Raw genomic sequence first — 576716 nt, 5'->3', positions numbered from 1 at the left:
TATAGAAATTTCTAGGCCAAGCCTAGGTAAATATGACCCTTGTATTTCCACTACAGACATCTAGACACTTCCAGCTGTTGAAATTATTGCTAAATATATTTACAGTCTTTGTACAATAAAAAGCTTTATTACTTTTACTACAGGCAGAAGAAAAAAGCTTTAAATCTTTAGTTCTGAAGCAATATCTCCTGTCTTAAAAGCAATGAAGCCTTTCAAGGGAAAAAAACAGCACACTCTAAAAAAGGTGGTTTATGATGTTGTATCTTTGTTGCAATTTTGGTTCATATATTTTTATTAAGTGTAACCTTTATATGTAAATGAAATTATTATCTAACACAAAGTACTGTTTTCATAAAGTAAGAATAGGTTTTACGTCCTAAAAGATAAAGCAGCATAAACCAGTCAGGCAGCTCAGCATGTATTTGATGGCTGTGAAATGAACTATTTGATTTCCTATTACAGCCTTAACACTCTGCACTGTAGCATAGCCACCAAACCCATGCGATTAGGCAACTAACCTTTCATCGGGGAGTCAAGTAATATAAAGCAAGTTCTGCATTTCTAATAGGTAAAATAGCTCATTTAAAAATCTAAGCTTGGAAATAACCCTTACATCGTGAAATTTAGAGAGAAATGGAGATCATATTCTGAAAACCCAGAGAGAGATGAATGTACTTAGCACAAACGAAAGGCTTCTAGATCAAATGTGCTTAGTTTATATGTAAAATAACTTTTTATTCTCTCCCTCCCCTTCAAGTGCAGCAGGCCACATCTAGGAATAGAAAGGAAACTTTACACCTTCTGCTTCCCACATCACTGGACTGTGAGGTGGAACACAGAACTCTGCTCCTTGGCCGACAGACGGATCTAAGGATGCATCACGCTCTTTCATGAATCACGACATGAGATTTCTGCAATGGCAATCTGTCTGACAATGCTAGCGTTGATTCAAAGAAGGGCTTTACAGAATCAAGGGAAATAAAGGGAGCCAAATTTTACATTTTAATTTTGTGTACGGCTCTTACGCTATGAAGAAGACAACTAAAGCATCAGTTCAATCAACAGGTAGCATGAAAGTATTTTGAAGGAGAGGAGAGGGTGATATTTAAGATTCATTTTTCTAATAGTTATCATAACAAAACAAAGTGTGGCAAGCATGGCATAAGCCTTCCTCACTTAAATTTGAATGCAGGATAGAGGCCACCAAATAATGCTGTATGTCTGTCCTCCTCCGGACAAAAACCTGATCAATACTTGATTTACTGAGAGATGTATAGAAAATTATAAAATTAACTGACAAATCTAAAAAGCTTGCATATCTTTATTTTTCTCTAAAACTCCTCTTTGGTTCAGGCAACTACAGAAGGATAAAGTCTAATTCACTATGAGATCACCTGGAAAGCCGGTGGAAGTGTCTCGTTTTAACAGGAGTGAAAGTGGCTAAGAGCCAAAGAATTCAGTCTACTCCAATCCCAGCTGGCAAATTAAAACCGACACTGAACAGCTTTTCGGGTAAGCAGCTGTCTAACAATTTTTATTAATTGATAAATAAAATTGTTTTGCTCCTAAGCAAGGTTTTTTTATTCCTGAATCAACAACTCTCAAAAATTAAGTGATTTTTTTTCCACAGAAAGTCTAGCTATTTGTTATATAAATCTGAATCCTCACAGTCCATCTGTTACCTCTTTATTGTCTTGTTAAGCAGGTGTACAGTACTGAGCACAATGACTCCTCATTAGGTCCTGTAAATGCTACAACAACAAAAAAATAAAACTGCCACACAGTTTAAAAACAATCTACTGCTTCAGTCCTTTTTTTTTTTTTTTTCTTCTGTTTTTACATTTTGTGGTCTTGGGCATTCCTTTAATTTATCATCATGAGAGAATCTGTCAATAGAAGGAGTTATGAAAACAAGATAGGATTGGAGAAAAAAAAATTATATAGATTTTTACCTTGGGTGATTAAATTCCCACTGACATTAACATATGACAACCTGTTAGAATGATTTGTAAGTCTTTACAGTTTCATAAATAGCTTTATCTCTTCATTCCACATGAGGAAAAAGCGAAGTATTATTTATTGTACCTTTCTACCACCACAGCATGGAATATTTCAAAGACTTATTTTAAGTTTTGTGGAAGTCTCTCGATATTAAAGGACTGCAGATACAAGATGATGAAACCTTCTTTATATCTTCTGGCCCCCTGCTGTACATGTTGTTACACACTATTTTGTAAAAGAACTAGCTCTAACCCACACAAAGAAATGCTTTCCTTTTATTGTCATGCAGTTGTAAAGCTAAAGCAAGCCATCATAATTTCATTAAATCATGCTGAATTACTTCGAAATGTTGAGAATGACTTGTAATATGTAATGTTTGCTCTACAAATGGACCGAATATTTATAATATTTAGTTTATACCATGTTACTTATTCTTTAAAAATTAAATATTTGGTTTTGTTTTCTTAGTAGAGCATAAGGCAAATTATATTAATTAGGCTATTTACATGATTTCCTAACTTGGAGCAGTGAAAGTTGCCTTTAGCTAGCAAATAATTGGAATTACAATTGCTGGAGATATCACAAGTTTTTTAATTATATCAAGCTCCATCAAGCTCTGATAGGACATTAATAGTTACTTCCCTTCACTGCCAGTGTTTTTTCTCCCCACTAAGCCATTCCAGTGTACTCAAAGCCATAAAAAAAAAAAAAAATATGACAAGAAACAGTAATCTTCCAATTTTATTCCCTAGACTTCAGGTTTACTGGTATATCCCTTTGGGAACATAATGACAGAGCTTGTCTTTCATAAAGACATTGGAAATAGACTGTAGTCTAAAAGTTACCATAAAATTTTGGATAAGCAACCAGTTTCGTTCGAAATAAAAGTGAAGTATGAAAAATACAGAAAAGCTAACGTAGCACAACTGTATTTTAGTACTGCACAAAATTCTTGCCAACATGAATATTGTTTTTTTCTTTGCTTTTGGAAATCAGAGGGGAGGAAGAAGCTCATTAATTCAACATTTCATTTCTAAAACACAGGGAAAACTCAATCAAACACAACAGTTTCTATGACAAGAGAATTGCAAACCATCTCTGATAAGGTAGGTGCAATCTAGGCTTATATCAGGCTTGATTTTAATTCAGTAATAGGCATTACATGCTTTTAATAAAGCTGTGAATAACCTTTATTTTTCCAGTCTAACAGTGTTACTCCAAAAACTTCAGATAAAAGACTTGAGAGCACTATAAAGTGCTTCAGAGGCAGAAAACGAACCTAGTTCCAAATGACCACCGTAATGAAAGAAAGGGATACACAGACATTACTCTTTCAAGCAAAATGCTCCGTGATCTGAAAAGATTCTCCTCTGTCAACCTACTTTAAGCTTGTAGCTATTTCTACAGCAGATAGCAAGTGCATACAAAATTTAAGTGAAATTAGGTATCTAACCCCACTGGACAGAAGACGCAGAGCAGGAAGTCAGTGTCACCATCCTTTCACTTATTGGAAAGTGCCATAGGCTACACACCTGTAGACTGATGAAATATTTAGCCATGTGGGCAGTTTTTAGGATTTTTTGCCTGTTTCTCATTTTTTTGGATTTTTTTTCAGGTAATTCCAGCTCCTGAAATGACACAAATATGTAAGAGTTTCAGTTTGGTGGGAGGTGTGTTTTGCTGAATTTTTTAGATTAAGTTTCTAGCCAGCTTTAATAGCTGGGACAAAAATTGTAAAATGTAAGAGTTAAACACTAATCGGTAAGAGTTAAACACTAATGATCAAATACTAACGTTTGAAGTTATTTCTTGTTTTAAAACATCATAATCCTGATTCCTTTAAAGGGTTGCAAATAGAAATGCCCCTTCCTAAAGCATTATCTGCTAATTATCTGCTAATACATCTTCATCTTCAAAAAATCCACAGTTAATGACCTTCAGTGTTCACCATCTCCAATTTTATACTCCCACCATCTATATATCCTGTCAGAACCTTATTTTCTCACTTAAAACACCACACAATGCCCTACCTAGCCCCTATGGTTTGCACTGATCATAAATGATGAGAGAGCACAGAAGAAATAGTTGTGGGTTTGTTTTTTTTAAAAAGAGGGGCAGGGGCAGAGTTGTGGGTTAATTTTTGGTCAAAATGTTGTCTCTAGCAACATCAGAAAACAACATCCACTGGTGGACCTGAATGTCTATGAACAATCTTTTAAAACCACTAGATTATGATGAATACAAAGAAATACACTTATGCAGTTAGTACTGAATGTTCAAAAGTTTTCTATTTCTCAGATGCCAAGAAGCTGTTTAAAGCTTGGCATTGGGCTGGACTAACTATTTCAGAAAATCCATGAAACATGAGAAAAATTGAGCGAAACTCCAGTAAACATTTTAAAGACTTCCATTTGGTGAACTGAAAATTCAGTTAACCTCTTAGGAGTTACTGTGCCAAATTTGGACATTAAATTCAATTGTAGGGTGAAATGGGCGTTTTTATTTCTGTTTCAAGTGCAAGTTGCAACACATTGTTGAAGATGAAGTTATTTCCAAAGCCTCTATTACAGTTTTAAGGAGAAAAATAACTGAAGTTTTCAGTATTTGTTGCCTATTAATTATGTGAGCAGCTCAGAAGGAGTTAACAAAACAGGGACCTATCTACGAGGAAGGTCACCAATTAAGATGAGATACAAACCCAAGCATGTGAATGCACAGGAGCAAAACTCATTTTAGCCCTCCTAGCCCACAGTAAATCCATATCTGTCCATTTAGATACAATAAATCCCTTCTGAAGAGCAGAACTTCATTTTGAAGAATATACTACAAAAATCTGAATGTTCCAAACAGACACTGTGCATGACTTTTCTTCCTTCTGCTACAGCAACACTGATGTTCTTTTTTTATCTTCATCCTTTGACTTGCCTATTCTGTATCTCTGTCACTAACATCGTGTTAAGCAAAAGCTCTGCAAAGCAGTACAGAAACTAAAAGGGAGTCGTGGAAAACAAATGACAACATAAACTAGAAAAACCACTGCTAGGGATGAGTGTAAATGGGCAATTCAGATTCTACTGCCCAAACAGTACAATGTGACAGAACTTTGAGATAGGTGACTTAGAGACACTGGTGTTCAAATGAGATACAGTTAAACATATATGCATGGGTATCTTTATGGCTGTAGCTCCAGGTAGCAGGATGAAGCACAGACACATTGCCCATGACAGACTCCAGACCCCAGCCCCTACTACTATAAGACCACCCCTGGTGTGCTCTGAGTCCCTTCTCAATTTCTTAACTTATTACCCAAAGTGCTAGGGAGGCAAAGCTGATGAAAATTCTTGCAGTCATCAAGCCTCTCAAGTTTAACACCTTTCACAGCGCTTTGGGAGATGAAATAATTTGCCACAGGAGATCTGTCAAACCTCAGCCTTTGACCAAAAATTTAAAAAAAAAAAAAAAAAAAAAAAAAATTACTCTTTGAGGAAGGTGTTAAAAAACAAAACACCACAAAAAAACACTCAACCCAGCACTATAATCAGAATCATTAAAATGTATTTCAGCCAGTGGTGGACCGAAGTGAAGGCTAGGAGTGGGGTAACCTGACATCCTCTTTCTGCCAATATTCAGTCCGAACAGATAGTTCATGTATGGCACATACAGTTGCTCCTCTCATTAACACCCCCCCAACGCTCACTGGTGCTCAGACAAGGCCTGCACTTCAAAGATTATTTAAGGCACACTGGCAACATATGCATGAGAGGAAGTTATTTCCTCTGGCTTGCAAATGGGGAAGCTTACATACAAAATGGCTGTAGCTCAAAATTTTAAAACACCTGCAAATTGTCCGTGCCCAATCAGGGTGCACTTTACACAGACCCCGCACAAGCATGCCCTGATGACCAAGTGCCATGTCACCGGGCACCACGCTGCCTGCGCCTCGCTCAGCGCTGCCTGCACCCAGGCAGCACCCACCACAGGCATGAAAGGGGCTTTGAGTCTCACAGGGTGTGTTTTGTCGGGACAGACATTCAAGCAGGGTGGTCCAATGAATAAAGCAAAGACGTACCAGATGAAATAAATGTAAAAGAGCTGAGCAGACACTGACCTCCGCCCCTCTGCCTGCACCAAGGCCTCCAGCCTTCCTCTCACCCAGCAGCCTTCAGTGGTTGCTCTGCCACAAAAACTGCTGGGCAGCCTCCCGCCACTGTCTGGGGAACTCTCCTCCTTCCCACTACCCCTGAGGCTGGGCCCCGGCTGCCAGCAAGGCCCTCTTCTACAGGGCAGTGGCCCCTGCCCTGCCCCTGCCTGCAGGCACTACCTTCCAGAAGCTTCCAGCAGCCTGTGGCAGGGAGTGGGGCCACCATTGCCTCAGCCCTCTGGGCTGCAACAATCAAGGGAGCTGGCCCGCAGAAAGAAACCATCCCTCACGGTCGTGGCGGCTTCTTTGCTGAGGGCAGGTGTGCTTCTCGCGGCTCTTGATGTAGGGATTTGTGTTTAACCATGGAGCACAAGTCGGGGATGAGTTGCACAGAAGTGGGGTCAGTGAGGTCTCAATTATCCTGATTTTACCCTCAAAGTGATGGATATCAAAGGAAAGTCTTCTCTTTCCTGTGGCAGTTTGAAGATTTGTGCCCTTAGTCTGAGCTTGAAGGGGGAAAAATGGGAATAAACACTTGACCATTTGACTCCAGAAGGTCAATCAGTGGAGAGAAGAGACTTTTAACTCCAGGCAATTTGCTGTAGACACCAGCCATTTCTTATCATATTGAGTTAATCAGCAATTTCTTTGTTTTTAAGGATTACAGACACTGATTAAAACAAAGCTCTGCTCTTTTTCTGACCGTCTCGCTGCACAGCCATGAAAGCATTACCACAGAAGTATTTCTGTGAAACATCATCTTCCTACAAGTGCAACCTCATTTAAATATCAAGGCAAGAGCCCAAAATGTGTGCCCAGCTTTTCACAACATGCATGGAAGCATCTAACGTAGGATATTTTGAAAAGGCTGAGCAGAGAAAAAATGAGGCCTGCTTTCCTTGTTTCCAGCTCAAAACAGGATTATATAATACTGCTTGTGTCTTAATCAGAGATTTTTTTAAGAAAGATATTTTAAATTATGGTATTGTTTTATATTCTTTCCACTGGGAAATCAAAACTGACGATACACTTGTTCACCCATCTACACGTTTCATCCTCATTAAGTGAACTATGCTGTATTATATGCATTAGTCTTGCTGAAATTAGACTTTTGGGGAGCTATGACCTTTGTTTCTCTTATCATTGGGAAGAAAAACCAATCTATTTTCTGCCTTCATGCATGCATGCATACACGCAAAGAAGTTAAGCACTGGGTATTCTGATGTAATCATTTCACTATGAGATGAAAGACTTAAATTTAAGATACTCCTAATTTTGATAAATAAAATTAAGTAAATAAATAAAGAAAAAAAATTCAATAAACAATACACCTGTTGTAGGATCCCAGTGACCTAAACTCATAAAAGTTTCCAAAAAAATCAGCATTTTTATAAGTGTGACATTTCAGTTTGAAAGTTTTATCCTGAACAAGCTGACTTATAGTATGAAAAATTTTGAGAAACATAGCAGTAAACTTTTTGGACCCTTTTCAATAAACACACCACAAACAAAGTAGAGGCAGAACTGAGCCCTAGGTAAGGAGATCACCAGGAACTGTATTTGAATGATGCCAGCAAGAATAAGAAAGTGTTTTAGTAGGGGTATCTGTAAAAGAGCAACTTAATAGCCAGTATATTGGCTAGGCTTTAGGAGGAAAAAATTCAGTGTACCTGAAACCTTCCCACTTTTACTAAAGAGTCTATATGCAACATGAAATAAGTCACCAAGTTTCTCTGTGCCCCAGACCACATCTGGAAAAGAAACACAGTACTTCACTACCACAACAAGAGGTTGTTAGGAAGGGCAGGGGTATTAAATGAATGGGGCCAGATTTAGGGAGACAGAAGAATAAGGAATGGACATGCCAAAAGAGAAAAAGCCAAACTCTGACTAGGAGTCTTAAGTACAAGAATTTATAACATGAGTAAGCAATAAAACAGAGGGAGAGGGAATATATTAAATAGGGAGAGAAAGTTTATTTTGACTGGCATGTTCCTCCTGCTGTGAGAAGAAATAAATCTGATTTGGCTAGAATTAGGCCTGCTATACTGTATGTTTTGCCCCTACTGCCAGTCTGATGTTCCTTCACTGATATAATTAAAGAGGTGTCGTAGGTCCTACTTGCTTTCATACTGGGAGTAAGGAATAACTTCTGATACAAGCTAACAGCTGGAAATATGTAAAATAAACATAAGCTATGCTACTGAAATCACAGATCCCTTTAAAGAAAAAGACCCATCTGTCAATCAAAACATAAACCCACATGCCATATAACCCTAAACTAAAAGTTAGGAGGAATAATCAGGGCTGTATGTTATTTTGGGAAGGTAATGGATTAGACAGATACATTGTTTTAAATCAGTCATCAGCTAAAGGAGTGGCAATTCTTTAGTAATGCCAGGATTGGTTTTGTAAGTGAATAGACCAGCAAAAAGCTGGCTGGGTGCACTAGTAATCTTCAAAGCTTGATTGCTTTTTCTGATAGCTTTAGAAAATTAGTGGATGAAAGCATGTGTAATATATCTGGTCTGAGTAAAACACTTGATGTAGCGTCTTACAAAATCTTTACTTGCAAAATTAATTCAAATTGGCTTGGACACGGAGTACTGTCACTTGGATTTAAAAATGGCTGGCTGAGTGCAAATAAAGGGTAATGAAAAATGGCAATGTATCAAGTTGGTGGGAGGTGTCTGGTGGAGCTCTGCAGGGATCACTGTTTGGTCCTGTTTATTTAACATCTTCATTAACAATCTGGAAGAGGGAGTGAAACAGCATGTTAATTAAACTGACACATAATAATAAATCAGGAATTGCTTCTAATGCCAGCAGTAATACTTTACAAAAACGCAGCGTACTACCAAGGTTTCAAGAAAGGTTAAAAGTGTCAATAACAAAGACTTAGCTGAGATGTTATAATTGCGTTCTACCTTTTAAATAAAATAGTCCAAAATATACGCTAAGCGGAAGTCAGAAGCCTACTAGCAATCTACTAATTTAGAGCATGATTGCACAGTGTATATAAACTAAAGTAACTGGAAACTTCCACTGAAAGAAGCACTTTATTTTTCCCCTAACATTTGCAGTCCATTAGATTCAGTGGCAAAGATTGAGTCAGTTCAGTTCTCTAATCCGATGGAAAACTAGTATTTTGGGAGAGGGTTGTTAAATCAGTTTTCAGTTGTTTCTACATGTGATTGACTGCTAAATATAATGTAAAGGAGGAAACAGAGGGACAAGAGGAAGCAATGATAGGACTGCATCTTTTAACATCACTCACAGTTAAATTGGACTAGATATAACATAAACCACCCCCTTAAGTATAGTTTTATAGTTTCGTATGACAGCCAAAATTCAGCATTTTGGAGCACTGTTTCCACAATAGCAAGACAGTAGTCTACTGTTACAACATGCTGGATTTACTTTAATTATAAGTACTTCTAAAAAAAACTCAGATAAGTAAACATGAAGTTGTTCACTGAACAGTGATGAAAATTGATCAAAGACTACAGTGAGTCACAGAAATTAATTCTCAAAAATAGGCTGGAATGCTAGTATTCAGTCAGAGACACCTATTTCTGTTTTGCAAACATACATAATATATAGACAGATCTTAAATAATGGTGTTGTTATCTCCCTACTTTGAATGATTTACAGCAGCTTTTCTAGGCTGGCCCTTGGGCTGCAGTACTCTACTGAATCATAAATGTAGATTCATTTTTAAAGGACAGTTTGATACTACTTCCTAAAAGGTAGGAAAAAGGAAGAGAACTTTTAAGGTCTCCTTTACCATACCCAGTTTAGGTTGTGCTGGGAACTTGTGAAGTCCCCAGAAAATGAGAGAGTAGTTTAAAGCTATGAGAGTCTCACGGTCATAAAGAGACTTTCTACATTAGCAGGAAAGGATTGTAAAACAATTAAGGAAAGTAAAGCTTTGCAGTCCTCACAGTAAATGCTTTGTCTTGTGTCCTGGTTTCAGCTGGGACAGAGTTAACTTTCTTTTTAGTAGCTGGTACAGTGCTGGGTTTTGGATTTAGTGTGAGAATGATGTTGATAACACGCTGATGTTTTAGTTGTTGCTAAGTAGCGCTTATCTTAAGCCAAGGACTTTTCAGGTTCCCATGCTCTGCCAGCAAGCAGGTGTGCAAGGAGCTGGGAGGGAGCAGAGCCGGGGCAGCTGATCCGAACTAGCCAAAGGGATATTCCATACCATGGAACCTCATGCCCAGTATATAAACAGGGGGGAGTTGTCCGGGAGGTACGGATCGTGGCTCGGGAACTAACGGCATCGGTCAGCGGGTGGTGAGCAATTGCATTGTGCATCACTGGTTTTTTTCTCCCCCCCCCCTTCCTTTTTTTGTTATATTCCTTTTCATTACTATTATTATTATATTTCATTATTATTATTGTTAGTATTATATTTTACTTTAGTTATTAAACCGTTCTTATCTCAACCCACGAGTTTTACTTTTTTTTTTTTTTTTCCTTTCCTCCTCCTCACCCCACTGGGATTGGGGAGGGGGAAGCGGCTGCCTGGTGCTGAGTTGCTGACTGGGGTTAAACCACGACATCTTGTTAACTTGTTGCAGCTTTTGGAAGGCAAAGCCCTATAGAAAGGAATAGATAGACAAACAACTCCATCTGTCCAATGGAACTTCACTCCAGAATGGAGCTTTGGCAGATTCCTTGTCTTCAATGAATTGAATCTGTTGTGCTTTCTGTTTAAAATGAACATAACCCTATCAGGGGAACCAGACAATAGGACACACTGTTGTGATGTCACTTTCATTAGGTAGGTAACTTTCTACTCACGAACTAGACGCTGACCCATCATTCAGAGGTGTAAAACATGAATCGTCTGAAGCCAGTAGTTACACTGATGTAAATGAGAACAGAGAAACCCAAATTCATTTGCCAATATATAATAAAATATGATGTATGTATAAAAGCGTTCAGCATGCTTTAGCTGCAGTGGAGAGAAATTCTCTTGGCAGCTGTTATGTAATACCCCTAAACCTCTCTTGCAAGGATATAGTGAAAAACGACAAAAACATTAAAGGTTGTTTAGGTGTCAGCTATTGTATTACACTTTTCTCGACTAATTTATTCTCCGTGGTCTTGACCTGAATGCTACTATCCATTAATGGCATTAGTTTTGTTTAGTTTTATTTTTAATCCTCTCTTTTTAAGGATGTCTTTTCTCTTGCTGTTTGCTTGTTTTTTTTTAACTCCAGTAATTTGTGAAGCAGCTGCATTGGTCATGAACTACTTGCATTTTATTATACCTACAATGATTTTTAAACAGAAAGAATCTGCTCATGGGAACGCTAATCCTTCCATTATAGAAATAATTAAGCTCTTTTATTTGCAAGATGAAAATCTTTAGGGAACATATGAAAACTAGCAAAGAGCAATTTTTTTTTTTAAAGAGGAAAAATGATGATATAAACAGACCTGCTAGTGTCTATTAAACTGTGGCATATGGAAAGCCATACAAACACTTACATAAATCTTTCTCAGTAGTTCTTCCATTTGGCTCAGGAAAAAAGGATATGCTATGGAACTTTCTTTACAAAAATATGAGGGCAAGTTCTCACAAGATCTTTTCTAAGTCTCTTCAATATTAATAGGCTTCTGTTCTTTTATGGTAAATGTTACCCTATTTGTTGTTATTCTATCTTTCTATTCTATAATTACCTATAGACTGTACTTGTTTGCAAAATACACTCTTCCCCAGTTAAACAAAGCTACTTGTATTAGATTTTTATTTACTTTCTTTAGTTTATGTTGTAATGGTGCATTTCATATGCAGCAACTTCTGTTCCTAACCTTCCTATATTATTTGGTTCTATATACTGCACTATATTTACACATATAGGATCTAGTGCATTACTACGCCAATATTTTTGAAAACATACTGACGTAAAAGTGCTGTCCAATCAGCAGATTTTGGCTCATAAGAGACAGAGGAATACAGGAATATTCCTTGACTGGTCATGCCTGGTGAGGATGCCATAGGGGGAAGGGAACAGCTGAGGTTACTGAGTCGTGAGGGAGGAGTGTTTAGAGGACAACAACCAGAAAACCATGAGAGTAGACTTCATTTTTTTCTTCTGCTCACCAGACAAGTTGCTTTATATGTGTCTGATTTGAGCAGGTGGTAGTGTGCTGGTTTTATGTTACACCCGATGGAGCCCTGCTTTCCTGGAGATGGCTGAACACGTGCCTGCCGATGGGAAGTAGTGAATGAATTCCTTGTTTTGCTTTGCTTGCACGTGTGGCTTTTGCTTTACCTATTCAACTGTCTTTATCTCAGCCCATGAGTTTTCTCACTTTTACTCTTCCAATTCTCTCCCCCATCCCACTCTGGGGGAGTGAGCGAGCGGCTGTGTGGTGCTTAGCTGCCTACTGGGGTTAAACCACGACAGGCAGGAAGGGAAGTGAAGGAAGGGCTGGTCACTTACAATAGGATTATCTAAATGGAGAGAAAAAACAAAGCAAGTCCAGGTAAGAGGAACAGGGAAGAGGAGAAGATGTCATTGATTAATAATACCATGACAAAAAGCTTTGACAACATCCCTCACTAAAGGCTTCTAAAGAAGTTAAGTTGCTTGGGGACTAGGTCAGTTTTTACAGTGGAGGAGGGTTGTTCAGAGGGATCTGTACTGGATCCTATATTCAGAAATGAACTGGAAATAAAACTTTAATAAGTTACAAGTTTTTCTGTTGTTTCTAATCTATTGATGTTAATAAAAAGGAGGTTTTATTGCAAGTTTGAGAAAGTGGCAATAAAATGGCAGATAAAATATGATGCTGATAGACATAAAAACAATTTACAATGAGAAAAAATTCTCAATTTGCATCTACAGTGTTGGGCTCTGATCAAGCTGTTATCACTTAGAAATATGTTGCTGGAATTATGACAGACAATTCTACGAAAACATCAGCTCAGTGGCAGACACAAAGCAATTGAATGTTAACCATTGTTGGGAAATGAATAGAGAGCAAAACTGAAAACATCATTGCTTCAGCACAGAAATCCATTGTATGCCTGTGAATCCTTCGTGCGTTACAGGTCATTCATATAATAAAAGTAAAAGAGTAAAACAGTAAAAGTAGTAGTAGTATAGAAAAGTAAAAACATGTGGAATGATTTCCATACAGCTAATCTGACAAGGTTTTTTTGGTGAGCAAAAAGACCACCAGGTTTTTACCAAGGCCTATAAAAGTCATGAGTGGCATGGAGTCAGTGAATAGGGAGTTATATTTCACCATCTTTTGGAATACAAGAACTAGAGGTAATCAAAAAAACCTAGCAACTGACAGCTTCAAAACAAGAAAAAGAGGAAATTCTTAATATAGCACATCACTCTCAAGAGAACACATAGTTTAACAATGAAACTTGTTGCTTCTAGATTCAGTGAATGCTAAGACAATGGGAGTTATACTACTGATTAGAACAGCATGTCAAACAAAAATCTACCAGTACTGTGAAATAGACACGTTCCTTTGATAAAGATCGCTAGAAGATGGCAGAGTACCACAGTATACTATGTTACTAGAAAATATATTTCTCCATATACTTGCTATTGGCCACTGCTTGGGGGCTAAACAGACCTTTGTTCTCAGTTAGATACTGGATTAGATAGCACTTGTTCTTTTATTTCTGTTGTTTCAGTTCTTACAGAAGATGGAGAGAGAATTTGCATCCTTTGGGTTTGGATATTTTTTTTTTTAATAGAATGTGATGTAATAAAATTCTCGTAATGAAATGTTAATATTATATAGGGGTTTTTTTTATATTTCCTTGTTATGTGCGTGCTTCACCATTGAAGTATTTTAAACTGTTAAACACTTAAAATGCAAAAAGGAAAAAAAATCTATTCAGTAAACAAGTACAACAGCACTGGAAACTTTATGACAGTATTTTCTGGCAGCACAGCTGATATTCTTTTCTTGTCCTGGTTAAAAAACAGAGAGGAGCAAAGATTAATTAAAATAATATAAGCTTTTAAAAAAACTCTGCTTAATTTTGGGTTTACCTTTTTTCTGAATTAGAGCAATGGCAGAGTTCCAGATGTGAAATTGTTGATCACGGCCATTAACACGCAATTCTGCTGTTATTCTCTTAAGAGTTTGTTTGTCTTCTAACCTACAGAGCATCCAACATCTCATTTAACGCATGCTTATTAAATATAATTATTTTCTCTCTGTATAAGTCAGACTTGTATTCAAATGTTGATTTGGTTGTTGGAAATCAAGTTAGACTTCAGCTTCCAGCTGAGTTATGAACTGGGAAAAAACAGGATATGATTCTGCAAATACTGACCTAACAGCTTTTAATCCTTCCACAGGAAGGATTCACCAGTTCTGCTAAGTGTGTATAAGCTGCTGCAGTCTGCTTTTGCAGTTCCATTTGTAATCTATTTACAGGCTGAAGAGATAAAAAGGAAAGAGAAAGAGTATTTCTGAAACCACGTTTTGAATATCAGTCTAAATGCTAGTCTCAAACAGCTGTAGGTGTTCATAATAGACTGGTTTGAGAAAGTTACCATCTTGTCAGGTAGACTAAGTGACTGCTTCTATACTCCTCTTTACTTTTTATGTGTCAGAGTTCCATGGAAATAACCAGATGAAGACAAATTATCCAGCTAGAAAAATTAAAAGGTTATTACCTCATGGGTCAAATTAGTCCTTTGGTGACCCATTGCGGAGAATCAAGGCCTCCAGTCAGCCTTAGGGATATGGGAATCTTGATCCCTCACCCAGTGCATGCAGAACAAGGATAAATTGCTTTTAATAAAGACTAAGAGCCTAGCAGAAACCTGGAGGAGCATCACGTGCAAGAGAGTAGGGTCAGAAGTACTGATTCTGAATTCACAGGTCCACTATCCTGTCTAAGGCAGATGTGCCTTCATCTGCGTAACAATAGAGCTGGTGTGGCTTTTGAGGATTCCCTCTCCTTAGAGGTGTTTTAGTGTTTATTTGTTTTTGGTTTTTTTACAAGCACCATCCTTTGGATGATGAGCATCCTGATGAGCATATGGATTATCTACAGCAAACCTGAAGTTATATCTAAAATGAGTCTGTGGCATGAAACTTTAGAGCTGATTTGTCTTATAGCATACAACTATTTGTGATACTTGTCAGTTTGGGGAGAAGAGTTTTCTACAGTAAATGACAAGCAATCAGACAAGATCAGTGCTTTTGTTGAGGAGCGACTTGCAGCAAGCTTTTCTGTGCTTTAACTGACTTCCAAGACACAAAGATGATTGTATCAGACTTGAAATGCAGATGAGACTTTCAAAGGGATAACCGTAGAAATGATAGCAGCTACTCTGTTGATATCCATCATGAGCTAAACACTGTCTTGACTGTTACACAGAGTACTTCCTCAACCCTGACATAACTCAAGAAGAAGAAATAAAAAATCCTAGAATTCTTTCTATTCGTTTAATATTCAATGATAGCCCCGTAGACATCCTATGCAGTTCTTGAGAAGGATACACTAAGGAAATGACTGAATTCTAATACAGTCAGCATATGAGACAGGCTTTTACAAAACATCATTATCTTACCAGCCAGAATATTTAAACAATTCATGGCAAACTAATGCAATTTGTGCTGCTATATTCAGTGTTATGGCATGTCGATCTGTGAAAGCAGCTACCAGTGATACCTGCAATGCCCTGGAGCAAATGTGCCCGAATGTGGAGTTTCCAAGGTACTATAAGAAGAAACTGCTATGTTTAATCTAATTAAAATATGATCTAATAAACAGTGAATTGGAAGAAACTGACATAAAAGGATAGCCTAGCATAAAACCAAACCCCATTAGCTTTAGGCAAAATTCAATATCAAGCAGTACCCAACAGGCAAGGGGTCGGCAATCTTAAATTAGCTGGAATAGCCTTTTTCTTAGAGTACCTCACTTCCCTTAGATACTCAGCCAATTATATATCTGACAGGGAGAAGACACCTCTTCCAAATCCTTATGGACAGTACATACTTCAAAATCCTATAGTTTTGCATTCTCCTGAAAAGACAATCTTCATTTCTCTGTAGCTTTTTTTTTTTTGTGGGGTGCAGATTCCCAAAGAAAAGCTGAATGCACCCTTCCTTCTGCACATCTAAAGAAGGATGGATTCGACTGAGAGGTTCCACTGTTCAATTTATAGTGTCTATACATGCTAGTCATCAGATGTACTAATGTCTGGCTTGTTAAAATAATTGCTAAAAACAAAGTTTTATATAACCAAAACCTATTTTAAAAAGCTTATTGAAAAAAACTATTTTAAAAAGTGTAAAATTGAATAGAATGTCTCTCTGAATATTACCTTTCCTTCCTTTCAGTCTCTGAAGCTGCACTTGAAATGCAGCAAACAATCACCTTGTATTCCTGCTGCTGAGCTTAGGCAGATTTTCCACAAAATTCAACATGATGCAAAACCAATTAGTAAGGATGGCATATTATTTGTGTAATCACTAATACAGACTACAACTGACTGTCAGATATGAAAGAAGATAGTAATTTGTAGAGATAGATATATACAGTGGCTAAACAGGAGATAATGTAGTTGTATAAGAATTTAATTTGGTATCTAGACTTTCTGGAATCACAGGCTCTAAAGCAGATATAATCCACTCACCCTTTTATCTGCCTGAATTTAATAGGCTAAGTTCAGTATCATGTAGTTTACTGTGATGCAAAATCATACCAGGGAGCTTTAAAAAACCCCACAGGTATGCCACATGTATGTCACAAGATCCTATTTGTTGTCATACCCATTTGGTAGCGAATATTTTACCATAATTTTGTCTGCATTTCAAGGAATACTGCATGTTGTACCTGTTGCCAGCATTTTGATGCTCTTTTTTTTCCTTAATTTCCAGTGTGTGTGGCATGAACAATTTGCTGCCATCCTTGCCATCCCATGTCACTCTTCTCACAGAGCCAACAAGAAGTTCCGTATGTCTTTCCTTTACATATTCTTAAAAAGACATTTCTCTCAGTAAGCATCCTTTCAATCTTCCATCTTAATCTCCAATAGCATGCTACTGGGTCTATTCTTAATATCTGTCCCAAATTATTTTTGGTAATTTGATCAAGGATGCTACTTGATTTGAGAACAATTTTATCCAAAGAGTATAGCGGAAAAATATGACTGTTGAAGTAGTTGAGTCTAAATGCTGTGATAAAATCAGGTGCACATGCACACAATAATGAAAATATTAGAAAAGTCTGCACTATTGTGACTTTCTATGTGAGGATCATTGTGTCACATGAATGAATCCTTAAGTTTTTCTCCTGATTCTTAAAGAAAACTTGAGTTCTAAAGGTTTTCTAGGTACCTGCAGTTTTTAAAAACATGCTAATGTTTTCTGTCTGTTAGACAGCATTACATAAAGAAAAAGGAACTAATATTTAACCAGAAAAAGAGGTGAAATTTTTAAGTTGGACATAATATTGTGACAAGCATGTATTTCACCCTATTATGCACCTTCTTAGTGAGCATTCATGAAATGTTAGTCAACGGAAATTAAATACATTTTCATCATATGATGAAGTGAAGTAAGATCTTTGTCAGGTAAACAGGTCATCACTGCATTTATTCTGCCTGAAGCGTTTTGTAGGAAAAAGTCTAAATACAAGATTTGGAAACGTCATAATTACAGGAGGAAGAGGTAAATAGAACGAAGCTCAAGGAGACCTTGCATGTCTGTTAAATGACTGCTGTTTATTTCTTTGTCTGTGTTACTGGTTAGGTAGCATCTGCTAAATGTGAAACTGAGAATTTGGGGCATAGTAATTAAAATTCTGGATGAAATGTGCACACACAAAGCAGTACGTTATATTGTGCTGCCTGCAGGCACGTAGACATGAGCATGAAGGGAAAAGGTGAGTTGATTTGGAATTCCCTATCGCTATGAAAAAACCTACTTTGTTCCTGCATAGTTGTTGCCCAACTGGGATTTTACTAACTTCATCGCTTTGTAGGAAGCCAAGAAGTTCCAGTCATGAACTAACATCCAGATGAGCCATTATACTTCTGCACTGAGAATCAGCACTCCCACCTAACTAGCCTTACCACACCCATGTAAACAACAGACGTAACAAATCTTTGATTTGAGGGAAAGAATAGGCATAAGGCATTCTGTTTGAAGTGAATCAACTTGGGGGGGGGGGGGGGTTGTTGCTGCTGTTAAAAAAGAAAGCATAACTGTTATATAGTTGCTGAAATAGTGCTGGTAATGTGGGAATTTGCCTTACTAAATTAACTTTGAGAAGTACACCTGCCATTAGATTTATTTATTTTGGGGCTTTGTTTTTGTTTTTTATATGGCAGCAGTGTAATATTTGTTGTCAGTTAAGCAGCTTCTCTCAGGAGAAGTCCACAGTCAGCAAAGCAATGAAGCATTTGTGTGCAGCTCTAAGTCAGACGGCTAAGACCCAGACAGTAACACACACATTCCCCTACTGTTTGGTATTAGACAGTTCTATGCATTGCCAATGCCAATTCTTCCACCCACTGTGGATCAGCTGTTAGAAGTCCCTATGTTTCCATAGTGACCGAGGTAACTTTGGCACTTCAGTAGGTCTCTGAATCACTGGGTTGACATCAAGGGCCCAGATTTTAAGCAGTGTGCTCCCCCAAGTTGGAGACGCCACAACAGTCTCTCCAGTACTGGGCTTTGTCATCATTTACGACATAAGATTTCTTAAGCATTGTGAAAATCTGTAATGTCCTTAGAATTCACAAGAGAAAATGAATGTAGAGTCCAACTCTTCCCATGTGCAGGGTCTAAACAGAAAGGAGAAGACAGAACTTTGATATGAAGAGCACACCGAGCATTGCTGTGGTCACTGTGGACTTCGTCATTCTCTGTACTTAATGTGGTTTCAATGAAGAAAAAGTCCCTGCCTAGATAGGATAAATACGCTGACTCCCATACCGAATCCATCTAGCACAGTGAAGTCAACAATATATACTCCATGAATGTTAATACTGAAAACACTCATATGCAACAAGAATAGCGGAGTAGGGTGCTTCTCTATGTAATCAGACTTCAGTATAGACCTTTATGCAACAAAGACATCACAGAACTGAGTATTTACCCTAGGACTGTTGTTTTTGTTGTTATCATTTTACATGTTGGGTTTATTTTTTTCACTTCTATGTCTCTTGTGCCTTTATGTAATGGATAATTACTTAAAAGCACTTTATATTCTTAATTCTGAATTAATAAGCAGTATAAAAGTATACCATTGCCTCAAGTTTTCAGTTCTCTTATAATTCATTTGAATTGCCCCTGTGCTTTCCCGTTTTTCAGAATTTATGGACTTGGCCTCACTGACTAGCTTTAAAGAATTTAGTACTTTATAAGTTAATGTCCCTACATAAAAGAGGTATGAAACAAAATTATCTGCCAAAAAATCAATATGCATTCCATATATTAAATATCTAGAACGATATTGAAAGTGCTATCAAATGGGGAAGTTACTTAAAAATGAAAAAGCTTCTATAATAGCCAAGTACTAAATGAGCAAGGAAAAACTTAAACCTACATTAAAGCTCACAGAAAAAAAGACAATGGGAGAGAAGCTTGGACTGTACTTGGTCAAATTATACATGTTGGATAAAAAAACCTTTTATGACTACCTTTGAGAACAGAAAATATCATTAATACTAAAATACAATAAAATATTGCTAACTGTCCCCAAATTTTTTCTGAAGAAGTCATCCCTGAAACTCAGATCCTGCTGTAATATCTGAGCATTTAATTAGAAATTGTACTCTTAACATGAAATGAGGTACTATACTGTCAGTTGGAACTTTTAATAGGTAAAATGAGAGCATAAAACCATTTAGACTTATGAATCAGGTGTATGAACAATGACAGAAATTAAAGTAAATAGAATTTTCGTTAGAAGAGAGTTGAGTAATGAGTAGTCGTATGAATAGTCTCAACTAGCCTAAAGCCACCCAGTGTACAACAGTGTCTTTCCTGCTCCAGAAAGTTTTTATTACATTCCTTGCTTATAAATGTCAGATTAGCATGCATATCCTAACATTTAGATGAGCAACACAATTTATCTTTTAACTTCTGTGCCCTGGAAAGTCCCAGGATAATCTTTTTAAATTAATTGCAAGTATGAGAAGTTATTTCAGGAAACACAGAGAAGACAGTATTTCCACACCACTTCGTGAGAGAAAGCACTTTCACAGTTCTAATCCATTGGTAAAATATTTAACAAGAATTAAGCTGCAGATTCCTACTACAATGGTCTTTCAAAGAAAACCAGAAACTGAGTGGAATTCCTCTGTAAGACAGCTGCTGTGAGAATTTGTGGAATCTGTCTGTTCAACCTTAAAAATTTTTATCTTACCATAAAAGGGTCTAAAGTAATATCAGTGTTACAATTTTAAGGATTATGCGTTGCTATCGTGGGCTTGTCTGAAAACTCTGGAATTGTTTCTTTTAGCTAAATATCTGTGTTGGAGTTACAATAGAAGTTCAGCCCAGCTACTGAGTTTTTAAATGATTGAGAGGTACTCTTACAAAAATGCATCTCCAACTGCCTTGCCTGCTCAATAATCTGTGAACTTCAGTTATTATTTCATACTAAGAAAAATTGTAGGCTTCTTGGAAAAATTAATAATTTGATAAATAAAGAAGAGACAAGTACACTCTCTAACCCTGATAAACATGATTAGTAAGAAAAATATTAGCAAATGAGAGCACAGATTTTTTTTTCCCCCTCTTGAAATTAGAAATTCAAATCTTTTTCTGGAAAAATTGTGCATTTTGATTGATGATAATGCTTTTTCAGCATAATTATGACAAATCCTCTTAAAGAGCAGTGAAACCATAAAAATCAGATTTAAAAGTAGATTCAAAATATGATTTATATTGTTTTTAAGGGGAATTGCCAAGCTATTCAATTTCTGAGTCTGAATAAATTGTTGGTTTGTAATTCCAATATCTCATTTGTTTTTTGCTTATCTGAATGATAGACTGAAATATCTTTTAAATGTATTGAGCTGCCTTTTTATCAAAGTATGTGGAAAGTCACTATATTTATTCTCTGATATAATTCAGAATAGGAGGCTAAATTTTCAAAAATAGTAGGTTTGATTCTTATTTTCTTTTTCCCCCTCAAGCTTATTTTAATCAGTTTTAATCTACTTGCTTGATAGTATAACTGAGAAGATATAAATAATATTGTTTTAAGAAGGAATTCAGCCTCTCATTTTTTTTAATAAGAAAATTTATCCTCTGTAGAAATAGCAAATATTTTAATTCTTATCAAGGAAGTGACTTGGAGTGAAAAAAAAGCCAGGTAACTAAAAGCCTGAGGTTCAACAAAATTACTATGTTTGAAACACCCCCAAAATCAGAAAACATTAATGCTATGATTATGGATTTAATTAAAATAACATAATTAAACTTATAGCTGAGTATAATGTAGGAATGACACAGAGTTTCTGACTTAGCATGCCAGAGAACCAGAGAGATGCAAAGACTAGAAATAATACACTTATTTATTGTAAAAGTCTTTGGCAGTGAGAAAGGACCACTTTTCTCCTTTCACCTATGGACTAGAAGATTGGTTCATTTTGTATGAGGGGACAAAGTTAAGGAGCTGAGGATGTGCAAATGTAACATTCAGAAAATTTTAATTTGATAAACTCCTTAGTTTATCTTTCTATAGCAGAAGGATAAGAAAAATGAACATAGTCCAGCAGAGTGCAGGTCAATGAAGTTGTTCTTGCAATGGAAAAATGAAACAGAGTTTGTTCATAAAGTATATGCCTTTCCCAAGGTAAGTGGTAAGAATAATAATAATAATAAGTTCTCTGGTCTGAGAATTTCATTAGAAAAAGAAGGTTGCATTTATCTGAAGAGTAGATAGGGAAAGAAAAAGCAAGAAAACTTTTATATTGATAGCAAATGAACAGGAGGGCATCATGGCCAGAAGAATAATATGCAAGAATAACTTGGATTTAAGATTAAGAACTTCCAGAAAGAAAGTTAATATTTGTATTAATATTGGAACAGTAAGTGCAGGGATTCTGAAGTAGCAATGAATTCAATGTTAAATTTAATATTGATAAAAGCAATATGCAAGAAAAAGGAAAAATATAACTACAAATGGAAATATTAAAAACATCTTAGCCACACAGTTCAAATTAGCAGACGTTAGGTCACAAAGAAAAAGGAAGAGTCTATCCAATGAAACATGTCTGCAGAAGTATGGGAATTCAGGTTATTGTGACTTTCCAAACAAAAAAACTGGATAGATATTCCCAGCAGGAATACTTTCATGTCCTATAAGAAGCTGTATTTGTAAATGCTAATTCTGAATGACTGGTTTGAACTGTTCTTATTAAAATCTCCAAGTTTTTAAAATAAAAAATTATACTGCACACAAATTTTTTTGATCATTCAAAAATCTATTTATTAATATACATTTAAAATATTCTTGCTGATACGGTCAACAGTATGGATGTTCCATGGCACAATCTTTATCAGTGCACTATATATGATACTTGTTGCTTAGAATGCTTAGTACCACCCTATCAAACATGACAGTTGCCCCTTCTAAGGGTGCATGTGAACTAACTTAGCTGCCCTATGTAGCTCACATAGTATCACCTCAAAGCATTAGTGGACTGCCTTATCCACAGTGCGAGTTCTGAGGATATGATAAGGGGAAGATGAAAATCAAGCTTTCTAAAGTTTGCCTAATGTATGCGGCTGATCAATAATTTGTCTTGAAACTTTTTTGTGTACTAGGCAAGTTTGAGCTTAGTTACAGGCTCATATACAAAGCTCCCGTGATACCTGTTTTATACTGTGTTTAAGTGTAGCTTGGCTATACAAGCAATGGAGGGTTTTTTTGTCCTAGTTTCATTTGTATAGTTCGCAACGTGCAGCAGTAAAGTGTTCAATAGAAGTTACTCTGGCCCTAAACATAGCAATGGAAGCTTATTACGTCTTATTGTTTATGAAAAAAGAAGGCACCAGAGTTAGATAAAAATGAGCAATTAGTGTTATTTAGTGTACATGATGTTTACTGTGTTGCAACATTACCAGAATGACAACATTTTTGTGTTTAACAACTGAAAAGAGCTGGTGACTGACACCTTAAAAGCTTGGAGACAGTTCATTCACTTGTAGAAAATGGATTCATTTATATGATCGATAAGTTAAAAAAATTATTGCTCTAACAATGATCTTATAATATCATCCTATAACACCCATCACTGCTAAGTCAGTATCATGCATATATATTTTTTTAAAAGGCTTACAGTAATTCAATGAGTTCAACCATAATATTAATGTAATTTATCAAATGATTAAATTATATCCTAACAATTGGTTGTAAATCAGTTTTTTTTTTCCTTGCACTAAAATACATTTTACAGACTCTTGTTTAGAACATCCGTACTCAGTCAAAAAGTACAAATATAATCAAAGGGATTCTATTCAGCTACCACAATCTCATGGAAAAAATAAATAAAGGAATGAAAGGAAACTGTCTGGGAAAATCAGGAAACTAGTCTTTGAAAGTACAATTGCAGAAACTGTAGACATCAGTTATTTCTCCATAGTGAAACTTGAAAAATATTGACAAACGCTATTTGAATTTGCATCCAGATACTCAGTTCTAAGAAGTATTAGGATCGTTTGGTCAAGGTATATAAATAATATTATACTATTTACATGACCAGAGAACAAGAGGCAATAATCTCAATTCTGTAGTTGAATCTCAATTCTATAGTTGAATGTATCTGTTTTGTATTCTGCTTTTATCATAATGGATCTGATTATTTACAAAGGATTATATCATTCCAATTTAATTTTCTAATTTTTTCCCTCACATTAAAATTCTTTAACATTACCTCAACAAATAAGCAGGAAGAATAAGGATGAGTAAATTCTGGTTTTGTTACCAGAAGCTTTCCGGAAGAGCCTGATTTCAACAAACCAGTCTTTAGTGTTTCGGACTGCATGTTCCCTCAGCAGTGCACCAGTAACGGAGGACATTTGCATTCCACCTGAAGGAATATATTAGCACTTGAACTGTCTTCAAAATATTATCTCTGAAATGCCTGATATCCAAAAGGCAAACTGTTTTCTAGTGTACGTTGTGATATCTCTGGATCTAAAGTAATAGGAAAAAAAGAGCCAAAACAGATATATATGTTCTCATGTCCCTTGCTACCTCCATTTGTCCATAGGCAGAAATTCTGATTATTCTCTTATTCTGTACAGTCTTACTGACCCACAAAAGCTTCATAGCTTATTAGTAGGTTCAGAGTTACTCAAGCAGTTAAACTTTTACATATGTCAAATGCTGTGGAAAGACAGTTGTGAAGACGTTTTTCTCTCACTACGGCAAACTTTGACATAACTTTTAAAGTAAATTGAAGCTGCCACCATCTTTTTACTACTTAGTCTACATGACTATACAAAGTAAACTAAGCTTGTCTCTAAACCACTTATTAGAAGAAAGGCGGTCTGAGGTATTAGGAAACAGAAGGGATCCTTTTAGCTGTAAAAATGCTATAAAAGAAAAAACAAAGGGGAAGGTCTGATTTGGCTTTACAGCTAGGATGTTTTAAAAGGATCTAGTTTTCATGTATGTGAAGCACTTTCTTATGCTTTATTTGTGTTCATGCTACTATAAACTGACGGTGTCTAGGTCTTCATTTTCCAATTGGCCTCTCTTTTGACTGTGTTTGTCTTAGGGGCAGGAGGAAGCAAGGAGGTTATACTAAACTTCTTTAAACTTCCTTCTTATACTAGTGATTACTGTATCGCGCTCAATGATTCAGTTTTAAATGCAGCTTTCTAGTGAGGAGATTAATAGTACACAGTTTGGTACAGCAAACAATCTAACTGAAGTCGAATGAACAAAACACAAAGAAGGGTCAGAATCATTCCATTTCCAGTACATCAATCCTTTCTTGCTGTTCAAGAAATAAAACAATTCCAAGCCACAGCTTTCACAATAAAAACAATCCAAATCCTCAAAACCAAAGACAATTAATGACAGAAAACATTAGAAGAGGACTATAGTGTAATCCTTGTCCATATGAATACTTGGCTGCTTCTTTGTAAATATATGAAATTATGATGTGAAATCCCACAAAATGGTATAGCTTGCAAAAAATAAATCCATTCTGTGAGATGTTTTTGTACATTTCAGTCAATTGGGTTTTGTCAGTACCAAAAAAATCAACATAAAAATAGAATTTTTGAAGCTGGAGAAATTTCAGAGCAGTATGTGTTGACTTACCAACTGCTTCTGTTATACAGCCAAACTTGATTTGGATCCACATTTTCTAAAGGAAGCTCTGAAAAAATAGCGTAAGTTTAATTGCTTTCCTATTTTTTTCCCTCCTCTCACACACAAAGGAGGAAGACCAAATAGTATATTTTAATGAGGACTGGAGTATCTCTTGATATACATTTATAACTTACAGGAATTGAAATAGTTCTGAGTAAAGGTATACAGTGTTGCCTGAATGAAAATAGTGACCAAATTCTGCTGGCTGGTGGAATTCCACTGGTCAATTGACCTTTGTACTTCAGAAGATCTTCTCTAGGTTCTTCTTGTCTAGAAGATACACCTAAACTAGCAGAATTGGAAGGACTTCTCATATCTAATGTTTTGACCTGACCTTGTGAAGCGGTTCAAAAAGCTAGCATGTATTTCTTCCTGAACTTTTGTACCATTAAAAAAACAAAACAAAAACAAAACCACCTGAAGTCAGTATTTGGTACTTGCAACTGTGTTATGTTGGGGAATTTCTGAAGATGGTACAGACTTAAGATTAAAAAAATGCAATTAATGACATGAAGGTGCGCTGACATTTTCATTCGTGATCTGTATTTTGCCCACTAGTCAGGTGATGGATCAGTCAAACTATCTTAGCCTGAAGCATGAAAAAGTGGAAAAGGTGTGTGTCCTCTGGCTTAGAGCTTTCCCTGGGGTGACTTTGAAAGTGTTTTCTACACTCTTAGCAAAAAATAAAAGGGGGGGGGGGGGGAAGAGAAACTTTTTAATTTTTGTAAGTTTTTTGTAAACTTAGTGAAAGAATAATTTTTAAAATAAAGGCACTAGAACTCAGAATTGAGGTAAACAGCAGTTTTACCTCTAAACATGAACACTAGTCTGTTATCGAAAGATTGTTTAAATGCCATGTTTCTGATCTTGTTTGACTGTTTTTCAGGCTGTAAGGTATTGATTTGAAAATGGAGGAAAAACTAGCTTGTATTTCGTAGGGAAATATAGTGATTGAAGTCTGGCACCAACAAACCTCAGCATGACCTGTTCAAATTACCAAAAAGAAAAAGGACTTGGGGAAAAAAAAAAAAAAGGATGTAGAGAGAAAGATGGAAAAAGTCATATTTGCACAAAACTTTCTTCTATTCCCTCTGGGAATAAAGTTTTCTAAACTTACATACTGCAAAACAGAAATCATGTCAAGTAAGGTCATTTACTTAGGTTAGAGGAGACAAATAGTTTTCATCCTAACAAGCATACACATGCACTCCTATTTGCTGAATATCAAAGCACCCAGCAGAGGATGTCAGGAAGGGACAAAGACGATTGTCTCCCATAAGAGTGCCTATAGTGAAAAGCTGTGCAAATTTCAGGTAAAAAGAAAAACTCTTTTGACATGGTGAGGCTTCTAACAACACACGTCCAAGCCAAAACTCAGACTTATTAAATCAAGAGGGTGGAAAATATTCATGTCTATTGCTGGAAGGAATACTGTGAAGAGCTGTTCTGCACATCCAATGACTATCAAAATCCCATGGAGAAGAATTGACTGAACCAGAAACTTTTCCCCATTTAGATCAAAGCTAAAAACAGCTGTAAAAAAAAAAAAACAACCACCAAACAAAAAAAAACCCTAATGCAATGGACAACATACCAACAGAACTGCTAAAAGCATCAAATAAAAATCAATCCGTGTTTTCCACATGTTCTCTAAGAGTCTGGATCCATAAAGCAAAGCATTAATATCATGCAGTTTTTGGTGCAAAGATATGTTATGCTCTTTTGCTATAAAAGGCTTCTATGACATCTACCACAGTAAAAAAATGCATAGGGAAGAATTCTGCAGTTCTGTCAAAAACATGCAATGAAGTTAGAGTTTGTGTCTTACAAGCAAAGAGGGAAAAGGTCTTCATTACCAGATGAGTTCATTTAGATTCATATTTTATGTGATGTAACTTTAATTAGGAAGAGTTTTCTTTAATGAATTTAAAGATTGACTATGCAGGAGCAAGATTGTTTTGGACTTCTATCAAATGCAGATTTAGCTGCTTCCTCATATCTTTGGGGATTCTGAAATTTTAAACTACTCTGAAATTTCTTTAGAAGTCTTTAAGTATATTTTGGTAACATTATTAATAGAGTGTCTCTAATTACTGGGTGCTTTCAGTGTAATTATGGAAATGTTCCTGGTACACAGTGTTAATTTCTTCCAGTACTTATAAGTTTGTGCACTGATGTATAACACATTCTAATGTTATCCACAAATGCAACCAGAAGTGGGCTGAAGACATGTATGTTTTACAGAGAGAAAGAAGATCAGTGAAGAGGTTTAACTGCGTGCTTTCTCCAGCTTAAAAAAAAATACCCAGTCTATGCAATCGCTGTGTTTATTTGTACAGTAGTTTCCATTAAACTTTCCTAACCTTCCCAGTATCTGCTGTTGGAAGATGTGGCGAAGGTTCATCTATGTTTAATGGTAAGTAGAATCTAGCAATAGTACAATACTGTACTAGTTCCTGTAGAAATTTGGGAAATATGTTTTTATCAATTACGAATTTGATACAAATACAAACACCTGGGTTTAGGGTAGCCTTTCCCTCTAGCTCTTATCTAAAGCTTTATTATTTCTTATTCCCAGAGGCAAAATAACATACCTGTGACACTTGGCACGTTTCTGAAAAAGCCACCATCAAACCACCTAAAGAAGTTGTTTACTTACAACCTGAGTTTCACCACTGAAAGAATCGTCAAGCTTGTGATTGTTTATTCTGTTTTAGGAAGAGAGGATTGAGTGGAAATGCACACCAGCCTTAATGAATAACTCAAATAAGACTTCTGTTGTAATCATCAAGGGAATTTTTACCCTTTCCATGCACAAAAAGAAAAAAAATGTTTTTTTCATTTCAGATTAGAAAGAAAATAGAGAGTAAACACATTTCTATCAAAGGAAGCCATGTATTAGCCTCTATTACAAGCATCAGAAATTGACTCTTGACCCTAATTTCTAGAGAATTTAGAAAAAAAGAAAGCAAAAAAAGGCAAAAAAATTCACTTTATATTTCTCTGTATTAATACAGATAGGTATGTCACCAATGAAGATTTTTAAATTCACAGTAGGCAGCTGGGTAGAAAACAATGATCACTGAAATATCAACCATTCGCCTGGATTGTGTAGATCCTAATATTCCAAACCAGTTGAGCAATTTTGCAGATGCACTCATACTTGTTTATATTTGAGCAAACATGCAAGAGAGTTACTCCCAAGTCATGTACTAAATGCGAGACAATGACAGAACGATTTAATGGAGTGTTTTAAGGAAGAACCTGACTTCTCAGTAAGTTGTGCAACTACTTTATTGTTCTCAAGATTATTATTAGATCCAAGCAAATATGGCAAAAGAAGTTCTGCAATCAGTTCTCTCCAGCAGTACGTACACAATTTTAAGGCTCAGTTTCCTTAAACGTTTGGCTGAGCAACTTTTATGGAACAGTCACACACTTAGAAATGACTGCATTACCGTGACTTTACAAGTCATCGCCTATCAAACAAGCTGCATTAATAAAGTATATAGATACTGAATAACAATTTCAAATCAAAATCCCTTTATTTGAATCTTCTTCATGGTGACTTAAACTAAGCATTTTACTTTGCAACCATAGGCAATGTGGTCTATTACAGTTACCATGGATAATCATTCATTAAAGTACAGGAACATGGTAGCTTTACATTGCATGCTGATATGCCTGCTAGAATGAAATCATGTTGGAATATTAACATAGGGAGGTTTTTTTTATATAAAAACTGCAAGTATACCACAAGATATAGCTAGAGAAATCATATAAAAAGTAATGACCGGAAGCTGAGTCTGATGGACTCATATTTCACCCTGTATACTAATGGTTAAATAAAGTACTCAGCTGGCACCTGAGAACCTCTGCCCCATCAAGAAGTTCTAAGAAGGTTTAGACTAAGGTAGGAGCCTTAGTCCTTCAGTGCTCCCTGTCTGTATGAAAGCTGTCGGTCAGGAAGAAACAGATGTCCACCATTCTGGCAAGCGAGCAGGAGGGAGCGGGGAAGTGCTCCAGCAGGTCCCCTGATGGGAATGACCAAAGGGCTGGGCGTCGTGCATATTCACTGCAAGTGGACACAGGTAAACACCCTGGAACCAGAACAGAGTGGCAATGCAGGCTGCCATAGCAGAGACTGAGAATTTTGAAAATAATAATAATGATAATTATTATTTTTCATAAAACTCCAGAAAAGTAATTGATTTAGTAAAAAAAAAAATATATATTTTGAACGTTTGTCAGCTCTGCTTAAGAGTTTTATTGGTTTGAACTCTGATTTGCAGAGCTGACTTTTTTTTTTTCCCCATATGTAGAGGCACAGCAGTACAGATTCCCCTCTGTTCTGAAGATAATCTGGTATTTTACAGAACCACTTTTAGCCCAACCCCCGAATCAATTATTATGATCTATAAAAACAAGAATACCTCCTTATCTTTGGAAGAGTTTAATTAGTAGGAAATGTTACATTTTAAAAAGATAATATATAATTAATAACTCCAGTAAAGGTGGACAAAGAAGAAACAGTAGTCTTTGTACATCTTTAAAAGCATTTAACACGCTATTTAACTAAAATTAATGATCAAATTGTGTAGCAATAAGTGGGAGAAAATCTCAAATGATATCGCTGGCTGTATTTTTATATTCTCATTCTCTCAATGAAAGATTGTTTCACTGGCTGTCTATGGCTTCTCGCTGTGTCTGAATTATATTTTTTAATTAAGAACTACACTGTCATACCTAAGAAATATGTTTGTCAAGGATTCTTTTCTTGCCATTCCTAAGTATGTTGACAAAGAACAAATTATTAATACCTAAAAGACTTCTAAATTTGAGATATCTTGTCCAGGGAAAGTATTTAAAGGCAAAAAGCATGGAAGATAGATTGTTTTCCCTTTAATAAGCATTCCAAAAGTTCAAAGATTCCAGTTTTAGAAAAGATTCTGTACAACTGCAAGATACCTTTTGGGCTACCAACAAATGACAGAGACATATTCACAGTGAAGACAAGAAAACAAACATTATGTTGACTTCTCAGCCTTACTGTGTCATATCCCTTGTATATAATTGTGGGAATACTTCAGCAAAAATTCTCTAATTTTTGAAGTAATTTGCTAGTGGAATAAATATGCAAGCAGAGTTTCTTCGGACTGTTTTGAACAAAGACCCTGAAGGTGTTTGTTGTTGGTATGGATTGACAGAATATAACCCAGAAAACAGAGATCAAACAGAAAAATTATGGTTAAGTCTGGCATTTAAAGTGGTGTACTGGTTGTGCAGGCTTGAAAAGAGCAAGTCTTATCTCACTTGTGATCTAAGGTTGATATAAGCTATGGGTAGGTACAAGATACATATCATCTGGAAAAGAAGCCAAGTTGTACCTATATTTATTGCTTACAGCTGAGTGAGGAATTTATGGAATTCCCCAAGCGGCCAATGGTTTTGGTTTTTTTCATTATAAGACACCTGTGGACAGTCCTGTATTAGGTATAGTGAAGATGTCAGCTTAGGAGTAGTATTCAGACTCTTAAAGACTGTCAATAGATAGTAGCTGATGACTTTATTCCAAAGATACATTTGTCAGTAAGAGGCAAATGGGACATTTTGATAGAGATTTCAGAGTTTTCAGTGATAGGTTGAAAAACTATAGCAATTTTATTTGTGTTTTTGTTTCTTTGTTTTAAATAGAAGGTTTCATTGTCTCAGCCTGTTGACATGGCAGGAAAAATCATTTTAAAAAACCTAGGGGGAATGTTTAGAAAATTTGCAACACAGCCAATCTGAAATCGTGCAATTAATTTGCTTCTGGTTCTTTATGCATGCAAAGTTGAGGGCAAACTTATCAAAACTTTGTGTAATCAAAAAATTATTTGGATAATTTATTGCCAATTCTGATTAAGTCTGACTGGTGCACTTTCCAGATGAAGACTAAAGATTTAAGAGAGGCACAAACACACAACTCTCAACTCCATTAAAAGAAAAACAAACAACAAAAACAAAAAACCAAACCAAACCAACAAAAAAATTCCAACCATCATCTTTCACTCCATTCATGAAATCTACTATTATCCATAATGTGAGCCTTTACGCTCCATTAGTACACTGCTTAGACAGATTTATTTATTGTATGTAATGTTTAGTATTTTGATCTAGACTTAGCAATTTAAGTTTCTCTCTAGTATTTACAGACTGTGTCATAGCAAATGGACAAGTATGAAGACCCTGGCACTCTCTCCAAGCATCTCTCTGAAATGGTGAGGACAAAATCAGCGCCAAAGACTGGGATCAAATGAAGCAGTAGTTTCTCAGTTAAGACTTCGTCTCTACTGGATGGTGAGTGATGGTGACACTGGCTGCAGTTCCCTATCATATAACTAGAAGGAGGCAATGACAATCTGCTTTAGGCATCACAATATTTTTCCACACCTTTTACAGATATTTGGGTCACTGGCAATTCAGTGTTCTTGAAGAATTCCTATTTTCTACTTCAGGAAATAAATAAAGCCACCACTTGAATTTAAGTCACAAATAATATGTATTCAGCATTGTACCCTGAATTTTTTACTGAAATGGCATTTTCAGATGTGGAAGTTGTTCATACGCTATTTCAGCAATAGTGTGTTAAAGAAGGGTTTGCTTTACATACAGTGAACTTCCATGTTTCAAGATAAAAGAACGTTAACTCCCAGATTTTATCATTGAGAAAAGTTTAAAGTAAAATCTACTTTGAACTAATTAATATAATCATTTAATGGCTGAATCCTAATGGTTTAGCCTGAATAATTATTAGTAATTTCATTTATGTACAGTTGTATGAAGGCACTTCATAATAAGAGAATCAGAGAGAGAGAAGCTGGAGAAGATGGAGAGAGTTCATTCTCTTTTTGAAATTTAACTATTTGTGCATATCTGTCTCCACTTTTCTATTTCTTTCATTTTATTTGCACCCTACCTTCCACATTCCTTTTTTCTTAAGTTTCCTGGGTTTTGCCCCAGCCCTTCCTTCCCCGGTATCATAAGAGTTCAACTGCAGGACATAGCTATACTGCTCCTTAGTGCCTCCATTAGCAGCAACATGCCCAGAGGGAAAAGAAGATAGCAAAAAGTAGTTTTTTCAGGCTAAGCCAATCATTGTCAGAAACATTTTGGCCTAAAGATCTATCATCATTTATCTGCATTCTAATTCTAACCTATTATTATTAAATTATATTAATTTTTACAGCAAAGTCGTTTTCACAGAAGCATTTCCCAGCTCGCATGAAACATGGCACTATGATTCTCAGTCAGTACCACTATCTCTACATATATGAATTGTTGAATAAATCTCTTGAACTTTGGAAAGCTGCTTCCTCCCCTCAAGCACAAACCAAGAAAATATTTTCAATACAGACAAAACAAGACAATGAAGTAAAAAAACCCACATCCTCCAAGGATCTGATCAAGAACAAAGTGAAGTTAAGAGGATTTAAACTATTAACATTTTCTTTCTGAAAGATTAATTTTAGAACTTGCTTTCTTAAAAAAGCCAGAATCACTGGCATTCCAGAGGCCTCAAATACAAGTCTTTGATGAGGCAAAGTGGAAAAACTGTGATATACATAATTTAAAAAAAAAAAAAAAAGTTTATTATTTATATATAACTATGGGGGAAAAGCAGGGAACTTGAGGGGAAAAAGGAAGGGGGAGAGAGAGAGCGCACGCGCATGTGCGCAGGTAAGTAATGGATTGTCCAAAATCAGATTTAGCAAACAACAAAATTTTCCTTTTTTTCCTTCCTTCAGCATTTTATTTAGTCCTTTATTTTAATTTCATTTGCTAGTCTACAACTTCAGCAACATACCACCACATATAAGACAGAGGTCTGCTACTTTGGCCAATACTGGATACCACAAGAACATTTAAACTGCCAGTTCCAAAATCACATAAGCTTCATTCGAGGCATGATTTACTGTACCTGACATTCTTATGTTGACATACTGTTGATGCGATCCATAAATGCAATCCTGAATTTCATTTTTTTGGGTCTACCTGTTCAGCTCAGTTTGTGAACAGCTCCAGTGTTCAACTTACTGTATTTAGGTAAGTTTTGGGGCAGAGGAGAGAGACACTTTCCTTTTTGGGGAAATACTATCAAAGTTTGCTGTGCTATAAATAAAAGATGGAAGATAAGAACATTAACTAGAGTTGCAAATTCCTTCTCGATACTTCCCTCAGGACAGTTTATTTTACTTTGTCATCAAGTTAAATGAGTTCAAAACCTTAATCTAGTAGTTAAAAAAGCAGAATTATAAAAATGGATTTAAAATTCCAATTCAGTAACAAAATGTATGCAGGCTCAAACCTAAAAAAGTTTAGCTAAAAGTCTTCTTTTTGTCTGCTTAGTCTTCTTTTCCCAGTTTTTCTTATTTCTAACCTTACTACAGCATCAGTATCCACTCAGCAGTTAACACTGATTTGAAAATTTCCTCAAAGGTGCAATAAACTTTAATTGATTATTTAAAAGCAGATTCAGGTACTCAGAAGAAGGGTGTTATAGAAGACAAAAGCACAGGAGAAATCCAACTTCCTTATGGTTTCATCAAACCCTTCAGGAAATGCACAAGTCTGATACTTTCTTTAATTAACTTCAGTGAACTCAGTGGAGTTACAGAAGTGGAGATTTTCATCCCCTTTTACTTATTTGATACTAATGGATTACACTCACTTTTTAAGCCTAGTAACCTAAATAAAATCCTTCACCAAACCTAAAAATTCCTAAAAAATGGAAATAAGTTCCTGTTGTTAGTGGGACCTGCATTTTTTCCCCTTCATGTATGTCCTCTGAACTGAAAGTTTTACTAGAAATACGTGTTACTGAAATGAAACAGCCTTAGAATATCAGCTTATACAGTTTATCTTTCCCATTACCACCTTACTCTTATAAGACCATCTGCAAATTCTGACAGTGGGTTTTTTCCCCTCAAATATTTTATCCCCTTTTGAAAGGTAATTGGGCCAAATGCAGATCTGTTCAAGGTCTCAGTTGAACCTCTCCTCCAAGACTCTTATTTTAAAATTACTTTTTTTCACATTGAAATCCATATGATTGAGTCACAGAAATGTTACAGAATGCTTCTATACACACACACAAAAGTATTTATGAGATTAGACCGTTTATTACTCTCCTTTTTTCATGGATTTATGAGAACTGCATTCAGCAGGAATCCCATTAAGGGCATGGTTGTACAAAAACACCTTGACAGTTCTCTAATTGTAAAACAATTTTCAAAATACGTTGGTAAAAATAGTCCCATTGGGAATACTGTTCTGATGGAGGATTGGCTAAACAATACACCACTACCATTTATTATGGTATTATTCTGTGTCAGTTTTCCACCTTGAGTTTCAGGGGAAATTTCTAGTCAAAGCAGCTAACCTGTTACAGAATGAGTTTATGTCAAGATTTTTCCTGAATTTAAAAAAAAAAAAAAAACAAAAAAACCAAAACAAAACGCAAAGAGACAAACAAAACAACAACAAAAAATCCTAAAAAACCCACAAAGTTTCTGCAGGACTCTTTTTAAGAATCTGTAGTTTGCTTATGCTTTGACATGAGGTTTGGCTAGTACTGTCTTCACATCAATCCTGTCCTTTACATCATGTAGTGGAAATAACGGAAATCAACCAAAAAGTGGACCAAGTTACAAATCTTGTGAAAATGATCAGTTGTATTCATTAGGGAGAGTTTTGACAGACCTTTGCAATTAACAAGGAACTCAGACCACACATGTAATTTCATTGAAGATGCAATTTTTGCTGAGTATCGTAGAGCCCAGAACTGCATGGTAACCTCCCCTGTATGCTAAAGGCTTGTCCAGGTTGATGGTGCAACTAATGACAGTAAACTTTCTCACTTCTGTTCTCAACATTGCCCCGCTGTTTGTCAGGAGTCATAAATGAGGAAGCTGCCTAATTTAAATGCAAAGTGAACGGAAAACAGACTAAGTAGATGGGAACAAGGTTCCTAGGGAGCTGATAGGATCTCCGATGAACACTTGGAAGAAAGAAGCTAGGAGATGCAGGTTGAGAGAATGCATTATTTCTCAACTGCAATATTTGTCCATTCTCAGAAATGTGTGCAATTCTCCACTGGAAAAGCATATTCTTTTAGGATCAATCTAAATTGGGAATCACAACCTGCGATTGTTGATCATTTGCTCTAAGTGACTGATGTGGTTTATCCAGTTTCATACTTGCTCAGAACTTACATAATGCCAATCTGAAAAAAAAAAACCCAAACACAAATAGATGGTATTAAAAACATTAAGTTTGCAAAACACATCCTTGGAACTGGAAAGTATAATATTACACCATCACATGCTTTCCCCCCTCCCTCTCCATATAAGTACTGTCCCCTTTGGTCATTTATTGCATAAGGTAGACCTGCTCTAGGCTTGAATTACTTGTTCGTTTTGTCTCTAGGATTTCCATTTCATTTATAGAACAAGTTGGAAGGCATACAGTAAATGATGTAGGGTATGGGGGGGGGGGGGAATAACATGGTTATAGCACTTGAGAATGGCTCTGGGAAACTGGATTCTGTGAGACTTTTTACAGTAAACTTCTTCATAGGAAATCAGTAGCTCTGTGGTGTTGGGGTTTTTCCCCAGGCTCTTCACTTTGTATTTTTGGTTTCTGTGAAAACTCAGAGCATTGATTTGAATATATAAAATCCAAGTTTTCTGATATTAGCAAGTTTTTGACCTCAATGTCTTTGTTTTTTACTTTCTTATCTGTGAAATGGAAATAGTACACTTCCATCTCACAGGAGCATTATGAAAGCACATAAATCAAATTAATGTCTGAAAAACACCTCTACTTTGTATTGATGAGAACCACATAACAGACAATGAAGTGATTAACAGTTCCTTCCTCAGATCAAAGCCCTAGTGGTACCCAGTAAGCCAGTCAGACGAACAACAATTAACTGTAAGGATTAAATGAAATATTGAACCTCTGTTCATTGGGTGAATTAAATTATCTTGGTGTACAAGACAAAGCATGGAGTTTATGTTAAAAATAGCATAGGTTTGTGTAAGTGCACTGTATCAGAATCCACGCACACAAGGAAGCCCAAACAAGGTTGTACTGGCAACATAAAAGTTATTACATAGCAAAATTAAAGTACTTGCCTTTGCCACCTTTAACTGTATATTGCAATTTTTTTCTGGGCATATTTAATCCGAAATTGCAATTACCTTCAGTAATCACCCACTGTTTTTTCTGGAATTTAAGCAGTACCCAGTTGCTATTCAACAACTGTGATCTTCTCAAATTGGTTTCATTTGTATTCTCTCTCAGAACAAAATCAGCAGTATGCAATTCTAGCTTAATTACCTAAAAGGTGTTTGCACTGCAAATAGTTTCCTCTCTCCTCACATTTTTCTTCTGGTGGCACTGGACATGTGCACAGAGCAGTAGAAACAATTGATTAGCGTGGTGATAGTTTCTAACAAGGTATAATCAGGAAGAGATACTGTAACAATGAGATACTGCCATCCACCCAACGGACGCAATTTCGTGCTGCCTAAGAACAGGCAGCATGAAATAAAGCTGGGAATTTCTTTGGAAAATATGTAGGCCAGTATATTGCTGATAGAACAAGAGAGTGTTCCGTATCTGAACAGTAATGTTCTCATGAACATGCACGTAACATTCTCACACAAAAGAACAGTACATGTTGCTAAATAGGCAAATCAAGTTCACGATGCATAACACCACTTAAATCCTCACTATGCCCTAGTTGTCCAGAATTTATTTAGGAAATTCAGATCATCTGTCACCTCACACTTACAGACTGCAATTTATTTTCCACAAAACTAAAGAAGCAAGGGAAAGAAAATGTGTCATTATGTTCCCAGTCCTTTAGTACCAGAGCTACTTCAGTTGTTCTGAACTATTGAATAGCTTTTATCAGCAGTACATGATGATGGCTTCCTAGAGATCTGGTTTTCTATATACCACTCTGTAAAAATGCAGCATACATCAATCATATTGCCTTTAACCCTCAGCCTGCCTGCATCCTCTGCTAAGGAAGGGGAGATTTACAGGAATAATGTAGAGGAGACACTGAGCCAGCTGAGCATTTTGGGATTTTGCAGTGTTGGAGAGTTCGGAGTAGTTTTGCGTGCCTATTTGTTTTCATCAACAATTTCAGTTAAAATGTTTATTCTTAGATAGAATAAAATATGGATATAATTTTATTTTCTCTGAAAAGCATAACAGTTTTAATCATAACATTATGAAAGCATAGGAGTTATGTTTTTTAATTAATGCCCTAAAGTGCAGTTTATTCTTCTTTAGCACATCACAGGGAAAGTTTGCCATGTAACATGTAACTTGTTGAGGAATAAAACCTTCCTTGGTGTTACCACATCTATTCCATGCATTGTTCTGAAAACATTTTTCCTCTAGTCCATACAAATTATAAACTATCCACATTAAGTGAAATTGTATTTCAAAATACCATAAATAGAGTGGTGGATGGCTTGATTATGAGGCTTTCAAATAGCTGTAGTTGTGATACCCAAGAAGATGGTTAGATGCACAGATCATGGGTACCAACAATATCAAATGTAGTAGGAGGTATGTGCTAAAGGCAAAACTTAAGCTGTTAGGTAGGAGACATTCCTGTTACCATGAGCATGTCCAAACATAGAAGGAGAGAGGTAGATTGTATGTGACCAAAAAAAGTGTAGATAAGGTAAGACAGCACTGTGGACACTTTTGGAATTTAAGGGATCTGTATAGGAGAAACTGGCTTCATACAAACTCAGTTAGAGCAAAGCTTCTGGCACTTTAAGCTGCAGACCAAGATGGAGGTAGTAATTGCACAGAGACTAGAAGACGCATGAAAATGGGCTGTTGCATACACCAGGCCAGTAGAAAATTTTCATCTAGAAGTTCATGAGGAACTGTTGGTGTAAATTTGGAACAATTTCAGTATAGTAGCAAAGTTGGATTTTGATCCTGCTTAGTCAGTAAGACAATTTAAATATCCACCAATAAAGCAACAGGAGTATAAATAAAATAGGTTATAAAACTGGAAGGGAATTTCACATTAAAGAAAAATCCAAATCGTATCCTTGGGAGGGGTGCTATTTAAGTTACAGGGAACAGATGTATCCATAAAGGGGGTTTGTTTCGGTTTGTTTTTTTAATTATAAAGCATATAATGGCATGTTTCAGAAACTCCAAAAATAATTATTGCCATTTCACGTCTTTGATACTTGCTGTTTTTTCAGTAGCTGAAATTTACTTATGTGTGAATTTTGATTCACAGTAATCCTTATATCAACTCACCAATTTACTAATCTACTGTTGACCAAGAATGAGATGTTCCCACTTTGAATTATTCTGGACCCAACTCTCCATGCTCCACCAAAGAATTTAGTGTTTTACGCTCTGATGTATTCTGTTCTTCAGTTAACATTAGGGCTTGGGGTATAGCTATAGCCAAAGAGTATAATAGTGAGAAAGATTAGAGCTTAGCTACAAAACCGAGAAATGCTAAAGACAGTTCTCTAATCCCACAGAAAGCTTTATAACACATGGCTTTACTCATATGCTATGACAAGAGACACTGAGTCAACAGATATTGGCCCCTCCCTCTGGAACAGCAATTATTTACCATGAGTAAGTCTGGTGTAAAAATCTCTTCTCACCAGCAATTACATGCCATGCTTTTATTGACATCTCCTCCTCATCCTGGAAGTGGGATGGAGTGAGTCAGACTTCTTACGGCTTTTGAATAGGTAATAGGGTCCAAATTAGATATACACAGTACTATAGGTAACGGTTTAATCCATCCATGGATAATTTGTGGACTTTCTATGAAAGGGAAGAGCCAGGGCTTGACAGCAGAAGGTGAGCTCTCATACAGATATGAAAGAGACTAAAGGTGGAGCTAACAGCAACTACAATAGTGATTCGTAGTCATAATATGGACAGAGAAAAGAAGATTAAGTTCTGCAGAACAAAATTGATGTATCTTAGATCTATAAAATGAAGACATCCATATATAAAATTTGAAGAAAGTTTGTCACATATTTTAAGTAGTGCGGCTTGATGGTGTAAATTAGTTAAGTTAAAATCCGTGTCCTGAAAATGTCAGATTATACACACTATATACTCAGCAAATCTTGTCACTGTCTACTTTTCCTCCATCTGATGTAAAGCCTTAAAAATACATATATGCTGAAACACACAGACATATTTTAAAACCTACACAAAATTTGCCACCAAACAAGGGTCATAGAGTCTGGAAGGAAAACCTTGGCAGGTTTTCTTAATCTGTTTTGATGTTTCTGTATCTGCAAAATTCATTCACAAAGAAAGGACTAACACAGTATATCTGAGTAACCTTTACTCTAAACATCTCCCCCAGAAAGAGATGCCTCAGAACTCCTTTTGAAGTAGCAGTTTTAAGACACTTTATTTGGTTCTTTTTACAAATGATATAAGAACACAAGACAATAAACAATAAATAGTAAATATTATTCTGAAGACATATATTAAATATAATGAGCTGCTTATGAATTATTTTTTTATCTCCCATATGAGTTGAAATGTAGTGATTCTTTTTTGCTTTTACTTTCTTGTGAACGGCAGCAAAGAAAAGGAAAGACAAGCAACTAATACTCTGAGCAGGAAAAGTAACAAAACTTGGCCTGTTGTGGGTTTATGTATCACGCTTGATTTATTCAGCTCCCTCACATCTCTATAATCCATCCCTTTACAATTCCTTAACCTCCAGCCACCTCATTCTCTCTCTCTTCTTTTTCCTAAACTCTCACCCCATTGCATGTATACTAACAATTTCTTTTTAGCCTGCACAGTGGCATATGCTATGTTTCAGTTTGCAGCTTGACGTACATTGAGTGGTTAGCTGGCTGCTGCTTCTTGATTCTTGGAGAAGCATTACCTCTAAATTAACGGCAAGCAGAACAAATAGCTTTGGAGTCTGCACATGTCTGAACCAATGTCATGCAGACCATCATAGGACCCCATGCCTCAGACCTATGCCTTCTTGTCAAACATGGCCAAAATTGGCCAACACACATAGAAGTTAATGGTGGGCAGGAGGATAGAAAGGGATAAGGAACAAATAACAGTGATCAGGAAGCTAAGGAAAAGATTGCATAAAGATATAGAAAATCAAGCCAAAAAATAACAGTTCTTTTTCAGAAAACACACATATAGTGTCTGATTCTCCAGTAATGTAAATCTACTCAGGCACATATTAAAATAGAATGAAAAGGAAAGAATTTCTCGGTATTTGTTTTCCTGTATTCATTTTTTTCATGATTCTCCACACTTCAAAATTGCTACATGGAAAGTAACCTCCCTCCTCCCCTTCCATCGAAAGACTTCTTTCAGGCAAGTATTTGAATTTAACCTCAAATCCCTTCCACTGTGGTACTCATTTGAGTCACACAAGTATGACTCAAGTTTATGCTGAAAGGTATGTTTCTAAGTAAAATGTGTCATTCTCTTAGTCAGGATGACATTCTCAGTGCTTCCCTGAGTAGATACTTTGGTCAGATAGTAGAAATCGTGAAGCCTAGCAAAAGAAAAAAATCAGTCCTGAAATAAAAAAGGTGAGAGGTATTTGAAGTTTGCTGAAAATTTGCTGTTGATTTCTATGTAGTTCAATGTTTACAAATTCACATTGAGATGTTTTTTCAGAGACAATTATAGAGATAATACACTTTTCTTCATGCTTAAATTCTTGATAAGGGTTTTCAACTGAAGCTACAATCAAATCCAATAGACTAGCTAGCTTATAAAAGGCACTTATTTTATACATTTTCAGAACTATGAATTCTGACTGAATACCAGATACTAAATCAGTAAAAATGCCTCTTTAATGATTGCCGATTGAACAAGAGATCTGTTCAAAGTGGTTTGAATCTCTCATCTGCAGACTGGCTGCTCATTCTATCTGATACTAGCACTGTATTACTAAAATCTACAGCAGTTTTCTATTTACTAAAATTCTAGCAGCATTATATTGCTAGCTCCTGAACTCTATCAGAATTAACACCCACTTGTCCTATTAAACTTTAAGGATAGAAACATTATCTTGCCTTAAAGTCAGTGAAATTTAAATAATACACAAACAACATGTCATTTGAATATTGAAATAACATTTTAATATTTTCTTGCTGATGTGCAGAGCTAGAAGGACTATGTTTTGGTTAAAAGCATTTTGGTGTATTCAGGGAACACTGAAGAACACAAGAACTAGTTATCTTACTAGTGCTGTGGCACTGACTGAGAGCAACTGAAAAGTCTGGCAGGACAGAAAGGTGAAAATTTAATTTTTCCCAAATCTGAGACACATAAAATTTCCCATTCTGCACAAGGGTGGTAAGCAGCCCAACAATCGGACATAAGGCAGTCTCACCAGATTTGTGAGATAAATCCATTACTCAGTCTTACCACTAGGTTCAGACCATATGACCATTAGTGCATAACCTGAACTAAGAAGCCAGCAACACGCAGGAAATCTCACTGGCAGGCAGTATCAGAAGATGTCTCTTTCTTCCTTTTTTGTTTCCCATGCCTACCTCATCTGCCCAGAGATATTACAACAGAAGTAATTGCATATGTGTACTTCAAAAATAATTTTTGAAAGATGCTTACTGCAGATAAACCAAAGAAGTAACAAGGCCTCCTGTGCCTTACATCTGTTATCTATAATTGTAAGAAAGTCTCATCTAAAGATTAATAAATGTTTTAAAACCAATAAGGTTCCAAAATGCTTATATGAAGACAGTTTTATCACACATTTTATAAATGGGAAAACTGTAAGACATCATCTAACAACAGACTGTATAAAATACATGCAATCATTGTTTAACATTTACCCTAAAGTGACTTTTCTAAGGCCATACAGTAAGTGAGAACTAAGAATAAAGAGAAGCAGGAAATCCATCAGTCCAAACTAACCACATCAAAGAAAAATTTTAGTATTGCCCCCCAAAAATTGTAAGTTCTGACAAAAATACTTGGGAAACATCAAACCAAAATAATTAATTTTGGTTCAAAAAGAAGTTTACTGGAAGGAAAAGAGAAAAAATAAATGTTTTAGAAATAGTGAAGCATCCAAATTATCTTTTTTTTTCCTATTAGAAAATCTAAGTAGTACTCTTCATTTCCTCTAATTGGTAGTGTCCACCAAAAGAGCTAGTGACTGATGTTCTAAAACTGTATAAAATAAATTCCAAAATTTGTGGTGGGAAGGCATATACAGGATATTACTGTGGAATTTAACTGAGAACTTGTACTCTGTGAACAAACATTCAGCAAGTAATTTCTAAATTATTTCCATCTACACTGGAAGACTATTTCATAAGCTATCATTACCTATTTTACTACACTTACTTAAGTGATAATGCCACAATTCTCCATTTCTAAAACTCAGTTTCAAACTACTCACTTCAAAGTGACGGAAGAGTCACAATGCATTTCGTTACTTGAATTGGCCAGAGGCACAGTGGGAAGTAGGCTTCTTCGCCTCACAAGACTAGGTGCAGCTTTTTCACTTGCAGCTTACACAAAGAACTATGACATTCTGAGACAGTAAGCATGTGAAATTTTTTGTCCATGTACTACAAAACATTACCTGTATATCAATAGTTCAACATTAACAATGGAAACAATTGCTTAATCTTACCTTGAAAACAGTCCATTTGTTCAAAGTTAATAATGAGAAGATGAGGATATTTGCTTTTGGAGTTTCTGTAACTTGTGAAAGTCTTTATGGTCAGCCTTTTCAGTAAAATTTTAAAAAATAAAGACACAGTAACAGAAAAAAAACCCTGAAAATATCTTTCAGTGCTTTGGTAATAACTGGTCTACAGTGAATTAACTGAATTTTTTCTATATATTTAACAGCTTCTAATTCAGTCTATTTCAGTTTTCTGTGTTCTCTAAATGCAGATTGCTGGGTGGTGTAAAAGGGAGTTAATTAGCTATAAATACCAAAGAGTACCCGAATATAAAGGATCATTATTAACATACAGTGAACAGCTGTGCCATTTGATAAATTGGTTTTGTTTCTAACAATGCTTCTATCCAAACATTTTCTAGATTGGAGAAGGCTTTTCTCTTTACATGACTGTCTTCCATGAAAACAAAATCTGTTCTACGCATAAAGGGCCATGAAAGGCCAAACAGGAAACTAGCTATATTTTTCTAAAGCAAGAATAAAGTTTGTATTAGATTGCATTAATAATAATTTATTCACTGACAACAACAAAAGTAGTACTATAATTGAAAGAATTAGTGTAAGAAGTGATCATTAGATTGATAGGGACTAAAAATGTTGCTGGATGCCTTTTTACTTATTATTGTCACAATTTTAAAAATATGACTTTATTTACCTCACCCACTAAATTTAGAGTTATTGAAAAATATTAGATCAATGACTGCAGAGTGTAAGAAAGACTATCATACTTCCTCTATTGAAATGTTGTAATCTTGAATTAGAAGAGACTGTATGAAAAAGCAAATCTTGAAAATTAAGTTTTTCAGGAATATCACATACCAGTCTATCCTCTATTTTCCAAAGTGATTGATCATGTAGAAATCTGATGCTAACCTGAAATTAATAAAATAGAAACTGTCCCATCAATAAAAAGTGGAAGCTTAAATCAACATAAAAGAAGCTATCAGAGCTTTAATTTCCTATGCGCACTGATATCGTTGACTCCTAAAAGTTTCATCATGGATGTCTTACTAATGAGATCTAGCTTACACTACTGAAATTGCACCTCAAATCCAGACATTATATAAGAAATCACATAAACAGATTTCAAAATACACTGGAGTCACAGATCCAATTAACTGCCAGATGTTCTGAGTCATAATCACTCTGCCCATTTCAAATCCACCACCAGTATCAAAACTTATTACAGATTAGTTTCAATCCTATTCGATAAACTGCTTGAAGACTGGCTTTTTGTGGTTTAGGCATAAAACTATCTGGAATTGAATGGAATATTGCAGATTGTCTCACCAAACTGGGACCAGGATTTCAAGTCTTTCAGCTACAGCTACTGGCCTGAACTATGAAACTGAGATGTAGAAACCTCTGTTGTATAGCCAAATTTCTATGACATCCAGTCATAATGTTTTCTGGTGTTGGTGCCAAAGTGACTTTGTGCATCAGCAGAGTGAATTCTGAATAAAGGATTGTTAATTTAACGCTACAATTTCAGCACAGAATATAGCGATTTACCTGTATTATTCTGTTAATACGAGCAATTTGTTCATACTCACAGTGCAATCAACACATACCCCTAATCATTGATTGCTAGGCAATGCTTTTCTAATTTACAGAAAAAAAAGATCCTGCAAGACTGTGATAGAAATTTAAAACAAAATAAAAAGTCATCATATTCACTTGGACTTCAGCTGTCATAACAGATCCTAAATTTGGGACTTATTCATATGGAAGTTTTCTATTTCTTTCGTACCAGACTGAGCATTTTCAAGTTATGGGAATTATTTTCAGACAAGGAAAGCCCTTGTTGTTGGATTTTTCTTAGCAAAATTTGGTATTAGACTTTTTAAAGTATCCTTAAGTTATATAATTACAAATGTACAAAATAGAACCTCTTATACATTATCTCCCTCTGGTATTTATAGTAAGCACATATGTGAATATGAAGACAGAATTTCAATGTAATAGAGATGTCACTTATTAGTAAAATGCATAAAGTATAAAGGAATTGTCGTATGCCTGTTTTAATGGACACTTTTGACAATTTTTTCATTGACAGAGAAGAGATTTCATCATTCCATTAGTATTCATGGGATTTACCCATACAGCGCTCTCATGTGAGACTGAAGAAATTTACCCTTGAGAAAAGATATGGTAAAGGTTAATATCATCCATATGTGGGATTTTACTGTAATGACCTTACAAAAACAAACTGTGGAGGTCAAACCAACCAGCCAGGAACTGCAAAAACAATACCTCGATTTTCCCCTTCTAGCTATTTTGTTTCCTGCAAAAAATTGTCATTCAGGTACTAGGAAAAAAAACAAACCCACAGTTTTAAGGAAGCATGTCAAACTTCAAAACCCCTAAACTGTAATACTGTAAAGGAAGACAAACACAGTGCAGCAATCCAGAGGATACAATATTTTTAAGATGCTCTTTTGCCAATGGTACCCTCAAGAGTCTTATAATGAAGATGCATTTTTTTCTTTTTTTTTTGTCCCATATTTTTCAAGTTATTACATTATATCTGCATGAAAGGTTACAGTTTTTTGAGACTGATTCATGGCATTCATTTCCCTTTATCCACATTAACACTTTTCTAGAGGCCTCAACATGTACAAAATGCCCATGGAACCGAATGAGCTGTGATTACACTTATTACTGAAATGATTTCAGATACAACTGAAAATGTTAGTTATGGCTTTAGAAGTAAGTGTGCTATGAAGTTACCCCTTTCTTAGGTTGGTATGTGATTTTTGAAACCTAGCAGAGGAAAAAAGAGATCTCTAATAAATGACCTTTCTCTTTTAAATGACGTGCAAAGTCTGAACCTGAAAATATTCAGGACACAGTACGAGGTTCACCTTTTAATTCAGATGTTTAATTACTCATTATATTATTACTCAACTTTCAGAACCGTAGACTTGGAATAGAATCCTAAAAATTTTTAATCAAGCTGTAGCTCTTTGACTGATTTATGTCTTATTGCACCACTAATGAAAGGTCCAGGAGTTAGCACTTTGCTGACAATTTGATATGGGAAGGAGAATAGAATTTCAGCCCTTGAACCAAGCTGCATTGTATGTGCAGTGTTGACAGGGAAACATATGTTGATAGGACATAAGGAATCACAAGGAATAACTGCCAAGCAGGTGGATATGTTTTACTTTCTTGACCCCTAACTGCACTTTATTCTTTGGTATTTTGATAGCACAGTATGTTCGGCAGAAACTAAGCAAGAGAAAGTTTTGCCCAGGGCAAAACCAATTTGAAAGCTCAGAATACAAAAGGAAAACCAAAATTTTTCTGCCTTCCTAATCATAATTATTAGAGGACAGAGATGGACAACAAAGGGAAAAATAAAATGTGTCTACTGATGAGGCACAGCATAAAAAAGCATGTTTTCTACATGACACTGATAGCAGCATTTACAAGTTTTCAACCCAACTCACCCTCCTGCAAATAGTGTTTTATCAAAAGTAATTCTTCATCTACTGGCATTGCAGTAGAAACATAAACCAATATATTTTTAAGTGTAAAACTTAACTAGTACCAGCCATTTAGAATGGCTATCTTTCGTTAATTCTGAAAGAAAAATAGCATGCCCCCCGCAACATTACATGTATCCCCTTTTTAAAATAGGACTAAGACTTTGTTGCTCGAAACAGTGGCTGGTTTGGGGATGAAGTGGGCTTCTAAGTGTCATGAAGACGTGGCTTCATGAGAGAATGAGCTTGCAAATTAGTCTTAGAAGTTAATTCCTCTTCCTTCATCTTCTAGATCCAAGACTATTAAACTCTGCAGCATGCTACATTTGCTACTTGTTATTTCAGTTACTTGAGCATGGCATGAAATAAAAGGTTGTAAAGGAGCAGCATTACTACATCACAGAGTATTTTTTTTAAAATATGTATTTCTTAAGGCACTTAGTGTATTTCAGATTGTATTTTGAAATTAAATTAAGAAAGATATTTAGTGCCTGGCAAAATGCTGGGGTGTGTATTTACAAATAAAAACACAGTAAAAGTAATAACGTGTGTTATTAGAAATAAGAACAAAAAATTTACCATTGTGCTACCTGAAACATCTTAATTCTGAACAGATAGGGAGACTAGTGAAAAACTTATGCAGAAAGAACAAAGTCCTCAAAGAGAAACAAACATAGAGAATATTAACATCTGAAAATTCATGCTCATTCTTCCACAGCCGTTTCAGTACAAAAAGTAAGACAGAGTTTTATGGCATTGCTTACTATCCTTTCTTCTTCCCAGTCTCTTTGTCTTTTTTCCTGGCTAGTTCAGTGATTAATTTGAATCCATTAGCTCATTATGTGTTTTATGTTGCACCAACCACTTGCAAACTCCGCACAGTCATGTTATGTTCTGTATCGTTATAAAAATGTCTATACAATTATTATCGGTAAATTAACAGCAAATGGTATATAAAGTATATAATAAATAAAGATGCATTTAGAAAATAAAGCAAGTGCAAAAAGTAGATTATATTTATTTGCTTACAAATTCCACCTCAAAATGGAACCTCCATCTTTCTATGAAAGTAAGGTTATATATTACCTGTAAATGTGTGAATGTTCAGACATTACAGTAGTAAATGCATCAAGAAAAAAATGAGGAAAATATATTTGATGTTGCCGCTATTTGTTCTCCAGTTTGTACAGACGGAGAATTTGGAGAATTATTTTTAAAAGTCTACTCCATTTGCATTATTGTTCATTATTAGCAACTAAGAATGTTACATACAGTCTTTTAATTGACACAGATCAATGTTTTATTTAGTTTTTCTTTGTCATAATCATGTACTACTTGCCTGATTTTCCAAACCTAAATTTAGTAATATGTCTAAATTTATTTCAACTAATACCTATTTTCAAGTCCCCAGGCAGCATTGCAATTACAAAATTAATGCAATTAAATTAAATTACACTATTATTAAAATAATCATTTCCACAAGACACAAAAGATCTTGTCATTTGAATTCATAGACTCTGCAGTACATGCTTAGGATATACCGATTCCAAATATAAACCTGAATGTGTCATTAAACTCATGCAGCTTCTTTTGAAGTGACTGGACCACCACACAGGCCAGGTACACAGATTCCATTACTGGGCTGGGACTGTGCTAAATATGCGTATATCAGATGAAATGCAAATATGTAGCTATTTTCAACACAGTATCTGCAAAGTCACAGACAGCAAGTTGTTGACACTTGCAGAGTACACACTGTTACGAAGCTCTGAAGCAGTGAAACAAGAGTGTTCCTGACCTGACAGAAGGAAAAACTATTTCAGCATGAGGATAGTCAAGCACTGGATCAGGTTGCAATGCAGTGCCCTTCCTGGCAGGTTTTCAGGACGTGGCTCAGTAAAGCCCTAAGCAACCCAGTCTGATCTCCTAGCTGATGCTGCTTGGAGCAGGAGGCAGGTCTCTTTGACCAGAGACCCCCTGAGATTCCTTCCTACCCAAATTATCCTATGATTTTATGTTAAATGTGATAAAGATAGGTATCCTGGAAAATGATGCATATATTAAATTCTTGCATTCAGCAAATAAAAGTGATGTCTAAAGATGACGGGAGAAATGGGAAAACCAGAAGGATTGAAATATAGACAATTTTTAATCAGGAAAAACCCAAGACTGAAGTATGTAAGAACTATTAGATGACACAAAATTAAATCTTTCACATCTCTGTATAAAACTCTGTATACATTTTATAAATCTGACATTTACAAAGTGATAAAAACTGGAGGCAGTCTAAACTAAATTTATTCCTGGTCGGGGATTACATAAAGAAATGACAGATTTAAAAAAAAAAAAAAAAAAGAAAAAAAACCAAACCACAAGCCTAGACCTACTCTATATGTATTTTTGCTACAGAAGGACTGAGGAAGGTTTACATTGGCAATACAGGATTAGGTTGCAAAAATGAATGAATGAGTAGGTTGCTTTCTACTATTGGAATGATATAATGCTAGCCATTTTTAATATCACTCAGCAGCTCTATGAAACAAAATGGATATAAAATTTACAATAACATGATAGAAATTTCCCTATTGATAGCAGCTTGTGTTCCTTTCTTTTGGGACTGTGACAAGAATGAGAGAAATTCAGATGTGTCTCAAAAGCCATTTAAGAGAAAATTTTCAAGTCCTTTGGAAATGTAAACTACATTTGAAATGCAATGTAATCTATTAGAAATGCATCTCTTATGATAAAACAAATAGGTGGAAAATACAGGTTATCAAATGAAGAGGTGCTTTTATAGCCCTCTGAGCATGAGTTGTTTCTACCGCAAATAGTTCCATTACCTCAATACATATGGATTACTAACAGACAAATAGTGCTGTGCAAAATTAGATCTTACATAGTTTAAGAACTGCATTTGGATAATGATATATCAAGTGGGATGAACTGATCCCATTATAAAATAGCTGCCTATTTAATTAGCTGCGTTCTGAACATTTGGTGTACTTGTGGTTTAGTTAAGATAATATACTGTGTAGAATCAAAATTACCTTTGTTTTAAATAACATACATGGACTAGAAGATTCCTTGCTCATCTGTGGATCAGAGAGATATTTACTACATGAGTTCCTGTGAAGTAAATGTGAGGATTGGCACTATTTCTTTCTTCCTTACTAAACTAACGCAAGAAAATACCCGACATAATTCAGCACACTGGGAAGAGTCAGTGTCAGAGGACTCAGGACAAATAAGGTTGTCTACACAGAAATGACATCCTTACAGCCCTCTAGGATTATTGTTTAAGACAAGGCTGGTGTCCTGTATCTCTGTGAAATAGAATTTTCCTCTACTACTAACACCATTTCTAAAATATTTCCAATCCAGTTTACACTGTACAAACTCCATGCACAATATGTGACAATTGTATGTATAGCTAACTTTTAAAAGAACCAAAGTATCTTTTGGAGAATTACAAGACTTGTTCAAACTTTTATTCTTTCAAGGGTTTCTTTCTGTTTGTTTTTTTTGTTTGGGGTTTTTTTTTTTAATATTAGGGTTATTTTTACTAAAATAATTCTTCTTTGGCATTTTAATAAAAACCTTAAAGTTGGTGCTTGAGTAGTTTTGTGTTCCACGTAGAATATCTTGCAATTCTTTAAAAGAATTTTGCAGTTTAAGAGAGTGATGGTATGTATGTCAATGGTTCATAAAATAATGTTTTTAAGAAAAATTGGAAACCCACAGAACAAAAATAAGAGCATCCTCAAGTGAAATGAAAGAACAATAAATTAAAACCTTTTTACAAGTCATTCTTTTCATATTTTATTTCTTACTCAGTAAATCAGCAATCCATGGATTTTCACCTGTAAAATACTGCTGCAGGAAATTGCTTAATATGAATCATAAAGAGAACAGTTTAGTTAATTAAAAGTTTGACTAAGTAACAAGTTACTTAGACAACTAAATCCCAATTTCAAAATAATTTATCCACTTAGCCTGTCTCATGAAAAATTAATGCGAAAAGACTCATGTAGACTTTAAATCATTTTTGCAGATATGGTTTGGTTGGTTTTAAATGTGTTTTACCAAAACTCTTTTGATTTGTTAACTAAATAATACTGTATCCAAAGGCTTTGTAAGATTATGTCACCATATTCTGAATATGCTTAGTAGTTTTCTAATATATGGACAGTCAACTTTTAGAAGAAAAAAATGGTGGGAAATCAGAATTTTTATAGTTATAAACAGCACCTTAAACTGTCCAGTAGACCAGTCAAAGACCAAACAACAATGGTCAAAGCTCACCTCAGAACCAAACTGTTTGTCTGAGAAATTGTAATGCTGGGGTTTTGATCCGTCAATGAATCTGTATCTGCTCTACTGCTCCACAATAAGAAAGAAATTCTAAAAGTAGTCTAGAAATACAGATAATAATTTGCATTTTAGATATTTATCTAAAAATTGATAACCAAACCTTGGTAAACAGAAAAGTAACTACCTTTGCAATTTTTAAGGAAAGTGAAATATAACTTCTCATAGAAACATCTGTCTAATCCATAATTAATATTTTAGTTATAAATATCTATCCTATAAAAAAGAAAACTAACCCACAAAAAAGACATCCCCTCCCAAAATCTTATCTCTTTTTTATTTCTATGAGATGATCAAATAAGACATATTACCTCTCCTTACAAATCTTGCCTCATTTATTTTTTAAAGCTCTAGCCCGCCTTCTATTTAGAGCTTCCATATGCTTCAGAAGATGTCATCAAATACTCATTTTAGTTCTCTACCGTATCAGTCAATTTACTGCTTTGGTTAAAGCAACATTTGACACATTTCTGCTAATGATAAACCCTTTTTTCCCCGGACACTACTTACTGTTGCCAGCCATGAGAAGGGAAGGAGGATCATAGTTGGTAGCTCTAGGGAAGAGCTTGGGAAGGCAGAGGTCTAGTGAAGCTGGCTACCTGGCAGAGTAGGTGGCAAGCCAGGATGACTAGGGTGGCTGAGAGCATGACACAAAGCCATTACAATACCGTAAGAATGTGAGCATGTCCATATGTAATGAGTTTGCTATCACACGTGTTTAGAGCCATGATGCTACTATGGAATTAAAATAGTGCCATCCCTTCTTTAAGTGGACTTTTTGTTGCTGTTGTTATGGTCTACGTTAGCTTCACTCTGGACGGAATTTTTTTGCTTGGTAAATTCTATTAACTCTAGGACTTCCACTTGTATCTTGTAAGGAGTCAGTCCCGGTGTGACATAAATGTCACAGGATTCTATGAGCCCTCCATTAGCCCTCTCCCCTGCAGCTGTCCCAGTCTTAGGGTCATCAGCTTTTAATAAGTTTTTCACTAGACTCCCTATCTGTTTGTATCCTAAGTGAGAATATGTTATCCTCCAGTTCATTTTTATGCAGTATGCAACACTCTCAAAGTTTTGTAAAAAGAAACATAATTGGCTTAATTCCCTTGATTTAACTGAAAACTGCAAAACAGTGCTTGGAGCCAGCATTTTCCTTCTGGAAGACATCCACTGTCATGTAGAATGAAATGCTGTGCAAGCCTTCTCCAGTTGTTCTTCACACTTCCTGAAAGATTCACTGTTCTATTTCTCACTCAAAGCATTTCTTAGTTTGTTATTCTTCTGGCAATGTGTGATGTTTCAGTTGGATTGCAGAATTATTCTGAAATAAAAAAGGTCCCAAACAGGAAGGCTCACTATTTCAGACTTACTATGTAGCAGGAACAGGGGCAAAGAGAGCAAATATTATTTGAAAACTGTAAGTGCTTATATTTGTATATGTATATTTGTAAAATAGATATGAAGCCAAGGAAATTGTCATCTATACAGAACTGACTGAAACAAATTGGTTTTCTAAAATTAACTTTTAAAGAATTTTCATTATGACCTTACTGACTAAGTGTAGGGATTTTCTGAAACATTAATAGGAAGGGTACTTGAAATTTGAATTACATTATTATGAAGACACAAGGCAAAAAGAGAAGCCAGAAAAATAGGATAGAAAGATGAAAAAGACATAAAATTAAGTCAGAAAAAATAGCAAAACACTATGCACAAGCTATAAAAATATGCAATAGATGTGTTTAATTCCTCCAGTAGGAGGAAGAAGTTTTTTTGTGACATTCAGTGAAATCTAGTATTTTGTTATGCAAAAAAAAAAAAAAAAAAAAAAGCTTAAACTGTTGAGTCTTTCCATATCTGGGCAGTGGTCCCATAAAAAAGAAATTATCTTTATGGTGTCTCTGTTTAACTCATTTGTAGCAACCCGGGTTCTACCAAGATTCATAAGGGAGAGCTGTAAAATGAGGAAAAACGCAGCACAAATTACTCTGCAAAAACAGAATTTACAGTCGTACACATGACCTAGCGGCTGTGGTGTGAATGTATGGCTTACAAAACAGAGCCAACCTCAGAGAGGTTTGCATGCACCCAAAGTTGAAATCCACAGGAGCAAATATCCATAAAATTTCCATGGAAGTTTTAGGGTTTGTTTCTATTTTTTATTTCTTTAAAATGTAAAACGAGTATAAAGAAAACACTTCAGCATAGGAAATCTTTCAAAGCAGGAAACACTTGTCATTTTGCAACCTTAAAAACACGAAGAGTTCAATCCTACTCAAACAGAACAGGAAAAACAATCACAGTAGATCCGCATTAACATCAAACAATACATCAAATAAAACCCCCCTCATAATCTCTCTCAAAACAGTAACTCGCTCCACCCTTTATGATGTCCTCTATGCCAAGGCCACAAATACAGTAAGACTCATATTCCATCCCTTGATTGTCTCCTGATTATTTAAAAGCTTGTTAATCTCATTGTGAGAAAACAAACATCTACAATAGCGGGGTCTTTGCTTAAAACCTGTTTGATTTTCTTTGACCTAAGCTTAAGTTAATGAAGGTCTGCAAGGAATCATCAAAACAAGTTTCTGTAAATACTGGCATAAATTGAAATGAACTCTCTTTGTTTCAGGAATGTCCTAGATACAATAAAAGCATTTGTGCTACAATTGCATTACACAAGAACATACATAATATCTCAGCCATATCTAACCAGTTAATCTTTATTTTTAACAGATGAAAGGCATTGGCATAAAAGCTGAATTTCTGCCACAGTTTTGTCTTTTAAAACATTCTGAAACTAGAGGAGAGCGCAGCAGAAAGTCCCTGTCATCTTTCAGTGCCTATAGATTACCATTGAGAACAGCATTCTACACTCTATGTTAGTTTTTCACTATACTCACTGATACTAATAGAACAAAAACATGCTGATTAAAACACATGATTACAAACAACGCATATTCTTCTTTGCCAAACTAGGCTCCAAACATAAAAGTTAAAAAATATAGAGTCAGAAATAACTGAATATCCAAATGTACTACTAAAGTGATATGATTAATTAATATTACTTGTACAAAGTTATTTATTTAAATGTATTTATTTAAAATATTTAACCAGGAAATTACCATCAAGATTAAAAGAATTACATTTAGCCTACAGCAACAACATGCTAACATTTCCAGTATCTAAAGGCTAATAATTTACATTAGGGATAAAACTAAGCACAGTGGATATTAGCGAGCAAGGAGCAGCATGGATGTCACTGAAAAGGAAACGTTTATTATGGAGAACTTCCTCACATGTGAAGAAAATACGGCAAAGAGTATAATTCATATGAGGAAGCAAAGGCACTATCAGGAAATGTCTCCAAAGCAATAGTTAAATACATGAAGATACAATGCAAAGCCTCCTGGCAAGTGCCAAATGGCACTGATGAGGAAAGTGACATAGAATGCAGTATTTTAACTAGGCACCTTGAACTTAATTAAAACTTCTACCTTGAAAAAGATAATTTCATCAATGAAGCCTTTTTCCTCATGGCATGTTTGTGCCCCCTTTGTGACACCCTACTGGCTAACCTCAGCATGAAAAGAAACATACCAAGTCTTTGGAAAGCCAATGGAAAGGTTGGCAAGAGCTGGCAAGCCCTCCTAAAAGGTAAGTTGTGTTCACCCTGGCCTTTGCCTCGACGCTCACAGGATTAAAGGCATGAGCATCTGGCTCCTTTTCTGCAGTCTGGGGAAAGACCTCATATTCATGCTGGTTAAAATGTAAGTAAATCATGGTTGTTATGTTCTTGAATAACATAGCTTTTTGTTGTAATGGTTTGCTTACTTATCAATTTTGAGTAGATGAGAAAAAATTTAGTACAGGTATTCTTATAGCAAGAGAAAAAATAAAAATATCCTTTTGCTAAGGGCCCAAATTATTTGTTTTCAGACAAATCTTGCTTGCAATTGTCTGTACCTGGCCCTACAGATATATCCTGTATTACCCAGGAATTCCCTTCTAAGCTTTTTCATATGTTGTTCAAGAACACTGTCACTGCTTACTCTGTAAATGACATTCTTCCCTTTCAAGTCACTACTAGGCCATTAAGAATGGGTATGTAGAGTACATACTGTGCTGCTAGACAAAACATATTTTAAATAAAAACAAGGATAGGTTCTCGTCAATATCCCAGTATTCACCTTGGTTTTTTAGCTGATATCCTGTTGAACAATAACATTCTGCAAGTTCCACTATATAGAATAGATTATGTCCTCTGGAGGTATAAATGAGTGTACCGTCATTGAATGCTGTTTTACATCACCTGGAATATCATTCAGTGACAATTCCTTCACATTGATATGAAAACAGTTTCTATGGGCTACCCATGCAGGGAACTAAAAAATATATAAATGTAAACATATTTTTTTTTCAGAAATTGACAAAATATCAGCTTTGGCTCAGGAAGTGCCTGACTAACTGATTACTGGATGCTTGGTGAGTATTTACAGGACCTCCCACTGGCTGTGGTCCTGTACATTGTTCCCCATGCATTCACTGCTGGCCACTGTATTCTGCAGTCAGAGGGGGAGAGCTTATGTAGATGGACTTTTGGTCTGACACGGTATGGCTGCTTTTCTGTTCAAATGTTAACAAACCCACTAACGAGCAGCAGGATGAAAGTGATAAGGACAGTGAAGTAATGTTGAAATTCTGTTTGAAAGTGATGATATCTGGAATTACTATGCAGGAAATAAGACGATCATACTTTATACAATAATATAAAGCTGTAAAACCATAATAAATTTTTAAGTCTTTGATAAGAAATAGCTCAGATTCAATTGTATCTTCATACAATTCATATTTTGAAATGATATTTTTTCAGACTGGAAATTTTAGACAATGAGGAGAGGGTGAAACTCATACACAGAGGAAGAGAAAAAGGAATAATATGTGTTACCAAGTGCAAGAATGTGATTTGTAGATAACTGGTAATGAAGGACTCTGAAGTCCTCTGAGCACGATATTACCGTAAAAGGTCCATCAATAAATTTGGACACATATAAATAAAGCTTGAAACTGTTTCTGTTCATTTGGCTACAGTCTCTTAGAACTGCAAGTATATTGAAAGCGTGGCAAATTCGGAGCTCTCACTGAAGTCAGTAGGAGTTTTACAGTGGCTTAGAAACAAAGGATCAGCCTCCCTCTTCTCCAAATGTTTTTGCAAAACATACAAAATACAATTCCACTAGAATATTCCCTATAAATACTTTCATTTTCACACAAGCCAATAAATGTTTTTGATCCAAATGTTATGAAGCCAGTCTCGAAGGTTTGCACTTTACTTTTCAACTAGCATACAAGTTTACAGTTTTCTGAATACAGTTTACAATCGCAGTTTATGAAAGAGTTAACCTCTTGACATTAATTTAATTGTAAATTCAAGTACACTATGTTCAGTAACTTTTCCACTGCATGACACCTACTTCGCATATAGTAAAAGGAAGATTCACAATGTACTTTTCTACTTTTTTCATTGTTAGCATATACAGAATAATCCATTTTCTCACAGATTGCCCATGTAGAATTCACAGAATAAGAAAGATGGAAACCTGGACTCTTGCTCTATTGCTTTTCTTTAACAAATTATTCCAAATAAGATAATAAATTTTACTTATCTCTCTGTTGAGAAGATCTCTTCTTCACGAAAGTTGAACTATGTAACTGCTATTTGGCACAGTTTTTCGTAACCTAAATAATGACCCAACTCATTTCAGCACTACCACCCTAGGGCATGATGAACACACAACACTGTTTTTTTAACACAGCAGACAAATCCCAATTTAAACATAGATATAAATTATTAAGTAGCACTTGTATAGCATATCATTTTCTGAGAGTGCTTCCAAATGATATAAATCACTTATTTTAACAGTATTTTTTTTCCTGCCAATTCTGTTTCCCCTGCCTGTGTTCATGTAGTTGTAACACAATAGTCCATTCCGATAGCTTTAAAATTCTGTATTTCAGCTCCTATGACAGGTAACACTAATTATGAAAAGAATGGCTTTGGCATCTGTATTTAACACATCTCTAGGCATAAAACTTAATTATCCTATATGGGGATACTTGGCATTTATTAATAAAAGCAATATAATTTATATACATCATTCTGGACATGTTTCAGTCTAGCTTTAAGAAAATTTTACCTATTTCAATCATGTAAATTCTGCTTTATCTCACAATGTCACCCAAAAGAATTGAGAGAGTAGTAAGAAATGGAGTAGGGAGCTCATAAGAACAAATTGGATTTCTAATTTAAAACTGGAATCAAAACCATTATTCAGTGCTGAATTATTTTATTCTTTTGGAGAAGGGCAAAACCTTTCAGCTTTTAAGTTATATATAGTTTTCTACTTCCCCTCCCTACTGACAAATAGATTAGTTGAGGCAATTTCTCTCCATTAAAGGTTTTGCACTTGACACTGTAATGTAGCCACTGTTCAAACTACCCTTTAGGGGAGCACTTTTTAATTCAAGGTAACAGAAAGATTTGCATTTGCCACTTCAGTTGAAAATAGTTCTTCTTCCTCCCTTCCTGTGTCCCATGTAACTCTCTCTATCTGATTCCAGCTCAGTCAAGAAAATACAATATTGTTATGGATTTTTTCTGTTAGTAAACTAAACTACAAATGTGTGCAAAATTTTTACAAGAGCTTTGTAGGTGGAAATAAAAACTAAACACAAGAAATTTATTTTGAGGTCTGATTAAGGAAGCAGAAAATTATATCAGCTGTAATGGCAGACTAGAGGGCATGAAACGTGTACAAAGCATGAAAGAGACATGGACAAGAGACTAACCAATACAATGATAAGAAAGTTGTTTTTTCTTAAGAGCTGCCCAACTGCAGGTTGGCATCTGTAAAAGCCAGACCCATAATATATTATATAATACACAGTAAGCTTGAAAAGAATTACCCTTAAAATGATATCTTAAAAAATAAAAGGTTTTAAAATAAAAAACATAAAGAAGACAGAATTAATATCATTAATATAGAGAGATATTCTAAAAATACATATATTCTTCATATAAGTATTAACCCTAGAACTGATATTCTCCCTCATGGCATATTGGATGACCTAACTGTGCCAACCCTAGGCAACTGACCCAGTTGTTTGCCTCTAAAAAAAAGATTCTTATTAAGATTTGACTATGAAAGCATGACTTAGCCTCTAAAGATTAGCTGCCAAAACGTTATTTCTTTGAATTTGTTTTCTCTCAATTCTGACTCAGAGTAGTCATTTCCTTTCTGTTTGCTAACAGCCACAGAAAGCCAAATTTTAGCTAGTAGCAGCTGGAGAGAGGTAGTTGACTTGGTACTTCTTGCTGGGAGCAAATAGTGGATTGACCATACTGAAAAATGTTGTGGTTTTTCTTTAAGATACACTTTTCAAGGTTTCTTTAAAAACAAACAAACAAACAAAAATAAAACATGATACTTTCACTAAAACTATATGCCACAAAGTAGAAACAAAATAATGATTTTATCGGTAATGAATTCCATTATTAGTGGTTAGATACATGGAAATGAGCATTTTCCTGCAGAAATCTTGTCTTAAATAGGGACTTCAAAAAGGAGTATCATCCTAGGCCAATGAAATACATATAATGATTGCACAGTAAATTTACATATAGAAAATTGTACCTGCTATACGATAGCTAGTTTAGCAATCAGGCTGCTCATCTAGAATTTGAGATACTTTGGATACTCCACAGATTTCCTTGCCTTGCTCAGCAACTAACTTAGGTTCATATATGCTGAACATATATGGGTGACCAATTCTCAATGATTTCAATACATATTTGGCATTAACGATCTAGATCTTCGTCTTTTTATGACTCACATTCTCTGTGAAGTAGGGATATCTTTTTCTTGCTTCCTATGTATGACATAATTATACATAATAATATGTATGAATTAATGCATTTATGACTATAAATAACCCCATCCTCGGAAACAGAGGTCACAGAAGAACCTAGGATCAGTGTTTTCTCACTATAGACCACAGTACAGCTATGTGGAATGATTACTTGATTGCAATTCAGAAGACGTACCTTGTCCCAAAAGAACTGACTAAACATTTTCCAGTTTCTCCATAAAAAGAGATATCCAAAGATGAGATCAGAGATTCTCTCCAGTTTCTTTCAAAAGGCAGTCCAAGTTAAGAAAATGAATAATGCTTTTGTGTATCAATCTGAAATACTAATCCCAAATACACATTGTCCACCAAGCTGGTTCCTATTTCCTTCTCTACCAGAAGAATCTTATTCCACTTGACATAGGGCTATATATTCAATAACAATGTCAAGGTTGAATTCTACCTTTGCATTGAATTAGTTTTTTGAGATTTTTGTTAAAATAAATAACAGGATAAATTCACCACATAATACAATAAGCAGGATTATGTCTTTTGTCTCTCACAGAAAACTGATTACAGTGTTGATTCCTAAGAAATAATAAAGAAAACAAGTTTTGCACACCCTAAAATTACTTGTGTGGGAGTGCAATTATTATACGAGATATCACACACATCCCACACTGCACTGTTGTTTACCAGTGCTATTGTGAGACTACTAAAAGCAGGTACAAAGGGAATTGCAGAATTCAAAAAAATGCAAATATATTACAGTAATTTCATCTATATGCCAGAAAGAAAACGCAATGTTTAAAACACTTGAAGCTTTTCTGATATGTACAAGAAACTGCAATGTGAACAAGAAAATATCTTAGAAAAAAGTTGCATACTCAATTATTACAAGTACTTTTTGTAATTGCATTTAAATGTCAAATGTAAGATATGAAATGTACACCGGCTTATTGGATGAGTGCTTTCTATACCATATCTCTTTTTTCCTTTCCTAGCCCTCTTAGTTATTTCATAACTGTATCAATAGTTGGGAAAATGTATTTCTGCAAAAAAAAAAAAAAAAACTGATATCAGATTTTTAAGCAAAATTAGTTTTTCTTTTATAAAATGTCAAAATACAATTAAATTCTGGTATCATAGCTGAAAGAGTGGCACTCATTTCTCATAAAACATAGCAATGACATCTACAATGAGCATTTAACTACTAATTTATTAAAAAATCAGAAACCAACAGCAAATTATTGAATCTTAAGTGGAATTAGATTCCTAAGTTTCAATTAATTTTAAAATCGTACAAAACTTTATTATGTGAGTAAAGCATAAGCAGCTTGTGAGGAAGGTTCTGGAACAAACGCATTGTAGTATCTCTTTCCAAAATAAAGTAAACTAAACTTGGCCTAGAAGGAAGAATAATGAAAATTTCAGCTGAAAAATATTAGATAATTTAAAGATTTACTTGCTAGTTAATTAGATTTTGGAACAAACAGTTTCATTACACTATTAACTCTCATGGATTTTGATGATGCAGAAGTTCAAAGAATGTTAGAACCCAAGAGACATTAGAGAAGAGATACTGAGAGAGTCTACTAGAAATTCGTAGGATATCAGAATGTAATTGGTGTTTACTCTGTGCCAGTCAATTGCTTAGGATAAAATTTCATAACATTCCATCTTAAAAGTCCTGTTAGGTGCTTGCCTTCATTTTAAAAGTGTTTTGGAACCCTAGCTTTTGATAACTATATACCTTCATGCTTATCTCAGCCTTCATTTTACTAGAGCTGGTAAATCAAGTTTTTCTAAATTTTTCTTATATATTACATCCCATCTTCTAATCATACTAGTAGCTCTTCTTTGCACCTATTCTAGCTTGAAGTAATTTCTTTTAGAAGCTCATGATCAGAATGGTGAATAGAAGTTCAGTTGAGTTAATCCCAACGTATATATAAATAAAGAATTTATAGTGTCAGTATTATCCTAATATCCAGACAGATCATAATATTTAATGCTGAGTTGGAAAATATTATCTCTGTTTTACAACAAAGGCACAGTAAGGTCAAATGGCAAATCAGATAACGGGCACAAGCACTGAAATTATTCAGTACATTACATCACATCACATCACAAATTTTCAGTGCAATGCCTACTCTTTGGAGTAGAGTCCTGAACACTGGCTAAAATGCGTACATTCCCTTTACAGGGCACAAACAACACCTCAGAGCAGGATTAAAAAAGCCCCACAGCATGGTATTGTCTAGACCTATCCATTGGATCAGCCCTGAGGACAGGATGAGTCTCAGATCCCGCCCCTGGACATCTGTTATGACTGCAGAATTCTACTCAAGCTTTTTTAAAGGCAGAGTATGGCTTTGGAGAAATGAGCTAATAGGACACAGATTCAAGAAAAGACAAGGGAAAATGGTGGTAGCAACAGTGTAATTATGGGGGTTAGAGACAGTTTTAAAGACTCAAAGGCCTAATTTTGAGCTCTGCCTTACTGAAAAAGGTCCAAACCTTTACTTCCCACCTCCTAAGAGAGGCCACCCTCTTCCTCTCTCTGACATAGGGCAAATGTAAGATATGTTTAGATAAAAAAATAACAGCAGGGGAATTCAAACTTTGTACCCTATGAACCCTATATTTAATTCTTTGCTACCAAGACTTGGATCTCCGAAATTCCAAGGTACACTCTAAACCCTGTGTTCTCATTCTCTTCTGTTGGGAATGCAAACTATGTAGAACTCAGGTGGGAGTCTTGAGCCAGGAAGACTGGATTGGATTCTTACCTATAAATTGAATGGCATCAGAAATAAGTAAGAAATTTAGGGGATTTTCAACTGCTTTGAGTCAATGTAGTTCAGTTTAGTCAATGAAACTTTAGATGTTTAACACCAATAGAGGAAGTAGCCTTTTTTTCTTAATAATATAAATGTAAACTGAAAGTTACAGGTGCCTTGGTCTTCTGAAATAAGACTTTCCTCCTCAAGAAGAAGGGCAAGACAGAAGAGTTCCAGTAAGCTATTAGTGATTACATCTTTCATAAAAAGGTGCTTCTAGTAGGAAACAATTCATTGTCCTTTACACAAAAATAGTGGCATGTGTAGCCACTGAAAATAGTCCAGTTAAAGGTCAGTTAGATCCTCAATGTTAGAAGACACCCATGTTCTTATGGGATAACTGTGATCTTTCAGTATGGAACATTAATTCAGCCTTGGTCTTGAATCTCTTTCAGTTTAATTTATCCCATTGTGAAAATAAAATTGTTACATCAATAGCAATAAGCCACAAGTCTTGTTAATGATGACAGCCAAAAAGACATTAAGCCATAAATACTCAAAACAGCAAAACATTTTAGGAACAATAGAGAAAACAAAAAAACCCAGAAGCCTAGGTTTTTCCCAGAATTGACTGAGAATCTCAAGGCAATAGACAGTAGTGCAATGCACTAGACAGTTGATGTTATTGCTTTTGAGCTGACAGTTTTAAGATAACACTTTATTTTTTCCAGCAGACTGCAGTGGGTATTTTCTCCCCATTTGTCTCATTAACTTTTTGAGGTCTTCTTTGATTTTTATGCAGAATGAAGTCCTTGCGTGCAGTTCAGGTAGGAGCTGATAGAGCAGTATCAATGAGAAAAATAGTGTCCTTTAAAGGTACTGTCCCTTATACAATGGTATGCATGGAGAATTGCACAAGATATGAAAGAGCTGTTTTCAGCAAGCTGTCCTACAGACTGCAGCCATTTGCAGATGTCACAGACTGTGTTTGCAATACATGGATCTGACCACACAACACAAAAGGCTAAAATCTGTGCCACCTTATTTTAAGCAAATTCAATAAAGTGAAATATTACCATTAAACACTAACAGACAACTCTATGAGTCAATTACAAAAGAAAGACTTCAATGAAATTTAATTTATAAAGATTTCGGGAAACAAATAAGATCATTTCCAAGTGGTAAACTTCACGATTGTTATATTCTTTTGCTAATTGCTTTTGCTTTGTTTTAAATTGTTTTGATTTTTCAATTTCAATTAGTATCCTCAGCAAGGTGTGAACTCAGACAGCCTTGTTATTCTGTTTCTCTGCTCCAACAAGAACATTTCTACATTTTTATTTTGAGAATGCTGCTCAGATAAATTACTAGATTGTTTAACTGAAAGACTGCTGACGAAAGTGATATTCTTTCCCCCAAGCAGAAACTATACACATTGACACTATGAAGTGGTGTAAGTCCATTGAAATTGAAGGGAGTTAGGCCTGTTTATACCAACTGAGAATCTGTATTCCTGTAAAGGAAAGCAAAATTCTCCCGCTGGGCTTTATCTTTATTGATAACTCAAAGTTATATATAAAATCTGTAATTTAAGAGAAACATTCCCAAGGACTTTTTCCTTGAAAAGACCTCTGTGTTCCCAATAGTCATTCCTTCTGCTCAAAGACTCTTCTCCTTATGCACATTCAGGTTAAAGCCAACAAACCACACTTAGCACGATCAATCTCAGAAAATAAATTTAGCATATCTGTGCATTAATGGTATGGATCAATAGAAGAAGCATATTATAAATCCAAGAAGAAAATAGAAATAAAGCTTAAATACCATTAAAATCCATAATGCCTTTGATTTACAAGCCATTTATCAGAAACAGTGGATGTTATAACCCACGTGTGAAATTCTATATAGGAAATTTTACAAATTGTATACACAACTTTAGGAAAGTAAAGAAAAAAATAATAAATTAAATTTAAGCTTCAACTAGAATTTAAACAGGCTTCATAATCATTTTCTAAATTATTATCCAGCACAGGCAGTAATATCCCTCCCTTTAACAAAAGAAAAATAGAGTTTTATAATGGTCTGGAAACACCAGCTAAAGAAAATAACACTGTCAACATCATTCTTAATCACAGTTTGGAATCAGACTATGGCAAAAGAACCCCATTTCTGAAATTACTAACACATATTTGCCTCTTCTCCAAATATAGATGCAGCTCAGTCTTTCTTGAAGCGAGAACTGAAAGAGCTGCAGCACTAGAAGGTACAGCCAATGGCCAAAATAGAGAAGTAGGTCATAAGCTGGGGCGGAATCCTTTTCCAATAGATATTCCTCATAGCACCCCTTAGAAGTCAAGTAATCAGCATACATCTTGTGGCATAGAGATGCACATGCAGTAGATGACCTTTGTTTTAAAGTCTGTATTTGTTAGCTAGGCATGCAAAATATTTTAGGTGTCAAGAAAGAGAGGAGAAATACCAATAAATATTTTGGTTTGTAGCCATTCTTTAGGCTCTTAGTTATGAAATTAATTATCACTGTTTAATCTGAGAAGCTTTACTGCTCCATATTTGTAAGCAAGTTAAATGAATTTGGAGATGCAGAAAGATTATTAGCACCGATTGAATTCTCCTATTTAAAAGCATGGCATCTGCAAGAGAAAATTTTCAACCTTTATATGCAATGAACAGTCTTTAGTGGTAACAGGTAATTCCGACTTTGATCAAAAAACTCAAAAACCTGTGCTGACAAGAACAATTTTTAGATGTAATAGTGATGACGGGCGCTCATGGTTTTAAGACATGTTAAACCGCAATCTAACACACGCCTTGCAGCAATCCAGCAGAAACCATGTTCTACTAGCCTTCCAGTTTTACCACATCAAATCCATTCAGCCTGCAAATGAACAAGTATTCCTTCAACCTTACTTTATGAATACAGTAAAGTACATTACTGTACTTTAATGATCTCTCCTAAAAAAACATTGTTTGATACACTAATTTGTATTCTAATACCTACTCTCAGATGGTGTTGATCTCAGATATTGAGTAGTGACTTCCGAAACACGCATTCAAGAGTAACACCTCAAAGAAGTAAACAATCCGTTCTTTCATATCCGGACATTTTATCATGTAAACAAGAGAAAGATACTTTCACCAAAATAATCTGCAATTCACGTACAGAACACATGAGAACAAATGCGTACTGATACGAGATTTTGCTGAGGCCAAGGCAAGAGAGAATGAGTTCCTCCAGCCAAACTGCGCTTCTTGATTTATCTAGAAACCTTTGGCCTGGAAGTTGAGAAGAAGATGAAACAATTTTGCTTCTGATAACATTCTTCCTGTGACCTATGTCTTCTGCTAAGTAATTACAGCGGCCTTGACAAATATGAGTTAAGCAGTGTTGCCATGCCAACATATGTCCTTCTCTTTTCAAATATTCTACTGATACCAGAGACATTGAGCTTGGAATATACTTCCCACCAGTCAAACTACTGTAGGGTTTATTTTGACCTCAAAATTATGTTAAATGCTATGTATTTCACTTCATATGATCAAGTATAAGCATTAATAATAAATGTATTTCCACTTCTCATGCAACTTTTTCTGAGGCAGAATAGCATGAAGTAGCAAATTATGCGATCAACATTGCTGATATTCAGTAATAAAACAACCATTCATGTTTACTGATATTCCAGTGGGAAAAAAGGTCATTCATTTTTCTGGTCAAAACAAATCAATACTAAATAAGTGGTATACCAGGAGTTTGTATTCAGATGATCTTTATCCAGACGAAAAATGAGCGAAAACTGAGCAAAAAAATGAAAAACACTTGTGAAGCTTACAATAGTTGCTTTCAATTTCTGGATTAAATCTTGCTAGTGTAGCCTTGTAGCCCTGTGAATATGGTATTGCCTTTCCTTGCGACATGCCACTAGCTCTGTGTTAAGCTAACAGTTCAGGCCTTGGGACTTGTCAGGCTTTTTCTGGACTTGTCTGGGCCTACATGGAGACTTGTTTTAGTATGTTTATCTGTGGAAAAACAACTGTGAAAAATGTGACTTTTACCTATTTTGTTTTAGCTTTCGCTTAGCATTATATTATTGCAAGGTTTAATGCTTATTGTCACATATACATATTTCTGAAACAAATATCTAGTAATAATGAAGTTACTCTGTGCAGACTAAACTATCTACAACCCTAGAACAAAATGCCACAAACAGGAGAACAGATATGGGATTACAGCAGTAGCCTTGAAAGTACAATCACAGGATGATTCCAGAGACTTCGGGGCTATAAGCAACTCAAATGACTCAATGGTCAATTAATGATCATCAGAAAATGCAACTGGACAAAACCAGCCTTAGTAATAAGAAAGAGGTAAAAAGCAAGTGTCCAATATATGCAAAATAAACCATATGTGGTAAATTTGGATGTGATGTGGAATTCCATACCAATGCAGAAATAACAAGATACAGAGCATATTAGTAAGTATGGTAAAATGACCCTGTGCAGAACCTACAGTAACAAGGAAGAAAGCATCAACATCATAGCTCTCCCAGCAAAGGTCACAGGATGCTAATGATTTTCTGTACCCTGTGCCCGTAAGCGAAGCCATTGACCTTAGGACCTAGAGGTAAAGTGGTAGGTATTGGAATGTTTGTGTGTATTAATTTTAACTGTATATAATTTGAACAATTAGTATCATCATAACTCAACTAATGATATTTTTAAAGTGTTAAGATTTCAATTAGGCTAATAATAAAACTCTGGCTTTGCACATAAAGTGTGTTTCCTTTTTCCCATTACAAGATACTGCATGTGAAATTGATGGAGAATTCATGCAACATATTCCATAACTTGGATCCAACAAAAAGGTAACACCAGCAAAGGCTATTGATTATTTAAAAAACCTCTTGGATAAGCAGAAACTTCAAACATATGTTTTATACAGTATGTAGTATAATGAAGGCCTAATCCTCATTTCTAGTCCTTTCCTGTTTCTTTATAAAATATTAACACTGTAGAATTAATTACTGTAGAATTACAGTAGAATAACCTGCATGAACTGTTGTTTTGGAAAAACATTACTTCCTGCAGCTGCATTAGCAATCCCCTAACCAGCATTACCAATAATAAAAACATACAGGAGAAATTTGAAAAGAGTGTTTCTACAGACTAAAAATAGATCTTTCTGGATTAGGTACTCACCTATACATGTAAATAAATCAATCTGATTTTCAGGCAGGTTTTAGGAGAAATGAGATTAACATAATGCAAAAATAATTAATTTATTCACAATTATCATACAATAAGCATTCAAGAATTCAAATAAATCAGCATCTTCATATTTCTATTTAAACAAAGAAATCCATCTGCCAATGATAGAAGATTCAAATACAATTGATTTATTATAGAAAAAAGATATCATTCTGACGATTTGAAAATCGGGTACGAGGAAAGCAACAGAACTAATGATGACTCTAATGCATGCTTTGATTGCTTTAGATAGAAATTGCATTACATAAGCCAAACAAAACAAAATGACAGTTGTTCTACACACTGTGGACCCACAGGAAGCCTGCTTTTATATAGACTCCTGTCTTGTGATAAGATTTTTTGATCTCTAATAAGTTCTAAATAAAGCTTTTCTGCATTGTAGCATAGCAGTGCAGGAGTTGGAGCACTTTCGGTTCATAACAGCCCTCTCCCATGTAGATTCTCTGGTGCTATACAAACCTAGCTGATACTACAGTCTTTCTGTAACCTACATGACTAATAGGATCTCTCTTCTCTACCTAACTGCCAATTTTCACTAAACCTGTAGGAATCTAATGTATCTAATGTAATGACTGTAGACACTCTTGTGATATTCATCCGTGGACTAAAATGTGAGGGGTGGTTGCAGAAACACACACATGTGCAAATAAAATGATCAATCAAACCTAATTTCCTTAGAATAAAGAGGCTAAAATATGTAAACAGTTACAGGCGTTGGCTGCTTTGGTTACATTTGGTAAAAGTGAATATGAGTGAAAAATATTTGGTAAAATTTTCATTCATTTCAAACAACTAACTGGACAAAGACTATAGAGACTGTAATGAAATCTCTCTGAATGAGACTAGACAAATGAGCTAGAATATAACTAAGGCAATCTGCAAACAGGACTCAGCATTATGTTCAGGAAAAACCTGTTTGGTTCTTAAAGAACTTTGATAGTAGATGAGTTTCCCAACATGGAGCTGAAGGAGCTGGATCATATGCATCCTATAACTTGGGAAAAAAATTGTGATTTTCATAAAAACAAATAATTGTATTAATCACTTTTCTTAGCTGTTGGGAAATATAAGTGTGTACTTAGTTGAAATTGAGTCAATTTTACAACCAACAGGCTGGGTACAGCCCATCAAAGCAATTTACGTGGGTCATCATCTTTTTTCCCTGACAGTCCTTCAGACAAGGCCGTGTACGTGTTGTCATGCAATTGGGACATACCGAGATTGTTCACATTTAGGCACTGTCTTATCAGACGATGGAGAAACCATTCCCCCTGCCCTGCCCATAAGGCTTCAGGTGACTCCATAATGGGTAACACTGTGCTGTGACCAGAAACTTTCGACTTATATTATGGGTAGCATTTTGTGTTCAGAACAAACTGGCAACTTACGCACACACAAAAATCTCTACTGTTTTTAACTGTTTTGCAAGAAAGTATAAATCTACTTCTCCCCTACAGCAGGGATGCAGTTTTGTTGGTGTTTTATACTGAAATAACTGTAGGGTGTACTCACATAAACATCTACAACAATGCAATTAACTTCAGTAGAAGGAAGCACTGAGAAGCATTGGCTTTGTTATCGTTCTGTAACAATATTACAAAAAATAATATACGAAAGAGAAGGAACTGGGGAGGAAGAGGGAGTCTGAAGAATTAATACAACAGTGTCATTGTGAAATGGCATGTAAATTGATACAGTAATCCTGAAACCAGTCTAAAAAAGTAATCACAGCTGAATCTCCAATGGTCTGGTTTAAAGCGGTAATAATATTCTCTGAGAATGAATACACTAGACAAATATTTCCAGAGTGAATGTCAGAATGTTTAACCATATATTCTCACCAATAAGCTTGTGTTTGTTAATGTAGAAAACATTCAAATACGTATTATAGCTGATATGACTACAGTGAGACATATATATTCCTAGGTATCTGCCAGTATTATCCCATTTCAATAAAAGGCTACATCTAGATATGTTCCATAAAACTGGAGTTCTCAGAGGAATAAGCATGTTAAACTAAGAAAGTTCAGTTTAGGACAAAGATATTCTACATATTTTCTTAAAAGCCCTGCGAGGGTTTGAAAAGCCTAGTTCATGCCTGATGTATTTTCATGATGACTTTGATTCAAAGTGTTCATGTTTCCATAATGTAAAATACCAGCTAATTTGAATGAGAGAGTCTATTTTCATTTCTGCTTTGCTAGATAATACCAAAGAAGTGGTCTACAGGATAAAATCCTTCACAACTTCATCATATGACTGGGGTAAGTAAAAGAAAAGGTAAGCTTCAGGGTTCAATAAAAAATTGAATGGCTTTTCTGAAGCAAACAAAAAATAATTTAACGACAGATGAAAAATTATGAATACAGTTTCTAAACAAAACCAAAAACCTGCTTTTTGTGGAGATAACAAAAAATGTTAATAAAAGGCAAAAATACAAAATAAAGCAATTACTTCAGTATCACCATGCACTGTCCTGAGAAGTACCTATCAACTAAAACCAATCACTGCCTAAGGAAATAATGCATCTAAATGTTGACCATGGCCAACAGTCAAGACAGGCATTTTTGCACATATTTTCTTACTCAGTAGTTGTTAAGTTTTATGTTTAATGCATAAATAACCAATAGATTCTTATGGTTACCATATTTCATGACAGTTCTGAAGATGTTTGATTTTAGATTAATATCAAGTAAAATAAAATGAATAGTTTTATAAACCTGGAAACTCTACAAATACAAGTTCACGTAACTGAATTCTTCAGAACACTTAGAGCACTTTGGAATAAGATGTAAGGGAAGAACCCAGCCAGACTATTAGTTCCTTTCCCCTGTGAAGCCTGAAACTGATAGCTTCTTCAACTTCCACACTGCTGTTGGAGTTATCAATGGGAGAAAGCTCTCATCTTGAGTATATGAGTGCTAAAGCTTTCCAGTCAAAATCAAAGCCTGAAGTTCAGACAGGAAACTACTTGGCAGAAAATATTCATTACAATCCAAGGGGATAATTACATTCAGACAAAAACTATTGCTTACAAAGGTAGTTGCCGCCTTTACTCCTTTCCATCTCTGAATTCTTATAGTTTATTTTTAGTTGTGCAAGCTAGTTTGAGACCTATTCAATAGAATGACATGATACAGGGAAGCACAGGTGAGGATTTAAGATTTTTATAGGAAGCTATGTACATTTAATATGCAGAATGAATACATTATTGTGTACAGTATCCTAGTTTCCTCACCTACCATCATCTCCTGATGCAACTCAAGTGCTCTTGCCCTCACAAAAGCAACCAGTTACATTGCACAGTGTGCTGATAGATAGTGGTTACTCTTTTGTAATGTAACACAATTGATTTTTGAAAGAATTCTAGAGCCTGAGGTCAATTGTATTGCAGTTTCTGCTTTTTTTCTGGTTTTGTTTTTTTCTAACACTGAAATTTAATAGAGAACGTGTGCTCTGAGCATAGATGCTTCAGAATAATCTGCAATACAGAAATCCGCATGGATTTCCCTGATATATTTCCTCAACACATACTAGATTTCAGTGCACATTTTCATTTACAAAGCTTTATGGAATAAGAAGTTGACACTATCGATTTCAATCTGCCATTTCAAACAGTAATTAATTTCAACTTTAAGCAACTAAAATTTTCCCAAAAAATAAGTCTAGAAAGTATTAATTGAAGTTGTTAATTTCCTCATAGGCTCTGCCATTTCCAGTGTACTAGACTCTCAGAAAAAAAAAAAACCAAACCCATTTGGAAACGTTTAGCCAGTTTCAGTAACATGCTACGAACACAGGAAGAGATGCAGAGTTGCATACTGGCACCTGCATCTGAAGACTCATTCTAACAAGTAAGCTGTCTAGACACTTTCCAGCTGACCCCATCACAGAGCACTGAGCAGATGGAAGAAGATGATGGTGAACATCTACCTCTATCCTAGGTTGTTTTACCTAATCCTGATAGAGGCCTTTGGAGTTAATATTTACAATTTCAAAACTGAAAATTCAGTTTAAAAAAAATATCGATTTGTTCTACAAGCCTATCTGTGTTTCTCAGTGGCACTAGGCTCAAACAATGAGAAGAGTTAGGTACATATTTCTATGCCATGGCTGACATATGTATTAATGGCCTACTCTGACAACAGATAAGTGGAAACTGTCATGATACTGCTACTTCATAGCTAAGTTTCAGCTTGTTCTTTCTTAATTAATTGAACTTACCTGGTATGCAAATACAGTCTCAAGTCTTCAGTATGTCTTTATGATCCAAAGTGCAAAATTCTGCCATTGTCTCACAACAATGCTTGTCAATCCAATTTAACGATTATCAATATCTTTCAGTTGATCTGGAAGTCCACAGGACCATTCAGAGATATTCAGAGAGCTTCAGGTCATTTTGGTTCTAACAAATAACTTAAAAACCTGTAGACATTGGATATTTATGATTTATTGAAATCCAGATAAAGACATCAGAAGAGTGACAGTTGGGGCCTTGAGGTTTTACAGTCATCCGAGTATGTATTTTTACCTATATTAAGTTTTTCCTCTAAGAAACTGCTCTTTAGTAAGCGTAAGTAGGATTTCCTCTTTATATTTCTAAGATACAGATACTACCCTACCTTACTTTACATGGCTGACTTTCTTCCCTGTTTTCATTGTTAATGATGTCTTCACCAAATGGCAAGAAGTATCTCCTTATTCTTCTCCCATTTGTGAGTTTTTAAAAATATATATAGCTATTTGATTTTTTTTTTTCCTATTTCCCAGTTGGTATACTTCCCATTTCATGTACCTAGACTTTTCACCACTCTACAAATAAAGAGTTTACAGTACGGTTGTATAAATTACATGATCATGTATACGTGATGTACATTATTACATTATGAAGTATGGCCAGTACAATCTCTACATCATTGAACTAACTGGATTAACACCTTCAAAAATTATATACCATATTTGTTAGATGCACTTCTCATCATCTATGAAAATTGCATGTCTACCAGTCAAAACAATTACGAAGTGAAACAATGTGTGTTGTACTATCACAAAACTACCAGTCAGAGTGTTTTAGAACAACAGAAGATCAACTTAATCCAATTTAAAAAAAAAAAAAAAAAAAAAGTTAAGTTAGATGTGTCCTCCATGGGCTTTTCTCTGACTTTTTGAGCTAGACTTTTTCTTAGCTTCCAGTAGTACCGATCACCAGCATCAAGTTAAAAACTTGTGCATGTATTTGCGAGATAGGGGCCCAAGGAAGCACTTCTAGTAGTCAAACAGGACAAATTATTCCCTTTTTATTTTTTAAAATTGAAATACTAATCTTTATTTTTAGTAAGTATTTTAAATTCTGTATCACTGCATAGCAATAGGAGCCTAAAATATTTGTTGTTACAACAATAAAACAGAAATTATATTAATGACTGTAGTTTGTCAGTGTTCTCTATAAAATAATTAGCATTTTTTGTCTTTAAGAGTCTGATATTTCCAATAGTACCTTTCATGACATCTATGTATTTCTTTGGGACTGACGTGTTTTGAATATTATTAAAATACTTATTAATCAGTCTGAAATGCTGAACTAATTCCAGTTAGTGCAAGATAGATTAAAAAAGCGTTTTGCAGGCAACTGGGAGACAACTCTGGGCACGCATTTTTTTCAGCCAGCTGAGTCTGACACCTGGGTATTTCATTTGATTCTCCTGAGAGAAAAAGACCCAGCTGTGTTCCTCATATAGCACTTTCTGCCAGATGATCCAAAAGAGTGGCAATTCCAGAGAGACTGAATGCTTGCCTTTTCCTTGACTATGAAATGTTAAAGTTATACCATGTCTATTCCAGCACAAGGTGTATCTTGTTATTGCCACTTATTCATTATGAGAATAAGAAGCATCCGCAGGTCCTGAGGGAACTGGCAGATGAAGTGGCTAAGCCATTATCCATCATATCTGAGAAGTTGTGGCAGTCTGGGGAAGTTCCCACTGACTGGAAAAGGGGAAACATAACCCCCATTTTAAAAAGGGAAAAAAGGAAGACCCGGGGAACTACAGGCCAGTCAGTCTCACCTCTGTGCCTGGCAAGGTCACGGAGCGGATCCTCCTGGAAACTATGCTAAGGCACATGGAAAATAAGGAGGTGATCAGTGACAGCCAACATAGCTTCACTAAGGGCAAATCGTGCCTGACAAATTTGGTGGCCTTTTATGATGTGGTTCCAGCGTTGGTGGATAAGGGAAGAGCAATGGACATCATCTCCCTGGACTTGTGCAAAGCATTTGACACTGCCCCACACGACATCCTTGTCTCTAAATTGGAGAGACATGGATTTGGTGGATGGACCACTCCTCAGTGGATAAGGAATTGGCTGGAAGTTCCCACCCAAAGAGTTGCGGTCAACAGCTCGATGTCCGAGTGGAGAGCAGTGACGAGTGGCGTTCCTCAGGGGTCAGTACTGGGACCAGTGCTGTTTAACATCTTTGTCAGTGACATGGACAGTGGGATTGAGTGCACCCTCAGCAAGTTTGCCAACGACACCAAGCTGTGTGGTGCGGTCGACACACTGGAAGGAAGGGATGCCATCCAGAGGGACCTTGACAGACTTGAGGGGTGGGCCTGTGCGAACCTCATGAAGTTCAACAAGGCCAAGTGCAAGGTCCTGCACATGGGTCAGGGCAATCCCAAGCACAAATACAGGCTGGGCCATGAGTGGATTGAGAGCAGCCCTGTGGAGAAGGACTTGGGGGTATTAGTGGATGAAAAACTGAATATGAGCCAGCAATGTGCACTCACAGCCCAGAAAGCCAATTGCATCCTGGGCTGCATCAAAAGAAGTGTGGCTAGTAGGTCAAGGAAGGTGATTCTGCCCCTCTGCTCCACTCTCGTGAGACCCCACCTGGAGTACTGCATTCAGCTCTGGGGCCCCTGACATAAGAAGGACATGGACCTGCCCAAGCAGGTCCAGAGGAGGGCCATGAAGATGATCAGGGAGCTGGAGCACCTCTCCTATGAGGACAGGCTGAGAGAGTTGAGGTTGTTTAACCTGGAGAAGAGAAGGCTCCGGGGAGACCTCATAGCGGCCTTCCAGTACTTAAAGGAGGCCTACAGGAAAGATGGGGAGGGACTCTCTATCAGGGAGTGTAATGATAGGACGAGGGGTAATGGCTTTAAACTGAAAGAGGGTAGATTCAGATTAGATGTTAGGAAGAAGTTCTTTACTGTGAGGGTGGTGAGGCACTGGAACAGGCTGCCCAGAGAGGCTGTGGATGCCTCATCCCTGGAAGTGTTCAAGTCCAGGTTGGATGGGGCTTTGAGCAACCTGGTCTAGTGGAAGGTGCCCCTGCCTATGGCAGGGGTGGTTGGATACTAGGTGATCTTTAAGGTCCCTTCCAACCCAAACCATTCTATGATTTATTATTAAGAAACAATTGTACCATAGTTTGAAAAGCAGTTACCAGAGAGTCAGAAAATTCCCATAATTTTGTTTGGTTTCCTCTCCTTTTCTCTAGTCTAAATGATAATTAGAAATGTGCATGAGAAAGAGGTAGATAGTTCAACTGGCTTCACCAGTTGAACTTTTGCTGAAAAAAAGAAATATACTCCATTCTTCCTTCATCTCCCTATTAAAAATTTTTTTAAAACCACCGGACACAAAGAACATAGGTTCCTTATTAATAATGAAAATAGCCATCTGAATTTGCAGTCTTCTTTTGGTGTCCTAAAAATAGGTGAGCTTGAGGCCATTCTTTTCAAAAGTTGAACATATTTGAAACTAATATTGCACAGCTAAACAGAGGGGCAAAAAATGTTTGGATAAAACCAATTAAGGAAAAAATCCTCATTAAATGAGGATTTTACCTGAAAAGAAATTAAGTCAATTCAAACTTTCTAGCTGAACCTAAATGAAAAAACGCCTTTTGAGCATCTGTTAGAAAATAAAACAAGGGACTAGATTCATAAAACCAGTATCGATGGCATGTCTTTTCTATCAGCTTGCTCCGTAGAGCTATTACCCAGACAGTAAGAGACTCAGCCTCAGTGCAGACCTCTGCCTGCACAGATCTGAGTTCACATTTACTATTTCTGGAGAAAGTGCCCTAGGTGGACTATTGAGGCATGTTTTTCTTATTATCTTATACAGAGTTATTCCACCCTGCATAAATCTTTAAGACTTGGAGAAAAGACTGATAGCTACTTGCCCCATTTTCCCAGGTGAGTTACCAAGTTAGTGACTTATTCCCTTTCTGGCTTGGAGATTATATAAATATTTTATACAAATATATTTGCTGGCTCCAGCTATAAAAATTCAGAAAAATCCATTTGAAATTACTTACAACTTCTTTAACTGAGTAGTGGAATATACATATAAAAATCCACTCTCCACCTGATTCAGAGAGGGAATTTGGACAAGGATTCTGATAGACGATGACTCTCTAGCCTCCTGAGAACTGAACTTGGGTCTCTCACCTCTTGGTGAGAGCTATTACTGCTGATCTTCCAGGGAAAGAGAAAGGATACCTCTTTTTCTAATAACGCTGTGTCTCTAAACCAAAAAGTAACATTCAGAAAGCTACTTTTCTGAACAATTTCAGAAATTGTTCAGTGATTTTGGCCTATATAGTTTTGAGACAATGGAAAGATATACTCAAATTTGTAAGGTTTCTCCTTAGTTCTAGGAAAAACAAATGATCTTTGAGTTAGTTTGTCACTCTAAAGCATCACAGTTTATCATAAGATACAGTACTGGGCAACTTTTCCTGATTTCCCTGTAATCGATTTGTTTCTGATTCTTCCTTTTCTTGGTTTTGATCTGCCTAGAATTTCTTCTGGGGGCCAAAATTAGAAGCTCAGATGTGTGCAATCAGGGGTAAGAGTAACAACTGCAGCACTCTATAAATCAACTGGAAGTGACAGGAATTAGTAATTCAAACAATCTGCTACTTTATAAGCATTACTGGCCCATAAATATAGGCATCCAGTGTCATACTAGATACCCTGTGGTATCTCAGTCACAGGAACAGGTCTGGAAGATATGAAATAGGACATATAAGAAAACCATGCCTTTTTGGGGCAGGGGAGGGAGGGCACTAGAGAGCTGTATTCAGGCACCTGATTTTTTTCCCTTCCTGTCCTTATACCTCAGCCTTGACACCAAAGAATGTGTGTAAGAAAATAACCACTGGAAAACTAATCCAGCAATATCTATTAAAAAGCAAGACAATTAAAACCAGATGGTTAAGCACCAAATTTTCAGCAGAGTCCAAATTTCTAAACCATGTTCCAGAGGAATAAGAAAAATAAATATCTGCATGTAGAACTTGGAAACGCGTGTTCACGTTAATATTACAGTAGCACAGTTGGTGTGTGTACATGTATTTATATAAATATATGATAGTGGGTGTATTTCTCATATCCTAGGTTTATATGTTGATTATATGAGCAGACTTGCACGTTATTTTGACATTATGAAGTAAAATAGTCTCTTACCTGCACTGGCTTTAGGAACCATATGTTTTCATTTACAGTCCAATGCAAATCTATAAGTTCCATATGCACTATGTTTGTAAATATGAATTTATGTTTGGAAAGCAAGTACACACTTGCAAAGTTTAAAGTAACATATTGGAAGCCTAGAATCTCATTATTTAGAACAGAACTGTAGTAGTTATAATCACGAAGAAAGGTCCTGGTCTTAGTATTGACTCTTGTCACAGGTAGCTGTGTGAAAGCTACGGAAACCTTTACTGCGTATGTGGCTAGCAGTATGGTGTGTGTCACATAAAATAGACATCTGAGTAGCTGCATCTCTAGGCCCTCCTATTAGAATTGAGAAAGAGTTTTGATTGTACCAAAAAGATCTTTTGCTAAGAGCATTATTTTTTTTCTATCAATTCCCTTCAGCTCAATATGAAACTAAGGTATAACATATGCTGTATGCATCGTATGTTTGCCTGTATACCCGTGCATATTGTCACTTTGTGTTATTCCAGGAGTCTCTTGAGCACATGGGAGCAGAGTTTCAGTGGGTTGGAAATTTATGCTTCAGTAAATGCATTGTCAATTTGGTGACCATCTGTAACTTACAGAATTTTGTTTTATGCTGTGGCAATGAATAAAGTAGATTTTAGACTTCAGAACAGACCCAATAATGTTCTGGAAGCCCTATATTTCATGGGTTTTATAAAACCCAGGTATTAAGCCTTCCACAAGTTCTCTTACTTTAGGTGAGCACATCCCAACACAGTTCCTACACCAGAAATATTAACATTTGCAGAACAATATTGCAGACCAATACAACCAGTAAGAGAAAGCAAACCTTTTAGCAGCACGAGGATGAAGCAGTTAATTGTCTTCACATTACACTCTGGAGAAAATCAAGTTTTCAGTAGTGGTCAGTTAGTAGACAGAGACACATCTTATCATCTGAATTCTCTCCTCTGAATACAGACAAAATGTGCATATATACATGAACAATATATATGACAAACAATTAAGTCATAGGGAATTTCAGCTTTAAAAGTAATACTTTCAAAGAGCGATTAGGGATGAGTGAAAACAGTATTTTTCAGTTGAAAAAGCATTTCCAGCATTATTTATAGATTTTCTATCCAGCATTCAGAACATAAATATCACTGAGTAGCCACCATTCTTGATGGTTTACTGAAAACACTGAAAACTTAGGCAAGCATGACCACCTTACTCAGGGACAATTTAAGATCTGAATTGTTTGCCATTGTTTTCTTTATTAACAACAATAGCTGCCCTCACTGTCTTACTAAAATAGGATTTACAAGCAAACAAAAAGATGCAGTTCACCTAATCCATTCCTAAAACAACTCCACAACAGTTTTCTTCCTTCCTGTTCACTATAATTTGTGATGAGGAGATTGTACAATATTAGTGAATTGCATTCATTATTCACCTGTCTAGGAGATACATTCATCCTCACAAGAAATGATTTTTCAAGAGGGAAACCCATATCATTTTCTGTATCTTTCTTCTAATACAAGAAAACATGGAAAACCCAGAAGAACACAGTATTTCCTTAGTTCCATTTGCATAACCTGGGAAAATGTCTTCTATTAAATCATTTCTGTTATCTTTCTTATTTGCTCTCTTATAGGCAGAATTTGAACACTAGCATTTGAGAGAGATGCTAACGAATGCCCAGAGGATTAAAATAAAACTACAGTAAACAGAGTTACAGTTCAGTCACCTAACTCTTATGCTTACGTCTGTATGTAGAAAGATGACCTGCATTAATATAATTTTCCTCCTACTCCACACTCCACACTCAACAATCCTATGTTGATTTTAAAGGGTTTGTACTGCTTTTACTATAATGGCATTGTTAAAATGACACAATACAAAGCTGAAGAGATACTGGAAGCCCTAAGGAAAGAGCTCATGTTGGAATATAACAACAGTTTGTCTTTTAGCATTTACACTGAGCGGAAACATTTTAGATGATTGTTTAATTTCTCACTTCATCAGCTTGCAGGTCATATACATACATTCATCTATATCTATCTATATACACAAAATATATACTATGACTGCTTATTTGTGCATCAATGCAATTCAAAAAAGGGCAACTGGCAAGGGTTGAAATACAAGTTAAACAATAATAATCAAAAGAGCAGGGGGTCAGGGGAGGGAGGGGAGTCCCTTTCATAAGGCTTCTTCGCTATTGGGATACTTTAGTTGTTGTTCTATGCTTCTATTTGTTGATCTGGAAAAAAGGATATTACTTACCTCATGAGGGTATTCTGACAGCTAAATATGTTTTGAAAAAACTAGTCTAAATTGTTTAAAATTGTTTAATAGAATAAAACATTCTACTGTAAAAATGAAACTTTTAAAGTACATATTACTCTTCAAAATCTGTTTCTATTCCTTGAGAGGATTTTTGGTTTTTAGATTTCATAGCATTGCTTGTGTTAGAAAAAGAGACTACTATTGTAGTCAGAGCGCTTCTATTAATCTTCATGTCATAACCATAGGCACAGAAAATAAACCATTCAAAGAACTGAAGAGGAAATGGAACGCTCTCAGGAGATGGCATTTATGTTATAACCTGTTTAGCTGATTGAAATAGAACACTGTATCTGGATTGGTGGCATGTTCCTCAAATTTATAGCATTTATGTATTTCTAAATGATATAATTGCTTTTAGCCATTTTGAAGAATACTACTTCGAAACATGGAAATTTTAACTGTTACTTGCTGCATCAGGACAATCTTACAAACCTTATCACTCTACAGATAGGAACTTGCAAAAATTTGCCATATCTTCTGCTGTATGCACAGCATTTTAAAACTTTTTATTCAAACAGACTTATTTTAATGAAGCAGGCTTAAGACTTTCTTAATTAGGTAGTGCTCATTAGTTTTTTCGAACTTTAAAGTGTTTAGGCTCAGTACCATTTACTTCAGTCAGGAAGTTGGGCTGCCTAACCATCATTACCAGAAAATACTTTCTCCACAAATGAGTCTTTTGTAAGCTCCTAAACTGGACTTATAGTTTCCTTTTATATCCTGGAGAACTGCACTGTAATATTGGGTACTGCATGAAAGATCTGGAATTTCATTTTAAAGTATTGCCACGCTCTCTGGATTGAGAAACTTCAGTGTTACTCAGCTAACTCAATCAAACTGGCATTAGGCTCAAGTATAGCTAAATAGCCTAGTAAATATGATTTTTGCTGATATTAATAGATGGCAGAAGGCTTTGCAATGACCTGGCAGTGCAGGATCTCAGGACTTCTCTAAGCTTTCCTTGGCCTGAGCTGTTTTTAGCTTGTTTTAACAACTGTCAGTCTAGTGGTCAAGTGGCTATTGCATAACCTGCTCTAGCTTAAGCACTGTAATGTCACATAAGATAAAGGCCTGACAAATATCGAATGCCACGCATGTAAAGTGTAAAATTTGGATTTTAATGCAAGCTTAAGTTATGTAAATGTTCACCTTTCCCACAGAACTCTCTTATTCACTTAAAAGACAGTTAGTCACTGTTTCTGCTAGCTATCAGATCCAATGTGTGGCCTTGACACACTTTAATTCACACTATGTAAAATCTGTATGCTCTATAACAGATCTAAAATGATTAACATTTCCTCAGGGTCATGCTTTATAAGCATCCATATATTTTTTAATACTTTTTTTAATAGAACGTTGGTATGGAAAAAAGGGTGGTTAGTCACATTTAGCCACATTTTCTATCAGAGTGTAACAACCAGATCATCCAAAGTTTGGTTCTCTTTATTCAAGTGAAAACCTCCATTGAAACAAAAAGGCTGCCACCTGTAGAAGGTATGGATCTGGCTCAGCAGTTGTTGAAATTAAGCAAACACTTGACTTTAAAGCTATCCTCATTTTTGTCAGTGTAATTACACATCACATAACTCGGCCAGGTGTGCAATATTAACAAGTATGTGAACATTTGCATAAGAAAATTTGACTGTGGCATAAAATCTAGACAGATTTTTAAGTGCTAACGAGAAGTCTGTATTCCCTGGATTTTATTGCAAGGCTAGCTCAGTGTTATTGAACTCCACTTCCGAATGGAAAATTTCATAAGCAGTGGGAAATGGTGTTTTCTCTAGTTTATCCCTTATAGTTGCTGCTGACTTTAGTACAGTCTTTCATTTCTTAATGACTTTCAAATTTGTCTCAAAAGAAATTACCACAAATATGCCAAAAAAGACAAAACTGATCACCAGGTTAATAGAACCAACATTCATGTAATATCTCAGCTTCTGTACATTCCAGAAAAAACAGTGAACTATTTTAAGTGACAGCAGAAATCTTAACTGAGTACTACACTAGTAATGACCATTAAAATTGCTACTTAACTAGTCAAATAATTAACAGTGGCATGTAAACTACATCTATATAACATTTATATTGTTGAACACACATTACAGTTGTTGTAAACTGTTCAGAAAAATGTAAGGATGATGAGAAAAGCAAAGCAACCCAATTTTAGTGTGCTTCATCTGCAAGATCACAGTCTACAATAATTAACAAAAAAATTAATGTATAGCACTACTTTTAATAACTAATGTCAATGCAACTATTTGTATTAACAATTAAAGTGAGAAATTCCCATACAACTCAAAAAAATTATTATCAAATTAAACAATTTCTCCTTTACAACTATTGTTTATATAATGCAAGAAAAACTATTGAAAGGGAAGAAGATAAAGTGTATGCATCTTTCTACATGTACAATACATTTGAGAGTTAAGCTTATAGTATTGTACAACACAAAGAACTTCCAACAGTACATTTTAAATATGATATATGCTGCCATTCTATCACATACATTTTTGACACTTAGAAGAATATGTTCTGAATTTCATTCACTGAAAAGGTAAGATTGTTGTAAGAGCAGAGAGTAAAATCAAAGGTACTGAATGGCACATTCTTATATTAGGAATTAGCGTATCTTACAAGCATTGGCAGCACTGCTGAGACTTCTAAATTATTCAACATCTACAATCAATATGCCAAGTTCCAGTGGAAACGTCTGTGCTTTTGTAAATAAATTCCTACCTTACCCAATCATATTTGTTAAGTTTCATGTGTAGTTGACTAATATTTTTCGAAAAGGTATCTCTCCAGCTTGCTTGGTAACACTGTCCCTGTGTTTTCTTAAGAAAAAATTAGTAACTTGCATTTGAAATTCATGTCATAAATTCTTCAGTCTTCAGATTTACTGTCTATCTTATAACCATATTCTATCTTTAGAGTCTTTGGCTTTGATGAAACTAGGAGAAACTACAAGCAACTACAAGCAGATCTGTAAGGACAATCCATTTATTAATTTTAATAAAAGTTATCCTGATCCACAAGGCTCAGACATTTAATTAAAGTCAGTGGAAAAAATGCAGTAAGAAATCATAGTAAAATTTAATATTAAATCAGCCTAAAGAAACTCAAGAGAAACCAGAGGGGACTGATAAAATGCCTGATTGATGGTGAAGGATAAGATATTTCAAGGAGAGAGGATGTCATGCAATATTGTCCAAGCTCAAATGAAGGCAGAGTATATAGGTGCTAGATAACTCATTTACATGCAGAAGTGCTGACAATATAACTGGAACGGCCAAAATACTTGAGAAGACAAATCCTGACATAAATGATTTAACGTCTAGATATGCAGTTCACACTATTCCCTGCTCTGATTTTTGGTTTTGCATACGTACCCACACTAGCTTTGAACTATGTAAAGTGCCTAGCTCAGGAATGAATGCCAGTGTAGGCGTAGCAACATGAAGTTATTGCAGACTCCAATACTCACCCATGAGTTTGAATACACAGCTGGGTGACTACGTTGCACTGAACTTTTTAACCTTTCACAACATTGACAACAGTGGCTAAGTAACTAGCCCATGCAGTCTCCTTCTTTATCCTCCAAGCCTTTCTGTCTATGTTTTATATTGAGCACTTGCAAAAGACATTCTCATGATCTTGGTTGGCTTGACAAGTCTTCAAGTTCCTATTTCTCAGTTTTGATGACTAGCTCTTTGCTATCATATTAAGAACAGTGCAGGAAGTGACTGAAAGACTGATAATCTTTCATTTTTTGAAGCACTCAAAAAATAAGTTTTTCCTGTCTACAAGTTAATCCTGTTTTATTCTTAGCCACTCTCTCTAGCATAGTTTCTCAGATGAGAATTAAACTCTTTTGTCAAAGACTAAATACTTTAGCAACTTTTCTGGCAACTTTGTTCAAACTCCTTTCTTCTTGCGTTGAACTAGCAGATTGTCATTTATCTGGTAGCATTAAAGTTCTAACAGCTTTTGTTAAAAAAGTTGCCATTGAGTAAAAAAAAAATTAAAAATCTGTCATTTAAGTTACATAGAATCCCTCACTTTTTCCTGAGGCAATTCATAGTCTAAATATAAGCAGTAGCTAGTATGTAAAATTCTTCAGTCAACATCAGGTGTGATTAAGAAGATATGTCTTAAAACAGTGAAATAGAAAATTACAATCTACATTGGAGTTTGATTGATGATAAAGAAGAAATATTTTACATTCCTTGCAAAAAAAAGGCTGAAACACAAATATTAATACTATCTAAGATTTCAGTGTGACTAAATAATTCATGAAAGTTAATTGAATTTTGTTGGTTGGAAAAGGGATAAGATTGATTCAGCAATGAGACAGATGAGTTAATCCCCTACAGCCTCTGATATGAGGATTGCCCTTTTTTACTACCTCCTCCAATTTGTTCCCTAATAACATATAGATCAGTCAGCAAACAGTTTCTAGGGACTCCCTAACAGTTGCTGACCCCAGAATCTCCGTGTGTATATCACAGGGGGAGTGTACAAGTCACTACCAATTGAAATGGTTAATTTAGTACATATTTAGTCCATATGTACTTATTCAGACGTAAATATTTTCCTGACCTCTCCAACCACCAAGAGCTATTTAAACATTTCCCTTATACTTTTGTATATTAAAGTTCTTGTGCATTGTCCACTTGCATATTAATCTATAATGCAATTTACCCTACAATACAGCTGTCTTGCCCCAATACATTCCAGAAAATACAAAGTCAAATGCATATAAGTTGAAGGAAATCTGAAGAACATCCAAATCAAATAAAGCTAAGCAAGCTGAGGGAAATCAAAACTCTTCCCCATCTAAAAAATATAAGTAAGAAGATATAATGTTTGTTTCATTAATGTGAAGAATTTACCCCAATGTCAATATCAGCCTACTGATTTTTGATATACAAGACTGGTAGGAAGAGGAAGATCGAGAAATAGGATACATACACATATGCCCTAAATAAGTCTGAACAGTGTGTGTTTAGATTTGTGTATGTTTATGTGCAATTTGCCAGCTACATCTATGAATTGTTCTGTTAAGTCATCTATACCTATATGTTTTAGTAAGATAAACAGCTGACAGCTTCCAAAAGCAAGTGGAAGTATCAAAAGTAGATCTGGAAGCACTGAAAAAAGTATCTCCCGCTACTCAGACTATGACATACATATAGGTGTGTCAGCAACACAACAAAATTTTATATACAGTCTTAATACCCCTAATTAGATAAAAACTCTGATTTCCAGAAAGAAACTATAGAAGCAAGAATTGTTGAGGGAAAACAGAAAATTACAGTCGGGAAATCATGATTATTTAAACTATCTCTCTCATCTACAGATTAAGGAAATTTATTCTGGTCTTCTACTTAAATCCCCAATTCAAATCTAAAATTGTAGTCACTCATTCACTTTGTGAAATACTGTAACATAGTGAACACTCTAAACCCAGAATATTAAAAAGGTCAAAATAATATTAAATTCAGGGCTTTGCAAAATTGAAGAACAGTCTTTCAAAGCACTGACTGGCCTCAGCTCACAGAGAAAACCAGAGGAATTAAAGATACGTGGTGCTTTGCACTTGGAAGGATTGCGCTCAAGGGGAATTCTGATACTACACGCTTGTAACAAAATTCAGTAAAAAGAGAAGTGGCTAAATATTAATTCATATCAGTTAAGATTACAAAAGCAACACGAAAGAGAGACTACTGTGAGAAACAACAATCCTCCTTCTGTGAAAACTATCGGAAGGAAAAATAGAACAGCATTAAATTAGATGTGCTGTGATTCCCACAATTCATTCAGAATCATTTAGTCTGTTTAATAGGGTTCCTACATGATCACTCAGAGAAAATACTAAGCATGTCTATCTACACAGAAGTATGTTATTTCAATTTATTTAATAAACACTTCTCTAACACACACAGACACACAAACACAAGCATGCATGCATGCATCCCTTACCTTGGCACAAGTTACTTGAGCAGTTTTCGAGACTCCACTTCTTGCAGTTCTTCGAGCCAAGAGCACCATACTAGGTTAGCTTTATGAGTTCTAGTTAAACATATTTTCAGAAAAGCAGTATAGAGTTCTTTATGCAAAATTTCTGAAAAATGAAAACATTGAACCTAGCATGTTTATTTTATTATAATGTATTTATTATTGATAGGCTCTGCTCCAAAGATGATAGCTCCCCACAACTATTTAGCTATTCAAGTTTTTCTCTGGTTCCCACACACACACTTTTTTTGGTTATTTCCTGGCTTGTCAGTCATATAAGAAAAGGCAGAATACTATAAGAATTAAATAGAGGCCCTTAACTTGCGTCAAAATGGAACACTTAGCAAAAAGTCGTAAGTGAAAGCTGTTGGTTAACACCATTTAGCATATATCAGTTAATCACTAGTGTTCTAGTGGAATTTGAGATTGATTTGTGAATGACTCACAAGTGGAAACAAAATAATCTAACACCATCTAACAATTAGGTTGCATAATTCAAGTAATTTTCTGAGACATCTGCTTTATGCTCATTATACTGCTAGACGAAACGCTCAGGCTTGGTGTTACGGCTTAACATTCAAACTCCATAGGCTTCTTCAATCGAAGGTGCCATTTGCAGGATAACCACCAAGGCAGAAACCTTTGAATCCTTTGGAAGAGTTTGATTTTCAGAGAATGGACTCTAAGGAATTTCTGAAAGTCTCTCTATGTTCCTTTCAAAGGACCTAGACTAGAGCCCAGAATGAAGCCGTTTTTAACAATTCAGTTCCTGTTTTGGACTTGTCTATGTTAAAGACAACAGGAAGAAATGAAACTCATAGAATATTTATTGACTGAGCATTTGTTTCAAGCACTCAGTTCTACAAAATATTGGAGGCAGAAAAAGACAATTGTTCTGCACAAAGAAATGATACAATGTGAACTGAATTAATCTGCAGGATTTTGTACAAAATACAGGATCAATTCACTGACAAAATCATAATGGCTACAAGGGGCTAATTCTTGGAAGTATTAAGTATCCACAATTGCAACTGATATCAGTAAAAAGTTCCTCACTAAACCAAGGTTCATCAGTCTCCTGGCTGGCTTTAATGTTGTGCTATATTGTTATATTCCATTATTTTTCCTCACAAAACCAAAAATCCACATCTGCTTTGTTTTAGTTTCTGCTGTGAGCAGAAAGAAGTTTTTTTGTTTTTTGCATTTCTTTCTGAGAAAAAGTATCAAGCTATCATCATTAACATGGAGCAGTCACAGTTTACTTCGAAGGCTTCAGTATTTTCCTCTCTCTCTCTCATATTGCTACATGCTCTAAATGACAATTTATTTACACCTGTGCATCCACATCTGGAGATCTCATTTTTCAAAAACTAATAACAAGCCCAAACTTTTACCATGCACATCATGTAAGGTTTCTTTTCCTTGACTGTCATGGTAAGCACACATACAGTAAACACACCTTTTTCAGATGGATGCATAAATACAAAATCTAAAAATGCAGCCAAAAGTATCATAATTTTACTAAGGCAGTAAGTGTTTTTATCACTCCATTATGTTCTTGTAATGCCCTGTTAATTTCTCAGATTTTTTTGATCGAGTCTCTGTCTTCCACCACAAATTCACTTCTACAATTGAAAGAACAAATCAATTTCTTATGAAATGTTCAGGAAACAAAGGCCCGACATGAATGTGTGAGGCTTATTCTATGAAAGAGCTAGAAAATAAAAAAAACATAAGCTTGTAGAACCGGTTGTTCATTATTTCTCATTTCCACATTACTTCCCTATAAAAATTCAGTACTATATTCATTACTTTAGAACAGTTTAGGTACCTGTTTTTCTTTTACCCTTTCTGCAAGTTACAATCCTTTTTTAAATAAAATCCTACAAATTTAGAAGGCCTTTAATGAATTCTTTACACATGTATAAATACATAGTCCTCTTATTTCCAAGTATTTCTTCTTCCAATGGCTATCTGGGGGTTTTTTTTCCTACTTCATATGTCTTGCACATGAATTTTCACTGTCCAACATGCAGACAACCAGCTAAGGCAAGTTTGCTATCTTTGAAAAGACACGGCTGCTATTTTCTTTGTAATTTATTTTTAACATTCTATTGCATAAATTCTCAAGCATGTACCACTTTCCTCTCTTCAGTAAGTTTCAAAAGATTCAAAGTTATTCATTTTTCTTAATACCTTTTATTTAAAGCATTCTTTTATTTAAAGGGGAATATGATATAGAAAAGGATGAGCAATACAGTACATCCTATAACACTAAAAGTACAGTGATATTTGGAAACAATTTACTTTCAGAACATGGAACAATGGTATTTCGTAGGTTTTAAATTTATTATTCAATTTCCCTTATCAGAGATGCTTGTGAATCACAATATAATTTAATTGCCATTCTAAAAATAAAAAAAAAATAAAAAAGGAAAGAAATTTAAAATTTATTTTTTCCATATGCCAGTTGTCACCAGCAGTAAAATATGACATGGGCTGAAACCCTTGTGCAATGCCACTGTATACCTTCGACTTGTACAATCAGAAGCAACAGAAAGTTGGGGAACAGTTTTTTAGATGAATAAATAGAAGCACTTTTATTTCATCTCTGTTGATTCTCCAATACTAAAGAAGGTGAAAAAGAACCAAGCAGAAATTTAATGGGAAAGCAAGAAATAATTCAGTTAAAGCCTACTTAGTGGCCATTCCACAGTTCCTATAACGTCTAAAGAACCTATTGATGACAGAATATGAGCCACAACATGTATAGTGTCTTGAGATCTATGCAGTTTATACACTCTTAGCTACTGCAACCACCCAGCTGTATTAAGATCTTTGAAGTAGATAAAAAGTACCTAAATGTTGCTCTAGAAATATGTATTAGCATGTTAGGCAGAAGGATCTGGATGGCTTTTTCTCCCAACTGAACAGACATTCTAGTTACAGGGAGCTGCCATTACCACTTATGCTAGATAGAAAATAGATAGCAGCTGGGGGAAAAAGAAAAAAAAAAAATTTAAAAAGGTTTCACTGTTTCTATCAGATAGCTGCAGGAGAATTTGGTAGGTCAGTAAAAACCTCTGTTTAGAAGGCTCTTGAAAAGGCAGAACAACAAATTTTCTGGTGTGAAGATGGAACTCGATATGGTGGTAAGAACTCTGTTCATTCACATGGAAAGCTTTCCTATTTCAAAAATTATGGCCAGAATCAAGCAATTAATATGTCCAATTACATGTTCTTACCATGGAAGAGTTAAATCTTATTAGATATGTTTCACTCATCTACTGCTTTTAAATCACAGCAGAGCTAGTAGACAAAACAAAGACTTCAGGCTGTTTCCAAGGTGATAAATCAAGACGCAGTATTACATGTGGCAATAAGTTCACACTGCAGTTATTTAAGCCTTAAAATCTTCTTTGCTAGAGGATCTGCAAACCCCTTCCCCCTCATGCCTCCCCCTCCCTTTTTTTTTTAAATGAAGGATTATCCAGGATAAGGAAATGCAGGTAGATATTTGTACTGGCAAGACTAGCAAAGACACCTAAATGCAAAGAAAAACTTTCAGGAAAAACTACCTCTGTCATGCAACACTAAAACCTTCCAAAATTACAGCAGGCTCCTGCCTTGGGGAGGAAAATGGGTGCTTTTGCGGTCTTCCCATCAGGCAGGTTCTCAGAAGGTTATATCAAATTTCAGTGCTAGCCTGGTTTTCCTCAAGAGACAGCACCTAGCACTTTCAGTCCATTTTTATTGACATTTTTGCAAAGGTTATGATTAGAATAACCAGCAGACGTACAAATTTTTTTATTGTTAGATACACATTTCTATATTGTCAGCTATAATATGTATGCCTATATCACACACCCTAACACAAGTTATGTCTGTACTCTAGTTCTCGTTTGAAGTTATGTGTAGCTCACACCTGTAATATTTCAATGTTGCATTCTTTTGGAATGCAGAGGTTACATTCATAATGTATTTTATCAGGCGCATTTAATGGAGGACACTACAACACACCAGGCCTTAAAGCCACGGATGACTCAGTTTCGTATGATGATTCATGTATCTCATACAGACTCTGTGACGGTTATGCCCTATACAAAAAAGGCTCAGGTCCCCAGAAGTCAGACTTCAGCCCACACTGTTGCAAGGGGTTCTTGCTTTGCAAGTACATCTGTCCTCACTGAATCTCGTAAGGTTCCTGTGACCCATTCCTCTACCTTGCCTAGGTCCCTTTGAGTGGCAGCCCTGCTGTCAAGCAGGCAGAAGGTGGTAAGACTCCTGACAAGAAGGGGTAGACCCCCAGACACAGGTATGATGCCAGCATGCTCAACGTTGTCCACCATCCAATGAAACCTGCCCTCCCTTCCAAAACTAGTGCACGCTTTAAGGAACTTACCCGTTAGCAATAAACACGGCGTGATAGGGCCTCAGGCCATCTTTGTGCAGAACTACACAGCTATGGGCAACAGCTGGCCTGAATCCAAGGACCGAAAAAAAGTCCAGGATCCTGAATCCTGAAATACTTGCTCTCTTCCCTGAGTTACTTGCATCCCTGAGATGTGGTAAGGATTGTTATCACTAGTGTATGCAGGGTGTGACCTCAACATGCACTACCTCAAGGCTGCATCTGTTTATCTATTGTCAGGGATCTATTTAGCTCTTTCCAGAATGGATTGCTCCTCTGCTGTCAATTGATCCAGTTCCAAAATCAGAAAAGTTCTCCCACTGAACAGGAAACAAGAGTCCATAGTTTTTCTCGCTATATTCCATCACAGCTTAATAACATAAAGCTTTTATATTTCATAAAATAATGCCATGGTCATCTAATGTATGTAAAAGAAAGAAACCAGCATCTGAAAAATCAAAATGTCCTTGATTCTCATTTCAGGATCAAAAACTGTGTTTTTAAAATACAGTATTCAACCTTAAGCTTTGGTTTTTTGATGTTTTTACTTCCTAAAACAATAAACGACTAGTTTTGGGAGCTTGGTCATGACAGACCAATACAATAAGCAGATAGAATGAAAAACTGATACCATAAAGCACTTTTTTTCTTTTTTTTAACTGAAAAGCCTCATATACTTTTTAGACTGTTTTATTTTTTCTTTTCTGGTTGCTTATGTCCTGAACAAATGTTTTTATGAGCACGAAATGCCATTTTTAGTGGAAGTCTGGAGGGGTCTGCACAAGAACATTAAGCAGGGTTGTGACCCAAGAGACTAAGACTTTGATCCAGTAATGAGATCATCAGATATACTCCCAGCAGTGTTGCAGATGCGCTGTACAATAAAACAGAACTAACTTCAGCATCAAGAAATGCAGATCTAGAACAACCACATACAAAAAGTGATCAGGGAACATAAGGCTAAAGAAACAAAGGCCGAAAAATGACTTTCACTCCAAGGACTGAATGATTATTACATTTTCAACTTCAAAAATACAAACTACATTAGTAATTTGCATTACAAATATTATCTTAATATCTATGCAGTAAAAAATACAGATTAAAGGCCAAAACATAGTTTTCAAAATCCTGGAAGATTAGATTGGATCTAAACACCTATGAAATACCTTATTGAACTATATCATGAAGGAAATATATGTATATTTTTTAATAGACAACACATATTAGTTTCACTCTAATTAAGAAAGTTAGCAGGCAGTAGGTAAATGCTGCTACACTTAATATTTCCACAGTAGGGAGATTTTCAGAGCTCTAAATTGTGTTAAGGCTAGAGAAAGGGCTGTCATTACAGTGACTTTTTACACTGTGAAAATAGGAATTGTACTTATATAGAGAATAATATATTAGTGACAGGTCTTTTACACAGTAATCAGTTGGTGATCAGTTATTAGAACTGTGATTATCCCAAGCTGCATCCTGTTTAAGGGAGACTCCTTACCTGTGTCAACTCATCAATTATCACTTCATAAGAAGAGTTACTCCTGTTTAAATGTTCAACACGGACAGATATAAATTCAGGCATTAACATAATGAAGTCTAATATCTCAATAAAGGGCCCAAGTCAATAACTGCTATGAGCCACATCCTATCTTTAGCCAGTCCTTTAAAGTTTACAGGGGAGACATAATGAAAATAGTCAAAAGGGGGGGAGGGTGTTTAAAAGACATTTCGTTTAGAACACGCAAGTGAAGCAGAATCATTTAGGTTGCTTTAGATTTTGAAGCTGGGATCTGAATATTCCTATTTGCCATTTGCTAGCCAGCAGTTCTGCTTTTGATTTTATCTGAAAACTATAAAGAAGGAAGATTTCAATGCTCAATTACTCAAAACTGCTTCCACTGCACTGTATGCTTTACTGTGCAACAGACAGCCCTTGTCAGTTAGTCTCGCGTTTTACTTGTGTGCATTTCTATCATCTGTTTTATCTTTAGCCCAGATTTTTAAAGCTACTTTAATTAGCGTAGTTTAAGGAAGATTCATCTGTTCTTAAATTTTACCTGAACTGCCTGCATCACAGGTCATCAAATACCAGCTATTCAGGATTTTTTAAAGAGCTGTGATTTATGTTTTATACTGTCTGAACTCAAAAGACTAGATGTGTAATGGTTATGTTAGAAACACTAATATTTATTCACACACATACATGGATACTAGTTTGATGCAAAGTACGACCGCATGAAATACAAGCGGTTAATGAAGATTGCTTCTTTTTATGGATGAAAAAAAATAAGAAAGCCACATATGGCCATACCTTTAGTAACACTCTAGAAAAGTTAAAACTGACCTGTCTATGTTGCTCTGCACAATAAGATATTACTCGCCAAGCATAGGGAAAATGGAAAGAATGAGAAATCTAGCCTAGACCCAAACCCAGCCATACTACTAGCTTGAACATACTCAAGTGTCCAGTACCTAGACTGAAACTAAGCATCAGTCAAAAATCCCAGCTGACATTATCACCAGCCCTTGAAATCCAGGCCACTTAACATATAGAAATATATTCAATTAGCAAATGCTTCTTTTCCTGACTTTTCACACATGCTACAACTGTAGTCTTGAGCACACAGACATGAGCTTTTGCAACAGAAATTATGAAGGGACCAATAGCTTATGCTCATGCCAGTCATCAGCTCTCTGGGGTTTGGAATGTCCAGCAGTGAACCAGCTACTGCTTGGTTAATTCAGCAATAAACAAAGCTTTTCAAGTCATCTTTTCCCAAAACCTAACATCAGTAACACCCAGGTGACCACTTTTTAAACCAAAATTAAACAGCTCATAATCCTCCTAGCACTGGCATTCATTCTAGATCTCTGAATACAGCAATAAACTAACATGAAAACCTTTATTACAAATTACTATAGCCAACACTTCAAGGGAAGACAATCAGAAAATAATGGTGTATGATCATAATTTCTTTTTTACTCAGTAGCTATGTGATCAGACCACTTTTGCCTGGCATATGTGGGACCTAGATTCAATTCTTCCTCTAAAAGGATTTGAACTTGGACCTTCTGCCTACCAGGAAAACTCTCAAATCACCACCTTTTAGGCTATACTTTGCTGGATGCTCCCAGTCTTTCAAGTGGATGCTTTGTATAAAATGCTTTCACTAGAGCAGGAGCTAGAAGATCCTTTCTCCACCATGATTATCTTAGCTATCAGGCCATCACATCATTCATTCATTTTGTCTTTTTAAGCATTTTGTACAAAAACTGAACAGCTCAGCTGAAGGCACTGAGACATATGCTTCATTATACATATGTACAGGAAACATCCTTTTCCAAAATTTACTCCTAATTCAGCAGAATTAGCTGAAAACTATGAACACAAATGTAGATATAAATACCCACAAAAGTGCTCATGTTTTCCAGCACCTATAATTGGACTTTGATTTCAGCTTTGGTGCTCAAATCACGTATGTGTCTAGCCTTCAGCAGTCAAAGTCCAAACCTTGCATCAAGATATCCAACTTGTGAGTTTTGCACTATGACATTTGAGAAAAACATTATTGTGGTGGGTTGACCCTGGCTGGACGCCAGGTGCCCACCAAAGCCGCTCTATCACTCCCCTCCTCAGCTGGACAGGGGAGAGAAAATATAGCAAAAGGCTCATGGGTTGAGATAAGAACAGGGAGAGATCACTCAGCAATTACCTTCACGGGCAAAATAGACTCGACTTGGGGAAATTAGCTTAATTTATTACCAATCAAATCAGAGTAGGATAATGAGAAATAAAATCTAAATCTTAAAAAACACCTTCCCCCCACCCCTCCCTTCTTCCCTGGCTTAATTTTACTCCCTTAATTCTCTACCTCCTCCCCCACCAGCGGCACAGGGGGACGGGGAATGGGGGTTGCGGTCAGTTCATCACACGTTGTTTCTGCCGCTCCTTCCTCCTCAGGGGGAGGACTCCTCACACTCTTCCCCTGCTCCAGTGTGGGGTCCCTCCCACGGGGTGCAGTCCTTCAGGAACAGACTGCTCCAGCGTGGGTCCCCCGCGGGGTCACAAGCCCTGCCAGCAAACCTGCTCCAGCCTGGGCTCCTCTCTCCACGGGGCCACAGCTCCTGCCAGGAGCCTGCTCCAGCGCGGGCTTCCCACGGGGTCACAGCCTCCTTCGGGCACATCCCCCTGCTCCGGCGTGGGGTCCTCCACGGGCTGCGGGTGGAGATCTGCTCCCCCGTGGACCTCCATGGGCTGCAGGGGGACAGCCTGCCTCACCATGGTCTTCCCCACGGGCTGCAGGAGAATCTCTGCTGGGGTGCCTGGAGCACCTCCTCCCCCTCCTTCTCCACTGACCTTGGTGCCTGCGGAGTTCTTTCTCTCACATATTCTCACTCCTCTCTCTGGCTGCAGGTTTTTTTTCCCCCCTTCTTAAATCTGTTATCCCAGAGGCACTACCACCGTCGCTGATGGGCTTGGCCTTGGCCAGCGGCGGGTCCGTCTTGGAGCCGGCTGGCATCGGCTCTATCGGACATGGGGGAAGGTTCTAGCAGCTTCTCACAGAAGCCACCCCTGTAGTCCCCCTGCTACCAAAACCTTGCCACACAAACCCAATACACATTATGTCTCATACTTCCTGGAAAGTAAATGATTTACATTAACTCAGGTGTACAATAGTTATAAAAGCACAGTTTAATATTGTTAAAGAAACACTTTGACTTCCTTGCAAATAAGATCATTCTACCCTTGCAGAATGTCAACAGCTAATCATATTCTTTCTCTGCGCTGATATTATACTGAGAAATTGACTTTGCCATCTGGCTTTCTAGAATTTTTATCAGGTCTTTTTAATTAGGTTCAAAACATTGATTTCCATTGTTCCCCAGCTTCTATCTTTTTCAGTACCGTTAAGACTGAATCCATTTCCAGTGCACTGCAGTGTTCTCAAGTGGAACCCAAAATGAATAGGCTTTTCCCACAGGTTTTCACACCTTACATCTGCTAGCAAAAGTCCTGTCATGCTTGCCTAGTAGTGCATATAATTCAATTTTTATTTTATTAAGATATGAGGATGACCATTCTCTTAAAAAAATAAAATCAAACAACCTTAAAAACTCCAAATGAAAAATGGGCCCAAGGCTTAAAAATTAGAGACATCTGCAAGAAGGCTGGAAGGTTAGGTTGCTATAATTATGTTGAACATATTTAAATCAAAGTGGTTGTAAAGACTTTCCTAGGCCAGGCCATATTTCCATGTTAGTTTGCTTTTTCTATTCTGTTGTAATGCTAAAGGCATTCATGTAGCATTTCAAATTTAGAAAAAGTTTATAATATCCAAATGTTGCTGTGTATTTCAGATACAGATACTGTAAATTTCAGCTCTCAAAGCAGAACCTCCTGCAAGACTGTTTCTTTCAAACCTTGCATAAAACAATAATTAAACTATACAGTAATTTTGGTAATGTTAATCTATAATGAAGACATTGTCCTTCGTAAAAAAAGTCTTTAAGAATTTGCTTTCATAAGAAAAATTGAAGACAAGTCCCTAAATAAATTAAGACTATCTTTAATTTGATTTCCAAAGTATGCAAAAGCCAGATGTGAACTTCCCCCCAAATTTAATAGGGGGGGCTTGGATAGGGACCATAACCTTAGTTTTGGTTTAAAAAAAAAAAAAAAACAACAAACAAGCAAACACACACCCACAACAATTTGATTTTACAATTTAGATGGTGAACATCAAGGTTTACATTTTCTGGTCATTTAAATCATTAGTTATACACAAATCTCTATGCATTTTAAAAGTAAAATACAGTAAATCCTTTGGAAAGGAGACTAAAACCACCACAAGGTTGTCAAAAATTTCAGTTAGAATGACAAGATACACTAGTACTACTCCAAATGTCACTCACAAGGCACTGCACTCACATTTAAGGTCCAAATATATCCAAGACTTCCTAGGCTTTCTCACTGATGACCAAATAAACTTTTGGTATGAAAGTTGACAAGCTATGTTTTGCTAGGGACTAAAGCAATATCTTTCCTGCAGGGCAGGTTCCTGCAAGGCAGTGTTTTAGTTTCTAGTTGAGAGATGAAGGACCTATCACTGGAACAATATTCTTTCCCTTTTCCCCCCCAGAAGGAACAGCAAAATACAATAGTGTTATATGTGTAATGATTTACTAGTATATGTCTTTCTCTTGAGGCAGTAGATGCAAACAGAACTTTCAGGATGGTCACATAAGTTAGTTCAGGTACTGGAGACTACTTGGAAATTCAGCTAGCAAAATATTTATCCACAGTATTTCTAGAATCAAACAGAAGCTACCTCTCACTGAAGCAATTACAGCCCTTTTAAAAATTTTCCTCTAAGTACGTACTAACCACATATCCACTTAATAATGTATCAATATCAGAGTTTACTTCAAAACAAAACAGAGGACCTACAGTGCAGTAAACTTAAGGCACAAGGATCAATATGGTGATACTTTGCAATTAAAGTCAGTCAACCAACACATATGTCTATCCATTGGTATGAAAGGGGAAGGAGAAGGTGCAGGGCAACTTTCATAAGTTTTAATTGTAAGAAGCCCTTCCACCTACTTGAGTTGTACACTCCAGACACTTTGATTGGGACATATTTGCTTGGAGATTAGAGCAAGCAAATTGTACAGAAAAACCAGCAAATCAGATGAGATTACACTAGGTATGGCGTGTCTCTTAAGTAAGCCTGTTGGTACAGTGCCAGGTCTGCTTGATAATCCCAATGTATTTACTTCCATGAAATAGCACAAAATCATTGACTCGTATTCAATTTGTAATCCAAAATATTCCCCAAATCATTTCCAGAAGAACTCCTGCTGGACAACTCTTCTTAATTTTGTATTTCATGCCTATGCATAGGGCCTTTCTATGCTTTTTATTCTTTCAGACATTTACCTCTAATTTATCAAGAATTAAATATTGCCTTCTATCCTGATTGCAACCCTTCTCAGATTACTTTTGTCTGAAATCTGACAAGCACATTGTCTTTTCCATCATCCTGATCATTAATGAACAAATTTAGTAGAAACAGATCACAGGTCGGATTCCTAAGGAAACTTGCTTGATACAACCTACCAAACAAAAGTAAAACACAGATAAGTGCTTTTTGAGCGCTCTTTTCTAACCATTTACCCATTAACCTTGGGTTAATTTCCCTAGCCTACTCAGGAGAATGCTATAGAATTCTCAAAAGATTTTTTTAAGATCTAGATACGCATCTACTGCTTCTCTTCTAGCTAAAGGCTTGTTATCCTGCCATAGAAGAAAATTAGATTGGCTTTATAAGATTTGTTCTGGGCAAACCCATGTTTACGGTTTCTCGTTATCTTGTAGATGCTCACAAGTAGTATGTGTGGTTTACTGTTTTTCCTGAAATTGAAATTAAGCTGCCTCACCTGTAATTCTCCTGCTCTTATGTTTTCAAAAAATCATGGATGCAACGTTCAGTCTTCCACAGCCTCACCTATCCTCTAACATCTCTAAGATCATTGTTAATGGCTCTGAGATTGATTCAGCCTGTTGGAATAATGTGGTCCAACTAACCTGAAAACATGCAACACAACTATTTTATGTTCTTCTCCTATTATCATAGAATGGTTTGGGATGGAAGGGACCTTAAAGATTGTCTAGTTCCAACCCCCCCTGCCATGGGCAGGGACACCTTCCACTAGACCAGGTTGCTCAAAGCCCCATCCAACCTGGCCTTGAACACTTCCAGGGAGGGGGCATCCACAACCTCTCTGGGCAGCCTGTTCCAGTGCCTCACCACCCTCACAGTAAAGAATTTCTTCCTTACATCTAATCTAAATTTACCCTCTCTCAGTTTAAAGCCATTACCCCTTGCCCTATCACTACATGCCCTTGTAAAAAGTCCCTCTCAGGCTTTCTTGAAGGCCTCCTTTAAGTACTGGAAGGCTGCTATAAGGTGTCGCCACAGCCTTCTCTTTTTCAGGCTAAACAACCCCAACTCTCTCAGCCTGTCTTCATAGAAGAGGTGCTCCATCTCCCTGATCATCTTCGTGGCCCTCCTCTGGACTCGTTCCAACAGGTCCAAGTCCTTCTTACGTTGGGGGCCCCAGAGCTGAATGCAGTACTCCAGGTGGGGTCTCATAAGAGTGGAGTAGAGGAGGAGAATCACCTCCCTCAACCTGCTGGTCATGCTTCTTCTGATGCAGCGCAGGATGCGATTGGCTTTCTGGGCTGCAAATACACATTGCCAGGTCATGCCAAACTTCTCGTCAACCAACACCCCCAAGTCCTTCTCCTCAGGGGTCCTCTCAATCCATTCTCCACCCAGCTTGTATTTGTGCTTGGGATTGCCCCAACCCATGTGCAGGACCTTGCACTTGGCCTTGTTGAACTTCATGAGGTTCGCACGGGCCCACGTCTCAAGCCTGTCAAGGATGGCCTATTATAGCCTATTTTGCCTTTTTTGGCATTAAAATTAATTGCCTCATTCAAGTAATCACAGTTGGCCTTTTTAGTGAAGGAAGAACATATCAAACGCTTGGACTGTCTTAGACTTCTCACTCAGTAACTTTTCATTTTCACTGAGTAGAGATGAAAAAAAGTGTTTTTTCCTTAGTGGTAGCAGACAGAAATAATGTCGGAATGCTTTTACTTAGCTGCATCTCATTTTGCATACTCACCTTTCTATTTTTGTGCCTATGTATTCACCCTCAGTAACCTTAGTTCTTGTACTTCATTTTTAAGACAATTTAACAACTCATGATTTATCCAAATAGGGCTTCTGCTACACTTCTGTCTGTCTCTCTTCCCATCCCCCCACCAAAAGAATTAAATATAGTGAAAACTGTTGTTTCTTTGTAGTCTCTTTAACCCTATTTCACCTAGTCTAGGTTCACATGAAGCACAACCCATCACTTTTACCTAAGTTAATTGAAATCTATTGTTTTATTTAATTATCTTCCTTTCTTTCCTAAAGATCATGAACTCTATGATTTCATGATCCATCTTCCAAAGTTGCATTCCACCAGCATATTCTCAACAAATTTCTCCCTGCTAATTTCTCTCCTCTCTTGGGTAGCCTTCCCTTTCTTTACTTCCTCAGTTTCAGTATGTAATTTTAATTATGCTTTTACCTAGTGTTTTGGGTTTTTTGTAAAAAAAGCCCCAAACCAGTGAAAATCAATGTAGACTGTATTTTAACTATATATGTTGTGGTAATTAAACTGAACTAACAAACAAACCTGTAGTTTAATGAATGTTCACAAAGAGTCTCCAAAACCTGGGCTTCCCTGTTTGGGGGCCTCTATTAGATGTGCACCATCAGAGTGATTTTATTCTTTTTGCCATACATTTACAGACACTTAAACTCTGTCTGTGTCCTAGACATGAGTAAGTTATTGTAAGGGAATATCACCTTACTTGTTTTCTTTGGCAAACTATACTCCTGTCAAATTCAAATATTATTCAAGATTTATATCATGTGAATTATTCCTTTCAAGTCTCCATATGCCAATTCATCATAAGCTTGACCCTGTGCTAAGACCTTCAGTTCTTCTTCCTTATTGTATATATTTCTCACATTTCTTTCTTATGTCTTCCATAAGAATGCAGATACACTAGATGTTTGATTAATATTATTCTTCTGCTTGTTCCTGTTATGACACTGTTATGAATAAACTTCTTTAATTTATAATGCCTTTTCACTTAGTTCTTTTTACAGATACAAGTGTTATTTCTTGCTCTAGAGGTTGCTCAACCACTCAGAAATACTTTAGTGATTTTTTTAAATTGATAAGAGACATTTTTGATGATTTATTGTTAAATTACTTTTACTCTACTTCATTCTGTGTTAATACTTTTGAAACATATGCAATTTTCTGTCCTGTGAAAAGTTACTTCGCTTTTTTTTTTGTCCTAAGCGACAGCTATACTGAGAATATAACACTAGTGCAGCCAGAAGCCAGTTGCTTACATAACTAAAATGCAGGCTAAGTCCATGTCAGACTTCATAAGTGATCTAGATTCATTAACTCAGGTATACAAGTACTGTGACAGGTTCATGCTTTTACTGCAGAGGGTGAAGAGTTCTACAGGAGGACTGCAGAACATTCTTGACACATTTTAGCTAGCTTTTATGTACTGATAAAAGCATAGCCACTGCAACACAGTTCATCTCTTCAGCTTCTTAAACGGGTTTTCCACCTTCCAGTGAATTTGCCTATATTAGAGTCAAATAGGTAATCTCAGCCAAACAAAAGCCCTCAAGTATTTTACCCAGTTGAGAGCAATAAGCCAAAGCACTCCTACAACCACTTTTCTTCAAGATGGTAGAATGAAGAGCCAGGCTCTCATCTGCAAAGAAGCTTTCTTTGCTGTGGGGAAATCAATAACATGTGGAGATGGTTTCTCAATCGTCCCTTTTAATCCATTTTCAGTTTTCTTGCATTTACCATAGTTTACCTTCTTCCCTATTCAGTTTCCTTCATGGCTATCCTACTACCCAGATACTCACAAGAATGAGAAACCTTTCCCCATGATATTTTAACTAATCCAAACAATTTCCTTTTACCCTGCAGATTCACAGCACCATTAGAGAAATATATATATTTTATATATATATATAAAAGGACAAAACTGCTATTACCTCTCCCACATCTCCATGGCAATGAAAGTCAGAGAATCATTGTGTCCCTACCATGAATCCAGTTTTCTGGAATTAGATGAGTATACTTTCACTTTCTCTCCCCTGTGATGAAAACTATGCTGATGATAAAGAGGGAAAGAAACAAACCAAGAAGATAACTTGCATAGTTATTTCTTCTTGCACCATCCACAGTGAGGAGGCATGTTCAAGGTCAAGCTGTCCACAGGTCAGAACCCAGATCATCAGGGTCCGTAGCTAAGCACAGGCATAGCTCTAGCCCTGACATTAACACCTCACAGGAACAGCTAATCATGGGTTGATTGGGAACCGCAATCCATTGTGCCAGGCTCCATACAAATACAACAGCTCTGTCCCAGAGACGACACTATTCATTTTATCACAATATATTGAAAATTGATTACACATAGCAGAATTTAAAAAATCCATTTTCTGTAGAAGATAAATAATACATTGTTCATTAATTAGCTTCGGAGTTTTTCTGAAGAGACTCAGTGTTTTCTCGTAATTTGTTAAAAGCTTTCTTTTTTTAATCCACAGTTCTCACCAAAAGAAAGCCTAAGACCTCAATAATACCTATTACCTGTCTCTTAGCTTGACATATACCTGCTTGCTGATTAAGTCTGCTTAACCCACATTGCCAAAAAAAAAAAAAAAAAATTACACTAGTTAATGATGTGCCTACCTGGAAAAACTATATCCTGTGTGGCCACTTCTGGCAGCATGAAATGAACTTCAGCACAATGTGCTTTGCCAGAAATCCTGCACTATAGCACCATTCCTTCATCCTGGCAAGTCTATATTATAGTATGTGGCAAGTAGAGGCACCCATATGCTGTTAACCTTTTCAGACCACTAAAGAACAGATGGTCTCAGATTAGCTGTTGACGAGCTGTTAATGTAACTATCCATCAATGCATTTAATTACACTTTTCTTGTTTTCAAAATAGCCCATATTGGATTTTTTTTTTAAAGCAGAACATAAAATAAACTGCTCTGTAAACACAAAATAGACCTATAAACACAAATAGACCTAGACAGTGTTCTTGTTTCTCCCCCTGTGAAAACTCCATGTGAACATTCATCTGTATAAAATTATCAAAAAGATATTGTAAATACAAGTGATCTTAATGCATGTCAAAGACTCCATTGGACCACCTCTACTGAGGACATCATTTTAATCACCTGTTCCCAGAAACCATAAATTATGAACTACATAAAAATTTCTATTACAAAAAATCTTCCTTCTTAGAAAATGTAATTTAAAATATGTATCATTTTCTGCTTTAGGAAAGAATAGACATATTTCCATAAATACCTTATGGATAAAAAATTACCTCTGCCTTCACATAGTTAGGCTATTGCTTTGGTAAACTCTCTTAGGATACTACAGTGAAAGCTATTTCATTTTTATTTTAATTACAGTGAATTACTCGTTAAATGAAAAAAGTCTTGCACAGATAACAGTTTCACATACCGAACCTTCCTTCAGGAACCAGTTGATAGCCAATCCAATTTAATATAGTCCAAGTCATTTTATTAGCATGTTATCTGTGCAGGTAATTCCATCAGTCAGATGTGCACTTTCCAGAGATGAAGTGACATTGTTTCTCCTGTGTTGGATGCTACACCGCTCCCAATTTTTGTGCAGGTAAAAGCAGGTGGAAAGACTAATCATGAAGCTCTGTTTTAATTTTTTGCTGTATTAATGCCACAAATCCAGATTTTTAAGATTTTACATGGGATTTTCTATCAAAGACAGTCTGGAATAAGCTATACATTAAAGAATAAAACAGAGTTACTGAAAATGCACACATCTTTGGAAAGATTTAGATACATGAATAAACTAACTGAACCTATAACTGTGAAGTATTTTATTACTATCTATAAGGAAAGGTTATGTTTACTGTAATAATTTTCTTTAATGTGTGATAGTTGAATTCTTATGAATAAGAGTTTCTATTTTTAGAGAAGAAAAGTCTACAACAACTTTTTGCCACAAGTTCACCTATAAACTCTTGAAACTTATCTGTATTATAGGAGAAAGGCTTACCTTTGCAAGGTGAACAACAACAAAAAGAAGTCATTTTGGGATCCCTACCATTTTGCTCCACTGTATTACCTGGAATGACAGCAATTTACAGCATACATTAGGGTTTTACTTCCATGAAGGTAAATACTGGTATATGAAATGATGAAAACTCTGCCATTTTGCACCAAGCCCATGGTCAAACTCAGAGACAACTCTGCTGCATTTATCTGCTTAAGACCACATGACACTAACCTCAAATCCAAAAGCTAAAAATAATAGTGAATTAAAAACTACTTTTCATGTCTTTCTGTCCACCAAGGTCTTCCCTTAAAGTCTTCATTCCAAAAAGGAACTAAAATTTTTATTATATATGAATAATTCAAATAAGATTTTATTTTTGCAAGAAGGAATGTTTGGAAGAAGAAATACAAATCTCAACAGACTTTGGAAGTTTCAATACAGTATTATAGATAACTTACACTTAGATAATTAGAGATATTAAATATTCCTTAGCTTTGGATACCTGTAAACTCCCATCCATCACTACTGGAAAAACTCCTCTTAACTAGAGGCGAACAAACATATTTTTTCCTTCACACTTCTCCATTAAATTCTAGTAGTAGTGCAATGAGTATATGGATTTGACGCATGTTCCTCACGAGAACTAATTAAGTTTTTCCCAAGCCCTTTTTGGCAGAAATTATTCTGCTACCAATTTAAAACACTTTAAAAAAAAAATTAAATTTGAAACTCTGATTCACTCACAGAACACCATCAGTGTTTTACCTTCTTGCAAATGGCAGCCATTTTCAGATAGGTTAGAAGTACTAATACTCAGGCTGTCATAAACACCTATGACTGTTTTGAATAACATTGATTTGGCTGTCAGAATAGGTAAAAGGGTCAGCATCTCAAACTATTCAGTTGTACTCTAGAAAACATTCCACTTCTTACAGGAAAAAATTAATGTCTGTCTCATAACATATCCAGCATAACTCACCTGTTGTGCGCTGATGTAAGCACATGACAAGAGACATGCTGTTTAATCCAATGTAACACGATTCAGACGTACAACAGTACCTCCAGAAAGACAACAACAATACCATTAACACATTGAATCAAAGTCTCTATAGTGTCTTGAAATGTAAGTAAGTGTTGTAACACATTGCTGTGGTACAGTCCTTTAGGGGACTGGTGTCACAGCAAGTTTTAGTGTGCCATAGTAACTAACTACAGCTGAAGTCTGGAATATAAGGTGAATTCTGAGCATGCAGCAACAGGAGTCTAAGCAATCTACGATTTAAGGCTGTTTAGCATCGATCTAACTGCCTATTCCCTCGACAGATGAAGGGACAGTAGGATTAGAGTCAAAAGGGTAAAAAAAATTTTTATCATTAATAAAGGCAACAAAACTGCAAGGAAGGAGGAAGGGAAGCAAGGAAACAGAATGGTGGAAACTACTTTATGGTATTCCTCCTGAATTATTTGGAATGTCAAAACGGCAGGCAAACCTGTAGATATTTTGCCTCAGGGTCTACTCTTAGCAGGGTTCAGTGGAAGTAGGAGGGGAAAAAAGTCATGCAAATAATGGTATAACAGTAGAAAAGATAAAAAACAGATTCTCTCTCTCTCTATATGCATATATATGTTTGTATACATATATATGCATATATGTGTGTTCACACACACTCATAGTAACCATGTGCCAAAAAAATATTGAACAAAACATACCACTTGCTTAAAATATGCCAATCAGTGCTAAGTGTGGCATAGAACTATAAAAAACAGTAAATGTTTAACAGATATTTTGAACCCATTGCAAATACATACTGCCAAGACATGACCTAACAGACTGTATTAATAACGTATCAACCCATCCCAAGGTCTCTTTCTGTCATGGCCCCTGAACTTTTTCTTCAATGACTGCTCAAAATCTGTTGTAATTTATTCTGATGACTGTAACTCGCTCCACAATTTTGAAGCACTAAAGCTGTTCTTTGATTAGTGACTATAGTGTATCTTCATCAGTTTTAAAATAGTATTTTAAATGAGTGTTTACTATGATGGCTCTGACAGGCAATAGTGCCTTTCATGTAAAGGTCATTGGCTCACTTCTGGCCCTAGATAGTAAAGGCTGAAAGTAATGGCTGCCCAACGGCTATTCTGTACCCCGTATGAAGTGAACTGATGGGTTTGGTCCAGAGCTTTAGCGGATAAGTATCCACATCACAAACTGTCACCAGAATTGGCGTTACTAATGTCATTCTCAGCAGAAGGTCAAGGAGTGAGTTGGCATAGAGACTAAAATGTGTTCGCAAGCCTAGAAGGCAAGATAAAAATAGACTAACTAGGTGGTCTAGAAAAAGAACCACCCCTTCCCTACAGCTGTTTCAGAGCTGTTGGTCCAAGATTCTTAACACACTAAATTCACCTTCAAAAAGAATATACCACTGGGAGGATTTCTAAGACAACTAACTGTTGATAAACTGTGAGATTTATTGGCAGCTATGAAATTTAAAGATCCAAGACGCATATAATATTTACACTGTTGCAATCTCCTCAATCAGTCTGTACTTTATAAAAATAAATTAATTGGAATTAGTAAAGGAAACAGCTGATCTGGTCTTTCCATTATCCAATCTTCTGCCAGCACAAGTTTATCCTTTGTTATGTAATGTCCAAATAATTGTACACATTCCAGTGACACCATTTCCACTAAACTTTTCTTTAGGTATTTTTCCTTAGACTTTATTTAGATGGTTTTGTTTAGAATTAGCAAAATTTGAGCTTACAAGATTTGTTGGGAACCATATGTATCCACTTTTTGAACAGCTGAGAGTTTTCTTCTGCCCCGCTTTCTGCCTTTTGAATGCCATGGGGAAAAATTTGTCTATATCTCAGACCCTTTCAAAAGTTTTGTTGGTTTCCAAAGGAGATATACAGTATTTGCACCATATTATTTCAGAAAAGGTCGCCCTTTTTCTGTACTCATAGTAGCATTTGTGTAAAATAAATACTGCAGGTTTAAGAAAGCATTTTATTCTAGTATTTACTCATTGTGCACAGCTCATCCACGAGGTATGCAATTTCTTCCATGTACATCATTTTGCATGCATTTTTTCTGGACAAAAGTTCAAAGAATTACAATTATATATAGTGTTCCTATCCATTTATAGAAATGAAAGAATGTGTTTCTTAGTTTTTTTAGAACCAAACACAAGTGCAATCTAAGTCAGTGGATAACTGCTGGTAGTGAGACTACATGCCCCTGAGAATGACTATCTGCCGATTTTTTACATTCTGCCAGCTCAAGTCCCTGCTTTTAGAAGTTAATTCTGGACAAATGAGAGCTCCTCAATGAAAAGCCTGTTTGACATAAGTGGAAACAAAAGACCAACAAAGTTTAACAATGGCTGAATACAGTTTAATGCAAACTCTGCCTCTGGTGATATTTCTGTGTATGGGACAATGAGCTATGCCTTCCGCACACCAGTCAGGATGGAACTGGTGCTTCAGAAAGTTATGGTTGTCTGTATTTCCTCCAGAACTGGGATAATCTAGCAGCACCCCACACTAGGAAACACCTCTTTCCTTTGTGGTACTACACTTGCTCTCCTAAATACAGTTACGGATTTGATAAAGGATCCACATAAAACACCTACTCCAAACTGTACAGAGATCTGTTTAAAAAAACAGGTAGGCAGGAAAAGATACAAATTCCTCTTCATGCCACTTGGCAAAAAAGTGAACTAAACCACAAACATAATATTTTTCAGGAGAAGGCGCCGATCTCAAAGAGAGGAGTGAATTCCAATATAAGAATGACTGAGCTCCAAAAGAGGGGTGAACTTACCAGCACGACCTGGGCTCTGTAACTGTCCCCCTGCCACGGTGATGCCCTCCCCTCCCCTGCCGGGCCCCGTTGGGCCTCCCAACTGCCATGAAATCATCGCTGGATTCAAAATTTCAAAGTGCCGTGGGCGCCTCTGAGCATTTCTGCTGCAGTGCTGACTTCAGCCCCGGCGCTGAGCCACAGGTCGCCTTCAGGACGGTTTCTTTAATATATTAGATGATACCCCAGCCCTAAACCTGCACCATTCCCTATGCTTCTAGTGCAACAAATCGACTCCAGAATTGTTTCCGGTGATCATAAATATCTTGCCAACCATATGCACTAATATTGAGTAGAATTAATTAAAAAATTGCCAAGCTCTTCCACTAAGTCATTACAGTCTATAAAAGAGAGCTACTCAGGTTGTTTACTGACTCTGACAGAAATACAAAGACAAATAGACATATTAAAATGTATAAACAAGCTGTCTTTTGTAGGCACTAAGTTTATTTTAACAGTGTCAATAAATGTCTGCTTATATGGGTTCAGCAGTAACTAATGTTCACCAGGAGGTATATTTTAGAAACAAGAACCAGGAAAAACCTCTATAAACACAAATTGGAAGATTAAATGTGGAGTAAAAATTAAATCTGTTAGGAATTTCTCTTGAATTTCTATCATTGAGTAATTTGGAAAAACCACTAGTTTCAGTTTTGTCATAGGACAGAAATCCAGCCTGTGAAAAGATTAGAAAGGTCACCAATTTACTTATTAAAAGTATAAGAAACATGAATGACAGCATTACTGTGTTATTAAAATTTAATTTAAAAATACAATTTATAGAATGAAAACTCTTTCTTAATCATGCTCACTGCCATTGAACAGCTTTAGTAAAGTATTATTATATATAAAATTCATAAAAAATTACAAATAAATCAATAAATGAAATTATTATGTAATTTTACTTTCCTGTTAAGAAATTAATTCTGAGTATTACAAATTGCTTGAGATTATACATATATCTCATTTTTATGTATGCCTATTTATATATATATATATAAAAATCATATTTTTGTATAAAACTTTTTTTCCCTTTCAGAGACTGGCCAGAGACTTTATATGGGGGGTCAATAGAAGAGAGCGATTTTCACAGCCTATTTGCATCTCTCTGCATTATTCTAGTGTCTGCCTTCTTTGACACTATTTTCCTGTTGGAAGATAACTGCCAAAAAAAGAAGAGTTGGAACTGAAAGTTTTCCAGGCTGCTACCTATCCAATGCCTCCTCAGCTGTCAGAAAGCATCCAGTGTCCCTCCATTTTCCACAAAGCCAGTTCCCTTCTCATCACCAAGGAGGACTTAGGGCAGCATGGGTAAGACATGCCTACTTAGTTGCAGGCAAAAGAGAAAATGAAAAAGGAAATATGCAAATTAAGCCATCTTTTCATAGGTATCCTAAAATCACGTCGTTTCTTGATACTGATCTTTGATAGGAAGAGGCTGGGTTAAATCTAAATCCATAGTCATTTAGCTCAATTAAGGTGAAGATGAATGAACCAGACCTCTTCATGGCGGTCATTTCTTCTTAACAGGGATATTGTTCCTTCAGTCTCAATGAAAATCTAGTTTTAACACTGGTGCTTAATTTATTGTCAAATTAAGCAGGCAGGATTTTCAAATAAGGAAAGGACAAAAAGCATGTAATTTCAATCCAGCAGTTCTGTCCTCTTATTAAGATTAGTCTCTCTGCACTTTAAAATAAAAGTCAGGGCATAGTCAGACCTGACAACTAACATTATCTGACCTCTATATTTATTTATGAATATATGACAGATTTATTTTAAAGAGATAGGCCAAGATGATTCAGATAAGTCACCCTGAATCAACTCCACACCATGATTAAATATTAGTGATAAGTGCCAACTATTACAGTAACCCCACTAAGAAAAGGCAAAAATAAATTTGTCCTTCTGAAGTGCAATAGTTTGGGTTTTTAAAAGTCTCATGCACAAGTACAGAGGACAAGTATTTGAGAAATATGGATGTCACAGGACTCTTACAATATAATTCTACTGTCTGCTTAATTGTCATGGAAAATGCAGTGAGATTAACATTGATATGAGCATTACATCACTAATATTCTCAGGAACGGTGTTAATTTTACATGCTAATGAGTAGATAAAGAGAATTAAGATCCCTGAGGGAGAAAAAGAGGTTGACTGAGGTATGAAGTGCCCCTAAGACTGCAGTCAAATATGATTGTGGATGTGCTCTGTTTCTGTAAGCTGCCAGACACACTAACTGGCTTTCTGCTTGGGGTAGAGCTATTTTTTTTTCTTGTTAATGTTAGGGGGTTTATGTGTAGAATGAAGACCAGTGTGAAGAGTTGTTCTTATGAATGTAATGCTTTATTAATATAAATAGCACTTTCATTAGAGAATTATGGTAAGGTGGTATAATTATAGGTGGGATAATTAACATGGAACATGCAAATCTTTGCTTTCAGGGAATGCTTGATATAGGACACCAAGGAATATTGCATGAGTATAGTAATACCTTAGCGCTCTCTTTTAACCCTCATCACTGAAAAAGGAATTTATTCCTTCAGGTATTTCAAATTAAACAACAAATACCGCAGTGAAAAAAAAAACCAACAAACAAATAGGGAAAAAATACAACAACAAAAAAAGCCAACTGGCAATCTATCTTGTTCCTTAAGCAGAAAAGAAAAACAAAGATCACTACTACTTTTCTCTTTAATAAACGAAGCCTACTGATAAACTTATTGATAGACAGATATTCTGGCAACAGATTGTCAAAACGTGTCACCAGACCACACAAGTAACCCACACTCAATTACAAGCTGTCTACAAAGTTAATCTAAGAACCTGTAAAATATCCCAGGTTTGGAGTATAAATATCTTAGTGATGAAGTAAATTCAGAATGTTTTAAAAGTTACTATTTGCATTTTTAAACACACAGGACTGTTAAATATGCAAAGACCTAAATTAAACTTCAATATTAAGACCTATCTCTATTACAAGGAAATATGTATTCACAGTTTCCGAACCGGAAAATACACAGTTACGTATATAATAGCAAGTGCAATTTTGCATGCTGCTTTTGGAGCAGTAATGGACATCCACTGCCCCCCATGCCAAATGTTGCAATGCTTGGTATTAGTTTAATGGTTGAACTTCAGCTGGGATTTTTCAGGGGAAGATTTTGCACTGGTTATTTATTGCCAGACTAAAGATTTACCTAAATCTTTTCTCAGGGCTTGTTCCATCACCAGGTTCCTCTGTAGGCTTCCTTTTTCTGTTTGAATTTGTCCTGGAACTCCTTGTTCATCCATGCAGGCCTCCTCACATTTTTGCCTGACTTCCTCTTTGTTGGGATGCATCGCTCCTGAGCTTGAAGGAGGTGACCCTTGAGTATTAACCAGCTCTCTTGGGCCCCTCTTCCCGCCAGGGCTTTACCCCATGGTACTCTACCAAGCAGATCCCTGAAGAGGCCAAAGTCTGCTCTCCTGAAGTCCAGGGCAGCCAGCTTGCTGTGTGCCCTCCTCGCTGCCCTAAGGATCTTGAACTCCACCATTTCACGGTCACTGCAGCCAAGGCTGCCCTTGAGCTTCACATTCCCCACCAGCCCCTCCTTGTTGGTGAGAACAAGGTCCAGCATAGCACCTCTCCTCGTTGGCTCCTCCATCACTTGGAGAAGGAAGTTGTCATCAACGCATTCCAGGAACCTCCTGGATTGCTTATGCCCTGCTGCGTTGTCCCTCCAACAGATATCGGGGTGGTTGAAGTCCCCCATGAGGACCAGGGCTTGTGAACATGAGGCTGCTCCTATCCATCTATAGAGGGCCTCATCTGCTTGGTCTTCCTGGTCGGGTGGCCTGTAGCAGACCACTATAATGTCACCTGTCCCTGCCCTCCCTTTAGTCCTGACCCATAGGCTCTTGGTCGGCTCCTCATCCATCCCCAGGCAGAGCTCCATGCACTCCAGCTGGTCATTGACATAGAGGGCGACACCCCCTCCTTGTCTGCCCTGCCTGTCCTTCCTAAAGAGCCTGTATCCTTCCATTCCAACACTCCAGTCACAGGAGCCATCCCACCACGTCTCCGCCATGCCAATAAGATCACAGCCCTGCAAGCATGCGCACGCCTCTAACTCCTCTTGTTTATTCCCCATGCTACGTGTGTTTGCATAGAGGCATTTAACTTGGGACCCCAATGAAGTTGACTTCCTGGCTGGAGTGGCTGGAATTCCTTTGTGCTGCTCTTCAGGTGCTCTCCTGCTGACCTGTGATCCTTCGCCAGGCTCTGGGCACCTGTTGCTGGCACTGGCATCAAACTGGTAGGAGTGGGATGGATTGAGGTTCCCCTCCCCCAGCAACTTCAGTTTAAAGCCCTCTTCACCAGCTTGGCAAGCCTACGACCACAGATGCTCTTCCCCTTCTCTGCCAGATGGACCCCGTCAGCCCCCAGTAGACCAGGTTTCTCAAAGCGAGTCCCATGGTCTAAGTAGCCAAACCCCTGGCTGTGGCACCAGTCCCTTAACCATTGTTGATTCGCCAGATTCGCCTGGCCCTTTCAAACCCCTTCCCTTTGACAGGGAGGACTGAGGAAAAAACTACCTGCACTCCAGAGTCCCTTACCACCGCTCCCACGGCTCTGTAATCCTTCTTGATACTCCTCAGACTGCTCCCGGCTATATCGCCGGTGCCCACGTGAGACAACAGCAGCGGATAATAGTCAGTGGACTGTACGAGGCTTGGAAGTCTCTCGGTGACATCCCTGACACAAGCCCCCGGTAAGCAGCACTCCTCTCTCTCGAGTGCGTCAGGTCGGCAGACGGGTGCCTCCGCACCTCTCAGAAGAGAGTCGCCTGCTGCTATCGCCCATCGCCTTTTCTTAGTTGCGCTGGTTGTTACACGGGGAGCAGATGGGGCTGCCTTACTCAGCTCCAGCGCCTCTCCTGAAGTGATGGGTCTTTCCTCTTCAGTCTGCAGAGCGGTGAAGCGGTTCTGCAAGGGCACCTCAGGCTTCGGGGGAAGTCCCTTCCTCCTGCAGGTCCCTGCCATTGCAAGCTTCCATTCTTCTGCATTATTGGCCCCCCTCCCCTCCGTGTGTGCCGGTGGGGGAGTTTTTGGCCGTGGGCTGTGGGTCCACTGCAGGCTGCGCTTGGACCCAGCTATCGAACTCCTTCTCAGCCTCCCTGATGTTAGGCCAAAGACTCTTTCAAATAGAATTTTTAGTAGCTAAAGCAACATTTGCCTGAAGCACCTGTCAAGCATCCATTGAGAACTGAATCATATGATCTCTAGGTATATATCATCTTGGGCTACTGTCAAGATCTGGTGGTGATCTCATGTTGAATATTGCAGCAAAAGTATATTTTAATTTTGTTTAGGAAAAGCAGGAAAAAGATACTTTGCTCAGAAGACCTTGGCCATGAAGAAAGGAAAAGTAAAGCCAAACGCTAACTCAGAAGGAGCAGACAGACCTTCCACACAGCATCTATGACCCAGGAATTCTAACTTTTCATAGCCTCACCTGGACTGAACAATGTTGTTCCTCCTCCGCTCTATGTCTTCTTATCAGTATCAGCCAATTTCTCAGAGTAAGGCCACAATCTCTGTCTCAGGTGGTTTAATTTTTCTTCTCCAGCCATTATCAGGCAGTGTTTTCCTGTTAGATACAGTATAAGTGGTCCAAGCTGCCAGCTACAGTATAGCTAGCCTCTTTTGGCAATGAAAAACTGTCTCGTTTTCCATGCCTTCCTTCCCTCCACCATTCAGGGGCACGTTTGGCACAGAAAAGCCAACAGGTGTACTTCATTGTTAAAAAGACACGAGGCATCAGCGCTTTGAAGACGTTAGTGTGATGGGTCTCCCAGTTGCAAATGATGCCACTCACCTTATTATGCAAAGTGCCTGTACAAAGCTATTATTGCTTGGCACCTATGCCCCGGTGAGGTGGTCCAACCAATTAACAAGCACAATATCAGATGAAAATGGACATGCCTGCAGGCAGCCAAGACTCCCTGCATTCTCATAAAGCTTTGGTTTTTTTCAAATGGAAGTCAGATTTCCAAGTCAAAAGCGTGAAACTGTCTATGTCTGTCTTAAGTTTAAGCACCTAGTGGTAAGGCACAATAATAATCCCCTATCTATTTTCATTATTTTCTGTGATATAGAAAACACAGAAATTTAACAGATTTATAATGTCAGAAAAGAGGTATCATAAATACATATCTGTCTACAGAACTGAATGTTAAAACCAGGCGAAAGAATGTAGCTGTGTTTCAGATTAACAGACTGATAAGAAGAAGAACTAAAAATGTTGTGAGGTCTCACATATGAGATATGAGTAAGGAGTCCATGGGCTGCACTGCTGCCATGTACTTTACTTTTGCATCTGTAAAGGACATCCTTGCTATCTGTGATTATGAATGGCAAGAAGTTCAGTGACCTTCTCCAACACCACAGTTGTGCATATCCCAAAACTACTTCTTTCCAGTCCAATGGAGTTCCAGAATTAAAGAAGTCAAGTACCGAGGAACATGCCCACAATGATTAGCTAAGCTGAGAAACGAATCCTTTCTGCATTTTGCCTGATATCACTTCTCTTTAGTTTTCAGATGCCAAATCAAAAAATTATTTTTAAAACATGCAAATGGAACGTTCATTAGAATGGAATCTACACAAAGACACCTTCTAGAATAATTTGAAAAAATCAAGAAAAAAATTAAATAAACAGGCACTGCACAGAAGTGAAACAATTAAATTAGTGTCCTGGTTTCAGCTGGGATAGAGTTTTCTTCTTAGTAGCTGGTACAGTGCTGTGTTTTGGATTTAGTGTGAGAATAATGTTGATAACACTCTGATGTTTTAGTTGTTGCTAAGTAGCGCTTATCTGAAGTAAGGGTTTTTCAGTTTCCCATGCTGTGCCAGCAAGCAGGTGTGCAAGGAGCTGGGAGGGAGCACAGCCGGGGCAGCTGACCCCAACTAGCCAAAGGGATATTCCATACCATGGAACGTCATGCCCAGTATATAAACAGGGGGGAGTTGGCTGAGGGGCATAGATTGCTGCCCGGGCATTGGTCAGTGGGTGGTGGGCAACTGCATTGTGCATCACTTGTCTTTTCTTGGGTGTTATTTCTCTCTTTTTTTTGTTATATTCCTTTTCATTACAATTATTATTATTATTATTATTATTATATTGTATTATTCTTATTTAGTATTATATTTTATTTTACTTTATTTATTAAACTGCTCTTATCTCAACCCACAAGTTTTACTTGTTTTTTTTTTTCCCCCGATCCTCCCCCCCAACCCCACTAGGAGGAGGAGGGGGAAGCGGCCGCATCGTGCTTAGTTGCTGGCTGGGGTTAAACCACAACAATTAGCAAGACTGATGAAAAGTGCAGTTTTATATCCCAGTCTAAGCAAGACATGCAGTATGCTATTTCTGCTCTGATACATCAATGTAAGCATAATTTCACTGAAGTCAGTTTAAAAGCCTGGATTTCCACAGAAAATGTTTATGCATTTTCATAAATGTTTGCTTTGCTCAGGAAGACTTCTTATTATAAACAAACAAAAAAAATTAGATAGTAGAAACTACTTTGAGTAAAATTAGCCTTGAGAACCAAGACTAGGCTTAACAGAAATCAATTTTTTCATTTAAGGATACTTTTATTCCTTCTGGTACGCAAAAAAGAGTAACTAGAAAGGTGGATATTACAACAGAATCTAAAAATAGCTAATAATTGTTTGAAAAAATGTTCTCTTCTGATTTGCCAGAAGAACTTGTTTTTGAAGAGCAATTCTAAAGCATTTTCTCTTAACTGTGCTTGCTTCAGTGATGTTATATGGAAAATGAAAAAATTTAAGACAAACTTGACACTTCTGTCAAAATGAACACATTCTGTGTTCCTCTGTTATGTCTTTTGTGTTTTGCACAGGTGGGAGTTGGGATCTACTGTATGAAGAGGAGAAATGTTCAGCTGTAGATTTATAAGGTGTATTTCAAAAAAACTCCAGTGAATCCAACACTTCCAACAAAACTTAGTTCTTCACTCTTCAGCAAAGTGGTTTTATTTCTGGATGTCAAGGCCAAACTCACCAGGCCTTTTAAAATAACCTGGAATATATATAAAATGTCATCTACATACATATGTATGGCAGCTACACAACATAAACTGTTCTTTAAAAATTCCTTTTGAGGTGTTTTCTCCCCAGATACTGAACTTTCTGACTTTTTTTTTTCTGACAAATGTACAGATGTTATTTCAGTGAAGAAGCAGATAACAAAGATCCAGCTAAGGAATACTGATTTAAGTTTATATAAAGATTAGGACTGAGGTCTCTTTTCATCCTGTAAGAAAGGAACAGTTTTCATACAGATAATTCTTATTTTGTGAATGGCTGTTTGAGACAAGCTATGTGGGATACTGAATACATACAACACAAAACAGCTAGAAAAAGGAAGTAATTTTATCCATACTCCAAATATTCTGGTATGTATAAAGTCTTATCAAATATAACAAGATGAAAAAACCCCCTGTACTTCCATTAATTGGTTGACCATTGCAACCAAGAAGTGAGACATAGAATCTGAACTATACCCTCCCAATTAATGATGGTTGCTCTAGGGCCAGGCTGGGTACTTAGTGCACACATTATTGTCAGAACACAGTTGTGCTGCATTTGTATTTAGAAGATATTTGTATTCTAACAGCAACTTGGGATCACAGGAACAGCACCTTGGTTATCCTAAATGCTTAAAGACATGTTTAAGAAAAAAATGCACAATTTAAACTTATGACAGTATTCACCTTATAAAGAGATATAAAGAAGACAGTAAGACAACAACAAGCATCTGTATGCTAACCTGTGTTGATGTGGAGATACCCTGCTTCCCTTTCAGCTGTTGGCTGAGTTGGGATGCTATGTCAAAGATTTTCCCTTTCCAGGGCAAGATGACACAAACAGAAACTTGTGCTCAGTCCTCCAGCCCTCACTGAAAAGCTCTGTAAGGCCATAATACTTGGGCAGGGGGAAGGGAAGGTTATTGTGCCAAATTGCTGCTAGTAAATATACACTGATTGGAAGCCAAACTTGAACACCTTGACTAAGTAAAATGAACAAGAAATAACTAAAGTCTGAACAAAACAGTGTAAGCTAGGAAAATGAGATAATCTCCCACTCCAAAATACAAAAATTTTAGTTCTTAGGGCATTGTGCTTGGATATCTTATAGTTAAGGATTCAATTCTCAACCCACAGGCTAGGAAGGATCTCAGTTCAGGATCTGCCATAACGTGGACATTGGCAAAAGACAGACGTACTTCTGCTTGTATCTTTGTTGTGGTGGGTTGACCCTAGCTGGCAGGTAAGCCCCCATCCAGTCATGCTCACTCACCCTGGTGGGATGGGGGAAAGAACCAGAAGGGTAAAAATGAGAAAAACTTTTTTTAAAGTCTCTGGGTTTTACACCATTGCTTGTTTAGTCTCACTGTAATTTAGTATTTTACTCAAAGAAATTTAGGATATGCCTAAGTTTGCACAAAAACAGTGCAGACATGATATGGTGTCTTTTGGTAACATTCAGGATAAATCTTGTGGTTAAATTAAGTTGACTATCATGTGGATTAATTCTGCTGTGTGATTTATATGAGTATTAAATAGATTGTCAGCCCTTTAAAACAGGTTCAGTTAGGCATACTTGTTTTCCCTTTCTTCCTTGCCTTGTTTGTCCCCAGGCAATGAGAAGATTATGGGCATCATTAGGAGTGGAGAAGACGTCAACAGTGAAATCATATTCCACTGTTACTTCTAGCACTGATCTATTATGGTGTATTGAAGAAGATGTTTTATCTCTCGGGACTGTTGGTTTCTTCTCTCATAATTTATCTGTGCTGAGTGTCAGGGAGACCAAATATCACATTGTTCCATTCCTTTCTGAACGCAATACAAATTCTGACAGGAAGGCACAGATGTATCTGAGAACAGCACAGGCTGTTCTACCATCCTTTATTGACAAAAATTAAAGCAGCTGCTTACCTTGGTTTTCTGACCAGGCCATTTGTAGTTGAAGAAAGAGGCATTCAGCTCCTGTCTGACAACTGGTCCCCACTTTCTCCAAATAAACTGCAACTGGCCACTTGGATTTCCTTGTACAGTTGCAGCAGGTTCACACTGTAGTATGTAATTGAAGGTGAGATCACTGCTGCACAGTGGTTTTCAACCTAAGAAACACCAACCATAACAACCCATTACCCACAGTATGAATTCTACCTACTTATCACTTCCTGACACAAAAACTAATTCTAAGTGTCTGCATCTCTCTGTTGTTGTACGTGTGCTTTTGCAAAACTAACATTATTTCAATGCCATTGAACTCACTACATGTCACATGGGCTCTCAGAAAAAGAAGGTGGAAAAGAGAGACTGTCAGAACAATCTGTATGATCTGTCAACTATAATGGATCCAGCCCACTAAAGGAGTTCAAAAAACCTAGTGGATCCCAAATTAAGGGAAACTCATGTGTTGGCTATTGAAGCCAGTGGAAGATGATGGAAGAACTGAGCTGGCCAATGGAGGAAGCATATTCAATAAAACCAATGAGAGAGAGCAGAACTGCATCTTCCAGCCACTATTCTGTTTCACAGGAGATACGTATTCTCTTCCTAACGGAAATACTTACATGTCATTGGTATATTGAAAATATTTTTTCCACTAATATTGCGGTGAATATTTTCACCAACTGGAATTTACTTTATTATTAAATTAATTATTTTATTATAGCAAACTCCAAATTAATTTTATCATATGTACATATGATTTGTGTTTTACAGACGTTAATAAATGTGGATTTCTCTTTTTGGACTAACTCTCTCACCCTTGTTCCTACTTGTGCTGTTGAATTTGTGGGCATGCCCATAACAAAATGTTACTAGAAATACAATACCAGCAAGCACTTCCTCCGTAACACGCCTTTAAATACTCGCAACGCTTGATTGGCAGAAGAAGTAAGTAGCAACAAAATTCTCTGGTTGTGTAGACATTCTTGAATGAGCATGCAGAAGGTGTTCTGTGATGAGGCTGTGTCTGCACGTAAGCATAAGCATCCAGTGGCAGCAGACAGCACATCTTCTACTGGCTGTGCATAATGAAAAGGTTTCACCATGCGCCTAGGGCAGACAAAATCCTAAAGCCAGCTTTTGGTGGCAGATGTACTACTTCTCCATGCAGGAAAACCTTACCAACCTCATGCAAATCAGGAGGTCAAAACATTCATCCACTATTTCTAGCATGGTGTGAAAAGACATTGCTTGCTGTTCTTCATTGCCAGTGCCTCACTTTTCAATCCCCAGCTCGAGAGACCTGTCTGACAAGCACTGCCACTTCAGATGCTCCCTATCTGTTCAGCTGGATGGCTTTTCTGTACCCTTGAACTAGAGTGCTCTGCCCCCTCCTCTTCTGCCATTGACAGGAAAACACGAAACTTTTGCCAAAAATATCTCCTCTGTTCTGTATTTTTTCTATCTTTTTTTTCCAAGACTGCTTAAGATGATAGATAACTTACTTCCATCTTGACACACAGCTCCCTTTGGGCACCAGCTTCTCTGTGATAGACACTTCTCTCCTACCTCCTTCTCTCATTTCCTCTAATCACTTTTATTTGAATCTCCCTTCCCTCTCATAATAGGCCTTGTCATGACGCCTTTGCTGCTATGCTTTGAAACTGAACACTGGATGCCCACTGACCATATGCAACATATGGGTGCTGATGCCTATTCTCAGGCAGCCTTCAGAGTCTATAATCAAGATCTCTAAGGCTAGTTCTAACCTCTCCACAGCATAAAGCTTCCCCTCCTGACTACTACAGTTTACAGTTTCATCTTCTGAGACTGTACAGTACTTAGAAAGTAAGTGGAGACTATAAATTCATATTATTATACATGTCATGTTAATGGAGAAAACACCTAGACTTACAACTCCCCAAATAAAAAGCAAAAAAAGCAAACAAAAATCCTGGAAATAAAAACCTTCTCTCTTGGACCATTGACGCCCTGTAAGACCTTGAAGTTTTGGATAATTTTTCCATGGTATTAAAGCACACTGTCCTCCCGATCAGCCTGCAAGCTCTCTCAGCAAGCTTTCCCTCATTTGTTCAGGACCAGCTTTCTCTCACTCGTTCATATAGCTCCCCAGCTCAGAGAACATGCATTCTTTTCTCATCTGTTTTCTCACTAGGCAATTTCCATTGTTCTAATTTAGAAGCAGACAACCTGAGACGATCAGTTTCCTTTAGTTTAACCAGTCTATTTAGCATATTCAATGTTTTACTGAGAAAAAATCATATCATGTTATCTCTTCTTAGATTATTCCTGTATCTGTTCTCACATAGAGTGCGTGATCTATGACATAGTCCCAGCCAGCAAGTGGCAGATTAAATACAGACTGAGGAATAGAGTGGTACATGAAATTCATAAAATAAGTCTGGATTTATAAATTATACATACATTCCCCAAATTGTCATATCTCCCAGTCTTCTCTCTGCTGTTTGCCAGATTTTCTTCCACCAGTCACTGTCACATCATAGCTTCTCCTTTCTTTTTTATGTCCTGATTAACAGGACATCTATATTCTCCCTTGAGCTCTCTTCCTCCCAGCAAGATTGTTTTCCATATCCCTACAGAGAGGGGCCAAAAAAGCATTTATGAGCCTGAGATGCTTCTTTTTCAAGATACATTATATGATCTAATAATACTTTTTCTTATAAACGTACCTCCGTGAGCACAATTCAAATGCTTCAATATAGGTTCAGAAAAAATCTATATGAAAATAATTTATTCTTAGATTACTTTAAAAAAATCAAATGTAGACCTTTTTTCTATATGTAAGGGGATTCTATTAATCTTTTGGGGGGAACAGTTTGACTCTCTGAATATTGATAAAGACCACCGATTTTGCAATTGGAAAAAGCGACCAAATATGGAGCGGTCAGATTCTCCTGGTAGTACTGATTCTTTAGTGATGTTCAGGACACTTCTGAAAACCACTGTGGCCATATAAACCACTTGCACCCCATGCTCTATTCCAAAACTTAGCCAGCAGAGTAATTAATTTAGAATAAAGAGATACAGAACTAAACAGTAGTTCAGAGGGGGATGGGGGGATTTGTTTTGGGGGGGGAATTTTGGGGTTTTTTTCCAAAAAAATTTACCAAGCTTTATGTCTCTAGCTCCATTACCTAGCACTGAATACTCAAAAATTGCTTAGAGGATGTGATAGGTTCTGCAGCATGGCTCAGTAAAGAGTACACAGCTGTACAGCACTGGCATGCAGATGTTTTTATATGCCAAAATATAAGTACCAAAGTACCATCAAATTTTTGCCAAGAAAGAAGTACCAAAGAACTATAAAATTTTGGTAAGAGAACGTTGTGTGATACTAGAAAATGGTTCGTTAACACTGAATTTCCTTCAATGCTTGAGTAGAACCAATACTCTCATTTCTATCCCACAGTCAAGTCTGCCGTCTGATTTTTCTATCACTCTCTGCAACAATTTACCTGGAATTAAATGAGTGCATATGGAATCATAATACTCAGTGCGTAAGTGTACCTGTTGCAAGTTCTCTTCTTACCCTGTTCCCGGTTTCACAATTTTATTCAAAATCAAGGGAAGGTGCACACAGGCCCTTTGTTTTTTTCTCTCCAGTGACTTCTATACATTTCCATCTTGAATAAGTGCCACTTTGTTTTCCAAAATGTGTATTTTTATGATGTGTATATTACACACACTAGAGACTTGCAGCAGCTATATAAGCATCACTTTATATGATGGGTTGATAGAGCAAGCAATCTCTTGAAAACAGACCTGTCTTGCAGTTTTACACTCTTTAATTGCACACTGTGTGTTGCTTTCGATTTTTCTTTTTTATAATGAGCCTTTGCTATACAAGTTACACTTTTAGCCCTAAACTGATGAGAAACATCCAAATACACAATACATAAGACAAATATAAAGTATAGGAAATACAAAAATAATGTGATTGTTAGGAATGTCTCACTGATACAGTTTGGAGAGTTTAGTGGTTCAAGGAAACTAGTTTATTCTGCCTGTCTTATAGTAAAAAGAAATTTGCAGGTAACAGGGAGCATCTGTGCACAGATTACACAAGTACATATCCAGCCTTACCCTGGAGTTCAACTGATTTTTTCTAGCACAAAACTAATAAACAATTCAAAAAGAAAGCAAAGTCCTTGACTATTACAAGGTACAGTTCTCAGATGTCTTCCCTCTTACCGCTTCATAGTTGGCAGAAGAATTTTTCTTATTCTTAAATACCGAGTTTGTGTGACAGACACATTTAGTTCCTTCCTATCTTTTCCTTGTCAGAAGGGCAGTAAACGTGTTAAATCTTCTGCTTAAGGTGCAGCTGTAATGCTTCCATTGTATAACTTATTGTGCACAAGATATACAACAATCCAACCTCTGAATGTCACATTTTATTCAAAAATGTTACTTTCTACTAGATGGTCTAAAAGCATAATAGTTCTGCAGCTGGGACTGGTAAAAGTTCTTAATTACAGAAGGACATCAAACAGTGTTTTTCCATGTTTCACTTGTAATAGGAACATTTTTTTATAGTAATAGCTATGTGTTGATTACAATTTCAAGTGTCCATGTTGAAACTAAATCTATATTTCATGGTTTGACCTTGAAAATATTTGAGTTTAGTATCTAGAAGACAAAAGCACTCGGTGCCAAACAAATCATAATTTTTAAAAAAGGAAAATTATGAGAATAGCAAGAGTAGCTATAGCTTAAGATGTGCTATGCTGTTGTAAGAAAAGGCATAGAAAATGCAATAAAAAATGTCAAAGAGCAAAGGAATTCACAAAGGTAATGATTGACAGAGAAATTACTTTTACTTTGTTTTACATTTTATTACTTACTCAACTAACTGCTGTTAAAGGACACAAACCACCCTCTATCAGTGCTTAACTAACACATGGTTGATCAAGTGGGGCTCATATTCACCTCCACCTCAATCACCACTGCTCTCAGTGGAGAGGAGGTCAGAACTCTGCGGGTACTATCATCTTAAACTGTTTCAGTGAGTTTTGCTAGAGAACATCTGTCTAGGACAAATATTGAAGTGCCATAGTTACAAAACCGAAAGGTAGGTGGATGCAGCACAGATAATATCACTTTATTGATAAGATCAGCAAAGAACCCGTCAGTATCATAAGCTCTCCTTTTGGGGATTTATTAGATAATACAGAGTAAAATTTAATTAATGTGTACATTGAATTTAAGAGAAGAAAATAGTTTACAATGAACAATTTAGCTCTTGAAAACAATTTACTTTATACTGGCTAAAGTGCACACAATGAAAGATTAAAATAAAATCCATTCTGAGAGAAACATGCTGGGAAAGTTGCAGTACTGGCACCTTCTGGATATATATAGCACGGATGAACTGTAGATTAAGAGCAGTATAAGTGTGCACAGTTTTCCTTAAGATATCCTACACAATTCTATTACATGTGTATACATTTTCGTAATTCCAAAAGGATCAACACACAATTCAAACTGCTTTGTAATCTAGACACGAATACAGAGGGGAAAAAAATTGCCATTTAGGTTAATAAAAGCTTGAATACATAAAGAAGAATAGCTGTTATACATATGAAAGAAAGATATGAGCATATATAGTATATAACACTGACAACTGGCCAATGAGAACACAGACAAATTTTTAGTTTGCAGAAGTTTGTGAAATACTGGTGTCGAGTTCTGAGGGACGTCGTACACATGTGATGTTAGTAAATAGCACATTTATCACCTGACTACCTAAGAAAACTAGTATTACTTGAAATCTTTAGACTATACACTTTAAAGAGAAGGGATGTAATTCTGTAAGAGTTTGGAGAATGTTTTTAACCATTAAAGATCATTTTCAGTACCTGTGAAAGTTAAGTTTCGAACTTGTTTTGGACTTCAGACATTTAACAATTTTCAGTCATTAGGTGTTGCTCTTCTAAAAGCTGGTCACCTCAGAATGGCTTTTAGATTTATGAATCTTAGGAAAGTAGACCTTACCATTTCCATGGTTCATCTGTTTCCCTGCATTACTCTCAGGCTAAATCAATCTTCAGATTCATAAAACAAATCTGTAAATATTAATGCCTACCAGAAGCAGTCTCACCTCGGATAACTACCATAGCAGAAGAATACTGGGGAAGCAACATCTTTTTGAAAGTCCTTTCCAGCAAAATTAAAGTTTCTACTCCAGAGCAAGAAAAGAGAAGAAAACACTTATGAGAAAAGATGTAAAATAATATGGAAAAAGAATGGAGGCCGTAAGCTGATTGGAGAAAAACAAGAAAAGAGGAAGGTCAAAAGTAAGGAAAAAGTGCAATGTGCCAAAAAGATAAGAAAGGAAAGAACAGAATCAAGGAAGGAAGACAGAAAAGAGAAGAAAGTGTACAGCAGTTACAGAAAAGAGAATGAGTAACAGAAAGCTGTGGGAAAGGAGAATGAATACAAATGAGATTATATTTCCTTTTTTACAGTTTCTGGAAAAGCATCAGTGACAAAGTACGTAGTTAAATGAATGAACGAGTATATAAAATGGATAAGATATATCAGCAGAGGTCAGGGACACACATAATCAGATTCACCAAGAGCAACAGCACACCTAGGGCTGGTTCTTAATATCATCACACTGAGACAGAATATATTGCCCTGGATTCCTCCTTGCAAAAAAAAAAAAAAAAAAGAAGCCTGGCTTCTATTTACTGCCAATCCCTTAATTTTAATCTTTCACATGTACCATCCCATGAAGTGATGATACTGGCATCAAGTTTCTCTGGTTTCTTACGCACTGGTTTATTTTGATTCCTTGGTTTTTTCATTTTAAGTTTTCCATTTACTTTAATTAATCTTTCCTCAGGTGGTCACGTCTCACAAGCGGGTTTTGTGTTTGGCTTTTTTTTCCTTTTCTTTTTTTTTTTTTCCTAAGCAAATTTACTCACCTGGTAGATTTTCTTTTGCTTTCATGGCTTTCTTGCTTTTTCTCAAAGAAGAGAAGGAAAGATTAGAGCGAGATTGAGTACAGGCAGGAGAACTGGGCACTTGCCTTTGCAGTGATTTTTTTTTTTTTTAAATTGGCAATCCAGGGGAATTAAAACAAGAGTGGAAAACTACAACTTCTGCCAAGACAGAGCGAGCAAGAGCATGTATTCTTTCTTCCAGTTGCTGACATGATATGTTCAAATACCTTTCGGACACAGTATGTCAGCTTGTGTTTCACCATATGATATGACATAATGCAACATGACACACCAATTGTTTTGTGACAGAAATGTAAAGAAAAAGAGCGTCTCTGCTCTGCTGGTAAAGAAATAATTTTAAGTAGAGAAATCGCCAGATTTCTCCTAAACATTAATGCATCAAAGTGTAATGGCCTTGAGAGCTTCCCCCTTCCTGGAGCTCCTGCTGCCAGGGCTCAGGGACAACTCAGCCATAGCGCAGCTGCGGGCTGTCCCCTTCCCCAGCCAGCTCTGCTGGGAGGCCTGAGCCAGGGCTGCCCCCCCCTTCCTGCGGGAACTGCTTTTAAGTTGACCCTTTCCTGCTTGGCTCTAGCCTGAACTACAGCACCAGCTGTGTCGCAGCCGGGGCTGTGCCTGGCCATGGGCCCAATTGATCCAGACCTGGACCGAGACATGGATTGACTTCCCAACCTCATCTCGGACCTGCCTCATCACGGCAGACTTGGCTGGCAGCCACTGAGATATGTCTGACCTTGGTCAACGTCACCAGACCTGATCCTGTCCCTGATTCACTGACTCGTGTGCCCAGCTTGACCCCACGGACAAGCCATGGGCAAGACTCAATGGTCTGTTGGTCAGACCTGACTGCCATCCCCAGGCATGCCCGTTCCCCTTGCTTGGGGAGTGCAGGATGAGGCCCTGACAGTGTTACCACGCTCGGCTCCTCTCCCTTAGGGAGCAGCCGGCTGTGCTGTGCCCCAACACAAAATGAAAAGTATTCATTCAACCAGAAACAGTACTGCTCCGTTCAACCCTATAGGCCCTGCTGGTACTTTCCAATCCTGGTATATTTTAATTGTAAACCTTTTAATGTCAAAGCACGTTTGTAGGGCCCTGGGTGAGTGGATGACCTTTAATTTTAGACATGTATTATGTGTTCAGAGTGATTAAAGGAGGAATCAAGTTCAGCTTTTAACAGCTGGAAATTTCATGCAATCAGTTTGAGTATTATAATTTTGAAGCTTTTCAGCAACATTTCCAGAGATCTGGAGGTTTTTGGTTTGTTTTTCACTTTTATCAACTATTTTCTTTTCACCAGGTCTACCTGATCCCAGAAGGCTGCATCTGCCTTCTCAGAGGCACAAACTCTGGCTGAAGAAATGAGCATTGTAGTAATGCAATAACTGGAAGATGTCATCACCTTCAATTGGATCTATGACTAATTTCCAGATAAAAAAGATACCACCAACAGAAGGGATGAGTACACCAAACCAGCATTACTTCCGTGTACTGAACTGGCGGGCCAGGAATCTTTGCATGTATGAACCTAGAACAGACAAAGTCTCCCACAGGACACAGCAAAACAATTCGTGTGGCATACCACAACTTAGCGCACTAATTTGAACTAAGACTTATGCTCTAGAAACCCCACCAGTTAACTCCAGGCTATGGCAGTGCCAGTATTTATGTATTTACAGAAGTATGAGTCCATTGGCACTTTCAGGTGAGGAAGAAAGAAAAAGAAAAAAAAAAGACTGGGTTTTACTAACTGACGTTGCTTTATCTAGATTTTTCAAGTGTCGTTCAGTAAACCTCCCTTCGAAGTAAAGCCCATGGTACCCTAATGCATACCTTCAGGGCAGATTTCCCAAAGAAAAAGAATTAAAATTAAAAAGAGTTGAGGAGGTATAATAAAGGAACCCAGAGCCTCCTACTGTTGGGTACACCAACAAACGCAAAGGAAACAAAAACCTTTTTGAATATTTCAATTAATATTTTTGGGAATATGACTCCAAAATTCCAAAAGCTTGGAGCCTCTTTTTTGCAACAGAGTTTAGTTTGGCTAAATTTGTGGGAGGTATAGGAAAGGAACTCCAAGCAGCGTTTTTTTTTTTTGTACTGCCTCTTCCCTGATAAGGAGTGAGGGAACGGGAGCGGAGTGTCAATAATCCTCTGTGTAGTTACTGAGCCCATTCTGTCCTCTGTGCTCAGGTACAGAACTGCTAAGGAATTTCTATAATGAAAAATAGGTTTTGTCTCAACTGACTCTTGAAATTCTTTCAACTGGGGAATTGCAACAGTGCTATTAAAAACCAGTTTTATTGACATGACACATTTCCTAGGATAGGCCATTAATCATTTCATGTTATTGTATCAATAGTATATTTAACATTCAAAGTTCAAGCAAAATCCTAATGATACAACTATCAGGAGGAAAAATGTAACACTGACTCTACCTAAGTGGTGCTTCTGCTGTGACTGAGTAGCGTATTCAGACTAACACCTATCATCAGCTGGATTTCTGCTGGTTAGTGTGGATTTTTATTCCTTAAAGTGCTGTTTATAAAAAAGGAAGGAGGTTAGCAATGTCATTTTCATAACCTACCAACCTACTCAGAAGAACTGCCTGAATGTAGAATCTTGTCGTGTCCTGTTCTCTGGAGCTTTCTTTCAAAAGATATGCATAAACATATCCTTAATCATAATACTGGGCATCTGTTTCAGCCCCAAGCAACGCTGATTACTATGGTTCTATACCAAAATAACTTAATGAGACAGAGGCTACAGGTTTTACTACTGTTTTCCGAATAATAACCTGTCCTCATCTACATGCCACTGGGAAGAGGATTCATTTTAACTTTACAATGTACAGAGATTTTAAACCTCTACAAAAGCAATTTATTGATGTGTGATCAGCTTAATTAGTATCTATTACTTTTGTTGGTCCTGGCTGTTCCCCCAAAAGCCTTTTTTCGTAAAATAAACAAATAAATATCATTAACATTTTAAAGAGCAGAAGGGGAGGAAAGTACAATACTGTACATATAAAATGGAGGTTCAGAGGTAAGGAAGTTGTCACTGATAACAGAATAGAGATTAGCCCAGCTGCAGACCCCAACCAGCAGTCAGCAGAGTGAAGCCTGAAGAGAATGAAGAAATGCCTGACAAACATACCTCCCGTCCCCCCGCAAAACCTGACCCAGCTGAAGTACTGTCACTCTTGTGATATCCTAGGTAATTGTGTTAAGGCTTGCCATAGGCACCAAGAAGCTGTGGTTCTGTCCTGCTTATTATGTTCTTCCAGATCCATATTGTCTATATGAGCTTGAGCTTCACTTAATACACTGAATTTAGAATAGCCCTGCAGAGTTTTGGTCCTCTTGTGTCCCTCGTTTCAGGGTAAATCCCATATCTATTCAGTTCTATCCCACTGCTCTGCTTGCCTCTCAATCCTGCCAACGGCAAGCTACCGCTGTCAGACATGGGATCCACGGTCATGCACGCTAGACTTTCCCTTCAGATTTCAAAGATTTTGCCATGAAACCAATTTTGTGGCAAGTGTAATATTAGGGGGTCTATAGAGAGCAGGTGGTTAACACAGGCACCTAAGCTAATTGTAAATCCCATACCACTACCACTGTTGCTTTCACACTACCTTAATTCAATCTAGAATTGAACAAAGAATATAACTTACACTATAACGGAGCAATAGAAACCAGCAAGTGACAAAAGAAAGGTGACAGGAATGAGAACTGAGGTATGTTAGAAAAAAAAAGATCAGAAAACGCAAGCTGCACTAAAGCTCTTTTTCCTACCAAATTAAGCATGACTATCAATCTGTTGTGTTTTTGCAGGCTTAGTTTACAAATGCATTAGTTCACCATACTTCTTTCAGGTTTAATAAAAAAAAACCCAACTCAAATGAGTAATAGTCAGTTTTGTTGTCTGATAATAGACTGATGGCCTTAAGCCTTCTCAAAGGAAATTCAATTTGAATAAGGATTAAACTCAAATTGTCAATCCATCCCCAAATAATTATTTCTCACATTCATTCTAAATTCTGGTTGTACTTTGTCTTCCAAAACATCATGTTTTGAAGCTAGCCCCAGCTAAATCACAGAATATCCATATTAATAAAGACGTTTAATGTAAGAGCATTGTTTTTCTCACAATATTTCATGTCCTAAAAAGGTCTTTTGTAGTACCACAGGAAAAGAAGATATATCTGTGAGAAGTGTCAGAAGTATTGAAGCAAAAATAAACACTATTTTTTTCTTTTGATATTTCAGCTGAGGTTTCTAAGTTCAAGTAATTAACTTATGGTCTTCTTGTATCCTTCTGCTGCTTCTTATGTCTATGTGTCAAAATAATTTCATTAAAACACTCACAGATGATCGTTTTAATGAATTTCTGACAAGTTAATATACTCCTTGTAAAGGTGTAACTACAGGTTAGGTTTGGTTTTGATTCAGTGCCCGATTTTACTGTTTACAGAACAGGAAAAATATCGGGTGTGATGAATGGTGCTAAGCTGGAATAAAATAAATTGAACTCACATTTTTGGAGTTCTAACCTTCCATGATCTACTGCCTCTTCAGTCAATATTTAAAATAAATACCTATCATTCAAATGAACATAAATACCTTTACCACAGGATTTAACAAGAGAAATGGCAATCATTACAACTATGGAGTGCACAGTAGGTCATTAACAGCAGAAGTTATAGATCCTTCTGAATAGCCACTACAAGTCAAAAGAAGCTGATGAGACTTAAAAAAAAGAGCACTACTAAAATCACAGTAGAACATCACTGAGCAAACCAAGTCAAGGAAGCAGATTTTCTAATTAATTTATGAGTTCTCAGTTCCTTATATTTGTTAGCTGCCTAGAGCAGCTTCTTCAAAGATGTCCTAAAATGAAATAATACAGGGGATAATCAGAGGAGAAAAAAAAAATCTGCTTTTCATGTAAGGCAGTAAGAATAGGAAGTCAGAAAAAAACCTGCATTTTTACTTTTCCTATGTATGGAAAGGAATGGAGGTGGGGTTGCTTTAGAGATACTAATTCAAGAATATTTTCCATCAGTTAACTGATTTTGAAATTAGCTTTGTATAGTAAGTATAATATTGTGGAAACAGCAAAAAAGAAAATGGTGTGTGATGCGTCTGTTGAGTTTAGGAACGGCAAATCAAGAGGAAAACGATATTTTTCTCCAAAAAAAGATTCTGCTGGTTAGTGGAAACAGTTAAGTCCTAAGCAAGGTAATGAGCAGTAATGCTACTCTAAGCATTACTCTCAACATATGAAATAAATAAAAAGCAATGAAAAATAGACTATGGATGAGGCATTCTTCCTCCAGCACACTCCATGCAAGATGATGGCTAATAAGGAAAATCTCCAAAATTAATACTGAATTTTGCTTTCTTTAAGTGTAATGGTGGAGACGACATGAATATAACTCAGTCTTATCAACTGATTCAGCTCCTCAAAATTAACTTTTAAGCATATGGTCATACGGTCAGAAAAGCCAATATATATGAAGAACAATTCTTGAACAGCATGATAACAGTCTGGAATTACATGCTAGGGCTCACACAAGTGAGTTTCCACAGCCATAATTTCAACAAATAAATTTTACTGTTTGACAGTTAATCACAAAGAAACACAATGACAATTTCCAGGAAATGTTTAAATTGTTCCACTCAGGTTTTGAACAGTGTGATTCATTTCTAATGGAGGAAGTAGGAATTTTTCTCTTTAAATACAGTGCTTTCTTCATTAAGTAAAATAAAATGGAAACAAAAGAGTTCAAATTCTAACAGGAAACACTGCTTACTACAGGAAAACACAACATAAAACTGGCCCACTGACTCTGGCCTGTAACATATGGACAATACTAGCAAAGCTTTAACCCATCATTCTTGCACTGTTTTTTTAAAAACATATCCCATCGATCCACCTCACGATAGTGATTTCCAAAAATGGATTTGGTCTTCCATTGCCCTAAATTCCTTTTATTTTTCTGGTGTCCTAATCTATCAACCAGGCTCCTGATATACCTCTTTTTAATAAAAAAGAAACAACAGCACCCTCCTCCAAGATAAAATCATTCCTTTTTCAGAGTCCTTTGCTGTGAAAAGAAATACATCGAGTATATGTTGTCTACAGAAGCCTAGCTCCCAGTAAAAGCTAATTTGAACAAAGACTGGACATCCTGACACTATTTTTGAACCCTGAGATCAATATGAAGCTGCTAAGTGCAGAGGGATGAAACGAAGCACAGCAGTCTCTGGCTTGCTTATTGTTTTGCATGTAACACTGCACTTGTAACTCACACACCGTGCTAAGACGTCTATTAGGCGTGTGATCTCCCTAGACCTCCTATAAAGACATCTGCAGAAGATCAGTTACAGTTTTGGCAGGCTGAATCACATTCTGGAACTCTCTGCCTTTCTTTTCTGCATAGAGAGGGAAAAGAGTGCAACCAGGATCCCAACTTCAGCGCTGGAATTAAGTGTCCGTCTTAACATTTACTGCTTGTGGGTTAGTGCCGCATCCATGCAGTCTTCTACCAAGTTCATTGAGACTCAGTGCAAACATTGGAACCTGCCACCATGAATAAGGCCAGATGAGAATGAGGGACTATAATAGTAGGCTGACAGTTTAATTAGACGGTTTCTGATGCACTGCAAATACAATAACTTATGATACAAATGATCTGTAACTGGAGTATCATAGCACTAGGAATATAACAAAAATCAATAATTTGTGCTCAGAGGTATTCTCCAAAAAGAAAAGGAGGATAAAGTGAAGGTGTTGTCACTGAGAAATTTTCCCTGTAGGAACAAAAGAAAACATAATCTAAAATGTGCTAGAAATCCTAAAATACAAAAGGATAACATTATTGTTTAGAAAATCTTTGCCAGCTTTACAGAAATAATATCAAAGTTTAAACACTGGTAGGCTTTTTTACTCATAAATCATTACAATAAATTAGAAATGTCCAGTAGCATTAAGTAAAATATGTAAATGTCAAAATCATTTGTCACAAAATCGTTGTCACCATCACCAGCTGTGGTTTCTAAAGCAAACAAAAAGAAAAAATCTGACTTTTCTTAATGAAGCACTTCAAAATTCTTTGTTTGTTTTTCATATTTCAGTGAAGATCAGGTTTATGATCAACTTGAGTTATTTACATACTTGGAATTTCTTGAATCAGCCTTGTTTTATAACTGCTTTATCCAGCTAGTTCTACAAAACTGATATTTGGAAGTGAATTCTCACCCGTCTTTTTCTTTCAAAACAGAGCACATATAAAGCTGGTATGACTAGGCAAGTTTTTACTATCTCTGCACAAATCTATATGTGTTATACGAAGAATGCAGAGTGCATTTCAAAATAATTCCTGCATGTTCAACAGTATTTCCTGGAAAACTGTACTGCAAAAAAAATGGAATAAGACCTTGCATAAGTCTTTCCACAATCTCCCTTTTTGTTCTTCTTTTGGCTTTGCTCTTGAGCCTGCAGTTGGCTGCATATTTAGTGCTTCCATTGGGAAATGGAGTGTTCCAATCTGTATTTATATAGGATCTATATCCTTTTTATCATTTAAGCTGTTTTCATACATCCTTCTCCAGCTAGAGCAACACTGGTGAAATAATTACCACCTTCAATCTGTTGCAGTAGTTAGAGGTTACTGCCTCCTCTAATCTTGCAGCGGAGCTGCTTGTATAAGCAATTCCCAACCTGTTTCAGTTCCAATCAGTTTGATTAGCAAAATTCCACTATGTATGCTCTATTTGTTAACTTGGATCATTTAGTTAAGAAGCATACAGATAAGAAAATCCATCAGATTAGAAAAAAGACTACCTTCTACAGGGAATATTGACATGAAGAGGAAGAAGGGCTGGGGGACCAGTAACTACTTTAAGCTGCTATGACTCCAGACAGAAGAATACATCTGCATCAAGTTAGCCTGAATGCACAATAAAATATATGTACTGGTTTATACTTTATACCAGAACAAATCTGACTTATATCAGCTGCAGGAGAATAGACAACACCTGATCTAGCATTAAGTTAGATTTTCACAAACAGATGATGCCTGATCTAGCATAACCTCTTCTGAGACAAAGTTACTCTTTCAAAAATGTTTATAAATATGATCTGGCAGAGAACATTTATATGAGTTCAGCAGAACATCTTATCTGGACTCAGCATTTCTGGTCTGTGCTCACTGAAAGCACAGTTAATATCCCATGGAAGTGCAATCCAAGTCCTTCAAAGCAGGAAAGAGTACATCCATTTCTAAATTACAAAAAGAAAACTAAAAAATTAATTTTTCTGAGTAGAAATATAGCAGGAAAAAGAAAGTAAATGATCCATTTCTCAGGCTTTGTAGAGGTATACAAATGGTCCTTATCTCGACCCATGAGCCTTTCTTTATATTTTCTCTCCCCTGTCCAGCTGAGGAGGGGGAGCAACAGAGCAGCTTTGGTGGGCACTTGGCGTTCAGTCAGGGTCAATCCACCACAAATATAAATGAAGAAAAAGGTAGAAAGTAACACTACTCTTTTGACATTATCTCCAAGTTAGGAGACAATCAAGCTCTACCTGGACAGAAGTATTTTAAATACTTCTATTCATTATTATGCACAAACTGTTTCTTTCCTCAACATCGGGTATATGCTAGTTTTAATCTATATGTTAAATATTATCTGATTTCTCTGTGGTACCTACAACATTTATTGGCATACAGTAACTTATAGTTAGTAACATAAATTATGTTTTTGATGCTAAGATTGTGAATAATGTAGAAGTGTTTACTGTAGCTAGTGTGACTTTTGCTTCTTCACAGTATTCTGATTTACTCTGTATTTTTTTTCAGAAGATCTTTTAGCATAAGAGTAAGCAATTTTGCACCATACCTATGTCATGTTTTGTTGAATTCCCATCAAGATGCTAGTGCCCTGCAGCACCTGGAAATGTGCACTGATCTTCTGCAACACTAGTTTCATCTCTTCAAGACTAAAATTGATTTTTCTCAAACTGGCATGTAAAGGTACAAAGTGTACCCAGTGATCCATAGCTCAAGTGAGTGTAGCAATACCAGCCTCAGTGGTTGAAGAAGCAGTAACTTTTTAAGTCTTTGCAAGCAACAGTGCAAGAAAAAACAGACAGTAGTGAAGAATTTATCTTGTAAAATGCCAGGCAGTCAAGTTGTTTTACTGCTGCTGGAGGCTATTGTCAAAGTTGCTAAGTAAATGGTAGAAATAGTTTTCTTTAATTGGAAAGATCTGGGATACCATGGTGATATGCTTTTTATAGCATACCTAACATAAACAGATAAAAAAGGATTTCTAAACTCAGACTTTATCACTGCATGATTTGCCCAATTCTATAGTTCACTCTGAAAGGCTCAAATCCTCCCTTCTGAACACTGAAATAGGAGGGAAGGCATTGGAGTCTCTCCTTGCTCTCCCCCGCCACATAATCCTGTCTGTTAGGTCTAAGTTTATTGAAGGGAAAGCAAGCAGAAGTTAGAATATGCCTTCAAACACAAAGCCCAATCAGGTCTTGCACTTGCTCAGCCCTCATTAGCAATTCCCTGGCAACTCAGGCACTTCCCTAACGTAGCAGAGCAGTACTTATGTCTTGGAAAGAACATGCACAAGAAGCAGTGTCACCGGTGCCCACAGACTCCTTGCTACTCTGTTACGCCATGATGCTTCCTTAGTACATGATTCAAATAGAGAATGTGTGGCCTCAGATGTGATTTCACCTGTAGAGTATCTGACCTGTTAGTTAAGAAAAAAGTTAAGAAGCTTAAAGATAGAACGTCATTTAACACATCTGTGACTTGTTCTAGCCTTTCACAGTTTCTCTGAAGTGTGTATGAACAACAAAATTTTTACTACTACTGAGTCCTGAAATAAAAACCTGAATATTACAAACAGTTCACATTTCTACCTGTACTGGGTCCTGCAGAGTCCAGGGCTTCAAAAATCCTCTCTATTTAATTCTCATTACATGTGCACAAATGAAGGACAATTTTCACATGCCCGAGGAGAGGTGGCACATAGGTGAATAAAAGACTTTAGACATTACAACAGCTGAAAGTAGAGATCTTTGCAGTTACAAGTGAAAAGTGACCTTTGTGGGTTTAGTTCGTATTTTTTCTCATTGAACGTGATCTTTCTGTCTTTTTTCTCCTACTGGCAAATAAGGATTGTAAAAATTTAGGGCCTGACTTTCTAGAATAGCTTTTAGAATGCCATTCAAAGTGAAAAGGTGTTGTTGATGCTTGGCATTTTTTAAATTCAAATGCAAACAAGTAAGTATATCTGAGATGTATCAGGTCCTGAATAAATTTCCAACATGCAGGAAAGGACTTGGGGGTCCTAGCTGTCAAGGAGTTGAACATGAGTCAGTAGTGTGCTCTTGAATCAAAGAAGGCTAAATGCGTCCTGGGCTGTATTAACAAAAGCATAGCCAAAAACTTCAGAGAAATTATTTCTTCCCTCTATTTGGTACTTGCAAGATTGCACCAGGAGTACTGTGTCCAGTGTTTTCCCAGTACAAGAAAGACATGGATAAACTAGAGATAGTCCAGTAGAAGGCCATCAAGATCATTAGGAAGCAGGAGTACGACGTATATGGAGAGAGCTGGGTTGTTCAGCCTGAAGAACACAAGGACAAGGGGAGGATTTTAATGTTATCTTCAGCTGCCTAACAGGAGGGTACAGAGAAGATGGAGTCAGACTCTTTTTGGAAATCTATAGTGGTTGGACAAAAGGCAACAGACACCAGCTGTAACAAGGGAAACTCCATTCACATACTGGGAAAAATAAATTTCACAATGACAGTGGTCAAATATTGGAACAGTGGCCCAGAGAGTCTGTGAAATCTCTGTCCTTGGAGCTATTAAAAACTTGACAAGTCATGGTCCTGCTCTAAGTGGCTGCTTTGGGTGGGGCTGGGACCAGATGGCTTTCAGTGGTGCCTTCAAACCTATATTGGTCTATGATCCTATGATAACATCTTGACCTGATATCTCTGGACCTCCTAAACGTAGAAGAAATTCATTGGAGTGCTAGGGCATCTGGGAGTAGCCAGAAATTCTACTGTGGTCATGGAATATCTTGATGCTAGCAGGTTAGCTTGATATCATTAAACTGAGGTAGGTAAAATTGAAATTAATAAAAGTATTTCATTACTAAATCACAAGTTAGAGAAATAGCCATCTCCTCTTCCCCTTTCACTACACTACACAGACCAATATCAAAATGCGTCTTCTTCCTTTGGCATTCATCTGATTAAGTGATAGATGATAACCTATGTTCTGTGTTTAGTAACAGAGAGAATTCTTTCTCATCAATCTCGTGTGCTCAAAATTGTGGTTATAAAATTCTGAGAGTGCAAATGGAAAATTTGTATGAAATCTGAGGAAATCAATGTCATTCTTACAGACATATGAAAACTATATGAACTGAACACAACTTTGAAGGCTTGGGCTATTCCAACACCAAGTTTGTGCTGTTCTGACAAAATGGTATGGAAAAGAAATGAGCTTTAGTAAAACACAAAGATGATTTCATCTTTGAAAGAAAGATTTTCTTTCTTTAAAACTTTAATGGCATATGTATCTTTTAAAGAACAGATTATGCTAATTATCTCTCTTGCTTGCATTAACTTACCTTTTTAAATAATGCAGCTTCTGATAATCACAATTTCAACGTAACTATTGAAGGAAATAGCTCCAGTTGTGGATATCATTCCCAGAGCGCTTCAGGCTATAATGCCTAACAGTTTTCTAATTCTATTCACAGAAAGTAAAAATCAGGATTAGATTTCAGACATTTGCCCATACTGCGACATTGATTAGCACAGTGTGCAATATGGACCACAATCTTCAGAGAAAGTTCATACAAGTAACTGCACAGACATGGGAATGAATTCTGTCACCCTTCCCTGGTATAGAGCAAAGACTGAATTGCCACTGCGATGGGGAGCATTGCTTTGAAAAAGGATCTATCATGGCAATAACATATCCAGATGTTCCTTTATCTCAAATGCAGAGATATTAATAGACTATTTAGTTTTTACTAAAAAGAGAGCTAGTAACACCGTCTTACTTTTAATTTATGGTTCGTTAGGTCTATTTCTTAATGTGATTAATGACATATCACTACTTAAAGCATGGGACATTCATCAGCAGAACTGCATGCCCTTAACACAGGTGTTGAGGGAATTTAAGAACGTTACAATGCAAAGTTTTACTATTTCTATAATAGTCTAAAATGACTAATTGCCAAAGAACAAAACCCATTACAATCTTGAAATAGGAATTAATTTTTGTGTATTTATTTTGACATATTTTTCTCTAAAGTTGCAGGGCTTTCATAAATCTGTATGTGGAGAGCATATGACTATAGATGTAAATATGAACATAGGAAAGCTAGAGAATAAGAAAGAATTCAAATTTCAAAATTTTCCAGTGCAGAATGTGAGACAGCAGGAAAATGGAAACTTTCTTAAAGCTAGAAACTAGCTTTGGTCAAGATTTGTCCTTAATGGAGGAAACATGTTTTGAATCTTGATTATTGGGAGAAGAAAATAAGAGACACTGGAAAAAGAAAGAAAACCTAGAATATAACTATATAGAATTAACAATTATGTAGAATACTGACCTAGAGCACACTCTACATGTAATACAAAAATAATACAACTGACTTCTAAGCATCTCTGTAATTAGAGCATGAAAGATCAGTTCTCAAAATTACTTACTGCACAAAATAACTAATGGAATAACTGTCCACAGAGGACACTAATGATAAAACTGAGAAGTAGACTAGATAAGCCAAAGATCCTGAGGACAAAGGCCCTCAAAATTCTCAGAGAAATAGAAAACAGCCTAAAAAGTAGATAGAGACAGTGAGTCTCGTTCCCTAAAATGTTAAGAAAGCTATGAAATTAATGAATTAATTAGAAATAATTGAAGTAGATATTATTAATTATGACTTTTTTTCTAACATCTATGCACCTAAGAACATTTTTGATCATATATCATATTTTAATATTTATGTTTCTTCTTTTACCAGGAGTCATCAGTGACTTTTGTTTTTCTGCTCAGTTCTGTTCGTTTTTTATTTTATCTTCCTTCCCTTCCTGAGCCCTGATTGTCTGTCTTGCCCTGTTATTTCATCTTCTCTTTCATGTATATTGTAAATTCTCTGGAGTAAAAACTTGTTTCTTTGTTATAGGTCTGTAGAGAGCCCTGCATAACCCAGCCATGATCTACAAATGGGGGGTTTAAGTGATAGCATACAAATAAATGAATAAAAGCATGCTTATTGCACTTACATCCTAACAGAAATAGATGATTAATGGATATTAAACACTGACTTTATTAATTTAGAAAAACAACAAAGGAAAATCCTATTGGTAAACAAATCTTAAAAAAAATATTTCAACACAATCTGTTGAAGTTATCACCAGAAAAACCTCCCGGTTCTGCCTTCAAAGGCAGAGCATATTCTGAAAGAATGTAAAAGAAAAAAAAAGTAATAAGCTATACTGTCTCTCAAAAGGAGGCCTGTGAATTATGCAGTGCTTTAGTGTCCTGACCGCTGTGGAAGACTGAAGACTGCCTCTTTGGAATTGAAATTAAAGAGACGTTGCAAAGTTTGACCCCAAATCAACATTTTTCATGGGTCCAATTTATTCAGAACTGGCCATTATAAAAACGTACATTCATACCAGACTACAACTTTTTTTTTAATCATTGAGGGACTGGTGAAGAAGTGCTAATGTCAAATATTAATAATTCCAGTCTGCAAATTCTCACCTGAATGATGACTTCCAGCCATTGTTTCAATTCAGGTTGTGCTAGGAGCCTGTCTGGACACTAGGCAGATCCAGGACGAGGAACACAGAAGTAGCTCAGATCTGCCCTCCTTTCAGCTTCATTAAGCTGGACTCTTGCTCAGCTAAGGGTCTTGATCTCCAGACACAGTCATTCTTATTTGTAAAACAAAGAACATAATTGTTAATACATCTGCAATGTCATTCAATATAGCACAAACTGCTTTCAGAACATTGGTGAAAAACAAAACTTTAGCCAACATACCATAATTGTCCATGTGTTTTTGTCTACCATTTAGGAACACTTTGGCTTCCTGGATTCCTAACACAGTTCTGCACCAGGAAAAAAAAATCTAGAGTTTGTAAATAGCGAAATAATAATAAGGGACATCAAAATGAAGACTTTGAAGTGCAAGCGTAGCTACATCACTATTGTCTTTGTGGACTATGTCAGGGAGAGACCCTTGATCTCTGAGCCACTTGGTATGGTGAAAATCATACTAGGGCTAGCTTCTTCCAAATCACATTAGTGTCACAGACCTACACAGTGGGTGGTTTTCTTTGTAGCACGATGTATGCTGGATGACTTTGATTGCTGTGCAAGAATGCTTGAGAATGACTGATACTATGTCAAGATAGTATTGGAAAAGCTCTCAAATAGGACATTTTACTTTTCATATCCATGTTCTTACTTCTGCTTGTTTCTAAACCTGACTTCTAAATTCATCCTCTTACGTATTTCTGAAATAATGGTATTCCAAAATAATAATTGCTAAAACTTTTCATGGTTTGTTTTACCTCCTTAACAACTGTACTTACCAAAATGAAATTTCACCCTTATTCTCACCTCTACTTTTGAGTATTCTTCTCCTCTTTAAAAATCAAAATCTGCTAATAATAGATGATTCACACAAGATGTGTTAAGTGGTCTTTACAAATGATGTTTTATAGCAATGGATTACTGATAACGTGCCAGCCATCTAAATCAGAATATGCTTTAACATAGAAGTGGAAGATTACCTTTTTTGAGTAATTATAAATATAAACTTTGTATTTAACTTTTTGTGAATTTAAGTTTATATTTCCATTTTCAGTTATTAGACTCCTTCAGTATCTGTAAAATCGGAATAAATCTGTAACTGTTTTAGAGTGAAAAAAAAAAAATGGAATCAACCAGGAGAAGTAGCATCAGATACTGTCTTTCACTGCTTGACTATTCCTCTTAATGCACACCTCTACCCAGGCAAGGCCAGAGCTGAAGTTATAGCTGTCTCTCAGGGAAGTTGTCCTATTTGCCCAGTTTTCCAGTTTTGAGTGGCTGGACCACAAAATCTGTTGCTTTTCCAAGCCATACAACTGGAGGTTGAACATCATTGTAAGCTTTTCAAAAAGATAAGCCCTGAAGTTTGTCCAATTGCATTTGAAAAAAACCACAACTTAACAGACTAATGTTTGTCTACTGTTGCTCACCATCAGCATGTCTTTCTGGACAATGTCAATCACAGTACAGCACTGTGTCATTTTGCTTGGAAAAACAGAATTCAGAGCAGATTAACAAAGAAGAAATGATCATTTTTGTTGACTTGAAGTCTATTGCCCAGCTTTCATCTATTCAAGCAGTCATACTCGTGCACAGAAAAGTAAAAGAATAATGAGCACAATTTATTTAGGTTTTTGCATATGATAAAAGTCACTTTTATTCATCATTGGGAAAAAACTTCTAGCAACAGAATTTGGGTTTATTTTTTTCCTCTCCTAGTTAACTGTTTTTAACTGTTTTCAGCAGTCCTCACATTATTTGTCCTGGTCAACTTCTGACCAACACACTATTTTAGAAGTATTCAGGGACCTTGTTTTTAATTTTTGTTTTCAAGCAATCAAATGTATTTGTCCTTTTTATGTGATTGCTCCTTTAATTACAGACTGTCCAGTCAAGTTTTTCTCTGACACTACATGAGAAGTACTGTAAAGACAGCATTGTTTCTGCTTGCTAAACATCTGTGCCATGAAAAGATATTGCCTGGGAAATGAATTAGGCATGAATCAGTTTTTATATCCCCATATAAAACAAATACAAAATAAATCAAATTATTGTTTAATATACTTAATTATCTTTTAATGTGTCTCAAGTCGCATAGCATATGTCCTGTAAAAAGCACTTGGTTTGGTCCTCTGAACATGTCATGTATATGCTAATGATGAGAGATGGCACAAGTTCTTGCCAGAGTCAGAATCCACTAGAAAAAAATGAGTTCCAAAATAGAGTCCTACTCTAAAAACTGTGTTAGTACAGGCATATTTCATTTTGAAAAGGGATCATTAATTAGAAATTCCTTCCTCTGAATACAGTGAATAATCCATTTTACTGATTAATATTTATCATAGAATTGTTGAGCTTGGAAGGAACCTCCTGAGCTCAGCTACTCCAACCCGCCTGCCCAAGGCAGGGTCAACTAGAGCAGGTTGCCAAGGGCCTTGCTCCAGTCTCGTTTTGATTATCTGCAAGAATGCGTATTTCACAGCCCGTCTGGGCAAATACCTGACCACCTCAACTACAAAGAAGTTTTTTTCTTATGTTTAACTTGGATTTCCTATATCATGATTTGTGCCCATTACCGCTCATCCTGTCACTGGGCAACCCTGACATCTGATTGTAGTTTTCAAAGGGACTTAATTCTAATAATAGCGTATACAGGAAAAAACTGTAAATAAGTAAAAAAAAAAAAAGTATTTGCAGTTCTGGAAAAATGCAAAAGGTACCATTTAATCCAAAGTGTGTCTTCTCCACAACTGAATTCCTGGTTTTGGTGAACACCGGACTCTCAGAATGTGATAAAGCACCTTTCAGTAATAAATTTAACAGTTAAAAGGACTTTGAAAGCTAAAAGAAATAGCAGTTTATTTGTAAATAATTTAATAGTATTTGCTTGGCTCTAAACAAAAATGTGGCATAATCCAAATTATTTTGTGGCCTAATAACACTGAGATCAGTAAATTTCTGTTACAGGAGTACACGCTTAGTCATTAAAATCTAGATTATTGGTATCATTAATTCTATATACTTTTACTTTACCTATAATACTTACACTCACAAATTTATATATCTACACATGTAATGTCATGTATTCAGTTAGGCAACATTTGCATTCACTAAATTCTCCATTTTTAAGCAGCCTGATATAAGGAACCTGTTAAATGTCTACAATATGTTCACCTTTCACAGTGCATAATAAAGTCAAACACACTCTTACAGCTACTTCATTGCAAACATACTGGCAAAGAAATGAAATCTTTAAAGGAGTGAACTCATCTGAAGGTGGTGATTGAAAGCATTTTCACATCTCAGGAAAGGAGCATTTTAACGTTGCTTGTCACAGACATCCTGGTAGGCCTTCATGCGTTCCAGATAACACCTTTGGTATAGCGTCTTCAAGCATCAGGGTGAACTTTTGCCATTGATTCTACTGTAAAATTAGATTAATGCATTATACTCATGGGTTGTTGTATTCAAATGATAATTTTGCTTGCTTCTTGCTATTCACCAGGAAATAACCAGCTCCATATGACTCATCGTGTTGTGGGAGTTCAATGCCAAGCCTGCTTGCACACAAAAGAAAATTACATAATTATACTAAATTTTGCAAATCAAAAACTTCTTTGTAATTGCCTTAAGATTATTTTATATTCCATTTTCAGAAGATGCCTCCCTGTGTAGCTATTTAGCAGGAACATTTATTATAAAAGTTAATTATAGTTCCTTAAAGAATTAAAGAGGTTTTTTGGTTCTTTGGGGTTTTTTTAACCAAAGAATATCTCTGTTATACACATTTCTGAATTTTGGGGTTATGTTTTGGTTTTGCCCACATTCTTGACAATCTGATTAAGGAAATGTCATTTATTTTTACTGTACATGTATCTGATCTGTACTTCATATTTTATTGAAAAGATATACTATTGGGAAAAAAAAAAAACAAAAATGAGCACTGCTGTTCTTAACAGTCTCTGCACTAATTTTAACTTAAGGAGAATGGAAAAATTACTGAACATTTTAAATAACATGTTATTTCAACATACAGATGAAAACAGACAAGACTTTCAAAACACCACTTTGCTGGAGGAGAGAAGGGCCAGGGAGAAAATCGATTAAAAAATAAAGTTTTTCCACTTTCTGACATTTATTTTTGTGGGTCTTCTTGGAGTCCAACACTGCCAATCCAGCAATCAGCAGCTATTTCTGACGGGTTGCTTCCTAACTTAACTACAGACTGTCACTTTAATCTCTAGAGAATGTTATTGCCTAGGAAGACTGAACTGGTAAGGGAGAGAAAGAAACCAAGAAAATCACTTCTAATTACTGTTATGTCAATTTGGAGACTGACTGGAAGCATCAAAAATCTATCCTTATTTCTTACAATAGAGTAGAACCAAAAAAAGTCTCAACTTGAACCACAGCTCGCTCTGGTTCCTGAAAATGCCAGTTTCGCTAAACAGGATTTCTAGAATGCAGGCAAGTGGGGAGAAGTAAAAAAGGACTTCTCATAATTTAATGACAACCGGTCACAGAGTTCCGTTTAGCCAATTCTAACGCTTCAGAAAATTGGATTTTGATGAGATTTCTGCACCTTAATTTCCTCTCCCTAGGTATTTCCTACACAGGACTATTACATAAAATACTGACTGAAAGCTAGCCCACACTCTGCATACTTCAAGATGTTTTATTGCCTTTGTGAACATTAGACACCCTGCTTATATTTACCACCTACTAACAGAATGGGACAGAAAATAAAATACATGCTGTGAAACTCACTGATATTTTCTCCCATCTTTGGCACTTTCCTCTGCCTTTCTTTGAATGTTCTGCAAAGCAGCTCTTTATTTCTCACTTTTCCCCTTTACCTCCATACGTTGAAAGCAGAGAAAGGGAACAGAATTCTTACCCTAATACGGTGTAGGTGAAAAAAACATTTCTTTTCCCTCTACTTTGGGGACAACTTTGAGACACGTTTCATAGCTGCTTGACAGATCCACAGCTCCTCCTGCCCAAATTCTGGCTGAATTCCAGTCTCATAATTACATTCCACCTACCTAAAATTCTCCCTTTAGTTCAAGCGGGATAGTGAGCCATTTTCCAAGCTCTGTTACTTTGCTTATAAACTCCCACTGAAACTAAAGAGAAAGGCAGGCAGGATTTGGTTCACTGGTCTAAAACGTTATATACAATGAACCAATTGTTCAGTAAAGCCAGTGAAACTATTTCCATAGACCTAGGCTGGAATACTGAATCAAAAGCTGTTGCTGACCAATTAACATACTGGTCTGTGACAGCATTTAAGCTCCTGTTCTGCTTGTTTCAAAGTGGTGTGGAATGAAAATCTTTTGATATGGAATCTGGAACTCTTAAGCCAATGCTCAATATAAACTTTGTAATAGCGTTCCCCTCTCTGAAAACAATTAAGTGGCTCCATTTTTATTTCAGTGGGGAATTAAAAGTTTCCAAAACTTTGTTTTCCAGGAAAGAGAAATGTCAGTCACTAGTGGAATTTGCTTTTCAGGTCCTAATGTAAATCTCACTCTTGGATTAGAGGAGTGACTTAAATATTCTAGAAGTTCTAGGCTTTCCTTTCTTTATTAACACCTCCCAGTCATCTGAATTTTCATTTGTACTTGAAAAATATTAATAAACATTTGCAATGCTCTAACTCCTGATTACTAAATACTCAGGAAACCTAAATGAAGATCAACCAGTTTAGACAGTAGAAGGACTGACATTTGCAAGATAAAAGCAGTTTAACATGAGTTAAGTATGAACTATTAAGTGGTAAGATTTTAAAAACTTCCAAGATGTTTTGGTGTTTAAACATTAAAGCCAGAACAGAGAAGAATAATTAGTAAGAGGAATAAAGGTGGCCTCTTGATGCATATGAGAAGAGTAGCTATAACTATGGATACAAAAAACTGATCTTGGAGAAAGAAAAATCATCAGAACATTAATAAAATGAGAAAAATTACATGAGGTAGAGTTAAGACAGACAGAAAAAAGAAAGTTAAAAATGAGGACAGTAGAAGAGAAGGTAAATTGACATCAACTCTTGCTTAGGGTTTCGATTAATTCTTTTCATTTAGCTTATGGCAGAATCATGTATTCAGCATTTTCTTTTCTCTATTATATTCATCATAGTAAAGTTTGTGGTGTTTAGATTTGCTACTAAGTTGACAGAGGGATTTTGTCAGTAATTTGCTTTGGTTGCTCAGCAATTGCCAGTCTGTTGTGATATATATTCACACAGAACATATTTGTTTGCCTACTGAGTAGGAGGAATGGAAAGGGGAGAAAAAATTGGTGTGGACATGATGACCTCCACTGTGAATTTTACTAAGTAAGTGACTTAATGGTTGCTGTGAATTTGTGTGACTCTCATGCTCTTTTAGAAACAGTGTGATAGACCTGATGGCTATACACAGCGTGCACCCAAATGACACATTTTCCCCTTTGTATCAGCGGTATCCTCCCAAGAAAACACTTTGAAACGTGCTGAGTGCTGAGTGGCTTGATCTGATGGCTAATTACATGAAATTGGGAGCCAGAAAAGCCTGTCTTAATTCTTTTTTTCCTCCACCAACTCTTACACCTTAGGGAAAGTCACTTAACTTCACCAAGAACCTCCTGTACCTCCAAGGGGAGGAAAAAGAAAAGGCTTTCCAAAACAGATTCAGAGTCTCAGCAACTTCAAGATGAAGACAAGATTTTGTCTACTACTTTGAAAATGTAAAAGCTGACTAAAGCTGGATAGCTGGGGGTTTATGTATTTAACAAATTAACAGTACGCATATTACAGTCATTTGTGTGTGTGTGTGTGGAAATAGTAATCTTTCTACTGCAAAAGCATAGAGTGCCAAGTTCTGTTCTTAGGGACATGTTATCAGTATGAGGCCAATGACACAAGGACAATTACAATATTTATCAATGTTCACTAAGTGTATACCATTCAAAATTGCATCTACACTCAGTAGTTAGTAAATACATTACATTAGAAGTTAGAGAAACCAAACGTTTTCTGTCAAGCTGACATTGAGAATTGCCATTAGACTTTCTCCTGTAGACTTTTTTGCAGTTCCTCTAACAGTTGTTCTGTGTGGCAGGACAGGCAACAACTCCTATTTTTCCTGGATGTTACTGAACCTCCTAAAGCAGTCTAACTCACTTGCTTCTCAGTTATTAATAACATTTGCATCTTCTGTACCTGATCTTCTCTGATCAGTTTGTCTAGTGCTAATGTTTTACCTTTTCCTTTTGAATTATTGCAGATGGTTGCTGATTATATGCAAACTGCAGCTACCTTTTAAACAAGCTACAGATTTATCAGAAAATGCGCTGGACATCAGAAGAAAATTTCACTAGCAGCAGGTTTTCCAGATGATGAAGAGACAGAATGCTAAGAAAATCTAATTTACTTTTTGTGTGAGGTAGAAGGGTTATATTCCTCTGGGCCTTTATTCCTGTGCATGCCACTCTGCAAATGAAAAGCACCACATGAGTACTGTATGAAGAAAAGCATCATGAATACTAAGTTAGTCTTGAGTTGCACAGGAATATAAAATGCATTGGTTCTAGTTAAAATCGATTTTGCCTCAGAAATAAGTATTGGATTCACTTTCTCTCTCTCCCCAAAACACTTAGACACATAGAAAAAACCACTGTAGCTGTTGTATATTAAAGTGGTAAATATACAACAAAGCAATCCAGAAATCTTGTTGGTAGTTTCAGTAAAACTAATTTTCATTGTTTCACTGCAAAGGGGTACAGCCTCTAGAATGAATTCACAGAGTTAATCTATGTTGATTCAAAAAAAATGAACAATTCCTTTTTTCTCGCCCCAGTACTAACAAGATATAATTGGAGTAGAGTAGTTTCTGGAAGTTCAGAGTCACTAGTTACTATGGAATTATCAAAAGCAAGGAGAAGAAGAAATGGAATAGGAGCCACTCATGGAATCCATTCCATTTATATTCTGAGCAGAATTTTTAAAAAAGTTTTTCATTTTTCCTTTTCAAAAAAAGTTCAGGAAGGAAAGGGGCTAACATGAAATTATAGAAACAAAATTTTGTATACCACTGTAATAAATGTAGCACCTGCTGGATTCTTCATGCTTCCCTTTATATTAAGTTAAAATAAATCACTGATCTAAATTTTTTTAGTAATTACTGATTTTAAGTAGATACTGCTGAGTATTGATGAGACTAGGTACACTAATAGAACCCAACTTTCACTATCTTTTGAAGGCCCAAATGACTTTGAATATCTTAACCCTGTAAAATTAATTCAAATATTTTTCACATGTGAAAGTCAAGGAACTATAGTACTTGACAAAGATTTTCAAGCTTTCCATATGGACTTCTTCACAGTCTGTATGTAACTGAAATGTACAATCAATTTCTGCTATATTGTAAAATATTCAATAGTATTTAAAGAAGGATTATTGATGGTACTGATTCTTGTCACCTAAAAAGGCCAGAGCTGGCCAATCTGGGGCTGTAAAACTGACTTTTATATGCATTTCCTCAGTATTTCTTAGGCAGCATCAATTGTACCCCTTATCAACGTATTTTCAGGAAATAAAAGTACAAGAGAGATCATTAGATTGATTAAGATTGATATTATTGATCTATTATGATTTGATCAATTGAGAAGGATAAGCAAATCATAACTTCCTTTGCTCCACTTCCATTATATTCTAATGACATACACATACTTAAGGTATAGACTGAACATATTGGCTAGGCATTTTGCTTCAACATCAGCTTTCCATTTGACTTGACAATAAAGTTAATCTGGCTTTGCAGTGCCAGGTTGCAGATCAAAAATACTGTGGTAGACTGATACTGTCTCACTCAGCTGATTCAAAATTGCTCTAAACGTTTGACTCATTACTTTGCACTGGCCATTTTTTTTTTGTTTGCTTGTGCCTGTAGAGGTTAGTCTGACAGATATACAAGCACGTAAACTTGCACTGCTGGATATTCCAATAATTAATAGATCTGGTATCATTACTGTGGAAACAGAGCCTGAATCAGAGGGGAAAAAAGTGCTTCTGCTAGGCACAACTTTCTAACATTTTCGTTTCTTTAACTTTCAGACTCTGGGGCAGGCAAAATAGCCTTGGAATTTAACACAAATAAAAACCAATAAAAATAAATTACCTCATTCAGTTAATGAATAAGGGAGAATAAAGGTCATACACAAACCAATATGAACTGAAAGACCATATTTGCACAAGTCTTTGTGCAGCCACAGGGTGACTCATTAGATATTCAGAGATGGGAAAACCTACAGAGATAGCCCCAAACTGAGAAGACTTTTGCCTAGGCTACTTTAGGTGGATAAATAGCCACCAGAGTTCATCAGTAGAGCTCATCAGAGGTCTAAGATATATCTGTGAGATCACAGAGGTCTTGGACAGGCATAAAGGAGAAGAGGTATGCTCTAGCATTTTAGGCTTGGACTATATACTGTTAACGAAAAGATTTGGTGAAAACGTTCTGTAAAGCTACTTAGGTGTGAGTTGTGAAATATGAGTAAAGAACTAAAAGAAAATTGTAAGGCATTGGAAATGAGGAAAAAATGAACTCACAAGATGCAAATTGAAACAGAGTTGTGTATGAAACTAGGACACAAAGCTTGGAAAGAACATTCCCCAGCCCAAGGAACCTCCTGCCTACTGCCAAATACTGCAGATAGGAAACACCCACTGTGCCGGTGAAGAGAGTGTACTACAGCACTACTACATTGATGACACTGGTGTGCATTAACACAGCAGGTGCTGTGCAGTGAAGGAATTAAATATTGTAAGAGTCTTCACTCAGCAGAATCTGTTGCTTCTCCACCTCCCAGCTGTTTTTCTCTTTCACTGTGGATGTTGGAGGACTGCACAATCTGGTTTAAAGTATGGCAAAAGTCATTATCTTTCTATTGTAATTCCTATTTTCTTTTGTATTCTCTGTGAGGCTTCTACAAACCCATCCGCTATTTCTCTGCTGCATTGTATAAATCGCAGATATTTGCCTTTAAAGATTAACTAATATTTTCTTGAATTTGCATGCAAACTGTTATGAACTGAGAGTACACTTCTGTTCAATTTCATACTTCTGCACTAGTACAGGCATTTTGGTATTATGTCACGCCACATTTTTACTCTAATCCCCATTTACCCTATTACCTAATCAAACTGCAGCTAATAACTATAACAAAACATTTATTCATTTCTCTATCCTTTTGGTGTACTTTTGATTCGTTATGTGAAATGCCACATTTTGCATATCTGTACCAAACTCTCCCATAGTTGAATTCTGAGCTTCAGAGCTTTGTACTGTATGAAATGTCATTCTTCAGGGTTGAATACATTCTGATAAAATACAGAGATTTCCTTTTCCAACTCCCCAAAATACATCCTTTTCCCTGAAAAATCTCCAAAGCTTTCTGTAAATTAGTCACTTTGTGATTATACATACTCTTTCAACATATGGAAAAGCACTTGTTCAAACTAAGAATTAGCTGTCTGCTATCATTCTTTTCTCTCCCTGGATCTCAGACATATGCACACAGACCCACACAGTCCTCTACACTTTTTAAAATGAAACCAATTTGTCTGCTATTCTGATGCAAGATGTATCAGGAGAATAATGCTTCCAAGAAATCTGGGTGAAACTGCTTGAGAGATGTACAAAATTTGCTTGTTCAAGATTGGATTTTCTGTTTGGTAGATTTATATTTTTCCAAAATGACCTGGTACAGAAATTATCACTTGCTTTGCCTAGTTGAGCATGGTGAATAGTGTCTTTTGTATAATTCTCCAGGGGAAAGATACTGAGATAATGAGACATATTCATGTACATAAAGTATATCCAGTTATTATGTATTCACGATTACAAGAAATTAAATTCTAAATGCTCCTGTATTAAAAACACATCTCTGAAAGCCTCACAAAGGGCAGAGAGAGACCGCGTACAGGATAAGACAGTCATCTAATAATGGGCAGAAAGAAGAGATACTATGGGTTGGGAATTGGGATGATCATAAACTAATAGTTGCAAGTTCTGCCTTAGTGCTTACATGCACCTAGCTTATTGTGTCTATTATTACAGCACCTGAGTACCTTCAAACATCCTCTGGGACATTTTTAAAGCCTACTAAATTCCCATGTAAAATAAATGATTAAACTATAGTTAAGTTGAAAGGTTAAAATATAGTCTTTAAAGAAACTGAAAATTGATAAAAATCATTGCTATTCAGTGCTTTCTCAGCCTATGAATTTACTTAGTTACCAGTTTTTCACTTATTTCTTACACACTGTTGCAAATACTTTAAAAATAATCTTCCTTTGCAGAATAAAATCTAAAATTTGCCCTCCATAGTTCACTTTTGAGTTTAAGAATTCCTAAGCCTACGACAACAGATGTCTTACATTTGGGAAAGCATTAATGTGCTTGTCCCACTTGCCTTTAGAATGTCATGAATCTAAACCAGAGAACACTGATTTTAATCCTTTGTGTTTTTCTGATGCGAAGTCTAATCATCAATCATTACACTAACTTTTGCTTTTGTTCTGCAAGTCGAAAAATTTAAGGATATTGGACCTTAATGGCACTTTGCGTAACTGATGACATGTACTGTACCTTTTGGGAAGTGTGTAGAATCTCTTTTCTTAGCAACCTTATTGTATGCAGGAGAAGGCAGAGTATGTCGTCCTCTGTGGATTTTGCCTGCCCAAAACTTATCCAGCAGAACTCATAATAGTTTCTGTTGAAAATATCAGTGCAGTTTGGCTCAATAATGCTATTGTACAGAAGTAATGTAAAATAGAGATTATAATGTAAGATGTTCATTTTAAACCTCACTGACTATATGAAGAGAACATATTATCAGGGAGAAGTAGAGTTGCATTTTGTGCATTGAGTTGCAATCTGGATGTAATGAATCTTTACCTGTTTAATTAGTAACAGTCTTATACCATAACGATATCAGGAACAGCCTATATTAGGGACCCCAAATATATTATCCTCCTTTCAGCTATTAAGCAAAGGCTGGCTTGGATCTGAATCCATTTTGCAAAAGTTTCACTCTACAAACACGATTCAGAGCTAGCTTATTGCAGGAACTTAAGTTGCACCAATAACTACATACCTTATGAGAAGGCAGAGTTAATTGTTACCCCTTCTTGGCATCAACTGTTTGAAGAGCTGTGGTACATAGGGAGAGACAGAAATGTGTCTTAAAAACATTACACTTGAAAGAACAGCACATGGGATTAAGTATCAGATTGATCATTGTGCTTTAAGAAACAGCCCAGAGAAGCCAGATAACGGGAAAGCTTTATTTTTCACTCTTCTTCTTCCAACCTGTTTTTACTCTTTGTCACTTGTTAATGTTTCTTATAGTTACGGGAAGTCTGAGATGATTGCACCATTTTCATAACATAAAAGGAAAACTTTAAAATGAATGTTTCTCCTTGAAAGTTCATTGTGTTACCACTGGGTCTTCTGCTTAACTACTAAAGGATGTACTTTAAGATATTTTTTCAGATAGGTTTTAACAAAAGAGATAGGTTTTAATAAAAGCCAAACAGTACAAATGTTCACTTAATCTAGAACATTTGAAAAAATATTTAGAGAACTTTTTAACTGAGGTTTCCAGTACTACCTTCTCCTGGCTGAGCTAAAAACGTAAAAGTGATTATCATAATCATAATGTGACACTTTTACCCTTTATTAATTATGAAAGAATAAAGGTGGAGAAAAAAACCCCACACCTTTTTCATGTGTCCATGTATGTTTATTTCTTAATATGTAATAACTAACTTCCTTACAAGATTGTGTATTGAGTACATCTGTTTGAACTTGACTTCAATCAAACTATAATTGGGGCAAAACATCCTTTTCAAAGTCACTTACTTTGTCCTAAAAGTGATAAATTATAGAAGGATAGAAGAGCAGAACAAAGACAGGAAGTCTTCAGAAGAAATTGCCAGACACCAGTGCCTATACATTTGCATAAGAGCAGCTCATGTAGTACTAATATGGAATTCATAGCTAAATCTCAGATTTAAAAGAGGTCACACACCACATGACAGATTTCTTGTAGAACAATCTTGATAATTTATTCATCAAGATGGTATCAACTAGGATATGACAGCGGGGAAGGGAAGTAGAAACAGAAGGAGCAGGATGGGGAAAGATGTGGTAGAATTGTAATATACTGTACAGTCTTTAGAACAGGAGAACATTATTAGTAGGAGCCAAAATTAAAAATGAGAACTAAAAGCAGGTAAAATAATATAATAAAGGAAGCTAATAAGATAGCATCATGTCTGTGTAATAATTACAGTGACAAAAAACAGGAGTGGAAGCAAAAAGCACTACAGTTGGAAAATACAATACAAAAGATAAAGAATAAAGTGAACTATAAAACTGTGATTGAAGGGCACACACCAATAAGCACAAAAATGTGGAGAGAGCATAACGTACATTTAGGACAAAACATCAGCATAGAAGCACTTGAGGAAATCTTCAGTAGTTCATATGCAGGAAAAGGAAAGATGTTATGTCGCTGAGATAAAATTGTTGAATGAAATATAAAAGGAGAGGAATATGCAGTTAAAAAACCCTAGATATTTGCAGGAGCTAAACAAAGATGAAGAATAAAGATAACATACTCTGTATAAACAAGTGCTAAATTAATAGAGAGTTATATTACAAAACAGGAAACTGAACAATGACTTGCAGAAATAAACAGAAATAAACTACAGCATATAAATAGCATGGACAGAAATTCTTAGGGTCACAAGCAATTAAAGAGTTACCAAAAATTAAATATGGTAACATTGTCTGTGGAAACAACAAATTAATGATTGACTGAGAAAAATGATGACAATGTAGTTTTGTTGTACTTCATCTCACCGATTAGTAAAATTATTATTTGTAATAGAAATTCTTAGCAGTTCTAGTTTTGAAAAAGGCAACACAGAAGCATACAGAATTTGCGACTTATATTGCTCAGAGGATTTATCTAAAATCCTTTAAAAAATGGGGAAAATACGCATTGAAAATATTACTTTAGTTCACTGAAGCCCGAAGAAATATCTTCTGACTTCAGCAGAAACCAGGTTAGAGGATCAGTAGAGACGCACTGTTCCCTGTGGGAGTACTGCCAGAGAGAGGGAACACAGCTGTATTTTGCCCTCCCCGATAACCAAAGTCCAAGTCTAGTGGCTCTCAAGAAACAACGCACTCGCTTGCTTATCCTTCAGTTATTCATGACAATAACTTCAGCTAGCAGTTACCTTGCAAGATGAGTATGGGGAGCCAGAATTACACAGCTTACTTCCTAGAGAAATTGCAATAAATCTGTTGTTAAGTGTGACTGTTGCATGCTTAAGTTCTGAATACAATTTTTAAATACCAATTGAAAACACCTGAATGGTGTTTGCTTTTCGGATGAAATTAAAAAAAAAAAAAAAGACCAAAGTTTGAGACAAATCTTGCAGGTTTTTATCTTTTTTTTCAGAAATGGGCCACTTTCAACAAAGACCCAATCATTTCTAAGTCCCAGAACGGAAATTGATTCTGTTTCTGTCAAAGTAGATTTCAACAGCCATTGAGAGAAGACAGAAACTAATTCAGTACTGGTTCTTCATGCCTCTATTATAGGTCTATTCTCTTTGTGCTATGTGTTTGAGCACATAACACAACCTGACTGGATGATCTGGAAAGCAACAAATGAGGAACTTAAGTTCTGGCATAAACATGTTGGAAGCAGTTGTTCTATTATATACCCACATTGAGCAATGCCAATCAATCATAATTCAGACACTGAACCAAGGATACACTTTGGCACCAAAGGATTCTTGAAAACAGAAATATATTAACAGTTATCATCTCAGAACTAATCCTTTTTTTCACCTCCATAACATATCTTGTCAGATTTTTCTGTCGCAGCCCAGAAAGCCAACAGTATCCTGGGCTGCATAAAAAGCAGCATGGCCAGCAGGTCGAGGGAGGTGATTCTGCCCCTCTGCTCTGCTCTGGTGAGACCCCACCTGGAGTACTGCATCCCATTCTGGAGTCCGCGGTACAAGAAAGACATGGACCTTTTGGAGTGGGTCCAGAGGAGGGCCACAGAAATGATCAGGGGGCTGGAGCACCTCTCCTATGAGGACAGGCTGAGAGAGTTGGGGTTGTTTAACCCGGAGAAGAGAAGGCCTTATAAGGGAGACCTCATTGTGGCCTTTCAATACTTAAAGGGGGCTTATACGAAAGATGGAAACAGACTTTTTAATAGGGCCTGTTGCGATAGGACAAGGGGTAATGGTTTTAAACTAAAAGAGGGTAGATTTAGACTAGATATAAGGAAGAAATTTTTTACGATGAGGGTGGTGAAACACTGGCACAGGTTGCCCAGAGAGGTGCCCTCTGGGCAAATGCCCCATCCCTGGAAACATTCAAGGTCAGGTTGGACGGGGCTCTGAGCAACCTGATCTAGTTGAAGATGTCCCTGCTCGTTGCAGGGTGGTTGGACTAGATGACCTGTAAAGGTCCCTTCCAACCGAAACTATTCTATGATTCTATGATTCTATCAATCAGTAGCAGCAACAGCCTAGAAAAGTGCAGGTAAATTTAACATAAATTACAAAGGGGAAAAAAATGCTGACTGCTCATAAAACATCAAGGCTTCAGTCAGCCATTCAAATATTGTCTGGCGTAGAGCACAAAGAGAGAAGTATCACAGCAGGAAGCCAAAATCTGCAAAGCTATGACATTAGCTTATCAGACAAATGATTGTGATGATAACTCACCAGCACAGAGTGTGTCTCCTGTGAGAACAGAAACAACAAGATGAAGAACCTGCTCTCAGTCATGGCCCTTACGCATTCCAGGAAGTTTGTGTCCACCACCACCTAGATAAGGTCAGAGGAAAAAAAATAACTACACTGGAATCACAGAAATTCTGAATTCTTCAAATTGTATTTTTCATGTGCTGCTGCAAAATATCTTTTTTAGTGAACATTACAAAAAAAGTAGTCAGAGAAGACTGCCGGCTAAACACATTTTTAGATCCATGTAGAATTTAGCGTATGGAGAGACATCCACACAGTCCCTTAGCTGCAATGGGACATCACAGATGAAAAATTGATAGGTGCTAAACTATTAGGGTGAGTTTCCAACTTCTTGCCTTTTCCAATGGGAGATTAATGCAGTAAATTAAACAGCCTTCCTACATAGTCCTCAGTTACTCTGAGCAGAAACTGTAAGCAAAATATGAGAGTAAAGTCTGCCCAATTCCAAACAATAGTATTGGCCTGGGCAGAAAGCTATTGTAACAGCCAAACTGGCATTTTCACAGTTTAAAATACGGCTTTGGTTAAAAAAAGGTGAGTTAAAAACATTTGAAAACCCACATGGAACACAAATATTTTCAGACTGGACTGTAAGAACTCTCTCCCTTCCATTGTGGGCACTCTAATTAGACAGGTGCTTTGTTGAGTTAGCAGACAAAACCAAAGGCTAAAGGAAGGAGGAAAGGTCAGCAGCTTCTGTCAGTCTCAGTAGTGTCCCACATTGCCAGCTGAAGTGGCAGCATAGACCTTTCCTACTGTAAGTGAAGATAAAATCCTTCAGTTTTACTTACAAAAAATGTTGGTGTTAAAATTGGATAAGAAGTAAATAAAGGATAGCAAGATATTGAACTAACATAAAATTATCTTAGAGAAAGACAAGAGACTGAAATGAAAACTTTTTGAGAAGAGACTAATTGGCAAACTTTTCCTTAGTACATACAAGGAAACTATTTATTAGTGAAAATGTGGTATCATGTAGTTCTTTTTTCCTAAAAATAGCATCCTCCTTAACACCACATCAAAAGGTAAAACTTTGTGATGTGTCTCTAGAGATGTAAAAGAAAGAATTCTGCACAGAAAGGAAACAAGTTCATGACTCCATATGTGGGAAACATGTCTGCATCAGCAGAGTGTACCAGCATGGAAACTCCTTTTTATACAGAGGTGTAATAAATGTTAAGCAGCATTTTAAGAACCTCTATAGGAAGGAATTCCTTCCTATGTTTGTCCTTCCATAGCTGTCCATGCCTGCCAACATGACAAGTCCTTTCCACAATCCCAAATGCCCTGGGTAAGGAGGATTATATTGCAAATTATGAAGGGTAAAGGTAGAGCACGAGGTAGCACAATTATCAGAACTTCTCATTTGATTCACTTGTGGAGGACAAATTACCTTCAGCAGGAGGTATAATCTAAAGCAGTATGTCCTCATATTGCTTGCTTATATTTTGCATTAGTATTAGAAGAAAATATGAAAGAAAAAAATAAACATTTTACTTTGCAGGGATTAGGTCAGTGTAATTGCTCAGTATACGCTCCTCTGAGTCTGGTGGTATCAGTGATATAAATGGTGCGTTCATCAACTCCTATCTAAATTACTCTTAGCACATTTGATATTCCTGGGGAATTTCAGTCCAGGTGCTTCCACACTTTTTATTATTTGAAGTTTTGTACGGATAGCAGGAAGACACTGTAAAGTTGGAGATGAGAGATCAAATCAAAAAACGTAGCTGAGTATTCTCAAATACAATTAAACACATAAGAAGACACAATCAAATCCTCTGGACAATAATGTTGGGGACAAGACGGGCAGTTCTTTTTAGATAAAAGAGTTTGAAATACATGAATTTGATTAATAGTGCACAAATTGTCAATACATATTTTCTGATCGACAGCCATGGCCAGTTTGTGCTGCTGTCTGTTAACATGCAAACTGCTCCTATGTTGCAGAGGCAGAGGGATCAGGAGCAACCTTCAGGCAGCTAGTACCAAGGACCGTGTGGAGAGGCAAAATGAGTGCTTCCCAGGAGAAATGTATGAGCTTGGACTACTGTTAAAAGTTTCCAATCCACGTTCTACTTCTCATACTGAATCGAGGCCAGCTTTTATGCAAAAGCAATCAGATGCAAAAGTGCTGGCCAAGCAGATACCATGAATATAAACAAGGGATAGAACAGGGCTGCTGGATGGCTAAGTTTCCATTCAATTAAAATTTCTGGATTGTTATACTGGAATTTCCAGTGAAGTAGAATAACGTATTTGAATTTGGTTGGTCAACTAACTGGACAATCCTCCAGTCCACCTGGCAGCTGAGAAATAGCAAGCTAGCCAGCATCCTGCCTTCCCAACCCCCCCAGTTTTCTGCCTTCCTGGAAAAAAAAAAATGAAAGCATATCAGGGCAATCAACTAGTTGATTTCTACTGAAATTATCAACAATCATGCATTCTCAAAAACCAAACCAACCCATTGATTCTGTGAAATCTGCATTTTCCCTTAGGAAATTCCTTCCCTGGAAACAACTCCAGAAACCCAAAACTGATTCTGTGAAATCTGCATTTTCTGTTAGAAAATTGCTTCCCTAGAAACAACTTCAGTATAAGTCTCCCTCCCTATTCCAATTCTGTTTCACATGTTGTGGCACTGTAGGAAGTTATGACTGAGGACCACTGCACACACGTATTAATCTAGATATTTTGTTCCCATAAAGGAACTAAAATATATCTCGATTTTTTTCTGAAATTGAAAAACATTTCATTTGCCCTGAAACCAACCATCCTAAATAGCAGTGCAAAATCAGCTCATTTACTAATATAGTAAGCAACAATTTTGCACCTTGTTGGGTAGGACTCCAGTTTTATTTTCTCCTCTGACAGGTTGAAATTATTTTCTTGGTTGATAGACAAGAACTCACAACAAGCCCTGTAATTTAATTGATCTTTTTGGTTCTCCATTAAATATCCAAAAATATGTGTGTTGGTATAACCTTGCAATAACTCACTACTCCAGCTGTAATGGGTCTCCTATATTCTCCCAAAATTATAATAAAGTCAAAACCCATGATCAGTAGCAAGCAAATAAGCTCATCTCTTGGCTTCAAAATCCAAAAGGCTTTAAGATTCTTCAGAAGAATCCCAGATTCTCCAGACCTCTCAGCACAAAGCCCACCTGAAATCTTTTCCTAGGTTTTCAAAATAATCAAACCGTGCAAGTAAAGGCAGTGACTTTCTCTGTACCTTTTAGCCGTTTTCATCTATAGTTTTATAACACCTTTTCTGCTTCTTTGGTGTAACTATTAATAGATCTGTGCAAAAGATCACTTGTAATTTGCTCATACAGAAAGACATTTTATTGAATTAATGAGATTATGGTTCTTTGGTTTGGAATACTTGTAGTAATTAGACTTAATATAAGAATTCTCACAGCTGATCAGAGGTGTGAAAGGCATCTTATAATTAAGACCTATGTAACACCACATTGTCTGCACTTTTCAGCTGCTCAGTCATACATCAACAGATTATATAGGCTACTTAACAGTTTGTGTTGTGAATACCTTATTGCAAGAAAAAAAGACAGAAATACCTCACATTCCTTATCAAGAAAATTATATTTCCAAGCATTTTTTCTTATGATGCTCTATCATCAAATTTAGCGAACAAGGAAAATTGATCCAGAGATAATACCTTTGCTATTACCACCAAACAGAATCTTTATCAGTAAATCCGAAGGACAGCTGACATGTAATCACTGACAAATCCTTGCTGTTTTTTAAATGTAATCTGTATGAAGCTTTTAAAATTACACGTATTGATAAGCTGATCTTTGACTTAGCAAAACGTCCAGCAGCTTTGTATTCTGAAGGATTCAAAATGCAGTGCACCATGAAATGTGCAGCAATAAGTTGTCATTTCGTAGTGATATCAATTGTCTAAAAAGCAGTTATTTATTGTAGCCATTTAATGCTTAGTCACTGTAAGAACTGCAGGACTAGTATCCCTCCCTTTACAGATTAATATTTTAGCTTTGGGAAGAAACTTGGGGTACATTCCATCGATGTCCAATTATGTGAAAAGAGGTAGATATGATTATGGATGCCTAAAATGCATTGATTAATTTATGTGCCATCAGTCACTTCTACACTAATTTCTGATACTGCATGGACTAGCTTGAGCAGTGTGAAAACAAATATTTAAACTCTTCCACTAATATTTATAGACAAAATGTCATTTTTCATAAATATTGATTCCGTTTCACCTGTTTTTATATGTAGCATAAGTACCCAAAATGCATAAAATTCCCAGAGCTATGTTCTACTGTGTAGGTATCAAAATAGAAATGCTTTTCTTAGATCTTCAGTTGCTACTGACTGTGAATACTTTAAACTACAGGGAAGGATACAGACGTAAGTTCCAAAATAAGCTTTGAGTTTCTTCCTTCCAAAAATCTGTGACTTTTAAAACACAGGTGAGAGTTCTACTCCTCAGTAGACAGTAATTCTGGCTTGCGATATACAAAGATGCAAGCTGCATTATGAAGCATCTAATTAACAACGAACACATCTCTAGATACCGTCAATTTCATAAAAGGTTACTCAGAAATGGTAAATCACACTGATTTATGCTGGAATGGATGGATAAAAATCCCCAACATTTTCAGTTTCTTTTAATAAAGAAACAAATATTTTGGAGCCAAAAAAAGAAAAAAAAGAAACCCCAAACTAAAACCCAAACGACTGTATCCTTGGTTTTCTTTAGAACATAATAATAGCTATTTCTTCACAAAGGTATAGTGTTTACTAAGAAATCTGCTCCTAGGGTAAGCTATTATTACTTCAACAGTCTCCAGGCTCCAAAAGGAATGAAAATAGTCTCAAAAATGCAGAATGTTCATGAAATGGAGAAATGGATGATGAATTTGTGCTACTTACTGCACCTTGTCAATTGTCTGCTTTTCATCATAAACTGCAAAGACTGCACAGACCAGCCACTTGGAAGCCGGGCCAGTCTGAGGACTAGGTAAAAGAGGCGGCTGCCTAACCTAGCAGGAAAGAAATAAGAGCAAAAGAAGCAAATCTGATAGCATGGAACATCTATTATTCATCTGCAGTAATTTGTTGCCTGGCAAGAGCTGATGAATCCAATTTTGAGAGTATTTTACAATGAGTTAAGAAGTTTACAAAGGAAAATCAGTAAAAATATTCTTTCCTGTTCTAGAAACAAGCTAAAGTCATCATTGGAAATGTGTCATCTTTGATAACCTGACCGGAGTTAAACAAATCAATGGTCAGCATCCCACTAACAGCTGGAGATGGGAATGTTGAAATTTCTTCTGGCAAAGGTCTGCTTCACTCTCAGATTGTACAGGAGAAGCGGCAGAAGAAATGAAAGGGAGAGGCTCTGGTTCACTGCAGGTGATCTGGAGTTTGGTGAAAGGTCTTCCTCACTCACAAAAAGGGTGGGGAACAGCACAGCTAAGGTGGGAAACTATCACCAGATAATCCCTCCAGCATACCAAAAGCACATATCTTATGGCAGTGACTGGGAATAGTAACACACAAACTGGTTTTATCATCAGCGTTTTGCAATGGCCTAAATTTGTTTTAACTGAAATTAACCTCATGGGATCATGAGTAGGTGATCAGCATATATAGCATAAAAACGTGGCACCTGTTCCATTAGCAACACAAATAGAGGAAAAATGCTCATACATTCACTGGGTCTATATCTGGGTTTGTGCCAGCTTTCTAAAAATTTGGCTACAAAAGGAAGATTTTCCTAACAAATGGAATTCATGTGCTGGTTAATACACTGGGGAACAGACAGAATTTCTACTTCACCCAGTGAAGCAGAAAGAAGAAAATCAATGTCAATTTTCTTTTTTTTCTTTCTTTTCTGTGCCATAGGACTAAAATTAACACAAATGTTGTTCATAATAAAAACCTAAGTTTATTGATTTTGTGAGTGACGTGATGGTAACTAAATTGAAAAGTTTTGTTCGTAAACGCTGACTTGTCAAGTAAAGAAACAAATCTTTTTAAATAAGAAATTAATCACTCTTAGAATTGTAATGTCTAATAAAATAAAAACTCGTTTCACTATTACTCTGACTTCTTATTATGAGCTACAATTTATCCTATATTACAAATCCTCCTACAGGTAATAAATCTGACATAGAAAAAAATTAATACAAAATCTAATTACATTTAATTTGATTAAATTAGAATGGACTTTTTCTGTAATCTCATTTAATTCAAGACATTTGTAAAACAGCAAAATTACTAACTGCCCAACCTCCCCCCCCCCCCATATAAAGTTATAGACTTTATCAACTGTCTACTTTCCTCTCCACTATAGGAGAGATGAGAATGGAAATCTCAGGTTCTGGGCCAAATTCTGCCATAGGCAGCCGCTTTCTATGCTCCGCTGACCTGAATCTGTGTTACTTAGATCTATAGTTTTAAAGGCAGAGAAGAAATAGGGCACAGGGAGGGCAGAGTATTTCTACAACTCGCTATTTCTCTGAAAATGTATGGGAATCTCCCTGCTATTTCTCTGAAAATGAAAAAGAATCTCACTGCTTGTCTCATCACATTTACCCTAAAAGAATTCCCAATTCACACTAGTAAAACCTTTTGTTTTTCAGGAAAGGAGCTTTGTTCTGGCATAAGCCTGGGTCAGATGTTCTCTTCATTGCTGTGGGATGGGACGGTCATGCTCTATATTGCCCAGCTAAAGAGTTAACTCTTCAATCTGATGGAGGACCGCAACAGAAAATCTACAGAACTCCTCCTGCGTGTTTTTCATAAGGTGCAATTTAACCTAGCTGAAACCCCCGGGTACTCAAACTCGATGCTTTCAACAGGAAGAACTTTTTAGAACGCTGTTTTTCTCTTTTTGCCCACAAAGCTGACTCTGTGAGTTCTCTGACGATTATTCTCAAAACAGATTCCTCTGAAGAGATTTGATACTTCCTTCTTGAAGTGTTTTGCTAATCATGCCTTTTAACTTTGTTCACTGAAGACACTTAGCCAGTCAAAGAAACTTACCCTGCGCCAAAAACGTTTTGCATAGGTACCATTAGTAGGATGAAATGGTAATTAGTTTTTATTGTTGACCACCAAGCAGTCTTTTCATCAATTCCTCATCCATCTGGAGGCCTGGGGTTTTTTGTTTGTTTTGTATGAGAAGCTGAGTTAGGCATCTTACTTATCTACAGAACAAGCTGAGTAAAGCTCTCCTCCCTTTACTTGCCTGTCTTCCGATCTTTGTGTGCTGCAGAACTGGCTTTTAAAATACCATCACAAACCAGTCATTAAAAGAAACCCAAATCTAGTTTTGAGAAAGAACAGCCACCATTTTTATATGGTACATATAAAAATGCGTTCAACACAGAAAAGGTTTAGGCAGACTTTTTAAATTAACAGCAGTGCTAAGGCTTTCTTAAAGATTTATTCACTTCAATGACTCAGTATCTCATGTTTTTTTCTCATTTTTTTCTGTGCCACAATAAATCAGGCTGTGAAATAAGCTTGGTTTAAGTAGCAAAAACATTATGATTTCACATTTAGCAGCATAAAAATTGCCTTATGTTCAAATTCATGCTTCTCAGTAAGGTTCCCAGATACCTTCCAGAGAGTGGCAGTTTATTATCAGAACAGAAAAATGCTTCCTATGGGCAAACTAAGGCTTGCCACCACAAGTTGCGATGAGTATGTATTGACAAGACGTCAGAACCTGAAGAAATTTTGGGTTTGTATTTGATATTTACTAAATTAAGTTTGTGGCAATCAGCTGAGATGACATATAAACTTACACAGTTTTGTTCGGTGATTATTAGACCTTTCCAACTTGAATTTATATGCAAGCAACCTCCAGCAAACCAAAGTCTTAATGTACTTGCATACAAAAAAAGTCAATACCATTGCTCAAGACAGCGAGTTTATTGTGTACACAAAATTAAATTCTGAATGTGTTAACGAGGTTGTATCAGATATTAGTCAAGTTCAATGGCAAAATGGAAAAATTCCAGTTAATATTTACTTTGGGTTAGAATGGAATTCAATGTCAGTTTTGTATTTTTAAAAAATGGATGGAAATCTAAGAAAAATCTGAAAACCTTAATAATATTGAGCTATTGAAAGGTTCCCATATTAATATTCATATTCAAATAGATAACAGAACAGAAAAAAACAAGATCAAAAAACTGAAGCAAACAGAAAGCTAGACGAACCAAAAAACACCTTCTGAAAATTAAACATTTCAATGCTATCAACATGAAATATGTCAATAATTTCAAATAAAAATATAAATATCTACAACATTTATTTTAGCTTGCTTTAGTTAGTTATCAAAATGAACATTCCTATTTTCAAGGAAATGCTTTTTTGTAAAGGACTTTTCTTTTTTTAGAAAAAGATTTTAACAGTTCTATGCATAAGATTTATAGTTGTGTCTATATATTTGTGATTACAACCGTGATATATGTATATAAAATTGTGAATTGTGTAATATTTGAATCTATGAGTGAATTTTATTTAATGAACTGAAGTAATTAAAAATCTAATTCCATGTCAAGGTGCCCTTCTTTGGATAGCATTCCTGTAGTTACTATTTAATATGATTTCAGTCTTGATATGTCATAACTGGTTTATAAGAATGGCCTCAAAACATTCTGCTTCACTGTTATAGCTTCATAAATTAAAAGAAACCTAAACCACATCAATTAATGAATGCTGAAAAGAAAGCTTGTTCTTTGTAATCTTCAAGACAAAAGGAAAACCTCAAATGGCATATTCCAGTAACACATAGCCATTCCAGACTTAGGAAATCTTACCAGAAAACATGGATCATATCTTCATGCCCATTAAAAATAACAGCCTATTTCCACAGGTTTTAGAAGCAGCAGAATAATTTATTCACAAGGGAAGCTAAATATAAAGCTTGTGTTAAAATACATTAATTAAAAATTGCATTCTGGAAGTAAAGCCTTCAAAACCTGCAACCGTGCTTGGGAACCATAGCAATGAATGAGGAATACAAACCTTTTAGAAATATTACTGCTCTGGAAGTCTGAAGATATCAGAGTGAGCATTCATGAGACATTTGTTCCTTTACTTCAAGACACGATGATGAGCATTTCTTTTAACACCTTCCTACGTGGATATTTGAGCATCCAGGCATTTAAAAACAGATGGGAAGGGGGAGAGGCAAAAGTCTTAATGTGACCAAAATAGTAATTTTTCTTAAGAGTTTCAAGAGTTCTGAACAATCACTCTTCAGGTCTGACCTAATGGGCTTGAAATGATACCCAGCACTAAGCTGGAAAGTAAACACATTTTGGGCTACATATTGTAACACACGGAGAGTAGCTGGGATGCTCTAAGGAGAAAAATTACTGCCAGAATGAGTTTGCATGTTAGGGTTTATTTATTTTGAATGTAACCTTTATATATTACAAACCTTTCTGTAGGCGGCAAGTAGCATACTTAAGATGTTTCTTTTACTTGAAGAAAAAAATGTTAAACTACATACCACTGAAGTGAATTCTTTGATTTATTGGTAATAATGTTCTAGCAGTAAAGAATGGGTGTGAAGAATGCACCACTTTTCACATCTCATCATCTTTCACAATACTTAAACACTGTTTAAACACAAGCAAATAAAAGGTACATTTAATATGAAAACAATTACTGAACTGATACACATGATTCAGTAACTGAAGAATATTTTATCTGTTTTTTTTATTTGTCCATTATACCAAGTACATCAAGTAGATGGCATATGACCATCTTCAGTAGGGTGAGAGTGGGAAAATGCAGCATAAGTACACAGGGGTGATAATAACTAGCATGCACATGCTCTCTCTGCCTCCTGTATTGCAGTTACTATACATACTATATACCTTTATGCTGCATGTTTGCATTTATTTGCAAATGCAAAAGTGACCATTGCTAAAGTTCATCATCTGGAACATCCAAGCTCACTGATGCTGACTACAGAAGAAAGGCATCAAAAAGAATTAGGCAAGGACAGTATCCAGCTCAGGGACAGTATCCAGCCTCATATCACAGTTCTATCAGAAAGAGATATTAAGATAAAATCAGAAAGCTGTTTCTTAGATTAAAGCCGCAGTGTACCAGGCAGTCACTTCTGCCTACAAAAAGTAGTATCAGCCTAGATGGTTGACCATACGGCCAACGTACGAACAACAAAATAACTGTCCACTATTCTCGAATACAGTCAGAAGCAGAAGCTGCAACAGGCTCACTGTTGCCAAGCCTCATTATAGTGAAGGCAAGTCTTTACAAGTCAGGGAGACACAGCCGCTATCTGATGGCTTTGCAAACTTTTCTTCTATACCTTATGGAACTGCACACATCTGAACTGTCTCTCTCTAGCTCTTCTGAAAACTGTGCCATAGAGTGATACCCTTCTTCACTGTCTTCACTGATCCTTACAACGAGGGAGAAATGAGCATGGGCTGTACAATAAGACCATCAGATGGATTTAGCCCACCAAACTATACACTCTTACTGGCACTTTTTTTTCACTTGGAATACGACAGAAGCATTACACTAACCAGATCTTTTTATTTAGCTCTGACTTTACCGATTGCCAAAGTGGTAAGCTTGACGTATCCCCCAAAACTGCTTAAGCAGTCTATTCGGCAATGTCTGAACATCGTTTCAATGTCACACAGCTTTTGCAAAAAGAGAAAAGAACCATGACAATGGAGTCCGTCTCACTGTTTCCTCTCAACTGTAACGACATTCTATGAAGAAAATGACACCAATGTCCATCTTTAAAGTATCAGTCCCTGGCTTGATCTTTAATTTGATTATTTTTAAATCTCAAAGGTTTAAACTGAATCCTGTACTTTTGCAATAACAAAGTGATGCTAGATTGCTGCATTAAACACAGATGTTGCTGATCTGCACAGTGATCCTGAAATCATGTTTTTCATTTCTTGTTCAAAAACTAGTGTGATCTTTAAACAGCTGCTTTGTTGAGTCCCACAGGTAGCTGCACTTTATTTTGAGAGAAATAATTCCTATATATAGTGTCCATATGTTCCTTTTCTTTCAAAGGCTTAGTGGAAATTAGGTAAACAAACAAAAAATCCCACTTCAAACTGCAATGTATAGGCTATCCTCTGCCATCCTATACAGATGCTAAAAAGCCTTCTGTGAAGACCATGAAGTAGAGTCCCATAGCAGTATAAAGGTGGTAACTGGGGTCAAAAATCTCTCAATTTATTGCTGACCTTTAGTGTTAAAGCCAATAGTGCTTATCTGTGTTTAAAGCCTGGCACATAAGTAAGTACCCTGCAATATTGGGGCCTTCATGTGGGAGTTCAGATTTTCAACGTGTTTTCAGATGAGCAGTGAAAAAATAGTAATGGATCGAAATAAGATTTTTACCTCATTCACACCTGCATTAAAAAAATAACAATAGCTCCAAGACTGTGAACAACAAGCATTTGAAGAAATGGGGTCAGGAATCTTATCATTCTAAGTTAAAGATTACCTTCTCTATTTTTCTCCAGTACATTGCCACACAAATTGCAAGATAGTATTTATTTCATTCTTAGACAAGTACAAAAGAGGCTCCTATCAATTCCCTCCAGTTCAGGTTTCAGCTCCTACAGTATTTGATTTCATTTCTTGCATTACTTTTTTACAATTTTTGCTTCATTTGATTCTTATATTTGTGCCTTGTCAGAATACCATAAAAAATCTGTTCAATTTATGATGTGGGCAAAAAAACTTTGATGCGTCTGACGTTCAATCCTACCTTAACTTGTAAGTGATAAATTAGGAGGTTTAATCTCAGTGCCTATATGTCACAACTCAAAACCAGATCACATTTTGGCGTGAATGGCAGGCTCTGCTTAGCAAAGCTCTAGATTGACATATTGGAATGGGTTTGGGAGATGCTCCTGGGGAAAACTTACTCATCTTTTATCACTGGTGGAAATATTCACACTTCAGATATCTCATAGGGAAAAACAGCATTTTCAAATCAAAGGATACTTATGGACAACTTTTTCTTAGTCAGTGATCTATGTGTAAGGATCATTTTTACCTGAGCCAGTGTTCTAAATAATAGGGACAGCTTCCATCTAGCAGTTTCTGCTCCCATAGGTGTGAAAACAGAATACAGACAGGCACGAACGGTGCAGGGTGCAGACTTCCATGTAATTATTAGTTTAATAAAATCTTTTTTTTTCTATTAAATATGTTCCTCTCTATACTTGAGACTTTTGTAAGGCAGTAAAACACTATGTACAGCACACAGCAACTCAAATGCCACGTTTGAGTATGTTTACTCACTGTTCCAAAACTGGTTGTAAAAATTATCTCAAAAATTTAGAGGAAGAGAAAACTAACCCCTAAACCACATAATTCAGTTCCTAACAATGTAAGAGTAACAGAAAGACCAGTGTTTTTTCATTTAGGGGATGCATATTACTATTGAATAAAATTAACCTGTGCCTGTATAGTCTATTTTAATTTTTGTTTATCACGGTGTTTGGTCTTACTAGTAGCTATTGCAGAGAATAATATCCAAGAGGTACAGATCCTTTCATTCAGCCATTCACTTGTTTAATCATGCTGAAACCTCCCGACAGGACTCAATGCTATTCTGTTTCCTCATCACATACAGTTTTAGACCAAATCCCATGTTTTCCTTTCACAAACAAATGGAATGTATTGCAGTGCATCCCAAATCCCAAAGCTTCCACCATGATCTTCTGCAGCTTCGAAAGCTAAGTATGGCCAGCTAGCCATCACATCTTCAGCTCATCCTCAGACAACTGCTACTAAAACAGCCGTTTGCTAAGGCTGGGGTCACAACAGACAGTTTGCTGTTCTCTAAACACTGTCTTATGCCAGAATGGAAATATCTTGTGCTCAGAAATGCCATCTTAAATAAAGTTTTGTGAGGACTCTGAACTCACTACTTACAATCACGTTGTAAAGAAATGCTTTCCAATCGCCAGAAGTGGATAGAGAGAACCTTTCTTCAGGGTCGTTTCCCCCACTCAGGTGTGTCGTAACAAACTTTACGAGGAATGGAAAAGCCGCTATGAGTAAAATACTATAAAATATTATGGCCACAGTGTTAGTAATCCAATACATAACTGCATGATTAGGAAGGCTATATCATTAGCTCGTTTCACTGCAGAAAAATTTGCCAGTGGTCTTTGTTTCCTTCATTATGTGGTTAAAAGAACCGACGTTCTTTAATTCTAGCTTTTCTGACAGGAGGGTTTAAAGGCAGGATAGCTGGAAAGGGAGACATTACAAGATCTGACACGATGGATCAAGATACACTAGAATGGGACAATATGAACTACCTTTAAAGTTTATGAGAAATTTATGTTAACAGAAACTTTTTCTCTGTCTTTTGAAGCAATGTGGTAGAAAAGTTATGAAAATTAAAAAAGAATCCACATGTCGTAGCCCATATGATTACTGGGTCAGATTCTGTTATGCTGTTGCCTGACGGTTAGGTGGTTTCCTGAGTCACGCAGCACTCCTGCAAGCTGTGTAACCCTGCTAGGCAGAACTAATCACAAAAAAGAAGAGGTCTTCATACTCTATTGTGTATGACAGCCACCATTTAAATTACAGCAGCTTTGATTTACTCTGATATGCACTGGGATTGAAATTGAGGCTAAGATTTGTACAATATTGTAGATTCCAATTTTAACCTTTGCTCTAGTCCTGTGACACAGTTCAGCATTTCACACAGCCTTGCAGAGACCGAACTTTATTCGTTTGTTTGTTTTTATTTTACCCTTTCCTTCTACAAACTTCCTGTTGAAATCTGATGTTGCCTTCTTGTTTCCTTAAACCTCACAAGAAACTGTGTCCAACCAATGCAGCGCTTTTAGGAATTCTGTTCTGCCAGCTGCTCAGCTCCATTACAAAAGCACTTGCAGATGTAGTTTTTCACTGCTTCTCACTTGAGCTCAGCTGTAGGGAAGGAGATGGGTAAGAGTTATTCCCATGGAACAAGAAGCAGTGACTGGCCGGAAGAAGCTGACTATGTGGATAATGATCATCTCTGATATTTCTTCATCATTCCTGGAGAGCACAGCTATCAATCCGTGCCTAATCTAGACAATATATTTCTAACATAAAGTCCCCATATAGCAGGAAATGACAACTGCGAAAGCTGATTTATCCAAGCTGCTCTGCTAGTTCCTATTCCATGACAGGATAGCTAATATGCTGACAGACAAACAGCTTAAGGCTGAGCTGTTACTTGATCTCATTATGTGCCAACTGATGCAAGTTAGCAACCAAAGTAGTAAATTGTCATGTAGACAATCAAACTTTTGCAACAGCAAGTAGAAAGAGTTTCAAGCTAAAGCCATTAAACTTTCTTTCTTTTGTATTCTTGAAAAGTAGCTTAGAAATTGACCGGTGACACTATAGCTGCTCTTGGAATAATTTTGAAAAACAGCACTTTACTAACTTTCATGTATGTTTAAATCCAGAACTATTACTGATTGATTAGACCCAGTTATATCTAGGTCAAAATGTTAAATACAGATGTAGCCATTTGCCTGAGAAGTGCTTGGAGTAACATTTATTTGTGATTCTTGTGCAAAAAAAGAACATGGTCTGACTCCATTCCCTTCTAGACAAAGCAAAGCAGAACTAGATTTTTGAAGCGTCAGCAGTAATACTATAGACTGTCAAGGTCTGTGGGATGATTTCACAGCAGCAGTGCTGTCTTACTTCATCCATAAGATAGTCAGTTCTATCTGAAACTTGTAATCTCACAGAAGCAGGAAAAGTAGAAGAGCTCTCTATTTGAATAATATGGGGGTTTGCCAGTGTTTTTAAGCCTTCTCAACATGATACATTTTTCCACAAAAATGTTTGGTTTTAGACAGAGCCTATTCTGCAGTACCGAATTAACAACACCAAGTAAAAAATAAGAGACCAAATTAGTGTTAATCCTGGAAAACAAATAAAATATTTACCATTTTATTTTTCCCCGTACATTTCATTGACTTTGAACGTCAATCCTTTTTCTTGGCCTCATTTTGACACTTCATTAGCCAGTGGGTCACCACCTTCACTTTACTGAGTAGTGGTTATTTTTCATGCCCACACAGATAGTGGATTCAGACCTGATTTGTATTGCAGGTAATAAATGGTAATTATCTGCACCTTTTTTCTGATGTGAATCACTGTCTCTGAATTGGAGGAACTAAATCTTTGTAACTTTGATGACAGCGGATTAGAGTATAACCAGTCTTTCTCTGGTATACTTACTGGGGCAAAGACTTAGAGGTCATGCATTCAATTTTGTGTAATTACTGTCAGTTTACTGATGAAGATGAAAGAAGATAGTGTATACTTAATCAAGCAGATAAGCATATGAAGCTTTTGCATTAAAGATTTAATGGAACAATAGACACAGAACTCGAAAATGGACAGTGGGCAAAACATGTCCCTTCTGTGACTGCTCATGCTTTACTCAGAATGGTCAGGACAAACAGTAAATGCTTTCTTCTTTTTCCTCCATCCTTTTTCTAAAGATGCTATAATGAAAATCAGGGAAACAGGAGGCCAAGAACAACTTCAGGAAATGTAGTTAAATTTCACATTTTTTCCTATAGAAGACAATTGTGAAAGGTGCCAGCGTAGATGCACTAGAGTCTGAAATTATCTGTGGAACAGAGACAACATTGACACAATGGCATAAGCTTTGTTTTCCCTGACTGTAACGTTACCACAAGTAGAAATGAAATCTGCTGTAGTTCATATATTTAAAATTCACAACTTTTATTTTATTTATCTTCATAACAGTGGTGATCACTGTGGTGTCTACAGTGCGTAAAATTCTACATTTCCTCATACTTGAAAGGACCACCACTTAGGGCTGCCTCTTACTGGACTGAGAGGCTCAGCACAGGTACCACTTCTAAACCCATTCAGGCTGTCTGTCCCTTCTATGTAATGCGTCCCAGTGGGCTTTTCCTGGCCGTGCTTTACATGCATTATCATGCCGTGCGGGAAACACAGCAAGCATAGCAGCTTGCCAGAGTAAAAGCAGTTGGTTAGGGCTTCTTGTAATACAGCAGTTCAACAGTTGAAAGGATCATCTGTACATTTTACAGAGAGAAAAAAAAAGGTGTTGAATAAACATATTCCATGGAGTAGGAAACAGGAGCATGAGCCTAGAGTACTACAGAGGAATGCTAACACAAAACTAGTATAATGCCACCACCTGCTTCTGGGAAGATTATTTCCACCACCCAAGAAAATGATAGGGCCACAAAGTTATTATAAGAAAGGAGACTGCAGGAAGCAGAAATACATCTTTCTTTAGATGTGTATTAAGAGAAAATAGTGATGATTATTGAGACATATGCCACAGTTATTCAACTCCAGCTAAGATTCTGATCTAAGATATACAACCCCAAATCAGGATTAGACTCCTAAGCCGACAAGGAATTTAAGTTTTAATATACATCCTCCTCTTCATCATTTCCTGTTGATTAGTGTGGATGATGTCCCTTCTTTGTGCTAACTATTGTAAATTCCACTTGCTAATTCCCTTCACTGCACAGGAGCGTAGGTATTTACCTCAGAGCTGTTGATCTCGCACCATCAGGTTACAACATGCCAAGATAGCCTGTGTATCCAGCTCTAAGGTCACAGACAAGATTGCAGCACAGCAGCAAACTGAGTCCAGGTCTCTTGAATCTCAGGCTGTGTCCCACTTGCTGGCCTATTTATCCATCAGAAAGCAGCACTGGTAAGGAGCAATGAGTCCGAATCTAACTGGACCCTGAAGCTGATTGTATTTTCTAGTTTGTACAGATTAGTCTACTAAAATGGTGATGGCAATTCTTAACTATATTTGAATACATGAACTGGAAATGTAAAGTTCTGTCACTCATTTTACAAGCTCATGAAATTTCAAGGGGATACAGTTCTAATTACCTCTCATATCCAATTTGCCAAGATAAGTAATAATTTCTACTCTTCTATTAAAAGCAGATGTAAGGAGCATGTCAAACAGCTCAAGAGTACAGTGCTCCCCAGATGCTACACCTGTTTCTCATACATCATTCTCCGCCGTTTCATTGTCTGTGTTTACCAGAAGGTTATGAATAGCTAAGCTCTGCCACCAGGGAAGGTCATCTCTGAATGATCCTTATTACTTATTACTGCTATTTACTTACATTTTATTAATGGTCCACAGGCTCTACTCGGGATCTAACTTGGCTAAACGTTATAGAAACATATGGTGAACATCCCCTGCTGAATATTCTAAGCAGAGAAACGGATAACTGGTTGGAAAACGCTATACTGGAATGATTATGAAAACTGGTTGACATATTAGTTCCATTCTCTCTACCTATCCTTACTTCTAAATATTTGTCCACAAAACCAAAGTTTAGGTTTTACTTCTGTTGTCATTTAAGCTACAATGATGTTAAAAAAAAAAAAAGAAAAATATAGGTACTAGGATGATAAAAGAGAAGTTCAGTGAACAAATGACAATGTCAAGAGGAGATGAATTGCTTTGGACTTCTTGCATCCCTTGGGAAGGAGCTCCTACCACTGTTTTTGATGAAGTTATACAAAAGTGTGTTGACACATATATTTATACAGAAACAATGAGTCTCTTGTCCTATTATTAGAAACAGTTTCAGCCATAAATTCTCCCTGGATTTGAGACTCATCAACGTCCCCACAGATTTAGTGGGCTTCAGGTCTGATGTCAAGATTCGGAGTCATCTTCTACATAAGAGACTTAGTTGGATAAAGTCTGTATTAGACCAAAAGCCCAGGGGCTTTGTAGTCACCATCATTTTGTTCAGACTGATGAACAGGACCTGATACACAGTTCCGTGAAAGAAGAGTGCTACTGTAGAATACAGTATTTAGAGCAGTATTAGTTATTTGCTGCACCTGGTTAGATCCTCTAAAAGCAGTGGGACTGAAATCCCAGAGATAACTGAAGGCAAACAATGGAGAGGTACACTGTGGTTTTTCTAAACATCAAATAATTGTGAGATAAGTCTTAGTAAAATATCTTACTGTGTCATTTCTATTTCTGAATGCAATTCTTCACCTTCTGCCACGATGGCTCTGTTTACCAGTGCAACACTAGTGGTTATGTATCTCTTGTCTGCAACATCTGTTAAGAACTGGAGGGGTTTCAGACTGTGAACTGTAAAACTCTGATAACAAGACAGTAAGCCTGGCCCAGTGACCCAAAACAAAGGAAGCAATGGACTTAAAAGGGTAATGCTAGGAGAAAGAAGGAAAGTTCTGAATTAACCTGGGATGATTATGCGTTCTGACAGAACGAAGTAACTCCTACTGGCTATACTAAAGCTACATGGCAGCAGAATGGAACAAAAACAGATGCAGACTTTGCATGCAGTAGATAATAGAGTATCTTCTCTCATACATGAGTAAGTAGAGCTGCTGGAATAAATTCTGTCAACAGCCACTAAAAATACAAGTAATTAGACATATATTTAATATACTAGATTTAATACATATCCTTATGGAAAAGTCCATAAAGGTATAGCATAAAATCACAAAGGAGCATGCATACTTACCGTAAGATGTTTTGTTATGTTTATCTACAGAATATATTATTATTATTATCCCCATTACAGCAGCTCCTGGTGCAGCTTTGCACCATCCACATATCATTTCTATTAAAAGCTGTGGAATAGCTGTATAAAGAAGGAGTTGGTTTGTTTTAATCTCCCAGTGCCCCTGCTGGCTCTTCCAATTCATACCCCTTACAGTTAGAGGGACTGACAGAAGCTGTAACCCACACATTACTGGGTTCCACTGGACAGGGATCTCTTCCTTCCCCCAGAAGGATGATTGCTTGTCTACCTTAGATCTCTCACTTTCACTGGAGTCTCCTGGCACTGTTGAACAAATTTATGTTACCTTTGTAGTAGTAACTGTAATACTATACTGTGCAGATAGCACCCAGCTGTGCTCCCCAGCTCATGCATTTCCCTGGCCTCTGACCAACTTCACCACGGTGAAATGGAGTGCAAACAAAAACTGTGCAAGCAACTTAAACACGTCTCTAGCAATTGACCATAGAACCCTTACTGCTCTTACAGCATGTATTCACGTTGCCACTGCTACGCAGATAATTGCCTTGCCTGGACGCAAGACTTAGACATGACGTAGTTTAGTATCTGCACAGTGATAGGCTTCTCTATACACTTAAAAGTGGATTACAATCATCTTAGATGGCCTGTGTATTCCTTGGCCAAACACTCTCAGCAAAGGTCAGGTCAGTAGGATCCAAAGAAACAGGCATTGTTTTCACTGGTCACTTAGGGAGTTCAAGAGTTTTGAGGCAGATCTGGTCAAGACACATTGGCAACAGTTTCAATGCAGCTAAGTGCTATAAGAACAGTACAGTCAATAGTGCCGTGTCCTCAAGCAAACTTTGACTATTCACACCATTTTCCTGATGACACCAATATGGCTGATAGTACACTGTGCTTGATGATATCTGCCACTCAGAGTAATTCTAAGGTCGGGACACTACTGCCCATTTTTCAGCCTCAGAGTTAGCAACAAAGTACTAACAGGCATTAAGATAGGTAAGGCTCATGCAAGCAAACTTGAAAGGCATGGCAGTGAAATCCCAGACTCCTTTGTATATGTCTCTCTCTTTGTAATGCCAAATACAGCCACTATGTTTGTATGCAACCTACGGGAATACACACACCTTCATGTTCTTAGACTTGGCTTCCTGGCTAATGGCTCTCTCCTGGCTTTGAGGATTAAACTTCACTGAAAGGCTATGGAAACCCCAAGCACTTACAGTTCTTGCTGTTATCCAGTGTTTGAGGACAGACAAAAAGAGCAGCAATACATTTGAAAGGTAATCTTCATATGGGGAAGAATGAAAGCCCGATGCAGTTACTGTTTTTAAACAAAAGTGTGGGAGCCTGTGGAAAAGAACATAAACAGCCAAAGGAAACTAGTATTTTAGGGTGTTTACGACCCTCCCAGACTGTCAGTTTTCCATTTGCCTTGTCAATTTTCTTGTGTTAGTTTTAAATGTTAGGGATTGTTAGCCCCAGATAAATACGGTTGCAATAGTTGTACCTTTTCATGGGGAGGAAAAAAAAGCACTGCACCTTGTAAGATTCTTTGTCTTCTACTCAGGAATTTATTAAAACTAATTTTGAACTATGAGAACTTTTTCTGGGTTCTAATTTGAGCTGAGACTCTTAAAGGACCAGTCTGTTGTGTTCGTTAGAGCTCCATAGTTTGGTTTGCACATTTGAGAGAAGGGAAGTGATACTTGACTTGATATAACTGTCGTTTGTCAGTATTTCAAGATGATGATGGTTAAAATTCTGGTCATCACTGGATCTCAGAGAAATATGTCTGAGAATGTCATGTTATTGGTTGAAAACGTGGATAGTAGCATCAAGTTCCAAAAGACACACTAAGTGAAAACAAAAATAATAATTCCCCAAATGCCAGTGTAATAAATAATATTACAGGAAACATTGGAAGAGATTTAAGTCTATCCTCTGAAAATTTCCTTTTGTGACATCCACTTCAAGAGGTAGGAAGGGGCTTTTTCTGGAATTACTTTTACAAATACTTCTAAATAAATATTCTCAATATATAATACCTTTCTTTTCTCACATCCCTTGGAGTCAAACTGTTTGCTATCATTCTGCTCCAGCCCATTTTCTGTTACCAAGGAATTCCTGAAGCTTGCTGGCTCCCTATGATGGAAATGGTACCCAGGTTTGTGCCTGAAAGGGATCCCAAGAAAGCTGTCATGCAGATGAAAATTTGACAGTTGTCCCATTATCAGTGTAATTACACTGATGTGTCAATGTGGGAAGGAAAACTGTTTATTTGTTTGAGGAGTTTCTTTGGTTCAGTAACTGTCCTCTCCTGATATTATTGCATACCACTAATATCAAATGGAATTTCTGAACCTTATTTTTTAATAGGAGTGCACTGTAGCAAGGTAAAATGTTAAGTTAGGCATGCATAAATGTTTCTTATGTGAATCTAAGGGAGGATGGCTGACTGACAAGCAGAGAGAGAAAAGTCTATTTATATAAAAACAGGCAGTGTTGATGGAGGCTTCCTCCTCTTCTGTTCTGCCGTTTCTTCCCCAGTGCCTTGCCAATAGCTTATGCTTAATTTGCATGGCCTACAACGGCAGGCAAAAGAGCAGTTCAGCCTCAAGTCCGTTCAGCCTTTAACCTCTCTTTCAAAACTGCAAACAAGCTTGCAGATGTCTCTGCAAACCATTGGGATTCTCACATTCTTCACTGAATATTGTCCCATAAGGCACCAAAGGTATATTTGACTGTTGATGATTTGACCCACTATCAGAGAGCCAGATAAAGACTCTGCATGCCAGTTGGGAGAAGATAAAGATCACACCAAACATCATCTGTCCAACATTCAGGATCCTCTTCCTGCACCTTTACCCATGAACAAAGAAAGTCACTTGCAAATGCCTCTCAGCCTAAGGATTGAGTCTATTGTACAAATGTTTCACTCCCAGCGACTGTTCTCCAGTCGATACGATGAATTCAGCATATAAGCTAACGAATCCATACAGTGAAGGAGAGCTACTCCACTGTGGTGACAGATCTTGGGATCCCAAAGCTTTACAAGACCAATTAAGAAGCCAGTTAAGAACAGAGGGACTAATGTTAAGAATCTTACTTTAAATTTTATCTTCCCAATTTTCTAGGCAAAAAAGGTACAATGACAAATGAGTTATGTGTTAAAAATGGATGTCCGTATGTGGAAAAGTTGTAAGAATAATATTACTGTCCAGTAAACCAGGAAAATATGAATGTAGATGGCATTGTTTAAATCTCTGTATTCTCCTAAAATATCTTTTAATATTGTTATAACAAATATAGCTGAAACACTGCAAAAATTAGAAAGCTGGCTTCTTCCATTTTACACATTCTTAGAAGTCCTTTCTGCCATTAGCCTTAATGTCTGTTGTGATTATGTGGTGTTTCTGTACCTTGTACAAAATGTCTGGCTTGAAGCAAAAATATTGTGGTATGTCAAATAAAACAAATTTAATACCAATCAGCTGCACTAATTGGAGTGACAGTGACATTCTGCACTACACTTAAGAGCGGAAATACCTTACAGACAAGAAGCCTGACATTTGACTGAGATTCCCTATTTAGACTTACTATATTGTTTAGAAATGCAACCCCTAAAATGGCAAGCATAGGATTCAAAATGTATTAGCACAGTTATAGTATTTGTAAAATGTCTTAAACCTTTTACACAAGAAATTTTGCTTATAGAAGGACCTTGACAAAGCAGTTCTCCCCTTACTCTGTGAAAGAAGGCTCTCCTTTTAACAATGTTAATGCAAAAAACCCCTAAATCACTACTGACTTAAAAATAAACATGTTTCCTTTGATTCTACCTTGAAATTCACTTTTATTTTATAATCTCAGTTTAAAAAATTGGGATTTTTTTTCTTCTTCTTATTTTTTTTTCTTTTTCTTTTTTTTTTGGAGATCAAGCAAGAAATTCTTTCTGTCAGCCAGTAGAGAAAAATGGTAGTCATCTGCCTGCAGGAGAAGTCCTTGCCAGTTTACACACATCTATAACCTCCTCATCTCAGGGAGATGAGATTGAGATAGGTATAAAACCATTGTTTAGTTTGCATAGCGTAGTTAGTCTTCTGGTAAGACTAAATGTCAGGTCTGGTGGAATTTTTGTAGTGTAGACACTTGTTCGCTAAAAATCAATCCACACTAGCAAGGAGAATTGCGTAAGAAAGAAATTATAAATCCAAAAGAAATAACAGTTGATAATAACAATTAACTGGATTAAAAGCTGCTTTGGGATGGAGGTCATTCCCTTTTCCAGGTATCCATCTCAGAAGACTCACAGTTACTCACAAATGCTAAAAACCAGAACCCATTCTGGATAAAAGAATATTTTCAAAAGTCAGAATTCTGGGAATAAAACTCTGGAATTCTTAGTCAACTCTGGACAGCAATCATAGACCGCATTTCTGAAGAAATCTCTAGAACAGATACCTCAACTGTGACACAAACAACTGACTTAGATGAATAGCTGCAACACTTTCGGCTTTCAAGAGGAATCTTGTGTGCTGAATTTCCCCCAACATAATTCCCTAAGCATCTAAAACCGAGAACAAAAATCAACATGCCTAAAATGATGATGTTTAAAATTCAGATCTCAATCTTTCTGCGCTTTTCCTTTTCCTAGCAATTAAATAGGATAAATGTTTAATTAAGAAATGTTAAAAAAAAGCATACTCCACAGAGCTAAGGACATTAAAAACTTACAATGATAAAGAAGTTCAGAGTATTTCTGCCATGTTAGTTCACCAATGATTAAATTGGTTTAAATATTAGCTATAGTTAGAGCTGTGCAAAATAGACTTTGTTTTTCAGAAATTACACAGAACTTTTCAATTTCATAGAATTCTGCACTGCCTCAGTTATGGGCTTCATTTGCAGTGCTGATTAAGTAGATTTTTGCATCAAAAATGCAAATGTACACACATTTTTGATGCAAAACACTCTTTGCTTGAATACTGTTACGTCTGCTGTGATACTGGCCTGTTTATGCTCAACAAATTTTTCTGTTACTGAAACTTCACAGTACATTATGGGCTCAAAACAGACCCACTTGGGGATAAAGAAAACATCCTTAAAGTTATGCAAAATATTCGTACCAAAATGCAAATACTGTTTACAGTTTTCAGCATTTCAGTATAGCAATTCATATTCTAAATAGCAACCAGCTAGAAGCTATATGGAAAACTTTTTAATCAGTCTCTGTGCTGGATACTTGTATCATCTTGTACAACAAATGTTGCAAAAAGGCTGGGCCCAGCATTAGGTATAAAAATACTAGTTTCAGAGCAAGATAGTGGGTTTAGCTACATTTAACATCAGACACATTCAGAATGAGATTAATTTTTACCAAGAAGATTTTCGGAGAAGGGCATTCAGCTAGACAGGGGACTGTTTCCTCTGGGGGAGAGAAAATCTATAGTCAAAGGGTTGGATTTTAATTCCACCAATGTTAAATTGCACCAAAAATGAATTGGGGCCAAAATAATTATTCACATCACACACCGCTGGGCAGTTATAGATGGATGTATTTACATTTTGCCAGAATAAGCAATGCCTTCTGAGAAATATAAACCTCTGCTTCTTTTACCCTTGCATCATTGATGAATACAATTCTTGTCATTGCTCACTGACATAGCGAACGTACATCCTCTCATCCCTCCATGCATATTTACCTTGCTGTCTCCCTTGCACTAAGTAAAAAGTCTTCCACATTTAGGACACAATGTTCTGTTTCCTAGCATGCTGCATCAATAAACTAATGACACTTCTGTCAGTCTCTCCTGTGGTCAATTCTGCCTCCTCAAGAGATGTCCATAAAACTGACTATTTCTCTCCACTGTACCTAACTCACACTCACTGGTTCACAAAACGATTCTGGAGAGTGAGAAAGAGAAAACAGTTACATTGCAAAAGACTGTCAGCTTGCAGAAGAAGAAACACAGGAAACTATATGGATGAGAACTCCACCATACTAAGAACCTTGCTCAGTTCTGCACCTCAGGTAATAGCCATTTTTCAAAGAGTAGAGGTAAGTGAAGTATGTTTTAGAAGTATATACTAACATGCAGGGCTTCATTGGGGTGAAGTCTACCTGTATGAGTGAAGATGGCCACTTCCATCAAAATTATGACGATCCAGTCTTACTGTTTGCTGAATTTTGTTTCTTTTGAAAATTCTCCCACACATTCTGTTGTACAGTCCTTGCTTTTCCAGTCTGAAAGTGTGTAGTGCAGATGTTCACTGATAACTTCAATTTTCTGCTCTGCAAAGGGCAGCCACCACAGCGGCAAGAGAAATTGTGTGGAGAGAGACAAACTAACTGAAAGAATATTGGATGAAACACACAGTGAAAACGAAAGATTTCAGAATTTGGTCCACAGGTGAAAAAGATTTGAAGTTCAACAGAAAACGTTTGGTTTAAATTAGGCATCAGATCCTACCTGATCTTTCACATCTGCTCCTTTTTAGACTCAGGGACCTGCAACTGATCCGCCATGAAAGAAATCTGATTAAAATCAAAATGAAAGAAAATTATGACTGTGTTGGTACTGGATTGTACCAAAATTGCAGGCTATGTCTTCATTAGGAGCAAATGCTTTATTAATGTAGGAAAACTAGTATCCTTTGTAAAGAAAATAACTTCATGATGATAGATCTATGTTTTATATAATTTGATTCCTTGATTATACAATGTACTACAGTAAAAATATAGTTTTGCTGACATAGCAGGATTTACATTAAAGGCTTCCCCTGCTTACTACATCAGTAGGACCAATGTCTCTTACTTACCTTGATCAATGACATACATTAGCTGAAACTGGCAGGGTACACCTCTCCTCAAATGCAATAGTGCTCATCAATCTGGCTCCAACTGACAACCAATAATGGTGAACTTAGTAAGCAACAACAAAAACCTGGTTAGGTGAATAATCGTAGCAGTAAGCAATGTCTAAGACTAATCCTGGTATAACTCTTCTACCAGGTATTTTAATAATATGCATAAATAGATTTTATTCCAAGGCCAAAATTTTCTAACAGTCCACCCAAACCAAAGACGTCAGAGACAGCGTTCAACAGATGTATTTTTATTACATTCCAAGTTGTTTACTTTACATTTAGCTTTTTAAATTTTGCTTCACAAGAAGTTGTGCTTGACTCTCAGATTTGAGTCTGTGTGGCTCATAGATAAGTAGCTGCAAGTCTGAATCACTTGTTGGACAACACAAGGGAACAGATCAAGAGATCTTTTACCTACTATGCCAGTTCTTTGCCAAATGCAGGAATCAAGAACACTCAAGATTTTACAGGGCAAAACACATTGTGAGCTCAAGGCAAACACAGTAACTAAATGAATGGGAAAAGACAACACTTCCCTGATACAGTTCACTGAAACCCATAAAAATGAAGTTTATCCTTTTTAAATTGTTCCTTTGTGTAAAAGGGATTATAACGCCTAAGATTTAGTGCTTCTTTAAATGGTTGCTGCTGTAAAAGTAAGATTACAAAAATGAAATGATTTAGGAAGAAAATACAAGGACAGATGCAAAAAGCCCCCCAAAGCACCTGAAATAGTTTTTGCTGAATTATTTAGCATAGCTGTGTTCTCGTCCCCTTTTGTAACTTCTGTCTACTCCAGTTTACGATTATCATATTCTGGAAAAATTCCAGTTTAAAAAAGCGCTAAGTCACCTCACTTCAGCACATACAGAAGTCTTACAACACAGAAGTATTTCAGTGGCAAAGCAGTTTCTCCTGTTTCCACATTTTAAAAAGTTAGATATCTAATTCCACCTTATATTTAAGAAACATCCTTTAAATTAACTTTAGCTTTACATATTGTAAAGTGGCATTAGAGAAACTTGTTTTCTAACTATGTCTGCTTGTTTGTAGCAGTTCTTAAGTGATTTCTTAAGAGACTACTCATAGCTGGTATATGGTCCGCCTTACAGAGATGTGAGCTGAATTTTGTTAGTGAAGTGCTGTGGCAGTAATGCCCAAAGATGACCACCAAATCTCAGCAGGCAAGAAAATAACGGTTATTATTTTAAAAATGCAATTTAGACAGTTGGAACCCAGTTCTGGCTGACTGAGCGAATTAACCCCTACCTTTTGCCCTTCCCCCACACTGGCACCTTTCACAGGCTGTGCAACAGTATTAACCGTATGGACAAACATGCTGGCGCTTTATATTGCAAACTGAAGGATGAGAGCTGAGCAACACCTTGTGTTAGATGATAAAACTAACCATATGCTGTGAGTTTGCTCCTTTTCTTCCTTAACATAGCAGACTTTTTCTCTCTGTGCTACCAATTTCCATTTTTCTCTTTGAGGCATTTACGTATTTTCATTACCTTCTGAAACACCAGCTTTCATAAATCACTTCATAACACTATTTTATACGTATTTTCTTCTTCCTCATTATTACATTCCTATCTTTTCTGGCATTATTCATTATACCAAATGTTGCTTTCCAGTGTAAATCATGAAGTTCCTTGAGGTATTTTTACCAGTATGATTGAGAGCTGAGACTGACAGCTGATTATCACCGTTCCACTTCGTTTTTTTGTCGATCCTTCACTATTAAAAAGTTAGATGCTTGTCTCTCACTCACTTCAACTGGAGATAGCTCTTTTCTACCAACGTATACTTTGAATATCCAGTTGGGTAGGAATGCTATAATAAAGTAATTATTAAGTTATGTTGTTGTGAATGACTGCAGATTATTCATTTTTGTTAAGTGACTATACTGTGCAAACATAATGTAGATGATTCAAAAGGCATTTCCGTTATGTTTTGTTAAATCCACAGTAACTAGATACTTGGAAATATTTTCTCCTAAACAGAATCCATGCCCAGTTTTGTGATAAAGAATTTATAAAATAATTTTTAACCACCTGATACCACTATTAAGCTTACCTTTAAGCTTCAGAATATGACTATTTAAATGCAGGGAACCAGCTGCTTTTAGGAACTAATGAGATGAAAAAAATCATGTCATAAAACAACACATATTCTATCAGCATATAAAGGGTATTAAAAAAAGCAACAAATTTCAATAAACTCATACAATTGATATTATCCATTTTTTTTAACAATTTAATCATGCTTCAAGAATAAAAAATTATATAAAGTTAAATATTTATGTGGGCACTTGCAGATGGTTTGGGGAAATTTTTTGTATGAAGAAACTTTGCTTTTGATGGAGAACTTATCTTCTGTTAAAATTACAGATATGGATAACTATAATTTGACATACAGATGGGGAATGATTCTGAAGTCCACAGAAAAGCTGCCATTTATTTCATTCAGAGTATCAGCCTGAAATCAGCAGAGCTAGGCTTAATATGCATAACCTACACAGCAGCATCCAGATGTGACTATAGTACACATAAACATTACAATAATACGTTAGGTAACTGCTCTAATACTACTAAACTGAAGAGCATTTTGGATGTCTGGCTTGGCATATTAACCAGACCTAAAGATCTAAATATGAACTAATTAAAGCTCTCTATAAATTATACAAGCTACATTTTGTATCTTATCACTGCCTAAGAAAAATTGATGTGCGTTTGCATCTACTAGCTCCTGAAGAAGGGTTTTGTTTCCCCTAACACCTGCCTTTTACCTTCTGGTACCAGTAGGTCATAAGAGGCTATAAATTACCCTCATTACCTTAATAATCATAGGACTGCTGAATAAGCTCCATTCCATCATAACATAATCACATTCCAGCATCTGCATCAGGCTTTAAGACTTCCTACTGCTTATGAGGAATAGTGGTCTGAGTCAATCAATACAGAAAGCATTAACATTGTGCAACATATTGAATATGTGATAGAGACACTTGCATATCATTACAGCAGCAATTCCTCAATGATAAACTTAGGTATCTAAAGTGAATCAATACAAATTTTTGCTTCAAATAACACATGCAGGTCGTAACAAAATGTGTTTGTTGTATTTCATCTGAGTACATTACCACTTTCAGTATGTTTTTCTTTCCACTGCAATTCACTGTTCAGAATTCTGCAGGTGTTAGTACTGAGGGAATGCAAATGGATTTGCAAACTAACTACAGAAACCTGCCAATGTCTTACCTAGGAGAGGGAAGACAAAATGAATTTGGACCAATTTATCTAGTCAATGCAAGGAACAATTTCTTTGCCAACCTTTCAAAAATCAAGCCGATAAAGCAGAATCTTGTGCAAGTTTTGCTAATCTACTTTACAGGTGATGAAATTAAAGTCAGAGTCTAAGTTACTTGCTCTAGCTTAGTAGTTGGGCTAAGAACAGATTCAAAGGACCATCACCACCAGCTTTATGCTGTATCTATACACAGGGCTCTTGTATTGGACAGAATTCCTCCACATTGTTCAAATGTAACTAAAAATCACCTCTTTAATTTCTTTTAAATTGTTCTTAACCTTTACAGTGCAGAGAAAATTATGTAAACAAACTGCTGCAATAATGCCTGCCTGAGCCTGCAGTGTAAAACTGTGACTTTGAGGAAGCAACTGCTCCTTGCTTCTCTGGCAGCATCCAAGATACCAGAGAGCATTCCTTTCCCCCTGCTTTGTCTTCCTGCCCTGCTGGGAACTGGCCTACAGCAGCATCTTGCTTTCTAAATTTCCTTTCCAAGACCTGCCAATCAAAGTGCAACGCATGCCTCCTGCACTACTCCAAAGGCAGATAACAGGACTTCCCAGAAGCACAGCCTGACGAGCAGATAGATCTGTCTGCTCAAACTGCTCCCACAGAGGCCCAGTGCTCAAGCCATTCTGCTACACGTGAGTGTCTGTGGTTTGAGTCTTTGCTTGGGTAAGATTGGGTTAAAAAGTGAAAACTACAACAGAAGAATAGAAGAGTCACTGTTGTACTGATGTGGATCTTCTTTCCACATCCTGCTAATTCACTAGTTGTATATTTTTCCCCTGAGTGTTTCTCAGCTATAATAATTCAATGCCAGCTTTTTCTGCTTTTCATTTGATGGGGAGATGTTTTACATCAACAATTTTTCTCAAAAAAATGAAAACTAAAAGGGCACAGCTAACAGTATTTCAAATCATCTCTGACTACTTTCTGGGAAAAAAAAAGGAAAAGAAAAAAAAAGACAAGACAGCATTATCACAACTGTAGAAACTGTCTAACCCCACCAGTGTACACTTTTCGATTTTACACTTTTCATAAACAGGGAGTAAAATATTTATTTGGACACAATGATGCCATGACTACTGACTTATATTGCAACACTACTACTACTAAGCTTTATTCCTAACTGGCAACAATATCCTGTGACGAGCTAAAATTCTCTGAGTTAAAAAAAATAAAATAAAAAAATCACAATCCCAATCATTATCAGTTTATTCTCATGCTTCAAAAATCTTCGCAAAAAAGGCTATTCATTGGGCAGACTGCTTGGAACAGTGTAAGTTCCTCTCTTCCCCCATAAATAACAGATTGGCAGACTTCAGCAGTTAGGCAGCCTGCAAGCCTAATCTTAAATTTCTTAGCACTCAAGAATTTGAGCCCAAGTCTGGACAGTGAAATGCAATGGAGAACAAAATACTCACACAGAAATACATTCAGTTGAAATGTAAGAACCCTCTTAGTTTTAAGTTGTTTATGCTATCTGAAATAAAAATTATTTTATTAATGTTTGCAAGTGCATCTCCTCCTAAGAAAAAGATGCTATGACTCTTTCAAGACTCGTCACCTAGACACAAAATAAGCTACATAAAATACTGTGTCACTCTATTTTAGGTACTGTTTGAAACTCATTAAATCTTACTCAAATTATTGTTTACTCAAATTAAAACTATAGCTTATTGGAAGAGATTTTCATTAGTTTCAGGTAAAATACATATTACATTTACGAAGACATTGCCTATGATTAAGTTACATCTTTCTTGGCTTAACAGAATTTTGAAATATTTCTGGAAGCACAATTTTCATTTCACCATTCTATGTTGCCACAGCTTTCAAAATCCCAGAATCTTCATTAAAGTATAACAGATCGATTTCAAAATCTATTATGCACCGTGCCAAATGCATGCAGGCAAATTTGCCGCTCCTGTTTTTCTGTTTGGTTTTAGTACTACTCATTACATGTAGTGCAAAGGCCTTTTTACAGGTTTGTCATTACTTTTTGCCTTTGTAATCTCATTCTCTTCATGGCAGTGAATTCAGTCATTGAATTCTCATTATTTTTTTTATTTAGTCTGTATTTTTTTTTAATCTGCAAATACTGCTGTTCTTTAAGTTGACTGATCCTGTACCACTTAAGTAAAAGAACTTTACTTCGATAGGTATGGAATCAAGCTGTGATGCATTTAAAATGTTATTTCTTTAAATTTACAACTTCATTCATAGTCTATAATATATATACCTTTGGTTAGCACTTGTTTTTATCTCCTCAAAGTAATCCTTTTCCCTTTTTACTGCTCCAGTAGATAAAGAATGTTTGAGAAAGTGTGATCATTAACAATTTCGTCCACAAATGGAATAGTCTTCTGAGGCACTTCAGGGTATCTGCATCACCAATGCAGAAACAATGCTAAAATAACAGCCTGACATGAATCTCTAAGGCCGCTGAATCGCCAGTCTGATAATTACTCAAGTCATCCTTGTACTCTCAAAGACTGTTTAAAAACATACATTTCCAAATGTTGCAGGATTAACTTCTACAGGTCAGAGGCCTGGGTATGTGGGGTTGGTGTAATGTCAGTGGAGAATCAGAATTAGTTTATGCTAGATCTGACCAATGCCTTATCAGGACCAGGTCTTATTTCTTTTTTTTTCTTAAGGACTCAGGCACTTTAAAAAGCAGATAAGCACTCACAGGGCTTTTCAGTCATCTGCACCTCACAGATAATTTGCCCCGTAAGACTCAGAGATCAATTATTTCAATGGAAGAAAGTTGGGCACATTGCCCTTATAAAAACCTGGCCTGAAGACCTGGCTCTACTGCTGCCTCACTGTGAGTACATCTATAGCAGCATACTGCAGGCTGACGCAAGCCTGCTCTGCATGTGCCCTGAGCAGGCAGGGTGAGAGCCAGTTGAAATCAAAAAGCTGTGTGATTTTGTTAGCATGGTGCCTGAGATAATATCCTTTGCCTCTCAGATGGGTTTCTTAGGTTGGCCTCGTTACTGCACTAATGCAAATAAACAGTTGTCGTCAGCACCTTGTGAATTTAAGTGGACTAACTTAGTGTTTGCTCACAGCCTACAGGCAAAACAAACCCCAAACCCAAATCCTTATTTGGATTTTTCCTCTCAATCTTAGCTTCACATCTATTGAAAGGGATTAATTATGGCCATTAAGTACTTATCAAATAATTCTGAGCAAATCAATTGAATGTTTTTATAATTTTACTACAGCCCGGTAATATTGACTTCCTTAAAAAACATGTAGAAAGGCTAATTTTGAAATCATGACTGGAAGAAACAATAGAGGGGAGGAGTATAGCTCAACTTTACAGGAAGTATCCAAATGTAAGAAAGAAGTCTATCTATGTGGCAGAGCGCCATAACTTGCTATCAATCTGAAGTTCACATACAGGATTTCTTAAGCATGTGAGGAAGCAACAGAAATAATTACCATTAAGAAAGGTATTAAGGTACCTCCTACTTGTTTCAGGACAAATTCTGCCTGCCAGTCTCCCAAAGGTAAAAACATCTGAGAAGATGATGGGAATCCCAGGCTCCCACACTAGAAAGTCAAGAACATTTACCTAAAAGTAAGGATCAAGAATATGGTGTATGTAGGACACCATTACTACATTTTTCTTAATCATGACAATCATAACATTTACATTTATAGCTGGCACTTAGAAGTTTTCATTTTTTTTTCATGGTAATCCCATAAGAAAATAAACCTCTACTGCTTCACCATATATCAAACAGTGCATTCCTACTATAGTTCAGTACATTAAAAATAAAATGGTGCCTTCGACTATCCCTTGGTATATCTTTTCCACATATAAACAGTTAGTTAAGGAGTGTTGTATCAACGTGGCTGATCATATTCATTATAATTCCATTCAATTAGAATCTTAAGTACTTACTGCAGAAATTAAATGCTATCTCTTGATACTGTTGTGCAGTTCAGTCTGTTATGGTGACATCATTAAGTTATTTAGGGTGCAATATATAGTTTTGAAGGTAAAAGTCTGTCAAGTTTCTATTCCGTTAAGACAATTTTGTGACTGAGTGAAGTAAATAATTTGGAAAAAACCAACAATAGCTGTGAGACTGACTATGTGTCTGTCTTAAAAAGTCTATATTGAAATCCAGCCACTGAAAATGAATATGGACCCATGCAATTTGTTTAGTGATTCCCTTTTATTGCTATTTTTGTAAAAATAAAACGGTATCACCATGATTTAATGTTGGGGTTTTTTTTAATTATATACTTTTTTGGACTATTTTGTTTCTAAAGTCCTCCTCCATTGGAAAAGGCAACTTTTTCCCCAAATTCAAGTCAAATATACTTGACACCTCAGAGAAAAAAACCCAGAGATCCATAAAATGTCAGTAAGCTAAAATGGAAAGTAATTCCAGGATGATAATTTTATATAACAAAAACAGATTTTGAGGTGATGGTACTCAACAGGTAACAATCATTATAAACAAGTAAAACATTGGCGCACCTAACAAAATCATGTTATGTATATCTTTATTACAGTTTTCAGAATACATGGATTAACAATGGCCAGGCTGTGATTTCATCAAATTCCTATTTTAAACATTACATACAAACACAGAGCTGTTTAAAAAATAGAAATGCATGAGTTTTGTCACTTTTTTTTTTTTTTGGCATCAGGAGTCATATGACTTCCAAAAGAGAAACCAAATGGTGCATGATAGCAGACTGACTAAACTGTAATAGATTATTGTTCACATTCTGTGGCATATGTACCACCTCAAACAGTGCTAAAAGAAGCACTACAAGAACAAATCTTTCTCCTTTAACATTCTTCTAATGACATCAGTGGGTGCTGAGTGACAGCTTGCAGGACTGCAGAATTCACAGGCTTACACAACTCCCTTTCTTGTGCACAAAAGCAATATGTGATCTGAAATAGAGACACCTGAAGCTGAGGGATTTGGCTTTATCTGCTTTGATTTTTTTTTTATTTATTTACATGTTGTGTGCATGCGTGGGCTTGTGTGTAGACACTGCAGAAGAAGAGATGTAGAGGTTTCTTACAATACTTATTTTAAAATGAATAACTTGCAAATACAGTATGGCACGTAAGAGGTGGGCTTTACATTGCTTTATCGCTTAGCATTTGTTATGCCTGACCTCGCAGCAATTTGAAGGCAAAACATTAAAGTATAATTCAGCCAAGCCTTTGTTTAATGGACAAGAAGCAATTTACATATATAGGTAAGTTTGCTCCCACATAACTATTACCAGCTTTAAATATTTACTAGCTATATCATTCTCAATCTAGAAAGTACTAAATTCACCCATCAAAGCAGGATTTGCCTGAGGGATGCAAAAGCCGAACATTGCAAAGTTTTCTTAATGAAAGCTATAGGAGGATTTCCAGAGCCAAACCTAAAACCCAGCCAGATTCTCAGAGTTTTGCAAACCATTTGTATATTGTGGGATGAATTTAAAGTAGGTCACTGATGAATTGTGGTTTGGATAGAAACCATGAAAACATTATGGTTTTTACAGCATTTGTCTGAGGTAGTACATATACCACACACAAAAATGCAAAAATATACAGATATTCATAATATTTGCATATCACAGAAGGGAACTATGGGAATGCTTGCATTTGTATCTGAATTTTCAAGAAAGAACAGATAATTTTAGATAACATTCTTCATATTGACCATGGTTGTCTAAAACCAGAAAAAATTATGTAATAGTATTTCTGGGAATACTTCCTGAAGCTGTTTGTCAATGCCCTCTCAGGCACTAATTTTGTTTTGGCTTTAGCATCAGTTCATAATATGATTAACACTTAAACCAAACATCACTTATGTGCTGGGAAAGGATATTCGTTGAATCACAAACAAACATACATGACAAACTGTGTTGCACTTCTTTCTCAGTAAACTGCATAAAACTTGAGCAAAAAATGTCTAGTGTCTTTACATTTCTGATCTGTACAGCCAGTAGTTAAGCAACAGAGATGTATATTTGTATATGATTTAAACATTTCATTCCCAAGTCAATTGCAAATTTAGTTCAATTCATTGCAAAGGTAAGATTATCTTCCTCTTAAATAAACTAAGAAATGTAAACAGTGTAACATCATAAAAAAGAAAAAATCTCTTCAGTACTTGTAACTGGTAAAATGTGAATGCAAACAGATGTGCTGGTATATTGTTAACGTAATGTCTCAGAGGACATATAGTGAAACATAATTAGCAAGAAATTTATGTATGAACCCTCCAGCGATTTTCTTTCTGGGATTACTTTGAATACAAATATAATTTAACTGATATATTTCATTTTTTAAAATTAGAAAATAAGGCAAGTGCATTTCTGAAAAAGGTGCTACTCTTCTACACTTCTAGATAAACGTGTGACACCTCTGAAAATTAGATCAATAATAAAAACATTAAAAATATCTGCAATTATTATAGACTGAAAAACTATCAAAAGACAAAGTGACCAGCATCAATTTCAGAAAATATTTTAGACTTCATAAATACGAGCACCCTATATTTACATAAATTATCTTCTAAACTAGTTTTCCTTTGAAAGACACTTTTGTTCTAACAGATATGTCCATTAAATTATATAAATGCTTCAAATACGAAAAAAATAGTAGTAAAATAGAAGCATCAGATGATGTTGTTATTTTGGATTTGCTTTTTTTTCCCCTAAGATTTGGTTCTTGAAAATCTGTAGTCAGCTTTCACAGAGCTTTAAAAAAAAATATAACCCATGGAAATGAAAAACACGTGCACTAATAATTACTGCTACAGTATAAAGATTCTGTTGTGAGCTTTTGAGTTTTCGCATATAAAGATTATACCAATACTTGTAAATCCCAGGAAAATGCTTATTTTAAAATTTGAATTCTAATACACTGTTGATTGTAGTACAAATTTATATAGACATTATGAACCTAATCCTTTTAAACTGGCTTTGTACATTAAGCACATTTTTATAACTGTAAATTTAATAGTTCCATCTTGAAAAGTTATGCTTCAATACAAGGTTGATGTTGACCTTACACAAACTGGATATAATTCTTTGTATCTCTTATTGATAAACAGGGAGACACAATCCTGTTGCATGCATTTTTTTTTCCTGAAGTACCATACAACTCTCTAGTTTGTTACTAAAAACACAAAAAACCCCAAACAGTTTAGGAAGAGTATTAGTTGACAGCACAGATTTCACCAGGTTTCAGTCGTATTCCTATGTTTAGAGATATAGCAATGGGCAAACCCCCTGTTTCCTTTGAAGACAATTTAAAAAAAAATATATTTCAATGCTAGATTGAAAAGGAGCTGTATCTTTTCTTACAATAATTGGATATTGATCACTGTAGTTTGAAATTTTGAGAATTTATCCCAAAATAGTCAGATAGTCTTAAGAGTATCTTACCAGAGAAGCAAAAAGAATCTACTGTACAAAGATGCTTGGCTCAAGCAGTAGTGCAAAGTTACACTGCCCCAGTATCGAATGCTCCTCTAGAGCTAGCAGTTTGTGCACAGACAACAATGTGACACCTTACCTTCCAAATATTCTTTATATAACATCAGAAAAAAGTTCCCCATAACACCAGGCAATAAAAGTATTCATAAAAATTCATCAATCAGTGAAAAGCAATAATAATTTGAGAACAAGTGCCATCTACTACATAGTATCTCGGTTTTTTTAAATATCATAGCTGAGCAACATATGAGTAGTTCCACTGGAACTCCCACTTAAAATCCTCCATCCCATCCAGATAAGCAATGAACCTTTAGTAAAAAGGATGGTGAAGACTGACCTGAACAGCAAACAGACTGTACATTCAACTAGAATCTGGGGAGAAAAGGGAACTATAGTTTCCCATTGAGTGGCAGAACATACACAGTGTCAGCTACTAAACTGACTGCTCACCTGAGGTACTGCAGTGCAAGGGGCCTGTATACAAAGGAGAATGGGAGGAGCTTCCCGAAAAATCAGACTGCTGCAATCATTGATCACTGCTATATAGTGCTCCAGGTAGAAAATTTGTTCTTAGCTGCTGAACCCTCAGCACTAAAATCCACGAGTAGAGATCTCGCTACATATTTTACCTGAGAAACAGAGGAAAAACTCAGAGGCAGTTCTGAATAACTTCATAATGCAGTTTGTCTCTAAAAACCTACACAAAGGTATTTTTAGCGTAATTAAAATAGGACAATCATTTTTCCCCCAAATATCTTTATAAAGAATATATAAGTGCATAATTAGAAAAATCCCTCCTCAAACACAGTTAAAAACATATCCTGCCCTTGATATCATTTAATTTTGCTAAAATCCTATGCTCTGTTTTATTTAATTTTTTTTTAAGCAGTGATAAGTAACTATACATCATCATACCACCAAAAGTGTAGATATGTGGTATATGCTACTTGCAGCCAAAACAGCTGAATCCACCAGGCTTTATATTGAAATAAGATTTTCAGCAACCTGACTGGGGCTATGTGTTGCTTTTTTATGGTTACAAAAAAGATTCTCATAATGTAGACCAGCTCATCTCTGAATTTATTAACATACGATTTTATTATTTTTTCCTTTCATGTCCAAATCAGAACTGCAAATGGAATCCACAGCTGTATTCTTTCAACAAATTTGTATTTTCTTACCCATATAAAACATAACCTAGAAATCCCCAACTCCTTTCATGTAAGTTGCCAGCTTTAAAAAAAAAAAGGGGGGGGCGGGGAGAAAGAACATAAGAAAATAAGATATATATCCTACTGTTTAACACTGTTTACAGATCTTGGTAGTTGGGGCAATAAGATACAGTATGTGGATTATTTAGCAATAGCTTTTAAAATACATAATATTTATACACCTCATTTAATCAATACCGGTATTCCTTTATGATCATTGCCAATTTGTATGATAAACGCTTTTCAAAGTATACCAATTTAATTGTAAATAAAACAATTCACTAATTCTTTGGCATCAGAAGAATCATACAGCTGCAATTGTTCCATTGTGGCGAGAACGAGACCTTTCCAAAGTTACTCGTCTGTTATCTGTAATACAAAGAGAGGAAAAAACAAATCACCATAAGATTTGAAACGTGGATAATGCAATGTCAAGAGGTTTTCAAACAGCCCTGAAAATAATTTCAAATGATATGTAAATAAGTAACTAGGAGACTGGATCAGAGAAGTTTCACACTGCAGCTGCCAGACTGAGTTCAAGAGTTCTGCAATCAGCGATAAATTACTTTCTTGATCAGAGAAGCTGGGTGATAGGAGCATTAGGAGAATCCTGAAACACAGTCCCCTTGGAAACAGCACACAATAACTAAAATTCTGGGTAAAAATCTTATTTTGTAAACAATTTATGCACAGAAGCTCTGGAAAAAACACATTTCAAGTTTCATGAGAATGTACTGACCAGTGTGGTGGTGAAAAGCCTACTAGATGCTACAAGTATAAAAGCGCTAACACTGTTCACTATAATTTGGTACAGAGTTAAAAATAGAACAGTTAAATCAGCCACTTCCTAAGCATTTCCTGATTGTGCAATGTGAACAACTTTTAGTATAAAATATTACACAGTAATTATTGCAATGAATAATAAATATGTCTCTATCACAGGAAAACAATCATGAAGTACCAGCCACATTCCTAAATGCCTTTAAAATAAAAATTTAAAGCGATGAATATACACATCCACACACAAAAAGGGGCAGAAAGTTAACCCCCACTTAGTTTTCTGGAGGTTTTGCTCTTTCTTTTTTAAAATGTGGTCCTGCCACGCAATGTTTTTGGGGTTTTTTTTGTTTGTTTGTTTTGTTTTTGGTGACTGCTTACTTTTGACCTAGCCTTTTCTACTCTCTCATGTCATATTCAGGTTGCTGCTCTTTGTTTGCATCAGTACAGTATCTACATTGCTACAGCATCAGGGTGTCCCAATATATGGCTGGAACTCCTAGGTAGTACTGGAATACTATAAAACAAGTCACTTCAGAAACAAAAAGTCTGACAGACAAACTGCAGGCAAGCAGGTTTTCTCAGCTTTTCTCCAAATAAGCCGATTTAGCTCTATCTGTTTCCACAGTGCAGCAGACTATAGAAGAATGTGTTCCTGGTACTGCTGTGGGAGAGTGCTAAACTTGGGCCAAGGCAGAAGGTTCAGGCATAAAGCACGAGACCCCAACACGTCTGATGGGTGGAAATACATTCTTTGAAAAAGCTATTGACTGAATCACTATGTTCCAGAGACCACGGGAAAGGTTGGAGCAAAGACCAATCTGGGATCTCACCAATGTACATAAATACCTGAAGGGAGGGTGCAAAGAGGCCGGAGCCAGGCTCTTTTCAGTGGTGCCCAGTTAGAGGACCAGAGGCAATGGGCACAAACTGAAACACAGGAGGTTACTTCTGAACATCAGGAAACACTTTTTTACTGTGAGGGTGACTGAGCACAGGAACAGGTTGCCCAGGGAGGTTGTGGAGTCTCCATCCTTAGAGATATTCAAAAACTATCTAGACACAGTCCTGGACAACTGGCTGTAGGTGACCCTGCTTGAGCAAGGCGGGTAGACAAGACGACCTCCAGAGGTCCCTTCCAACCTCAACCATTTTGTGATTCTGTTCTAAGCTAACAAAGCCAGAAATGGTCCAAACACATTAAATAAGGTTCTGGAGAAGACAAAGAAAGTCATGTCTGTGATCTGTTTCTGGGTAAAGAACAGAGGATGCCTGTGGAGACTGCATGGGCTCTGCAAAAATCAACCTTCCTTTTCCCTGTTCAATGAAAGTGTCTCCAGTGCTATAGGGAATTAACAGCTCCTTTAGCAAGATTATTAGTTCTTTTTATAGTTCTGCCTTGCCTCCTTTTCCTAATGAATCTATCCATGCATAAAGTATTCAAATTACCCTAAGTCAATCTGTTTTGCATGGGAATAAATCTCTACGCTGCTTGCAGTGTCACTAGGCACTGGAAAAATGCTGTCTAAAACCTGAGAAGGAAAGTTATCAACTCAATGTGCTGCTGTTCCTCTATAACAGTGACTAGTAAAGAGTCTAGTGATACTTGCTCTCAGTGGGGAGAAATGCCTTCACCAGTAGACTATTTCTTGATATAATTTCGTGATTGTAGGCTGTACAGGTTAAAAACAGATTAAGAGAGTCTAAGAACTGTTGATTTCTTCATACTTGGTTTTTTTTAGATTCTTCTCTTTTCTGTTTTTTTTCATCACGGTAGATGATGAAATCAACGTTTTCTGCAAATGACAGTTCAGATTATCCTGTAATTGCACAACTGAGCTGGGACTTTAAGAAAACACAAAAGAAAATTGTAAAAACTAGAAGCATTATCATTTCCTTCTTCAGCTGATGACAGAGTATTTTCCCAATTATTAGAATTTATCTATTCTTTTAAATTATTTCCAGTTTCTAAATGGAAGTAATTATATTTCCTAGAGATAGGAATACAAAATCTGAAAGATTCAAGAGAAACTGGAAAGAACCACAAGGTTCTTCTAGTCAAGGAAACTGAGGTACAAAGATTCAGTTATTACCAGTAAGAAACAATATCAGCATTTGCAAGAGATTTTTCTGCAAAGCTTAGAGTGCTTTATAGTGAGTCTTACTAAAACAAAGGCAAGTAGGCTATAAACTACACTTTGACAAAATTTTCAGGTCATTTTCACCTCATCCCTCCAAAGGGATGGGAGGATTAGATTTAGTTACTATCAATGAGAATGCTTTAACGTATCTGAAAATTTTGGAGGTTAATATAAAGTATTTCTTGTTCTTTACAAAGAGACCTATTTTATTCAACAGTGAATCTGCAAGCAACCTTGTGTGTGTGTGCATATTTACATCTGGTTAAAAAAAGAAGCATTAGTATGTGTACATACATATATACATACACATAAAGAAATGACTCATTTCTTCACTAGATGTAAAATGTGCTTGTATATGTATAAACATATTCGTTAGGTTAAAACAAAGGGTTTCATATTAGAATCTGAAACTGGATTGGGCTGGTATTTCAGTACTGAAGCAAAAATTTAAAAAAATAATGACATTTATAACACTTTCAACATACACATTCAGTTATCTCCAACAGCTGTATTTACTTTTTTTTACATTACAGACCATATTGAATACAACCCAAAGCAAGACTGGCTTATAAACATGACTATGACTATTCTAGCATAAAACTACGTATAACATGAATAAATGGTAAAACTATTCACTTGCATTGTGGGGGGTGGGGAGGGAAAATAAAAGGCAGTAGCAGTAACCTAAGACTATTTAAAATTAAGCCAAAAATCATTGCCAAAAGGCTCAGGTGTACACTTTAGAAGCATGTAAAAATGACTAGAAAACACGATAAGAGTTTCTGTGTGTATCAGTCAGGCCTCCTGGGTGACCCATCTACCTATGTAGACGAAGACTTTGTTTCTTGCTTCAATGTCAGAAGTCCATCTCTCTTAAAAGTAGGGCATTTAAGAAACATCCACAATGCTTGTATTACAGACATTATAATCTATCTCAGAAATGAACACATGAACTTAAAAGTGGTCTCTCAATCAGCTGAATGGACCTTTTCTTGTAGCAGTAAAAGGCAGAGCAATGAAGGATTAAAATGGAAAACAAAGCATATTTTTATATCATAAAATAATCTTCATCTTTTAGCTAGCTGGATCGAATTCAAATGAAGTAAATATACAATTAAATGCTGAGAAATCAAATCAGTAGTTCCTTTTTAATACATATAATACTGGAATGTAAACTTGACCATGCAAACTTTACACCTCCACTGGAAGAAATATATGGACTTTGTTATAATAACAATTACTTGTTCAAGTCTTCTTGTACTGAATATAGTACCAAGATGGGAATAAATAATATCTACAACATACAAGGTATTTGTAGAGGTCATTTTGATACATACACATCATTCATCACATAATACGAATCTACTGATGTAAAAAAAAAAAAAAGCAAAACCACAATAAGCTTAGTTTATAAGTACAATAAATACATGCCATGAAGTAAACAAAAAAAATCTAACCAGTTATTTTTAGACAATGTATTTTAATTTTATGGAATTTGACAACTTCACCGTTAAGATGTTCTCCCTGATACTCTGTATGTATAAAGCATTAGAAATTACAATCAATTAAAAACACACTGGTAGGGGAGAGGAAAATATTTTTGCAAAAACTATACTCCACAAAATGTATTTTTCCTTTCCTTAATGCTCCTTCATTAGTTCTGTTATTAAAAGAGAAGTCTCAATAGCTGCAACAGCTCAGTAGCTTGTTATCAACATAAAACTCAGTTATATTAAGAGAAAAATAAATTATATTTTGCAGAACTGCAATACTAATATTAAGTGACTCTTCCATTTCGCTTTCTTCTTATCCACTCTTCCAGGTAGTAACTCTGTGCTCTCCTAATTATAAACCTTACTTTTTATGAGCAATCAATGCTAGTAATAATACAGGTGGTGTGCAATGGAATGGACTAGTCAAGACACTGAGATATCTGATAATAGAAAAAGACCGAGTGTACAAAACCATACCTCAAAGGTACTCGATTGGAATTTGTATTATCCTGTAACAACCACAAAAAAGGTTCTCTCTTTGACATGCCTTATATTAAAATTATAAATGTATTATAAACTGCTACCTTGGGCTTGGTACCTTAGTTGACTAATTCTCCAGTACTAAATAATTTTTTTCCCCAGTCAGTTAAAGCATTAAAAATGGTTCTTTGTGCCTTAATTACAGCAGTCAATTCAAACACTAGACTGATTTTGAAATCTATTTCCCTGCAGACTTTCCTAGAGTGCCCATCAGGAGAGTATCTAAGTTCCTCCCAAATGTAAATAACTGCAGCACCCCTTGATTAGCATTAAAAAACCAGCAACAACAAACCCCCCAAATCACACAAAACCCCCACAAAACCAACAACCAAACATGACTGGCGCAGATGATTACTTTTTGCCCTTTTTATAAAACAAAAGGTTGAAACATTAATCTATATGCAGAAGGCGAGGCACCTAAATGCTGTAGGAAAATGGGCTAAAAAGAATACTGGGGTTTTCAGGAATAAGTACTACCAGAACTATTTTGCCTTCTTCAAAGACAGTGGTCACAGGACCTTCATACCTGAACAACACATATTTTAAAGAATGTCTTAGTTAATAAATGCTATGTTAATGACATTAATAAGAGCTTAAAATAGTGCCAAAATGTTGAATCTGAAAGAGGGGTGTGTACAGCATTGGGTGCTCAGCTAGCGACTGTTGTGCTGGAGCACATGCTGGAGGGCATGAGCCCCAGTAAAGAGAACTCTGAAATCCTAATTTATTTAAAAAGCTCACACCATTAACTTGCACAATCACTACATCTTTTTTCCTTTTTTTTTCCCTCCTGACTAACCACCCCACGGTGACAGAATTAACCTTCCCATAGCTGACAAAAATAAAAGGTGTTTAATGCTCAGAGAAAGAAGGTACCAGCTTGAGTTGACTTGAAAATGACCATATGAAGAAGGCAGAACACTCAGCAATGAACAAAATATTTAAAATTTCATCTTTTTGAAATAATTTTGACTATGCAAAAGATGCAGAAACGCATGCTGTAAGGGAATTTGTATGGCCTATGCCTTTGGGAATCAATGAAAGCATTTACATCAAACATTTATTTATTCATTCATGTAAAATTTTGTTCACTAGGAAATCCTACTGAAACACATTTTGTTTTCATGAGGAACCCAAGGGAAAATACTCATACACTCCCAGGTACTTCAGTAAGCACCACAAACATATATAGCATGGAAAACAATCAGAAGAGCAAGATAATGTCCTATAAGTACAGAATGATTACATGAAAAATAAGTAAGCTGGTCATTTAAGAATGTTTTAAATGGATAAACTGTCACAACAGATGATAATTCCAAGGAGCAAACACTGCATCTGTGATACTGATGACATCGGCATTTCTTCTTTAGAAAAAGGTGGAAATGTGAATTGCACTTCACGAGTGTCACTTTTTTCCTGACAGAGATAACTAAATATTTTCTATATAGTGTCACTGATTAAAATTGGGACAAGTTAGAATAAATTTAAATCACTTTAGCAGCAACAAGCACTGCAGCGATCTGTGCGTCCCAGCCAACTCCCCCCTGTTTATACACTGGGCATGACATTCCATGGTATGGAATATCCCTTTGGCTAGTTCGGGTCAGCTGCCCCGGCTGTGCTCCCTCCCAGCTCCTTGCACACCTGCTTACTGGCAGAGCATGGGAAACTGAAAAGTCCTTGGCTTAAGATAAGTGCTACTTAGCAACAACTAAAACATCAACATGTTATCAACATTGATCTCACACTAAATCCAAAACACAGCACTGTACCAGCTACTAAGAAGAAAATTAACTCCGTCCCAGCCGAAACCAGGACACCCGGGTAGCCTCTAGTTTTCTCCTTGAGCCATCTATGCATAGGGAAAACTGAAGCCAAGTTACAATGTCATTTGATGTAACAGCATATTATCAATTGCTTTAAAGAGCAACCCCATGATAAGAATTAACTTTATTATTTTTCTTTATTGACTGCATGCACCTTCATCAGCTTAGCTTACCAACAATGAAAGGTAAATCTTTTTGGAAATTGGAATTGATAGAACGTAAGACAGAAGCAGAATTGATATAGCGTGAAACAGCAGGGAAGCCCATCAATCTCCAGCACCTGTTTAACAGCTACAGCTGAACACTGTTCTCTATATTGCCTGGCCTGTACCTACGACATTATTAGAGAATACCAACTGAGAAATAAGCTAGTCAAGGAAATTAAAAAGCTCAAAACTGTTCTCGGTGTCTAGAACAAAATCCTTTTGAGAAACAGCACCTTGAGAGAAAATGGCTCTCCTAACCTCAAATCTGTTAAGATTCAGTCCACCTCTGAGAGATTTGATTTCAAATTGATCTCTCAAAATGTGTGGCCTATATAAAAAAAAAAGCAATGAGGTAAAAATCAGTTATGGGAGAAATGCAGCCAAAATAACACCTCAGAAAGAACTCTGAAATAGACAGCACTTTCCAGAAGATCTTTATTGCGAACAGACGAAACAAGTTTCTAACTGCGTTAAGGGAAACTGTATGGTTAATGTTTTCTTTTAATCTTTTAGTATTTTTAACACTCTTATTTCAACCTCAACAGGCACCCTACACATGCCTGGCAAAATCTGAACTAGACCCTTTATAACCATCACACTGGGTCATTTTACATTCATTCGGATTTGATATTTTTGTAACCGAAAATGAGAAAAGATCAAGTGATACGACATCCCTGTTCTCAGCTCTTTTTTCCTAAACAGAATCTCGAATTCTTGACAATCAACCTTAAATGACAGCTAAAATGGTTATTTTAGCATCAATTTCAAAGAAAACATCGAGATTTCAAGCAAACCCTGTAGCTGTGAGGTCAAATCCTATAAAGCCTGTTTTATTTTGGTTTAGGTCCAACCCCAGACTTCCATGTGAAAGCTGAGTGATAACCTGAGCATATACACAGTATATGTTGTTATGATGGAGAAAAAGAAACTTACCCTTAGGCCAAAGAAATAGCACGGGGGGGTTGTTTTTGGTTTTTTTAAAGCCCTCAAAACCAGATAGCACATATAAACAGCTGAAACACGTTAATTATAAAGAAATGTGTTGATCTTATAATAATTTAAAAATCATGTTCTTGACCTGTTTAGTGGGATGTTTACCAATATATTGATATGTAAGAAAAGGTGTTGAAGAGTAAGAAAAGGTTTTAGAAGAAATAAGGAGGATGAAAAAAAATGAGTCTGTGCAGCTATTAAGACGATTTCTAGGATAGGAAGAAAAAGCATTAAGGAGAACTGTAACAGACTTAAAAGGACATCTCTCAAGACTGAACGGTTCCTCCTCAGAAAAAAGCAGACACACACATCTCCTGAGTTATCTGCAGAAGTCAGGAGTGCCAAAATTATCATCATAACATAGTAAGCCTTAAGGTAAGATAGATTTGTATGTAGATATGTATTCTGTTTCAAAATACTTGCTTCAAAAGTGTTAGCCATTTAGATAACACACAGTGCCTTCATTTTAAGAAGGTTTCCAGACCAGCCTATGTGCACAATTTCTCACTGAGAACATATGTGGATGTTTGGATTCTTTTTAACTTGCTAAATAAAAGTTGTTAATATCCAGAAGCACTGTAGTACAGAGCCAGGTCTAAAATACAGAGAGCTAAAGGATTTAAATCCTGACACAAAGGGGTTTCACTCAGATTAAAAGGGAACAAAGACACGTCTAATCTTACTGCTGCCACTCAGACCTAGCTTGCTGGGCACCGTTAATTGTAGCCTTTGAGTTGTATGAAAATGCAGAACATCAGTAGAAAAACCATTTATTTATGTCCTATGTGTTATAGATAAAAAATGCTTTAAAAATGAATAATGTGAGAGGTTTTAATGTTAAATGGCATGTGTGATGACATTTACCAGCTCAGCGCAATCCAGCTGTGACCACAGTCAATACAGTATGGGAACACAATAAAGTAACACTTTTGCAACCAAAATCTAGGATGTTGACCATCTGTATCACAATTCCATTACGCAAATAAATACTTATCCTATTTAGAGCTTCAGAGAATCTAATAAACTTAAGTATTTATAGAATAAAAATGGATTTGTAAGCCCTATTTTAAGTAATCTGTTTAAAATAAATTTTACTATTGCTTACTCCAGGCCTTAAAGATCTAAAAAAAAAAAAAAAAAAAAAAAAAGAATTGGCCCAATAAGCTAAGATTCCTTAAATCTTTAAATGATCTATTTAATATTTTAATTTGACTTTGCTTTCTTTGTTAATAGTACCTAGTACCACTTGGGATATGCATTGAAAGCTCTTCCACAAGAGTTGCAATGGAAAAGCCTTAGTTTGAGACAACACATGCCTGCCTCAGGGGTTACAAGACAAATCAATCTATTTTTCTCCTTTCCTCCAAGGGTAATTGGCCTTTAAAATTACAGAGGAAAATAGGCTTTCATGTCAGTACAATGCAGGCACATATACAGCCATTTTCCATTTCTTTTTCAGTTTGAATTCTCAGCTGAGAACTAAACTTATAAAGGTGGGAAAATAAAAAGATGATGAAAAGGAACGATTGCATCAGTTCAAATCCTCTGCAGTAACAAGCAGCGCTGTGACCAGCATTTGAGTCTGGAATTTACTGAAACCTGCTATGAATAGCTGTCATTTTCCTAGTCAGTATTTTTTTATTCTTGTTTGTGATAAAATTTACTTGAATATTTGTGACAGCCTGTACCACCAGCATTCATGGAGATTTGTCACAGAATTTAGTTAAACTGAGAAGTTATAATTATTGCTTCAGTTCCCATACAATCTCACAAAGTAATACTGATTTTTACCTCATCCTGATGAAATTGCCTTTTTCAAGCAGCAATCATGGCTATGAGTATCCTTACAATCCTTACACTGTGCTACACACACAATCATGTATAAACTCAGAGTTTCAGACTTTGAATACTGTTAAATTGTATACAGTAAATTTTAACTTGGCTAATAAATTGTTTCAAAGCAGTGAAACTCAGATGACAGCCTTCATATTTTTCCGATTGCTATTAAATGTGGTTTATAATACTTTACTCTCATCATACCTCTAGTAAGAAATTGTCATGCGAAAGTATTTTCCAGTGCGTAAAGCTGAATAATCAGCTAAACTACAACTGATACACAAAAAAAACAACAAGAAAAAAGTTCAAAAAAGTTAAAACAACTTAGTCTTTTAAAAACAGTACTAAAATTCCCTTGAAACAGAGTATTGAAAGTGTACCTCTAAACCTTTAATGTGAACTTGCTCATTGGGAGTGTGTATACAGGTGTAAAGCAATTATTAGATTTGATATCTGAATGAACTCAGGTTCCCATTAGAGCCTGAATGCTTCAATGACCCTATTATTTTCCTTCCAATGCTCCCAGACCTGATCAACTTAATTATTCTGACTAGTGAAACATTTAGGACACGTACGTATGATTTGTTTTAAACCAAACGAGACAACTGAAAGTACTTGATAACACAAAAAAAAGAACAAGATATGTGATGTGTCAGATCCTTGAAGAAGGTCAGGTCTAAGTAACAGTAACAAAGAAACAGAAAAAGAGACCCACTGCAATAAAATTACATTTATACAGATATTTTCCCTTGAACTTCTAATTTGTAACCTTTATTGCATCTCATCTACAGTGAAAAAGGTGTATCTTATGAATCAGAAGGGTGAAACAAATTTCAGAAAGTAAATAAACTAGGTCTGCTTCAGTAAGGAAAAAACCCAAACCTCAAAACACAGAGAATGTGTCTCTCCTTTCATGACTGGACTTCTAGCAGTTGTCCAAAAGTAAAGTTAGATCCTCTAATAGAAACCATTTCATGTCAGAGAGGACAGATTTGCTGATGTAAAAGATGTGTTTCCCTATTTTAATTGTACCTACTATTTTACTGTTAAGGAAAAGTATGCAAAAATAGGTATTCACATTTTGAACAGATTTGGTCTGATGCTAATAAACCATATTCTTCATAAAGAATGTAATTTAAAATGGCTTCCAAAATGTCCTATTCCCAGCTCTCCTATTAACACTACTGCTCTTACGATTTGTATTTGCTTTGAAAGTAAGTTGACTGTAAGGTTACGAACAGGACAAAGACATAAAGACAGTAATAGGTTCTGAACTTCAAGTATACAAGCAGCCATAAAGTTAGCATCTTCTCATCTGAATGCATTTGTCCTTAAAAAGAATCAAACTGACATCAAAGTAGTCCCCTTGCCCCTTGCCTCCATTCACTAATGATATGTAATGGCTGCTGAGCCTGCAATAAACCTGTTTATGTCCAGCTAGATTGCCATCATTATACAATCTAATCTGATACTTTTAAGAAAGAAGAAAGTCGCGAGAGACCAGCACCAGCTTGTGCTGAAGGCATTTCTTGACATCAGCCTTCACTTCGCACTTCAAATGGAAGTATTTGATTTGACAAAACATACAGAAAGTCAAGAGAGAAGGCTCTTTGCCTCTTCTCCGAAACTGCCTGATAGAAGTCAATACCAATTCCTTTACAAAGTTACAATCAAAATCTGACAGATGAAAGTCAAAGGGGAAGCTTTCTAGCTATTCCTTACAATATTTTATTAAAGAGTGGCATAAGAACGTGTTTGCCTCAGTAGGATCACCCCCACCTCCACTCCTCCTTTTTATCAGTTACCAGTTTAACTAGCAGAAGTTACATCTCCCATGCATAGATGCTTTATTCTTTGCATAGAACATGAAAGTAATGAACTCAAAGACAGGGAAAAAAGAGAAAGCTCTCTTTTCTCTAAAGGAATTTCTTTCAGGAGTTGGATAATGCTCCTTAAAAGCAAGTATTTCCTGCTGTTTCATGTAAACTGGCTACCATAGTTTTTCTCCATACCCAGACAATGACAGCCCTAGTCAAAAGCAAACACTTTTCCTTGTAGCCTGCAAAAGTCTGCCTCCTGTATTTTTTATGCATTGGAAACAAATTCTCTTTATATATATATATATATATATAAAAAAAAACTCTGCAATAACTTGTAGTCTACATGTAAAATGAAATATTTTAAATAATACAATAAAGGCAGACTATCCATAATTATTTTTTGATTAAATAAAATATCAGCATTTTTTATTCATGGCTAGGTTAACATTTACAATTCAGCATTTTGCAATATTTAAATGGAATTGAATATGCTATGAGAAAACTTAAAACTACATCACTCCTGTATGACCGGCTGGCACAGGCTATAGTCTTCTGTGCCCATCTGCACCTTCATCGTGTAACATTAAAGAAAAGCTCCTGTCTGAGCCTGGCAAGATGAACTCATCACTACCTGTTACTTCTCTACACACCCCAACTGAAAATAACTAGATACTGCATGTGACTTTTACTACAAATTATTTGCAACAAAGGCATATGCAGGTTATGTGAATGTGCAACTGTTGCTTATTAAAAAAAAATCATACAAGAAAGTAATTTAGACTATACATGGCAGACTCTGAGTTAAAATAAAATAACTTTTAGGAACTTAGGAGTCTAATTTCTTTCTTGGCTGAGCACAGACAACTCCATTATGATTCAATGTGAGACCTCGGTGCTCACATAAGGCAGAATTTGACCCTTTATGTTCATATAAAGAATAAAAGTATAGAAACAGTTCATGCTGTGAGAGAGCAAGAAATTTTCATTAAAGAGCTCAAAATAGTTTCTATTTATTAATACTTGTATCTGAGGAGTGTCATTTTCTAAGGCTTCCTATGCTATTTCAGTAACAACTCTCTCAGATTAGTGGAACCCAAAAATTAACACCTGATCACTCCATAATCTTGATCTATTTTGCTTGCAAAATCTGCCAATGTATCCCTTCCCCATCAATACAGCTCCCTCTGACATAATAGCAAGGACCTCAAAGGAAGAAGGGCAGGGGTAGCATGTGATTACAGCACATGCATCTGTTATTCAGATGGTTCCTAAGCACCTGCGAGTATTTTAGGACTGCCTTAACAGCCCTTTTGCAAAGACTAAGGGGACAATGATGTTTAGGTGTACCATTAATGTCTGCTTTTTAAAAACAGATTTAAAAACTCCAGGGCTTTTTAAGACCATACACCAAAATATTACTTCCAAATGAGTCTGACTACCTAAATGAATCCCTATTTAGAAAAAAAAATGCAATTATATAAATAGGGACACAACTGTTCCAGAAGCAAAATACCTATATACACATGATAACTTCTTTCTGACGTCAAGCTTTTCTACCTTTCCCCGACACATAACTACAAACCCTTCCTTCACTAAACAATGAGCTGTGACAGTGGTGATAGTCTGTATTATGCATCATCGTCCTGGTTTCGGCTAGGACAGAGTTAATTTTCTTCCTAGTAGCTGGTATAGTGCTGTGTTTTGGATTTAGTAGGAAAAGAATGTTGATAATACACTGATGTTTTCAGTTGTTGCTAAGTAGTGTTTATACTAAGTCAAGGATTTCTCAGCTTCTCCTGCCCAGCCAGCAAGAAGGCTGGAGGGGCACAAGAAGCTGGGAGGGGACACAGCCAGGACAGCTGACCCAAACTGGCCAAAGAGCTATTCCATACCGTATGACATCATGCCCAGTATATAAACTGGGGGAGTTAACTGGGAGGGCGGATCGTGGCTCGGGAATTAACTGGGCATCGGTCAGCGGGTGGTGAGCAATTGCATTGTGCATTGTGCATCACTGGTGGTTTTTTTTTTTTTGTTGTTGTTTGTTTTTCTTCCCTTCCTCCCCCTCCTTTTTGTTATATTCCTTTTCATTACTATTATTATTATTGTATTTCATTATTACTATTGTTAGTATTAAATTTTACTTCAGTTATTAAACTGTTCTTATCTCAACCCACGAGTTTTACTTTTTTTTTCCCCTCTTTCCTCCTCCTCCCCCCACTGGGAGGGGGAAGGGGGAAGCGGCTGCGTGGTGCTGAGTTGCTGGCTGGGGTTAAACCACGACAATCATGAATAGGGCCCTAAAAATTGTTATCATCTGTATTAAATGCAAGACCAGGTCTAGCTTGATAGACACTAAAGAACACATCCTATTACTAACAAGAATATGTAGCAAGTTCTCAGTGCAAGTTCCAGAAGTTTTAAATAACAATTTCACTTTATTTTAAAAGAAAAATAAACAATATAGAGCTAAAAAGAAGTTAAGCTCTTCTAACTGACTGAGATTTCTTCATTCCACTATTTCTACCAAAAATGCTCTCGAGGTCACCAATTAACAGATGATACCTTATTACAACCCACAAGTGTTATGGAAAACTAACCGGCATCTTTCAACCTCTCAATACCAGAGCTATTAACTTTTATGAAATTACCTACCACTTAGGAAAGGAGCTCCAGAGCAAGCAATGCCAAGGTTAACATTGATTGTCATTGGTTTTGTCAGGTAGTGATACAACCCTAATATTGCTTACACATTTTTAAAAATATTTTGTTAAATGTTTGTATGTTGTCTTTTAAGCACTTTTAGTTGAAATTAACTTACACTACAATTCAAAGCTAGGTAACAGATGAACGAGTTAAACGAGAAGTATTTTTCCATGAGTTTTTAACTATTATTTTGATTCAAAAATAACTATATCCAAATGCTAATGCCAACATTCATAATATGAATAAAAACATTTTTACATACATGAATGCTAAAAAAGCAAAATGATAGTAATGTGCTGACTACACCAGAAAATTAGTCCTTCCTTCATTACTTCAGGTATGACCTTCTTCTTTTAAATAACATGCCCATCCACAAAGTTTCTGGCTACAGTGTACAGTCTTTTCTCCTGGAGATCTTATACAAATATAAACAGATTTCTCTCTGCTCTTTTTGGTGTTAAACAAGTTTATCTAGTTACCTAATCTTAATTAAGATAATATAGGACTGCTGTCTATGGACACCTACCTGTTCGCTGACTTCTGCCATGCAGTCTGGCTTCTCTGCAGCTTTACTGCCCCCCGTCTCACTTGCTGAAGAACTCTAGCTATACTGTGTCGGAAAAATACACTTCTCCAGCTCCACTGAGCAGTGAGAACTGCTGTTCTATGCTTTTAAGTCTCACTTGGTTACTGCATTGTTTCTGAAAGTTAAACTACTTCATATCAATTGCTCACAATCCTCCTGTGTTCTCTGACCTCTTTGCTAGTTATTAATTTCCTTAATACATTATCTGTCAGTTATTCTTCCCTGACATTCTAAACTTACACTACGTTAAAATTCTCTCTAAGATAACACTGATACCATATTCCAACTTCTGCACTGATAACTGAAAATGAGCTGCATATATAACTATGAACAGAGAACTGAGCACTACTGAGCAGATCTATTCTGAGCAGGAATAGAAAATCTTCTGTACTTTCTCAACTCTTGCACAAGCCAGATACCACAAATTCTAGGTAACAAAGACAACCATAAGGAATCCTGTATTTCACCTTTTTGTTTAGCTAATGAACAGTCACTAGATGCTTTTGTCATTTATTTATGCTTCTATCAGAAGCACAACGTACAACAAAGGACTGGTTAAGTACGTTCCCCCACCTGACTACATTACAGGAGAACATGATTTCCCATGACTATACTTTCTTGGTTCCGGCAGTGAAGACGACAGGGGGGGAAAAAAAAAGAGAAGGTATTTCAAATGCCTTCCCTTACTTCATTAGCAGGAATGACAAGGTAAGCCTCATTTCTCTTACTGTTTGTTGCAACCTCCTCTCCCATTCTTAGCCTTTTTCATCACAGAACATAAAACATAAGTATTACACAGACTCTTCAAATCTTTTTGGAGTGCTCCATCAACTTTGTCTCCACACTGAACCCACTCTACTCATACATCTGGTTTTGCTTTAATTTGTAGGTGAATCAGCTTTATTTTTACCTGCTTTTCCCCCTCAGCATTTTCAGAACATGGCTATATAGCCTTTCTTCCAAAAATTTTGATTGGTATCCACAACATTAGGTAAGCATCCCACCATTCCCCATGCCGCTCCGTATCTTGAAAAAAAGGAGACAGTCACTCAGTCTTTTTATCTATCCTGATGCAGTGGGACTAAAACAGCCCACTTATTCAGCTCATGCAATGTGTGTGAATGTAAAGCTTGAAGAAGTATATTCATATTCACTTGGGCTGGATGGGAAGCAGTAATGACACCTTATACAAAGATGCTCAGGAAGATTTTGGAATTTAAATTCTGCTCTTCACCCTTCTCCAGACTGAAGCGACAGAAGGGAAGGATAGGGCAAGGGTAGCTTGGCTGTGTATAAGGTAGCAGAAAAGGCTCAGAACAGGTCACTGCTGAGAGTGCAGAAAAATGAGCAAGTCATTCAGGGACAAATCTTGGCCTTAAGCATCTTCTGAACACAGAGGACTTGATTTGCTAATAAGGTTGTCGGGTAATCTTTTTCACTGTCACATGGAAGAGACTTTAGAATCCCACGTCTCCTCTTAGATGCCTTCTAGCCTTGAAAATAATGTTTTGTGCCATAAAATAAACATTATTTTTCTTTCCAACTTTTTTCCCTTTTAAAAACCTAGTTTACAGTACCACTCCAAAACTAGTTTTAACATACAAACAAGGAAATTATGAATTTAGGTGGAAGAAAAGAAAGTCAGGAGCCTCTGTCTGGGGTGGGAGAGAGTAGGAACCTACAAATTTCACTGCCAGATAAAGTGACTAGGAAAATACATCCTTAATGCCACTAAAATAACATTAATTCATCAGATATTTTTTTCCCAAACCTGGCAATGTCCTTTAGAATTACGTTTTGCTGTACGTAAACAGTTTTAACGACAAGCTCCTTCAATTTTATCTGAGGGAATATTTTTTAACGCTTGAACTAGTTTCATCTTTACAAATAACAAAGTCAGTGTGTTAACGGTTTACACCTATTTCTGATTCACTAGGCACTGTGGCCTTTTAACTATCACCCACCTCTTCCTTGTATTTTCTTATCACTCCTAAAGCCAAGGAATTCCACTTGCTTTTAAAGCCAAAGCAATGAAAAATCATGAACAGCTTGTCCATTGTCCACCAGGAGCAAGCGAATCAGATTTCAGACCACACAATGCAAAGCCTGTTTTGTTGAATTAAACTTTTGATCAAAGGACATGTTATCTTTTTTTGTTTGTATTCTCTTTAACTAGATGTTCTAGACAGCATTTTCTACAAAACAGGACTGAGACTTTGCTGAACATTGATGATAATTCTTGTTGATGTCCAAGTACTTCTCTTGCACTAGATACTCAAGGAAACAATGCAATAACTTAAAGAACAAATTACTTTTTTGAGGCTCTTAAACTACTTCATCAGCTGCTTATGATGAATGAAAAAATCAATTAGGAAACTTCTCCAATTTTCCAACCTAATATTTCAATAGAAAATAGCAAGAAAGACAGTAGTAAATAAAAGACAGCCTGCCTTTCAGCTTAACAACTTGACTTGGAAGTTAGCTAGGCTTTGGACAGAGAAAGCCATCTCTACAGATTGGGTTTTTTTAAGGATGGGAACTTTTTAAAATCTTTTCTTAATTCTATGAAATTTACATCTGTGATTTTGGAATATCCTACTCAGCAGTAACGGAAAAGCAAACTGTAAATGAAAAATTTTCAAAAGCTTTAATACAAAATTTGTTACAGAGATTTTTTTCATAAAGTATGCAAATCTTGCCACTTATATTCCAAGTGTTCTACTGACTGCAGTTCAAGGAAAATAATTATTTCATAAAACAGCATGCTTGCAATGGGCTGAAAATGATACCTATAATATAGAAGGGAAAAAAACCAAGGAAGAGAAATACTCTGAAGTATGCAAAATATGCCTTTTTAAAATTTTTGACAAGAATGCATTTAAATACTCTTTGAACAACACAGATGCATGAACAGTAAAAAAGAGTCAAAGTGCTAACTGCAATTTGATTTATTGTGTTTGTTTTGAGTTATAGTTCAAAAACAAGCCTTATGTACTTCAAGTCCAGCACAGCGTGAGACAGCCATAATGTCTGGAAAGTCCAGTGGGAAAGATTAGTAAATGTCACAATACCTTCAGGGCACAGTAGATCCTTAAAATAGGTAATGATTCAAGAGTTTAAACAGGAAAAGTACAGCAGGGTGTCTTGAAAAAAAATCTGCATCAGACTGAAAGGTTACTAACTTAAGCTTAATGATGAGCAAACTAAAAGGTCACTCTGCATTGCGATCAGTGTATGTTCAGTTACAGCTGTTTGATGTGACTGATGCAATCATTTAGCAGTCCAGCAAAAGAAGTATTAAAACAGTTCAAGTCACACAGTGCCTCTTAAAAAAGATGATCCTCTTTTCTTTTACCTTATCACACACATATGATGACAAGACTGTTCACAGAAGGGACCTTCTGAACGTTAAATAAAAATGCCTTCTATGCTTTAAAATAAGTTTATATGTTTATGTATGTGTACATAAACACATTTTATCATTTAGAGAAACAACAGATTATGTCTTTTAACATGCAAAGTCTCACTGGAAGAAATGATACAGTAGTTAATCTAAATAGCTGATATGCAAGACTTCTGATTTTTATTTACAACATAGGTAATGACTACCTGTACGATGTCTGGAAATTCATAAGCTTTATAATAACCCAGTAAAAATGGTTATCATCTATATTACTGTTCACATGTGGTCCTTTGAACACTGATTAGCATATGAAAACAATTATGATCTTGCAGTTTAAAGAGACTACGAGCAAATCATTTTCAAACTAGTTGTACATTTTAATTCTTCTTTAAAAATGCTCTTGTAGGGCATTTCAAAAATCTTTGCCATCTGAAATCTGAATTAGAAAAATACATGTCTAAAAATGTTCTCAAAAAATCCTAAAAATAACATTAAAATGAAGTTCTGATTAACTGACTAAATGAAGAACCAAAATCTTTCCCTTTAAAAAACACTGAAATGGAACAGTGAACAATTTTCAACACTTTTCCCAAAACGTTTTTGAAACACAGAAGTCAACTTTAGGTTGACTTTAAACCTAAAGTCAACTTTAGATTTAGGCCAACTATAGGTTTCTGTAAACAACATGGTTCCAGCAAATTCTAAGTTTTCTGAAAATACTTCATTACACAAAATATTAATTTTTCCTCCTTAGGAAAATTTTTAAGCACTGACATAATTTTCATTTTTTTCTTGGATGCTCCCCATCCAGGGTCATCCCTGTCAGCTTTGCAGACAAGACAGCTGATATAATGGGAGTATTTTGTGCAACAGCTGTTGAGAATATTAGTTTTATTCTCATTTGCCTTCACAAGATCTCTCAACTTTAATGAAGGGGTTAACAGCATACTGCAATATTTTATTATGAAATATCTACGTACATTTTCAGATTATTTTAACTTTGTACACTTCTGAGTTTCTTCTCAGTTTCTTCTGAGTTTGCTTGTAATCAAATTATTTTTTCAAATTATTTTCTTTCTATTGTTTTATTTCTGCTTCATAAGATGAAGTACAAAAGGTTAAATCTGCTGCTAAATGTCCATCTCTTTAAAGAGCAACAAGGAGATGTGATAGAAAGTTTCAGAATCTTTGCAAAAACCAAAACAAAGCAACAGTAACCATGAGGGGTTCATAATTTTTTTGCGTGAACAACTATACTTAACAGGATTTTAGCCTGCAGTTTGCCAAGGGCTAACTGATAAGATTCACGATAGAGGTAAGCCTCGGGAAGACTTGTTTTGCATATTAAATTGTGTCACCAACCCCCTCTGCCCCGTTTCTAAAAAAAATAAAATAATAAAAAAAAGCGAGCATCTTCATACCAATTTATCACTGATAAAAATAATTCACTTCCCACCAAGCCCATTTCCTTACAATATTACATTTTGAAGTCTCTAACAAATGCATAGCAGTCATACTTTTGTAAATAAAACATTAGTTAACTTAGTAGTTAACTTGTAGAGCAGTAAAATCTACATCTACAATCTAATTTCACCTAAGCTGTTTAACAACACAATCTAGCCGCTCCAGAAAAGAAAGGTGAATATACGGGAGAGATGAATGGAAGAAACATATTGAGTTCTGTACTTACTACCAGGCCAGTAAGAGTATAAAATAATAGCAGTGGGAAAATATTTGGGTCTATACTGCTAGCAGTCTGAGCAAATAGAGATGCTGGCTGTAAGATGAGGAGAGGAGAGAATGGGCACAGAACATAGCAGCAATAGAGCAGCCTTTACCTACCCCATACAGATTGGGCAAATGTCACATTGGACTGGTATGTAGAGACCAATCTTTTCAACACTATCAGTGATCATCCCATGGAGCAGCCCAAAAGAGGAAAGGCAACCCTTAGGTTGGTGCACAATAGCGTTTAGAGGATCTAGTTTAAGGTCCATCCTGTAACAGTAACCATGTAGTACTGTGACTTAACATCCTTGCATAAGCAAAAACTTGAAAAAGGATGCCTATATAAAAACAAACAAAAAAACCCAAACAAACCAAAGTTAAGGGACAGATTATTCACCTCTTACAGGTGGCATGAAGAATGCTTAAACATACCCTCTTCAGAAATACACAGCAAAGACATACCAAGTAACAGCGATAGGCTTAAGACGCACTAAAAAACCAGGTGTGACTATGCGGGGGGATACAGGAGGTTGTTATAAACAAGCAGGCATCCTTCCAAATCCTCAAATCTTGTCTAAACTAATGAAACAAAGCAGCATGACCTTTGCACCACAACTCCAGTACTAGGTATTATGCATGCCCACAGGACAACACCAAAAAATATACAAAGACAAAACAAACCCTGATAAGAAATAGTAACATTATTTCCATTACTATTTCCACTGTAGCTCATGAGTAAGGGCAAGAGCATAAAGGTTTTTCAAAAAAACCCCAAAACTGATAGATGTCTAATAGAATTATTTCCTGTACATCTAAGTGGTGCTGAAAATCTCACTAAGTATCTCTAAAAAATCCAAAGTCAAAGACAGAGTCAGTATTTAAGCAAACCACTTAGCCCCAGATATTCTGGGTCTAATCCTAGTAGTTTAGCCAGCAGTTAAGCTGTCTTTCCTTCTTTTATTCTGATAATGGCTTAATCATCCAGTCTGGCTTTATGCAATTAAAAATCTCCCTGCCTGTAATTGACAACTGATGTAACCAAACATTAATTCTTATCCTACAGAATTTATATTTGATCTATAATACTAATATTGACCACATTCAGATAATACACTAAAATAATTGATTCTCAATGTCTCCAATCCCTGCCTTTGCAAAATTTATTTCTTGTACAAACCCCCAAATGAATTCATATCATACAGACTCTATATTTCTTCCTTACGAAAGGACGAAAATTCAGTTTCTTCATATCTTTTGTCTTGCTTTTTCTTTCAGATGACCTATGAGATGACTGACTGTTCACATGAACTACAAAGAGGTTGAAGGAGTTGGGCTTGTTTGCTCTTGTGAAGAGAAGAGGTAAGGAGGAATCTAACAGCAACCTTCAGCTGCCTGAAGGGGAATCACAAAACCCGAGTCAAATGCTTCTTGGTCATGGCAGAAGGTAAAACAACAGACACCAGTCCAAACCTGCAGCTTAAATGTTAGGGAAAAAACATTCTACACTAGGAATTCAGGGCAGCATTAGAATGGGTTACCCAGGAGGTTATGCAGGTTTTCAGGACTTGGTTTGACAAGTCAGCGCTGACTCCATCTAGTGTGGTGATAATCCTGCTTCAAGCAGAAGGCTGTACTAGATGATTTCCAAAAGCCCTTCCAAACATTTCTCACACCCTATCAACTCCCCAATTCTTGGCAAGCACATATCAGGGATTCAGAAATAATAAGTATTAACACTAGCTATTTTTGGCTTGTCATTAGTATTTACATCCATACTCTTAGCAGTTCTAAATGCCAAGGCTTTGGTTTCAGTGATATTTTTCAAATAGGAAAGGGGTTTTTTTGCCAATTTATCATTTCTAATCTGTTCAAAGCTTAAGACAGCACTCTTCAGTGAGACTTCTTCATAATTAACTGCACATAATGAAAATAAATTAACATCTATTATTTAGCTTCATTCTTAAAATAGTTAACACATGGCCACAGGCTAAAGCATAAATTGAAAAAATAAACAAAAGTTATAGATAGGGGATCTTCACCCCTCTGAGGACTCAGTGATAAGATATGGTAGAACTAGGACTCAGGCTAGCTGCCTGATAAATTCCTGATTGCACAAAACTACCAGTAACGGTTCAGAATTTAATAGATGTAAAATATTATTACTAATATATTCATAACTACAACAGCCATAGTCAGGTATGATTGAGCCCCTAACACAGGCATTTAGGAAGCGCTGCTATGGATATGGTGCAGGAGTTATATGGTTTTGGCTATGTTTATTCCACAGTATTTTATAATCCTGCACCCACGGTGCATGTGCTGGCCACATCCTAGTTGCGGAGCAGGTGCATTCCTCAGCGAGGTACCCTACTCTTTTTATTTGAGGTACCCAGCAGAGAATAAGCCAGGTCACTTCTGGCTTGTGTGTCTGGGTTTCCTTCCAAATTGCCCGGAGGAACACTATGCATCAGGATGCAGATGCAGTGAACATGTGGACCAAGACTCTTGAATATGCCATCAAACATCTGTCCATGCTACAGACACAGCCAAAGGGATTTCAGTCAGCACTGCGATTGGGGGAACAGCTTCCCTGGATTCTGTAAAAGTAAATAAATAAAAACCTCGTCTCCCATCATCTTCAGCTAAAAGCCCAGAGACGAAGTTGTGCAAGGATAATGAAGGAGGCGGGGAGAAAAGTGGAAGACTGAGAAAACTTAGTTATCCTTCCTTAATTTGATTATGCCTAGATTTCTGATGGATTACACCAAAGAAACACAATTCTGACAAAATCTGCTCTATAACAGCAAAGAATAAGAATATACCAAGAAGAGAAGCAAGCTTTGACAAATTCTTGAGATGTCGCTGAGATTTCTGAATGTGATGTACCACAGGAAAAAAGGTGTATAACTAAGAAAAGAGTCAGCACGGAAATCAGAAGGAAACTAAGACATTAAAAGAAACCAAAGGGCAAAAAAAAATACAGCACTGACTGCTCTGTGAAATACCAAGAGAAAACAGATTTCTGATATCTGTATGGGGTTTCGGTGTGGTGCGGTTTTTTGGTGGCTTTTTTTTTGTTTTGTTCATTTTTGTGGCCTTATTATAGCAAAGACTGTATCTGTAAGGACAGGAGTAGATTGACAGACATCTCTCCAGTGTGCATGGTCTGATAACACGAAGCAGAAGCAATTTCAGCTTTGCTTTATTCTAAATACATGACATATGCTAAACTTATTTAAAAAAAATTATAGGGCAACTTCAAGGAAATAGTAAATTATTTGGTCTAAAACTGTCGTGATAATCTTTTCGATTCTGCTTTGAGTTGTGATATAACTTTCAGTCACCAGTGAAAACTGCATCTGCCAAGAAAGCCCTTGTTCAGGGTAGAATTACGGTCCAAAGAGGACTGAAGAGGGGAATTACCAAAAGGTACAAGAGAGTAACATGCTGTCATCTTATATGTCCGCAAAGTTTGAATACACATGGGTGCTGAAGTCAAAACCCTAATGACTCCCGTCTGGAATGCAAACAAATCCATTTCAGGCGAAAGTGCATCAAATTCTCCTGCTCCCACATAAACAATATCTGTCTAGTGAGATTTTGTGCTCTTTGAAAGACATAATGGGAAAAAAGTCTCCAAACTAACAAAAGATTATTAAAAATAGCTTTTATTCTAGAAAGTATAAATATTATTTTATATAGAAAGACTATGCATTATCAACAGGAAAGCAAAATAAGATACATAAACTAACTTTTATGACAGTAAGAGTGGTTTTGACCTTCTGACTAAGTATTTTCCTGTAGCTTCTAGTAAACCTGCTTGTTATCCCCAAAAGAATTAATTTCCATTGTCATTAGATCTACAATTTAAAATAATTATTCAGATTTAATTGCAAACAGCCTTTTGCTTGCAGTTCATGGCTTTTTGAAGCTGGACTTCAGAAACTAAAACATGATTTAGACTTGCAAAACTTGGAATCACTGAGGGCTGAATATTGTATCCTCAAGCTCAGCCTAAACACAGAAGGAACAACAAAATACAGGCAAGTAATTTTATTTGTTTTAAAAGGACAGACGGGATGACATACGGGTTCAAAATACTGTAGAGTCTCCAAGCCTAAAGCTATAAACACATACATAATATGTACTAGATATGTACATTTACGATGTATGCATTGTATGTATATTATGCATATATGTATACAAATATATATGGGATAAATATATGAGATTTGGGAAAGCTGATCAGAAATCGGTCACACTAGGAAAAACAAGAAAGAGAAATTAATTCATGGGAAATAATATAGCGCAGGAAAACATTTTCATACAGCTTCAGATAAGACATTAAATGGTGTGCAGCAGCACACACAAGTTAAAGAAAGAAACAGAATAAAGCAAGCAGAGAATAAAACAACCTCCCATATCTTGGAAACATAAAGCCATGCTACACGGTGGATGAACATACTGTGTCAACAAGAGCAGTCTGGCATGTCACTACAAGAGAATATAAGGTGTGGGGACAATATGGCTCTCTATTTACTGATACCTCAGATGTAAAAATACATAAAACATGAAACAGACTACAAAAATCTCTTAAATGTTTGCAGCTTAATTGATTTTTCTCTCAGAGGTCCTTGTGATTGTGATTGAGGAGTGAAAATATATCTAGTTAATAAAAACATAGCCATTTAAAGTAAATACAATATTAGATAATAACCAGAAACACAAGCTCTAAAGTTAAGTGGCAGTTTCTTCTAAGGTAGTATTAGAATGTGAAAGTCTTTACTTTAACTTTAGCTTTCCTTTAAAATAAAGTTGACCAATTCTCCCAGAAACCAATTCTTATTTTATGCTACTGAATTTATTTTTAACTTTTAAGATAGCATTATATGTAATCTATGCATATGGTTACATAAGTTCTTTATTAGAACTTGTATGAAAAGATGTTCTAAACACAGGACACCCAAGCAGCAATCCGCACCCAAGATCATGTACATTTTTAACCCAGCTGAGGGAAAAAAAATAAATTAAAATGCAAAGAAGGATTTATGAATTGAATTTATTTTTTATCTACCAGTCAGCCTAAGTTGAAACATGAATAACTGATTTAACACTGAAATGGTATTCAAATATTTGACTCCAATCCCCTATTGCTTCTAAATTCACTCAGAAGTCAAGATTATTAATTCTTCCTGACAGAAAATCAAGATTTAATGATCATCTGATAACCCTTAGGAATTACAAAGTAAACTTAGATGATAATTCAGACAAAATAAAATGATTTTACATATATAAGAAAAACATCATGCAGAATGTCCGTTTAGGCATTTCCTTTGGGGCAGTAACTAATTTTTAAGAAAATACAGAGTAAAAGTATGTTTCGATATGTACAGTAAAAAGTTTACAAGCAAAAAGGGGACCTTTATTAATATCTGTGGACCTTTTACCATGCTATCCTTTACTTAGATAAAATAGACAAACAGAACCCCTCAAGCACACCTTCAAAAGAGCCTGTAATAGGAAATGTAGGAAAGAATTTCAACCCAATGACCTTGTTGCAATAATAATGCTTACTTTAAGACAGCATTGCTTTCAAGATCAAGCTGTCTATTCACCATGACACATCAGGCCAAAATTGTTAAAATAATGTGCTTTGTACAATTCTATAGAGAAACTGATTTCAACTTAGTAAAAATGATATGCTATAAATGATTTTTAGGTAAATTTTTAGCTTTCAGGTCATGTCTGCAGGGAAGTAACATTAGAACTAACAGTGGTGTGAAAAATGGAGACGCAGAAACTGTACAGCCTGTGCATTGATTTTTTTTTTTGCCCCAGAGTTCTTTTTGCCAGCAGAAACACTTTAAAACAAAGTACAAGCCAATGACAACCTATTTATGTATGTTCATTTTTCATTTTGTATATTGTTTAATGATATTTATACTTCAAAGCAATTAAAATTGTTTCTCTCCAATATACGTACATTGCCTTTCCTTGATGCAAAGTTACTATAAACACAAAAAATTCAACCAGGGCAGCATTCTGCGTAGCGCTGAGTAAAAGATTACACCAGAAAATTTAAGAGCCAAAGTAAGCTCTAAAGGCAGTTCCAGTACATTCTGGCTGTAATAAAAAAATCCTGACAGATGCTTCTCTGAAATCCTGTAGTTGTATAAACTTGAAACAGGATTTAGAGGTTCCCACTAATCTGACTTGTGAAAAAAATTCTTGCTGATGCCAAATCTATTTGTTTTACCCTGACCATTTCAGCAATACACATCAAATGGAAGAAAGAGTGGTGGGAGCATGTCCTACTCTGCAACACCGAGTTATGTTTCAGGGAGGAAGACCAAAACAGCTGAGAAACCTTCCCTGATCTCAGGTGCTAATCTATAAGTGGTTAAGAAATGTTAATTGCTTGAATAAAAGCCACAGCAAAATATCAAATTTTTGCCTTCCATAAAATCTTAAGACCTATCAATGTGAAATACAAGCAAACTTTTATAAAGCACAGTTTGATTTTTTTTTTCTCCCCTTAACATTTCTGTACAGCAATTGACAAAAGATTTTGGAGACCTTCTTTATATCTGCAGAAATGATGAGTGAAGATGAAAGACAAGAACAGCATTTCCTTTTTCCTTATTGCAATTCTAACTCCTTTGGCATTTTTGCCCTGTCATCATGTATTTCACCTAAATGTAGTTTTATTTTTAACAGTATGCTTCTGACATTGGCAAAGGACTTCCATATATTTCTATGACATTCTCCACACATTTAAATCGTGCATTTAATTTTTTGGTCTGTACACAGTTCTTGATTTGTATACATCACTAGTATTAAGTGGATTGCAGAATACAGACTGAGTTAAAGGTGAAAGCTTCTTTGAGTTGTCCTTCATTCAAACTTTATATGACTTCTGGGTTCCCTAATGATGCCATTCTTATCTATAAAATCAATTTCTTTGCTATTTTAAACATAATACTTAAAAGGCACACTGAAAAGTGCTGAATATCTTAAGTGGTATATGAGGAACTTGGGAGTTGCAGGAAGTAATTAACTCTCTTTCGCCTTTAAACCCCTCCCTTACTCTGTCTTCCTATTCTGCTTTGTCAATTTGAAAAAGTATTTTGAGATACCATCGGGCTATTAAAGAGAGTGGAAGAAGGAAGCTTTAAAAGCAGCCATAGTAATGATAAAAAACACAGTCACCCAATACTTGCACCAAAAAAGAAGGGCCAAAATAATTTATTGTTCAATGCTCAATGCCGTTTTTCTTCACTTAGGGCTTAAAATAAAAACAAGAAAAGCAAAATGAAAGCGGTTTTAAAAATCCATTTGCTATTTTTTTTATTTAGGTTTTAGGTAGGTTTTTCTATAAGCATGAATTTTCAGAATTACATGCACTTGATCTAATGCTAAGAGTTTCCCCTGAAACTTCCTCGTCCCGCCCCCGGCCCCAAACATTCTGAACTGATTTATGTGATTTCAATGGGCATTGAGCACTGGATTGAAACACAAACAGAATCTGGGGAAGAAATTCCTACAAAAGCTCATATAACAAAAAGTCAATCAACAAACTCCCAACAGAAAATGTCTTAGACTGATAATCTGAACATATTTGCATACTAATCAAGTACCTCTTTAAGAATTACTACAAAAAGCATAGATATACATATATTTATAATAAAGATCAGTATTACTGTATCTACTATGTTAGTTATGATTAAGGAGACAAATCCCGTTAGACGTGTTTTAGAGAAGAAGGGCTGATGGAGGTGAACTTTTGAAAGGAACATGATTTTGTTCCCAAATAATACAAAAATAAGTTTCAATGTCTGTGTCATATGACAGTTTTCAGCAAAAATAACCACTTTCCATATCTGTATTTAGCCATCAATCTGCTTGGTCATTTTGGCGTGAAGTTCTTGCTGCTTTCCTCTATGAATTCCTCAATCTCCAAAGCATTTTATTTGTTAATGAATCTACAAAATGTAAGGTAATTATTTTATCTGAAGAGCTTTCCTCTAGGATACCTGAACGATTGGAATGCATATTTTATTAACAGCTGTCTAGTACAGATCGGTTCAACATACAGTTTTGATATAAGATGTGTGCATCTCCCTAAAATTTCTATACAGGGAAACCCAGCATTACATATAGAAATGTAAGTAAATGTTGGTTTAACTTAAACTTTCCCCTTCTAAGTATACGTAGAGGTAATGGTGGGGGTGAGGCATTAAAAGTGAATGATATGAGGACACAACTGAGATGCAGGTTGCACTGAATATGTGAATCAGAAGTAACAAGGAAGTATCTGGGAAGTTTAGTGAGGAATATAAAAATACTTGGAAGCTCAAACATGCAGTGAACTCGGCCTATAAAAGCAACCAAATTTATGACCCTCTACAGTCATGGAACTTGATTTCAGTAATGCTACTGGATGGTAACCTGAGTTCCTAGGAAAACAACACCAGTTGAAAGATTTAAGATCATTTTGACGTTTTTAATACAGCTTCTTATACCATCAGTGCGAGTGAGGAAAGACAGGTAAAAAATATAAAGATGGGAAGCGGCAACGCATGCAAAAAAAAATCCGAAAATATATAGGTCAGAGTGAACACGGAGAAAAAAAATGAACTAAATGCAAGCATTTCTTTAAGAGAATGTAGTAATCTTTGCTACTCAATAGCAATACACAGGCATCATTCTGTCATCAAGGAATAACTTGCTCAAAATAACTTGCTTTGGTAATATTTTCCCTTCATAAAGGGTAAATATCAAACATTACAGTTAGAGAAGGAACTGGATAAACTTAAACAACCAAATATAGGAACTTTAAAACAATTTAATATTTCCTGAAAAGGAAAAGCAGACATTTTCTTGAAGTATTTCCAAAAACTGCTATTTTCCCCCTAAATTCTTTCTATATACAAACATTAACCTAGACCAATTACGAAAAATATTTTTGGCTGTCAGCATATGTCCATCTTCTGTATCTTAAATTTGAACTTTGAATAAGGCTCAAGTTTATGCCAACCTTAAGTGTTGGATGATGATGTTTTGCCTGCAAGCTACTTTCAAGTACATAATGTCACAGTTTTTTAAAATGTAAAAATATACAGAGTTCGTATGTTAAAAGATTCATGCAGTAAATCTAAGCTTTTATGCAGAATGTGTTCTGCATAGATTCATGAACCCTGGTAAGAGTTTGGACAGAAACTTCATAGGAAAGATGCTTTAAAATTCTTTGATACCACCTTTCCTGTTTCAGCATACAAATCTTTATGTGCTTTAACTTAAAATTGCTAGCAGTCCATGTCAAGACTATTAGAAAATGAACAGGAAATAAGTTTTGATATTTATTGTACATTTTGGCAGCTGCTCAGGATAGCAGTGCTTAATCCACCTCTGTTCATCTCATGGGGATATAGGCAGGAGAAGAACCCTTTTTTCTGCATAAAGCATTAAGAGGATATGTACTGCTGTCTTTGTTGGGAAACAGCTTGCCTTACAGCTCTCTTAAACCATGAGAACCACAGTCCTGCTCCTGAAGAGCTTTAAACTTTGCAGGCCAAACACTTACTCCCCTCCTAGTTTCCCTCCCTTCCCCCCAAAGAGTGGCTGTCTGCAATTTTAAATGCCAAAGTTGTAACATAAAAAGTTACAGATGCTGGCATTTGTGGAATTGATGTAATTGCTGTCTTCCATGCAGCGAATAGAAGTGATAATGATAAATGATGCTAACAATTATGTTGTTATGGTTTTAAATTAACTACATACACAAAATTTCCCTTTAGATTAACATTCCCTAAAACTTTTATATTAAACTGGTCCAAAAAATCCTAACACCTTGAATATTTTAATTAAAATGCCTACCTCATACTACTTTCCTATTTTAACTTCCTAGGGAAAAAAACATAGTTCAAGTGCAAAGGCTGAGATCCATGTTTACTAAATATATTTCTGTACATGATGAGAAAAAGAAAAATTGAACTCCTTTTTCACTAGAAGTTTCTTTTCAATCTCAATATAGAAGATAGAATTTTTCGTTTTGAAGATTGTCAATGCAAACTTTGAATAACTGTAACTCATACTATTACCTACAACATAGTCCTCCAACACATTCCCTACTATTTCTTCATTAAATTTAAATTTCTATCCCCACCTGCTCCTCTGTTGTTGTTTACTATCCCCTCAGGGTGTGCTGAGGTAGCTGTTTTGTATGATCACAGTTTATGCAGAACCACATGTGACTGTTTACTAAACACAGTCAATCACACATCCACTCACACACATAACATCATCCTGAGATGTCAACGACCAACAGAGCAGGCATTTCACATTTCAACAGTCATTAATATTTTATGAAAAGTATTAAATTATGGAATCCTTTATTTCTAGAACTGTGACCAAACTGCATGTATGTATGTATATGTATGTAGATACATACATATAAAAGTAGGGTTCTGCATACATATATACACACATACACACCTAACACAAACACACTTTTTTTTGTTCTGCCAGACATTATCTAATTGGTAAAAAGCTGATTTTACATATATATCACTATTAAATAATGCTGAAGTGGCTTTTTTCTCCTTCAGACTATAGGCATACATTTTATGTTTCTAATAGTAAATTATATTTGACATTTAATTTAAAAACCAAGTTACTCTAATCTAGAGCTCTACTACAACAACACTGATAAAGCAATGAAGCTTTCCATAGGACAAGACCAATTTTTTTTTAATCTAAGATAATTTTAGTCACAAGTAATTGAAAATGTAATTTAGAATTCATTACTTTGCGTGGTTAATTACAGCAGAACAGTTTCAAAAGATGATGATCCAATAAAGTAATAATTTTCTCTCTGAAACATGGTATCAGAGTAAATAAAATAATAAAATGCAAATTAATATGAGTATTTGAATTATATTGAAAACATTAAATGTATACCAATGTGTAATCCAGTCCTGATGCTTAAGCATCACACCTACAAGCATGTTCTAGCAATTTGTAAAAACTGAACAATCTAGACAAATCTACAAAATTTAAAACAGGCAGTTCTTATATCATTAATTCATCATAAGGACAAAATGGTTTTATTAAATTATGACTACGCAATTAGTCCACAACTCTTCTTAAGCTGAGAAGAATGTATTTCCTAACCTCATCAGCTGCAGAACACAACTAAGCCAAGGCTGTATCTCCATTCTATATGAATTTTGCACCTCTTTCTTCAGAAGAAAAATAGAGGGCATGTGTTTAACTAAAATATCTGATTTAGAAAGATAATGAAAATTCTTTTGCAGCTGTTGTGTCCAATTCACCTGCAGCTATTTAGCAGCAGAAGAATCCGTGACCTTATTCCTCTTTCATAAAGGGCACAGAAGCTAAATGAACTCCTTGCCCACGTTCCTGAAAAACAAAAGTCTGAATTAACCTAAAAATTTTTGCATTGGTCCCCAAAATCTGTATCTTTTCTCTGTCTAGCTTCAGCAGATTGGAAGATTATCAGTAGGTACACCGTTGATGCAATTAAAGCCTTCGGAACATTTCTGTCTGAAGATCTCTAAGATCTCTAGATTCAAGTGGTTTTACTAGAGCTGACTGGAAAAGAACTCTAATGCATGGGCCACATAAGAAATTTGCTGTGCTGAGCTACATGGCTAATTTTAAATTACTAGCATTGCATCTGAAGTTAAATTTTCTATTTTGGTAATGCAAGATGTCTTACTCCGGCCTAAAATATGGATTTTCCTAATAATTTTAATTCTCTAGGGCACAGATAATTTTAAACTCAGAATATCATCTTCCCAAGGATGTGCATCCCTGCAGAAAGACTGTAGTCTCTGTGTATACTCTAAAGGATTGTTTCATGATAGATTATACCTGACAGGACTTAGCAAGAATCTCACGTATCACAAATATTGGCCAATAACGTGCAGTGCAAAGGCTGCAAATGTCTGTATAATATTAGAGGTATCACAACACTAGACCACAGTATCAGAAACATTTGCAGAGACACTGTCATGATACCACGCCTAGTGCACAGCAGTGCTTTCAAGATAAGTTTAATAGGACGTCTTTAAATACTTAGTTTTATAAAACTTAAATACCATGTTCCTGTCTATTTTCATTTGTACATAATCCAGTGAGGGGATGTGAAAGTCAAGATGCCCGTGGGTTTTGTTATGGTAAGTCACCTTGACTATACCACCACATTTCTGCTCAAAGCAGGAAGCAGGCACTGTACAACATAACAGCCAAAACACCAGGGTTGTCTCTCATCACATTCATATTGTTCTTTTTCACCTCTCTCCTCCAAAAGCCTTAAATACTTTCTTTATTTCAGAACTGTAATATGCATTTCATTATGGTCACAATCATATTTTACTTTAAAACAACTCTTTAAAGAATCAGACTATTCGAAGTTGCATGAAAAAAGTCAACTAATGTATTTCAATTTACTAATTTTGAGGTTATACTTTTAAAATCAACACTGTCTTAAAGACAACTTGTTGCCTAACTATTACATAATACGAATTCTGTTAGAATTAAATGACGCATATCAGAAGACCACTATAGCTTTATCTGTATGGAAATCACTTCCAAACTGAACTTCCTCAGAGAGTGTCTAAAATCTTCACTAATTCGCTCTTTATTTGGATTATGAATTATGCAGCCAGATACGAACCTGGACACCACTTTATCAACATACTCTGCAGACCCCCAAAAAAGGTGGTTTCAGATACTTTTCTTTGAAAACAATAGAAACTCTAAGATGCAAGTATTTTTCTTTTTCTTTGCTTGCTATAATAAACTCTAGTTTACTATTGAAAAGCATTATGAATTAATTTGGAGAGACTTACTTCATCTGGAGATGGTGACAAGTATTCTGCTGGTCACTGGTTAATGCAGATCTTGTAAAGTATTACTTCTTTACATTCAGATTTACGGTCCAATGGAATTACAGTGTTTTAGAACACAGTATCCAATACCATTGCATAGATATTATTTCAGAGGAAAATACATGAAAGGATGAAGCAGTATAATGTTATTTTGGCTATTTCTAAACTTTGGAGAAAGATGAAGAGTGACAAATAAAGACTACCAGAAGAGTGAAGTCACTTAAAATTATCCTTTGTTATTTATAAAATCACTGTCTTAGTTATGTTTGTGAGAGATAATGATAATATATGATCAGAGATATGAACAACTATTATTAATTATTGTCAACAAAGAAGCATCAGACTTATAGGGATAAAAACATGCTTTTTGGATACAAATATGTGATTGTAAACACCAGATAATTAGCAGTAATTAAAAGTATCTGTGAAGACTAACAACTCAAAATGGCTAACAGTCCACTCCTGCCAACCTTGATACTAGTTGTACAGGAATTCAGGTAGCAGAATTTAAAGTAGCAGAGCTATACTTGGTAGACATGAAAAGAAAACACGTCTAGTATGGCAAAAATGCGAGGTTGCATGGTTTATTTGCACCTGACAAATATTTACTCAAACATATATACACTTTTCTTGGAATAAACTGGGTTACGACAAGAAAAGTTTCTTTGAGCTCTATTAGCACTAGAAACAAACATACAATACAAAAGTAATTTTCTAATCACCTGCACTAAAAATCATCATTAGCTTCGAGTTGCCTAATTTGATTCTTTTTCATTATTTTATGGTTTATCAGTATTTAATATGCATATTATTCAGCAAAAATTTGACAACAAAATATCAGAGGATATCAAACAAAAATGTGAAAACATTTTAGACTGCATCTTCTGACCCTGAAAATATTTAGGGAAAAGGAAGGCTTACTGCTGTGGAAACTCCATTCCACAGACAAATACTGATTGCATTTTGTGAACTCTTATCTCTCTTACCTTGTCAATAAAAGAACTGAAGATAAATTGAAATTTAGAATGCTCTGCCATCCTTAAAAAATATGACTAACAAATTATTCAAAAAAGGTCACTAACTAAATGAAAGCTGTGTGAAACAGAAGAAGACAATTTTCATGATGATAAAAGTATTTTCTTACTTTAAGAGTGTTTTTCCTCCTGCTGTAAAAATAAATACCTCATTACTTTTATATTCACGTTCTGAGGGGTTTAGTTGTATGATAGTGATGATTCTTACTGCTTTTAAAGGCAGAAAAAGGTGAAGAAAAACAACTCATATTAACTCTAAACAAAAAGCCATTTCCTTGATAGCACTCCTCTCAGCACAATCTCACCCACTTGAAAGGAACTGTGTGATCCTCACTTGTAACCTGGAAGCCCATCATAGGAAAAATAAACCTAATCAGTGAAAGGGTTGCTATCATCTGCCAAAACCCCTTCTTTAAAAACTGGCTTTAGAGCTTGGAGCATGGGGTTTGATTCAGTAGGTACAATAAAGATCTGAATGGTTATCTAGACCAAGTCAGTTTGGAAATAAAATATGTTTTAAAGATCAAGAAATGAAAAGCACATATTTAAAATTAACACTAATTCACAACTATAAGACCAAACAATCATCTTTCCATTGCTGATAAATATTCCCTCATAATGAGCACTGACAATTTAACAGTGACATGTCTGACACAAAAAGATGATTACCATCTTTGCACTATAAGTAAGACTTGCAAGCTCAGCACACATATTTAATACACCTGATAGCACTTTACGTTGTATTTGTCCCAGGATATAAAAGCCTGCTTTCAAAAAATAGATTAAAACATAGTTAAAAGAAGATAAATACTAAAGCTAGAAGATACTACTACAACTATCTTGCTCACTATGTAGCCAAATTAAACTCAACAAAATGAAGAAATTTGCAAAGACGTTTTCTTGGGGTTTAGGTTTTTTTTGTAGGACACAGTCAATGACACTTCTGTACGCACGTAAGTCTGGATAAAATCTACAAATAACCTGGAGATCAAGATGGAATCAGATTACTAAGTATGGGAAATCACTTGAGTTGAAAATGTCAATGGATCATTTGGTCTTCCACTAATAACTGAGAACATGCTCAATAAAGAAAACTTAAAATCAGAAATACAGCAATATAAAGTATACTGAACTAGCTACTGCTTTGTGAAGGAGTATGGACGACTGATTACAGAGAGCTGATATAATTTGAATATTCTTTCCTTGACCACTAACTGAAAGTATTGCAAGTATCTTTATGCCTGCCTAAGTGAACAAACTTGTAGAATGCAGAGAGCTTTCCTTTTCTCTTCCAGGTCTTATTCCAAACACAACATTCTAGATCAGGTATAATGATGAAGTGACTGTAACTTCAGTCTTAAAGCACTTACGGATACTTATATCCACTATTCTGTGAAACTAATATACATATTTTTACCCGCGCTTGCCACACTTGCACCTCCTACACTTAGCTGAAATAATTTGATCTAAGTAATGTAACTAGTATGCCGAAAAAATATTTGGAAGGCAAGCTGGCTAAACTAGTCACCTTATATTTACAAACTCCTTAAAAAAAAATTTAAAAAAATCTTAGTGCAATGTGAGAAGACAGCTTGTTAGTAATCACAGACTACTATGGCAATAGGTTCTATAGATTATATAGAAACAAGTTATATTTTTACTTCAGTATATGCTACTTCTTTGGAAATACATTGATACCATAAGGAAAGAAAATGGTATAGTTAATGTATAGAACCTTAACAAGGAGAAAGTATACATATTGAACATTTTGCTCAATAAACTTTACAGCAAAAAAGACAAGTAGCAGCAAGACCCTTTTTGTACAGAAAATGAGGAATAAAGACAAACTGAACTAATATTTAAAGAAATAACTACAATTATTTTGTAATTTAAACATTTTCTTCAAAGCATGACAACCAGAGATAAATGGGGAAGTGACACTAAAACTACCAGGCAGCATGGATTATCATAAAAGGAAAACTTACAAGTCAGATAAACTGGAAGTTTATAAACTGATAAACTGAAACTACCTATTAGCTTTCTCACACAAATTATTTGACATTTTGGTTTATTTCTGCAGGCAGAGTCAGTTTTGAACTAATGTCTGCTCAGAGTCAATATAAAATTTTATAGCTTCATGAAATATTTGTGCCAGCACAGGATTTTTATATATGTATGTGTGTGTCTTTATAGATACAAACATATATTTACATATAATACATATACAGACATGTATTTTTCAGTTTCATTTTCTGCACAGCAAAAATTACTTTTAAGACCTGCATATTCCCATTATACACCATGAAGATGAAGTGAATGATAAAAAGACATGATATTTTTTTGAATGATAAAATGTTTTGACATTTGCTTTAAAAATGTTTTACCTCTCACATCTGTAATTTGCACCACAGACAGGTTGTCTAAAATATGTTCTTAAATATATCAGTCTTGCTCATGGAGCATTTTACTCAGAGATTTGTCTGCTACATTCAAATATTGTCTGAGGTACTCCTATGTATAACATGACATGAAGGATTTCTTCATAATTCCTTCTGAAAAATGCTAGAATCAGGGCAAGGGCACACTGACAAACATGACAAGGATCACCGTCACCCTCTATGGTTTTAAGGTAGATGTAACAAAAGAAAAGGCATCCAAAAATCCTAAATAATGGAACTAAAGCATAATAGAGAAGAGACACGACATTTGCTCCACTACAAGGTTTTTTTTCTTTTGGATTACCATAAAATTCACAACGCTGAATAAATGAATAAATTATTTATTTTATGTTTGCCACTATTTCTTTACTCTAACATACTTCAATGACAAACCATGAAGGCCTTCATTACATGCTGAACACAATTTTAATTGATAAATATATCTGCACAGCTATAGAGTCAAACTGGGCTGGAACTGCGGCTCTCATGGTTAACAAATTCTCATCCTTGGACCGTGAGGGTTGAGCATAGCTTAGATCACAATTGTAATTTGCTTTTTCAACAGCAACCTTTCATACACATCTGTGAAAACTAGTCCAGTATAAGGCAAATGTTTAATACTACCATTAAAATACAGTTTTATAATGAACTGCAGAGTTGGGTTCTCTTGTTATTTGTTTCTGTCCTCTAACCAGGAACCCTAATAGGCTCATATTCTAAGAAGCAGAGCATTTTACTTTTCGACAGTTCTGTTTATAAATTTCTACAGTTTCTAGAACAATGTATTTTTAAAGAGTAAGACGGTAAGTACTGATTTATGAGGGAATCAGCGCTATATTTCTAAATAATTCACCAATGATCAGAGGTAAAACTTGATATACCAGCTTATACCTTCATCCTCCCTTGCAGTGCTGCCATGTGGGCTGGATTTTCTGACTCTTCATCAAGAGGTTTAGAAGCCTATTGACTTTTTTTGAAACTTTAAGTTTGGGAACCTAAATGCTTAATTGACAAATATGTTCCATTAAAATTTACTTAAATAATGACTTGTAACGAATGCCTTGTGAATGACTGAGTCTAATAACATGTTATAACTTTTAAACATCTTCAATACATGTACCCAGAGTGAAATCTTCAATATTCATTTGTGGCATTTAGGCAATATCTAAATCTGTAAGAAACAACCACTGTCCAGCTGAACCCAGAAAAGTCAGGAATTCCCAATAACCAAGTTTGCACAAAGAAACTCATAACCCTTTCTCACCCACATACCTATAACTAATAAAAAGTCCAGTTTTTGAGAGTACAGTGGGAACAACAGATCCTCAGAATAATTTCAAACTACGGGTAATCTGTTTTTTTTTTTCAATAAACAGTCCATAACATTTTAGATGCAGCATGCATAGCTATATATACATGCATAATTACATGTATAGTTCACTACTTGGAAAACACTTTCACTACTACTTCATACCTCCACTTTGACTACTCTTCTCTAATACTAATTGTAGAGGATGTTTGCAGAAAAAGTAACTAAATGATACACTCATACTTCTTCAACGCAATGCTGCAGTTCCTCTGTAGTTCACAATACACTATTCTTTAAACAAAATGTCTAGAGATCCCACAAGAACTTTACTACCATTCAAAGTCTTATTTTGAGTATGTCTTGCTTTGATATATTTATGGTTGATAGATAATTGTTAGGTTGATTTGCTTTCCAAATTCACAGGTAATACACTATATAAATTATGAATTTATTTAATTTTATATCAAGATACACTGCTGTTATAATAGCTGTTTAAAACAGCTCACAAGTGAGAAATTCTGTAAGCGCTAAGTACATCAAAACTAATAAAAAATTACTAAAGTACACCTCCTAAATTTTGCCCATATACATAAGTACAAAAACACAGACCTCTTATTTCTGTGAAAGCGAGAGCATTCACAAAACCAAGCATAAAAGCCCATAAAATATGGAGAGAACAAGCCCATACTCCCCATATGTTTTAAGAGATATGGCCAAATTTTCAGTGTAGTTAAGTCTTATTTCTTGGCAAATGCTTACAAAAACCCACCAGACCCGTGTGAAAACAAGCAAGGCCGTATTTTCAGTTACATTCCCTTGTAAAAATGCAGAACTCTTAGAAGAAAACATGGAGGACATCAAGATTGTATTACTGTTACTGCATTTTTTATAATTTCTTACAAGTGACCACCTTGTACCTTGAAATATGCAGGTTGCTGTTTTCAATATTGGTAATATATTACAGAATCCAGCCTGTGAAGAAATTCAGTTTATGACTTAAGAGCTACTGACTTTAATATTTGCAGTTGTGAATGTGTAAAAATACCCCGCAAAATATTATTTCCAGTCCAATTACCACTGTACTGTTAGTAAGTTAATAAATCCTTATCAAGATCAGACATTGAGGAGGATGTACGATTATATTTCTGATGGAAGGAAATGGCATGGTGAGGGAGGATGATTCTGTCTGCATCTTGAGGATGTGTAAAAAAAAGTTTCTGCCTTAATTTATGCTGTTTGAAAGCCCTGAACTAGTTTTCAAAACTTTATCCTTCAAAGGCATTCTTAATATTCAAAAAGACCTTGCTAATTAACTCCTAAAACTACCTCAAGACCAACCTGCTTTTCCTGCTCCTTAGAAAAGTTTTAATTACACAGATTAAGCACTGGAATTCCAGCTGTCACCTTCCAATAGCTTTCTTCCTTTTTAAATAAGGTGCTTTTGTGCTGATCTTTCCTTTGCTTTCAGAAGAGCTTTGGACGGGTTGTTTTTATGATTTAGCAATTCCATATGACTATTAAAAACGATGTGACAGTATGGAAAACACATTTAACCAGTTACAGAACACATAGCTCTTTTCTGAAATGTTATGACATCTGGCGATCAGATTAGGTTTTACCTAACACAGATAAAGAATTACCTGAATACCTAAGTGGTAGTTACAGAGAACATCATGGCACTATCATCACAAGGGTGTGTGGTGACAGGCCAAGGGGCAAAAGGCAAGAGTTCCTTCTGGGTGAATTCCTTCTTTATGTAAGGAAAAACAGCTCAACTCCATTGTGACAGCAATTAAACATAACAGGCTTCCCAGACAAGTTTTGGAAACTTTTTTGCTAGAAATACTCAAGACAGCTTGACAGGGAAGCGGACCCTAATCTATGGCCCTTCTTCCAGCAAAAGGTTGGATCAGATGACCTCCCGAGGTCCCTTCCAGACGAGGCTTTTCTATGATCCTGTGAACAGATGGATCAGGCTACATAAACTACAACCACTGCAGTTCTCTCCCCTTTCTGTATTACCATTTGGAGGAAGGTGGCCAGAAGAAGAGTATTTCAAAGGATGAAGGGGATTTTATCTATGCAATTCCAGCTACCCTTACTGTATGAATAAAGTAGGCAATACAGTGGGAGCAGCTCCATGGAAATGCACTTAGTTGTGAAAAGGTCTCTTGATTACTTTTGCCAGTGTGCAGGGCTCCTCATGTCAGGCTACATGACAGGGCCTGCATAAGCATATACGTGCATATAAGCTAAGTAATGCAGCAGTTGCTACAATCTTCCATTTACAGACAGTGCTCTGCAGCTAGAATGCTGAGCATGGGCCTTCTCCTGGATTTTCTCTGGCCTTCAGCCTTGTGCAGGTCATGGGCTGACTAGATATGCCTGAGAGGTAGGCACATGCAATTAGTGAAGGATGGTGATGCAGACCATTTTACAAATAGAATAAAAATCATTAGAAATGCCTATAAACCCCTGGCCCAGAAATCATTATTAGTACAATAGCTCACACAGAATTTGCAGTAAAAATCTAAATTACTCAAATTATATTTTAATCAAGGTCTGCTAATATTTACTACAGTGTGCTCAGCAGGAAGGACTTTCCTTGTTCCCGCTCCAATAAATCAGCTAAGTTCTGTATGCTTCGGAAATACAGTAACTTGTCACAAATGTCTCCAAAAACACTGAAAGTAAGTACACGCTTTCCCACAAATACGAAGAAGAATTCACACATTTTGGAGTAACATAAAATTTATCTGGGGTTCAGATCCAGACTAACTCAGCGCTGATGTACAAATGATCCCGAGTTAGGTTAATCCAGGCAACTCTCCTCATCAGCTGAGCATTCTTCCTGCCATCATCTTCTAGCTGTTTGTATGAATTTCTCATAACTAAACCAGAACTCTTCAGTTCTCACTAGTCCCACCTTCCTTGCTACATCATTTCTAGCTCACTGTGAACAATACAAGCATCCCACTTGCCACTGAACTTCAGCATTACCTTCAAACCAAGACTTCTTAGAGAAGTTTTCTTCTGAGAAGATACACAAACAGCATTTCCTTCAAACATAAGTAGGCAGATATGTTATAATTTCCAGTTACTGTCTACCTATGCTGGTATTTATCTAAACTGGGTATCTTCATGAGAAGAACACAGAAATTAGAAGTAGTTATATGCTGCAGTTCAATTATCTACAGCCCTTAAAAGTGAAACTGAATACAGTGAAAAAAATGTACACAGCATTTTTTCTATATAGAATATGCTCTTGCTTACTTTTAACAGACAATACAAGAAATACTCTAAAATAGCTTCATATAATGAAGATACATTTTTCTTTACTTCTTGGACAGCTCGAAAACAGGGTGTTACTTGTGGTATTAAATTTTTTTAAATTATAACATCCACTGAAATGCAACAACACTCACTTAAGCAAATAGTTTCATAAAACCTTTTGAAAGCACAGAAACAACATTTTCAGCATAGACCAAGAGACACTCAGATTTTAAGAAAAAAAAAATCTATAGGCATTAAACATACACTGCTGCAAAGAAAGTATCAACATGTTAAGTTCCATGCACATGTAAAAACAAAATAAATTTTATTCCTAGGTAATCAGATAGTTATGGATGCAGTAACTAGTCATCTCTACACTAAGAATTTACTTCAATATTAAGACTCAAATAAATTTCTAACAGCTGCGAACAACTAGACCTCCCGTGAAAAATATCTTCTTCCTTCCCCCAAAATATGAGAAATATTCCCTACAAATTTCTTTAGCATGAAAGCCAAAAAGGGAGATTTGGACGAATACCACAATTTTAAAGTATTTTGCAAGTCTTTAGAAAGGATAGTTTTATCTTTTGGGAGAAAATGCCATAGCATTCTAGTCACTAACTAGTTGACAGTATATCCTGTTTCCCTCGAGTTTTTGAAATAGCAGATTGCAAGGGTTTTATTGTTGAAATGTGAGTATACTTTAGGCCAATAATTTCTGTCTAGGCTATCTATGGAAAATGTGACCATCTTCAAACCATGAAAACACCTCTATTCTACAACATACTGCACAATTTGTGTACTTATATAGGTAGAAATATATTTGCACAGAAGTGCTTCAACACACGTTTATACCTTGTAATAAGTGTTTCTGCTAATTATTTGTCAAAAGATAAAATACTGGGAATTATGTATGCTCCACTAATGTCAAATCATACTTAAGAATGACCATATGTTTCTAACAATGTAATACAAATGATGACACTATATACTTATCATAAAAAATTCAAGTATATAACTTGAATCAACTCCAAAGAAATCAGAGTGTAATAACTGAGTTCAATGGCAGCAGAATCAGACACTAAGACTGCTTTAATGCAAAGATACAACTGCCACTGGAGTCCTTCTATCATTTGGTTTTCAAAATTTCCAAACATTCTTAGAGACAGAACAGATACCATGCTTAAAATCCTACAGCTTTCTACAGAGCAGTGAAAGCCTTTGCCAGCCATCAGCTGGATAACATAGCAAGGAAAAAAAATCCCAGTGATAAGCAGAGTAGTAGAGCAAGTTTTAAAAGATAGACAGGCTGCAGAAACATGCAGCCCTTAAACTGGGGGGGTACTATTATAAAAAAAAAAAAAAAAAAAAATATCAATATGCACACTGTGTTTCTACCAAAATTAAGTTCCCTTGCAGGTAAAAATACACACTTATTAAAATATTTCATATAAAAATGACACAGCCTGGTGTCCTGGTTTCAGCTGGGATAGTTTCGGATTTAGTATGAAAATAATGTTGATAATACGCTGATGTTTTTAGTTGTTGCTAAGCAGTGTTTATACTAAGTCAAGGATTTTTCAGCTTCTCATGCCCAGCCAGCAAGAAGGCTGGAGGGGCACAAGAAGCTGGGAGGGGACACCGCCAGGACAGCTGACCCAAACTGGCCAAAGGAATATTCCATATAATATGTGTATCGGGTTTGCATGGCAAGGTTTTGGTAGTGGGGGGGCTACAGGGGGGCTTCTGTGAGAAGCTGCTAGAACCTTCCCCCATGTCCGATAGAGCCAATGCCAGCCGGCTCCAAGACAGACCCGCCGCTGGCCAAGGCTGAGCCCATCAGCGACGGTGGTAGTGCCTCTGGGATAACAGATTTCAGAAGGGGGAAAAAGTTACTGCGCAACAGCAATTGCAGCCGGAGAGAGGAGTGAGAATATGTGAGAGAAAGAACTCCGCAGGCACCAAGGTCAGTGGAGAAGGAGGGGGAGGAGGTGCTCCAGGCACCCCAGCAGAGATTCCCCTGCAGCCCGTGGGGAAGACCATGGTGAGGCAGGCTGTCCCCCTGCAGCCCATGGAGGTCCACGGGGGAGCAGATATCCACCTGCAGCCCGTGGAGGACCCCACGCCAGAGCAGGGGGATGTGCCCGAAGGAGGCTGTGATCCCGTGGGAAGCCCACGCTGGAGCAGGCTCCTGGCAGGAGCTGTGGCCCCGTGGAGAGAGGAGCCCAGGCTGGAGCAGGTTTGCTGGCAGGGCTTGTGACCCCGCGGGGGACCCACGCTGGAGCAGTCTGTTCCGGAAGGACTGCACCCCGTGGGAGGGACCCACGCTGGAGCAGTTCGTGAAGAACTGTAGCCCGTGGGAAGGAATCATGTTGGAGAAGTTCATGGAGGACTGTCTCCCATGGGAGGGACCCCACGCTGGAGCAGGGGAAGAGTGTGAGGAGTCCTCCCCCTGAGGAGGAAGGAGCGGCAGAAACAACGTGTGATGAACTGACCACAACCCCCATTCCCTGTCCCCCTGCATCGCTGCAGGGGAGGAGATAGAGAATTTGGGAGTAACGTTAATCCCGTGAAGAAGGGAGGGGTGGGGGGGAAGATTTGGGTTTATTTCTCATTATTCTGATTTGATTGGTAATAAATTAATTTTTTTTCCCCAACTCAAGTCTGTTTTGCCCGTGACAGTAATTGCTGAGTGATCTCTTCCTGTCCTTATCTCGACCCACAAGCCTTTTGTTACATTTTCTCTCCCCTGTCCAGCGGAGAAGGGGGAGTGATAGAGTGGCTTTGGTGGGCACTTGGCATCCAGCTAGGGTCAGTTGTCCAGGAGGGGCCGATTGCTGCTCAGGGACTGGCTGAGCATCGGTCAGCGGGTGATGAGCAATTGCATTGTGCATCACTTGTCTTTCTTGGGCTATATTTCACTCTCTCTTTCTTATCTTCCTTTTCATTACAATTATTATTATTAATTATTATTATTTTTTATTTGAATTATTAAACTGTTCTTATATCAACCCAGAAGTTTTACTTGTTTTTGAATCTCCTCCCCATCCCACCATGGGGGAGGGAGGAGCGAGTGAGCAGCTGTGTGGTGCTTAGTTGCTGGCTGGGGTTAAACCACGACACCAGGATTTCAGACTGATCACAGGTAATGGTTCATTTGCACAGTGATACCAGCATGACTGCAGCCTGCTCAAATACACTGCCTTGCAAAACTTAATTCTTTCATCATCATCCCTCTTCAGTCAAGCAAAAACAACTACAGATGTTCACAAAACAGGTATGAGAGAGATAAAGGAATAAAGCTGATAAAGCTCAGCTCTCCTGAGCTAGACCCTCTTTTCTTTTCTTCTCAGCCAGAAAACACACAACAACTGGGAAAGAAAAGGGAAAACTGTATAAAGGGGAGTACAAGTGCAGGAAAAATAGAAAAAGTGACTGGGAATAACTTAAATATTGATGAGAGGTGATGAATTTGGCAGTGAATTAGGTATTGCAAGCGGATACTCCACTACAGCCAGAAAGGATCAGGGGTCCTGGACATAAATTTTACATTTCTGCAGTGATTATTTCTTGTAAGGGTCAGATACCATCTTCATTTCTGTCGTGGTTTAACCCCAGCCGGCAGCTAAGCACCACGCAGCGCTCGCTCACTGCCCCCCCACCCTGGATGGGGAGAGAATCAGGAAAAAAAACTCGTGAGTTGAGATAAAGACAGTTTAATAGGACAGAAAGAATGAAAAACAATGATAATGATAATAATAATAATATGACAATAGCAATACTAAAAGAATTAAACTATACAAAGCAAGTGGTGCACAATGCAATTGCTCACCACTCGTTGACCGATGCCCAGTTAGTTCCCGAGCCGCGATCCGCCCCTCCCGGCCAACTCCCCCCTGTTTATATACTGGGCATGACGTTCCATGGTATGGAATACCCTTTGGCTAGTTCAAGTCAGCTGCCCGGCTTTGCTGCCTCCCAGCTTCTTGCACACCTGCTTACTGGCAGAGCACGGGAAACTGGAAAGTCCTTGGCTGAAGATAAGTGCTACTTAGCAACAACTAAAACATCGGAGTGTTATCAACATCATTCTCACTCTAAATCCAAAACACAGCACTGTAGCAGCTACTAAGAAGAAAATTAACTCTGTCCCAGCGAAACCAGGACAATTTCCTTGCACCAGGGGAGGGAGGTGGAAATTGGATATACATCATATTAAAGGGACGAATTTTGAAATCTGTTTATCTGACATGTAGGCCATTTAATACTGCACTAAACTCTATTTCTGCACGTGCATAGGAAGAAAGTCACATAGAGAATAAGACCAGTCAATTCTTTATTAAATCTTCATAGTCAGTTTTTCTGATACATCTGTTTCATTTTCCTACCTCTCCTCAGACAGCAAGAAAGGATCTAAAAGCAGCAGTGTAGATCATTCAACACGTTTCATGCCACATGTGATGTCTAAGTTTCCTATCCATAAATTTAATGGAGTGTTTTGATACTTAAAGAAATTTTATAGATAAGCAGATAGAAAGCCAGAAAGAATTCAAAGGAATACTGACATACAGGTTATCCCACTTTCTGATGCTTATGGATTATCACTCTGAGCTTCTGCTTCCAATATATAAAAAAAGGAATTTAAGAAGTCATAATAAACAAGAAAAACTGAAATATTCTAATAAATTTGCATGTCTTTTTACAGACTTTCTTTTATATATCTAGAATATTTTGCATGCTTACACCAACTATTATCTCATTAAGGCAGGCAAGGTACTTGCAAAAACTGAAAATTAGAGACAGTAATATTCATATATGACTTGGAACAGCATACTTACAACCTCCTGCTACTTCATCAAGCTCCTCTTTTTTAATCTTTACTAGTAAATTTCAGTTACTTCTGCTTTGCTGTGTACAAAAGATTTAAGACTATAAATACAAAGAGGTCAGCAAAGTTGAAGGACCACACTGTTTTTGCAAGTAAATAAGCATCACTCCAAAGACAAACCAGTTCTGATTACAGTTTTGTGTTTCGACAGCTCACATCTTTTATCTGGTTTTGTTCTGTTCTTTAAATTGATGACAGGGTGCACAGTTGAGCTGGCAGTCATGATTAAGAGGTCAACCATTGAATTCAAAAGTTTTTTAATCTACTTTTTTCTTCAACTAGCACTTCAGTGTCCTAAGTTATTCATATCAGCAGGATGCTATGGGTGAACACTACCCCCTAGTCAAAAATACAGAGACAAGCTTCATTATCACCTATTGCTTGAAGTAAATAAACTCAACAGGAGTTCAGATAATCCAAGCACATATATTGCCTTTCGAATTCAATAATTGCTTTCTTTTCCTTCTTCCGAACTATCAATTCCTCTTTGAAAAGCTTAAAAAAATTAAGTGGTGTTTTTCTGGGTTTTTTGTTTGGTTTTGGTTTTTGGGTTGGGTTTTTTTTTTTGGTTTTTTTTTTCAGGAAAGGGAACCTCTTTTGTCCTTACACAAAAAAAGCAGCAAAAAAAGGTACTCCCTTGGACAGAGTCCGTTAAAAATCAGATTATTTCCACAGCATTCTCCTATTATTCACCTGCCAGTAAAATATGTACACTCATTGTCTCTGTTTGAATGCCTATTTTTATCTGACTGAGGCTATATGGTCATTTTTGTATTTATTACTGAGTTACTAAGTTTTTTTTCTTCCTTCTTCTAAAGCATGTTTTTCTGTTCTCAAAAAACTGGGCCACATGCCTCTGAGGAGAAAGTAGTGCATTATTTCATTCCCACCTTTTCTTCTTTTTTGGCATCTCTGAGGCCTGCTATGCCCAGAAGTGCTTCCACTCAAGCTGGACCATCAAATCAATTATCACAGCAGTCTGCTTTCTAAATATGAATGGCAATGAATGACAACAGGCAAGGCGAACTTTCAGCTTTGATTTGTCATTGGTAATGTAAATTTTTTGTTTTGTTTTATAGATGTTTGTTATAGTGGCAATTTGACCAAACTCTTCCCCCTGCTGTCTGCAGCTGCATTGTGTAGATCCTGAGATGAAAAGCTTCACCTTTGCTAAGTCAAAGACACAAGAGAAAATATGAGATAGGGAACATTATCAATATAGAAGTTCTCTTTTCTGCTAACCTTTTACTACAATCATTACTGTCAGGGAAAAAAAATGCACGATAACAAACTTTACCTGTTTCCATTACTAGGTGTTCCACAATTTCAAGGTGCAATTGTTTTTTACTGCTGTTGCATCATTTCACAACAGATCTCCATTTACAGTAATGTTTCAGGTTTTTGCAGTTAGAATTAGCATGGCCTTGTGACAATACTAAAAGATTAATTACTGTATAAAAGCATCCATGTATAAGACATCAAATGTAAAACAAAGCAAGCAAACACAGTAAATTAGAAAAAAAGAGGTCTTATCCCTTATTCACAACCATAGTATGAAATTGATGGTTTCTCCAATGAAGAATTATTTATTATTTTGTTAAGAAGAGAATTAAGCTATATAAATATAAAAAGTGATTTTGAAAATGTATTTCTAGTGCTTTCCTTCATTGACACTACTGGTTCAAAAACCTGCAGTTTATATTAAAAGCCTGAATTATTTTTTGGAGAACTGATTACATACTATGAAAGTGGATTTTAGACAGCAACTGGGACACATTCTCAAAAAACTCCAGAGTGAGTACACCTGAAAGTTTGCATTATTGCCAGTATATATACTGGTGGTAGTATAGGAAAGACTGTATTGCCTATCTTGGTGAAAACAATTTCAACCAAGCAGGTAGTAATTTATTTCTGCAGTCAGAGACACACCCGCGCCCCCCCCCCCCCCCCCAAATCTTTACTTAGGTACTTTTAAAGCACTCTTTGATTGTGAGTCAGTTTTAATATTCTCAAAAAGGGAGGTTTAATGGTACCACCTAGTGGTATCCATGGTCATATGGACCAAGAGGGCATCATATGGACAAGAGCTATGAAAGCTTCCTAGACCCTTCTGCCAAAGCCCAGAACTGTTAATGACATCACTTGAACCTTGACTTCAGATGCCTTTGCTGTTTTAGCACTTCGAAAGATTCTACTCGAGGAAGGCAATCATGCTTTTTTTTCTCTGCATAGTATTAAAATCTTATTATGTAAAACAGACTATAACTGATTTCCAAACAGGCAATTCTGTTTAAAATGATTTTTTTCATACATGCCATTACCTTGACATTTAAAAGGCTATACGTTTAAAAGGCATGAGGCTACAGCAAAATGAAATCTTACAGTATTTCATTCATCTGGAAATAAGACTTCATAAAAGACCAAGATTCTTCTAGTAGGACAAACAGACTCCCAGCAGGTGAAGCAAAAGCAGTATCAAGTGATTTGCATTTAAAAAAACCCACTTTTTCCCCCCACAGACACATTATTACCAAGTAGTTTGAACTTTTCTCCATATAAAGACTGCATACCTCCATGCAAACGTAGAACTGTACAATGCCCCATCATATTCAAACTAAACCGATCCAGAAGATTAGTTCTGAAAATGGGATTAGATCTTACAGCCATTATTCTTATATCAAAACTCAGCACATACAAAACAACACCTAATACTGTAATTAATAGAACGGATAACTAAGAAGTAACTTCATCTGTACATGGATACTTGCAGTACCAGTCTCTCAAATTCAGTAAAAGTAGAAATACACATAGTAGTTAAAAATATAGTTTAACATTTTCATGACAAAAAATAGGGTTATACAAGAATGATGAGGTCCACACTACCACTTATTTGTATAGTCTACAGTTGTAAGAAAACTACTGGTTTGGAGATTTTTCAAAAGTGTGGTTAGATTTTATTATTTATTTTTTTTTTAAAAAACTTTTCCTTTTATGTTTCTGGTACAAAACAGTGTTTCATTGTGACTGAGGTTTGCATAGAAAGGCTTCCATTGCTTCTGCTTAGCCCATAAAAATGTAAAACCAAGGAGAATGCAATTGCAAGCTTCTCTGTATGGGGTAAAAAGATTGGCCATGACTGGAACAGATAACAGGCAAATGAAGGGCACATGCACTGGAAAAGACGGACTTCTCCAAGTGCATAGTAAACACAAATATGGATTAAAACATTTGTAGACAACAAAGAGGTATGTTCAGTTTTGAAGCTCTCTATCATAGTTTCCATATGTCTATAGATCCATCAAATATTTAAAGGATAAGCTTTGAATTTTTGTACAAGTTATTTGCATCAGTTATTCACTTGCTTAAAACTAATTTTAATTGTAAACGAGAATCCAGACAAGGTTATTTTCTCCTTAAACCATAACGGTTCACCCCTTGTGTCCCTTTGTACTGGGTTTGCATGGCAAGGTTTTGGTAGTGGGGGGCTATAGGGGGGCTTCTGTGAGAAGCTGCTAGAACCTTCCCCCATGTCCGATAGAGCCGATGCCAGCCGGCTCCAAGACGGACCCGCCGCTGGCCAAGGCTGAGCCCATCAGCGATGGTGGTAGTGCCTCTGGGATAACAGATTTCAGAAGGGGAAAAAGTTACTGCGCAACAGCAATTGCAGCCAGAGAGAGGAGTGAGAGTATGTGAGAGAAAGAACTCCACAGGCACCAAGGTCAGTGGAGAAGGAGGGGGAGGAGGTGCTCCAGGCACCCCAGCAGAGATTCCCCTGCAGCCCGTGGGGAAGACCATGGTGAGGCAGGCTGTCCCCCTGCAGCCCATGGAGGTCCACGGGGGAGCAGATATCCACCTGCAGCCCGTGGAGGACCCCACGCCAGAGCAGGGGGATGTGCCCGAAGGAGGCTGTGATCCCGTGGGAAGCCCACGCTGGAGCAGGCTCCTGGCAGGAGCTGTGGCCCGTGGAGAGAGGAGCCCAGGCTGGAGCAGGTTTGCTGGCAGGGCTTGTGACCCCGCGGGGGACCCACGCTGGAGCAGTCTGTTCCGGAAGGACTGCACCCCGTGGAAGGGACCCACGCTGGAGCAGTTCGTGAAGAACTGTAGCCCATGGGAAGGAATCATGTTGGAGAAGTTCATGAAGGACTGTCTCCGTGGGAGGGACCCACGCTGGAGCAGTTCGTGAAGAACTGTAGCCCGTGGGAAGGACTCGCGCTGGAGAAGTTCATGGAGGACTGTCTCCCGTGGGAGGGACCCACGCTGGAGCAGGGGAAGAGTGTGAGGAGTCCTCCCCCTGAGGAGGAAGGAGCGGCAGAAACAACGTGTGATGAACTGACCACAACCCCCATTCCCTGTCCCCCTGCATCGCTGGTGGGGGAGGAGGTAGAGAATTTGGGAGTAAAGTTAAGCCCGGGAAGAAGGGAGGGGTGGGGGGGAAGGTGTTTTTAAGATTTGGGTTTATTTCTCATTACTCTATTCTGATTTGATTGGTAATAAATTAATTTTTTTTCCCCAACTCAAGTCTGTTTTGCCCGTGACAGTAATTGCTGAGTGATCTCTTCCTGTCCTTATCTCGACCCACAAGCCTTTTGTTACATTTTCTCTCCCCTGTCCAGCGGAGAAGGGGGAGTGATAGAGTGGCTTTGGTGGGCACTTGGCATCCAGCTAGGGTCAACTCACCACACCCTTCCTATTTATTTCTTTGCTAAAATGTTAAAACTTCTACAACGAATTGTTAGAAAATTCTGTGTAGTTAAAGATGACATTTGTGGGTCCTTTTGGTTTTTTTAAAAACCTAGTTGTCTTCTCTGGCCAGGGAGCAAGTTCTTTCTGGATCAAACTACTTAGGCAGCTTAGTGAAAAAAGGGTTTGCTGCTGGGTACTTCAATGCTCTCTCAAGAAAGCTGCTTTCACCAAGTGAGCATGTTGCATCCATCAGCACATGAATTTGAAGACCATGTACCCTGGTTTCAATGACTTGTATCTACCAACTGACAGAGTCACAGTCTTTGGTAAATGATTGATTTAAACTCATTCTTCTGTATGCCTGCAGCAACAACAGATATTTAGAAACAACTCAGCATTTTCTTTTCAAATAAAATAAAATCTACAGATACCTTAGATTACCAGCTGAATCAAAAAAACTTATTTAGCTAAAGAGTGTGAATACCTCTCTTGTGAGGACATTTTTAAGATTATCTTTTGGAATTATGCAGTATCCTGAAAATGCAAAATGTTAAAAAACACTTGTAACAAAAATCTCTTGCAGAATGTTATTTATAACAGAGCATGGTTAAATATACATATTTCAGAATATAGAGACCTAAGAGATAGTTTACAGTAACCAAAACATACTATGTTTGGGTGTGTTTTGCCATGGAAACAAAATCCTGAAACACAGGAATGTGAGTTGCAGCCACATCTACAAACCATTTCATACTGCATGAAAGAAGGAAAGGAAGGCTTGGAACACTTCCTTCGGTCCTCCCCACCTTCCATATGCCAGTTGCGAATTATGCTTCATAAGATAAATAACTAGTCAAGAGTGAAGAGATGAGCTGCTTCGGAGCACATCCTCAGGCCTGATGGGCTGACTACCTGTCAGATAATGTTGAAAGTAGGATTATGTCTGAAAAGGTTGACAGACCACAGATTTATCTCTCTAAATCAAACACTGTATGTTTAGCTAAACTCAGTGAACTTTAACTAATTAGCCCATCATTACAGTAAATTCGTATTGAATAATTTTCAAAAGGCTAAATCCAAAGCCTATACTACTCACACTTAACTTGAAATACTGATAGTAAAAGCAAGGTATTATATGAGAGATTTCTTCTTAACAAATTCAACTGAAAAAACGGCAAATGCAACCTTTTAATCCTAATTGTTCAAGATGAGGCCCCCTCCAAAAAAGACAACATTAAAAAAACGCCTAAAAATATACATATATCTATATGTACACAAAAAAGCTTACTCCACTAGAGTTGAAAGTAGAAATCAAAAGGTTATGCAGTCCTATACACATCTTATTCTCCAGTACTTTTTGTATCTTATATCAAGTTCTAAATTAATGAAAAAAAATATTGGGGAACAGGAATTTCACTTGAAGAAAAGTACATTATAAAGATATTCAAATCTATAAGGTAAATCTGGTGAAAAAATTCATCTAAAATCAGAATTGCAGAAAATTTTGGAAAACAAAAAATTATTTTGAAGAAACAAAAACACGTTTATCTTTCAGTTTACAGTGGCATGAAAGTGTTTTTGTTGGAATAGGGTATACGCAACAAATGCAAAAAATGTTAAAGAAGAAACAGAAATCTTCTGTGCTTGGTAACCATAGGAGACTTGTTGTTGTAACTCTGCCTTGGACTTCTCTGAATGTCCTCCTTTCTTTGTAACTACTTGTGAAATAGGCACTCATAAAAGAACAGGAAATACAATACAGTAGAGGTGGAGCTGCTTTCTGGCTAAGCAGAGAAAGCTTCAAGATTGCACTTAAAAAATGTGATGGGAGAATATTTGTCCAATTTAAGAGTTCTGTATCTGCTCCTTATAGATTAATATTTGTTTCTTTTGAAAGAGTACAAAAAGGAGGAGGAAGAATATACAGCCTCCAGTTCTCTCTGCATTTCAGAGAAAAACAAAATCTTTTTAAGCTAAGGAAAAGATTTCTCGCACTACCCGCAACAATTCTAAAAGTCAATTGTGGTTATGAGCATGAGGGTCATTCCAGTACAAAGTATCATAATTTGCATGTCCATACTTATCTTCAACAGACAATGATGCATTTGCTTGACAACACTTACTTGTCTTTCAAGTACCTAGTTCTACTGTTTGTTTACTATCACTCAAGATTATATCACTTCACCACCTACATCAATACAATCACCAAATTTCTGAGCTCATTTTTAGCAAGATAAACCAGAGCACTCTCTGTATTTCAATTTCTGATACAATCTTTACAGAACACCAGCTGTTAATTTGATTTGTAGATAAAAGATCAGCTTTTTTTTTTTAAATAGAACTTCTGTTCAGATTCAGTCACTATTTGTCACTGTTTTTGTAATCAAATAATTGAGTTCAGGATTTCAAGTACTTCTAAACATTCCTACAAACTTAAAACAATTATATATGTGATCTACAGTGGTACTTGTTTCTGTATTAAATGCAACCTGTTAATAGCTGGAGGTGCAATTTTTTTCTTTCTTTCTTGTTTTCAGACTGCTTCTATTGAGATTAAATTACTTTTTTCCACTTACAAGCAAAAACGATGTTTTAGGAAGGAATACGTCTTCATATTTTATAAACAGAATAATGGAACATAAAACACATCACTGAAGCAGAAGCAGCCCTTTTACCCAACATGCATCTGGATTCTTGGCACTCCTTATAACACCAATAAAGTTATATACAAGAACTTGGTAATGTATCATGGCCTAAATTTAAAAGACCTGTCTAAAAATGTTGTATAGTCATAGTCTGAGGAATTCTGAGCATTGTTTCTAATTCTGCTTTTTTTCATTTATTCTACCATATTCCTGCTTAATCCTTGGAAGAAAAAATTAATCACATTTTAAGGAAAGTTCCTACTTTCAGTTAAAATAAGCTGTGTCATATTCAAATTCTGGTAGTCCAAAGCCCTGCAGAAGTATTTTATGCTAGAAAACACAAACTGTTCCAACAATATTTTCCAAATGTACTCTACCTACTATCCTTAATAAGTCCATTTATAGGTAACTTTAAAAAAAGTCCTTAGCAGTCTAAAGTTATGGCCATCCTATTTAAAGATGACAATGTGCAATTAAAATCCACGGATACTTTTACAGATTTTATACACTTCTATATATGTAATTCTCAGAGTAACATTGCCTTATTATCAATATTTTGCAGAAACTTTTCTCTCAGATTGATGTTTTAGTGATACTTTACGAATCCTCTTGCATCATTTTCCTTTCTGAAATGTTTTGATCTTTTGGCAGCGTTAGGATAATTTCTCCAGTATACATCACTAAAAGAGGACACAACTGAAAGACAGCTAATGGGTAAAGAATTTGGAGCAAACCTTTGCATTTTACTCTGAGACATTTTAAAGTTTTTCCACACCGCATGAGCATCTTTGAAACAAAAGACATGAGTATCCAAGCTCACATTGATCTTTCTGTTCTTCAATATAAATGAACTGTAAAGAAACTGCAGGGCATGGGAGACATGTTTTGGGAACATGGCAAATTCCAAGACACTTCAAAATTTGAACAGATTCCAGACTATTTTTGTCATGTTGCAACTATCTTCTTGGGTTTGCTAATAACTATATTCATGACTACATGGGCCAGATGACACCTCCAGGAGCTGAAGGCACTAAACAAAGATTTTTTGGGGTTTTGTTGGTTTGGGTCGGTTTTTTGTTTTTTGTTTTTGTTTTAATAAAAAATATCAAATTTATTACAGAGACTTCTGATAATTTAAAGCTTTGCTTTCCTGAAAATGTCAACAGATTTTTCCAAGTCAGGGATTCTAGCCATACAAGAGAACTGAAAATTGTGTTGAAGATATTACTACTGATATCTGGAGTGTAGAATGCACTCCAAAATCAGGCATTGGACTACAAGCAAGAGAAGAATTGCCTATAAGTCAGCATAATAAATGTGGTGCTCTAAGAGATTTCAAATAGAACAACAGCAACTGCTTAGTAAGCAACACAAGGTGCTTTATGTTTTGTTAGTCATCTCCCCTGCCCTATAATAATTTGTTTAATGTTAAATTTTGCTTTTATTTATGAGAGCTTATTGTATTCATCATGAAAGAAAATAATACTGCAGGTATGTAGACAAAGCAAGTATGAAACTATCACAGGAAATTACAAAGCATTATTTGCCGAAGTTCTGCAGGAGAACAAAACCTACAAAGGATGGCATCTAATGACCTGTATCTAGAAAACTATCAGTGATAATTCAAAAACAATCTTGATATTATGTGAAGCTTCAGTGCAAAAAAGAGTCATACAGACAATTTCAGAAATCTCTCTGAACATTAATTGTTCCTGCGATATGCCAGCAAAGCAAAAACCCACGTCATTTATGCTATTCTGGAAGACAAACAAAATAACTACAAACTGTAGTGTATTGAAGCTGTTCAGGATAATTTTACCAGCAAATCTGTACCTATGTGCATGTGCACTCCCTCTCACACACACCGTCTTACCCCCATATGGCAAGAGATAAATGTTTCAGTGAATATTTAAATACACAGGTGCTGTCTGCAAATGTGTGGCCTTAATATCAAATGACAAGGTCAGCTATGCATTCACATCAGTCCCTATCTACAGGCTCACCCATACATGTACTTGTGTGGTGCATCATGTCTTCCTAATGTGTCTTCAATACCTGACAATTGATACTCAGTCAAGTACAAGATGTTTGTATGTTTTTCTCTCTCATGATGTAATTTTATCCTCCATTATACTTTACGTGGCCAGAATTACAGAAATTTTTGCAGACCGTGGACTGTATCTCCATACAATGAAGAATAATTTCTCTACAGGTTTTATGTTCCATTGGATTGCTTTGTCTTTGAATGTTTCACCCTTTCAACTACTTTTCTAACAATAAGGGCTCTAACAGAAATGCAGTTCCAGCAAACTGCTAAAACAGCTTTTTAAAAGCTTATACATACCCCTAAATTCTCTCCCCTCACTGCTACAAAACTTTCCAACTCTTTAACAATACATTTTAAAAGATTTTCCTAAGAAGTTTAAGCTCAACACAGAAATAGATTCAAACTCTGTTCACTTAGATGATATGTTGCTACTGCTTTAAAAGAAAATCATGATTGCCTTCAGTGGAGCGATATCATCTTTTTCTGAAACGTATATTCCTTAGTAATAGACTCTATATTATTTCAACAGAAAATAAATATCCAAAAGACTCCATTAACATAATTCTAGCTTCCTTCAGAGTGGTTATCCATTAGGAGAAGAAATGAAACTTTTAGTAAATCTCCCTTTAAGGTTTTCACTCTAGTAAAGAAGATTTAAAAATTATGCTTTTGTCAAATCCACCTTGTAATTAGCAGTGTTTACACATAAAGAAATTATGAAGCATCTTTGGAATGTCTGACAAAAGTGATAAAATATTTTTTCAGTGAATCATCAGATATCAGGGTTTTTTTGGTAAGGAAATCATTAATTAATTTCCAAATAGTTGATTCAACACCTTGCTAGATTTTAATCGGCCCCCAGTAATGGTTTAATTTGGTTTTGTTCTCAAATCAACTTAATCCAAACTCAAACTATGCTCTATGAAGTCATAAGGACCTTTTGTGTCCTCCATTCATTTCTATTTTATCCATAATTCTTGTGGAGCTTCAAGCTACATAATTTGACAGTGTAACTTGATTACAGAAGGAAAATGCTGTACCCCCTTAAAGTTGGATTATTTCTCCCTCTCTCTCTTACTGAGGAAAAAAACCCAAATACATTCTCTTGTCTGCTTAGTCTGACTGACAGCTTCTATAGACTGACCTAACCAACCTTTCAGCCCAAGAGCCTTCACACATCCCCCGATAAGTGGTGAACTGAAGTTTTACCTTGGGCATTGTCTGGTAAGCCACCAATGATATCACTGTAGTTCCAAGGTCTCCAAAAAAACCTCAGTGTAAACACTTCAGGAAGATAAGCTCCTGCGGGAATGCTGTCAATAAGATTTTTTTTTTTTTTTTGTATTATGTTATTTTAGAAATCTGTTCATTTTAAAATGAAAAAAAAAATCCTCACAATAACTGAACATTTTCCTTATTTCAGTGTGATATGTCTATTTTTCTTTGTAACTTAAATTTGTAGGAAAAAATGCAGAAAGGCTGACACTCCACTCCAATAATATGGAGTTACAGGCACATAGGCATTGTTGTACAATTTTATATACCTGACTTATAATTATTTAAATAGAATCCTCTTCAACAACAGAAGAAATACCTAATGCATTAAAAGAAAATGGAAGGAAAAAAATGCAGAAATCACAGAGAAAATGAGAAGTAAACATAATATAGATCTAATGAAGAACTCCAGTATCTAGTTTATTTTTAGACATCCATCTGGAAGACACTGTACAGTATGCATATGGTTTTTAAATAATAATATTATGATGTTATATACTTTCATGAGAAAATAAAAGAGGATGAGCTAACGCACACACTGATAGATATACTAATTATGATATTCTCAGAAAATCTTATAGCCTATATCACTTTTTCCTCCAAAAAAAAAAAAAAATCAGGAGTGTAATAGACAGAGATCTTCTACCGAGACAAACACAACAAATCATATCAAAGGTTATCTTCTGCAGTATGTTTTGAAGAGGACTAAACAAAACTCTTTCAATGTTGGTGTCTTGTTTTTACAGAATATAGATCATTCTAGGATTTGGAATTAGAGTTACTCAAAATATATCACTATTAGAATTATTATTAACCTACATCATCAATGTCTCACATCTGGTTTTATTCATCATTAAAAAGAACTTCACCCTAATTGTAGCACCCTTTAAAATGTAACAGTATTCAAACTGAAACAATCTAGCAATACAAATGTATTACAATTAACTAGCACTGATAGTTTTTAGGATGAGAGCGCAATTTTGGAACTACATATATTACAAATGTAACAGCTCAACTACATTATGTTGAGGCAATAATGCGCAATAATTAGAGGAACCACCTGTGCTGCAGTTTCAGAAATGTAATGGAGATACAGACATGAAGTTGTGTTAAAAATGTTGATTGACCAGGTCTCAATATGCTCCCTGAAATTTAAACTTGCCTGCAGCACAACAGTAGGAAATGTAATCTGACAAAGTGCATTGCCATGCAAAGTCAGACCTGTAGTCTTTTAAGCCCAATATATTATGAATGAGTGGTCAAAGATGCTTTGTACAAAGATGCAAAAAATCATAGTACAAAACTAGCCAGCAACTTGCCAATACACAAAATATCTTCCTAAAATTATCTTCTCCAAAATTCCTAGAAGTATAAAAGTAATGGAATTCAGGCCGAGCTGATATTACAAATTCTATAGCCCAAAATTGGTAAAGTTTTCCACTTGTAATAAGCTATGAAGATCAAAGTATATTTTTTGGTAGCATGACTCTAATTAACATTATAATAACAGTAAAAGTTTAAGCATAGAAAAAAATAACACAGATCATATAAAGTCTTATCTATAACTCTAATTAAGACTAGTTTGCTTCCTCAGCTAACTATTCTACTTTTTCACAGGCAAATTCTTGTTTCATGATATTTTCTGTTTTCTATCATTGACTTCCATTCTTTGATCTTGTATTTGCAATAGTAGTCTCCAGTTCAGTAGCTTAATAATTCATTACAGTACACTAAAAATACATTAAAAATTGCTCTTCTGCATGAAAATCTTAATAGGAACATTGAAACTTGACCAGTATCATATAACTTACAGCATATTTCCATCAGAAATTATTGTTTGTCTAGAAACAGTCTTCCGTAAAAATTAAGCTAAATGAGAATTATACAAGTCAGCGAACCGAATAAAATATTGACAGACAAGTGTTTATAAGGGATCGATTAATACACTTAAATTGCTCAGCTCTCCCAAATACTAACCTACTGAATGCTATGTAGAACAAAAAACTGGAACAAATAAATAAATAAATGTGAGTTTATTCCCTGCTGGCAAAACTTTTGAGGAAAAAAAATGGTAATAACCTCAAATTAGTCTCAGCTGACTTATCTATAAAAGGCATTCAACCAACTGCTGAAGGTGGCCATTACAAAGACATCACCAAACCCACCATGCAATAAATCTCAACAAGGTACGCAAGGAACAAGCGGAACATAAATAAAACAAGATTTCTCTTTCTCTGCAAGAAATAAGCAAGATACTTAAGCTATAAGGAGACAGAAACATGGTCTGCTCCAGAGGGGAAAAGGATGCAATATGCAGCAATTGCCCAGGGTCTGTAACAAGCACAGTATCCAGCAAGTCTCATAATTGCTGCAGTCATACACAACAGTGCCTGTTCTAGGTATTTCTGTCACTCGCCCTGACATTGGCCCCTCCGTAAGGACTTTTGCTCTGTTTAGATTAAGCAAACTCATTATCTAGAGCAATTCCATCAACTGAACAATAAGTAACTCCACTTGATTTTATAAATACACACAGAGAGTAACATTTTAGATTTCCCCTTTAAACACTGTACTAACAGAATTTGATGCCATGCTTAAGAATGTTATATGTTGCATATGACCCTTTCCTAAATTGAAAGTGATATTGTATTTTCATAGAATCATAGAATAGTTTGGGTTGGAAGGGACCCTTAAAGATCATCTAGTCAAACCCCCTTGCCGTGGGCAGGGACACCTTCCACTAGATCAGGTTGCTCAGAGCCCCGTCCAACTTGACCTTGAATGTTTCCAGGGATGGGGCATCTACCACCTCTCTGGGCAACCTGTGCCAGTGTTTCACCACCCTCATCGTAAAAAATTGCTTCCTTATATCTAGTCTCAACCTACCCTCTTTTAGTTTAATACCATTACCCCTTGTCCTATCGTAACAGGCCCTACTAAAAAGCCTGTCCCCAACTAAAAAGTCTGACCCCCAATGCATGTCAGTACTTTGAATGTTTCCCTAGATAGCTGAGAACTACACAGTTTTATCTGGTTTGAATATTTCAACTTTTTTCGTGCCAGGTATTTCTGTATACAAAAATGCATTATACTAGGAATACTGCAGAGACATTTTTCTAGTTCCACTGTAATTATAATGCATCATTCCATGCTAAGCCCCAAGAAAACTTACATGCAAATATAATTTCAGGATTCCTAAAAGATCAATAAAAAAAGGACACTACTTAATGCTTTTAAACTTATTTTCTTGATACACATACAAGATTTTTTTACTCCTTCAACTATTATAAAGAAAATGAAAGAAATACCTATCGGGTCTTTTGCAGACAGATGAACTTGTGTTTGCTACACTGCAGGTCACTCAGAGCCAACACAGTTGTGTTAGTGCAGTGTTTCAGAGCCTCCAAAGATCTTCACTGGGCTGGGATCAGCACTGCCTTAGCCAAATCTAAAGAGCATTTAGAAAACTAACTGGTAGTTGGCTGGTTTCAGACTGGCTGGTATTCAGCCTACTTCTGCCTGCAATAGACTCTGGACTTATGTACAGCTTGTTGCATGAAGAACAGACCCTCAGAGAGTCAAATAAAGGTTTGGGCTAGCCACAAAGTGAAACTGAATCATTGAATTTATCACAAGCTTAAAACAAATAAGCTGCCAGAGCAAGACTGCTCTTTCAGCACCAGTGCTAGGGTATGCTAGATTTGAAAGACAGCAGAACTATGGCATTTGTTTACTCATCTGTTAAATGATGGAAGGGGGACTAGTCCCCGCTTCTGTAAAGAGCTTTCAGATTTTCAGGTAAAGGCAACACAATGAATACAGAGTAATACCACTAACACCCTCTTTTAAACCCATCACTTGTTTGACTTCAGAATAAAACACAGGGGGATGGGGCAGGAATCCATTAGACTGCTATTAACAAAAATCCCCCCCCAAGAAGTTTAAAACAGAGAACCTACCATAATTGAAATACAAAAGACTATGGTTTCAGGGCAAAAGCACTTCAGATAAAGTACTGTAAAAATGTATGAACAAGTTGCTGGAGAAAGTGGTTAAGACAAAGATGATACAAATACATTCACATCACCTTGACTTTTTTTTTTTGAGAATCAGGGACTTACAATGTAAAAGTAAATAGAGAGTATTAAAAAAAAAAAGCGAAGTTGGTGGGTTACACTGTCAAGTCCGTATGTAATGTCCTCCTACCCCTTTCTCTTGGCAGAGCTTTTCTATCATTTTTAGAAATCTTTTTAGCCTCTCTCCAACAGGGACTGCTGGCCTCTACCTGTCCCTCTGTCATTGGACACCCTGGCTTAGATTCTCAATTTAACCTGTCACAGATTATTAAACTAAAAACATCAGTAAAGTAAAAAGAGTTATGGCAATATACAGTAACTGAGATTCTGACTTCTCACACAATGACATAACTGCCTAAGTACTAATACATGTCTACTGCTAAGATGGTATCGGTGCTTTGTAACTACTAAACACTATTATTTTGAGTACGCTGAGCAGAGAATCTCATTCACTCCTGATAATGCAACAAGAAAATTAGAATTTCCATGATTTGTGCTGTTACGTCATAACCCATAGGGTGAATATTGTCTTTGCAGAAAGTAAATAATTAAGTTGTTACAGTCAAGATGGCAACCACTAGTAAAAAACCTGGGACAGTCTCTCCGTGCTGAGGTTAGAGGACTGTCAATTCTATGCTATGTGCCTAGAACAGGATGGAACAGAAAGCATCCCTATCTGCAAAATAACCACTTCGATGTAATGTCAGTTAAATTAATCTGCTATCAAGTCATACATTGCAACGGTGATTTTCATCTCTTTCCTTTCCTTTACATTCATTATGTATATATATTAAAATATTAAAGCCTATGTGCATTACTGCAGTAGAAAATTTTTCAAATAGAAGTGTTTCACAATAAATGTGTGATAACAGCGTCAGTGCTGACAAAGAAAATTCACATGTCCAAATGCAAATTAAGTTAGCCTTGCATATCACTCATTACTACTCATGTAGTTGGTAAATGAATGCATGAATATCCTTTCTCTGTGTGTAACAGTAGTTTCTCTAACTTCAGCTACCGCATACAGATGTAGCCAAAACTCAGCTATCCATCTCTAGAAATGTAGGCTTTAACATCTAGCAAGACATACCTCATTAAAATAGAACAGTTTTCAGATTCAGTGTGAATTAAAAAAAAAAATAATAATTCAGAACTGTGAGTGACTTCCAACTCATACAAAATTCTACCACGTGAACTTGGCAGCCTCCTTCTGGATTACTCTTTTTGAGAGGCTGGTTACTATGAACAATTCTCTAGTTCTCAGAAAAGCTTTGTTTTAGTTCTAAAAATCTATTTCACAACGTAGGACATTCAAAAAGGCTTTTGGAATTCTAAAGGCTTTTAAGAGCTTCAGAAGCAACTGTGCCAAGTCAACTCTCAGAAAAAGAAACTCCATAATACACACTCCGTATGAACTCTATAGCTGTTCTGGGTACCTGCAGAGTCCTATGATGAAACAGACAAGAACAACTTTAAAGAAATAAATGTAACAGTTTCATTGTCTGAAGCAACTGCCACAGTCCTGCAACTGGCTGGCATAAGCTCAGATGTTATATGATGCAACTTACAAATGGCACAAGGCTGCAGAATAATCCTCAGTACTTCCATGTAATTCTCATCATCATTAGTGGGCAATGTGCTTTTACTTTAAAAGGAAACAGGCACTCTGCTATGTCTTAAGTCACAAAAAATTAGAACTTTATATTTTGGGATCTTACGACAATTTGATGAGTAAAGTAACACCAGTGTTGATTTTTTTAAAATGCTAAAACTTGACAAATGTTCTGATACTTTCAGTGTAAAATTTTACATAACACTTTTACAGAAGCACTTACAGGGAATACTTTTCATACTATGCTGAAACGCATTTTGAAGCACTTACACTAATAAAAGCGAGGGGCACATAACTCTCCTTAGCCTATATAAGTTATTAAATGCTTTAGATGAATGACAAACTCAGATATAATTAGTAACAATTATATAGCACCATCTTTCTGAAGGACATTTTTCAGAATGTGTCTATGCCATTGCCATTTCATGGCATATTTTCATTTATTCAGGTAAAATTCTTGCCTCAGAAAAAAAAAACCTAAAATGGCAAGTAACAACTTAGACACAGCAGCAGCAATATATACAAAGTCTAGAGTTCACAATACCACTTCTTGTCTGTCTAGTTTACCAAACATTCGTAAGCACTTTACACATTCTATGTCAATGTGTGAACAATCTCATGCATACCAAGATCAGAGAATCAACTTGAAAGACAACCAATCAATCTTCAGCACTTGCTCCAGAGAAGGGTAATTAAGACAATAACACAGGTGAAAACAATTATTCAAGGTATACAATTCTTGAATTCTTGTCTTTTTGTCTACAGGCTTATTGGTCATGAGGTGTTTTTAGAGCCTCTTCAGTCCCTGCATGCTGAAGTTGTCCATCTAAAAACCTGGAGAATCTAGTCTAAGCAGGCTGGAGGTTAAAGTCTGCTTTAGTTCCTTTTTCCCTCCCTTCTTCACCACTTCTCCTTCACCCTGCTTGTAAGTAGAATTCCTCTGAAATGCTAAGTAAAACCTCCGCATACTACAGCTGTTGCTTTCAGGCTAAGCCACCAGAATAATATATTATCTAATATTACTCCTTTAATTACAAAAACCATAAGCCAAAATGCACACACAGTAAAAACAGATTACACCACAAATACCTATTTTTAAATAGCTTTGGGACTGTTTATGGAGCTCTCTGGACTAAGGTAATTTGCTAAGACTCAATTTGAATGGTACTATAAATAGATTTTCCTTATACAACCCATATTTATATTTAGAAATAAAAGCAAACTTAAATCTCACAATAACGCCTTGATGGCAAAACCAGTAAATTTATTATTGGTGATCCTTGTTTAGCTCTTGCTATAATAGTTGTGATAATTCTGAAGCACTTAGATCATACGTGTAAGTCTCATTAGTCCACAATTCCTGACTGTAAGCAAAAAAACCTCCATTATATAACGGAGGTAGCAAACATGCTTTTAAATACTCAGCTTCTTAAAGTAAAATAACAAAAAATTAAGAGATGCTAGCTGAACATAACAATAACAATACTAGTTCTTCACCACAGGATGTTTAAAAAGATGATCACATACGTTTAAAGTACATACTGGTTTTTTAAACTTGAAACTAGCATTTTTATAGTCCATTATGGATATTTCTAACGATAAAGACGATGACACACTGTTCAACTGAAAGACAGCAAACAAGGCTACTCAAACATCATTTTAGTTGAGCACAAATCGTGATCTGTTAAAAGTGCACCTACCACATTTTTGGATGTGGATCTCATCAATTCACAGACAGATGTAAGCATGTCAAAAATCAGTTTATTTACAAAACTGCCACATACAAAATGATTCATGATGCTTTCAGTAAAGCAGATATGCTTTGACTGAAGATTTTTATTTGAATGTGTTTTGGGTAAATAAGGATTGTGCACCCAGAAACCTAACTAACGCTCAAGAATTTAATATAATCAATGCAAAGGTAAACACAGAAGTTCAGCCTTTAATTTTAAGCATAGCTATGTCTTCAAGCAGAAGACACAAAATTCCTAAAACTATAACCTTTTAACTAGAATTCTGATGAACTTCGATGTAAAATATGTACCTACTTTTATTTTTTAAAAATAGAGTATTTTAAATTAAAGGAAGTGTCTGAACGCCATCTGAAAATTATCAAAAGTCATTAAAAAGTCATAATATTCTATTGCCTCAACTCCTTTTTATCTTACAGAAGTTAAACAAGTGGTGGCAGCACTTCAGATGGCTGGCATAAAAGATTCAAATTAGATGTTGAAACTGAACAAGGGAGGTTCATTCTTTCTCTTTCACTCTCAAGGTGTACCGCTAACATGGAAATAGTAATGACAGTGTAGCAACTCCGAATAACATCAAATTCAGAAGTTCCTAAATTGTGCCTACTATGCATCTCACTGTACTGATTTGATTTTGATGCATGGATTAAAAAATAATTCAAAACGTGTACTAGCAGACCACATTACATACTTGATAAATATACTTTACACTGAAAGCTAAAGCAGAAAGAACGTGCATGTATGTTCCTTATAGCTCTGCTTTCCCAGTAGTGAAAGACTACTGAAATAGTGGCACATGCTATCAGTGCAGTTGCAATAGTTTGGATGTATAGGAGAGGGCACTAGTTATTAACATTTCTGAAAAAATTAAACTTAAATTCCATGGCAAAAAATTTAGCAGCTTAACAGAAAGAACCCTAACAGAATAGTTAGCTCTGTGCAGAAATTTGCTTAAACTAATATTAGAGAGAAAATATTCCTGAATCAGTCTTCTTTAATAATATCATATCCCAAGGCCAGAAAAAAAGGTCAGGGATAATTGGTGCAACAGTAGTGCTGGACACAGATATTAAACTGGTACCCTGTGATGAATGCCACCTAATACCGTTCTTTATTATACTCTCATTCCAATATTGGCAAACTTGCAAAAAGTAAGTATATTTTTGGAAGAGAAAGCAACATTTCTAGAAACTGATTTCTAATTATTATTTTATAGCCTCTATAAGCAAAACAATCTACTGAAAGGACAATCTCTATACTTAAAATCCAGTAGCTAGAAACAATAAAGACACAATAATAAGCTTAGGAGAGAGAAACCACACAAACTTTTTTCACACTGAAAAGTATACATAACAAAGAATACCTAAGAGTACAATGAAATGAAAAACTAGGGGAGGAGGATAGGAATTTTTTATTATTACTTCCATGACCTGATAACAAAAAGATTTTTACTAGAGAAGTCTATAGTTATAATGCAATCTATTAAAGTGTAGCTTTTCATTTACAGGCTTAGCAAACAAACAAAAACAATGCCGTTAAACATATTTTAAATGAGTTTTACTTTTCCAAACTGTCCACACTGTACATTTCACAAAAATTTTTTTGCCCAGTGGGAAAACTGTGATATTGAGCAGTCCTCTCTGCGTAGGGCTGCCATTCTAGACGAACAGAGCACCATTCCCTTCCTATCTCCACCTCTTATCCAGTCAGCCTGTCTCTTACTCTCTAAATATTTTAAAGACATGACCATGTAAGCACAAACATATGCTACAAGGTACACCAGTGACCTCAGTAAAAAAGGCTAATTGAACAGATATCTTTGGTAGAATGACACTCTTCTGGGGTAGTTGTAGGCCTATAGTAATTGGAGCTCTGTTATCCAAATGAAGTGATCCCTCCTAGGTCCAACCTACTCACCCTAAAGCTAGCAGTGAACACATACCATTGGCGAGGTTTTTCTTTTGGAAAGTTGTGGGTTTTTTTTCTTTTGAACCAAAGTGATCAAGAATGCTACTGGTAGTGATGCTACAATTTGCTCTTTTGAGTTAAATTTACTCTATGAAACCACTGGAAGAAAATATAACAAAAGCCAAATTTTCATGGTCTACTGGTTGTAACCATTGAGAGGGTTGTAACCTTCTACAGTTTTCATTTTCACCCTGAGTAGATGCAAACAGAATAAGCAAGTTTGTAACAAGACAGATCTAGAGCACATACATGATAATGTATACAAGTGAACTTACTGTATTGCTGAGTGGTTTTTTGGGGCATTTTCTTGTTTGTGGTTTTTTAGTTTGTTTTGGTTTGAGGCTTTCCGTAGGGGCTACCTGTTACCAAGTAATTAATAAAACTGCAAAAATTAAGCAAGCAAAAGTCATTTTTTCCACCTTATTAGATTTAAACTACCCACCACAACTGACACACAAAAATGAAATCTGTGTCCAAACAGGTCAAAACCAAGAATTTTTCTTCTCAGGTCATGACGGACACCAAGACAAGTTCAAGCTTAAAAGTTTGCTGTAGAAGTCTAACTTTTGAAATAGCAGCACCTATTTTTTTTTTCTGTGTGTTAAGAATACATGCTGATTACAGAGACAGTGCAGCAAGCTATCAATAGTGTACAGAAAACTCCTACATTGTGCACTGTGTATAGACAGTACTATACCATTTGCTATATGCTTGCCAATCACAACCACATGACCCAGCAAGCCCAGAAATCCCCCAACCTCTTCTTTCCATAGCTTTTATTTACTTTTTCTTCCTTCCACTGAACCATAGGAGGCACGGAGTTAACTGTTTACTAAAATCTCATTGGATGAAACTCTCCAGAACACTCAGAGTCTATTGATGGTACCAATGAGAAAACTGTCACTGTCCCTTCCATTTTTTAAGGAGAGATACAGAAGTTTGTAAACATGGTCCCTGCTTTTTTAATGCTATAGTTCACTGTTTAGAGATGTCATATTTTTATGTGTGTTCTGGTCTGTAGACAAGTTACGGACTAGGTGTCATGTATGTTCCTAAATAACATGAGAAAATTCACATAATAGTTTAAATCAGATACTTGACTGGGACTAACATTTATTGCCTCTTGTCTAAATTTTTAGCTACCCCCTGGAAAATTTACATAATGGTCTTGTCCACTTATGAGGAGACTTACAGTTGGCCAGAGCTTGGAAATGGATTACCTAGACCTTTTCTCTCAGCAAGTTTCCCAAAGTCAATCAACTGCTTAAATTTAAAAGTCAGACCCCACTAGAATATCAACTGACACAATGAAATTTCAAACACACAGACGTCAAAGTGACTATATGAAACCGAAGAGAAATAAAAGGGATTTTTAATTAGCTCTGCCACCTATTGATGCAGAGGAGTCACTGGTTTTGGACCTGGGTTTAGTCATCTCGTTGGCTTTCTCAGCTGCAGCGGATTTTGCGCAATCTCCTCTGGTCCCTGGGAAGCTTTTCTTTGTCACCACTGGGTGACAAATCTCTCCTCAAGCCACAACACTGAGAGGCCATCTCTCACATTGACATTTCTCAAGATATGGAAAAAAACACATTTTGATCGAGGAGTTCTTTCAGTTCTGATCTGAGAGTAGAACAAGCTCGGAATTAAGAATGATACTGGAACTGTAGCAGAATTCATTTCTTCATATGAACAAATTATGTAACTTATTTTTATTTTTTTCCATAAGATCACGCATATGGCAAATTAAAAATAATTGTATACCATCTTTGCTAGCTAGATGAAAGAGGGTAGTAGAATTTGCCTTTACTCTTCTGTTCTTCTAAAAAAAGTAATCAGCCAACATGAATCTAACCCTAGCTCATTGAGGATTAGGTAGATAAACATGGCTTATTTATAAAATAAGATGACTCCATTTTGCCAAACTTTTAGCAGCACATATCCAACATAAGCTTTTGATTTTATGCCAAATAACTATAATTTTTCAACTGTAAATTTTTAAGACTACTTTTTACTGTAAGTCATGTTTTAAATGAAAATCACAAAATACAGTATATTACCATGAGCTTTGATGAAAAGTAAATGCAGTTCACAAACTGTATGCAACTGCCATATCATAAGCAGAGGAGAATTGAATAGAGGAAACACTGCAGTTGCTTAGCCTTCTCTCAAATTTTCTCAAAACCAACTTTGCAGTAAGCAATAATTACTCAGACTAAACCAGTAAACCAGACTAAATTCAGTACAATACTATTGTCTCCCTTAAGAAAGTGAAGCTACTTTATTGAAATCTGACTTTTATGACTACACACACTATGACTTCCAACCAAACCAGAACATATCTAAGACCAGTGCTTGAAAAAGACTATCAGCTATATGCCCAATCTCTTATTGGTGTAAGAAGCTAATATTTTTCACAGCGCCACCTACAACAAATTAATTATACTTATGGTTTTAAAGATTAAGACAAAAATACTTTGTGCAGCAATGTTTTAAATGCCATTTCAAACACAACAGGACCCCTTGTCATATCTTAGAGCACACAGTTATCTGAAGATAGAGGTATCAAGTTAAAAATCCGTGATCACAAAGAGCATGCTGAGTTTTCACAGTAGGCAATGACCAACAGTAGCTCAACGGTTGCCAGTGAAAACTGTTGGTAAATCTTTGCAAAACAACTTTTGCCCGCTCAGTTTATAACTAGAAGTTTTTAGAAAGCATCTTACCTTGTCCTCTTGGTGTTCGTTTCCTGCGATCTCTGAATGCTGCTCCTGACTGCAAGGCCTCAAGCAGACTATCCATCACTCCCGTCTCATCACCCTCTGAGAATAGGAGAAAAATAATATTAATCTCAGTGCATTTGAAATCAGACTTTAGAAAGAAAAAAAGTGTTGTCAAGTTTACATAATGCTTCCAAATAAGAGACATATACGTTTTAAAGTAATGGATCCTGTCAGTGCTTCAGGTATCACTGTCTAGTTTGCATATGATGCTCTATTAAGCAAAATTAATGCCAATCCTACTGTTCTTTCAACTTAGAGTTGTTATCTTGTGCATTATTGATGACATCTTCAGCATGCAGATAGACAGCTGCTGGTGAATGACTGCTGTTTCACTGTTAAATTCTTTTAAGACTTTCCTGAAGTAGAAACAGGTCATCTCTTCTTGATTTAATCAATGCACATGGAAAATCTGATGAAACTGAATGGCACAAAGTTAAATATTGTAATACTGCAAGTATTTTATATGTTGCCTCCCACCTTCATGATGCATTAAATCCTTGGGGAAAAAAAAACATTTATCTATATGACATGCGAGGATACATACGCCATATACTACGCATGTAACAATATACCATGGATCATCTTAAGGTAAGGAAAGAACGAAGAGGGAAGAATCATGCAGTGAAACTGGGTGGCATAACATTTCTTAAAAGCTGAATTCTACTTCTGCTAAATCTTTCTCTTCTTTTCCATATCCAAGCTAATCTGTAGCCTTTAAATTGCTGGACTTTATGGTGCATTTTGGAAATCTGGGTAGAAAGACTACCTCCTTTTTACGTATTTAAATCTTTAACTTCCTTTACATTTCAGTCTATTAATAACAGTTGATAGCAGCATTCAACAGCATGAGAAATAGAGGTCAAAGGACTGCAATGTTACAAAACTATTGATGAATGCCTCTCTTTCTGTTCTCATGTCTGTGTTATAACCCAAAACTAAAATATAGACTAGATTCAGCAGGTAGGTGGACATTTTATTCACATCTCTCAGACTTCAAGTTAATATAAAATTCCCCATCACAGAGTGGGAAGATAATTACTTTATGCAAAAGATTTACATTACAGTAAAACGCTTCTGACTCACACAAAGTTTAGGAGGTTAAATGCACATTCAAGCTCTCAAATGTTCAAATTTAAAAGCAGCTTATTAATGCAAAAGATATTCTGCCCTGGTTCTCTATTACATTTAGATTTATTAGACTAAATCCAGACCTGATATAAGACCACGCCAATCCTAAAACAAGACCTGGTTCAAATTTCTAGATGGTGATCTTCAGTGTAACTACCTGATAAACTTAAATTATACATCAACATAATTTAAACCATTATGTATAATATACAACACATACATAAAGTTCCCTCCAGTGGAAGATGAAAGGGAGCAGAGCAAGAGTAGCAACCAGCAGAAGACTCTGAAAGACCAGTTTTAATTACATTCCATCTAAAACCCTTAAAAAAAACCTAAGCTCCTGCAAGATAAATAAGGAAATTAGCTTCTCTGGATTCACACTCAAATATACAAGGCCAGAATCTTCTCTAAAGCATACAACATAATTATTTTTCTTTGTGTTCCTTACCCTACACATGCTTATTCATTGATTTATTGTTGGCTCTGTATTAAATTTATTTTCTAAATCAAAGGTCTGTGAATACACTTTGTCCAAACTAATACACATCAAGTTGGTCTGAAACATTTAATGAATGTGCTGTAATACACAGAATTAGTTAATATGTTAGAATATTTTATGCATAGAAAAATTACAATATCATTCAATCTTCATTAAAAATAAGAGTTGGCAGAGTTTATTGAAAAAGACAAAAATCCTTCAATACTTCATAAATGTTTATGCAGCCTTCCACTTCTTTTTTGCTGAGTGTGCTACTCTACCTGCTAATTACTGCAACTGCTAAAAAACACCCTATTTTTGGAATATCAAAAGATACACTATAAAGACACATGAATTAAGGAAGCTATAGAACAGAGTGATGAGATTTTTAACTCCTCAAAGTAAAATTTATGCTAGGTCTGATCTCAGCACTGCATCTTAATCAAAGTCATCAGGTGATTAAGTGGAAGCTGGACAAAGAACTGCGTTTTCAGTTAGCCTTCATTAAAATTCATAAACAAAATTCAACAGAAATGTCAGCCTTTCTCACAGTTCTTGCTGAGGTACTTCACATATTACCAGCTATCTCCTTGATTTCCCCCCCCCCCCTTTTTTTTTTTAATACTACCTACAGCAACTTGTAGACACAAATCAGAAACAAAGACAAAAACTACCACAAGTTTCTAAACTGAGAAACTTATTTCCAACAGAAATTGTCAGTGGAAATAAAATACGTAAACCTTATTTCTCTTTTAGATATCTTCCATTGTACACAAGGATAGGGATTTCATCTGGAACAAGTAATTTTCTTCCTCATTCTTTCTTTTCCAAGTTGGTCCCAAGCATTAAAGAGACAGCAAATGTATGCATGCATGCAAAAAAATTTGCAAGCTGTTTCCATCTTATGACTGGCTCTGTAAGACTTTGATTAGCCTTAGCAAAGAGCCAGATTCACTATAGGTATTAAACAGAACTGAAAAGGCAAAAAAATTCTTAATCATTAATTGATGTGTGAACTACAAGCGCGATTTGTTTTAATTTGGATTTCACACTAATATTCTATTGCAGGTTTGGTGCGTTTTTAGGTTACAGTAAGACTCGTCCTCTTGGAGGTCCCACAATTTAGACCAGTGTTAGTCAACAGATTTTGGCCACTTTTAACGATAATAATGAAGACAAAAATAACTTTCTTCTTCCATAGAACAATATTATTGCTTCTTACACTGCTGAAGAGCCCCAAACAAGCTGAGAGGCACAGAGAGAGAAAAAAGAAATATGAAACAATGAACAAATAAAGTCACATTTCAGATGAGCAGGCAATCTTAATATCAAGATACCTAAACTTTTCATCATTTTTGACCAGTTATAGGAAACAGAACAGAACAGAAAAAGGAATTAGAGTAGGCCTTAACGTTAAAGTGTATATGAAAAAGACTGGCATAAGCTCAATTCACTTATGAATGCTGAGGAATAGTCGTATCATGCATCTATAAACAAATTTGCTGTGTATAAAGGCAATACGCTGGATTTTACACTTTGCTTTTATAAATAACAACAGATTTTAGATGAACTGGTCTTAATAAGCATTTAGTATTTGTGGTCAGATTTTCTATGTTAAATGACATTCTAAACATTAGTACTCTGGAACTAGACTGCCAATTTCAAAAAAGGAGACCTTTGATAAACCATAAGAAATTAAATCAGAAACTGAAGATCTGGATGTACAAAAGGGTGGGGGGTGAGGGGTGAAAGACAATATTACAAACAGAACAGTGACTATTGCTAGAGATGTATAATAATGTCAACACAGTCAAACCGGGTGAACTTTTAACTTCAATGTTAATGCACATAAATAGTACTACCCCTTGGAACAAAGACAAGATAGATAAATGACCACGGATGAGTAATGCCAAATCAGCTAATATAAAGTTCTCTCAGCTGACGTGGAAGCAAATTGCAAATCTCTTTGAAATTAACGTGCCATTTGAAATGACCAAATACCTAGTAATATTATTATTATTTGAGAACAGCAAATGTAGAATTTGTTTATAATAAAACCAAAACATTAGCTGGGGAAAAAGAAGTATGGTAGTCTTCACCTGGTAGTATGAAAGGCCTTTCGAACAAGTTTTGAACACAACAGAACACAAGATTATGACAGTATAGTTCTGCCAGAGATATTAGACTAAATCTATGGTTTATCGTTTCTGTCATTTGGCTAGAAAAGTTCTCTCTCATTTATCTGGTCTTCAACATTTGAAATAATGGCTGCTTAATTCATTAGTGGAAGGTGCAAAAGATGGTCATTAGTAAAATATCTGGCTAAGTAACAACAAAAGGTTGTTTATAGATAGGAAGCTTTAACATTTGAGAGCTTATCAGCTGAATTTTTCTGAAAACCTAATTAGTGGATTTGCCATAACAACAGATGACATGCAAATATCTGATCAGTATGTTAAAAAGTCAGCATACTCTATTTCCAATAGTAGTGGTATACAAGCTTGATTACAGCATTCACAGAAGACAAATCACAACTGGAAAAGCCTTTACAATAATCAAGGGAGTGGATTCTATCAAGAAATGCCTAAGGCAGCATGATTTCTTTAGACTACATAAAGCAGCCACTGAAAAGAGGTATGACAACCTCATTCTGTGTTTAGAATCTGCAAAGTCCCAAGAGAGAAAACTCATCCCAACAGATAACTTCCCCAAGAGAGGGCTGTTTTGGTACAGCAGCAAACAGGAAAACATTTAGGCCGAGTTAGTGGAAGTATCTTTGCAATCAAAAATGATGTTCCAGAACGCATTTCCAAACAAGACTGTGGGAATAAGAAGTCTAGAGATTTTAAGGATGAAGCAAAAAATTCTGAGAGGAATTATATAATATAGCACAGGCAATAGCAGCAGCATAAGTCACATGATCTTTTCAATCCACTCTACCTAAAGCATCAATCTGCAACTCCTTATTGATGGGATATATTTTAAAAGGGTACAGGATAAAATGGGGAATGAGTGTGCAAGAAACCAATTACTGGCACTCGGGCTGTAACTCCATGCATAAGTTACAGCATGGAGAACAAAATTCCTGGGTATCTGCAGTCATGAACTAAGCTTTACTTTTGAGCAAGTGTTTTTTATTTTCAAACGTCTTCTCGTGCAGATATGACCTTTATATTTATGAGGAAAACTGTCCTTCCAAATAATAATTGTTTGTTTAGAATATTTATCAAGACAAAAGTATATTAGGAAGTCTACGATCAGGTATGAGTAATCTATCTTGATTTTTCTTCATATAACACACTGAATTCAAAACTTTACAATCAATTAGCAGTTTAATTCTAATGTATAGTACTTCCCAAAGAAGTAAATATCAGGTAGAAACAAAGCATATAATCTATTTCCAGAATATTATTTTTAAACTTCAGCTTTCCAAAGATAGATAACCTGTCCCAAAGTCAAGCCATTCTTTATATTTTATCCATCAGCAAATGGCATATGGAGATGGATTGATAAGATTAACTTTACAATTTTAAATATTTAGAAACAAGGCAGGAAAAGAAACATTTTTCTAAAAAGGTAAAATTAATGTAAATGTGCCTTTGCATGTGCAATACTATTGCAGGAAAGACTACAATAGTATTACACAGTCCTTAAGCCTCCCTCTGTAAAATATAAAATCAAGTTTTAAAAAAAAAAAAAAAAATCAGTACATGAAGGACTAAAGATTTCAAGCATGCTTTTAGACACGTCCTGTTATCACCGAGTCTCCCTTCTGCTTTGCATGTACATTTTTTTAATTGTCACCATCCTTACATGGGAATCTCTCTTTGACAAGTACTTAAGATAGGAAATGTTAAAAAAAAAAACCCAAAACAAATCAAGATGCTTTGCTGTTCCGTAGGCCTTACGTTGCTTGTATCCACTGTATGAGAATTTGCGTAAAAACAGTTCAAGCAGTTAACACAGTCCAGAGACAAAGCTCATGAAGCACATCAGGTCTTTTACCCAACACAAATAAGAATACGCAGCTGACATTTAACCTACCTCTGGAACACAGCAGAGGGATTCAAGTATCTTCATTTTTCAAAATAATTATTTGAAACAGCCTGCTCTTGCACTGTATTATGACTATATCTGACATAGATGTAGAACTAAGATTCCGCAGTATAGGTAGGTAATTTATTTTAGCATAATTTGTACACTGCTAAATTAACCATGAGGACTGTGTTATAAAGGTAGAAAAAAAATCACTTTAGAATGATGAAGAATGTTTACTTTATCTTATTTTTCACAGAGCAAACGCAATCCTTCACCTGCTTCTGTAGCCGTTTTCTCTGTTTCAACAGAGTTCCTCTGAAACAGAGGAACCATTTCAACATGGAGATGAAGATAAAATATTTCCCTTTGCTATCACTGCTAGCACCTTATGAAATACAACCCTTAAGGTAGATATAGAATCCTTTATGTCAATATTACCTTCCTTTATCACTTCCTGACAAATCTCATGTAAACCTCTAAAAGAGACCCCAACGTCCATACCTCCCAATATTAAATGCAAAATAATGTTCTCTTCTATTTATAACTCATATGATTAAAATAAAAATTGAAGTTGACAAAAAAATATACAGGTAAAGTATCATTCTTTTGCTAGCCTGAGGAGCAATAAAAGCTACAGCTGAGCCAGGACAACAGGTTTTACTGTCTCATTTTTTTTAAAATAACTGCTACTAAAATTTCATATTGGAAACTGAAATGTGTTTAGTCTGTTGTAGCCTATGAGGCTTTTGAAGTCATTCTTGCAATTAAAAGAGCACTGCTGAAAGGTCCCACCAAAAAACATGTGGTAGTGCTCTGTTTAGGGACTAACCTGAACCATGAATGATAAATGTACATAAAATCAGAGCTCTTTCATAGACTTTCCATAAAGATGGGAATATTTAACTTCTTGGGTTGCCTCTGGTTCAGTAGGCATTCCTGAACTTGCTTCGGTGGTAGTGGCCAGCTCTGATGATTTCAACTTCATGGGAGTCTTTAGTTTCTCTCCTCTAAACAATCATACGAAATTGTCCTAAAAATAGGTCCTTACCTTCCTCAAGAAGACAAGTAACAATTTCCCTGAAGCCAAGCTTACTTCTTATGAGCTATTTTGAAATGATTTTTTAAAAATATTTAACGTCCTTTTTACTTTTGAGTAAAAGTATTGAAATATTTTCACTTCCTTTCCCCTCCCCTCATTACAGAACACAAAGAAAGAATAGATTTAAGTGAGGTCTTAAAGTAAATTTAGAAGAGGTTTTATCTAAACATTGCCTCCAAATATCAGCTATATTTCCACGCACTAAAGCCACTTTCTTCCCAGCTCAAAATGTTCAAGGGATTCAGAAACATAACTTTCTGATTTAGATTGGAAGAACTAGAAACTTGGCGAGACCAATTTCAGTTTCTTTTTGTGGCCTCTATCGCACAAAGTTTTACCTCAGCCTTTACCATATTATCATCTATCAAAAAGGCAGGAATAAGCATCTTCTAGCAGATTTTTTCAGGACCTTCATGATGAGTGCTTTTTCAGTTTGCAATAGAAAGGAGGCTATTTTGATTAGAACATAAAAAATCCCAATAATTACTATTGTTCTGAAATGAAATATAAGAACTAGGGTAGCACTATTGATGGTAACATGAAACAACCAAATAGCTTAGGCTTTTTAAGTTACTTGAACAACTTAAGACTACAGGAACTGCACTTCACTTGAAGCTACAACAGAGCTCAGCCCATGCATCCAAAACATGATCCACCTCCTATCTATTTGGTTTCTTCAGTTCAGATTCACAGCTAAGGCTCCGAGAGGCCCTGGGAACATGCTCTTGTTTCTGGAGTGTTTTGCTGCCTTCCCTTTTACTGGGCTGCACTGATTACTACAGGAATACTCATATATTTTACTGGTGCACTTTCATTTTCCAGTAAAGGCAATACCCACATGTACTTTGCAAAACACCTTGTACTCATCATTACAAATATAGTAATTGTAAACTAATCTAAGTTAATAAAAAATGTAAGTATTGCACAGTCATTTGGGCAATAGTTTACAGGAACTTCCCAGGAAATTTTTCATAAATTTGGGTCCTTACTGAAAGAGTCCAGTCAAATACCACGTTAGGTAATACATGCTGTCTACCTGCCTGCTTCTCCAAATGGTTTCAAAATTACACTTCTATTCACATCTTGCACTACACCGTTTTGCTTTGAACTTCTAAGTACTTTGCAGAAGTCTAATGTGTGTCCTGTATAAACTTTTAAACAAGACTTATTTATAATCAGTACGACAACTTTTAATTGCAATATATTCACTTAAAAAGGTCAGTTTTCAGTGTCTTTTGGAAAGTGTGTTTTTGTGTCCTCCTCATATATTTGCATTTTATTCATTTGCTAAATTCATTTTGCATGCATAATAAATATCTCGAGGAAGCAGTCTTCCTCGGCATTTTGCACTAGAACAGTCTCATGACTGTTATTTACTTTTTAATTAAACGGGAACAAGTTAGGACAGTATGACTGATAAGTGAACCTATACCTCATGTCAGTTTACAAAACAAGGCAAATCCTTGCTCACATACTAATTAAGCTCATTGTTTATGATAACCTGATGTCAGGCTTACATAAAGTTAATAGAATGAGAAAAAATGTGTTTTGTTGTACTGGCAAGTTATTGAAAACAATTTTTGAAATGCACACACTTTTTCATTTTCAGAAAATGTCACAATGGTCAAGGTCTGCTTCAGCAAGAACATATTTAATTTGAATGCATCAGCATTACCCCTGGGGCCTCATTCTGAATGGACTTATGCCCCTTGCAAGGATGACTTTCACTAAACTTAAAAAAACAGACTTTAATGTGGATTACTTAGTAACAAATGGGAAGACATTGCCTCTATGTGGGAAGGGAAAGATTGTGCAGCTCAAAAAAAATGAAAGAAAAATGACCATATGACACCTAAACAATTAAATGCATGTGTAATCAAGTTCTACTACTGTTTGAAGGCTACACTTCAGTTACACTACTAAGCAACTTTTATGTGATTAGCAGATAAATAAGACAGCACAAAATCATCAATGCTTTTGGCATTAGAAAATAATTTTCTTTTAAAAACTGCTTATAGTTGAACAACTGCTCCAATATTTTAGTATTCTTGCTGATTTTTTATTTTTTTTTATTATTTGTGCTGGTTTTGGCTGGGATAGAGTTAATTTTCTTCACAGTAGCTGCTGTGGGGCTATGTTTTGGATTTCTGCTGGAAACAGTGTTCATAATTCAGGGATGTTTTTGTTATTGCTGAGCAGTGCTTACACAGAGTCAAGGCCTTCTCTGCTTCTCATCCCACCCCACCAGCGAGCAGGCTGGGGGTGCACAAGAAGCTGGGAGGGGACACAGCCGGGACAGCTGACCCCAACTGACCAAGGGGATATTTCAGACCATAGGACGTCATGCTCAGCATCTAAAGCTGGGGGAAGAAGAAGGAAGGAGGGGACATTCGGAGTAATGGCGTTTGCCTTCCCAAGTAATGGTTACGCATGACAGCCCTGCTTTCCTGGAGACAGCTGAAGACCTGCCTGCCGATGGGAAGTAGTGAATTAATTTCTTGTTTTGCTTTGCTTGTGTGAACGGCTTTTGCTTTACCTATTAAACTCTCTTTACTTCAACCCATGAGTTTTCTCACTTTTACTCTTCTGATTCTCTCTTCCCCATCCCACTCTGGGGGGAGTGAGCAAGTGGCTGTGTGGTGCATAGTTGCTGGCTGGGGTTAAACCATGACACTATTATTCTTTAATCTTGTAGTGACCTCATTCAATTTATATTTAAATTATTCCAAGTCCTAAACCAATTTTAGCCAATTGTACTAATTGATGTCACAAAAAAATATCATATTTCAGTGCCAGAACCACAAGTGACCAATGTTGATCTTAAACTCATTTTGGGATGACAATTACAAAGTCAAATAGGTAACAAAGAAACCTGTCTGTGACACACAACAAAATATTAATCAGACAGGAATTGTTTTATATGAGCCCTTCTACCTTTTAGAAGAAAACTTCCATAGCTGACCTTTTCTTATTACAGAGTTCGCAAGAAAGAAAACTTTTTAAAAATACATTTTATTTTAGAGCAAAAACAACTGCATGCCCATATGATAGAGAAGCAGTTATCTTTCATCAAACAGGTTAAATAGTTCTTGGCCAGCTCCTGACAGCCCTATCAGTATACGTTCATTTTTATCACACATTGAATCTCAAAAAAAGGGAAGTAATTAGTTCAGACTAAACTGCCAAACTTCATTTCTTAGCATGATACCTCAACAATATACCCAGTTGGGTGGGGGGCGGAAGGAATTTCCTTCAAAGGATCTTTACTAAGCTTCATTTTTGTGAATTAGCTTTTTCAATAGCATGCTTGACTTTCCAACCCCTATCTCAGGACTTTTCCTACCAAGAATGTGTACAAAGAAAAATGCCACGACAAATGTCAAGCTGTAACTTGTCCATGTTTTTGAATCCTTGCTACACAGATTCCAAAGTGGCCCTGAAAGTGACACTGTTTTCCATAACTAACCAATTTCAGGTGGACTGGACAAGTATGGAATCCGAATACAACACAGACATCAAAACTTACCAGAATTTAGAATGTGTAGCCCAAGATGTTTCCAACAGGAAATTTACTGTTGACCCTGATATGTCACAGGATTTACCTGGAATCTACTGATTAGCCCTACTGCAACCACGGAAAGCTTCACTCAAAACAATAATTATTACAGAGTATATTGTTACAAAAATACAGAAGATAGCAGAAACCACACATAGTTTCAGAACTCATTTATAAGCTAGAGCCCAACCTTGAACATAAATTTCCTCATTAATACAATTACCTGTTTTTTTAATACTAGTACAGACCAACTATCGGTTCTTTTACTTTTCTGCAAAGATTCTAGTTGGTAGTTTTCTCATTACTACAATTTCATTGTCTAAAGAGATATTTTGTTTTTAGCTTTTGATGGCTGTCTGAAAATCATTTTTTACGTGGTAAAGTTGAACATTCTGTACTCTCAAGACAAATGTTGCTAAATTATGGCTCTCACCTTATGGAATGTGACACCGAATGATGCCTCTGTACGTTTAAAATCTAAATTTCCAGACCTGCAAAGTCACACTTTTACCTTTATTGCCCATCTGGCAATATCTAAAAAAACCCAGCCATATTTCTACTTTCTGCTTTCAACAAATACCGGATTTCAACAAATTCTGGATTTCATACAAATCCAGAAGCAGAGTCTTTGTTTCTGCTGCACATTTAAAAGATGAAATGCAATATGTTTAGAATTTTTTAGATCTTCTACCAGTGATTTGCAGAACTCACCAATGACCAGCAATTTCAAGTTGAAAGTCTGATTATACAACTAACAAAGAACACTGAAATCAATGCCGTAACATTCAAGTTAATTTAATTAGATCTCTATATTTGACAAGAAATAGGCTTTTATCATTAAAATAAACGTCCTTTGGTGCCTTACAGAACTTCTCCTTTTAAGTATACATTGCCTTATCGTCAGCCTTTTAAATTACCTTTAAGTACAATGATTGTATTGGCATACAAAACTGCGCTAACATTTGTGGAAGTGTTATGACTTTTCATTATTCAATACTTCGTATGGAAAATTATTTGTGAAGATCTGTTATAATGTATTTTGGCAAATGATCGTTATTTAATTTATGAAGTTAACTTTATGTATACTACGCTTAAACAATTGAGGGGGTGTTTAACAGTAAGCATACAGTAGAAAGGGGCTCATCAACATGATCATTGTTCCTACATAACTCGGGAAACCAGTCTTGTGAAGGCAGCATCTTAACAGTTCTATTAGAAATGAGATACTACAACCACAGAAAAACATTATCATTCCACTAAGACAGAATTTAGTCACCAAACTTGTCCTGCCATTACAGTCAAATGAACTTCCATTTCACAATAGTTCTACATGTAATTCTCCTCCTTGCTATCTGATTCCCAAAAAAAACCTTATACTAAAGAAGTTAGTTGATCAACTAATTTAATTATTTCAGAAATGTTTTTTAACACTGGAAGTTCTACAAAATATATGAATATAACATTACATACCAATTACATTGAGATAAACAATATCACAGGTATTTTCAAAATTAACAATACCTGCTTTTTGAAGTAAGAGTAATTTCTCTAAGGAAAAGGAAAGTTGAATTTGCATAGACAACTATCCAAAGTTACCACTTGTTACTGTTCAGTAAACAGTCCCCAAGAAACCTACTTTTAAGTGAAAAGAATCCAATTGTTCTGCCTTTCTTCAGCTGTAATTATCCCAACCTCAGGTTTCACAGAGCCTAATAACTTTTTTCCCCTGACAAATTACCTTATTAAATCAGTTTACTTGGAAGGTACCATATGCCATATTCATAAACAAACATAAATTCTTCCATTGCAAAATTTTAAAAGGTGAGATTAAATTTTAAGTTGTAATTTCTTTTTAACTTCCTGTCCATGCTCACATCTATTTGCATTTCTCTTGAGCTGCTTTTGACCCATATTAATAACATTTACAGTAATTTTGACATCCCCCTCATTCTCAAGATGGCTTCAAACTCCTGAAGATCTTCAAACAGATCTTAAAAAATTTTGAGCAACTCATGCATAATTACTTTGAAGAAGAAAAATCAAAACTCATCCTGGTTCTATAGATGCTCGCATTTAAGCATAATGTAAATCTCCATCTAATTTTTTTCTGTGAATATTGTATTTCAGGAGGAGTGCAGATTCAAACAGACCATCGACATTGATATGAAAGATAATGACTTCCCAAAGGAATTGTAACACTTGCCTCATTGGCATCCAGCACCATAAACTAATAATCTGTAGAATGTAAATAAGTCCCAAGTTTTATCACTCCAGGTACCTCATGCAATCACTAGCCAATATATACATTCATAGGATTAAGGCTAAGACATTTACAAAATAATATGTATCTTGTAATAAACTTTGTATGGATTTCTGTTTATGCTAAAGGACATAGAAGGAAGACATAACAATCAGGAAAGCACAGAATCATTAGAAAACTGTAGCAAAAGTAACCTTGAATTGTATCCTGCAACAGTCAATGCAAGTGTAGCAACAGTTCAAGGAAACACAACAGAATCATTGCTGAGACTAGTACATACCAGTTTGAATAAATACCATATGAATTCTTATATAAGAGTACTTGAAAAGGGAAAGTAGAAATATCCATCAACCACTAGCACAGAACTTCATTTCCATTATCTTCATCTGCATTAGGGGAGAATGTTAATACATCTTCAAAACAATTAATTCAATACTAATTGGGACTGAGGAAGCTCATTCTATCTTTTATCCTAATACTGGTAGTTAAAAGGTGATTTTAATTGCCATAGTAATCAGATACAATGAAGAGCAAAACTGTTCCTGATTAAATAACATTTGCATCAGAATTGCTGTTATACGCTTTTCAGCTCCTAGAAAGCTGTCTTCAGTTCTTCTTTTCTCTCTCTTGTTCAGATATAGACATAGAAGCAATTCTGCAAGAATTTTGCAGATGTTAAGTCAGATGGAAGTCATGAAAGACTATGTATAAATGTATCATAGCCCAGTCTGCTACAGCCCTCAAAAAATAGGAAACACTGCTGAAAAACAGCTCTAAAGAATGTTCTCTTTCCATAGAGCTAGTGAACGCTAAAAAAGAGAAGGAACTGTTAAGCCCTTTTCCTACAGAATTCCTCTCCCGTAGTGAGAAAGAATGGTTCATGATTTAGACTGTGGAATTTAAGATCTCTAGGTGTGTGGGTAAGTCACGTAAGTCTTTCTATGTCTCCATACTTCACTGGGAAAACAGGCATACAGAAGTACCTTACTAGTCCAGGAACTATAACAAACAGATGTGTAAACCTTAGCAGAGTGAAAAGAACACCAAAAAGGACCAAATATTCCCAAGCCCTACAGCTACAACTGAGGAGGTGGAGGTGACCGTCCACAGTAGTATTGTTTTGGAAGTAACAGAGTACAACAGTTGCCACAATGTCTTGCTATGGTTTTGACTGCGTCACAGATCGACTGCACCACAGATCACAGTGAGAGAAGTTCAGGCACTACATCATGGAAAATACATATTAATAGTAAGAATTTTTAAAATGGAGTTTTAATACTAAACAAGAGGTCTCACTATAAGTTGTTTTAAGGTGTAGTTTTAAATCAACTATATATGAAATACACTTTTTCACTAAGAACAATTTAAAATTTGTTCTGAAAAACATTAATGCAAGTAAGAGTAGAATTCCATGACAATATAAAAATTTACTTCTCTCTGCCAAATTCAACTAATTCTAACAATTTTGATAAGTTTTTTTAATTATAATTTTTAATCAGTCTTTAAACAACCAATTTTATATGGATATTAATATCTTCCTCAAAACTGCTTGAGCATGTCACAGATAGGGAAAAATAGCGTTAAATTCTGAAAATATTGCTCAGAAATTTTGAGATGTTCCATAAGTTGAGTACTACATAATGCCTTGTCCATCATACTGCTTTTATAGAAAGTCACAGAAGTTGCCTTTGACTCAAGCCATTACACAGCCTTTTCTGTCCAAACCATCTCATCTGTATCAACAATTTCATCCCAAATAATGTCAAATCCATTGACTACAACTGAAGAAACAACTTCCAATAGAACTGACTTCAAGATAAACCACAGGCTCAAAAGATCTTAGTCTCATTTAATATTTATTTTTGTTTAACTGAGAACCACTTAACCTTTCTGTATGTACTACTGTGCTTATTTACAAAAATTAATACACATTGATATAATGAAGTTTTCTTGAGGCAAACAGAATTGTACATGTTGGATAAGTTCCTACCGTGATTTTTTATTTTAGAAGGTATATGTTGATTTTGTCACCTATCAGCCCAATTCCAGTTTTGCACGAAAAAACTTGTATTTTGAAATGTGGACGTGTTTTAAGATTTAGAATTACTTAAGTTTGTACAATGCTGTCCAGTGTAAATCACTTCAAAGTTTATACGGATTTCAGAGCTTTTCTGTATTTTTACATTCATCTTTATGCATTTTGGAATGTTTAGCAGGATTTATATCAGTTTACACATAGTGTTTATGTGGCATCTCAGTTACACAAAGCACAAAACACCAAACTGAGTAACCTGGTCTTTAAAATATTGGCAACTCTGAGGTTACTTCATAACTAGGTATTATACAGGACAGTTCTCAACTCTGGCCACACTGCAGTTTTCTGCTCTCTCAGTTACACTAAGAAACAGATATTAATTCTAATATGTAATTAATTCTAATCTGGATTCTCCAATGGCCACCAAAAAAGTTGTAGCTGCATAACCAGGTAACAGCAAAAAATACTTATTATAGAACTACACACTAAAAGGCTGGAAAATACAGAAACTCTATTGCTCTGATCTGAAAGGCTGTAGCAATGCGTTAAAATTTTATTCTTGAAGATATAGCTAGAGAAATAATTGAAAGAGAGTTAGGTTAAAACACCCTTTGGGTGAAAATCACCTTGTCAAAATGACAGCTTGAGAAGACATCTGCCTCCTTCCTCTAAGTCTTCTGTGTCACATTCACTTAGACAAATTTACAAACTATTTATATAAGCAGCAATGAGCGTACAGAAGTAGATGTATCAAGAAAAAAATAGTTACTTGGCAAAAACAGCTAACTGAATATCAGTGTCGTGGAATCCAGTGGGGATGGAGCTATCCCCCCACCTCCTACCACAGCAACAGAGTTGTAATATGTGAAATGGATATTTCAATATATTTAAAAATTGGAAAAAATATTTTAGAAGTATTAAACTAACTTTGTGGCACTGGTTTAGAAACATTAGTTATTTAAATGGCAGTTTTGGTGCATCTGGCCATGTACAAGTATTCACATATTTGCAGTTTCAGTAACAAAGAAATATAATGCAAAATTAAACTTCAGTTGTATCTGTTGATAGGAAAAGTCTTTCATGATGAAAAGCAAAATGCTATAAGTATACTGAGGCATCTATGTTACTGCTAAGCATGGTCTACTCCTCACCTGCTTAAAAAATTAATGGATGTAGACAGGTATGCTCTCACCGACTGAGCTGAAGCAATTTAAGAAGGTGTAACTTTGAACTGCTAGCTACAGCCCTTAAACACAGACCAATTCACTGACAATAGTATCTAAATGGGCTTCTCATACTCTTCAACAGCTAATAAAACATCTTAGCTTACATTGTCTTAAGCGGTAGTTTAAACTAACCTCTCTCAGTATGGCTTCAAGCACACTGGTACAGGGGAGGGTGGTGATGGGATATTTAGGTTCTTCTTACCCCACTCACAGAAAAGCGCCTGTCCATATTACAAAGGACTTTTTTTTATCAGGTGACAGATATTAAAGAAAGATTAGTTAAACGCTGAAAGAATGGATTAGAAAAGTCTCATTAGACGTCTCCACGAGTTTAACTTCATAAAATATAGAAAATGTATTTATGCATCACCTGTATTTAAATTTTATATTTTGTTTATAGTTAAACTGAAATTATTAGAAGAATCTTATATGGTATGAAATTTAACTTTGTCAACTATACAAAGCAAGAGTTGTTCACTAAAACTTATGCTACAGTATATTCCATGCAGTGTCACTGCCACTTCAAGCAAGGCCAAAGCTAATAGGATTCGTGGCACCACTGCAGAAACCCTCCCAACCAGTCCTAGAGAAGTCACTTTAAAAACAACAGAAACCAATCAAATAAACAGCAAAACCCTGAGGCTTTGTGGCAAAGTGATGTACACAAACACTTGAGAATTTTTAAAAGATTCCCACATAAATAATTTGTTTTCTATCATGGTATTCAAATTACAGTACATCAATATAAATTAATTTTTAAAACTCAGAATGCAAAGAATGAAGTATTGGGAAAAAAAAATTATCACAATCAGCAAATACAATAGCAAATCTAATTTATGATTTCTTAAAATATAATTAATAGTACATATAAAGTGATGACAGAAGAAAGACTTTTCACTTGTAAGCAAAACTTGTTCTCACTTTGTCCGCTTCTTTGTTTTTCCAGATTTATATATAGGTTGCCCATTTTTACCAAATTTAAACTGTGAAATTACTGAGCAGAAAAAAAAGCACAAAGTTGTGACACTTGTACACATATACCAATAAAGATAAAATAACACTACCTGCTGAAATCAGTGTAAATATGATTCAGTCTGACAAAGTAATGCTTAAATAGATGATATATTTGTAGAATATATTGATACAAGTGTAACTGCAGGTTCTAGAGAAACGTGGTTGTGAGGCTGGCTAACATTCCTTGAGGGCTGGCTTTCCACACACAAGTCATAGATTTTCACTAGTGACGGGGAATTTACTGATATGCCAGAAATACTGGCATTCTAAATATACACGACACCAAACGGTATCGTCAGGATTACGTGACAATATTTCTGCACTACCACATTATCAGTGATGGAAATTCTGACCAGTACCTTGTCTTTTCATGGCTCTGTGTTCACCTCTACAGTCATCCTCTTAAATGTTGGAGTGGGTCTGTTTGCCTGGTCTAGTATTTCTCCAGAATTTTTCATCCTTGTAGAAACTGACTTTACAGATGCTATGTATATGCCCTTGAAAGGCAGTGTTATTTCTAAATTTACCCCCATTCGATCAATCTCCAGCATAGCACTATGTTAGTTTGTCATAATTGTGCGGTTTACTGCAACATCATCCTTAGACAAAGTTAATACATCATCACATCTTCCATAAAGTTCATCATAACCAAAAAAACCCCAGCATTTTTCCATGACTATGTACCTGTTAACACTGTTCAGTGGATAAAAAGGACAAGTGTTTTACAGCTGGGTCAGATTAGCAGATTAACACAAACTCATGGAAACTGAACAAAAAATTGCAGCCTCAAGTAATCTCTTGTGTAATCCAGTGTACAGTTTTACCACCTCTACTTGCCTTCTGGAGTCAAAGAGGTAAAGAATAAAGCCTGTATTTTACAACCTTCTGGAAGTCTGCACACCATCGATATCAGGACCACCTGATTCCTCCTGCTTTCTTACTGTCCTCTCTCTTAGGGTGCCTCATGCAAAATAAAATACTCTCACAGCTAAAAAGCAGTGTGTTGAGCTTGTCATCATGCTGAAACGTCACACTGTACTGAGGCTCCAAGCTCAACCAGATTTTCCAGCTCCTAATAGGACTGTTCAGAGAATGTCCATTATAACATGGAGCCTCCAAGCCCCAAAAGACAGACATTAATTGTCACACTACCTTGATTATAGAGATGTTTACAGAATTAAATTAACAACAAAGCAAGTAAGATACTTTTTCTTGGAAGTAAATCCATATGAAAAAATCAATTAACTTCTACAAATGAAAACAAGCCAATAATTCACAACAAAACGCCTTGAAAGGAACATTACACACAACAAGTGGCAGATACGGAATTACACAATCAGGCAGGCTAAAACAAAACAGAGTTTTCACTGACAAAGTTAACCTTCTTTTTCAGCTTTCAAAACAGACAGCAAGTATTTTTCATATTGATCAGGAACAGCCTTCAGTTTGTTACTCCTTACTTTCTTTTTCTTTTAACAAATCTCTCCACTAAAAATGATGCCTTACCTTTGTTCATATCAATCAACTGCTGCTTCTTCTTCTGTCGCTCCAGTTTCTCTCGTTCAGCCTTCTCTTTTGCCAGTTTGGCTCTCTTCGTTTTCTCCTCCATTTCTCTTCTTTTGTTGTTTTCTTTTAACGCCTCCTGCATTAGATAAAATGAACATGGGTGTCTATATACCGAGGAAAACTAGAAAGAATAACAAAAATAACCTTGTTTGCACAGATACCGTATTTATGTCCAATGAGGGGGAAAAAAACACAGGGACTGGCATCCAATACTTCAAGCATCTTCAGAAATCTTAGAGGGAACATAACTTACCATACTTTTGTACACATTAGCATTATTAGATAATCAGAAGAATGAAAATTGAAATAGCTTTGCATTTATGGTGAATGAAAAAGTTCCAAATTTTTCAGCAGCAACATGTTTGTAATTTTTTTTTCTATTAAGGCTAAGTCTGGCTTAAACGTGTATCTTGCTGTTAGGAGGGATTAGTCGGGATGAAGCCAAGTTCCCACTATAATGGACTTCAATTACAAGTAATTGAAACTCAGTTACTAAAATTTAAGCTACAATTCCTTCAAATATTTTTGTTGAAACAGCCAAAGCAGTCTGGATCACTTAAATACACAAAACACATCAAAAATAACGGAAAACAGTTGTATTTATAGATTAAAATTCTAAAACTAAAGTCTCTGAGTCAACACGTTACACAAACTACCAAACTAAAAACTACAAATGTAAGAGAACATCCCTGGATTAAAAAAAACCAAAACAAAACAAACAACCACTTCCCATGATCTTGCCTCCATCCGTTCTAGAAGATATTCTCCTTTTCCAAAGGAAGTTAATCTCAATTTCTTGCTGTGGTGGGTTGACCTTGGCTGGCTGCCAGACACCCACCTAGCCACTTTCTCACTCACCCTCCTCAACAGGATAGGGAGAGAACAAGATGACAAGCTCATGGGTTGAGATGAAGACAGGGAGATCGCTCACCAATTACTGTCATGGGCAAAACACTCGGGGAAGATTAATTTAATTTCTTGCCAATTAAAATAGAGTTGGATGGTGAGAAACAAAGACAAAAAAGAAAACACCTCTCCTCCCTCCTCCTCCTCCTCCTCAAGGCTCAACTTCACTCCTTCATTCCCAACTCCTCTATGCCCCCCTGACACCCCCTGAGTAACGCAGCATGGATGGGGGGGAATGGGGGGTTGCAGTCAGTCCATAACAGTTCCTCTCTGCTACTCCTTCCTCCTCGCACTTTTCACCTGCTCCACTGTGGGTCCTCGCTGCAGGCTACAGTCCTTCAGAATAAACCCGCTCCAGTGTGGGTCTCCTCCATGGGCCGCAGGGGGATCCCTGCTCCGGCACCTGGAGCACCTCCTCCCCTCCTTCTTCTCTGGCCCTGCTGCTCGCAGGGCTGTTTCTCACACTTCCCCCCCGCCTCTCACTCCTCACTGCTGTGCAACATGTTGCCCTTTCTTAAACAGGTTTTTACACAGGCACAACCAGCTTCACTGCTGGGCTCAGCTGTGCCCTGTGGTGGGATTGTTGAGGAGCCGTCAAGAACCGGCTGGAACCGGCTGTGCCTGGCACAGGGCAGCCCCGGCCTCTCCTCACAGAGGAGGCCGCTGTGGCCCCCCTCTGCCAGCACCCGGACACGTAAACCCATTACACTTACTCATCACTTCTTTTCACAGATACCTTCATAACGCCTTTTACATGGCCTGCTCTCTCAAAAAAGAGAAATATTCAAATTCCCTTAAGCTGTTCCCCAAGATCCTAAATTTCTCCTTAGTTTCGCTTTGCCTAAGATTCATTTATCATGAAGAAATTCACTGAAATCCATCATGATGGAATTCACCCAAAGTCACAGACAGACATGATAAATGTTAGGGATAATTTTCTTATTTATATTCACAACAGCTACAAATTTATTGCTCCCTTTCCTCTCCAACTCACAGTATACTAACAACCTCTACCTACAAGTACTGTAGGTCTGGGATTCAGGTGATTTTGGGAGTCCCAAAACAGTTAAGAAGATACTGGATCAAAAAATGTCCAGAATTAACACAGCACGTGCTCATTAATGATGTTTCAGCTTAAAAAGCTGAACAGTCAATACTTACTAAGCACAGGGCATAAGATAAATGGTTTCCATATTTACTTTATTTCCTACGCAATTTAATCATGCCTTAAAAACTAGAAAAATCATGTATGTTCAAATACAAACAAAGAAGAAGATTTCTTTGTGGATGTCTTTGTAAACATCCACACCAATATATCAGTTATTATTCCACAAATAAAATTTTCTTACGAAATTTGGGGCAGACTCGTATTACACAGTTCTATATATTCCTCAGAAATGACATTTCAAATGTTTATAAATGAAGATGACTATTCACCTTACTGTGTACATGCTAGGAAGAAACTACAGATGACGACTGTCACTTCCAAAAGAAAATCCTAGCTGAAGCACCTTTAAGTGTTAAGATTTATATAAATTATATCAGTATTTGGTAGTCCAAGACTCCCAAATGCCTCCAAATACAGAATATTCCCTCAAGCAAGGGACAGCGTATTTTGGTGTGCATATGCCATTTCAAGAGTTTAATAAGGTAAAATACCACACATAGCCCCTTCTTTAATAGCTGATACTGTTTTGCACAGATGCTGGATACCACAGTTACCAGTGATGTTACTTGTGGATGCACTTAAAAATTGGACCAAGAACTGCATTTGCTGTACCATCACATAACTGATCACACTGAGAAACACCTTTTCTTTCAGAAAAGAGAATTAAAGGAGAAAATCAATGTTTTATCCTTTTTGTTTTTGGACAGTTCTGTCACTGCACATTCAATCACACTTGACAGAGATTTCATTTTACTGCAACTTCACAGGCTGCAATGAAAGTAAATGCCCACAATCTTATGAGAGAAAGCAAATAAGAAATGTCATGACTGAACTAGTAGCCCACTAGCCATTGACATACTATGATTAGATCACAGATTCTGTCACATTTTCTAACAGGAAGACTACAGCAGACTGAACTAAACAAGTTCTAAAGTTATTGTATCTGGCAATTTACTTTGAGCCAGACTCTACATGTCCTAGCTGAAGGGAAATTACATGAAAATACAGATTGCAGTTCATAAAATATGCTGGCTACCAATGATGATTCAAACAAAAGCCATTCAAAATAAAGGTTTAATCTTCCTGAAGAACAGTAAGATAACAAAACACTGGTAACTGTGTGTGAGAGAGCCTATCTTAATCTACCTACACCCATCCCTTCATATACAGGCATATCTACATACAAACAAAAATAAACAAACCCCACCATTCCAACACATGCAGCACAGAAAGCACAAAGGTCAGATGGCCTGTCCATTATTTCTTCAAAATGCACACTTCCTAGTATTTCATTTTCTTCCGGGATATAAATGCTTTAGAGTATCTTCACATATAGTCTCTTTCCAGAGACTACAAAGGAAGAGTCGCGGACAGCAAGTAGAAATCCACTAAGTGCTAACCTAAAATACAAGAGCTTTTTCCAAACAACCTGTTGCTACAACAGGTACAGGTTGCAGCAAAGGGGCATTAACACCCAGCACTTTCTGCAGTGGTCAAACTGGGCACTCTGCAAGGCAGGAGAGAGGAACCCCAGCAGGGCATCACACCAACACACCTCTGGGGCTCTTGCTCCCTAGACTGGCCGTTTCACAACTAACAGTGCAATGCAGCACTGCACACATACAGCTTCAGAAGCTTTTTCATAACAACATAAAAGGGTTACTCTAGAGGAAAAAAAAAAGTGTCTTATCCGCTCTTAGCTTTGCTGTACTACTCCGGTAACTGCCTGCTAACAGCTCTAGTATTTCTGACTATTATTTAGTGGATTCTTTCCTGCCATCCCTGATTCTCTTGAACCTCCTACCCACCCAAATAGTTTTATGCCGCATTCCTTGAAATTTAACGTATCTTCTTTTCATCTCCATACCAATTCAAAATGAATATTGTGAAAAAAAGAACAAGGATGATCTATTGGAATCATCACTATTGTTTAGTGCATGCAATCCCTTTCCTTCATAAAGTGTCTCAGAACCACACCACCTGGAATGTACTACTTTGTTATTACTCTGCATCAGGCAGTCTGACTCTTAACCATTTCATATTTGTTATGTCATTTACTACTGTACATTTAGTCAGAGTTGGATGAAAGCCTGAAATAAATCACTTGCGAGAACATACTCCCAGCTGTTTTCAAGTTGTGCTGAAAGCAAAACAAATATATATTCATCTGTATTTATAAACATACTTTATATTTGAATTAATATTGCTAACAAATTTGATTATAGTTTTTCAAAACTGATTGAAGATGACTGTAAATAAAGGTAGAGAGAATTTTGACTCAGATGTCTAGTGGTTTCTACAGCATTTGCTCTGCCTGAATTATACCACCAATCTTTTAAGTTTCATTTTCTACAATTTTACTGCAAAGGGTTATTTTTCTCTCTCATGTGGCTTCGATCACTTCATTATTTACTATTTCCTCGCTTTCTAGACCTCCAGACTGTGGGCAAGCCGAACATTTTCTAATACAAAGGTGATGTGATTCTGCACCTGCCTTACCACAGTGCTATTTGGGCCCCACCAATCTAAAGTTAAGCCTTAAGTTAAGTTAAAAGAAATCTGTACATCATCTCATGCTTTCACCTCTTTTCTTTGGCATACTTTTATACTCCTCTATACCTATTCTCTTCTTAACTCCTGAGTTTCTGTGGACTTCTTTTAATACAGAACAGTGCTATTTCGGGTTATCAGGTTATTTTTAAGTATCTAATGCCAGTGATATCCTTTCTGTGTAGGTTTGCAGGCTAAATTACCTAAAAACATAGAGATCAGTTTGAACACTTAAAAAAAAAAAGCTGTGTAATTGGCATTGCTTTTAAAGGAGGGGAAAAAAAAATAATCAGTTTTGTTACTGCAATGTAGCTCAACAGTGACAAAGTACATACTAGTGTTCACAGGTATACACTACACAACTATATTTACTCCCTAATTAAAGGATAAAACCAAACTAATATGACAGTTACAAACCAGACAAATGTCACAAAGCAAGAGGCAATCCACAGTTAAGAATAAAAGCCTTCCCAACAGCTTTGGAAAACATTTTGAAAAGTATTCATCTAGATACTGTCTTTTCAAAACATGTAAGTGCATGCAAAAACTGAAATCATTTTCAAGTGAATCTCAGCAGACAGAAATATTTTAATGTATACAACCCCTTTTTTTGATGTGCTACTCATGGCCCTCTGTATTTTTGGTTGGTACATAACAGCATGCAGTTTTGCTAATTCAACGGCAAATTAAAAGTCAGAGAAAGTTTCTGTGTTTTTTTTTTTTTAAATAAAAACAAACCCAAATTATTGTCTCTCCTAGCAAAGAAATAGATTCAGCAAGGAATATTATCTCTTGTTAAGGGAGCTAGTTGAAGGGGCACATAGCTTGATGTTCCCCCTTGTGTTTATTAGGATTCACTGAAGTAAGATTCTTATACTCAGGACTGCCAGTTTATAGCTTGGCTTCCTTAAGAAGCAAATAAAAAATTAATGTATCTCTAGTATTCTGTACATATCTTAGGTTTTGACAGACAGACAGATATTCACACACCAACATGGTTGTAAATAGACTCTCAAAGGTAAATTATTAAAAACAAGAAGAAAGAAAACAAACTGTAATGCACAAATCTCCTTGGATATTAAAGATGCAGTTGGCTACAAAGCAGTCATGCACCAATAACGAAGGCTGCCTGTGATCTCTCAGGCCTTCCCTAAATTTGCCTTGCAACTGCAAAATATGTGAACTGAAGTCCCAGCAAGAGGAAAAAAAAATAAATAAAAAAAAAAATCTTTTTCAGTCATAACTCATTAGGAACAACAGAGTCAGATTAACTGGAAGTTAATCTACAGAAATAAAGAGTTAAAATACAGCAGATTGAGCAATCAGTTTATATGTAAAAGAAAGACATTTCATGAATATTCCTTGGAGGATAACATATTCAAATACATTGTTATCCTTATGAAAATAATGGACAAGAGATGCAATGAGCTGATATTAAACAAGAGCAGACAAATTGAATTTCCTGATGGGTGGTCCTGAAACAGTAAGTAGAAAAGATTGTGTTTGGATACTGCCCCATGGTTGATGCATCAGGGCCATTACATCTGACATGAAATGTCTTTGGCGTGCCGTTACAGATTAAGATTTTTGGCAAGTGTAGCTGCTGTTGTATATTCAGGTAGGGAAAAGGTTTTTGCTGCCGGCTTATCAGCTGTGTTGCAAAACCACTTAAAACTGTCTAGCAGTGTAACGTAGAAGAAGTTTTCAGTGTTTACTGAACCAAGTTTAAGGCTACCAATGAAAAACTATATTGTATGTCTTAATTACTTAACAGTATACATTTGAATAATTACTAAATAGCCCTCAAGTGGACAGATTTGGGACTAATAGCTCCTTTAAATCAATATTTGGATAACATAATAAACGTGCATGCCTAATTCAGGTTATTCCTGAAAGAGACAGAGCTGAAATACACACACACTAACAAAACTGTATTATTGTCATTACCAAAAAAAAAAAAAAAAAAAAATTAAAAAAACACAGCAAAACAAATGTTAGCTGTTTTCAGTACAATCCGAGAAGAGAAACCACAGCCCACAGCAGATGAATTATTGTTTTGTTCAAAAAGTGATCTTTCTGGATCAAGGAAGAGACAAATCAATAGGTTGGCACGTAAAGCCTTGCATCATCATGCAAGCGCAACCCTTGAGATTCTTTCACAAAAATTCATTCTTACTAAGCTAAATCTGTAAAATCCGTTCCTACAAAAGCCTAAATCCAGTAGAAAAAGTGAATTTTTTTTTTTTTTAAACAGCAGGAGCTTGAATATGATATTTTGAAAGGTTTCAAAGTTTCTGGCTAGAAATTTTAATAGAGGCTGTGAGAATTACACACAATGCAGTGTACATTGATATAAAGTATTTAAATAACAAAATAAAACGGCCTGGGTTTGAAAGATTTTGCATGCTCCCTTCAAGACAGGGCTGATGGACTATCAGAAGAAAGTGTTCTAGAAGTTGTGTGGCATCACACTCCAAAGAACTGATAAATGCGAAAAAACTCAACATTGAAGGGATATGCTTATTCATCTGCAATTTTTTTCTTGAGGTTTCTTACACCTTCCACTTCATGCTTCATATTATATTTCGACAGGATAATCCAATTCTATTAGCTTGCTTTGGATTTTCCTAAACGTGATAAGCAAGCATGAATTTAAGGAAGCGAATGAGCTATAATTTACTACAACATCAGCAAGCTAATTGAAGATGCAATAATGCAGTGATCAATCTGAAATCACAATTAAGACAAACATGGATTCAAATTATCAAATTATCTTAATATGATATATGAACAAACAGAATGATGAGGCTAAGACTATATGAAACACCCTTGTGGAGATTTTAGAGAGAAGTCAGATTCCTTCTAACCCATGACAGCTTTTTAGAAATATGTTAGGTGCAGATGTAAGCATCTCTAGCCTGTAAGCACCTTCTATGGAAAGGTCTCTTTTAGACTTAGAATCTTGCCAAAGGGAGTCACTTAGAGCAGGTAATAAAGTCTACTGGTTTACAAGAGGTTTTCAACCTCTAGGTTAGATTCACAGCTTAACTATGGCAATAGTCAAAATCCCAAACTACGCCTGGTTTCCAGAGTGGAATGAGGATTCAAAATCCTCATTTAAATATTATAAACTTCCAAGATACTGCCTGGGAATAATGACATTACTCAGTTGGACTCGCTGCCATCAGTACTGAATGGAGAGTCTGTTCAAAACTATCAAATGGAAAATTCTAAAGAAAAGTTTTTAATCCTGTTCCTTTTCAAGATCAGGAAACTTAACTTCATAGTTTCCTCTAGACCATGTTTTCCCGTATTACTTCTGAAAACATTACTTCATCAAAGGCATCACTACCATGAAATATGACATCTCGTGCTTTTACCCCATCCACAAGGGCAACCACGTTGCCACAGAAACAAGTTAGACTTGTCGGAAACAAATCCCAACCCCATCTATGCTGCCTGTTATTTCTACACTTGCCTATCTTTAAGTGCTTGCAAATGCAGTGTACTGTAATTCAGTTTCATTTCTTCTATTATTATTATTTATTTTTACATCTTTTGGATATCTTCCAAGAGAAATGTCATCCTTACCTTTTAAATCATGAATAGAGTAGCTACTTATCTAGCAGTACCAACAGCTTGTTAGTGAAGTTGATGAGTTACCGCTCCTATGTGAATTCTTTCGCTTCTGATTCCATGTCGTGGAAACCAGGACATTCCATTACTTAAACATTCCTAGCCTACACCTAATTCGTTCAATATCATGAATAAAAAAAAAAAAAAATTCTCCTCAGCACTAGCTGGATGTATACACTCAGATGAGAATTTAGAGAGCTTACAAAGGGTCTTTGTGTGGGGTTCTGGGGCGGGGGGGAGGAAGGGCTTGCTATATACTGCCTGTTAATAAGGACAATGTTTCACTTTCAATACTACCTCTTGGGAAATTTCGCTGGAGAAAATACTTCTTGCTCATTATTCTTTATTTTTTCATAGCTTCCTGCTAGCTAGAAACTGTTATCTTTCAGACTACATTAAAGAACTGTTACTTTTTAGGCAGAAGGGAGAAATTGTATTCCCAGACAAATAACCAGGGAGAACAATGAATAAATACAGCCTTTCTTTTAAACCACTCCTGAATTACAAACTCAATTTATGAGTTTGAAAGCTGGGAATTTAGCTTGACTATGTATTGCATTTCATAGTAAATCATATGTTTATTATGTATTAATTTATGTATTGTATATTCATTGACTTATATTGTTGTAGCCAATAACCTGCTGTATTAAAGGGACATTTCAAAAAAGCCACAGAAAAAACATTCCTGAGTCATGGAACTTGAAATTTACTTTGAAGTAAGTTACAAGCAAACAAGTATTAGAAAGAAGAAAAGGTCTTACAAGTCCATTTATACTCAAGATGCTGAATCCACTGTGGTGAAAGTTTTTTCTTACGAAGACAACATAACAAATGTTTTGTTTCCCGTCTGGTACAGGGCATCAATCTTATAAAATCTTGAAAGACCAGGGTAGTGGTCGCCCAACAAAAAGTGTTTAGTTTACTGATCATTTAATATGTCTTATCATTTTGGGGAGATTTTCACTTTCTGGATCTTGTATTACTGGGTTACTGTAAAAGATCCCAGCCACACAGTAATCATCAATCAATAGTCAGTGTTGATACAAAAGGGCAGTCTATTTCATAGGTCTTTTACAAGAACTCATCTCTCATACTGCCAGTTGATGAGTTACTCGCATCTGCTTAAATATTTACTTATACTCGAATACAACCCTTTTTCCCTAAGTACATTTATAATGTAATTTAAAGATTTAATTCCTTATTCAAAGAGCCGCATTTACACAAATGTGAGGGAAGCAGTCACCGCTGATAAAACTGTCTACCAGATATAAAAAAATATCACTTCACTGAAGGACAAAGCTTCTCTCCATTTCATAACAACTATGCCTATAAATGTCTGTTACTGCTTCAAATTTTACCCAACTATTCTTACAGGCATTATTACAACTTTGGTTTTTTAGACTCAAAATTCACCTTTAAGACTATCTGCATTAAAGGGGGAGCCCACAGACCAAACGAAATCTGAAATATTTCAGAACTGTGTAAGAAAAAAGAACATTTCCTATCTAATGCTAAAACATGTATTTCGTACAACTTCCATGAAGCACACAACCTGATTAAAAGGAAGTTTATGTCCATTTGCAAATGTAGGCATGACAGATTTGGTGGACATTTTAAACACTCTAGCACCAACAGAAACAAACATTCAGAAAGTAACAGATTAAAAATATTTCAGATCATTTGATATAAACTCTGTGAGACAGCAGGTTAAAGGGAAGAACCAAAACAGAAAAGAACAAACTGGCATCTTGCTTCAGGCAACTGATTAATCATTATTTGATAAGAGCCTGAAACTACATCAAACCAAAATGTATCAGGTTGCAGTTGTCCTCAAGGACAATAGAAATCTGTGTTTACTTTCAATGGAAGAAAGGACTAAATTAATAAAATCTAAACCACATTTCTTCTTCAAAATAGTCCTAAATATAAAAGGCATATTATTATTCAGTGGATCTACTATTTTAATGGCAAAGAGAAAAAAAAAAAAACCCACCAACAAAAAAAACCCCTTATTGCTACTTTTGATTCAATTTCCTCTGTAAACATTAGCTCCAAGAGAACAATAAATACACCTTCCCCCCCCCCCAGCTTGATTTTGAATCATGTTCCATTTGCAAAGGAAAGTCATGCTCAAGTGCTTTACTTATTTCTTGTGATATGCCTTGAATACAATGCGGTTATCAAGACATACTTAAGCACAAAATCAAAGAAGCAAACATAGACAGAGGTGACATAAGTACCAGGAAAAATCTAGTTAAAAGCTCACTTCAAAGGTTTAAATATTCTACCTAAGCTTAGGATCAAAAAAAAAAAAAAAAAAAAAAAAAAAAAAAAAAGACTGAGCAAGAAGCAGTACAGCCATGAGGGGACCATGAGGGACAAGATTTCTAACTGCAAGAGGTAGAGGGGTAAAGTGATGCAAACTTTATTTCGTTGTCTCACTACACCCTTGGCTCTAATTATATATCCTGCAAAAATGGTTAGAGAAGCCTGGGGGTAAAATGGGAGCAGATAAAGAAGAATAAATAAATAAACAAATTCTGTTTCTTCTATCTGCATCTCTAGGTTGATTCACTATATTGCAGCTCAATGAACTTAAATGGCTCAGAAGGAATATTTGGGTAGATGATTGGTCAGAGGAGCTGTAAGTTTATTTGGCTATTTGCAACCATATGATGGGCAGTTTTAGTGGTGTAATTTAGACTGTGAATTCCTAATTACGCAGTGCTTTTTTTCTCCTCCTAACATCACAGAACAGCCCCAAAAATACTTATTCTCTCTCATGCAAAGGTAGACAGATGTTGATAAAAACTAAGTACAAAAGATTAATTTGGTACTTGACTGGAAACTTTGTACCTGGACAGCTTTAAAGACATAAAACAACAAACAACAAAATGTCCACAAACGAGTCCATTTCTGGGGTAATTGTCTGTTGCTGGGAAAAGTATAGAAAGTATTCCAACAGCAATCAATACATCTCACAAAGAAACTGAGAAAGGTCAGTTACTGTATCAGCCCACACTGCCTACTTATAATTTCCTTTCTTCCTGTTGTTTAGGGATAACAGAATAACAACTTATTTACACGGAAAAATGTTGTTGGAAAATAACTTGAAGAGAAACTATTGGACCCAAAGGAATATCACTGTATTGCTGATACATTTTGATCAGAAGAATGAAGGATGAAAAAACAACATTGACTGTTCCAGAAAATGTTTTTCTCATATACTCTACGTCTTGTCATTCAGCCTAAAAACTTCTGAATACTTAGACCATGTGGAGGTGCATTTATTAAATACTGTTTCTGTCCAACTTGCAAAAGGCAAGCAATCAGAAGAGATGATGCATGCATATATTTTTTTATTTGAAGTAATAAAATGGGCATTATTTTCCATTCGATATATGGCACTTCCTCCAATGATTGTCAAAAGTCTTTAACATGAGTTTTGAAAAGACCAGCTGTTTTCTTAACATTAAAACAGCCTGATATGGGCATAAGACAAACATATATCAAGCTCCAAATGTACTTTTATATATATGTATACATACACATACAAACACACACAGAGAATTTTCTGTGACCTGGGGATGTGCCATTCAGAATATATTTCTGATTTAATTCTTTTAGATTCATCTTTAAACACATTCATATATATTCCATCTTTTTCAAATACACTAGCTGAATTGCATGATTCTGTAACATAAGATATCTTTAGCTGCAAAGGAAAGAAAGAAAAATTGTCATTACAATCAACCTATTTAGTCACTATGCTCACTTTTACGTAGTGGAAACATACACAGAATCACCAGTTAAGCAAAGGGAAATACAAGTAATAGCTGTTGTACAAAGGTAACAGAAGACAAGATTTTCTGAAGGGCTACGTTGACTTCTAGGTGCTCACAAAGGCCAATTATCTCGAACTATATACACTGAAGTATCAATTAAAACACGCTGTGTATGTAAAGCACTCGTTGGTGACTGACCTTCAAGGGAAACCTTCTCAAAGCACAAGAATCACACATCCTGCCGTGCAGGAGGCTGAGGAGGTGGGGCAGGGGCCAGCCTGGCTGAACAGGGAACTCCTGAGCTCTAACACAAAACAGAAACATAGAGAAGTGGAAGGACAGCTATACTATCCAGGAGGAATACTGCCCAGGGAGGGAAGTACTTAAGAAAGTCAAAGCTCAGATGGAGATAAAACTGGCAAGGGATGTGAAAAGCAATGAGAAGGGCTTTTATAGCTACAAGGACAGGTGAAGGAAGATTAAGGAAAATGTAGGTCTGCTGCTGAATGGAGCATGGAACCTAACATCAAAGAAGAGGCGGAGGCACTCTGTGCCGCCTTCATCTCAACCTTTGCCACCACTGTCTCACAGGCCGTTCAGGCAACTGACTGATGTCATCGCAAGGCCTCTATTTCATCAAAAGTTGTGGGACTCAAGGGACATCTCCAATGCCTGGGAAAGGCAAATATTATGCTCATCTTCAAAAGAGTGAGGAAAGCTTGGTGAACTACACGCTAGTTAGCCATCGCTTCTGTTTTCAGGAAGATCACAGAGCAATTCCTTCTGGAAGCCATTTCCAGGTACATAAAGGACAAGAAGGTGACTGGGAACAGCCACGCTGGACTTCTCAAGGGTAAATCGTGCCTGACCAACCTGACTGCCTTCTCTAATGAGATGACTAGCTCTGTGGATGAGGGGAAGGCAATGGGTGTCACTTATTTGGCTTTAGCAAAGCCTTCAATACAGTGTCCCACAGTCGTGGTACCTTCATTCATGGAGATACTCAAAACTCAGTTGGACAAGGTCCCATGCAGCTTCAACTGACTTCTACACTAGCCCTGCTTTGAGCAGGATGTCAAACTCAGTGACCCTCTTAGCGTCTCCCTCCGACCTAAATTACCTTATGATTCTATGGTTTGTCTTGTGGTCATAAATGTTCATATCAGAAATGTTAGCAACAAAAACATAAGAAGCAATCTGAAGAACTTCTGAACTTCTAAGTTAAAATTGCTAGTAGCAGAAGAAACAAGCTTTATCAATAGACAGCCATTAGCCATAACATAGGAGAACAACAGGAAGAAACAAGTCATCAATATTAAAAAAAAAATCTGGAATTATACTTCAGTCATTTACCAAAATACTAAAAAAAGTTAATGGGACCACTTAAAGAAAGCATGCAGGCATTACAATAATCTGAACTGGACAAATTTAATAAATATGCATGCTCTAGGGAATATCCGGAGATGCTGTATATCCTCAGTCTTTTCTGATTGCTCCTGAATTCTTATCATAGTTATGACTTTTTTTACAGTAAATTCCACAGATTAAATGAGTTTCAGTGTCTTTTTCCTTTCAGGAAACTTCTCACAAGCATCAAAATGTTGCAGAAAATCTTAATTCTTTTTAGTAATTTTTTCCTTACAGAAAAAAAAATTACTGTACTGTGAACTCTTAATGCTTGCCCTAGGCCTTCCTCAAGTGTCTGGAAAAAATTAAATCCCTAAACAAGAATCTTTATGCCACTAAAGTCTACAAGGTTCTGCTTTAGTGAATAAAATAAGTCAAGAAATTCTCAAAAGACCTAATTACAATTACTACTACTACTACTACTGTATATATCTGAACAAGTGAATTGACTGAAGCACAAATGATGCTAAGGAAAAGAAAGTGTGTCCTTAAGCTACGTAAGCCTCAGATTTCACTTTTTTATATTGAAGCATTACTATTTAAATTAGTATGCATCATACATATGGTCCAAGTTCATTTCTTTATTTAATAACTTTTTGAAAAAAGAGGCTTAGAAGATAAAAGGACAGATAAAAATTTAAAGACCATAGCATCAGATGGATATAATTAACTATTTAGACCAACATGTAGCAGTAGAACAGTATCCTAGCAAATAATTTTGTCCACTTTCTAAAATCATAATGCAATGCAAGAAATTAGCCCTACTTTTCTGGAAACTCAGAAAGACTATTTGTGGTATGTCTATTTGCCATGCAGGTTTAATATTCCAAACCAGAATACAGAACTTGACAGTTCTGTCTTGATAAACCAGATTAATTTACAGAGACTTAGTCTTTGGCATAATTTTCTACCCTAGAAAAGCATTTTATTGCAGTTTGTAATTATTAGGTAAAACGTAAATATCATATGAATATCCTAAGAAGAACTGACCATACATAGGACTGTAGAAACTCCAAAAGCAGAAAGGCTCCCAGTCCCTGAAACACCTGGTGGATTGTGACTTTTGCTAGGAGAAGTAACAGAAGTTTGTATCTATAATGATTTCCCCTTAACACAGAAGGCACTTTACGTCAATTAGGTAATGAGACATTAACGGCTTGCAATGCATTAATTTGTTGAGTGTATTTACACCACAAGATGAAGGGTTTTGATGAGATGTTATCAGAACGTGACAATCCCATACCAAGGAATATAAGAAAGTATGCGTGAGGTTATTGTGATCCTCAGTAACAAGTGACCACCAGTTCATGACTACATAGTACCTTCCAGAAGGAGGCCTTACTCTTCATTTGTCCATAGCTAGTCCTTGTATCAAAATTTAAAAAGAAGGAAATTCCATTAAAACTGATTTAGAATATAAATGAAATACAAAAGACGGATTACATTTTTAAAAAGCAGAGTAGTTACAATCTGCTGAAAATATACAAAACCTACTTGCTCAAAATCAAATCTAGCAGAAGAAAAGGATTTAACTACAGAGGGTGTTTTAACTGTCAAACACTTTCACAACAGCTTCTTCCCCTCCTATTAAATAATAACAATAATAATAAAATGAAGGCAAGTCTGCTGTCTGCTTTGAGTACTGTCTAGTACTCAGAAGAACGCAGGTATCTGTGCACTCACATATAAAGAGCAAAGTAAAGGAGATTCTGGCAAATAAAACCCAGATAATATTTCTCAGTATAAATGATTAGGGTAGTTTATACAATTTACACCACTGTTCCTATATGCATTGACAAGTATTTGCAGAAGATGCATACACGTGTATATAGCATTAACCAGAGTGTAACCAATGTGTAAATAATTAACAGTAGTTTAAACAAGCAGTCTCAATACCATCATTACTCTGATTGCTATAGCTATTACAGTGCTTAAAAATAAAGTTAGAACTGTCCTAATCTTTGACAGCTTCCTAAAACAGTGAGAATTGGGTATCTGGAGCTTTGTTATATGTACAAACAATGTGAGTTCATACTGAAGAAAAATTTATTCTCAATTCAAATTAAAATTCTTCTGTGACTACATACACCACCTGAACAATCTAGATTGGGAAGCATGTGAATAAAGTATTTCACTAAATGTTCCTAAAACAGAACCTCATTTAAATGAGGTAAATTAGCAAATATTTGGAAAAAAATATAAAAAATTTGGACAATTCAGGCCAAATAAGAATCACCCCTTAAATACAGGCATCAGAGATGCACTGAAACCTAAAACTAGACAGGCTATTATCACAAATACTTTTTATGAAATACAGCCAAGTTTAAAAAAAAAAGCAACCCTCCTCCTGCCCAACCTCTAGGGTTTTTGTATACTATACGCTTACATTGCAAAGCTTCTACTTAGCCCTAAATGCCACTAACATAAAATGTAACTGCAATCCTAGAAAGCTATTTTGCAGAAAAACGAAGGTCCGCATGGGAACTGGCTGAATCTGAGGCAGCGTTGTGGCCTTGCAGCAGAGAAGGCTGAATGCCCACTGGGCTATGGAAAACTGTAATAAGCAGGTTAAAGGAAGTGATTCTTCCACTCTGCTGGTACTTCCAAAACCACATCTGGAGTTCTGTGTCCAGGTTGGGCTCTCCAGTATAAGACAGGTAGAGATACACTGGAGGGAGTCCAGCAGATGATACCAAGACAATGAGGAGGCTGGAGCACATGACACAAGCAGAAGATGAGAGAAATGAGTTTGTTCAGCTGTGAGAAGGCTCTGCAAAGACCTAATTGCTGTCTATGATGTAGTGGGAGCGTGTAGAGAAGACAGAACTAGATTCTTCTCAGAGATGCACAGTGAAAGACCAAGAGGTGACCGACAAAAGTTGGAACATAGGAAATTTTATTCAGTTATTTATTTTCCCACCACAAGTGTGATCAAACACTGGAAAATGGACCCAGAGAGGTTGAAAAAGGCCCTGTGCAACCTGCTCTAACTTGATCTTGCTTTTGAGCAGAAAGTTAAACTACATAATCTCTGGAAGTCCAACCAACATAATTCCATGAATTTAGACATGGATAGGCAGCAACATAGTGTTGATATTGTATAGAAAGTATAAAAATAAAAACTTCATAAATTAACCTGGATTCTGTCTTTGCAGGTAGTGGAACTTAGATCATCAGAGGATGCACTGCATGTCCATACATTTGAAATTTTGGCACCACAAGTCTTGTGGTGATTCCTTCATAACCAGTGCTTTTGATCCAAGATTTTTCTTCAGTTGCCCCTTTGTTCTTTAAGTTACCAAAATAATGGACATAGGTAAAGCATTAACTATTGTAATCATACGTCATATAGCCATTATATTAAAGGCTAAAGGATGGAATAACCACTTATTTCTACAGAATACGTTAATGTAGAAAATATAAACTATTATACCTTGAAACTCAAGAGATTTGCCCTCTCTACAAAGATATACAGATAAATCTCACAGAATTCCTCTCTCCTTAACTAGCAATCAATAAACATAGATAAAATGTAGTCAGCTAGATTGTATTTCATCTCCTTATCAAAATAATTAGCGACACCCGATCAGTTATAACCCACACAAAAACACTGAAAAAAACAAGTGTTACTGAAATCATAATATGAAAACATCTATCGTTAATACTACATCACACAGTCCAAAGTTCATGACACTGAGAAGTCAATAATTATTAGTCAATAATTAAAGAAGTCCATACTAATTAGAAATTCTCACTATCTTTTTTTAAAGTCTTAAGTACAGCTTTTTGCTGTGAAATGAAGATCTTTTACATATAATTCAGTAACACTCTCACCCCTGAATTCCACACTTCACTCTTACAGAATTACTTACAGAAACTCATTCTAAACCTGAAACAATGACAATTTCATCTGTTCCTGGAACTGTGATGTAGACATAGTAATTTCTTTTCTGCTTTTGGTTCATTTGGAAAGGCAACAAAAATATTCCAGCTTTATTATTAGAAGAGTTATTGCACTTCATATTTAATTTCTCACATTTACCCACTGAAATCCTGAAATCCCACTTCTCCGCCCCTCCCCTGGTATTACTCAGTCACTCCAAAGCAATACATGAATCTCTCAAATATTCTCCCTGGAAATTCAATTATAACCATTGAAGAGCAACAGGCCATCAGTCAGATCTTTAGGAAGTCAAAAGGAAGGAAAATAAAAGTAAGCAATTGGAAGTATTTTCATTCTAATACGCCTTCTAGAAAACATTTGCCCTCTAGCTCCTATCACCTTCATAGCAGTTTAAATACATACTTGAGGACAGATTTTCATCACAATATTTGGACATTGCTAGTCTGAAGTCTGTTTCAAGTAGTTGCAATAGAGGAGATTTCCAAATTCAAATATCCACATTTGAAAATGTAAGCCTTGGTTTTATGAAAAAGTAAATGCACTGAAATATCTCATGACAACTATTCCTGTTCTTGACAAGTCTTCACGCAGATGTGTTGGCGTACTTACTAATTATAAAAGAATTGGTGATTTGCTTATGGAAAAAAAAAGGATAATTTCAGCGAATTTAAAATGAATAGTTCATTATATTGTAGTAAAAGTTTTCTAATAAAGTAAACTTGGTATGAAAATTATGTTTTAAAGTAGTTATTCCTCCATCACACTGAAATGGAAAGTCCTTATGATTACAGTGTAAATTAAGTCAGCTACTGACAACAGACAGATCAGAGAGCCACAGCTGTATGGTAAACAGTGGTATTTCCAAGTGATGTTAATATTCTCTAGAGACACAACGTGACATTCTAGGCATCTGTTTTCCCTGTACACTTCCTATGGTGCAGCTAATTATGGCTCCCAGACAGCCACTAGGAAAGATGACATTAAACCCATTAAAAAACTTAGCTGTTTAAAATGAAATTCTTACATTCCTTCATAAAAAAGCCATACCCTGACATCAACCACAGTGGATGACTGGAAACAGTAACATAAGCATCTAAGTGAACTTCATGAGTTCTGTCAGCAATACAGAGCTCATTTTGAAAGTCTCAGCCTTAGCATCACAGCATCATTAAGGCATCAGCCAGATTTTAACAAAACATGAATGTAGACATGACCATTCAGGTCTTGACTTTAACATGTTTTTCAGTATCATGGCTGTTTGTTATGCATCAACCAACAGGCAAGTTTTTTAAAAGAGGAAAAATATTTTCTAATTATCCATATGTGTCAATCACATTGACAGTTGAGTTGGCAAGTTACAAACGAGGATAATAGCTATCAGTGACCAAAATGTAAATAATTCTGAAAACATTAATCCAATTTCCTGCCACAGAACAAAACATAAAGTTAACTGTAACACAAGAAAGAGAGAAGAGAAAAGAATTAAAATTGGGAGAAAGAAGAAACAAGAACATGTATAATGTTTTGCAGACATTACTTACCAAAAACAGAGTTCTGAAGTTGCTCAGATCGCCAAAGAATTCTTCTATGCTTATTGCTTTGGGATCAAAGGTGAAGTATTCTCCCAAATTTTCATACAATTTAGTCATGTTGTTGTGCATGTTGGACAATTTTTCATATTGCTCTCGGGCACTCACAGCAAAGCTGTAAGGTTTTGTTAAGGAAAATGATTCAAATATAATCCAATCTAACAGTAAAAAACAAACAAGCAAAGAAAACTCAGTACAAAGGTTAGAACTGGAAAATTTGCTAGTGCTGTCCTGCTCTCAAACATGACATTTTTATATATTAATGTTACATGTCTGCAAGTTCATACCAACATAAGGTGGTGGCACACTTTTCCATTAAATGATCTCTTTCCAATGGTGAAGATTTGCCATTAATAGACTATACAAGTGACTTTATAAAATTTCCAAATAACTTGGCCATTTTTCTTCTAATAAATGATTAATTTTGTAAAATACATTCTATGAAAAGACACACTGAAAATTAGTTTGCTCTGAGAATGTGACTATGATGCCCCACTCTGTTCAAGTGATGTCATGTCCTCTGTATTACGTACATATATTTTATATGTAAAATTTGCATTATGCATAACTACCAATGACAAAATTATACAGTATGATGTCTGATTTTCTTTGCCTTTTATTATAGACGTGTCGTCTTTGTGGATTCTTTAATGCCTAGCCACATAGCTGAGCTCATGCCTCAGGCTTCCTGTACTAGGTACACTCATTTGGAGTGCTCTCTCCTAACTATGTAACTTCACAGAACTTATAAAAATGGAATATCCACCTACCTGCCCCAGTTAACCAACAAATAGCTTTGAAAAATTATTAGCAAGAAACACACCATGGAACAACAGAAGTCTTTTCTTCCATTAGGAAGTATGGAAGTCTAGAAACGAAACTGAGATTGACTTCCATCACAGCAGTGATCATTAAAAGTTTGGCATAATCCTTTTAAATAGAAAAATGTGGCATTTTTTTCCCCTATATGAAACAAAATATTTTTAGAGCGATTCTTCTGCAAATACAGGAAGGGTGCAAGCTACTAAGGGAAATATTAGTTTGCCTCGAAGCAAGTTTCAGTCTGCTGTTTTCTTCTGTTGTGGTTGTTTATATCCACAAAGATACAAAGTCACAAATCACTATAAAAAAAACCAGCTAGTACACCATTAAACTAGTTCTGCTGATACTGAATTGTAGCTGATGAAAGTGTTGTGCTGTACATATCAAAACCAAGAACAAAAGACACAAGTTATTTCCTGAACTACAAAAATCATGCAGCCTGGCTCCCTGTGGCTTTTACTCGTAATGACTCTCTTCCATTCGGATTCTGATTCTTAATACAGCAGAGCTCATGCTTCAACCTTTCCCCATACCTGAGACTAACTTTGAGACTCTACTTAGTATCACATTTCTAATTACTCAATATTTTTGAGATCCCTATCTCTCTGCAAAATAGCAAACAACCTAGAAACTAATTAGGGGAAAGAGACATACAGAGAAGTCGTATAAACCATTTATTTTCGAGATTAGACTAAATCCAAAAATAATTCTTCAGAAAACAGCCAACAAATTGCAGAATAAAGAAAGGAAATTCAGGTGGATGTTCTATTCCTAACACTTCCGCAGTGTTTGGATACTGTTGAGTACTTAAAAGGCTGTCATTTCACAAGCTACATGCAAGCGTAACAAAGCTGAAAATATCTTCCATTGGAAAGAGGCCTCATATTTCACCTGATTTTCCTGCTCTAACTAATGGGAGGGTATGTAAGTAGTCATTTAAAAATTGGTTCTTAAAAGTATGATCGAAAACTTTGTATAGTATAAACTTTCCTCCTAAGAATCCTCTCTTCTTCATTAAAGCCTCAGTAGCATTAAAAGAAAGCTGTATTCTTTTGTTAGCTTATAATGTTCATTTACAATGGCAAAAAGTAGAAACCAACAATGTGATGGATCTTAATACATAAATATCAAGATTTTGAAACAGTAATATCTACCTATATAGTTTCCTACCAGTGCAAACACAGTAGTAATACCCATATTTTCAGTTTATTGAAATGAAGTTTAACCCGCTTGGTCAGAATTTCAAGCTTGGACTGCTGAATCGCTCATCTTAATACAAGACAAATTTGGTATAGTGCAATCTTCACTGACATTTAACTGTACAAAAGGAAATGAAAGTTTAATGGCAAGAATACATTAAATAGGTAATAATGGCACATTACTGAATTATTGAGCACAGTCTAAAAATTTTAGAAAAACATGAATTGCCTTAAAGTCAGCAGACTACTGTCTTGAACAACTCACCAAAAATACTAGGAAAAAGAAATATGAAGGTATATAATTATACAATTTGTACCTGTGGTTCCTTTAAAAACAACCTCATATGATATAATATAAAACCAAATTAATACACTAAAAATGACTGAGAAGTCTGAAAGAAAATAAAAAATTCTCGAACATTCCAGATTTGAAATTAATTCTTTGAGACAAAGCTCCCAGAGTCAAATTCTCCATTCAGGTTGCACATTCAACATGAGAAATAACAACAGTAAGCACTAAAAAAACCCCACAAGAATACCTACTAAAACTAGAAGATATTTTAAAGTAACACTGTAGAAACATATACTGTAATTTCAACATTATTATTTTTTATCTGATAAGTACCAAACTGCAAACAAGAAATACCATTAACAGATGGCTTGTAAGGCAAAAGAATGTCAGTAAGACGGATGAATATGACGAGCAAAGAGAGAATAGAGTATTTTATCTATACTTAGTTTTGAAGAAAACAAGTCAGTGCTGTAGAGACAATAGTTTCCAGTCATATACCATGTCATATTAACAAAGTTACTTTGTCACACTCTCTATGCTTCATACAATCTTCATACTTATAAAATATTAGTAACTTGAAATATCACCTTGAAATGTACTACTGCAAGTCATTGCAAAGACTTAGTCAATACAATTCCAGAGAAGCAAAGCCATACCTGCCTACACTATTTAATGAAAAAACATTATTGAAAAATCTAAGCTAGCAAAACTTTGCTTAATAGAAATATTTAATTCCAACAGTTTTCATTAATATAGATTGAAGCTTTAATGAGTGCTCATTTAAAAACTGTAAACAAGGTTTCATTCTTACTATTCTGAACCAAAACAAAAATCACAGAACTATCAAGTGTAAAGATGCTTGTTCAATTAAGAGAAATTACTTTATTCACAAGGTTGTTTTTCCACATACACACTTTTTTTTTAGTTTCTTCCATAACCGTAAGAAAATTCTAAGCCAAGACTTTACTATAAATACCATTATGCGAAAAATTTAAAAAAAAGAAAAAAAACTCAAACCAGTCACTTCGAAACATTTTTTCATCTTCAGTACCATACCTGTCTTACCAAGTTCCACATAAACCACGAAACATGGGTTTGTAAATCTGAATATATGGACAATTACTGCTTTACTAAGATGAGGAAATACACCACTGCAACGATAACAGAACCAGATCTAATCACCATCGAGGCAACTTTGTACACACAATCCTTACTGAAGTTTTTAAATACTTATTTTAGTGGTTACTAGGTAAAGGAAAGTTTGTGTCCTTTAATCCATTTCCTTTTTTCATTTTAATACTACTGCAGAAGGCAACTACACAAAACTACTCTGAGATTTTCTAAGTGTCAAGTTTGAATTTTTGAAGAAGTGTTATTTCAGTTTAAAATCTACAGCGTCTTCTGAAAGTGCTATCCTATTTCACTGGTTCTAACACATCACCCTGAGATTAATAAATAAATAAATAATGTTCAGTAACCGGTGCCAAAGAGTTAATAATATATGCTTTACCATGCAATCCAGTAAAATCCTCTGCACACCATGTCTCTAAAGAACTCTAAAGAAAATTAAAATGTAAACAAATAACACAGGAAAACTTCATGTCTTCTAAATTACAAAGATACAGGTAAATGCAGACCATTAACTTCCATTATCCTTATTGCTTTATTAACTTCTGTTGCCCAGTTTCACTTATCTACTAATTCTACTTTTTCTTGTCTCTTCTTACTTTTAAAAGAGAGGCTGGGAAACCTCCACACCTTTTTTCCTTTCTTTTTTTTTTTCTTTTTTTTTTTTTTTAAAAAAAGGATTTTGTTTATGTGTTTGCATTACAGCTGCCAGCTTAAGCTTCCATCCAGTTCTGTGGTTTGCTTGACAATGACCACCATCAAGAAGGGAAAAAAAATGTTTAGATACCCAGATGGATAAGGATTTCTGCAGTGAGAATATTAAGTGTACTGTCAACATCAGAATACAGGTAAATATTAGCACGGCTGTATAAAGCCAGCTGTAACAACTGAAAATAGCTTTTCTGTAAGTAAATCAATGATTTTTACACTTTGAATTACGACCAGACAACTACAGTTTGCTGACATTTCAGTGCAATGCCTAAATTAATTCACCTAATTAGGCAAGCAATGGATACAAATGTTACCATGACACTATGCTACCACATTATATCAGAGATAAAGAATCACTAATTACCATCAATAGTAGAATTAAATTCTTTATGTCCACATTAGGACCACTACCATGGTACGTCCATGCTTTCTACTGGTTTCTTCCATGTAAACAGATGAAAAAAAAAAATAATGAGAGAAATCAAGGTTAAAGACCTCAAATCAGCTGGAGGGAAAGTCATCACTTCTACCATAACATCGGCTATGAATTTCACATCAATATATCAATAACTTGAATAATAAGTAAAGTACCTGAACACACAAAAAAACTCACTTGCCCAAAGGCAGCACCTATTACTGTCAGCATTTACAAAGAAAAAGAAAGCCAACACTGACAGCTTGGCATTCATCAACAATAAACATGCCACAGTAGAAAGAACATTGGTAATTTAACTGTAATTATGAAAAATGCACTGGTGTTCCAGCAGTTAAGGAGGCCCCTGTCTGCAGCATATAGTCACTATAAAAATGGAATTTAAGGGATGTTCACCACAGGTTTGAAACAGTAAACCAAACAGACTACAGAGTTGATGTCTTTGATACTTCCAGAAAAAGAAAGAACGCACTGCAAACAAAAAGGAGACACCTGCCAGAAACTTCTTAACACTTTCCAAAAGCATTTCAAAGCCTGAATAGAAGTACTTTTTGACATGTCCTTCCAGCTACTGGTTACAGGAAGCTGAAAAGAGGTGAAAGCAGCATTCCATTGGGAGAGTTTTTCAGGTAATGCTTGATTCTCAAAAGTTTGTGCTGACACAAAAAAATTCATTTAAGAAAGAGGCAACTGGCATTATGCTACAGATGGATTAACTCCTAACAGAGAGCAAAAACACAAGGACAAAAGAAAATAAAGGCCCACTGGGACTAGAGATGGAAGATGTTCTCATTTATAAATATACTCAACCTGAAATTAAAGAATCAATATATTTAGCATATTATATAAATTAGCACTATAATGAGGAGGTAAAAAATAATCAGCCTGGGATTTTCTAGGAGTCTGGAAAGCAAAGCCACCTAAACTTTATTTATTTAAATATCTGATCTACTTATTTTTCAGTTAACTTCAGTTTTACTGAATGTATCACGGTTTCTTATTCTACTACACACACTGATCCTAATATTCATTACAGACAGAAACTGTTCTCAAAAGACAGCACAGCATCATTAAAAAAACAGAAACATGGCTTCATTATCAATCTCCGTATGATTTCCTTTAAATCTGTCCACACCAGTCTTTTTAGGTGCATTTCTAACTTTGATTCTGCAGTTAGATTTTATATGAGACACTGGTTTTAGACAAAAACTATAGTCAATCATAATTTATAATTTACAATAGGAAAACTGCTAATCCATTTACTATTTCCAATGTAAATAACTTTTTTTCTTAAAATAATGCATTTTTGAAAAATACGCAGTGCTTTGTTTGTTAGCTTTAACTTGCGGATTGATAAATCTGCGTTCAGGAGTGCAAAATGTCCATGAACTGTATCATTATGCAATGATAAAGCTCTGAGCCTTCATAATCCTCAACACTGCAAGACTGAAAATATGTATGTCAATGTGTATTCTTTCATGCTTTACTAAATTTACAACTTGAAATAATTTATTATTCTGTTAACTATTCCAAACTCTTGAGCACTCATTTACTGTTCTGAAAATTGACAATTTCCATCAGAATGTTCTGTGTCTCAGATAATACGGTTTAATTAAAACTGGCTTATTAAAATTTCCATGACAAATTATATGTTTGAATGTTTTTCTCCTGTCCTGAGCAGAAATATGGAATTAATGTCAGCAGTACTTGAAGCAGGAGGGAATGCAGCCGCATATCATAATGCCACGTTATTATTCTGGAGATACATATACACACTACAACTCTTTAAAGGGACAGACACCTCTGGAATATCCGGAACAACTAACATGCCAATAGTTGATGTTTTGATAAAATTACAACCTTGTTATTAGTCCAATGCAGAGTATATAAATTTTAACGGTATAAACCCAGTCTATTATCTTTACTGTGTATTCTTCTGTTTTGAAGAAATAGAAGTTAGTTTTACTTCCGTTAACTAATTGTCAGTCAGCTCAATTCGTAACATGTTACTGCAGACACTGTGGGAAAAATTAATAAATGTGTTGAAAAACTGCCTGTTCAAAAAGCTTGAAAGTAAAATTGTTGGAGCCTGAAATGACATAGTTGGGGGAGAATTAATTAGGCAGAAAGAGTTATGTAAATAATCACACAACAGCTGATTTTTATTTGTATGCCATCATGATGTATTAGATAAAGCATACAAGAGTGGGATTAAAAAAACATTTGTGACACCACTCATCATAAATGTTGCATTTTTACTAATATCAATGCGTGGATCACCAGATCTGCTTGCAAATTAACCTCATTCATAGGTGGCACTTGACATCCTCAGCAGTAAGAAATTAGCTACAAAAGGAAATTAAGTGTACAGCAGAGCAGGCAAGAAATCAGAAAACAATTAGGAGAGGCTGCTTCCACAGAGGAGTCTGCATTTATACCTAAAGGTACTTTAAGGGAAATTCAGAACCTAATGCATATTCGGCCTTCTGTATTTCTGAGTCTGAATCAAGTGTTGAGTAACAGCCAAGCTGAGCTTAAATGGGTGACTGAGCACTGGAACAGGTTGTCCAGAGACGTTATGGAATTTTGGAGATACTCAAAAGCCATCTGGACATGGTTCTGTAAGCCTGCTCTAGACGGCCCTACTTGAGCAGAGGGGCTGGACAAGTTGACCTCCAGATGTCCCTTCCAACCTCAACCATTCCGTGATTCTGGGAAATCCAAATAAACAAGACTTTGGTTACTCTGTTTATACATAATTTCCACTTCAAAATATAACATCTCAAATAATTTCTTTCCCTCTAAGCTGGATATATAATGCAACTTCCCTCCATTAAAAAAAAACCCACATTTACAAGTAAGTTTTATACACTGTACTTTACCCCAATATAGCTTTTCCCACTCCAGGCATGCCAAAATTAAATCAGATTATGAGAACTGCTGAAGAGAAACATGAAACACTAAGAACAAACCAGTTGTCAGAATCCTCACTACGAACTACAAGCATCCAGTTTTAAAATTACCTTGCTGAATAGTTCATTATTTCAACAAATGGTCTTTATTATTTAAACTTGGTTTTCAGTAAAATGGATTATTCTCATCATCATCAGAATTTCACAAGATACTAACAATTCAGCTAAAGCAAGTATAAGGACCAAATAATTGAGTTTATTCATCTGCACAGGGTTTGATTTAGCTTACTATCTGCACTTAAGCCAACTCACTGTCTGAATTTACAAAAAAGAACCAAACCCGTGCTTCAAACTCATTTGTGAAAATAATGTAATCCCTTGGCATGACCACCTGAAATTAAAACCATAAGTAGACTGCTTGCTAATCTATTGCCATACACTGTTCATAGAGCAAAACACTTCTTTTCTTCCCCACAGGTACACTTATCTACTACTAATATTAAAGAAATACACTTCAATGAGAACACAAATATTTTTTTAATGATTTCCAAACAATTACCACTAAGTGTGAAAACTTACTAAAAATATTTCAACCATACAAACTGCATTCTGTCATTTCAAAACTCTTGGATATCATTTCAGAGCAGGATTCGGGATCAAGGAACCGCCAAACTAGGCTAAAAATATGTATTATAGAGCTAGAAGAGAAAGTTTGATTCAATAGTGTCATCATCTTTAATGAAGGATGTACCAGCGGTCTTAGTTTCTAATCTCCAAGCTCATTCATAATAGAGTATTCTTTGAATTGAACTGGAGAAACACAAACAGAATTTATTAGCTGAAGACAGAAATTCAGCTTTAATAACAGTAAGTCATTTACACTGATAGCTTTATTTTCACCTGCTATCAGTATGTAAACAGATGCTAACAATTTTATCATTCACACTACATACATAATGTATCTCTGTGACTACACAGAAGACAAGACTTCTGGAGCATACACAGATAATTATGAATCACAATTATATACCTAATCTTTTCTTCCTGTTGAAAGCCTTTGCCAAAAAAAAAAAAAAAAAAAAAAGCAGAAATCTTTATTACAACACACTTCATCTACCCAAATTAGAACCCAAAGAAACCAAGACCCATAGAAGGAGCCCCATTTTATCTGTTTACACAAAATCATGTACTTCTGAAGAGCTTAAAGATTCACTAATAAAATACCCATAAAAAGCTCAGTGTGAGAATTTCTTTCTCATTACAAAGCAAATTACCTCATCATTCAGCATTTGACAGAATAGTCCAGAAAAAAAAAAAAACCAAGCCACAAAAGAACAGTTGCTTCTCACTTATCATACAGCAAAGAGGTCTATTCCTCTCCCTGGCCTTCACTACTTTAGTACCTGAAGAAGTCTTTAACTACCAGAATTATTTCATACAATTGCGTTCACTGTGTACAGACACTACTTCAGCCTTTGTGTCCATCAAAATGAAGCACAGAAAGATCATAACCATCTGATAACAATGCTAGCCGTGACCTGCTCCTTCTCCCTAAATTGCAGAATCATGCTTAACTTCATGTTAATTAAGACAAGGCTTTCTGACTTGTCCCCAAATGGCCATAAAACTGTCATCTTGATAAACACTAGAAAAATCTGTCAATGTTTACTTACTCCTCTCTCGAAGCAATGATATCAATTCCTAATTTTCATGCATTCAAACTTCTCAATAACGAAAAGACTATTTCCATTGATTCTATATACACCACTTTACTATGCACAAGAGAAAGCTTATGTCAACATAATTTCAGTACTGCCTTTTTTATTTATACTTCTGTTAATCAGGACGCAAAGATCAGTGCTCATTTCTCTAAAAGTCCCATAGGAACTCTCTCGACAAAAACTGATAAACAAGGGCTTACTTTATAAAATATTCAGTCCAATGAACAAAGCTCCACAGGCTGTTTCTTAAATTGGTTTATATTGGAAAAGTCTGCTCAAAGACTTACAATGCTGATTTAGGAATTTCCTGTGGTAGCATGAAGAAAAAAACTTTAAAAGTAAATAAGAGCACTTGGCTCCTCAAACAAAACACATAAAAGGCAGTATTTATAAAGCCACAGGCTAGAGAGAAGGGAAGATCTTGTCTATCTTAAATAAAAATACTTCAAAAAAAATCGAAAAACTCCAAAATTAGAGCTAGGTATTAACCTAAAAACACTTTTTTTTTTTTTTTTTTTTATTCAGAGAAAAAGACAGTTGATGACCTCAGAAGTTAAGGGTTTTTTCCATAACTGTAACAGGGAAATAATCCCCAAAGTCCATACTTCCATTTTTAACAGAAGACAGAAAGATCAAAACAATTTCTAAAAGCTCTCAATTCCTGAAAGCAAAACAAACCTTTCATCCTGACAAAAACAAAGCTTTATTTCCACTGATGAAGTCACCAGAATTTTGAAACTGCTTTTGCAAAAACATGCTGAGAGAAATTGAATTTACTGACACTGCCTGACAGGTGAAAAACATCCTTTTAAGAGAATGGCAAAATGCCATTCATGAATGAAAGAGGTGGACTATTTAGCTTCATTTGTTCTGAAATGGAAATTGTGAGAGCTGTTAAAAATAAGGGAAAAGAAGACTATACCAGAGGAATAATGAGGTAGATATATCTATACCTGCATCTAACTTCACACCCAGCGTATATTGGTTACATATTTCATGATCTCCCCTCACAGTTCGTCAGCCTTTTTAGACCTACAGCACATACTTCGACGTGACAACGGCATGAAGAGGGGGGAACTGATGGGAGTGCTAGAACAATGGGTACTAGATGACAGAAGAAAGGCAAAAAAAGTCTTATAAAATTACAGAACAACGTAAAGACTTCTCCAGTTTATTATTCCAGCTTGGTAATACTTTACAGGTTATTTTCCTATACTTGTACAAAATTCATAGATTTTTGCTCAGACCCTTCAAAGTCACGGATCACATTTTTGCCTGGAATCCCACACTAAGAAGTCTGAAAAGGAGTCACTCCCTATATACTTTACGCAGGGCTTTTCCAGCACCTTTCACAACAGAAATCATCTAGTTCTTAACTCAATTCCTGTTTGTGATATTTTGGTTCAAAAATAATTTGAAACAATACGAAAAGTGGTATTTGTAGCTTTTTCAAACTCAAACCTCTCTCATTTTTTGTGGTGGCAAACAATTAATTATAATCACTATTCATGCATTAATTAGAAAGCAACACAGAAGACACGATAGTCAAGAATATATCAAACAGAAAATGTTGCAAGAGTAATGGATTTCTAGCATACCTTCCCTGGAGAACAATTAGATAGAAATCTGTTTAGATGAATAAAAACAAGAAAGAAAACAACTAAAATGCAGCTAGTACAGACAAAATGATTCTGCAAAATTTGTTTTGCTTATTATATTCAAATTAATTAAATGTGACTTTCAACTAACACAAAGCGTTGATAAACAATGTTCTAACAACAATAAAAAAATCAGTTGTTGATACCTATTTCAGCAAAGCCACAGTAAGGTAGCCACTCCTAGATATATTATATTAGCTTTGGAACACACAATGAGATGCCTTAAGCAATAATTACAGCTTTGTGTGCCCTAAATCTTTCAGAGAAACTGCAACCACATTCACTTTCTCTTTGATCATGCAGTTTTTCCTCACTTCATCTGGATTTAATTAAGAGAGGTATGTTTGAGCTGTCAGTTGTGCCCTGTTTTAACAAGCTTCAATCACTAGATCTGACTGATGGTTACTTCATCTAGATATAAATTTTGGTAAAGTGTGGGGAAGGAAAAGAGAAGTGACTCCTTACATTTCTAGGTTTCCTTTAATGCAGCAATGTCAGAAGTCCTCATTTTCCTGTTTTTAGAAATCTGAAAAAGTTCAGATCATATAATGTTTCAAGAGCCTAGATGTTCAAAATCAAGGAGGAAAACGAATGATTTTACATCATCTGATAAAAAAGCATAGAATAAACTTACTCAAATTGAGATTTTAGTGCAAACAACTAATTAGTGTTGTAATTAAGTGTTCACAAATTCAAGCGCAGGAGAAAAAGAGAGTGAAAGACTACACTCTAAAAATGAGAGTCTATTTTGCACTTAAATACTATTTTGAATACCAGTTGCATACTTAAAACCATACATCATATATGATTTGAGTAAAATGGTGTATGTCCTTTCCCTCCTCTTTTCTCTCCAGATATGAATACCAAAAATATGTAACCATAACTTATTGGGCAATTATTTGCTAGGAACTCACCACCATATGCACACAAATAGCCTTGCCCCAAATGACTGGAATTAAAACAAACAAAAGTCAGGAACGTGAAGTAATCCTTCAAATTTCTATCTCAGCCAACAAACGCTTAAGGATATTTCTTAAACTAATGTTCTGGTCAGACAGAAAAGCAAAAGGCATAATCACAGGGCAATCAGGATCTGAAATGGAAGTTTCCTATACTCAGACATGTTGCTTTAAAAAAAATGAGTACATTTTCTCAGTGACATCCTTCCCCTCCAAAAAGTTTTTTATTTCTTTTTCTTTTTGGGGAGTGAAGAAGCGTAGAGGGCAAAAAACAGTTCCATCAACACCAACATTTTTGATAAAGCAGTGTCTCATGACAGTTTGGTTTTGTTATCTAATGCTGCAGCTCCAGGGATTTAGAGAGTCCACTCTCCTCCCTTTAATTTCAGATTTAAAAATAAGCATAACAGCAATTAGAGAATGGATCTCTAATGAACTATCATTCTAGCAGTGCACAATTCTTTACAAAAATGTATTTCAGTGATCTGGACAACTTGGTTTAATATAAATTTAAGGATGAAAGCACAGTTTCCCTCAGGCAATTATTCACAATCAAGAAGCCTTTAGATTTCCATGTATTTAAGTAGATTTTTGTTCATAGAATTTTCTTCTTTAGAATCTCCTAAACAAGCAGGCTTTTCCTCCTATATAATTTTTCATGTGTCTGTGTAGATTACTGTAAAAAAATTCTTCTCTCACTAGTTAGCCAACATATACTCTAAAAATGCATTTCAGCAACTTTTTAGTACTTTTCTTCTCTCTTGTATAAAATCCTCTCTCAATCTTATACCGTACTAGCTTTGAAGCACAATTCCAGATGCAGTCTTCAAGGTGCAGAATAGAATGGGGCTCCCTCATGTGGTAAATCTACATAATCTCAGGGATTAAACAAACAAAAGAATCCAGCACAGATCTATAGTCAAATGTCTGGACTTTGACAACCTACTAAAGTTTGTACTATATAATTTACAGAATATGTGTCTTTCAATAAATAAAAATCAGAAAAATAAGTTATTTGAAGTTCTTAATTGCCACACAGCTACCTATTGCATATCATTACGCCTCCCCACGCGTAACATTTGTCCAATTTCTTCTTTTATTCATACTATAATGGAACCTACAGATTGTTTGTACACTCTTGTTGACAGGATTTATAGTATAGCCCAATATGAAAGAAATCTATATAATCTTATGTCCACTCACATCAGGGCTCTCCTTCTTAAAAAGAAATGAAGATCTGAAGGTAGAAATATACTGTCAGAAAGTAAATTCATAATCTGCTTCGTATAACACTATTTTCATTTATAGTGTTCCACAGTTCTTGGATTTTTAAATATTAACTTTATGAAAACTGAACCTTAGTCCAGACTAGCTAAAATTCAAAGGATCATTTTCCAAAGGGATTTGTCACTTCTTTTACCGATACTAAATAGTTGTAAGAAAACTTAATATTATGCATTAAAACATGACACATTATTAGGTGTTGAATCTGGCAGAAAGACATTTTGCAGATGACTCAATTCTTTCTGCATACATCTGAATGAAGGGGAAAACAAGAAGGAAAGAGAAGAGTTCTTTAAAGAGCAACATTAAGGTAACAAAAAGTGAGTGTCAACTGACTCTGAAAATCCAGATGAACTGGGTAAATTTACCATCTGGGAAGAAAAGTTCTTCAAAAAAGCTCCTAATGGACATAACTGAGGGCAAATTAGCACAAAGTTTTAATTTAATTCACAGATTGAATACTTTTATGAAAAATCATATGATTTTTCACGAAGAAAGAGAAGTTACAAACACTTTTCTTTCATAATTTTTGGCTCTATATCCTTCTCCTTTTCCTCTCCTCCCCTCCAGGCCCAGTCACATATCTTGCTGTGATCTCCCCCCCAACCTGACAGCCTACTTTCAACTCCATGTAAAACAATTTGCAAACTTACCTAACTTCTTCAGTATATAATATCTACATAAACATAACAAAAAACCTCAAGTCAACACACTTAAAATGTTACCTCTACACAACAAAATAAAGAACACACCCTTAGCAAAATCGAAATTAATTATTTTTCCTCTATGAGGTACTGTGAACATATGATCTATACTGCATTTCCAACTGTGTTTGCTTCTTGTTTTTCTACCTTATAAAAAAGAGAAGGCAGTATACAATTTCTCTTACCAACAAACTATATCCTCAAGAATGCATGTGTTCACTACTCTTTTTCTCAAATATAGTATCACACACTTTTCCAGAGTTATTCTCACGCTATTAGGTCCTGATTCCTGATTACTCTCCCAGGGCCCTTTGGTATTTCTCTCCCTTGCGTTTGCGTTATTTACTGATTCGTTAGCTGAGAATTTAACTGATATGGTGTTTGCCTTTTGTTACACTCTTCCTGAAGCTATTATATAGAAGTGGACTTCACACCAGTCCCTGAGGAACCTGACCGATACCTTCCTTACTCTACTAAATATATCACTACTTATCATCATCCTTTGTTTATGCTCTTAAGGCAGTCTGTAGTCTGCGAGGCTGATCTTGTCTCAAAGCAAATCAGCAATTTTCACATAACTGGTCAAGCACTGAAACAATGATTTACTAATATCTCTCTGTTGGCTTGTATCATATTTTGTTCATAAAAGAATGGAATATCTCATGATCAATTATGCAGGCCTGTGTAGAGCTCCTTTTTCAACAAGGAACATAAAGATATTAAAATACAGGAATATAAAGAAGGGAATAAAGCCAGGTACCAAGCAAAAGCACAGCAAAGTATCATAAAAAACTCGTATTAGGACAAAAATAAACATCTGGAATCTTGCCAGATTAGACTTGACCAATTTAAAGTTTTCCAAATTCTATTTCCCTGAGCAACACACAGACCGTATCAAATTAAACAATTAACATGAAATATCTGAACAGTATCTCTGTTATTTGATGGTATGTAATAAAAACAAACTAACAATTCTTTTGATGCATACTGCACCACAGAGGAAAAAACAGCATTTCAGCACACCTTAAAGAAAATTTCATACTTTGTGTGATTAATCCCTGCCCCCGCCACCCCAAAACCACCCACACGTATTCCAAAAAGCTTCAGTATGCCTCATTAAAGCTGAGAAAGAGAGGTAGTAAAACAAAGACGGCTTTAGAGTTGCAACCAATAGTGTGTTCGCTCTGGTTCAAGATGAACCTGCTACGCCATATACCCTACAAGAAGCCCTTGTAATTCCACACTGGCTGTTTAAATTTATAGATTTAACGTAGAAGACGGAACGACAGTTTCTTAGACTACTATTTCTCATACACCTCTTAGTAACACATTTACTCAGAAGAAATACAGCAGAGGGCATAAAAATGAAGGCTAACTCTACGCTGAAGCCTCTTTCATTCCTCAACCCTCTTCTGTCAAAGAAACAGTTTAAAGAAAATAGACTTTATGTTATACTGTCTCTCAAGTAGAAAGACTGGACTTGACCAAGCAGGAAGATACCAAAGGTTTTTTTCCTACAAGGTTAAACTCAACTTTAATTGGAAAGTCTCTCTAATTCTACAAGGGTTGCAGCTTAGTAACCATGGATGCTCAAAGCACATTAGTAAATGAATGAAAATATAGTTTCATTTAAAATGACTAGTATAAAAACCTGTATAGCAATTCTGAAATTGTAAAATATAATATTTTCTAGAACTCCCGTAAGGATTGTAACAGTATCATGACAAATTGATTGATTTTTCCACTAATTTAGGAAGAAGTTTATTTGGGAAAACAACTAGCAACACTGCCATTTACTGTATTAAATAACAAACCAAACCCAACTGGTTTTCAGTCAGGACCAGAAAAGGAGTATCATTCTATTAGGACAGTAAAATAACTTGCCTTGTTTCAGCAATATATCTTTGTAAGTTAACATTGTACAAAGATTCACAGCTTTCATCTGCTTCCTATTGCAGCAAACACAACAGGGAAACGTGTTGCAGCTCTAGACTATTTACACACAGCAGAAACAGTGTATTTAACCTTATATTAATTCAATAACGTCTGCTGATCTTCATGACACATATCTAGTCATACAAAATGTGACACCAGTCATGCAAATATTTCAAAGCAATTTTAGGGGGGGATTAATTTTTTTTTTTTTCCAGGGTGAAAAACTAGGTAAGTGAAAGGAATACTAAATGCCACAAGGCCATACTGACATTTCTCAGTGGAAATGAAATTGAATAGCAACAGTTATATCATGACTGTCACTGAACAAGATGGTCTCCTAAAAAAAACCAAAAAACCAAGAACTACAGCTTCTGGGATTGTCTCTGAGAGTGCTGCTCAGGACTGAGATCTTCAGAACATGCTTCTGTTATTGTGCCTTCTAATTGCAATAGGTCCTGGCCATACTTCTGACCTGCTGATTATCTAATTTTTATACTGGCACCTATAAAAAGGCTAGTCTGCACAAGCAGATCATTTTATATGCTGGGGAGACACACTCTCTAAAGACTAAGTAAACAACTTAAGTACAGTTGAGCTCTACAACATCAAATAGCAGTCTTTTTTTTCAATCTAGCTTAATAATGTCAATTGAATAGACATAACTAAACATAGCATAAATTGCCTGTAATCTGATTTGGCACTTGGCAGGGCCACTTCGTCAATAAGATTCAAACTGCTGAGATGCTATGAGCTTGAACAATTAGCAATGCAAAAATGGAAAAAGAAAACACTGTTTATTCATTGATGCCCTGAATCTTCTAAAAAAGCCGCTAGTTTGGAAAAGGAAAGCAGATTATATGTATGAACTAACTCTTCCTATCTTCTATCACAGTGCTTTCAGAAGTGGGATTTTCTGCCTATGCTGATGAAATACATCAGAGCTTCAGATATACTTCTAAGAATTACAAGCACGATCAGTTAATCAAGTGTGTCTTGGTTGCTTTAGCATATCCATTTAAATATGATGCGAGTGTTCAGAGATAAAAGGTTTTTAAATGTAACCTCTCATAAAATGATATAATGTTGATTTCCTTTTCGAAAGTGCATTTTAGTGATTTTTTTCTTGCATTTGGGGCAACACAAAATAATGCAAATTTAGAGCATACACATTTGGTGGCTGTCAGTCAAGCAGCCAAGCACCTCACTGAAATCTCAAATCTGATACTCAAGTCATAAATTTAGCTTTCTTAGAGGTAACTGAACTTAGAACAGAGCATCCTGGATGCAAAATTTAATGCACACCAAACACGATTTTTTTTTCTTTGCTCATCATGTCAACCAACTACGCAAATTTGAGTAAAAAGCCTATAGAATATGTAGTAAAAGGTGGAAGTTCTTAAAAGCACTTTAATATCTCATTAACAATGAATTCAAATTGACCCAAGTCTGTAGCGGGGGGAGAAATGGTATTCCTAGTACTTAAATGTACATTCTACTGCAAAAAGTTCCTTGCAACATGAACAATTTAGATACTTGGGAATGCACTAGGATAACAGAAATCCAGAGAACTTGAACATCAAACAGGAGGAAAAGTTGCTTACAGTCAAAAGCAGGCCTACACATTAATCTGTACAATTGCAATTCTAAAGAGACACAAGCAAAAAAAAAAATCTCACCTTAAGTATAAAATGAGTTGTAAAGCAAAAGACGTACAGCATAATAGGACTTCTATTTAGTGCTTAAAGCATTTTCCATTTAAAAAGTACTGAGCATATACTAAAAATGGCTTACGAAGAAGCAAAACACATTTGTAACTTTCAAGGTGTAGGAAAGAAGTTTGCATCTTTCTGTCATGTTGAACTTTTCCTGCCACTAATAAGAGTATTTCTAAACCTTGTCATTCTGACACTGTGCCCCTTATCTCAAAATCTGGATTCTCAATCTTCATCCTTCCATCCACTGGCCACTTTCCATTCTCCTCTTACTCTATTGTCTCCCAGTCTTTCTTTAGTTGATTACATTCTCACTTCCCTTTCTGTGATTTTACACATCTGACTAGAACAGAACAATGACATGGAAGTGATTAGACAGGAAGCCCAACAGGATCATAGCTTCAAAATGAATTCCATCCATATTCCCACTTCAGCAGTTGTCCTCAGCCCGTATAGGCTTGTAAAAATCAGAAATCAAACAGGAACTCGGCAGAGAAAGAGCCAACATACAGGATGATTTTACTTTTCATCTAACATGAATGTTAGATGTTTTGGCAGTACTCGGACAGAAAGTGAAAGGGAACCAGAGAACTTTCAACTGAAGAAAATTATTTATTGATCACTGTATTCCTAATATACTGCACATGCTTGCATATTGAGAAGGCAACTGTAATGTCTCTCTTTACCAGGAAGGTAAGCCCTTAGAAGGTCTTTTCTGCTCTCTTTCCTTGGGCTTGAAACTTGTAAACCACAAGTAAGTAAAAAGATATTGAAACAACATAAGATACAGTTTAAACAGAAAACTCCATAAACCAAAGATTCAACAGCAAATAAATGGTTACTTCTCTGTGCTGTACCTTCAGTAGGCAGTGCAAAGTCTTTCTCTTCTTCTTCCACTTACTATTTTAACTTAGGAAAAAAAAAATAGGGTTTTTCTTGTATGTTGCTAGTAGAAAGTTAAATTAATCACAAGTCTATATTTGAAGAAATAATTTAGCTCATATTTAAAATGCAAACAACTACAAAAATTATATATTTTTAAATAGTAATCAATACCAAATAGGAGATGTCTCATTAAATGCTGTAGCACCAGCACTACTGCTAGATGCTCATTATAATTTGTTGACATTAAGCAAGATCCTAAAGTTTCAACAAGTTCATAATTGTTTCATGGTTGATAACAAAACAGACCATATGATGGCCTGAGCTGATCCTCTTAAGAATCAAGTAAATCAAAGTTCAGAAGAGCTGAGTGAAGCTTAAAGTACCCCATTTTTTCCCCACTGGAAAAAAACCCATTGATTTTAAAGTTCCATGTTTCTAGCCTTTACTCATTTACAAACAATATCAATAATATGAATTTGGTGTAATTTGTTCTGTTTTCTCTATATTGGCAAGAACGACTAACAATTGATGGTTGAAAACATTTTAAAATTGCTTGACTAAGCATTTAATCAAGTATTTTTTTCTGAGGTAAGACCTAGAGAGAACAGCTGACATTTTGATCTCTTAAACTAGAATAAATCACTCTTCTTTCATTTTCTTCCACTGTATTCACTCATAAGTTGTCTTAAACAAGACTATATTCCCTGGTGCTTTCCACTGACTGCTCCTTGGAGTTTGCTTTTAACTGTAAGCAGAAGGCTTAACTTTAAACAAACGCTCAACACTAAGAGTAACAAAACACCCTGATTACATTCATATAATGTAGCCATAACTAAAAAAAAAAAAAGCCATGATACATCTAGAAGCCAGGTCTTTCTGTTGCTTTGTCATTTATCACATAACTTAATACTTCATAACTTTCAAACAACAGTAAGTACTTTTTCACTGCCTTTTTTGGACAACATAGGGTTTCTCACCTGCAGGACAGGGGAAGAGAGAAAGAGATGGAAGTAGGGAGGAGATAAGAACCAGGTTCTTTGAGAAGTCTGGGGGAAAAAAAAAAATCTTATTGATGTGCAAACTTCAGTAAGGTAGACCTTCTTTCCCTAGACACTATTTAGGAAAAGTGTTTTATCTGGATAAATAACCATTATTTTCCCAAAATACCTCTTTTAGTCAAGAACTGCACTTTCCAACGAAAGTGTTTTCAAATGTCATTTTTGTAGATAGCAAGAACAAAAACATTATATAAATACTGCAAGAAAAGACACACGTATAAAATTGTCTTAAGGATCATATACGGCCTAGAATTTGAAAAATCATTGAATGGTTCTCTTTTCCAGTTCCCAAAGTACTGAAAAATGCCTCTACATTTAAAAACATGTTCAAACACATTCAGGCAAAGGATAGTTACTTCAAATGTAGGGGCATATACAAAAGTTCCTAGAAATTTTCCCCCTTTGGGGTTATTTTTGAGAAGCCCCCAAGTTATGAGCAAATTCAGATATGAATGTACATTCTCATGCAGAAATGAAGGCACCAGTGCATTTCAAATTGTCTGAAAAACAAAAACAGGCTTTCCTAAAAATGACATCTCAAAACACTTTAAGTGGCTTATTTTTCCACAACAAGCTAGGAGGAAATCCCAAGTGTTAACAGATGACAAGAGTGTTAATGCCATCAACATTCTTTCAGCACTCCATGTCAGTGTGTAAATGACGTCCTGCTGCTCAGTCACTCAGAGACGAAAAAAGCCATTTCCAGATGCTGAGATTCTGATTCAGAGTATATTTGTTTCTTCCCTAGTGGCCTGCTCTAAGAGATTCTCCAGTATAGTGGTTTGTACAAGAGAATTATCAGCTGATGTTTAGTGCACATTAAATATCTAACATTCTCAGTGCATAAAAGTCCCACACACACTTAAAGTAGACTTCTCCCCAGATCATTTCACTACAACCGAAGTACATCAAATAAGGAACTAATAAAACTCATATTTAGTTGTGAAGCAACAGTCATTATTAGATAGAACTATGAGTATAAATACATATCAAGTGAGAATATATGCCTTTTAGGAAGGCAGCTTTTTTGTTTCATAAAAAGGACTCTGTTTTAATGAATGGTGTTCCTTTCTGAAAATTAAAATTAGTTCACAAATCGCTGTTGTTGTATTTAATGATAAGACGAATGTACACTGCTTTGAAAATTTTTTATCTGCAGTAAATTTTGTACTTTCATTCATAGGTCCCTTAATTTTGCAATTCTTTAAAAATAAGCTTTTAATTTGTCACATGTATCCAATCAGAAAAACCAAGTGGCACCATTTATTGCTCCAGTAGGCAAAATATTTTAACAAGATTAGGCATGTTAATATCTCTTACTAGGGTAAATGATACCGCTGAAAAACAGAAAAGCTATACAAAATCTTCATTTAAGGATATACTAGTACATCTAGGATACGTTATATAAATAAATTAATATAAGATTGTTTACAAACTATACAATGGTCCAAAAGCAACGCAGCAAAAAGTCATTTTCTCTAACTAGCAGGATAACAAAAAGAATGAACCTAATGGCCAGTGATCAAACAGCGTGCCCTCCTGCCACCCTAGCTCTACCACTTCTCCCTTCCCCTCAGAACAGAGCTCAAAGCTCCTGCCTATTTTCTAGAGGAATACACCTTTGTCATTGGAGGGGGGGTGTGCGTGCGCATGCTGGGAGGGGGGAAGAAGCGGTATTATTTATGTATCCATAGTTCTAAGTCAAGATTAATTAATTAACTCTGTACAACTTTCCATTTATTCCCTCTGAAATAGCTTTTCATTCTGTTGTCTTTAATCTTTCTTAATAACATTTAAAGTTAAACCCCATTAATCTGAATAACTTCCTCAATCCCCGACTAGACACTCATGTTTTAACATCACTAAAAAGAAACCAGCATATACACCTATGGCAAGTAAGTATAAAATTCAGAGTTTTCCACTTCAAAAAATCTTCAATTCGAGGCACAAACACTGAAATAAAACAAGGAGTGAAAGCCAGATTTGTCACAGTCTGTAATTATTTTTCTAAACTGTTGAATCAGACTCCCCAGTGCTGCATGAAGCTGGGCTAATTATAAAAGAAACCTCTCACATTTAAATTTAAATTATTTACAATTTGATCTTCAGGTAAAGTACAATTCTAGCCATGGATCAGATCATGAAAAAGTTGTCTCAAGAATCACACGTAAGTTATTTAATATAGCACGAAATTCACAGAAAGACTATTTTAATATCTTTTTTTTTTTTTTTCCCTTTTTGCTTAACCGTACTATATTCTACTTTCTATTATAGCACAGCTGTAATCCTCACTTTGAAACCAGCTATTTCTGGCGGCCAACCATACAGGTCAGCTTCATGATCCCAATGACTTCAGAGTGCTGTAAGCATTCCTTAAAACTCAGGCAATTAAATACTTACAAAAATCCCAATATCAGGCAGACAAACTAAAATCCTAGCACGATAGCAAGATAGCAACTATAAAAATCACTTCAGAATCCCACAGAAGTATTTCCATACAGCTATCTCAAAAAGTCCACAGTGTTCACTACAAACAACACAGACACACACAAGTACAATGGAAATAAGTTTGAACTGTGTTTACTAATTGAACACAAAGTTCCACTACAATGACGGTGGTAACAGAGCCAATTTTTTGATGTATAAAAAGAGATAACTAATATTACATTTTTTACTCTTCATGCCTCTGAAGCTACAAAATTACTGAAATACTGTATTTAGTTGAAATCAGTATTTCAAATGCGTATTAAAAAAATACCAGTAAAGACTGGGAAAAAAAAGTCCTAAACTAAAGAAGTGAATCTACTTTGTTATTGCAGATAAATTCAAGTAACCTGATCACAGTATAAAAATTCTCACATGGAGGAAAGATATCTACTAACAAACAGGTCCCAAAAAACTTCAACGGTTTTTAAAATGTCACGATGGCTACAAACTGAAACCACAAGCAGTCAAACCAGCATCATTACGTATATTTGAGAGAAAAATCATTGGTACAATCTATCACAGATGTAGCAGAACTTATACTAGCTGAATTTTTCAAGTCAAGATTGTATACTGTCATAAAATATATGCTTTTAGTTAAAAAAAAAAGTATGAAGTTGATAGTGGCATTATTTGCTGAGACCATTCTATTATGCTTGAAATCAAATCAGATGATCATACCATATCTTAGTTATTAATTGCTTACTAAAGATGGCAATCAACCTACAGCTATGCATCTGAATTCCTTTTATTATATTCATTGAACCTTATGATCATAAATGGTAAAATAAGACATCCTTAAGCAGGTATTCACACTGACACAATTACAGAACCAATTCACGTGAATATCTGCACGTCTCTAAAGAAAGGGATGTAAAACTGAATGTGCTTCTCTGTTATCAAATTATTTCATTTAGTTGCCTATAGTCTTACTTTAAATATAAACTATTCAGATAACATTAACCCATTTTCCATTAGTTTGCAACTAATAAAAATGTATTAAAATAACCTTTTATTATGTATCAATTTAGCAGACTGTAGTCAAAACTACATGAATTTAATTCTAACAGCTTTAATTCAAAGTTTTTTAATCAATGGGGTATATTTACCTGAACATATTGCTTCTGCAATATATTGCAATTTTTTTAAAAGTTTGTGGAATAGTAACATACTACTCTTCCTGTCTTTATATTTAACTCCTAAAGTAGTTTTAAGTTATTTTTAAGCATTCCAGAGTTACATCAAGTAGTATGCACCAAGACAAATAACTGTATGTACTAAATAAAAAAACTGATTAAGTGAAATCACAAATTATCCTGCTTAGAAATAAGTCAAGAAAAAAATCCTAGATGAAAATGTAAGTAGAATTTCTATTCATCTTTTTGTCACTCACAGTACCAAAAACTTATTTCCTAAAAAAAAAAAAGGTTAAAAACCCTAAAATTAAGTAATTTCTTTCATAGCATTTGCTTCTTTACTATGAATATTCATTTTATTATTATGAATTAATATTATGAATGGTATTTTTATTGTAATTGATCTCCTACCTTAGTGTGATACCAAGCAATATTCCTTTCATATTCTCTGAAGAAAGTCTCATCCACAATTACCAGTAAACAGCTTTGTTTATTAGCAGGAACGGGGATGAGAAACTATGCCTTTAATTATGGTATAATTCCTGCATCCCAAAACTTTCTACTGAGAGATGATTTATGTTCAGATAGGTCTCAAATTTTCTGCAACACTCCAGCAGTTAGCGAGATGTTCAGCCTGAAATTCTTTAACTTTCTAACCTCAGTCTGTGCTATCAACAATTCTTCAACAAGCTGACAGAAATAAAAGAAATACATACTGAAGACTAAGATGTCATTTCATTTCTCCCCCCCTTAACATTTATTCTTCAATCTAAACAAAAAATACAGGAGTGTAGAAAACCTAAAAATATTCAATGATAAGCAGAAACAAATCACTTTATATAACTGGAGATGACTTTCTAAAAAAGAAAGATACCATTTATCAGGTCATCTATTAATTATGAAAACATAAATCCTTAGGCAGAATCAGTTAATTTCTTACAGTCTTATCTATTTTGTCAAGCCACCAAATTCACTGGTATGATAAAAGCTGTCAGACATCTACAGTTCAGAGTGCCTATTTTAATTACCAGGAATTGGTAATCTAGCTGTGACATCAATGTACGTGCACTGAAGCAAGGCTGCCCAGGAGACTTTCAACAATTAATTTTCAAAAATTTCATAGGATCCTCGTATTTTTGCCAATACAAAAAAGCATTAGTACCTTTTTTTTTTTCTTCTTCTTCTTTTAAACTCTTTTGCATTGTCAGATGATCCTTCTTCTTTAAGAAATTCAGGTGATAAACCGCAGAGTGGAAAAAGGTAAACATTACCTACTTGGCTCTTTTTTCTCACCAAATCACTTGAGTGATGCCAATCGTTTTTATAAGTACAGTAAATACATAGGTAGCAAAACAACAAATGGCAAAACGTTTACTCAACGCAACTGAAAAGTAATGAATATAACCTGTAAAACAGAGCTGTCAAGCTTAACAAGAAAACAAGGTTGCAAAAGGTGCATTTCAATATGTTGGTTTCATTTATGAACAAAAGTGGGGCTTACTTGACAGTATTCAGCCTACGCACATGACGACAAGGCAAAGGACAATTACAAGGCAATATTATAAGATCTTCTGATGTGAATGTATCTCATGGAAATAATAAGCTTTTTTTTAAATAGCAGAACTGATAAATGTGATTACTAGCAAGTCTCTTAACCTTGCAAATAAGACAAGGTGGAAGAGAACATGTAAGTAACAAGAAACAATTTTCCACTTAGCCATGAGTTGTCTCCCTTAAGCTACTTTTCTGCAGTCTTGTCAGAAACTTAAAATAAATCCATGTAGAGAAGATATTAAATATTTCTTGTGAATTTCTGTCACTGAATCCATTCAGATGGTTAATCCTGCTAAAATTTACTTTCCAAATGCACAGTAGTTAGGAGAACCTCTTCATTACATCCACCTACTCAATGTGATGAGCAGCTACAAATGGCTCTAGACATCAATCCCCTCTTTTTTTTCCTTTGAAAAACCCACAAAACCATGACTTCTCTCTGGTTGCAGTAAGAAAGAATAGATGTCACATGAACTATCTGAGCTTCTACAAATGCACAAAATGCCTTGGACTTGGCCATGTACCATACTGCAAACACTTCCATATATACAGAAATGTGCTTTGTGCAAAATAAAAACCTGCAAATGTCTTTTAAGAAAAAAAAAAAAGGACTTTTGCTTAGTCTTTCTCACAGTTTTGTGAGCTTCTTGCATCTACAGTATACTTTACTTGTTACTTTATACTTTTGAGCAAAGGTAAAGCTGGATATATGAAAATTTTGGAGGGAAAACGGGCTAGACAGACATCATATGGTATTCTCCCACAGATTTTACTTACTAGTGCTTAAAGAACCTACAGTCTCTATTCCCTACAGAAATAAAAGGACAAATCACTCAAGTACAAAAAATGTAAATGTTTTTTCTCTAAAATGATCTGTTAAAAAAATTTAAATAAAAACCATTAACAAAATTAATAGTGTCCCCTTCAAAAAACAACACATCTGAAGCTAAAATAATAAATACGCTCAACTCTACTGCTGATAGTTTTCTAGATTGAAATGATTCAACAATTATCATTAAACACAGTTCTTTAAGGCAAAAAACCCCATACTACTGTCTTTATGACCCATCACTATAACTACTTCCTTCAAGAAAGCTATCTGGTTTCCCCCTTGAAGTCTGATTTTAAATGCTTTAAATGATACTCAGTTATATGTTTTCTTACATTCAGCATGTTCTGTTATGCTTTTCTCTGCACTAGAATAAAAGCATGGAAGAAGAGACTTAAAACTTATTTGCAAGTGCTGTAAATACTTAACCAGATGATCAGAATGTTCAGATCACCAACGAAGACGCGCAAAAAGGATATGCTCATCTTTTCTACAAACTTATCATGTTCATCTTGTGTTTTAGGGAAATTCTCAATGTCATTTTCTAGGCGCTGGATCTGCTGGTTCATCGAATCAAGGTTGCTCTTCAGAGTCTGGGCTGAAACTGAGAAAAAAAAATGACAATGAGTAAAAAGCTTCCAGATTCCAGAAAGGGTATCAGAAGGGGAAAAAACAATGTCAGTATAAATAGCCTTAAGGAGAATGATTCCATTAAGTAGACTCACATTTTTCTGAATTACTGCTCATAAAAATCCTACTCTTCATAAAAATTAAGTGAAAATATCTAATGTAATATACCAAATCATCATATTTAATGTTGAAATGTCACCACTTAATTCTACCATTAGTCCAAATTATTCAATTTCTATTTAAATTTATTGGTAAAAATTCTAATATTTCATTCTTTTAAATCTAACTCAAAGTTTAAAAAGTAACTGAGGTTCAAAGAGATTTTACCTTATTAATGCACGTACTTGGTTAAATGAATGATCTTATTAACGCATGTACTCTGTTACAGAAATGATTTAAGGAACAGACATGGAGAAAAGATCAAATATTTGTCTTTTATTGAAATTAAACTGATTTCTAGAAACCAACATCTGTGAAACCCTCTGTTAACATCAAAGGTAGCTCTGAATAATAAAAGCTACTGATAATTAAAAAGAAGTAAAGGACTCACAATATAGCACCAAAAAATAAAAGAGAAGCTACTCTAAAGACACACTGCTTACTCTTGTCATATGCTATTCTAATGCAAACCACTATTTCTGTAATTTGTATTAAAGAACCACTAATCGTTAAATCATGAGAGAAATCTCCATTGGAAATCACGACATCACAATTTTGAAGATGAAGCAACACCATACCACAAAGGAATTCCAGAACTAGATGAAAAGTGACAGAGTCTCTGCAGAGAAGCCTCTGGTCAAATTGTAATATTAAAACAAACTGAACCCATGATACTGAGTTTTATGACATAATCCATAAAGCCCACTTATCATTCTCAATTTAATCATAAAGAGCGGTTTGACAAGCACTTCCTCTCAATTTAAAGATGCATTTTAGAACCAAATTCTGTCTTCTGTTCTTTGTCTCCTCTTGCATAGTTTACAAATACGTGCTTTCAAGAACAAGCAGACAATCTCAACACCACCTTTCCCAAAGAGCACTGTAACATTTGCACCATTTCACGTCCTTTCTCTAAATTGAGTACAGAATATTTCAAGTATGCTTTGTTTAGGAGCCGATTTATACTCTACAAACTACTTAATCTTTAGTGAGAGTGCATATAATCCTGGTCAATTCTTAAAAAGACAGTGCCACAAACAACTTTTGATATGTGGAACCAGAGGTGAGAACATCCAGCACATTATCTACTCTTTAGTAACTGCCCAAGTCAATGCTCTTTATTGACTGCAGGCATCTGCTCTACAAAGCTAACACTGTAGATTTGCATCCCAGCTAACCCAGGGATTCTTTGTGTAGTCAAGATAAGCACATGATTTTTTTTTTTTTAAAGGGGTTTCCACTTTTTATTATTTTTTGACAGTAAGCCATTTGTCCAAAAGTTGCATAGAGTATTTTCAAAAGAACAGTTTATTTTCCTATTTCCTTGTAATTTAGAAAATTGTGCTGTGACTATATGAGATTAAACAGTAGCAGGAATTTGATTCAAGATGCCTTGAAAAACAATATATAGGAAATAAAAATCCTGTAAATAAGGAAGCTGTTCCCAGAACAAAATCATTCTATATTCTTTGTAAGTAATGATTCATATCAGCCGTCACACCACTGATATAACTTTTCACAAGCACGTTCAAATACATAAGGACCAATACAGCTGTTTTTATCACAGACATAATCTTCATTTTATTTTCAATTTTATCTATTTTATACTGGGTACCAAAGGAACTACTAATCGTGTAATCTTAAAATGATAGTGAAAAAGCTTTTTAAGCTTAACTCAACCGGGGGGGGTGGAAAAAATAAATCTATACTGACCACAGCATCCTTGTAGCTATTAACTTAACATTCGAGAATTAACCTTGAAATCAACCACTAAAGCAGTTTGAATAATAAACATTATCAAAGCCTTTAGGTTATGGCTGCATTAGTTTAATCATTTGGTATTATTGTCAGAAAAGGAGCACACATTTTTTTCTTGAATTGAAGAACTTTAATTACTATAATATTTTTATAGGCTGTTATGTAGTTGGATAGGGAGACAAACAGCACTGAAGTAAAATGCTAGAACTGAAAAATATATTAGGACGATGCAAATGGTAATTTTGTTGGTAAAAAGGATAGCAGCCAGTAAGTAAACAGGCAACGTAACAGATAAAGTTTAACTGTTTTCACCAATTTGAAAATATTTAAATGCATGCCCGCTTCACAAGAGTAGCAGTTTATTTTCGTCTGAAATTTAAAAGTGCAAAGAAATTCAGCAAGCCATGACAAATAAGAAGTCTTAGCCTCTGTGATTAAAATGGAAGAAAAGCATTTTCAGTAACTCTGTTTTATAAAACTAGAGTTCAGAAAACAGTTTAGATTAGGTGCATACTGACTTTGAAAGTACAAAGGAACTCTATCCAAGCAAGAAGGCTGCATTCGAAAGCTATGCTTCCCATAACTAACTTCTATATTCACACTGAATTATCAAAAAACACTGTAGAATATGCATTTTTGTTCACTTTTTTTTTGCCTAGCCCAAGCAAATGTACAAGTTTCTGTTCAAACAGTTTATGAAGCTGTTGTTCTGCAAGACAAGCTTAAAAAGACTACGTAACAGGAAACATATATATACAGACTATAATAAAATATCTGCATTTCCTCCCATAACCCGTTTTATTAGAGATTTACTACTTCATTAATGTGAAGAGGAGGCAACATGAATACCCTTTTACTCTTTCAGGGAAAATCATGCAAATTTCTTAAGTCTTGCAAGGTTTTAATTTATGAAAGCATAAACTCTACTTGCAGCAAAATGCCATTTCTTTGAAACCATTCCATAAATGCACATACTAAACAGACTGTCTCTATCACTATACTCCTCAAAGCTGTTGATCACAAGACACAGGCTTGTTCATCTTCAATTTGCCCATCATTCCACATGAAAATCAGGCATCCTAGCAGAACTAGTCTAAAAAAATCAACATGAAAGGTAGCATTTGGTCTTCAGTGGCACAGAAGCACTGTTCAAGAACTATTACCAGGAAAGCCTCTCTGTAGCAGCAGTTACAATACTATTCCATTTAATGTTGCAGCGGGAGAGAGCAACCAACTAAATTCAGTATATAAATATCTGATTTCAAGATAGGAACAATGAGGCCAATACTAAAAAACAGGAAAAAGAAGGAAAAAAAAAGCCACATCAGCAAAAACAACCAGAAAAAACCCTCCATAACCCCCACGCACTCTAGAATGAGCAGTCCCAAAAAAGTGAAGCAGCCTACAAGAAGCCTAGACATTTTCCTATACTAGCAGCAAAGATAAGATGTTTGCCACATTTCAAAAGTAAAATAAATCAACAGCAATAAACAATCGACTTCACCACCCTCACAGCTATATACGAGAATTAAGACCGCCATCCGTAGGGGAAAGGTCAGCATTTAAGAAACAGAAAAACTTGAGAAGTCAAAAGAAAGTCAAATTTGCTGACACAGGGAATAGTGGAGGCAGATGCCATAAACAAGTTTAGAAAAGGATTATTTAGATTCATATACAACAGGTCCATAAACAGATATCAAAAGGAATAGGCAGGGATGTAACACTTAATATGTCTCTGAGAACATGGGAGGATGGTGGGGGAAACAGATTGGAGGAACTGCATTGTTCTCCCTAAATAGCGGATCTTGCTGCCAGCACCGGACGGAGCATCAGGTTGTGTGGGCCACCGGGCACTTAGTACGTTCTTATGCCTTAAGTCAAAAACCACATAAACCCCAAAACCTACATATGGACCTATCTTCAAGGCCAAAGTGAGGAAAAAAGGTAGCAAGATTTCTCAATCTGTACCAAACAGTATCAGACTGGCCCCGTATTTAGCAATAAGAAAAGGTTGGCTTGTGGAGAGCTGCTGCAACTCTAAGATGGAAAGAAACACAGTATCTTTAACATGTGTACCTCAAACCACTACAATAAAAGGTTATGAGACAGAGGAAAAATCCAATAACAGAAATTAAACATGTATGTTTCAACTAGCTAAAGCATTATTACACAGAATTACTATTAAGATATAGGACTAATATAAACAAAGTGAATATGAAGTTATGCGTACTAATATATTGTCAGATTATTTTTCATGTCAGCGGAAGACTAATATAAGCATCTAGACTTATGACTATTCTCTCTGCACAATTACTGAATGAAGCTCAGTTAATTGTGCATCATTAAATCTATGAGTGATTAAAAGCTTATTTTGTATATTATTATTTATTTATAATAGAAATCCACAGTCATTGAAGAGAATGCAGAATGTCATTTTGACATGAAAGGTGATATTTTTTTTCTTCACTTTACTATTTTCCCTATATTAATTCCTCCTCTGTAAAAAAAAAATCCCACCCACTTATTTTGGAGAAAGCAGTTGCACAAACTGCACGCTAAGGAAGGCTTAGTGAATGTCTGGTAGACTACTTTAGTCCTAGAAAAATGCTACAAGCAGATAATCTCCTGTTAATGTCAAACGCTAGCTAGTCCCCACAGTCAAGCTAAGCATTTTATATTTACAGTAATAGTACCAAAGGACAGACTAATCCTTTCTAAAATAAGATTGCATCAGACTAAGAGTCCTCCCCTATAACAAGAGGTGAAATGATACATTTTGATTACGTGCAGTGTCTCTTGCATAATAAATTCAAAGGGTCTCTGATCACCATGCAAAACAGGGATGGCCATGTCCACGTTTAGTAAAAACTCTAAAGTGAGAGCCAATGATATAAATTACTTCAGTAAGCAAAAGCAAGTCTATATGAAGCAAATGAACTAGTGGATTTGTAAGTCTAGACAGTCTTTGTACCATAACTACATTCTGAGTATACTAATGATTATTTATTTCTTACTGCCTGAGGGCCAATAGAAGTAGTCTTTCACAAAAGTCTGAAAAACAGTTTGAGGGGAAATGGGTGAGCAAGTATGTCATCTGCAGGAATTACAATCATTGATTACTCAATTCATACCACTAAGTAAGTTTATATTTAGTAAAAGAATAAATGTTCTGTTGGAGTTAAGTGAACTGTGTTGCTGCAGTCAACTTGAGTATTCCGAGCAGCACAGTGTGCGCGTGTCTGTACCTCAGAGTATGCCTGTATACATACGTGCATGTATATATGTACATACACTGTGATAAGTATATCTCACAGGTATACATAGATATGAATACGTTTATATATGTATTTTTTGTGTGATACAGGTGTACCATGATATGTATAACTCACAGGTATGTATGTATATATACATACATTGATATGTGTGTATACAAACACACACATATATTTATCTGTGATGTATACCACAGTATGCCTGTATCACACAAAACAACCCATACTTGAAGCTTCATGGTTGAACAGCTTCCAGACTTGAAAGCAGTACAGCTCCCTTAACGTGTTATTTCGCAAGTAATTAACGTGTCACTATTCATACTAGAAATCTTTCCTAAGACAGCTATACTGTCTGCAGGACACAAGCTATGATCAATCATGTTGTTGCACTTTGATATACAGATAAACCATTGTGCTAAAAAGGTAAATCCAGCATTAGACGAATGCTTTTGAAGAGCATGGTATAGATATGGCTTTAGTAATAATTCCTCCTGAATATGAGAGGAGAAAAAAAACTGGAGATACCACATGCATTATTTCCTTTATCAGAAACTAGGTCTTCATTACATGCTAGTGTGATAGACCTAGAACAAACTTCAACAGTAAAAATAACTCTATATTGAAATATTTTTGCCAGGAAGGACACTGAACTTAATCATTAGAAGTTCTGAAGAAGAAACTAGACGAACAGTCAAGACACGTGGGATCAGACAAACTCTTAAGATTACATCCAACCAAGCATACTACTGATAACAAGCAAACAAGCAAACACTCCTCTTTCCAGATAAACATCATGTGTTTTCAACAGAACTTAGGCAGAAGTAAAGAAGTATTGAAAAGTACATTCTCAGGCCAACACTGTCTAAATTTCAAAGCAGAACCCTAACTATGGTAAAAGAAATTATTATTCAGTTCATAAGCTCAAAAGAAATGTTAGAAATGCTTAGGAGTGGAGGTTTAAACACCTTGGGATCAAAGGGAAAAAAACTAGAGAGCATCTTAACTAGCTAGGGCACATCACCATCCTCTTCTCCCAAAAAACGGGTAAGCTTTCTGACACAGACTACTTATGCTTAACAATCAATACATCATGCATAATACACTTTTTTTCCTGTAAATCTTCCACAGATTTTTCCCTGCATCTTCTAAAGTTTAGGGAAAACAGCAAGTCTGCCCAAATGGTAATGTTTTGTTTATATATTATGACAATGTACCGTAAATGAAAACATGTAATTTGAAAAGCTTTAAAATAGAATTTTTAACAGATACATTTCACACATAGATGTGCATTTGTACTTCTAATTTGCATGCTAAGATTTCATTCACCAGCAGAGTCTCTGCATTTTAGTTGCCTTATCACAACATTGATATAGAATGGTGAAGGAAGGCAATGACACAGCTGTGCTTTATCATTTCAGACTTCTACAGTAACATCATTATCTTAGTTAACCAAAGATAAAGCAATTGTGTATTGATTCTATTGTCCTGTCCGTTTGCAGAGGTGAACCACAATTTTAAGATAAGAGCATGTTGTAACAAGTCCAGTCCCAAGTAGCTCTTGGCTTTAGAGTTTAATGAGAGATTCAGTCTAAGATGCTAATTATCTTTCAGTCCGAGATGAAGTTTAATGAGGCATGTATGTGCAGAAGCTCTAGACTGCAATATTGTTCTCCATCTACAGAGATACAGGAAGGAGACTTGTTAATCCTTATCCAAAAAAATCTCAACTGGGATCAAGACCTAAAAGCATCACAATGTAAACATTTACAAAAGCTATATGACATTTTCATATGTCTTATCACAGAAAGAAAAGAGATATATCTGATAAAATTTACGAAAAGGATGACACAGAGATTTTAAACACACATCCGGAAAAGAATTATACCACACAAGCTAAAATGTTAAAAAACAAATTTCGGGTACAAACTATGAACAGATTTTCAGGTTCTCAGAATAACAATAACAGCCATCTAAAGTGAGGAAATTTAATTTAAATATTACACACACTAAAGCGCAAATGCCATTAACAAGCTTGCCTTGACAAGTGAGATGGGGGGGGGGGGGGGGGGGGAACCCGCAACATTGCCTGTTAGGCCTAAAATCAGAAACGTCACAAGCAGCATGTCTTCTTCTCTCCTCTGGAGCTGAGGAAATGACAAACAGTGCTCATAATCCTGAAACACTCAATATATCCACAGAACAAAAAGAGACATTTCTGTGGGTAGCTTCTGTTTGTCCTGGTTTTGGCTAGGACAGAGTCAATTTTCTTCCTAGTAGCTGTATAGTGCTGTGTTTTGGATTTAGTAGGAAAAGAATGTTGATAACACAGTGATGTTTTTAGTTGTCGCTAAGCAGTGTTTATACTAAGTCAAGGATTTTTCAGCTTCTCATGCCAGCCAGCAAGAAGGCTGGAGGGGCACAGGAACCTGGAGGGACACAGCCAGGACAGCTGACCCAAACTGGCCAAAGAGCTATTCCATACCATATGACATCATGCCAGTATATAAACTGGGGAGTTAACTGGGAGGGGGATCACGGCTCGGGAACTAACTGGCATCGGTCAATGAGTGGTGAGCAATTGCATTGTGCACCACTTGCTTTGTATAGTTTAATTCTTTTAGTATTGCTATTGTCATATTATTATTATCATTATCATTGTTTTTCATTCCTTTCTGTCTATTAAACTGTCTTTATCTCAACTCACGAGGTTTTTTTTTTCCTGATTCTCTCCCCATCCCAGGGTGGGGGGCAGTGAGCGAGCGGCTGCGTGGTGCTTAGCTGCCGCCTGGGGTTAAACCACGACACTGTTTAATATCAATGTATGTACAGAACTGTGTTCTGGTTTAGGGAATGAATCTGCTTGTCTCAGTTCCAGCAATTATGTGCCTATGTACATGTTTTAAGAATAAAAGAGTAATTCTGATGCACGTAACAACTTATTAAGACGTTAAGAATCAATTATAAATGACAGTGCATTAGGAGCCCAAAATGCATTACCGCTATCACTATTGACATGACCAGTTGTTAAAACTCCTTTCCAAAGCACAGCACAGTACAAAGTCATTCACCTCTTAAATGATATATCAGAACATGAAACCCCTGCCTTGCTTTGGACAGGTCATATTATCCAACTCGTTATTGACTCAAAATTGTTTACTTCTTAAAGTCAAATTAATTGGCAGCAAAAGACCAGTTTTCTGAAAAAGAAAAAACTCTCTGAGCTCATAAGATTCTTTCTGGTTGAATCCTGACAAGTGTTATGCTTATTTTTGTGACCTGCATAAATTCTGTGTGTGCCAACCTCCTACTTTCTCTGAACTCTTATCAATACCAGCCTTTTCACCTAACTTTTCAGGTTTACCTCACTGAGTAAACTGTAAACAATAGTACATTGTAGAATATAAGTTTTACTAGTTGAATGTGAACTGACTTTTTATATTACAAATAAAAATATTTTAGAAAACAGATGTCCCAATTTCAGAAACATCACCAGAAGTAGTAGAGCTGATCAGTGAGAACAGCATTGTGTTCAGTAGTATTCTCCCGGCAATATGGCTATCTCCTCCAGAGCACTCCAGAAACTCACCTTACTTTGATGTTAATTTAATTACAAACGTCTTTCAAGATCTCAAAACTTGAGTTAACTTTGAAAACAGAGCTTATAATTACAAAACCAGCATCTATTAAATGAGCATACTGAAACAAAACTTCTTGGCAAAGGTATGAGGTAAATTGCAAATGAGGCAAAGGAAAGAAGCGACTGGACTTTTAAGTTATATTAATTGCATCCAGATTTGGAAGTGTTAACTGAACAGGCTAAATTCTGCAGTGTTTATTTCAAAAGTCCATATTTTGCACTGTCACTATTTTTCCATAGCCCAACTTTGCTTGGTTTGTGTATCGAACTGATATACACATGCTGTAATTCATTGTGAAGCAGCTATGGCACGCTATATTCAATGGTGCACGTGTGCAAAAATTGCAGAAAGCAAGGAATACAGAGAAAGAGAAGGAGCAAAGCTTTTGTAACATAACCTAGCTGTTATTACTAAAAAATCACTAGAGAAGGTGTTGAGCAACTTCATCCAACAGACCTCCCTTCAGGCTCTCAACTTGTAACAGGAGTTTGGTCTTTCCAATTAACTGAAGTGCAAGCCATGTTTCCAGAGGTGTAACAATCTTTCTTACATCAATGAAAGTGCAAATTCAAGAACAGATACGGACAAAAAGAAAGAAGTGCTGTTTTCTAGCTTTCACCTTTCTCTAGCAGCTTGTATTAAGGAATTCTAAATGGGTTACATAATTCGAGAAGTCATTTAAAGCAGTCTTCAAATCTGAATTGGTTTAACTACAGCCAGAAATTCTTAAACGCTTTAATTTCTTTAATAAGCACCAGCCCATGAGAGTCATTTGGACTACTCTTTAATTTTGCCCTTGATATTTACACTTCAGGGAGAGAAGAGGATCCTTAAAATGCATGCCATACAAAATAACTTTGTTTAATGTAGAATCCAAATTGTAGCTTCAAAACATAGCTTCAGAATTCAGAACTACCACGATTTTGCATACCATTTATTACACATTAGAAGACAGCAACTAAATAAATCCTGAAAATCTTCACAGACTGGGAAAATTTAGTAAGCAATTTTGCAGAGTGTAAGCCAATCCAGAATCCTACTGAGTCTCCAACAAGATCTCTTTCTGAAATTGCACCTTGGAACTATAACACAAAAACTATCTGTGAAGTTTTTGCTTCCCTGTCTTCCTCACTGACACTTGTCAATGAAGGAGAACACGTCTGTTGAAAAACTTTTAATGAGATGATGCATAAGCCACCATCAATATGGCAACGCTATATGCAAATACAGGAGTGTTACTAGAGAAAAAAGTCTTCTAGTATTTGATGTACCTAACCGTGTACGTACCACATTCAGAAAAACACATTGAGAGAGTTTCTGACATTTCAATATTGCCATTTACACGAATGAAAAGAACGATAGAAGTCACTATACAGTGCAAGATTGACTTTTGATTATGATGCAAAATGCCAACTTCAGATTCTATTATGGAGAGAAAAGTCACAGATGCAGGCATTAAATTTCTCACGCCAGAAGGCATTGTCTATTTTATATCCACTAATGTGCCAGATTGGGCAAAATCTGTTTCAGCAATTTAAATCGCGCAAGGTGGAAAATACTGCAGATCTCTTTGTAAAAACACAGTTTCTTCTACTGCAACGAACTATAAAACTTTTGTTTGACAGAAAAATGACTACTGCTTATAAGTATGTTTTAAATTGCTATACTTTAAAGAAACAATGGCACAGAAATGTTTTAAAATATTTTCCCCACTAAAATTATGGCATTAAATCACAGTGAAGTACTTGTACAGAATTTAAATATTAATATTTTCTTACAGTATTTGTAATAATATATTAAGTATATACGTATTTGCATTCCACTCTGCTTCTGATTGCTAATATCCTTTCTAGAGAGACGCCTCAACCGTCAGAACCATATGCTTGCAAATTAAAGAAATAAATTTTTTGTGTCAACATGAGTGAGAAATCTGTGCTCTGTTATTAGTACTTTCTAGTCTACTACACAGACATAATTCACCTCCCCCAAGGCATCTTTCACTTGATTTTACTCAGAAGGCTCTGTGTTTCTTTAAACAATACTTTAAAAGAATTATTAAGTGGTATACCTTTATATCAGGCACAAAATTCTGTACATTAAGCACTGGAAAAAATTCATTTCTGAAAGAGACTTTATTATCTATACTGCATTCACAGTTAAGCTCAGCCCTTCGCTTGGAGTTTAACTGTTCTGGGGAGTCCTACATAACTGCTCAGCTACCCCCCAAATCCATACTCCATCTATACATACAAGGTATCACTTTAACTTGTCCAACATGTCAGGAGAACATATAGAATGGCCAATGGTCAACTACAGATAACAGCATTCTACATCCAACTGTTTCTGAAGCAAACACCAGTGGGAAAATACCAGCTCACAAAACATCGTATGACTCTACACAGCCTCGTAACTGCCACTCTTGGCAGACAAAGCAAGCAGGTAACATCAGTATGTCAAGAACTGTTTAATTTAGGAGGAGCTGGACACAATGTTCAACTGATAAAGATATGGCTATGTTTTATTTAAATACAGGCACAATGTTTAAACCATGGACTGTGATTTATAACTGGTGCTCTTTTAAAATCTGAAATTAAGTTCTTATTTTAAAATACATGGCTAATATTCCTCCTCTTAATTTTGTGTGTTACATAATTTTTTTGTGATTTCTGGGAGGCTTGGCACTCAGAGGAGGTTCAAGTTCAAAAATACGTATCTTTTCTAAGGAGTTCCAAATTATACTTTTTACAACATGACTTTATCTAGAAATCCCAAACTTGTTATCTCACTTTAGCTAAGGTACCTCTTGTTTTTGTTTTGAAGTTTTGTGTGACTGAACCTGCAGAAAGGGATGGGAATTTGTCAGGTATTTAGTAAAATCACAGATTATAAGATGGTAAGAGCAAATACCATGAAAAGCAGCAACTGGAATAACAAGTAAAGTAAACAAGGTAGAAATACGAAAAAAAGGTTTTGCATAGTTTCAACAGTAGGGGAACAAGAGGAAAACACTGCAGACTGGGAGAAGGTAAGTGAATATCACTTCCATCAAAGAATCCAGTTTGTCACAATCTTGTGATTTTTTTTTTATTGGTTTTCCTTTCATACAGTCTGCTTCAAGTAAGAAGGAATGCTTTTCCAGTAATATCTTGATAGTTAATCAGTTTGACCTTTGCTTATACTTTCCAGAATAAAACTGTTTCCTAATTTATTTTTACTTTTCATAAACCTCTACGTTGATCTTCCATCTTTAAAAAGATCAAATATTTTATTATACCTAATATCAGATTATTGAAGATTTTAGTACATGCATGGGCAGTTCATCTAATCCTATTGACCTTTTCATATTAAAATCCAGTTTTATGCTTTATCTGCTATTTGTTAAAAAAAAAATCATCCGTTGTTCAGATGCTGGTTCTTTATTCTTATATGAAAATTAAAGCAAAACAAGACTTCTTTATTTACATGGAACTGAGAAAACGCACCCAGGATTTAAAAGAAGTTGATCATGATAAGTCTTGTATTTGGAATTTTATGTATAGTTCAAACTATGAGGCTGCCTTCCGCCTCAAAAGTAAGAAGCATACATCTCAAGTCATCTGACTGTCACTTGTTTAGCTCCTATTTCCTTATTTAAAATTCATACAGAGATAATATTTGCTGGTAGATTTCCTTCTATTTTATGTATAACTTACGGATGCCAATGTCCTCGTATCTATAGCCAATTTATACCAAAATAAGCCTCCTATAGGAAAAATAAACCTAACCATCCGTCCCTGAAATGACTGGTTTATAAAACACCAAACAATACACAGGAAGTGAAAATCTTCTCTTCTACAAAAAGCATGTTAACTTCCTACACAGAAAAAATGAGCACACATGACGGAGCAGATGAACATTACAATTAAACAAAAACCCAAAAAGTACCATGGGGAACAGTTGAAGCAAGTTGCACAAATCACGTTTATTCTGCCAAAAATCTGCTTTGTTACAGAGAGCAAAGAAGAGCTGAAAGGGAACTTTTGGTCATTAAAAATGAACAGTAATTTATGCTTCTGATAAGAAGTCAGCGCTGTTTATAGGAAACGTAATGAGCTTTTATCTTACAGAATGAAACAAATTTAACTGCAATAACCCCTTTTTCATATATATTCTAAGCATCACGATTATTAGTGACTTTGTTCCCATTAATATGCTTTACTAACTCTTTTGGTTTAATTCCTCAAGTCAACTTACAGAACATCAGAGGCTTTGAATCAAACTATAAAAATCTCAAAGCTGCAAGGTAGAGTGTTAGTCACAGGAGAAAATTAATAGATCTCAAATGTGCCTAGTAAACCATAAGGCTTCGTAAAGAATTTAACAAGAGATGCAGGAAGAAAAATACTAAACTTAAAAAAAAAATCACCTCCAGAAAAGAATTATCAAGTGGTAGAAAACATTTCTGGAATTTAGATAAGATAACAAACTGCTATTTGCATAAATAAAATTAATCACTCTGTTACTCTACCACAGGTCCTTGTGAACACACTGGCCAGACCAGTGACACTTACTGGGTACGGTTGGGGGAAAAAAGAGGGGGGAGGGGGGAGAGATCAGTTTGAGGAAGTTATCTGACTCCATATCAGAGATCAGGAACAAACAACATTGGCAGCAAACAGCAAAATTAATAGTAATTGTAAAAATTCTTGGTGTAATATCCATAGTAGTGCTCAGATATAAGTAGCCAGCTGTACACTGTGTAAGCATGCACCTTTATTTACAGGGATAGATAGATATATCTATATGGTACATTCAAGATGGTAATGTACAAGCTATCTCTTCAGTCTCTATACTGCCTTAAAACACAATACCATCCTCAATCCTATATAGACAGATCAGTTCCATTTTGTCAATAGGCATTCATGCCAATGAAGTATTCATCAGCAAAGAGGAAAGTGAAGCATGTAGACATTTAATCAATACAAATAAAATTTAGTTTATATGCAGGAAAAACACCCATGGAAAGGTCCTCGTGAAGCTTGAGAAATAGCAAAAAAATTGTATGACAATCACATGAATCTGTGAATAAGCTGGAGATGAAACAATAGCAAAGTTAGGTTGATTGATGAACTATTTCCTAAGTCCTTGGGGAAACAAGAGTTCTGCTCTCAGTAGACCGAAGTTTAAGATAGAAGACAAACTGAAAGAAAATGATGGCCTAATTAAAAAAAGTATCTAACAGCTAACCACTGCACTGAAGAGAGACACTGACTGATAACACTGAAAAAAAGGAGACAAAAATTTGCAAGAGAAAACCTGGACAGAGCTAGCAGAAATGTGTATCCAACTTCTTTTCCCCTCTGTTCCCCTTCAAATTCTTGTGCTCCCCCAAGTATTTATCTTCTGACGAATCAGTAATGCCAGGTCAAAATAAAACAGTTTGCATTATCTTCATCAACCACTATCACATAGCCTTCGCTTTTGACAGCTAAGCAACAAGTGTGCCAAGCAGCGCAGCGTATTTCACATAAAAAAATATTCAACAAATGAATTAAGTTTTCTACCACATTCACTGGGCTATACTGCTGACTGACCAAGAATAAAATCAGTATTAATTGTTGACTGTACAGTATAATTAAACTATATATTTCATATACAGTCTGGGATCTTTAGAGAGCATATTTGTTATTCTCTATTCAGGTGTTAAATCAAGTGTTAAAATGAGAAACACACTGTGTGTGTACGCGCATGCAAGCACACACACACGAGTGTTCACTCTCAAGCAACAAGACTTCAAAGGCTTAATGGTAAACTAAACATTCTCATTACACTGCTTACAAAATCTCATATCGGAAGTTGTGTAAGTAGTTCACTGAAATATGCTGTATTATTTCCACAACCTACTTCAGAAGAAAAGTTACTTTATTACTGTTTTTCCCCTCCTCACTTTTTCTCAGGTCAATAAATATCAGAAAAGCAAAATCCACGTGGATTATCAATGCTTACAGGTTACATAACCCTACAATCTAAAATGAAATGTTGGAAGTATTCAAAGCAAACAGCTATTACCTTTAGGTGTTTTATCTATTTGCTTACCTTTACTTGCACTCTCAACATGCTGCAATTCATCTGGAAATTTTAAGATGTCCCGGTAATTCTCCTCACAGATTTCTGCCAGAAAATGCAATAGGGTTGTTTTCTGATCTGATGATTTAGTATCTCGAATCTAAGAAGTGAACACAGGAGAAAACAAAAGAGAAAAAATATCACTTTTTTTTAGTAAAATGTTTAAATAAAGTGAATATTGCAGATGTAAACTCATTAGCAAAAAGTTAACTACACTGGTTGCCTGCAAATGAAACAAATTATCTAAAAAATGAAATTTCTCCAATGCTTTATAATTTAAGACTACAAAGGGAATCTATCCCTATGCTGTATTTTTTTAAAGAATAATTAATTATGCTGAGAACAAAATCTGAAGATAGTCCATAAAGTTCTGAGGTTTTAGTAATGCCAGTTCAGAATGCTCGCTGTGATAAAAAAAAAAATAGCTGTGAACAGAGATTAAACAGAACACAATTTAGTTCTTTCCTTCAATGCCCCCCATTGCCAGATTTCTTAAGGAATCCCTCTGAAATGCTGCATCGCTGGACAGCATGCTAAAAGTCAGAATTTACTCTTTTACCAGTCAAGTTAAAGAAACTCCTCGTAAATCCACAATTTTTTATTGAAGCAAAATCTAAAGCATACTGCTTTATTCTAAAGACTTTCAGAAAAATTCTATACAGACACATAAAGTAAATGCACCCCCACCTTACTAGAATACAAAATGACAACAGAAAAGCAAAGGCAATCCTAACTGCCAGCACAGGACATTTAGTACGTCCAGTTTTATGAAAAACTGCATGAAAATTGTGCACAGTGTGAAGAAATAAGTAATTGCACATTTTCACTATCCTCTCAACTGCAGAGGCAATTTTTAGTGGTCTGAAATAAACTAGTCTTCTTGAAGATGATAAGACCCTCTGTTCTCCATTAACCTAAGTGCATTAACTGCTAGAATCAGTTTATTATTTTTCGAAAATAATTCTGAAATAATTGTTAAAATACAGGGCTAGTGGCAAATTTCCACGAAAACATAGATACTTGTGGCCAAATCCCATGGCAGAGCGCGTGTATATATACAAAGGAACAGCATGAACTTAAGAGAATGAGAAAATGAATTTAAGTCCAAATTCAGTTTCTCTATTTTTATGCAGACACAAGGAATGAATGTCTGAGCTGACTGAAGATTTAGTGGAAGCAGAGATTACCTCTTATTTACAAAGGCAATAGAGAGAGTAGGTGTATGCAAGAGTTTGAGAATTAGAATACAAGTATATCTGTAAAGATTTTTTAACTGCATTTTACTAACTCATCTAGTACAGTTCTTACACAGAAGTAAGCTACAACATACACAACAAATGAAATCAAGGATTTATTTAAGAAGAATACATAAATGTGTGTGTAAAATCTCCTATTTGTTTTCTCATTCTCTAAATCACTAGAAGTTCTAATTCTATAATCCTCATGACAGGCTTGCCATCGATGTTCAGTTTAATACAGGCCTTTCAGCTTTAAGGATTACCCTGTTAAGAATAAATGAGTGCAGTTGAAAAACAGGCTTTTAAAAATATAAGGTATTTAGGCAATTAAGAATGCAATTTAATTCATACCAATTCCGTGATTAAAGAGTAAACAATGCTCAGTAATGGTATGCAGTTAAAAGGTTTTAATGTGTTATGTACATAGAAGTTCTTCCAACTTGCAAAAAATTGTAGATTTAGTGGCTAAACATCTGCATGGTAAAAAGAAATTGTATTTCAATTTGTCTGTGAACAAGAACTGTGGGATTTGCAGTCTTTGATCTCTCTGACATCATCAAGTGGATAAAGCATTTCTTTTCTAAATGGACAAAATTATTTTGCCTTCAGATTACAACAGAAACATGTTTTGACACCAACAGTAACATCATATTAACAAGAGTTAATACTAGCACCTGCTGAGTTGTTTAAAACCTTTAGCAAACAGTCATTCAGATCTTAAACAACTGTGTCAGATTCACTTCCTCGGCCCAATCAAGAAACGCGTCTCAGCTACGTTCATCCATATTTTCAATAGCTAAGAGACACAATGGGTAACATGTAGCCCTGTTTGATCTTTAGAATCAATGCATATACTTTAAAAATCAAGTTCTAAGCCTACTAATATAATGAGAAGATAGGGAAAATAGGTGGGTTTTGAGTGTAGTTTAGCAGATATTATTTAAATATAAAAACAGAAATGAAAGATAGGAACTGGAATGCTAACAGCAGCATGGCTGTGTCTCTATACTCTCTGTATTCACACAGTATACTTGTATTCAGGGTAAATTTTTTGTCTCCTCTTTTTATTCTTGGGTAGAATTTAACTTTTTTTTTTTTACTTTCTGGAAAAGACAATTCTGGGTATTCTGAATTAAAAAGTCATCTTTCAAGAATGTGAAATCTGTTTTTCTCATATCCAGTTCAAGTGTCCCTAGTTCCAATTTACAACCTCTCTCATTCTTTTGCTGTACACTTTGCTAAAAAGCTTGGTTCCACCTTTACAGTAACTTGGTATTGGAAGGTTGCTACAGGTTACCCCCACCCCAAACCTTTGTTTCTCTGGGCTGGACAAGCCCAGTTCCATCAGCCTTTCCTCAGTGCTCCAGCCCCTGACCAGCTTGGTGGTCCTCCACTCAAGTTTATCAATAAAAAAGATTTTTTGTACAGGATATTGAACACCATGTTCATGCAACCCAGCAAATTCTGAGTTAAGAGCAAAAAAAAGTCACTACCTGTGATCTCTTGACTATGCCCCTATCAATAAAGCCCAGGATGCTGTTAGCGTTCATTGCTGCTGGGGCACACTACTGACTCATGCTTTTCCACTAGGACAGACTCCAGGTTTTCTGTAGAGTTGCTTCCCGGTCTCAAGACAACACCTTTGCCGCAGTTTAAGCCTGTCCCAAGTGCAGGACTTTGCATGCAGCACATCACAATATCACCGTGTTAAATACAACATCAACTTTACAATACCATTATTTTCCTTCAGCATAAAGCTAAACCATCCTTTTATAAGCAAGAGCTCTGGAAAAGGGCAAGTTTAAGATGCTAGACTTACAAACAAAGTACACTTAGGGCCTCTGTTACATTAAATGGTTAATAAACAGAAAATCAAGACTAAGTATCTAGTTTCTCATCAAAAGACTACTATGTGGAAAAAAACTCAGGCAGCTGATGTTTAGTCAGTGTCTTCTCAACTAAAGAAATGTCTTATTTGGGTTAGCAGACTAATAGCAAAACATGGGAAAAAAAAAATCACTATTCCCCCCTTCTTTTAATTCCTTGCACTTTTACTCGTTACTTTCACAGATGATAACTGAAGCTAAGATTTAGAGTAAATAGTGATTAGAACTTTTTTTTTTAAAGTATGGTGGCTCTTAAATGCATCTTAACAGACAATTCAATCAGAAACACATACTTCAATGAAATATTCTATGGGTTCTAAATTTCAAGTGATGCTATGGGTTCTTATGGGAGCAAAAAAGGAAAAATGACATCCATTTCACAGTCTTATTAAGTGTTCCAGACTCACAACTCTGGGTATGTATGGACATAGACCAGTGCAAAAGAAAAGGTGGACTGTACAAAGGGTTACATCTTTAGAAGTAGGCGGAATTTCCTTGTAGTGATCTAGGTATGTTAAACAAAAAACAAAACCAAATAAAATGGGTTATAAAAGGATTTTGCTTCCCACCTAATAAATATATGTACTGGAACACAAGTTTGTGAATCCTAAAAATCCCTGTCTTTCAAATGTTTTTGCATTACGTCCTTCGTATTTTCATCCTTTTGATTTTCAAAGCATTACCATATTAGAGAAGTCATACTAGTTCCCTGAGACTTGGTAAACCAACAACACGCACCAACAGTAACGGAATTCACCATTTGGAACACAAATAATTGTTTTACTTCTACGTCTTTAGTAGCATTAACACACTGGAACATAAAAGCTTTTACAGAGCAGCGTCTGTACATATGGCATTTGCAAAACATTAACAATGCATGTCACTGACTTCAGGTTTTCCAATTTTATTTATTTTTAAAGACGACACTAACACTGTAGTGTTAAAATTTTCAAATACAGGTTTTGATTCTATGGCCTTTCTTTATCTGAGAGACAGAATTTAGGAATAACACATTTAGTAAAAAAAAAATAAGAAACAGTAGATCAGTGTAGGCTACACAAAGCAGCGTCCAGTTGAATGCTGAAGCATCAATTTGAGTGGTCAATACTATCAGATTCATTGTTTGGGAAAGGATTAAAGACTACTATACACAGAGCATAATACTCACAGCACACCCATTCAAATCAAGTAATATACAGAGTACCATGTTTAGGTCTATAGCTCAGAAATAACATCAATATAACAAAAATCTCCCTTTACATGTAGTATCTTGGTAAAGCATTTAAAACATGCAAATCATACCATAACCCACTTCCAGAATTTTTTTTTTTTTTTTTTACAGGTACTTTCGTATTAAGTTTTCGAGTGTGAGGGTTAAAAGTGACAGCCAACGTAAGGAAAAATTTATGTATGTTTCAACTACTACTAGAGTGAAATTTGATTATTATAGCTATAATAAAGCTTTCTATTGATTTGTATGAGATTATGTAACTTTTCATATCCTAGAAATCTTTCCCACCTTAACAGAAAAGGGGCTGGTAGACAATAATGGTACCCTAGTCAGTAATATTCAAACTAGATAAACAGCTTGTCTTGTACTATTTGCACTATGAACAAGAAAGAACATAGTATTACTTATCACATAAAATGCACATTGATCCAGCTAGAATACTACAAAAGCTTTACTAAAACAGAGGGATGCTTGCTGTTAGCCTTTACCTTAATTTACCACAAAAAGAACAGAAGTTGTACCCTACATATACCTAAAGCAAACCTCTTTCCATTAAATTTCTGTCTAGCATAACTTTATAAAACTATGAGGCTTCTCCTGTCCTTGATAAGAGACAGTAACTGCTGCAATAGGGGTTCAGAATAGCAGTTGGATCATTCACACATATTAATCAAACACAGCAACAGGTAAAACATTTACCTTTAGTGAATTACTACAGCAGCCTCCCTGAACTTTACCACTTTTTCTGCCATATTTATATTTTCACAGAGCACTTGACATTTAGGCAATCCTGAATGCTCTAGCGCATACACCAGAATAGCCGCTACTGCTTGCCAGTCTTGATACAGCACATGAATTCTAATGTTGATCTCTCTCATTTGAGCAAAATTAAGTTCTCTGCCTTCTGCCAAAGGTTGTTTACAAATAATTTCTTTCTTCAATAACATCATACACTGCAATATAACATCAGAAAGATAATCTGTTTTTAAGGATTTGCAATTACTATACAGGCATTAGCTTTTTAGCTATGACCAGACAGGTTTGAATTCATGCTTTCTTTGCTTTATTTTCTTTATCATGTTTTAATAATAGTTGTTACACAATAACAGGTTTCTGTGTATGAAATGACCAGCTCTGTTTTAAGAACATTTATTTTACAAAAAACAACATTTATCCCAGATCAATACCTGCCTTTTTTCTTTTCTTTTTTCAGATCATATAACGTAAGTACTACGTCTACTAAACAGACAATTAATTTTAAGATTGTTCAAGGATGACAAAAAAAATCAATACAAAAATCAGGTTTTATTGAAAAGTGAATTCATCACGTTAGGATACCTCATCATTAAAACAACTCTGTATTCTGCACATAGAAATGTGTACACACAGACATGTGTTCTACCCTGCTGACAGCTGGCTCAAAAAAAAAAAAAATTAAAAGTTCTCTTATCATGGGCAGAAAGTCCACTGACACTAAAGACAGTATAAATCAGTGGTCTAAAAAAGAAGAAAAAAAAAACCAAACCACAAACATCAAGCCTTTAAAAACCATTGATCGAATTATCCACTGGTTTGATTCTCCTTATCCTAATATGTTTTCTGGTTATTTTTTCTGAGACTTAAATCCTTGTCTTTGGGCAAAACATCAACCTACAGTTAAGAGCAGCTACAAACTAACATATGAGTCACAGTTAGCTAGATTTATTATAAATTCTGTTCACATAACAGCTGAAGTCCTTCCAGAACAACAATATTCAGAGGATAATACTAGTTTTTAACTTATATCTTACTTTGTCTCATCAAGTATCTTACAGGGAGAGTCACCAAAAAAAGTAAAAAAATTAGACAAAGAAATGACCAACATTTTAAAACATTAAGCCAGATGGTCTTGCTTGATTTTAAAACTCCTATTGAAGCAGTTCTTTCTTTAGACAAGTATGTTTAAAACTGGTAAGAAATTCTTCTCCTCATTCTAAAGTTGCTTAGAAAAAAAAAAAAAAGCAGCAGGTTCCATGGCAAGCAAAACAAAAATTAGGACAAAGTTTCTTTGGCACATCATATCTGACTTCTACTCTAACAATGCACCTGAGGTTATGGAACGGTGACTTCTAAATTGCAACATCCTATTGCTCATTATGGTTCCATACATAAAAACAGGGCACAAAATATTTCACAAAATATTAAAACAAGTTTAGTAATTTTTATGCTTTACAGGTATTCTATCAAAATGCAAAATAAAGGCTCCCAAATTCCTCTAAACAAGCCTGAAGACTGAAATACATTCCCTGGGAGAAGAAACGAAGACACTTGAAAATTATTCAAGGAAGACCTCTAATATGGTAACAGTGCCTTCTGAAATTGCCACCACACAAAAGAAATAAAAAAAAAAAATTAAAAAAAAAAACGCCTTTCAGTGTTCACACAGTCTTCCAAATTTAGTAGCATGAAGATGCCCCACACAGCAAAAACATGTAAGCTCCATGACACTGGCAAACAGACTGCTACCTTGTTCTTGCTGTTAGATGTCACTTATTTCTCTTATTGCCTTCTTCAGCCAAGAAATACAAATCACAAATTTTAATTCACAGCAAGATTTCAGTAAACAGGACAATACGCTCACCCTACCATGCTTACACATACACAAGTTTTCATTTTCACAATGAAGGCCAATTATTGACCAACAATCGTAAATTTTGAGACTGTTTGAATAACATAATAAAGCTGGGAAGTGGCTGTAGACAGATATTAAACCCGGTGCTTATAAAAGATACCGCCACCTGATATAGTTTAATATTTTGTACTATTCTCAACAGTTAACAAAGGCCTGTCACACTGTAGTCTTAGTTAATAACACAAAGCCAATAAAGCCATCTTACTATTTTGGGTGGAAAATGGGAGGGTAGAATTTGAAAGCTATTAAACAAAGGAACCAAATGCAATTATCAGTTGAAAATAATCAATGCATAAAAAGAGTCATTACCCAAATATAAATTTGGATTCTTAACAGTAATTAAAAAAAAAAATCCATTGCGAATACTAACTGTGTAAACACCTCTTATTTATAAAATTAAACATCAATGGAGTAGAAGGTTACTTCTCTAAATATGATACTAAAGCATAAGTACAGGTACAAAAACATTTGAGAAAAAATAACTGTCACAAAAGCACTCTATTTACTAATCTAATGCAAATTAAAATGGCAAATACATAAAGTATTTTTTAACGTGAGTAATAAACAATAAATTTAAATTGCAGACAATGTACACGTCACTGTCTAGAGAAACTTACCTACATTTCCATTAACTTAAGTGATTTGTTCTAAGTTTGGAACTTATGAGTGATAATTCAGAAAGTGTAATCAGTATGTAGAGCTATTAGTGATACAATTTCATGTCTAGATTTTGGTAAACCCTTCTTTTGTGCTCCAACAACCATCACCACCTTTGTGATGATTTTATTTTTAGACATCACCTTATAACAAAATATACCTAGTACCTAAACGCAACAGCACAGTGAACATTTCATTATAGAGAATGTTCAAGTATTTTCTCTAAATTTCACGGGGGGGGACGACACACACTTCCCTCAGAAATATCTATCTTGAAAACAAAAAAAGGTTAACGAATAGATTTTGTTTGAGGGCAAAGCTGAATTAAATAGTCATAGATTTTTGTCTCAGTTATTTTAAATGGAATTTAGCTGTAAGCACAGATAGCTATGCTTCAGCAATTATTCAGTTCAGTAGAGAACAATTTGCAGGATTAGTCAATCTACATTAGCTGTGTCAACATCTGTGGGATTTGCATTGACAGCAATTCATAAATCTATCACCTGGAGTGCAAGAATACCTTCTCATATCTATGCTACGCTAGAGTACCATTCCAGCACAGTCATCATTTCCCCTCCCCCTCATTAACAAGTAGTTGTCTACTTAAAACATTAATTTCCCTTTAGATTCCACTACTACTGAAAAGAAAATGCAGCACTAGATCTATGAAAAAAAGCCTTCAACTTGGCCTCTCTTTCAAAAAAAACTATTAAAGAATGAAAGTTTTTCTCAGGTGATGGTTTTTATTTTATCAGAAGTTAGCAACATCTTTGCATTAAACTACAGCAAGCAGAGTCTTTCTCTACTGAAATATGTTAGATCACACTTGCTGTGTATTTGAAATATTATTTTCCTCCAAGGTTAAATCTCCTTGAGGTACATGTCAGATTTCCTCATGGTGCCCAAAAAAAGGGACTTGAAACCTAGATCCTCTGATTAGACCAAACAAAAAATAACTGAAAAATTCCTCTGCAAGATTTATGCTTTTTTTTTTCATCTGTTTACAAATGTTGCGTCCCTTTATTTTGAAGATACTTTCAAAGGCACTTTACGAACTGAAACGGTCAAGTTCTGATCAATGCCTTAACACACATTTTACCATATAAACAAACAAGAACCGCACATTAAATTCTGACTGTTATAGATTCTGAAGTTCTCATTGCATCCCATATTTTGTCACCACAACTGAAGTTAAACTTAGGTTAACAATGTTCATCTTTAATCCCAAATACTTATTTCTGTGACGCTGCTTGAGGGATAGCTAGGTAGAAGATGGGAAGAAAGAAGAGTAGCTAGAGCTATTTAACATATTCAGAGCTCTATGTATATTCTATTGACAAGATGATAGTTGAACAAATTCAGATCGAAAAAGCTGTTCTACTTGTATGCTCCAAAAGTATTTGTCTATCCGCTCTTAAAAACGGAGGTGCAGCCAGTAAACTACATGATTGAATGTTTTTCCCTGTTTAGGGTACTTTCTCATGTGTCATGAGTTTCATGAATCTGCACTTAAAAGTTTTATAGCTTCATCTTACCTTGCAAAGAAAACTGATGTTAAAACCAAGAGACTGTGCGTTTCTGGAGCCAGAGTTCATGTAGTTTCCAAGGAACAGCACTAACTCTAAAAGCTTACTAAAGCTTTCACTCTTCTTCAGCTCTTCACAAGCCAGTGTAACCGCCATAATGTCAGGTTTGATATTGTTTACATGCTCTTCAAACATAAGCCTGAAAAGGATCCCACTGAGACGTGGCCGCAACATTTTCACTGAACTCATCTACAAAATAAGAAACATTAAATCAGAACGTAAAAAACCAAAAGCTTATTTATGCTAAATAGCTTATATTAAAAAACAATATTGTGCAGCCAGCAAGACTACAGTTTCCGTATGTTTTCATTGACTATCTTATATTTCCAGGAATCTGCATCTACCCACAGGTATTTTTCCCCAAACCATACACTTTGCCTGAAAAAATTCAGTGAAGCAACATACTGAAAGTAAGAGTGGGCTTTGTGTTACCAAACCATTTAACTTGTAAATTCCAAACTCAGTGGCAATAAATGCACACTGCCAAAACCCTTCCTCCCAGCAAAGGCAATGTAAGCCAGTTCTACCAGTTAACAAGAACCGAAGATCAGCCTGAAGGTACGCATGGCAAACATTTCATCACATCTCCAGTGAAGCGACCCTTAAACTCTGATATTTACCAATTTCCTAAAACTAAGCTTCTCAGTTTTTCTTCCTTCAGAAATGGCACAACAATCTCTCAAGTGTGTGTGCTGAGACCAGCACAAATGCAAACAGCTACACTCCAGTCTGATTAAGCTAAAGAATTACACTTTCCATTTTCAGACTCTCTTACTGAGCTGACGCATAGCTCTCAACTTGCTCTTGGTCACTGGGAGAGCAAGAGGGGAGAGACACAATGAATTCTTAGGGACCCTTGTGGAAGGACATGGGAGTATCTACGTGAGTTTGAGACACAGGAGGTCAAGCTTCATTAGTCAGATATTTGTATAAAGCCAGGTCACATTAGTACTATTGTTCATGAAATATTGTCTGCCATTGTACTGATGTGAGCTGTTAATTGTGATATTTACAGATCACATCAGTGCTACATCTAACAAGGCCTTTACTTTTGCAGTTTTTAATTAAAATGAAACCCAAACTGGTTTCTGTTCAGTTATTATCTACACTTACAGCAAGTTATAAAATAAATAATATGAATCCTACCAGTATTGATAGTTACCAAATAAGGTCAAAGGCATTTTAAAGATACACTATGGGATATATTTGATCCTAAGACTTTCCAAGTTCACACCATCAAAAAGCCCCAATCTGTGTATCCCAAAGAATAATCAGATTCAGAAAGTGGATAAAGAGATTTTGGCTAAAATTCACGACAATAAGTTTTATATAAAAAGCAATATACCTAGAGATACTAAAGTAAGGATATACTTCTGGTATACTCTTTCACTTCTGATCCCATGACATCATACTTTGTAGGCAACATACTGCCTGCTTTTGAACCTCTTGTCTTTTTGTCCTTTTAAACAAATTTTGTAAAACTACTGCCCAAGACACTATAACCTTCATGTTTCAGACACTTTGCAAAAGGTAGCATAGGACTAATTCCCTCCTGATCTGGTAAAAAGACAGGAGGTTATAAATCACAGTGTTGTAACATGGTAAATGACAGAGATACTGAAAAGTATCTACAATAGTGATTCATTAGTTTAAATCCCCAAGACCAATTTCATTAGACTAGCTACCAAAATATGTCCATGTCTTTCATATTTTGCACGTGATCAGTAATATTTCCTCCTACTTAGCAGCAGACTGTAATTCACAAGAGATACTTAAGCGAAAAATACGTACTGAGAATTTTTAATCCACTTAAAAATTTTCATTTAAATGCAAGAATGATTACCTTCCAAATCTAGCTCGTAATTTTAATTAGCAGAATACAGAAACATTTCTCCCTCAATATATTCACTATCAGTGGTGTTCCTGAAGCACCTTGTGCCACCCCCCCGAAAGAAAAGCTTTGTTATGTGACAAATCACAGATCTTGACTATCAAAACAGAAAAATTTTTATGTGCTTATGTCTCTGTTGCCCAAAGCTTTACCACAGCTCTTTGAGGAACCATGATTTCTCTACTGGCGTTATCTACCAGGCAGCTACCAGAAGCAGCAGCAATAACTTTCACAGAAAAGACTTGGGTGGCCTGAATAATGATGAATTCATACTAAAATGAACATAAATATGAAGGCACTCCAGATGGTCTCAAACAATTCATATGATCAGACTGGAACAAGGAAAAGGAAAGGATCAGAAAAGAAGCATTTCAGCATAACTTCCGATCTTTTTTTATACATCTCCATTGCCACAAATTTCTCTGTGAGCCTCTATAAGCCAACATCATGCAAAGTCTTGAAACGTTATTCTTCTAATCATTCTGTATTTCAGAAATATCATACTGAAAACATCTGCCCTGAAAGGATCTACCTTCACTGAGCTGCAGTAGATAGAAATTAAAATTAATCACACAATTTGCTTTAACTTTTGTAGAGCAATCTCCAATTACTGTTTTTACTTAAAATGGCACAGAAAAAAGTTGTCAAATGCTTTAGATCCTGAAAACAGAGTGCAACAAAACACGTATAAGCCAACAGAAGAGTGTGACTTAAACATCTGTGAAGAATAATCCTTTACAACACTTCAGCCAATTTGTACTTTCTTTCTTTCTTTCATGCTGTGAAGTGTCATGGAACATTGATCATTTATTTGTTTTGCAAAGTAGTTTGACTACCAAACGAGCAGTAAGTTTTAATCTCATTTGCTGATCTGCATAATATTTTAAAAGTATCTTGAAACAGCTCTTATGAAATTGTCAAGTGGGTTGTTTCCTTAGAATTCAAAACATTTTTATATACATTATGCTTTTATGTATCAACAGAAGATGACCACAAATGGTATTTTATTTCCTCCTTCCCCACCCTGCCTTGGTTTCTCTTTCATATGCATGTTTCTAAAAACACATGGTCAATGCCTGATAAACATATTGAACTTAGAGGCATCTTCTGAAAATAGGTCAGGTGCAAAGATTATATTCACTTAGAAAAAGGTCAAATTGTTTATAGTTCTACAAAATTAGTGTCAAAGGCATATAAGAAATAACACATTCAAATAGGTGCATATAACAGCAAGCATTAGCTTCCACCATGAACAGTTAAAGAAGCAAGAAAATGGGTACTTCTTTTCCAGCTAACTGTGAGCACTGGACTGCATGCCGTCATTTCCCCTCTGGGCTTTCATAAAGGTCCTTGTCTGAACTCTCTACCTAATCAAGCTCTTTATTCAGTTCTTCATTCTTTATTATCATCATTCAATTATCAAGCCCTGTATTAAAACTAGGATCAAAGGTTATTAGAGAAAGGCAAAAAGCACAATTAAATTTGCCTCACTTAAGGAAAAAAGCTGACATTCCTATAATACAAATTTGTCAACTCACTAAGACAACTTACTCAGCCCTCTTACCTATAATATATTAAAGTTGCCTTTTTCTTCCTAGCAGTGTTCTAGAAAGATTAATTCTTCAGCAGCTCTAGAAATTACAATGAGGCAAAACAAGTAGCAAATAAATTTAATTAAAATGACTGAATGACTCTAAACCACTGCAGGTGCAATAAACTTGTACAATTCTTCCCGCTTTGTCTAACTCCCAGCAAGGACTGTTCAGGATAGCTAATCCTGGTCATACCGCAGAAAAGGGTCACAGAATCTGCAAGCCTCTACAGCTACTCACTGAAACTTATCCTCTTGCATTAACAATGAAATTACTGATAACCCAGTTCTTCACAGCTGAAGGAAGCTTTGCATTCACTAGAAACCAGCAAAAAAACCCTCCCACATTTCCAGAATGCACACCAGAAAGGGAATTCTTTGGTTAGCTCCAGTCACTTGTGTTGTTGGTTCACTAAAGAGTTATTAACTAAAATTTGCACCACATAATTGTGGGGTGATCTTTTTAAAAGTGGTAATATTCTTCTTAACTTCACAACTCACAGCTGGTGGTAAAGTGGGTAAAAAGTTTTAAACTTCTTAAGTTTAAAAAAAAACACAAGTTTTTTTAAGAAAGCTTTTTTTTACCCACTTTTTTAAAGTTGGTAAAAGGTGGGAAAAATTTTCTGAGTTTAAATACCACTAACATTGCAAAAGATTTTTTTTTTTTTTTTTCCCCAGCCTGTCCTCTAAGTTGACAGGAGATGGTTGGTACTCACATTTTATAGCATAGATGAGACGTATGTTTTTATAATACTTAAAATGTTCAACTGGCACTGAAATCTTTCAATTTTAGTATCCTTATTGAAGTTGCAGCTGTTTCCATGTCATTAAAAAATTAACTCTTAAACACAAGTTTTATATTTAAAAAATCAGAGAACATTCTGCCTAGCTTATTTAATGTTCTACAACTGATTCAGTTAATCTATTTTTCTTGCTCTACTTCACCATCAACGCAAACTTTTCTTTATATGAAGTTGTGTTGCCTTTTTTGATCCCAGGATATAACTTCAAAAACAGTTCCAATAACTAATTTGAATATACAATTGATTTTAAACATTTCATCTAGATGAAAATGTAATTCTAATTTTCATTTACATATCAGCTGAATATTAAGTTAATTGGTCTCTTCTAATAAGTTAATAAGTATGGTTTTTCTACACAAATTTTAAACAACTTATTCCAACCTTTATTAAATTTGATGGGCACAGTGATTATCCAATTAATATCTCTTAATAATTAACATACCTAAATTTACATACAAATAAGGGTACACATTTTAAATATTACTTAGGATAGTCTTTCTGTCTTCTTCTATTCCTAAATATATTCTTCTTAACATCTAGTTTAAGAATATTATTAATGCAAAACTCTGAAATTAATTCGACACATAGCGAAAAAGAACTACAGTCAAGTAAAGAGCTTAAGCTCAGCGGCATTTCTTCCACTTTAATGGACTGTTCAATTAAATCACAATTGGAAATAAACCAGCATTTTAGTAGTATTAATGTAGTTAGAGGCCTCTAAAAATACGACAGAATCACTATCCATAAGGAAATGTAATATTTTATATTAAACCAGATGGTAAAGTTGAATAAGCAAACAAGCTTCAGGAAACTTAGTCCCTTCATAAGGCAAACATCACCATTTAGAGACGTTTGATTCTAATTAATGTTCCATTAAATACTTCTAAATTCTCTCTCAACTTTTAGTAGTTGGTCATTCCTCAAAAGAACTGTATTGGGTTTGCGTGGCAAGGTTTTGGTAGCAGGGGGGCTACAGGGGGGGCTTTTGTGAGAAGCTGCTAGAACCTTCCCCCATGTCCGATAGAGCCGATGCCAGCCGGCTCCAAGATGGACCCGCCGCTGGCCAAGGCCGAGCCCATCAGCGACGGTGGTAGTGCCTCTGGGATAACAGATTTAAGAAGGGGGGAAAAAAACCCTGCAGCCAGAGAGAGGAGTGAGAATATGTGAGAGAAAGAACTCCGCAGGCACCAAGGTCAGTGGAGAAGGAGGGGGAGGAGGTGCTCCAGGCACCCCAGCAGAGATTCCCCTGCAGCCCGTGGGGAAGACCATGGTGAGGCAGGCTGTCCCCCTGCAGCCCATGGACGTCCACGGGGGAGCAGATCTCCACCCGCAACCCATGGAGGACACCACGCCAGAGCAGGGGGATGTGCCCGAAGGAGGCTGTGACCCCGTGGGAAGCCCACGCTGGAGCAGGCTCCTGGCAGGAGCTGTGGCCCCGGGGAGAGAGGAGCCCAGGCTGGAGCAGGTTTGCTGGCAGGGCTTGTGACCCCGCGGGGGACCCACGCTGGAGCAGTCTGTTCCTGAAGGACTGCACCCCGTGGGAGGGACCCACGCTGGAGCAGTTCGTGAAGAACTGCAGCCCGTGGGAAGGACTCACGCTGGAGAAGTTCATGGAGGACTGTCTCCCGTGGGAGGGACCCCACGCTGGAGCAGGGGCAGAGTGTGAGGAGTCCTCCCCCTGAGGAGGAAGGAGCGGCAGAAACGACGTGTGATGAACTGACCGCAACCCCCATTCCCTGTCCCCCTGCATCGCTGGTGGGGGAGGAGGTAGAGAATTTGGGAGTAAAGTTAAGCCTGGGAAGAAGGGAGGGGTGGGGGGGAGGTGTTTTTAAGATTTGGGTTTATTTCTCATTACCCTACTCTGATTTGACTGGTAATACATTAAACTAGTTTCCCCAAGGCGAGTCTGTTCTGCCCATGACAGTAATTGCTGAGTGATCTCTCCCTGTCCTTATCTTGACCCACGAGTCTTTCCTTATATTTTCTCTCCTCTGTTCAGCTGAGGAAGGGCGTCCAGCCAGGGTCAACCCACCACAAGAACGAATCAACGAAAAAGTGATCATGACTATATTAGTACTGTCAGAAAATATGGATACTTTTATGACTTTTTCAATACAATCAAGTGAAAAAACAAGGACCATTTAGTTTCAATCCAGCAGTAATCGTAAGTCAGATAAATGCATGATCCCCAGGTATGTAAGACAACCAATAGAGATGATACAGTTTCCCAAGTGGCTTTCATTTATAGTTGTATAATTTTCTGGGAAAGAAACTGCCAGAAGAATCAGAATGAAAGATTACAAGAAAGAAACAAATCATACTACTGTATAAAAAGAATGAAGAAAAAAGAGTAAGTACTAGACCTAACTGATAGACATCTAATAACAAAAAAAAAAAAACAAAACCCAAAAACCCTATCCAACAGCAGCAAAACCCCAAGGCTACTCCTCTCAGTTCAAGTGGTTTTCAGATATCTGTCAGTAAAACATAAATTGACATGAATTCAAACTCTGGTAAAAACTGTACTAAGAACACTTACTATCTACACATACTTAATACACACTACTTGTATATTGGCAACTTCATTGAATGCTTCTGTTTTACCACTACCTCAAGACAAAGCAAAAGAACTATTCCTTCTAACCTGTGGTCTTCTGAATTGGAAGTAAATAATCTTCCAAATATGAGAACAAAAACATCCTCCAAGTGTTCTCATATACTTAAGTTTTGTAGTATCTCACTACACTTGATGACAGAAAACTTTGGTTTTGCACTGTCATTCATACTCATTGTGCAGCCAATTCATATACAAACAGTTAAACTAGAATATCAGTTACATCCTTTCACTTATCAAATTCATACTCATCCAACCAAGATGAAGCTAAATGTGTGGCAAAGAATGAAACAGACTTGTTTTTTGCAGGTTTTCTCTACCTTACGAAAAATATTTCCACTGTCTTGGATCAGCCTTCTGATATCTACAATAATTACACCATAAATTTATGCTCAGTCTTTCATTTCCAGCAGCATATTAGCATATACCCAAAATGAAAAGGCCATTAGTCAACTACAACCAAATTAGTGCAAAACGCAAAACCTGATCCTGCCTGTCCTACGCCCCGCCAAAATTTCAGACTAGGTGATTAATGAAGTTAGAGACATTAATGAATCTCTCTCATAATACCTTCTGCACAGAGGTGAAACTGGGGAAATAATTTTATCTACAAAAAAACCCAGCCAGCACATCACCTCTGCATAAGTGGTCAGATACAGCTATCCAATTCTTAAGACCCGTATGCTTCTATGCAAGCCTAGGCAAAGCACACAAACCTTGGCAGTAACAGAACAAACTTAGACTAATCCTCTTGTACTGGGTCTGGCTGGGATGGAGTGAATTGTTTTTCATAGCAGCCTGTATAGTGCTGTGTTTCAGACTTGTGACCAAAACAACGCTGTTAACACCCTAATGCTTTAGCTACCGCTTAACAGTGTTTGCACAGTGTCAAGGTCTTCTCCACTTCTCACTCTGCACAACCCAGTGAATAGACTGGGGGTGTGCAAGAAGTTGGGATGGGACACAACCAGCCAAATGACCCAAACTAACCAAAGAGATATCCCGTGCCATATAACGTCATGCTCAGTAATAAAATGCGGAGGAGGAGGGGGGCTTAGATAGGTTAGCCATCTTTTGCTCAGGAACTGGCTCTACATCAGTCTACACATGGGAGATGGTGAGCAATTGCCTTTGTTTTATTTCTTTGCCTTTGTTTTCTCTCTTTCTTCTTTCACTTCTTAAACTATTTTTCTCCAACCTATGACTTTTCTCGCTTTCAGTCTTCCTTTCTTATTCCTCCATCTCACTGGAGATGGGAGGGGGAAGTGAGTAAGCATCTGTGCTTAACCAGGGTTAATCCATAAAACCTGTTCTTTTCTGAATAGCTATCCTTGACTCTGTTATCTGTTTCTACTTAAAGGGAAGGTAAGAGAAGATGGAACCAGAGGATTCCTGAATCTGCATGGTGATAGGACAAGAAGCAAAATACAATACAGCACTCAGGAAATTCTGACTGTATATAAGGAAAACACTGTTGACCACAAAGGTTGCTGAATATGAACACAGTACCGCTGTCACAGCTTTCCTCAGCAGAAGGGTAATTTACTACTACCCACCACAGAGCAGCATGATGGGAGGATGCAGATAAACAGTATATTAACCCAGAAATATCCTTGTATAAAAGCTATAGAGAGCACTGCAGTGAAACCAAATAGGGGAGAAAGGCTGAAGCAGAAGACACAAGGTAGGTATGATGTTTATAAAAGGGGAATGTGTGGCAGAAGAAGGGATCGAATTGAGAAAGGATCGAAGGTATAAAGATCAGGGGTGAAACATTAAGGAACTTACAGCAGTAAAATGGAGGAATGTCTATAGAGTCTTTTAAATCTAGGTCATTATGCACAATTTTCTGAATTTCTTGGCTTATTTTAAATAGTTAACTGAATAGAATTCACAGACTTCAGAGTCTTCGTTTGTCCTAATGCCTCCAACCTTGTTTGCTTCCATTCTGTGTTTTCCTTAGACATATTTCAGATACTCTCCTTGCACAAAATCTAAGAAATTTCCCCACTTTGTTTGGCACTATTTCTGTAGGAAGGAAATAAGGAAATATTCATTTGGTAAATCAGCCACTCCCTGGCATCCTTTGCTCATTGCCATTTCAAAAATAGGCAGAAAGCAGAGAGCAGACAGGGCAGTTGTTCTGGCCTGCCTTCCTTCCTTCCTTCCCAGGGATCAAAAGCCCATCTTGTTGTAGGGCTGGAAGTACTACTGTCATTTCATCACGTTGGTTTAGGCTCTCTGAAAGTATGTGATACATGACAGAGAGAGAACAAAGTATTTCTCCAGTGCTTTTAAACAGATTTGTGTTATATACATACATATATGTGTACGTATATAAAATATAATATAGACTATATGCATATTGTATACTGTATCTATCCATATATGTGGATAGATTATATATCTACATATATCTGTATATATGGGTAAGTTTTAATATATAGCCAAAAGAAATTATAATATATTAATACTGTACTATAATTATATTTTTTTTATATATTGCATGCCATAATTCCTCCAAGAAAAGCACCAAATACGTATTTATAGAGATTTTTAGATTGTTACTGATCAATAAATAGATGGTAATGTTTTACTTTTGCAAACCTTGCAATAAGACCAACCAATGTATCACACTTCTACCAAAATTCCTCATCTTTGTTTTTAAATAAAACATTTTTGGAACTTTATGCCATTTATTAAAAAAACCAAAATCAATAGCCTCAAGTTTTTCAAAAGGAGTCATTGATATCTTTCATTTTCTAAATCCTCTACAAAAATCTCATTAGGTCAAATTATGTTCTGTTCCCCCCCCCAAATATCACTCAAAAGGCACTTCTGAAGCCAAATTATGCTCAAATCAGAGCTTTTTAGTAAAAAGCTGGTTTCACTCTTTCGTTTTAATAAAACTCTATTTCTGTTTTAATACATTGTAATGTACATAACACCATAAAAATCCAGCAAGCACAAACATAGCTTCTGTGGAGTTAGGGATAAATTCTAAACACATTACAGAGGCTATCATCATCATAATCTTTCAGACTGACAAAGTGAAGTGAAAACAGGAACTGATTTGACTAAGGACTTATCAGGTCTTCGGAAGACCAGAAGCAGAAGTGAATTCCAAGTCCTAGCTTAGCATTCGGTATCATACAATCAATTACCAGCATGTATTATGGTAACTTATGCAAATTGTGTAATATCATTTGGAGACAAGTTCTAGCCATTATAATACTTGATATCCCTACTTTTGTAATAGATATATGTATTGAACACTAGTAAAAGCAACAGAATACGATCTACAATTTCAGTTCTAATATGAATCCACACCTCTTCTAGAGCAGTTTTGCAAGTTTCTATGTGTTTGTATATATACGTATACATTTTATATGCATATGCATACATACATATGTGTATATACACATACACATAATATATATATACACACACACATATACTTTTTTTTTTAACCAAAGGGTAAAACATGACTTGAGATATTATGGGCATATTAACTCTTTCAGCTGTTCACAGTTTTTGATACAGCAGAATAAATTTATCGAAGTTGTCAATGCCATTGAGTTAATGAGTCTTTTATGAACTCTTGGAAATTTAACTACTTGAACCTAGAGTGTTCTCCATAACTGTTTAATAAACATACAAGACAGACAAAAGATTTGGTCTGGCACAGAAGTGCCTGTTGCTCTTAATTGCATACCATAATTCCTTCCAGAAAAACACCTAATATGTATTTACAGGGATTTTTAGATTATTACTCATCAATAAATAGATGGTAACTTTTTCCTACTGCAGGACTTGCAAAACCACTAACCAAAATAATTTAAACCCAAAATTTTTCTTTGTAATCTGACAAAACAGAACTCTCCAGTTAATTATTGCACTAATACATACCACAACTCCAAATTGTTCTGGCTCAGCGAGATCATTATATTCATCCTTTAATTCCGCTAAGGCATTGAGTTCTTTCTGCTCAGGAAGATTCTTCACTAGGTTCTAAAATAAACACGGCATTATATTAAATTTGTTATATTAAACTAGCTGAGATCTTAAAATAACATGCTTAAAATACCACAACATGGAAACACATGAGGAAATTATGGGAACCTTATTTTATTTACGCAGCTTTAACACTATATAAACATCAAATCAAACCAGTAATTATTTAATACAGACATCAGCACCTCTGTTACAGTCTCTAATTTGAAGAATGCCTTCTCAGTATTAAAAAGTTAGACAAAACTCCTTGATGTTGTTAGACCCTGAAGAATTATACTCTATCCACAATCTTTTTTTGCCCTCATGATTGCATCTTGCTCATTAAATATTAATCAAGAAATAACTGGTCTGTGTAAAGCAACACATAACTAACTAAAAAAAATAAAAATCTTTATACATTCAAAATAGCTGTGCACAAACTTCACTTAAAAACACCTTACACAAAAAAAGAGCAACATCTCAAAATTGTAGAGATCTTCTGGATGGCAAATATACTGGAACTCAGCAAAAAGTAGAACTTGCTTGAAATCTTATCCACGTCCCCAAAGAAAACTGCATGATTTATGTGATCTTAACATCTCAAAATACATATATGCTAAATGTCTAAAATATTTACATTAAAGCTGAAGAATACTTTAAGAGATACTCAGTAAAAGTTTAGATTGTATTTAAATTTTGATATATACCTTAGTTGAAAACAAACAATAAGGTAATTCTTCAAGGAAAAAAGTAAGCATTTACATTCAAGCAAGCAAGAGTCAATAGGCCTTTTTTTGTTCAAAATGGTTCATAAATCTTAAGATCAAAAAAACAAAGTATTACAATATTATTAGCTGATATGATTACACTATGGCTGTCCACGCACAGAGTGTGCCCTTTACTTCATTTCCAATCTCCACTAACCAATTTGTTCATATTAAAGACTTATGACAGGACAAGTTAAGAAAGAAAAATAATGTAATATTTTGGATACTGGATATGGAATCCAAAACACTGTAGTAGCATGCTGGCTTTGGCTGGGATAGAGTTCATTTTCTGCACGGTAGCTGGTATGGGGCTATGTTTTGGATTTGTGCTGGAAACAGTGTTGATAATACAGGGGTGTTTTTGTTATTGCTGAGCAGTGCTTACACAGGGTCAAGGTCTCTTCTCATCCCACCCCACCAGTGAGTAGGCTGGGGGTCCACAAGAAATTGGGAGGGGACACAGCCGGGACAGCTGACCCCCACTGCCCAAAGGGATATTCCATACCATATGATGTCATGCTCAGCATATAAAGCTGGGGGAAGAAGGAGGAAGGGGGGGAAACTGGGAGTGATGGCGTTTGTCTTCCCAAGTAACTGTTATGTGTGATGGAGCCCTGCTTTCCTGGAGATGGCTGAACACCTGCCTGCCGATGGGAAGTGGTGAATGAATTCCGTTTTGCTTTGCTTGCGTGCTTGGCTTTTGCTTTACCTATTAAACTGTCTTTATCTCAACGCATCAGTTTTCTCACTTTTACTCTTCTGATTCTCTCTCTCATGCCACCGCGGGGGGAGTGAGCGAGCGGCTCTGTGGGGTTTAGTTGCTGGCTGGGGTTAAACCACGAGAAGTAGCTTGGAGGCAAGCATGTTTCTGTGGAATTTCAAAGGGTGCTGAGTTATGGACAAGCACCAGCCACCGAAGAAATCAAAGGGACTGAGTTGAAGACATTTACCTACAGAAGAGAGGCAGAGATACCTCCAGATCTAGGTGAACACAGCATCCCTCCTGCTTTCCCACTGTGGCCCTTAAGAGGATTGGGGGGGGGGGGGGGGGGGGGGGGGGGTAATTGCCTAACCACATAATAAAAGGAGGCAACCTGTTTCTGTATGCTAGACAATTTATAGACGTTTAATATGCATATAGGGGCCAAAGAAGCAGTGCATTTTTGTTATCAATAACTTCTAAAAAATCTACATGAGATTCACCCAACTCCACAGTGCAACGATTCCTGTACCAAATAGCTAAGAAAAAAAACCACCTTCACACAGAAACCATTTTTCCTTCTATACAAACACAGAGGGTCCCGAGGTATTCAAGAGAAAAGGAGTAAGTCCACATTCTTCAACAAGAAGCTCCTACTTTACAAAGCCACCCTCTGAAACTTGCATAAGTAAATGGTAGAAGAATCATCAGGTTTAGAGGTTTACTTCCAATAAAGTGTCTATGGAATTGCAATTCTATAGGATTTTAATTACAACACAGATTTTAGTGAAGATAAGGTAATGTGTTACAGCTAAAAAAATTAAATCTTTTGATACTTTCTGCAACACTAGTCATAGAAGTAAAACATTTCAGAACATGTGCCTTTAACTCGGTTAGGTTATTAGCACTTAAGTTCTCCTCCCCTCCCATCAGAAAAGGTGTGTTGCCATGTGTTCCCATAAGATACGATTAAAATAAAAGGGACATGTACACTGACACTATCAGAGAACCAATAATGACTGTTTAGGTTTATGTCATAAAAAGACTCTGATATGAAAAAAAGTTATGTGCCTTTTAAAATCAGAAAAGCAACCAGTGCTATCAGAGAAAACCTGTACTATTAGAGGTACCAATGTCTTATTTTTAGAACATACCAATCTTACCACCACTCTTGCAACATTCTTATTCGTTAGGAGAATTTGATTACTGATCACTCTGCCAGGCTTGATGAAGTAGGCATTAAGGCACACCTTTCAGAAAGGCATTGGTCTAATTTGTCAAATTTGCAAGTGATATCTAACTTAATTCTCCAAGCTGAAAGAATCAAACATTCACTCATCTTAATAAGGAAAAATAAAGATGACAAGCAGCCTCATACAACATCCCTGTTACAGAAAGATTTTTACACTTACACCGAGCAGCTACTGAATGTCTCAGCACGCTGTCAATATACTTGACAGAGATAAGCATCAGATTCACCTTGATGTCATACAATTAAGCTATAGCCTCGTGTTTAAACCTAAGCATGCTTCCTTTCCTGTTAACCCAAACCCATGTCCCATAAATTTCTACTTAAAAAAACTTAAGGATCTGTAAAACATTCTTGCTCATTTGATTGACTGTTTAATGCTGGTAAAGATCAAAGACATGAACTAAGTAAATAACATCTTTTTTTTAACCTATTTTCATTAGCTAGACTATTTACCAAATGCTGTAATCAAAACTTTCACAGTATTTGTCAGAAATGTATATTTCATTACACATTAATAAACTTACTGTAAAAAATTATTTTTTTCCATCAATGCAGAAATACAAGTACCTACTACTAAAACTGCCTTTTTTTTTTTTTTTAGCTACGTAACCAAACTCTGTTAGCATGCTTGATCATTTCTTTTTCCTCATCCACATCCCTTTATGGTCTAGAGCTAACAGATCAACTCATTTTAGCCTCATCTTCTAAGAAGGAGAGTTTTGCTCTACTAGCACTGCAGCTCCTTTTATATGTATATGTTTAAATATGTTTACTTTCATTAATTGTATTGAATAACTGAAAACAAAGCTAAAGCATTCAGTGATCACATACTCAAATCCTTGTCAGTACTTTAGGAAACCGAGTTTCATAACGTATTCATGATGATGTGGGTTTAAATAAAAATAGGGTACATAAAAATGGTTTACATAAACATAAAAAGAAGTAGAAATCTAAGGCTCACACTAAGAGGCTAAAAATATCACACACTACTCTCTGTCACAATTCCCTGAATTCTGCTAAACGTGGTGTTTGACAACTGTATGTTTACAAGAATTTACTCTCTCAAAGACACACTGGGAATTGAGAATATTTTTTCCTGGAGTGTTTTCCTCAAGGAAGAGTTACAACAGCATATAGTCTACTATGTACTCAAACTGATTAATCCAATTAATTTTAGTAAGTATTACAACATAAGTTTGAAAAGCAGCAAGAAACGAGGACTTGAGAAGCATACTGAAAAAGCACTTTTCTATATACTCTATTATGCTATACCCATTTAGCTTTCACCACTTTGATACTTAGAACACAGCAGTTTCTACCTGTGCATTTTTATAAAGTACAAGTTTTGCGAAGCATGAAAGCAAGCAAGGTTTGCTTTGTAAAATTTTTCCAATCAGTCGTATTGAAAACTGTAAACTGGTAAATTAGTTAATAACTCAGTCAGAAGATTAGAATAAAAATAAACCAGAATGGACTGAACATGAAATAGATGATACAGCCCACTTGCCCCAATACATTCAAAAGAATATCTTTAGAAACACAGAAAGAATCTCTTCTGGGTTACTAGCTAAATCTCCCTGCTATTAGAAGCAACTCTGCCACACCATTCCCTTCAGAAATGGACCAATCTCCAAAGCCTCAGGTTTTTGAAGATTATAGGCAGCTGAGTTTCTAGATGGTTGCACTCATGATGAATTCATATACATTTATTCTGGTGTTAACACTGCCTTTTACTTATACAATTTCATTTTTCTCCCCAATGCTTATGCACATCACTATTCTCCCCATATAGTTATAATGTAGTCATATCCCCTCTCAGCTATTTATATTGCTAATCTAATCAAGCCAATCTTTTCTAGCTTCCTTCTGTAGACTGTTTTCTCCATCCCTCAATCATCTTAAGTAGTTTTTAAGTTCAGCTTCTCCATTTTAAATTCATTTTTGAGAAATGTACCGAGTATTTTAGATAACGTCTTCGAAGTGCATAATTCAAAAGCATAATAATTATCCACTCTACTGGAAATACTTGACCTGATACACCTTGCAATCACATTTGCCTTTTTTATGGTGCACTGGGACTGGCTGGGATGAAGTTAATTTTCTTCAGAGCAGCCCATATGGTGCTGTTTTGACTTGTGACCAAAACAGTGTTGATAACACACCAATGTTTTAGCTACTATCGAACAGTGCTTGTGCAGCTTCAAGGCCTTCTCTGTTTCTCATTCTGCAAGTAGGCCAGGGTGGGCAATCTGCATCCCCCCGCCTGGACAAGTAGGCCAGGGCAAGTGTTTGGGACTGGGTGAAGGCTTAGCTGCTCCGCATACAGCTACACCACAGCGGTAGCTATACTTGTCCTGCTGAGCACAGACTCACTATTACTTCTCCTCAATCATTTCCAACTGATAAGCAACCATTACAACATTAGCTTCCAGCATTTTAAAATTAATATATTAAGATCATGACCTTATACTTCAGCATAACATATTACATCCTATTTCTATTGATATAGGTCTCAAGATATCTCTGCATTTGTTGTAGAGATAACTACGCCAATAGCAAACTATTCTGCATTTGAGGTATTCATGGTGGGTTTTTCCCTCCCTGTTGATTTTTGATTTTTCTAGTCCTGCAGGCTTCTCAATCAAATGATCTGACATCCCTGATCAATAAACATAAACTTAGGACTTCTTACTTATTTCCAAACACTATGTATAATGTGCAGAAGCTTTTTGTGAGAGGACATACTCAGTGGTCAAAGACAGTATTTTTAGCAATGTAAATATGTATTAGAAATGCTTATCAATTTCATGCCAACATGGCCTAAAGCAGGACACCATAGGTGAAACACATCAAATAAAGTCAGACTGGAAATAGTTTCCCATCAAATGGGAACTTCCAAAAATATTATGCTATAGTAATTAAAAAAACAAACCAACAAGGATTTCCCAAATGAAATATGAATGAGAATTTTGGATATCGAATATGTATTTCCAAACACATTAGTTTCAGTAGTATAAGTCTCAGAATATGACACTATAAGGAAATATAACAGTATTTAGTGCTGTCGAGTCCAATAGTTTGAGGTCTATGAGAACACAGCAGCCCTTCCTTTAGACTCTCAAGAAAATAAAACTCCAGAAATGTAGGAGGACCTTGGCGACCCAAGAAAAACTGCAGACAAGGGACAAGCAAATTTAATTTGACAAATGTAATTCCATTTACACTGTATGTTTTGCAACATAGTAATTTTATTAAAAAACATTCATGTTAAAACTTGAAGAAGTTACGAATTACGTAACTAACTGTGAAAAGATCAGGCAACTCAGTTTAGCCTGGTGTCCCCAGAATAACCATTTTCCAGGTCCAAGAAAGGAAGAAGAGATTAACTTAGAAAGCCTTGGGGGGAATGGGACAGGGGTGCTAAGCAGGAGACAGGGAAGGACGAAAGGATAAATTGAGGCCCGGTATGTTAGCTAGAATCTGAATCTGTGTATGATATTAAAATAAACCAATTCAATACCAGTATCATTGGTGTGCTACATCTGTATACCATTTTAGGTTCACATATTTCTCTGTTGCACTCTGTCACTCCCCAGAGATCATGAGGGGCAGGGTACACACTTGCTCTCCTCCTGCTGTGAGGAAATGAGAGGGGGATGTAAAGAAGCTGTATTCCATACTTTCTTTCTCCAGCTGAGAGATTTTGGGCTCAAAATAAGACCAAACCAGCTTGAGAGCAAGTTTGATCTACAGATGGTTTTGGGGTTATAGAAGTATCCCAAAACATTCAGATAGTTTCATCTATCACTAGTGACAAGCAGAGTTGTTTCCACAAGAAGCCTCATGCAACTTCATTATCCACCAGCCTAAATCTGGTAAATGCTTGTCTTCGAAACTGAAAAACTAGAATTATCAGAGATTTCCTTTTGAAAGGGAAACTTCATAAAGTGAGAGATTCAAAAGTACTTTTGTTAACAGTGTCTTTTAAAGGCAGTTTTACTGCTATATGTGACCATATTCAAAAGTAGAAGTGAAATAAACAAAACAGTAAACACAATTGATACACTTGTAGCTAATACCCAGGAAACTCTACACTAGTCTTACTCTTGAATTCTTATACTTTTACAGCATTTTTACATGGAAAACAAGCTATGAACAAAACCAGAGATATTTTCACATACCTGAATCAAGGATTCACTCAGCTTCTCTTCATCAACCTCTAAAATTATATTTTTTATTTCTTCATAAGGCAAACGGAAAGAACCCAAAAATATTGCTGAAATTCAGTAATAAATAATTAGAATCAAAAAGGTCAAAAAGGCTGATATAAGAAGGCTAACTTAATTTCTAGCAACTGAAAAATCATATCTTGATCCACATTAAGATGATTCACAATTAAGAAGTTTTCTATGTAAAACAAATGCTAGATGAGGCACGCTATTGCAGTTCGACTTCTAATTAATCTCATTTCTAAGAAATGAAACTATGACAACACTTTTAACTGTTTAATCAGCCTCAGTTGCTCCCTAGCAGTGTTACTTATCTCTAGCAATAAAGTCCTGTTTTTATGAATGGCAACATCTGCATTACTACATAAACGGACTTATTCAGCCACTACAAGACTTCATCTATTAATTTTTGCTTTCATAACCATGTATGAATAGCCATACTGCATTTACAATTGGCTGAATGATATTTACATGACATTCTAGAAAAAATTCCATGTCAAAAGGTTAATGAACTGGGCAAAGAAAAAAAAACCCTAACTCTACCACTTTTTAGGGTAACTAAACTTATTCAAGAGACAATGTATATTGTACACCCTTCAAAGATACAGTTCTCAAAGCAATTTGATCTCAGGACGTTACAACATCTCAACAGAGCTCCATTCAATAAACTACAAAGTATTCCTAACACAGATGGATTAGCATACCATTTTAATAAAGTGGTATATATTCAACGTAACTACTATGCCTGATTTTCCTGCACCCATGTTTTTAAAACTTGAAGTATTATATCTCTTGTGTCATAGTTCATTTTCTGCTTAAGAAAATGTGCTCATGGATGTGGTAATAAACAATGCACAGATTTGGGTTTCCACACTTCATTTGCCATGGGCACAGTTGGACTAGTGACATTTTATGGTATTTCTAATTCAAATAAAAGAATCTACTACTCTTAATGATTGATTTCCCTCCATAATTAAAGAGAGAAGCAGCAAGTTAAAAAAAAGAGGTGGGGCTGTTTTCCCTTACAATTTGTAGTAGTAGTATTTGCACCTAACTTACCCTATTTTGTAATATTTTTCTCTTTAAAAGTCTAACCCCCATCAAGCTCTATTTCTCCATTGCTCCAGAAAGAACCATTAGGAATGGCCTCTCAACCTCAACCCACAAAACCTACCAACACTGTGCCTTCCCTGAACCAGTGATTACCATTTAATCATACTTCCAGTCTAAAGCAATTAATGAAAGAATTGTCTTTTTGTTACAAAAAAATATAGTTCATTAACATTTAATTCTACACCATTTTTCCATGTTAAGTTTTCCCATGTTGTATAGAGAATTCAAATCATATGTATGTAAAACACTTCTGAACTTAAGACTCATGTTCACATTAGCCAGTTCTTAGAAAAAGAATATTGCACATGTAAACAAAAAAGAACATTTAAGAACAGTGGTGCGTGTACATGCTAAGTAGATATTCACCTAATGCATTTCACATCACTTACATAAATTTTGTGCGGTTTTTCCATCCAAAATTCTTAATTCTTTAATCTTTTTCTTTGACTGAACTGTTTTCTTTTCTTCTGATTCTTCTACTGCCTTTTTAGCTGGAAAGAATGCATTTATTAAATTCTGATTCATTATTACAACTGTTCAATCTTAACAGACTAATAGCAGTTCAGCTAGAAAGCCATAATAAAGCATCTATTAGAATCAGTTCAAGGCAAAATGAATGCACTGCCTCAATGTACCGTAAAATATCCAAACAAAGCAAATTTACAAAATCAGGAGGAACATAAAATGAAAATGTTAATATGACAATGACCAATTTTCCCAAGCACTATCAAATTATATTAATACATTTTTAACCCACAAGATTTGTTATCTTCAGCTCCAGTTTATTCCAAGCACTTTTAAAAATACAGTGATTTGGTGTTACCTCAAAGCACGTGAGTGCCCTCTGTTGAAATACTAATAACTCAAATACCATTTGAAGTTCTTCATCCAAAACCAGTAAGATAAATCATTTGATATTTATCACACTACACAAAAGGTAGGTTTTTACTAATTATTTATGTTGTCACAAGTAAAAAGCAAAACCAAATAAGAAAATGCCATATATTTTAAATTTATTTATTTTTAATTAGCAAGGATCGCTAGCCTTATACTCAGTACTTAAAATTATATAGAAAGTAATGTGGTATTGAAATATTTAAAATATATGCTGATTTTTTGCATGATTTAACATACTTAATTTTCACAGAATTTTCTTAAGTGTTAAGTAAACCCATTAACAAGGATTTATTTCCTTTTAAATATCACATAACATATTTGGCACTGAAGGAATAGAAACTTAATGTGCTCAACATTAATTAAACTTAATGAACATTTTAAGTCATTCAAAAGTAACTGAAGAATTTGAAAGTCAAATTAAGAGGAAGTTTTAAGCAGACTAAATATGCCTTTCTTCTCTGAGCATTGTTTTTGCTGTACTAATTTCATCAGCATGGGTTTCATTACAGGTATCTCCTTAGAAAAGATGTTAATTTTTAGTGTGAAGAATAACACCAAAACCTCAGTCTCAACCTCTTAAAAAAAACAGAACAAAGAAAACAGTTACTTTTCTCCGTATACACATTACCACTAGGAAAACATCTGGTATAAAATAATTCTACTGGGTTTATACTACTCGAGTAATTAGTTTACCTTGGGCATTTTCATACCAGCGTTAACTAAGCTAGTACAAGATAGTTCCCTCATCCCCAGGTACCTCTAAAAAGCCTAAAGCAGAAAAAGCTAAACAGAAAAGACAATTCAACAACAATGCAACACTCGCTCTCCCCTTGCCCTGCCATTATTCTGCAAGCCTAACTACATAATATGACCAGCTTGCTTTATATTTGTAAAAGGACAGAGCTACACATCAACTTGATAATACACAGATAATACTCAAAATTCCCACCAGCACTGACCCGTTAACTATAATGAACTACCATTTAAAATCCTAAGTGCCACTCCATGAAATAATCAAACCCTTATCACTAATTATTCTCAATTAAACAAGGAAATAAAACCAGGTGCTCAACAAAACAAACAAAAAACACCCAAGAGTTAAAAATCAGTTGTCCCATGAGAAGGCAATAAACATTATGAGTTGTTATATGAACAGAAGCTACTGAAAAGCCTAGATTTGTGTCTGTTGAAACAGGTGTGAGAAATGATTCAAGATGACGAGTGACCTATTCCAAACTTCATCTGTTTAAGAATTAAACCCTCCGGATTTCCATAGATGATTGGGTCTTTAAAGTGTTGAACAACACACACCCTCACAATCCGCTCACTGAGTACTATACTTGTCACAGTAGTTGTGAACACTAAAGACAAACCTGTTCTGTAACCAGCTAAGATAATACACACACATTTCAGTGTGTAATCATTTCAGGCTTGTGATTTGCAAAACTGCAGAGGAATCAAAAATGTTAAGTAGTAAAGGAAAACAAGAGAAACATAAATGTTTTTGTTACCAAATGTCACCCCACACAAAGGTAACTTTTTCCCTCCAGTGGTAATTCACGTACACCTGATCAGACACAGCAAGTGAGAGAAACACCTTTGTGAGCAAGAGTTCAAGGGCAAAGGTGTTACATGAGCCCGACTCAAAACACGTAGTAAGTTAGTCAGCTACTACAGTATCAAAAAAGGAAAAGTGGGTTTGGGGGTTTGGTTTTTAAGCACACAATATTTTATAGAAAGAGACACACATGGGATGGGCTGAGTCAGAATTCACAACAGTAACTCTGCCTGTACAGGGCTAACAACCAGCTTTCATTATTATCCCTCCTCATCTGTTTCCAGATTGCACTCCTCTAGTGGTTGTGAAACTAGTAACCACATTCAGAACATAAAAGACCATATGTTCAAAAGTTTTAAAACAAACCATGACTACTCTTACCTGCTTAAGCCTGAAGGACTGTAACACCATCAATTATAAATCATCCATTTTATAAATACTTAATGTCTGGATTAGATTAAAGCTTTTCCATTTGGAAAAGACCAGAGAAGATGTTCTTTCCAAAGGTTCTTATCTTTTCAAGCATGAGACTTCAAAGACTTTAAGCTAGCTTTATGCCAATTCACAAAAAACATGGAGAAATACTAGAACCAGATGCTTATGTGACTGCACCAAAGCCACAATATAGCATCAACACCAATCTCACCAACCTAAGACTCATAGGCAGAAAGAGACATTAAATTACCAGAATTTCTTCAACACAGTTTGACCCATACTTGAGATTACATTAAGCATCAGAGAGCTATCAAAAGCCATGCTCTTCACTCTTCTGTTAGTGGCTCTCACCCTCTGTTCACATAGTGCATTTTAGCAGTGCTCAACTGTGACAGGACCATGGATTACAGAATTTTAAAAAATAGTTAAATAAAAAGCTACTTGATACATTTCAGAATCTACATACTATTGCTGACCAACCTCTCAACCCTTTTCAGGTACTCCCTTCACAAGTGCCTGTTTAAAGATGAGACACGCTTTTTGGTTTGATGCCACAGAACCAGAGGGAGAGATGAAAAAAGGATTTTATAGCAGTCAACACAGGGTAGCTCAAAAAAACAAGATGAAAAATCAATCTGGAAGCCAAAGCGTCTGTATTACTTCATACAGACCTTGGAGTTAAGTGCTGTGATTATTCATTACAGCACTTTGATAATGGCACTGGCTTACATCTTCATTCAAAATCAGCTTTTTTTCAAACCGACAAGGCTTAGAGACAGTACCTAGAGCTAGTGACAGTCATACCCAGGTTTCCATAACAAAGACGGTCACATTTTAGGAAAAAAGGTGTAGCAGAGGGGAAATTTCCTTACATTCTGACCACAACAACTGGTTAAGCAATAGGACACTGAAAGCAACAGGTCAGCTCTCCAAGGCTGAAGCTTTATTCCACAGGGTCCATCTCCTACCCAGCTCCCTGCTGAGTGAGCCATTCACCTCCGAGTATCCTGCCTAAGTTTGCCTCTCTTGTTTCAGAACATGATGACCTTTTTCCCACCTTAAATAAGGCTTGACCCAAATTCAGCCTTCCAAATCCACGGTTCACGTGTTTCACTTCCCGGAACATGCTCACTAATCAAATTTATGTCAGTCCTCCGCTGCATTAACAGCCCTGGAATGATGGCAGAATCCTCCAGTAAGTGGTTAAGCCTGTCCAGGTACTCTAGGAAGTAACTCTGCAACAGTGACAAATATTCACAAGTTCTCAGTAAGAAAGTCCAGAAGCCCAAGTATTTTGTCACCACATGAAGGAAGCATGCATACCAGCAGAGCAGAGTTCAGACTACAAAGGGTCTGTCAGGTTGTCCTCTTCTACTTCAGATCACCGTGTCTGTGATAACAGACAATGCTAATGCACTTCTGTTGCGTTAATGTAAAGCATTTTTAAATCCTCTACCCTACATTTCTGTTTTTCTTCTTGAAAGTTAATCCCTTTTCACACAAATTTATGTAGATTAATATTTGGACTTATCTGGAATACATACATATACACGTACACATATACACACACACAAACAGGCACTCATACACATGTGGATTTTTTGTTTTGAAGAAATGGAGGAAATGATACTCTTGGTTGTTTAAAAGTATTTCCCCATTCAGTTGGGAAGAAGTAAGAAAGAAGCAAGCATTTTTTAAAAAAAAAAAACAATTAACAGTCACTGAAATGACAAAATACTCACTAATGCATAATTATCTCACACCGGTTACACCTATAGAATGTTTTGGTTGGGTTTACTTCACCATTTACCTCAAGCAGACAGGAGAGGGAAAGGGAAAGAGAGCCAATATAATAAAGCAAAGGGAGAAAAGATAGTTTTAGCATACACAGATGTCTTTTTGAAGACCAGAAAAGACAGATCTAAACACCAACATTACGTAACCTACTTTTCTTTTTTTTTTTTTTTAATTTAGATTAGAGTTCTATTTTGTTAATAACAACATATTTGTTTATCAGTGTTGGAGGAAAAAAGCTGATGCAACATGCTGCAAGGGATTGTTTTCTGTTCATCTTACATTATGCAACGCATGTGCGGCTCAAGTGTGTACCTTTAGTGATACCTTCAGCTGGGAACTAATTTAATCCCACAGAAGTGCACTGCTTGAAACCCATTTAGGGTCTAAAGAAAAAATGACAACACTAAACAAAATGTTATATAAGTTTCAAATACATTAAACAAGACTAATGATAATCATGGCAAAGAAGATACACAAATATGTTGAAATACTTCAGAGATGTAATTAAGAAAAAAATTCTACCATCAGTACTTTCGTACTTCTGTAGCAAAAAAAGTAAGCACACATGACTCTTGAAAATTACCATTCTACACCTGTTCTTTAATTTAGCTACTGAATGGCATTAAAAGTCGTCATGACAAATTTTTAGAAATACATACAATTTTATTTAATGGTATTGGAGCTCTTAAAGCATTTTATTCTGAGCTGAAATGTCCAGTTCATAATAAGCTCTTCCTTTCTTTTTTTAAATAAGCACTGAATAACTTTAATAAAGAATTACCAGTAAAAACTGCCAGTCATGAATATGATGAGGATGAAAATTAAAGGGAGATAAAAAGGAGTAATCGAATTACAGTGTGCAGAAAGCAGAGATTTAGGTGAACTTTAGTCTACCTGAACCTGAACCTTAATCTCCAATTTCTATCAAGTCTGTACCCACAGTGAATAAAAGCCCTTTTATTGTCATAGGAAATGAATGAGTAATTTCATCTTATTTCCATCTGGCAAGTGGCTTACCAATTGCATTTACTAGTATTTGGAAGCAAAAGCATATATACAAAAGAAATTAATTGCTTTATTATTCCCTTTACCTGAAAGAAGATCTATGGCTAGTATAGGAGGAAAAAAAAAATTAAGTGCACATACAGCTGCAAGGGATGTACACTATACATACAAGAGTATGCTTGAACAGCTGAAACTATTAATTACACTTGGAAGTTCATTTAAAAAAAACAATGTGATATGACTTGGTAGAAAAATGAAATAAGGAGCTAGAAAAGCCATTGAAAGATTAGAAGATATTTTGTAGCACAAAAATTCAGTAAATTCTATTGCAACATAATAGAACTTCTTGAAGCCTGGCTAAATTGATGATATTGGGAAGCTACTGATAGTTTTCTATTTCTGTGCTACTTCTAGAGGCACCCAGGAACAGATATAAAAGTCAAAGAAAGGGGGAGAAGGACGAAAGTCAAACACAATGTAGTCTCAAATTTGCACTTGTTCCCTTCCCTCACCAATACACCAACACTGAGTCTTTCCATTCATCTAACCACATAATTTCCACACTCACATGAAACGGTGCAGCAGTTCACACAAGTTAGGCCTAGTTAGCACAGCTGTTAGCGTAAGCCTGTGAACTTCCACTAACCACTTGTTTCAGTAAAGTAGATGAAATATGACCAACCTCTTGTTCCAGACAGCAGAACGAACGCTGGCAAGTTTTGCGTGCTCAAGGAAATAGCCAAACTATGCAAATAACCTGTTGATCATCAAGAAATGCAAATGTGTCCAGAAGCATCCTGAATGAGCAGAGCCCTGACAACGGCAACAAGTCAGAAAACAACAGTGCAAGCTAAATGGACCAGTGACCCAGAAGGTATTCTCTACCCAATCCTATAACTAATGAAACTAGAGAATATTCAAGGGATCCCAGAGGGGAGACTCTGGGAGATGCCACGGTTTGCACAGCTGAAGCTACAACTTCTCTGCTGGACCACATCATTTCTCCTGCAGAACATGTGTGTCATGCAATTCCTGAACTGCATAAACTGAGATTAAAGTGATTTGGTATCCAAATTCACTTATAGTCTCCACACTGTCATTTGGTCTTAAACTTTGACAAACAGCAAACCATTTCCCCAACTATCTAGAGACAAACGCAAGAGCACTCACGGATGCTAGCCACACCTTCCTGTCAACTAAGTCCGCAGCTGTGTGATCTCATGTTTATTCCCAATGCCACCTGGCATTCTGCAGTTCACCTAAAATCACTCCGTTATCAATTCCTGAAGTAAAATTAATTAAGCACTCCTGCTGTCACTCTGTCCTTTCTGCAATCAGAAGAGCTAAATACTTGGTACAGCATTTAAATAAAAAAAAAAAGAAGAAATAAAATTTTATTACAAAGAACACAAGCAATTGATCTGGAAGTGGATCTTAGTTTGAGCTCTGAAGATAAAAAAACTGACGGGAAAAAAACCATGGAACCTCTTGCAATCTCATACATTTTTTGCCTAATTAATGTAATCAAGCTGAAGGAAGCAACATCAACCCAACAGATTATGCTCTGTGGAAGAAAAAAAAATAAATCATAACTTAGTTTTACAAATGAGTTTTGTCAAAAAATAGCAGGGGATCTATATTCCTATTATTTGTTCTTTTAATACAATTGATTGTTATTATATTTGACCACCACATTTAATGACTATATGAAATATTTCTCATTCTATTAAAATTGCCCTAAAATGGTTGTAACTAGTCTAATTTTCAAGTGCAATTGAAACGTCTGCATCAGGAACTTGTGCAGTAAAGTTGTACAGTTAAAGTGTACTTAATTAACCACTCCATAGTGCAGTTGCTTTCAGCTTTCTATCAACAGCTTGAAATCAAGTAGATGTCTGGGTCACAAATACTTTATTAAAAAAAAAAAAAATCAAAACCCACACAACTGATTTTGCCTCCTTCTATTTAACCTGCTAAAGACCAATGCAAAAGATGTTGCTTTTGCTGGAAGACAGGAAGCAAATATTAACAATTCATCACATACAAAAGGTCACAGAAATACATGCAAGTACTCCTTCTGAACGTTAGAAATCAAACAACAGCAGGCAAACTGATGAAACTGAAAATATCCTCAATGGGCCTACTTAACTGTGTTGTATGATATACTCTAAGAAGCTGGATTAAAAGCTAGTAGCCTTTTCCATGAACTCTTCTCTCACATTCCCTCCATGAATATTTATATGGAAGAAAGCCTCAGGATTGTCCACCCCATTTCTCCCTTTGCCACTGCCACTGCTTCAACGTCTGCGACGCTTAACATGAACATGCTGGTTTTTGCTCCAAAGAGATGCTTATCCTTGGTGGGTTTTGCTGGGAACTGAGACATTACATGTCTTTGCTGCCTATATATTAGTGCTTGACTAATGACTAAAAAGATCAGTCAATGCATTTTAGAAGTAATATAGTAAGTTTTTATGTGGGTCAGAGAAGACATTAGCCTATAAAAATAAAATGCTGCCTATAATAGTATTTCTAATTTAGACAGTCGCATGTCCCAGTTACATTTTTTCCTCTGATATCAGGCCATCATCACCGTAGAACAGCAAGATAGGATAGAATCTGGAAAATAATTACAGCTAACTGGTACGTCTGTTATCCATACAACTTCCAAAAGCAAAAGAAAAGCACCAAGACTCAGACAAAAAAAAAAATTTCAAAGTAAAACAAAATGTCAAAAAACTGCTATCATATTTTATCAAGATTTTAATAAACTCATTTTCTGTTATTACTATGACAAGTCTAGTAAACAAAAATCTTTTAAATGAATAGTTCAGCTATTGTTCCCCTTGTAAAAGGCTTTTAGGCTTGTAAATTAGGCTTGTAAAAAGCACATCTTTCCCATTAAAGACACTTATGGGAATCACATTTTCCAAAGGAATTTTAGAAATAATGAAGCTAAAAGAAGATCCCAAGATCCAAAAATCCCTTTATAAGGTCACGTTAAATAGGTACTGGTGTTTAATGGAACAGACTAAAATTTTAGTGAAAATCAAGTGCTAAATTGATTTCTTTTCCTCTTTCATTGTGATATTTGACATATATAGCTCCTGACTAAATATTTAAACACTAAGTAAAATACACATTCCCAAATACACATTCCAGTATCCCCTCCCTTCTTGAAGTATTTCCCTACCATCCAAGTTTTAAACAAACATGCATGAAAAACTGTTTCACTTGTACATATCTAAATCCCAAACCCCTCAATTTGTTTACCATCTTGTAGATCTACCGTAGTTTGTTTTTTTTTTTTTTAAGTGTAATGTGGTACATCCTAGTTACACACTCTGACCTACACAGTGAAATACACAATGTCACATTTCCATTGACTTACTACTTAGGAAATTTGATTTAATGTTTAGTAAAAGGAATTCTATTCTCCTACTAATACAGAGTTAAAAAAAATATTGGTAATTAGCTGGTAGTTATTGTTTTATGAAGCCAGCGGAACTCAAAGGGATGCTTTCATAGGCATCAGGACCAAAGCATAACTTCACAGGGGAAAAGGATCATATTAAAAATAATTGGGAAATTATCTGTCTTAATAGATTCCATTAATTTCTATAACCAGTAAGCAGTGCCCTGTGAAGCTGACTGGTAATCACAGCTTTGATAGTTGCTAAATACAAATAGCAACTTCTATCCTTATTTAAAGTATGTTGAGAAGTTAGTCTTCCATAAACAAATGTTTGAAATTGTGGCCTTGTGGTGGACGGTATCAAGTAAGTCTAATTAGTTGCACGTAATCTAAAACAAGCATACTTTTCAACCTAATCACATGTGGGCACAAATATTTTTGCTACGTCAGTGACAAGAATACAGGCTATTGCAACCTTTACATTACAGTTACTTACAGTTTTAACGAGACACATTAGAGAACAGGAACTGCCACACCACACTGACAGAGGGAAGACGTATTGCATCTTTCCACATCACAATCATTCTGACTAATGATCTTTCTAACTAAGGTCATCCCAATAGAGTTTCAATATACTGTGACAGTGAAACATTTCTGGCATACTAATGTAACTCTCTGAAAAACAAACAGTAATTGAGACATTTGATGATTCCGTACTAAGACAACCAAAACCGTGAGGTTCCCCCCCAATAAATGGAATAGATCAACTGACACTTATTAGATAATGGCCATCATTCAATGATGTATTACTGTTTGTCTTTTGTGTATCACGTACAATTTTGGTCTTCCCCTCTGTGGTCTTTGAAAACACAGACAAAGTAAATATAAATTAGTTATTAACGAGACTTCCAATGACAGCAAAAGGAGGCAACAAACCAGGAAGACTAGCAAGCAGCAGGATTGAAACACTGGAAAACTACACATTTCTTTGAAATACAGAGGAGATCAATGCCGCAGGTTATGAATGCTAAAAGATCACGAGTTCACTGAAGATAAAACAACAACGAAGACTTTACTACGTATAAAGATGTGACCTCTGGCTTGGAAAAAACTATCAACTGTTGGAAGCTGGGAAGTATAACTATTCAGTTTATTGTGTCTATGTACATAAAGAGACAGACATTTAACATATATTAATTAACATATACTTACTCTTTTGCCTAAGCATCAGCTCTCAGTCACCTGCTGAAGACAAAATACAGGCTCAACCAGCCTGAGGACAACCCTGTATGGTTGTATATGTCACCACTACCTTCTAACAGATTTACCTTGAAAAAGCTTTCTTGGGGCCCAAGTATCTCAAAGTATGTTGAAAACACCCAGGTGCTCACTGAATACATGTGCAATGATTATCTGCCTTCAAGAGGTAAAAGATAAATTACTTCCACATCACAGGATTAGTCTTAGGGGACCTACCAGCGTACTAAATTAAGCCACTTGCATTGTAGCAGACTAAAAATAGTCAGGAAACACACAGCTACCAGTTTCTCACCTTTACCAACATAGTCAGGTTTCACTATTCACCTCAGCACATTTTAAGCATATACGCATACAGAATCCACAGTATATTCTAAATTTAGCAGATATAACCTATGCTTTATATTACCAACATAAGCAAAATTTCGCTAAAATGATCCACTAAGAAGGCAGCATCTCAGTGCTAATGATTCAAATGTCTTCAATGCAAGAACAAAAAAATGTCAAAAGGAAAACCTCAAAACTTATTCCACACATACTACAGTTCAGAATACGGAATTTACAGATAATTCCACATCGACTTATAAAAATCAGTCAGCTTACCATGTGGACTTTTTGCTTTTAGAAAGCCTTTAAGCCATAAATATCTTACTTGCCTCTTCACATCGGGAAATTATTCTGTAATAGTATTCTAAATTAATTATACTCCCACCTTACAGAACAGAAAAAGGTATCTGAAAGAATGATGTTTCAGAGAAGTTTCAGTTCCTCACAACTGCACAAGACAACACAGAACACACAAAATTGTAATTTCAACTTCACATCCTTTAGAGATCATTAACAAGTAATTCAATAACTCAACAAAATTACCAGCTTTTTATCTGTTAATGCCTATGTACCTAGTATTTTCAGTTTCTCAATGAATTCAGAAACTTAATAGCATGATTGTTAACTTTTAATCCTTTAGATAGCTTTTTAATGTATCTTTCTTCAAAGAACCTTTATTCATTTAGATAACAGATCTATCCTTACTCTATGTATATATGGCAGAAATTCTTGCAATGGCAGATATTCTGTTCAAAGCATGTCCTAATAGCATTATAGTTGAAACAACTATCAATCAGATAGAAGTTGCAATCTCAAAAGCAGATGAGGAACATTTTTTTTTTTTTGGTCAGCCATAAAGGAAGAAAAATTTTTGCACATAAAACCAACAGGCACGGAGAGGGGAGCATTTTTTGTAAATACGACATCATTGCAGGTCAGCACGATACATAACTGGAACTAGGCCACGAATCAGACCACATTTTGTCAGTTTACACTTTTACAGAAAAAAAACACATTGTATTTCATATAAGAGAAATTTAAGAGAAAGTACATTTAGGAAGTAATGTAGTATGTACTAGCAATGGTTCTGCTGAAAGATGGAGGGAACATCTCTTTAATACAGACTTAAAAGAATTATTTTACAAGTAAGACCATAAATTTTGCTTATAGCTACATCTTTGTTTATGGTGGGTTTTTATTTATTTAAACAAATACACTGTTATTCCTGGAACTCTGCTGGAAATTTTCAGGATATTAAAATATAGGTGCATAGTCTATTTATTAGTCAGCACAAACTTTCCTGGTAAGTAGCTGATCTGTTTTCCATCCTTTCCTCCAGACTTTTTTTTTTCCCTCCCACCTTCATTCGGGTCACAAATTCACAGCCAACTGCATGGCTTTACTTAAGCTGAAGAACCTGCATTACACTGCTCAGCTTTACAGCAGTAATTAGATATGGAGCTTCCTTTACCAATATTGAGAAAGTTTCCAGAAAACATAGCTACAGCAAACAAATAACACATCAGAAGGCAAAAGACATTGTTTTAAAACCATCCCGCATAAATTATAGAACACAGACCTAGAAGTGACAAGTGATTGACCTCCAACTCATTATCAGTGTATTTTATGTACATATATAGCTATAAATTCTTACACATGAAAGATAAGCCACACTTTAGGAAAATTTCCACAACAGATAATCTTAACAGTTCATTTAACAAAAAATTACTGTAAAATCCATGGAACAGGCTATTCAATCATGTTCTGAGTAACTAGCTTCAAATTAAATAGATTTTTCTAGTATCTAACTTCAATTCCCTTGCAAAAAATGAAGTTGTAAAAAAAAAAAAAAAATACTTGAAGAGTATCTTTTGAGGGTTATTTTTTCTGTTTTGACATTAGAGAAAGCATTCTTTTCAGTCTAATCTTTTTACCTATTCATACAGAATGTGTTTTATGCCAGGAATACAGATTTTTATTTGTTTAAAAAACAAACAAAACCCACTTCTTTCTTCAGTTCAACACATTCTTTTTTCAGCTCAACTTCTGAATTTCTTTTTTGTCGAATTCATAGTAAAAAATACTCTCTGTAAGAGCATTATAGATCAAGACTACTTCCAGAACGTATTCATATTTCATGCTAATTAGTCTTTGTACACAATCCCTTTCCCTGGTGTGCCTAGTACATGTGTGTCTGTCCTCAACTGCTTGTTAAATGTGCTATAGTTTATTTGAACACTGCATCACTGAGACTGAAACAGACATTTCAGAATACCACACTGCCTTTCTTCCTCTGCTGTATTTTATAAAGCTGCTACAAACAAAAGCTCTATTTCCCTTAGAAAAACAAGGCATACAGTAGGTACAGAATGTACTAACTACTAACAGAGTTATCACACAGTAGGCTGGAATTCCAAAGTTGTGGAATATAAGTATGTGGCTAACACACTTGTTTGTGTATGAGAAGTAGTGATCCTTACTCTTTTCTAATGGGGACCTCTGAGACACCAAATGTAGGAAAAAAAACAATGCATGCCTTTGAGAGTTTACCTCCCCTTGACTTTTCTTTATAGTCAGAATTGATTCTTCCACCTTTGCTCTTCAAGATTTTCATTTTTAAATTCTGACAACTTGGGTCTAACAAATACATGAATTCTGTAAGTTACCACCTAAAATTTAAGACATTATAACTAAGACAGCTCAGTCACAACTTTGTTAAACACACATACAAAAGACCTTTTAAGACAATACACAGCTGTTCTCACTCCAATATTTTCCCTTCCAAGTATTTAACACAAAACACCGCTCTACAAGTTAACCACCAAATGATGGTCTTACAGCAAGCATATACACACGTGACATCCTCTACAATCTCAGTTTCACACTTAGCACTAAAAAAGGCAGATAATCAGCGTGTATCTGTAGAAGTAATACAGTCAGGAAGTAACTAGCAGGGTTTCTTATTTTGTATCCTTGCTCCTCAAGTCTCCAGTGGGGAAGACTACCTTGTCCTAGTTACATTTCAAAAGGGTTAAGCAGTGCTAATTAACTAAAACTGAAGAAGTCACCTCCACATTAGAGGATTTGACCTGGATTCAGAATAGATATAACGCTGATTTTGAAAATGAACTCGATTTCTCCGGAATTGTGTGGAATACATTATGATAGACCTCAAAGCAATCAAAGAATAAAGCTAGCAACTTTCACATATCCCAGACCTCAAACTATTTCCCTTCTGTCTCTTAATCTGAATATAATTTAATTCACAGACTACTTGTATTTGTTTTTCTGAAGCTGCAATTATTACAGTTCTTTATGTAATGCTAACCAAGATAATATCCAAACTACTCAATCCAAGCCCTTCTGATACAACACCAATGCTCTGAAAAAAATACTAACTTTAACTATTGCACATGTAAAGAAAGCAAGCTCCAGGAATAACAAATGGGAGATCTAGGAAAACTGCATCTATCTGACCTGTCCCTCATTAGTTTTTTCCCCTATGAATATACCACAAATCTTTTAAAAGCAGAGTCCTAAAAAAGACATAATTAAAGTGTACTACAGCCCAAGATCTCCAGTAAAATTCCTGCATCTGTTCAACCCTATGGCATGATCATTCTGAAAACATTATTTATATAAGATTTTACAGGAAAACAAGACAATACACAAAACAAAAAACAACACAACTGAGAGTGATCCTAACTTCTGAGAAAGTCTAAACAGATTTGTTTATCTAGGATATTCTCCATTCACTGTCACATGATGAAAACAACTCTACAGTCCCGGGGCAGGCGGGGCGGGGGGGGGATTTCAAACTTTCTCTATGTCGCAAAAGAAAGTCTTCACAAAATATCAGCATTCCCTCACACTAGTCCACCACAGACAAAACCTGTGGTCAAAATATTAGCATTAGCAAAGTAATTTATGAAAAGAAAGCCTTCATTTGTTCTCAGTAATATTTACAACAACATCTATCTGTACATTTCACCATACAACATTGTGTTTTATACAATCAACACAGAACTGTCAGGCACTCCCAAGTAAAGTGAGTAAAAGACTTTTTTGTTACAGTGGTTTTTAAATACAAAATTGGGGATGAATATTCAGCTTCTGAGCTACTTCTAGCAAATCAGTATAATTGCTAGTAGGTCATACCAACAGTACATCTATTTTACATAGTATGGTTTTTCAAAATAAAATATATATTCTTTGTGACTCAATGTTACAAATTACCTTCCACATAGAAAAGGAATCATTTAACTTCTTGAAAGGTAAGTGGGCTAAAATGCTATTTGAAATAAAATACAAAGAACTAAAATTTACAAACATTGCCTCCTAATTGGAAGCTTTTGTTTGTTTTGGCCCCTTCAGAATGCCATTCTCATTTTATTCCTTTTGTACTACGATGAATGAAATGGGTACCGATGCTCTTGAAGTAAAAGACACACACACCCTTCAACAGGAGCAGGTGCTATCAAACAGCTACCATTTGCACAGTGGCTTCCTCATATGAAAAAATTTACACAGGAACATACATACAAGTAATTCTTGGGAGGCCTCATTTGTGATTCTCCTGAACAATAGCCCAGCTGCAGCAAAACTACATGCATCATTCCTAAGGTCAGTTTAGAAACCGTGCTTCTCTGTGTAACTATTGAAAGTTTATTTATAAAGTATAACTATTAAGGAGTCAACTTCTGCAGTTAAGCCTTAGTACCCGATGCAAAACTGAATACAAAGAACACATGCGCCTTTCCCCCCCCGCTTCTTTTTTCTCTTGATACTTTAAACATAGCAAGACTAGGTATCGTTATCTGATACAAATTGCCCAACACTTCTGGGCAGAAAAGCTTTTACTTCATTGGTAATTATATACAAATATTTTTTTTCCTTAGTCAAGAAACATATTCTTATGCATTTACTGTGATCATTGTTTAAATAATTCTAAGATGATTTAAGAATTTAAAAATGCATATAAAAATATATAAAAACACAAATATAGAGACACTCATACATAAATCTATGCTAAGTGGTAATAATTTCAGGCATCAGTTTATTTAAACAGTGCAAAGCTTTTCCATCCCTGAGTTTGACAGTTTACCTATTGGATAAATCCAGCTGAGAAGGAAAGCAAAAGATGAAAAATGGCAAACTAATAACTCTTTCTTCTTTATAGTACTTGAATTTATTCTGTCTTGAAAAAGAACAACAATTTCAAATACATTTAAAGATGAAAACAAACCAGCCTGCTTCACTTCTATGTGAAACCGAGATATGAAGACTGATTACCTAAGCCTGCAATCTAACTAAATGAAATTCCTGTAAGACACAGAAACATTTGGTGACCCTACACTGCAAAGCAGTATCTTCCTTTGGTTTGGATTCATACACTTCTGAAGAGGAGAGGGCAAGGAGGGAAAGGAATCAAACATACACATTCTGAATTAATCAGAAGACCAAGGGAGCCACCTGCAGTTTGCAAACCAGAAACAAATACATTATGAGTTTGTGTTTTTTTCTGTTTCGCCAAAGCAATGCATATAGTTGAGCTAGTACAACATATCTGTGCTTAATACTAGAGATTCCTGTATTAAACTGTAGCTTGCTGTCTCACACCTACAAATACAGCTGTGTTACAGGAACTTTGGCCAAAACTGAGTCCATTTAAAGCTTGTAAAAGTTTAAGTTCTCTGGTGAATTTGATCTGGGCTTCTTAGCATATCAAATTCAGATCCATTTTTTAAAAGTACTGATCCCTCTTCCTTTTCTTTATAAGCACCAAATGTAAATGAACGCAAACAGTTTTCCTTCAAGTTTAGTAGTACACCAACCTCATTCTTTGGCTGCTACTTATGTCTTTACTAAGAAATAGCTGAAAAGTAAGACAAACAAAACTTTTTTCTCCCCACTAAAAAGGTTTCATTACATCAAGCAAAAATGAAGGACTGATGAAGAATGATGCATATTTCATATTGTCATTTATTAGTCAAGAATAACAGTGAAAATAAGCTTTGTAATATTCACGGAGGAACACTGCACAGAGGTAGAATCAATCTTGAAATATTATATCACTTCAATGGCAGAATAAAAACTTTCAAACTGGATTTAATGCATGCACACTCAATTATTTCAATGAGAACGTTTGAAGCTAAAACGTTCATTCTGATCAAAGAACAAACACTATCTGCTTCAGCAGAATAACTGGCCACAGAGGAGGTTAAAAATAATAAAATTCATGTCAGAAAGACATACCTGTTAACTAGACGGGCAAGGGGAAGGAACAAAAATCAACTGAATCAACAGTATCTACTAACTTACATTGAAACTAGCCTGTCTTTCTTTCTCCCTCCCTCTCCTCAGTATCTGGCAGAGGTGTAAATAGGAAAAGAGTAAGTTACTCTAGAAATTTAAAAAAACTCTGCAAAATAACACACTATCCTTTAAGAATGGGTGGTTTCACACAGGAAAAAATTACACGCTATTTTCTTCAGGAGATCAAAAATCAGCCCGCTTTGTATCAGATGTAGAACACAAAAGACATAGCTTTAAAATGCCCTTCCTGACTAGGTGATTTGGTAGTCAGTTCTACATTCCCTTCTTGCATAAAGGTACCTCGCACAATTGAAATTAGAAGGTACGATAAGGTTCAAAAGACAGACACTATTGCGAACATTCAATGGCTCAATGAGTAGCAACAAAAGGGCCCCAAAGAAAACTCACTGAAAACTGCACGTGGGTATTCCACATGTGAACGTAATGTGAACATCTTCTGCATGATGTTAACAAGTAAGAATACACTATTTACTTGCATGTCGATATTACAGAATTGACATGTTAATAGTATCAACAAAATGTGTTCAAACCAGAAGGTTAATTAAAGCCTAATAAAAATATACTATGGACATTGCATCTTCCTGGTTTATATGATCTAATTTGTTCAACACACATGAAGAAATTAAATACAGTTATGTCTTTCATATTGCTGTACTATAGAACTTTTGGGGAAAAAGAATAATTTCAAATACTGAAGTAGGTAAGTTGTTCAAACTTTCTGGCATGTTTTCTTAATAATGCAAAATATATTTAAGGTATAATAAAGTGTTCTTGTGTATGCTGCAAGCAAGGGAAAATAAAAGCTAAAGCGGGTGGGAATAGCAGTCCACCTACATTCTGGCCTTTTATTCACTACTCCAAGAAAGCTGACATTTAGACCTCAAATGCCATGTATCCACAGAAACTAGGTGGCAATCAAAAGACTACCGCAGCTCAAGTTTTAATAATTCACTTTAATTAGAATGTAGTCATCCAAGAACTTTAAGGCAGGGAAGAATAACGTAAAGAAATTTTAGCAGAACTGAAGGAAGTCTTGATAAGCTACCCCAATCAACAAATGCAAACAGAAGATGCTAGTCAGTGATCTACTAGCAGAAAAAAAATTGTCAATATCTTTTAAATAGTATTTTACCAGCAAGCTAGAACAACCCCAAGCAGACTTAAAAGGAGGAAAATCTCCACTGTACGATCACACAACTCGTGGTGAAGAACTCAAGATGCTGATGACTAGTTGCGACACCATTTGACCTTCACTCTTCAGAGGGTCACAGGATGGGTACACGTAACATCAGAAAACAGAAGGGGTGGATGATAAGAAGTTTATGTTTGAGTGTTAGTATCAATGTAACTGGAATAATGCTGTTTGTTGTATTTTGGTTAGACTTAACACTTTATTGAAGTACAAATAAGTGTTGAAGTCTCCATATAAGGCTTGTATACATTTTGTTAATGAAAATTGCGTTGGGTTTGTGTAGCAGGGGAGGGGCTACAGGCATGGCTCCTGTGAGAAGCTGCTAGAAGCTTCCGTGGCTCAAAACTCAGACCCGCCTCTGGCCAAGGCTGAGCCCATCAGCAACGGTGGCAGCGCCTCTGTGATAGCATATTTAAGAAGGGGAAAAGACTGCTGAGAAAAAGTGTGGAGGAAGAAGAAGATGGAGAAGGAAGAAGAAGAAGAGCTACAGTGAAGAGAGGAGTGGAATGCAAGAGAAACAACCATGCAGACATCGAGGTCAGTGAAGAAGGAGAGGGAGGAGGTGCTCTGGAGCAGAGATTCCCCTGCAGCCCGTGGAGCACCCCATGCCGGAGCAGGTGGCTGGGCCTGGAAAAGGCCGTGACTCTGTGGGAAAGCCCACGCTGGAGCAGTTCGTGGAGGACTGCAGTGCGTGGGAAGGACTCATGTTGGAGAAGTTTGTGGAGGACTGTCTCCCGTGGGAGGTACCCTATGCTGGAGCCAGGTAAGAGTGTGAGGAGTCCTCCCCCTGAGGAGGAAGGAGTAGCAGAAACAACATGTGATGAACTGACCGCAACCCCCATTCCCTGTTCCCCTGCACCGCTGAGGGGGAGGAGGTAGAGGAATCGGGAGCAAAGCTGAGCCTGGGAAGAAGGGAGGGGAGGGGGGAAGGTGTGTTTTTAAGATAGGGTTCTATTTCTCATCCTACTCGGATTTGATTGGTAACAAATCAAATTGATCTATTTTTCCCCGAAGTCAAGTCTGTTTTGCCTGTGACTATAATTTGTGAGTGATCCCTCCCTGTCCTTGTCTTGACTCACAAGCCTTTTGTTGTATTTTCTCCTCCCCATCCCGCCGGGGGGAGGAGTGAGCAAGCGCTGCGTGGTGCTTTGTTGCCAGCTGGGCCTAAACCATGACAAAAATATCGAGTGCAACACCTGCATACATCTATCATACCACCTATGTACAGTAACAGCCACTATTCCACCTTCATCTATTTTTAGAGCCAGTCCCCTCACTATTTCCAACAAATTTAGAAAGAACATTTACCTCATGTTTACAATAAACTCATTTGGATAGGCATTGTTATCTGCTTACGGTTCTCCACAAGTACAGTTGCCTGAACTGTTTATAGTCTAACCTTTGTAGCCTAAGAAAGAAACTATTTATCACCTTCAAATAAACTTTATTAATAATGTCGTCAAAAGAGGACATTGATATCATCACTGGAGTTAGTGTTATTTAAACATCACCTTTTTCTTAACCTCATCATGTCATATGTTGTGTCTTCCTCAGAAGTAATGTTGTCTCCCTGGACTGTTCTTCAGCTTTTTTAGTATGTTATGCTCCTTCTTAAATTTCTCCAACAACCTTTTCATACTACTTTCAGTTGCCCATTTCAACCCTCTTCCTCCTCAACCAGCAAAACACGTTTAGATACTAAAATCCTAGCACTGACCAAAACATGAATAAGTTAAAACTAAATTTTAGTTAATCCTATCAACGTTTTACTAATTTTTCATGATTACTAATATTTTAGAAGTGAGCTACAGATAAGTCCTAGAAGTTGTTCACAGCAGGAGATATCAAAGGTAGGACTGGACAGCCACCCAAGTTTTCATATTGTAATTACTAAAACAAGACCATATTAAAATAAGCTATTTAGTATATTTTATATTTTAAAAGTCTAATCACAAAAAAGCAACAGAACCCTGATCGAGTAGTTTTCCCTTGAGGTTACTTGGATGGATAATGAATTCTGTACTGGAACAATCCCAGTAGTTACAGACTATTATGTACTAATTACTACCTTTACAGATCTACTGTACACATAATTAATTTCTTCAGAGCACCACTATCATTCTTAACTGGCAAAATACACAACCGAAATTACAAGAGCCAGAAATTAACATGATCCTTTAGGGAGAAGGCATTAACTTGCTTTGTAGTGTTTTGCAATTACACTATCAATCAAACAGTGAAAAGTGATTTTGATAGCAGCAGGACTGATAACTTTGTAATAATGTGGCAATACTCAATGTATCTGAGGCCCCAAGAATATGATGTATCACAACTTATCTTCAGGGCCATAACATTTTAATCCTTTACTTTTACCTGCTAGAAGACACTTCATCATAAAATTATACTTGTATTTAATATTCAAAAAATTAAATACCAAGATAGGGAGTTTTTTAGATTATATTCCACAAAGCACCGCAGACACCACACTGCTGCTGATGGTCGTCTTTTCCCTTACACCAGTAGCCAAAGATAAAATTTGATGTCAGTTAAGGGACAAAAGCAAAATTTAGAAAAAGACTGTTCTAGCTGCACAACATAATATGACCTGCTTAACTGATTTCAAAGATTTGCTATTAAGTAGGTTCTTGCCAAAAACACTAACATTTTAAATACTTCATTTTAGTTGTTGGGTTTTTTTTAATGACATTCTACAGAAATACATACACACGCCCAACCCTGCCAAAAAGCAGTAGCCCAAGCTTCCAGAGAAATATAACCAGGATATATACTAAGCATAAATTCTTGTTCAACTTTATTACAGTATTTCCCTTACTAGAAAATTACTATTATGCATTTAATCAAAAATGCGTAATTTTTTTAGTTCTAGAATTTTGATAGTGGGACCATCTAAAGACATCAACAAGAAGGCATACTTAATTGACAACACACCTCACTATTTCACTGTGTATTAACAGAAATTAATGACTTAAGATCACATAATAGGCTCATAAAGACAAGACGCAATCCAGCTAAGGAGGATTGTTCATTGAGTTTATTTCACATTTTCTTTATACTCCATAAACTGGAAAGGATTTTTTTTAATTAAGAAAATATTTATGTGATCACACAAAGCTTAAAACTGATCACACAAGTTTTAAAAAGGAAAAAAAATCTCACTATGTAAATGTTATCCTACTTATTAAAAAAAAAAACTTGTCCGAAGAGACTGTTGCTTGCAGGTAAGATTTAACTGTTTTAAGATAAGGTTGAGCTAACAATACCTCAATAAAATTCCTTCCTCTTGCTATTTAAGTATCAAAATACAAATCAATCCATGATAAGATTATTTTGCAAACCCTGAAATTTTCAAGTCGTAACTCAAAAACTGTGAAAGGATGATGCATGTTTTCACCAGCAAAATCACTGCTTTCACGTTAAAGCAACACATGATTCACAAAATAAAATTCTTGATGATATCAGATTCTCTCAGAATTAACCAGGTCAAAAGAAAACAAGTAACTGGTTGGAAACTAATACCATCTTTACTCTTTTCCTCTGTGCAACTACACAAGGAAATATGCATCTATGTGTTTCATTGCCACCCACAATGCAGTGACTGTCCCACATCTTAATACCGCCCAACTCATTAACAACCACCACAGTTGCCCATTCATTTTCAAGTGTGTCCGATCTGGAATACCATTTACTTGCCAAAATGGTCTGAGAGACTATAATCGTTGTTTCTATCTCTGTATCTGGAAGCACAATTCCAAGCTCGAAACACTCATCTAAGACCTTTAATGAAAATTTGAAGCCTTGGAGTCCATTTGTCAGAGGCCCTTAAAAGGTATTCGGATCATCTGTATTTCTCGTGAAGAAAAATGGAGAAACTCCTTCCAGACTGTACTGAGATAGTGATAATCAGATCTCAGTTAACTTAGTTCAAACCCCAAGATCTCAAAATCCTGTAAAGTCTGAAAGGGAATACTTTTTAATGTTTCCATCGCTCCCTGTACAACAGATGTTTTCATAACTGTGCTCAGTAACTGATTTCACAGATCAAATACTGCAGTTTGACTGCCAGTACTGATTTGAACCTAACTAAAAACATTCTACATATTCACAGGGCATCAGTATTAAATATCTAGTGTTACAGCAGCAAGTAAAGATTTAACGTTATGCAAACTTTTTAAAAGAAAATTTGCATCTAAGTATATTTGAAGTAAAATTATTTTACCAGTCAGGGATCATTCTTTTTTGTTCCTGGTGCTCTGTTATTAAACGTTCTTATGTTTTACAAGCAGCTAACTGATGAATGCAATAATTCGTTAACTAATGAAAATTGTGCTTCAGAAGTGTCTTATTATGACTTCCCCCCCTCTACTTTTGGTCTCCAAAAGTACCACTTCCCTGCAGCTTTGGCTGCCTTCCTTGAAAACAGGTGGTACTCAGATAGCAAGGCAGCATATAGTTTAGTGACAACGAACATTTAATTATTCTTGGAGTATCTTAAAAGAAAACTATGTTAAATGAAGAAAAACCCCAAAGTTTCATTCTCATTGTGTCAGAGAATCATTAATAGAATTCAGAGGTTTAATCAAATTTGAGTGCTGCAACCTACATGGAATTACAAATTTTTAATAAGTGTGTATACTACCACTTGTTTTACTTCAGTTACTATTCTCACTGGCATTCCAAAATGCCATGAAATACAAGATAAACACTAAGTCATCACAATTGCTTTTGAAAATTGTCAGTTTTCTTCCACTCATCCATTTATTCATTTTACATGCTGACTGTGCTTTTGAGAGAATATAAAATGCATTTCTATTTGTCTTTCTATCATTCTCCTGTAATATATTAGGAGACCACACCAAGAAGTGGGGCTAAAGCAGAAGAGAAATTTGATCCTAGATTATGCTTGAAATAAGTATTTTGGGGATTAATGAGCTGCCTGTGGCTGTTAAAGCAAAAGGTGAGGAAGAATGGTGAATATCATTTAATGTTTCCTTTTGCAGATAGCAGTTGCAGGAAAAAAGTTGCTTGTGGAATGCAATTATTTGAGCCTGTGCTGCAACTAAATGCTCTGAGACTCTTCTTGACTTCTAGTAGGTTTTCAAGTTTTAAGAAAAACTTGAACTCAAAGAAAGACAACACTGACTTTCCCTACTAGCCAGCCAAATAAGATTTTAATATCCTGGGTAATATGTAGTAGCATTTTTAACAGTCTTCCCATCCTTTGTTATGGCATGTTATTTTCTACAACCATTAACTGAGAACAACGTAAGGAAGAACAGGAAAAATATCTGCAAGGCTATCACCACAGTAAGCTATTTGGAGAATTTCTGCTGTTCATAGTTTTAGAACTGTGCAACTATGTCAACAAGAATTTCCTCTCATATGAAACCGACAGCTGTGTCAAAATTTCAAGAGGGTTTGTCCGGTTTCAGCTGGGATAGAGTTAATTTTCTTCTTAGTAGCTGGTACAGTGCTGGGTTTTGGATTTAGTTTGAGAATAATGTTGATAACACGCTGATGTTTTAGTTGGTGCTAAGTAGCGCTTATCTGAAGTTAAGGACTTTTCAGTTTCCCATGCTCTGCCAGCAAGCAGGTGTGCAAGGAGCTGGGAGGGAGCACAGCCGGGGCAGCTGATCCAAACTAGCCAAAGGGATATTCCATACCACAGAATGTCACGCTCAGTATATAAACAGGGGGGAGTTGGCCAGGAGGGGCGGATCGCGGCTCTGGCATCGGTCAGCGGGTGGTGAGCAACTGCATTGTGCATCACTTGTCTTTTCTTGGGTGTTATTTCTCTTTTTTTTGTTATATTCCTTTTCATTACAATTATTATTATTCTATTATTATTATTATTCTTAGTTAGTAGTGTATTTTATTTTACTTTAGTTATTAAACTGTTCCTATCTCAACCCACAAGTTTTACTCCCCCCCCCACCCCACTGGGAGGGGGGAGGAGGAAGCGGCTGCGTGGTACTTAGTTGCTGGCTGGGGTTAAACCACAACAGGGTTTTTTCAGCATTTTTAATGAAGAAGCTTTTCAGGAATTCAGAAACATTTCTTCAGATTTCTGATGAAAGAATTCAGCTCAAGGCAGAAGCTTGCCATTGTCATTAAGAAGGGTCTGATTCCACTGTAAGTGTTATTTGCTGCTAGGGGTTCTTTCCCTTAAAGGTTTTCCTGTCTTGCTGTCACACTAAAACCAGTGACAAACTCCTCATTTTAACCTCACTGCAATGCTATGAACCAAGAATCTATCAAACTTTGGTATGGAAAAAAGTGTTAAATTACTGCAGATGATGCTTTTGTATTACTGCATGTAATATCTGAACATTTAGACCAGAAAGTAGGAAGCATTATAAAAGCAGAATACTAATGGCTCAAATGCAGTGACTACTGAAAAGAGCATGAGCTCTGAGTGAAGGAACTGTATATTTATCTTATGAAAAACACAGCTATGACTAACTCATTGAAGGGGTTTCAAAAAAGCACAGAAAAAGACATATTCAGAAATAACTCATGGAATCTACTCAAGAAATGGTTCAGGAAAGTTATGGTCCTCTGAGACACCTCCCTTAACCTGAGTTAATTTTTCAAACACTGTATTAGTATAAACTGCAGTCATTCTTCCTGAAATTCAGACAACAGCCAGGATACCACAAACCTCTATGTGCAATACAACTTAATTTTGAAGTAATAAAATCCTCAAGTAATTGATAGAAGTGAGAGCATTCCAGTGGTTCGAATTAAAACAGAAAACTCCCTATGGTTAAAATACAAAGCATCACATGAATTATTAATGCTCAGAGCCAAAAAGTTAAAGTAAAAAAACCCCAGCAGCACAAAAATGCTTACAGTCAGTACACACATTCACTTCAAAACCCTAAGTGTGCGTTTGCTTATTCAGATTTGGCCTATGAACACTTGATACATCCAACTCCATCCACCTTCAAGAACTGCACATCCCTAAAGTACATCATATTCTAACTGGTTGATAAATGGACAACTTGATCTGTAACTAGATCAGGAATTCCTTCTTTCAGTATCTACCTCTTCTTGGACTCCAATTTGTTGGGCTTCCTCATTAGCTCCTGAGTAAGGTATTATTGAATGGTACTTCAACAGTACTTGCTTCTTTTCAGTGCCTGAAACAATTTACCAGTAAATGGCCACATATGAAATACTGATCAATTGACCATTAACCGTGGATAATAATGAAAAGACTTGAAGAGGCTGCGTGCACCTTCGGAAGTACTCAAAGACCATTTGAAAGCCACAAAGAGCTGAGGAAGGTATTAAAGTATCAAAATTATAACCAATATTCCGTTGTTAGTAACTGCATTCCCAACTCAAGATATAAATATTATTATCATATCTCCTATTGAAGGAACGAGGAATTTATGATTTTTTTAATCTAAAACCAATAGCAGAAGAGCTATTTACATGACATACTGAGCAGCCTCAGTTACACTTGACAGAAAGCTCCAGCATAGTTTTTATTCTCACTGTATTGTTCTCTCTAGTAGTCAAACAGACCCATTTCACACTGTTCTAACAAAAATCGGTAGACGATCTGACACTTTCCCATGGTATTATGCAAACAGTTTAAAGAGTGTGCACTCACACATTCAACCCTTTGAAAACTAACTTACATCATTCACTAATGACAGTAACAATGCAGTTTAACTGTATATAACTTGGGGGGGGGGATATGCTTCTTAGATTACACATCACAAATTTAAATACTAATTAAAGGAGTGTATTTAAAGACTTTTTTCTTAAATGAGCCGCATATAGTATTAAAAAAAAAGTGAAAGCAAAGACTAAGGAGACAAACACAAGAACTTTGAAAAGAACAATGGTTTCGTCCCACGTATTCCAGAATCATGACAGTAGGCATATTATAGAGTTGTGATTTTGCGATTCAACTGCATACTGTAATTGCTACATTCTAAGTCTTACTTGTAGAGGATTTTGATTTAGCAGAGTGATACAAGCAAGTAAACTTTTGTTACACAACAAACCCTCCACGTGTGGAATATCTAAAAGAACCTGACAGCTTACAGTTCCTGCAGCTAGGAATATTAATGCAGATGAGCATTATTTTAGGATTAGAATTTAAATTTAATTATAATTTAATTTGAAGAAAATTCGCATCTGTCTGCAACATACCCTGCACTTTTAAGAGGTATTATTACAAAAGGTTCCTCCCATCATGCTGTAAAGTGAGGGAGGAGCAATTCTTGTAACAGACTGCTATGCTTAATAAAAACATACGTTTTAAGTCATCTTCCTGCTATAAAACCATTATATGAATTCCATGGTATTGCACAAAGCATAAAAGAGATTATCATTGCAGTGTCCTGGTTTCAGCTCGAATAGAGTTAATTTTCTTCCTAGTAGCCAGTATAATGTTGTGTTTTGGATTTAGTATGACAATAATACTGATAACACACCGATGTTTTATTATAAACACTTCTTAGCAACAACTAAGTCAAGGATTTTTCAGCTTCTCATGCCCAGCCAGCAAGAAGGCTGGAGGGGCACAGGAAGCTGGGAGGGGACACAGCCAGGACAGCTGACCCAAACTGGCCAAAGGAACATTCCATACCAAATGACATCATGTCCACTTGGCCAGGAGGGCCAGATCACTGCTCGGGAACTGACTGGGCATCGGTCGGCAAGTGGTGAGCAACTGCATTGTCCATCACTTGTTTTGTATATTCTAATTCTTTTAGTATTATTATTGTCATTTTATCATTGTTATTATTATCATTATTATTTTCTTCCTTTCTATCCTATTAAACTGTCTTTATCTCAATCCACGAGTTTTACTTTTTTTTCCAATTCTCTCCCCCATCCCACTGGGTGGAGGGAGTGAGTGAGAGGCTGCGTGGTGCTTAGTTGCCAGCTGGGGTTAAACCATGACACACAGTTTTAAACTTAATAAAATCATAATACAAAGTAAAAGAAGAACGTACCTTTCATTTGTGTTCCAAAGGTAAGCGCCAATTTTGCAAACAGTTCTGGGTTTTCAAATTTATCTTCTTCAGCTTTTACCCAAAAGCTGTTTTCTGCTATCTCTTGAGGCTCAATCTGAAACAAAAATGACATCTCCAAAGTTAATAATTAGTATTTGCAATAGCCAAGTTAAAGCCAATGCTACTAGACTTTTGTGATAATTGGACTGAATTAAATTTCGGTATGTTCCAGGTATTATGTTCTCTTAAAGATGCTTCCTGAACAAAACACAATCAGATAAACTGCCCTCTATCTACACAGTGATTTTTATTGTATTTCTCCCATTCAACAAGTTTTCCAAACAGGCTTGATAACATATTAGCATCTGGGTTTGAAAGTGTTCTAGCTTTCTCTTGATTACTTTTTAGACAGTTCCCAAATTGTTCACCACTGATATGCATCCCTGCTACTTGAGAACTGTAGAAGGAATAGTCTTTCTTACACTGCCAGAGTATGGAATACCTTTTTTGCAAACGGTACATCAATGTGGACCTTTCAGTGACTCAATATTAAGTCTGTAGGAAAAATTATCTTTTTAAATATCAGAAATAATTTTATACTTAATATCACCTTTTTTTAAAATAGTTTCCAGTTTTCAAATGTAAACACAGATTTCATTGCAGTACCTTATTTGATACTATATTAAAAGAAGAAAGTACTCTGCAATATAGAAGCTGAAAGCCAATTTTATTCCTCATGTATGATCCAGAACAGCTATTTTATTTTGAAAATATGCTCCTCTTCCAGTTTTTAAAGTCTTATCAATTCTTGTTTACAAGTTTGTTTAAATGCCAATAAATTTTCAAGGGCTATTTAACTTCAAGATGATATGCAGGAAATTTATCAATACTATATTTGTAAGCCTCACTAGGATTTCACTGCAACACAATGGTCCTCCACCTTTTACCATATGAACAATCTGTTAATGTGTAGCTGCTTTACCACCAGCTGCAGGTAAGACATTTTAAAAACTACCTTAATCCAACACTAACGGTGAAGACAGTTACAACAATAGGCACTAAATTAAACAGTAAGAATTTTATTCCCAAAATGATGGCGCCTTAAAAGTGATGATCAAATAGACTTTCCTCTTTTTCAGTATGAAGGAGATCTTTGGCACTACTCCCAGAGCACTTAAGCAAAGTGTCCATCTGCAGTTACTTTCCATTGTCATACACAGTGTTCAGATTATAAATTATTTCTATAAACACATGAACGTAATTGATTACAACAAAATTGGCTGCAATGACAAATACGTATTATAAACTAAAAAGTCTATTTTTCTATATGTTTACAGGATAGTAGTCTGATTATGTTTCACAGTTATAAAACGAGTGCAACTGACTCTAGAATCAGGTATTACTTAACAAGGACAACTGAGTGTAGAAAGCACACGTTACATGTATGGCAGGAATTCTTCCCTGCTTAAGTGAGATGCCTAAATAAATTAAAAAGATAAATGAATTGTAGGAGAGAAACTATTCTAACCAGACAAAGCAGTGGCGAGTCAAAGATGAGCAGCAACTTCAAGAGAGAATGGTATTGTCAAAGGTATACAGATTTTCTTCCCCCCTTCAGAAAATTGGCAAAATATAAATCTGTGATGAAACCTATATTCTGTAAGGAAAAAAGTCCAGGTGGAAGTACCCAAACAGATACAAGGGGTTAATACAAAAATCTGGAAGTCAAAGATCATAAGAGAAGCTAACTGAAATAATAGCCACAAAAGATTTTCTTAAAAGCCCAGGTGGAAATGTATTTCTAAAACATTAGAGTTCCATTTCAAAAGGAGGAAAAAAAGTTTTAAAAAAATCCAGAAAATTGTATGATAGAAGCTTTGAAGAGAGTAATCTTCTAAACAGAAAGAAGACAAGGACATTCAATGGTAAAATATCCTCAACAGACAATAAACATTTCATACGAGGGGAAGTGACTTTTTTTAATATAAGGGTTTTAAAGGTTACAAAATCGTATAATTCAAATGATTCAAAAGAGTACATGAACTAAAAGGACTTTTATATGGCTAGATGAATTTCAAAGGAGCAAAACAACCCCAAATCTCTGAATTCCAACACTGGGTAATGCCATATTCCTCAAAGTAATACATGAGCATCTTTTCCAGTATGACAATTCATACATTCTTGTTTCTTTTTAATAATACAACTAGGCTACTTAAAACAGTCCATTTTTTCTTCTAAAGAATATAATATATTGGTGTGGCTGGCAGGAGGTTAAAGATATTTTGTACAGATGTTTTAAGAAAACAGCAGGACTATACGATTCTTTTTAAATTCAGAAGCATTAAAGTTAATATTTATTCTCAAAAAACTGTTCTGTTTTCTGGAAATGCACTGAGAATTATATGTAACAAAGAAAACCCCTCACCAATTTAATTTTGCTGCACTCTCTACAGTTACTTGTAACATCACCCTCATCTACAATTCTCTAATGGGCCTGAAGTTTCCAGCACTGTCATACTGTACTGTAGCACTAAGAATGCACACTGATGTGTGTTAACCAAAACCAAAGATTTAAGGTCTTTTTCCCCCTAGATACTTTTAATTCCTCCTCCCACAATAAAGAAGGAAAGTTATCACTTATCCTTACATGCAGATTATTTTGTAAGAATTACAGACAGAAAAAGTAAAGAGAGTTTCAAATTTATTTTAACATTTATTGAAATTAATACATTAAAACCATGGTTGACTATTTTGAATATCCTTCTACTTAAATATTTTGGAAGCCTGTTTTTAAACTACTACTGCTAGATACACTTTCAGATTATTTTGCCACATCTCCAAATATTTTTGAAATCCAGTGGCAAAATACTAAAGTTAAGTTATAAACATTAATTCTTCTGGTAAAAGAACCTATAAATTGACATGCCATGCATTTCCACACAGGTTTTCTCAACCTTCTAGATTCCTCCTTCCAAAGTTGGTGGGATTAATCATTCATGATACTGCTCTTATTTATTACTCCAAAGAGCGAGCCATTTCACTATTCAGTACTTCAGAATTTAGAGGAACACAAAACCTAAGCTTACTTTTTATTTAGAAAGACAAATAATTACCACTTATTCAAAAATATCAGAGGACAGTCTAGTTCCTCTTCCAACAGTAAGCTTCTGTCATTACTAGTTCTTGAAAGGTTTTCCTTGAAGTGGTGGTGGTATATATTTAGAAATGACATGAAGCAACTTACCTTGAATCACCTGAAAAACCCTGTGGGAAAAACTACAATGATTTCCCAACACAGTCCAGTGCTGTTGCCCTAAGACCATCCATCTTTACATACACTCTTAAAACTGAAATTCCATTGTGTCTGACAGGGTAGATCAGCTATGTAAGAACTCGATGCACATATGATCCTGTGTCTTAGCAATATTGTGAAAACACTCTATAAAGGACTGTTATTGCTATGCAATGATGTGATTCATTTCAGAGGCTTCATATTGAAAAGATATGCTCCTTCAGCCAGGAGCAACATCTGGCATCCCATGGCATCCAGCTCCATCCAGGACATGATAACACCCAGCTTCATAGAAGGATGTATCTACATCCATATGAATTTCCCAACAGTTTTACCAGCTGTGAAACATCCTGAAAAAAACCTGCACTATTTCAGAGTGCATTTTAAATTACACATTCAACAGTTGTTCAATGTTAAATTGCAACTTATGGTCAGCAATGACCATCTGTAGCCACTTAACAGCTTAGTAAAATCAAATTGTTGATGAAACTAAGTTCTTGGTACCAACACACTATTGAGATAGAATATGGTTTTCAAGGAAAGTGTCAGACACTAGCTGGTAGTACTAAGATTTAGTACCTTAACAAATAAGTAGCAGATATCCAGTCAAACTACACTGAAGTCCAAGCTAGAGCTCAAACCAGATAGCATGCAATACATAAAGGCCCTCCTTAGATTTCCCTTGATGATTTGGTGATCTATGTATTCTTCCTACAGCAAACCTTGATACATCTATCACGTTTTATACCACTAAAAACCTGCCAACCACAAACTGCCTTTAAGATGTGATGGTTTAGTCTTGATGATAGATGCAATTATCTAGAACCTCAAATTTATTTCCTTTATATGGAAGGAACAGTGGCTATACTGATCAAAAAGGAATTTTAAAGCAACACGTATGCAAACACATACCTGGATACTTGCACTTCTCTTGTCACAAAGTGACCAATTATATTGAGAGGCAAGTAATAACTAGTAACTGCTCTTACAGGTTAGCTTGCAAATCAGAGATTGTGCTTGCAGTTTACTGCTCAAGTGAATGTTTATGTTTTAAGATGTTATAAAAAATGAAATTTGATTAAATTTAACCACATTAAGACTGTGCAGAAGCTCACATTCATTGGAAGTTAATGGTGCCCAAACGTTTCCCTTGAGCAGTCCCACAGCCCCTCCCAGTGGCCATAACCCTGCCCTAGCACATTACTAATTTGAAACAACCAGTAAACATCCCAGATTAACAACCTACAAGTACCATTATAGCACAGATACAGGCATCCTCTGAACTTGCAGCTACATTAGACATCACAAACTCAGGTTTCTACATGAAATAGCCTGCTGTTATCTATGTTTGAAAACTGCTTTAAAACTATTCCTTATAGTTTGGATATATGTACAGAACTTAATGCAAAGCCACAATTCATGTTCGCTGCACCTAACAGAATGGTGCCCCATCTTTTCATTTGGGTCATCACAGTTTTTCACTCTGCTTTGATACAGACCAACAATACAAGCAACTCTGCAAAACTATGAAATTCAGTGAGCATTCACCCACTGATCATACTCCGCATACCTCAAAGGAGTCACAGATGTCCTCTCAGACCCGCCCTCACGACAGGGCCCAAAAGAGGAATAAGACAGAGCAGTTACCTAACTGCCACCTTCTGCTGTCATTACATAAATCCACTGAGCTTAGCACACGTTCTGAAAGCTCCCAAGGGAAGAAATCACTCACTCAGCAATGAGCAACCCACAGACTTTTTAAAAAGACTTTTGTATTGGAACTAAGTTAGCTTCCTGAAATACTCATCTGTCAAACATCAAACACAAAGTTCTGTCAACAAGAATCTCATTTAAAAATTCATTATCATATACAGTATCAACTACATTTGTAAAGTAAAGGAGAGGGGAGGAACATCACCTTCACAACTCTACTAGAACCATGACTTTAACTCAAGTTTAATATTAAAACACATACTGCTAATTCAAATGCAGTAATAATTTTACACAGAACTAGATAGCTAAAAAGTCACTCTAGTAAAAACTTCTTCAATGCTTAAAACAAAAACTAATGTTTAATAACACCATTGCCCTTAGAACCTTCTGATAAGTTTTGCAACTGTCTTAACAGGGTAAACACCTGCCTTTCTCAGAGAAAGAAAAATGTTAAAGTGTGTTTTGTAGTACAACTATCATTGACAGGCAGGTAAGGCAATGAAAGTCAAATTTCCTTTCAAACTTCCAGAACATCACAAGAACAAAAGAAATGTGAACACAAAGTAATTGGCTTCATTTCTTAATTAGATCCTTTCATTTATAGTAAATTACTGTGTTTATTCAGAGGACTGATCTTAAAATATTTCTTAACCTCATGTCAAGACATCTGCCCCTAAACAGAAAATTTTAGTAGTTTAAGTATAGAGTTGTTTCTTTTAATCAGGAAAAATACTTTCGCCAATGCCTTCCTACCCTTCTCTTTTTAAGCTGGTCAAGTTTTTAAGTTTCATGAACATAACTCCAATGAACCGCCACCATAGCAGTTTCACTCATACTTCATTTTTAAAAGAAATTCATAAAGGCATAACCAAAGCAATCATGCGCTGTTCTGTCAAGAAGATAAAGGCAAAATTACAGTCTCTGAAAACCTGATCCACTTTCAAATTGTACTCAAAAAAGCAAGAAAAAAAACCCAAAATCATAAACCACATAATTTATGGCTCCCACAGCTTGCTTAACCCAGAGAAGACAAAACTAAAATCAGAGTTCTGCTTTGCCTTGTCTTCCAAAATTCCATGTACCCATTCATGCCAAGTTTTACTGCATTTTATACCTAGAGACTCAAGTAAAACCTCTTAATACATCTCCTTTCTCAAAATACTTTCTCATTTCTCAGACACAGCTACTTCCATTAAGCAAACAGCTGTAGTTTTCCCTTGACTTGAGATCCTTTTTTCTGTCAACTGCCAGATTGTCAAAGTTCCTAAATGGCAGTCTTCCACTCCATTGTCTACTTCAAGATTCATTTCCCCTGTCCTAAAACCCAGCAATACTTCAACTAACTCAACTTTTTGCTGAAAAAAGTAGTAACATGATGTATAAAGTAAACATTGTAATTGTTTGATAACTTAAACCTGCTTTAAACAAGAGATTTTACCATTGAAGTGCTCACTTGGCAAGTCAAACATCAATTACAGCTGAAAACATGTAGAACTTAACTCTATACAAAATCAGCCAAAATTTTGAGAGCTGTTAGCTACAGGTATCCCCAGAATATGAGGTGTTATGGCCCTTTGGCAGCATTAAACACTTGGAGCTTACCCTGTAGCATAAGGTTTCTTTGAAAACCAATACCAACTGAATCACAACCACTGCATCAAAAATGTTTTGGATAAAGAATGGAATGAATTCCCCAAACATGAGTACTATTAACAATCTAATGTAAACCCTAGTGCATCACCTCCTTCTTCCTCAAAAGCCACTTTTTATCAATGGGAATAAAAACAAACATTGTAATACCTTTGACCAGTTGATTCTCTTCATTGCGACTTCCAGCTTATACTTTTTCTTCTCCTTCATCCCATGCGGTAATGCTGGTATCACCAGAAAGGGAGCAAAAGGAACACCTCCAAGAGCTGGTGGCATTGGAGGCCCACCAAAAGGCGGTGGTGGAGGAGGTGGCACTGCTCCACCAGGTAGCGGAGGAGGTGGAGGTGGCACTGCTCCACCAGGTAGCGGAGGAGGTGGAGGTGGCACTGCTCCACCAGGTAGCGGAGGAGGTGGAGGTGGCACCGCTCCACCAGGCAGCGGAGGAGGTGGAGGAGGAGGTGCTGCTCCACCAGGCAGCGGAGGCGGCGGTGGAGGTATTGCTCCACCAGGTAGCGGAGGTGGTGGCGGAGGTATTACTCCACCAGGTAGCGGAGGTGGTGGCGGAGGAGGAGGAGGTATTGCTCCACCAGGTAGCGGGGGTGGTGGCGGAGGAGGAGGAGGTGCTGCTCCACCAGGTAGCGGAGGCGGTGGAGGAGGTATTGCTCCACCAGGTAGCGGAGGCGGTGGAGGAGGTGGCGCATTCTCGCTTGGTAGGGTTGGAGGTAATGGTGCTACTTCTGTCAGTTGACCTGTCAGGCCTGGACCCTGAAATATAAAAGAGGAACTCTTTTCATTGGGGCGGGGAAGAGGTTTAATATGAAGTTGAACCAACTAGGATGCCTTGTAGTCAACTGTACCTCAAGAAAGTGAGAAATTCAACCATTCCCCTATTTAAATGAGAAGCAATAACAATAGATTATACCATGTACCATAAAACTGCCAAGTAAACTGAATAACCTAGCATTTTTATAAAAACAAATTGTTTCCATTTTAAAGAAAATTTAATAGTAGCAGTAACATTTAAGTGAATAGAACAGCATTTTATTTCTTACCAATGCACAAAACATTTATCCCACTCAGGATATCCTGGCAAGCTGGGGCATCAGAGATAGTAATAACCATGCTGAATCTTAACTACACTAATCTGCTGGTGGAAAAATTTCCACAGAAATCACTGAAGCAGCTATTGCAGTGCAAGAGGTTATGGGACCACAGTTGTTCATAACTATCTTGACACCTTGTTTGGCGGGGGGGACCAAAAACAATCATGCTTTCTTTTAAATCTGTCTGCAGTTGTTTCTACAGTGATAGGAAGAAAGAGCAATTGCAATATCCATTCTAATAAGTTGTAAAAGGAACAACGAAGAGAAACAGCAGCATGTTAAACCAGAGAGATTTCTGTAGTGATAACATGATCCTCGCCTAGTACAAATTCTTCACAGATTTTTGTCTTTCAAGACTATCTGTTAAAAAGCAGCATCAGGAGCTATGCACAAACTGCCATACAAGCTCATATTCCATGTCCTTTAACTGATTTTTTTATTACGAAATTATTATGTCATATAGGCTGTTCATTTAATCTGATTTGCATACTATTTTCCTATGCAATTATTTACTGTTTCTAGTTTAAAGGAAGCAAGAGTTTGTAAAAAAAAAAAAAAAAAAAACAACCTGAGAAAAATCTGAGTGTGTCTAAAAATAAGTGCCACAATATATGGTATGGGGAGCATAACATTAGAGGAAAAAAAGGCATAGATACTGGAAACTTAATGTGTATCACTTTTAATTGTACCATTATTGTGAATGAGCCAAAATGTCTGGATAAACTGAACTGTGTTAGAATAAATATAACAGGATTAATAATTAGTTAGACTAAAAATAAATTTTTGGCTTTGCACAAGGCATGTGTTTCTTTGGCCCACAAACTACTACACACATTGTAATGCAACAATTGGTGAACTCATTAAAACAGACTGTCAAATTTCAGTGTAACATTGTCTTGTAGATATTTGTAACGAACATTAAAATTGGTAAGAATGAAGTATGAACAGAAGTGTCTGTGTGTGAAAACAGAATAAGAAACCATAAGACACCACAGGTTACAAGAATGACTTGTATTGATAGTGAAGGACACAATGAACAGCAATCCAACTGTTAAATGCAGTGTAATGTGCTTACATTAAGACGAGAAGGCCAGTGCTCTGATAAGGCTACAGCACAGACAACTTGCCAGCAAAAGACCATCATCCTGAAAGCAGGATGATGGCAACCAGGTTATAGCACATCACATGCTATTCTTCCTCTTATTATCCAAATAGGAAGTGCGACTATAGGCATTAAGATATCCACAATGAGGAAAAAAAAAGGCACCAGGCAGACCTTGCATTGAAGGACTAGGAAATAAGCCAGGCTGAGGCAGAAAGATCAAACTATACTAACTGTTGGTTCCTAAAGGGTATAAAAGGCCTGTCTGAAACCCAATTCATTGTCATTAAACAAAAGAAACCCAAGAGATATTGTGAGGGTTCAACACGCAGCACTTCTTGTCCTCTCTGCTTCACTAGTGATCCCGGACAGAACACTTGGAGATACAGTTTTGGTGCTTGTGAGCAAAATTCATGAGGAAATGAATGCAAGTAAAATCAGCTTTGCTGAAATTAAGTATCACCTTCCACTTCCATAAGGTCTTGCATTTTTTGTTATATTTACCTATGAGACTGTATAAAGCTAGTGTAATATTCATTTTAGAAATGGCTACAGTCTGATATCGAGAGTTCAAAAAAAATATTATCAGTTGCATGCACATGCTGAAAGGTATGCATATTGTACTTGCATGCACATGCTGAAAGGTATGTATATTGTGCACGCACAGCTATCATGACTTCCACCTTTGCAATTCAAGTATAAAGCCTTCTGAAACAAACACTTTCTGCAAAACATACAGAAGTAGTAATGTTAAAGCATAAACAAGTACTTGGAGAAAAAAACCTCAGGCTGGACACAAACTTTTCATAGCATAACAAAATTTTTTCCTCAATAAAGCAAACATCTGTGACAGATGTTGAATATACTCCTATTTGAAAAAATGTTACCTCCATTAACTATCCTTAGTAGTTTATGCTGGCTTAAAAACAAATCAATACAACTATAACATACATTTTAAACCTCCATAGAGACAATACACTCCTGGGTAATTTCTTTTCAATTTAAAAAAAAAAAAAAAAAAAAATTTCAACTGTGGAAATTACTGTGATTTAGTTTTATTACCGGGGTTCGTAGCTGTTTGATTTCTGTTTCAAGTTCTTTGATTTTCTCTTCTCGTTTCTGAAGCTCTGCTTGTGCCTCTTGTCGAGCTGTGAACTCTTCATCAAACTGTAATGATTAACCAACACAGAAGTGTTTGTCCATTTATGTCCACAGTAGATATACTTTCAGGCATTCTTTGAACAGTATTTACAACTATTCCAGTATGTGTTCTTCTAGTACCACATAATTTCTTCCATCAAAAAGTCAGGACATAGAACCACTCAGATCCAGCTACTTAGTACACCTAGAAGTTCAACAGGTTCCCCCCCCCCCCGAACATTTTAGACTTCTCAAAGTAAACTCGAGTATACATGCCATGCAGCGAGCTTAAATCTGAAGAGAGACGTGTGCAGCTTCAGCAGTATCATCCATAAAGTAACATAAGAAAGGAGGTATCCAAATAAATCAGTGCTCCCTTTAGTTTTGATGTCCCCATATAAAACGGAAGTCCAGTTTACACCATGATTGTGAGAAATTTGCTGGGTATTTTCATCCTGCTACTGTTTGCTAGGCTTAAGAGATTATTAGCATCTTTAAAAGCTTGTGTAATTCATTCTTCCACAGGACAAAGCAACTTATCACTAGGAAGAACATGTGTTGACTGCCACTAACGAAGTACATTATGATAAGTAACTCTGCCAGGAAAGCATCACAGCAATTTGCTTTCTATAAAGCTCAGACACCACAGCTCCTATTAAAAATGCATCCACATTTAACATTGAGGAGGAAAAAGCTAATGACTTCATTCAACTCTTCATTTGAAATTTGTAATCATCGCGTTCAAGAACATATACTGCCTTTTGGCCTGCAAAAGGCTTCTTAGACCAGACCAAACATCAAAATTTTGAATGCTTTTAATATACAACATGGTATATGAACTTCAGTACTATTTCAGCTAATACAGTACTTTCAGCATTTCATATCCTTAGACAGGATGTGATGAGCTGAGATTAACAAATTATCCATTAACATAATCTAGGAAACAGGAATTTAAGTAAGTTGAGAAAACATGTTGTAGCAAGATACTTCCAGCACAAACACCAATAGTGATAAAGTAGAAGGATAAGCATCAATTTCTTTAGAAACAACCCCCAAAAAATTTTTTTACAAGAAATATACTTAGCTGGAATTCTTCCCATAGAAATAATTTTAAATGTCTAACCTCTCCTGTATCTAGTAATACGTGAAAATTGTCCATCACCAAAATAGGACTTAGTTATCAAGCTCCTAATAAAAGAGAACTGGACCAGAAGAATATATCTGTTAGCAAAACAGGTTCCAAAATGCACTATAAGATTCCTAAATGTGAATCATAAGGAAATAAATTACTCTCCCTCATAATGTACTGATTTACCATGGGCATTATAAGGAAATAAAGCAGTATTTTAACGTTAGCATCTCTGTGCCTAAAGCGTTGATGCTTTTTCAAACATTGAATGACACTGCTTTTCAATAAGTTTCTTCAGGTTCTAAAACAAAGCTAGATGAAGAGTTATGAACACTTTCCCCTCAATTTATTTATTTTATTTTTTTTTTTAAGCATATACCTGCACTTTAGGTATTTAACTATGACTAAGTATTTCAGGACAAAATAGCAACAAGTGGAATTTTTCCCATCAGTGATCTACAGCAGAGGAATACAACTGAAGATATGTACAGCTAATACTCCTCATCCGCTTTTGAATTCAGAGTAAGCTGGAATCTGAGCCTTGCACACACACATACACACACACAGAAAAACCCAAAACCCACAGAGCTATTAACTGTAAAAGAACATCCTGCCTGTGAGATACAGTATTTCCCAGCTTCCACTAAGTTTCTACTGTGAAACAAGCCTACGGTGTTCCTGTCAGGCTTCTGTTCCGTACCTTAAAGAGAGTGATGATTAGGACTTACCTTTCTGGAAAACTCTGCCGCCTTCTTTTCACTCTCTTCTACTTTAGCTTTGTCCACACATGCATCTAGAATTTAAATAAAATACCACACAGAAGTCAGGTTAAACGTATCACAGCTCTGAGGTGCCTTCCAACCATAATTACTCTATGACCCCATGACACAAAAGCAACAGACAAAAAAGACAATGAATTATTAGGTTGCTCTGACCAAACATTTGGTGAATTATTTTGGTGAGCAAAATCTGTAAATATAAAAAAAGCAATGAGGACACATGACCGAGGAAGACAGAATCATAGAATGGTTTGGGCTGGAAGGGACCTTAAAGATCATCATCATAGTTGCTCTGTCTCTGACAGATCTGAGTTTGCATGCCCTTCTCTTTTATATGAATCTACTACTAAATAAGAGATGAAAAAAAGATTTTTACACTAGTATGAAGTAATAGTTGCTTCTGAGGTTTCAAATCAGAAAGCCTCCTTTCCAGATTAGGAATCCAAAATCAAGCATTTCCTTATTTCAGTAAAATTATTTTGTAGGCAAGGAGAATTTGGACAGACTGTGAAGCACAGATTTCTTCACTCAACAATGGTAAAAAGCACTTCTACTGACTTTTCATGCAGTGTAAAACTTTAAGCATTTTGTAAGTGAGGTAAACACAAGTAACTACATATTATAGGTAGAAACTGGCATGGAGAGACAAACCAGTTATCCCTAAAACTAGTAGGTCAATGGAAACAGAACGCAAGGTGAGGTAAGATCAAGTGATCACATTCCTAGAGTTATAAGTGAATAGAAAATGCAGAAATACTTCTTAGATATGCAGGATACCTTTTAGAAAGCAATTTCCTCCCCCCCCTCAAATTCAGCCTGTACAACATCCTTTCTTTGCTCCTTTTGTCACATCACCAAAAAAAACATTTTCCCAAATGAATGTGTTCTCCAAGAGCAATTACTTTCCCCTATGAAATATTTACTCCAGAGATGCCCTTGTATTTCAAGAATACAGTCTACCCCACCAATCTCAAGAAAAGCATTAAAGCGACACTTCTAAATGCTGATAACTGTCATGTAAATCATATAGTATTTATTCAGCTGCTTCTTTCCCACATGACATGAACATCCACAGTCCCTCAATGCTTTAACTGGTTAGTTTAAGGTAAACTCAAATACTTGGAAAATATTACAGAAAATATTCTTAGAATGAACCATATTACAATTATAAATCCACTAACAATTAATGCTAACGTAAATTTTAATATTTGTAACCTGAAATTCATAGAATTTATGAACAAGAGATTTTTTTTTCCTTAAGACTCTCGTATTCAGATATAAGTCAAGACAAATTTGGAGAAGAAAACTTCAGAGTCATTTTATTAAAGGCTGCAGAGTTTGATCTGACCTTCTCCACAAGGACACCTATTTCCAGAAAACTGAAAAAATTCACAGAGTCAATTTAAGTCTAGACAGAAGAATACAAAGAAAAACATGCACCTTCAGTAAAACACGGTAAAATTGCTTATAGTATACAAACCAATAAGATGAGTAAAATCGACGTCCAGTCTTCCTCTACATTTAAAATCCGGGTCCATGCCACTGCAGTGCAATACTATCTGTGATACGCATTCTTCTATTATCTTGTAATATTGAGGTCTAACAAAGAACACATTTTAGAAGATAATAAGAACATGAACAAACATTTATGCAACATGGAGGGGGGAAAAAATGGGCAACTGTAACTCCTAATATATGAATTACACAATTGCCAGTAAAAGGATCAAGTTAAAGGACTCATTTGTACTCTGGCTAATAAAGCACTGTTGTCAGTTTCTCAGAAGGATATCTGAAGAAGTTCAAGACTCCACAAAATATTGTGGACTTTTCATTTATCCTTTGCCAGACTATAATCAATAAAACAAACATCTTTATTCTTGTCAATATATGCTGCAAGAATTATTTAGCACATTCTCAACACAGTGAATTCCATCACTGGCAACAGTACCAGTATTCAATTACTCAGAAAATGAGTTAATTATTAACTTAATTGCTTGATATACATCTCTACACAACAACATCAGGAACCTCTAAGATTAGGGGATTCTGTGCTCAAAATTATTAGTTCTTACCAGTGCAAGGTATCACATCTCAATTTCACATACCATTGAGCTCTCAAAGTAGGAAACCCTAAAACCTAAACTGATGATATTCCAACCTTTCAAATTAAAAAAAATTATAAAAATTGAAGATGTCTCAGGTTATATTTTACTTCTTAATTTTATCGTCTTGCATATCAACTGTTTCTATAATCCCTTTACAACAAAACAATTACTTCTTAAAATGAGATTCTGTATGTGGTACTTTGACACTGCTAAGACACTATGAGGTGTACATAAGAGAGGCTTACACTGAAAAGACAAGGTACAAGGCACTGTAGAAGTATTTTCAATTATTAGTTATACAACTAACTTTCAAGTTCTTTAAAGTCATGAAGCTATCAAACTTGCATAAAGGAAAAAGTGTTCCACGAGTAAAGAGATTTTGGGATGAGGGTGTTAGAATAAGGTTCAAGTCTTTGAAATAAGCATTATTGTATTTAACAAGATCTTTTCAATATTAACACTGAGTAGAAAGACAAATAACACAGCAGTTACAGAGCAACTATTCATGCGTGATTATGAGCTACTCAGTTTACCAGGGTCTTGATTTCTATTCTTCCCCCTATCTCCTCCAAAAAAATCAAACCTGGCAGCTGACACTTACCGGACGTAGTAATCACTCCTGATGAGAAGGAAATGTTGGAGTATTGACAAGAAGTAATTTTCGGAAGAAGTATCTTTCAACATATTATACAGCAGATGAAATACTTCATTCACATCAGTGCAAACATTGTTAAGGAAATACAAGGACTTTAAGAAAAAAAAAACAAAAAACCCACACAAACCAAAAACACTCCACATCCCACACCCAAACAAACAACACAAAAAACCCCCCACCAACCCCCCCAATACAACACCCACCCCACCCCCAGTTCCCTAGACGTCGTTCATATTGTTCAAGTAAAACCTTTCAACACTCTGAACTACTATCCTTATTAGTAAATATCCTTTTACTAAAGGATACTAAAAATCCACTAAGATTATCCACAGAAACTGCCCGTTTAACAATTAAGACATGTTTCATTACTGCTTAGAAAAATTATACTACATACTTATTAACATAGAATCTGTAAACATATTTCACACAAAGCTTTCGTTTTCATTCTGAAGTAAGCCAGGCTACTGGCAAATACACACTAGTCAATCATTTTAATTTCTTAAAGAAGAAAATGACCTGTAATTACCTGTTCTGTAATGCAGCAACATTACCTGTTAGTGATTTTATATTCCTCTCATTGGTTGCATCTACCTTCCTCTGCTTCTTAAGTACCAGCTGCTACTCTTTTAAAAACCGCAAGCAACCATTCTGAACTTACGTAACTTTAAATTTACTGCTGCTTCACAACTAGAGAAGGCATACATCTTAAGTGCTTCAGAACCTACTAGAAATGTTGTTCCAACTTAGTTATCAAAACGCATAATCTTCTATGGGTGTAATTTTATATCTTCATGTCTCTTACAAGCCAGAGTTTAGTTTAGTAAATGTTATTTATGACAAATTAATTCAGTTCCCAATGACTTACATTTGACAGGCAAATTTAAGTACTAATATTCTAAGTTTAAAAAAAAAAAAACAAGCAGAAAGAAATCTGCCTGAGAAAGTCCCTGACAAGATAGGCAACTGTGACAAATAAACTGCACGTAGAGCATTCTAACTTACATTCAATAAAGTTATTAAACGATGCAACAAGTTATAACACCATTTCTATAAAGGATATTCCATTTCAGCTCTGATATCATTGAGACGATGTGACAGTTCAATTAAGTCTTCTTCTTTGTTCTCATCAAACACTTTCAGCTGAATATCAAGCTCTTCATTTTCCTTATCTTTCAAGCCCTATTTTTCAAGGCATAGTATATCTTAATTTTCCCTTTCTTAAAGCAAGAATTCCCCCCCTTCAAAGATTATATAATGACAAAATATAAGACATTAACCTTTGGAACAGGAGTAAGCTGTAACTCAGTGCCTGGGGTTTTTTATTATAATTGCACAGTTGAGAAAAATTAAGGCAAAATATCAGTGAATATAGCAGGTATGGGCTGCAGAACAAATATGAAGCCTTCTAATTGAGCTGAGTTCTCTTAATGGGACATAGTCAGCAGTTTATGCTTGTTAATGTCAGAGTTTCTTTAAAAAAATAGCATAAGGATATTTCAAAACATTAATGAAAGTGAACTTAAGAAGCCTAAAGAAGTGTAAACAAGATATGCTTACAACTTCTGTTATTAAGTTAATCTAGATCATAGCATAAAAACAACCATAGTACATTGAGAAATACAAGAGAAGTAAAAAACCAAAGCAAAAATTAGTACTTGAAGCAGGGAAAAATTTGTTTTTCGTGTAAGAAATACAAGCAATTTCTCTAATAGACTTAAGAACCAAGTTAAGCTTCCTACTAGGCAAATCACAAAAAAGGAAACTAGTTCAAAAGCCATTAGTGTGAATGCACTCCCTGCTTTAAATGAAAATTGGCCTGGAATTGTCCTAACTGGATATACACAAACTGAATGGCAACCGTGGATGTTCCCTAAAAAAGTAGAAACTCATACCAATTCTAATGTTTGAAAATCAGAGGAGGCTACTGTGAATCTGGACAGATTAAGAGGTCCTCCTCCTGACTGTTTTTTGTTCAAGAAACTCTCATTTATAAGTTTCTTGAAAATTTATACCCAAGCACAGGTATGAGCATGAAATCTACTTAAGATGCTTTATCATTAAGAAAGTTGCTTTCTAATGCAAAAAAACCTCCTCTACCTTGGACATACATTCCCTGCAGAATTAATGATCTGAGCTCAATGTGTATGTTGTAATTAATACCTTACAAACAAACAAACAGCAAGATGGTATCAACTATTTTAGTTGATATTACAGCTTACATGAAATATTAATTAACCTTAGTAGAGACAGAATTTCAACACAATAGCTTTTTAGAAAAGATTGTTATCACTAAATATTAATTGCTTTTAAACTCATATATCTGTATGTCAGTACACTCTAAGTTTTCTATCATGATTTATTACCATACAGTTTATTTGCCACCTAACCCACCCCCAATTCTTAAGGTTTTTAAGCATTTATTGATTGTGTAAACTAACTTTCAGTAGATTAAAAAACCCTAAGAGTTCTTCAGGCTTTCAGATGTTCTACAGCAAATAAAGACAGCAGATCACATTAATGTATCTACATGATATAAAACCTAAATTTATACCCTAAGAAAAATTAACATACACACATCAGTAACAGTTTCAAAGCTTAATGTGCTAAAAGCTGAAGGTTTTTATTCCTGACAAATGTTGATGATTCAAAACACTGTATCTTAAAAGTTATAGCAGTATAAATTCTGTTTCAGACAAATATAAGCAGGTACTCTTTCTCTCATCTTTTGTGAGAAACTGCTGAGTAGTTTATTAGACATATTCTTGATGTAAGCATCAGAATGGTTCCTTGGTTAAGAGCTATAAATTTACCCCTAAGTCACAAATATTCATACACAACTACCCATAAAGGCATACTTCTGTGCAGCTGCATGAAGACATGCAGTCTCAAAGAGAATGAGACGACTTGATTTTTCCTTAAAAACTCCAAATGCATTTTCAGAAAGCAGATTAAAGAAAAACAGATTTCACAGAAAACAACAGGACCAGCATACACAAAGAAAGTTAATCCAAGATTGGTTCCACAGCCAGACTCACATTCGCTGCATGTGCTTTGAGCTCATTATGCTAAATTTGACTACCCTAATTTAATTCCTAACACATTGACTTGTTTCAACTACCATTCTGGTTTACATAGCTAACGAGAGCCTAAATTTGCAACTATGCAGAATGAAAGCAGATTTGGATTCATAGTCCTTTCCAGGTCTGACGTTCCCCACCCCCAATCTTTCACATCTGCTATTCCCAGTAAAACAATTTGGTTATCTTCAACAATCACAAACAGTTGACTGTGAGCAATTCCTACACATAAATGACTTACAGGCAGTATTTTCTTCAGGCCACAACGTAAAAACTCATTTCTCAAGTGTATCCTGAAATCAAGATCTTCTGGAGATGTAACAAGGGCATTGATGAGCTGCATACATGCTACCTGTTATTGAAAATATAGGCAAAAACTTTTAGTATGTATGGAATGAAAATAAATACTGTCTTTGACTATTTCAGTTTAATTATAAAACCAAATGTCAAGAGAAGGATATTATTTATTATGCGGCACACGTGCAACACTTGACTTTGGCTAATTTAAGCAACATCAAATACTCTTCTGTTTTCATATTGTGAGTGCTTCTGCTATGTCAAAATTGTATCACATAAAGGATCATACTTTAGTTCAGAAAGTTATTCCCACACTACAGTTCCACACTGCAACTCCTTCTCTTTCTCCTCAGTATTCGCCAATTTGAAAACAACCTGTTTTTACAGTAACTGAAAAATTAAACAAAACCAAAAAAACAAAAACAAAAACACCCATACACAAAATAATTCACATCACCAGGTGTCTTTTCTACTCCTGCACAGCACTTTTGCAAAATACCTGAAGTCTCAGGATACTGACTAATGCTTTAATTGAACAGCTGTGCACTTTAATTGATTTACTTTAAAAGAGGCAGACAATAGCATAATGCCAAAAGTGCTGATACACGTTAAAAGACTAAAATGGGACTCCAGGGAAATACCAAGTTTGGTAAAAGATGTTAACCACAAATAGAAGTAGCATTAGAGTAGAAAAATTAAATAAATTAAAATCAATAGCTGCAGAGAAAGAAAGTCAGATAAAAGCACCCTTCCTGTTTTAATTACATTCACTATTTAGTTTGAATGGGACACCTTATGGAGTCTTCAATTTCTATTAAAACACTCTTTCAAAGGCACTCCCTTTATATAGCTGCATCTTCAGATAATGTAGTATCATCATGCTCGCTTGAACGATTCTTGTTATTTTACTACTATGACATGACTTAACAAGCCAAAGTACATGTCCAATCTGAAATTAATAGAGAGAAGAGGTGCCATCTGCTATGATTGCTTTTGCCAGAAGAGATTCTGGCTTAATGGCTTGTGCTAATACATTACAAATAAAGAATGGTTTTGTGAGAAACAGGTTAATGAGTCTTGCAATTGTACCTTTACTGACGTGTAAGTGAGGTTTTGGGGAGGGGAGGGCGGGAAAGCTGTGTGGTTCTTTTTGTTTGTTTTAAATCAACAAGGTCATAAAGTAGGAGACAACTTCAAAATTAATTCTTTTGTGATAGCATTATTAAGATTAGAATGTCATTTACAGAAACTTATTGAACATCATAAACTTATCGGCTCTGAAACAAGAACTACTGATGGTAAACATAGAGTTAAGACACCTATAGCTGACATATATATGATCTAATAATGGAAAAAGGTATCCCTTCCATGCAGGTATACCTGCCCTGCTTGCATTCTACTTTTCTGTATCTTTCAGCCATGGTACCTTAGCAATACAAAATTTGACTATAAATACTGTATTATGAGAAGGAAATAAGTCAAAGTCATCCTTTAGTAGGATCTTCAGCCACTTGGTCTCTATGCAAACACTTGCAGTTACCAAAAAAAGCAATTAAAAAAGCTTGCATTCTAATAGCAACCAAAACTCTTGGGCTATTCAGGTGTACGCAGAGAATAAAAAACTCCATCCACTGACACATAAGCAGCAATGAATATGTGACACAGGACATGACTCAGTAAAGATCACTGGCACAGAAGACGGTTTATTTTATAAAAATAATTTAAAAAACTCACTAGATTATCCCCAGAGATGCGCCAGTGGCTGATGAAGGGCAGTTTTCAAACACACACCACGGAATGCACAGTTCTTGTTGACAAAAGTAGCAGTGATACCCTGCTGCACACTACTAATCGCAAAAGGTACCCTGCCAAAAATGGACACACCCCATCCACATCTATCATAGTTATTATATATCTGAACATTTAAGAGGCTGCATACACTGCTGCCAAAAGTCCCAGCAGTAGTAACACAGCTGCATGTATATCTTACAGATTTCTTAGCAATGGAAGAAATCTGCGTGCCTATCCTAAGGAAACAGCGTTACATTTTATAACAGAAGGACTCAAAGGACAGGTTAGCATAAAAAGTAAATTACTACACTCTACCCACAGGGCAATAGCACTGTAGTTCCTGAAGTAATTCTTTTCAATACATGACCTTCTATGAAATCTAAGCACTCCCTGCACCAAGACAGTTACATTAAGCTATGCGTCTATCCTCAGCTGACTATAAAGCCAGTATACTGAAGGTGAAAGCTATAAAAAATATACTTGACACTGATCAGTTTTGAGTGTGGCTTATTCTGTTTAATGTAAGAGGATGGCTGTGTTAAGAGGACGGCTATGTTGGATGACACTGAGCTTTAAATATCTAAAACTAGCAGTTTTACTCCCACTCAATTTACTTCTCATATTTCTAAATGATTAATGAATTATCACTGTCCTTGTGTCATTAATTTTTCAAAAAAAGGTCAACCATTCAATTTACCAGAAATAGACTAGGATTTAACTTAAGTTGTCATTACCAGGGAGAATGATAACAAGTTACCAAAATCCTTCATAGCCAAATAAAACTTTTGACTACAGTTCCTAGAAATTTCAGTACAAAAACACCCCTTCAAAATACTCAACTATTTTAAGAAGTTCTATGCTTAGCTATTTCTTCATTCAGTAATACTACAAAAAGGTGAACAATGCTGGAAGGACGTTCCTGCCACAGGTACTTCAAACAGTAAGATACCTGAAGTATGTGCTTAGTTAAGACATTCCAGTTGTGGTTCTAAATTAAACTCAAATACTCACTTCAAGAGCACAATGCAAACTTGTTCTGTCTTTTTACAAATATATTACTTTGATGGAATCATTTCAAAGCCATAAGTACAGGAGTTTGTTTACTTTGGGTGGGGCAAGACTGTGGGGAAAGGGGGTGTTTAAACAAGCAATGCAACTTAGGAGTACTTCTTCATAGTTCTTCCCTAAACCCAAAAGGTATACAGGGAGCACTGCCTCCAACTCCTTAAACTCCAACTTCCTCAGGGCTCCAGTAACAGTAACTAAAACATTTCAGAGAACAGACCGAGAGCTGGATTTTTATTGGTCCATTAAACCACACAAAATTCCCAGTCAAGAAGATTAAGCAGTGACAGAGATAATAAAATGCTTTCACAAACTTATTACCTGAACATTACATCTGGCATCCAAGAAAAGGAATATCACTAATTACTCTCTTTTTATTAAGGTCAAGACTTTTTAATCCTATTTTTGGGACAAGGCAGTGAGTTTCTTGGTTTCACACCGTTAACAATTAGAAAATTTAGTATCAGCAGGCCATTTCTCTTTATTTTTCCTTTTTTACTGAACACTGGAGTAATAGCACTAAAAGATTTTACTGGTAAATAATTTAAAGATCGTAAAATAATACACCATCTTCTAGTATTTTAGATTATTGCTGAAGTATCAGTAAGCATATAAAAAAGTAAACCCACCTGCAGTTGTAAGAATTCATGGTTTTCCAATCCTTCAACAATCTGAGAAAAACGTTCCCTGTTGTGCCTTTCAGCAGCAGTTGTTATAGCACCTAAAAGCTTGTCCAGACTAAGAGAAAGATAAACTGTCAAAAAGCGTACCACAGTCAACTTTCTCATTTTAAAGATGCTTAGCCCACTCCTTACACAACTCAAGACTTCAGTGCACTGACAGAGAATCTGAATGCATTTATCTATGCTTATCTATATAAAGTTGAAAGTAAACCAAGAACCAAGTGTTAAAATATCTACAAGATTAATGTTGAATTTAAAAAAATGCCAATAAATCTCTAAATTATTGTGAGATTCAGCTAAGAAACAATGAATGAGAAAAAAATCACTACCTTTGCAAGACTGTGCACCAGGTACTAGCTGACATGTTTGACATCTGGGAATTCTAATAAATTGTCTTTTCAGAAATCAAAATGTTTTTATCTATTTATTGCATACAGGACATGGAGTTTGCCATTTTTAACCTTCAGTAAACTAAGACACTCAATAATTCAAAGTAAATGTATGCCAACTGATTGTCTTTGTTTTAAAAAGCTCATGGACATGTGCTACATAACTTCATAACTTGAACTAATCAAAACTTCAGCTATAAATGTAAACTTTTTGCCCCTGTCAAGTTTGTTATGTTTAGGTAGAGGTGATATTTTAATAAAATCTATATTTATTTCTTTATTATTAATATTATCTTCCAAACTAATGAAACATCTTAACATGTGGTGTCAAATCAGTAATTTTCAAATATAATAAGTTCATCCCCCCTCCTCAGGGGAGATGTCCCAATCTCAATCCTCCCCACAATAACAGGCTCAGTAGTGCCCCATGCTAACACACATTGTTCTAAATTGTCTTTAAATCTGACAGCTTTTCTTTTGGCAATTAAAAGTTCACAATTCCTGACCATATCCATTAGGGATATATGAAATAACTTATATATTCTTTTTTCAGCAGCCATTTATGAATGGTTATGGCTCATGAAGTCTTCTCTTCTCTATAGCAAGCAATCATAGTCCTTTAAGACCTTCCACTTAAGCCACAGTTTGTAGATCTCTGCTCACTTGCTTTTGTCTGATTTAATATTGGATTAATGCATCAGAACAGGTGAAAGTCTCTTTTCATTTAAACTACATTAAGAAAGTAAAGACTTAACAGGTTACATTTGTTTCACTGACAAGTTTTCTCACCTGTGTCCAAACTGACAACTCATGAGCATTCAAAAAAAAAAAATTTGTTTCAATATCTTACTTACATATTTTCCTCTCCAACAATGCAGATAGCAGAAAGTATTTTCACTGTTTCGGTCATCATGTGTGGTTGCTTTGGATCAATTGCTCTTGATAACAGCAAGAGACTTCTTTCATCTCCTAGAATCCTTTGCAATCCATACTTAAAGAAACAAAAAGCTTACAGTGAAAAGACTGTAATTACCTCAAATACTCATCATCATCTTTGGGCTTCAGATCCTTAGGAATCCTCACACCCCCTCCCTCCCATATGAAGTTTGGCAACACTCTACTGAAACCTTCTGGCTATTACCGCTTGGGGACGCAAGTCAGTCTTCCTGATCTTACATTTGAGGCTTTCTCCTAAGAAAGAAAGTGAGTCAGCTCCTAAGGAAGATACTGTGTCTTGTAAAATCAGGTATCCACCAAAAGACAAACCAGTTTTTATTTTCTATCTGTATCTGAAACACCTGAACAGTACGAAAAATTTGTTCTTTTTTTTTCCTGTAACTGTAACAGCTCCCGGCAAGTCGAAATAATATTTTCCACACAATGACCGATACAGGTTGAAATTCTTTTTTGAAACGATCATCTTTTATGTATCGTATATCCTATTTCACTCTCTGTACAGCTAAATCAAAAAAACTTACACATTGGCATTTATTTAAAAGTAGCATTATTTTTCTTTTTCATTTTCATTAACTACAGGATAGTTGGTAAATCAGATATCTAATTGTCTGAAGTTACAATATAAGCGTAGGAATAGCAAGGGGGAAGCATGTGACCATTTAAGTTTACTTTTCCCACTTCATCTGACAGGCTATTCTGTGAGATTCTACTAAACTGAGTAACAGTAGTTAAAAGTAACTGTAATGCACAGTTATATTTGTTATGGGTGGGGGGGAATAAATCATTATAACAACACTTAAGATTTTGCTATGAATAAAGCAAAATTACAAGTTTAACACATCAACTTCTAGAAGCAGTACTCATGCTTTGTGAACATTGAGTAACCCATGTTAGAAACAAGGTAATACAACTTAAACTAGACCAAAGTTTTATCCTTTATCCACTACCTACCAACTTAAAAACTGTAGCTAAAAAAATACTAAATCATACTCAATTTAAAATCAGCTGAAAAGTACGTTATATTAACAAAAACATCATGTATTGAAATCAGAATTTAGAAAGAAATATTTTCCTTTCAATTTCACAAGCAATTAATTTCCTAATTCACTTATCTTAAATCCATCCTACCATCCTCTGTTTGCCAAACATTTTACTTCCAAAAATCAATATTTAACAAAACTAAGACAAAAATGCATATTCAGAAGGTTTACGAACAAGACTCTCAACAAAAACTTACACTAAGTTTACGACCTACATTTCCAGAGAGTCAGCTGACACTGGATATACAGGCTTTCCTTCCTTTTCTGAGATTCAACATGCTACATAGATCTTGAAGTCAACAAAAACCAATCATGCTAGAAGTATCTGAATTTAAAATATGTCTTACCTTATTGTTCATAAATGCTTTGAGGCACTGGATAAGTTTATGTTGATTCTTCTTATCAATACTTTCTTGCCTTGAAAGGGAGGAGGAAAATAACATTAAGTACAAAGAATCTTCACAAGCTCCCTCACCCCTCCCTTCTTCGAAAGATCCGAGTCCTTACTGTTTCTTGTCCAGAAGCTTTTCCAATACATCCAACAGAAGTCCAAGACCTTCATGTCCAAAATTGTTAACCCAGCTGGAAAAAGGGAGAAAAATGCTTTTAATTATTTCTTAATCAAATATAAAACTTGCAAAGCTATGTCTCCAATACTGCTTGTACATCTCAGAGACGCGGCTTTAAGTCTCACTTCCCAGGAAGACCTGATAACTATTAAGACAAATGCTTAGTTCTAACAACCAGAAGTTGTTGAGAACCGCTGTGAAAGGTGAGAAGATATTGCAGACAGTTGCAAACATTTCACTTATCCTTTTCTGGTGTGCTGAGAACTACTTTCTCGTGCCAACAAGTATTAGCATAATTACTCTGGTTTCAAAAAAAAAAACCCCACAATTCTTTATTGCTAAGCAAAAACAGCATGATGAAACCTACAGCAGAAATTATTACTTACCTGACTGGATTGCTAGTTAGAGACACTCTCAAAGACTCTAGACAATTAAGAAGCTTTTCCTCTGAAATTCCAGATCGCAATTCATGAATATATTCCTGCGAGGACAGTGTGCATTCATGCTTGCTGTTTTTCAGTCCACCCTATCACAGAAGACAGAATGCTGCTTAATGTTATATTGATCATAGCATGATCAGTTTAGATGATAACATGAAAGGCCAATATTTCTGCGTGAATTTTAAAATCTCCATTTTCCCTGTACAATTATTAAAGACACCTGACTTGACTTTGATTTGTCGTAAGTGTTTAATAGTTTAGGTACTGCATTACAAGGGTAAATATTTTTCTGGAATCTTCTTCACTTCTCTCAGTAAACTGCATGTACTACATCTTGGATATAAAAATTTAATTCCATCGTTCAGTTGTATTAATATGTTTAACTGCTACACACCCTCATTTAACATCTACTTCACAACACTGTAGTAGAAAACTGTAAACAGAGAGACATAAAAACCCTCATACTTGTTATTAAGTTTGTCTGATCATTCCCACTGTACCTGTCTTCTGTTTTAAAAAAGCTGTGCATTATCACTATGGACATATCCTGACCCTCAAATCAACTGTCTCTTCTACAAAAGAAAGGAAGACGACAAGCCACTGAAAATGACTTTGAAAAGGACCTGGTATCCACCAACTGTTAAATCAGTGTTTTTAAAATCATGCAGCTGCATGACTCAATGATTTCTTGTTGTACCGTACTTCCATGTTTGGCCACTAATACAGATCTCTAGAGGATCTTGTTTGCTACAAAAGAATCATATGGAGGATTTGACAAAGAGCTCATCTCCCTGCTGAAGTGTCATTACAGAAGGTAATACCCACAAGGTATTTCAGTATTAAAATAACTGATAATCAGTTTTTAGAGCTGTGGTATTCAAACCCATGAACAATATACAAAACATTTTACCAAAGGGTGCAACTAATCTTTTGTACAGCTCTGGCAAGTTGCAGCACAGTAGGCTTATCTCAGAAGAGTGGTTATCATGAGTACGCAGTTCCTAAAGCTCCTTAGCTCTAAATGGTCTATTGAAGAGAATCTGATAAAGATGCGTCATGGGTGTAAAGGCAATATGAGAAGTGCCTGACCTAGAATAGGATTTATATGTATTTGGTTTTAATTGTATCAGGAACTTCTCCGACTACTGTAACTTCTAATTGTCTCTCTTTCAAAAAGCTACACTTTTTATGAAGTTTTTGGTTTGCTCTCATTTTCCAAAAATGACACTAAGTATGGCTGATGACAAAATGACTTCTCTACATTTAAGTTCATGATTTTGACCTACACACATTCCAATATTAATACATATAACAGACTATGTAAATGTTCACAATATACTTTCAGATTGTTTGTTCTTACCTCAACAAAACAAAAATCTGACACAGATTGTGAATGCATTAAGACAACAGTGTCCTCTAGACTATGTCAACTTTGAAGATGTTTCTTGCCAACACACAAAACATCTTTAGCTGGACAACGCATGCCAGTTATATATCAAAGGACCAAGACAGACAAAGATGAGTAAATAGGATATAAAGGAACTACAGTCTGTCACTATCAACCTCCTAAACAAAGAGACGCTCTTCCACCAAAGGAAAAAGAAAGAAACGGGTGGAGGTTATCTTTATAAGAGTAGGAACTGACTTTAAATCAGTAAGTATATTAGCACTACATATTAAGAATCATCATAGTTCAGAAAAATCACCACTCTGAAAGACCATAAGGTAAAGAACTAGAAAACAGGAACAGCTTTATGCCGTTCATTGCATTGGATGGAAACCGAAAAAGATTATATGTGTAACCAATGTACACCGTCTACACAACACTGGATACAGTTTTTGTCATTTCAGACAACAGCCATTCCCCAAACCCTAAAAGAAGAGAACAGAAGCCACAAAATGTATAAAGAGATGAGATAACGTCAACTTCAATCAAATGCCATTACACATTAAGCTAGACCCTGAAAAGCACCCTAGAATGCAAGATGTATTTGTTTTTCCAAAAAGATTATTTCCTGTGGTTAGCCCTTCCACTGTAGTCTGCAAGCTCCAAAGGAGATTCCTATTCAGATGAGGCATTTAAGGTCTCTGCTACGTTTTCTTTCATACTTAAACCAAGGTATGCTCTTGTTGCCTCCTCTCTCTATGTGTTGAGGACATTAGTGAGGCCCCTCTCCTCTGTCTAGTCCCTTGTTTTCAGAAGACCTATGACTGCCTCAAAAACAGTTAAAATAGGTTAAAAGTTAGAGGAATTGGCAGCATGATCTCCTAAGCCTCCTTATGTGTCTTGCAGGACAGGCAAACTTCTTCATTGTTTCTACGACTAAGCACCTTCAACTCCATAGCAATACAGAACCATCTCCTCTTCCTTTTTTCCCCTTTTCAAAACATATGATCACTAAAGATGGCTCATAAAAATCCATTCACAAAACCTTTCACCCAAATACTCCAGTTCATGCTAGAGAATCCTCAGCTTAACAGGATTACTTTCTGTTATTTTCTGCAACCAACTTTTCAGTCTCAATCCACTTTTACCTCTAGCCATGCTAATTGGAGCGCTACAACCAGGTGCTATTTCTTTTATTTCCCTGTTCAAAGAGAGTTTGATTGGAATACTGTTTTTAAGTAATGCTATGCCTTTACATGGATCAGATTTTTATATATACGTTTCTCATTTACTTGGAAGCACAAGGTCTCAGTGAAAGATGTGCTTTACGTGAGAGCACCTAATAAACACAAAGGCAAAAGCAAAGTACGAAGAAACTCATAGGTCCCACACCTGAACTTTCAGAGATTAAATCAATGCATAAGATCAAAAATCTTAGAAATTACTTTATGACCAGTCACCTTCACAGTATTACAATTAAGGCATAGAATTATTCATTCATGAAAACTCAAATGGAAGCCTGGACCACACATTTAAAAATCCTTCTCTGAGGAAGTTAGAAGCAATGAAGTTTTAGTGAGAAACTAAGCTTAAGGGAACTCCTGGAAGTCTTACAAGAAAACAAGTATATAAAAGAAAACCTAGTTTGCTTTCCCATGAAGGGGGTAAATCTAATCAATTCAAATCTGCATGTAGAACACATTTCAGGGTTTAAAGGACAACAGTGACAGAGAGACAGGACAGACACCTTACAGTGCAGGATATAGTGAAAAATAAATATAAGCATAGTTTTCTCTCTACACAAAACTTTAAAAAAAAAATATTTAGAAAACCAGGCAACAATTAAATATTTTAGAGATTTCTATTTCAGTTTATCTTAGTCTGACTCCAGGTGATTTCAAAGTTGTTAGCTAGACAAAGAAATTCCTCACCCAGGACTTAGCAACTGTCCAGCTTTATACACTATTCAGATGTGCCACCAGAGGCCTGTAAACAAGCCTGAGAACCAATATCTAACAAAACGGGAAAGCAAAAGCATTTTGCCCTCCATGGGGAAATACGGAGATATTCTATCTACTTGGTGGTAAAGAAGTGTTCAGCACATCTGAACGAAATGGGTGGGCTATAACAGTTAAAATACAAGATCAGAAAAACCTGCACAAACTACTCCTCTTTGAGGCACCAGACAATTCAGACTTCATTAGGAATCAAGCTAAAGCTGAGTTCAGCTGAAGTAGTTATAAATAAATTGCTTCCGTGACAAAGTGTTTACTTCAGTGAGAATGTTGGCAGCCAGTACATTGAATAGAAATCTCACAATATCATAGGTGGTTGCTTCTATCCAATTCACTACACCCGGTCCATAATTTAGAAAATAAATCACTCTTTAGACAGAAACAAGTAACTGATACCAGCATAATTATTAACAAAGTGGAAGTAATAACTTCTACTTTCCCCCTTGCCAATGACTAACTCAAGAGCTTTTGCATACTCTCTATTAATACAACTCTGTTTCTATCTCAAGCAAAGAAACCACTATATTTTAATTAGAGTATAATTACAAAATCAGATAAGACAAGTTGTTTGGGGGGGGTGAGGGTCGTTTGGTTGGTTTTAGGAAAGCAATAAAAGCGTTTTCAATTATTTTTTTAAACCACATACTGTAGCTGTTGCACATTTGACTTGGAAAAGCAGTATCCTTGTTCAAGCTATGAGGAAATACTCTATCAGCTCCTGAACTAGAAATTGGAAGCTTACACAGTTCATATGGACTTCACCCTGTAGATATTAGCCAAACACATTAATTCAAACCATTAAAAACAGAACTAACAAGCTAATCCTACTTTAGACATCTACATTAATGCCTTACAGATAAACAGAACATGTGCAGCTGCCATTTCAACACAATTATCACTGTCTACAAAAGCAAGGAAAGGTTACTTTGCAGGCAGCTAAAATGACAAGTGGGCACCAGTGCTTGAGATCCCAAGTAAAACTCAAATTAAGTTAGAGCTCTAAACTCCTCATTAACAGGTGAACCTCTTCTCTGCAATTGTCACTACAACCCAACAGTACTAGCTTCATCAGCCCAAAATTCTTCTCCTCCCTAACCACAACAAATCTGTAAATCTTCAGAAAAATAACTACATATGCCAGCAGATGCAATCACTCCCAAAGGATGAATCCTATTAAAACATACACTGAGAAGAAGCACACCAAGACACATGCATTCTTTAAGTAATAATATGCAGAAGCCATACTTTAAGAGCAGCATTTTTTATTTTGCTATTTTTTAAGTTATCTGTACAAAACCATACTTTTAATGAGTAACTATTCTTGCTTTCCATCAGGCCCCAAATTAAAAGGCATGGGGAAGAAAACAGATATTATAGAGTTTCTCCACTGCCCATTCTGCATATACAAGTTTCCTTTATAAAATAATCTCTTCACAAAGCAGCTGTTCAGGCTAATTCATATCATAAGGAAATTACATGGCAGCAGGAATTATTTAAAACTGGTTTTAACACACTGAACTGGATAATTAATAATTTGTCCCCTCAAAAATCAAATACCTTTAAATACCTTCATTGTGCTTACGTATTTTCTCATCAGCATAAGAACCAGTACTGAATACAAAACTAAAAAGTACTGGTGAATACAGACAGAAAAGTCTGTTTAAAGACCACTCTGAATAAAACAAAGCCAACAGCAATTTCTTTATCCCTATGCGCTATATCCTTATATATTTAAGTACATCTGAAGTAACAATTAAGTCCTAGGCTATCCTTTATTATTTTTAGTACAAAATATAAGTACTGAATATGACCTAAGTAGAAAACCTTGCAGTATCTGAAAAGCCTGTTTTGGCTGCAATCAAAAATAAAGTCCATCCATAATTAAAAAGAACATCTTCGCTTTCAGCCATCATTTAAAATGTATAATTATTCCTTCCTTTTTTCCAGGAAACAAAAATTTGCTGAATTCAGTCCAACAAATGAAGTCCCAAATACTTGTTTAAAAAAAAAAAAAAAAAAAAAAAATCACTAAAGTCAATCAAGACAACATAAAATGTAGCTGAGCACTTTAAGAGAAAAGTTATGCTGTGAGTCACCTCATCTTATGCTTATTAATTGACCTTCTGAATCCTCTATATTAATCTTATTCTCACACTGGTATCCAGCAGCTGACATTTCCACGACAAACTATGAATACTAACAATTAGGACATTAAAAAAAATCCACGTCTAAACAGAATGAAGTAAGCCAAATACTGTAAATTTAAAGTTCTGAGTGATTGCCTTCAATAAAAAGCAAGACAAGCCTAAATTATATTTGTTGCTCACAATGAACAGATGAGTTCTCAGTGAGTTTGAAGTATTTGGAAATAGATTCCTGAAAACCTAAAAACAGATCCCTCGAAAGTGCAATCAGTGATCTTATACTGGTAAGATAAACATGACTGAGGTAGCTGATAATCTTTTTGATAAAACAAGGATTCAGTTATGCCCACTGAACTTTTAAATCCAAGATGAAAGTCCAAAATATTCCAGCCTAATCTCTAAAAATAGAAGTGTATTCATAAGAAAAAACAAAACTATCATGTTCATACTCACCGGAACTTTACTTCCGACTATCTGCATGCAGTGGTCAGCCAAGAGAGGTTATTGTGTAAAAAAGATAATAATAATAATACATAAATAAACACAGCAAAGTACTTAGTAGGATGTAGCATCACACAAACTTTTCAGTGTTTAATCATTAGTAGTAGTTACATTCTTCTATCACTTTATCAAACTGTTTAAGAGTTACAGCTTCTCAACAGGAAAACGGTAGCTCTACTGTAGGAGAAATAATTTGAAATTCTTATGTTCCACTGCTGAATCATCAATATTTTACACATTTACAAACAAATAACTAAATACCTAGCTTGACATCTACATCTTGAAAGATTAAGAGATACGCTATTTTGTTAGAATTATCAGGTCAGGTATTTTATAGATGATACTGAGAAAACTACAGAAAAAACTAATGGCATACTGACTTCCTTGTACATGTAACAACTTCATTTATTATGGAGCTTTTTATCTATTTAGATGATGTCATCACTGAATTTAATTAAGTTTTCATAATCAAAAACATAGCTTACAGTTATAAATCTAACTTGCATTTCAGAAAAATCTCATGTGGCATTTTTCTTCAACTGCTCAGTATGGATGCTTTTAATTACATGGATAATTAAACAGTGATATTTCAGAATGACATCTTCTCTTTTTTACCATGGAACAGCATCTCTGCATATTCATGAACAAGAAGTTGACTTTACACAAAGAAAGTCTGCACAAAGGTAGCACATCTCTGCCTTGTTCTATCACTTTGCACAAATGACCATGTTCCTGTGAACACCAGGACTATGGACTTCTGCTTAAATATTGTAGGCCTTTCCTTGTCAGCTCTTTGCTGCAATCTGATAGCAGCCAGTTTATTGAATAATCACGTTTATCTGATTAAAAGCCTGAGACAGTATGATTTTGTTCCAAGATCTGAATTTGATTGTATCTGTTCAGCCTCTACCTGCTTCATTTTCTACTCTTATCTCTTCCATTATCCTTTTAGGAAGTCTTTCAGAAGACAGAAGTCCCTGCAAGTCTTCCACAATCACCTCTTCTCTCCCCTTCCTGACGAAGCTTCCTCTAGAAGCACAAGATGGACCGTCATCACCAGACAATCTCTTTTCCTAATTTACTACCTTCTTCTCTCACCAATGTTCAACTCATTCAATATGGCATGAGATGTCACCAAATTCAGTTCTGAAACAGAATTCTGAGCCTTCACCATTTCCCAAGTATAATTTCCATGGTCAACAATCTCTCTCTGAGTGAGAGAAGGAAGCAGAAGCACAGATAACCACTTCACATGAAAGCATCCAGCCTATTAGCTTCTGGACTTCCTCCACCCCCCAAGGAAAAGGAAAGCTTTTTTTCATCCATTGAAAACCAAGGTTTCTTTCTCACTCAGAACTCTGAGGACAGCACGGTGTTTCAGAAAAGCATGGTCAACATGCTGCAGATGGCACACAAGGCAGAGAAAGTGAAGCACCAAATTTAAAAATAATTTGGTCAAGACAATATCAGCAAATGACAGTGATATTTTCAAACAAGTGGAGAGAGCTCAAAAGCCTAAACTAAAACAAACATGAAATGAACTGGAAGAAAAGTCACATCAACTGTTAAGTGTGTTTCATGAGCTCTAAGCAGAAGAAGAGGCCCAGGTATTTTCAGTATAAAAAAGGAAGACAGATGAACAGTTATCTGTGACCAAAGAAAAAAAGGCAGAAAATTTTAAGAAAGATCATTTTGAATGCGATCAGCATTTTTATGGAAGACAAGCCTGATGATGGCCTGAAGAAAAGAAAGTTTGACAATTCATGATGCAGTAAGAATTGGTTAGGGCTTGAATTCAACTAAGGAGAATAGTAGTTTAACTAAACAGAAGACAAAATTAACAGTGAAAAGGAGGTTTTGCTTTATTGTAAGATCCCAATCAACATTTTACAATTGAGCTCTACTTTCTATATTTTTTAAATCAGTTAAGATGGTAGCTATTTAAAAGGTAAATTAAGGTAACACGCTACAGAAAGGTCATTTATATTTCTGAACAACCTTAAATTATTCCATTCAAATGCTGCGATTCAATTGCAAGGAGGACTTACTGAAGCACACAAACTTCAATAAGAGTCCTTTTTCCATTAGGAAAAACATTTTACGTATGTATAAAACATCCATACTGGCGCTGACTTAAGTTCAAAGCGCACATTCATGTATGAGGACGTTTGGGATTTTTTTTTTTTTTTTTAAATTGTTAGTACATTTTGGCAAACACATCCCCAGTTCTGTTAAGTTTCCCATGCTGCAGTGCATACAGTGGCAGTAATGCAATCTGTTAAAATTTTCAGCCGTTAGACATGCAATGGTAGCCATGCTTTCTTTACTCAGCTACAAAATTATGGTACTTCAGGCAGCTCCATTTCAGTATCAGTATATATAGAGATCACCATCGTCCAACTACTTTTTGGGAAAGAATTGCTACTACTTCCATTGTGAAAGTTTCTACTGCTTCAATAAATTTTTCTTACTAAGCAAAAGTATTTTAAGATTTAACATTGATCATCAATTGAAGACAAAAACCTTACAACACAATCAATAGTTCCCCAAAATAGTCTAGGCAAAGTATACTAACAGGAAATTTCATAACATTCACTGCAAAAGCTTGAATAATTCTCCAATAATTTGCATGTTTAGCTAGACTATGCTTTAAGCATTGGATTTCTTCCAGGACAGACTAAAGGACTGTGGATTTTGTTTAAGATGAACTCATGCAGGAACATCACTCCTCTCAGAAACGTAAATCACCATTTTTACATTATAATGCAAGTTTTTCCTCACTTAAGTTTATAATGTTTAATGCAAAGCATTTGCATTTACTAATTGTGTGTCATTGTAGTTTTAATTTTTTGAAATTTAAGTCTGCAGAGCTGATTTTAAAGGTTAAAAGAAAGACAAGTCAACTGCACTGCTATCAGTCCATGCTTATAGATTCATTATGTAGACACCAACATAATCTTATTTGCCAGTTTATTTCACTAAGAAACAATTATTATTTAATGTTATCTGTATTTAGCACTCAGACTCAGCTCTGTAGAACTGCTAGCAGTGCTGCCATTATGTATTTGAACAATTATTCCACAAGTAGTCTTCATTTGCAGTAACCTGTTATTGCACACAATAACTTAAGTGTGGAAAAAAAAAAAAATGAGATTCATTCTAATTTCCAAATAAAATCATATGCATTACCTAACTTTATTGAAGAACTATGCTGATAGCAAATTTTATCACTTGAAGCATACTACTGTCCCTTGGATACAGAAAGCTACCTCCCCACCACGACTTCTCCCCAGTACTGCAATACCTTCAGTTCCTCAGAATTCACCAGTAGCTTCTTTAAAATTCTTTATACAAAAAATAGTGCACAAAACAGAACAAAACCTATTTCTAGGGAAATCACAACACAGATATATCTATCTGTTTATTCCAACATTCATGAATTTTTGTGGCATATTCTCCTTTTACATGATAAGAACTATATTTGCCATAGTCAATTTTCAACACACAAAAAGCATTACTGTTGTAGTTTATAACTAATTAGTACTAACAGTCCCACTACTATTAGTCCCACTGCAGAAAATAAATTGCAGCTCTTCACTATCTAAAATTATATTTCTCCACCCCAACAAATGTTGGGGCATCCCATCATTCTCCTACACTTCTGGAACCCCGAAAGAGACAGAATTCAGAAATTCTGCATGAAGGATCCCTCAACTAAGGGTTAATCAATCAACTTAAGTACAGAGAACGATCAACAAGAATGAAAGGTCCGAATACATAATTTGAAACTCGTTTTAAGACCATCTTTTCACTAAAGGAAACATTTTATTTAACTTCAGAACATTTCTTAGCAGAATATTTAAGGCAGTCTTCAAGCCAGCTACAGTACTCAACATACTGATTTTACTTCAATTTTATATACTTTCAATATTTTGATTCCCTGTTTCTAACACTGCAAATTGTGCATCTAGTATGTAGGTCATTACTGAAACAATAAAGTCATGCTATCCCTTCTAAAAACTTTTGGTACCAAAAATTCGTAAGATGAATTCCACAGAAACAGACTCAGGTTCCATCCATTACTCTCCATCATTGGATTTGCAGTTTCTTATGGTTTACAAGAAAGCATCAAGTTCTTACATTGCCCAACAACTGAAATACAAACTAACCCTTCAGACGCAGCTGCAAGCATTTAAGAGTATATTAATAAGTACAGATTTATTTTTTTCCTACCACTCTTAGAAGATAAATCCAGACAAAAAAAATTGAAAGTTTCAAGCTTGAAAAGCGTAACACTCATAAAGCTAAGCTTCTTACTTTCATCTGTCTTGGAGAGGTGACTACTTACGGATTTGGCAGTTGCAGAAATGTACTGGACAACCATCTCACGTTTTGTGGTCAAGTCTTTATCTCTTAAAGGAGCTTTACGTTCTTCATTTAGATTCATGTCTTCCTGTAAAGAAACAGACCACACAACATCAAGATTCTATTTCATGCTTTTTATTAGTCTTTATTATTTCTATACTCCTTTTCTTAATCAAATGGCTCATTAAAAAAAAAACATAACAAAAAAAACAGAAGTGACTTTTTCCAGCTTATCTGCATTTCAGTTTATTTAATTCTGAGCTACCTGATTTTCTCATTTAATTCTGTCCCTTCAAGTGTTCGCTGTTTTCAAGACTTAGCCAAAATTATAAATGCATCAAGGGTAGTTACCATTAATGAAATTTGGCTCAAGAAATAAAACTAGAGAACAAACCCAAAAATTCTACTCCTCAAGTTGATTACATAAGTGTTAACTCTTGTGAAGTTCCTGTGATTTTTATAAAATCTTATCACAGCAGACACCATTCCTGCACTATCTAATCAGAAGGCTGTTATTACATAGATTATTAGCTTGTGGCAGGGGTAGATGTGAATGTGTTCCAACTGATATATTTAAAACAAACCTAAAAATCCAAATACTCTGCTAGATTAAATCTCAAGATGCTTGTTTCAACTTAATAACTGATTAAATACAACATGTAGTCATTCCTAGTCATGACTAGTCTTGCCATTAAAAGTCAAACTAACTTCAGATTAGCAACTAAAACCAGTAAACGTTACTGTAGTAACTTACTGGCTAACAGCTTTTTCAAAGGATTATTAGTCTCTGGAAGACAGACCTATTGTCTGCTTCCATTAACACTTAAAAATTAATCCCTTAATCTAACAAGCAAATCAAGCAAGTATTAATGAACTCTTATCCAATCTTTCAAAAGAGATTCACAACTTCATTGAACAGAGTAGAGCTACACTGGAACAGGATAGTTCTTAGGCCATACTGACTGTATGGAAGTTTACAACAATTTTGAAGAATGATACAGAAAACAGTATTTCTAACAATACTCAAAAGACTGCATTTCCTGATACTTCACATATCAACACCAATGTGCATGGCAGAATTAATACACACCTACTTTAAAAGTTTGTTTCTGTATTACTAATAGAAAAGCTTGCTAGTGAGTAGAATCACAAACCTTGACAAGTGATCCTAAGACAGAAAATATTCAAGACCATACAAAAATTCAGCTTTCTATACATTAAGATTTTATTAATGGAAATTACTATTTTCCAAAGGCATTTACTTAAGTTTATTAAAAACTATCCTTCAACAGCAGTATCTAACTACTGCAACTAAGGTCTATAGAGGTTAACTTAATGAAGCAATCAACAGTCTAAGATTTTTATTTTTGGCTTTTTCCCTTTGTTTTCTCTGTAGAAGTAGACCAAGTAATTTAAACATATATTATACTAGCATTCTATGAGTTACTCAATTGTTTATGTGCCAATTTAGACAGGTCTATCAGGCCTACACTATGCCCTCCCAAGTAGTTAATGCTTCCAAAATGACAACATTTGAAAATCACTACTACATAATAAATGACAACATGAAAACAAATTAAAACCTCAAAAAACAATGTAGCACATCATCTTACCATCATTTTTTCAAAGAGATCCATAACTTCTTTTTCTGATAAGTTCATGCAACGCTCATCAACAAGCGCCTGGGCAAGCGGGATTTCACTTATAGAAGGTTGAGAGTCAATAGGATGCTGAATGAGAGGTTTCTCTTTTTTCACTGCTGATTTTCTGAAGCTTGTTATTCTGTCACGCTGCAAAGACATTCATTTAAAAATAAGCAGAAATAGATCTATAGGAAAGCAGCCAATTACATGGTAGTAATACACACATTTTTAGTTAATCCAAGCAGCAGAGTTAAAACTCAAACTGAACTGTAAGTAAAAATACTCTAACATCCAGAGATTACTGTTCATAGAAAGACAACAACATTTAAGGTAAATTCATGACAGGTCACATGCAAAAAGGATATAACTATTTCTCACAGTTTCAAAAGTATACCATCTATGTTAAACTCTTAGCATTTCAAAATCTTGAGTTCATCTTCTCACATTATTCCCTAATTATCCTGATAGTGAATAAATATGGTACCACAAAGGTAATGTCCAAGCGTTCCTTCACCTGAAGAGCTATAAGTCTTTGGAGGACAACTGAAAAAGCCAGCGTTGGGAAGGAGGTACTCACAAGTTCACCAGGCTTATAAAAAAATCCTGCTAAAGTAAAATAAAGTTTGTAGAGGAATTAATGCTCCAAGTATAGTTCACAATTCCTTGAAGTGTTTTTGAGTACGGACTCCTGAAATTAGTGCATAATTTAAAAAGCCAGGTAATGGATTACTCACATAGAAGCAGCCATCCATAGTTAAATACACACAACAGACATTAGTGAAAGCATATCATACAGTCTGCAATGACATTTCACTGGTTAAGGCTGACTTGTTTTATGCCTTATAACAAACCCCCCACCTTTTTTTTTTTTTTTTTTTTTTAAAAGCATGCTTACTCAGTTAATTTGTTAATATTGGAAACAACCAACAAGAGCACCTTCCTTATAAGGCCATTTATTACTGTGTTATTAATATATAACTCTATTCTGAACAGTCAGAATTTTTTTTTATTTAACAATACTTTCTTTATATGTATATGTTCATTCTGAGAACATTACATCTATAGCAATTTTTCTAAATTAACTGTTTGCATCAACAAATACGAGGGTATTTGTTTCAGGCATTGAACAGCCTTATGAAGATGTGCTTTCATCTAACAGCAGCTTATGTAGGGTTACAAGTATCATTCATAGCAGTTATTGCAATCTCTACGAAGACATGTAAACCAAAATTTATATTTTCTATAATTAAACCACCTCTGTGAGGTGTGAAAAGTTTAATGGAGTATTTCATTTGTAGGAAGTTTGGATTCATTTTAGATTAGTCCAATCAGGAATGGAGAAATTTGACCAAGTGTAGAATATGAGGAAGAAAGGTTCGTTCTTTTTTTGTTTGTTTTGTTTTGTTTCTTTTTCTTGGTTTGTTCTGTTGTTGGGTTTGTTTTGTTGTTGTTTGAGATCCTATAAGCCTATCTTAAATTTTTGAAGGGAAAGTATCCCTAGATAAGCTGCACGTCCTTTGAATTTCTTTGGAGGTTTTTTTTGTTTGTTTGTGTTTTCAAGGGGAGGGGGCTTGGGTTTAGGTTTTCTTCTTACTTAGAAGTCTTACATTTGTGGACAGAAACACATTACCTACAAGGATATTGTTAACATCTTTAACAAGGCAAGAATATTACTTTAATCCCATTTTTTCCTTATTAGAATAGTTTACATTACATTCTTTGAAACTAAAATTAGGGCATAGCCTATTGAAAAGGTCAAAGAGATGACATAATGCCTGAAAGGCAGTATCCAAAATTATTCACTACACATGAAATGCAGTTTTACTGTTCACTTACATTAAAATGCCCACTCAGCGGTCACCAAAAAAAAAAAGCCATTTAAGATCAATTTCACCATACTGTGATGTTTCAAGTATACCTTATTAACAACAAATTTGTTTAATCAGATTGCAACGGTGAGATCACTTTAGAGCCATAAATGCATCTTCTACATGATTACTAGATACAATTTCTTCATTTCAGACATTTAAATGATGATTAACTAAGTGGCCAGTGTTGCCTAACTATTATATATAGAAAATACAAGTTTATAATTTTACTGAAATCAATTTTGATATAATTTTCTGTGAAAATACTTTGCAACAGGTTTCAAAGCATTCAGAATTATAAAGTTAGTGCTACTGAATACAAACGTGTTGTTTGACATACAGTACACACTTATTACTCAAAATGGTTCCACTTGAATCATGTGGCAACTAACTTTGAAGAACCACTGCAGATCCTTTACTGTTAAAAAAAAGGTCAAGAGAAGTAACACTTGAACTGTTGAATAACAGTTTCAACATATCCACAGTATTGCTAAAGTATTTAGAATGTGGTTAAAGAAGCTTCTCCAAACAGATATCATTAATTACTCTTCTTCAACTGAAGTTACAAATGAAGATCTTCAGGAATAGTAACTCAATTTTCTGAAATCTAATGCTTAATATCCTTATAAGAACATGTTGTACTGTCCACAACCTTTGGAGTAAAATAGCATGCAGCGTGGAGTTACCATTGCAAATTAAGATGTTACAAAGACCTTACCACATCATCTGCCAAAGTTTTTATTTGAATATTCTATCAAAAAAACAAAAACACACACACACAAATCAAAGAAAAGACGACAGTGTTACCTACTGTTTCAGAATAAAGAAGTCTATATTTCATGTATTCTAACATTAAAAAGCACTTGAAATTTCAGTAAGTGTTCTAACAAAACTGCAGCTAAACGAGCATGGAATCTACTGCGTTTTATGTGAAAAAGCAGGCTTGCATCCCATTTCACCCTGTCTTTTGGCTATTTAACTCGTGAACCTGAAACCTCTAGCACTCCCACTATTTCACAAAAATGCAGTAAGATCTCGTAGAAAGCTTTCCAAAACCAACATGGACTACTGGACTTCAAACTGAGTCAGCAGACAGCTACATGACATTCTCAGTTTTGACAGAGTTTTTGAGACTCAGAGAGTTGAGGAGAATTTCCTGTGCCCTAGCTTCCTGAGCCTTCTGCCAATTTCTCCTTAACACTGAGTAATGTAAATTGATAGATGAACTGGTTAAAGCCAATGTACTGATGATGCACAAACCAGTCACTACTATCTCTCCCTCCCTAGTACCCTCTCAGTCTTTCCTCAATGGCAGTAAAATCCTGCTGACAAAGATCACCAACGTTACATTTTTATTCACGGCCAAAAAAAGCAATCTATGTTGCATACCAATATCAATAATCATATCAAGGAAGCATTTGGCTAATAAACACTGTGCAATTTACACCAAGCAGTCACAAATAGGTAATTAAGGTCTAGAACTTTGGGGGGAGGGGAAATCTGAAACAAAAAGAACTGCTGTATACGAAAAAGTGTGGTAGTTGATCCATAATGACATAGCCCTGCAAGTCACTGGTTAGGAAAGAGCAACTCTATTTTCTTGGACGGCAAGGTTTCAGATTCCTTGGTCATGCTCTCACCAGCCGAAATGATTAAGGTGCTTCTAGTAAACATCCCATACCACTGTATATTGTTAACACAGTGGACAAGTTCAATGTTACTGGAAATGAACCTGTAACTGTTCGACATACACCACACAACATTTTACTTCCCCTTGGTGGAAGATATTAATACACCATGCTCCTTCTAATTCTACTTTCTGTCTCTGGCTACAGTTATCAACATTGTATTTCTGAAACAAATAAATTTGCAAGACTATACAAATAGTGGAGGAGGCATCAAGGAGGGAAGGGCAATGTGTTCATACTTAAAAGTATAATGAAGATAAGCATTCAGAGGTATCCAGGACAGTGTGGCAGATTGACTCTGGCTGGCAGGTCAGTCCCCACCCAGCCACTTGCTCATTCCCTCGCAGCAGGATCAGGGAGAGAATCAGAAGTGCAAAAGCAGGAAAAACTCATGGGTTGAGATAAAGACAGTTTAACAAATGAAGGAAAAAAAAAAGATAAATAAACAAATGATGCAAAAGCCATCACTCACCACTAGCAGACCAATACCTACCCAGCCTCTGAGTACCTGCTACTTTGGAAAAAACTCCTCCCCACCCCGCCGCCCCTGGTTTTATTGCTGAGCATGATGTTATACACTATGGAACATCTCTTGGGTCAGTTTGGATCAGCTGTCCTGGCTGTGTCCCCTCCCAGCCTCCAGCCCACCCCATCCTACTCCTGGGAGGGAGGGCACACTAAGAAACAGTAAGCCTTGACACTGGGTAAGCACTGTTCAGCAAAAGCCAAAACACCCGTGTTTTATCAACACTGTTTTGGTCACAAATCTAGATGACAGCACCATATGGGCTGCTATGAAGAAAATCAACTCCATCCCAGCCTGACCCAGTACACACAGCTAGGATAAAGTCTTTTTCTCTTACTACTCCAGATGTTGACACCAACCTTTCAGCTTCCTAACCGCTGTATCTCAAACCTCTTCCTTGCAGCTACACCTCTCCTGTATTTTCATTACCTGGACTTAGTATGGAGTTAAAAGAGGAAGTAATACTCTAACTTTGAAATCAAAACTAACATGTCGTTACTCTGGTAAACAGACCTTTTCTTTTTAATGGAGATTATTGAGCAAGAAGTCCAAATGAAGTAAAGTCTAACCATGACTTCAACCCAGAGACAGCTATGTAAGCAAGTTGTTCTAAAACTCTGTATCCGTTTTAGCAGTCACTTGTACTAGAAATGTCTTTGTTTCCCTTCTCATTTAAGTACTGTCAATCTCTCCCAGAACCTGGAACAGGATAATCTACTCCATCTCTACATTTATATTGCATTTGTCACTCAAACTCCCCTGGGCAAAACACAGAATACTAAAGCAAGATACCACACAGCATTTTTTCAGACATCTCAAGCACACTTCCCAGATCTCCTTATGGTGCATAAGCTACACTGCTGCCAGTAACTACTCAAGATAAGCAACACATTTAACAGGTAGAAGAGAAACTGCAAGTAGCTGGAGGCAGAGGCAAGGCAGTTATGTACCTGCAGATTCTCACTGACACACAATTTTGACAGGTTCTTATACTAACAAAGAAATCACACTTCCAGTCTGATTTAAGGACATAAACCAAAAGTAGTTTACCTCCCCAGGAGGAAGTTTAAGATATCGCAGGTTTTGTAGTCAGTCCTCTAGCACTATTCTTTCAGCCATCTATAAGACAGCCAGAGCATCACAAGATGAAAAGAAATCAACCTTTTCCTAGCTTGTTAAAGACAGTAACTCCCTGATTTTAGAAGCAGCCCAAAGGCAAAGGTTTTGCAAAAATCTCTATGATAAAACATTTGCAGATAAGGGATATCAAATTAATATTTATATGTATAAACAGACATACAATTTAAGACAGCAGCATATCATCTCTCTCTCCCAGTTTTGAATATTAACACAAACCACGGCACTTCCACCAACTTCTATATATCTCAAACAACTATTTCCTACTGATTTACTTGGTTCTTCACTTAGAAGACTTAAGTGACAGAGTTTCTCCCTTTCGAATGTAGTCTTTCTAGTCCATCAATAGCTAAAAATATCACTTTCTATTTACTCCTCCCAATTTTAGTTTACTCTAAGTATCCCACTACTTGCATAAGTACTGACAGATACTGACAATAAGGCACACAAAAATCATAGCATATACTAATGCAACTGCATCACACTATTCTTTTATCTCAAAAGGTCAGTCTCAGCCATGTTAACATTCAGAGTAATTGAAATCTTGCACACAAAACCAGTAGAGTTTCACCATAGTTCACCACATTTATTGGTATAAAAATGACTATTTTCTCATCCAAGCTCAGTTCAGGCTACTGCAGTAACAATGTCAACATTCAAAGAATTGAACGACTTGAGATGATTGCATTAACTTTTAATGCAAAACTCACAGCAAGTCTACTTTTTTAAAATATCTTTTTCTAACTTATGTATTAATAAAACCTTCCAGATCACTTGAGCTGGCCATGAGTTGTAAATTAAGGTGCGTTTACATGGGTTGATTGATCTTTCCATTATATTTAAGTATTACTTTGCCATGTTCTTAATTGTTACACTCAAGACTCTCACATCCACCACAAAAATAAAATCAAAAGCAACTCACAGTTTACCACATGTATAATGAAACAATGATCAGCTGGGTAACTACTAAACTTAACAGCAATTTTCACTCCACTGCACACTGCTCAGGCAAATCGTGGTGTGCTGCAACACCCACTTCTGCGCACAGGCTACAACTTCAGGTAGCAGCTCCAACTGCTACTAGCAATCCTAATTTTCTAAGGGTAACAAACAGAAACTTGACTTTCTCTTAACTTTCTTGTTTTTAAACTGATATGATTGTTTTCTAAAATTTGCCTGGACTTCAACACCTGCAAAAGACACTGTAAAACTTCGCTCAAGGATAAGTGTTTTTTAACTGGCTGCAAATAAATTTGCATACAACCAGGAAAGGAATAACTTCCCATGTGAGTACCTGAACCAAGGGAGTTTAAAGGGACAAAAACCAAAACTGGTTAATATCTGAAGTACAAAAAGTTGTGTGCAACTTGAGTCTAGGTCTTACAGCCACAAAATAGAATTCACTCCTACAAACTCTGTTCTTCAGTACAGAGAATGAGTAATGTTCCCATTAGACAATTTAGCCATCTGTTAACATATTCAATTTTGTAATTAAATGTAAAAAGGTACCTAGGAAATTGTGAAAAGATACCTGAGTCGCATTAGCTGATGTGCAGAAACTAGAACTACACACTCATTTAGGACTTTCAAGATCTTTATCCATGACAAAGTATACCTGGCATTACTAATAAAATTAGTAAAAATATAATTCACAAAACGTTTGCTTTATAGTAATCTTTTCGGCACTTCACAGAGCATTCACCGTGCTTTCAAATAGAACTTGAAATGATCGTTGTAATCCATCTGGTGTATCAAAGATCCTTGAAGTTAGCAACACTAATAGTTTTGTTACTGTTGTTGCACATTTGCATTTGGGCTCTATGATACCACATGGAAAATTCTTGTTTGCTTTGCAGCTGTTCGCTTCACAAATTCCTTAAATATGCATTATTTAAATTATTAAACTAAGGCTTAATCTGTAACCTGAACATGAAGCTAAACATTCCCTGGGGCACTACAAAGTAAGACCAAGGAACATCTGAACACCTTGCACCAGGCTGCCAAAATGAAGCTGGGAAGTTATTCATGTTGACAGCACAGAGAGTCAGTGCTGTTAGACTGGAGGATGGCAGCCACCTTCCCAACCAGGAAGTTGCCTTGTTTTCCCCAATTACTCTGCTTTTTTCCCCAGGAGACTGACCATCCAGAAATGAGCAATACTAGGAAAAGAAGTGAGACAACTCCTCATGCTAAATAAAGCCAGAGGGTCACCCAAGTTGGTAATTATTAACAGCAGAGGGCATCAATTCTTTAATCATAGTGCTGGGAGACTGAGTGCCTCAGCACTGCTCCCAAACAGGAGGGAGGGGAAAACGGGCCAGAGGCACGTTAATCATATTGGACACTCGCCCTCACAAATGCCGTTGTCTGATCTTCAAGGGATGAGGGAAAGGGACACCTCCACACCGTGTCTCTGTGCAAGGGGAACAGAGAGAACCTAAGTAGCAGTCTGGTCTGACTAAAAATGGAGGTTGAGAGAAACAGAAACGGCTTCCTCATTTTTGTCTGATTGGCAAAACACTATCACACTCCAAAGGCAAATGGACTGTTCAAAAAATTTGATTTTTCCAGATGGCTTCAAAGAAGCCTTTACCAAAAATCAAATTGATTCAGAAGCTGAAAAAAATAACTGTATGCAAACTTAGCCTTAATTTCAACAGTTTTGTAAGTGAAGATACAAAGGAGTCGAGGAAGACAATTCAACTAACATTGTTGTTTCTATTTGTAGCTCAAACTGCCATTACTGTTTTGAAAAGTTTGTTTCAACCAATAATTTATTGGCATACATTCATAAGCAAGCTTTAAAAATCAGAGCAAAACTAAAAGCTTCTTCCAAAAGCTGCAGTTTCACATCAATCGAAGCCAACAAAATTGCTGGTTGTGAGACAAAAGGGCAAGGGTGGCACCAGGACAGTGAGCAGTCAGATCAGCTTAGACTACTGTAGAAACAATTTCAGAAAGCCTGTTAGAAGAGACAGTTTTCACGTTAGCCAGTGCAGAGGCAAATAAAATAAGTTTGGGCATTTTCCAGGGCTACTGCTAGAGTCCAAACATTTTCCATCAAGTCTCTGCACCAACCATATCAGGTAAGTTATCATCACTAAAGCAGCATAGGCTCAGCAGAGTTTGTAACAGTTATGCTACGTAACTGGCGAGTTCTTTATACAGCACTTTGTACAGCCAGAATCTGTTTCTTATTTTGATATCTAGTGATCACACAAGATGGGTTTTCCTTTGAGCATCTTGGAAAATTGTCTTGTGACAGTATAGCATGCTTTTCAGTATACATGAATGAACTGTCTCTCTTCAGGATGCTCTACAGCTTTTAAATTCCTCACTTAAAACTATCAAGCAACAGTTTGCTAGTTAAAACTTTTACAAACTAGGCTTTTGAAAGAGCCAAGTCATAATTCCATTCATAAATTTCACAACAAGCAAGCATTGCAATACTGCTTTTATGAAGTGTGTACTAGCTTACAAGCCTCAATATGCACGTTTAATGTTCTAAGAGATATTTAACTAATCAAGATCTTTAAAAAGGTTAAGAGACATGGCAAACTCTGCCCTCACAACAAAGATTTAAAACCTTTTATTTTAGTCTGAAGCTTCCATTTTTATTCAGCAATTCTACCCACCGGTTTTAGCACTTAATTTAGAAATGTGTGTGGCATTGCATAATCATTAACCAACAGAAGGTTTTATAGGACACCTCTTAAAAAAAAAAACACACACACAACAACCAAAAACCACCAACCTCAACTCACTCAAGTAAGTAGGTACAAAACTCCATGTCTACATGTCCTTAAGGCCCAAAAAGGTGTAATTAAGAATCTTCCACCGTAAGGATTCTGGACAGTCTGGCAAATCTCTATAAGATAAGTGTAGCAACAGAAATTGATACAAAGTTTCTGCATAGGAACTACAGGTAGCTCCAGGAAGACCTCACGTTACATGCAGTGTCTCAGTTGCACTAGAAGAGGTAAGTATTTGCATAAAGAAGTCACATTTGACAATATGAAGACAGCATATGGGACTGCACCAATTGTCAGCAGTGTAAATGGGAAAATAAGTAAGGGAATTCTACTTCATATACTTGAATCGTCAGGCTAAGCATATACACTGTTACCATATACATTTTATTTTTTGGGTCATCTGCAGACTAGTACTGCATTTATTTTGGGCTTAAATAATTTCACTGTCCAATCTAATAATCTTAGGAATGGAAACTTTAATGGTCTTTCTTGAAGAACACTGTATTTAAAAAAAACAGGATTCAGACAGTTGAGTGCCAATTACGTTTCATGCTTTGCTTGATAAGAAAGCTTATTTCAAAAGCTGCACTTCCTAAGCTTCCTTTAGTAAAATACTACTAGATTAGAAGTGCATTGGAATAATTTCAAAAATCCTTTGATACACCCATGTACCTTTCTGTACATGTATTTGGTGCCTGTACAGAGTGCCAGATATTCTTTATTAGACAAGAAGCCATCTGTCCAAGTGGTTGCTATTGTATTGGTATTGGGCAGGATTGCTTGCCAGTATTACCATATTCTGTTTACTAGATCTACAGCAAGCAAATCAGTTGGTTTGAAAGAAAATTAGAAAGTGTTTTTTCCTAGGAAAATAAACTGAGATCACTTGCTAAACTAGTCACCTGAATAGTCATTGGATCAACTTCTGGGACTTAATTAAAAATGAACACAGAACAGCTCCTAGTGCAGTAAGTGGATGGTTTAGATGCTTCCTGTACTGGTTGCATGCCTGATGCTTTTCTGTCAAGTGTGCCTGTCAGTACCATATTCAGCCCTGTATCTCTGGTGCTTGTTTTCCAAAAATGCAATTGTTTGACTTGTGAGATTTGAGTTTTTAGGGAACTTGGCTTTTGCTTTTTTGGTATAATATTATTGTGAAGTGCTTTTGAAACATTCTGGAACAGTTAAACTGGAAAAACTATGTCAAAGCAATTCTTGACATACTAAGTGCAAACTTGATCTCAATTTTACGCTTAGATACAAGCAGTGGATTTGAGCTCTTCGCTTTCAATGCAGCAGCACAACAAAGCCAGTTTTGCTAGACAGCAATACTTGATGTGCATCAAATTGCTGTTCATCTTCCTTCCTTGTTCTGGGCTCTCCTGAGCGCAAGTGGCTTTTCATTCAGACACATTGTGGAGCTGCTCAGACTGAGTGAAAGCTATTATAAAGCTACTGAGTTTGGTCAATTAAGGGCAGTGAGAATAGGCCGCCCCCTTTTATACCTCACTTTCTGAAGAGAGACACCTTTTTTATTGTGACAAGGTTCATCTTCACTCTTACTGAAGTATGGTCTTAGTTTGTTTTTACCCTTTTGTAGACATGCAGCCCTTTTAACTACAATTATATGCTTTGAACCTGGGATTAATCTTTTGCTGAAACCTAGGTTTTTCTTTCAAGATGAGCAATGACCAGTTAACTTGACAGTGAAAGAGTTCTTTTGAAATCATTCTGAAAAACGAAGCATAAACTGCTTTGAGAAACTGCTTTGAGAAAATTCTGCAGTACTTTTGCACAAATTTTTTTTTTTTTTTTCATTCCTGCTTACTTGCTTCCTATTTCACAGTACATGCAAGTATAGCCTAATACCCCTGTACCAGTGACAGGCTCAACTTCTATATACTTTTCTTCCTGTTATATGTAGAGATAGTTTTGGGAAGATTCTTAACTGAGCATGCTGTTGGTTTTCTAGAACACCTCTTCCTCTTGCGGATACAGTAAACACTGAATTAAATGTCACAGCCCATTTGACTTTTTCTCTGATACCATTTGAGGAGATGATAAAACTGGTACAATGTATCTGTTAGGAGAGAACTGATACACTTAAAAACAAAGCAAAAGCCTCATAGCAAGTTGCAAAAGTTGACAGAAAGTCTATACTGTGAAGAGCTTCATTGGATACTGGGCAGCTCCTTAAAAATTGAGTATTTTAGTTTTGACAGACTTTGAGGAAGTGAGGACACATGTATTTGCTTTGTTTGGGTTGTTTTTTAAATAGTAAGAAAACCCCCACAAAATCCAACCAACCGAAACACAGCCCACAAAGGAACTGGCAGTGGAAGGGATGAAGTGAGCCAAAGAAGCAGGAATTACTTGTGAACATTATTCATTTTGTCTGTACCCAGCAATCTTGGAACATATGGTCACAGGGATCATGTCAACAACTTCTTAGAATAATGCTGTCTGTCTTCCAAGACACAGACTTCCTAGCAAAAAGCAAGTATTTGATCAGAGCAGTATTTGATCCCTACATAAAAAAAAGTTGATGGTAAAGTTACTTTTTTCTCCCCTAATAATAAATGATGTGATACTAAAACTTGAAAAAATGAGCAATGCTGCTGCCGTACAAGGAACTTTGGCTTTTCCTTGAAGAACAGAAATTCTAGATTGAGTAATTTCTGCGGGCATGACCATAATGCAACCCAATAGTCAAAGCATATCGGGTTAAACTGAATTTATAGCTGCTGTAATACACACAAGGGCTTTCTGTTCTTTTTCCTATTCTTTCCTATTTATAACAGCTTCCCGAGAAGATTATTTGTCCTTCAGGGAAGTAGGAAATGAAGCAGCACGTGAATAGAGAGGAATTATGTTGTACATAATAATGAGAAAGCCAATAGTATCATTTGACTTCAGTACAGGTGAGATTCCCTGTTAAGAAGTAACAGGAATTCAGGAGGATTACAGATGCTTGTAACAGGTTACGGAGAATCTGTCATCTTCTGCTAAAGGAGAAAGTAAGCAAAAAAAAAAATGGTTTATCATAATATTGAAGTGTGGTATGTGCTTAGGTTACCCATGAACACCCACATGATTTTCATACAAGTTTTCCCATAAATTCACAAAACAGTTGTTTTTAAATATATAATGTTAACTGATGGGATTACTGCTTATCTTGCAAGTCATTCAGGAATTAGTTTGAATCACAGAATACTGTAAACTAACCGTAATGGATTTAGGAAGCCTGTCTTATCCACCTAAGCTTTGTCTGAAGTTCAAATGTGAATGCGTATTTGTAAAATATGAAAATCAAAATTGTATATCTGGTTTACAGATGGAAATTTTCACCAAAGCCTACTGCTGTACTCTTTACCTTTCTAGTTTGGGAATGCCTCCATCAAGCTGTAAATAAACTGGAGAATAAAAATGAAACTGCACTGCTGGAAGATGGTAGAATAGTAGAGAACGGAGGATTGTAAAGGTTAGAGAGACTGCAGCAGACATTACCTGGTATATTTCTAGCTCAGCCAAGAAATTGTGTGCTGAATCAAAAGGAGTTTCCACATCTCACTTTTTTTCTGTTGATGAGAATAAAGCAGTGGAAGATCCACTTGCCACAGAGAAGTGGAACGGAGGAACTGAAGCAGTTCTAGTAAAGTGGATTGCCTGGGAGCAACAGCTCTTGCTGCCCCATTATACAATAAAACAAAAAAACAGAAAGCAGAATCTGGTTTTATGGAAATTAAGACTGGCAGCAGTACCAGAAATAAAGCACTGTGTTGACACCAAAGTTGGGATAAAATCAGTTACTAGGTGCTTCAGTGTTGAAGCTTTGGTTGCAACTTCTGTCTGAAGTCTGGTTATAAACTACCTTCTACTAATCTGTCATATTCATTAGTTCACTCAATCTGTGAGTGGCTAAGGCTTTTATAAGCAAAGACTTGCAATGATTACGAAAACAGTTCTTATTGTATGTAAATTTTACTTCAGTGTATACAAAATAATAGAAATGCTACTGTATGGCTTACAAAGAGGGACAGACGCAGACTGAAGGATCTCAATTAAGTTGAGTTCATGTGCTAACTTTCGAACTTGGCCAGCTGACATGGGTTTACCCTTTGAGTTTCAGATTTTGTATTTAAACCTCTTGTTTTTAATGTGCCCTCTAAACGTGGCTGGCACAAAAATTAAAATGTATATGGCATCAGTGTATATGCTTAGCCTGATATGCTGTCATCTTTTTTTCTTCTTTATGCAAATACTTACCTGTTCTAATGCAACTGGAACACTGCATGTAACTGTCTCAACTATTAATAACTGTCAAGCTCTCCTCTACTCATGCACTCACACAATTACAAATGCAAACAACCAGCACAGTTCTATTATGAAGCCACAGTATTTTAGAAGTTACTTCAATTTTATAGGTATAAAAATAATTCACAGCAGGAGAATATGAAGAACCAAAATGTAGACAGGAAAGCAGGAAACTCTATACTGTACAAGAACTAACTACTTATATCTGTTGTTAGGAGTCTAGAATCTAGTGAATCTCATGTTGGCTTAGTATTTGTTCCTCACAAAGCTGCACTCATTAAAAAAAACCACACAGGCATCTTTAAAGGTCATGTTCTAACAACCACCATTAGTTCTTACCACATTAAGAAAGAATAATAGACTGCAGAACTAATGTTTTTCCTGACCAAAGTACTTATTTTGTCTTGTTCAACCATCCCTGAGAGACCAACATGAATTTATACAGAGCCACTTGTAAACACATAACTAACTAGTTGTGACAAAAAGGTATCCTCAAGAACTTTCAACGTCTGTGGTTATTTCCTCTCATCTTCATGCCTAAATATGCATTATGATGCGTGTTTGCTTATGTGATCCCATACAGGACAAAGTTATTAACATCTGACTAGCTAATCCCTGAACAAAGAAACAGGAGAGAATGGGCCTGTGTACCTTGAAACCAACCTGCATTCACCAGTACCTTTACTGCAATTCCCGTGGCCTACGTAACCTAGAATCACAGTTGCTGCTTTACTGGCTGTACAGCTACAGCCCTGTAGCTCCAAGTGTTGGGATTCTACAGTTCTATTCCCCGACTGTCTCAAACTTAACTTTTTTTATTTTGAAATTTGTTCTTAACTACGACGTAGCACTGCTCTGAAAGTTTCACATTCCTCAAGCAAGTTCTCCCGTATTTATTCTCACATAAAAGGGTAAACTAAATATGTTAATTTGGTTTTGTTGTAAGGACATAACTTCATATTTCCACTACAATTAGGAGAGCAGTAAGAGTACATGTGTTAAAAAAATTATATATATACACACACACACACAAAAATCACCACGGAATAGAAGGCAGGATTCTTTTCAATTACATTTTTTTTAATTAGCTGGTGACTTTCACACATTCCCCACTTTCAAAACAAGTTTCAACACACTTAACTTATGAAGTATAAATTGAAAATATTTTTTAGTAATAAAAACATTTTTCCATCTTTGATGTCCTCCATATCTGATAACTCTATGCAAAGAACACTTACAAGCAGCAAACATGCATCACATTCAGCATACCTAATACTTTCTCCAATACCATCTTGTCTCCAATTATTTACTCTGAGGATCACTAAAAGGACCAAGAAGGGAACCTTACAAGAAAGCCATCTGTCACATGCATCACCTTGAACTTCCTCTTCTCCCACTCTCCCCCAGAACAGTCTGAAATTAATAAAAAAATACAGTTTCCTATTTACACAGGAAGAGCCCATATCTAGTAGAAACTCTCAAGAACATTTTTGTTTTATATAACAGAGAAGGTGTGGTGATATTACAGTATGCACTACACCTTAAGACCAAATATTACCACACCTAGGTGGACCGAAGACCTTCAGTAGCTGTATCAAACCGTTCAACATTTCCCACATGTGGGCTTGTTCCGGAATTGAATTTCCAAGGTATTTCTCAATTTCTATAAATCAGATGAGTTTATGATTTATATCACGATGTAGGTTACAATATCATTTAATTGCCATAGCAAATCCTTTTCAGATCTGCCCATGCGCATACAATGTGGTGCTTTCACACCACGTCCAACTAAACAGCTATCATGAGAAGACAGCTGAAAAGCAGACACAATCATAATTTAATAGTCCTAGTGGATGAATTTTAGACAAACAAATAGAAAAGGAGGAATTCTAGTGTGCCATAACACTAGTCTTATTAGTTCTAGCAAATAATCAAATAAGAATAAATAATAAAAGGAGGCTTTTTGACTGGTTCAGTTTCACGATCTTGTCTGTCCCACTGCTGCACAAAAACTTAATTCAGTAGAGCACCAAGGTGGGTATGGAGACAGCTTTTTTGAGGCAGCAGCACAGCCTTAAGCAGATTCTTTCATTGTCACCCCTCTCTCCTATACAATTAATTAACAGTTAACAAGTATAATATATTGCCTTGCAGACTGTGTTAGTACTACTTCTGTCAAGCAAGATTCTGCTTCTCTACCTATTCGGAAGTTACGCTTGAAAGTTGGAAACCTAGAGGTGCTCACTCCACCAATACTGTAGGAAAAAGCGACTTGATCACAAGATCTTAAGTAAAAGATCAGTTTGATACAAAAATAACATGCATTTTTAAGACCAGTTAGCTTTGTCTACCTGCAACTTTATAAATTGCTACACAAATACTAAAGAAAGTCCTTCAACTGTTAAATCTTCTCTCAAAATTATCTGCTCTACCACCATAGCCCTTTATAATGAAAAACTTATTTCCTCCAAAATGAAGTTACTAAATTATTAAAAAAAAATACTGAATGCAAAGAATGACCATGATATACAAGTTGTAAGGAACTGCGTAAAAACATTCATTTTAGTAATTTCCTAACTTCTTGTGGTTTTAAGTTTGAACAAGTAAACTGATGAATAACCAACTGAAATTCTCAGTTGCTTCAGCAGCAACTGCCATCTCTTGTTCTACTTTACCTCTAAATTTGGACAGGGGTGAAAAGAATTAGAGGAAAGTTATTAGCCATTATGGCTTACCTCTAAAGAACTGCAATTGATGCAGAAAAGATGAAGTCATCTTGTAACCCACCCAACATTTTTAAGCCTATCTTTTCCTTCTACTGGGTCATCAGCAATCACAATATCATTAGCATGCTTTACAGGCTATTTGTAATATAAAAACAAAAGTTCATGCTCAATAACTTGGATATTCCGCACCACAGTGCTTAAAATCTCAGAAAACATCACTTCTATTTGACATGCACACTGTCAGTTCTCACTGTAAGTGTCTTTAACATTGCCTAAGTGGAATCTGCTTTGTTTGCAAAGCTTCCTGTATCGTACAGAATAGCTCTACAGTTTTGTCTTACAAGTAGTAGTTCAGGAAGTTTAATTACCACAAGCAGATAGGTTTATCACTGTATCTACCACCTCATTTAAACAGTGTCAATATCAATTCACATTAAAAGCTAAAGCATTTACCTAAACATGAGCACCAAGCATGCCCTACCCTACCATATTAGAAGTAGTGCCTAATCAGTATACTTTTCAGCAACAGAACCAAATTTTCCCAAGACATTAATTTTACTCTTCAGTAATGGTTGCACCCTAACTAACTTCACTTGCTGGCATATCTTGACTTTGATCTAAGACAACCAAGAGTCTTCTAAAACACAACCATTTCAGTTCACTTTTTCCTCAACCATATACTTGAAGCAAGAACCCTCTGCAGGCATGCACTGACTTTACTCAGAGACACTATGATCTCAAACGTAATACATCTTATTCATTTGCCAAAAATCTCTGCTCAACCTGACTCATAGTTCATGTATGCAGTATACAAACGTCTAAACAAGTCATGTGTAAAAAGCACATTATCTCTCTACAGGAGAATGAATGACATCAAACAACCTTAGGAGTCAAAGGTGATGGTACGATGTAGGTCCTGTAACACATAGCCTGTCTGACAGTGACTGATACACCTAATTTGAAGCACTCGTTAACTCCTGCACTGATATGGGTGGAGCAATGTAGCCAGGGAAACCTATCCTCCCAAGCACATTCAGTTTACTTCTGTTTTAAAGCTAACTGATAAAAGCTTTTATTCCACTGTTTGACGCTAGTTTATGGCACATTAGTCAGAATGTTGAGTTCATAGCTTTTGATTCATCTCAAAGCTCACGGGGTTTAAAAGACTTCAGTATTAAGCATAAACAATTTCTGCTTTTAAAACAAAGTACGAGTTGCTCCTTGTTGGATGAATCACCAAATCCACTTGCTCTCCAATTAAATAAGCTCTCTCTTACCCCTAACAATTTGTTCTTCATGTTACACAAGATCTTTCTCCTAATCTACTTTTAAAGACAGCATCACACTCAGAAGACAGCCTCTTTCAGAAATTTAGTCTGTAGCTAAGTGGAGTATCTATCACTGAACAACTACCACACAAACCTGAAGTGAACTTGGGGGTAATGGAGCATGCTTTTTGCGTGGCACTAGCCACTACATGCACAGAAATATTTCTACTTATGCTAATACTAAACCAATACGATATAGTATTAACTTGTATTAAAAAACACCCAAAAACCACTGGCCATATTAACTTCTAGTTAGCCACTGTTCTAACAGTCAGGAAGCACCACAAATCCTGTTACAACATCTCTTTTCAAGTACTGATTCATAGAATCACAGATGTTTGAAAGGATCTCATTCCTTTCTCAGTTTAGTCCAAACTCCTGCCCAAAAAGCAGGGTCAACACCCAATTCAAACCAGCCTGCTAAAGGCTTTGTCCAGGTCTCCAAGTCTTGAAAACCTCCAAGGACGGAGACTCCAGTGTCTCTGGTCAACCAATGCTTAATCATCCTTCAAATGATTTTTTTCCCCCCCTTATACTCAGTCTCCTCTCCAGCGACCTCTCCTGCTCCTTTTTATGACCTCTGTCTCCCATTCTTCTCTCATGCACTTCTGTAAAAAGCCTGGCTTCAACTTCTCAGCTAAAAAGATTAACAACTTGATAAGACTTTGGGTTCAGCTAAGCTACGATAGCTATGTCAAGTCAGACCCAACACTTTCAAGCACTTACCAATTTCCTAGGTACCCAACAGAATTATATACTTCCCATGTGATACTGAAGTGTTAAGGAGAGCAAACATTATCTAAGTTAAGGATTAACAAACACAGGAATCCCAGTAATCTCCCTGACAACCTTAATTTAGTCTGTTTCCCCTAGTATAACAAGCATACTTTTAAACAAGCAAAACAAGCACATTGCCAAACCCTGTTAAGAATGTAACTGCTCATTGCCATCTCATGCCAGCCTATTCTGAGGGCTGGCATGAGATCAGATGACTGTTTGCCAAAACAATTTATTTTTTTTCTGCCCATTTCATTGTAAACAAAAGTAATGACAAAAACATCAGGCACCCATTCCCACCTCCAGTCATTGTGCCAGCAAAAAATGAGGAAAAAAAAAAAAGATTAAATCAGAGCTCCTTCAGCAGCTGTGATGTGTCAAGGTGCTCATAAGACAAACATTAAACTTTAGAAAAATACTCCAGTTTACACACTACTAGTATAAAAACTGGAATTAAATTTTTATTGTGCAGTTCTGTCACTTTCAACAAATTATATGAAACGTGAATGACTCTCAAAATGACCTAAAGCAGAAAAAAATGGAATTAGTAGTTCTAATATAGCCCATCTTCAATTATTTGTGTGCATATGTACACATCAATTATCTTACAGAAAAATACTTTAAACCATCATTTTCTTTTCTAGCACAGATCCTCTCTTGATAGCCTAGTGTTACTTCCTGTCAATCAGGAATAAATGCCATTGATCAGGCTTCAGTCCTTAAAAAAACCCAAATAACAAACAAACAAACCAACCACCAAACCACTATGCTTCTGCAGGCCAAGCACCATTGCCCACCTTTTACTTGCAGATGGAGAGCGTGGGGAAACAAAAACTTCCACCTTCTTCTAGAGTCTCCCTTCCCCCAAAATAATGACTTCAGCTTTCCCAGCTCCCAGTCACCTAGAGCCATTTTTAGTCTATCGTATAAAAATCATTCCCATAGACTTCTTCCCAATGACTTGCCTAATTTCAGCTGCTATGCCAGGAATTAAAAATAAATCCTCTGTTATATGTAGTTGCACACCCTCTCCCACAAAGCCCTTGTTCAGCACTCCACTTGATGGGTGAAATAAGTTCTGGAAAAGAGACACGCTCCTCGCAGCACACTGTAGAGCTCCTTGAATTATACACAACAAACTGACAGAGTGCAGGTTGATTCATCTCTATAACTCTACTGAAACTTGAATTGTAAGTTATGAAGCTGAACCAAGAAAACCTCCACACCAAACTCTGAGAAGCTTTGTATACAAACTCAGCGATGACACTTGCACAAATAGTGTGGCTTCTCTTACACAAGTCCCAAATATACCTTCATCTTATTTGCACAGTGAAGAGAACAGGGATGAGGTACAAGTAAGGTTGCTCTCTGAGTACCTAAAGATATTGCTAGCCTCAGTAGAACCAATTCCTCATTCAAAATTAAAGCCAGCAAAATCTAGTAAGATTATTCTCCTATATAATGGATGAAGCCTTTTCCTGATTACAGTCTTGTTCTTCCCTTGCAAACCCATGGCAGTAATTGATATATGTGGCTGTCCACTCACACTGCCTCAACTTAAAACACACCTGAATCCCACCCCTTTTCTTCCTCAGAGGTAAATCCCTCTTCATGTCAGTGTTATACACCGTTTGTGTACATCGTGTCCAGAACAAAACAAAACAAACAAAAACAAACAAACAAACAAACAAAAATCTACTTTCCTATTCAACCCATTCACTCAATTACATTATCAGAGGCTAGTCACTTTATCTCAGGGCAAAACTATCTTTCAGAAGGTATCCGATTCAAGCAACATACCACTACTCTGATCCGTGTTGCTGCTGGACTGTAATCATTCCCTCAAGAAACAAAAGTATATGACTGAATATGAAGTCGAATATTAACATAATGTACTTTTTCCACTAAAGGTAACAATAAAAGTCTATTCTAGTGAATCTAGAATAACTGAAAAGAACATGCAATGGAAATAGTTGTCCTGTTCAATCTAATTTTGAGCTCATTTCACTTCGATTTTTTAAATTACATATTTCTTTCAGAACAAAGTGTTCTCCTCTGCTAGAGCAAAATTCAAATTTGTGTCCACAGCTTCCAGTGGAAGCACTTTCCTGTGCGATTTTTAAATCACTTCCCTGCATGCATCTTCAAGCAGCCTTCCTAGATATTTTAGCTAGGAAATAGTAAAGGTAGTATAAACATAAACAAACATCTTGTTTATATGAAGAAGTTTGTTTATATTTATCCTACGCAAGGAAGTACGAGTTTGTTTCCAGTAACACCATAAAACAAAATAAGACATCATATTTGGTTACCTTTTGCTAAGATACACATGGTCACTTTGAATACAAGCACACTTCAAGTTATTCAGTATTCTGGCTTTCTGTCATCCTTTTAAATAATTGTAACTTCAGTAACTTTTCAATGCCTCATACGTTACGAATTTAACATCTTCCCCACATGCATTCTAACTTAGTTTTCAGGGACAAAAAAACCCCCGCAGTTCTCAGGCTGATCAGCCGAAGGCTCTGCTGCACTATGCTTGATGAAATGAACACAAGGTGGGAGCACTCACATATTCACTTAGTTTTACCACTATCTGTGAAAACCCTTGCACAGATTAAATAAAGTTTGTAACTAGTATTCCACTCAATAAGAAAAGCCACATAAGTTTTAAGTGTCTGCTACACCACTGCTCTTGAAAATCCATCAGAGAACTGAGCTAAAATGAGTTGATTCTAAGTTAAAACAAATAAGTGTAAGTAACAGAAGGGAACAATTACAAGTAAACAGTCATATTAACTGGTTTTGCTGCTACTGCATTTATGAAGTGAGATACAATCCAGTGCTGTTGGCTTTGAAATGTACCTATGTTTCAAGTTATCAGGCCTGTAAGTAGAAATATCTTCTTTTAAGTCAAAAAGCACAGGCATAATGAACAAACTCTACACTCCTAAAGAGAATTTGTGTGCTCAGAAGCTTGTCAGATCTTTCCAAAGAGACTGGACAATATCCAAATTTTTAAATTATTTTCACATTAATTCAGAAGTTCACTTGGGAAGCAGATCGCTTGCATCATAACCACCGATATTCTAGATGATTCAACCCAGACAGAAAAAAAACCCCACAAAACCTGTGGTCTTTCACTCAAAAGGTGAGCAGGACAGAGGTTACCCCAACAGGTCCTGCTCACAGAACAACGTTGTTACCCCACCTCTCCCCAAAGGGATGGCCCAAGCAATACCCCGCCGAGAAGCCTCCCCGTATCACCCCCCTCACGGAGAACATGGGAATTCCCGGCTCCTGTCAGCGACCACCCCCGGTGCGTTACCACACCGAGGCCCTCAGCGCGCCGCACGCCCCCCTCCAGCTGTCACCTCCCTCTGCCAAAGAGCACCCAAAAACCGTCACCGAAGCTCAAAGGATTTTAAAAAAAAAAAAGAGCCTTTAATTCCTGAAAGCCCGGCACCCCCCAGGCCCGGCCGCACGCCCCTCGTCCCCAGATTCTCTACTTGGGAAGCAACAAGACGGCATCCGAGCCTCCTCCTCCCCCGCCTTCCTCCTCGTCCCCAGGCCGTCCCCTGCCCCCTCCCAGCCCCACAGCTCGCTCACCAGCTTGGGCTTGTTCCGGCTCTCCTCTTCCGCGGCGCGCCCACTCCGCTTCGGGTTCATCCTGCCGGAGCTCAGGGGCTCCTCGCCGCCGCCAGCGCCCGGAGCCGCCTGCCCCTCCATCCTCCCACGGGCTCTGCGCCCCAGCAGAAACCCCCTCTCTCACCGGGGCTGTATCCTCAAGGCCCCATAGGACCAACACGCACCACCGGGCGTCTCCCCGTCCCCTCCCAGCCGCAGCTGGAGCAGTTCCTCGTCCTGCTGCCCCGCCGCCGCCTCCTCCCAATCCACCGCCTGAGAGACGCCAAGCGCCTCCACGCATGCGCGCCGCCCGCCCCGCCCTATCGCGCATGTGCATGCCCGGTGCGCATGCGCCGTTTAGGAACGCGGAGGCAGCGGTACGCCGCCCGAAGGGCGGGAGCTGAGAAGGGCTGGCGGTGCCCGTCCAGGAAATGGCGGAACTCGGGGGTTTTGCACAGAAACGCCCACTAGAAAGGTGAAGTGCGAAACAGAACTGACCGGTCCTGGCTTTGGCAGCACGGAGCCGGCGTGGAGGTGGATTTATCCCGAGGGCCCCCAGCGGAGTCGTTCCTCGGGTTGCTGGGAGGAGGAAAGGCCGAGACTGGTGCTTGGTCGTCTCCTTTCAGAGGGAGTTGGCTGGTCCGTGGGCGGGCAGAGAGCTGAGGCGGCCGGAGCCGGCTGGGGTAGTACGGGCTTTCGAGAACGCGGGACGGCCGGCGATGGCCGTGGCAGTACGTGTTTTCGAGAAAAGCCTGGTCTCCGTCTGATCTTCACACAGCAGCTGCTGGGCCCCATGTGCGGAGTGCCCAGACACTTCACACACGGAGGGTTTCCTAATGAGGTGGCTCTGACTTAAGTATGCTTCCCTGTATTTTATTTTGGAAACACACGAGACACAAGGGATAACTGTGATATTCTAACTAAAACTGAACTATTGTTACCGCAAACAAAAGACTTTTTTCTCTCAAATTTGAGAACTCCAGTCCCCAATATCGGAGTCATCTACACGTGCTCATCGTTCACAACAATGAAAAATTGCTTACACCATTTCTGTGGATTAGAGAATCCCTTTGGCTGAGCGTCACTGTGTAAACTGAAGGTTTCTCAGTATGGATGGATCGGTGTGGATAGTGGCAACAAGGATCACATGCCTGATTATTAGAGGGCTCATGTTGACAGGTGTCTTTGTATTAATATAATCATTATTTTAAAAAGAGAAAAATCCCCATTTTGTGTTGGTATGGCTGAATCTACGCTTGTTAAGTTATACTGAGAAAACAGTAATGAAAACAATCGTGATCTGTTGTTTTGGTGGAACAAGGTCAATCTTTGGAGTCCAAATTCAGATACAAACGTATTACTTGATTGCCCTCTAGAAAAGGGTCCCAACTCAGTGCTGCTTCCACAGTGGGCTTGTTCTTTTAAAAAGGCAAGTGAGACCAGTACAGTGAATCTTCCCCATCTCTGTCTAATACACACACAGTTAAAGCATGCCTGAGATTCATGTAGCTCTTTGCATTTCTTGTGATTCTCTGAGGCTTACCTGAGTACTGGATGAAGTATTTTTTTTTTTTAAATCCAACGGTGAAAACCTGCTGATAAAATCTGACAATACTAGCTTTCAAATAAAATGACAGCTCTAAAACTTGCAGGGGTCTTAAAATCGGAGTAGAATCTTTGCAGCAGAAGTTAGTAGATTATAAAACAGGCCAGCTCCATCAAGCTGCTCAGTTCTAAACTTTCCTTTGGGATGCACCTCTTCTTTTTAGTACACGTTTTCCTTTTATTTCATTTTACTAAGTATTTGGGCATAGTTTATGCTATCTTAACCACACATAACTTTAGAATTATGAAATTAATGAAGTAATCATGAATTTAATCACTTGTTTGCAGTGACAGGCAACGTAATGTTATTTCCAACTACATCAGTTTATAATTTACAGTGCATCATTCTACAGCAACAGTTTAAAAACAATTTGCCAGTTTCAGTTAAAAAGAAATGCTCAGATCTGTTTTTTTCTTCTCTTCAGTTAGCCCTAATGGCCATTTTGTTTTTCTGTGCTGTCTTTATTTGTCTGTATTAAGCAGCACCCATAACTGGAGCAGAAAGGTCAGCCATTCCAGAGTCGGAGAAAACAGAGAATAATTTCCAACTGCCTGACATCTCTGTGCACAAATTTAAGAGGTTTTTAATTCAAACTCTGTAGCACTATTTGTTCAGCATAACACTTAAGTGCTTAAGAGCTTTTTTTACCCAGATTTTCTGAATTTGCCACAATACTACTCATACTGCTTTAGTCAAGTCTTCTTCAGTAAAACTTTTACATTGGACTGACCTCTAAGATTCAAGAGCAGCAGGCAGAACATTACAAAAATACTTTGCAGTATGAGTGAAAACAAGTGCACGTGGCAGAACGCAAGAAAATTGAGCAAATGTACGTTCGGGCATTGAGTTAATTTAGTTTTTGATGGAGTAAAACTCAGATCACATTCGTGATCTTAAGCAAAACAGGAAAAAAAGCACTGAAATAAGGTTTAGGGACTACGCACATTACATTGAAAAGACAAGACAAAACATTTACTATTTTTAGTGCCGGTATACAATAATAACTGTACCCTTCTCTAAGTGATGGAGAAAAGATGTGCAACCATTAGGCTATAGCTACATCACTGTGATGAAAGAGCTACCCCACAAGTATTCTTAGTTCCTCTTTTCCTCCTGCCGTGTGCCTGCTCTGCTGGGACAAATGGCTGGTTGGTTAGCACAGTTATTGTCGGGTTTTTTTAACTCCAACTTACAAATATTTTGCAATTCTCCACATAGGGTGCTCAGCTGTGACTTAAAATTGTTGTTTGAGTTGTACAAAACATTGCTACAGGATTTTCTGGAGACCTGCTTTTGAATAGATTACTACAAATCAAGCATCATTAGATCTGCTTCACAGCCACCTCAGCAGAAGTTAAAGCCTACCATGTTCTTTTTGAAGATGTTTTTAGTCATACTCCAGCATTTTAGTATTCTTTTTTTTTCCCCCCAGTTTCCAGGACCGAGAAACAAATATTCCAAGTATGAACCGAGAACCTATGAGCATATAAACTCTGCAGGCAATTCTAAGCAAAAGGAGTGAGGTGAAATAATGCAACTACCCCAATTAGGAAAATTTAAATGGAAAAGCCCCTCCACACCAAAACAAAAAAAAAACCAGAAAACCACAATTCTGCTTAAGGCAACCAGTCAAACCTCAGATCATTTTGGCAGTCAGTTTGCAAAGCAGTATTTTGGCCCGTCTCCGAGAGCAACATAGTATGGCCTGAGGGTGGAAACTAGTAGTTGTATAAACTGTTCTTAACTTGGCTTCATCTGTGAAGAAAATGTATTTTAAAACTATGCTTTTTACAAAAATTATTTCACAACGTTAAAAACATGTAACTATGAAAGGCCACTGCTGTGTAGATGCTAACATTTCTCCTTGTGGTTTCGCATGTAATCTCAGTCCCATTCAGTCACATAACCACAACAGCTAACAGTGACAGAAAACTGCAAACGTGCATCTGTAAAGAAAGTCTTACAGCAAAATGATCATAGACTGATACACATGAGATATTTTGAGCCTCCCCAAAACATGTACTATTTTCTATCTGAATTTGAACGAAATAGGCCTTTGAAGATGACTGGCTGACCCAGCAATATAAGAATTTACCACTCTAGCACCCTCCCTCTAAACATATAAAAAATACAATCGTGCAAGGTTCCAGAAGACACACACTCCAAGTATATCTGAAAAAGAAAAGGATTCTGAGTTTATGAGATTTTATAAATTCAGTGATAGAACTTCCATTTGCCAGAGAAGGCATAGGCTTCTGCTTAATGATAGCAGTTCTAAAACAGCGGTAGTCGACTGGTCACCGAACCAGCTATTCAGATTTCAGTCCTTGAGAAATGTTCTATTCTCCAGGTTTCTGGTATTGAAGAAGAAAGTTAACAATGTTGAAGTCTTTGTCCTAACTGCACTGGGAAATAAAAAGAAAAAAGGAATTGTTCTGTACACTGCCATGACAGAACTCATACAGTATTTAACTTAACCACAAACAGGAAGCATGCTGCTAAGTCACCCAGTGGTACATTCCCCAGCTTTTCATCCGAAAATTCTGTATCATTAGCACAACCACTCTGCCACAGAAAACATACCACAATCCTTCCACTACTCCTGTTGAGCTGTAAACTTCTTCCAAATTGTCTTGTCTCTTTTCCTGATCAGTATCATCACTGCAGTCGGTTTTTACTCTCCTGCTCCTTCCCCCTTTTTGCAGTTTTAGTTGGAATCTATTTACGTTTAGGAATTTAAAAAATCCCAAAATGTATCTTCAGAAGGAAGGCAGTCTAAGATTGTTTACAGTGCATGAAAATGTGGTAAATAATAAAAAGAAAACCACAGGGTATATGGTTAATAGCACAGGGTATGCTATTAACAGGTAGGAAAATAGCATTAGAAGTATTAACTACTAAGCAATAGAAAATCAATGAAGAGCATTATTTGCATATGAATAGATATTCCCTATTGACAAAATAACCTCACTTTCTAAAAAATACTCTGACTACTTAATAAATATGATTTATTTGCAAACCTAAATCCAGAGAAAATCCACTCACTGATAATTCCAAGAAATACATGTTTGCTAAAGCTTTATTTAATCTAAACCAATAATTTCCTGGCCTGTTAGAGGCAATAATTGTACTTTCTATAGTGTTTCTGTGAATTAAGTCACAAGAAGTTACTGTCATATTTATACAAACTTTGTTAGTGAAGGTACATTAAAACATCCTATATTAACCATTAAAACAAAGTGACATTTCATGTTAATCATGAACAGTATCACAAATGTTAATTAAAAGCACAGCTAATTCTGAACATTTCTATAAATGGATAAGGATTACAGCTTCGGCAAGGTTAATTTTTTATGGCTCCAGCTACGTTTTGTTTTTAACCAGCTGTGAGATGGCTGCACAACAGTTCACTTATTAGGCTATAAACTTTTCAATTTTAAGTCAACTTACACATTTAGCCTGTACTTATTTATAGGAAGAGGAAGCTGACAGCTTCCCACCTATTGTTTAAAAAAAGTTTTCATGTTGCATATGTTAGCGAGGTAATTATCTCTGTGGTCACAGCAGACCTGTAGTTCAACTTTACTTACTATGTCTAGCTGTAATTTAAAACCTAAAGCACTGCAGCTAGATGAGGTATATCATTATTAAATGATACATTAAAAGTACAGAGTGTACTTGTGTCAAGGCACTTTCTTCATTAAAGTGACTTATATAAATCCAGAAATAAACTGAATAATGGTTTTAATCTGAACAAATGTTTAGTGATTTTAACTTACTCCAGGCCAGGCTCCCCTAATACTTAGGAATCAAAACATCAATATGCTTTTTAGGTTTATATTTGCCAATGTGTTGCTTTTTTGTTACAAGCATTTTCCCTCTTTGAAGCAATTCAAACTAATTTAGGTGTATTGTGTTTTCACCATTTTCTGTATTTTGACCACTTAGTCTATAATTCTAGATCACAACTAAGTTTATCTTCTCCAAATGATTTTTTACTTTCAAGTTTTAAGAGAACAGTAAGAAAACAGCATTCATGCCCCATTTCTGTTTTCTAGAAACAACATGTATGAAAAAATTGTACAGGATTACTTCAGAGGACGATGTAAAAAAATAAGTAGGAAGAAATCTCTTTTATTGATTTTGGGCTTTTCCCACAGGAAAAACAAAACAAAACAAACAGCTGATATATGAAGTAGCTAATATACATGGTAATTAGTTAATAATTGATTCTCTTTTTTCCCCTTTGCTTTTAAAATACCAATCTGTAGTCTTACCTGGTACAAGATGTGATTATTAGTGCAAATGTTAACTAAACTTTGCATCTAGCAGTAATTTCTCAGTATTGCTGGCAAGCAAAATGCCTACTGCCTTCCCCCCCCCCCCCCCCAGAATAATCCTAATAATATCGTACAGAACTTCTTGGGTTAGTATTTCCATTTTTTCACAACATTTCATGTACCAGGACACAACTACTCTATGTGAATAAAAGACAGTTATGTCTCATATTATGATACTGAGTTTTCTTCCCAGCCTGAAAGAACTGGAGATTATCTATACAGAGAGAGAAAAAATGTAATATTGCCACTAAATGCTATGTCTCAGTTTTCAAACGTACATTTAATATTACTCATATGTGCTACCTTACCATTTTTAACAATATAGTACACCTTTTGATTTAGAGTCAAATCCCAATAGTTATTGTGTATTTAAATACAGTATTCAAGGTCTTTTAGTAAAAGCTACTAAATTTTTACACTTTTTCTGTCATCTCCAGTGTTTTATACACCAAGCATCTATGTACTCTCTGTATCTGACAGTGTAATTCAGAGAGCATGTTCTATCATTGCCTGCAGTTCTGCAGAAGGCAACAGAAAAGATGTTTCTTCAGAATGTGGCATTTTTTTCCCCTCGAAGGCTACTGGGGGATTCTGTTGTCTGTTCTGCACATCTCCCTACAGACCGATGGTTGAGTTGCACAGCTTATCATGCTGTGGGATGTTCCCCAAATCGTTTAGAAGATGCCTTTTTGATGTTCCTATCTCACAGCACAATTTACTTCTCAAACATAACTGAACAGTTGAGTATAAACTCCTTTTCCTTACTATTCTTTTTATTTGCTACATGGGTTCCCTTGACCATATTCAGCACTAGAGACCTTTCTATTTATTTTGCTTTTCTACATCTTCACAGCTTTTCACAAAAAGTAAGTACCCTACTGCAGCCATTCTCTAGCAAACCCCTCATACATGCCTCGTAAGTACCCAGGGCTGGTCAGAACAGGACAGAACAGAACTGGTTATTTAATGGTCAGGCTGCTTTACATGGTAACTAACTTTCCTACTTTGTTTATTTTGGTTACAAAGAAAGCTATATCATGGGCAAATAGTGTTCATAATTTCTGTAAGTGATAGGAAAGCTTAGTAAATAAGAATTTTACAGTACAGGAAATTAATAATTCTCAGTGGAATAGTTTTAAATGTATCTCACCATGGCCCATACTCCAACAAGTAGGTTTCTGGGTGGAATTAAAGTTCATTTTGATGGAAATATACATGTTTAAGGCATCAGTAGATGCTAATGAAGAGCTTCCAGGCCAATAGACAAAAATAGGCCTGATTAAAGCTAAAGATCATGTTAAGAAATCTTTGTTCAAGTTGTTCAATGGAAGAATTAGGTAAAAACTTGTGGAATTTTCACCGATGGTAATTGCCTGTCTAGCATATCAATAATTGTTTCCCTTGCTAGAAAGAGATTGTTTGGTTTTGGGGTTTTTTTTAACTGTTCTTGTCCTTGGGTGTAGCACATATTGTTCATTAGTGGTATATACACTGTATGAAGGGATTACCGTCACCAGGTCTGCATCAAGGTTTTTTTCATAGCTATGCTAACTCCACTAAAGACCATTTTTGTGGAGAATGGTGAGACACATTTTGAAAGTGTGTCCTTTTACATGAGCTAACAGTGGGATTGTTTAAACAGCTTCTTTAAAGGGAGGTAAGCTAGTTATATGATGTAATTATTTAGTAGGTAAACTAATACTGTTTTATTATATAATTTCTTCATGGTATTTAAAGGATTTACTTGGTTAAATATCTTGAAAAGCAGGTATTGCAACTTTGAGGAATGAGAAAAATTACGCTGAGCAGGAATGTATTTGGTGTACTCCAAATACATATTGGGTTTGGTTCCCTTAATATTTGTGTTTAACGTATAAGAATCTTTAGTAACTACCACTGAAATAAACTATATGTCTAGCTTTTCTGATGGAAGAACCTAGCTCTGACGATGGTATTGTATGAGGCTTACAGAACACAAAGTATCTTCTCTTGTTTTACATTTTGATTTGTTCTGAATTATTCTTCCTTTTGTGTCTATTAATTCCTTAAATATTGCTTACAATGAACTTACTTGTGAAAAGCAAAGTTCTGGAACACATAATCTAAATTCTTTGCTTGTCCACTTAGTCCTCTTTATAAATGAGTGAAGATGGAGTGTGGTAAAATAATACCAGTGAGAAGCAAAATTAACTCTGATCTTATTGTGCACATGCACAATTGTGTATTTTTAGTCGGACAAGTAGCTGAAGATGAGTTTGAGACTCAGCCCAAGAGAATGTGATTTTTCAGATGATGAGGACACACATTAGACTTCATTTAGTGTAAGAGGAGGTAACTCTTAGGGTGACGAGTGGCATATATTTCCCTCTCTTTATCCACATGCAAAGTGTATTTGTTCAGCAACCTTAGCAACCTTATGTGATACAAAATCAACACATTAAAAAAAATTAAAAAAGAATAGTTTTCTGCCAGATTAGTCTACTGAGCTAATTCACTTGTCTGTAGTATCCCTAGCTCTGACATAAGGAATAGGGGACAAATATGGCAGTAAGAGATTACCAGACTAACAGTAATATAATACCAAATCTTCATTACTCTCACCTTTGACTCTCCGCTAAAAGTGCTCTGATTCATGAGATGTGACAGTTTATACTGCGACAATTGGCAAGATTTTTATCCTTTCCTGTCTACCACATTGACTTAGGGAAGAATACTGTCTGTGCTCAGGCTGCCACAATTCACAGCCATGTGTTTGAAGATCAATTGAAATTGTGCAACAAGAGCAAGGTGTATAGGCTGGGGGCAAGTTAAGCTTGTCAGCCAGATCAGTGTATGTTACTGCCTCTTTCTGGGTCAGAACCCTTTGGCATTGTGTTCTCTGTTGAATCTTCAGTGGTGGGAGTATGAATACAAAGCTACCAAAATAAAACACTCCCCTGCACATACCTCTCTGGAGGAACATGAGCACAAGCATGTGACAGAGGCTTGTTCCCTTGCTTAACGCATTATAGGAAGGTGACACAGTGCTGCAGTGATAAGGACAGTACAAGAACTGCAGGTTTCTTGCATAGAAGAATATAGGCTCAATTTACAGGAATGATTATGATTCAGTTTTTAAAAAACTTATTTTTCTGACAATCTTACAATTTCAGAATAGAAATGGTACAGAAATCTGTGGATGAAATTGTCCAGGGAGAAGACAGCAGGAGGAAAGATTTAAAGTCCGGAGACTGCATAGAGAGCTGGAGAGAGGTGAGACTACCCAAAAGAGTGTCTGAAATAGAATCAGGATCAAGGAAGCTAAGAGAGGGCAATGAGGTAGCTATGTAGTCAGCTACTAAAGGTGTCTAATGGCACAAGAAAGGTCAGGGTTTCCCAATTTGGCTAGAAGGTCATTCCAGACTTCCCTGAGGTTGGTTTCACTGCAGCCTAAGGAAGGAGTGGAACTGGCATGGAGCTCCACAGCCGCTGTCTCTGCTGGAATTTGGGGTTCTGTGGTCTAAATCTTGCTTATTCCTGGGGGAATTTGTCTCTTTAAGTCCTGCAAGGACTTTTGAGCCTCCCATCCCGTTATTAAGGAGATAGTTTTAGCAACCTGAGGGCATTGGAAGTATACACGGGTAGGGGACTGCTTATGTGCAGGTAATAGTTCAGTTAGTTCTGAAGTCTTTGCTGTGAAGTTCTTGCTTTACTTTGTCATTTCTATGTATAGTTCTTATAGTTCTACTAATGGAAAGTTATTAGTTGGAAGTTGCTTCAAATTTTATTTGAATTATGGTTTCACTTTAAAAAGTCAGCAGTGCTATAAAAAGATTTTTTTTTTGTTTCTGCCTGTTACCCTTTCCCATCTCCTGGTGCTCCCTTTTGTGTACAGCAAACATTCATGTGACTGTTGTTAAGTGGATTGCAAAAGTGATCTGGGTTAAAATTTACCTGATTTAAAAATGGTTGGTTTTAACTTAGTTCAGTTCCTTGATCTTGCTTGTCATGTCATCTCAAAAATGCCTGCACTGGTACAAGAGGGAAGATAGGTAAGAGGGCAGTGTAAAACCCCTTCACCATTCAGCTATCCCTTTCAGGAATTCAGCTGCCGGCTCTGATCTGGCTCAGCTGCATCATCTTGGCTCACGCTGCTGAGGAAATTGCTAAATTTTGAGGAACAGCTGTGAGAAGGCCTGTAAGACAGAGCCATGTGAGGGGAAGAAGCAAAATTACAGGCTGAGGTAGGCTTTTTGGTGGTTTAAGGATTAAAAAGGGAAAATACTAGCACGGAAACATGAAATCCTAACTGAAAAGACTAGGGACTTAATGAAAGATAGCCATGTAGTAGCAGTAAGGCTGTATTGTTCCAGCCAGTGAAACCTAATTTTTATCTCGCAGGCTTTTGCTTGTTTGGCCAGCAAGGATTCTTTGGGTGTTTTATTAGCCTGGTGAGTGTGCTGTTCTTAATGAAGTAACTTATTAAATCCAAGCTATGTTTTGTGTGTGTTAACTTCTAAATTACTGCTTTATATTTTCAAGCTGCATACATATCTTGTTTGTGCAGTCTCCGTTTATGGCTGAAGGTGCCTAAAAATGTGACCCAAGCAGTGACAGGGGATATATTTTAGTAGTACTGTCAGCTTGTGCTATATAATTCTAGAAAGGGATGTGTTTTGACTCACTTGTATGGGAAGTATCAAGATACAGTACTTCTAGTTTCATGATAACAGAAGAGCTTTTCTGGATTTAATTCCTTTTAGACAAATCAATTTATATAGTGATAAATGTTTTTGGTGATTTCTGGTCCTTCTGCATCTTAACGTAGTAATTTAAATAAACTGATGTTTTTTAGGTCACTCTGAGTTCTAAATGGCATTTGTGTTTTTGTTAGTTATTTTCTTTACCCCTGTTTAATGAACCTAATGTAGCTGTAAAATGCTCAACTTTCTTGAAAGCTTTTAAGTAATTCATAAAACACTGGAGTCTTAGTATGACTCAAATTTCCCTCTTCATCCTTTGTGCTCTACTAATTTAATCTTATTATAATTTTACTAGTCATCGTTAGCCAGTTAAATTGACTCTTGAAATAACTTTTCCAAAGTAAATCTCCACTTTAACAAAGCTATTTATTTTCCTCTATCTCTAATAAACAAATGCCTGTCCCAAGACAGTATCTATAGTTAAGAATCTACTTAAAGCTTATTAAGAGACTGGTAGTAGTACATTGAGCTAACACCCTGAGTTAGTTTATAAGTATAGGAAAAATAATAAGAGTTAACTTAGTAAGTTCAAATTCTGTCCTGAAACAGTCTGACTGCAACATCATTGCAATCAAAAGAAGGTGTGGTTGTCTGAAAGTACTATGAAACAGTCTTTTTTTTCAGAAGAAAGATGAAAAATATTGATAGTTTTTCATCTCTCAAGGGTGCAATTTAATGGTGATGTTTTCTTGTTAGGTCTTGAATGACATCTAGGCAGACATGAGTAGGTCTGACAGCGCATGTATTGAAAGTGTATTGAAGTTGTTTATTCTTTAGGAATAGCTTTCTTGATATTCTTCATACGTGGATATTAGAACATCATGGCTTCTTTGGATTGTATAAAGCACTGTTTCTTGGATTTTTTTCTAACAATACAAAACTAATTTCTGTTTGGAAGCTGGTTTAACAAGCACTGGCTGAAAGCGTGCTCAAACAGGCTACGGCAGAATAAATATCTTGGTGCACAGCAGTATCCAATGTTACCTTTGTCTTACTGAAAAAACATTAGTCAGCATAATAGCAATGACATCATGTTGCTTAGACTCTGAACTGATTAGTCTGAGTTCTTGTGGTTCTCCTTAGTATTGAGGCACACCTAAACAAGCAAACGTGGTAGTGGAGTATGCTGTAGGAGCTTTTACAATGCTTCCTTTGGAGTACCTCTTCTAGCACATAATTTTTTTTTTTTAAAGTGTTATATACATTTGCTTTATGACAGAAAAACAATTCAGTAAAACTAGGCTTCAGAGCACAGTACCCCTGTTCTTCTGTGTAGTTTTTGTGAGTCCAGTCATTTAAGTCAGATGAGTCACTGAATCACTTAATGTAATTATATAGTCACTTGTTTATGGTTGTATGGACTAAAGTTAAAAACATTTTAACCATATGCATGTTTAGTTAAGGGATGACATAATTGCAAACAACTCCCAGTTTTTAACAACTGAGACATTATTTTAAGTTTCATAATGGGTCCTTTGGTTAATTAGGAGTCTCAGGCTTTACATCAATTATGTCACACTCCCTGAAATCCTCAACCGTACTTTCCACAGACTTCAATAGTTATCTTATTTATTGTTATAAGAGAGCTAATCAACTAAACATTCCTCTGCTGCTAAATACAGCCAGCAAGCTGCTTATGAGTCAGGACTCTGGCAGATAATTCTGCTGCATATCAGTGAAAACTTTACTGGCTAGCTGTCATGTTCCGTATGTGAACAAATACCAACTTCTTGGATCTTATTTTTCACATTCTAGGTTCACATTCCAGTAAGCAATGTTTTCAGTGTTCACTGTAGTAAGCTTATGCTTATAAAGGACTAGAAAAAACCCACAATGTCATCATGCAATCATTCTGGAGTGTAATACACAGTAAGCTTGGAAATGTACAATGTTATATCCATGGCTGATTAGTAATTAGGCTTTCAAATGTTCATGAATCTAATTTCCATACAGAGCAGCAGTTAAGAGCACGTTACTGGATAAACACAGTGATATCCAAAACTAGAACTATATAATTTTTATAGCAGTTTTGAAAGTCTTTGGATGTTGTTGCAGTTTTTTAGGTGGGAAAAGTGCACTGTAAACTCACTTTTGTAAATAAAGGGGTATATAATATGAATATTAATTAACCACTTTATAGAGACGTGAAATTAATTTCCCCCTATAACAGTAGTTTGGGAAAAACTTTCCTGTCAGTTATTTGTATATCTCCTGCCTAGAATCTTTTCATCTTTCAGTATAAGGTATAAAATAGAAAAGGAGCTGCTTGTCAGCAGCTTGTTAGAATTCCTTAAATTTAATACCAGCTTTGAAAGGCAATTGATTGCTCAAGTATGTCCAATGCTTACACTTATTTCTGTATAAATATTTTTATATTTAAAATCAGCTAGCATAGTAAGAAGCTTGTTACCACCTCAGATTAGCGGATCAAGAGTACTCAGTGACTAAGCAGCTGTACACTTGACTGAGATAGAGGAAACGATCTTTGCTTGTTCCTGACCAATTACTTGAACCTCGGGCTTTTACAGTGTGACTGCCCTGACAGATGGGTTATGTTAAGCTAATAATCTTTTCATGGAAGCAACAATAAAATCAGAAGTGATTGGCATGTTTAAAAAAAAAAAAAAAATTCTAGTCCAGAGCACTGTCTGGGAGATTAAAATGCCAAGTTCAGTTCAGTTGAGCAGAATGCCAGAACTGGCCTTCCTGCGCCGAGATGAATGCTCTTATTGCAGGAATGGCAGGTACCAGATGCTTCATTCTGAAGCTGGGAAAGCTTTTTTTGAGACTGATGCATCTTCTCCAAAGCATGTCATTCCTGGTTCATGTATCCCCTGCTATTCTAGATACTGTTTGTATTGCTGTGCTTTGACTACTGCTCTTCCCAGTTCAGACTTCTGTTGACAATCTGTCAGCACCACTGATTAAACAGTGGCACAAAGAGGGTTAGTACTTAGCAGAGCACTTCCTGCGCTTTGCCCTTCTACAGTCTAGAAACAGTTTGGTATGTCCACACTTCTCTTCCCACTCTAAAGCAATAAAGCAGAATGTATATAATCTTGTTCATTGATAATTCACAATTTTCTCTGTTTAGCTTCACATCTGTAGTTCAAATGCAGAATTCAATGCCTTTTGGTGTCAGTTTCTGCATATTGCATTTACTAATTAAATGTAGGAAACATAATGGAATAACTGTTGGAACTAGTAGAATACAGTAACTTAACATTAGTTCCTGGGCTTATATATTCTTATTTAGAACTGAAGCTAATGAGGTGTTAAAGTGATGCACAGCAGCCAAGATTATGCTAATCTGGTTTTAGTGACATGAACAGGAGAATTTTAGAGCTGCTTTTTTAAAATCAAGTATCCTGTTCAGACAGCTGAACAAAGGAATAGAGGAGTTTGATTCTCTAAAATGAAGTATGTTAAGAGCATTAACGGTTGCCTAAAACACATTCCTGTGTTGGCAGTTTCTTTTTCTATTTTGCATAAAAAGATATGCAAAAATTAGCTTGAAATGAAATGTCTGGTTCTAAAACATGTACATTAATTATTAAAAACGTAAGACCTATTTGATTGTAGAATCATTTTGAAGAAAAAAGTGGTCCAGGCAGCTAGCATACATAGCATCTTTGGAATTTTTTTTTTCTCTGTAGAAATGTCTACATAAACAACTATATTGTGCTTGTATGTTGTCCTCTTTGGAAGTTAAGGTATGATTCCAATGTAATGGCAGTTGTTGGGAAGTTAGTATCATATGTTACAGGTGTCAAGGTTGTTTTGAATCTGCTTCATGTTGTACGTCTTTTGGCAAAATATGTCATAACCTCAGGAATTTTACTTCTATGACAGTAACTGTTCATAGGTTGCAGAAAGAAAATTAGTGGAGCTGCTGAGTTCATTATGTCTTGTGAGTAGCATAGCTAGTGCTTTTATCTGTTAGATGAATCCAAATTACATACTGCAATATACTGTCTAATGTAACTCTTAATCAGATGCCCAGGCTGTATTAGAATTAATTTTTATAGTTAATATTTGTAAGTAATTGCATTTTTAATAAAATATTTATAAATGTCAATATTTAGGTATTGAATTTGCAATACCATTTGTCTATGTGTCAGCTTACTTTTGTAGCTCTGTAGATTTTGTTAATGAATTTGAGAGTTCTAAAGAATGACAGCCTTTAGTTTAAAAATACAACTTAAGATTTTGCGAGTATTTGTTCCACCTTGTTGATACTTTCTGCCAATATGCAGTGACTTCCAGATGCTCAGAAAAAATCAAAATTTTAATGGGTCATTACTGGATTAAAGATTCGCTGCCAGAATATTTGCTTTGTAGGAGGAACTATATATTCTATACAGTAGAGCACTTAATCATATTACCTCACCTTTTTTACAAGCTTGGCTTTATTTTTGGCACTTTTTTCTACCAGTGAAATAGTTTATACCTAGACATATATTGTGCTATTCACATTGTGGAGGGAAGAAAAACTAGCAGACCAAAGGGACAGAAGTTAAAATTACAGAATACAGATGTACTTTCTAAATGCACAGTCAGTTCAAAGGAGAAAATTCTAATGTACTTCTGAAGCAGGAAGGAAAAGTGTTTTATAAATGTAAGGTCATGGGGCAGTCGTCCTTCACTGGCAGAGCTCACGTTCCAAAAAACTTCACGTTTTCTCAACTGCTGGCTGAGGGCAAAATAGCATACATACAAAGAGCCTTAGACAGGGATGGTGTTTAAAAAAAAAAGAGGGGGGAAAAAAACCCATCGGTTTCAAAAAGTGGATTGCCTTTTGATTTGGGATCTGTTAATCTCACAAGTTTAAAATCCCTGCATTTTTAAAGTAATATACAGTAGGAAGTTAGAAAAGTAGTAAAAACTTGGGTTTTTTGGAGTTCAAAGGCCCCGTGGTTTAATTAACAAAGAGAATTGGGTGAAATTAATTAAAAAGAATAGTACCCCTCCCTCCCTCCCTCCCCCCAAATTTTGAAGTCCAGTGCATTGGAGGGGGGAATTTCTGGGTTGATGTTTGCATTTCTGCATTTTAAATGAACTTAATGTGTCAAAACTCTTGGTTGGCATGATTGCTGTCCTTTATGCAGAAATCTGTTAACTAGTGACTTTTTTTTGTTGCCCATAAAGCTACTGGGAACAATATAATCGTGGCTTTCATTAATTTTTTTATTAATTAATCTTTTATTGATGACTGCAAGTGGTATTCAGATGCATAGGGTATTATTTCTGCTTGTCTGTACCTAAAACTTGACTAAACTTCCCATTCAGCAACTCATAGCACTAAAATACATGCTTTGTACAAATTAGAGCAACCTGAAACACTAATAAAAGATTAGAATTATTAATTATATTGATAAATGGCTAGTTCATTTAGCAGTCTCATAATTAACTAGTAAACGAAGCATTGTTGCTATATCCTCAGATTATCTTGGAACTATAAGCAGTTTACTTCTAAGAAAAAAATTTTTTGCTTCTTGATCTTAACATACTACTGCAACATTAACTGTTCTAGTGAATGTTCTAGTGCTTATTTCTTCTGTGTAGTACGTGGCCAGTAGCCATGAATAGGCTAAGTTAGCCTGAGTCGTAACTGATAATAAGAAATATTTTACCGTCGTATTGGTATCTTGTTTCAGAGGTGGTTTTATCTCAGAGTTTACACTTGTCTGACATGTACTGACCTGTTTCTTTCTATTAAATAGCCTCTAAAGGGCTATTTAAATTTCTCCAGTGTGAAGTAAAAGCTTATTTCACTTCAGAAATAGGTGTGTGGTGACTCATCATGGGGCAGCACTCTTCCATCCGTTAGATCTGTTTGTTCTACCAAGTGCCTAGTTCACAGCAGCTGCAGAGCTTTCTGAACAGTGATGAAAGATGAGGGAAGGAATAACAGGAGAATGGGAAAACATAATCTTTGAAGAGTTAGGGATCCTGGGAATATGTGGGCTTCCCACCTACCCCTTTGCTTTACAGAAAGTTTATATACCTAGTCAACCCCTGGCTGCAGTTCAATTTTACTAGCTCAGAGCTTCTCCAGTTTTTGGCTGCTCCTAGCATTCCCCATTTACAATTAGTCAAGAAATTCACTGGATTCTGTCTTTAATGAAGCCAGTTCTCTCATGAAATGGCAACAGCAGTGTGGAGACTTCATATAACTGGCACACCAAATGCATTCGTCTAGTGTCACACTAATAAGAACATCACTGTAACGGGCAACAAATGAGGTATCTTGGGGGAAAAAAAACCAAACTTGAATGACAGGTGTCATAAGAACAGGATAGACCTATGTGAACAATAAAGAACAAGTATTTATAGAAAGAGAAAGCATATGGATTTTACATAAGAGCTTTCCTGGGTTTCTTGGGTTTTTGTTTGTATTTTTACTGATGATTGAGTATACCAGTATGTGAAAACAAGTGCTTTCTCAGTAGACCAACTTAAGCTGTTGTTAGTTACATTATGAGTAACGTGACCAGACAGTTTGCAGAAAACAGGAAACAGCTTTTTGTCATGCTTCCTTTTTGGGGGAATGCTTCATCATGACACTACTCAAAATTAAACGTTAATTTGTCAGCTCTGGGAGACGCCCAGTGTTGCACACTGAAGAAAGTGGGTACAAGCAAATCTATTTCGGTTGCTAAAATTCTAATTCCCATCAGAATAATTGACCAATTATTCAGTTTCTCCTTGTGCATCTTCAGGAACTGAAAGGAAGATTTAAGTAGTGCCAGTGATCTTTCTACAACTGTAAGAGTTGCTATATACCGGATCTTTGGGTAATGATGTCTTATGAGAAAAGGTTAAGTGCTCTGTTTGCAGGATCAGTGAAGATTTTTTTTTAAATAAAAAAGTAAATAAAAATGTGGGGTTTTAAGCAGCAAAATAAACATGTCATTGAGCATAAACTTAATTTAAAGCATTGAAATGACTCTTTTATAAAAATATTCTACTTGGAACAGCGTGTTCCAGTTGACAGACAAGTGTAGGTTCATGAAATGCTTCTTAAAAGAAACCTAGGTTTCTGCAGTCAGTCAACACATTTTTTGCCATGTAGGGTCTATGCTTCAATTTGAAATGTTTTAGATAGCAAATCCTTGTGGCTTGAGGGCCTTTGACTCATAGAGACTTTATGTGTTTGCTGCAGATACATGATAAGAAACAGTCTGTACGATCTCAATGGCAATTTCAGATTTCTATCTGATCCAATTTGTGCATCTATAAAGTGAAGGATATTGTGTTAACTTGCATTGGCAGCAGTGGTACAGCAATGATTAACAGTAATGGGTTTGCTTTGTGAGTCTTGCATGTAGCTACAAATGAGTAGTGAGTGAAAGGGAGGTAGCCGGCATTTACTGACAGTATCCTTTCAACACTTAGTGATGACTAGTATGTTAATTAAAACCTGAGTGAATGCAGCTAATGATGCCCCGCTCTGTATTTCTGGAGCTGAAACACAGACCAGTCTGACTCTTTATAAACACTCTGAAAAAGCTTTTAAAGGGAGCTGCGCTAGACCTGTTGCTGCACGGAATTCCTAAAGAACTCGTTTGGCGGGGGTGAGGGAGAATCCATAGCTTCTAGGAGAGATTTTGAAAGCCTAATGGTATTTATAAAAACAAAACAAAATTTTAACAATACAATATTCAAAGAATAGAAAACAGCATTTCTTTCATTATTAGAAAATACTATGTATATGTATTTCATCTTTTATTTAATTTCTATTTTTCTGAACTCTCTCCTTAATCTAATTCCTTTTCACATTAAGACTGAACAAATACTTTCTTTGCTTTGGAAAAAAGAGTGCATGCATGCTTCTTTCTGCATTGGCTTTTTGCAGATAAGGCTTTTACTTTCCAGACCTCATTAAGCAGTCAGTTGAGCAGGCTAAATGAGTGTTCCAAGTGGTAATGGATACTTACTCCATGTAAGTACAACAAGATTATCAGATACTGGAGTGCTGAGTACTTAACTGGCACAGTATCACTTATATTACAAATAAATGCATCAAGTAAATAATTCAGGCGTTTATGATAGCAACATGATCTCCTACCTGTTAGTAGGGTAGATCTGGGTCACTAGATGAGAGGGTTTTGTTTTCTACTTTGAGCCTTGTATCTTCCATTCCATGTATCTGAGAGGATCTGAGCCTTTTCCGAAAATAAGTGCCTCCTTTTAAGGTATTTAAGCCTGAATGGAATATGAGTAGGCAGAAAGCTTCCAACAAAACATGTCTGTGAAAATCAAGTTGCATTATGTTAACCCAATTTACACACGTGCTAAGTTCTTATTTTGTTTTGTAACTTTCTCGGTTGTTGTTACGATGCTTAGATAATGTTGAAAAACTTGCCTTCATTTCTCTGAGCTCAGATTATAGTTATTCAAATATAAGTAAGTTCAGATTCAAATAATTCATGCTTTGGGAGTTATGAAAGCTCATAAAAATAAAAACAAAACTAAGGCTGTAAAAGTATAATTAATCTTATGAGCAGCAGAGTTTGTGAAGCCTGACTTCCTTAGCTGTCTTGCTCAGGTTCTCATATCTAAGGTATAAACTCTGAAATTATTCTAGCAGATGAAGCACTTGCCTCTCTCCCATACAAGTTCTCCAGTGTATAAGGGATAAATTTGTACTGTTGCTTTTTCCTTTCAGTACAGAATTTACCATGGATCTCTTCTCTGTCTTGCTGACTATCTTCAAAGATGTTGTAAAAGCTGTCTTCTGAGATCTCTTTGTGAAATTCGGTTAAAATGGGGATTTAAAAAAAAAAAAAAGATAAAAGAATACAAGTTCTTTATTTATAACACTGGTAGTTCAAAAACTTTGTGAAGAAAGTTCTGGCTGATAGTAATCTGAAGGCTTTCTGGTTTGGCAGAATCAGTAAAGGGTTTGTAATGTGAATGGGGTAGGGTTTTAACTGTCTTCTGTCATCTGTTTATATTGGTGTTCTCTAAATAATTAAGGATAACCTAACTTTTGTTTTCCTTACTGAGTGACTTGTGAAACATTAAATAAGCAGTGGTAACAGTGTAGTACATGTCACAAGGAATGACGAAGATGATCTGATCTTCATCAGTGTCCATGCTGTTATCGGAAGCAGATTTTCCACGTATAATTATTTTTCTTGTAGTGATCCAAGAACTCTGTTTTCTCTGGATTATCTCTCATGAACATTACTGAATGTACCAAGTCATCAATAAGAATGCTTTTGAATTATTTTTTTTAACAACTTTGCAGCACACACCCCCCCCCCCCCCCCCCCCATTTTTCTCTGCCCCCCCCCCCTTTCCCCCCGCCTCCTTTTGCTTATTATTTGGAGGGGAGAGGTTAGGTGTGCAATCCCAGTGTAACTTGGGTACCTTCTTGTAGTGGCTTGGGACCCTATCATACAAATTCTTAATTTGATACCTAATTGCTCCACAGTAACTAAATAAATATTGGAATTGTACATTTTTTTTAAAGAATTATACTATTTAGCCATGCACCACCCCTGCAGTATGCTGTCTTCTCGATTGCTGCCTTTAGCAGCTGTTGAGTAGATTGCTTATTTAGAAATATTAGATATCTGAACCATTCCACCAGCCAGGACTTCCATGTTCAGAAATAAGTATTTTGAGTTTAGTGACTTGGGGAATGCTTAATTCCAAGTAAGATGTTCTAATGTTTTCCAATATTGCAGCCAAAAATTGGTGGCGTGGCTGCTGGCTTCCATAACAGACTCACTTTCTGGCTATACAGTATGTAGTTTGTTTGCCACACTGCAGTTGGCAGCCATAGGAAAACATCACTTTGTATTGGTTGCTATCTCAAAAACAATGAGGACATAGAAAGAAAGATAAGTAGAATTGCTGGGAGATTAGTCCTGTGCGTTTGACCAGGGTGGATGCTTTAACTAGTCAACCATATGTGACAAAAAATATCCTGAAATACAAAGGCATAGTGGCACATAACAAGTGGGTAAACTCATCTGTGTTACATAATGCACTGAACAGTGAGGGAATTCTGTATTACATGAAGAGAAAGGGGATCAACTCTGTGTTTACCCTTAAGTACATCAGTGTTGCCATGAGGTACTGTCCCACTTGGTGCTGTGTACTGATTTTTAAAAAGGGAGGAGGGGTGAACTGCATGGGTCTAACATGTGAAAATGAGAATTGCTACACCGGATGAATCCCTGAACCATATCGACCAGATTTTTTTTTTCTTCTTTACAATAATTAATTTGCATAGCAATAAAAATATTGGCAATTGTGCCTGAAAATAGTAAAGGTATTTCTTATCTGCTCAGGGTCTGAATGTAAATCACCTCTGGACTATATCTAGTTCTTTGTAACTGTTAAGTAGTCACATGATGAAAAATAAAATCTGCTTACTCAAAGCAAGTTATACAGATAAGAATGTAAGTATGTGTTCTGAAGAGCAAGGTTGATTTGTGATGTCTTTTCTACTGCATCCCAAAGTGAGATTGCCTATCCATTGCCTGTTTGAATAAGATGGAAAGAAACAAGGATGGATTTCGCTACTGAAAAAGTGTATACCTTGACAGTTAATTCTGTGGAAAAAAGTATGCTGTAGAACAGATGCTGTTATAGATGCTTCATTTATGGTTTCAAGTAGTGAGTAACCAAACTCATCGAGTTTATTGCAGGGTCCCTCACGTGTTTTCTGGAGTAGTGATTAATATCTGTTTTATAGGCAGTAGTTTCAGAGGTGTTTAAAGCCACACTGAATAAGATGGCCTTCTCAGTTGGCTACTCTAAATATGAGCCATTACCATTGACGGAAACTGGATAACATATGAGTCTGCTTAAATGATTTGTTGCACTTGCAGGCTAGCTCATTTTGTCTGAAATAAATTATTTTCCTCCCCTGCTGATTAAATAATTTCTAATGCTAGCTTATATTTGCATGTATGTTTATAGGATAAAATTAATGACATGGAAAAAACGGAAAATTGAAAAAAATAAATAAAAATTAACATTTATGATTGCACTCACTCATTGGATCACTAACTTGCATTAGGTATAGCGGATGATTTATACTTGTGTGTCATGCATTTATAATTTGCACTGGAAAAAAAATTCTCAGGTGCTGTAATTTTCCAAAACAGATCTCTCAGCCATATGGAAATGTAAATTGCAAATTCAGTGTACAACAGAGTAATCCCTCGCTACAGAGCAACCAATTACATTAAGCAACCACAATTAAATATGCTTAAATCTCCTACAAAGCAGCTTTGGATCTAACTTCAAGTAGTAAGTAAAAATAATTCTGCGGTTACAAACTGTGGATTACTTACCAGCATGTTAATATATACAGGTTTTTCTTAAGTTTACCTAGGACAATGATGATGGAAGGTAACAGCTATGGCTGCTTCCGCTGGAAGTTAACCAGGACTCAGAAACAGTGTTAGACATCTTAATCATTATCTTACATATAAAACAGCTTACCTTCTGAACTTTAAGTATTGCCTGATACTGGGAAAGGCACACTGTCCCCCCCCTCCGTCCCCCCCCTCCAGGCTGGAACAAGTCCCGCAGTTGTGGCAGCTAGATACAAGGTAAGTGTTCAGAAATGGAAGAAGCTAACAGTGCAAAAGGCTGATTTTTAGCACAGAACAAGGGTGACTTTTAAATAGGCTACTAAAGTGGCTCCTGAAAAACAAACCAAAAGAACTTCTTAAGCTTTCTAATACCTCAGCTTGCTCTGCTGTCTAGAAAGTTAGCTGATGTTTCCTTGACCATAACTTATGTGTGGAGATTTGACAAGAGTTAGAGGCTGCAGCCCTATCATTTTAACTTTCTCCAGATGAAAACCGATTCACAATTGAGTGTTTGATAATTATTTCCACTCAGCTTTGTTGCATGCCAGACTTTTGAGTTGTATTTAATGTTATTACTTGTTGCTCGGGAAATAAACATTAAGTGGAAATGGGGCATCATCACTGTACACTAGTAATGCTGTGAAATACAATTTTAAGTGAACCTGTCTTTTCATGAGTGTGCTGAAAAGTACCAGTTGCTTCCAGGCTCTTACAGTATTTTGTACTAGAACACAAAATAGAGTGAAATAAATATACTTTAAATAAGAAAATTCTGAGAAAAATTCAGATGATTCCTAACAAGAGGCAATAATATTGTAGCAAATTTTAGTGAAGTAAATAATTTCAGAATGAGATGCTTTCTATGAAATAATGGAATTACCTACATATGATTAAATATGATAAACATTATTTCATCATCAGTTTAACCGGTCTGTTGCTTTATCATTGTTAGTGATGGAAGATTGTTTTGGTCTTCAGTTTTTTACAATGAAGCTCCAAAATCTGTGATCTAGACTTAAATGTAGACTTCAATGGCTAATGGTTTAGGAATTTACCCTTATAGTCTAATGCTTTTATACTAATTGCATTTTGGGGTCTATTTTGGGCTGTGAAACTTTAGTTTGAAGCCCTACTAGAAACTGCTGTATTTCAGAAATACTATTTTCTAGCATGTAATGGGGCATAATGTAATTAGATGAAGAAACTTTTTTTTTTTTCCCCTGAAGGCCAAAGTAGAAATGAGTCACAAATTAATGGTATGGGACAGTATTGTCTCTTTAGGTACTTGAAAAGTCAACAAGGTAATCGAAGATGAAGCTGCGACTGCAGCAATAATTTTCTAGAAATGGTGTCTGACACTTGGAGACTGCTAAGTCATTACAGTTAAAATATATGTCACTAACACAGAACATATCGTTTTGGAGAGGTGTGTATCTCTGAAGGGAGGTACATGTGGATAACAAAAACATCTTTGTATTGAAGAGACAGGAGTGTGTTCATGTTTTATCCACATACATTTATTCTCTACACAGAGAACATTGATTTCTGTTGAAGAAATTCTGGATTTGACCTTTATCAGCACAAAATGGAAGTCCAGTTTCTATACACTTCTAAGAAGTAAGTTTTGGAAATAGGCACATGAGTAGGAAGAACGTGTCTGCAGTGCTGACATCAGCTGGCAGTACAAGCTGTGTGGAGACAGTACTATACACTCTGACAGCTTTTCTAAGTGACAGAGGTAGACAGTTTTATAGTCATCAGCTGAATCTCCTTTCATACAGTTCCTCTTTCTTTGTATTTTAAGTCCTTTACAAATTCTGCCACTACGTAGTGCTGTTGATGTGTTTGAATATATAATTTAGGCAGGGAGTAGAAGCAAGACTATTGAGGCCTAACTTAAAAATGGAAGTAGATCTGTTGAGATTTGCTTGTCTCTAGTCCATCCCAGTTGCATGATTCCATAATTTCTCTTAATTGTGGATGCTTTCTTTATCTTATGTAGTGCCTAGGGGTGAAATAAAGGTTTTGGTGTGTGCTTAGATAGTCTTTTCTCAAAAGGTCTTAAATTTGAGTGCATGAGAGAAAGTTAGTCTTGGAAAGCAGAGGTGACTTAGACTCTAAAATCGTACAAATGCTAGTTATTAGGGTGACAGTGAATCCTAGATATCAAAATAGCATGGTCATGACACTAGGTAGCTCTCTTCATTAACTGAGATCCACACTCACTTGTGTAAGTGAAATCAGTGTTCCTACAAAGCAGCTGAGCCCTTTAGCACAAAACTGCATAGAGAAATAGAGAACAGCACGAATTAAGAAGTTTGCATAAAATATCATATTTTATTATAATTTTCATGCCTGACCCTCAAGTTTTCCACAGTTTTTAAAGTCCAGACCATGGAACTGTCCAAATGTTCCAGGAATATAAAATTACATAACAAATAGGATGTTAGGGTGTGTGTGTTTTACTTCTACACGTATAAATCCAGCATATGTTTTTGCAAGTCTCAGTATGCTGCTATGGATATTAGTAGCATCAAACCACACCACTGTTTCCTGAGTCTAGAGAGAGGACATTAGGGTTAACACTGATTCATGGATAACATTGTGATTTATGTCCTCTGGAGCTTTGTTAGATAGGAAGTGATGGTGAAACAGGAAACCAGGCATTGTATGAAAACATCCATAAGTATGTAACTAGAGGAAAAAGCTGCAGAAATAATTTATGAAAGATATGGCTGTATACTTCTGTATAAAAATATATTTATTATTGTGCACAGCTTGATACTGTAATTGTTTGATAATAATGCAAGTGACTAACTTGATCTAAACCTGACTTTTTAATTGAACCTAAGGACTCGGGAGGAAGAAAATGAACTGGCAGATACTGGCAAAAGTAGCAATATTTTGGTGTAATCGGGGCCAAAGAAAGAAAGATATTGAACGTGAACAAATGAAAAGTCGTTCAAACTTATTTAAGCATATTGTTTTGTCTGATATTCACAAGCTTATACATGCTTAACACTAGTATTGTAGAGTAAATGTGATGATGTTTTGCCCTGTGGTAAAATCTAGTAAAAGGAAATGTGCCAAAGCAGTTGCATAGTTGTATTTTGTGTCAAAGAACTAACTGAACTTGACCTAATCAAAATGACAAGATGAAGTTTGTGTGTATATCTTTTTTTCTTCCCTTTTTTTTAATGGCTGCTGAAGCAAACGTGTGAATATATTTGTCTGAACATTGGAAAACACTTCATAACGTGCTTAACCTTGATCACTTTTTTGACTTGTTTCACTAAACAGCAGTAGTAGTGTATTATGAAGCTACTGTTTAGTATGACGAAGTTGCTGATAACTCTTCTAAGAAGTCAAGGTTAATTCTTACTTTGCCTGGTATGATAGGCGTTGAAGGCTACACTTATGTGGTACTAACCTGAGTTTGTGTGTGTGTGAAAATAAATTCTGTCTGTAGCTAGGAAGTTTATCCTCCTTACTGTTTGGTTATACAAAATATAATAGAACAGTTTGGGGCTGTTCTAGCATAAAATTCTGTAAGGTACAGGTCCCACTGAAGTACATGAGAAGTCTGGAAGGTGATCGTTGTTTCTTTTGCTATCCAGTCTGGGACTAGTACTTGCAGTATTGAATATTTATGCTGTATGGATGTATTCTTCTGTTCCACTCTTTCTTCCATGTTTCCGCACCCTTCCAGGTGTTTACAGTAGAGCATATTCTGAGACTTAAGTGAAAATTGTGTGCTTCACAACAGGTCCAGAGGTGTCAGTATCTTGCTTGTAATCACAAGCCACCTTTAAAGAAAGTGTTCATAGTACTGTTATGTAGGGGTTAAATAGTATGTTAAATTGTGGTGGATTTAAGGACACTAGATCTCCCTTTTATTTTGAGGGGGAAAGAAACCCAGTTAAGAATAAAGACACTTGGTGCATTAATTCATTACTTTGCTGTGTTTTTCAGTAAAGCTACCCATTTGGTTGTGAGCTGTTTTCTAGTTTGATGTTAATCTAGCCACGTATTCCCTCTCCCCCCAACTTTGTAGCAATTTGATTTAAGTTTTGCATAGTTGTGAGTTTACAGGATGATTGTGGCACATAAATCGTCAGCAGAGATGTTTCCCCTGATTTACTGACCTGTATAACCGTGTCATAACAAGATTTGTCCTGCAATTCTAGGAGTTCAGATACTGAAAACAGCTATCTGTCATTACTAGAAGTTGACTGCAGTTGCATTTGAAATTATTTCTGGTTTTGTGCTTCAGCTGAATTTTTCCAGTTTTTCAGAACTCAGAAAAAGTATATCTGTGCTATCCAGGATTTCTGATTTTATTATTATTATTTTATTTTTTTCTTCACTGTGGCTCACTTAGACATACATGATAACTGAAGTCATCTGTAATTGCAATATCTCAACTAAATTCAATCACAGATATGTGGCCTTGTTGGGCTGCAAGCGATCTGTGGCTAGATGTAGAGAATGCTTATTTTGCTTGCATTTTTTTTCCCAAACTTTAAAACAGTACTAAGAACCACCAAAAATGTACAGAAATATCCACGTACTGGTATCTGTTAGTGTAACAGTTCTTTTGTTCAATACAAGTTTTACTAAGTAGCTTTGAGTAATAGTATGATTCACTTAACGCTCAAGTTTTGCACACACCAAGGAAAAAATGCTTTTTGAAGCTTTCCCACTCAAGCTTTCTGATGTAATTAATCATAGTTAAGAAAAACAGAATGCATTTTGTCCAAACAAGAGGAATTAACCTTTTTGTTTCCCCTTCAGAAAGGGTGGCACATTGAAGGTTTATGCTTTAAATTATTGACCTTGGGTATCTAGGATTTGTGTCTCCATTATTCTTGTAAGGTATGACTCAGTCATCATTGGAAAGCAATACTTCCACGTAAAAAAAACCATCTACAGAGATATTGCTGAATTTAACTTAGTGTTTTCATTGCACTGTACTTGAATACACTCATATTACAGAGTTAATATACAAAAACTTTTTTTCCCATGACTTCCAGGGACTTGTACATTGTAACGTATAAGGTGGTAGGGTGGAGAGCAAGATGTACTTGTGCTGCATAATTTCTTCATCTAATTACTGTGAAAAGAATAAAACAAGAAGTTAACTGAAGCCAAGTAATTTAAACATCTCGTGCGACAAATACTGGTTTCTGTATGGAGTGTGATGAGATGGATCTGTGTGGAGTTATTCTTACCCTAGATATCAGCAAAAATACATGTTCGCTGTTGTCCAAGTTCTTCTTCATATTCTTCCTAACGATGTAGGAGCTGAGTGGAATCCTTAAAGAAGTAGTTTCAAGGATGTCAGTCATAGCGATGCATGAGAAGAGACTGCAGACTCTTCAGCTTACAATGCTTGAAGGTTTGGGGTGGGGGTAGTGTTGATATCTTAGTAAGTAAACTGGTGAATAGATTAAATCTGATCACTGGGGAATAGAAGGTCCTCAGATACGTATATCCACTTTGATTTTTGAAAGATAGCTTTTCTTCCTTGGGCAATTAGACAGAACAAATAGCCCATTAAAACTCTCGGGAAAACTGCTGTTAAAAAACAGCAAGCAGTTTGCATGGGATGCTAGCCTTATTTAAAATCCAAGTAGTGACAATAAAATGAATGAAAATTGAACCAAAGCTGATCTTGTACATTCAACTAAAGCCAGCAAATTCATTGCTAAGCAGCTGAGAGTAGATGTGTTTTCATACAAATGTTAGTTGGATGTTCCTGGGCAAAGGCAGGCTAAAGGTTGCCAGTCAAATTCCATGTTAGAAGGAATGAATGTCAGGAAATTTTTTTTTTTCCCCTTCTTTTCTTCTCCTCCTTCTCCTCTATTCTCAATGTAAAAAATCAAATTCATAGAAAGTTACCAAGGCAATATTATAATGAGAAATAGTGTTTAGCCCCTACCTAAAATCATTAAGCCTGTCTGAAAATAAATGTGCTTGCTTTACAGACTGAAAAGGTTAAGGCATAGCTACACTGAACTAAATGTTGTCTGCAAGTGAGCATTACAGCAATCCTTATTTGACAAATGTACTGATAGATATGGAGGGAAGAGTCTGGTAACCTGCTTGAGCAGCTTCAGAGGAAGAACTAGGAAGGACTAAATCATCCCTTAATCAGTGCTTTCTCTAACTTACTGCTATTTGTAAGTTCTGTTAATGAAAGTTTTCTGAAGAATACTTAGGAAATTAATTACAATTTTATGAACTAGTAATAAATTCTTCATATTGAAGGCTACGGTTTTATTAATTTAAGCCTAGTTTTTGTTTCTGTCTGATGTAAGCTAACAAATGACTGTGGATTGTCAGCAATAACTATAGGAGGAGAAATCATTGGGACAAAGCATTTCTAGATCAAAAAAAAAAAAGGGGGCGATTACTGACCATTTAAGCTTCCACATATACCAGAAACAAATCTAGCTTGAGTGGTTGTGCTCAGCCGAGAATGCCTGTGATCACAGTCCAAGACCGAATTACATTTGGACTTGTAATGTCACTGAAATGTGATTCACTTGTCCAGGTCTTGTTTGTTATTGAAGGTTTGCAGCAAGTTCTTGGCAGTATGACCCCTAAAAATACTGTTTGTAGACTGTCTATTAGCAGAGTAATAAAGAAGTAATAAAGAAAGGCTCACCTCTCTGATACGTGAAGTTGGTTAGAAATAAGGTTAGAGAAAATTGGAGATAACTTTGTCTCCCCTTGCTGCTTTTGAGCCCTGAAAAAGTAGGGTATGTAAGTTTATTCTATTGCGAGTGGTAGATTGTGCAGGCACTGTTTTAATTAAAGGAAAAAGCAAATGAATTAGTAGGGGAGTAGGTTGACGAGAAGCAAGGTTATTGTTAAAGTTGGTACAGCTTTTTCCAGTGTTCCCAAACCAGACATTGCAGAGAGTACTGACGTTAATTAGAGGAATGAATACAAAACAAAAATTTGAAGTTGCAGTGGATTACAGGAGGGGTTTTAATGCTGAAATCCATTTTGGTTTGTTCTTTTTTTTCCCCTCGTAGTGCTACATAACTAAACATCAAATGTTAGTCTTTTTGTGGTTTCTCAAAAAGTTAAAACTTTGGGGAAAAAAATCAGGTTTCTTTTTAAAAAATATGGCATTAGTCTCACTTTGACTTCTGTTCTTGAATTGCTTTGCATTTTAAAGGTATGATACCTTTATGGCATGGTAATGTTCAATACGGGAATGATTTTTAGTTCAAGCCAAGTCACTAATTTGCTGCAAAATGCAGTGCTTCTCTAACTCTGTGATAATAGCCTTGAAGCACCAACACTTGTTCAGCTGCTAATCTGCTTTTTCCCCATCTTTCTAATTCTGTTGCTTTGCAGAGAATCTCATGGTTTTCCTATTGTTGAGTGAATGCATCTTATTAAAGCTGCTGAAACAACTGTCATGTTTGCTTGTATGTCAACCTGTGATAACAGCTTTGCAACATGTGAAATAGTACTGCACATCCCTTGTGCAGCTTTTCTGTACCTATTTAAGCTTAATAATTTTTCTGTACCTACAGACAAACACAATCTGTTGATGACCCTCTTAAATTTTGGGTGAAGGAAAGCAGAAAAAAAAAAATAGTAGTCTTCTCAAGGTAATTGGCTTGGTTTAACTCTATTTATCTGAGCTAAAGCACAGGAAGACAAATATCCCAAACTACTATGTTAAGTACAGAAGACAGAAGGACTTTACCTTCAAATTCCTTAGTGGCTTCTGGTGGTAAATTAAGGCAGACGGTAACAAGCTGAAATGAGTATTCCAGGTCAAATATACTTCTCAACTAGTTCTCCTTATGTTAAGATCTTAGTTGCTATTGAACAGTCAATAAGCTGTTTAGGCATTGCTATGAAAATACAGTAGTAATTTTTTTTGTTTACTTTTTTGGTAATGGAAACAAGACTTAAGCATAAAACTAATGCAGTGTGTGTGCCAACTTGCTACCAGTCTGTTAAGTGAGCTTGAGTGAGTTGAGACCTGAAATGTGGTAATCTTTGCTAGAAGTGTTTTTCTATTATGTGTGTTGATTGCCTAATGAAAGTCTTGGGTTGATGTTAAAGTTCTTATCATGTATGAAATTATAAATGGGTTGGCATCTTCTTACTTAACGATAATCACTTGTCACATTATAAATTTGCAGCTGAGGCGCAGAGGTGCATCAGACTACTTGGCTTTACTGATAGGAAGGTAAATATGTGAAGAACTCCCTTAAAGATTTGGCCTCATGAAGGAGGCAATAACAAACCAAAATCAATATGCTACGAACAGAAAGGATTTTCACAAATCTGAGAAAAGCACTATTGTAATAGTCAGTTCAGTGTTAAATGTCAGGTATTGCTTTAGAAAACACATGTATCAGTGGGACACATTCTACTAATTCTTACCTTCATGTGATTTCTGAGCAAATTCACTGCTTCAATGTGTTTTAAAGGAATTTGTATCCCTTCAACTTGGCATTTGGAAGCATAATTAAGATGAAAACAGGAAAGCATGGAATAGTTATGGATTTACTTCACCAAATATTTCTAAATGCCACTGTGATCAGGGAAGAACTGAGTTTTATAATGTTAAGAAAAGCAAACAACCACAAACCAAACTCTGAGCCCGAATAAAATATTTGTGCCAAAATTAAACTCCCCCTCACAGAATGTTGCCTTAAGTGTATCCTTCCTCATGCAGCAGTACTTTGGTGGGCTCCAACAGCAAATGTCATCTGATGAGAGGACTGCAGCTTTCTTTGGTAGTTTCAGCATCTATGCTGTCCCAAACAAGTAAGTCATAGCTTTAAAAAGCTTAATCAGGAAAGTACTTTTTTGAGTTGAATCATAAAACGTTCAAACTTGTGGTGGTGCATTACAGTAACGTTCTACTGTGTTAGATTTGGGAATGTGATGCTTCCCTCTACTGGCCGACCCACAGAGAGTAAATTTTGTTATCTGGTGAAACAAGCAACAAAAATATTTTAAGAAGAGCAGCCTATGCTTAGGACTGAGGTAAGAGGATTGTCATTGCAGTCTCTTACACACGAAGAATTAAATCCCTTACCTGCATCACAAAACAGCTTTATATTGTAAAGTGACTAAAATTACATCAGTCAGTTTTGAGAAGGAGTAAATACACTAATATTTTAAGCCACTTCATGTCTACTAGTAACACTAATGCTAAGTATTTGCAGTGCATTACAAAGAGCATGCAATGAAGTATTTGAATTTTGCAAGGAAGACTTTTATCCAGTATGGAACCCATGAACCATCAGTCTCTGACTGATATTTAAAATGGACTTATCTTTCAGCTTAACTTCAAGAGTTTAAATGCTCCTTTAATTTCAGTTGAGAATTTGTGCATAAATCTCATTCTACAAGTTGATGCAAAAACCACACAAATTCCATGGTCAGTCACAGTGTCTAAGATAACAAGAAAAAATGCTTAGCTTTTGATTGTGGTATATTTGCCATGAAATGAGTTATCAGTGATGGTAATATTCTAATTAACGTGAAAGATGCTCGGTACAGTTTAAGACTGCATTGTATATGAGAGCCTCACACTGTCAAAGCACTTGCATATCACAGGGTGTTCTTTCAAGTGATTAAGAGACTTCTATGTTTGTACCACAATTTCTTCCTTCCTTAAATGATGGCATTGTGCCTCTATAATGTGTACTGTTGCAGATTCTTCACCTTTGTAGCTAGAGGTGAACAGCTCACTGAGAGACCTTTTCTTCCCTTTAAAATGTAAGTTCTTATGTTAAATTGGTCGTAGCCACTGAGAGGCTGCTCAGGTTGGCTCCCCTGAGATCCACAGACACTGAAGGTCTGCACTCAGAACTGTACGTTTGTTCAGCTGGATCCACTGCACTTCCATTGTGCAGCTGTTATCCTGTAGTAACAGGCAGAAGGTTGATTGCTGCTGGTGTTGGGAGTGCACATTTAAAAAAAACATACTTTGCCAGGAATCGCCAAGGAGATCAGTATCTCTCGTGGTGGGTTTCCGCTTATTTGTTAAGTGCAGAGAATTGCACTTCCTCACTAGCAGGTGCAAAATATGGACAAAGATAGAAATTGTCTTCTGAAAACTTTTCTTGCCACTCCCTAACAGCAAGCAAACCAGCAAATTATGTGTCTGAGTTTAAATTCTTCATATGTCAGTTTTCACATGGGAGATCTGAATGATATTTCCTGCTGAAAGCGGATTTTTTAACAATTGATAATTAAACCAACTTCTGCTTTGGTTTTCTCCTGAATGTTCCAGGACTCAGTAGCAGGCATCTATATGGCTACAAAATAAATATAGATGTTTCCCTTATGTGTCATTTTGGTACTGGACACTAGTCATAGTGCCACTTACCACGAAACTACTCTTCTCGAATCTAGACCCAAGACTCCATTTGGGAGCTAAGAACAACATTAACAGCTAAGAAACAAATATTTTTACAAAGTGTGATCCAACTGTTTTTCTTCTATTTAAACACCTTCCCATACAAACTTGCATATATAAAAAGGGGCCAGTGACATTAGAACTAAAAAAGTATATTTGCAGCAGGAGGCTGGTAATACCTACTTTGAAACCCCTATGGTATGAGTCATCACCTCTGTTCCAGGGTTTTATAGCTGAAGAATGCTAATATTTCTTTGAAATGCTTTTCAACATTGAGTCTCTGTAAGATATGCAGCGGAATCCTATGGTTCCTGCAGCTTAAAGTCTTTTAGAATTTCATTTACTTGTTCAAAAAAGCCAAAGCTAATGCTAGCATGCATATATGGTAGAGTTTGAATACTTCAGAATTTCTAGACTCGGCTTATTACGTTTCTTGAATAGAATTACCATAGTCTGAAGTTAGGAAAAAGAAATCCTGAACAGCCCATCCTCATGGGTCTCAGAAATTGTAGTTGTTCCCCAGGTGGCAGGCAGAATTGTGTAATAAGACGAGTTAACTGGCTGTAAAACTTCGATAGAAAGGAGAAGCTTGAACAGTAGTGAAACTTGTACCAAGCCTTAAAACACAGAGGGGTTTTGTCTTCTCAAAGCAGGTGTCTAAAGTGACAAATGAATGGCATTGGACAAATCATGGGAGACTTGATTACAGTCTGTTTGCCAAGGAAGCGTAACCTAATCACTCTATAGTGGGTGGTGCAAAATAATATTCCATGGTATATTTCAACACTTCAAAAGGTGATTGGGTTCCAATTTTGAGCACACAACAGCAGAGTTTCTAAAAAAAGGATAAGACTCCATTCAGCATTTGGATGGACTCATCAAAGTCAGAGGCACTTGACTTTGGGGCAGCCTAGCAGGTACGCTGCAAAAGAGCCAACTGAATAAGCTGATAAGGGAAGTGTACCTGGTACGGCTGTTGATTACAAACAATTTGGAAACAATCTCTGCAAAATGCCTGTCGAAAAGATTACTAGCTTGGCCACAGACTTAATCTGAACTACTTTAGACAGTTGTTATGATGATGCAAGCGCTTTGAACTTAAATGATACTTAAAGCAATTTTTGAATATTGCATTATTGTGACCAAAACAGGAATCAAAATGATAGTGCATTGAGGGGTTTTTGTTGTCCAAAATTAGTATGCTAGTGGGAGATGGTCTAGTAAATAAGAGACAAGTTTCTGCAAAGACTTTTTATTTTGACAGCTGAAAATAAGCTACAAAGCTTCTGAAGCTAATAGCTATAAAATAGGCACACAATTTCTTTCATTTACATGGGTCACAACTTGGTAAACGCTTTGACGCATTCATGGCTCCTCTTACCCACTGAGACTCATCATGAGTCAAATATTCCATGGTGGTAATGTCTTGATAAATATTTGCTGATCTTGGTCTGTTGATTAACATAGGTACATGATCATATTTATTTTACATAACTAGTGTAGATTTCTGTACAGGATAACAACTGGTAAATACTAGAACTGCAACAACACTTACCTTACTCTTTGAAATGGGAAGAAATGCTTTTCAGAGAACCAGATCCTTATTCCTTTAGGATACTTGTAATTCCGATCTCTGCCAAAGAGAAAGAGAAGAATTTGAGTGTTGCTTCTGTTTTGTCTCTTCCCCCCCCCCCCCCCCCGGTGATCTTATGATACTCCCTAAGAAAGCTCAGATCCCATGCCTTTAATGCATCAGTTTGCTACTATGAGACAAAATTACCATTGAAACTTTCCCACCAAAAGCATCCTCCTGTAGTTCCACAAAGTTGCAATTTAGATAATTTGCTTAGATCATCTTTTGTAATCCCTGAGATCTTGTAGGTTATTTTGGCTTTCCCCAAAATGTTTATTGAAGTCTAAATCTCTTTTTTTAGTCTCCTAAGGATGAAAGTAGTAACTTAAGTTAGTTAAACACCAAAGGTGGAGAACAATTGGTTAAAAAAAAAATAAAGGATATCACAAAAAATAAAAGCCGTTATAGTGATAGGAAGTTGAAACAAGACCGTATGAGTCTCAGGGCATTGCTCATCCTATAGAAGAGTAACTGAGCAAAGTGCATGCTTATCTGATAGAGGAAAAAAGATAAAAGTATGCAGTAACTATTTTGTCATCCCAAATCAGATAGTTTCTCCTGGCCGTGTCAGCAGAGCATCACTAAGAATTGCAGAAGAGGCCACAAGATCTCATGTACTGCAAAAACTCATCTACAGTTTTTGTGTCAAATATTGCTGGAGAGAAAGACAAAATGTTCATATTAAAAGCATAAGGTTATTACAGAAGTGCCCTGCATGCACAAGGCGCTACATGTCTATACTGGAGAAGGCTATATCCTTCTCTCCTCCGAACTGACAGAGGAGAAGTAGGAGTGCAGGGCTTAGACAGACTTAAAGGATGGTTTCATGATGATCTTGCTGCTCTCCAGAAACTTGTCCAAGAAACTAGATGGTAGCATTTATTTTTCAGAGATACCTACATCTACCAAAAATAGTAGTGTGTCAAAGATCAATCTACCTTATCTTCTCCTGACTTCCAAGGAAGGTTGCAAGTGTTCAATGGTCTTTTTGAACAATTTTTTTGGTCAAGATACTAGTATTGGTAAAATCTAAATGGTTATTAAGGCCTTTCTTTAAACTGCTTGCTGAGAAAGAATAAGCTTAAAATAGCGATTGCCATGAAAATGAATATTTGATGCCCTACTTTGGATGACAAATAAGAAGATAAATTGAATTCTGCTGTCTTCAGTTAGGGTGCTGGAGTGGTCTAATGACAGCAATTAGTAGACCCATCTGAGAACAGCAACTTGCAACACACAGTTGGAAAACCAATCCAGAGTGGAGTATCTTTGGCCTGGATTTTAGTGCCTTGTGTAGTAGATGTGTTAAACTGGACGGGTAAAAGCAAAAAAACAAACAAAAATACCTGCAATGTGTAGAACTAAAGTAGGAATTGAATTTTGTGGCTTCTTCAGAGTTGGTTTCCAAAACTATAGTGCTAATAGCACAAAGATGGTTGGGTTTTGTTGGTCTTGGGTTTCAAAATAGCTATGAGACCAGAAATTGACTTAAACTTTCAAAATTAAACATGTAGTGACATGTTTCAATAATTTAACCACAATAATTGTAGTAGCCCAAATATGAAATTTCAGTTGAGAGTTACTATCAGCTGAAAGGTGATTTTTTTTTATTTATGTATTTAAGGGGCTTTTCCCAAAATGCTGCTGAACAAGTTCTGACAAATAGTAGGATTACTCTTTTTCCAGACTTGTTCATATTTTTTGTTCTTATGTGAGAGTACTGCATTAATGACTCATCAAGCTTTTGAGGAAATAGAAAATGGCACTTTCAGCAGTAAAAATTAAAAAAAAAAAAAAAAATAAACGCGTACATTTGTGAAGGCTTGGTTGATGTTATGTGTGGAAGTTATCTGAAAATACTGATTTTTCTGAGTCCAAGATTATTCTTGCTCAACATGAAAACATGAAATTAGTTGACTATGGGGTTTTTTTGGATACAGTTCATAAGAGGTTAAAGCTATTTTATAATACATGTTATAGTCCTGCTTGATACAAATCAATCTTGGGGCTACCAAGACATGTCGAACTACATAGAACAGGATGCATATAGGTTGAAGTATGGGACAGAAACTGTCCCGGTTCCAACGAACTGCTGAAACTGTGTGAACTGGAACTGCGCGCAAGGCCAGTTACAGAAGGTATGCTCTTGAACTGTGACATAAAATTCTTGCAGCAGTAAATCCAAGTTCTGAATTTCAAATACTTGCTTAAAATTCTTGAAGCTGTTTTAACCCTTTAGTATTTTCTTTCCTCTCTTTGTAATATGATGGTTTTAATCTTTCCTAATATTTGATGGATGCATTTGAGTTGAATTCCACCTTTGGTAAATGTATGCTTTTTCTTCTTTTCCTGAAAATACATTTATTTTTTTAATTTTTTTTCCCCCCTTCCCATCTTCTTTCTTTTGCTTTAAAGATAAGAGTGGCAAAAAGAATGAGTCCACAGGACTCATACCAAGCTTCACAGCTTTTCCTGTATGAAGGGGAATATTCTATTACTCCATAAAAATATTGTGAAATCCATTATTTAAAAAAAAAGGGGGGGGGGGGGAACCAACCCCACAGTATTAAGTCTCCCTAGCATCTTTTTATCACTACAATTGCAACAATTTAATTCTTGGTACGTTGGCTTAGTTTTCTTTCAAGTTCTGTGCTTTTTGGAGTGTAACCTAAGCTAATTAAATGATGTTTCCTCCTGAGGGCTGGCAGTTTTGGCAAGCAAAGTAACAGCTGCACTGTGCTGATGAGGAATGACAAAACTTGTATTAGAGTGGTATTTCTGCCTGGTCAGATACAATAGTGAAGTTGATAGCACTGAGGAATACAGTAAGCTTTCACAATTGTATAGCTGAACTTGCATAAAGTAAGGATTTATAGTGGAAGGCTGTCTTTGGCCAGGCAAATATGCACATTGCTGCCTCTTTAGAGTTAGCAACCAGAAGTAGGGTGACACTTGAATTTCACTTCCAGTTGAAGTTTTGACCTTCAACAAGTCATTCAGAGCCTTTGTGCTGTAGTTTCCCTGTCCATGTAATAGAAACAGAAATTGAGTCACAGGAGTGTTGGTATATAACTTTCATAGTACCCCACAGTATCTTGATGAAAGGAGGTGTGTAGGTGCAATTAACACTAGATGAGTCTGAATTGCGGTCTCAACAAAGAGAAGTCTTTCAGTTAGTCTACAATAAATTCATAATTATATCCCTAGTATCCTTGGCAACAGATTATGGTCCCAAAAGGTGGTATTACAGTTCAGTATTAATTACTGATACAGAGATGAAAAAGAAGGAAGAACAGAATCATTTAAACGGTTTCCAGGGTGTAAATAAGCATTATGTAAGAAACATTAAATGCATCATACTGAACATATAGAGGTATGCTCTCCAAAGAAACAAACAAATCGTTTTCATAGTTAGGACATAAACTTTGAAAAATTGTATGCTTGATGGTTTAAATTCATACGAAGAGATGGTATTTATTGGATATGGATTAGTTTCTCAACAGGGAATTGTATCAAATTTTCTTTTTAAGAAAGCCAGCCTGTGAGACACAAGGATTATCAGAAGATGAACTGAAGATGATTTGTTTTATCATAACTGTTTTTACAGAGCAATTACCTGATTATAAATCCTTGTGTTGTGGATATATTTTAAACTCTCTGCAGTGTTTTACGATAAAGATTCCTTATCCTTTTGAGCTTGAGCTTTAAGGCCACGTATAGGAATACAGGAATCATACTCCCTTCCCTTACCCACCCCCTCAAAAAAGGTTAATATTGTAAGAAATACTTCTTGTACGGGTACATCTTTTTAAATACCCCCCCATTTCCATTTACTTTCTGCTCAGTACTTTTTAATGCTATAGTTCACACCAGTGCATACTAAGTTTCCTTTGCCTTACTCTTTTCTCCCTACTCTGATTGAAATAAGAACCAATAAAAGTAATAACCTTAGAAGGCAGAGTTCTTTTGTTTATTTTTGAAGAAATGATTCTGTCATCATCTGGATGACAAACTCTATGCATCAATTCCTAGCTGTACCATCAGTAAGGAAGATGGAAATGAGGAAAAAAGTTAGCAAGGTGTGTGAAGAATATTTGTGGAAATAAGATCTTGGAAATAGAACAATAATGAATAGAAGGAAAGGGTAATGTAGGCATGTGAATTCTAAATGCTTTCCAACCTGAAAAAACATTGGCTGCTGGGAATATATTTTAACTGATTTTTGTGTTACTACTGAGGCAAAGAAGAATAAGGCATAATATAACATTATTGGTGGTATGACATAGTTTGAGTTTAAAAATGACAATGGTGACTGCTTTGAAGTGACTTGCTTAATGGAAATCCCCCCCCGCCCCGCCCCCAATTTTGAGTCTAAAATTGGGTGACAAGAGCTCCATAATTTAGTACATAATGATACATCTTACCTCTGACAGATTTGGTTACTAAAGTTTATTAAAGTGCACTTGGTACTAAATATCAAGACCTGGTTTTGCTTTCAGTTCAAATAAAGATCTTTATAGGAGAGGGAAGGCATCAGAAGACAAAATAATTTTGTGATTATTTATTTACTTGTAATTGAAAGGTTTGGAGCCAGGCTTTGTTTTCTGTATTTATGTGGCTGCTTGATACAGTAGCAGCCTTACACTATGACTTTTTTTACAAGAAAACATGATGATTTAAAATGAACTATATGAGGATATACTGCTAGTGTGCGCATGTATGTGCACGTGTGCATCTGTTACTGGATTTCAGATTTGTCCTTTTTAATTGTCTGGAACTTCTGAGGTAAGCGCTTTTTTTGTCTTGCAGGTGGGGTGGTGACAGTGGTGTTCAAATACTTGTGCTCTGATGTTCAGCTACCACGAATCTGCAAAATAATTAGGCTTCAAACTGTGTACTTGAAATAACTAACTGAAGGTTTAGGAAAACAAATGTTAGCAAAAACTATTCTGTGAATAAACGTTAAAAGTAATTTAGATTATCTAATTATATTGTAATTTATATTTCTAATGCAGAACAGAACATCCCAGCCTGAATTATCTCTAGATTTTCTGCCAAATTTTATAGATTAGATTTAGTTCCTTATTGCAAGACATTTTTAATCACTCTGTTTTCTCTCAGTCCCTGGAGGTGTAACACTGCATTGCATACTCATTCTGCTCGTTGTGATGAGGAATTGCTAAAATACTTGTCATAAGGGTAGGGATAGCTTTTCTTGTCGAAAGTTTAATAGTTTAATTTAGAAGCAATTGTCAGGAAAACTTGTATCTAAAATAGCTGTTACACTTTTATAAGGAAGCTGGAATTGCTACTTCCACTTTACGCTCTGTCTATACAGGGGTGCTCCTGGGACTCTGATCAAGTGCCTATTTAACCATTCTTGAGAATTCTCCTTTGGTTGAGATTAAAAGTGGATGAATACTGTATTTTTCTGTTGCTTTACTAATGGTATGACCATCTGTAAGGCCTGATTACATATAGTCCCTGTACTTTCTAAAATAAAGCTGAACTTCTCTTTATAAATTTCCAGTAAAAAAGTGAGTGAAATTACCCTGTCCAAAAGGAAGTTTGGCCTGTGTTTAGAAATCAGCAGTAGTCAAAATAAGAACAAATGACTTCCAGTGGCAAAAATGCTGATCTTTAATAGTCCTCCTTAATGGTGGAGAAATTATTTTTTTTTTAATCGAAGTTTTTGTCAGATTAGCATAGCTACAACTAAGCATTAGATGTGCCTATAAGGAAGATGTCAGTGAGAATGCCAAAACTGAGCTTGAAATGTGTAGGGGAAGTTGTGTACTTTGTTTGCATAAAAACTAAATGGCCTTTTAAAATCTTGCTAGTAACACTTGAGCTGCTCTGTAAGTTAACTCTGGAAACTGTAATTGTTAAAGGTGCTTCTTAAGTATATATAAAATTTTAGGAGTCCTTAAAATATTCACGAATTTGTTATGCAGTGGATTATATCCTGGAAAATACGAGTTCATTTAATTTTTTCATTTGTATTAAGAATGTAGTTCTAATGTCTACCAAAATCTTACAACTTAGTGTCAAGACTGTCCTTCAGCTCTAGAGTCTGTAAGTCTTGTTCTTGGTACTGACAAGCCCATCTTCAGTGTGAATATATTGTACTGAAGTTCTGCAGGATTAGGGGTCTCATGGGTTTTCACAGAAATGTTCAGAATTTAATACCAAAGAACAGTGAAACAATATATAGGAACTAAAGACCATGTGGACTTCAGCTGGAATTGTGTTCACATTCTGTTCACAGGGAAGGGTCCAAAAATGGGAATTGTATTTGCCAGTTCAGTTCTAGTAAGTGAATGAGTTGCTGAACAAGCTTATTTGGTGGTATGAGGTAATTTAACGATTCTTCTTCTACTTGGGCAAATTGTTAGTACAGTAACTTTCTCTCACTCTGAATGTACTGGATTTTTTCCAGTTTACTGTGAGTTGTCCTCAGTTACCTGCATTAAATAGCACTTAATGCATAATGTGGCTAATGAGTGAATACATCCATATCAATAACATACTGTATTTTTTAATATTTTTGTTGAGGCTGGGAAAGCATCTGTTCAGACACAAAACATTGGCTACAGTTAACATGTGTGAAGATACAACTAAAGTAATCCTTACGCTTTCATCTCATCTTTGGAGGACTGTTGGGATAGGAGGCATGATGGTGCAAAAAGTGTTTGACCCCTCACTGACAAGCCTTACTGAGATTCTCAGAAAGGGTAGGCACTGGAATAAGAATACCTGGAAAATTTGATTTTTGCTGACAGTCAATTACTCAGTTTACACATTAGCATTAGACAGCATGGGAAGAACAGTGAAAGGAAAGTAAAAAATAACTTAGCTCTGTGGAACTGCAGAATGTTACTATAGATAGGCTGCAAGATTAAAGAGCCGTCTTGGCATGTTACGATTCAAAGACAGCAGCCTCATCTGCCTTTCTATCCTACGGAGTTTTTCTTAGGAATTTCATACTTCAGATATCGCGCTATAATGTGGGTTAAATCACTGTGTTTTGTCTCAGTTTTCCTCAATACTTTCCTTTTATCCTTTCGTTCTATCATTATCCCTTTTCTCTCTCTCGGCTTGGATCTAATTTCTCCCATATGTGGTTATTGGAGTGATCTGAGAAACATATACCAATATTGGTTGGGTGGGTGCTTTTGTACAAATTAGCGTGCACAACAGTAGATCCCAAAACTCAGATGCTAAAGTCTGTGTGGTAGATGGTATCTAACCCTGGGCTGACCACTATTGCACTAAAAGTCTCTGAGCTAATTGTATGACATCTGCAAGTCATATTTGCTTTCATGGAGCTTTGTGAGGCTTCAGCAAAGAAGGACGTAATGTTTAGTGTGATAAAAACACAGTGGGCTCTAATATTTTGCATTTGGGAAAAAACATAGCAAGATGAATTCATCAGTTTATTGCTTAGATGTATTAGGTAAAGTAAAAACAAAACAAACAAAACCCCCTAACTTGACTCTATCTAGTAGCACTGTAATACTTATGAAAACCTACTTTCATAAAGAGCAGAAGAGGAAAATCATTTGTTCTGTTCCTCTGAAGTAGAAGGGTACTCAGTGGCTGGTGGTGAACCAGCAATTCCATTGTGGAGGGGAGCTTTTCTTTTATTTCCTATTATGGTTAGAAAATATCTTTGTTCAAAGTATCATTTTATTGTGTGGTGAGAGTTCAGCAAAGGTTCTTCAGTTTGCTTAACTTCTCAGTTGTGCTTGAGAAATCTCTGTTAAGGTCTGTCTTCAAAATGTTGCGTTCTCTTTTATTCAGGGAGATCTTGGTGTTTGCTGAGTCTTGTTAGAAAATGAGAGCATTGTGGGATACTTTGACTTCCCCCTGTCCAATATGCAGCAATCCACAAATGTTGACTTTATTTAAAGGTGGTCTAATCTTCTGTGCTGTGGAGCTATTAAATTGAGGGATTATTTGCTGCACAATTGATAATTCCTGCTAAAAATTTCAGTTCCTTTACTACTCTTTTTGAGATAAAATCATTGTCTAGTATCTCTTCCCCCTCCCAAGTAAAAAGATGTAACAACAGATGATGTTTTATTGGAGAGTTAATTGTTCTGTTTGGACACCTTTGGTGCAGGCCATACAGTTCTGATGTCTTTCTGTAGCTTTGTTTTTCATCCGATCCCAATACATCAAAGGTGGAATCTTAACTTTGCTACTTTTAGCAATAAACCGCAAAATAGTTACTCCCCTCTTCCTATGTAGTGTGAAAACCAGATAAGTATTTCCTTAAGTCCCCTTGGTTCTTCTGGGCTTTTTTGGTTCTTCTGCCCTCTTTTCTTACATAGCTTAATCTCTCTCCTGTACCATCAAATGACAATCTCATACATTATTAATCCCATTTAACATCAAGCTGTGCACAAAGTTCTGCTGGCTGCCAAAGTGCAAAATTATCAGAGCATTGCATGTGGCTTGTGCTGTGATGCTTGACACTCTCTCTGAGGAAAGCAGAGAAACTGTGGAAAGGTAACTGATTTTAATTTAATACTTGATCTCTGCTAGCATTTGGAGGGCTGGAAGTTCTTCAGGAGGAACTAAAGGATACCTAGAAGTAACATAAGAAGTAGCTGTTGAACTGTTACGAGAGGACTTGCTGTGTGTAGTTCAGCACAGTGCTCATCCTTTGAGAGCAGTTTTTTTTGTCTTGAGAGTAGCTGGGAGAGATTATTAATATTGGAATTTCTGTGGTAAAGCTGCTGAACTTGCTAGTGGTTACCTGTAATCTTTCAAAAGAACTGTTGTAGCTTAACAAGGATGAAAGCTTCTGGTTTACATTGTGTTGTGTGTGCATTCTAGGTCATGACTGAGCCCACTGAGAAGGAGAGCGAGATTGCACCTTGTTTAAGATGAACTGAACAAAATTTGCATGTCCTTCTGGCAAGGAGACTAGGACAAGCTGGTAAGTAGGGAGTTCAGATGGGGGATGTGCCTGTCTGGAGCAGGAGATCTAACAGGAGAGAGGGATTAAAAAGCACTGCGTGGAATCTTTTTTCAGCTATTGAGGTTTTCTGGACTGGAGGAAACAATGTACCCTGCTATCTCCCCGTGGATAGAGGGGAGAGAGTCTTAAAAACCTTGTGTTTTGGTTTCTGTAATCTAGAAATTCTAAGCTTCTCTCTATTTAGAATTTTCTTGTTCTAGTTCTTTTTTTTTTTTTTTATTTCTAATAAAATAACTGGAGTTCTTGTGTGGTGTGCTGGTGGAAAGCAAAGGGGAAAGTAGCTGTACTTCAGGCTGGGAGTTGACTGGGAGCCCTACTGCAATGGCTATGTGAGCTCAGGCAAAACAAACTTGTCATCTAAGAGGGCTGGCTCACAGTACTTGCATCAAAATTGTTTTATGACCAGTGAAAGATTACTCATCTGTCAGCACTAAAATGTTTGTTTATTGAATAAGTTTGGAAGGTTTGTTTGTTGTCGTGCTTCATGATAGGGAGAGCATCCCAGTGTTACGTACCTGGATTATGTTAAAATAGAAAAAAATCCCTGGGGGGAAAAAAAATATTTATGTGCTTAAATGTGTAAGTGAGAGTACTGTATTAGAGTCATTATGTATAATAGTGAGAAAGTGGGGCAGTCTGTATGAGGAACGCAAATAGCATAACTGTCTAACAGCTTCTATTTTTAAAGCTATTAATAACATTCCAATTCCTGTTTACTGTATGTTTCAAGCCAAGCAGCCTTTATATGCACAGAATTTTAGTGTTCTCTCTTAATGTTGACAGGGAGCTTGCAAGTATTAGATAATGTGTCTGCCTAGTGCCTTTCCTCAGAATTCTTGCAAGTCTGGCCTGTACTCAGCAGGGAGTTAAGCTGATTGCAGAAAAAAAGTATGTGATATAGATGAGTGCACCTTTTACTTTTTGAACACCTTTCTACCTTCTAGGTCAATACTCTTGCATATGTAAATCTCCTTAGATAGAATGTTGAATGTAGCTAGCATGCCCATGCCTCTCAACTGTTCCTGTGTCCACAAGTGAAAATTTATACCATAAACTAGCTTCACTGGCACAGTGGTGGAAGTCTGCTTCTCTAGTGCTAGTCTTCAATTTCTATCTAGAACAAGGAAGATTACTATATAAATGGAAAGATCTAGCTATTCTAGATTTCTTTATTTTAGAGAATCTGAGTGGGATTTAATAGACTCACTTTCTTAAAAGATTTCCAGTTAATTGTAGATTTAGTTCTTTATTCCTGTTATGCTTACTTGTCATCTATTCTGGAAGCTGTATGGAATTTTACTGTACATATTTTTACTAGGCTATTGTTTGTACATGTCTGTATTACTTGATTTAGTCTTTTTGGTTTTTATCTACTATAATGAATTTATTATTCTATTATCAGAATAAAGTATAGTCTCTTCCCTGGTTTTGAAATCTAAAAGTGTATGGAAAAGAAAACTCTAAAATCTTTTTCAAAATATAAGTAACTGAACTTCTCTGGTTTATGAATCAGATAATTACAGGCGTGACTATCAGACCTTACTGCTTCTTTTTATTTCTGTAGCCTTAAAAGCTACAGTTAATCATTCTCAATAGACTGAGAAATAGTTTCCATGTAAGCTAATAAATTTGGAAGCACAGTTTCTAAATCCTTTAACTGATCCTGCAAACAGATGTTTAGGATAAATATTGCTCATCTAAAAGCAGATATTGCTAGTATATAATAAGAACTGCATAAAACTGCTGAAAACTCTTGTTTTTGTCTTGAGAGAATCCGTGTTAATAAGTCAGATCAGTCATTTTTATTTACGCAGTACAAAAAAGCATATGTCTTCTTACTTTACCAGCTGTCATAAAATTTTGGAGAAAAAGGTTGTTTCCAAGCTTTCCAAAGGGAATATTTCACAGAAGTATTTTGACCTTTATAGCTTACAAAACAAATTGACTTCCTTTTCCCATAAACTGTTTTTTGTCTGATATTCTTCTCCAGCAAAGCTTTAGTTATGAGGAAAAATACCAGCTCTGAAGAAAATAACCGGACTGCCTTCTAGTGGTTTTAGTTGTCATAGATTACTCTTACGAAAAAAAAAAACAACTCATGTCTTCAAGTGAATCGTATTGTTCCAAATTTAATATGTCCCCCTCAAATATTTCTTAATATTCAACAATTACAAGTGCACTTCAATAATATTTGCATTTTAAGAAGCACAAGGCAGATTGTACCAGTCACATACTCTTGTTTGTTTTTAATCTTAAGGCCTTTTGCCTGGTTTTGTTATTTTGAGTAGTGTATAGGCATTTACTGCTAGATCAGGAGATATTAATTTCAAAATAAATGGCTCATTTTTTTTATTCTTGTGGGTAGTATTTAAAAAAAAAAAAAAAAAAAAAAAAAAACCAAAACAAACAAAAAACCCCCACCAACCAAAAAAACCCCACCCCTGACTGAAGTGCTACCACTAAGGAACAAAAGAAAGATATGTGACAACAGAACCATTGAATTTAATATTAGGATAGTTTAAAAATTTTCAGGTGACAAAGTACTGAGGAAAGTAATATATTCTTAATTTTAAATCTGATTTGTGTCATTAGACACCAGCAAAAGAACAACTTTTATAAATCTAGTGAAGACCTTCATATTGGAAGGTGTAGGGGATTTGAGTGTTTTGCATTAATTAAACAAACAGACCTAATTTTTGGAACTCCTTAGTAAATTTTCTTGTTGTCATAGCAGAAGAGAAGTGTACAATAATGTTTTAAATACTTGCTATATCTGCCACTTGTCAGTGGAAAATATTGAGATCTCTGTAAATGGATGTATCTTTTACCAGATACTGACTTTAACCTATATGCAAGGATATATGGTCAGTATATTCTCCTGATGACTCTTTTGTAGTTCATCTTCATGTTGAGTTAATAGGAATGAACTTTGTGTAACCTTCTGTGAGGTACTTTGTTTCTTATCGTGCACTGAAACTTACACTTGCGAGAGCGAAGCATTTTTTCCAGTTAGCATGATATAACAGAAATGACGTCAGAAATTATATCCTGATATCAGAACGTCACAGAAAGGCTCTCATCTTCAGTAAGAGTCCTAGAATTGACACTTTTTTGAAAATTCTTATTGTGAAGAAAAAAAAAATTACTTGTCTCTCATTCAAATTATCTTCTAGAAATAACATAATTACATATGCAGAGATCTTAGTACTATTTCCTGTGCACTGATATTAAAACAAAAAAAAGATGAAATGACAGCAGGGCAGTGTCAACTTTAGTCTCCAAACTTCTTTGGAGGTTATATTAAAGGCAGCTTTCTCTGATAATGTTGTGGAGGTACAGTTGAAGAGCTGTGGAGGTTGCTACAGTTGTAGCAAGGTAGGTTAAGGTGCACTTTACAAGAAGGTGAATACTTGCAAAATTAACCCTTAAGTAAGCAGAAAAGTTTAGTAATAAGATCTTGCTTTTATCTGGATAACAGCCTTGCAAAGATGCTGAAGAAAGGAAACTGATAACTGATGAGGTGTGACACAAATTGAGGTACAGTAGTCTTACTGAAGGGATAAGCATATACAGAGATGGCAGCAGCAGTGCTCAAGGCCACTGTAATATAGATGGTGGCAGGAGAATCTTGAATCAGCAAATTATGATCAAGTTTCTGAAGATGCTGACCACTGAGGAAGATTTATAGTGCTCAGTGTGAAGTACTAGTGTACGTGGGCACTTTAATCTCTGTCACTAAACTTAAAAAGGAAACGAGGCAGTCGCTATCTGTGCTGTCCAAGGTAAGTAGCATGAAGAGGCAAAACTCATGAGAGGTATTAAAAATGGTCTAGCTATTTACTTATACAATAAGAATAACGTTTAGAACTGGAGGAGGAAAAGCAACTCCCAGTGGTGTCAGAAGTCTTGTGGTAAAGCATGGCTGCTGGCTGTTACTAATAGCTTCAAAATGTGAAGCTATTGGATTTCAAAATGACAACACTGGATGACACTTAATTCCAGCTATTCAGTATTATCTGTAATCTCTTCCTTTCACTCTTTCCTGCTGCAGTGTGTGTTTTTATTCTTTTTCCTTTTCTGTTCTGCTACTTACCTTACCTTTACTGCAGGCATTGTTGTAAGATATTTGTAAAATAAAATCTTTTACATGAAATAGGGTTCCAGTCTCACTTCTTCTCTGTACTACCTCTCTTAGATTTGACTTGATGCAATTATAGCAATAATTTCTCAGTTACTGTTTACAATGCATGTGTAGTCTAATTTGATTTCATTTCAAATTTTGCTTAGCTGTTTAAATCCTCAAACATACAAGCTGAGATTCTTCAACGGACTGACTTGAAATCTCTGTGCTAGTGCTGTAGCACAGAAGAGTGCACAGAAAGCTGTAGCACTGCTTTCCTTTAAATGTCTGGAAGACTACTAATGCTTAGTAGGTAACTTCTTACAGCACACAAAAATTAATACACATGGTCTACTTTGCAAGATTTTTTTTTTTTTGCTTTTATTTTGTCAAAGTATTGTAATATTCCAAGAGGTCTTCTGCATGATTCTTTACATTTATAGGTGCTTTTTCTTTGGTCATAACATAGTAGATGGAGAACTCTGAAATGAACATGTAAACTAACACTTTGGCCAGTAGCCCACACCACTAGTAGCCCAGTTGTTTAGCGACCATTTATAAGTTTTTACATATCTTTGTAAATACTTAATGAAAATGGGAAAAAAACATGTCAATTCTGCTCCAGGTAAAAGTTGAATGTGGTTTTCTGAAACAATGAAAGACATCGCTAATACATATTACTACCATCAATGTCTTATTTAATCCTCCTTATAGTCTGCTGACTTGGAATATATTTTTTTCCTATTTTTTCAACTGCCTTTCAAATGATGCTTGTGACATTAATAAAATTAAGAAAACAAGTATTTTGAATTCATGCATGCTCACAGGCTTACAGCTGTTGTTATCAAGCTGATTTCCCATGTTTCTCTAGTCAGCATTGGTGACTAGTACAGCTAAATAGTTTGCAAATTTGAATCTGGAAACAATGTTGTCATCTCTCATCAGGAATGATTTCTGTATCTAAAAACTTACTGACTGTAAAGCTGATATACAGTAAGTTAGAGGATAGAATGCCCTTTTGTAGAGTTGTGTTGGGGTTTTTTTGGTTTGGTCTGTGGTTTGGGGTTTTTTGTTGCTTTTTGTTGTTGTTGTTGTTGTTGTTTTGGTTTGGTTTTTTCTTGTTCCCCCCCCGCCGACAGTAAAAGCCCATGGTTACAAAAATCAGCCATTTTGAAGACCTAGAAGACTCGTAATGTGCTCAATTTCTCTTTTCTGGTGTTCTTGTTTCACATGCAGAACATTATACAGATATTAGAAGTAGATCTACTTTTGTTCTGCCAAATTAAGTCCTTCAAACAAACAAAAAACCTGAAACAAACCCTGTTTTGCACAGTTAAGGGGTAGATCTTGCTCAGGTATGGTGAGAAACGAAAGCAAATTTCAGCTTGGGTACCGTTTGAAGCAGGATCCACAAGAAGTACAGAGACTGGATATAGCCATGTCCACAGATCCTTGCTTTACTGTTATCAGTGACCCTGGAGAAGTTACTCCCCCTGTTTGCAGCATTTTTGAAGGTTTTTGAGCTAGGATTCTCTTCCTTGCCTTTGGAAGAAAAAAAATGAGAAATAACTGAATATCCCATGCGCTCCTACTCAACTACGTAAACAAGGTCAAATGTCTTTCAAGTTGGCATGGAGAGTTGGTCTTTTTTTTTGGCATGTTTTTTAAACTTCTTATTGTTTAATTGTAACTTTTTTTTAAGGACACTATCTGAATTAGTGAGCAACATAATTCTGAAATTTGAATTTCACTTCTGTATATGACTGATGGGGAATAAATAACAAGGAGTAAGAAGAGGTCATTCTTCCATTACTGCTTATGAGTCTGATATAACTACTTTCAAACAGCTGCTTTGAGAAAACAAAAAAAAAAAGCGTGGTGCTAGAGAATGAGAGGACCTGATAAAACTCTTTTTATTTATCCTTCATGTCTTTTTTTCCTTCTCAGGAATTTTTTTTTTTTCCCAACATATGATTGAGGTTTTCATGCTTGAGATGCTTCTTAAATTGGTAGGACTCTAAGCACGTCGTAGTTTACATACGTATTCTTATTCTGCTAAGTTAAACATGGAACTTGGAATTTTTAATTAAGAATGAAATCTTAATTTTCAGTAGGATGTAGTCTATAGTAGCCTTAGGGGTGTTCAAAACTTCTTGGGGGCCAGATGAATTTAAAGCTTGTTTTCATCATTCTACTTTAGTGTTTGCAATCGTTGTCCTTATTTCTGTAATAAAACTGCATATGCTTTTCATGTTCTCGATGTAGTAGTTACCTGAGAGAGAAACACATAAATAGGAGTTAGTGTTTGTTATGTAGTTTCAGTGTTCACCTTAATTGTTTGATTCTAGACTTCTGTTGTGAAAGATGGGATAGGTTCCTTGCAAGTTCTTATTTCTCACTGACATCTCTGATTTCTTCAGATGCGCTGCTCTAAATCTCTCAAGAGAACTAAGGTATAGGTTAAAACCTTTCCTTCATAAAATGTTCAGCTACCTGACAATAATCAATTAAATACACAAACTGGAGGTAGGATTAAACTAACCAAAAAGTTAGTTTAAAAAATAAGCTTGAAAGGTCTGAAATCATTATTGACTAGAAATTCTTCAGGGACATTAACAACGTATTTGATAGTTGCCAAGGAAACGTAACCTTCCCAGTGACAGTATGGATTGCACATCATAAGTAACTAAAGTAATTCTGACAATGACTGATCCACTTCAGCATACCTGTTCTTCCCTCAGCCTCTGCAAAAATTGCAAACGTGTTTACATCCAGCTAGATTAGTATCCACTATATATGCTGAACCATTAGTACTGCATATTTGATGTTGCAAATCAATTCAAAAACTGATATCCTGCTTTTGTTTTCCTGATTGAAAAATCATCATTTTGCAATGGACAGCAAGTGTGCGCCTGGCTGGCCATTCTTGATTAACCATAGGGTGTCTTGGAGAATGTAGAGGCTAATACAGACTCAAAAACTGGATTATGTTTATGCTACATATTGAGGTAGTACAGAAATAGTGGATTCAACCTAGATAGTCTAGAATAGCAGCAGAAAGTTTTGCAGTGCTTATAGTGTCCTTTAGCTTGGGCATGTAGAACTCTCTATACTACTGTAGCAAATGCAGCATGAATTTCTTCATTTGTTTTTCCTGCCTTAGGGTGAAATGGAAGTGCTGAGTGGAAGAAATTCCCTGTTCAGATATGGTGCAAGTCTAGTGATCAACTTAGGGAGTAACCACAATCCATTTGAAATATAAAGAATTCATACATTATAAACATTAGTACAAGGTATCAAATGATGATAATGGGAGATTTAAGAGTTGCCAAAGCACAATTGCCAGATTGGATCCTCTACCAAATTAAGTGACCTGGGTACTTGAAATGGTTAAGTAAGGTCTAAAAGAAGAAGAAAAAATGCCTGTAACAGTGGCAACATCAGAAAGAGAGAGATTTCAACTCTACATGTTCCTTAGTGCTGTAAATGATTCAAGGTGACTTAATCTGCACAGAACTTTGTTAGGCAAAATGAATGTTTTAGACCCAAATTGGTATTGGAAGCTTTTATATATAGTCACAACATACTTTAATACTCTTTGAGGAGGCTACTGTTGAGACTGTGAACAACTTGGAGCACAGGTTACAGTTGAGGAAAAATTGTCTTTGAAAACTTGGATTTCACAGTGACGCTGCTGTAATTGTGACTCTAAAAGCAGTGAAAGATAGAAATGCTCACAACGCTATCACGTGTGTAATAGAGTGTTCGGTAAAGTGCTTGAGTGGAGCATCTGCAGAGGATCTTGGGATCTGTGAAGGTGAGCCCTCAGTACTACTTCCAAGGGAGGAAACACACTTTTACTACTGAGCAAGTACCATCAACCTGTGTATAGTACAGTGCTATAGAGGTCGTTTGTCTGCAGTCTTAATTATATGAATTCAAGTAAATAGATGATATATAAATTTCAGTTCTCCTGAGAAATATTAAAAAGTCTGAATAATGGTTATTTCTTGCCAAATAGGCATTTGCACAAATTTCACCTTGCCTGCAGAATTGATTTTTCTGCATTAAGGAGGTTGTTTTATAATTTAGCAGTACATAATTCTTATTTTATTTTGATGTTGGCATTTGGATGATTTTTAAATAGGTCTTACTAAGAAATGAAAGCTAATGACTTAATTGAACAGTGGCTGAAATAATCCCAAAAGATGTCTTTTTATGTTGTAAATTAATGCATGTTGTTGTCATTATCTTATATAAATGATTGGGTTTTTTTGCCCCACTTTCTAGGCTCGTCTCTGTTTTATAAAATAAATCATAGTGAAACTTCAGTGAAGACCTCCCCGTTTTGTAATCTGCATGAAATATGCCTGTATCCATTATCCAAGTACAATTTGAAAATTGATCACAGCTCTTGCTTGCTGCCATGTTACTGTGATATTTGGCAGCCAGAATGTCATTTCTAAGGCGGAGAAGGAAGTGACTGAGAATGGCTTGAATTAAATATGAACCTCATCTTTATGGAGGAGGAGTCAGGAAGAGACTGAAATCGTATAAAGCCTTTCCTGAGGCACACAATCTAGCTAGAACTAAATTATTCAGAAAACCATAACTTTGTCTGAAGTTATGAAATGCAAGTGATATAACTTTTAGTCAAGCATCTATGTGGCTTTTGATGTTGTTTTTATACTGACATACAAGATAAAATATACCATAATTTGGGACTTTTAACTGGGGATTTTATGAAGTTGTTGCATACTAACCGTTCACTTTTATCCAGTGCTTATGGCCTGTGCATTGATAACTTGGTCATGGAAACGTTTAAAAAAGATGATAGCTATGCAGTTAAATGATTACAAATCAATCCTTGAATAATTGTCGTAACTTCTCTAACACAAGCATCTTAATTCACCTTTGTGTGGAGCAAGCAGAAAGTTCAGACTTCTTGTTTTGTTTTCCATTGATCATACTTAAAGAAATCTTCAGTACGTGCAGTTGGATGTAGAGGGAAAAGACAAGCATGTCATTGTATGTGGAATTGAAGCCTGTTGTCTCTCGGCTTTTTTATGAAAGAGCTAATTAATAAGGAAAGTAATATAAAGAGTCAAAGTGAAATATACAATAGTATTATTTAAGTTATATATTATTGTCATGAAAAGCATTTTTATACAACTCCAAAAAAAAGAATTTCAGAGCTTGTTTTCATCATAAGCTTGTAATGAAGTTTTAGACTAAACTCAAGAGGTTCACTTTTTAAAAAAAAAAAACAAACAAACTAAAAGTAAGTTGAGTAAAGTTTAGTTTAAAGTTTAAATTTGGATGCTAGCTTTTGCAAAAAGACAAACCTGGTTGTATTTGATGTCATTGGTGTAGAAGTATTTGTTCATCTTAAACTTTGGAACTATGGGTAAAATGAGCTGTAGGTCGTCTCTGACTTTCAATGGAGAGATTTGTCTTGTGACTTACCTTCCTCTCTCAGCAGCCCAGGCATCCTCTCCTCATTCAATCAGATGATGTTAACATGGAAAAGTAATAATGGGGATTCAACTTCTCCTATGGCCATATGATTTGCTGTTAGGGGAGTTAATAAGAATATGTAGCAGAAAAGAAGAAAAAAACATAGTGGCCTAGCTCTCTGAAACAATGTCTAAGTAGTTTATTTAGTATCTATAGAAAATTTTAGTCTGTGAGGTCATTAATGAAATGCTTTTTGGATAAGATTTGTATCTTATCTGGAACAATGAAAAAAGTATTCTGAATAAACAACAAATTCAAATAACTTCAAACAGTTTGGGAAAAGCTCTTCATGGAAAATGTGGTATTGGCTTTCCTGACAATTAGCTGCCTTTTTTTTTTTTTTCTTCTTTCATAATAGGGCTGGTTTAACACATCCTTTTTCACGTTCACTCAGTATTATATTCAGTTACAGTTTCTGGATGTCTGCATAGACATTTGTAGAAGTACGCTAGAGACCAGAATCCAATTTTATTATGCCAGACAGGATTTTTTTTTTTTTTTTAACAGAGCATCTCATTTGTCCTTCCCACCCCCTTGGATTCCTTAGAATTTGCCGTTCATGTTACACCATCTAAGTGTATTGCATGGCATGCAATGCTGTATTTCCTGCTATCAGGAAGAAATTTTAAAATTTAATTCCTGTTATCATTACATATAAATCCTTTCCTAGGTTTATTATATTTTCTTCAGGCCACTGTCTCGGCCCTCTCATATCAATTAGTTATAATATAAACATATTTTGTATTTTAAATGAGTACTGATGTAAGTTGCTAATGGTATATGTGCTGTCAGTCCTTTTAAAGTCTTATTCTACCTCTGGTATAACATAAGTAAGACTACTGGCTTGTACAGTGGAAGTGAAGTGTTATGGATAATCAGTTTTGATAGTCAACGTGTTTACTGACTTTGTGATAAAAATGCAGTCACTTCTCTTAGGTGGGGACAGGGACTGTTGTGTAACTATACTGAATTAGTTCCTCACTTCTGTGTGGAATACAGGTGGGAGAGTTCAAGATTTTTTTTGGTTTGGGTTTTTGTGGTGTTTTGTTTTTTTTTTTTTCCTGATTCCTAAGGACTAGAGATTTTCTGTGGAGGAAATGCTAAAATTGTGTTTTGGTTTTTTGGTGGTGGTTGTGTGTTTGGTTTTTGGTTTGGGTTTTTTTTTTTTGGTTGGTTGGTTTTGTTTTGCATTTCTCCCATTTACTGACAAGCTTGTGGAACTGAGGTGAACATTCACGATCGTGACCTACCAAACAGAGCTCAGAACTCAGGTGTTTTACAAGGCAATCTCAGATAGTGATAGTTCAGTTGGACACACGTACAGAAACATAATAGAGAAGTGTAGTAAAATTAACACTTATGTCAAATAATGTTGAAATTGCGTAGTTTAAATAAATGCAGATGATATGTTTCACAAACCACATATAACAAACTTAACTGGATTTTTTTTAAAACTATGTTATTAAAAAATGGGAACTGAACTTTTGATATGATTAAAAAAGTTCGTTACTTCTGTCCCTGGCAATGGAGGGAAGAGGAATGGCAGGACGAAAGTCACTGAAGCCTGCTATATACACACCTACGTACATGTAGTTCTCTCTGTGCAAAAATTCTTCAAGCTGATTTATTTATTTCATCCTTATCACTTCTGCAGCTTGGTTTTGGGTCTGCTCCTGCTGTAAGCAAGTCCCTGGCTCCTCTGTGGAGTCTCCTACTTTTTCTTCCCAGACAGCAGCAAGTCTATTCAGCTAAGAGAAGCTGCTGCAATGTGGAGGACGGGGAAGAAGGAAAAACAGCAATCGGAAAGCCTGCAGCATATGAGCAATCTCCTCCTTTGGCAGTGTTCTCCTTGAGCTTTAAGACAACAAGCTGCAAGGAAAGGACAACTGTCATTTTTACTGTTTAGCCACAGTCATTTTAACAGAAGACAGAAAACAGTACATCAGGAGTAAACTGAAAACAAATAGCTACACCATCTGTTATGGTGGGAGTAGCCATATGGAATAAAGTTCAAAGGGTGTTGTGTTATGGTTGTTAACTCTTTGACTACATCCATGTTGTACTCAAACAAGTAGCTGAAATGAGGTAGCTACTGGTTTTCAGTGACTGTCTCGGAGTAGCATGGAGCTTATTGTCCTATCTGATCAACAGTGTCAGAAAAAATTTTAATGTAGTACGTGATATCCGAGGGTCCAGCTTTGCTCAGACCAATAGTAAATCAGGAGTGGCAAGGGGAAAAAAAAAGTGTTTTCTAAGGATAGACAGCAAGTGTTGCAGCAGTGCTCCATTTCACCACCAGCTGTGGCTTCAGAATGCTGTATATGTGCTAATCTAAACTAGGAGGAGAGGAAGTAAGTAAAGTAGTGACTTTCTAAACTAGTAGCTCTGAACGTGTGGAATACACAAAAAGCAAGATGATAACATAGAGGTGGATGTTATACTTCTTAATTCTTTATTGTATGCTTTGCTGACTTTGCCAATGTAGCTGCGTTTTCTCTAACTGAAGGGGATATACTTTGATTTTTAACTTAAACTTGCTAGTTTGGCTGTTACTACACTAAAGGTTCTTCAAATTTGTCGCTTCCTTTTGACAGGTATTAGGGTACACTATAAAGGACAAATGTGCTATATGGTGCTGCAGTCTCTTACTTGCAGTTGTTGTGGAGGAACTTAAACAGTTTTGAAAGAGGTAAAAATAAAGCATCTTGTAAATTTATCAAGATTTCACTGAAGCATCTTGTGCTTTTCCGTCTATTCTAAAATGTGAATAGCAAAAAGATTTATTACTCTTATTAAGTCTCTGAATTGGTAATAAATAGGAAAATTTGTATTATTACATGTTGATAGTATCTGCAGTGAAAATGTTAATATCTCCATATTTCATGTGGTGGCAAGCCTCAGACATTAAAAATTCTTTCAGTAAGGAAATGCTGCTTTTTTTTTTTTTTCCTTTGGTGATACCTGGGAGCAGTCTCATATGTCAGATTTCTAGTATCTACATGATCTACATGCTGTGGAAAATGATCTTGTTATGGACATAGTGCTTACTGTTAATCTGGAGATACACTGATAAAGATCTAAAGCATAGTCAGATGGCCTTGTAGCTCAGATTTTAATCATATTAGTGACTGACGGTTGTAGTTACTCATCCAGAGATCCCAAGGCACTCAGGCAATTTATACATAATTGGTTACTTTTGTCGCCGTTGTTCGATGAGTCTATTCAATGCCATTTTCTACTAGATGGCAACTGAAGCACTTTTGTGCTAATGACAGTGCTACTTTGAATACCAGTATAGTAAGAATGGGAACCCACTGATTGTAGGAAAACTAAAATGAGTACTTGGTGTGTCCTAGACTTTCCAACCAATATAGTCAATAGGGTTTCACAGATGTTAAGACTGATCTTTTCTTAATAATAGCAATTAATAAAGGATAATGAAGTCTGGGCCAGTGAGAGTATGTGTGGCTCTTTTTGGAGCATCAGAAATAATTCTGAATATTTTATATGGTGTAGCCAAGAGAATCTTATTTGCAGTAAGGACCTAAAAAAAATCAAAAGCACTCCCGCTGGAGTTTAAAATGTTACACAATTACCTGTCAGAAAAGTTCCCCCATAAGGAAAGGGGTAGGACTAAATGATCCCCTTAGGGTACCTTCCAAATCTGTGGTCTCTAAAAACCAAACTGATCTCTGTTGGGGAGTAGCTACTTAACTTTTCCAGAACTCCAGCACGAAAGATAATCTATAATATCAAAGCAAGGTGACAAAGACTTAAAGAAATGTGAAGTAACTATGTTTTATGCTCTTAAACACAATTTCCGAATTGCATCGGAGGAAATTTATTTGCAATCAGAAGCTGTTAACATTTATGGTGTAATGATGCAATTATTAGTTAGCCAAGTAAACCTCATCTGAGCATTATTCCTTATTGAACTATAATAAATCAAACTTAAAGTTTCGTCCTTAAAGGTTAATCTACCTTAGTCTTATAAATTAATTTGGACAGGGACTTAGCTTCTCTTGATTGACCTGAATTAGAAAGAAGATGGAATGAGATTAAGTCCATCAATGTAGGGATGTGAGAAATCTGGTGGCTTTAGCCAAGAAACTGATTCGCAACACCAAAGAAGTGACAGCCATGTTCCAAGGTCTTTTTTTGTTTTGGTTTGGTTTTTTGGTTTTTTTTCCTCCCGGCCCCACGCCTCCCCACCCCCCCAACAATGACCTTTCAGTGGAGATGTAATGTAGCTGGTGTGTAGCCAGCGGTTAGGGAACCCCATGGTGAGAAGTCCCTCGTATGCTTAGTTGTTATTCAAAGTTGTCACCACTTCATGACAAAGAATGGTATTCCAACTTCCATTATTACCAGTTTTTTCCATCCATAATTCTGATGTTTTGAAATAGCAGGTATATAAGCTGGAAAATTTCACTGTGTTTTTTGTTCTGGTTTTTATTTTTTTGTTACTGTCAATCAGGTGACTCCCAAGGTCTAACTAGGTTGGTCTTTCTAATATACTGGCTCTTTACTCGTGCTTGTAAAAATTTGTGGCTCACTTTCTTAAATATCTTTACACCTAACATTTGGTATCAGAAAAGCATAAAAGAGAAAGTCTAAGGAATTAAACCCTTTAGTGTGTTGGGAGTTTGTTTACTTAAACTGGAAAGCATTTGGCTTCAAACTAGAAGTGCAATCAGAAAGTAGGATAAATTCTGATGAAATTTTATCTGCAAGCACAAGTCTTGCCCGTAAGAGTCCAAGCCATAAGTTTTACTGTTAGACATTTTGGGGTTGTTTGGACCAAGCTAAGATAGATAAGAGAGAAGGTGAATAAATCCAAAAGATTTTGAGGCAGTAGTAAATCCAGTAAGTGACATCACGAGCATGCCAACAACTAGGTCTGGTGTGTAATGAAGAGAACATCCTTATGCTTACAGGTTTCTTTTTTCCCCTAGATTGCAAATTTGTTACTAGATAGAAGTTGAAATATTCATACTTGTATGTCAGAACAGTGCATTTAACTGCAGAATATGGTCTACTTAACTCACTTTCAGCATCCAGGTTGTCATGGTAGCATTTTGTGTACGTAGGAGTTAGATGAATGCTGCAAAATATATGTTTTGAGTATGTGGGATGGAATTTCTTTTTGATCAGAAAGGTAGTTTGCGAGCAGGAGAATAACTGAATGCTGAGGACAGTTCTTGGGCTGTGAGAAACCCAATTTTAATTCACCTGAATGCTTTAGCCATTGGACTTTCTTACATGGGTTTGAATTTTAGGATTTTTAGGACCTCTGTTGGGTTTTGGGGAGATCTGGTTGTTTGTTTGTTTTAAACACTACTGAACAATAAGAATTTTCTTTGTTCTGTTCAATATAGAACAGATTTGTTGAAAACGCTTTTGTTTCAGGATTATAGTTTTCCTGGCAGCTGTAACCCAACTGGTTTATGAAATACAGACTTATAAACTTTAGCTTTTTATTACGAAAATGTCAGACTTTTGCATCTACTGGTTATAGAACAGATGCCTGTCTGTCTGCCTCTCTGCCTGTCCTTCTCATGGCAAAAACAACGAAAGTAGTTTCAAAGGCTTGTAGTATAGTGCCATTTTGAAATAGTTAACTTATGCAGGATATACAATATCAATATGCAGAACAACTTCAATTGAAATATCTTTGTAGTGAACTTGAAATATCAAGGGAATATTATGCAAAAGGTAATCAAATTGTGCATCAGGACTGTTTTTCTAACTAATGGTAACTGAAACTTTCCCCTCTGCCTGCTTCCCTACATTCAAAACGTGATTGATTGTATCAAAGTTTCTCTGAACTAAATACTTCAACCCTGGGGTTAACCATATTTCTGGATACTTAATCTTACCCAAAACAATGAGGGAAGCAAAACAAGACAGGAATGCCAGTCACTTTGTGAAATGGAAAATAATATTGTCCTCTAACAATTAATTTTCCATTTAGGGATGCTTCCAAAATGATCAGTTAAAGACTGCAGATAAATTAAACCAAATGATTTTATATAGTGAACAAAATGTTATCCAGGTAGAAAATTAATTTAGTTTTTTTAAACTCCAAATTTATTTCTCAACTTTTCAGAGGCTAGTATGTGGTAAATGCTATTAGAGCTAATACTGCAACAAGAGGTTGTATTATGGAGCTTCTAAGCTGAGGCAAGCAAGAAACCCATGGATTTAAAACTGTTAAACAACAACTACATTTCTTTGTGATGATGTAAGAAGTTCTACCATAATGAGAACAGATATAACTTCAAATTATAAGTTGTTATTCCTTCCTTTCACCAGCTTTGCTTAATGAGGTTGATGCATGTAATGTAAAAAACATTTGTTTTTTCTAAATCCAGAGTTATAATCTAGCAGTCCAGTTCCCATACTCATGACTAGCTAGCTGGTTTGTTTTGGTATTTATCAGCCCTGATTGTATTTTAATTCTACAGTCCTGGCTAATGATTCTGGACCTCAATTTAAGCATTTCCAGTAAGTTTCTTGAAATTTTGGTCTTCCTCTTTGTAAAAAAAAATCAAAATTACAGTTATAAGCTGTATAACAATAGTTTGTATTGAATCAGTGTGTAATATGTATATTCTCCTATATTATTCCTGTCTCGGAACACTTCTCTGTTATTAATTGCCTTTTTTGTAAGCTTTTGTTTGTTCACTTGAATATATCTGATGGGTTTGGCAGCCTGTTGTTTTTCTATACAAATTAGGAATGCCCAACAATAAGCTACTCTTCTTGTTACGGTTACCAGAGCATCAGACAAACTGGCTGCAAAAAATCCTAATAATTAAGCATTTTTATGTGTTTCAATGTGATGATCATCTCAGGCTAGAAACCATATCCTTTGAACTATATGGTGGAATAAATTTGCTGTTGAATTTCTAATAGGCATCAAGAGCTAATATGAACAAATTCTTTGATTTAACTTAATATAATGGCACATTTCACTATTTATTCTTTCTGTTTACAGTCTTTTACATTCTTCTAATGTGAGAAGGTATTCTGTACATTATTAACACGTTATGTTGATCAATAGTGCTAAAACTCATATTTGGAAAATTGAGTTCGTATTTGCAAAGTTGGTGTTGCAGTGGTTCTACTTCCAGTCTTGCTCCTTCCCAGTGTAAGAACTTTGTGATGCACCTTTGGTTACTCCAGTTATAGAAGTATTTAGATACACCTCTTCCTATAAAAAGTTATCGTATAATAATATAACTGCTGTTGTCTTTGACTTCCTGAGAACATCAGAAGCATCAAACCAGCAAGTGTTTAAATATGAGGTAAACCTGAAAACACTGATTACTGAAAAGCAGAGAACTGTGAAATTCTACTGAATCCTTACCTTCTATGCCTATCTATGGCTGTGTTTTTTCCAAGGTACTTAATGGAGTTAGATCCCTGTGTTGTAGAGGGTGGAAATGTTTTGGTTTGTTTTTAAGGGAGCAATGGAATTGCACAAAGTGCAAGGAGAAGAAAACTAAGTTTTCAGGGCGAGTGCTATGTTGCAATTTCCTATTACCTAGCTGTTATTGTGACAATATCACATATGCTGGGGGCTGTGCTGTAGCTGAAAATTTTCCTTAAATAGTATGTTTTGTGGCTATAAGTGGAAACAATAAATGTTGATTCATCAGCAGTGATACTTATCTGAGTTTAGACAGCTGATGTTACAAGTCCCGTAATTCAAACAATGTGATGACTCACTTTGTTAATCACTCTGTGACAAAATATATTGGAATTAGTTTCTTGTTAAACAGTATACGTTCCCTTGAGCAGTGAAAGCATTAAGAGCTGAACATGACTTTACCACTTGAATGGTAAAATTCCTTGAATGAAAACCCAAATCAGATTTCTGCCCTGTTGAGAACTAAAAGTTGTCCTGAGCTTATATAGCAGATGTTTGTGGTACGTAAATAAAGGACTGAGATCAGATGAGAAAGAGACTGAAACTCTGGTCACAATGAATGCCATCAGTACGCAACTTCACTGTTTTTTGATAGAATTTTGAAGAATTGTTTCAGCATCTAGCACGCATGAACAGTCAGGGTTGTTTGGGATGTATTTGTTAAGATGCAGAAATAATCCAGGGTAAATAATGAAAGCATAGGGCTTTGGTTAGGCAGTCTCTAGTTGATGCTAACCAGCAAGTAAAAGAAATCTGTTCATCTACTTTATTTCAAGTCCAAAACCAAATGCAGCTGCCAATATTTAAGTTGATATAGATGAGGGACGATGACTACAAGTTGCATCAAGGAAAATTCCAGTAGGATGCTAAGAAAAGAAATTTTGCAGTGAGGGTTATCAGTACTGGAACAGGTGCCCAGGATGTGAAATATGCATCTTTGGGGATAGTCAGAACTTGGCTGACATGTTCCTGAGCAACCTGCTTCAAAATTGAAGTTAGCCAAGTTTTGAGCCATGGGGTAGGAGGGGACTGGAAATCAGCCAGATGACCTTCTGAGGTCATCTTCCCAAACGAAACAATTCTGTGATTTTTTTTTTTTTTTTTTTTTTTTTTTTTTTTTTTTTGTAAGGAGGTGCAAGAAGTGCCTTAATGGTATCTGGATCACCTTTTTTCAAGCTGCTGCCTTCTCTGCCTTAGGCATAAGTAAATTTATAGCCTTAAAACCTTAAAAGGCTAACATAGTTTTTAAAGACAGTATCCAGCTACATAGAATAGTAGCTATTTTTTTTAATATAGATCTGCTAAACTCCTTATTTGAATTAGATGTGATAAAAGGTGGAGTTGACTAGGTATTTTCTTTCATCTCTAAAGCAGCTTTGATTCATATTTAATGGTAGACTTCTCCACAATGCTGATTTTCTTTCATATTGATTCTTTACTCAAATGTGTATTTAAATGGAAGAATTATTTCTCTTAGAAAATAACTTTGAAAGCAGAAGCAGCATTGACGTACTGTGGTCATACCTGTAACTTTGATTTACATGCAGTATTAGAAATTTCCTATTTCGTATTTACAGTCATATTGTAAGACCTGAAGACAAGTGCACAAGCAAAAGTGAAACCGCAAAAAGGGGATCACTGGTATAGTGAAACTACTGGCCAGAACGCAGTATTACGGATTATGTATAAATAAAGTGATTCATCTGGCCTTTGAAACTCTGAACAACTGATAAAGCTAACGGACAATCTATACTGATTTTCTAGTTCTGCAAATACTTAATGTGCTCTCTGCAGCAAATAGTCTAAGCTGGAATTAAAAAGAAAATGCTGAGGCAATTTTATCATGGTGGGATTTTTTTATAGAGAGATGTTTATTCCTAGTGCAACTACAAAATGCATGCTTGCATGCAGTTTGGAGTGACTTTTGTACAAATTTCTTTGTAGTCAAAATCTAGGTGAGCAACAATCTGTAACTGCTACTCAGGAGACTCTAAAGGGGAGAAAAGGGAGAACTTCTGCAAAAAGATGCAAAGTATATGGGGTAAAAACTGTCAGGCTGACTTGAGGATGAACCAAGATAAGATTACCTTTAGTCCTTTTAGTACCTTTTAGTACTGAAGTCCTTTACACAGATTGCAAAATCGGTCCTTTAGTACTTGTATCTTGTGACCATTTCAGTCTGCACTTGATAAAGTATTTTCGTTCTTTTTCTTTGGATCTTGTCGTGGAACAAGTAGGGTGTTGATTCAGAATAGAATACAAGCAAAGGGGATGCAAAACTTGCCTTCCCCCGCTTTCAGCATGACACAAAGGTTTTAGTACTTTGGCTATACATCCCTATTTTTTTAATGTGAAAATGTGGGACTGAACTTTGAAAGTTTGTTTGAACTGAGCTGCCCATCCAAACACTTCTGACTACAGTCAGTATTTATAGTGCCTATTGCTAGTAACTTTGCTGTGTAGCAAAACTGAAAGGTTTAGTAGCATTTTCAATAGCTCAGACAGTAACCAAAATAGCAGTGTTGGGGTGAATGAGAAGCCTTTTAGAAAGTGACAAACTTGGTGAGATAATTAGGCTATTTCCAGATTATGCAGACACGAACTATAGTAATTCTACTGTTAAAATTATATGTATATAAGGAGTCCTTTTGTGTTTCAGTCTAGTTATGTAAGAGAATTTCTTTTAAGTTGTCATTTTATAAAATGACATTGTTATTCCAACTTTTAAATTGCTGGTAGTTCTTTAAAGGAATTTCATAGTTATCCGGCTGGTCATTTAGGGAAAATTACAGAATGGAAGGAGGAAATTACAGAATGGAACAGAAAGAAATATCAATTACTAAGAACTCACAGAATAGAGTGTGAAGAGTTTTAGCCATCCAGTTACTGATGGAATTTTTACATACACTGTTGAAAAATAACAAATCGGAAAGCATCTGCTATGTTATTGTAAAATCCTTGGTAAGTGCCTTTGTCTTGAATTATATTAATTTCAAAAAGGATATAGAAGAACAAGAAAGAGTTTTAAGAAGACCAACAAGAATGATAAGATGCAGAATGCTTCCCATAATAGGAACGTGTAGGTAGCATAGCATTTTCCACTTACACAAGACACAACTAATGATATAATATTATGGAATCTGTAAATCAAGAATGGTATAGATGAGTTTTTTTCATTGTCTCTTGCTTTAGAAGATTTATAGCACTGTCTAAAGGAGAGTGTAGGTGAAGGACTAAACAGAAGTTTGTTCTTGATGCAATAGGCTGTCAATGTGTGGGACTTCTTGCTGCAAGAAGTTATGGCTGTTAAAAGTTTACATTGTTTAAAAAAAAAGTAGGAATAATTAATTATTGGGATGAAAAACCCCACTGAGAAGCATTAAAGAGAAATAATAGAAGCATGTCTGGCTCAGGAAGCTTGAGGGAGGTGATTGAGGCTGCTGGGTTGTGACTTTGGTAAGCATTTGATGTTTAACTTTTGCAAACAGAGGATTATACTGTTCTATCAAACTCACATACCTAATTTAATAAAATCTTATAATTATTCATCTAGGAGACTTCTGGGGGAAAAATAGTGCTATAAATAAATCAAAATGCTGATGTAAAGGTTTTGCAGTGTTGCATCCTTTGCAGTTCTGGTGGAGGTAAGGTCTTCAGTTTCAAAACGGCTATGATAAGAAGCGTCTCCTCAGCCTTGAGTCAGGTAACAGTGAGAGAAGTGTAAAAGAGAAATAGGTTATGAATTCTGTGATGTCTGGGGTGTTACAGAGATGGTTGGGCAGCGAGTACCTGACACCTTACTTGTTTTGTCCTATGCCTTCATTACTTCTAAAGGCTTTTCATTTAAGAAAAGAATATTGTTAAATATGCTTTCTTTTTATTCAAAGAAATATGAGAAGATTTGTACTCAGCTTTTGTCCTGTTTTTTCTCTTGTGTTCTGCAGTGTTTCTCTTATTCTTACGTTAGGTGCCTTGCAGGAAAGGTTGGTTTGCAGATCTTCCTTCCAAACTACTAAATAGAGAACTCAAAAGATGAAGGCTTCTAAACTACTCAATATTTTCTAGTTACTATTACAATTAAGTAGAACTACTTTTAGATTAAAAAGAAAATGTATTGTAAGTATAGATACATAAAACGTATTAATGCATTGACCTCAGTTAAGGAACCTCAGAAATTTTTAAACTGCATTTAATTAAGCTGAAGATACCTGGTGTCTCATTTTGAGAATGAGAACAATGTTTTAAATGATTTGTCCAGTTTCCATCCTTACTAAGAAGTGCAACATAATGTGGAAATAAAGGTTTGGACTTGCAAAGAGATCCTCATATTTTCAGTCTCCCCTAGAAAGACTATCTGAATATGATGTTATTTGGCATTCATTTTTATTATAATAATGTAAAGTTACTCCTGTAGGATAGATCATAAAGTGACTTGCTTCTTTACAGTAGGTAGATGCACAGCGTGATTCATCAAAATTGCAAGTTCTTAAAAATTCCTTCTCTTTCATTTTCAAACTTTAGTGGGTGTTAGAGAAGGTGGGAACTGTTATTCTGCACAGTATGAACCTCTTGGAAATGCAGACAAAGTGGAACAATATAGGGCTGGCTAGGTTAGCTGCAAACCCCTATGTAGCTGGTAATGTAATCTTGCTTCTTGTACCTCCTGCTGATTTTTTTTTCTTTTTTTTTTTTTCCCCCCTCTGCTTCCAACATATATACTGACTAAGGTGAAACAAATACCTCCTCACAGTTGACCTGAATGGAGGGCCACATAATTTTTTGAATTCAGTCTGAGTATGACTTCTGTTAAATGAAAAGACTCTGTAATGCTGTCACAGATAATGTTCTGTAGCTAAATGGCAAGGTATTCACCAGAAAAAGTAATTTAAATTAAGGAAGAATGGTGCTTATTTTGTTAAATGTAAAACTGTTTGATCAGTGAGAAGTTGATCATTTTGAAGGGAACAGTTGAGGAAAAGTCAGAGTGAGTCCGCAGAGAATGAGGTGAATGTCTTGTGGAAAGATGCAGAACATGATAAATTCTTTCAAAACTTTCAAGTGAAACTGTTTAAAGTTATGCTTAGTGAGAAGTGCAGTTAATAACCACTGATATAGTGCTGTTACCTTATGTCTTTTAAAATGTGTTTTTGATTGTCATAAAATTAAGGAAATTCTACAGGTAGTAATTCTGTTTAATTGTTTGTGTTGAAGTTTTTATGGTGGTGTCCTGGGTTTGGCTGGGATAGAGTTAATTTTCACAAGAAGTTGGGAGGGGACACAGCCAGGATAGCTGACCCGAACTAGCCAAGGGGATATTCCATACCATATGATGTCATGCTCCGTATATAAACTGGGAGAGCTGGCTGGGGGGAGGAGAGATCACAGCTCGGGAATAGGCTGAGCATCGGGTTCCGAGTGGTGAGCAATTGCATTGTGTGTCGCTTGCTTTATACATTCTTTTATTAGTAGTATTGTTGTTATTGCTTCTCTCATTGTGTTGTCCTATTAAACTGTCCTTATCTCAGCCCACGAGTTTGTACCTTTTTCTTCCGATTCTCCTCCCCATCTTACTGGGGAGGAGTGAGTGAGCGGCTGCGTGGTGCTTAGTTGCCCGCTGGGCCTAAACCATGACAGGTGGTTCAGGTGAATGTTAGATATGTTGTAATAGAGAGTCTCGGTTACTTCCAGGCTTCCTACCTGAGGAACAAATTTCACCGAATACTTCGTCTTTCTTTGATTTGTTTTGATTTTTTTTTTCCTCCTGTGAAAACTGGAATTTTATCACAAATAGAATTTTCCATATTCCTATATGTCAAAAGAGAAGAGCAAGGAACTTCAACTTTTCTTCTTTGCATCAGTTGTTAGAATGTAACAGCTTAAATTTGTCAACTTGGGAATATTGTAAATCTTCGTCATGTACATTCTGATGATCCAAAGGTATTTACTGTGGTGTCGTGGTTTAACCCCAGCCGGCAACTAAGCACCACGCAGCCGCTCACTCACTCCTCCCACCCAGTGGGAAGAGGAGAGAATCAGAAAAAAAAAAAAAAAAAAAAAAAAAAAAAAAAACCAGACTTGTGGGCTGAGATAAAGACAGTTTAATAGGACAGAAAGGAAGAAAATAATAATAATGATAATAATAAAATGACAATAATAATACCAGAAGAATTAGAATATACAAAACCAGTGATGCACAATGAAATTGCTCACCACTCGCCAACCTGTGCCCCATTACTTCCTGAGCAGTGATCTGCCCCTCCTGGCCGACTCCCCCCAGTTTATATACTGGGCATGATGTCATATGATATGGAATACCACTTTGGCCAGTTTGGGTCAGCTGTCCTGGCTGTGTCCCCTCCCAACTTCTTGTGCCCCTCCAGCCTTCTTGCTGGCGGGGCATGAGAAGCTGAAAAATCCTTGACTTGGGATAAACACTGCTTAGCAACAACTAAAACATCAGTGTGTTATCAACATTATTTTCCTACTAAATCCAAAACACAGCACTATACCAGCTACTAGGAAGAAAATTAAATCTGTCCCAGCCAAAACCAGGACATATGTTCTTCTCCTGAAATGACCACACAAAGCTGCCAGAAAGGGCACTATTTCATTTTATTTTGCATTACATTTGCTTTTGAACATAGACTGTTATAATATATTTATTGTTTTAGTGCTATTATGTGTGGAAGAAGTGCAGGTCTCTTAAGCTGAATATTTTGCAAAAACTAAATTAAAAGCAAGTGGGGCATTTTTTATATTTTTTGTATTGGTACATATTATCACTGCCACAGTTGTCCTTCTAAAGTTGATGAAGTTAAAACATATATTACTCAGATTGCTTATTAAAGCACCTGACAAGGCCATTTGCAATGGTTTGATCCTAAACTTTGGGTAAAAGTGCTTTAACTTACATTGTTTGTGATAGAATGACATAATCATGATGCCGAACTGACTTGAATGCCTTCTCTGATGGAGCTTTTTTCCTCACCTGTTACCAAGGCCCTGAGCTAGCTCGCTTTTTTGGACTGCTGTGGACTTCCTTTTGTTTTCTCTCAGGGCACAAAAAACCCTCCTGCAGCATCTTTTCACTATGTATGAACATAGCCCTTTTCTGGCTGCTCTTATAGTACCCAACCCTATCCTTGCTCTGCAGATACAAGGATAGTTTGGTGTATTCCAATTAGTCTTCCAAATAATTTCTCTAATAAAGGAAAAGGGAAAAAAAAAAACAAAAAACAAAACACCCACAAAGTAAAACTTGTTCTCTGTGAATATCAGTTTAGGCAAGAGCTAATAAGATGAACTTGTATGATTCATCAACGTTAGGTTTTTCAGATTTGTTCTTTAAATTGGAGACTGTAAAAGAATTTTCAGGGCTGGTTGTAAAGGCTTAAATGTTCTACCTCCAAAATGAATGAAATGCAGTTCAGTCTCCATTACTTTCATTCATTTGAATCTGCCAAGACAGGAGCCAATTAGTGTTACAGATGATGCAAGCAACTGGACTGAGACCAGCAAAGGGTTCCATGTAGATCAGTGAAACATCCTGACTTCATAATGACCTCCTGTCACTTCTATAAAACTAGCTGTACAGTCACACCATCACTAGAAGTGAGAAGCTCTTTGATTCTGTTACCTTCCTGAAATTTCCAGCTTCCAGGTTCCTTGGAGTTAATAGGCTCATAAGTATGTCTAGAAAAGCAAGAGTTTCAGAAAGTTTGCAGATGGCTCATTAGAACATTATTATAATGACCCCTGCCAGAGTATCAATAAAAGAACTCTACTGTCTTAAGATCTGCAATAACTGGTTACTTAAAACAGTGTTTGCTATTAAGTGACTTGCCGCTGAATATGTACAACTCTAATTTTCCCCTTAATTTTTTAAAAAAGTCTTCAAATGATTATACGTTTTCCTCAACCTTTACTGTAAAGATTTAAAATGGAAACTTTTTTCCTTACTGAATAAATATTCTTAATTTTTCCTCCCTTTTAATAATTCTAAGGAGAGACCATCCCTAATAGCTGCCATTGTCTCTTATACCTCTGTTTGGACGGACAGCTAGGCTACCTTTCCAGACTTTTAAACTTAGTGAGAAGTGTGTTTTTCACTTAGACAATTTACCCTTCATGGCTGAGAGTGATCTTATCGTTCTGTACTTCCATTCAGGTTATATTGGGATGTCGGCACTGTCACAGCTTTCCTGTAGTGGTGTAGAAGAAGCACAGTTTTGTGTGTTTTTGAGTGAGCAGCTGCTCAAAACCCTGTCGAAGACCAACCTTTTATCATCTGTTGTAAGGTGACTTACAGTTTGCTAATGCACACAAGACAGGTTAGATGATGTTGTTATTTCAGTGTTTTTGAGGAGCCTCATGACATCATGTAGACAACCTGCACTGTCACCCAGTACATCTACGCTCAGGATTATGTTTTAGTATACCTGAAGCACTTACAATGGTGTATTTTTTTTGTTAAGGTGGAGTGATTTCATTCTTCTGTCTCCTACTGTTTAATTATCGCTATTCCTGTTTGGTGTAAGCCCTGAAGTGGGTTTGCGTTTCAGTGACAGAATGAGGGCAGCAGTGGAAAACTGCACAGACTTGTTTTTTCTCTATGGACTTATAATAAACGACCACATGCTTGATATGGAAGCTGGTTCTCTACGAAAGAATTTAAGCTCTACAGGTTCTTGTCAGATGATTTTAATTTTCTTTGAACTGTTAAATGGAAATCTGAACATGGGGAGTATCTGTGGAAAGGGCATTAAATGAAGCACTTAGCAGCAGAGTACCTACAGATTCAGCAGCTAATAGATTGTTATCTGCCACAATTTAAAATCCTGAGACCAAATAAAATTCTAAATGTGGATTCTTATTCCTGTGTGCTGCTTGAGCAGTCTTTGCTAAATTGTTCTGCACATAATTTAATGTTCATCCTTTTAACATTGAAGGCATATTGCCAAAGAATTACTCATACAGTTAAAGAAAAAAAAAAATCAGTGAGTGTAGCCCATAAATAAGCTACACAGTCTTAGTTCCCTTTCCAGGTTTTTCAACAAATGATAAAGGGTGTACTCTTCCAAAATGCATTTACCAAAAAAAATCTTTTCAAATCATTTCTCATACATACAGCTATGATTTTTAATGACTGTTGCAGTAAGCTTGGTAAATCGCTTTCACTCTATTTTAAGTGCATTTATACTTAAGTGTTCTTACTGTAAATTCCATTGGTGTCTTTGGTCCTGATTGGTGGTGCTTAGCATTTTAGGTGGAAATAATGCATCGGAATTGGAAAGCAAGTTTAGTAAAGTGAGAACCATTACAAGTGGTGTTTACTATAGTTAATGTGATTTGAGAGTATACATGACAAGCAAGATATCATAATTAAACCATTTGTTGCAAACTGTGGAAGATATCTGCTTCCGGACACAGTGCTGTGCTTTTCCTAATGAGGAAGGACTCATCACTGGACAGCCATTTGTGCTTGGACTGAAAGTTAATTGATGTTCTTGTTTTCATTATTATACTGAGATGAGGTATTCACAGCATTATACATTTGTTTTATTGTGTCTTACACTTTACTATTCCTCTAAAAAGACACTTCAATTGCTGATTATGTATTTGTGGCTAAATTTCAGGCTACTGTTCCTAGAACCATGCAATATATATCCAAAAGTGAATTTCAATGAACAATCCCCAAAATATCAGCCTTTCCTTTTAGGCGCTAAGCAGACATCCGATAAAAGTTGCAGCACTTCTAGGTTCTGTAGGACTGGATTATCCTTAGCATTGGAAGGTGTTTCCCACTGTCTCAACAGAAAATCCCCTGCTGCAGTTTTGCCCATTGCTATCTATGATGCACAAAAATAATATATACTTCGTTTTTGCAGCAACCTATTATGTATTTAGGCAGTTATATACTTCCTTTTATTGACTTCTCTTTCTTGGAAAACAATCCGAATTACACATTAGTAATTAGATGTGTCTTCTCAGCATTTTTACAGGAGAAATGCTCTAAAGTAGTTCACTGTGCTTCCATGTTCCTTGATGCTTGTCTGACTGCAGTGGTTGTTGGGAAACTTGAGACTACTTCTACCACGTACTGAAAGACTAAATACATTTGAAGTCCTTACAACCTCCTTGAGGTACCTCTTGTGTGATTATGAAAGTAGGATGAGGAGATTTTCAGTGGTTATTTGCGTAAGAATTTTGAACATCAAAAAGGAAAAATACTAAGTATGTGGGGTACATTAGAATACAGAAGCAGCCCCTTCGGGTTGAGGGGTAATTGAATAAAAAGGAGAGAAGGCAACATCAGTGGGAGCCTGCTGAGAATGTTGTTAAGGGGGAAAAGTGGAAGAGGGCAATCTATTTGGGTAGGTTTGTTTAATGGTTTTATGCATTGTATATATATGATTGAACTACAAAGTTCTGTAGTCTAGGTATTTTTTTCATGTATTTTGGTGGTACAAAGCTGCATAAATGGAAATCTCAAAAAACTTGACAAGCATAGATCAGAAAACAACTGATGCTACAAATATGAAAATGTGCGGTTAAAAATATTATTGGCTTTATTGAGTTTAATTTATGTGTAGGGGAGATCTGCAGCACACCAATAAAAATACTTATTTTATGGAGAGAAAAGTGGCAAAATACAGGAAATGGTTTCTCTCCATTAAGTACATTGAAAGAATTTAAGTATTTGAAATGGTTTTGAAGCATTAAGTAACATAGAGACAAAACATATGCTTTAATGAAAGTACTATCTCACCTCTCTTGTGGAACACATTTCTGTTTAAAAAAGATAAGTGCAAAAAGACAGTCATTCAGAAAGACAAAGCTTAAAACGTTCCTAAAGCCTGCCTATTTCCTGAGTTCTGTTGTAATTCTTCCAAAACCACCAAATAGAACTCCACAGAGGCAAGATACTAAGCCACCTTGAAAAATACTAAGCAATGCTGCATATAGAGGAAGATGACATAAAACTGCAACACAGAAATTGTATATTGGCTGAGATTAGATGTTGCTTTCAAAAGCTGCATAAAGTTGAAGCCATTAGCTTATATTTGCATTTAAGCAGTGGAGTTGTAAAGCTAGACAGTTATAAAATTGTAAATTCTAATCAGACAGGTAACGTTACACACTATAGGAAGATGGCTCAGCTTGAATACAATGTTTGAGGAAACGTTTTAAAAAATATTAAGAGCTAGAGTAATAAAGCATTGGACTGTTGAGAGATAGAGGCATTTGTGTCAGCATACAGATTATGTTTGCAACTGGAAGCAGCCTTTTTTTTTTCCAGAAATTTACCATCAGGAGCTCTAAAACATGTTAGTTCCACTAACATATTGCCACTTCTTCCCTTTTCATAGAAACTCATAGTTTCTGTCATTTGTTTGTAGGTATTTTTCAGTGCTTGCTATTATTTACTGAGCAGTCAAGAGGAATCAAAATTGTACATAAACGGTTATTAGTACATGCTCAGATGACAAGTCTCTTTTTTTTTTTTTCTTACCCTGTAGAAGTTTTCTTCTGAGAACATGAAATAAATGAGAACTTAAAGCATTTTCTTCTTCTAACGTAATGGGGCTTTTAAGTTATCATCTAAATGACATGAACTGCTCTCAGGGAATGTAAGAGTGTCACTCCCAGTGACAACAGTGCTTCCAGCAGTCTGAAGGAGTGAGGCAGGATAGGTGGGTGTCAGTTGTAGGATGAAATGTTTTTGAAGTAGGATATGCTTTTTTTTAATTCTGTCTAATGATGTCGAGTGGGGTTTGGGGCAGGGGCAGTTGGTGTTTATATAATTACTGGCTAAGAATGCCATAGGTATAGACCTTTGTCACGATCAAGTTAAAAATAAATGAATACATATATATATATATTTAAAAAATAATGTATACGATCATGTGCACAGTACTTCAGATTTATCAAGAAAATGTTGTTCATCTTCGGACCTGCAAATACAGTGATACTTTGCAATTGTCTTTTCTTTCCTATAAGCAGGTCAGCAAGGAGAACAGGCTGAGAGGACAAGATCCAACCACAAGGAGAGAGAAAATCATTTTGTCAGGTAGGAATAATGGGGAAACGGGGACATGAGTTCAAGCTGTACATGGAAATGAATGATAATCATGTTTGTAGATTATTGCACTCATAATTCCAGTTATAGTCTAGTTTCCCACTACGTTCTGATGCCAAAAAACCTCGTTGAAATCATTCTCTAAAACTCTCTTCACCATGACTGACAGTGAAATGTTCATGGGTGACTAGAGTCAACTGGAACATCTTTTTGCCAATGATTTAAGTAATATCACCCAAGATAATTAATGAGGTTAGGGTAAAAGAGAGATATCTTATTCCTACTGAAAAAATAGTGTTATAGTCCCATTTATTTTATTTTATTTTCACTTTTTACAAGTGCATACTGAATACACAATCCATGATTCAACTACTACACTTGTTTTCAAGCTGTAAAATCCTATGCAAAGCCAATAAGTACAAACTACGAATCTTAAAATTGTATTCTGATATTTGTGTTACAAACTTTAGAACTGATAGACCTGTTAAACTGAAATATCAGCCTTTCAACAGCAAGCACTAGCTATAAGCTGAACTATTTCAGTAACTGTAAACATAATAAAAATCCTCATGATGAATGTCTGAAAAGTTCGTTTGATGAAACTCATAAGAAATGTACTGAATTCAAAGGAATGAATAATCCTGCATTACTGATAAGAGCTAACTAAATTTTTTTCAAGTGACAAGAAGAAGCCATGTTTTGTTATGAGAGTAACAATACAAAATAAAAGCCCAGAAAAATATCAAGATGTCTGTAACTGAAGATCATTCATCTGAACTGATAAAAATGCTTCCAAATTAAAAGTATATTGAAGAGCCTTTGCAAGACTGTGCATTTGTTCTTGTGGCAATATAAGAGTTACTTAATTACTGGGGTATTCTGGTGAAAGGGTCAGTTTATAGCTGTGAATTATCAGGATTTGTACTTCAGTCTGACAAGTAAGCCACTTGGGGCTTATGGCTAGCTCCTCAGCCTCAGATGAGGAAAAGGATTAGTTTTAAACTGGGTCAAAATTTCAACATTGAATCTTTTTGGCCACGATAGAGAAGAAACTTACTCTGCTTCTTTGACCTTATTAAAGTGAATAAAAGTATGTAATAATTTCCTGAAAGCACTGGAAAAAGAAGGTGGCTACTTATTTCAGAAATATTGAAGGTGTGTTTGAAACCAAGTTTTCATGATAGTGTTAGACAAATGTGAAAAGGTGCAGTTATAAAGGAAGTGTATATTAGCACAAAGGTGCAAAACAGTTCCTCTTCTTTGGATGACCCTTCATGCAAATGCCATTTTTATGCAGTAAGCGTGGAACAATACAATAATAACTTTTCTTAGCAACACAAGATTAGTGAATGAAGCAGATTAATCACAAGCATTTTAATTACTTTTAACTATATTAGCAGTCAATACGCTGCTGCAGTCCATCCAGATGGCGGAATCCTATGCTTAGTGTTCTGCTGAAGCAGGCTTGCTTTTTGCAGAAATTGTGCCAAGATTCTCAACAAGTAAATTCAATTCTGGAGATGTTCCAGAAGACAATCAGACTTTGACTATGTGACCATTAGCAACTATTGTGGTGAAGTAGGTGTAGCTCTGTGCAATAAGACAGTGCAGATGATATCCCTGCATTTGGGGTGGGAAGGGAGTGCTTACTTGAAACTAGTTCTAGTTTGGTCCTGTAGGTTCAAAAACCTTATAGTGATTAGGATACATCGGGTGTGTTACTTGAGCATACCTTCTGGTTTAATTTAATCCAAAAGGAATCTAGATTAACATACTTAAATCATTTCAAGATGCGAACCAATGTGTGTCCACTCCTGTGAACTAAATGGGAACGTGAATGCACCAATCTAGTAAACACACTGATATCTCTGGTGTGTTAGACACCTCTTTCCGTGGTTAAAGGCGTGAATGGTAAATGCAGTTGTTCAAGTTGTACTAGTCTGAATCTGTGACAACAGCATGGATAACTTAATGCTCTGGCTGTCAGCCATTTGTTTTTTTAAATGCTGCACCTACTGTCGTAATAGTTCAAGTGAAAGCATCACTTGTTCTAGGTATATTTGTTTTGATAAAAATGTTATGGGCAGTATGTCTTCCTGAAGTGATCTTGCTTAACCAAGCACTATTTAATCGAGTCCTGCAGTGTAATCACGTACACATGATCATGTTTCAGAAATCATCTTAGGGAATCAAGTCAATGTGCTTACTAACTATTTTGTTAGTGTGTTTAGCTTGGTATGTGGTTACTTGCTTTTTCTGTTGGAAGAATGTTTCTTAATGGATCGTGTGGAGCCCTGTGAAAGTGAATTGGCCATAGATGCAGCTCAATACTATTTAATAGCAGAGATTTTAACCTTCTGTTGAGAACATGTTCTCCTTCGGTTTATGTCCTTATTACATATCTAGATAATTTTCTTGGATTTAAAGGAACAAAACATATGAATAAACACATTCCTTTTTTATGCTTCTGTTTACTTGTTATGATCAGTGTGGCTCGTCTCTGGTCTTAACCTGCCTTGGAAAGTGAAAGCTAAGATGCCACTCTGTATTCTCTAATAAGTAACATCTGTCCACTGATGATGGCTTCATCAACCTTTTCTGTTCTTCAGTTAGGCAAGTTAAGAATTATCAGCAGTGGAATGTTCTTGTTTTGTATTCTTCTTAGTCCTCTGTAGCAAATACTAAATGTGCCTCTTTCTCCCAGGGAAGCATGTAGTTCTTCCCTGCTAATGAGATTTCACACGTTAAAGCATACTGATAAGAGCACGGCAGAGCTAAGACTACACATCTCAAGTTGTTCCTGTTGCTAGGAAGTGATGATCCTACTATCTAATGTGCTGATTTTTCTTCTGGAACCATCTAATGTATCCTGTTAAAGTTTTCCTAAATTTAAGCCATAAAATTAATTTCTCACTTGTTAGGGCCAAAATCTAGAGCACATTAATACTTTGAGCTTAAAACAATAGTTTCATAGTTGAATTAACATAAAATGGTAAATATACTAATTTTTCTGTAGTACACATGAGGTATTTTCCCTCTGCTGTAGTATCTTATCTGTAACATAATTTAAAAGATAATTTGGGTTGCTTTGCTGGTTTTCCTTAAATGTCAGATGATTTTGGGCAAACTCTCAATTTTTTTTCCCCAACTTAAGGATTGTCATCCCAAGTCTTACTTTCTTTGCGATGAAATTTTTCCTTGGGAGGTACTATTTTGAGCACAGATTTTTGTAACAGTGGGAATTATTATCTGTGACTAATAACAATCTCTACGGAGCTTGTTATACAACGAAGACTGATCACGTACTTGAATATATTCCTGTGATTGCCTGCGGCTATGAGTAGCTTAAATTTGTGAAAGTTGCTGCCTTATCAAAAGAGGTGCAGTACTGATCTTTTTTTTTTTTTCCTGCTGAAATAAGGTAAATTATTTAAAGTACTGCTATTTTAGCTCAAGTTCAATAACACTTAGATGAACTTCCACATAACAGTCTAGAAAAATGTACAAATTAACAGAGGTTAAGCTGGTCCTTGAACTGTTCTAACAGAATTTTAATTGTCATTTGAATGGACCCTTATATAGCTAAACTGTGTTTCTAAAGTAACATTTCTTGGGAAGTGCCCCACAGGAGTGCAAATAAGATACCAGTAGAGGAGGTCTTACTTGGAACCCTTTTTTTTTTTTTTTTGTATTTATTTAGTTTTAAACACCTCTTATTTGTTTGGTACTCATGTTTTGAGAATTAGGTACCCTTCTGGGCACAGTGTGGAGGTTTCTAGAATAGTTGGGGCTTTGCAGGAAGATCAGAGTCAGGATGTTCTCTCTGGTGATATGGCTGCATTTCATATTCTAATACCCATTCAAAAATTTGTATTGGAGAAAACTTGAAGGCAAGGTAATCTGTAGAAATAAAGGGTGTAGGACTGGTTGTTGTGTAAGCATGAAGTTTATTACTCGCCTTGTTTTCTGTTGATTTATGTAGGTGACAATATTTATTCCTTAGCTAGTCATACTATATATAAAATAAAAATCAACAGTCAAATAAACCAAACCAACCAACCAAACAAAACCCACAAAACCCAACCTGTGGATGGCACAGTCCATTCTATCTGTCATATAAACAACCCTGTATTAATTGTATTGAAAACAGAGCTTGAAATGGTAATCTCTTGAAAACGGAAAGCTTTCCTTTTGTGTAGCTATGCTAACTGATTTATTAACAACTGCAAAATACAGCCATAGCTTGATCAGACTTTACTAGCATTGCTTATTATTCAAGGAATGCTGTATAATGGAATTGATTGTTGTATTTTATAATAGTGTGACTAAACTGTAATTGTCAGGTTGTCATCCTCTCCCCACCCCGCTTACGGTCAGATTGCTCATGACATACATTGCTTTGGCATTTCAAATAGTAAAACTAGATTTCATTGCAAAACTGCGATGAAGTGTCTCTTACAGTTATGTACCATGAAATGAATTATTCAGGTCTGTTTTCACAATAATTCTAAACTTCGGCTACTTTTGAAGGAGGTACTGATTACTGTTGTGATGGGCCACCACTACGAGGTAAGAGCACATACACAGTTTTTGCAGTCTGAGTTCCACTGAGAGATTTGCCCGACCTTTAATTCTAATTGTTAGTTTGTCTGCATAAAGGTTCTTTATGTAGATACTCTGGTTTCCCTATTCATAAGTGGGAAGTATCAGTCTTGTGGATATGTTACTGTAATATAGAAATTACAACATGATACCTGAAAATAAGTTGCTACTTTTTAAGTATAAAAATGTAGCATGTTTCAATACATCTAATACGCTATGGCACGCAAATTTGTACAGAAGGTAGAAACTGCTACTTTTGATTTGCTTCTATTAAGTCAATACTGAGAATGTAAAATAAAAGTGTAAGTAAACAAGAGATTGTTACTCAAGATAAGTCACAGCTGAGATTGCAAACAAGCTGTCAGTAGTGATAGCCGTAAGGAACTTCTATAGTAGGTAAGCACAAGTGAAAATGAGGATGCAGTAGACTGTTACTGGGGCCATGTGGGTTTTCTGGAGAAATTGCACGTGACGGATTAAATTTATTTTTGAGGGCTTGGAATAATGAAAAAGTGCTTGCTTACTTTTTCAGTAACACTTACTTATGATCTTGTTGACAACATGTTAGGGGGAGGAAAATTGGATGAGCACTGACACTGCCACCTCATTAGGTACCTACTACTGTACTGGGAGAGAGGGTCACAGGAATATGTGTGCTGCTGGGGGGTGGTGGTGAAGGATGGGGAGTGCAAGCAAAGAAGGCAAAGTAATTAGGAAATTGAGAAGTAGTTTCAAAAACTCTGTAAGGATTTGATTGCCATTTGTGTACGTTTGACTTCTGTTACTTCAGAATATAAGCACAGCATGATTATTGAGAATTAAAGTGTGTTCCTACCATGGAGTATGGAGCAAGGTCAAAAAGCAGAGTGATTTGAATTGTGCAAATTAGACAATGATTTTGAGAAATACATCATGACATAGAGCTATCAAAAAATGGTAATTGAAGAAAAGAGACCAAGGAAAAGGTTATAACTGTATGTTCTTAACCGTATGAAGCTGTCAAACAGTAGAATAACTTAATTTTAATGAAGCAATAAGACTCCACAGAGAGTGATGAACAGTCAACTAAATAATGTCAGTTTAGTAAAGGTTCTAAAGGTTGCAGGCCTTGTTATAAAGCTAGATTTTCCTCATCTCTGTATAACACATAATGGTATGTTAGTAGCAATACTATTATGTCCTGGAGTACCCTAATGATGCAGTGAAATTACAGAATAGGAATGCAATGTTACACAAAAGTAACTATGTGGTCTAAATTTTGTAGTTCTTAACCACAATGTGGTTCAAAAAAAAAAAAAGGCAAAACCATGAAACAGAGGCAGTAAACTGTAAGGGGAATAAGCAGCACGTAGCTGGTCTCTACTCAGAGGTGGGAAGGTCCTCTCTTCCCTGTACTCTGGTTCTGTCAGACTGCTGTATTGTCTAAGGTGAAGAAAGTTCTTCAAGCCTTGAAAATTTATTTTAAAGTAGGATGATGATGTGAAAGGAAAATTGCATGAGACACTAGAAGACAGTTACATTCATTAAGGCAGTGAAAATCCATGGTGCTAATCGAAGAACCTGTTAAGTGTGTGCTAGTCATGTAAGACTCTTTTGACATGAAATTAATCCAAGCAGAAATTCAGGTTTAGGTGACCTGTGTGTCTTGTTGAGGAAGACCCCAAGCAAAAGAACAGGGGAAGAAATCAAGTGAATTATATCCAATTACCCTTTGGCCATATATACTAATATACTGAATTACAGAATTTGAAGACAAGAGGAGGGGGCATTAGTTTCAGCAAAATCAGTTTTCAGCACTTTTTTAATATATATGCTGCTAGGATGCAACTATGAAGAAGGAATCGTGCTCTATAATTCACTGGTGTATCAAAACTAAGGTCTTAAAACATTTGTTAAGTTTCTACCATATGAAGTGAACTTTGTTCAGATTGGATGTAATACGTAACTGAGGCGGCATTTATTTACCAAGTATGTCAAGCTATGCTTTAATTAGAGTGTTTCTCTAGCAATAGAAAGGAAAATAGAAATGTCAATAGTTTTGCCATTTATATTGATTCATAACTTCCAAGGTTGTGATTTCTGACTGGAAGACATAATTATTTCTCATGTCACTATTGAATCTCTACATTTTTGTCTCATAGCTGCAGCCGAGTAATTCAGTCAACTGCAAAAAGTACTTGAAATTTACTTCCCCCTTTTTTGTGTTAGGTCTTTCTTTTTTTTTCCTTTTGTTTCATCAAGTCTGGATTTTGTCTCGGAATTTTTTTTTTTCTTTAGAATAGCCTCTGTTTCCAAAGGGTATTCTGAAATATTCATGATCAAATAGCAAAAGATTGCTGAAGTCCATTTTTAAAAACAAGCAAATATCAACTTTTAAGAAATGAAGATAGGGAACAAGTTATTAAAAAATGTGTGTGTATTTGCTTGATATTTTGAAAAAGTAGGTATTTTTCAAGTATTGTTCTTCAACTTTTCCTTCAAAAGAACTCACATTTTTAATAGTTTCTAATAAATGATGAAATATTTCACATCATTGTGCATTATATTAAGACAGTCATCATTCTAAATCAGTGTTGTAATATCTGTAGATATTTGCTCAAAGGAGTTGAGTGGCATTGTCTCTTGTTTCATTTAGGGTTCAAAACAACTGAAATTGGTTACTTATAGCTGAAAAAAGTAGCTCAACAGTGATGCCTATGAATAAATGCTATGTCTTCTGCAAACATACATTCTCTTATACCTTAGCTTTTACTTTATAGTAGTATAAGCACGTGCTTGGGTGGCTCTAAGAATTTGTTTGTTTGTTTGTTTTTAAATCCAGTGATATTGAAGTTCAGTCTTTGGCTGCAATGCAATTAATCAGATGTTGTTTTGCAGAATAAACAGTGTACAGAAACACACTTAACATGCAAAGAAATCTGTTGTGCACATTGAAGTTACTAGTTATAACTGAGATAATAAATGGAGTACATATCCTAACAGTATTGGTCATATGCTGTCAACCTGCATAATTCTACCTTGTGGTATTTCATACTTTAAAACCTTTAAAAAGCTAATGGGACACGTATGGATCCAGCAGTGTTTTCCCAAGACTCAGTTATGAGGCATCTGCTGTGAATCACCCTTGCTCTAGTAAAGATGAAATCTGACACTGCGTACCATCAGCTTGTGCTCCTCAAAGTGATTTTAAAAATGTTGTTATAGGCTTCCATGTACGTGGTGCAGTGACTAAAATAACTATATCTAGTGTGCTGAGTTGAGTTTGTTTGTTTGTTGTTTTTAAATACTCCTTTGACTGCCTTCCCTGAAAAGTCACTCGGAGTGACTGATACACAATCTTGTCAAGCTCTGAAAGATAAGTTATAATTGCATTAATGCAAAACTGATGCCTTCCGTATGTTTGTCCTGGCCTAACTGGTTGAAATTTAGGAAATCGGTCTACTTTCACAAGAAAAGAGAATCTCTGTTGACGTGCAGTGCTAACAGGAGGTGAAGGCAGCAAAACTTATTTTGGCTTTGCAAGGCAGCAGATGAGGTGGAAAACTCAGGGGAATATCTCTCCTTATTCCAAAGACCTTTTTTGCGTAGATGCCTTGCAGAACAGTTCCGTTTATGAACTTAGAGGACTGCTCTGACACTGTTACGGCTTGAGTTTCTTTTATTGTGTGCCTATTTTGAAAAATTGGTCATTGATGCCCTGAGAGTATTTTCTCTGATCTGTGTCTGTTCTTTTGTATTGTTCTACTTATGTATTTTAACTTCCTTTTGTCTTTAAATCCTCAAAATTATTACACTTATATCATCCATATGTCTTCTTAATTCTTTATTACACTGGCTGATAAATAATCATATTGTCAAATCCTGCTTGTCTTAGTGTTTTTCAGCTGATAGGAATACTCTGGATAGCTAATTAAACTATAATATATAGGAAAATTTATTACAGATAAGGAGAACAATTGCCAGAAACTACATTATGAAATGTCTGTCTGTTAAAGTTGACTGGCTTAAATATTGATCAAGTCAAACAGGAGAATCAATGTCAGATACTGGGATGGATTTTAAGCAGCAGAATACAACTTCTTTTAGCATTATAGTTTCTCTCCCACCTCTTACATAAATCGTTTAACTCATTCTAATATATTGGGCTCCAAACATGTGTCTAGTAAACTTCACAAAATTCACAGAAACCTGGTGAGAAATTCCAGCTTATCAAGTCAATACTTTTCTGAGAAGCCGAAGATCTATCACAGCATTCCTGAGTTGTTCCACACTTGTGAGATAAGGACCAGAAGGGTTAGAAGAGTTTATCTGAAGTGTTACCAAACAGCAATTGCATTGCCACTCAGGCTTCTTGTGGTTTTGTGTGGGGTTTTTTTGTTTGGGTTTTTTTTCCCCTTCCTAATTCGGCATTAAACCAGAAGTTGACTTTTGTATTTGACAAGTGAGTCCTATTGCTCTGAAACACTTGGCTCCAATGAATGCCCTTGTGTTTGATTCTCTCCAAAATTGCATTTTGTGGTTTTTTTTTTTTTTATCTTAAATGTTTTGCAGAGGTAAATTGCAATTCAGAAACGGAGGAATTCCCTTCCTCCACCCTCCTCCCTGCAAGTGCCTGGCTGAGGCTTGTCAGCTCATCTGCTACCTACCACTTTTGGATTTTTATTTTATTTTTATTTTTTACTCAATAATACCTGATACAAAAATCTTAATTTGAAATACCTGCAATGGCAAATTCATGCTTTATTCCAGTGTGTTCAGGGGCTATAGTTTTAAGACTATAGGTACCAAATGGCTGTGGTTTGTTCTTCTGTGGTTTTCTTTAACTCTGTTTTTCAAACAGGATCAGACTGACCTGGTAAACCCTCAGTGCCTGGTGGAGTAAGAATGACAAGTGAAGCATCCTTTACCAGATCTGAGGCTGGTGGCACTGCAATGGGGCAACTGTTGGTCTGAGATGCAATTGTAGTCTAAGTCTGGCACTAGCAACCTCTGAGAAAGCCAGATATTTTCAGCTGATATTTGTTCCTTTCTTGTGTTTTCTGCCAGAACTTGAATGTATTAAGTTATTCATGTACTATGCCATATTTCTGTACTAACCTATGTACTATGCTGGTTTTGGTATTTTGCATATAGTACAAAAAATACAACCTTTTGTTTGAAATTAAGTCTATTTGACCATATTATTATGTGTCCACAGTTTTTACATGGTCAGCTTTCTAGCTTAGCACTAATATTAGTCCTTAAGTAATTTATGGCAAGTTTTTGTTCATTTGGTTATCTCAAGTAAATACTGCTGTAATCTACATGCGGTACCGTCTTCAGTGTATTGTCATATATCTGAAAGGGGAGCAGATTTGCTTGGTTTCCTTTCAGAGATTCTAGGTAAAAGGCCACAGTAAACTGTCCACTGTCTTCTTCATGTTTAGATATTATGATGTAGTTTGGAGTTTCTTTATGTTTGCATGCCTGAAAATGAAAAAGACAAAAGATTGTTTTATACAAATATACATTTTAAAAAGTTTCATAGTATGCAATTCTGGAGTCTAGTCCAATCCCTTCTATCAGTGTGTGGAGGGATGAGAATTGGAAAAGCAGAGAACACTGGAAATGCATTTCTTCATCCTGTTCCCTTCACCACCCCCAAAGGAAAAAAATACAACCCTGTTACCATGGAAAAATCAACATGATAGAGGACAGTTGGATCTCCAATACCATTTTTTTAAAATCCAATTGGTTGCAGCTGTACTGAGAGGGAACAAATGTTTTGCTGCCTTTGCTGCCAAATAATAGATCATATTTGGAAGCATGAGACTAATGAAAAAAAGACAGTTCAAAAACCTAGTGATTGCAAATCTTCAGGCATAAGAAAGGAAACTGTTAGCTTTCTTTGTAAAGCATACTAGGCTCTAAAGATTTAGGTTTTATTTTTTTAGATGCAGTGTTAAGTTACATATAATATTATTACCTTAGGACTCAATTTTTCACCATGGCAGTGATCCCAAGCTTCATGCTTTCTGCTGGCTATAATTTATCTATTTACCAGCAGCAGCCATCTGCTTGGAAAATCATTAACTCAGACTTGGGCGGAGGGGGGCAGCAAGGCGGGAGCGATGACTAGAAGACAGACTTGTCCTGTGGAGGAATAGCAGGCATGGTGTTCCTCATTCTCTTTGTATGTTCAGTGCTGGTGGACAGCCGCCTTCTTTGCTGACATAGAAAAGTGACATTTTACTGAGGTACTACCATACAACAAACCCCGCTGAGGCATGAAAGTTTGAATCGCATTAGGACTTCGGTGTCTCAAAGAGTGTGCTGTTCAGTAAGGGCCTTTCTCCTTGCCACAGCTCGCAGGATTTTTAGCGGACTTACTTGGTTGAACTTGTAGGTTTTGGCAAATTCAAAGACTGAACTTGGTGAAGTTCACTATTACTGGGTAGAATTATCAGTATTTGGCTTTCGTGGAAGTGGAAAAGGGTTTGACATCAGTCAGAAGTGACATGATCTGTAAGTTAGCAAGTTGCTGCTCACCAGCTGAGGTTACCTGCTCTCCACTGCAGGGTGATTTCAGCCAGCACTCTCCATTTTGCATGTGGAACACACCTGGCACTGGTATAAGGCTTAGCTGAGGACCAACAAGTCTTTTAACTGTGGTGGCTTTACCATAGGTAACCAAATCGTTAGGTCACCTTAATGGTTTTATTCAGGTGTGTAGAATCTGTAGTTTCATTATTTGGAATTATTAGGTATAAGAATGAAAAAAAGAAAAAGAGTTATTCTATTAAGCTCCTTATAAGCAGACATAAAAGTTAAGTGTATACCATTAAATCTTGTTAAAGCAAACAAGTTATCCATTTTTCAGTCATCCGTTCATTGTCATGGTAGAAACACTGATTTGTATCTTTGAGGTCTGTAACTGCAGACCTGTAGCTTAATCTGGCATAGGTGAATGGAAGCACTTTTTCAGTGCTTCTGTAAGAAACTAGTAAGCTAAATCAATAATGCCATATGACATAAAGGAGAAAAGAAATATCTTTACAACATCAAGCAAGGGTTTAGCAATCTGATCCACATTCATGGTATTGAGCAACTCATCAAATATCTGGGCAACAAGCAGTAATTGATTTTACAGTATCTGACCACCTGACATGAATGTATATGTGTAATATGGTTGAGTGGCATTCATGCAAACTTTTTTCTATTGAGTTGCTGGTAGCTGGTAAGATCTTACTAAAACATGCTGTGGTTTATGAATTTTTTTTACAGTTTGTTGGTGATGAATGATGTAGGAATTTAAACCCTCACCTTTAGAAATAACCATCTGTTACAAAATAGATTGCTGATGTCTCCTTTAGCAGCCTAATGCAGTATGATACAAATTACTGTTACTTATGACAGAGCGAGCTAACCAATGGACTCTGTGTTACTTACTACACCAATAGTATCCTTAAAAAGCTATACGTTTTATCTTCTATTGGGAGTACGTGGATCAGATGTTCTTCAAGTGATACACACAGCAGTGAAAAACAGTGAGAAATTGACTTCAGAGATCTGGAGTGCCTGGTAGTTGAAGGTCGAAGTTGCAGCCTTCTGTTGGTTGTAAACAAAGATGGGATTAGCACCTTGCCAGTTCAGCATCTGTGGTCAAGCTGAAGCCTATTTGGCAGCAAGAGTTTAGGTGGGTTAATAAAGAAAACACATACTTTCCTCCATAGTCATGAAGCATGTTTTATACCAGATGTTGTTGGATATCACAAAACATTTGTTTATAGGATTTTAAAAAAATTATATTCATGGAAAAATGTAGTTCTTTCACTCTTTTAAAAGATAATTTATACCTGGATTTTTAAGCTTATATTACTCCTAGTATGTATAGAATTATTGCAGAGTTGTATAAAACAGAACTGTTAAAAAAGTAGAATGATAAATAGACTTCAAAGACCTGTTTTTTTGTTGGTTTTTTTTTTTGACTTGGACACCTGTCTTGAGTATGGACTTTGTGCTAGATTTTTCACTTTGGACAGAGAACTTCCTAAAATGAAATTCAGATGCTGAAAGCTTGCAAGTTGCAAATACTTGATTTGTTTCATCAACTAAAAAATAGTATATTTTGGAATGACTTAAAATCGAATTCGTGATCTATTGATTGTTCACATGAATTTAAATTTGCTTAATGATATTCTAATTTTCCAAAGATATCCTTGGCCCTGCTACTACAGGGCCTTCAGGCACACACAGTCATAAAAATGCAGGTGTGTTTAGCAGATATAAAAAAAAAAACTACGATAAAAGTGCAGGTGTGCATAGCAGGTTTATCAAGTGATGCTTCTAAAGACTAAAACAAACTATGTCTTTATATGAGTTAAGAGGTAATCACTACTGCTGTGGCTTTCTGATTGCCCTTCCACCATCATTTTCTCTCCAGCTCCAGAGTGGCTGTGCCATTTTCTCAGAGTATGCTATGACTCACTTCCCCATTTTATTTTCTCTCGCAGATGGCATCATTTCATCTCATGCTCTGAAAGTGACAAGTGACACTGTGGCACTGACTTTATTGTATTAGGCTGCTCTAGCTGTGATGAATATATAATCTGTGTTGCAACTTTCTTTGTTTCTGCCTTACACAGCAGTGGGTGAAGTAAGAAAACACAGGGAAGCTAATATAAGGCTTCAGATACTACTGCTGTGACTTTGAGCATGAAGGCAGTATCAGTAATATCATTATTGGTCCCCATGTAGTAGCACTGATAATGGTTTTTTTTCTAGTGTGCCAGGGAACATAGAGGCGTACAGCTGACTCACTGGCTGACGTCATTTTGGCACACAAACAGTTTGTACAGTGCTGCCAGTTCTGTTTTACTGTGTTGGATCTATTTGCCCAGAGCTTTTAAATTCTTTTCCAGAGCTGGCAGTTTTAGTGGAACTGTAACCTATGCATCCCACAACACTTGACTCTTTAAAACTGTGAGACGTGAAGGTATTTGATGTGTTGCCAAAGTGAAAATATTCCAAAACCTAGTGTGAAATGTTTATTCTTTCTATTTTTATGCTGGTATTATGATAGGCAGGCACTGAATTTTGTTGAGGGGGGGAAAAATGTGTTGTGAAAGACCTTCCCACCACCACCACACATGCTATATTTGATCTTTCATCAAGATTTGCTGTAGCTAGCTGATTTAGAAATGGTTTGATGGGTGATGAAACAGATCTACATCTGTACTTGGTAACTAGGGAAATCCGTTACAATGTCTCCATGTGACTGGATCTGATCTTGACTGGGGAGCACCTGTACTGCATAGTAGAAGGGATGATAGATGGAATAGAACCTCAAAATAACACACACAGAGGTATCACTTGGATTAATATCTGGCCACCGTTTTCTGGTAATGTACATGCAGGCTTTATTGGCCAATAGTCTGGTCTTCAGCTCTGGAGCAGTTTTGCTGTATTGTGCTGCTCTTTCTACCACTATCACTGGCATGCAAGTCCTGAGAACAACATACCTTGGAGTCAGTACGAGAAATGTTGAAAATATTCACAGACAAAACATTATTCGCATCACAAATTTTTTTTTTTATACTTCCCCTTCTGTAAAGACCTTAAAAAGTCAATTTTCCATCCCAAACAAACTGTTATTTTTCTGAGCTTGCTTTCAGTTGAAAGGGACATTCTGTAGGAGTTCCATTTGTGTGTTTGTTCTCTGCAGTAACTTTATTGACTACATAAAGAATGACGATTTTTTTTTTTTTTTTTCAGTAGTTTTTCAAGAGAATCTTCTGAAGCTTGGGTTGGTTTGGAGAGGGAAGGGGGGGGTCAATATAACAACAAAAACCTCTTCCAGGTAAATAAGCAGATGTTCTTGCCTGCAGTAACATTTCTCTAGCAATTTCCCCTATGTAGTGAACTAATAAAGACCTGGAGTATGGTTTTTGTACCTAATGATTTTAATAGATACTTTTCAAGCTTTTAACGCTCTGTAGTGGTGATTAATTTATTAAGCAGGTCTCATAGCTCAAACTGAGAGACTGTTCCCCCAGTAGAGTATAGGGAAATGAGGTAGTCCTAATGTTTTGAAGTAAGTGGAAATTCACCTCAAAGGTCAAGGTCATGCATGTTGCAGAAAATGTGCTTCTAAATGCCTGCCCTTCTCTGTCATGCAAGACTTCACCATCTGTTCTGACTGGTCCTGTCTCAGGATCCATTTCTTCACACTGCTTCACGTAGCAGTGACCAAAGCAGTCAAGTCAAGACGCAGCCATTGTTAACTTTAAGGGACTCGCTGCTGTTGAGAATAGCTTTCTCCCTAGCATTGTTTTCTTTGAGGAATTATAATTGGAGACCTGGACCAATTGTAGAAGACTGGTAAAGATGAGAGGGAGGAAAGTAGCACACTTCTGTATCTCCAGGAAAGATTTATCCTGCTTTATTTATTATTTAGCTTGGAAATAGTTACATGTTAACAGGAAAAACTCTTTTGTTCCAATTGCAATGTCTTCTGTGGCAACAGAACTTCCCTGTGGCTGAATTCCAGGGCCCAAAATCAGTAGAGATCTGCTAATTTCATTTGCTCTGTCACACTAGAATGAATCTGACCATGTCTTGATGTACTGATCAAACTTCTCTCCAAATACATGCTTATTGTGAATGGAACAAAGTCTGAAGTGCAGCAAATTCAATTTACTTCGCTTCCATTTTATCTTGGAAAAAAATAGCCTCTGCCTTCAGGTGAAATTTGAATGCAAACAGAGGAATGTTGGTTTGTGTTTTGTTTTTTTGTTTTGTTTTTTTTTTTTTAAAAAAGCAACAAAACAAAGAAAAAAAACCCAGCAAAACAAAATTAAAAAAAAAAAACCACCCATAAAGTAGAAATTATGGTTGAATGCATGTATGATTTTATCAGTTTCTTACACAAGAAGGTCCACAGATGCAAAAAGATCATTTTGTCTGAAATGTTGTTTTAGGAAAGCTTAGTTGTCTTTTCTTAGCCTTTATCCATCTTCCAGGTTGTAGGAGGTCTCTTTACACTATCAATATTTTAATGTATCCTGTTGCATGGTACATGTTGACACCAGAATGAAAGTCTTAACTGATAAATCTGGAGTAACTAGTAAATATTCCATATACCAGACATAACATAATAAATTACTTTTTTTAATGTATTGCATTCCTTTCCAAAAATGTAGAGTTAAAATTCCAACTGCTGTATTAAATTCTGCTGAATACTTTTGTAACGTAAACCATGTATACCCATGTAGATACACTACTCAGATGTCAAAGATGGGTACGCAAAAGTTAACCGCATCAGAGAAGCACCATTTCATAACAGCTAGGGAACTAGAGCAGGAGTGAAGCTCTGAGTCCCCGATGAGCTTTTATGTAATATTTTCTGACTTTGTAAATCATTTTGAACTGTATGTGTACAGCAGTATTATTCATCGGTCATCTTTGGGCATAACGTAAACAGTTCAGCGAGAGTGCTTTATTTTCAATAGTTTCAAAATATTGACATGGAGTTCAGGGGGAAAATCTCTTTGGCTAGTACAGGGAATACAGCATATACAGTATATATGTATTTTAAAAAGTTATAGTAATATTGAAAATAATATTACTATATACTAATATTATGTTTGTTTTAAATATATAAAAGAAGTTATGCTTTAATTCATTTTCATACAAGACATGGTTTCTCTTCAGAGTGAGCAAGAAGTGTATCATGTGTATCAGAATCATATATGAGATTGGTTATAAGAATCTAGAATGATCTTGTTCATAGGAATACACCAATTCCTGAACAACGACAGAAAGATAGACAATGCAGACTTGTTTTTTAGAAATCATAAATGGGGAATTCACAGTTAATGTTTTCTAGGAGTCTGTGCAAACTGTTGCAAGAAAACAAATTAAGCTTAAATTAGTTCAACCAATTGAAAGATGACTTGCCTAATGTATTCCATTATCATGAATAATTCTAACCTTTTGCCTGTAAAGTAGTAGTAAATAATGAAAGAATTCAGATCATGGAAATTAGGCAATCTTTCTCTTTGTTTTAATAACTGTGCCTTTGAATCTCACTCTGACCTTTAACAAAGGCTCCATATCAACACACAGACAGCATACGGCCATCGAGGTGGCGGGGTGGTGGTAATACCAAGAGGAAAAACAGGATCATGAGGTAATGTAGCGGAGAACTTGAACATTTTATTACCTGATTATTGAGCCCTCCCTGGAACTTTCAAATTTTTTTTAATAAATACAAACAAAATAAAATAGTAGAAAAATTTTTGTACAAGGAGCTGCTTTTAGATAACTGAAGAATGAAATGGGATGGTTAGTGAACATTTTTGTAGCTAGTTTGATGAGGTTAAGTCATTGCATAGAGAATTGCAACTTTTTTTATTTTTTTATTTTTTTTAATTTGACAGCCTTGCACTCTTCCAAAGATGCGTTTGGTTGTATGATGGAGACCAATTCCATGTAAGTAAATGCTTGATACTCATCTGGAATGTGAGGATTGTAATGTTTCATGGTTTTGGTGATGTAGACATTTGGACCCAAGACTTGAACCCACAGACGAGATGTGGGGTTTTGTTTCCATTAGTTCAACGCGTCTTTTCTCTCAAGCTCTCCAATTTAGCTTGTACAAAAAATACTCACTGGGATGGACAAAAACTACTTAGACGTTTGAAATGGTTATGGCAACTGGAAATGCTACCTTTTTTTTTTAAACAATATGTTTTTTCCCCTCCAACCTCCCCCAATACTGCTGCTGAAAGATCTTTGTCCAAATATACAATAGAAACAAATTGCCAAACTGTTGAACACACAATAAAACAGATTTCTTTTCCAGGGGGCTGTACCAGAGACAAGTGTTCAGCCTCCTGAGAACAAATGACTGTCTCTATTAGCAAGCAGTAAGAGGAAATATGTAGACTAGAACACGATGCTGAGGAAGTGTGTTGCCCACGAGCTCTAGTCTAATCAGGAGATTTGCTTCAGAAGTGTGCTCCTCCTACACGTTAAAATGGTAATGTGAACACACCCTTAATAGGAAGAATATGTATTTTAAATAAGTGTTTTCAGAATTTTTTTTTGGTCCATCTTTAAATTTTTTGGTCTCGCAAGTCTGTTACCAATAGGTTCTGGAGATGATTGCAGATACTGAACAGACGATAAATCTGGTCTCCTGCATTTTTCAGGCAGACAGGAATGTCTGCCAGGCCAGCACTGAGCCAGCCAGAAGCTGTGGCAATATGGGCAATATGAAACAGAATTTGAGTTAATGTTAGCATGCCTTTCAGTAGGTTTATTGACTTGATTTCTGTATTGTGCTAACTTAATCCATGCAGCTTCCAGTTGATTTGGAGTGATGACTGCTTTTGTCTGCAAAATGCTTTCCAGACATATTCCTAAACCTGCCAATAAGCAGAACCACAGGTGAAAAGTGTGACTGCTGAATGAAAACAGTGGGTGAAAAGGCAATTGGTAGAGGTTTGGAACCCTAGAGGAAAGAAAAAAAAACAGATTAAAAGCATAATTAGACCAACACTGTGAGAAGATAACGAATTCCAATTTCTGAAAGGATGCCATTAGTCTTACAGTTGCACAGCGAGACAACTTGGCCAATGAAAGTTCTGGGAGCAGAACAGTCCATTGTTTCTAAGATTAATATGTTATTCAAGTTAGTGTATGTAGAGCATTCCCGATCTTACACAGGGCTGAAAACTTTCTTCATGCATTAATTACGAAATAAATCTTACTTTAGTGTTATAAACAGTACTTCAGTACTATCACTATCTCTAGGCAGAGACCCCAGCAGTAGTCTTACATGTGCCGCAGTTTACCATGATAATGGAATCAAAATTTACTGTACCCAAAGCAAGGCCATACATAAACTTTTTTGGAGCAGGGGTCTGTGGTGTTTATGTAGGTGATGCCACCTATGTAACCTTTTACTGCTTCCACCATTTAAGAGAAACAATAATGTAATAAATAAGAACTTCCTCTTCCCCCCCCCAGCAGTTATTAGTGAACTGGAGAACTGGACAGAGATTCTTTAAAGTATGAGATTACTAGAAAATATGAACTACTTCTGACCCACAGATTCATACTAATATTTCAGAAAATACCCAGAATTAACAGCATCATTGGTGTAAATATCTGGCAGGAAAAAGGTTGTTTATTGGGTAGAAAAAAATACATGTAGCAAATGTCTTTTGTGGCCTTGTTTCTTAATATGCATATAAAACCTTTCTATTTCACTGTTTAATTGCTTTGAGCAACATGAGAAAACTGGTATTTTGCATAGCCTAGCCAATTGAATTATGTGTAAGCATTATCATAACCGTAGTTGTTACAAATATTTAGAGGGAAGGGGAGAAAAATGTGCAAGTCAAACCTTTCTGCCTTTGAGGGCAGGGACCAAACGGATGTAACACAAGTCATTGATAAAATGTTCTGTTCAATTGGACTAGTGACAAATGACAGCTGAGTAGGAGTCATTGCAATAAATCTAGTGGGACAGTATTCAAAATACAGTCCTTTACTATGAACACTTTATCAATTTCTCCATAGTTAGATGTAATGCTGAAATAAAACCAATCTATATTTGTAATCTTGGATTAGAAACATAAAGATACTGCTGTTGTTACCATTTAGTCTTGGTAATGCTCATACAGTCAGAATCTGATGTGGCCAGAACTTTGAGATGAATCTGTTCAGGTCTTTTCTTATAGGAAGCTCTTCAAAGATTAAAAGGTTTTTAAAATGAAAAAAACCAGGAAAAAACCCAGATTTATTAGAGTAAACATTGAATTACCTAACTCTTTAAATGCATTATAGAGGTGAGATGGAGCTCAACTGGAAAAGATTTATAAATATCTCTCTCTGTCCCCTCCTGCTTCCTCTCCTGCATCCTTTCAGGACAGGTCCTTGCTCCAGGCCTGGCTTCAGTCAACTGGTTCATTTTAGGAATAGTGGCAAACTCCACACAGCCTGGTCTAGTCACGGGGAATTTTGCCTTGTCCCTGCTGAGAAGTGTGTGTATTCCCCTACCTTTCCCAGGAAGGGGAAGGCATGGTCCCTTCTCGAGCCACAGGTTCTCAGCCGCAGGTTTCTTCCCCAGTACACCACATAGTTTCTGGCATCTTATTATTCAGTTGTTCCCCAGAACAGCTGTAACACTAGAGGCCTGCCCCTCTGTCCTCCTCCTTTTCTTGGAATGTAACACAGACACTCAGGACAAACAGAATTAGTTTAGTCCATTTTAACATTAACATCCATCTGCTGTTCAAAAATAAGCAGTGGACAAATCAATATGTAATGGATGACAGTGATCAGATATTGGAGATGCATTTTAAGTTAAAAAAAAAATAATTTGAAACTAACTAGGCATATTAGACAAACACCAAAGAAAGATGAATCATTTTCTCTTCTAAGAGAAAAGGTACTGTCTACAGGGAGAGCCTGGCCTCACTGCATAGTAGGTTTGAACTAGAATGGAGAGGAGAGACAAATTCTTCAGGGCGTGCTTTGGCAGAATTATGAAATAAATAAAAAACCGTACTGGGTGGGAATACTTTTTTTCTGTTACAAATGGTGTGAAACAGTCTTAGGTTTTTTTGGCCAACTTAATACATAATCCTCAAACTAAGATGTTCTTGGCAAAGAACGTGCTTCAGCTTCTGTCTTGTTAGAAGATGCTATTCCCCTCAAAGCCGATTTATTTGAGTTTGGTGTGACACTAGCTGCAAGGCTTTTCAGCAGTACAGGCAGAATTTGGTTGTTCTGGAAGGAGAGGGTCCGGTGCATAAACCCCCTGCTGTGAAAGTGAAAAGGGTGAGAAATGGCAAAGCGGGGTACAGAACTGCAGGGGAAGAAGAAAAAGCTGATGAGAGTGAAATTTCCGTTTTGCTGCTACGCACGGAGTGAGTGCTGGTTGCTGCTTCTAGAAGAGTCCTCTTTTTCTAGCAGTAGTGGCGGCCCTTACAGGCCCTGAGCCTTCCCTGTCAGCAGCAGCAGCTGCTAGCCTGACACTCCAAGGCTCCGATTTGGAAGAGGAGCCCTTTGCTCTTTTGCTACACAGCAGCGGTCTGTGCCCTAAGGTGTTTAATATCATTGCTCTCACCAGAGGTTTAGTGTAGAGAGTACAGAGGCTTCATCTTGGCCTGTGGAAGGACTGAGTCTTGGCCTGAGTCTCAAGTTTGTTAAGCAACTAAACCAGATACTTTATTCTGGTTTCCTCTTTCATCACCAACACTTGTCAGTTCTCTGTTACAAAGACTCGATGGAAACATGCTCAAGTATTCACAGCTGTGAACAGCGCCTAAGGAGTGATAGGATTTAATTCCATAGTAGTTGTGTGTGATTTGTAACATTTAAGAGTGATACATAATGACTTTTGTAATAGTGCACAAAATGACAGAATTCTAAATTAATAATAGCTGTGTGTTTATTACTAGCTTATTTAATTGATATATTAGTTTTTTAGTAGTGTGTTGCTTAATCAATAAATATTGTGGTCTCTTAAATTAGTTATGTCTTGGGCCTGCAATTAAAGAGGGAGAGTCAGACCCATAAATAGGGCCGTATGTTGCTTGGGCTTAAGCTAGGTCTCAGAAGGGATGAATCCATGCAGATCACTCAAGAAGAGTGTCTCTCTCTGAAAGCAAATGGACGCATCGGTAAATAAGCAAGATTAAAACCAGTGTATTTGTTTAACTCTCCAAAGAATTATGAAGAACTATGATTTTATAGTGGCAAGTAGGAACTCACTTGGGAAACTAGATGTTCCAGTTTTAGAGAATAGAATGTTTGGATGCTGATGTTAACATAGCAAACATTCTTAAGTCACAACAATGAAGAATTGCGTTTGCACTGTTGTCTCAATTTTGCATCAGTGTCTTGGCAGATCATGCAGATACTTTGAGCAGAGAATAATAGCTTTGTACTTCTGTAGTCCAAGTCAAGGTTAAAGAGCAAATTCTTAACACAAATGTTTCATATAAAATTGATTTGCTTCATTCTGGTAAATCTGAGAGTAAACAAATTCTAGCACTAGCAATGCCTGTAAATATTTTGTTTGAAAACATTCACATAATCAGAAAAAACAGGGCTGAAGGAAACTTGAGAGGTCATCTAATCCATTGAACTGTCTCATAAATCTTTATGAGACAGCTTAAAAATCTCTGGTGAAATAGTTTCCAGAATCACATTAAGTGGCAATTGAAAGAATTGCTTACTTCTGATTCATTTCCCTGGCAGGAGTGAAAAGTCACTGTTCTTGTCCTATTCAGTGGATATGGAAGTTATGTTCTCCTTTTAGCTTTCCGGTAGCTTTTCTTACAGTTTGAAGTTTATTAACTTCTATTTTCCATGTAAATACTTCTTTTTTTACTTTTTTCCCCGTGGAACATGTTTTCTAAAGCTCTTAATTTTGCTGCTGTGCTTGTGAGGATCTTACGTATATGCAGATACTGACACTACTGGGGAAGGTGGAAGGATTGCCTTATGTCTTGCATATGATATTCCTGTTTATATCTGCTGGTATTCGAACATTTTTAGTGGTTTCTGTTGGTGATTTTGTGTATTTATTTCTGCTTAACTCAAGCTAGTTCTCATTTTGAATTGGTTCTTTTGATTATTCTTACTGAAGTGTACTGCTCTATCCAGTTTTTGAAGTACAGTCTACTCCTTCTCCAGCACTTCCATGCAGTCCAGTGCCGAGCCCCTTTTTTGTGAAATGATGGAACTTGGGTGCTTACCTGTAAGTTGTAACCACTTCTCTGGAAGTGTCAAGAGTAAAGATTGAATGTATTGTATCTGAACAAAGGGAAGATGGAAAAAGGCTGTGAAAGGTACAAGTATCATCAGTGTATTTTCTATGAGGGAAGAAGGCATTGTAAATAGGCTAATGTATTGTAAAACTATTATATCATCCAAGAAAGGTAGGGAGATTACAGTAGAAAGCTGATCGATATGTGTAAAGCTCCAAGAAATGTTTTTTGTCTTTAAGATGAGTGCAAGTGGAAAACTTGCTGAGCAAAAATATTTAGAAATAAGGGCAATGGAACTGGCAGGAGTGTAGCTAGCCTAATCAATAATAAAAGGATAATCTGTCTTTCTTTGTGGTACACAAAGCAATAATCTGTTGTTCAGATTGATTAAATGCCTCAGCTCTGCTTCGATTATTAATCAATCTCTAAAACAGTTTATTGTGAGTATAATACAAAGTAGCAGAGATTAGGGATAGTAGTGACAATGATATTAACAGAAAGGCAGGGGGAGTCCTTTTTTCGTGATGTGAAAAAAGGTGAACTAAGGTGGGGTGGCTTTTTTTTTTTTTTTGGACAGGCTTTCTGTTGATATACATATGAGTGGCTTGACTTTGGTGTCAAGTTGCAGAGCTCTAAAAGGGGGTCTAAAGGGTGAGTCTACACAAATCACAGTGATTTTGATCTCTAATACACAAATGTAGGAAGTGCCATTGACTTGACAGAGAAAGAATGTGAAATATGAGGACTAAGAAATTGGGAAGCTTTTGGCTAGAAAAAACCTGACTAGTTACCTCTTGAAAACATGCTTTTGTCTGATTTATTCTTTGCAGGAATAACTTGCTTCATTGCTTCCTTACGCCCAAGCTTATTTGAACTGTGGGCTAGCTGAGGCTTTCAACTTTTGTGCTTTTTAAGTTGAGGAAGAAAAAAACCCCTCCTATGTATTTTGCACCCTATGTCTGGGGTTATGTAATTGCCAAAGTGGTTTTTTTTCAGTTAGTTAGGTGGTGTTTTCACTTCAAAAGAGAGGGCAAAAAGCCAAAGTTTAAATTTCCAAATGGCTCATGACTGTCTGAAAGGGGGAATTTGGGTTTTGCTTTTTTTTTTTTTTTGCATTTTTGACTTGTATTAAGAGGTTCAGATATACCTGTTCTACTGAAATTTATGAATCAAACTTTATAAAATGCAGAATCACTTAAGACCCTGAGCAATAGCCTTTAAGTTGGCCCTCCTTTGAGTCCAGGATTGGACCAAATGACTTCCAGAGGTCCCTTTCAACTTACCTTATTCTGGGACTCAATGATTCAAGGATATGATGTGGAATGAAAAATATTTGCAATGTTAACCTTTAAATAGATTTGGTGCAACTGAATAGAGTAGTTGAGTTGATATTTATTTATCTTTCTCTTTTGGAGGGCTTCCTTTCACTGACACTTAGGACTCCTTGTAACATGAGCTTCTCCATCATGCTGTCTTCTCATGACTGCCAGTTATTCATCTTGGTTATCTGAAACCTGCAGTACTTGGAAGAAATAAATGGTTCTCCATGATGGGAATAACTCTAGTTTCAGCACCCTCTCTCTGAGGATTTACACATATGCGATGGATGCATATTTGTTTGGTTCCATTCTTTTAGGGTAACACTGAATACCCACCGGTGGTTTACAGAGAAGCAAAGGCTGCTATTATGAAAACTGATGTTAGATCTTCAGAAGAATTTTCATCTTTTGAACAGTACTGACCTGCATGACTATGATGCATTATGCTGAGAGTATAAATTTCATTGCGTTCTCAATCTTGACTTCTTTCCAGTTGTGTTGTGTTTTGGATTTGGTTTTGAAATAATGAAGCTGGTGATAAAAGATGCCTTTTAAAAATAAATAAAAAAATTCTGGCAAAGTTATTACTAACAACATGGGTAGATTTTTTTTTTCCCCTATCCAGCCAGTCATTAGGCCTTTCCAACTGTCGGTGTCTCATGTAATCTGCTTTAATAGCAGCACATAATTAGCTTTATGCTGATCAGAGGCATTGGGGATGGTGGTGGTAATAATTCAAATCCAAATATCAAAATCCCAAAGAAGATAACTCGAAGAGATATATGTCTAAGCCAGCATTTATGACTTTTAGTCCTAAAGCCTGTAACTGTTGATTTAGGCACGTGAACTTTGAACTATGGTATGGAAGTTTATCAATTAAGAATCCATAGGAGTTCCGGAAGGAAAGTGCAGATGTCTCTTCAAATGGTAATATGTCACTTTTTTCCTATGCAGTCCTGTTCTCACTTCAAATATTGAATTTCTTCTTACTTGTCTAGTTTCTTATTTAGAAAAAGCTAATGCAAATTATAGTCTTGACATTGCTCTATTAGAAACAAATTGTCTCAATTTTTAATCATAATCCAGAGCCCAATATATACCATCTATATATGTGTACTTCACAAAAGTGTTTCCTTAATGGCTGTTACAGGATCGCAGTTTTCTAGTGTTTTTGGGGGGTGATTTTGAGGTGGTTTTGTTTTACTGCACATATCTGATAAATGATTTGTGTTTAAAATTACCTAAGTCAAATCGGTCCCAAACTCCAAAACTTTCATGTAATTCTGGAGTGTCAAAATTTCAAGTCTATTTCATACTTGTACTTTGTGCAGGACTTGAATCTGAAGCTTTGCTTCTGCAAATACGACACGGTAGCCATTGTTAGGAAGGCCATTGGAGAGCGTTGGTGTTACTGCAACTAGGACTTCATCATAAAAGTACGAATTTCTCTCAATTCTTTAACACTTTATTTGAACAGCTGTCTTCCAGAGGTGTTCTGGCTTGTAGACAGATTCTGCGGTGCAGTTGTCTTGCTTGGACAAATCAGCTATTCAATCATAAAAAAGGTACCCAGCTAAGTAAGGGGTAGGATTTCAAACACTTCAGACATATATTTATCGACTAGGTCTAGCAAATTATTTGGTTCATGTGCTGACTGGATCCCAGACACCACTTCATGATGCATCAGTTAAGGAGTCCATGTGGTGAACATCAACCTCTGTATTCTGCTCTACAGTCAGCCAGAATAAACTGAACAGGACTTCAAAAAAGCAAATACACCTTGACAAGTGAAAACTGTGTCTCCTGCATTAAGGTTCTTTAAAGCTGGAAGTGTCTTTGAATTTAGGCTTTCAGTTCTTCAATAAAAGATCACAGTTCCCTTTTTGTTCTCTGGCATTGTAAGCCATTTGAGGATTCTGTCGATACCCCTTTCAAAAACTGCATAAACCTGTTAAGATTTGTAGGAGAAAAATCAATGCAAGTTACCTTTTACTCATAACTTGAAGTTCACAGCCAAAGCTTCCTCCAAGAAATGTTTCAGTACTAGAAAAGGAAAAGCAGACATGTTTCTTTATAGTTCCCTATTGAAAGCAATTAGTGGTACCACTATAGAGATTATTATCGGCTGAGATTTTTGCTCAGGGATTATTTTGGTTGTCCACTACTTGCTCTAACTGACCAGAATGTAAGGACACGTCTTAACTCTGACAGGATGGTGGGATAGATACCGAGTAAGTGCAGCACTTGAAACATCGACTGGATGGGAAGCGTGTTGACTTCTCCCAAAAGAGATCTGTCAAGATTCATTGCAGGATCTATTCCTTACCTTCCTCCTTTAATTTCCTGCATCATTTAACCAGTGTTTTCTGTGGCAGGACTGCTCTGCACATCAGTGCTTCCCTTTATGTTTATTAATAAATAGTGGCTTCTGCTAGACAAGATTTTTTGGCATGTAGTGGTGAATATAATCTCTCTGGGTTGCAGATGCAAACTAAAGACAACTCCCAGACCTTTTAATAAGAAACCAAAACCTGTTAATGATGCATGGGAAACAGCCTGTATTTCAAATGACAGCTTCCCCCTGCGCTCCGCTGTGCCCCCCCCCCCCCCCCCCCCCCCCCCCCCGATAAATTTAGTTTAAGATTAAACTCTATCCCTGTTCTTTATGTTCATGTTTTCTGGCTTCTCTCTGGAACTTATTTCCTCCAACGAAATTTCCTCATACCTCAGACCACCTTTGGTCAAAGTGTAGTTTCAGGGTGTAGGGTGGGGGAAAGGGAAATGCTACATTCTAAAGTCAATTGAAAAATAATATGCTAATGTACAAGAATAGGTAAGAATGTTTTATATAGAGCTGCACTTTTGAAAAATAGTACTAAATATTTTGAGCCATTTAAATATGTGCACCAAGCTCTGTATGCAAAGCTATTAAAATATCGAGGCCCTACAAAGACCCTAAAAGGACTTGCTTTCAAGTTAAATTTAACCGAGTTAACTCTTAATTCAACTTTTTTTTTAAATGCTCAACTATGAAATGAAAATGAAAAGATATGCCCAATGCTGTATCTTGAAAGCCTTGAAAATATCCCTGCAGATCAGCACAGATTGTCACCTTTAACATAATTATTGATAATTTGAGGTATATGCCCTACAAGACCTGAATGGGAAGCAATAAATCGGATAACTTTCATCAAAACACCTGATAACTCTAAAAAGTATATTTGTTGTCACCCCCCCCACTGATGTGCAATGCCATGCTGGGATTTGTTTTTAGTTACATATCTGAAACTCTGTTACTCAAGCCATATATGCTCACAGAATAGATTAATACAATACTTTGCTTTCTTTGTAAACACACTTGTTGAACAGTGATATGGAAAACTCAGAATGTGAATTATTAACAGTCTTCTTTCAGACAAGGAGTCTATTTTGCAGAAAAATGGGAGAATTGGAGAGCTGCAGATGGACTGCTAATAGTTTTGCTGATATTTGATCCTGTGCTTTGTTTGGGGGGTCGTATTTACTGCCTGTAACTGCTGTCTGTTCTTTGTCGTTTCCTTCTTTTGGAAGTCTTTCATTTTTATTCAGCAGAAAAGAAAACTTTCAGTAGTGCGGAGATGGTATGAAAAATTGTTATAATACAAGCATCTTTAGCGCTAGTTTGTAATGTGATGCTTTTCAGGCTTGTTCCATTAACAGTTCCTTAAGAAACAAACAAAACTGAATAATGTTTCCAAACTCCATTCTAGGCTCTTTACTGATGTTCTTGACATTATCTCTTATACATGCTAAGTAGTTCTACACAACTATTAATTGGATCTTTTGGGGAAGATCAGCAGAATTTCCACTTTTCAGCAAAACCAAATGGCTATAACTTAAGGCTATCCTAGATCACTGTAAGAACATCAGCCATGGGAATTTCACCCTGAAGAATAAGGCCTATAAGAACCTTTATCTCATGGCTGTCCCATGTTCATACATTTTGCCATTGAAAGAAACCTAGAGGAATGTATGCCAAAGCATTACGTGGCGCAAAAAGCGGGCTGAAAAAAATTAACATTTATATCAGTGAAAGTGAAAAGAAGTTTGTGTTTTGTGAAATGTACATGTTCTAAGAGAATATTGTTTCATTAATTCCTCTTGCCAACATTGCCTTAATCTAGCAGAGCTGATTTGTATTATCTGTAATATTGAGATTGGTTTCTTACTAGTGGCTGCTCCTGTATAAGTCATTGGTTGGATTAGTCTTGTTAGTAGCTCTCCACTAATCTGTTATGAGACTGCAGGCTGTTCTTGCCTCCTGCTGGCAGAGAAGCTTATTTCCCAGCCATGCTGCTTAAAGTTCCTTTCCACAGTTTATTTCAGGCACAGTCTAGAGGAACAGAGTACATCAATCCACTGAAGAAACAACAACCAAACAAAAATCTGCTGCCCTGCAATCTAAGTAGCATTGCTCTTCTTTAAAGTAAGGTGAAAGACCTTCTTCTAGGTAAATTATTTATCAGTCAGCTCTTTGAACCACCTGGGAATGGACACTGTTCAAGTTTGTCAGTTAAGAAAGAAGCTCCTAGAGTGATTCTGAGCATCTTTGCATTTTTCATCACAGAGTGGAGTCAGCTTTTCTGCTGGTCCTTATTGCATTCTCTGATATATCCAGTTATTGGATGTGTAAAACTACTGGAAGTACTAGCCAATAGACTCTCTTTTGATAAGTAGTTTAGCAACTACCAGAATTGGGGGGAGAGAGAGAGAATTTCACTTTTGTGCCAAAGAAAAAGGCAGAAAGAGAGGTCCCTGAGGAACGTGCAAAGTATGGGAAGGTTATGGAGGTGGGTTAGAATGAAGAGATAGCATTTGTTTATGCGCTGTTTGGAAGTTTGTATCTCTGCTGATACATTAAAGCTATTTTGAAACGCTTTCACCACTTCCATCCCACCCCCAAGAAGAAGGAGCCAATTCATAAACTTAAGTAGAGTGTATTGGTTATACAAAAAAGGTGGTATTACACATCAAAATTCAGGAGTGTTGTGTATGAAGCCCAAGTGCAAGACATTAAATTTTATTGGAAAGCTATGAAATAAAACTAGTTTACAGGTTAAATCAGTAGTATGGCTTTTTTAGGACATTCATCAAAATTTACTTACACATATTAAAACAAAGAAACACGTTTGAATGATTGAATTTCCTGCTGCCTCAGAAGTCCTTTTTATTCCTCTTTGAAAGGCATTTACTTAATTTTTCTTGTTCAGTCAGGTAGGTATCGTAATTGATAATGTAAGATAATGATTTTAAATTCTGTTGATGCATTGCTTGCAGAAGGTAGTTGTTTGAAATCACTGTAAACAATCACTGCTGATAAAAGTAGAAGAAAGTAAAGACAAGGAAGAAAATAGATGTAAACATTAGTGGACTCCAGTAAGATTATTGATTTCTTTTGAGTTGCTTGACAGATAAAATGGCGAAGTAAAATGTCCAACTTCAAAAACATCACTTGAAGAAAATACGGGAAGGTAGCAGGGGAGGAAGAAAATTATGAATGCTGCTTTGTTAGAGAGAGGAAAAAATTCAATCCTTCTGCATGAAGTATTCATCATTTTCCTTTTTGTTCTACAACCATTTAGTAAGCATTTGATAAACGTCCATTTAGCTGTAGTAGGCAAAAATCATGTTTAAAGTCTTGGTTCATGGGTCATCTTCCAAAGCATTACATCTTAATAGTTAAAAACTTTATCAGGTTCTGTACAACTGTTGAATGTCTGAGGCTTCAAGCAACTTTCAGGAGAAAGCAGTGAGGAATTTAATTCTGAACAGCAGCACATGTTGCAAGGAGGGTATAATGCATATGCATTCACATCAGTGCTGAACAGATTTTATAAAAATGCCACTGGAGATATTGGTCTCGGAGGAGAAACACATTACTCCAGATGCATATATTCAGAATAACAATGGAACCACCCTCTGAGGGTTTCTGTGATGTTACATGTGAACTGTGAATGTTATTAAAAGGTAGGAAGGGAGGAGAGAACACATGCTTTATAGTGTTAGGTCATGTGCAGGCTGTAACACGTATACATAAAGATGTTTCAGATGGAAAAAGAAAGGATGTAAGTGACAATGCTACATGTAGATTTTTGGACTTTTAAAAATGCAATCTTGCTTATTTACAAAGAATTCACAAGTTCTGTTTCTTTAAAAATTTGGTGAAAAATGAGGTGCACATGGGAGATGGAGAGAGTCTTTTGCTGGTAGGTGCCAACCTCTTTAACACCACCTTCAGCCGCCCCTACGAAATGCTCAGCTAGTCTGAATCTCTTTTGTAGTCTCTTGCTTCTTTCTCTTACACACATTTGTATGCAAAGCACTATCCAGCAAAGTTTCTACTTGTTTCTAAGTTACATTACCATAGCAGATTTCCATGTGCTTTTGGAAGGTGACAGACACAGCAGTTCTGTTCTCGAGGCAGGTACTGTTTCGTGAAAGATCTTTACTATTTATTACATCTATCCCTGGTGGAAGATTGCAATTACTATCCTACTTCCAGCAACTCTTTACCTGAATCATGACAGCTCTTAATTATGTGTGAAAGTGGAAGTTATATACGGAGAAATTTCTTAGAGCAAATTACCTAGGAGATATATCCAGGCTTAGAACGGTCTTCAGCAGGGCTGCTATTCTCATGGTTCTCATTCTGTTGGTTTTGCTTCAGGAGCTGTGAAACTTTACCTGACTTATGATACCAGAATTTGCATTGGGAAGGAATTTCTGTTCCCTCCTTCTGAAAGTTTCTTTCCTTTTTTTTTTTTTTCCTTTTTTTGTAGTCAGATTTGGCCATGTCTATATTTCTTCCTTTAAATAAGCCTCTTGCAGTCTACTGCTGAGTAGTCTACGGCAAAGTGTACTGCTCAAGGAAACAGAAAGAAACAAGTAACAAGCTTTCAAATTTCTGATCAAGCTTAATAAGTTAAATCTTATTATTCAGCTACATAAATTTTATTACCCTTGAGTTATAAATACTTAAAACTGAAAATGCAACATTTATTGGCAAAAATTTATTAATGTCTGTACTTAGAGAAATGTATCACAATGGTAGTCATATTGGAGTTGATTTTCAAAATAATTTCAAGCCTGCAGAAGTTGGTGTTTCAAAAATATCCTATTCCAAGTCGTGCTAAATCCAAGATTTTAAAGTATGTCCAGCTTCGAGACCTTCTTAATGAATAAAGATGACTGAGCCAGGACAGATGTACAGCTTCCTGGTCCACAATAGGTAGGGTGTTAGGAACTCTGCCATTTAATATAGGACAATGAATTTCAAGTCAGTTGCCACAGAAAGGCAAGAAAGGAAGTTGAAGCCTGGTCTCTTTTATCCCACAGAAACACCCTGTTGGGCTGTTGTGAAAAGATTTTAGTGCACAGTCCGTCTTAAGAGATTTCTGTTTCTGTGGGAAGTTTGGGCTTTATTGTGTCGACATTTCCAGAGAAACTGTTTTCCCTGAAAACTTCCAGGAAGCTCTCAATGTAGTACAACAATTAAATTGTATTTATTATACATTGTTAGTTCCTGCCTCTCTTCATTCAGGATTATTCAGTTATGGATGGTCACTCTGATTTTTAATAAGCCTTTCTTAATTTATATTTCAGTGTGAAAGTTATGATGGCTTGAGATAAGCCTCATTTATTAAAGGTAACCCTGACAGCACAAGGTAGGTTAAATTATAAAATGAAAAGAGTTTCAGGAAAGAGATGATCATTGGGGATTGTAGTAGTAACTTGATTTTGTAGATTGACTGTCATTGATGACCAGTCTCTAACCAATATGCTACAGGAAGCAGCTACATGTGCGACAGTTCATCTTTGTTTTCTGTTTCTGCTATTAAGCCATCAATATAATTGTCAATAAAGGAGCTGGCCACTTGTTGGAAAGCTTACATCCATAGATAGTAGAGAATGTTCCTGTAAAAAGACATTGGTCTCCCAGCAGCATTAAACGTTGAGTTTCAGAAAGCCATGTAAGCATTTGTGCGCTGCAGTTTTTCTGCAGTAAGGCTAAGCGTTACAGGGACAAGGTCATCCTGATGTCCTCAGTGCAGGGGAACAGCCCAGCTGCTTGGGGGATCAGAATTACAGGGCTTTTTTTCTGCCTAATTAGCAATATTACTTTATGTTTTGCACATCCTTTTGCATGTGTTAGGAAGAAGTCTGCAGGGAGCTCATTATGTTATCAGCCTTGTAGTTATAGGCTTGCAAAGCTGTAGCTTCAGGGACGTGGGAGGTGCGTTCACTTGAAGAAATTCCATATCCAGACTGAAACACTGCTGAAAACTTGTAGGAACTCTGCAGGATGTCTCCTCTGGGGCATGCTTTATCCTGTCCTGCATGTTCCTGCAGAGAAGTTGTCCAGATGAATCTTCCTTGACATATTTTCACTTTGAGATAATAGCTGAGGGCAGAATTTTTGCTCATATGTCATCTGTTAATGAGGCTCTAACCAACGAATGGGTTTGAGAAGAAAAAGGAGCCAATGAAACCTTGCTTAGCGCCGCCTCAGCATGATTTTTCAGAGCCCAGTGTAGTTCCTGTGACTGGCATATGCTAGAAGTACAATTTAGTGTGAGGGCTTTTTATTTTTTTCTCCCCTCTTTGGTGGAGAAAGGGTGAAACATGACAGAATCACATTCCCAGCACGCTGCTATGCTAACCCACTCAAAACTGTTGCTGAAAGCAAGACAAGAATCTCTAAAGAGAGGATATAGGGCAAGAGCTTATGACAACACTTTGAGGACGATAGCATGAACATTTGTTGCAAGAATGTCTATCTGAATCCAAACTCATTCACTTCTCTTTGAGCTTTCTTCTTCTGAAGACTGGATCCTTAAATCAAAAAAGATGGTACAACATACCTCATGGAATTATTTTGTATAACCAAGTTAAACAGTTAAAACTGAAGAAAGTATTGTGTCATTATTTTCTGGCCATCGTGGAACTATGCTAGCAGCTGTGCCTCAAAAAGTGTGTATATCTTTACCCAATGAGGATCATAGAGGATGTTGGTATGTGAAGTCCCAAATGCTAGAGCTGATCAGCACTTTAAGGAGAAATATTAATCAGAGGTTTATAAACAGGTGCAATCAGAATGTCATGTACGTTCCCAGTTGAAGAAGTGCACCTTTCTTCCTCTCGCTACCACCAGATAAAAGATTTTGGATTTGTATAGTCAATTTTGGGCACTACGCACCTGGCATCGCCCCATGAGCCTGTGGAAAAAGTCACTTTCTAATTTAAGTGATCACAGACATGAAATGGTGTTATCAACTTACCTTTCGCTGAAATCCAAATGCACAGACCCCAGAATAAAAAGGACAGTTTCGTTTTAATGGAACACAGTTTGAAAAATAATAGTTTTTAACAGTTGTAGTTTTGATTATAACTGCATTATGATATGGTGATACATTTTTAATTGTACAGTATGTAAACATACTTTATGTAATGTGTAGAATTAACAATGCACATAAATATAAATAGTAATTTTAACTATAGATAACTTTGTCATAAGAGTTTTTCTTCATTTATGTAGAAAAATTGTGCTAATGAGAACAGAAGACTTAGTGGAGTTGTAGAGGTGTATGTCAGCATGGGATTTGTCTTCATCAATGTGAGCTGCCCCTTTTTGCAGCTTTCTGTTGCTTATATCACTTCAGCTTCTAGCAAACTGAAGAGTGCTCGCTTTGTTGAAGTCTATTCGTTGCAACTGGCTTAATTGCTTAGAAAAATACCTTTGCAGGGCGAAGCAAAAGCAGACAAAATGCTCCAAGAGTGCAGAAGAGTAGACTTCTGACAAAAAATAAAATGGCACAGAAGGTAAGCCATTTCAACATACTATTCTTGCATTATTTAATGTGTATTTAGTGTAAATAAAAGAAAATAGACCTGTACTAACCATGTAATCTTTAGTGATGCAAAATGTCTTGTCCTTGGAGGTTCAGGGAAAACTGTGTTGTGAGATTTGATTATAAAATTTCCAAACCCAAAAATGTTTTAATTTCTGCAATATACTAGAGATGTCATTCTAACATGTTCCAACAAAAGACCTTTGGGGTTTTTTTTTTAAATGTTATTTGAATATTTCTTTCAGGGTGGGCATTCCTTCTTCACTTCTGCTCTGTGGTTTGTAGGATAACAATACAATCTTTTATAATTACCATGTCAAAGATAGAGGATAGCTGCCAAAATGTAGGGTACAGTGTATCCTGAAGTATTTTACTCAATCTTTATCCTAATAGCAAAGTGTTCATTGACTACATGTATGACTGTCTGGGCATTCAATTAGGCTTACTTACTGGGTTATCGATTGCAAAACTGGTTCATCCATAAGTGTTTTGTCTGGAAATAAAGATTACTTGTATACTTGTAAGTCTGTAAAGCTCTTAATTTACATGTTTATATGTAGTTTGTTTTGAGATAGGTGGACACTTGTGTTTATTTTCTAGCTGCATTGCTACTGACCTGGAAGATAACAAAGGCAAAAGACCCTTTAATTGCTATTATTAGCACAACTCTCGCACTGTTCAGACAGAATAATGTGCTGTGTGTGCTTCTGAATAACCTGCCTCAGATTTCAAGCCAAGTGTTTAGACTGGGACAAATGAATAAATACACGTTCTGCTGGAGTGGAACTGTTGTAGGGTGTGAGTGGCCTATCGAACCTCTCAGCAAGCATTGCTGATTTCAGCCTTCTGTCACTGTCTTTCATGTCAACATATTACCTTTGTGGAAAGTCCCCCGCTCCCTGCAAAATGCATACTCTTAAGTTCTAGAGCTGTATGGTGATATTCAGTAAGCTGGGATGCCTAGATTCAGTTAGACGTGCCAAAGAAACGATAGTTTTCATTTTTACAGCTATTACAAATTTCATGACTTTTTAAATCCATTTTTTGTATGCCTGTTACTAATTCTTCTGTCCATGTATGTGTCTTCCTCAGAACATGTGGTTATGTCCTCAGTCATCCTCAAGAGCTTTTAAATGTCTAGCAGATTTTGGAAAAGTCAGAGGTGGATTATTTTTCCCTATCACATATGAAATCTCATCTCAGTTCTTCAGAACAATCCCTTTGTCACTTGTCAGTAACACAGGAGATCATGGGATAGTCTTCGAGTCACAGAAAAAATACCAACTTTTGATTAACGTTAATTTTGAAATAATTAAAAAACTGTATTATTTTTAATGTCTTACCAAGCTACCAACTTTTTTAAAAGTAATTGCATAATAAACAAATTAATACTTAAAGGAGCAGAACATAGATATTCTCAGTTTCAGGATAATCTAGATTTCTGAGTTCAGACCTGGAAGTAGAATTCAACAGCCAAGCCTGAAAAATGATACACAGACATGAATAACATAAATAGCATCCACAAGCGCTGTCTGAGACAGGCTGAGCCAGATCTTTAGCTGTTCTAGACTACTGATTCTCTGTGATAAGCTGTTACAGCTGTGATAAGCTGGTATCAGCAAAGAGTTTGGACAAGGAGGAATTAGTTTTACTGTCTGGCTCTTTGAGAAAGAAATAACTAGGCAAACTCCCATCCTCTTCCCCCAACATATTTGTTTTCTCCGGCTTAGCCTTGATTGAACTCGATTTTTGTCTTGAGATTTTGATTTGACTTCAGAGAAAAAAGTGCACTTAGAAGTAAGAGGATGGAATTAAACTGGAATGAGGGCTTAAATAAATTTATTGCTGTAGATGCTCAGGAATCACGGCAATAGAAATCCTGTGGATTTCTACAATCCAGGGCTAATGAATGCATTCAGAAATGCTGACCGAAACACGTCACATTCTGCAAGACACTGACACGCTTCTGAAGCTGTGACACTACCTGGTTCCTCTTCTGATTACTGCTAACAGTTCCAAATTAGGTAATCCTTTAACAGAGAGGTCATCCCATGTGTACCTAAACAGCTATTCAAATAGGAGTACCTAATTAACTAGGTATTGAGTAATGGCAATACCTAGCATAAGCATATGGTATAGGAAGATTTAACTCTTAATCATCTCCATTAAGGCATATGCAATTTTAGGTGCATTTTTAAAACTTTTTGTGTAAATCTAGAATTAATATTTATTTAATCTATCAACATTAATAAATTTGTATTTCTATCTGATAAAAGGAAGCAAGCATATTCTTAATATTTAGGAAAATGAGTTGAAGTTCACAGAAGCCAGTGGGTAATCTATCTAGGAATTGTAGAGCAAAGGCCTAAGTTTCTGAAAGAAAGCCTAGATCATAGGATTTGCCATGAACTAGCCTGTAAGTGATTCCAAAAAGACTAACGTACTTACGAGGCAGAAGAGGGAAAGTGCAACAAGAGTAGTATAGATTAATAACAGGAGTTATGACCGGTTGTGCTATTGGCATTTATTTTGCTATAAACCACAGAATTTCTGAGACGAGGCACTGTCTGAGCTATTGAGAATTGGCATGCCAAGAGTTGTCAGCTCTCTTTGTATTTCCAAAGCAACTTGTCCCAAATATGTACTGATGTCAGCAGCACAAATGTGTGCATAGTCAATTAAAATGCTTTTCAATTTTTTTAAAATACTGTAAAGTCTGCAGTGTTGTTCTTCAGCTATCACCTTCTAAAGATGAAAAAGCTACTGAAAGCGCCTCTGTGTAAGACAGAATACAAAATGTCTTCTCATCCCGGTGACACTTTGTGGTGACAGTTTCAGTGGCAGCAAAAACTAGAGCAGCTTTAGTACCAGCATTCGCTGTCTGCCGTGCTGAATCGTGGGGGCCCAAGTTACAGATACAGGGTGGGTAAAGGGTCAGCGAAACTTGTGAAACAATGTGTGTTCCTGGGTACAGTCATTTCCTAAAGTGAAGAAGACATCAGTCTTAAACTTCATAGTGGGTATTATGAAATATCTTGGTCAGCTAATGGCAGCGGAAGATTGAATTGCAACCTTGATGCTCAACTGAAGAATAGTTTGGTTTTCTTATTTTGCTTTTAGCTGATTGCAAAAGAACAATTTGTTTCCAGGAAAGACTGTTGGAGGACTTGGCAAATGTTTGTTGGGGAACAAGTCTCATTTCTCATCACAACTTCTGCATGTTTTCCCTTTAGAAAGCAATATTGTGCAGTTCTGCACATCTTGCCCCAGTGCTGGAGAAGGATATATTTGGAGATGGTGGAAGAGGAGTCTCAATGTCTACAGATACTTCACTTATTAGCGCAAAAGAACTGAAATACCAACATTAATCTTTTTCCTTTTAGGAGTATAACTGACATCAGGAACCCCGCTAGCTATTTAGTCGGAAGCCAGATGGTTGATAAGGAAAATGCAAGTAGCAGGTGACAATTAGCACACGCACTCCCTTAGACTACCTGCATACCCCAGGACTGAAAGATTCACCAGTCAGGTAACACACAGTATTGCTCCTGGAAGCTAATTATTGTGTTTTAGGAGTAAAAAATGAAAATTTGTTCGCATAGGGAAAAAATAATTGCTACAGCTCTGTTTCATTTGGTCACAAATCATTTGATTTGGGGATGATCAACCTTAGTATTTCTGGTTTTATTAATATGACAGGCTTCTAACTGTTTAGTCTGTGGGATGTAGAATAGGTTAGGAAGCTGGTGAGAAATATGCTGTCACACGATGCCTGAATTATTATGCAGATAAAATTTACTAACTTCCCTCCTCCAGTTTATCCTATTTGGAAAGATGGATGAAAAATAAATGGCTGTTTCTAGTGAAAGCAAGTGCTACTTCATCTAGAATAAGCTTTCTGTTGTTAAAAGATTTACAACATGAACCGTTCTCCGCTACTGTTTGCAATCACTGCTTCTTCTCAGTCTTTCTCGCTCTGCTTCTTCTCTGCTCTCTTTTCATTTTTTGAACCTTCCTCATTTGCCTACAAGCTTTTTTTCAGATAATCTGGAAGGTAAAGAATGACCAGACAGAACTCAAATGCCATTCTGTTATGCTTAATAGCTGATTAAAAAAGAGCTGGCCCGTGTCTAGTGTTCACGCGCAAATGCTCTCTCTCGGATTTTTTAAATTGAGTCATAATTGCCTATGCCAAAAGCTGTCAGTACAACAGGATAGAAAGCAGTCAGCTCTTCTTAGTGTTATATAAAGTTGTCATTTTGGAAGAATAAGCAATGATAAAGAACTGTGGCAGTGCTTTTGCCCATTTTCACAGTAAACCATGATGTTCATGTTGCTTGTAGTGTTGATCTCTTTTCTAATAAATTAAGTTTCTCTTGTAAGGAAAGAACTCAAAACAAAGCAATAGGAATTCAAGCGCAATATATATAAGGAAAATGGGGCTGGATTTCTAGAAACATTTCTATCAAACATGCACGTTCCTGCATGCAGTATAATAATGTATGAAAAGATTTAAGACTTTCATGTAAAACATGAAATTGAGTATATTGTTTCTACTGTGGCAAGCACATTAGCAGATGCTAACGTCTAGCTGTACATTAAAAGAAAAATTTAATGTAAAATATTCTTACCTCTGTATATAATATATACATACAACATGGTATGCTGACTTCCCTAATCATGTGTGATTTCATGGGTAATATAAGGCATAATTAATATTTGTAGTGTTTGAAATCTTAGCAGAGAATGCTATCACTGACTTCTGTAGTATCTACTTTTTCAAGTGGACAACAGAATTCCTACCGATTTTGAGAACTCGCCTCTTTGCTTTCTCATTAACATTCAGATTACTTTTAGGATATTAATGAAAATCGACGTTGTATAATCTAGCTCTGGAGCCACTGTTGCTTCTTAGTAAGCAATAATTTACTTTTAGCTCTCTGTAACCTACAAGGTAATGCTTCTGAAATTCTGTATTTCATAACCATAGCTGAAAATCAGTCTTCAGAGTTCCAGCATCTGTGGCAACATGTGCTCATGCATTAATTTGCTGAGTCAGTGTTCCAGCTTTCTGGTTCACCTCTTTTACTGAGGTGATAACAGCTTTTCTGAAGCTGTTCTGCAACAGAACTGGCTGCTTTCTCAACCAATGACTCATTGTTTCGTATATTATGCTTGAAAAATTTCATGGGGGACAATCTGTCCCCATTAAATAGACATAACTTCCCTAGGTTGCTCATATGCCTCCTAGCGCTATTACTTTTCTGTTGTTACCTGACTGCAGCTATCAACTATATAGACATCATAGGAAGAAAATACATTCAGCTAACACACAAGCAGAAATCCACCTGACTGCAAGCTCTGTAAATCTGACTTACAAATGCCGCTTGCCTTTATAAAATAGTGAGCAAAACTAGAAATGGTGAAATTCTTCTGGAAAGCAAAAAATGCTAGAGCATAGAGGAGGAAGGTTTAGAGAGAAAATGTTAGATGCATGTGTTTGTTTATTCTGAGGTAGCGCTTAGTAACTTAAATAGGAACACGAAGGCAAGTGTGTTCTTATAGATGATAAACTCTCAGCCTGGAAATTATTCATTATATGCATGTAATAGTAAACTAGTTTTGTGAAGCAAACTGCATCCAGAGAGACTGATTTGCTTGCAGCTGTAGGCTATCTGTTTGTACTTCCTGTGTGTTTCAAGTAGCATAAATACTATTTAAGTGGTGGGATTTATTTTTTTTTTTTCCCCCAGACAAGCAAAATGATGAAGACTGAGAACTACAAATTGGCTATTTCTTTCAACTTTGTAAGTATCCAGGTCATGTTTGATCATTTGAAATTTAGATTTGGTGTCTGGGCAAGTCCCAAGGTTGGAAGCATAAGAGAATGGCTTCCGTGTATAATTAACCACATTCCAAAAATGCCTAGTCACAATTAGGTCAGACATAAGTCATTAATTATCCTTGGCATGAGAGCTTTGACATACGCAGTATTTTGAAGATAAAGTAATGAAAATCTGGAAAATTTAGTAGCCTTGCTGTGTAGTACCTGAGAGGAGATGGATACTGGGATAGCATTAATGCATTATCTCACTGTTACTTCTAAATATAGTTTAGCTTAATACTGTGTGATTTCCTAATGAGAGGACATTGCTGTAACTCAGTACTTCGAATTCCTTAGCACCATTTCTCAAGATTTGTTCTAAGGCAAAGGTATTCCTTCGTTTGTCCTGGACTTCTGCTGTTTCCATTAGCAGTCTGTAGCCCATTTAATCCAAGACAACTTGTTACAGCCCCACACCTGCCACTGTAAACTTCTGTTCCCTTGCCGGCTCCTTTGCTGGTGCCACAGTCACCTCACAGCAGACTAAGCAAGCAGTATCGGAAGATGAACATGTGAATAAACTGTGTGCTCCGACCTTGGCATTTTCCAGTGTCAGCCATCAGCTTTGTATTTCACACAGCGCTGTGCTAAGTTGTCGGCCTTTGTCATGGAAATCTTCCTATTTGGGGAAATTGCGTAGTACTCTGATTCCCAGTATGCCCTTGAGCTCAAAGAAAAAAAGTTAGCATGCTCTTCAAATCAGAATAGGGTAAAGATCTCGTGAGCAAAGGCTTGAAAGTGCTAAGTATTATTGTCTTTCAATTTGAGGGTACTTCGTAGTTTCTATGTAGCTTACATAACAGAAGAGATAATAAAAAAACTGAAGCCTATTTGAACTTGTGCCATAACAATTATAACTTAAAATCACTACAAAAAGACTGTTTTCAGTCTTTGTGAAGGTCGAATACTCTGTGCAGCACAGCCGATGGTAGTAAGGGCTGAGAAGTTGTGAAAAACTCCTTTTAGTGTTTAGTATGTTCTTCTCTATTGAAAGGAGAATTACATGGCAATTGTGTAAAACTCTACAGAGTTCAAAGAAAGTCTTAGATGGATTCAAGTAGTGTACACTCAACTCTTCAAAATGTCGTGACTCAACGGGATTTCTTGTGGTTAGACTGTTATGCCCTCAAGAGGCATCTCTGCAAATCTGGCAGTAGCGCAGCAGTATTCACAAGGCAATGGAAATCTTAAATTTTTTTCCTTAAATTTCTCACTTGACTTTTAATATGTTTTTCCCTCACCCATTTAATTCTTTTCTCTGTAATAAGTTGGACAAAATTATAAGTTAACATGTTTTTACTTGTAACTCTGTCTCTTTTTGGTTTGCATCAAAATATTTTTCTTAATAATGCCAAAACACAGAGCACTTGTACAAATTACCCTGAGAGATATGTGTTGAAATTGTTATGAGACTCTTTTGCATTATTTACATCATGACGTTCTGTCAGTGTACTAAAACTCAAGACTGTTTATATTTCTGGATTTAACAAATATGTAAATGAGGTGCACGTTTCCCTAGGAATGCAAATGTCTCTAATGAGGAAAGACAACAAACTTCAAAACAAACAGACAAAAGAATAGAATACGGTAAATAGCTTATGTGAAAGTGGGGAAAGAAGTGTTGCTCAAGGAAGTGGACTAGAGATACCGGGCTGTAATCCTTGCCCTGGGATTGTTTAATCAGCTCATCTTGAAGCTCTGACAGATCAATTGTTTCTTAGCAGGGAGAGAGCTGGGGAAGAATGGCAGCCAGCCAGAGTTTTCCCATAAGAAGGCATGACAACTTCTGGTTTTCCTCTCTGTGGCAATCTAGAGAGCTGGGAGGATCGAGTTCCTCTGGCTGAATTTGTTAACTCTGATAGAATACCACTCCAAAGGCCCCAGCTCTCTGAAATACTTTTTTATATTGTAATAATTAAAATAGCTGTTTGATTTCAGTGTGTAAGCACAGAATGGGAATAGCATCATGGTGAATTGAGTTTAAGTATTACAGAAGGATTTGAATGTCCTTCAGGGAAGCATTCAGCTCGGATTTCATGTCAAAACATTCCCCTGATTTAGTAAGGATAACTGATATCTTTGAATCATAATGCTCTAGATTGGGTATATGTGTAGCGGGAATGTTCTTTATTGTGCTGTGTTTGTGCTATGTTTTTTACTATGCATTGCTCACTGAAAACTTTATCTTCCATTAAAAGCTGAATTCCATTCAGAAGTGCAATTAAACAAAATTTGCTCACTAAAATAAGACATCATTTATTTCAAGCTGGCTTCTATTTTGAATTTTGATGGCTTCCTGCTAAATATGCAAGCTTTCTTTTCTGTGAAATTAGTTCAGTATCTAAAAATCTGAATTACTTGGTATTTCATTTTTCATCATGTAACTTCAGCCCCCAAAGTACTGGTAAGCATTATATTTCTCAATTAACCGCCATCTTTAAGAAGATCATTATGGTAAAATTAGCCTGAGTTCTCAAAAATCTATGAATTCTGAATAGTGTATGCATAATAAGTGGGGTAAAATGTTTTAATCAACGTTCCTCAGTAATCCTTTAACTGCATATTGTACGTAACTATTGCCTTTTCTGTCTATTTTCAGTCTTATAACTAAAAAATGTGCTTTGTGTCTATTATAGTAAGAACGTCAGTTCGATTCAGTACTGTGACAGCAGCACATTCATGAAGCCTCTGTCTCATTTGTCTCTGGTTATATATCTGGTCTTGCTTTAACACATTCTCATTTGTTTGTACTGGCAAAGTTGATGGGTAAGGATCATTAGTAGTATAGCAAAACCACCTTGAAAAATGCTATCTTGATTTTCCCATGTGCTACTTAATCAGTCATGTGGATAGAGATATTAGAGTGCTGGAGAAGTTCTCTAAGCAAAATTATTTCCTGATAAAATTGTCCCAAAGTAATGCCAAATCTCCACATCCAAATGTCTACAAAAAGTCTAAAAATGACTTGGCAGTAGTACGTGCATGTGGTAATTCTCTGAAGATTAGAACGCGTGGAGGGCTGCTTTGGTAACTTTGACTTCTGTTAATGTAACTTCCATCATAAAGGAGAAAAGGTTTGCAACAAAGTCAGCTGACACTTTATTTCTCATTTCTTTCCCAGTATTACACTTCCAACAGCTTTCTGCTTTGCCTTTTCTACAAGTTAACACCATGTCGGAGGTGTTAGCTTTGTGCTGCTTGAACTCTGCAACCTTGTCTCTGGGGGAGGGAGGAGGCCGTAATTACTGTGAACTGCTGATGGTGAAAGAAAACTTGATATTCACAAAACTCTCAGCAGAAGCTGGACGAGGACTTTATTAAATTGATACCTCTAATACCTCTAATTGATACCTCGGCTAGGTCTCCAATGGAGCATGAGTTCAGTGACTCTTAAAAAATATTGTTCACTAGATACACATTAAATTGACTTTCAAGTAGTGTACAATTGCTGTCAGGTACAATGCTGCCCAGAAAGCTGAACTGTCAGGTGCCCTTAAGTCTCGTTGATTTGGATGAATGTTTTAAGTACTATCAGAAATTATATGTATAGTGTATGAAAGCAATCTTCAAATCTAGTCGTAACACAGAGTAGTATTTAAAAGACTCAGACCCTCAATATGAGTATGTATGCTCTACTCGGATTTTGTACGAAAATGTAAGAAAAAAGAATGCATGACAAAATAGCAGATAAATGCAGTAATAGTTTATGGTAGTGAACTTATTTAGGGAGGAGAGAGCTTATTACTAGCTTTCCTTGGGATTTGCAACTTTTGAAAAGAGAACTTTCATGTCAGGAATTTTTTAATTGTTGTATTAAAAACATCCTCCACCTTTCATGTTCTCTTCTTGTGTTCAAACTGCTCATTGTGAATATAAAATAAATCAAAGATAACCAAAATGGAAGATGTGGCACAAAGCATTCAGTAAAGAAAAAAATGAAAACTTTAGTAAACAGCCTGCCTTTTCATACTGTTTGAAAGATTCTTCTTGACAGTATATTTTTGTTAATTATAATTTGAAATGATAATTTCTTTTAACTGAGACTTTTTTTACCAGACAGCTGGTGTCCTTTGTGCCAGAAGTCAAATATGAAGGCACACCGTGATGTGCTATGTTGTAAAATTGTCAGAATAAGACATGGATTTTAAAACTATAGGAGTGAACAGAAGAGATGAGCGTCATCTTTGCTCCTGTTGGCGATTTTCAATGTGTTTTTTCTATATAGTATCATCTATTTGCTTTTATTTTAAAATAATTTTGTCTTATTGACAACCTAATGATTTTTTTTTTTTTGAGGCTCCATAGGCAAGTATAGTTCCTAGTTGTCTGCTCTGTTCTCCTTCTCAAGGACAGTGGGAATGAGGTTCTTCCTTCCTGAGTTTATGTTGCTCTCTTTTTAAAACTAATTCCTACCACATTGATTTTACTGGCTTTTCAGATTTTACAAGTTTTCTGAAAGAGCGTAGAGAAGAAAGGCTATGTGAGAACAAGGAGTGCACGTCATTTTGATTTCCTTATGAAATAATTATGATTCTTTTTCTAATACTTTCTGCCAAAAAGATTTGAACGGGTATTTAGCAGCGGTAAATGTAGACTCTTTGTGGATTTCATTTATGCAGGTTTAAAAAAAAGACATTACAATATAGAAGTTACTGAATAAAAACATGCACGTGAAGTTGCAGCAGGACGGTTACCTGGAAAGATAATGAACAATAATTAGTATCGGAGAGCTGAAAGACTGAACTAAAATCTTCTGGTTTGAATTTGATGGTTAATAGCTTGCTTTCGCCGTTGTTTGAATTTTTGTAATGTTCTGTTGGTTTGTGTTTGTTTATCTTTCTCCCTTTTTACTGAGAATGGATTCTGTTCCATCTCAGTGTTTCCTGTCATCGTGAACTATATCACTTTCCTCATGGTTTTGAAACTTAAAGGAATTCTGAAAACCCTTCATTCTCAGAGATCAAAAGCTGCTGTAAACCTGGGTAGGTCAGCTTCCCTAGAGCTATTTGAAGTAATATTGGTTGGCAATCTACCTACCAAATCTCTTGCTTGCCTAAAGTGTCTGTGAGCCAGTGAGTTAAGCAATGCTACAAATTTGATCAGTATTCTTATTTTTCACCTAGGTATTACCTCTGCTTCTTTACCCTTGATTCAGTTCTCCTCTGACCAATTCTACTTACGAAGTAGTGGATGTTTTCTGATCCCACTGATCCCAAGTGGTTTCAAATTCACTCAGTTGTTTTTTTTTTTTAAGGAGTCATTCCTCCATGCTTAAATAGAAGCAAGCGGGAAGAAGTCAGTTGTGCTTAAACAAGGCTATAGCTGAATATGTTTCCTTCTGAGCTCAGTTAACTTGCGATCTTTAATTTCAGCTGGACGTTCGACTACAATAATTGTAAGAAACACACACACACACCCCCACACACACCCCCATAGAAGAGAGTGATGCAAAGTTACATAAAAAAGGCAAAATAACACTGTTTTGCAGTAAGCAAATGGAAGAGGAGGAGAAGCCATGCCTAGAACTTTTTCCTTTGTGCCTTGTCTTGTTTGCTCTTAGTCTTACCTCTGAAGAGTAAGGATTGCTTAAAATATTTTGAAGCTCCTCCTATTGTAATCACTACATTCCACGGCATTCACATTGCCCCAGTTTGTCTCAGGCTTCACCTAAGTCCGTCTTTGTTTCTACATGTTAGGGTCCCTGCACGTAAGTCACGTGTTAGTTGTTTGTAATTTGTATGAAAACCAGCAGGACAGATAAAATACAGAAAATGCAGAAGGAATTAAGGGGAAGCTCACATGAAACAGACTTCGAACACAACAAAGCATTTCCCCTGACCCTGGTGAATGCAAAACTTTATATATAAAAATTTTATTTTTACATTACGTAGCAGTTTTCAGCAGTACGTACCAAAATTACACAGAACCACAGTTGACAGAATGATAGTTTTCCAAGCAATGTGCAAAAAGCCCAACTCATTTTTGAGCGCAGTCTACGTAAAATCTGAGTTGTCTGGCTTTCAGGGTAGTTCTCTATTCATTACATTGTATTTCAGAAGTTTTATGTGACCCTGAAATGTATTCTTTTTCAAAAAATGCGGCTTTAGGTTGATATGTTTGTTAAGTTTGAAAACTGAATTGTAAATCTTCCCAATGTTGAGATGTTCCCAATTTGAATGTCCTTTCTTTATTTTAAATGGTCTCTTGGGTTTCTTTCTGCTATGTCTGAAATGTAGATGAGGAACTCATCCAAATGGTCTTCTCTCAAATATGGCTTTTTATCGCCGGATTATATCTAGTACAAATTCATATGTGGATTTAGCCAGGAGATACAGTACTGGATGGGATCGGATCTGACTGCCAGTATTGTTCCTGGTAATGACTGCAGTACAGACAGAAAGCGCTGTCCACAGCTTGAGCTTGATTGTACACTCTCTCGTAGAGAAAGTCAAGGGAAATACAAGCTTTCATTTGTGAAGCAAACAAAACCACCCTGTATGTTCACTTCAGCTGTTCCAGTAAGAGCCAAATAATCTCAGAAAATCAAAGAGGAATCAGACTAGGCTTCCTACTGCTCACCCACTATATGCCTATCAGTCAGTTTGTGTGAGCAACAAAAATACTGTATAAAGAGTGTGTCCTCTGAAAAATACTTATGACATGCTTATTCGAGCTTATTTCCTTGCTTTATTTTATTTCATGTTGTTATTGAAAGAAAAGGCTGCCATATTCCTTTGTGGTTTATGTCTTTAGAAATATTTAGGGTAGTCCCACTGATTAAGATTTTCATATTCATACAGAATGTAATCAGCATGAAATTGCAAAAAGAAAGCCATCCTTCTAGTTTGGCAATGAAAATGCAGAATAAACAACTCAAAATTTATGTCTTCTGTCTATCTTAAGTACATGATGGCTTAATTGTTCATGAAGTAATCATTATCTTACAAGTATGACTTACAACTCAAGAGAAATGAAAAATAAAATAAATACCATGCTGTTATTTTTCTTTATTATTGGAAGACATTCCATGGTGTCAGTGCACGCAGGGAATGCTGCACAAGTGTGTAAAGAGATTAAGCTCCTGTTTGGGAAGGATTTTCAGAGAAAACTGGAAAAGCTATTATACAGTGTGTTACTTCATATTTTAGAAGGTTATAAAAAATTACAGAATAGGTAACAAGACTGAGTAAACAAATACTTTAATGCCTTCTGAACTACCAGGGTGTTTGCCTAAATAAGAGAGACATAAGCTTTTAATTTTTAATACGAGTAAACTTTCTTTCAAGTACCACTTTTTGTGATATAGCAACTGCAGATCATAGAAAACTATGGCCGAAGCAAGCTTTTCAGAAGTCATCCAATTTATTCCCCACCCATAAAAAAGGATCAACTAAACCATTTATAATTAGTATTTGCTCTGTTTTCTAAATATCTTTGTTTAGTACTTCAGTAGTTTTAATACTTCCTTTTACAGTTCGGTTTTCCTAAGACATTACATACATAGGCTTTTGGTTTAGTGTCATTAGTGCTTGTTTTTCCTCTCCATTTTCTAATGGGCTGATGTTGTTGTCCCTGCCTTCCCCCCGCCCAACGTTTCTGCCTCCATCCAAAAAATAAGGTTTTGATATTTTAGATTCTTTTCTATTTTCCTCTGTTTTTCTCTCTTGTGTTTTCTAGCTTGTGTTATTCATTCATTTTAAGCTAGATCAAATCACTGCAAGTTTTTGGTTGGGTTTGGTGAGTGTTGTTTTTTAATTTCAGATAAATGAAAAACTCATAACTTTATCCAAGTTGGTTTTTTTCTTCTGTTTCCATTCATCCGCTCAGGAAAAGACTTCTGTTATTAGAGGGAGTGCCTACGGAATCTTGGACAACTTCACGGATGATACATGAGGTGACATTGTAGTGGTGGGGGTGGGTGGGGTGTCTGCTGCACAAGCTTGAGTTCTGCTCTCTCAATTGCAACATTATGAACTCTGTCTAAATGAGTTTCTTCCAATGTAGTAGTCTTCTTCTATGGTTTTTCCTCCCCGCACCCCCCCCCCTTTTTTTTTTTTTTTTAAACTGTAAACCAGTTCACCGGGTTCACTGCACCGACCTGCAAACACGTGATGGTTTGGACATAAAAAGGGAAATTCATGAGAACCTCGGGCAACTTTACCTACGAAGTTGTGTATCTAGTAAGAGTCTGACTTTTTAGACTCTATCTTAAAGGGTACTTAGGGAGAAGGAGAAATGACAGGTAGAAATGTCTAATTTTTTATGCTTAAAAATCTTTTGCAACAAATAAATGAACATTTCTAGGTACTTGTAACATCTGTTTTTGAAAAGAACCAGTCACTACAAAAGAGGTTTGTTTAAAATGAGTCGTCTTTGATCTTAAAAGGAAATAGGAATTGTGGACAAGGCTGTTATTCTTTTAGTGTCTCCGCCCCATTACCCCTCAGTCATATCTAGTTAGAAATAAGTGTACTTTGAGAAGTTCTCTTAGGAAAATCATGTCTCTCTGCCCATCATTTGTCATCTGTACGAGGAGGTATGTGATGGCGAAACAGCAAGTCTAACAAAGCAACAGAAGCACAGTGGAAATACGAGCAGAAGGTAAGGGTAGTTCTGTGGGAATGAGCCTTCTTAATGTTGGGTTTCAAAGCCAATGTAATGTTGTACTGAAATGGAACTATGACAGTGTCTGAAAAATCTCAGCATACTAATGTGAAAAAAAAAAAAAACCAACGGAGCAATTCTTCTACTTAAAGGCTACTTTAAATACTTGTCTCTAAAAGTAATGTGTCTGCCAATCTTGGCATTAAAATCGGGCGTTTTCTGTTTTACAGGTTTTATATTATTGGTAGCAATTATATTGTAATGACTTCTATCCATCAGTACTACGGGGGAGTTAAATCAACTGGAGTGTGCACTGGTAACAGCCATGAAGTCCTAGGTCACTGCCAGTTTGTTACAGTGTTAAAGAATGTCATGGTGGGTGCATTTTTATGTCAGAAAGAGTTGCAGAGTTAAGTAGGATAACATTACTGTGTCAGGATAGTGGGAAAATAAATGCATAACAGCTGTTATTAGACACCGTAAGTACAAAATAAATCTGTTCCCAAGAACACCGTTGTGAATGACTGAGGGAGAGAATAATCCCTTGCTAGTAGCTTTTAGCATAGCGGGGTAAGAGGCTTTCCGCCTTCTTTCTGATGTTTTTCAGGATTTCTCCAGGTAGACTAGGACTCTTATACCGAGATTGTTACCTTGGCAGAAAATTCAGGTGTCCGATCTTTATCAAGTTTGGTTTTACTCAAGATTCAGTAAACTGCAGGAAAATTGGTACTTATGGCAGATTTGCATATTATTTGGTTTTGATAAAAATGTTGGTTTTGCCAAATCTTCTGGAACCTTCAGGAAATTGGAGGGAAAAAAACCCCAAGTTACGTATACACTTCTGTTCTTCTATTTGTAATTTCTGCTACTTTTTAATTGATGTCTGTATGTTTCAATTTTTAGGTACTGCACTGTTGTGCCTGATCCGTTGCCTTCTCTGGTTTCCAGAACCTGGTATGTATGAATTTGCAGTAAACATGTTAAGTGATTAAAGCCCTGTAAAGGACAGTGAGTGACACATGAAGATCTCTCTTCTGAGTTAGCAATAACATGGGAAGTACCCAAAATAACTCAGCTCAGGTAACGCATCTCTCTGGGTTCCCCGTTCCCGTGGGAGTATGTCAGAAGACGAGCTACGTTACTAAGTTAACCAAACACAAATTTGTCTTACAATTTTTCCGTTCATTCAAATGGGACATGAATAGTTTGTTTCCTAATCTGCACAATTACCCTGGAGCTCATGTTGCCGTGTGTCAGTACAATGACAGCTTCCCCTGAATGACAACTCATAGCTATAGTGAAAAATGACAGGATTCGTAAACCAAGGTTGTTTAAAGAAAAGACTCAGTTCTTGGGTGACTATTGCTCAGTTAATCATTACTGCATTTTACAATACACCTTAAAGATACTTATTTTAAACTGGATCTAATTGGCATGCTTAAATGGACTTGTAATGGCGTGTAGCACAGAATAGGCTGTACTAGCACCTCCTGACCTAATATTGTTGATGGCAATTAGAAGGTGCTCAGACATTCTACACATTCTACAATGCGATCTCATAAAAACAAGTCAGTAGTAATGGGTCTCAGAGTTTGTAAATGTTCACCTTGGCAGGCTTTGTTATCATGCCTTTTGTTGTCACTTGGGCCGTTACTGTCACTAGCCTTTTTTCTAATGGAGGCCTTATTTTTCATGTAGCATAAGCCACTGCTTGTCTCCCTGAATGTGCGTTTGTGTGGAACTCTGTTATATATGATAGTTCCTTCTATTTATCCTTAAGTTTCTTTAATGGCACCTTGCTTAACAAAAAAGGTGAAATGAGTATTTTACACTCCTGAGCGTAGGAAAGGAGTCTTGGACTGAAAGCTGACTGGGAAGCTCTCACCTGATTTTCATCCTCATGAATGTAGCTAGAACTCTGAATATAAATTGCCGGAAGGTTTGGTATGTAATTTAAATACAAGTTTTGGAACTTGAACTTGTATCTGTGCTATACATTGACTGTATTTAGTTTCAGCTCTTGGGACAAGGGATTGACTACGTAACGTTTGTGGGGCAGCTCGCATGAGCCTCTGTTTGTACTTGCAGACTAGGGGAATTGCTGCAAAAGATGTATCTAATTCTAATAATAATGTGATCCCCCCCAAAATAAGGAAAATAAATCCCAACATTATAAGTGCTTTTGAACACTGTCAAAATGTTCAGAAAGTTTTAAGGTGTAGTAAGGCAGAAGTCTTAACATAAGTATGCTGCAGACATTAAAAAGACTAATGCTGTTGTCGTGCTGATTTCTTTTTTTTGTTGTTGTTGTATAAATATAGAGTACATAAAAAAAATATTGGAGATGATCTGAATTGGTTCATAAAACCTTGCTGGTTTGCAAATCATTATGATATTTTAACTGCATTGCCTGATTCTGAGTTAGTATCTGTAGCATCTTGCATTATATTATACCTGGGAATCGCATCTGAAACTTGCGGCTACACAATACTTTTCCAGAAACTTGGTATTTCAGGTTGAAGGAACAGAGCGACTTCTATGGAAGCTCTCTGGTGTGCAGTTCTGGTCATGGTAACTTCTATAGCTTCTCCTTTGTTTAAATAATGCTGATGGTTTTGTCTTTCCACTGTACTTCAGTGGAAGAAGCTTTTTTTGACTCTTTACTTTCAGCTTCTCTTCCTAGATTCTTCATGTTTATGGCCATTGATTTTCTTGAGATGTTCCTGCAACGCTTAAGAAATTCTCCTCTAATTAATCATGCCATGTATATTTGGTACCAAAACCCAGAGACTTTGAAAGGAGCATTGCGTTCTAGAAAGTGCATACATCTATACATTTTATTCAATATACGTAGATATCCATGGTTGGTAAATATTTGGTATATTGGAAGTTGAAGAAGGTCTCTCTGAAAAGGATGACTCTGAAAAGGGTGATGATTTTGAATTTCCAGTAATTAAATGATAGTCAAATAATTTCACAAACATTAAGGTTATTTAATGAATAAATAGGATTTCTAATGTTCAACAGTTAATGACTACGATAATTTGTTTTCAGCAGTTGAAAGGCATTTAAAATATTCCAATGTTTTACTGTGTTAATGCTTAAATTATATTCCTTAGGATAATAATAGGACTTTTAACTTATATTTCTATTACGTATATGCCTATAAGATTTCCCACAGACATTTAGTACTACTCACTGTGGGACAGCTGACTTTACCTAATTACCGTTCTCAAGATCTAGTAACTCATTTTCCCCACCCCCATGCTATATATACTTTTCATGTGAGGGGTTATAAAAACTCCTCTTCTGAGGACTCAGTAATCCATTTTTTAGCAGAGTTGGTTCAAAATGTTCTGCAGGCACAGATAGTATTGCCTCGGCATTTTACATAAAGCAAAGCCGAGTTTTTATAATAGAAACAGAATATACAATGTTTGGCAAATAGTATTTGTGATCTTTCTGCTCCCAAATTCTATTACCTGAAACTGAACGAATTATTTTGTTTTGTGTCTGTTTGTGATGACTAATTCACTTTTTTCCTATGTCCCAGGATAGCTGGTCATAAATGAATGGATCTACGTCTAGTGAGCAATTATTAGAACTACTTTAAAAGGGCTTTTTTGAATTGATGACATGACTAAGACTAGATGACAAAACATCTAATAAAATACTGTATCTTAAGAAAAATGTGAAGTTAGTGTCATATAACATTTATTTGATGATAGATAACCTAATGTAAATGCATGAAATAATTGTCATCACCTACATGAAGATAAATAGCTTTTCCTGAACTAGCAGGCTTTTCCATATAAGATGCTACTATTTTATCAGTTTTCCCTATTGTATCGGGTTTGCGTGGCAAGGTTTTGGTAGCAGGGGGGCTACAGGGGGGGCTTCTGTGAGAAGCTGCTAGAACCTTCCCCCATGTCCGATAGAGCCAATGCCAGCCGGCTCCAAGACGGACCCGCCGCTGGCCAAGGCCGAGCCCATCAGCGACGGTGGTAGTGCCTCTGGGATAACAGATTTAAGAAGGGGAAAAAGTTACTGCACAACAGCAATTGCAGCCAGAGAGAGCAGTGAGAATATGTGAGAGAAACAACTCCGCAGGCACCAAGGTCAGTGGAGAAGGAGGGGGAGGAGGTGCTCCAGGCACCCCAGCAGAGATTCCCCTGCAGCCCGTGGGGAAGACCATGGTGAGGCAGGCTGTCCCCCTGCAGCCCATGGAGGTCCACGGGGGAGCAGAGATCCACCCGCAGCCCGTGGAGGACCCCACGCCGGAGCAGGGGGATGTGCCCAAAGGAGGCTGTGACCCCGTGGGAAGCCCGCGCTGGAGCAGGCTCCTGGCAGGAGCTGTGGCCCCGTGGAGAGAGGAGCCCAGGCTGGAGCAGGTTTGCTGGCAGGGCTTGTGACCCCGCGGGGGACCCACGCTGGAGCAGTCTGTTCCTGAAGGACTGCACCCCGTGGGAGGGACCCACGCTGGAGCAGTTCGTGAAGAACTGCAGCCCGTGGGAAGGACTCACGCTGGAGAAGTTCACGGAGGACTGTCTCCCGTGGGAGGGACCCCACGCTGGAGCAGGGGAAGAGTGTGAGGAGTCCTCCCCCTGAGGAGGAAGGAGCGGCAGAAACAACGTGTGATGAACTGACCGCAACCCCCATTCCCCGTCCCCCTGTGCTGCTGGGGGCGAGGAGGTAGAGAATTTGGGAGTAAAGTTAAGCCCGGGAAGGAGGGAGGGGTGGGGGGAAGGTGTTCTTAAGATTTGGGTTTATTTCTCATTACCCTACTCTGATTCGACTGGTAATAAATTAATTTTTTTCCCCAAGTTGAGTCTGTTTTGCCCATGACGGTAATTGCTGAGTGATCTCTCCCTGTCCTTATCTCGACCCACGAGCCTTTCATTACATTTTCTCTCCCCTGTCCAGCTGA

General features: G+C 36.2%; 1 protein-coding gene and 2 long non-coding RNA genes across 3 annotated transcripts; 2 read left to right on the top strand and 1 right to left on the bottom strand.

The window, feature by feature from the left end:
• Positions 1-185939: 185939 nt before the first annotated feature.
• Positions 185940-451618, bottom strand: DIAPH2 (diaphanous related formin 2). Its single transcript, XM_050902012.1, has 29 exons — positions 451497-451618; positions 432358-432390; positions 429742-429918; positions 428112-428216; positions 423716-423736; positions 417663-417802; positions 417215-417289; positions 417055-417124; positions 415565-415701; positions 414268-414376; positions 410727-410837; positions 408469-408587; positions 407355-407471; positions 406129-406247; positions 404598-404662; positions 402663-402767; positions 401537-401546; positions 399546-399895; positions 392741-392855; positions 365915-366016; positions 364365-364459; positions 357381-357482; positions 346522-346761; positions 337274-337403; positions 322221-322345; positions 296278-296442; positions 277321-277456; positions 258924-259019; positions 185940-190598 (listed from the first exon to the last, which is right to left on the bottom strand). Exons 1-29 carry the CDS (start codon positions 451614-451616, stop codon positions 190534-190536), a joined length of 3354 nt encoding a protein of 1117 aa, XP_050757969.1. The 5' UTR covers positions 451617-451618; the 3' UTR covers positions 185940-190533.
• A 10172-nt stretch (positions 451619-461790) lies between these two features.
• LOC127019757 (uncharacterized) lies at positions 461791-533302 on the top strand. Its single transcript, XR_007766974.1, has 4 exons — positions 461791-461890; positions 494430-494532; positions 523650-523716; positions 533168-533302. It is a non-coding gene; the product is annotated as an uncharacterized LOC127019757 (long non-coding RNA).
• A 7446-nt stretch (positions 533303-540748) lies between these two features.
• Positions 540749-560824, top strand: LOC127019758 (uncharacterized). The gene is made up of 3 exons (XR_007766975.1): positions 540749-540798; positions 557196-557272; positions 560685-560824. It is a non-coding gene; the product is annotated as an uncharacterized LOC127019758 (long non-coding RNA).
• Positions 560825-576716: the final 15892 nt, after the last annotated feature.

The sequence above is a fragment of the Gymnogyps californianus genome, chromosome 9, assembly GCF_018139145.2.
Source record: "Gymnogyps californianus isolate 813 chromosome 9, ASM1813914v2, whole genome shotgun sequence".
Lineage (NCBI taxonomy): Eukaryota > Metazoa > Chordata > Aves > Accipitriformes > Cathartidae > Gymnogyps > Gymnogyps californianus.
The sequence above is the reverse complement of the archived record's forward strand: the minus strand, read 5'-3'. Positions and strand labels throughout refer to the sequence as shown.

What these genes read in the sequence shown, in the direction of transcription:
- DIAPH2 (XM_050902012.1), bottom strand. Translation starts at nt 451,616, where the DNA reads ATGGAGGGGCAGGCGGCTCCGGGCGCTGGCGGCGGCGAGGAGCCCCTG. An exon ending in AAGCTTCTGGACAAGAAACA is followed by an intron (nt 417,125 to 417,214) that starts GTAAGGACTCGG and finishes CTCCCTTTCAAG; the next exon opens with GCAAGAAAGTATTGATAAGA. An exon ending in GCCTGAAGAAAATACTGCCT is followed by an intron (nt 408,588 to 410,726) that starts GTAAGTCATTTA and finishes CTTGAAAAATAG; the next exon opens with GGCTTGAAAGATAAGGAAAA.